We start from the raw sequence: 576,716 nt of genomic DNA on the forward strand, positions 1-576,716 counted from the left end.
TTATAAGGAGCCTTGTATAACCGCCATCTTGCGCAAGCATCCCAAGGGCGTCTCACAAGAAACTATGTATAGCGATCATCTCGCATAAGCACCTTTAAGGAGTCATGTATAGCCACCATCTTGTGCAATTAGCGTCGAGAGATGGCTGCTGTAGAATTTTTCTTTTTAAATTATCCGCCACCATTTTTCAACTAAAGAGTGTAGCACTGAGGTTTGCGATGTAAGATGGCGGATGACAGCTGACAAAAAGCGCGTGAGTTTGTTTACTAAAGAAGAGCACGTGGAATTTGCCGCCACCACAGTTCAACTAAAGATGGCAACACGGTGCTCTCTAGATTAAAGATAGCGGATGACAGCTAACAGAACTTTTCAAATTACCCGCTACTACAGAGAGCAGCACGGTGCTCTGTGGATTAAATATGGCGGATGACAGCTGACGAAATTACCCGCAGCACAGTGCTCTATTGATTAAAGATGGCGGACGACAGCTGTCAAAAAAGCACGTGGCTTTGTTTACTAAACAAGAGCACGTGGAATTTGCCGCCACCACATTTCAAAGGTATCTAGCTAAAGAGTACAGCACTGAGGTTTGTGATGCAAGATGGCGGATGACAGCTGTCAAAAAGCACGTGGAATTTGTTACCGGCACAAAGAGGGCAGCACGGTGCTCTCTGGCGGTTGACAGCTGTCAGAAAAGCACATGGGTTTGTAAAGCGTGTAGAATTTACCACCACCACATAGAGGGCAGCACGGCGCTCTCTGGATTAAAGATGGCGGATGATAGCTGACAAAAAAAAAGCGCATAGGTTTGTTTCCAAACAGGAGCATAAAGAATTTTTCAAATTGCCGCCACTACATTTCAAAGGTATCTAGCTAAAGAGTGCAGCACTGAGGTTTGCGATGCAAGATGGCGGATGACAGCTGTGACGTACCACATTTCAAAGGTAAGTAGCTAAAGAGGGCAGCACGGTGCTCTCTGGATTAAAGATGGTGTTTGAAAGCTGCACGTGGCTTTGTTTCCAAACAAGAGCACGTGGAATTTGCCGCCACCACATTTCAAACTAAAGAGTGCAGCACTGAGGTTTGCGATGCAAGATGGCGGATGACAGCTGTGACGTACCACATTTCAAAGGTAAGTAGCTAAAGAGGGCAGCACGGTGCTCTCTGGATTAAAGATGGTGGTTGACAGCTGCACGTGGCTTTGTTTCCAAACAAGAGCACGTGGAATTTACCGCCACTACATTTCAAGCTAAAGAGTGCAGCACTGAGGTTTGCGATGCAAGATGGCGGATGACAGCTGTGACGTACCACATTTCAAAGGTAAGTAGCTAAAGAGGGCAGCACGGTGCTCTCTGGATTAAAGATGGCGGATGACAGCTGCACGTGGCTTTGTTTCCAAACAAGAGCACGTGGAATTTGCCGCCACCACATTTCAAACTAAAGAGTGCAGCACTGAGGTTTGCGATGCAAGATGGCGGATGACAGCTGTGACGTACCACATTTCAAAGGTAAGTAGCTAAAGAGGGCAGCACGGTGCTCTATGGATTAAAGATGGCGGATGACAGCTGCACGTGGATTTGTTTATCTCACGCTAGTGAGGTTAAGTTGGTAGCACTAAGGTTTAGGCCCGCCAAAATGGCAGCACTGCCGATGACAGGTGACGAATTTTACATCTACTACGATAAAGAGGGCAGCACAGTGCTCTGTAGTTTAAAGATGGCGGATGACAGCTGTCAAAAAAGCACGTGGCTTTGTTTACCACGCGCTAGTTAGGTTAAGTTGGTACTACTGAGGATTAGGCCCGTCAAGATGGCAGTACTGAGGTTAGCGATGCGTTGTTGTCTGTCAAAAAGCACGTGGCTGTCAAAAAACACGTGGCTTTGTTTATCTCGCACTAGTTAGGTTAAGTTGGTACTACTGAGGTTTAGGCCCGTCAAGATGGCAGTACTGAGGTTAGCGATGCGTTGTTGTCTGTCAAAAAGCACGTGGCTGTCAAAAAACACGTGGCTTTGTTTACCTCGCGCTAGTTAGGTTAAGTTGGCACTACTGAGGTTTAGGCCCGTCAAGATGGCAGCAGTGAGGTTAGCGATGCGTTGTTGTCGATGACAGCTGTCAAAAAGCACGTGGCTTTGTTTATAAATTCAAATCTCCCGCCAAAATTCAAATTTCCCGCCAGAATTCAAATTTCCCGCGGGAGGAGGCGGCAGAACTGTCCAATTATACTACTGTTGCCATTTAAAATGAAGTCAATGTGTTATCACATATAATGAGAGACATAAGAGAGTCTCCGTATCAGTACAGGATACCTACTTCGCATACCCAGTGGAAGTTGAAGTACTAAAAATTAAATCCAGCCATGAAGCATTGCTAAAATCCTCTGTTTTACCAAAGAAAAATATGGTGGGCAAAGAAAAGAAGGATGTGCAAGCTCTGTTGAAATTTTTGAAATACCGGATGATGCTGTAGATTTCTACAGGGTCGTGTTTCAAGACAAGTAACAGCCTTCTGATGGCTATGTGTTTTGATGAGTTCTTAAATATTAATTGAGTAGACTTTATTTTGTAAGTCTTAATTTTAATTTAACCTGTGTGATATTAATGTGTTCATTCATACAAAAGGATTGATAATATAGGTTGATACCATATTTTGTTTTATGTTACATTGCTTGTTGCTAAATATATTAGAATCTAATAGTTTTATGCAATCTTACAATACCAAATAGCATATATTATAAAATTTATGAAAATGGAGCTCGAAAATCAATAAATATTCAAAAAATATTATTCACAAAATAACAAATATAGAAATAAGTAAAGAATTCAATGAACAAAATTATATCATTCAGTTAATGTGAAGTTCCATTTTACCAGAATATTTGCATATACCGACGTTTGAAAAAACTTGAGAAAATTATCTTCTCATCCACCTTAAGTTTCAACCAGTTCTATTCAGGTACTGTACTTGTCTCTATTGGAACTAATATCAATGAAAATTTGAAATGTTTCATGCATATGCTTCTAAGTGAAAAACAAAAAAACCTATTTTCTGAAAAATGATGTTTGCTGCAAATGTAGAGTTTTGAGAAAACGCTCCTCAATTAGAGTAGGGATTTTCTTTTTAATTTCATTTTGAATTTCTTCTGGAAGAGTTTGAATGGATGTTTCTACTCGTGTTGTGATTTCCTGTTTGTACTTGGTCAGTTGAAATTCGGACCTTCACCTAGTATTCCTCTGTTAAGACGGGTCCAGTATGAATCAAACCCAAATGTATTTAAAAGATCTGTTTTTCTTTCGATTATACTCGTGTAACTGAATAACTAATTACTAAACACCTAATTTTAAAGTACCAGTATTTCTATTTTATATCTTTAGCATCGGGTAACATGTCTGTCAGCTGAACACCAATATCAGAATCACTATCTTTCTCTTCTATTTGCAAAATAGATGATAATTTTGACAGCTAAATCTGAAACTCTGTCAGCTGTCCTATTTAAAATTTAGTGCATTCACTTGCCCTTAACCTCAGTTGGTTGTCAAATCAAATCAAACCAATTATGCTTACGTATGATAACAGCATATTCAATTTAGGTTGGAGTGTAGAGCTACAACTCTAGGAATTTTGAGGACAGATGGAAATATCAGCAATACTGACATGATCTCTGAATTGAAAGATTTTAGTTAAAATTTTATGAGATGCTAATTTTAATAAACGGATTGTATTCTTCGGTAATAGACAAGGATGACAGTTTAAGAAAATTGTAAATAAAATAGTTGCAATTTTAGTGTTCATGGTGAAGACAACCTGTCTAGGAGTAGGGTGCTCCAAAATCAATGTCCCCAGCCAGTGGATAGGGTTGAGCATGGGGTTAACAGCCTCACCTTGTAAAATAAATTGTTCAGAAGACTTCTACGAGACGGACGGACGGTAATCAAAGATGACAAAAGCATAAGAAAAGGACACGAGTAAGGAAAGCGGATATAAACATGGCGACGTGGAATGTAAGAACAATGTTGAAACCGGGAAAATGCAAGAAATAGTAAATGAAACAAAAAGATTTGGATACGACTTAGTAGCGATTCAGGAAATAAGATGGAAAGGGCAACGATGTATTGAAAAGAAAGATTATAACCTCTATTACAGTGCGTCAGAAGAAAGAACAGGGCAGTTCTGTACGGGATTTATAGTAAATGGGAAACTGAAGGGGAGTGTAATAGGATTTCAACCTATCTCAGATAGAATATGTAAGCTTCGGATTAAGGGGAAGTTTAGGAATATAACTATTATATCACCACATGCACCAACTGAAGATACAGATGAGGAAAGAAAGGTACAATTTTATGATGAGGTAGTACAAACTGTTGAAGAGGGGCCAAGATATGACATGATTAGTTTAGGAGATTTTAATGCCAAGGTGGGAGAGGAAGAGTGTACGAGATCAATAGCGGGGGAATATACACAACATGAAGAATCAAATGAGAATGGTTTTCATTTAGGACAGTTTGCAACTACAAGTGGTCTTATAATTAAAAGCACCGGCTTTGATCATAAGGAAATACATAAAGGAACGTGGAAGATACCAGGAAGCACAGTAGTAAATCAAATAGATCATATACTAGTGACTGCGAGGCATGCGGTATCCATTATTGATGTAAGAACATGCAGAGAGCCAAACTGTGATTCTGATCATTATTTAGTAAAAGCAATAGTGAGACAAAAATTGGCAATAGGACAGAGGGGACAAGCTACAGAAAGAAGGAAATGGAATTTGGAAAAACTATAACAGCCAGAAGGGAAACAAGAATTCCAGTCAACAATGAACAATACTTTACAGACGATTGGACAAGTATCTGGATTAGAGGAAAGGTGGGCAAAAGTTCAAAGATGCATACAAAATGCGGCACAAGAAACACTGGGTATAGCTAAAAAGAAAAGAAATATTTGGTTTGATATGGAGTGTGATGAGGCGATTGGAAGGAAGAATGCAGCAAGAGCATAAATGTTACAGAGAGATACAAAGTAAATTAGGGAAAAGTATGAGAGTGTAGACGTGAAGCTAATAACATCTGTAAGAGGAAGAAAAGAGAGATGCTTAAGAAGAAACTAGAGTATAGAGACACAAAGGTTACAGAAGAGGACAAAGGAATTCTATAATGAAATTTATTTCAGGAAGGAGTATAAGCCAAGATTGAATGCCTGTAAGAATAAAGAAGGTAAGCTACTACAGAACGAAGAGGAAATAAGTGAAAGATGGACCGAATACTTCCGAGAGCTCCTTAACAAAGAAAGAGAAGAGGTAGAAGAAAGTGAAAGGCATATGGAGCAGACTGGGCCAGAACAATGGATAAATGCCCCCACATTGAAAGATGTAGAAAATGCTATTGCAAAATTAAATAAAAGCAGCAGGAGAAGACGGAATAACAAGTGAACTGATTAAAAATTGTAGCAAGGAAATGCTACATGAGATACATGAAGTGATTATTAAGATTTGGGAGGAAGAACGGATACCTGATGAGTGGAATACAGGAATAATTTTCCCAATATGTAAGAAGGGAAATAAATACGAATGCACTAATTATAGGGGAATTACACTACTGAATATCATCTATAAAGTATATTCAAATATCCTATTACAATATCTGACTCCATATGCTGAGGAGAGATTGGATGAAGCACAACGTGGCTTCAGGCGAAATAGGAGCACAGTAGATCAAATATTCGTTGTACGTCAAACAAGGGAAAAATGCTATGAGCATAATATAGATCTACGTATGTTGTTTGGAGATTTTAGACAAGCATTTGACAGCATATACAAGGATAAGCTATATGAATATATGGAGACAATAGGAATACCAAAGAAACTGATTAGGATGTTCAGAATCACTTTGGGAGAAGTAAGGGCAAAGGTGATGGTGGATGGAAGAACTGGAAATGAATTTGCTCTTATTACAGGAGTCAGACAAGGTGATCCATTCTCAGCTACTTTGTTTAATCTGGCAATTAACCAAGTCATTGAAAAAAATTTGGACACCGGAAATCTATATATATAAAATAAGATGTCCTGACTGACTGACTGACTGACTGACTGACTGACTGACTGACTGACTGACTGACTGACTGACTGATAATCAACACACAGCAAAACCTACTGGAGATAAAGGGCATGTTCCTACCGTAGCTTAGATGCGTGAAGCTATTGTTTCGTAAGTTGTCTCCATTTTGTCCGAAAATCATCTAGGTAATTAACTATTCCTCTTCAGAAAAGTGCCGACTTTTCGTGTCAGAAGATTCAACTTATGGTGGAACATGTGAGTTGACGGCAGCAGGCAAAATATTTCCATTCCGCTTTGAAGTTTATAGTGATCTAAGTTATACTGGATATTTAGTGATGAAGATAATACCGTAAATTGATTGCGATTTACTGGTGATCTCTCTAACGGACATTTTGAAGTACTGTATATGAATGTCTGTGCGAAGAAACAAGTGCTTCATGTGCCATTTCACTGTGTACAAAGGCTTATCCGGAGCAAAAATAGCGGCTATGTCGTACGAACGCCAGACATAGAACGTCAACGTGTGCCTGAATGATAAGAGAATAATAATCCCGTCAGGTAAAAGAAGGGAAGAAATTACAGAAGGCGGTGAGAAAAGATGACATCGATATATTGTTAAAATATGCTTATTGAAAGAAAAAAATCGTTAAGGAATGCACAGGACTTTTGGAGGAAACTGACTGAGAAGGGTAAAATAGATGGGTCGGAGAAGTAATAACAAACATCTTCACAAGCAATAGAAGTCATCGGCGGGATAGAGTTTGTAACATTTCTTAATATAAAGCTACACAATTTAATTGGCAGAGTACCGTAATACAACGTCACGGGAGACCAGCAAGAACTTGTGTATAACGAAAGGAATTCAATATTAAGAAGTCGCAGAAAAATAATAATTGTTGCGCAAGAAATAGAAAGAATTATATTGTGGTTTAATTGAAGCTTTAACAGACGTAGAGAAAGATTCTAAAATATCATAAGCCACATAAGAAGCAACAATCAGACTAATAAGTAGCTCATAGTAGGCTTTTCCCCAGCAGATGATGAAATTGACCAGGTTGATCTGTTTTTCCATGTTCACCACGCAATAAACCGGCTACGTCATGTGCTAGACGTACAGAGGCAGTGGCTGCCTAGATGAAGGTATCACGATCGACAAGTCCAGAACCATGAGAGTCGGAGATGAGCGAAAACCATCCCAAACGTTCCCGACAGGCCAATGTGATGCCGTGAACCCGGAGACCACATGTCCTAATCAATTGGACATGTGACAGCAGCATCGAGAGCGGGAGGAAAAGATAAGTCTTGTCACTCTTTTAGTAAGTAGTTTAGGTATTTGTTATTTGGAAAGTGCCAGGTATATTTTCATTCGTTACTCGAAACTGCTATTTTTAAGTGTCCTATAAGCGTGATGTTACGTGAATGGTTATTTGAATTCACAGTATCAGAGGCTAGTAGGTAATCTAAAATGCAAGGCAAATTCATTCGTATATGAAGTGATTATCCAGTGAAGTAATGGAGGTTAGTTCATGCAGTGACGAATATAAAATATATTTGGGGGGGGGGCAAAATTAATGTAAGGTTAGATTAAGTAATTTTAAGAGGTCAGACGATTTCAACATTTTAGAAAGGAAAAAAGGAAACACTGACTTGGGCGGATCCATACATACATACATACATACATACATACATACATACATACATACATACATACATACATACATACATACATACATGCATGCATACCATTTCTAAGGTTACAAAACGAAGTCCAGGTTTCTTGATACACTTGCAAACTCATCAAGAACTTCTTCGTCACTAACTATAATGTCTCTGTGGATAGAGAGTAAATCAAGCCCGTTAAGCCTACTTTCAGATGTGCTGTTCCTTAAGTAAGTCTTCAGCCTCCTTAGGCTAGAGAATGTTCTTTCTACGGTTGCGATAGAAACAGGAAGAACTGCGAGTAATTTGAGAAGATTTGAAGGATTTTCCCGACTCCACTTTTCTTTCCACAACATAAACTCACTTTGCAAAAACTCTTTATGTGATAGATCTTCTACGTAGAAACTAAAAGCAGCCTCCAGTGAACCGAAATCTGTTATGATACACAATTGTGGAAGGATGTTTTTTAAGGATGCAACTGTTTCCTTGTGAGATTCAAAGCGTTCTTTTAGTGAGTTACAAAAAATCGTCCAGGTATGGCACATAAAAAGCTACTCAATAGTATTCTTCTTCTGTGGTGTAAGGGACGTTGCTACTTGCTGTTTGAAGGCAGCAAATTCTTGGAATCTCTTCTTTAATGTCATGTTTGGCAGCGAATGACTTTGCTTGATTATACAAGGCTTTAAATGAGTCATCAGCATTTGCCCTCTCCTTCGATAGAAGGTGTAAGACACTCGTGACGTTAGTCAAGGCCTGTGGAAGATCTATTTTTTGTTTTGAAACTGCTCAGAGAAGTTATGCGTGGTTGATAGCATCCGGCTCAAAACCAAAAGATTAATAAGAAATGCAAATTGACTAATAGCACTACTGATGATAATGCTTGTTGTTTTAAGGGGCCTAACATCGAAGGTCATCAGCCCCAATAGCACTACTTAGAGTGTGAGTCTTAGATGCTGAATCACTTAATTCCTCTTCTATATTGCAAAGGGAGAGAAAGGCTTCGAAATGTCTTAAAATAAAATTACTGAGTCGTGCCTTTCTACCCATCGGGTTTCGCACAATGAAATAAGTTTCTGTTTCCTTTGTTCTGGACAACATTCAGAAATCATTGATTTCAATATTTCGGTTCTTTTGGCTGATATATGAAAGAATCCACAGACTTCTTTTATGACACCCATACAGTTTCTTATAGAGGGTATTTTTTTCGCATCTGACAAACATAAATTTAGAGTGTGTGAATAACAATGTGTATACAGGGCCAACGGTAGCTTTTCTCTGATGGAAGCTTGTACTCCTCTGAATTGCCCGCTCATCGTGGCAGCACCATCGTACCCTTGGCCTCTCATTTTGTTTAGGTCAAGCCCTAATGTTGACAAGGTCTCCAATATTGTGTTGGCCAAACCTGCTCCAGTGACGTCATAAACGGGGATGAATGTCAGAAAATCTGTGATTTTGAAAGTTTGGTCCTCTACGTAACGTACACAGAGAGAAAACTGTTAGATTTGGCTGATGTCAGTGTTTTCACCGTTTCATCTGCTAAATTGGAATAAAAAAGACTTTCTGACATTCTCTACAAGTTTTGATTGCATTAAGTGACCGAATGTGTTAATAAGTTCGTTTTGAATGAAAGAACTTGTGTACATTGTCTTCCCACCACTAGTCGTTAATTGGTGTTTAAGAATATTATCTCCACTGTTGGCTCGGTATCTCAACAACGATCGAAAATTCCCATCATTTTGGTACGGTTCTTCAAGGCTTATTCATTACTTCGGGGGGGGGGGGGCAGGCCCCCTGGCCCCCTTATATACGCCCCAGAGATCATGTAAATGCGATATTAAGCCGTATTGTGTTTGACATTAGGTCTATGATAATGCACGTACAATCAAGCTGAGGTAAGATATGATCATGGAGAGGTTGTTACAACATCGTTACAAGACATAACGAGATAATTTATGGAATTCGAAGACAGTTTGAGAATAAAGTAGCATATTTGATGGATGAATAACGACGAGGTTGTAATGTGCGTCAAGTTAAGATGAACTGTGTTGTTGTTATAGCATTAAGATGAGACATTAGGCGCGTTATATGAAATAAATGAATTGTATAGGAAGAATAGTAATATGGTAGGAGTAATGATTATTATTATTATTATTATTATTATTATTATTATTATTATTATTATATCGCAAATGAAGAGATAGATAGTCTCTAGAAATGAAATGAGGTCAATTGATGCTATTCGAGATAAATAATAATATAATTGGTTCTCAAACATATGTTAATATTTCGGGAAGCTTTATACAATGTCAATTACAATCCAAATATCGTGACTAACTTAGCAACTACTTATATGATCATCGAAAATGTTTCCACACATAGATGATATTAGGAAGGCAACTTATGTCTGTAGAATTTCCTAGCCATAGGTATCTTTACGCTGGTAAACTAAGCTCAGAAGTTTATTTACTTACATGATATGGTATCACTGGTTACATTCATAATTAACGGTTGATGATAACAGAGTCTTCTCACGTACCCGATTGCCTAGTATTTAATTGAATTAGTTTAGATGCTTGTTAGATGTGAGTGACAGCTCGAATATTAGGATACATATAACCTCTGAACTGGCACTTAAGGGTATATATATTTCCTTTTGAAATTAGTATTTCTTTAACGAGCAACTTGATTAATAATTATAATAATATTTTGATTATTTGTGTTAAATAGAAGAATGACCACGAGATATCTTTTCCTCAATGCCTACGAGATACTGCACCCATCGGATGAGTCTGATTGGCAACATTTTAATAATTGTATTTGTTAATAAATAGTAATAGCCAGCGTTCTTAAACAAAGGGACAGCATTGGAAATTTCTGGTAGCTAGCTCGTGAGAATGAAGCCTTGATAGGAACCCACGCTTCTTTCTCTGCTAAAAATAAATTATTGGGACACCTGTTATTACATCATCTTTTGGAACTGCGTAGTTAGAATGGAAAAGTACTGGCAGGAGTGACTGAGATGGAGAATCATGGTTCTAAATACCCGAATCCCCTTATTTTGGAATGAACTCGTCCATATAGATGAACAGCGGAGTATGTGCTCCAATCAGATTGCTGCATTTAAATAATTTCAAAATTAGCGCGACCAAATGATATGTGGCTTGTAATTAATCCCTGTCAGTATTTAAGGAAGATTATATTAAGAGGAGATGTCAGTAATTATTATAGTAATTCTGAACTAACTTATTGGTTTGTGGCAAATGGATTGGAATATTGTGTATCCAGATGTTTGTTATCACCGGCAGTGGGAACCCCTTGCCAGCGTGGAGAGTGGTTTATCAGCGCGGCAGAAGATATAGTCCAACTAACGCCTACTGTATTGTAAAAGAAATTACGAACAATTTTAGAGTCACGATGCATCATGGCAGTAACAAGAATTGATGCAATTTGTGTGTACAAAGCATTTCATGTTTTTGGTAACTTTGTTTTGGAGCTACCCAGCATTCCTTTGGTTGGGATTTTTAGTGGCAAGAATTAGTGTTCCTACGCCGATTAGTGCGCCAACATCCCCGAGTAGTGGCTTCTCACGGGTCAGTCATCATCAAGAGTCCTGTGGCGGTCAGACGTGTCTTAACTTTGCTCCGTATTCAAGTACAAAGGTACAGAATTGTGTGTATTTATTACTACAGTGGAGGTGGAAATACGCTTTATAAACAGTAGTTGGGCTGTTAAGGTATTTAAAACCACCCAAGTGAGTGGAGTATTAAATTGACAGATTTTACGAGTGTTCAGTCTATGTAGGGCGAAGACGAAACTTTGAATTATGCAGTAGTTGCATCTTAGGTGACGCAGTTAGAGTGTGTAGCCCGCAGAGCAACCCAAACAGTTTAAAATATATGTGTAAGCCGTAAATGGTGGAGAACAATTAGCCTGCTACCGCGGAGCTGTTAGTATGTTTGAAACATTTGAGCGGAGGAAATACTCTCCCTCTCTATAAGTATTTAGGTCGAGTGGGGGTGGACACTTTCTCCCGCAGCTGGGGCTTTACAAAGGAAACCGTTGAGCCCATGCAAGACTTCGCTACGTGAGAAGCAGCAGTGTGTTAAAGCAGAGTACGTAAAATCCAAGTTCCAAAATATCTGAGTACTGCGTATGTGTGTATATATGTATTACAGTGTAATGTCTAGTTTTAAAACAAGTTATCGTGTTTAATATTATGAGTAGGAAATAAACGTGTGCAAAGTGTCAAGCAAGCTTGGAAAGTAGTAATATAAGCCAATGACGGATACAGCAAGAATGGTCAATGATATTAACATGTTGGTCATGAATCTGTAAGACAACATGGCTGCCTTTAGTCCTGGTGATCCCGAAATGGCATCAATGTGAGTACACAATCTCATGTTTGATTTAAAAATCTAAAGCTTTCCTTTGATAATGGTATCTTTATTTAGATAGGTATGCGAGTGACGATGATGTAACTGTAAACCCGAGTACACAGCCAGAAAATTAGGATAATTCTGTTTATGAGTAGTGTAAATATTTATTATTATTATTATTATTGTTATTAATCGTGTGTGTACTAAATTTAATTTGTTAGTATCGAACAAGTTATATTTTGGAGGCAATTATAATGGTGTTTCGCATATACCCGCACTATTATTATTATTATCAGTAGCATTGTCAGTATTGCATTTAGGCGGAATTTTTTTTTGTTTCACGCAAGCACAGTTATCGTGGTGGAGGAGTGATGAAGTCAATTAATGATAATAAAACATATATATATATATATATATATATATATATATATATATATATATATATATATATATTCAATAGTTACTGTCGAGAATTCTGTTGGGACGACAGTAACACTGATACATCCACATATTGGTTGCTATGGCAAGTAACGCGGTTAGACAGTTGAGTGAACAATGCTAAATAAAAGGATTTATTTTGGCTCAGGTAAAACAAGGTGTTGTCAAATGATAAGAACGATATTGAGCAACGGTAATTTATTTGAGATGTTTGAAGGTCCGTAGTTGAGAGTATATGGTAACACATGAGGTTATTTACCTGAAGATAATTATGGAGAACAAAGAGTATGGCGAACATATTCTCAATAAAAATGGAAATATAAGTATCAGCGTGATAGCTGAGAGGTAATAGAATTCGTGCAGAATAAGAAATGATGATGACGTCGTAAATGTGAGGAAATAAATAAGCCAGTTAAAGAAGGTATACGAGTTAGAAGGACCAGATGATACATGTAAATGGTTTAGCCGTGACACAATATCGTTCTAATCAGAGAAAGTATAGTACGCATTTAAATGGTATTTTAAAGTTAGGTTGGTAACAGGGATCACGCAACTGGGTTGGTGTGGATGCTTGCCAGTAGGAACTATTTTATTGGTTTTAACAGATGATTATTATTATTATTAATATTAGACATATTTATTATTTTTATTTGCCTCATATCAGCCATTATTTAGGTACTTTCTTGTATTGTCTGTGCATTGTCTATGCATTTTATTCTGAAGAAGCCACAGTAACATTTGCAATGGGTCATGGCTATATTTCAGCGAATTATAATATGTTGAGACGCTGAAATAAGCCAAAAGTGTGGTGTGTGCTGATGACAAGGTTCATATATGTATATATTAGTGGAACTTTAGGTATTAGGTTAGGATTTCTGGCTGCGTTATCTCGCTTGGTGTACATATTAGCATAAATTAGTGTATGTTTATTTAAAGTGGGAGAGTCTGTCTTTTCTAGATTAATTTTACGATATCTAAGTAAGGGTCACTCGCATATATCGGAAGTAAAGCTTTAGATTTGTGTGCAACAACAACCAAGGTCCATTATGTGAGTTAAAGTTACTGAATTCTCAGGTTAAAGCAAGTATTGTTTATTGCACCTAGAAGGAAGATATTGAAATTATGGGAACTCAGTAACGGTTTTGATAAGAGAAATATTATTATTATTATTAATATTGGTGAACTCTATTATGAGAATTTCATGGTTATGCCTTTACACAGTGGATTAGGTATTTCATTAAATTATGGCAAATATGGTTTTATAGATAAAGAAAACCCATTAAGCACTGTTAAGAAAGATTCTATTCAAATGGTGTTACTCATGGCAAATGAATGTTCTAAGATAACTGACATAAACATACTATAATTTATCAGGATGGTGGATCAAGAGTACCGTAATTACAGGTCATGTTAAGATATTATTATTATTTATTATTATTATTATTATTATTATTAATATTGAATATTATTATTTAACATTTTACCAATGCAATTCACAAGCAATTAGGGAGTCTTGATAAATACCATATTAATCACTTGTGTCAATCAATTGTGGATTTATTAATTAATTAAATAATTAACATTTTATATTTTTTTTATTCAATTTATCTACGATTTGGTTAACAACAGTATTGGATTTTGGTAGGCGATTATAAATTCTTTAGAATTTTTTTTATGATATCCAACATAGAAATAACATTCGTTAAGTGATATTACTATTATCGTTTCAATTATTATTATTATTATTGTTATTACAATATTATTATTATTATCATCTCGATGCATTGTAAATTCACTGATATCACTATATTGGAGGATTTGAGTCACAAGATAATGATTTCCAGTGGTCAGTTAGGCAATTAATTATGTAATTAATAAATTTGAGTACAATCAAATTAGTAAAATTAATTAATTATTATATTATGGTAACTTTTGGTATGTTTGTTTGCAAACTTATTTCACATATCTGAGAGGTTAGTAGTGACATTCCTAGATTTTGATCTGCGCAAAATCGTCGTATTATTTCAATTATTATTATTATTATTATTATTATTATTATTATTATTATTATTATTATTACTATTGTATTACATTTTAGGTTGGTTTTCCAAACTACAGATATGCATTTGGGATACACTGTGGAGACTTTCCTGTATTCTTTTAATTGGTTTACAATGTAATTCAGTGATATCAAAACAATTTTATTAATTAGTTAATCGATACTTTATTTATTTTTTTATATTTATATAAAACAATTTTATCTATTATAATTATTTTGACTGATAGCAAGTAGTTTTTTTGATGAATAACTTGAATTGGCTATACAAAAATTTATTCACATCAATATTATTATTATTATTATTATCATTATTATTATTATTATTGTTATTATTATTATCATCACTAAGAGTTCTCATGATTATATTGTTATTCAATTGATCCACCTGGTTTATAAACAACATTATCCTAGTATATATGTACAGTTACACAGACATTATATAATTGGATGAATTAATATGGGAAACATCATTTAAAACATAATTTTATGGAAAATTATAAATATTATTCTTTAGGGATTAATGAGGTAGTCATGTGTGTCATTATTGAGAATTCTAGTTGTACAGTCTCATAAGGTAATAATGTAACATTAACCAATCTTATTTTACATTTATAAAATTTATTTACTTTTCTCTTTTGATTTATAAATAAAAGTTTATATACATATTTAAACTCAAGTCAGTCTGAGTCATAAGTCATTGTAGTCAATAGTTTTACCGAATGCACTATCCCTATGCATCCTGATTCGACGACAGGGACTGATCGCGCCTGAGAAGAGGACCTCACCACCTTCGGTAAGTATTTTTTTTTTAGGGCAGCCGAGGCAACGTTGCAATCTAATCTACACCGAAGGAGCTCTGCAAGGGTGCATAGGTAATCAGGAATAAGTTGTAAAATGGCGCCCAACGTGGGGCTTGACTGTCGTCTATAAGGGAATGGTAAGTCAACGTTAGAGTTATTTAAATGACCAGACTGAAACTTAGAACATTCATTGAACTTGTAGTAAAATGAACACTGTGTAAAAGGCGGAATTTCATATATGTAATACATATTGAATATATGTTATTAATGTTTATTTATGTAAAACATGGGACATTTGTTGTTGTTGTATATAGCACGTAAGGTCACCTAGGCATAGAGGCAGACTTTTATGCATAATGGTTATAACACAGGAGCAGTGGGAGCAGCTGGTCGCGAGCATTAATATGCTCAACACCAAGGTAGAAACTGTACAGAGTGAGATGAAGGAAGGACAGGACGAAATTACCAAGAACTTAACAGAAAGTTTAGAAAATAGTCAAACAGTACTCAAGGACGAAATTACTAGGAACTTAGCGGAAAACTTAGAGAATAGTCAAACAGTACTCAAAGAAGAAATTACTAAAAACTTAGAGAATAGTCAAACAGTACTCAAAGAAGAAATTACTAAAAACTTAGAGAATAGTCAAACAGTACTCAAAGAAGAAATTACTAAAAACTTAGAGAGTAGTCAGGCAGTGCTTAAAGATGAAATCACTAGGAACGTAACTGAAAGTTTTTCCCAGAAACTAGAGGATACGCGGGCTATGTTGGAGACACTCGATGATAAAATTGTTAGTAGTCAGGGCGAACTGAGAAAGGAATTCCTAGATAACCAAGAAAAGTTATTAAAGCTCTGCGAGACTAATAGGGCACACACTAAGCAGGAGTTGCATAGTTTAGCCGTTGCACATAAGCAACTAATTAAGCAGATAGGCGATGTAAGCATATCATTTACAAAAAGTTTGCAAGAAACCAAAGAAGAAGTGCAAGCTCAGTGTGAAAAGATGTCACAAAAGATCGTTATGATCGAAGATAGGGTCAATCAGGTGGAGATGGAGACACGTGATAACCTTACGGCGGTTAGCACTAAAATGCAGGAAACCATGGAAAGGTTGGACCAGGGATTCAAAACGGTCGAGGCCAACCGGGTAGCAGACCAGGAAAAGGTGACACAACAATTCGCTGACATGAAAGAAGACATAGTTGAATGGCAGGTGGACATGAATAGTATATGGGAACAGTTAGATAAAGGCTTGATCTCTAGTGAAGAAGGGGTTAGAGAAGAGGTGAAACAAGTCCTAAATAAGGAAATACACCAGTTGCAAGTACAAAGTGATAACTTAGCAACGTTAATAAAATTTGTGACAGAGGAACAAAGCGAAATTAAGAAACAGCTGGCTCAAACCACGACACCACAGGTAGTGACAGATGCTAATCCGTTCCGGGATTTGTTGGTTAACAAGGAATCCAATACTCCATTAACTTCAGTTGGAGGTGGACAAACAGTTGCTGCACCGGCAAATCTCATAAATGTGCTTAAGATTACTGACGAACAACCGAGAAAATTTAACGGGAGTGGGTCGTTAACTCCAAAAATGTTTCTGAAAGATCTTTTTTTTTTTTTGCTAGGGGCTTTACGTCGCACCGACACAGATAGGTCTTATGGCGACGATGGGATGGGAAGGGCCTAGGAGTTGGAAGGAAGCGGCCGTGGCCTTAATTAAGGTACAGCCCCAGCATTTGCCTGGTGTGAAAATGGGAAACCACGGAAAACCATCTTCAGGGCTGCCGACAGTGGGATTCGAACCCCCTATCTCCCGGATGCAAGCTCACAGCCGCGCGCCTCAACTGAAAGATCTTAAGGCCTACTTTAGGGAAATGCAAGTACCTGAAGAAAAGAGGTTGAGAATCGCAGAAAGATATCTCGAGGGCTCTCCTAAAACATGGTTTATTGGTTTCCGATTTTTATTTGAAACTTTCGAAGATTTTGAAAAGGCATTTCTGAATCGGTATTGGGGAAGCGACGCTCAACAGAATTTAAGGCTTGAGTTGTATTCCAGAAAGTACAATTCCAGTATGCCTACGAGATACAGTGATTACTTTTTGAACCAGCTGGTCAAGATGAAAGAGCTAGATAATCCTCCTTGTCAACAGGAGTTGGTTCAAGCCATAGTAAAGCAGTTTCCTCCAGATGTACAAAGGATGATGATTACCGCCAAAGCACAAAGTCCTGAGGAAGCGGAAGGAATTTTGCGACAGCTGGACAACACTGTAAATATGAGCACTCCGAGGCAAGCCAAGGCCACAGAGCACAGGGCATTTGTAGTTGACGCGGTGAAGGCAAATGATAAACAAGACGAGAAGGGACGTGTCACTGGTACAATTTCAAGACGACTACCGAATGAGAGGAATACACCAAGTGGTCGAGAATTTTATGAACATCGGCAGTATCAACAGAACTACAATTATCCCAGGTCATATTCGAGAAGATACTGGAACAAGGAGCAAAATAGATACCAAAATAGGAATAGAAGTCAGCCATATCAACGGTACAGTCGAAGAGGAACGTGGAGTGATCATCCATCGCAGAGATCAGGCTACAGGAATCCGGAATACCGCAATTATGAGAAGAAAAGGTATGTGCAGGAACTGCGGGAGCAACAGCAACAGCAAGAGCAACAAAAGTGGAAGCAAGCGTTGGACAGACAAGACTTAAATCCCGATCTCACTGGAGCAGAGAGTATAGAATTTCAGCGAGCAAGGGAGCAGGATGGTCGACGCCAACAATCGCTTAATCCAATGGCTCAAGCTTACCCACCTGGGGGTAACAGTCAAGAAAAAAAACGTCAATTTTGGATTGCTAAATGCATCTAAATGGAAGGATACTGGCTTAGTGGATGAAAATGCAAGTGAATGGGTGGTAGCACAAGTAGACTCTTGGGTTGTTGAACCATCAGATCTGCTAGAGGATCCAATTAAAAAGGAAGCAACGCAAGTTAGGAAACTACCTGTTATTAATGTCCGAATACATGGCACACAGGCAAGGGCATTGGCTGACACCGGCGCCACGATTAGCATTATTTCTAGAACATTATTTGAGGATTTGAAAGAAAGGCACAACCTACCAGAAATACCTGTATCGGCATTAAAAATTAGAGGAATCGTGCCGGACAAAACTACAACTTGCAAGTCACAAACACTTTTAGATATACAGATTGGAAATTCATCCTTTACACATCCGTTTGTCATCATGTCGCGGATGAATTACAATGTCATCCTGGGAGCAGACTTCTTAAGGGAAACTAATGCTGTAGTAGATTTGGCACGGAACACTATTAAATTTCGCAAAATAGATGGCAACGAACGTATACAAATGAGTCAAGAGGTCGGAAGGAGTGAGGAAATTAACTGTGTAGATCAGGCTGGTGTGGAACTTGAAGAGATAGAGCATGTTTTGGATCACGAGGAAATTTTTCAGGATATTTTTAATAGTGAGATTCAATCGGAACTAGAAGAATTAATTGATGTCAAGGTGGCGGAGTTCAGTGGTACGAAGGAACAAAAACAACAGCTGAGGGATATGCTTATAAAGTATCAAGAAGTTTTCGATTCAAAGGTTGGAAAAATTCCGAATTTTGCCTACGCTCTCAATGTAACAGATTGGCGTCCATACAAGAGGAAGCCATACCCAATTCCCGAAAAACATTATCAGGAAGTAAAAAGGATTATAAGGGAAATGGAAGAAAATGGGATTATAGCTAAAAGAGTTACACCTTTTGTAAACAATTTAGTCACAGTTGTCAAACCAGATGGGTCGCTGCGCATTTGCTTGGATGCACGACAAGTAAATGAAAAACTTATTCCAGAAAATGATAAAGCGCCTCCAATTAAGGATATCATCCGTCGTTTCAAAGGGATGAACATGTTTACGGGGGTAGACCTGACCTCTTCTTTTCATCACATCCAACTAGAGGAGAAATCAAAATTACTAACTGGCTTTATATTTGACCAGCATACATACACCTTTGAACGTCTACCCTTTGGCCTGAAGAAAGCAGCGCAGCATTGATAAGAGCCTTGGACAGGAACCTGGCTGACGCTGTCAAGGAATTTACAACCAGGTTTATCGATGACATCATTATCCCAAGCACATCATTCGAGGAAAATTTACAACGAGTCAGTCTATTGTTCCAAAATTTAATTGATACGGGGTTTAAGGTCAATTTAAAGAAATCTCACTTTTGCCAAACTGAAATACTTTTCCTAGGGCATATCATAGATGGCGTAGGAATCCGACCCAACCCAATAAAATTAGAGGCCATCAATAACTTTCAGAGGCCCAGGAAGATTAAGCACATCAGGCAATTCTTGGGTATGTGCCAATTCTTTGCGGACCACTGTCCTAATTATACTCAGGTGGTGGCTCCATTGCAAGACCTGTTGCACAAGAATAATAAGTGGCGATGGACGGATGTAACGGAGATGTCTTTCCAGCGAACAAAGGAGTTGCTTTCCAGAAGTATCAAATTATCTTACCCAGACTTTGAGTTACCATTTGTACTGCAAACGGATGCTTCCAACGTTGGAATTGGTGCGGTATTATTCCAAGAAGAAGAGCACCCACCAAATGCCAAAAGATATATTTCATTTTACAGTAGAAAGTTGAGGAAACATGAAGTCAACTATAGCACCACAGAATTGGAAATGTTGGCCATAGTTCAAGCGCTGCAACACTGGCAGAAGATAGTATATGGTTTTCCAGTAAAGATCAGGACCGATCATAAGGCACTCATATTTATGTTAAAAACGGCTGTTTCTAGTCAACGAGTTTCACGATGGTCTCTATATGTGCAGCAGTTTAATTTCACAATAGAACACTGTCCTGGTAAAGAAAACATCATTGCAGATATTCTCAGCAGAAACCCTAATGAAGAAGAGGAGCAAGCAAATTATGTTGACCTCGTACAGGAAGACCAAGAAGTTTTGCTTCATTTGAGTCAATTAGCTCGCTATCAACAGGCAGATGCTACTTTGAGTAGATTAAGTGACTTTCTCCAGGGAAGAATTCAGCAAGGGGATCCTAACTATATAGAAATTCAGAAAGAGGCCGAGGAATACCTAATTATAAATAATCTTTTGGTCAGATATTTGGACAAGGATCATACAAAATTAAGGGTGGTAATTCCATCTCAACTCCAGGAAGAGATTATTTGGCACGTTCACCGGATTACAGGACATGGAGGAATTGACAAAGTAGTGGCTACCATTCAAGAGAACTTTATTTGGAAAAACCTTAGAAAATCTGTAAGAGAAGCAATTATTACCTGCGACATTTGCCAAAGGGTTAAGGCAAATTCATACCTTATTAGGCAAATGCCTATTCCGTTGTTGCCAAGTAAGCCCAAGGAGTTGTACGCAATGGATATTTTTGGTCCAATTCCGAAGTCCACTAGGGGAAACAGGTTTATCTTGGTGACAATGGACGTATTTTCAAAATTTACCACCTTATTTCCCATGCAAAAGGCAAACACTAAACTTGTTGTAAGATGCCTCACTCGGAGTATAATTCCTGGTATGGGAAAACCGGAAAGTTTACTAACTGACCATGGGCCCCAATTTACAGCAGCTCAATTTAAAGCAACTCTACAGGAGCTAGACATCAAGCATGTTATGAGTTCTATTAGAAATCCTCAGAGTAACCCATCTGAGAGGGTTATGAAGGTTATTTCGAAATTTTGTAGGATTTATATCCCTAATGTACATGCCAAATGGATGAAACTTTTGCCAGTGATTACTGACTGTATCAATAACACAATCCATGAAGCAACAGGATCTATACCATCAGTGGTTCATTTGAATCAATATCCCGCTAGACCTTGGCACGCTGTCGTGGATAGCCCAGTGGATGCACAACCTGCACCAGAAATAAGAATACGAGAGGTAGCCGAACATCTGCAACAACAAGCGCAGCGTCGCTTGAGGAGAGTTCAGGGAAGAAGATTTCATCGTCCGCTGAGAGTGGGAGAACTTGTATTGGTCCGACGTCCAGCTACTTCAGTACCTGCAGCTAGATACTATGCTAAATTCGCACCACTTTACATAGGCCCATATCGTGTCACTCAAACCTTTAACAACAATGCATACAAGATAACGGATCTGGACGGGAACAACGAAGTCATTTTCAATGCTTCAAACTTGAAACTCTATAGACAGCCACGACACGAGGTTCCACCACAAGTTAACATCGCCGAACAGTGGGGAAAATCATCAGAAGAAGATGACGTCTGCTCCGAGAGGGAGGAAGAAGATGCGGAGGACACGGATTCATCATCAGATGAGGAGGCGACATCCCTTGTTTCCGAGGAAGAAGACAACACCATTTCGGCCCAACGCCAGGGAAAAGAGAGAAGAGATTGCTGTCCAGTATGTCTGCAAGAACAAGTAGAATTGAGGAAAGTTTTACTAAATATAGCAGAACAGTTAATAGAGGAACAGAGACGCCTTCTTCAAGAGAATCAAGAGCTCCGGAGTAACTTGCTTAAGTCAAATAGAGCATAAAATAGTACAGACTCACAGATGGTTGCAAGTGATGCACACAAGTTACATTATCAACACGGAGGTGGAAAAATTTTCTCGATACTCTCGAAAATTTTATTTAAAGTGGGAGAGTGTTGCACCCATCGGATGAGTCTGATTGGCAACATTTTAATAATTGTATTTGTTAATAAATAGTAATAGCCAGCGTTCTTAAACAAAGGGACAGCATTGGAAATTTCTGGTAGCTAGCTCGTGAGAATGAAGCCTTGATAGGAACCCACGCTTCTTTCTCTGCTAAAAATAAATTATTGGGACACCTGTTATTACATCATCTTTTGGAACTGCGTAGTTAGAATGGAAAAGTACTGGCAGGAGTGACTGAGATGGAGAATCATGGTTCTAAATACCCGAATCCCCTTATTTTGGAATGAACTCGTCCATATAGATGAACAGCGGAGTATGTGCTATAATCAGATTGCTGCATTTAAATAATTTCAAAATTAGCGCGACCAAATGATATGTGGCTTGTAATTAATCCCTGTCAGTATTTAAGGAAGATTATATTAAGAGGAGATGTCAGTAATTATTATAGTAATTCTGAACTAACTTATTGGTTTGTGGCAAATGGATTGGAATATTGTGTATCCAGATGTTTGTTATCACCGGCAGTGGGAACCCCTTGCCAGCGTGGAGAGTGGTTTATCAGCGCGGCAGAAGATATAGTCCAACTAACGCCTACTGTATTGTAAAAGAAATTACGAACAATTTTAGAGTCACGATGCATCATGGCAGTAACAAGAATTGATGCAATTTGTGTGTACAAAGCATTTCATGTTTTTGGTAACTTTGTTTTGGAGCTACCCAGCATTCCTTTGGTTGGGATTTTTAGTGGCAAGAATTAGTGTTCCTACGCCGATTAGTGCGCCAACATCCCCGAGTAGTGGCTTCTCACGGGTCAGTCATCATCAAGAGTCCTGTGGCGGTCAGACGTGTCTTAACTTTGCTCCGTATTCAAGTACAAAGGTACAGAATTGTGTGTATTTATTACTACAGTGGAGGTGGAAATACGCTTTATAAACAGTAGTTGGGCTGTTAAGGTATTTAAAACCACCCAAGTGAGTGGAGTATTAAATTGACAGATTTTACGAGTGTTCAGTCTATGTAGGGCGAAGACGAAACTTTGAATTATGCAGTAGTCGCATCTTAGGTGACGCAGTTAGAGTGTGTAGCCCGCAGAGCAACCCAAACAGTTTAAAATATATGTGTAAGCCGTAAATGGTGGAGAACAATTAGCCTGCTACCGCGGAGCTGTTAGTATGTTTGAAACATTTGAGCGGAGGAAATACTCTCCCTCTCTATAAGTATTTAGGTCGAGTGGGGGTGGACACTTTCTCCCGCAGCTGGGGCTTTACAAAGGAAACCGTTGAGCCCATGCAAGACTTCGCTACGTGAGAAGCAGCAGTGTGTTAAAGCAGAGTACGTAAAATCCAAGTTCCAAAATATCTGAGTACTGCGTATGTGTGTATATATGTATTACAGTGTAATGTCTAGTTTTAAAACAAGTTATCGTGTTTAATATTATGAGTAGGAAATAAACGTGTGCAAAGTGTCAAGCAAGCTTGGAAAGTAGTAATATAAGCCAATGCCGGATACAGCAAGAATGGTCAATGATATTAACATGTTGGTCATGAATCTGTAAGACAACATGGCTGCCTTTAGTCCTGGTGATCCCGAAATGGCATCAATGTGAGTACACAATCTCATGTTTGATTTAAAAATCTAAAGCTTTCCTTTGATAATGGTATCTTTATTTAGATAGGTATGCGAGTGACGATGATGTAACTGTAAACCCGAGTACACAGCCAGAAAATTAGGATAATTCTGTTTATGAGTAGTGTAAATATTTATTATTATTATTATTATTGTTATTAATCGTGTGTGTACTAAATTTAATTTGTTAGTATCGAACAAGTTATATTTTGGAGGCAATTATAATGGTGTTTCGCATATACCCGCACTATTATTATTATTATCAGTAGCATTGTCAGTATTGCATTTAGGCGGAATTTTTTTTGTTTCACGCAAGCACAGTTATCGTGGTGGAGGAGTGATGAAGTCAATTAATGATAATAAAACATATATATATATATATATATATATATATATATTCAATAGTTACTGTCGAGAATTCTGTTGGGACGACAGTAACACTGATACATCCACATATTGGTTGCTATGGCAAGTAACGCGGTTAGACAGTTGAGTGAACAATGCTAAATAAAAGGATTTATTTTGGCTCAGGTAAAACAAGGTGTTGTCAAATGATAAGAACGATATTGAGCAACGGTAATTTATTTGAGATGTTTGAAGGTCCGTAGTTGAGAGTATATGGTAACACATGAGGTTATTTACCTGAAGATAAGTATGGAGAACAAAGAGTATGGCGAACATATTCTCAATAAAAATGGAAATATAAGTATCAGCGTGATAGCTGAGAGGTAATAGAATTCGTGCAGAATAAGAAATGATGATGACGTCGTAAATGAATAAATGTGAGGAAATAAATAAGCCAGTTAAAGAAGGTATACGAGTTAGAAGGACCAGATGATACATGTAAATGGTTTAGCCGTGACACAATATCGTTCTATTCAGAGAAAGTATAGTACGCATTTAAATGATATTTTAAAGTTAGGTTGGTAACAGGGATCACGCAACTGGGTTGGTGTGGATGCTTGCCAGTAGGAACTATTTTATTGGTTTTAACAGATGATTATTATTATTATTAATATTGGACATATTTATTATTTTTATTTGCCTCATATCAGCCATTATTTAGGTACTTTCTTGTATTGTCTGTGCATTGTCTATGCATTTTATTCTGAAGAAGCCACAGTAACATTTGCAATGGGTCATGGCTATATTTCAGCGAATTATAATATGTTGAGACGCTGAAATAAGCCAAAAGTGTGGTGTGTGCTGATGACAAGGTTCATATATGTATATATTAGTGGAACTTTAGGTATTAGGTTAGGATTTCTGGCTGCGTTATCTCGCTTGGTGTACATATTAGCATAAATTAGTGTATGTTTATTTAAAGTGGGAGAGTCTGTCTTTTCTAGATTAATTTTACGATATCTAAGTAAGGGTCACTCGCATATATCGGAAGTAAAGCTTTAGATTTGTGTGCAACAACAACCAAGGTCCATTATGTGAGTTAAAGTTACTGAATTCTCAGGTTAAAGCAAGTATTGTTTATTGCACCTAGAAGGAAGATATTGAAATTATGGGAACTCAGTAACGGTTTTGATAAGAGAAATATTATTATTATTATTAATATTGGTGAACTCTATTATGAGAATTTCATGGTTATGCCTTTACACAGTGGATTAGGTATTTCATTAAATTATGGCAAATATGGTTTTATAGATAAAGAAAACCCAATAAGCACTGTTAAGAAAGATTCTATTCAAATGGTGTTACTCATGGCAAATGAATGTTCTAAGATAACTGACATAAACATACTATAATTTATCAGGATGGTGGATCAAGAGTACCGTAATTACAGGTCATGTTAAGATATTATTATTATTTATTATTATTATTATTATTATTATTATTATTAATATTGAATATTATTATTTAACATTTTACCAATGCAATTCACAAGCAATTAGGGAGTCTTGATGAATACCATATCAATCACTTGTGTCAATCAATTGTGGATTTATTAATTAATTAAATAATTAACATTTTATATTTTTTTATTCAATTTATCTACGATTTGGTTAACAACAGTATTGGATTTTGGTAGGCGATTATAAATTCTTTAGGATTTTTTTTATGATATCCAACATAGAAATAACATTCGTTAAGTGATATTACTATTATCGTTTCAATTATTATTATTATTATTATTATTGTTATTACAATATTATTATTATTATTATCATCTCGATGCATTGTAAATTCACTGATATCACTATATTGGAGGATTTGAGTCACAAGATAATGATTTCCAGTGGTCAGTTAGGCAATTAATTATGCAATTAATAAATTTGAGTACAATCAAATTAGTAAAATTAATTAATTATTATATTATGGTAACTTTTGGTATGTTTGTTTGCAAACTTATTTCACATATCTGAGAGGTTAGTAGTGACATTCCTAGATTTTGATCTGCGCAAAATCGTCGTATTATTTCAATTATTATTATTATTATTATTATTATTATTATTATTATTATTATTATTATTATTATTATTATTATTATTATTACTATTGTATTACATTTTAGGTTGGTTTTCCAAACTACAGATATGCATTTGGGATACACTGTGGAGACTTTCCTGTATTCTTTTAATTGGTTTACAATGTAATTCAGTGATATCAAAACAATTTTATTAATTAGTTAATCGATACTTTATTTATTTTTTTATATTTATATAAAACAATTTTATCTATTATAATTATTTTGACTGATGGCAAGTAGTTTTTTTATGAATAACTTGAACTGGCTATACAAAAATTTATTCACATCAATATTATTATTATTATTATCATTATTATTATTATTATTATTATTGTTATTATTATCATCACTAAGAGTTCTCATGATTATATTGTTATTCAATTGATCCACCTGGTTTATAAACAACATTATCCTAGTATATATGTACAGTTACACAGACATTATATAATTGGATGAATTAATATGGGAAACATCATTTAAAACATAATTTTATGGAAAATTATAAATATTATTCTTTAGGGATTAATGAGGTAGTCATGTGTGTCATTATTGAGAATTCTAGTTGTACAGTCTCATAAGGTAATAATGTAACATTAACCAATCTTATTTTACATTTATAAAATTTATTTACTTTTCTCTTTTGATTTATAAATAAAAGTTTATATACATATTTAAACTCAAGTCAGTCTGAGTCATAAGTCATTGTAGTCAATAGTTTTACCGAATGCACTATCCCTATGCATCCTAATTCGACGACAGGGACTGATCGCGCCTGAGAAGAGGACCTCACCACCTTCGGTAAGTATTTTTTTAGGGCAGCCGAGGCAACGTTGCAATCTAATCTACACCGAAGGAGCTCTGCAAGGGTGCAATACTGTATCGAAAACTGAGGAAAGTTAGACAGGTGAAGTGATTGGGACACTTGGAAAGAATGTCTTCCCTGATAAATGATATCCCTAATAACTGAATGTGATAATTACTAGCAAAATGAGATTATCATACCCCGAATTAAGTTGGGAAATAATTAAATCAAGTGGAAGTTTGTAGGAACAGATTATGTAATATTGGAAGAATATTGTAGATATGATCCTGATTTTTAAATGTAAATATCTTGCGTCAGACATTTTCAAACTACTCGCAATCAAAGATGTAATGTTTGATTTTCCTTTCTTGTTAATTAGTTGGAGGCCTCCAAATTTAATATACTTTGAAAGCATTTGATGAGATGCGACATTGATGAATTATTGTTCATTACTTTAATGGTATTTTAACGCACTTAAAGTTCTTTTTAAGATTTCATTTATTCTTGTTTTAATAAATAGTATTGTTTAAAACTGCTAATTCTTTCAATGACTTACTAGATTATGGACTTAGTTTGTAGGTAGACATAGATTAAGAATTGTGCTACTTTATTTGGATTCGAACCGATTTCGCGATTTGGAGACGTCCGTTTGCGTAGCTTTGTTCATCCGATGGTTTACCACGACGGTGTTTTCTCTAGTTTCGGAACTCATAGCCCAGAATTTTTCGTCATAATTTTGGAAATTGACATCGCCTTCAAACTAGCTTGGATCTCACGCGACCCTACCTGGACGCTGGGCGGCGCATGAGAATTTGGCGACCAACGTGGGGCAAAGAAGAGAAACACACCGCGGGACCTAAAATAAATGTTCGCCGCGTAAGAAATTGGCCTAACAGAGAGGCAAGAAAGAGAGAAAGATGCCGTGGGACCCAGAAATGGGTGTTGGGAGCAATAAGAATTTTGGCCCGATAGCGCGGCAAAGGAATGATTGATGATTGCTAAAAAAACGCACCGGAGGACTTGAAATATACAGTGCAAAGGAAAGGATAAGTGGATGCCTGACAACGGCAGGAGAAGAGACAACAGAACAGAGTTAATAAAGAGTTAGACATAGACGAGAATTAACAAGCAACAAACAGAGCAAGATGTTATTTTTAAGGTAGTAATTTAGAAATGTAGGCAGTATATTAGTCTAAGATTCGATATTGATTATGAGAAGTCATTGTATTCATAGTTTCTTTTAATAAAATATTTAAAAAATGTTAAATGTGAGATTGGGAGCTAGATAAAATTAGAATCACGTTTCTTGGGTAAAACATTCCTGAGTTTTCGAACAAAAATGGGACAAGGTCGTTCGAGAAACCTAGTCTTGGTAGCTAAGCCAGCTTCCAGAAAACATACGTATATTTACGATGTATAGTCATACGACTATTGTAGAGTAAGCTATTGCACATAGAGCAATTTTACAAAAATTAGAGTACTGATAGGCCCATAGAGAATATTTTTATAAAATCTCAACTTGACGAAATTGAACCACATGAAAACGTAATTTATAGAACACCAGAGAGGACAATTAGAAAAGTGGACAGGAACGGAAGAAGCGATAAAGAGTAACAGAGAAGAAATGCAAAAGACGAGGGAAGAGCAAGGAGGATTATTTGAGAGGTTGAAACAAATGATGGAAGAAATGGATAGAAAGCGAGATGAGAAACAACAGGAGATGATGGAAGAGTTCAGAAAGCGTGATGAAGAAGCAAGAAAGGAAAGGCAAGAAGAGATGAGGAAACAGGAAGAGAAGCAGAAGGAACAGATAGAAGAAATTAATAGGAAGCATGAAGAGATGGAGGAGATGAAGAGGGGTCAACGATAACAGAGAGAAGAAATGAATAAGAGACATGAAGAGATGAAAGAGGAGATTGGAAAAATAGGATCCGAAGTGGTCAAAATCAAGAGCGACATGGACGAATGGAAAGAAGAAATGAGTGGGATAATGGAGAAGAAAAAGAAAGAGATTCAGGAAGAAGTAAATAAGGTCAGAGGAGAGTTGTCAGAGAGTGCGAACTACCTCCAACATTTGAAAGAGGACGAAATAAAACGTTAACCGAGAGCACGGTAAGGTTGAATGTTGATTCACAAGAAAAATGGAAAGAATGTGAAGAAAAGATCGATAAGGTAAATGATGGAATTCAGATGGTGAATAGAGATATATAAGTAAAATTCATAGTAGCTAAGGATCATATCAGTGACAAGCTAAGCATAATGGAGGAAGAGATCAAGCGAAATAAAGAAGAGGCTAGCCAGAGGACGGATAAAACAGTCCAGCAGATTCAAAAACAAATGCAAGAAATCCGTGAGGAGACTCAGGCGACAAAAACAGCTATGTCATGCTGCAGTGAGAGACAGAAAGCTGTAGAGCTGCAAATTAACGACAGAGAAGTCACGCCTACGGTGATAACAAGTCTAACCATACTAATGGGGAGATAAACATAGAAAATGGCAATAATGGGAGTCCTTCCGTCATTAATATCATTAAAACGTACGACGACAGGCCGAAACACTTTAATGATACAGCCAACATCTCACCCAAACGATTCCTCAGGGAGATGGAGGATTACTTCAAAGACAACAACATTCCCGAAGTGAAAAAGCTAAAGGTCATAGAAAGGCATCTGGACTCGAATCCAAGTCTATGGTTCCAGGCATTTAAGTACACATTCCCTGAATACAGTGATTTTAAAACAGCTTTCTCACGAAGATTCTGGAACTCAGAGGTGCAACAAAACCTCAGGTTAGAGCTCTATTCAAGGAGGTATGCATCAACTGGACAAACCAGCTACAGCGAGTATTTTGCATACCAATTTCATCGCTTCCAGGATCTCGGTTCACCACCCAGTGAGTTAGAGGCCATCAAAACCATACAGAGACAGTTCCCACCAGAAGTCCAAAAATTGCTAGCTGCTGCAAATGTAGAGACTGCAGTCAAGATGGAGGACACTCTTAGGCAGATAGATATGACTACTGTGCCGCACACCAGTAGGATAATTAGAAACGCAAATGGTGAGGAAACTACCAATATGGTAATTCAAGAAGACGTAGGCGGAAACATGTCTGACGAACAAAGGAAAACAAATAGGAAAAATGGAATAGTCAAGAGGGCAGAAGGAAAGAAGATGAAAGATGTAATTGTGAGAGGAATTCTTATAGTCGTGAAGGATATACAGGAAATAGAAAATATAGACCATACACGCAATATAGGAACCAGTTCAGAGAAGGAAGAGGAAGGTATAATGTTGGAAGAAGAATGGAATATGGAAGAAGGAATAGTCGAGACAATCAAGATAGAGAATGTTATAATCGGAGATATATCCAAGAATTAAAAGAAGCCAGAAATGGTAAAGGTAAGTGGGAGAGAGCGATCCGAGATAAGGACGTCAATGGAGATGTAGAAGGGGCTGAAAGTCTCGAGCTTCAGATGTACAAACGTAGGAAACAAGAAGACCAAAGACTCGACTCAAGTGCTAAGGATTTTGAATGCAGAAGGGAAGAAGATAGGATTAAGAGCAAATATACCCGCCAATTTCCGCATAGATGGGGAGATAGAAAATGTCGAAGACGCAAGGGACAACAAAATTCTAAGTTATCTAATTGCAGAAATGGATTCGTGGGAGATAGACTCAGAGGAATTAATAAAAGATGTATCAGTGAATCCCAGGAAGAATAAATATAACTTACCCATTATAGTCGCAAGGGTCGGTAATAGAGGGTACACTGTCTCATAGATTCAGTTGCCAGTATTAGTGTAATATCAAAGGAGCTTTTTCAAGAGATAGATGAGAAGGAGAGATTGTTGACAATACCTGTACCAAAGGTTAAAACACGTGGAATAATACCGAATAAGACGGTGGAATGCAAAATTCAAACATATTTGGAGATCAGTATCGGGAAGATGAATTTCGAACACCCGTTCATCGTTATGAATAAAATTAAGTATAACATTATACTGGGGATAGATTTTATGATAGTGACAGGTATGACAATCGACATGGTAAAGCAAGAAGTAAGATTCCCTATATCTGGTGAATATGCAGGCCATTTCCAAGAAACGATCAAAATAAATGAAAATATCTATATAGCTGATGGCATGGAAGTAAAAGAGGAAGAAGTAGATGCTCGAATGAGAGAAAATCAAAAATCATGAATGTGAGATGGGAGAAGAGATGAGTATGATACAAGAGTACTGAATAGTATCGAGAAGGTTATGGTTATTGAAGAAAATGGGGTACATAATATAGGAGAGGCTGTTGCTAATGCCAATATATTGCCAGTGGAAAAGTCAAGATTAAATGAGATTTTGGAGAAATATTCTGAAGTATTTAAAGAAAAACCCGGACAGATTCCAAATTTCAGATAAAATTGTTGCTAAATGACTGGACACCATACAGGGGTAAATTATATGACATACCAGAGCAGCATTTCCCAGAAGTCAAGAAATTGATAAAGGAGATGGAAGAAGATGGTATAATAGTTAAAACTCCCAATCCATATTTAAATCCCTTGGTCGTTGTGATGAAAAGCAACGGGAAACTTAGAATATGTTTGGATGCTAGGCAGTTAAATGGGAAGTTAATTCCCGAATACAACCAAGTACCGAAAATCAAGGACATTATTAGGAAATTCAAAGACATGAAATACTTTACTGCCATGGATTTCACCTCGTCATACCATCATATCATCCTGGAGGAAAAATCGAGATTACTGACCGGATTTATGTTTGATAACCAAACATATACCTATTGGGGACTCCCGTTCGGACTAAAAGTAGTTGTGCAGTCCTAATAAGAGCTTTGGACAGGAATCTAATGCCAGAAGTAAAGGAATTCCTGGTGCATTACGTGGATGACATGGTTTTAGCAACCAAAACATTTCAAGACCATTGTGATAAACTGACGAAGGTACTAGAAAACCTGAAGGAAACTGGATTTAAGACAAGCTTGGAAAAGTCTAAATTTTGTCAGGAAGAAGTATTATTCGTCGGACACATGATCGACGGTGAAGGAGTACGACCAAATCCTGTGAAAATTAAGGCAATATGCGAATTTCTTCGTCCGAGACGAATCAAACAAGTTAGGCAATTCCTTGGAATAATTGTGTTCTTCGCAGACCATTGTAGAGACTATACCCAAACGGCAGCACCGTTACAAGATTTACTGAAATCGAACAACAGATGGAAATGGGACGAAAGAGCGGAGAAAGCATTTCAAGAAATGAAGACGTTATTGGCTAAAAGCATAAAATTGGGTTATCCAGATTACGGAAAGGAATTCATAATTCAATCAGATGCTTCTAACATAGGCATAGGGGCATGTCTATACCAAGAGGAGAAAAACAATCCCCAGAAACGAACGTATTTAGCATTTACTAGTCGAAAACTAAGGAGCCACGAAGTAAATTTTACGACCACGGAACAGGAGTTACTGGCGATAGTTTATGTATTACAACAGTGGAGGAAGATTACCTATGGATATCAGATAATAGTAAGATCTGACCACAAGGCACTCATATTCGGTTTGAAGGCTGCAATGATGAGTGAAAAATAAGTAGATGGATGCTAATCACTCAGCAATTCCAGATCAAAATTGAGCACTGTAAAGGAAAGGATAATATACTGGCAGATGCTTTAAGCCGGAATCCCATTGGAAAAGAGGAGGAAATCCATGAGATAGAATTAATCTCGCAGGATGAAGAACTATTGGAGAAATTTAAAGATTTGAAAAGTTTACAACAAGCAGATGAAAAGTTGAAGCAAATTATAGGTAAATTAGAAAGCGACTATCATGTTGATAAAGAAAACTCAAAAATAACGCAGACGTATACAATCAAACAAGGGTTGTTAATGACTGCATTGGGGAAAATAAAGAAAGGATGCGAATTTTGTTACCTTTTATATTGCAGAGAGAGCTGATCTGGCACGTACATAGAATAACTGGACATGGGAGTATAGAGAAGGTTACTCAACTCATATTAGAAAAATTCACTCGGAGAGGAATAAGGAGGTCAGTGAAAAACATAGTGAGAACCTGTGACGTTTGCCAGAAGGTAAAACATGGGAACTGTTTGGTGAGGCACGAGCCAAAGGCAATACTACCACAGAGAGCGAAAGAAATCTATGCCATAGATATATTTGGGAAGTTACCAACAGCCAAAAGGGGACATAGATTTATAGTCGTGGTCATAGATATATTTTCAAAATATGTATCACTTCAGCCAATCCAACGAGCTAATTCAAAACAGGTGTCACAGCGTTCGATAAAGTATGTATTGCCAAAAATGGGAAGACCAAGAAAGATACTATCAGATAGGGGAACTCAGTTCACGTCAACGCAATTCCAAGAAGCTATGACAGAACTAGGAATTAAGCACATCCTGTGTTCCGTAAGACATCCAGCTGCTAATCCTGTGGAAAGATGCATGAAGGAGATAGCGAAATTTTGTCGCATATATTGCTCGGATTGCCATTGAAAATGGATAGACGTAATTGAGATAAACGAAAACAGCATTAATTATACCATACACGAATCGACGGGGCAGGTACCAAGTATTGTACATCACAACATGTAACCAACAAGACCATGGGACGCAGTGATCAAACAGGATAATGAGCACAGACTCAGCCAAGATCAGATCAATCAGCTGGTCAGAGACAGGATGTACCGACAGTCTCAGAGAAGACTGAGAACAGTACGATATAAGAGAATCCACCCTAAGCTGAAGGAAGGTGCCCATGTATTAATCAAGAAACCGACAGTTTCCAATGTATCGGCGAAAATATTTTCTAGATTTATGCATTTATTGAATGGACCATTCGTAATAAGTAAATCGTTCAACAATAACGCATATGAAGTCAAAGATATGGATGGTACATAGGAAGGTATTCACAATTCCGCCAACATGAATATTTATTTTAAGGAAGAGTGAAGAGGAGAGAGTAAATACCATTCCCAAGCAGGCAAGGAAGAGATAATAGTACCTTACATACGAAATGGGTGTAATAAGAAGATGAAAAAGGAGAGATCCATTGAAATGGAAGGAAAATGAGTCAGAATGTAGCAAAGGACAGTGAAAAGTCACATTCTAATATAAATATGTGTAAATATATCGCAAGCAATATATTTAAAATAACGCAGGAGGGCTAATGTGCCATTTCAGTGTGTACGAAGGTTTATCCGGGGCAAAAATGGCGGCCATATCGTTCGAACGCCAGACATAGAACGTCAACGTGTGCCTGAATGATAAGAGAATAATACTCCCATCAGGTAAAAGAAGGGAAGAAATTACAGAAGGCGGTGAGAAAAGATGACATCGATATATTGTTAAAATATGCTTATTGAAAGAAAAAATATTCGTTAAGGGATGCACAGGACTTTTGGAGGAAACTGACTGAGAATAGTAAAATAGATGAGTCGGAGAAGTAATAACAAACATCTTCACAAGCAATAGAAGTCATCGGCGGGATAGAGTTTGTAACATTTCTTAATATAAAGCTACACAATTTAATTGGCAGAGTACCGTAGTACTAAGTCACGGGAGACCAGCAAGAACTTGTGCATAACGAAAGGAATTCAATATTAGGAAGTCGCAGAAGAATAATAGTTGTTGCGCAAGAAGTAGAAAGAATTATATTGCGGTTTAATTGAAGCTTTAACAGACGTAGAGAAAGATTCTAAAATACCATAAGCCACATAAGAAGCAACAATCAGACTAATAAGTAGCTCATAGTAGGCTTTTTCCCAGCAGATGATGAAATTGACCATGTTGATCTGTTTTTCCACGTGCACCACGCAAGAAACCGGTTAGGTCATGTGTTAGACGTACAGAGGCAGAGGCTGCCTAAATGAAGGTATCACATCGGGCCATTCAGAGTTATTGAAGCGTTAGACAATAACGCATATAAAATACAGAGTTTAGACTCCAATAACATTTCTGTTTTCAATGCTTCAAATCTTAAAGAATACAATTTTCCTATCGTTGATGAGTAAGAAATTAATCTCATTGTGGAAGACGAAGGAACTGAAGATACATGGGATGACTATTTACCGACAGATGAATTGGATAGCGAATGATGTGGAGCCTACACAAGACTAGAAGTCAGAATATTGTACTATTTCAGAAATAGAGTTATTAATCGATCATATGTGACATGATAAAGGATGATTTCATTGAAGAGGAAAGTTACGTTTAGACCATGTATAAGTATGAAATTTCTCCTTTCATACGAAATTTCATTTTGAGTAAAGGGGGAATATAACCTTCCAATGTATGTCAGCATGAAGTCGGTAAATACACTGGAAGTTTATGATGAAAATAACGTCAATGAAATCATATGTCCGATCATCATACGTCCAGGAGTGTCTGAACTCAGGTGATTCGTCTAATTATGTGAACGACAGGCGGCGGATTGAAAGCGTCAGCGAATTGATGAAAAGCTCTAAACCCCGTGGTGCCTCGCAAAATGTCGATAAATAATAAGACGTCGTGATACATAATGTGGAATTAAATGAATATTCCACGTTCCTCAAGTAAAGTTTGCTAAATTGTGTATAAATGGCGGAAAACATAAATGGAAGAAAGGTACCGAAGGCCATGGAACGGTTGAATTAATCGGAATAAACTGTGTTTATATGTGGTGACCATACCTTACTCATCTAGTCTGGTACGATTCGATGATCGATATTGATGACGAAATTGTCGATTAATAACCTAAAATATGATGCAGTAAATTGTTAAACGAGTTCCTTTGCTGACATAAATGATTCGTACGGGATCACTACGCATTATGTGTCATGTGTCTTAATTGTCAAAAACATATGGGAGCTAGAAGCAAGAAGAAATCCTAAAAAACCCGTCTGTTATTATTATATAGTAGTATGGAATTTGTTTTTCTGATGAAGGTGGATCGTAATCTTGTTACGTCTTGGAAGGATTAGAACTATTAAATACGCAGAGAGAGATTGTAAAGCTAAACATAGCGCAATATTAGCATATTATTCAGTAATAACCTATTGTGAAACAAAATATATATTTTGTTCTGTCAGAGCATTCAGGCAAGTGTGGTCCTCGAACTTTGTGATTATACTAATGCATGTAAGCCAGTTCTAATAGGCATTTTAAGTTTCAGGAGTTATGGAGCTAATGAATATCGGATGTGATTATGAAATAACAGCAAATCCCAACATGAGCAGTTAAGCTATAGAGGGACCTCAAAGGATCTGATGAGAATTATGGTGGATTCCAATGGCTAAAGATAAACTGGAAGACGAGAGGTGTCATCGTCACGGAGCTCAACCAAGGATGAGTACTTAAATAACGATTCACCATTCCGCTAAGTAGTTGCTTTCTTTTAAATGTAGAGTAGCGTATTCTTTATGTCGATTTCTGACATGTAGTCTTACAACTTGAAGGCGACCGTTTCATTTATTTATCATTTGCTTCGCGTTGAGCAAGATCGTTGCGTCTGTGTGATAATTCAATCTGTGTCGTGATATAATATACGATGAGTCGTGTGAATTCTTAACGATCTCTGGCAAGGTTACACGGGATGATTTAGGCATCGATGGTGCTCGTGCCGAAATAGTGTCATCGAGAAGATTGTTAATTTAATTTGTGGTTCGAAATACTTCGGAGGATTTCAGTAATCGTGATGTGCGCAATTTTGAGTCATCAGAAATTATGTTCTTGTACTAGATACAGTGTTCGGGAAATGCAATCGCGATGTTGTCACGGTAATATTGTGCTAATACGGCGATAAGATTAGTAGTCTTCAACGTGAAATGCCTGAATATATTTTCTTTAAAGTAATGTGAATTCACTGTGCATGACGTTTGAGTGATATGATGAAGTGTTTAATATAATAGGGTCGTTGAAAATATGTAAATGGTTAATAATATGAATTGTTATAGATGTGTCATTAGGATTATGCATTCTTAGGATGATATGAAGGTCCTGATGAAAGTTATTTTGATAAGAATTGAGTTGGTCATGCGTGTGAATTTTAATATTGTCATGATGATTGATAATTATTTGGGCATGTGGCCGTTGGTTGGAATGATATTCTTAGGGTTTCGTTTCGAGAACACTGTTAGTATGATCGTCAGATTATTCCAATTAAATACAATATAGATAAGCGCGTACAGCATTAATGGAAACATTTAGGATCTTCACGAAGAAAATAATGTTGTACAATATCGGATCACGATATAAAGGATATGATCTTCGAGGGTGAGTAAGTCAATTCTTTTGCTAGTCGTATAATTTGTAGATCATTTGACTTGGTGCCTAGAGCTGACGCAGTTTTCCAGGCTGAACTTCGCAGTGGACTCCAGAGATGCAGAATCAACGTAGTTAGAGAATTAAAGTAGATGTTGCAATATTTCTTTGATGTCCATTATCTAGGTGCAGATGTTGGAAATGTCCAAGAGGGACCGAGCTATTTTTCACTTGTATAATGTTGATGAATGATGTATTATGGTGCAATCTCATGTCATTCGAACATTTTCTTGCTTCTGCGATGATCATGAACATAACTTACGGGTGTTTGCAAGTTGTTAAATAGATTTTCCCTCAACATTTAATGCAATGAGTTGAGTAAGAAATAACGGAATGTTGAAACGTATTTAAGTAAGGATAGTTCTACGATGCGGACGAGTTAGCAATTCCCAGTTACCTGTTTAAGGATGTGTGATGGACGATAAATTTTATCCACTTTAAACCTTCAGGACTGAGATACTTGTTTCTTTTATTTTTCGATTTTAGTTGGTAATATTGCTAATAATTGTTAACCAGAGTTGAAAGTTAGGCATTTTATTTCCTAATTAACGTAATATTCAATTTTTATTTATGTCCGTTTGTGTTGCTTTCAATTTGTTCATTAAGTTATGTAGTTGTCATTTAAAGTCATTTTCTTAGACATTAAACGGAAAACCCTTCCATAAAAGAAATATTTAAAGGGTTCTCATTTGTTGTAGTATAAGGAATGTTAGGATAATTATCTAATTTAGGATAGTAAGTGGTAATCATCTCTTCACACCGACCTTACCAATATTAGCCCACCGTAAGATCTGTGACCCAACTCATCGAACTTGCACGTCCCGTGAGTGGAGTTTCATGTATCTCCGCATGATTACCAGCCGAGGCGCGACCCAACATTAAGAACTCCGAATTGAGATGTACGTGAAAGGTCACAATACAAAGGAATTAAAGAAATGTTTCAACGAATATTAAATTTAATTAATAACAATCATGAGTGTTTTTAACATGGAACAATAATTTTTTGTGTGCAGAAATTAAGGACATTAAGAACGGTTTGAATTGTGGTACATAAACGATTAGAAAAATAACCTCACCGGGAGGATAAGTGCGATCAAAGAATAAGTAATAAGAAGTAATGCTCCAAAGCTTAGCACATCCATACAGAAAATTTAAAAATTTAACAATAACAATGATAGAATAACAAGGCCTAGGTACCTGAAAACACGAAAGATCAACAACCAGAGGAGTAAAGTTTCCTTCTTCAAATGATAGAAGAGAAATGACAATTTCAATACTCACAGTGAATAAATAATGGAGAATTAGGGAATTTACAGTAAGATCCGAACATGTTCAAAAGAGAAATGTCAATACACTGTTTACAAGAGTAGCCATGACACAACAGTCGAGGCAACTTGACCACGCACAATACATTTGTTCTAACAGTTCGAAAGAAAAGAAGATCGGAGCTCGCAAGTTCGGCGCATCGGCACGACAGGTAAAGTCTTTAAAGTTCTATAGTATGCATTTCGGTTGAAGGCACAAATCGAAGATTAAAGAAAAATAAAGGAGAGCAGAAAACTCTACCAGTCCATGGATTGGGGACCCCAGGATCATCTAACACTTCAGGAAATGTGATAAGTGACACTGTAGAATAAAACTATATAAGAAAGAACTGAACTGAACTGGAAAGAACCAGCTTACCCAGAAAGTTAAAAGGTCTCTTCCCCTATCCGGGTCAATGTTGAATCTTCATGTAGAATGAAGTAACGAGCCATCATGTAGACGCAGTGGAAATAGGTTCCAGTCCAGAGCTGATCCGATGTACACTGACAAAGAATGAAGTGACGGCCGAAAATTTATAGTTGGCAGAGTGTGGCGTAAACAGGTAGGGGCGAGAGGGGAAAGAAACACTGGAAAGTTCAAGAACATACAAGTAGTTGACGACGCGTGTAGCGTAAGTAGAAGTGTAGAGAGCCGGGGAGGTAAGTAAGGTTAGAAATGTGTGCCATGGTGAATTGATGGCGGAAGGTAAGAGAACATTACACAGGTGGTGGAAAAAGTTTTAGACCTGGTTTCTTTGAAGAATACTACTCGTGGTTCTGACATTAAAGAAGCCCTGGATGGTATTTTACAGAAAAACTCAGTGCCTATCGGTAATATTGTCAGCAATGCTACCAATGGCACCATCTATGACTGGCGCAAAACAAGGGCTTATTGGGCTTTTAAATGCTGACACATAATTTCCTGATTTCCTACCTGTACATTGTATTATTCACAGAGAACATTTAGCAGAAAAATATTTTCAGTACCCGCATATTATGCAGGGAGTTCTAAAAATTGTGAACTGCATTCGCTCATGTGCCAAAACACACCGACAGTTCAAATCTTTGATAGAAGATGAGCTTCCTGATGATGTATCTTGGTACTGCTTAGTAAGATGGCTATCAGCAAGCAATGTTCTTGGCAGATTTTTTGAATTACTTGATCCAATCAAACAGTTTATGGAAGAAAAGGAAAATCATTCCCTGAACATAATGACCCCCAGTGGTTGTAAGATTTGCTTTTTTTACAGATGTGGTCCAGCATTTAAAAATGCTAAACATATCTGTACAAGGAAGAGAAAAACTTATTTCTGATTTGGCCCAGACTGTGCTTAGCTTTCATAGCAAGATAAAGCTTTATGGCAACGACCTTCAGACTGAAACATTTTCTCATTTCAAATGTTTGAAGGAAATTACTGAAAGCCTTCCTGACGTTTAGGTGGAAACTGAAGATTACATGAGTAAAATGCCTGGCCTTGCTGAAGAAATCAATGGCAGATTTAGTGATTTGAGATCACTTAAACCTTCATTTTCATTCTTGGAAATTTTTTTTCTGTTGATGTGAGAATTGGCTGACCTGTTTCATCACCAATAACAAAGGATACAGCAGCTGTAGAGTTGGAGCTACTAGAACTGCAAGAGGACGAAGGACTAAAAGGACTGAAACAAATTGGCATTTCTACCATAGAATTTTGGAAGAATGTTCCAGAAGAAAAATACCCACTAACAAAAAGTGTGCCAAGAGACTTATCTCAATCTTTGGGACTACTTATGTGTATGAATCACTGTACTCAACGCTTACATTAATTAAATCTAAATATTAATCTGAACTAACTGATGAACATTTAAGTGAATTTGTGCGAACTGTGCTTACAAATTATCGGCCAGATTTCAAAAAACGAGTAGAAAAAATGAACATCCAAAAAAGCACTTCTCAAAAGTAAAGTCTTATTTCTTGTAGTGTAGAAAATAAATGTTCCTTCATTTGTTAAAAAATGAAAAAGTGTCTTCATTTTATAAACCATTTTCTAAACAGGCTCCCAGTTTTGTCTCCTAAATTTGCGGCTCCCAGAATTAAGAATTACATCTTCATCTAGAACTTTCCACAACTCTGTCTTAATTCCATCTTCACCTGCAGGAGCGTATAATTTCTTCTAAATCTGGGGCTGTAGATTCTTCTATTTGGGTATAAATTTTACAAAAGGTAAACTTGGATTCCAGGTTATGACATTTTCTGCCATTGAATCATTGAATTGATACAGTTCATTCACGAACACCAACATTCCCTTTCTTCTTCTTTCTATGAGATTGTTGATACTTCTTTCGATGACTTTGGCTTTCTACTTATCGCTATGTGGTCTAGTTGTTTGTCACCACATAATGGATTCGGTGACACTCATGTCATTAACTTCATGGATTTCTTTTCAAAAGATGTGGATTTTACAACTACAGTAGAAGTCCGCTATAACGAATGCGGCATATAACGAGAAACCTGTTATAACAACAGTTTTTTCCCGTCTCTTCAAAATTCCTGTATTAAACTGCAAGATACCTACCACTGACACACCCATTATTACGGGCGATTAAGTATGCGCGACTTTTTATGTTACCGATATTTATGCAACCATCGATTTTATTGCAGGCGATGAGCATCTTCGGTATTGTTTCCTCGCCATGTCCACAAGTGAGCTCTCTCGTCGACATTTGTGAGGATATTTTAACATATGAATTTCTTAAATCATGTCCCTATCAATATGTAGACATAACTGTATGGATTGTTTGTCCATGTAGTCCTGTAATGTGCACGTAATTGGTCTATCTCCTCCCCTTCCTGGTATAGCTAAGCGGATGCTTATGGACTTGGTGAGTGTTGGGGGTAGCCATGTTGGCACTTATTGCCTGATCTTTCTACGAGACAGACATGTGATGTAGTCCTCCGTATTTGTCCGGGCTTTATCCCGGTTTCCACCCCCTTTTGGGGTGGGGATTTTGTGAACGGTTTATTTATTTTACCTACTATTTATCTGTTGGGTATGTAAATTTTATCCTTTTATCATTTGAACTGCATTCTCCTCCAACCTGCCATCCTATTCCGGCATTCCGGTTAGTATATATCATATCGTAAGCTGTGTCCGTTTCTTAATTTCATTACTAGCCCTTTTTCTAAAACTAATTTTTCTTCTGGTTTGCGGATTTAAATATTACCACGGTCAGTAACTTCCTGTACGTCCTTCCGTTTAGGAGGCATTCAACTTGTGCTTTCCATTAGTAGCTCTGTATCCTTAATTATGCCGTTTTTAATTCTCCATATGTCAGATACAATTCGGATTGTATCATGTTTGATGGGAAACTTAACGGCAATTTCTTAGATTGGATTATTTCATCATGATTTTAAATACCGAAGGGGTTTCATTTGATTTGGTGCTGTGACACTTTGGTTCAGATTTCGCTTGAGATCTGCCCTGCATATTCTCCATTGGTACTTAATCATTACTGATTTAATCCAGGACTTATTCTGGATTATCTGCGTTAACCTCTATTGTAATCTGTACCTTGTATTATTGCAAATATTGTGTCGTCTTCTTCCTCTGAACTTCGGCCTGACGATTCTAAGGTGATACCGTAGTTATTGGATATCACCTCTCTGGTTAACCTTCTGTGTCAATCCTTGGATTCTACTGATTTTGAAATTATACGAGGTATTGATTCAGGAGTTTTCACTCCATTAGATTACGTTGGCCTTGATGTGTCAATGACTATACGATCAGACCTTGTTTTAGCTTCGCATTTCTTTATTATTTCCACCAATTTCCCCTTTTACATTCCTTGTACGGTTTTCTGCTTCTGTGATTCATTAAGGTATTTTCACCGCATGAAGGTACTGGTTTCATTTCTCTCTTAATTTCTTGGTTAATTTTACTAATTACTTATTCCTTTTCTTACCAATTATCCTTAAAAAACAACACAGATCATTCACCCTTGTAACCTTTATATTTCTTAATTAAATTTCCACTTCCTAAACCTGTGTTATCCTTTGAGACAAACGATGGTATTAAAACTCAATTTGGTAAGTTGGTACTGATACAGAGGTCTCCTTGCATGATCCACTCCTAGCTCGCTCTCCACTCATTTACCGCCTGAGGTAAGTTTTGTCTTGCATGTTGATTTAATATTTACTGTTTTTATGGGGTTAGTTACATCATTGTGGATTTCGTGTTGTGGGTGTAACTGTACTGTGTGTTATTTTTAACCTAACCTGAACCTAGTACTGGGTATCTTATTATTATTTACCCAGCCACTGTGTTATCTTTAATTTTTATTTTCTGCACGCTAGTGTGTTAATGTTGAGGTATTTTTAATTGAGTGATCCGCACGTCACAGTGTTAAATTGATTCCATCTACATCCTGCACGTCACTGATATGCCTCCTGTCTTAACACACACACTCAGAAATCCGACTTTCAATAAGACAAGGTAGCTTGAAAGAGCTGCAGCTTATATACCCTAGAGGAGGGTTCGAGAAGGCTCTGGACTAAATCCACACACATCCTCTCATTTTTATTGGGAAAAGCAGAAGCTACAAGAAGTCTGTGATTGGCTGAAAAGTAATTACAGAAAATTTGCTATTGGCCAGGCTCAAAAGCTAGCAGGATGATAAGGAAGTGTTGCAAACCTTGAAGTGCCAAACTAAATTAAAATTAATTTAGTTGAGAAAACCTATAAACACAAAACTTCTTTAAATCACTCATTCTTGCACCTTGCACCAGAGTGCATGACCTCAGTTGTTTGTAGAGACATCTATGGAGAAAAGTTCAAATTTCTTGGTGTACACCGACACAAAACAAAGAAAGCCAGTCAGATTAGGAAACTTCGAAATAACAAATTACTCAGTTATTCAGTAGCGACATCTTCTGAACTATATCCCAACTTTATGCATTGGCAGTTTCAAGAGTTGTTCGATAGTGTTCCTTAAGGCGCTTCTTTGAAATGTGAGGGTTTGGGGTGTACCTCCCAGTACAATAACTATTTCACTTCCGACTGTATTATCTATCAGCAGGAGGGTTTGGCCATGGGATCGCCGGCTTCGGGTATCTTAGCTGAAATCTATTTGGATTTTTTAGAACATACTAAGATTGATAATAATAATAGGAATAATTACTTCAATAATATTCTTTTTGGGCTAGATATGTGGATGATACTTTACTAATCCTAGATGAGAGAACAACAGACGCTGCTTCCACTCTTGTCAACCTTAACAATATTGACCCACACATAAAATTTACACTCAAATTTGAATATGAACAAAGAATAATTTTTTTAGACTTGACCATCATTAGACAAACAAATTCCTTGAAAATTCAGTATTTTCAGAAAGCCTTCCCTAGCAGCGTCCACTATTCGTCAAGATTCCTCTCATCCACAAATCCATAAATGAGCAGCTTATAATAGTATGGTTCATCGAGTATTTACTGTCGCAATGACCGAAAGTGATCTTAAAAAAGAATTGAACAATATCCATATGATTGCTAAACTCAATGGATACAATAGTTCTTTCATTGAAAGTATTATCAATAAATACAAACATCGTCCTGCAACCAATGTGAAAAAAGAAAAACCAAAAGTTTCTTTATTTTCTACCTTTACCTTTCTACCTTTACATTTACTAACGTTTTAAAAAACATGATGTTAAAATTTCCTTCAGAACCAACAATAATAACGCTACAGTCTTACATAACTCATCAACTATTAATAGAACAGATTGCTTTTCAAAATCAGGTGTATATAGGGTAAAATGCAACAGCTGCAATTGTTCTTATGTTGTGCAAACAGGAAGAAGCTTTAATCCTCAGCGGACGACTGTCGGGATATACCCGCCACCTATTTCCGCGGTAAATATATACGCGTGTGAAACAATTATGCGTGCTGCTGCTATCTATAGTTATTGTATAGAACCGTTAGGAATGTCACAGCCTTCTAGATGCGTTAAAACCTTGTTTTACGAGTTTTACAGGAAAATAAAGAACGAGCTGTTGTTTACATTAATCAGCTGTGAAAATGGTGGCGCCCAGACAGGGTAATGCTACTTCGTTTGATATAGCTCGCTTTTTAGATGAAATATACAGCAGTGATGACGAATTATCCAATCTGGACAGTAAGTTTAATGTTTCTGAGAGTGATGGTGACAATTCTAGCAAAATAGAAATAGTTGAAAGCGAGAATGAAAGCGATATAAATATTAGTGAACCAGACAATGGTTGGAGAGATTATCGCCCAGCTGCTCTGAACTTTGTGAAGAAACCACACCCTTTGATTAGTGGTTTCTCACTTCTCACAGGTAAGAAACCATCTACTCCCGTTGAATTTTTTACACTATTTTTTACGGAAGAATTGGTATAAATTGTTGACGAGACTAACTGCTATGTAAGAGAAAAAATACAAATGAATGCTTCGGGAAGTACCACACAGAGAAGAAATATAAATAGGAAAGGGACAAGTTGTCTTTCAACTACATGCTTATTGCATCTAGAGTGATAAATTAATTCATAATGTTGTGAGTCAGACTTTGTATCTTTATTATAACTATACAGCTTTTTCGAAGAAAAAAATACGACTAGTGCAGGACTACACAAGGGAAAAATTTGTCCTCAAACATGTCAATGCCCTGAAATACAATACAATTTCAGAAGTTCGTCAACCATGAACGATTATAATCATAACTTTACAGCATTAAACATAATATGGAAATTCTCAAAATTATGAATAAAGGACCCCTCCTTAACATATCAGAGAACTGCTTTCTACAACTAGACCAATGTTTTTATCCAAACTTCAATCTTAACGACATATCCGAAAAACTGAGTGTTCTTTTTGACCTGCTCCTTCAGCTTTTCAATCAAAATCAAATATTAAAGGTCCGATTTTTCATTCTATTTACAGTACTTTGCTTAGACAATCTTCCATATTCCCACATCCCTCAGTACCGAGTTCGATAGCTGCAACATAAGAATGACACTGAAGCCTCCACCTTATCAATACATTCATTTATACACTATTAATCACAGTAATCACAGTACCGGTTTCGACCCCTCTAGGGTCATCCTCACCTGTCATATACCAATATAGTTATTAAAACATCACATTAAAAGGTGTTGTACATACATGAAAATTGACCCAATTTGACAGGCCGTTTAAAATAAGTTATATGTTAAAATGGTAAAATAAATCCTCTCTTCTTCGATTATAAAAAGATTACGTAATGTGAGAGGCATGTCACTACAATGTTCCTGTTGATTTGGTAAGCGTAAACTGAGATTTGTACTATTGTGTATACAATGATGTTCATGGAGTATTCACTATTTTGCGTTAAAACTTATAATTATTTTAAAAAAATCGACATTTTATTCTTCTGGTGATTATGTTGCTTATTGGTAGTATGTGTATCTTGAAGTGATCTGGACACTGTCTATGAAGAAATAGGTCGTAGTTTAATGTTCGGTTCGATGCATTGTCTATGTACTATATTCACAGTATATACTAAATGCTGAGTTAATAGTAATGCGTATTGTAAGTATAAAATTTTTGTTTAGTTTGTGACGTGCACCTTAATATGACGTTATATGCTATGTCAAGTGTCAAATGGTTTACATTTTTAATATCTTAAATGATAGCGTGTAGGCTTCTTCCTATATGTTGTAGGCTGTGATATCTGTAAATAGAAATGAATTGTGTAAGAAACGGCGTTTAATAGATTTGTAAAAAGGGAAGTTTTGTGTATATTATACTTACACTGGGTGTTGACACTATGTGCGTTGCACGGCTGCACGTCGAGTTCTGTTACGTGTTAGTCTAGGGCTGCTGCTCGCGGCTGTAGAGGGGAAGTTAGGAGGGGTAGGAGGAGCGGCTGTAGGGGGAGTAGGATTAGAGTGAGAGGTATCTTTAGGCGGTTCTTTTTTATGTATGGGATGTTGTTTCTTAACTCTTTTTAGATAATTGCTTTTAAGGAGGGAAATTACTGCGTCAAAAGGGATATTGGTTTTTTCTGTAATTTCATTCAAGTTAAAATTTGGATTGACGTATTGGTCTAGGTTTATGTAAAATTCTTCCATGATACTGAGTAAGGGGCTCTTGGGGTTGGTACTTAGGATTTGCATGTCATTTTCAATATTTGTAAATTTGTGTTTATGGTCTTCGATATGTTGTCCTATGACTGAAAAATGTCTATGTTTTATTGCATTGATGTGTTCGTTATATCGTATCTGGAAGTTCCTCCCAGTATGTCCTATGTAAATGGCTTCGCAGTCGTTACATTTCATGCGATAGACTCCTGAAACAGAATCCATTATACTGAGTGTTATTGTTTTCTGTTTCCATGGTGAATTTTATATGGGGATCTATTCCATTTAATTGTTCTAAAATTTTGGTTTCATTAGTGTGTCTATTGTCTATTATAACAAATACATCATCTACAAATCTGCACCAGAAGAGGATATTATCTAGTTTTTGGATTTCTTGGTGTTCCATGTGATCTATATAGATTTCGGCCAATATACCTGATGTTGGAGATCCCATAGGTAATCCTTTTTGGCGATATATAGTGTCATGAAATTTGAAATAATTGTTGTTGATAGCAAAGTGAAGTAATTTTACGAATTCTTCTATTTATAAATTACTGAGTTTGCTGTGGTTTTTGAGATTAAATTCTATAATTTTTATGGTTTTTTGCGTGGGTATATTTGGGCACATGTTTATTATGTCATATGATGCTAGTCTATGGTGTTCTATTTTTATTTCTTTAGTGATATTGCAGAATTCTATTGAGTTTATTGTTTTTTATCTAAAAATACGGAATGTTTTTGAGAAATGTTTGGATAAATTGTGATAATTTGTAAGTAGGACTTGATTTATAGTTTATTATGGGCCTCATTGGAATATTGTATTTATGAATCTCTGGGTATGCTTTAGCAGTAGGTAGTCCTGGGTTCATTGTGATAAGTTTCATGGTTTCTTGTTCGCTTAAAAGAAAATGGGTATTTTTAGTAAAGTTTTTAGATTTCTTTGGATGCTGTTGGTAGGGTCTTTGTTTTTGACTTGAAAAGTTTCATCTTGGAAACAAGTTTTGGTTATGTATTCGTCTTTATCTATGATAACAGTTGTATTGCGTTTATCTGTTTTAGTTATTTGTAAATTGTTCTGTTTGATTTTGTTTTTGAGTTTGAGTTTTTAAATTTGTGTGTAGTTCTTGGTATCTTGGTTGTTCTCCTTACAGATTCTATTGATGTACTGTGGTAATCTTTTCTTAATTTCATATCTGATTTCGCCGCGTTGTTCATGGGGTATTTTGTTTATGGCGTTCTCGGTTTCAGTAATGATGGTGATATATTGAAATACTGAGTCATTTCCCCAATTATGTTTGGGTCCCTTACTCAGTATAATGGATTCTGTTTCATTGAATGTTGTGTTTGTTAGATTTCTCATTGGTGGTTGAAATACATGTTGATTGTTATCGATAGGTCTGGTCAAGTGTTGTCTATTGGGTGCATTATTCTGTGTGTCCTGGCAATGTGATTGTTTTAATGTATTTAACTTCTTGTTTAATGTGTTCTGCTTTTGAATGACTATATTAGTCATTTTTAATTAGTTATTTGCTGGAAGTTGTTCCAATAACTGTCTGGTAGGTCATGAGAGGCTTTCAGATGTGTTTCGTAAAGTTGTGTATTGAGGTGTTGTTTTTTCTTGTACAAGAATTTGATTTCTTCTTTTAGCCGAATTCGGTTTGTCTTTTTCTGTTTATTACGGGTTTGGTTAGTGTTCCTATGTTTGTTGTATTTTTTGAGAAATTTTGGTGTTAGACCGTTTAATAGACATTCTTTTAGAAAGGTGATGCTTTGGACTACATTTATTATAGATTATGATTCGATAGCCGCAGTCGCTTAAGTGCGGCCAGTATCCAGTATTACATGTGATAAATATCATTTTTGATCTGTATTGATAATATTTGATTGGAATAATAATAAGTTAATTTATTAATTTGACCACCTAATCAATACTGTACCGGTTGGTACGCCCCGACCCCGCAATTTTATTGTGCCAGTTAAAAACTCCTCTACAGGAGAAAGCCTGAACTTTAACAAACTGTATTAACTCAGCGGTTTCTCGGAAGATGTCACTATTGTAAATTTGATAATTTTGAAGAGTTCTGAACTGTGTCTATTTCGATTTGTGTTTGTTTATTCCGTATCAAGAAGTGTGGACATTCTCTTCTAGATGTCTCTACAGAGAAAAGACTACGATTGTGCACTCTGGTGCGAAGTGATGGAACTGTTTTTTGAAGAAACCTTGTATCCATAAGTTTGTTCTTTTTTAAATTTCTTTCTTTCAGGTTTTGGGTTGGCAATATTGATCTCTGTTTCCGCCAGTTTTGAATTCAGCCAATCCCGAATTTTCTAAATTAATTTTCCTCCAATCCTAGGTTTCTTGTTCATGTTGTGTCTAACTTTTGATGTTAGCCAATAAAAGCGAAAGGATGTGTCTACTCATTCCTGAAAGGTCTCGAATGTTCCATGAGGGTATATAAACCGCTGATTTTTGTCTCGGGGCCACTTCAGTAACATATCTCTTAGTGTGTGAATATGTAGCAGGGGGCGGGAAGCGCCTCTTTCTTCTAGCAGAAGTTCTTCAACAAGGTAATGGCCTATTAACATCTTTATTTTTCGCTAGCTCAGCAGTTTAACTCTCGGGGAGGGTTCGAAGCCTTTAATATGTAACCTATTCCTTTAAAATGTAAATATCCTTCCTGTGTATGTAAAAACTTCTTATCTCTTTTACTATAAAGCGGGGATAGAGAGTGCTTCACCCTCTCGAACTCCCCTTCTTTTTTAATTTGAGGTGACTATGTTTTCGTAACCGTTTTTCTCTTCCTTCTTAAAGTCTTAAACTTATTTTGCCGACTAGTCACCTCCATAGATTGGGATTAGCCCCTGTATCATCGGCCTAGCGACACATAGGTTTTTAGACAAAAACGTTGTGTAGGAGTGCAAGTTATCGCCTCCATTCTATTTTGCATTATGGGCCAGTAACTTAACCTGATGTTTGTTTTTCCTCATGTAAAGGCCCTGTAGGTTGGGTATCTAATACCCCTTTTTCTTGGTGTGCCTTGAGGGCAGTCTGAAGTGAAAGTTGTTGTGGCCTTTGAGAGGCTTGTCAAATTGAGAGCGGGTCTGCTCTTTTCCTTAACACTGTAATTAGGAGCAAGTGCTCCTTGTACTTAGGGGTTTTCTGCCCTTTAGCAATTGCGATCGTGAGCTGAGAGCTCATAAAGTAAACTTGGGGCTCGAAGCCCAAATTTTGTAATGAGCTGTAATTTGTTAATTGTTGATCTGCTACTTGGTACCTGTTATACTCTGTTATTTGTTGATTTTGAAAAGAAAATATAACCTTTGTTAAAGTTTTAAATTAACTTTAATTTTGTAGTTGAGACCTATTCCAGCCCGCACCTTCTTTCACCTCTAACTACCACGGAGACCTCCGTAACAAATACAATAAATCTTGTCGTTGTTGATTTACATTGACATGTTAACTAAAATGATACTCGCTTGGTTGTTGTTTTAAGGGGCCTAAACTAAAATGGAAATGTTTCGCCTTGTATATAGGCATCATCAGCAATTGCCTTAACCTTGAAATAAAATCAGGCACCTGATTACATATAAATAAAATAAAACTAATTTTTTAAAAAGCCTTGAAGAGACTTGAACTAAAATTAACGTATGGTGAAAGACTAGTACAATGTTGGTTTTAAAGATAGTACAATGACTGAGAATACAATTGGTGAAAGTATTTGCAATATTGACATTAGAAGGCTACTGTTATAAGTAAAATGATCAAAGCAACAGTCTGTTATAAACAAGTGGTAAAATTGCTATAAAATTATGGTGACCGACCAGCGGTTACAATTAGACAATGAGGAGAATGACGATCAAAATCGTATTAATTTAAAAAAGTCGAATAAAATAATGTCGAAGGATGTACGAATGACCTGTAATTATTTGTTAAAATGAGATAAAAGTCGAAAGTTAATGGCATATTGTTAAGTTATGGTTCACTTCGATGAAAAATACGAAGTTGTAGTTGAAGGTTGATGAAAGATGTTTAAATTGGACCTCTATGGACCATCTTATTTTGATGCGATGCTAAAATGTTAAGAATGTGGGTTTATTGACATTCTAGTCGAAGAGGCACTGAATCTGTGAAAGGAAACCAGAAGCGTGGTGTTAATTGTGTGAAAAAATCGTAATAAAATGTTTAAGTGGAAATCGTGTACACTTACCATTTGACAATGGTGAGGGTAACTTGTACATTATGAGCTAAAAGTTATTGACGACTGTCGACTTCTTACTACGAGTGTTATAGCTGTAGATTTGTGTAGGAGGGGGATCTGTTTGCGAAGGCGTGACTATGGGCTTGTTTGTAGTACTTGGAGGGGAGCTACTATTGGTGGGAGAGAAAGAGGAAAGTGTATTGCTGCGCGTATTGTAACGGTGAGATGCCGTTGGAGGGAGAGATATTAGAGTGGGTGTGGCTATGGGTTTTGGTTGAATTTGAATTAGATGTAGTGGCGGTGAGGGGAAGGGAGGGGAGTGTATTAGTTGTACAGGAGGTGGGAGTGCTTATTAACTTGAGGTTGAAAATTTTTAAGAATATATTGGTGTGGGGAATTGATTCTTGTATTAGAAATAAAATCTGTTCGTACAAGGGACTTTTTAAAAATCAATAATGTCGTGTAAGTTCTTAGCTTTATTATAATACTGGTCCAAGAATATGAATAAATTCTCGTATTCTGTCATGAGTTTACATTTACTTGAGGATATGAAGGTCTTGTTCTATTTTAGTGAATTTATATCCTGTGTCCCTCATGTGGATGGCCATTGCGGAGAATTTATTGTGTCTTTGTGCATTGTAATACTCGGCGTATCTCGATGGCCTAGAATGAAAACCTCGTATCTCACAAAGTTCTTCGTATCCATTACTTCCCTAAAGACTGGTTACGCCTCCCAGCCACACATGAATACGCAGTCCATCAGAACAATGTTCGTTGTGTTCTTTATTCCTATGCCGACGTGTGAAGGAAAATGAACCTTATCGTACCGTACTATAGGAAAGTATGTCTGCGTGACGTATTTACTGACTCCTGCAGTATAATTTTATAAGGTTCATTTTCCTTTACGCGTCAGCATAGGAAAATAAACCCAATGAACATTGTTCTGATGGACTGCATATTCATGTGTGGCTGGGAGGCGTGACCAGTCTTAAGGGAAATAATGGTTAGGAAGAACGTTTTGAGATACGAGGTATTCAATCTAGGCCATCGATCTGGTGGAGAAGCTGCGGCCAGTTTGGCCAACATAAGAAAAATTACATGTAGAACAATTTAATCTGTATATTCCTGATCCAGAGTAACTATTGTCTGTGATGTTAATATAGTAGGGCCCACGAGAGTTGAAGTCTGACAGGTGAGCGGCGAAAGCTGTAACTACGAAGTACACTGCGTTGTCATAGTTACCTCCATTTGCGGCCTACCACCCTTTCAGACAAGCTGAGTGTTTAATAAAACATGTAGGCCTAGGCCTAATACAATTCATTTACCCTTGACCGGTTCCTAAGCTCGTGTTAATAATTCCAGCATTTAAGACAGAACACGACATTATCGATATATATAAAAGATTTCATAATCACTAACAAAATCATCAGTTTCTGACAATAACCTCAACAAATGCACATGTTAATCACAGAATAGAACAACACTACCCACATTGATAGTTTTTTATTATTTAACTCGGATTGTTAACGGTACCTGTACAATTCAGGAATAAACTACGGTATAATAAACACAATAGGAAGACGATACTTCATCGAGAAAAGAAATCAGTCAGAATATGAATGACAAAAGTGACTGAGAGCAAGCTAAACCACGTGGTAATGGCGTCCTAAAATGTTGCAACTCTGTTATCGTTGCCATAGCAACAGGCCATTTTCGAGCAGCGTTAGTCAACATTTTCTCGCCGGTGGCGCTAAACGTCAGACTTCAACTCTCGTGGGCCCTACTGTAGAGTTTTGATTAAAGAATAAATTACGCTTAGTGTTTTTTTATTGTATAGTCTATGTATACATCGTGCTTAATTAATGAATTGGTTATCGGATAAATACTATGGTTAGTGAACGCGAATTTAGCGTATTTTGGTTTGACGGGTTTCAATGGAGTTAAATTTGTAGCTAGTTTTAATTTGGTTTTGTTGATAATTTTATCAATTATATCAGTATTAAATTCGTTGAATTTAGCTATTTCTTTAATGAATTGTAGTTCTTTCTTTAAATTACTAGAGGGCATAGGGATTTTTAATGCCCTATATATTAGACTGTGACAAGTGGCTTTTTTTATGTGAGTTGGGATGTAATGAATCATTTTTTTATGGTTGTTGGAAAAAAAGGTGGGATTCTGTATATTTGAAAGTCGAACCTGTTTGATATTCATGTGATTTTGATGTCTAGGAAATTTAAAGAGCTATTGTTGATCTCATCTTCTTTATTGAATTTAATGTTATTATCCAAATTATTAAGGAATGATATGTTATCAATGCTGTTGATTTGTTTATCTATGATTAATAATCTTACTGTGTTCGAGATTATCTAAGTATATATCAGCTAATTTTTTTTGGAATGAATATGATTTTGATCGTCATTCTCGTCATTGTCTAATTGTAACCGCTGGTCGGTCAACATAATTTTATAGCAATCTTACCACTTGTTAATAACAGACTGTTGCTTTGATCAATTTACTTATGACAGTAGCCTTTTAATGTCAATATTGCAAATACTTTCACCAATTGTAAACTCCTCACTCACTGTAATATCTTTAAAACCAACATTGTAGGGCCTACTAGTCTTTCACCATATGTTAATTTTAGTTCAAGTCCCTTCAAGGCTTTTTATAAATTAGTTTTATTTTATTTATATGTAATCAGGTGCCTGATTTTATTTCAAGGTTAAGGCAATGGCTGATGATGCCTATATACAAGGCGTGTAACCGTACAACAGGGTTACAGATTCCATTCAGTATTTATTATTATTATTATTATTATCATTATTAACCCGATTCATTAGATTTTATATTCTATTTCTCATCATTTAGACTGTAATAATTTGGTATCACGCATATTATTGTATTTAATCATAGGTTAAGTGAATATGTTTGTAATTATGCTGTATATTAGTAAGTGAGATTTGTTGGTTTGATATAGTCATTCTGTGGATTGTAACTCTAGGCAGATGTGTTGGCAGAGTATTTTGCAATCGAGGCTATGTTTAACTGAGAATGTTATGTGCAAGTAGGTTTTCCGGTGACTCATGCCGCATAGTCACTGTAATCTGCTTGGGTACGCTTATACGACACATGACTGATGACATCGGTGCGTGGGCACGTGATTGCGACCAAGTGTCAGTATTCGCCAGCTACTGTATGTTGAGGTGGAAGGGATGAATAGAGAGTAGGGAGATGAGTCGTCATCGCAAGGTTATAAAAGTCGATGCAACGGTGGTGAGAGGTATCATATGCATCAGTCAGATGTATCAAATGGAAGAAATGGTCTTAGAGTGCTGGTCAGAGCTAAGAGTTGTGTTTGAAGAAGTAATAATCGAGGAGGTCTACAAGTGGTGGTTGTATCCGAGCAGAGACGAGTACTATGCTGATAAAGAAACATCATCTTCTTGTGAGAATGGACTTCACAAGATGTTTCAATAATATTTTCCAATTTCTTATAATATATTGAGTGGACGTTATTGCATTGGAGCTCCCTACACGCGTACATGGTATGTAGGCCAACTCCTTGTTATATAAGAAGATAACAGCAGACGGCTCCCGACTTCAGCTCATAGGTTTTCCCAGGAATTTCAAGTTCAACAGCGGTGTATGCAGACATCAGGTAATTAAAGCATCAGACATGTTATGCATTCATAACATGAAGAAGAATGTAATCAGCGGCGATATCACATCTCACTTCAAGTTCATGCCAATAGCTTTTTTTCTTTAGATTAAATTTTCTTTTTCATATTACCGCAAATCTCACTAGATATATTTTTTTTGTTAAAGTAAAAGACGTCAATGCTTGTTCATTGTGACGTAAATTATAGTCATAAACTCAGTTTTATTTTAATTATAATAAGTGATTCCAGTTCCATGTACAATACTCAGTTGTGGAAATGCAACAGTAATTTAATATTGTCCTGATCCATATCCCTGTATATTGCCAGATATGTGAGTTTATCACCTCACGCCTTGAGATAATTGATATAAGAGGTATGCTCTACCAAATTTTGTTGTTTTTATTTAAAAAGCAACAAATGTTATGTATATTGTGTGAAGGAGATGAAGGTATAAGAGTAGTGGTTGGAGTAGCCACAGGCGAAACATGTACATTTTAGTTAACATGTCAATGTAAATCAACAAAGACAAGACTTATTGTATTGACTAGGTGGTCAAATTAACAAATAAACTTATTGTTTTATTCCAATCAGTATCCAGTATTCAGGAGATAGTAGGTTCAAACCCCACTGTCGAGAGCCCTGAAAATTATTTTCCGTGGTTTCCCATTTTCACACCAGGCAAATACTGGGGCTGTACCTTAATTAAGGCCACGGCCGCTTCCTTCCCACTCCTAGCCCTTCCCTGTACCATGGTCGCCATAAGACCTATCTGTGTCAGTGCGACGTAAAGCAATTAGCAAAAAAAAAAAAAAAAAAAAAAATCCCTCAGCCCCGCCTTAATAACCTCTTCCCCCTCCACTCCCCCTTTTCTCCTTCTGTTTCCTTTCTTTTCGTTTCTTTTTTCCCTTCACCTCCTTCTCAAGATTTCCTTTGAACCTCACCAACCCCCAACTCTCTCTTCAGCTTACTACAACACGAAGTAATTCCCATATGACATATTTTATTTAAGTATTTTCTTCCACCAGAATTCTTTCTTTCTTTCTTTGCTGTCATTTATTCAGAGTCAAATGTATGGTCTGCAGTGAACTGCGAATTTCTATCCACCTTTATTTAACTCCATGTATGTTAATCCTCCTCACGTAACATCCATCGTCCTTCAAGATTCTAGAAACAAAAGAACTTTCATCTAGAATCATACTTCGCATCCACATATATATATCAAGTTTATAAACCTTGAGAAGACAATGTTACTACAATTACAACTGATCTCTGAATGAACAGCTCGCTTGGAAGCCAGCCGATTTGCATGACCAGCAACTTAAGGATTGCTTTTATAACTTTTCACTTTTATACAGCGCATTGGACTTTTTTTATGGATCTCTATTTTTTAACATAGTGTAGCGCATCTCTAGATTCTTAAGCCTCCACGTGCAACAATCACCTTCCTTCATGTTCCAAAAAACAGAAGAGCCTTTCTAGCATCCATGTGTTTCTACGTCTATAAATATCTTGAAAAATGACGTAACTTCGTCTCAGTTTTTCTTCGAATGTATAACATCACATTTAAGGAGCCAACATACATTGAATTCTTTGACTTGCAACTTAAAGATTTCCATCCCTAACAACTTTTTAATGATGTACGGCGCACTGGACTTTAATCGTAAATAAACAACGTGACTTTGGCTCAGTTGTTTTTCAAGTGGATAACAGCATCTTAAAGGAACCAGCATATAGTAATCCCCTTATCCAGCAACTCAAGAATTCCTATCTGTAACATCTTTTTAATGTACACTGGAGTTTTTATGAATCTGTCATAGAGTTATTTTTTAACATAGTGCTCCACGTCTCTACAATTATTTTCTCAATATCTCACATGGTATGTACATTTACGAGACCATTATGTGTCTTTACATTGTTTAATTTCTTCGGTATTTATGTTTTTATTTTGCTTTAGGCTGCTGATGACCTACTATTAGGTCGAAACTAGTCCCTAATCATTTATGTAATTTAAACTATGTAACTTACCTGCATATCCATACTTAACCCTACATTTGCTTTTCACGCTAAACATTAGGTTGCCTTATACATTATAATGTCTACTTCTCAATAATTGCTATTCTCTGATGTAGAAAACTTTAGCTATTCAGTATTATGAAGGCGACATGTGCCTATCTACAACATTGTATGCATTCTATAGGCATTGAAAAACGCTCCATTCTTATGTATCGACTTAATATGTTAATATGCGAGAGCTTAATTAAAAATTTACTTTACATTGAATATATCCATACTATGCCTTTGTTGGCAGGACCTAGTGTTTACAGTGCACTATGTCTTCTGGTATGGGCTAGAGCAATTTTGTTACTTTCATTGATCTGTCTCTGTCTTATCCTTGACTTTGACAATGTGAAAGTGACTGAGGTATGAGTGATGCTAGTAATGCCATTCCTTATGCAGCCAGTCTCTGCTTGAATGGTGTGAAAATGTTGCTCATAGGGTCGGTTGGTGCATGCATTTCAGTGGGCTTGGCAGACTGATTGTAATAGCAACTTCTGGCTCGGTAAGGAAAGCAACGGGAAACTACCTCACTCCTCATTTCCCTAGTACGCCTCTTCAGTGATGGCTAGGCCATCTATGACCGCTGATGGCAGAGCTGTTGAGGATCCAACCAGCCTTAGGGCTGAAGACTGAACATACACACATATCCATACAACTACATACTCTCCGTTTTAGGTTAGAGACATTAAAAAAGAAATTATTTCAAGTAAGAATTGTAATTTATGGGAACTTAGCTCAATCATTCTCCAGTTTGGGGCAATTCAGCTGCCATCCATCCTTGGCCTGTTACTCTCTCGGCCGCTCGGAAAAACGACGACCTGCTACCTTCTCATTCCCTCTAAGGTGGGACCGATCCCGTGGTGTTGAACACATCTCTAGGGCTGCCCACTGCACATTTAGCTTGAAGTCATGATGATCTTCCTGTTTGAACTCATGTTGTAAAAGAATATACAGATGAAATATGGGAATTCATATCGATATCCTTATAAAATAGATAATATATATTGATTTTCTGACTCTGCTGTTCTATGTAAGACTGCTCTGAATTGTGTCATGGGAATCGTGGTATTGCTCCCAATCTATAGTTTATTTCCAAGATGATCAGATTTTAACAATCTGCTTGTTTTTCCGTGATAATTTCTATTTTCTCTTCTTTCTTGAATATATCTTGGATTCCACTTGGCAATCTCGATATTTTGCTGACTAATGCTATCTCGGCTATCTTGGTCTGGTTGTCAATGTCTACTCTTCTTCTCTTGTAAGAAATACTTCTTCTATGAATGGGTATACTGTATTTCTTTCTGAAGTGCATTTTGTTTTCTTCCCTTTATATCATTAGATATTATGAATTAAAACTTGTCGCCCATTTGCTTTTCTTGGCGATAATGTAGTACTTTTGTAATTTTTTTTTTTTTTTTTTTTTACAATCCAGCTCGCTTTTCTTTGTCTTCTCCACTGCCACACTGATCATGCTCTTCTTCTCTAAGTTAGGCCCGTATTAACTTCTAAATCATACTCTTGTTCACCTTTGCTCTGCCTAAATCCATTTTGCATAACTTCATTCATACATGATGTAAAATGCAATCAATGGCACACATGTAAATTTGTAGTGAGGAGGTTATCATTTCTTTATCCCTTTCAGACTTGAAAGAAAACTGGCGGTGTGAATTTTTGTTTGTACGCCAAAAACTGACTAAAATTCTCTTAAATACATATATTTTTAGTTTATTTTACAAAACAAAAATTATCATCTGAGAAAAAGCACCCACACAATTGTGCATGTCAGGACTTAATTCACTACTTGCAAAAATGAAAAATTACCGCAATGCATGTGAATATACATACGTACATGATCAAATATTCTATTTTAGAGTGGGGAATAATTTAAAACAATTAAATCATCATTCAAACACAAGTAAATATTACATTTTCTACACTGAGGACAAGTTTTGGTTTTACTGCCCTTTTGATAGCAGCAACCTGTCGTCGGATCTGAAAGAAAACTGGAGGTGTGAATTTTCGTTTGCACATCAAAAACCTACTAAAAGGCTCTCAAATACATGTTTTTACAGTTTATTTTACAAAATGAGAAATTTCAGCTCAAAAAACAGAACCCACACAATTGTGCATGTCAGGACTTGATTCACTACTTACAAAAAATAAAAATATAAGAAAATTCAGCTCAGTACATGTGAATATACACATGTACATGATCAAATGTTCTATTTTACTGTGTGGAACAATGTATTTTAAACAATTAAAATCTTATACATTACATTTCTCACGTAGAGTACGAGTTCTGCCTTCACAGTCTTTTGGTGGCAGCACCCAGCACTCTTGCATGCACTGACTGCAGGGAAACCTAGCCCGCACACTTGTGCGTATCAACATTCAAAACCTCATGGTATCACGTACGATGTTGTAAGTTCACAATTTACATTTGCTAAACGAATGGGTTTTTCCCTGACTTTTACAAAAAATCGGATATAATGGCCATCCATTATAGCGAGTGATTATATTCTGATATTCAGTAGAGCTTCTAGATTAATATGAATGCAATAAATAAATAAATAAATACTTATTTTAGACATTACTGCTTCCCGCCATCTTGTTGATGAACTGTAGTTTTAAACTCTTCTTCCTGCCCCCTGATGGTCAAGCGCTAAATAAAAACAACTGAAATACATGCTACGTGTCCCGCACAAGCACTGCAGTCCTGTCTAGCACCAAAAAAACATCAAATAAGCTCAGAGATAAATAAAATACGAACCCGCACTATTGTGCGTACACGGTCTGAAAGGGTTAAGCGTGCTTGAAATATGTTTTCATGATATGTATACATTTAGGTGACATTGTTTAAAGAAGAAAACTGGGACGTTTGCCCACAGAGGCCTCTGGAGTGATACTATATTTTTTCAGAATGAAATTAAACATATACTTTCTTTCAGACGCATTCGAATTTTGAAAAGTAACAAACAAGTAAGCCGTAGTGTGGATATCACCCGCAAAAACACAAGTTTTGAACAAACTATTTGCCATTTCATACTGATTTTAATGCGAATGGGTTTTTCCCTGACTTTCACAAAAAATCGGATATAATGGCCATCCATTATAGCGAGTTAATTTATCACCGTTATGAATTCTCGCTATGACAGACTTCTACTCTATGTTGTGATTAGCACAAAGTTCTATCAGTATTTTCCCATTCCTATTAGCAGAGCTCTCCACAGATGCGGATATCTGCTAAGTTAGTGCCTTGGTGGATGAAACTCTATGGCAGTGCGTATAATTTTTCTGATAATTTCTAAATAATGATGTGTAAGGAAATCTCGGTAAGTGAAATCTTTCATACATTTCATGCAGTTACGCTTGACACTGGTATGAGAGAGCCTTGAGTTCATAAATCTGACCCAAGCTTAAATGGCCCCTGCCCACAACTAATGGAAGGAAGAGAATAGCCCAATATGTCGGCCGTTGCCACCTGTCGCTGTCAGAGTGCTGGTACCATTTTATTATGTTAATTGATCTATCTTGGGTGTAATATAGTTAAATAGTTATGGATGGAGGAAGAGTGGATGCGGAGCAGATAATTCGTGAGTGGAATGTATACCCACTCCCCTTGATTTTTTTTTTCCTTTCCATTTGTGCATTAAAACAGTAATATGTTTTGATGGTATTTTACTCAAGTAGTTATCAATTTTTTCCCAGTATTTATCTATATTATGTCTGGTGATGATTGTTGTTGTTTAAAGGGGCCTAACAGCTAGGTCATTGGTCTGCTAATGATTATGTTTGGTTTTCTTGTGATTTTTATCATTCATTAGGGTATGAACATGCTTCATTGGTGGATTTGAATATTGAGGAGGATGTCCTTTCATCAACTGGATCGAAACTCTCACTATAGAGTCAATTATTTCATTAGATTAATGAATCCTCGTGATGTCTGGGAAAAACAGATAATGAAGGACCTTGAAATTAGAGATGTGAACTGGTGTCACATATATGAGCAGCATCTGTGGATGGATAGAACAAACTGGAGGAGGCTCGTACACAACCGCACCCGGCTTTCTGGAGCGAAGAAATTATGATGATGATGATGATGATGATGATGATTAATGAATCCACTGCAAAACATATGTGCACCTCTTAATATCCTACTGGTTGATTTGCTCTGTACCTGGTTTCCTGTACTGCTATGTAATTTAGATGTTGGAATTTAATTTTGCACATGCAATCTTCAGGGTGATGCTGTGACACCGTACTGGGAGTAGGAGGAGTATGTTTACTAAAGCGGGTTTGACGATTGGCCTCCTACTTTTGAAGGTAAAATGCGCCTCCCATGGAGCCGCTCAATGTGAGACAGACAATTCTGGATATAAACTGAACTCATTACAAGTAATGAACTTCATTCTGGTTCCATATTGACTTTAAACATCTAAAATAAAATTCTAAAGTCTACCTGTTCAATACACATTTGCCATTTGATAAATAGTCTGTCCAAAAAGCTACATAGGTCATGTTTCGACCTAGCCTAGATGTCATCATCAGGTAAAATAACAAAGAAGAAAGACATATACAGAAAACTGTGATATAGAAAAATCTTGAGATAAAATACAATCAACAAATGTAATGGAAAATGTCCATAGTTTCAATTTTAAAATACAATCAACAAATGCAATGGAAATCCAAGTTTGAAGCTATGTACATTTTAAACATAGATTTCCATTGCATTTGTAGATTGTATTTTATCACAAGCTTTCTATGTATCAGTTTTTTGTATATGTCTTCCTTCTTTATGTTATTTTAGCTGATGATGACCTCTAGGCTAGGTCGAAATATATCCTATGTAGCTTTATAGACAGACCATTTATCAAATGGCAAACATGTATTGAACAGGTAGACTTGATACAATTAAATTCTTTTAGAAATTTATCTTACATATTTTGAGTCAATACGGAACTGGAATGACGTTCATTACATGTAATAATAATGCTAACCAGGCATATCAAAACACAAATTTGGTTTTAAAGATTAGAATCAAAGTTGCTAAAATCGGCAAAGACATATTCTTTTTAAAACAGTGTCTCAATGATAACTTAACCCCAAAATTCTTAAGTGCCAATCTCAACAAACGTCAAAGCACAAGTTGGGAACAAAGTCAACACATTGTGCACAAGAAGATAAATTTTCTTTATAAAAAGAAATCTTGTCTCAGTGCAAAACTCTATGATGCTCATTTAGCAGTTCCTCTTTCCTTAGCCCCATTGGAATGGAATTCTTTCCAAAAGCATGTTCACCTCAGACTATTTCAAATCATTTCAAAAAAACACGACACTTTGAATAAATTTTAAAACCAACAATAATTTTCAAAAAAATATTCACACTCTTCAATTTCATTCACCAGTTATGAATCTTACAAATTTAGATTTGAATGAGATTGACTTAGAGATCCTCAGCAAGAGACCTAAACATAACCGGATCAACTTTTGTAACAAAAGCAACATAATCAACACTGTAGCAGAATCAGAATTGGCCGTCAGCAAATTACCCTATGAGAAACAAAATTAGATATGAAATAAAGAAAAAACTGGAGAATTTGTTCACATAAAAACATGTGAAAAAACCCTGCACCCCAACTAAACACATCTTAAAATTGAAAGGAAAAATAAAAAAGAATGACACAATAGTTACAAAGGCAGATAATGAAAACACCACGGTCCTAATGAATAAGAATGATTACGTACTGTATGTCATATACTTTGCTATGGAAGTGAAGCGCGGACCCTGAGGAAATGTGATGAGAGAAGAATAACTACAGCTGAAATGAAATACATGCGGCGAACAGCAGGAGTCACTAAGTGGGAACACAAAAGAAATGCAGAAGTGCTGAATGACCTTAAAAGCAGACCTATATTGGAATACATCTATGAATACCAGAGAAATTGGCTAGAACACCTAAACAGGATGGACAGATGCAGGATTCCCAAAGCAGTCATAAACTACTGCCCCGGTGGGAAGAGATCTCTGGGATGCCCCAGGAAGAGATGGCGTGAAAATTCAAATATTTTGTATAGACCGTAACAGTTCTTCTATAGGACCAATAAATGAAAGGATGATGATATCAGAAAAACAGAACTTTTCTTTTCCGATAAGAGTTTCTCTGTCATAACTAAAGATCCTACCAATAAAATTCAAAAAAGCCTTACAGGAATTATAAATAATATTGTAGCCTTTTCAATGAACAACAAATTTCCAAACTTATTTTAATGATCCCCAAACTCCCCACTGCTAGATCTTTACCAAAGATTCGTAAGACCAATGTTCCAATCAGGCCAATGATTAATTTCAAAAGTAGTCTTACTTACAATGTTTCTTGTTTCATACAAAAATTCTTGGCTAAATATTATACATTTTACAGTAGAATTCTGTAGAATTCAGTAACATCACAAATAAACTTAAATTATATCCAAATCACACTATGCACTCATTCGATATTATGAATAATTATGTACACTAAACATTCCCATAGCTGAAACTATTAACCTAGGTAAAGACAACCTAAACAAACTAACCTTTTAAGTAAACTTGAAATAGAAGAATTTTTACATATTCTGAAGTTCGTTCTCAGTAATAATTATTTTACGTTTAATAACACAATTCATCTGCAGAAAGAACTCCCTATGGGATGCCCTATTTCTGGAATTTTGGCAGAAATTTATATAGACAATCTGGAAAAAACCAACATATCGTCGTTGCCGGGACAAAACCTCCTATGTGATAATATTTTTGGAGATATACTGACCCGCAGTACATACATTAAGAAGAGTTAGAATGCCTTGACAACAGTCACACAATATTGCATCTTAGATGACAGAACATTACCGGCTGAAGTTCTAAGCTAAAATATTTCCAATAGGAGGTTTTGTCCTGGCAGAGACATGTAGATGACATTTTCACCATTATCGATCAAAGTATCACTGACAGTACAACCTTCCTTTAAAACTTTCCTTGTGATCTCTACATAAAATTCACAGTTGAATCTGAAACAGATAGATCTTAAAATTAGGAGAAGCAACCATCTAAAATTTGAAATCTTCAGAAAACCCACCCAGACAGCCAACATGATCAGACAAGATTCACTGCAGCCTGGCTCTCATCACAAAAAGGCCTCTTTATATAGTATGATATATAGAGCCTTGAACATGCCTATGTCCAAGAAAGCTTATAAGAAAGAAATCCACACTTTAGCACACCTTGATGGGTTTAATAGCAATTTTGTTGGCAGAATTCTCAATAAGATAAAAAATAAACCCACCACCACACTTAAAAAACAAAAGAAAGAGAACACTGATTTTGTCAAAAAAAAACACCCACACACATACTAGTTGACGTGTAACCATTGCAATGCCAGCTATATTGGACAGACTAGGAGAAACTTTCAAATCCACGACAAAGAACACTTTACTGCAGCTAAATACAAAATAATTTCTGCTATGTGTGAACACATGAAAGACAACAATCACTCATTCTCCACCATAAAGATCTAGATATCCTACATACAACCAAAAAAAGGAAATTTATTAAACATTTTAGAAAATATTCATATAAACATTGATCAAAAATCCAATCTTAACGAAATCCAAGAAAAAACGAACATCCTGGTTGACACAATAACTGAGAAAGATCTTAAGCAAAGCTAATTAGGTCTATCACAACATGCATTACTGGTCCGTCCTTCCACTCAATCTCCCTCCCCTCACCCGCCGTTTCCCCTGCCCAACACAACATCAGAACAGTCACCAGTCAGTGTTGAGGTCAAACACCAATCCAACCTGATCTATATAAGCACAGGGCTGGAGGAAAGAGGAAGTGAGTAATATTTTGCGACTCTTCATTTATCTTTTATTTCTACTTCATTTTTCGTTCTCAACTCGGCTTTTTGTTTTCGCTTTTAGATCCTGGCTATACTTGTATCCTCCGTGAAGAAATTAATGGATTTTTCAAAACTTCACTCCGTTTCCAGAAGCATGACAAATAGAACAACATTTAACAGTCTTCACAATTTTTAAGTATTTCCTCCAGCCAACCAATAGTTGTATTAAATACGGTTGGACCCACACTTGCAACTAAATTCGTCCAATTTTGAAGCTATGTACATTTTAAACATAGATTTCCATAGCATTTGTTGATTGTATTTTATCTCAAGCTTTTAATGTATCACTGTTTTTTGTATATGTCTTTCTTCTTCATGTTATGAGGATTGGGGCGAAAGTCATGGCAACTATTTTTTTCTTGTAGATATTTGAACGGATCACAAACGTATATGTGTTGTGTGGAAGTTCTGCAGGCATAGTGTGTATGCAGAACAACAGATGTCTCTGTGATAGCTGGTAGTAGCGCAGCGAGGGCTGTGAAATCAGTCAGTTGGTGAGTGTCGTGCAAGATGGAAGTAACCTGTGTTGAGCAGGCGATTACATCAAAATAATTGTTCTCTGAGGGAGAAATGCGATGGAATGTCACAGTGAATTAGTGGAAACCCTTGGGAATAATGCTCTACCATACCGTATAGTAGCACGGTGGGTAGGAAAGTTTCAGCAAGGACGTGTGTCAACCAGTGACGAGCAACGTTCAGGACGATCTGTCAGTGTGCGGACTGTCGTGGCACGTACCGCCATCGAGCAGCTCCTGGATGAAGACAGATGATGGATGCTACTGGAGTTAGAGAGGCAGGTGGCATCGAGAAACGCACCGTCCACAGGATATTGCGTAATGAGCTGCAACTGCGCAGCATGCACTGACGGAAGTTCAAAGGTGGGTGCGCTATGCAATATGCTCTGACCACCTTGCACGCTAGCAACAGGACGGCAATCAATTCTTGTCTTGAATAATCGCCATCGATGAAGTTTGGGCCAGGGCATATGAACCAGAACTGAAAAGTCAGTCCGCGGAGTGGCGACATGCTGGATCATCAAAGAGGCAGAAGGTCCGTCAGAATCCTTCCCCAGTCAAATTGATGGTGATTGTCGCGTATGATGTCAGGGGTGTCATTGTTTGCCCTTTGTTCCACATGGCAGAACAGTGACCGTACAGTACTACAGGGACTTCCTGGTGCGGCAGGTACGACGTGGCGTTAGGGAGAAATGTCCGGATCTTGTGGACAGTGCAATAATTCTGCATGACAATGCAAAACTACATAAAGCAGAGTGTGTAGGGCAGCTACTGCGACGGTGGGGATGGGAAGAATTGGAGCACGTACCGTACTCTCCCGACATTTCGCCCTGTGACTTTGATCTCATTCGAAAGATTAATTAACCCATTGAGCCCGGCATATTTGTTGGATTGAAACTGCATTGGCGCTGGGATTATTTTGGAGGAAATATAGTGGCGCTTCATATCATGAGAAATTTCTTAGTTACAAGACCATTAAAGATTTAAATATACATAAACACAAAAGGCTTCCATACCACAAACTGCGGAACAAGGAATACAGTAAAACACTTTATTTTATTAGCATCACGGGACCGTAGGCCTACTCAGTCCACCTGCTGAGCTGTAACCCAGTTTTCTCTTTGCACTTTCTCTTCGATTTCCACATCTATTTGTTATTCAGGAGCATTGCTCACACTAGTACTAATATTACTACTAATTTCACTGAAAAACTTACATTCCTAACCATCATTACTTCCTAAAAGGGGTTATATATCTGTAAATATCAGTTCTATACTGGCAGCCATCTTGTTTACAAGCGAGTCTCAAAGGTAGAGATAGCCCACTTCAAACTAATATTACCAAGCACACTATCGATATATATTACCAAAGAGCATATAACATTGCAAAGAAAGAGTCCCTACACAAATCACAAATGCAACTCACTCTGCCATCTCTTGAGGAAAAGTAGAATTACGTAGTAAAGTGAGACAACGGAACAGTTCCGTGGTCCGGCGTTTGGTCCACCGAGACGAAGCACGGAACGGTTCTGTGGCTCGGGCCCAATGAGTTAATAATGTTATTTGTTTTACATCCCACTACCTACTTTTATGTTTTTTTGAGACATCGAGGTGCCGGAATTTAGTCCAGCAGGAGTTCTTTTACGTGCCAGTAAATCTACCAACACGAGGCCAACGTATTTGAGCACCTTCAAATACCACCGGACTGAGCCAGGATCGAACCTGCCAAGTTGGGGTCAGAAGGCCAGCGCCTCAACCGTCTGAGCCACTCAGCCCAGCGTTCGAAAGATCAAGGAACCACTACGTGGTAGGCGGTTTGCAACACGACAGGACATTGCTAATGCTGTGCGCCAACAGGTGACCCGATTCACACATGGTGCGGCAAATGCTGAGGCAGACGGTATTCAGCGCCTCCCACATCGCTGGCAGCGTGTGGTATCAGTAGCAGGGGACTACTTTGAGGGTCTTTACGCCCAGGTTTGTTACGTCAACTTTATGTGTACTGTGTTGTCAATCTTTTGCACCGGGAAGTCCATGTTGCCCTGTATACTACCGTAATAAATTAGTGTGTTATGATATTTCAGTGCTATTCATTGTCCACACATGTAGTTAACACCTTGTCCTTTCATATCACATTTTACAAACCATTATTCTCGTCATTATTCTGTATTGAAAAAATAGCTGATCACAAAGTTTATACAAGGGGTAATTTTAATACCAACTATTCAATACAAATTTATTCCACTATAGTGTGGTTAAATACACATGGAAATTATCAGAAATTTGAAGTACATGTTTCGCCCACTATTTATTGGGCATCATCAGCTTCAATCAATCTTAAAACGCATATGGTCTAAGGAGTCATAATAACTTACGTAAAAAATATTGATGAATATTTACAAGTGTTAATACTGTGGATGCAAAATGTTCACAGTAAAAAAATTGGTATTAAAACTGAATTTATACTAAAATCACTTTGAAAAAATGTGTTCGTCTAAAAGTAATAGTCATATATTGTTTTTAAAAAGTAGTCCATGTCTGACACTGAAATGGATCTTCTTGATGAGAAGCTTAAGCAATATATATTACATTAGGAAAACAGAATATCAAAAATAAGGCGTTAACAGGATAAGAACAAGACGGTTAAAAGATGCAGTAAAAGTTCATATTTGAGGCCAATATATAAAATAAGGATGGAAAGAAGTAGTTGAATTGAGGGCAGTGTAGTTTATGACGTCTTGGAAAGTTGGATTAAAATAGTGGTATGTCGTGAAGTGCTGAAAAACATCGAAGAATTTGCCGTAAAACGCTGTTAAATTATCGAATAAAAGAAGGTAGGCTGGACGACAAATTCGTGTAACAGAAAATGCCTCTTGTAGACGTGGATGTCCGTAGTAAACAATGTTGTCAATCTGGAATGAAACGGAAGGCTAACTTGACGATGGGAAATTAGGCCGAGAATATATAACTGAAAACGATATGTTGAATAATGTGTACTTACTTATTGTGAAGATGTAATGTATGTCCGAATGTATCTGCAGCGTTAGTCTGTTTGAAGTTCCTACTTCTAGTGTAGTATCAACGCTGTGGAGGTGTAGGGGAATGCTGAGAGGAAGAGGGGGTATCGGTGGGCGGAGCATCACGTGTTATAGCCAGTATAGGAGGGGCGTTACTTGAAGGAGCAAGTATGGTGTCGGTATTTAACGAATTAGAGGGAGTCTTTAATTCTAAGGATTTAAATATCTGAGGGACTTCATTATGGTTTGGGTTGACCGTATTCAATAACTTAGGCATTAAAATATATAGCGGACTTCTGACTTCCGTGTCGTCATTAAGATTACGATCTTTATTATATGTCCTGTCCAAGAAAATGTAAATACTCTCTAATTCATTCAAAAGTTTACCTTTGCCTGTATTCCTAATTATTGTGAGATCTTTTTCTATTGTAGTGAACCGGTGTCCAGTTTCCTTCATGTGGGTGCTCATTGCCAAGTATTTATGTTTTTCGGCATTGAAATGTTCCATGTACCTTATATAAAAGCTGAGCCCAGTCTGTCCAATGTAGGATTTTCCGCAATGAGAACATGTTAATCTATAAACTCCTGAACCTGAATATCTATTTCTGTCGTAGTTAATCTTATTATGATTAAAAAAGATGTTTTGAGTTGTGTTGATTGTTCAAAAGGCTACGTTCATATTATGCTTACTGAAAGTATTCGCAATTTGGTGGACTACTGGGCTACTATAAGTGAAAGTGGCATACTTAGTTCTTTTTGGTTTGTCGGATATGAGATCCGTGGATAACTTATTTTTGATTTTGTGAATTAAGCGGTTTATCATCTCGACCTCAAACCCATTAAGTCTGGCTAGGTTTCTTATGTAGTTCAATTCATTCCTTAATTTAGCAGGGGAAAGAGGGATTCTTAGTGCTCTATAAATTAAACTATGAAAAGATGCCTGTTTACGGGAGCCAGGATGTAATGAGGAATTATTTATAGTTATCGGAGAATGTGTAGGCTTTCTATATATTTGAAATTCAAAAGTGTTGTTGGTTCGTGTCACTGTTATGTCCAGAAAATTCAAGGAACACTTGTCTTCATCTTCCTTGGTAAAACTCAGGTTAGGGTCGATACTGTTTAATTTTTCCAAAATTTTGCTGCTATTGGTAACATCTTTATCAATTATTACAAATGTATCGTCCACACATCTCAACCATAAGCAAATTCCTTTAATATTAGTTTTTATTTTAGTGTGTTCAATTGAGTCCATGTAAATGTCAGCTAGGATGCCCGATATTGGGTCACCCATTGCTAAACAGTTCTGTTTGTAAATTTTTCTGTTAAACGTAAAATAACTGTTGTCCAGAACAAAGTTCAATAGTTTCATGAATTCATCGATCTCCTTTCTACTGAGGCCACTATGTTTACAGATGTTATCATAGATGATGATAACTGTGTCACCAGTCGGAATGTTTGGGTACATATTAATCACATCGGAAGAGCATATTGCTTGATTTAATTGAAGATTAAATTTGCTTAAAATCTCACAAAAATCTATTGAATTCCTTAAGGGCTGCTTGTTATTAAACACGTAATGTCTCTTAAGAAAGCCATGGATGTACCTGGAGGTTTTATACGTTGGACTGTTGCGGCAGTTAATAATAGGACGCATTGGAATATCATTTTTATGTACCTTAGGGAGAGCTCTTGCCACAGGAATATTCGGATTCATATTTACGAGTTTCTTCTTTTATTCAATACTTTAACAGCGTTTTACGGCAAATTCTTCGATGTTTTTCAGCACTTCACGACATACCACTATTTTAATCCAACTTTCCAAGATGTCATAAACTACACTGCCTTCAATTCAACTACTTCTTTCCATCCTTATTTTAAATATTGGCCTCAAATATGAACTTTTACTGCATCTTTTAACCGTCTTGTTCTTATCCTGTTGACGCCTTATTTTTGATATTCTGTTTTCCTAATGTAATATATATTGCTTAAGCTTCTCATCAAGAAGATCCATTTCAGTGTCAGACATGGACTACTTTTTAAAAACAATATATGACTATTACTTTTAAATGAACACATTTTTTCAAAGTGATTTTAGTATAAATTCTGTTTTAATACCAATTTTTTTACTGTAAACATTTTGCATCCACAGTATTAACACTTGTAAATATTCATCAATATTTTTTACGTAAGTTATTATGACTCCTTAGACCATTTATGTGTTTTAAGATTGATTGAAGTTGATGATGCCCAATAAATAGTGGGCGAAACATGTACTTCAAATTTCTGATAATTTCCATGTGTATTTAACCACACTATAGTGGAATAAATTTGTATTGAATAGGTGGTATTAAAATTACTTCGTGTATAAACTTTGTGATCATTATATCACATTTTCCAACCGGACTGGTATCTTCAAGAAAAAAAAAAAAAAAGTTGCCATGACTTTTGCCCCACCCCTCGTATTTTAGCTGATGATGACCTCTAGGCTAGGTTGAAACTAGTTCTATGTAGCTTTTAAGACAGACCCTTTATCAAATGGCGAACTTCTATTTAACAGGTGGACTTTATACAATTAAATTCTTTTAGAATTTTATCTTAGAAACTGAACTCATATTACACCCTAAGTTCTGCCATCTCCAGCATACCGAAGTCCACCTTCTCAGCCATAGATGTCCCCTGTATCCCACACTCTGGCTCAGTATGCTCTGGGACTCACATAGGCAGCGGTGGCACTCCCTGGGTAAAGCAGCCTCCAACGAGGGTCCCTAGATGTTACCTAATTCTTAATCTCTTAGTTATTTCAATCAGTGTTTCTGCTTCTGCATCTCCAATAATGTTAAGGGTTACTCTACAGTAAGGTCTGTTATAATGCATACATGCACTGTGACAGATCGACCATCATGCTGGACTGTTTGCTAAAAACTACTGCGAGCACGCCAATCAAAACAGGGTAGTGCAGAGCAACTGAACCCACCCAAATGCTGTCAAAGGTCTGTGCGGGTTTTTATGGGAAGCTCTTCTTGGGCTACTTCTACCAATAAACTTAATTCATGTTAACATACATCGATATGCGAGGGAAAAAAAAAAGAAAACACAACTGGAAATGCTGCTGAATGGCTAAATTTTAGACTATACCTTGGGCGTGATGTACTTCAAACACTTCATACCAATTTCGAATTTATCACAAATTACCAAGTAATAGTCTCAACTTTTTATTCACTTAAAGTCTACAGTTGCTTAGGTTCTGATACAAAGTTAAATGCATTCTGGATACATCTGACTCCCAACTTTCTTTGCCTTGCCTTTTTATTAATCCTTTTATTAGGGCGTTTCTTGATGGACTCAATCCAGTTTATCTTCTGGTGGAACAAACCAGGTAAGCTCCTGTCTTCACGTGTATGTGTACTGGTTGGTTCCAGAGGATGCCACGAAATATCTTGAGGTAAATCGAATGACGGTACAGTATCCCTTTGCCAGGGCAAGATTCCTAATGGACATGTGGCCCATTGATCATCATCTGAAAAGAAAGTACAAACTTTACAATCGCACGGGGAAACTATTAACTACAGGTTTTGAAATGTAGCCTCATTCCTTATGCTCAGACCTTCCAGCATATCTGCCAACCTTCAATAACAGAAAAATTGGGATACTGTGGAGGATAAGAAAAAAAAAAAATCGATTTCTCAATCATGTGATGCCAAAAAATCACATTGCAGCTAGAAAAACCACTATGTGATAATATTTTTTAGCTTAGAGCTTTGACCAGAAAGGTTCTGTGCTCTAAGGTTCAGTATTGTATGAACTACATCAACGGATTTTCATTCTAAGTGATACATGTGCTTTGGGTCAGTATTTCATTGTCACATAATGGTGTTTCGAGGCGCAACAATGATATTAACTTTTCTTGATTCAGTAACACAAGGAATACATGCCCGAAAATTCTTGCAGAAAAAGAGCATTATATATCTTCAATATACTGTATTTTACTGCATAATCGTTGCAGTCTTTATATAAAAATTTTCAAAAAAATAGTAGGGTGCGACCATTACGTGAAGAATATTTTAATACCAGTGTTTGTATTACTGAAGAAAATAATTTATAACTAAAATGCATTTTATACACATATAATGTGCATGTAATAATCGCATATATACATCAAAATAATTAAAATAGTCCAATCAAAATTCATAATTTATTTGCAACAGTTCAGTGAATGTTTCTCCAATCTGAAAATAAAAATGAACTTATTACATTAATTGTCATTAATCGGGGCATTAAAGTTAAAATATTGCATTATTGTGAAATACGGACTCCCCAGTAAACAATTTACTCGAGATCTTTCATGTCGCTATCGCTGGTTTCTGTATCTGATGTGTTGTCCTCACCGTTGCTTATACCAGTGTGAGTTGATTTTATGTAACTCTGCCACACAGCGACACCTTCAAATTAGTCTAGTATAATACGAATATAAATGGTCCGTTATTGGACATTATAAATTTTCCAGCTAAATCATTCCTGGTTGCCAGCGTTTTGCCCTCGTGTGCTAGGTTGGGTTCATCAGTTGGTACCTAGCACACCTACCAAGACGCTGGTTAGTGCATACCGTGGAGGCCACTGCGTAGGCTACTTGGAGTCACCGGCAGTGCCAATGCACTATGAGAGACTTTGTCTTTTTACCAAAAATTGATGCCTGCTTGGCTATCAGATGATATAGATGTTGATTCCCACTAACCAGCATCTTGGTAGGTGTACCAACTGATGAGCCCAACCTAGCACACGAGGGCGAAACGCTGGCAACAGGAATGAGTTAGCTGGAAAATTTATAATGCCTATTTGGGTTTGATTTAAGTGCTCCAATGTGGGCGTAAACTATGTAAATAAATAAATAAATAAATAAATAAATAAATAAATAAATGTATGGATGTGTAACTGGATTAAAGCCACTCATCATCATCATTAGTCGTCGTGCTCATTACTGAGTGTCGTGACCTCATAATTCTATCATTTCCATGTTGCAACCATGACGAGATGGTCTCCATCCCAAGCGGTTTTCACATTTCTTTAATATGATCTGGTGATCTTCTTCACCTGATCTATCAACTACGTACTTACTGTTCTTCCTCGTGATCTAATGCCTTCGATTTTGCCTTGCAAAATGACCTTTTCCAAGTTCTCTCCGTCTCGTCTTAAAATGTGGCAAAGGATTTGGAGGTAACACTAACTCACACGGGAAGATAGGCATTTCTTGACTCCGAGTTCATCCAGAATGGAAACATTAGTTGTTCTTTCTGTCCAGGGTACATGTAGCATTCTCTGCCAACACCATATCTCAAAGGTATCAATGTGCTTTTTGTCTTTAGCAATTCACAGTCCAGGTCTCACAGCCATACAAAAAGACTGAGAACACTAGTGATTCTACCACACGCATCTTCGTGGCTTTTGATATTGCCTGGTTCTGCCAGATCTTAGTAAGTTTAACCATTGCAGCATGACCTAAGACAATACGTCTTTTTACCTCTTTATCACAGCTTAACGTGTCACTGATGACTGACAAATTCCTTAACTATATCCAGGTCCTTTAGGCATCCCGTAAGTTGGATTTGACCTTGCCGATCAACTACCATTAGTTTGGTCTTCACCCTTGTAAGCAGGTCAAAGTTCCTTTTCACTACCAGCGATGAGGGAAGTGTCATCTGCAAAGCGCAGAATATTAATTTTTCTGCCACCAATCGAGATTTCACCATTCCAGCCACAGAGAGCTCTTTTGATGACACACTCTGCATAGATGTTGTATATTTATTTAATAAAGCCGAGCTTTCCGCCAAATTGCATTGGCCTTCATCAGGGCATGTGAAGTTCTGCCTCCAACAGTGAGCAAAGAAATTCTTCGAAGGAACGTGGAAGTCATGACTGTAACATCCACGGCCTACCCCACTAACTGGACTCAAGGATCGTCGCGCTGTGCTGTGGTGGATGGGAGGGAAGTTACTGATTCACCGCCCTCTGTCAACGGTTTCTTGAGTGCGTCCCGCTGTGCCATGGTGGTGTTATGCATGTATTTCTCCAGTATAGGTCTACATGTATTTCATAACTTGAAGCCGTCTTCCCGGTTGATGTTATTTGGGTGCAGCGCCTTCTCTATGGCTTACCTTACAAGTCGAGCATAGAAGTCTTTTACAGGCGCGATGACCTTCGCCTGGTCAAAGAGGATTTCATGGTCTGTACTGTAGAAATGTTCTGCTATGGCAGACTGGCTTATTACATTCTCCGTGGAGGATGAAAGAGTAACATTCTCCATTCGACATGGACATGAGTAGGACGTCCCATTGGATCTTTAAGATAAGATCGGCCAGTTCATTTCCAATTGTACTATAATGTATATACATTAGTGTAAATTGTTGTAAAAAATAGTTTTTAAGAATAGCTCTAGTGCGAGTTAATCTCCTAATAAGCAGAATAAATGTATAGATGTTTCATGCTGTTCTCATTATCGGCATTATAAGAGTTGACACTCAGTATTATTTCCATTGGATGTGAACAGTGGACATCAGATTAGAACCTTAAGACATGAACGACTTATTCACTCCAAATTATGACCTTAAAGTCCTTGTACTACAGTGCAAATTTGTTATTAAAAAAATATTGATCTATGAATAATCCTAGTATAGCATCCACTCAGAGCTCTGACTTGGAGTAGAATTCATGGCTGATGATGCCTGCAATGACAGACGAAACATGTACCAACTTAAACTTAATATAATGACAGTAATATAGTCCTAAAGACTTTACTAGTATTGAATAGGTGGCTTCAATAAATTAATCGTTTAACATTGAATTCTAGTCAGCCGTTGTCTTCGTACACATCACTCAAATATGGCTAAGCATGAGCATGACTTGGCCACAGATAAGAATATCGCTTTTGGTGGAAACAAAATCTCATAATATTATCAACACTAAAGCAATATGCCACTGTACGAGGAAGTGTAGTTTTGATTATAGTGTTGTTCAGGAGAGTGTAATCTAAACAGTTTCTGTGAAGGGAAGATGGAATTATATTACTGTGTAACTGAACAAGTTGTACGGTCATATAGACGTAAGCTATATGTTCAAAAAGCTCCATTGGCAGCTCTGAAGATTGTGTTCCGTAGTTTACCAATGCTTACATCACGCAAATACTGGGGTTATTATTATGGCCACAGCTCTTCCTACCCAGACCTTGCCTTCTATCACATAGTTGCTGAAAACTTATCTGTATTAGTTCGACGATTATCTGAAGAAAAAGAAAAAAAAGAAACCTCCCACATACACAAAACCTACTTTTTAGTTGTCACTATTGTGTGTGCTAACTTGGCAGTAAATGTAATAACTGAATCACTCCCGGTTGATGTATGTGACAGCCTGTGATGATTGGGACAAGTTATTTTGATATGAATGTAGTTGAAGGGAAATTATCCCAAATATAATAAAATATATTGGTTGCCAAGAATAGTAGTAAAGTTGACAGTTACCGGACTGTTTCATATGTGTCATTGTACATAACCTCCGATGGCGATTTCACTCCTGAAATTTGAGGTTAAACAGTGTTCTTGGCAGTGTTTAAACATCAGTGTTAGACAGTGTCTACGTGATAAATAACGTCTTTGCAATGCGACAACCATACTTGAATATTGTTTAACTGTAAACATCGTCTAAATATTGTTTCTGAAATGGGTCCAATATGTTGCTATGTAAATTACTGACTGTAACTGTTCTGTATAATTGTATTAAAATACAAAATATTTCTACAAAAAACCTGAAAACGAAATACCGTAAAACTTAAAATTCTCACGCACACATGTCTACAGTAATCAAGACGCTTACAAACAAACACATGGATCTGTACATTCCAGAGCAGTCAATACTTCTGCAGGTGTACCTAATAAACATGAAACAGGAAAAACCTACACAACATGGAGAGGTCCACTAGAGGGTTGCAAGCAGGGATGTACGTACTTATAAAATTTCCCAGTATTGGAACGTTCGATTATGTTATTATAGTAGACCACAAGAACATGATAATGTTATGAAAAAAACAATATATTCATTCTGATGTTTACCACTGATAAGAGCAAATATCAACTTACTGGTTTTTTGTGAATTAGATTCTCAATGACTCATTTTGTCGCCGTTCGCATTCCAAACCCAGTGCACTCCTGGTTGCAAGGCTTTGAAAGCTGTACTAGAGAACAAGTGTGTGCGGTGCTCGTATTTCCCGGCGACATTGCTGATAATCGATAACTTAAGACCCTTATGTATTTCAAATGAAAACTCATGTTATGTCACTGGTGAATGAATTGTTTACTGTCTTGCAACCACCTTGTCAAACTACCAATAATCCATGCATCGTACCTATACCAGTATTGTTTACTAATTAATTCATTTTATTTATTTATACGTTGTACGACATCTCGCAAACGTGACTGTGTTGCCAAATTTCTGATAAGCCATGTACGTATTTAAACTGTGCATTCATATGCAAGTTACACTGCAGTTCCATTTTAAAACTTTTAAAAAAATTGATGAACAAAATTTGGACATGCAACGATTATGCAATGAAATTTTAAAATCCAATTATTGTATTGAAATTAAAGGATGCGACAATTATGTGGTGAAACATGATGATAGAACATTCAACTATGAATGAACACATTAGGCCATATCAATTTTGATCAGTACAGCTTTAATTGGAAATCAATCCATTAATCTCTGAATACAGAGCAATTATACATAATGTTTTTAAATTTGAACATTTCAAAAGTGAACTAATTACAGTAACATGCGGAAACTCAAACAAATTGAGAGGAACTGGTTCTTTACTCGGCAAGAAGCAAAGTGTTAAAAAACGTGTACTTAATGAGGAAAAATAAATGAAATCCCAGAAAGATTAGAACTTATGCCTACATAATCTCTAAGACGCCTTGGACAAGAAGCCAGGGCTACAAAAATATTAACATTGAAACCATACAAGGTAACTGCAGTACACCAACTGCATCCGCGTGATCACGATAAGTGGATAAGTTTTTGTAATTGGATGTTGCGAAACGTTCATGATCCGCGCTTAATAATTTTCTCTGACGAAGCATGGTTCCATACACAGGTATGGTTCGATGCAGAATAACAGATATTGGAGTATAGAAAACCCCCATCGCATATGCAAAAGTCCTCTACAATACAAAAGGATTGGAGTATGGTGCAAAGTGAATGGAAACAGAATTATAGGACCTATCTTTTTTAGGACACAATTAATCTACAAAGATACAGAGATAATATACTGTGACCGTATCAGTCATGCACATATTTATTTATTAATTATTTTAGGCAGTGAAAAACTTTTGCTAAGCTCCCTTGTACACATTACAGAAAGTTGCATTAGGTTGCACCTGCTCGCAAAACCCTTCTAACTTGGTAAACACGACTTCGTCGTAATTGAAGGAATCCCCAGATAGAGAGAGAGAGAGAGAGAGAGATGGAAAATGACAAGGGAAGAAAAATCAATACTAATACCTCCACTCGCTAAAAATATGGCCGAAACGCGGCGATGCCAACTTGCAAGCTTGATTTGTATGGTATGCATAACAATTAGTAAGGGAAACCTCGGCATGTCATATGTTTTCACAATAGACCTCTACTAAAATTAGAGTTGTTTATAAAATGTTAACGTGTGGAAAAATACGCGATCATCTGATTATATAACTACTATAGCGTCACCACGCTAAATAAGTATGCAGAATCCTCACGGGGGATTCTGTAAAGGCATAATTTTGATAATAAACTTTAAATAAACGGCCGATCGATGCAGGTTCCGCACATAACAAGACAACGTAAGTCTGAGTCACACATTTGAGCGCATTACCGATGTTATACAACATGTAGAACCATTAATTTAAAAAAAGTGGTGGGGACTGACCGCCGTCTATTGTGTGTGCAGGGGTAAGGTTATAAAAGGGGTGGCCATGATGACACAACATCCACTTGACGCGAAAGATTCAAGGCAGACCCACGGTTCACTGGTGTTCTGACCTTACCTGTATTTGAGAGTGAAAATATACATTTTCACTTTATGCGGTGTGAAAAACCTTGTCCAAGTGATAGTATTGAAAGTGTTTAAGTAACGTGACCGCAAGAACTGTGTTACAGTTTAAAAAATAAAATTGTGTTTGAGAGACGCAACATATCTCAACATCATTAAAGTTGTTATAGTGCAGAAGAGGACCCTGGAATTATGAACGTGCTCAGCAGGAATAGCAGTGGATTCGAACCTGAGACACACGTCAGCGCTATGAGAGGCTAAAAGACGATAAGGGCCTTTCCCTCGGCCAGAACCATGGATTTCACGACATGAAGATAAGTACAAATTTAAAAAAAAAATCTAAATAAATGCACGGTTATGTAATATGTAGATCACATATATTAGGTTAGAAATGTAAATTGCATGTATTCTTGAATTAGAGAGAGAGGACTTGTGAGTGGTCTTCATATCGTTTATATTCATCTAGATGGGAATAGAAAGTCTATTATATGGGCTAAAATTTCAGGCCTAAAATATATTTTATGTAATGCATGTACGTGATATAATGGCAAAATATTAGTTAGTCTGAGAGTGCTTTAGATTAGGTGGGATAAGGTAGATTTGTATTAGTAATTATCTCAAACCGTGATATGTATATTTTATGTATGGGATATTCAAGCCTATTTTGGTAATGCATGGTGACAGTGTCTTCAAAATGCACTATTGGCTTATATCATGAAGATAGGAAGGCACTCTTGTTATAATGTAATTTTGCATGATAAGAATATGTAGATGGCTGTATTAATTATATGCGCAACTTGTGATAAGCCTGGACAACGAACAAACGCCCTCCCATTTAGATAAGTGTTTTCCTTTAATGTCAAGTATTTCCCTTTCTGTATATGAGAATAACATTATGGATTTGTTTAAATCCATATTTGATTTTCTTTTTGTCTGAGTTCAAGGTGTAGGATGCCTTTGCTGGCGGGACCTAGTGTTTATAGTGCACTAAGTCTTCTGGTATGGGCTAGAGCAATTTTGTTACTTTCATTGATCTGTCTCTGTCTTATCCTTGGCTTTGACAAAATGAAAGTGACTGAGGTATGAGCGATGCTAGTAATGCCATTCCTTACGCAGCCAGTCCCTGCTATGAATGGTGTGAAAATATTGCTCATAGGGTCGATTGGTGCATGCATTTCAGTGGGCTTGGCAGACTGATATGTAATAGCAACTTCTGGCTCGGTGAGGAAAGCACCGGGAAACTACCTCACTCCTCATTTCCCTAGTAAGCCTCTTCAGTGATGCCTAGGCCATCTATGACAGCTCATGGCGGAACTGTTGAGGATCCAACCAGCCTTCGGGCTGATGACTAAACAAGGTGTAGGAAAACATAGGCTGAGATATTTTCTGTATTACATAAAATCAGCTTCATGGTCCGTATCACACTTCAATAGATTCACAATTAAGTATTTATTTATTTTCCACCTAGTCGATACAATGATTGCTTAAGGCAATTTTTAATGACAACATGTTGTCAATCTTATGTTAATTTTAAGGACACTTCCTCTAAAGCATTACTTTGTCAATTTATATATTTTTCATCTAAACAGTGTTATGTGGCTGAAGATGTTGATAATATACGAAACATGTACCACTTCTGACCATTAAAAATTGCCTTAAGCAATCATTGTATCGACTGGGTGGAAAATAAATAAATACTTAATTGTGAATATATTTTCTGTAGTCGGATGGATGTGAACCCAGGCATTCTAAGTCTATGGATGTGAAATTGAGAAGATGAATAGTGGCTTGATATTGAATTAAAGAATTGTAACAGGGAATATGATATGAGGATATCAGGTGAAATTATATTATTTACCATGATGTATTTTAAGGGAGACGAGTTGGTCTCGCCTTGAATTGTTGACAAGAAGTATTTAGCGGTCGGCCATTATTTGGTGTGGTTAGACATTGTAAGATTTATGATTTAGAGAAGGGTGAGTGAGCACTCTCCTCTGAAAAGGGTCACTGCCAAGTGTATTGTTCAAGCCTATCCACTAAGACTGCATGCAGGGAAGTTCGCATAAACCGATTACATTTAAAAGGATTCTTTTAACTCTTTCATGTTTATTTCTACAAAGAAATTAAATAACTGGAACGCCAGTATTATGATTGATTTGTTGACCTTATGAATAACTGAGAAAGGGAGTTTTTATTGACCCGTTTGTCGATGTCATCCTGGTGATCATCGGTTCGAACTCCAAGGCTGACCTTGGATTTTCTTTGTCACACAAATTTTTCTATTTCATTATACAGCCAGTTGCATGCGTTTATTGTTTATAGTTTGTTTTAAAATATGTGTATTTTTTTTTTTTTTTTTTTGAATATGCTCCTTGAGTTGTGTTTAATTTTCTTTTTTGTTTGGATTCCAAAATGAGTTCTGTCTCGTTATTTTGTAATCGGATACGATTTCATACACTGATGTTTGCTTATTCTTTTGTTTACTTATTTGGTAGTATAATCAATTAGTTAGGCGACCACTCCAAGTCCAAATTTTTTTTGCATAGATAATTGTTTCTTCTAATAGTGAAGAAGGATTTGTAATGAGAACCGTCGCATTTATAAGGATATTTCTGTTCTTCAAAAAAAAAATTTGTGCCGATTATTTAATGTAATACTTATCGTCATGTCAAAATTATTAAATGGAACAAACAATTTGGACATTTAATTAAGAAATATTAACAAAATATGAATTCATTAATTTTATAAATGAAAGGAGTAACATCTCCAATTTGTATCTAGTCCATCGCACATTGTATATTTTATTTTCATCATATTAGAATTATTCAGGGCTAATTTCAATTAATCGTTATTTTATCAAAGGATTAATAAATAGGTTTTAAAACCTTTTTTTGTTTGCCTGTCATTTTGCCGGAAAAACATTGCATCCTAAATTTCCCTCCATTCATTTATGCCTTTAAGTTAGTTATGTGTTATATTTTGATCTTTTGTCGCGAATGCACCGTGGCCCTGGGAGGCCGTTGGTTTGACTCTTTGGAACGAAGGAGTGCAGTTCATCCTTGCACGGTCGAAAGAGCTTTTGCTCACCCATCATTTTGAAGTTTATTTTTCTTCGTTTTCATAGATGAGGTGGCATTTGACTCTAGACTAAAAAGGTCCCATACCATCTAACGTCTTGGCGTATGGTGCTATATGGCGGTACCCCGATATTATGGGGACTACGATGCTGTCATGTGGTTCTATGGGGCAATGGCGTGGGTGTTAAGGTTGCAATACCCAAACCATTTTTTATGAGCTGACTGACAATGACTGTCGAAATGGAGATTTTCAGCAAGACTCTGCCACTGTGCATACAGCTAATGACACATTAAACTTAATTGAGGAAATTTTTAAGACCTTGTAATTAGTACCGACTTATGGGCGTCATGCTCCCCAGTCTTTTATTTATGGGGGCAGCTTAAAAAATGAGGTGTATGTAAGAAACTCTCACATGTTGGACAAACTGAAAGAACATATCCGGAGAGAAATAGCCTCAATTATTGAAGACGAACATGAGTGTGAATCGGAGTTTGCTAAGACGATGCAAGAAATATGTGGGTGTAGGAGGAGAACATTTCCAACATATCCTGTCATTAGGTTCGAGCTTATTTTCTTAATTTTAATTATCTCATATCATACAAAGTTCTGTCCTTGTTGCTATGGCCTGCAATCCAACCGATGAGAAAAACTCGCTAGTGTTACTAAACAATATTCACATTGTTATACTTTTTCTAGCTTCCCAGTACAATTTACATATATTACGCTGCTTCTGCGAGTCCTTGCTCAAGCCAGAGCAAACCAGAAGTTGTTGCAAATAGGGAATTTGTTTGTTGGTAGTATTCATATTCTGCCGAGTAGTTCAGTTGAACATTCATGACATGTTAATCTAAAATTGGCCACAGTGTCCTTTGTGTGTTTGCTGCCGAAAAAGCTGTTTTGCATATTTTCCCACATTTTTCCTTTAGAATTAGTAACTCTGCTTCACAAGTTCTTTTTGAGCTTTTCTGGAAAAATAGGCTTTTGGTTGAGTTGTACTCTTTGGCTAAATTATTGCTTTCAGTTCCTAAATGAGAAGGTATCCCATTAGAACAATGTATCTTTATTTCTTCTCAAGAGGCATTTTAGAGTTTGTTTTACGCCTGGACACTCCCAGCATGCTAAACAACATTGTCCAACCCTTGATTTGTTTCTCTACAGGGTTGGGTATGAAGTGAGATGAATTTTCGTAGCAAGTTCTTACGACTAGGCCGGGCCGAGTGGCTCGGACAGTTGAAGCACTGACCTTCTCGCCCCAACTCAGCAGGTTCGATCTCACCTCAGTCAGGTGGTATTTGAATTTGAAGGTGGTCAACTACGTCAGTGTCGTGTCGGTAGATTTACTGGCACATAAAAGAACTCCTGCGGGACTAAATTCCGGCACTTCAGCGTCTCCAAAAACCATGAAAATAGTTAGTGGGACGCAAAGCCAATAACTATGCCAGCACTTCCTACTATACCGTATATCACGTCATTAATTTCACCTCATTCACTCTTCTCATGAGGTTGTCGTCAGGAAGGGCATCCAGTCGTACGACGATAGTAGAAAGTGCCGACACACAGCACCAAGGGGTCTGCTCAAGGCTTAACCTTACCATCCGACGGACAACTAAACATGAAAACTGCGGAGAGACATTTGGTGCACCTCATCATCCTCCCCTTATCCAGCTTCTGCCAGATCGGGGCACTTCTCCACCTTCCTTTCTCCTTCTTCTTGCACTCCTTTTTACCAAATCGATCAATCTCGTCCTCTCCCTCTCTTTCTCTCCAACTTCATCTCCATCATCTGTTTTGGTATTCTTTTCTGCTCCATCTTCTTTACATGTCCAAACCATATTAGTTTATTCCTATCAATTTTCTCCATTTCAACATCCTTTCTCACCGAGCAAGTTGGCTACGCAGTTAGGAACCTCACTATCGGCAGTTCATGGTTTCCCATTTTTACACCAGGCAAATGTACCTTAATTGAGGCCACGGCCACTTCCTTCCCTATACCATCGTCGCCATAAGACCTATCTGTGTCGGTAAGACGTAAAGCAACTTTAAAAAAAAAAATCCTTCCTCACATCTTTGCTTCTCAATTTCTCTTTCTGGACGAGCACAAAAGCAGCGATCTCCCTCGTATTTCCTTACTTCTCCTCAAGGACCTGCAGTTCAGCACTTTTTCTCACATGTCTTGTACCACCTTCTGCTCTGTTAACCCGATGCTGTCGGACCCACTTTTCTATAAGAAAGGTCCAGAGAGGTGTCCATCTGACAATCAAATGCCTTGGTGTAACCAAGGAAGCAGAGAAAGGTCGCAACACTGAACTCTATGCCGGACATTCAGAATTTGCTTTCCTTTGATAATGCCACATTGCTCTTAACAGAAAGTGAAGGGCATGGAGAAGACTCCTGCTCACATGAGGGATGAGAACTACTGTCGTGTAGTCACTGAACCTTTCTCGTAAATGGAAATGAAGACCGAGTTACATATGGCCATCTCCTAGTTCTCCATGTGGTATTGTTTGATCGAACTTTACCCATGGCTTTCAGTACATCGGCAGTAATGCCCTCCAACCCAGGTGACGGTTCTCAGTTGACTGATGGCCTTTTAAATCTCAGACTGTAAGATAGCACGTTCCAGTTCGTAAGGTCCATCCAGGGTGTCAGCAAGGCCATGGTTATTCTTGAAAACATTGTGCAGTACTCTCGGCATACTTCTGCGATTCCCACTGGGTCTGTGAGTTTCACACCACACTTGTCCAAAATTACCTGGTCAATTACTGAAGAGGTTTCGTATGGATGGCGCTCAAGCTCAGAGCAAATATTTCTGAGGAAGGAGTTTTTGTCCTGATAGTAAACTCATTTGATCTTCCGGTTGATCCTCATAGTCCAAATCGGTTACTTTGCTTTAAATGTGATGCCTTTCTTGTACTGGTTGTATAATGGCATCCGTCATCCAGTGTTTGTTCCACTCACCCTAACTGCTTCTCCAGTCTACTCCCCTCTTGTTGAGAATGTTTGTGGTCAGAGTCACAATCCTCATCTCTTCCTTATCAGCATATAGCCAATCCTATTCCAATAATGCTTACTGGGGCAGATGCAGGCTGATGGTGTTGGAACATGGTATTCACTGTGGTAAGATTGTTCTCAATTGCAAACTGAATGAGGCCTTCTCCTATTTCATTCCTTACTCCCAATCTGAGTGCTCAGGCTGTGCCTTTCAGATGGCCTTCTGCACTTTTCCCTACTGTGGCAATGAAGTCAACAATAACTAAAACAAGTACCTTCGATGGAGTTTGTCTTAATGTATTTTCTACAGCACCGTAGATTGCCTCCACTTCATCATTAGGAGCTTGTATTATTGGCACGTACACTTTTATTACATGTAGTTTCCTTGTCTTGGCTGGGGTAATCTTCATAACCCTGTCATTTTTGGGTTCTTGTTGACAAGGAACGCAACTCCAGTCTCTCCAGTTTATGTGCCTCATGCTGTGTGGAAATGAAGATGAACTTTCCAATGTGTTTCAGATATGCCACATATCACTTTAGCTCTCACTCTAAGAGGTTCAGCTTTCTCAGCTGCAGTTTAGTTGTGGATCCAGTTGCCGATTTCGCATGAGGGGCCTGTCCCTTGACCCCTACTGTAAATGCCCGGTAACCCATTTCACACTGAAGCGCCGGTTGCTTGATGTCACCACGGTCTTGCTTTTTTCTGAGCTGATTTTCAATGTTCTCACTGAGTGCATCAAAACAAGTTCCTTTGATGGAGTTTGTCTTAATATATTTTCTACAGCACCGTACATTGCCTCGACTTCATCATTAGGGGCTTCTGTTATTGGCATGTACACTAGGGATATATAGAACTAGCACAGATAGAGCGCACTGCTGTTGTACTGGGTAAGTGCAATGCGCTCTTCATTTGTCTCCTGTGTACTCATGCTGCTGAATATCTATGAATTTAAGTTGTTTAAATTGTTATTTTTGTGACTATGCCGAGCTATTGCAGTGTTCCTCTTTGCAAAAATTGGGGGAGCTCATTTTCGTTTTACTAGTTTCCACAAAATAAAGAAATGAGGAAGAAATGGTTACATGCTATTAGAAGGAAAAATTTTGGCGAGAAGTATCTGACCGAAAATATTAAAGTGTGTTCCCATTATTTTCAATCCGGTGACTTGGGTAAGTGCGATTTACGAATGGAAATAATTCCTATTTTCTACCTATGAACTGATTAGGCATTTCGATAACAACCACTGAATGTATGTGTTTGTATTTAAAGGTGAGAGAGCAAGATTAAAACCGAGCGCTGTTCCATCGCTTTTTCCATGGAGCACGAACACAACAAAAATAAGGAAGAGGACATACACCAGAAAATAGCTGGATTACCACAATAAGCCTACAATATCGGAATATGCAGAAATCACCTCCTTTGAAGTACGGGAAGAAATCATGAATATTCCCGAAGAAGTGAATGTAATATTTGTGACTCCCATTTTCAAAGACATCAGCACTCAAACAAATACTACAGGTAATTTGGTTGTTGAGCAAACAATGCGTAATCCTGATGCCATACTGCTTTATACAGGGTTTGTAGACGTCCAACATTGTAATTTGGTGTTTGCTGTTCTGGGAGAAAACAGATAAAATTTACAGTTATTCCCTCTTGAACCCAGACTGTGTTTCTTCTTGACAGTTATGAAGCTAAGGACCAACAAATATGACAAGGAACTAAGCCTTAACCCTCCGTTACACGCGCCGCGGAGTGAGAGTCCGCACTTTATTATTCTTTGGTATCATAGGCCGAAAATGCAAGGCAGAATGGGCTGCCTTCTTGTAGCTTCCTTCTGCAACAATACAAAGGCCGTGACGGCGTGAGAATGTCTGAGTAACCGCCGAGCTGTTGATTACGGAAGTTTATATTGTCAACTGCAGACTTGCGGAGTCTGAGTCCGCAGGCGTGTATTGATGAGTTGTTAATATTACTCACTCTTTTGGTAAGTCATCCATTCTTCCGTTACTATTTATTATAAAATCATACAATTTTATTACCTACAAGTGTAGTAGTGGGTTCATTTTTATATATTTTCTACTTGTGATTATTTACAGTGGGATAAACACGATATTACAAAATGAGCTATGAATAATTATTGTGCGTCCTCTTTCCAAGGAGTTGGTGCGATTTATTCCGAGAGTTATGGATCAAATCGAGCAGTCATTGGACGACGATGAAGTTGGTGCAAGAGATTATAGTGATCGGGACGTCGTAAACGATAGTGATAATAATTCTGAGAGAAAACAGTCCACGTACGAAGAGGTCGTCACTGAAAGTGAGCAGCATGGAATATATGAGGGAAAGGACGGGGCCGAGTCGAATCATCGCCCTGCTATAGAAGGGTCAGGCAACCTGAACATAATATTATAAAACATTTCCCTGGAGTAGTAGGAGTTGCTATGAATACTGAGACGCCAGTTGAAGCTCTGCTTGTTCTTTACCGACGAAATGCTACAAGAAATGGTAACATGCAAAAATCGCTATATATACCCTTGCGTCATACAAGTCAAGGAACGACAAATCTGTATTGGTTCTATCTACTTTCCATGAAGACCATTCTATTGATGACGATTCAGATGGATCAAAACCCTCAATGATTACCTTCTATAACGACACGAAGTCGGGCGTTGATAAGGTGGATGAAATGAAATGCACTTAATCCATGGCAAGAACATCACGACGTCGTGACTTCTTCCGTGCGATATAGATTAAGTAATAGAATGTAACGATTACAATTTTATTCCAAGGAGTAAATTAATAACCAATTATTGTTAATTTACAATTAGTTTTGCTAAGTCCTGTGATTTGCAGTTGATAACTTCTAATTTATCCTAAAGGGCTGAAATGTTCTTGTAAATGTAGATTGTATACACATTTATCAATATAAATACAATCAAATAAAGTAATTACGATGTAAGACAGATTGACAAAAGAGAGAAATAAGGAATTCTTGAAAAAAGAATTGAAATGAAATGAATGGAAGCTTACAAACAATCACGGACTGTCAGTCCGCGCGCGTGTAGCGGTGTTACAATAGAGCGCGCGTTTAACGGAGGGTTAACTTTGGAAGAATATTTAATGTTTAGATTAATTTAATGTACTGCCAATTTAAAGAGTTGAACATTTGGCCTGATAGAGAAAATGTCCTTGAAAACAGGCCCCTTGCTTTTAGACAGAAATACCCCTCGACTAGAGTTATAACTGGTGCAACTGAGATAATAACAGCAAAACTTGTTCCAAGGGTAAATATTCCACTTTCATAGGCCTAACTGGCTTCAACCGTTTGGTAGGGGATACTGAAAAGTTTATAAATTTTGGCTGCATGTTTCTGAACACTGAATAATACCAGTCTTGGGGAAGTGCTCTAATGCATAGCTTACAGATGCAATATGCTTGCAACATGCCTTGAGGCCTGCTCCAGAAAACATTCACATTTCCCTCCTATAATGTGACCAGGTACTCCTAAAATAAGTTTCACATTATAGGTCTTATGTTTGTGTACTCGGATTTCACAGAACTGCATTTTAGAATTTCACCTGATTGAAATTAACATTTTATAAACAAAACAAACTTTTCACTGAAAAGTCTGTATTCAGCATAACACGATGAGTTGTAGTTGGAAACAGGTGCTCCGTCTATTTCCGATTTTCTAAATACGAAATAATCCATCAAATGGAAATTTGTGACAGTGACCTTATGGCTGATGGTCAAATCTTCAAAGGAACTGGCAGTGGGAAACTCAAGAAATTCACATGCCTTTGGTGGTGGTGGACAAGGCTGCATCTTTCAGTTTCATGTAAGCCATCAACCTTAAAAAAGTACATGAATCGAAGTCTATAAGAAAGGGGAGCAAGTGCGTTTTTTAGTCTCTATTTATGATTTAAGTCTTGTGGAGGGATATTTATATATTTATTAATGTACAATACTCAAGTATTTGTAATCTTTAGGAAAAGGCACTCCTATTCATTATATGAATAATATAGCGTATTAGAATTTTCTAATTACCGCTGTCTAATTCTTCCTTCCTCTCGCTAGTTTTAGCGTCTCTGGTCCGTAGCTCATTTTGCAGCTGTTTAACGCTTAAACGCTGAAAATCATCCGTTATATACTAGGGCATATACCTATACAATTAATTAATATAGTATTGGAGTAAAATTAGAGAAGATACAATTGGCTTTAGCTCAGAAAACTCTGTCACATTCTATACATTACTCGCAGCTGACTGGGAGAAACATAACATGATCGCCTTGCGCTTACCCGGTACTACACGTGCGCAATCTGGCGCGAACTTTCTCTGCCTACATCCATCTTGTATTAGATGTAGCTTCCCCGGCTTGGCTGGGGTAATCTTCATAATCCTTTTTAACTTTTGATGCATCAAACTGTTCATGTTCGTCTGCCAGACCACAATATTGTCTCCTTTTGTCCAGCAGTTTAACTTCCAAACCAATTCTACAGTTTGTGTACAAATTTCTACTTCTACCTTTCTTCTCATTCTCCTTTCCCAGTATTTTTGCCATTATAGTTCTTAAAGAATGGTATAATTATTTCCTTTCCCCAGTCTTTTGGCACATGTTTCTGTTCTCATATGCACTTTAAAAATCTGTACACGTGTTTCCTCCATCCGTGAAGCCTTCCCCATTCATTTCCATTTTACGGACTGTTAATTCCAGCTCTATTGTCATCTACTGTTGAGTATTACTACACTCTCCTCTGCACAATTTCTCACATGCAGCAGTTCATAAAAACACTACTCCCATCCTCTCCTTATTTCTTCTGGTGTGTTATCAACTTTCCGCTTTCCACTTTCATCAGTTTTGTATAAACTCTTTCTTTCATATTACTTTCTTCTACCTTTCCTGTCAGGGTCATAAGGGTCGACCATATTTCACAGTTCCTGCAGTACCCAAGGAATTGCGCGCTGCTACAAGGCAAGTTTAGAAGTATGGTACCATATCATATCTAGACTATTATTACAGTGGGGTTTATACGTACTGCCAGGTGTAATTTAGACCGCTCCTCAAGAGGGAGATAGTTCCTACGTTTTATCTGCCGCTGGGACTCGGATCTCCTTCTGCTATCTAAACTACTGACGATGCACTCCTTTCTGGTGAATTTGTGTCATTTCGTACACAAAGACTGTTGGAATGGCTCTCGAACCAGCTAACCACAGTGTCAGACCCTGTAGACTTAATGATCATGGCCACCAGGCAGGCTAAAAATGCTAAGTAATATTTATTTAACTTACATCTTTGCCTGCCAGAGACGTCTGCTGTGGCAGAACATGCTATACATAATGACCAACAAATCAATTTTGATGCAACTTGTGTCATTTTTAAAGAGAAATATTTTGTACAGTACTTAGAATCATTCATGAGGCAATAGAAAATGCTAAACACTGGAATAATTTTAACAAAGGTGACTGCTATATACTGAGTAGATCATGGCTACCCTCCAAAGTTAACTTGTCAACATATTTCTCCTTGATTCTGGAATGAACTACATTTCTAACAGGGTCTTTCTATCTTAAGTCTAGTTACTATGGAGTGACAGTTGTTATTGCTCTGAAGATGATACTGGTTCCAGATTCGAAACACATCAGCGTATTATAAGTACAGTAGAACCTCGTTAATTCGAAACTGGTCAATTCAAAATCTCGCCTAATTCGAAGCAGCTCTTGTTCCTGGAAACATGAGGTACAGTTTTGCATGTTATTTAAATCATTTCATTCGAAATACGGATAATTCGTAATTCAAAGAACAAGGTCGGTCCCGTTATCGAAATTCAGACTTTTAATTCAAAACTTCCTTTACATATTGAAAAAAAAAAAAAAAAGTATTTAAATTCAAAATGTCTCCGCATCATAAAAGAAAGAGTCTTCCGGAACGTACAGAGGTAACTTTGCGCACTTTCACCTACTTCGGCGTGTCTAGAGTGTGCTTCATATCTGCTATGTTCGAGCGGAATCGTAATTATTTTGTATTCGGCGTTTTAAGGAACACCAAAATATCACGTAGCAGGCAGTGTGCGGAGAGGTAGAATCCGCGAACACTAGCAATGGCGACAGTTGGTGAAAAAGCGTGGCTTATAGCCTATAATCAATTCGTACGCACCAAACAATATTGTCAAAGCCGATGAAACTGCATTGTTTGTTTGTTTTATTTTTTTAAATGCTGAGGCCAAACGGACTTTTAAAGGGGAGAATTGCCAGGCGGGAAATGTACTGTGTTGCTATGCAGTGCACACGGAAGCGAGACTTCTTTCCCCGTCATAGGAAAGTTCGAAAAAACACAATGTTTTAAGGGCGTTGGGCACTTTCCATGCCAGTACAAGGCATTTAAAAATGCAACAAACAGTGCAGTAAGTAATCCAAAAGATAAATCATTTGCAGAAGGAAGCCAGCATAGTTTTTCCTCGTCTTTGAATCGTGCTTTTCTTCCTTTTGTTGCGTGAGGTTATATTTTGTCATTGTTTTATACAAGTGCGTTATTTGAATAATGTATGCACCTTGTTGGATATATTTCTGAAATAGTGTTTCCATGGCATTTGAATAGTTTAAACTGAGAATCAAGGTAATTGCATGCATTAATGGGTCTTAGAAGTGCCATGGCGGGAAATCGTACAAGTATAGTCACTGTACTGTTGTAATGTGGACGGAAGCAAGGGACTTTCTCCCCTAGTCATAGGAAAGTTTGATGAGCCGCGATGTTTTAAGGGCATCGAGTACTTTCCGCGCAAGCACAAGGCATCTAAAATGCATAGTGCAGTAATCCAATGAATAAAGCACTTGCACAGGGGAGCCAGTATAGATTTCTCCTCGTCTTTGAATCAGGTTTTCTTATCTTTTGATTTCACTGCGTGAGGTTATGTTAGCCGGTGAGTTATCCAAGTGCATTGTTTGAATACTGTACATGCACCTTGTTGGATTCATTTTTGAAATAGTTTTTTTTTTCCATGGCATTTGAGAGCTTCAAACTGTGAATTAAAGTTACGGGTCTGAGAATATATTGTGACGCCGAAGTACATGTTGGCGGTTAATTCAAAATCACGTAATTCGAAGTCCGAATTTGCGTCCCAATGACTTTGAATTAACGAGGTTTTACTGTATTACACAATCTAACATCCTGAAAACGATATATTACAATGTAATTTAATCGTCGTGAAAGTCTGCATCTTAATGATGAATATTTATTTATTTAGTAAACATATGTCACAGTAACTATTGGACCCATTAGTCTCACATTAAAGTGTTGCCCTGTTTTCAGCAAGCTTTAAAAATGATGCAATACGTGAATGTTCAAAAATTATTTTACTCGTGTTATCTCACTTAACAAATGAAAAATTTATCACAACTAGATTCACTCATTTCAAGGACACTGGTTTTAATGACATTCTGCTCCTTTTTTGTGTGTGTTTTTAACTCGACTCTTCATTCGCTGTTTGGCAATTAATATTAATTTGTTAATGAACGTAGGTTTTCTTGGCTCATTGTATTAAAATAAAGAAATAAATATGCGAACTGGATTAAAGGCACTTATGCTTAACAAAGCTGAGCTTTCTGCCTCCAACAGTGACATACAATAGAGGGAAATTTGATTGATCCGTTGTTAATATGATCACAACATTTTTATTCAGTACCGGTTTCGGTGTCTATGGACACCATCATCAGCCGAAACAGGTCATATGAACAAAGATATACAAGTATGTAGTACATATTGTTCTGGGAGGTACACCTCGAAGCCGCACATTTAAATCTTGCGCCTAAAAGAACTCCTCTACCGGAGAAATCGTGAACTTGAAACTAGACCTACTTCAACCTTTACTCAGAAGATGTCACTACAGTAATTGGACGTAATTTTCTTATTGTGAAGTTTCCAGTACTGTGTGAATTTCTACTTGTTTTTGTTTTAGATTCATCAAGAAGTTTGGACATTCTCTCATAGATGTCACTACTAGAAAACTATGATCATGCACCCTGGTGCGAAGTGAAAGAACTTTTTTGAAGAAGTTTTGTATTCATAAGTTTTTTTACTTATTGATGTTCATTTATTTTTGGGTTGGCAATATTTATCTTTTCTTTCTGCCAGTTTTGAATCCAGCCAATCCCTCATTTTTGTAATTAATTTCCAACCAATCCCGTATTTCTTCTTCGACTTTGAGTGTAACTTTTGAATTGTCCAATAAAATTGAGAGGGTGGGGCTAGTTTATTCAAGAAAGGTCTCGAACTTTCGCCGAGGGTTTATAAATTGCGGATTTTCACGTCTCTTGGCCATTTCATCAACATCTAACTAAGTGTGTGTGTGTGTGTGTGTGTGTGTGTGTGTCAAGCAGGAGGCGGGAGGCGCCTCTTTCATCAGGCAGTAGTTCTTCAGCAAAGTAATGGCCTATTAACATCTTTATTTCTTGCTAGCTCTGCGGTTTAACCCGAGGGGGAGGTCTGAAACTTTAACTATGTAATCTACTGTTCTGAAAATGTAATTTCTGCCGGCTTATATGAAAACTTCATAAAATCTTTAACTGTAAATCGGGGATAGAGAGTGATGTACCCTCTCGAGCTCCCCTTCATATTGGTTTGAGGTGACTACGTTAGTAACTGGTCTTTTTCCTTTCCGTAATGTCTTAATTTATTCTTATACGAGTCACCTTCATAGTTTGGGAATAGCCCCTGTTTCATCGGCCTAGTGACCTTTAGGTTTGAAGAATTTACATCTAGAGGTGCAAGATTTCACCTCCATTCATTTTGTGCTCGGACCATTTATTTAACCGTTTTTCGTTTACATTAAGGCCCCGTAGGTTGGGTAGTAAATACCCCTGTATAATCATTTTTCCTATTGTAAGTTGTGCCTTCAGAGGTCAGAATTTGTAATTTAATGCTGCCTTGAATAGGCTTGGAAAACTGAGAGCACGTTAGCTCTTTTTCAAGTGTTGTAAAAGTGCCTCTGGGTGGCCTGATACTGTAATTGCTGGAGCAAGTGCTCCATGAATTTAGGGATTTTCTGCCCTTTGTACCAATGTATGCTCGTCTCTAAATTAGAGCTAGGAGCTCGAGAATTGTGAAACTAGGGGCTTGTAGCCCAAGAGTGTTAAAGTTCTGAAATCTTGGATTTTTTTCTATTTTGTACCTGAAATGTCATTGTTATCTCACTAAGTGAAAAGTTGTTAAATTTGTTGTTTTTCAAAAATATAACCTTTATTAAAGTTTTAAATTAACTTTGTACTTAGACCCATTCATCCCGGCACCTTCTTTCACTTCTGCGTTCCATGGGTAACCCCGTAACAAGTGGTAGCAGAGTGTGGTTGAATGGGTCTCACTTAAGCCCCTTTTGATGCCTAAACATAGGATTTGATTTGTACTCTAACAATTTTCTCAGTCACTGGAATTTTCTTTTCCTATTTTCTAAATTTGTAAACTTTTGTCATCATGTCCAGCCCTCGCAAAGTCCTCCATCCCGGCTACTTGCGCAAGGAGGAATTGATTTACGAATTATCTATTAGAAATGTTCAATCTGGAGGCACGATTGCGGCAGATACCACCAAGCTTAAAAAAATCCCTTGAATTACCTATTAGTCTCCCAACCTTGGGAGAAAAGGATATTGATGAGGCTCTGTCCACCACCACAGACAACACCACTGAGCTAGCATCCGTAGTTAGTTTTCTTGAAGTGAGTGATCCTTTTGCTAACCAACTTAAAAAAGTACAGGCTAGGTTGTACCATTTTTGCAATAGAGTAAGGGACCTATTGTCTCAAACTAAAAGAGGACCATGCCAAGGAGGCGAGTAATTTAATTGATCATCTGTCAAAAATGTCCAGTAAAGTTAGTCAATTGTTAACTGGGACAGTACCTCCCAAAACCGACCAAGCCACTGCTGTAAACATAGCTAATGAGGAGGATTCTTCCAAGGGTGAAGAAGGTAGAAAATCTGTGGCAACTCAACAAACTTCTGCCCCATTAGGAAATAAGTCTGATCGTCGTACCTCAATTCCACCTTTCCTTTTAAATAACGCTGTCTCTGAAGCTTCATCACCCCCTAGGCCGTTACCTGTTGTGTCACCTGGGTTCAGCAGTTTGCCTCATTCTTTGGCTACGTTGCTTAGGGGAATTTCCAAATTTTCTATTAATTCCACCAATGATGTCATTTCATTTTTAAGATTTTTAGTTTAATTTCAAGATCATGCTCTAGTATTTTCTCTTTCTTCTTCTCAAATTCTTCAAATTATTTATCCTTATTCCTTAGGTGCCCTATCGGACAAAATAGTCAGAGCCATAGCTGAACAATCCTCTATAGAAGACTTCCATGCACTCCTCCTGGCAAATTTCATTCAGGCTCGAACCATGTCTTCCTTAATTCCAAGGTACTATTACAGGACATTAAGTTTTATACAAGGGTATTTGCTCTTCATTTCCCAGAAGATCAAATTGTGCAGACAATTATTGAAGGGATTTCACCGTCCTACTGGTCTTACTTATGTTTTGCGTCGCGCCCTCAAACGTTTGCCGAATTAGAGGCTATGGCGGTCTCAGCTGAAGGAATTAGGTATGCCGACACCCTACGAGTCGCTAAGGAGCCCCCTCCGTCTTCGAGTAATTTTCGGCCTCAACCTTGCTGAACGTTCAACACATGCAAATGATATGCTTCTGGGTCGGCAGATCATCTGCGTAACAAGTGCCCAGTGATAAAATTAAGTGGGACAAAGAATGGATCAGGGTCATCCCAAGGCTGTTTTAAATGTGGCTCATTTAATCACCTTGCCAAGAATTGCCCTAATGCCAATAGCACCCACTCCTGTTCAACTTCTGGTGCAACCTCCACCAATTCGAATAATCAAAAGTGACTAGTGGCATCGACTGAGTCCGCCAATTCATCCTCACAAGGCTCAGCCCCGGTTAAAACCACCAAAAGCTCGGAACAGAGTAGCAGTTCTTCTAATCCCGCATTTGAATGCCCTAGAGAATGTCTTAGGATTGCGGCGGAGACCCCCGCACTGGTACCTTTTCTCAAAATTGAGTTGAATAATGAACCTGTTACCGCTCTATTAGACTCGGGGAGTGTTTGCTCCATTATTTTGGCTGAATGGTATTCTAAATTAAAGTCTGTCTGTAAATTTTCTGACTATCGTTCATCTTTGATTCAATGCATTTCGGCCAATTCCTCTCCTTTAGAAATTTTAGGTTTCATCTTTGCCAAAATTCGGATTTCTAAATTCACTTGGAAAGTTAAATTGTTTGTGGCTAAGAACTGCGCGGTAATATTGGGAGCGGATTTCATGAGTTCCACTGGTCTAGTGCTCGACATTCAGAGCAAGTCGCGCACCTTCAAATTTGCTAATAATTGTAAAATTCCCTTGCTAAAATGTAATTCTGTGTCATGTTCATCTGTTTCGCCTACCCAGGATGAGATGTTGTTAGACCTTAGACATCTACCTGAGGAGCAGGCTGAGTGTATTCGTCAATTGTGTCAGTCGTTTTCGGATGTATTTTCCGATACTCGTGTTGTTACTGACCTTATTGAATACAAGATTGAGGTTACAGATTCAATCCCAGTTAGGTTTCCCCCTAATAGGCTATCTCCACCTGAAATGAAGGCCCTCAAGGAGATCATCGATCAGATGTTAAAAGATGGTATAATTCGACCTTCTAAGTCGGCGTATTCATCGCCTATTTTCCTAGTTCCGAAACCCCAAGGTGGCTTCAGGCCTGTGATTGACTATAGTGAAGGTGGTGTTACAATCTGTGCCTCTTCCTGATCTTCACTCGTGTTTTTCATGGTTTCGGAAAGCTAAGTTCTTCACCATTGTTCCGACCTCATACGGACAGGTCCCTGAGAACACGTGGTGCTAGTAACCACATGCTGGTTCACACACATAGAAACATGAATTGTACTTAATTATACATATACTAGCTTTATTATACTATATACACATCGTGATACATTTGTTTAACCTGTCGCTCACGCGATGGTTTAGATATTTACAGAACTTGTCCGCATAGCACATTTTAACATAGTCCGGCAGCCATGCTGCTTTCTCATCAACCCTTCGCTCACCCAATTGCACGCGAAGGTGCCCAATCACTGCCAACATAAAAACAACCCCAGGAAGTGGCACAGCGCCAATGCAGTGGCGCTCTGGTCAATCACAAACATACCGCCACACCTAAATGTATCACATTTAACAATTACAAGAAATGTTGAATTTAAATTGAACACCTAGTCATATTATGAAGTTCTTTCACCATCAATACATATGCCGATACGAGACACGTACAACTTCAACCAAAATAACTGAGCAAAAATGTACCTAGATGTTCAAATAATGAAACCTAAATGGACAAATTCAAATCCTACAATAAAAAGTACAGCACTAAACACAAAAAATAAAGGACACTGATCATAATTAAAATCTTACAATACAAGAGCAAAGAATTTAACACCAACACGAAATGAGACACTGAATGTATTTGCAAGTATCAGTCTTGAGCTGGCAGTGGACATAACTTATGTACAGAACGTCTCAAAATTCCATTGCTGGTGCGAATTGTAACCGTACGCACTCATCCGTCCTTCCCAGGATGAGTCTCCTTGACCGTTGCAAGTCGCCAAGAGAGAGGAGGAATGTTGCCGTCCTTAACTAAGACGATAGTTCCAGGCTGAAGGTTCGGCTGACTCGTCAACCATTTCCGCCGCTGTTGTAAGCTATTAAGATGGTCATTAGACCACTGTTTCCAAACGTTCTGCTGCAGTGCCTGAATGTAGCGCCATCTGGAAGTATAACAGTGCACATCATCACTAAGGTCAGGTTCAGGGAAGGATAGCAGGGGAGCTCCGATCAGAAAGTGGCCAGGAGTCAGGTACGAGGGTTCATCAGGGTCGTCTGAGAGTCTAACGAGAGGTTTTGAGTTTAGGCATGCCTCTATTTGGCAAAGTAAGGTATACATCTCGTCGTATGTCAAGCAGGCATTGCCAGCGGTTCTTCGCAAATGATGTTTCATGGATTTCACCCCAGCTTCCCAGAGTCCCCCGAAGTGAGGCGAATCAGGAGGAATGAAATGCCAAGTGAATCCCTCTTGCGCTGCGTTGTTCAGCATATCTGTCTTCCACTGTTCTGACCGGTGCACCTTCAGCAATTCATTTCTAGCTCCTACAAAGTTAGTAGCATTGTCACTGTATAGGTTTGTACACCTCCCCCTCCTGGCCGCGAATCTCCGTAAGGCGGCAATAAAGGCCTGTGTGGTCAAGTCACGAACTAATTCCAAGTGTATTGCCATGGTGCAAAGCCAAACGAACAATGCTACGTAGCATTTTACCTTGACCTTATTCCTTTTTGCAGCCTGTTTAATGTACAACGGGCCAGCGTAGTCAACTCCTGTATTCAAGAATGGCCACGATGGAGTCACTCGAGGAGAACGTAGCTGCCTCATGAGCTGCGTTGCTGTTGAGGCTCGTAGTCTGAAACACCTCACACATTGGTGAATGACACTCCGTACCACTTTCTTTATGCTCACTACCCAATATCTGGACCTAAGAGAGGCTGCTACATGATTCGCATCAGAATGTATGTAACCGTACGTATGTACGTTCCCCGAAGTTTTAGGTTAGGAAATTTCGTATATAGTTTGTAATGTTAAAATCATGTAATTATGTTTATTTAGAATGTAAAAACGTAATATTATAAGAAGAATGTGTAGTTAGGGAATATTGCACATGTGCATCATTATATTTTGTATACATTTCTGTTTGGGTAAGAGTCTGTAAATATGGCCTAGCCGTAAGGATTGTGCAACCGGGAAAACAGCGACTATATCGGGAAGGACGGTTGAATGTGTTGCAACAAAGTGGCTTGGAAACACGGGGTACGGCAGGTTGTATAGGCTGAAGAACTGGAGTGGATCAATGTGGGTGTACGTGAGTGGACGTTCGATGTCACATCAGACGCACGATAGCCAATACGAGGGCTTTGTTTTTAAGCAAGGTTGGGTTGACTGAGTGACGCGTCAAGAAGTGCCTGTGAGAGCGTTGCTACCTATAAACTTTCCAGGACGCTATAACCACGTGCAGCAAGCCTATATAAGCAGGTACGCGTGTGCGGCAAGTCATTCTAATGCTGTTTCTGACTCTGATTCTGATTGTGTTTCTGTCTCTGATTCTGTGTGTTCCTCACTCAGACTGGCGCGCGGGAGCTACTTTGCGCATAGTCCTAGGCAATGTTGTATTGTTCTCGAGTATCATTTTCGGAGTGAGCACGCTATATGTTGCTGATGCTAATGAGTTTCTGGTGGCTGTTAGGTCAAAGACGCTACTTAATTGTTTATTTGTAACTCCAACTCTGTATAATAGTTGGACTACAATTCTTCTACGAGATTACGTGCAGTGGATGTGGTGATGCATACAGAATCGAGATTCGGTAGTGGATGTGTGGTTGTGCACAGAGCTGATTCTTGGTCGAGGAAATCGCCGGCCAAGTATCCAGTTTCAGTTGCAGAAACCTGAGGCGTTACACCAACCTGTGCGGCAGTCGGGAAGGACTCAAGACGTCGATGAAGTGTGTAAACATGGTTAGGGATGCTCTTCGCAAAGAAGGTTGCATCCGTACGTAGAGAAAGTCGTCGTACTTTTCTCTACCAGAATACGATTTTTGATCTGCAACAGTAGAGTGCAGTGCGACTCTTACCTGAAGGTATGATAAATGTAAATAGCGAAAATAATTTTATGGTGTTTTGAAGATATTTGTAATTTGCCTTTATTAGCGGCAAACAAGAGTTGGTCTCGTTAAGTGATTTTTTAAATTGGACTTTTTTTTTTGTGGTTTGTAATTTGCCTTGTAAACGGCAAACACAAGTTGGTCTCGTAAAGTGATGTTTCTTTTTTCATGTTGGTGGTTTGTAGACGTTTGTAATTTGCCTTCATAAGCGGCAAACACGAGTTGGTCTCGTTAAGTGATTTTTAAATTGGTGTTTTTTTTAGTGGTTTGTAATTTGCCTTGTAAACGGCAAACACGAGTTGGTCTCGTAAAGTGATGTTTCTTTCTTCATGTTGGTGGTTTGTAGACGTTTGTAATTTGCCTTCATAAACGGCAAACACGAGTTGGTCTCGTAAAGTGATGTTTCTTTCTTCATGTTGGTGGTTTGTAGATGTTTGTAATTAGACCTTGTAAGTGGCAAACACGACTTGGTCTCGTCAAATCATTTATTTTTGTGTGTGGTTTTTAGTGGTCTGTAAAGTTGCCCTTTGTTAACGGCGAACAGGTGTTGGTCTCATCAAGTGATGAGTATTGAGGTAATTTATATATTTTTATTTATTTTGGGAGTAAAGTCATGGAAGGAAACTTGCAGTGAATCTTTTATCAGTAGAGTATGGATGAACCTGGCTTGCTACCCAAATCTAATTTCAGGGGTAACAGGTAAGGTTATAAAGTAAGTCTGGAGCTTCGTCAGCCTGATGACCGTCGCCTTGGGAGAGGGAGTTACTCATTGCTCTACATAGTTATATATTGCTGTAATTGTTTTACAGGTGGTGCCCATTGTCTTGGTATTTATACTTATTTTAGTCACCATTTTGTTATTTATATATTGTTTATTATTTATTAGTAGTTGTCAAATTGTTACATGTAGCAGCCAAATATGCTTGTCAGCCACATTCAACTTGGTCACATTATGACGCTGAGGTAATATGATTTGATGCCTTTCTGAAAATGGTTTCAAAGAGTTTTGTAAGCGTCCCCCTACTCGTAATACATCGTTCCCATCTAGGAATGGGTCCAGATTTCTTATTGAACTTTGCGGTGAAACTGATCAGTTCGACTTCAACTCGCCTATTTCCCTTGCGAATGTCACACGTTGAGCAAGTTTGATGCATATCTGAAGTCCCATTGCTAGCTCTTCTGCAGATAATGGTCCTGTTCTTCTTACGTTGTGTCTTCTGGAATTGAAAACAAATCTGTTGCAATAAGCAATCACCCTCTGTAGATGACGGAGAGATGAGAACCGTGTCGTGACTTCACCAGATGGAGTGGCACTAACTAAATATTGTACCGTATCCCTTCTTTCTGGAAGTTCGTCAGCAGAATTGTTTGAATCCTTAGTGGGCCAGGTACTTGCGTCTTGCACTAACCATCCGGTCCATGCCACCATTGTTTATTATGTTGCAGGCTGAGTGGTCCTTCTCCCCTTGAAAGAACATTGGACAGATTGTCTTCTGACATAACATGACCCCACACGGCTCTTCCAGTCAACTGCTGTATCTCAGAGACACGATTTGCAACGAACGTTTTCCATCTCGTCGGTTCAGCTGCAAGCCACGAGAGTACTAAGGTCGAGTCAGTCCACAAGCAAGTATTGTCAGTTTTCAGATTCAGGGTGTTGGTAGTCTTATCCACCAGACGTGCCAACAAAAGAGCCCCACACAGTTCTAATCTAGGTAGAGATTGTTGTTTCAGAGGAGCAACTCCGGATTTCGAACATACCAAATGTATTGGAACTTCACCGTGTTGATTGGTACTACGGATATACACACACGCTGTGTAGGCCCATTCAGAAGCATCTGAGAAGCCATGAACTTGTATCTGGACGACTCTTCCCGTGTAAAGAATCAACCTGTCAACATGAATGTTGTGCAGTGTTGGAAGATCAGTAAAGATTTTAATCCAGCCCTCAAGTAAAGGAGATGGTAGTGGTTCATCCTACCCTGGTTTTTCTTGCCACAATTGCTGCATGAAAATTTTACACATTACGATTACTTGTCCTATCAGCTCTAGTGGATCAAATATAGAGGCTATAATTGAAAGCACCTTTCGTTTCGTAGGGCCTCCATTGTTCTCCTTGATGTGAAGCTCAAAGTGGAACTTGTCAAGCAAGGGATGCCACAGCAATCCACCCGACAGAGATGAAATAAAGCGCCACATTGCCCGTCTCAAAAATAACAAAGCGCCGGGGGAAGACTCAGTAGTAGCAGAACTATGGAAATATGCCCCAGAGGAATCACTTGATATCTTGCAAAAGCAAATAGAAGAAATTTGGAACAAGGAGACCCTACCCGAAGATTGGAAAATAGCTTTGATCCATCCATTACACAAAAAAGGCAGCATGAAGAACATCAACAACTACAGAGGAATATCTTTGCTACCCGTGACTTACAAAATTCTATCACTTGCCATCCTGGAGCATTTGGAAGCACAAGTCGAACATGAAATAGGTGAATACCAAGGAGGGTTCAGAAAAGGTCGCTCAACAGCTGAACAGATCCAAAATCTCAAAACGATCATCAGATATTGTACACTAAGGTCCAAGCAGTATGTGTCCGTCTTTGTGGACTTTAAGAAAGCATACGACTCCATTGACCGGGAAGTCCTGCTAAACATCTTAAATGAATTTGGAGTTGATTTGAAACTGCTGGCATTAATTAGAGCCACCCTGACCGATACAAAATCCAAGGTGAAGTTCCACGGATGTCTCTCGCATTCCTTTGACATCAAAACAGGAGTCCGACAAGGTGATGGGCTATCCCCAATACTCTTCAACTGTTATAGTTTATTTATAACATATATTTGCACTTGGAACTAGTTTCGACGCTGTTTGGCGTCATCATCAGCCAAAATGTGGGAAATAGGCTAGCATGTAGGCATTTATATTACACAAGGCGCTACATTAAACAATACGCATCTTACAAGGAGATAAAAACAGGGACGAATATAGAAACAAATAAATCGTTGAGAAAGCAAAAGTTATACATATTAAAAATAACCTTAACCACACATCTTGAAGTGCGAAAATATTCGTCTTGAATGATTCCTGAATACAAAACACACGCGCACACATTTCTGAAGAGCCAGCATGCAGGAAAAAGTAAAGTGAAACCTTAAGAGTTCTTCTGAGAAGAGTTCATCATTTTTTCTATGTTCCGACCAACTAATGAAGTCTAACTTGAGTTCCTGATAAACATACACAACAGGAAATACTCCTTCACTCTGAACAATAGCTATAAAGACCAATGGTAAATTTCATTTTAAATATTGTGCAGAGACGTGAAAGCATGATCTTGAAACATGATATAACTTCTTCATTTAACCCAATTTTTTACACAAGGTGTTACATTAAACAATACACATCTTACGAGGAGATAAAAACAGGGACGAATGTAGAAACAAATGCATCGTTCAGAAAGCAAAGGTTATACATATTAAAAATAAGCTTAACTACACATCTTGCAGTGCGAAAATATTTGCCTTGAATGATTCCTGAATACAAAACGCACGCGCACACACTTCTGAAGAGCCAGCAGGCAGGAAAAAGTAAGGTGAAAAGTAAGAGTTCTTCTGAGAAGAGTTCATCATTTTTTCTATGTTCCGACTAACTAATGAAGTCTCCCTTGAGTTCCTGATAAACATACACAACAGGAAATTCTCCTTCACTCTCAACAATAGCTATAAAAGACCAACGGTAAATTGTATTTTAAATACTGTGCAGAGATGTGAAAGCATGATCTTGAACATGATATAACTTCTTCATTTAACCACCTTTGAAAGTCTCTCTCTATATTACATAGCTTCATTAACACCACCATTCTGTAGATGCACAAAATAATCTTGTAATCTTCACAGGTCCGGTAATCAGCTCGACAAGAATATAAAATTGGTATTAAGGAATACGTTTTCTGAGAGTTTGGAGGTTGACTGTGCCAGTATTTGTGGTGTATTGTTGCAGCGTTACGTGTAGGGTGGGGGCAGGTTTCTATGATGTTTATTGCGGGACATGAGGCTTACCGAGGAAGAGGAACAGAGCCTGTTGGATAGTTTAGGTCTGGGGAGTGGCCATTGTTGGATTAGGAGGGGAGAGGGAAGGAGCGGTGGGGGTGGAGGAGTGGAAGGAGGGGAAGTATGGAGGGTGATGTGGTGAAAGTGTGTGGCGTGACAAAGTATTATGCATAATCTGAAAGACAGATCTGTTTTTCGGGATATTCATGTTTTTGAAAAATTCAATGAGAAAGTCGAATAGGATCTTTGGTTTCTCTGAGATATCATTTAAGTTTAGGTTGGGATTGAAATATTGGTCTAAATGAATATAGAGGTTTTCAGTGACGTCTAGGAAAGAACCTTTGTTTAGAATATCTAATACCTCAAGATCTTGATTTATTTCAGTAAAGTTGTGCTTAAATTCTTTTATATGTAGGCCGACCGCAGAAAAACGGTTGTGTTTTATGGCATTGACATGTTCTGCATATCTGATTTTAAAGCTACGTCCTGTTTGCCCTAGGTAAGAACTTTTGCAGTCTTGGCAAGAAAACCTATATACACCTGATTTAGAAAAAGGACTACTTTTATTTATTGATGAAGAGTTGTGTAGGATCTCTGTGCTTCTATTGTTAGTACGAAAGGCTATTTTAACGTTGTATTTTTTTAAGGACGTTAGTGACGTTGTAAATTTCTTTACTGAAGGTAAATGTGGAAAACGTGGCAGTGCTAGTATTGTCTTTTATTAGGGTGGTTTTTGGGCGGTGTCTGAATTTATTGATTATTCTTTCAATAAAGGATTCATTATATCCATTGAATTTTGCTATAGAGCGAATGGTGTTCAATTCTTTATTTAAGTTTTTTGACATCGGAATTTTGAATGCTCGGTCTACTAAGCTATTATATGTAGCCGCTTTGTGTGTTTGGGGGTGTAGTGAGTCATTTCTTATAGTAGTGGCCGTTTGAGTGGGCTTTCTATAGATACTATATGTGAACGAAGAGGGGTGCCTATTGATTGTTAGGTTTAGGAAGTTGATGGAGTTGTTTATCTCTGATTCTAAGGTAAATTTAATGTCATGATCAATGTTATTAAGGTTTTTGAGGGTGGATGGCGCGTCTATGGAGCGTTCATCTAGGATTATAAATGTGTCATCTACGTACCTAGACCAGAATTGGATATTAGCAAATTTGATGTTATTGTCGATGGCGGTGTGCTCTAGGAAATCAAGGTAGATCTCTGCTAAAATTCCTGAGGCTGGTGAACCCATAGCCAAACCATCTTGTTTGTAAATGATCTTATCGAATGTGAAGTAATTATTGTTAATTAGTAATCTTAATATGGTCATAAAGTCTTGAACTTCTAGTTTACTTAGTTGATTGTTAGCAAGTAAGTTCTTTTCGATGATCGGGAATAATGAGTTGGTTTTTATACTGGGATACATGTTGACTATATCAAAGGAGTGCATTGAATGATATGGTTGAAGCTTGAAACTGTTTAGTTTGTTCACTAATTCTAGTGTTCCTGCTGGATTTATTTGATGAGAATTTATAATGTTTATTAAGAAATTGTTGGATAAATTGAGATAATTTATATAAGGGGCTTGGTCTGTAGTTTATTATGGGTCGAATAGGGACACCGGTTTTGTGGATTTTGGGTAGTGCTTTAGCTGTTGGTAGGCCTGGGTTCATAGTAATTAACTTTTGTTTTTCTTGCTCAGTGAGGAGAAAAGATGTGCTCTTTAGAATTTGTTTCAATTGCCTTTGAATTGATTGTGTTGGGTCCTTGTTAACTAAAGGAGTCATTATCTAAGAAATTTTTGGTTTTGTGAATGTAATCTGTTTTATCCATAATGACTGTTGTGTTCCCTTTGTTGGCCTTTTAAGTTTTCCTATCTTCCATTCTCAGTTCAATACGGACAAAAATGAAATTCTTAGATTTAAATTTTAAACTCTTCAACTGTGTTCTTGAAAAGATCATCAGAACCTGGCGGGTGAGATTACAGAAAACCAACTACAGTCCATTGAGAATAGGAACCAAATCCAAGGGGATCGCAACAGACTGCTTAGCATTTGCCGATGATATTGCTGTTCTCTCAAACGACATAGAAACCGCTAGAGCTCAAGTTGAAATTTTAAAGGAAATTGCCAAACAAACTGGTTTGCAGATATCGTTTGAGAAAACAGAAGTAATGACTAACATCAAAGAGGCTCCACCAAAACTCCATACAAAATACGGGGACATCACCCGAGTAGACAAATTCAAATACCTGGGTGAGATCATCATGAAAAATGGACTGGACAAAGAAGCACTTCAGGAGCGAGTACGCAAATTGGAAATATCCTACCAAACATCCCGCACAATCTACAACAAAAAATGCCTTTCCCAAAACACCAAGATTCGTCACTATGAAAGAGTTCTGAGGCCAGTAGTTCTATATGCAGCCGAAACCTTGTCTCTAAATGCCAACAAAGGACTCCTTGAAGAACTGGAGAAAAGAGAACGCAAAATTATGAGAGGAATCTTGGGATCAAAGTACAGAAATGGAATCCATCAAAAGAGATTCAACAAGGAAGTCTACAGCAAAATAGAGAAAATTACCGACACAATCAGAAAAAGACGGGCACGATTTTACGGTCATCTGAAAAGAATGGACGGAAGAAAGTTAACTAAAGAAATCTTTCACTTTTTTTATTCAAATCCCAAAACCACAATTCCCTGGTTTAGAAATACCAAAGAAGACCTGCAAATGCTACATATCTCAGCTGAAGACGCCCTTAACAGAGATCTCTTCCGCAAGAAAATATTGACGAACGGGCTAAACCGAGACGAGCAACCGAAGAGAAGACACGGTGCCCCTTGGACAGAGGAGCGTAAGCAGGCCCACTCACAAAGAATGAGGGAAATTTGGGCTCTAAAGAAGGCCAAGTTCAGTGTCAAATGCAACAAGACTTAACGTGGTCCTTGATGGCCCCAGCGAATTATATATATACATATATATTGTACTGGGAAAGCCGCTATGAGAGAAGTCCGAAGTATGTTTATTGAACTTTGTGGGAGGTGGAAGGTATGCAACCCGCCGAACTCAATGACGTACGCAGCGAGTGACGTGACCTCCTTGAGCATGCTATACGTGACCATATATATGGTAATGTCCTAGCTTACCCGCATAAGTCTATTTTGCGCTAAACTATTGCTATTTCGACACTGCCATCATAAAAACCATTACTATGGACGCAATCTGTCAAGATTTCACGGAAATCCACCGAATACTTTAGGAGATATAAGGGTAGATAATACCCGGGTTCTAGACACTTCCACGCGAACGGGTATAAAAGGAGGACCATCCGACCTACGAATTCAGTATCTGTCGCTCCACCGTCCCCGCAACATGGGTGACGGGAGGAGCACTGTGTGTGCCGAACTTATAGTTGAAAAGTCTTCGAAATCCAAATGTTGGAACTTCGTTATTTTCTCAAGGTGTCGTGTTGGGACTTTGTCATATTCTTTGAGTGTCACATTGGACTTTGTTATTTTCTTAAAGTGCCACGTAGGGACTTTGCCATTTTCTTGAAGTGCCGCGTTGGGACTTAGTTATCCGACGATGATTGAAAGAACTTAGAATTTTCATGAGTGTTGTGTACCACGTTGGAACTTATGTTTCGAACTTATTCGAACTTGTATTTTCGTGAACATAGAAATTTTCCGAACGTATAGGTTGAACTTGTGTCCTACCAACATAAACTTTCGTGTGAACGATATGACTTTTTTTTTCTAAGTGCCCCTCGAATTTACGTTCTGTGAAGAATTTTGAAACTTAGGGACGTTCAAACATTACGTTTAATTGTAAAAATATTCAATACTTTCCAAGTGCTGCATCGGGACTTGTGTTAAGTTTCTTATCCTCATTAAAGACTGTGATAACTCAGAATACGCATGTCACGTTCCCAGAAAGCATAGAACTCTCCAGCATTTTGAGTGAATCCATAATTTATGAAATTACTTTTTTCACTCGCTTTGCCTACTGACGGAACAGTTTCAGAGTGTTATTTCATTTATTCAGTTCATTGCCAATGTGCCAATGTGTTCTAAATCTTCAGAAACTATGCGTTAAGAACTGTGGTGACTGTAATCCTACAGAACATTCTGATGTAAGCTTTTCAAAATCATCCTGTTCGAGTGATTATTGCAGGACGTTTTTGATTCAATGTTAAGAGTGTAGTAACAATCATTGAAAGGTTGTATCTGTTTAAACAGTGCCAAGAATGTGTGGAGTGCCGTGCAGAAAACTCACATATGAATCACATCTCAAATCGAACGTGTGCATCCAGAACTTCGGGACATTCCAGAACTTCAAGAAATTCTAGAACTTCTCATCCAAGCAGGCGTGGTACCCGCCCAGGCCACGTCCGGCGCCATCTCAGGAGTCGGAGTTGCTAGCCAGCCACAACACTTCCATGCTGCTGTACGAAAGTGATATCAACTTTCTTTCAATAATCAATAAATTCAGATTATTAAAAAAATCTTTAAGATTGATAACTATACCCCTCTCTGTACCAACTCCAATGATAAAGCCACTCCCCAAATAGAATCCATGCTCATTAATTTAATATCAAGCGCCTGAAAGACAAACACTTTTCCGGGTACAATATATATTGTACCATTTCATTGCCCTGGACATGAGAAAAAAACCCCGAGGTATTACAGCATCTATATTTGCCATGCACGGTAGTAAGATTAGAGAGAGATCATATAGTTGAGCATTATATCTGAAAAATGCACGGACATACCGAATTAAATAGGCCGTGATTTTGTAATGATAAAAATACGGACGCATAAAATCAAAACCATAAATATGTCAAGAAGAATGCTAATTTGGCGAATCAAATAAGCCATGGTCACAAAGGTAGACATACAGACCATGTAGGATCCATGTGGCCGTGAAAAAAAGTAGAAGGTTTTAAATTGTTAAAATAGGGAGTGAACAATAAAAATGACACTGAGCATCGGAACGAGATTTTTCTACGAAATAGAAGTCGCTGTGTGAAGAAGAAAGAAGTTGTCTACAGAGCTTGAGCTGAAAAATTCGTACATCGAGTGATGTTAAAGATTACGCCGATATCCAACTCAATATTGAAGCAAATAAGCAAGAGAAATTAAGAAAGGAGAAGATGAAGATATCTGATCGGTAGCCAAAGCTCGAACTGAAAGTTCACGAGAGACATTAAATGAAATGAGACATCGCATATACAGAATATTGACAAAAAACTAAGAACTAACTAAATTATCCTTTTAAAGTCTGTTATTGAGAGCTAATGTTGAATTTCTGGTAGAATAACCTGCTATAGAACCATAAATAGATACTGAATAATATATTTGGAAGATTATGTTTATGATACTAATGATGATATTGGATATGTTTATGTCACATGTAATCAATGGCCTCAACATGGATAACTAAGCCGGACATGGGACTGTCAACCGACGAAAGCCGCTCAGCTGATTTTAATAGCCCGTATCTGGATGCTACTGCCTATCTATGATGCAGCAGATGCCTGAAACCAGCCAGCAGACCGTAGATGACCGCATCGAAGTCTAGCCCAGTCCAGTAACGGCGACAGATGAAAGCTAAGTTCCAAGATATGTTATTTATTTACCGTAATTATAAATGTTAGACGTAGTGCGTATATATTTGCAATGAAACTGTTGTGAGAAGGTTGTTACTTATGTCTTGAGATATAATTCCAATTGGCAGTATCTTCGCAAAGAGATTATTACAATTGATTTATAACTATGGAAGTAGGTAATCTTCAATTATGCAAATCAATACCATTACGTAGGAATGCTAATAGTTAAATATGGGGAGATTTTAGATGATGTTTCGACCATTATCAAAGAAAAACGACGTATTTAATATGATATGATTCAGCTGTAACGCAGAAAGAAGATAGTTGTTTTGTAAGTTATTAAGACTTGGTTATCGCTACACTACGACTACATGTGAGTAAATATGAACTTATTCTGTTCGTACATGTATTTCTTTTCTTGGAATGATATGTTTATGTGTATTGTGATTGAAATTTAACCCATAAATGCAACGGTGTATTTTGATAATGAAATGTTGAGATGACATGCCGCGTAGGAGGAAGTGAATGATATTTGTATGGGAAAATAAGGACATGAATGACGTGCTGATGAGAATACATGTATAAATATTTGTTGGGATATATTTGTGGTTATAGTGACACGATGTTATAATGTTTACGATTGGGATATGGTGAGTTATTGGTAGTAATTACGATGTGATACTAACCTTTAATATTATTTGATGTGTGCGGCATGATTTTAAATATAAGACACTTTTGGGTTAATTATATATCCATACCTGCCAACTTTTAAAAACCAAAAATAGGAAGACTTCTTAATTCTTGGATTTCATCACATATATTCCATCACAGTCTAGGTGAAAAAAAAAAAAAAAGGTCATGATAAAAGGCATACATATCTACAGTTACAATGCAAATTGACCATTAAATTTAACATCTTAAACCAAGAAAACATAAAAATGATTACAGGAAAATGTACTTAATCATTCTCATTTACGACACATACACATAATAGTATTTATGTCACACCGACACACGCAACAAAATGCATAATATCGTATTTTCTCGCGTAATTAACGCACATTTTTGACGAAAAATACAGGCGAAAGCTTCGGATGCGTAAATTATTCAAGAAATTCAGATATTTGCAAATTGTTTACAATTCATTTACATTTAAAAGATACATCAAATATAATAAAAACCACAATTGGCTCAACACATTTGCGGTTATCGTTATTTGGCGTAAAATTCCGGCGAGAGATTTTTTCTGAGAACTCAAATAGGGTACATCAGCTAAGTTAGACACGTGGGTTTGAAGTACCGACAATGGAAAATATTCTTCCCATTACGAGCTGACAACACGACCTGAAGTGAAATAAACATGAACTAATAAAAGTACAATTCATGTAATGTCATAACAATGATATACCGGCAAAGAAAAGAAAACTATCCAACACGAGAAGGGCCGGGCATCGAAGGGGGACCCTGCTACATTACCCCAAACCGTTCGTATTCAATCACGTATGAGTGACGTGTCCATCCACCCTTTTTCTTGAATACGAACGTGGATCACTCGCGGAAATATTGCTTTAGGCATTGTTTTTCGTTTTAGAACAATGTAAGGTGCAAGCTTTCTGCCATCAGCTGTTACAGCAAACATTGCAGTACATCATTGTTTTTGCTTCCGGTAACGTGTACGATAACACTGTATGTTCCTTTCTTATCGATTGTTCGACTTTGTGGCATATGGAAACTGACTGCGTCTGACCTGCAGTTCCTGTACGGAAGATCAAATATTCCTTCACTTTACGCTTCTCAATCACAAAGCGATGAAATTGGTTGAAATCATTCGTCATTTTTTGGCATAATGTTACTTGTTCCATTTATCTTCATAAAATTAATCAAGCCTCGGCTAACCTACAAATCCGAAACACTGATTCCATGTACAGCGGCTATTTCTCATTCCTTAAAATACAGTGTTTCGTGAGAAATGGCTTATCCAACGTTGCGTAACAAAATCATATATTTAAGCGGATCCTCCTCTACTTGCGGAAACTTGCCGCTTTTTGGTCCGCGAAATGCTTTGCGAGACTAGTTGGCCGCTTGAAGTGCACTTCTACCGCGGTAGCGCACGTTTCATTTGGACACTGAATACTTGCTGCCCGCTGCCCTATTCCCGTATGTTTCGGCGTAACTGATCACCGCGAGTTCGTATGATGCAGTATTAATCGAATACTGTGGACTGACAAACAATTTTGAGATCACAGAATGTCCCGTACCCGAAATACTCGTAATACTAATGCAGTGGGATTTCCTGCCGGCTAATAACAACCGCACGTTGCCCTGTATTTGGAATGCCTGCTTTCGCAATTGGAAGCCTGCTACTTGAGTAGCTGACATCTTCATATCGGAATGCATCCGGAGCTGTGTGATGGATGTTCGAAGTTGTGGTGCGTCAAATATGTGAACATTTCTTTTTCTCCACTTTGGACCCAAAAATATTTGAATGCGTAAATTATGCAAGGGCGTTAATTATGCGAGAAAATACGGCAATTTCCTTTATCAGACGGTAAAATGAACGGAAATTTATAGGTAACTCTGAATACTTGGAGATAACGTTTTGTTATATATTTTGGCCATAACGAGAAAAGAAACTGTCACCGACACAACCTCCTTAAAAACAATTTACTGTACTTGAAAACATTCAACTCATTAAAATTATGCACTTAAATACGCGAAACTACCACATACAAAACAATATATCCCATAAATTATTAACATGCGACTTTGACAGAGGTGGAAAGCATAGAAATGCAAGAAAAAACACGTGGCCTACAAATTCGTCGAAACTATGCACAGAAACATGTTAACAGCGCGCGAACAAAATAACAAACTCATTTTTTTCCTCCCGATTAAATGAGTCGCTAGCTCGCGATAGCCTCTCTTTGCTTGCAGGACGATTGCCGCCCCGAATCTCCAGCTGTATAAAGTGCGCACACTGCTGTATTGAGCGGAAAACACGATACACGAAGGCGACGGACACACACACGAAATAAAGCATCAAATAAATACGCTTGAAAATGAGGTTTCGTAAACTACACAAGCACATAAGAATTTATCCTTTATCCTAGGCCATACTAGATATATATGTCAAAAATAGGAAGAAGTAAAAATAAATCGGAAAATCGGAAGAAGAGTTAAAAACCGGAAAGTTTCCGGGTAAATCGGAAGGCTTGGCAGGTATGTATATTCATACAAAGAAATGCGTCACAGAATTCGTAGAACCATAAACAGTCGTCAGAATAAAATCTCCACAAAAAAAAAAAAAAAAAAAAAAAAAAATATATATATATATATATATATATATATATATATATATATATATATATATATATATATATATATATATTTAAGGGTAAACTTGATGTCTTCTTGGAGAATTTCAAACGTGGTAATGAGTGTTGCTTGGTATTTGTTGACGAAACCATATCTTGACGGAGAGAAGCGTCTTCTTAATTTAAATCTCTGCCATAAATAAGTAAAATAGTGTCACCAACTATATTCTGAAGAATTCTATGATATGATAATCGGACATAGATGCGATCGTGAATCACGATAGATATATTTCCTGATAGAAATATGATTATAGCTTATTATTAGACGATACCTAGGCTACATTTAATTTAGGATATAACATGATTATATATATCAACTGCCATGATGAAACTGATTGATTATTTGTAAATTTATCAAAATATATTTAAAATAGCCGATAAGAGCTATAGCATTTGGAACTTCACTTACACTGCTGACGTTACAATTTTAGAACATAATCAAAGAAAGATTATTAACCATTATGAATTTGGTACAAAGGAAAATAAGCATTTTTTATATATATTTTCAAGACTTAGGGACTTTAAATAAGCACATTTTTTCTGTTATTTCCTAAAGCTTAGGGACTTTCATTTTAACCAATGTCAATTTACTTATTTATGAATTTATTTACATTTCAACTTTCGAGATACTTCAATTTCAATGAACATCCAAGAAGATTGTGATCTAATGTGACTGATATTTACGTCTTATGAAGTTATGCAAACTGTTCTTTGTTCTTATGATGCGGATAACGTAATTATTTAGCAGGTAGACTGATTGAGATCAATCATAAACAATTCTGACTTATATTTCGAAAAAGGAAAGACGATTGATGCTAATGAGTGTTATATTTTTCATAATAATTCAAGATAATGAATAAATCTGGAATTTATACAATTAAGTTAGAATTAGTGCAATTTATTTGTATAATTATAGCAGATGAGTTTGCATGGAACTTGTACAAAAATATTTCTTGAATGATTGCATTTGGACGATGACTTTGCACTGATATTTACGAATGAATGATTGCTGTAATAAATACGAAAAGAAATGCGGCTTTCCCAGTTGACCTCGCGCTAAAAATGCACTTTAATGATGCATGTTAATTGTCCCTGAGTGGTGTCGCGTGGCAATTCGGACGGTATTTCGACGGTTATAGTGAAACGTGGAATGGAGATATCTGCGTTAGTCGAAACTTACTTCGCATAGTGAGTTATATATTCTCAGATTTGTGGAAACAAATATAACTACCGACACTTAGCATCATTTTCTTCAATGCATTGATCCATCCAATCGATCCGAAGACGAGATATAGTCGGAGGAGGGGAGACAGTCGGAGCATTTGATTGGTCGCCCGACATGGTGCAAGAAAATGATTCCCCGACGGATGGTGCAATATATATCTAGTTTGTATGTACGATCTTCCCCTCTGGTTTTCCTGCTATCAATTCCTGAGTGGCCATTACCAAGCCCCCGTCTCCTGCAAATCCACACAATTGGCAAAAAAGGCTTCCATGACGCACGCCCCTCAGCATCACCAATAAAGATCGTACCCTCCATTCTCAAGTCACCAACAACACATTTCTGTCGCCGAGATCTTACTGTTTCAGTGCCCCCGCAGCCATTCGTCGCCGTACCATCACTGAGGTGGGGTACGGGCCCACTCCACTCCCGTCATGTCTACCTGTGTACGGCGCTGGAGTCCATCTCCCGGCAAAGGCTGCAGTGCGGCGCCCCTACCGCCAATTCATCTGGGGACTGGAGATATAGTTCTGATCTGCGGCACCTTTCATAGTAGCGGGAGAGGTGTATCTGAGGGTACTTGAGGGGTCCGAGCAACCTCAACTGGCTATCAGCAGTGGGGACAGTACTTGCCGTCAAAATTATCATGTATTTCACACCCGACTGCAACAAAGACACACTAAAGGTGGAGTTTAACAAGGTTTCTATCCATCAACAAAAAAACTTAGAAAATTTTCTTGGGAACATTTTTTTTTGCAAAACTCTTCTGTGTCACCCCTTGGAAGGACATTTGGGGGGGGGGGGGGGAGGATGTACCGGGAGGTACACCTCTAAGCCGCACATTTAAATCTTGCGCCTAAAAGAACTCCTCTACCGGAGAAATCGTGAACTTGAAACTAGACCTCCTTCAACCTTTACTCAGAAGATGTCACTACAGTAATTGGACGTAATTTATTATTGTGAAGTTTCCAGTACTGTGTGAATTTCTATTTGTTTTTGTTTTCCATTCATCAAGAAGTTTGGACATTCTCTCATAGATGTCACTACTAGAAAACTATGATCATGCACCCTGGTGCGAAGTGAAAGAACTTTTTTGAAGAAGTTTTGTATTCATAAGGTTTTTCTTTACTAATTGATGTTCATTTATTTTTGGGTTGGCAATATTTATCTTTTCTTTCCGCCAGTTTTGAATCCATCCAATCCCTCATTTTTGTAATTAATTTCCAACCAATCCCGTATTTCTTCTTCGACTTTGAATGTAACTTTTGAATTGTGCAATAAAATTGAGTGGGGCTAGTTTATTCATGAAAGGTCTCGAACCTTCCCCGAGGGTTTATAAATTGCGGATTTTCACGTCTCTTGGTCATTTCATCAACATCTAACTAAGTGTGTGTGTGTCAAGCAGGAGGCGGGAGGCACCTCTTTCATCAGGCAGCAGTTCTTCAGCAAGGTAATGGCCTATTGACATCTTTATTTCTTGCTAGCTCTGCGGTTTAACCCGAGGGGGGAGGTCTGAAACTTTAACTATGTAATCTACGATTCTGAAAATGTAATTTCTGCCAGCTTATGTAAAAACTTCATAAAATCTTTAACTGTAAATCGGGGATAGAGAGTGATGTACCCTCTCGAGCTCCCCTTCATATTGGTTTGAGGTGACTACGTTAGTAACTGGTCTTTTTCCTTTCCGTAATGTCTTAATTTATTTTTATACGAGTCACCTCCATAGTTTGGGAATAGCCCCTGTTTCATCGGCTTAGTGACCTTTAGGTTTGAAGAATTTACATCTAGAGGTGCAAGATTTCACCTCCATTCATTTTGTGCTCGGGCCATTTATTTAACCGTTTTTTGTTTACAAGAAGGCCCCGTAGGTTGGGTAGTAGAAGTAGAATGGAGTACGCCCATCCCCTAATTCCGGATTCCGGAATTATGGGAGAGAGCACTCTTTTATTGCAATTTGTTCAATTTTGATACATGCTTAACATTTTACATTTTCCTCTTACATTTGTTTAACTATACTAAATAAAATTTGTGTTGTCCTAGACGTTAGCATTGCTATATTGTCTAGGACAACATGTATCTTACCTTAATTTATTTATACACTTAAATTAACGAAAAAATGATCATTATCAAACAATATAACTGCTCACCTTGCGGCAAACTAACAAAAAACACACACTTCTACTTCGCAGCAGAAATAAATAAATAAGTGTGACTACCCACTTTCCAGCAGATACTACATATTATGTGAAACCTTTTCAGGCAAGTCACAAAAGCGCCTTCACAGGCATTTAAATAACCTTTACAGGTATATCAATCTATTCCAATGCATGCTTAAATGCTACCATGTATCTTACCATTACTATATTTGACGCAAGTGCTTGTTTAACAGTAACAATACTTGCAGTTAGTGCTAATATCTTTTCGTTTCCTTCTGCCATATACTTCTTGAAATCTTATTAACTCATACATATCTGCTATTTCCGAGATCTCTTGTTGTACAATCATCATATTATCTCTCTGCTGCGCTTGTAACTTTCATTGTCATCACACCTTACTCTAATCTACACATGCAGAAGTACTGAGTCAACACTGGGCTTGAAATAGGTTAGGCCTATCTCTTCCTCTCCCTACTCTATTGTACTACAGCAGCCAAAACAAACTAATTAACAATACCACAGCAAATTAAATAGGCTAACACACAGCAAACTACCTCATTGTAAGGAACTCATTACTGTTAACATATTGATGAACTAAATCTGCTACTTAGGAATATACAATATCTAATATATGAAGGAACACTGAACAACTATAAAAAAAACATAATGCTAAACTTATAAGTATAGTCGCCCTTAGTTCTTAGCGACTTAAACTCTATAATGAATACATATCTGATATTTCCGAGATCTCTTGTTGTACAGTCATCCTCATGCTCATGTATATTATATTTACTATCATTTACCAGTACTGTTATTACTTTCTGTTATTACTAATCTCATTTTAATTTCTTTCTTCCACATGTTTCTTAGAATACAGAAAAATTTAGCTAGTTTTCCTGGGGTGATCCATTCTTTATTTAACAATTTGGTTATTGTATAAAATTCTTTCTCTCTTTCTACTTTTAATTTATATTCATCTCCAAGGTATTTGGTTCTCAGTGCCTCCGTTCCCTTACATGTTCTCAGTAAATGGGCTTCTCCCATTATGTCGTCACAAAATAAACACTGATTTACGGGTTGGGTAGTAAATACCCCTGTATAATCATTTTTCCTATTGTAAGTCGTGCCTTCAGAGGCCAGAATTTGTAATTTAATGCTGCCTTGAATAGGCTTGGAAAACTGAGAGCACGTTAGCTCTTTTTCAAGTGTTGTAAAAGTGCCTCTGGGAGGCCTGATATTGTAATTGCTGGAGCAAGTGCTCCATGAATTTAGGGGTTTTCTGCCCTTTGTACCAATGTATGCTCGTCTCTAAATTAGAGCTAGGAGCTCGAGAATTGTGAAGCTAGGGGCTTTTTTCTATTTTGTACCTGAAATGTCATTGTTATCTCACTAAGTGAAAAGTTGTTAAATTTGTTGTTTTTCAAAAATATAACCTTTGTTAAAGTTTTAAATTAACTTTGACTTTGTAGTTAGACCCAATCATCCCGGCACCTTCTTTCACCTCTGCGTTCCACGGGTAACCCCGTAACATATATAATAGACCCTTGGTAATAAGTGACATTAATAGGGTGAAGTAAAAAAACAAAGCTTAAAAGAATATTAACAAGTTATGTGCTTGTTGGTCAAAGTAAAAAATGAAGGTGAAGATATTAAAAAGTGTTTAAAAACTTGATCACTTTGGAATGGTTAAAAAGTCTGAAGCGTAGCGCTGCTAAACACTGGGTGAAAATAAAACGACATCCAAAAACAGATGCAGTATGCAGTCCTTGCACAGAATGTTGATAATAATGTAACATAAGTAGGTTTGATGGTGGCTTGTAATGTCAACTCATAAAAAGAAGGTCTCAATTATAAAGTAATCAAAGAAGTGGATCATGTTGCAGGAACAGAGAAAGTACATATATGGCCAGAAAGTTCTCAATCCAATGCAGAACCTGAAGTATGAAAAGAAAGTTAATTAAAATGAAATATTGCAAATAGGGCACAAAGTTATAAAGTTAAGTAGGAGAGACACCTCGAGCAGCCTGATGTATGCGTGGAGAGTGGCAAGGAGCAAGTGTTAAGAGTTTACTGGAAGCGTAGAACATCGTTAAGGGGGTGAAGGGGTGGGTCAGGAAGGAGGAGAGGAGGGGTGATGCTGGAGGGGGCAGAGTCAGGTGGCCGTGGTAGGGAAGGATAACGTGATAACGTGTGACGTATAATCTGACAGAATGAGCTGTTTTTAGGGAGTTTAATACTGTCAACAACAGGCTTTTTAATGTTTTATCTCGTAAGCAAACGACCTTAGAGAATAAATTTGAAGCGCTTTTGAACAAATCTAGATCACTTAACAATTTTCCGAAAAAGACTACTAACGACAGTACTTCTGACAATTTTATTTCTCAGTTTCAACCCCCACTTGTCAATTTATCAAACACGGTGATTAATAAGAAAGAAAGTACAATACTTTCCAAAGGCCCAAAACATAATTGGCCGAACGTAAGTACACCTAACATTGCTTCAAAACTAGTTATTGAAACCGAAGTCGCCATCAATAAAATGCCGAAAGATTTACAAGATGAATTAAGACTAGATACTAAGAGACATCTTGATAAAATTTTCACGTCTCCCAAATCCAACAAAACTTATGCCGATTTTCCAGAAAGGACCAGCATTACTGAACTTAAGAAAATTAAACAGAATCAACTCATTGTCACTAAGGCGGATAAAGGAAATGCCATCGTTATTATGGAAAGAACATATTATATTGAATAAACAAAAAACTTTTTCAAAGATAGCTCTTTTTCGGTTTCCAACAAAGACCTCACACTGATAATTCAAAGGAAACTTAAACAAACGCTCAAGAATGAGTCATTTCTTTTAACTGAAAAAGAAAAGTTGAAGCCCATCAATATGAACCCTAGCTTACCAACTGCGAAAGCACTACCGAAGATCCACAAGGCCGGTGTCCCCATACGCCCAATAATAAACTATAGGCCAAGATTTTTATACAAACTTGCTCAGGTTATTCAACAGTTTCTTAAAAAACATTTCACTTTTGCTGCTCAAAAATCCATTAAAAATACTACAGAACTAATTAAAAAACTAGATAAATTTAACTTGCAACCGCACCATACACTACATTCTTTCGATATCATTAATATGTATCCAAGCATAAAAACGAGCAAACTTTTTTCCATCATTGAGAATAATCTGAATTCTAATCCTCAATTGAGTAAACTTGAATTCTCTGATTTTATGTCTGTTTTAAAATAGTTACTGGATAATAATTATTTACATTTGACAAGGTTATTTATAAGCAAACCGGCTTGGCTATGGGATCACTGGCCTCTGGCATCTTAGCAGAAATAGACTTTCTGGAGCACAATGCCATGGAAAGGAATAAGTTTGGTAATATTAAGTTCTGGGCTAGATTTGTAGATGACACGTTTGTCATCATCGATGAGCATTCTGTCGATGCACTGAATACCCTTTCAAACCTCAACAACATAGACCCTGATATCAAATTCACACTGGATTCAGAAACGTATGCTTCCATCAACTTTTTAGATTTAATGATCACCAGACTTCCTTCTTCATTCTCTTATAAAATATACAGAAAACCCACCCATACAGCCTCAACAACAAAACAAGATTCCATGCATCCCTATTCCCACAAATGTGCTACTTGCAATAGCTTAGTTGATCGCGCGTTCAAAATTCCAATTACATAAAACCAGCTTCATGGTCCGTATCGCATTTTAACAGATTCACAAGTAAGTATTTTTTATTTTCCACCTTGTCGATACATTAACTGTTTAAGGCAACTTATTGGTTAAAAGTGGTACATGTTTCGTATATTATTAACATCCACAGCCACATAACACTGTTTAGATGAAAAATTCATAAATTGACAAAGGATCAATGCTTGAGATGCAGTGTCCTTAAAATTAACATAAGAAGATTAAATAACATTAAAAACAAAATACTCAAGAGAAAATAAAATAAATTCTTTCTACAATTAAAAGCAATTGTCAAGGAAACACTTGTACAATAGTCCACAGAGAATATGTCCTAATGAATATTCTTTTCTTAAAAAGTTCATGAAAAAAAAAAAAAAAAAAAAGGACGATTTTTAAATTATACATTAATAAGTAAATGTCGAAATGAAGAAATCTAGATTTCATAATGTGGCTCCTATTACTATTGGAGATGAAAATATTACTAATTCCTAGTTGTCAATTCTTTTTAAACCTGCTTTCCTCTGGAACAGTATCTGCTGTCTTTTTTTCTTGAGTATTTTGTTTTTAATGTTGTCATTTAATCTTCTTATGTTAATTTTAAGGAAACTTCATTTCAAGCATTGATATATATGTATTTTTCATCTAAACAGTGTTATGTGGCTGAAAATATACGAAACATGTACCACTTTTAACCAATAGGTTGCCTTAAGCAATTAATGTATCAACAAGGTGGAAAATAAAAAAATACTTATCGCTTTCCGCACCAACAACAGAAATATGGGCATGTTCTATGCTTCCAGTAAACTCTAGCACTTGCCCCTAGCCACTCTCCATGCATACATCAGGCCACTCAAGGTGAGTCTCCTACTTAACTTTATAGGTTTTTGCCCTATTTACAATATTTCACTTTAACTCTTAACTTTCTTTTCATACTTAAGGTTCCGTATTGGATCGAGAACTTTCTGGCCACATATCTATATACTTTCTCTTTGCCTGCGACATGATCCACTTCCTTGATTACTTTATAACTGACGGCTTCTTTTTAGGAGTTGACATTACAAGCCATCATCAAATCTACTTATGTTACATTATTATCAACATTCTGTGGAAGAACTACATACTGCATCTGTTTTTGGATATCCAGGTTTTATTTTCACCCAGTGTTTAGCAGCGCTACACTTCAGACTTTTTAACCATTCCAAAGTGATCAAGTTTTTAAACACTTGTTAATACGAAGGCCATCTGGAGAGTGGTACCCGTTTGTGCAGTAAGGACACAGGAGTAAATATTAACAAATATACATATTTTTATTGGAAAGAGCATACTACACTACTTCTCCACATAATCTCCAAGCAAATTTAGGCATTTGTCATAACGTGGGATGAGTTTTTGTATTCCAGCGTCATAGTCCTCCGCCGCCAGCGTATTGAGATATGTAGTCACGGCTCGTTTCACTTCTTCATCGCTGTCAAATATTTCTCCCGCCAGAAAGTCTTTAAGCTTCGTAAAGAGATGAAAATCCAAAGGGGCCAAGTCCGGGCTATACGGGGGATGGTCGAAGGTTTCCCACTTAAAATGCTCCAAAGTTGTGTTATCGCAGCTGCATGTAGACAAGACCTTGCTGTCGATTTTGTATTGGCCGCTGTAATTTCTTTAATGTTTCACAATACGCATTAGCATTAATTATGTCTCCACGGGCTATAAAATCATTGAGCAGTACACCTCGGCGATCCCAGGAAACTGTTGCCATAAGTTTCCTGGTGGACAGAACTGTCTTGAATTTTTTTTGGTTTGGTTGGTGAATGAGCATGATGCCACTCCATTGACTGTCGTTTACTCTCAGGTGATGCATAACAAACCCATGTTTCGTCCCCAGTAATGATGTGAGTCAGGAAAGAATCTCCTTCATCGGAATAACGTCCCAGAAACGTCAGTGCTACAGCCATATGCTTGGTTTTGTGCTCCTCTGTAAGCATGCGAGGGACCCACCTTGCACAGATTTTTGAATAATGCAGATGGTCTTTGACAATTTTATGAACAACTGTTCGAGACACATTACGAAGATGTTCAGAGTTCATCAATTGTGACGCGCCGATCGTTCCTCACGCATTTGCCTATTGTGCTCAGCAGTTGGTCCGTAATAACAGAGGGTCTCCCTGAACTCTCCTCGTCGTGTGTATTCCCCCTTCCCAGGTTGAAGCTGCGACACCAGCGCCGAAAAGACGACTCGTCCATCACGTTGTCTCCATACACCTCCATTAATTGGCGATGAATATCACAAAGTCGAACGTTTCGTGCATTAAGAAATTTAATCACGGCGCTCACTTCACAACTGGCGAGGTTCTCAATTCGTTTAAACATTTTAAACGATCACAGACACAACACAGGCAATGCTAGCATCACGCAATCTTGCACTGAGCAGGCAGACAAGCCACTGACGCAGTCTGACCTTGCCCAGTGGCTACCCGAGTCATCAGTGCTTCATGGGGCGCTAACGGGTACTACTTTCCGGATGGCCCTCGTATCTTCATTTTCATTTTATACTTTGACCAACAAGCACATAACTTGTTAATATTCCTTTAAGCTTTGTATTTTTACTTCATCCTATTAATGTCACTTATTACCAAGGGTCTATTATATGTACTACATTCTTGTATATCTTTGTTCAAACAACCTGTTTCGGCTGATGGTGGTGTCCATAGACACCGAAACCGGTACTGAATAAAAATGTTGTGATCATATTAACAACATATTATGTATTGAAAAAAGGTGAATCAATATAATTACCATCTATTGTATGTTATCTCCTTTCAATATGGACCAGAGATTGATCCAACAGTGAGCAAAGAAATTCTTCGAAGGAACATGGAAGTCACGACCATACTATCCACGAACCCCCCCAACTGGAGTCTGGGATCGTCATGCTGTGCTGTGGTCACAATTAAATTGAAATAACAAATAACATAGTTCAACCTATTCAATACAAATAAATAAGAAATGTAGTGTTAAATACGAATTGAACACCATCCGTATTATCGCTGAATTTAATGGCTTTAACAACTCTTTCATAAACCGTATCATCAACAAATTCAAACACCGTCCTAAAACTACGTTATCAAAAGACAAAACCAAACCCACTGCATTTTCCACTTTTACTTTCACTCAAGATGCTTATAAAATAATTAATGTTCTTGAAAAACACAACATGAAAATTTCTTTTAGAACCAATAACAGAAATCTTGATATATTACAGGGGTGGCCACTAACCTTACTTCTGGGAGCCGCAAATTTAGGAGACAAAAATTGGGAGCATGTTTAGAAAATGGTTTATAAAATGAAGACACACTTTTAATTTTATAACAAATGAAGGAACATTTATTTTCTACACTACACACAACATTATTTTTCAGGTACACGTCAAGGAATGCGATTTTACCTTTGAGAAGTGCTTTTTTGAGTGTTCATTTTTGCGGTTAGTTTTTTGAAATCTGGCTGATAATTGGTAAGCGCAGTTCGCACAAGTTCACTTAAATGTTCATCAGTTAGTTCAGATCGATATTTAGATTTAATAAATTTAAGCATTGAGTACAGTGATTCACACACACAAGTAGTCCTAAAGTTTGAGATTTGTCTTTTAGCACACTTTTGTTAGTGGGTATTTTTCTTCCGGAATATTCTTCCAAAATTCTATGGTAGAAATGCCACTTCGTTTGAGTCCTTTAATTCCTTTGTCCTCTTGCAGTTCTAGTAACTCCAACTCTACAGCTGCTGTATACCTTGATATTGGTGATGAAACAGGACAGCCATCGCCCACAACATCAACAGAAAAAGGATTTTCCAGGAATGAAAAAGAAGGTTTAAGTGATCTCAAATCATTAAATCTGCCATTGATTTCATCAGCAAGGGCAGACATTTTAATCATGCAATCTTCAGTTTCCACATGAACGTCAGGAAGGCTTTCAGTAATTTTCTTCAAACATTTGAAGTGAGAAAATGTTTTAGTTTGAAGGTCTTTCCCAAAAATCTTCAACTTGCTATGAAAGCTAAAATACAGTCTGGGTCAATTCAGAAAAGTTTTTCTCTTCCTTATAACGATATGTTTTAGCATTTTTAAATGCTGGACCACAACTGTAAAAAAGCCAAATCTAACAACCACTGGGGGTCATTAAGTTCAGGGAATGATTTTCTTCCCATAAACTGTTTGATTGGATGAGGTAATTCAAAAAATCTGTCAAGAACATTGCTTACTGATAGCCATCTTATTAAGCAGTACCAAGATACATCATCAGGAAGCTCATCAGGGTCATCACTGTTCATATCTTCTATAAAAGATTTTAACTGTCGGTTGTTTTGGCACGTGAGCGAATACAGTTAACAATTTTTAGAACTACCTGCATAATATGCGAGTACTGAAAATATTTTGCTGCTAAACATTCTCTGTGAATAATACAATGTACAGGTAGGAAATCAGGAAATGATGTGTCAGCATAAAGCTAAATAAGCCCTTGTTTCGTGCCAGTCATAGATGGTGCACTATCGGTAGCAATGCTGACAATATTACCAATAGGCACTGAGTTTTTCTATAAAACATCATCCAGGGCTTCATTAATGTCACAACCACGAGTAGTATCCTACAAAGTAACCAGATCTAAAAGTTCTTCCACCACCTCCAAGTCCTTTGACACATACCTCACAAATATGGCTAGTTGTGGTTTATCTTTGATATGAGTACACTCGTTCAGAGCCAGACTTACTGCTGAGCAAAGAAATTCTTCGAAGGAACATGGAAGATTTTTTTGTACATTATTTAAAATATCCGCACTAATATCAGAAACTCGCCTCTCTATTGTGTGTCTAGCAGCGGACATCTCGATCAGTTTCTGTAGTTTATTTTCGGGTTCTAAAACAGAAATAACTTGAGCCATGTTCTCAATAAACCCCCCTTCTGTGTAAGGCTTTTTTGCTTTTGCAATATTAAAATCCAAGATGAAGCCAGCTTCGGTTGTCAGATCTGCTTCCTTGGTAAAATTGACATAACCCTACTCTGACCATGAAGTTTTTCCTTTAGTGATTTCAGTTTGGTTTTCCTTAACTGAGAGCCAACAAGAAAATCTTTGTTGAAACCGCCGTGGTTAGTGTCATGATGGCGTTTTAGATTACTGGCCTTGAACTGTGACAAAGTTACTTGACACAAAAGACACATTGGCTTACCGTTTCTTTCTACAAAAACGAATTCTTCCTCCCAGTCGGTATTAAAAGCTTGATTCTCATCTTCATATTTACGCTTCTTAAACAGCATCGTAACTGTTCGGACACCAGGCCACAACTGTACCCAAACAGTACAAAACAACAGCACACAGAAAAGTATCGGCACTTGCTACTGCCTACACGTGAACGTGATTGGCTTCACCTCACGACACTGACTCACTGACACACTCTCCTGCTCAAAGTACTATCTAACAGAAGGCGCCGGAACTATCTTCACCTCCCATGTCTTACCACTGACGTACAGCGCTAATGACGTTAAGGCGCATATTGCTGCTACTGACTGCTGCCGGCCGCGAGAGATCATTAGATTCCATTAATTATATCATTTAATTTTACTCTAAGGTTGGTCTCAAGAGCCGCACAAGACTGACTCAAGAGCCGCATGCGGCTCGCGAGCCTCGTTGTGGCCAGCCCTGATATATTACACAACTCTAAATCAGTAAATAAATCTAATGCTTTTTCTAAATCCGGAGTATACAGATTCAAATGTAACAACTGCAGCTCTTCGTACATCGGACAAACTGGCCGCAACTTTAACATCAGATACTTCGAACATATCAATGCTATTAAATACAACAGATTCCCTGCTATAGGATAACACATACAAGACTCCAAGCATAATTTCACCAATATTGAAAAAGAAATAAAAATACTTAAAATCATTAACAAAGGCCCCCTCCTAAACACTACTGAAAATTGTTTTATTCACCTTGACCAATACTTCAACCCTAATTTCAATTTAAACGACATTTCTGAAAAACCCAAGATCCTATTTGACTTCCTAATTCTTCTTCTCAAAAATTCTAAATTTCAAAACCGGAATTCAATTTTCCATGGCTTACAAAGTTCCTACCCATGTTTTCTACCTCCAATAACCCACCCTCCTAACCCACCCTAAACTACACCTCCTTTATTTCCCTATCTTATCCTTTCCCATCCTATTAACTTCCAATCCTTTTAATCTTCTCTTATCTACCAATCCTCTTCCTTTATTATCTATCTTTTCGTTTCATCTTTCCTCCCAAAAAAACCCGCACACCCTACTTTCCGAATTGAACTGTATATTACCAATATAAATGGTCCGTTATTGGACATTATAAATTTAGCTAACTCATTCTTGCCTCGGTATGCACTGGTAGGTGTGCTAGGTACCAACTGATGAGCCCACCCTAGCACACGAGGGCGAATCGCTGGCAATCAAGAATGAGTTAGCTGGAAAATTTATAATGTCCAATAATGGACCATTTATATTGGTATTATAAATTTACTCATTCAGGACAAATATTTCAGATTCCCTATATCTATATCAATTGAACTGTATATACCATAGTGCCACCTACATTTTCGGTCTTTACATTCAGATTTAAACTCATGCCTTGCGCTGCCTTGGACTACCTCAATTACGACCTGAATTCTTATCTTCAAGAAGTAGCGCACTGTGTATATACGTTTTTCATTTGTTTCTGGTATTGCACTTTTTACAATTTTTCTCTTCACAATTGTTTTTTACATGAACTGTTCTAAAGAATCTACAAGATCCTAGTTACATACTTCAATTATATTAAACTGTATTATATATATACACATATTTGCAACCGAAACAATTACAAACTGGATCATCAAGCTATTCACCGAGTTCCGTCGGCATTTGAAAGCACAGTGCCGGACATTGAGTATGTTAGCTGATCTTCAGAAGCTAGCAATTTGCTTCAATCAAGCGACTCGTCTTCAACTTCTACACAATTTTGGGACTTCATATTTATTAAATTGTGTTGTGACTTCGTGCCTGATAATATATGCATGCTGGCTCACTTAACTGTTCACCTCTTCTCGTAAACATTTTGAGATAGTGCCGAACTTTGCGTGTTTTGTGCTACTATTCAGAAGATTGCACCTTACTTCATATACGTGACTGAACTTCTACTTCTTCTAGATCTTACGTTTTAAAATCGCACAGTGCCAATCCCCATTATCATATTTTGCCCCTTCAACTGTTTTTGTGAAAGACTCATTCTTTAATTTCTCATTTACCTATGCATTGTTTTTGCATATTATTCGGCTGATGATGACCCAGATTGAGGTCGAAACCGGTACCACTTCCTACACTACATTTCTTATTTATTTGTATTGAATAGGTTGAACTACGTTATTTGTTATTTCAATTTAATTGTGATACAGTTCAATACGGAACATCATGAAATTTTTATCTTTAAACTGTGCTGTGGTGGTCGGCAAAAACGTTACTGGTTCCCCGCCCACTGTTGACTGTTTCTTGAGTGCGTAGTGCTGTGCCATGGTGGTGTTATACGTGTATTTCTGTAGTACAGGCTTAAAGTTATCAAATACATGGAGACCTGTACTAGAGAAATAAATGCATAGCACCACCATGGCACAGCGCAACACACTCAAGAAATTGTTGACAGAGGGCGATGAATCAGTACCTTAATTTCCAACCATCACAGCACCGCGCGACGATGCCCGAGTCCAGTTAGTGGAGGCCCATGGATAGTATGGTCGTGACTTCCCCGTTCCTTCAAAGAATTCCTTTGCTCACTGCCACAGGCAGACCTTCACATGCCCTGATGAAGTCCAATGAAATTTGGTGTAAAGCTCGGCTTTGTTAAATATACATAAGTGGCTTTAATCTAGTTCGCATATTTATTTCTTTATTTTAATGTTAACTTGTTTTAGACCAAGCATTCCAAAAACATACAATGTACGTCGTACATACATCATTTTTTAGTGTTTTACAATAAGTTTTTATATTTTTTAGCCCATTTTGTATTTTTAATTATTTTTATCTATTTGGATTTGTTGTAACTAATCTTCACACAGGGACGAAACATGTACCATTGATTATTCTGTAACAGTATTCTTGAACTGAAAAGGTGGACATCTCGTCAGTAATAGATCTTGTCTAAATAAAAAATGTGATAATAGGAAGACTGGCTTCACAAAATTACTAATTTTACCTTTTAATACCTTAAAAAAAAAAAAAAAAAAAAAAAAAAAAAAAAAAAAAAAAAAAAAACCACCTCAGTTCTAGGGTGTAAATTTGGAAAAATTGGCCTTAAAATTTTACGAGTGCATACCTGCCAACTTTTGAAAAGGGCTATCAGTAAAACTCACGCGCAACAAAAAATCTAACGATTTTCGACGTACCCTGGCTTCATAGTCTATTAGCTTCAACTCTGTATTGATTGCTACTACAACACAAAGATAATTGAGAAGTCTCCACCTTATCAATACATTAATTTATTTACTTTAAAGTAGTAAATTCAGTCAGTACCGGTTTCAATCCCTATGGGATCATCCTCAGCTGACACACAAAGAAATAGTTACAAAAACACCACATATGAAAGATTACACCTTGTAAAACTAGGCCAATTAAATCAGACGTTAAAAGTTGTTTGTTAAAATATTAGTGAATATATCTTTGGTTAAAAGCACCTGCTGTGTGAGGCATATGACCCCACTATGTCTAGACTATTATACATTAAATGGATTTTATATTTGTTTACATTAGTGTTTAGGATATTACACTTAATATAATTGATCCATTTGATTCAAACATTCAAAATTGCTTATTAAAATGATAAATATGTCTATCTTTGGCTTAAAAAGTACATTGTTGTTAAGGCATATCGTCACACTGTGCCTATATTATTGAACATGGAATGAAGTTTGCACTTATACACAATAGTAATTGTAAATTTGTTGTAATGTCTTGAAAATATTTGTTATTTGAGGCTTATCACTTCATTGTATCTGATCTATGAAATGTCACTTTTTGCATTGATATTTAGGATATTTCACTTTTGTATAACTAGTCCAATTGGAACAAACATGAAATGCTTATTGAAATGGAACTTTCTTGGATAAAAAATGCTTGTTATATGATATGTGTTACCTCATGCATCTATTTTATTGTGCATAAAATGAAGTTTACACTTGTTAACATTAGTACTATGAGATTTTTATCGTCTATAGTATATACATTAAAAAATTTTGATCTGACATGGCAAGCCGGTTAAAAGTAGATAAAATAGTAAACTAGTGGAATAGGTCCAGTTTCTTATTCATACTGTTTGTTTTTATCATTTTGCACTAGTAAATTGGTAAGTGTATGGCATATGTATGCTAAATTAAAGTTTATATTGTTTTTCCATTTATTACAATTTTCATAAATTGCTGCTAGTGATAAAATTATCTTGGTCTATAGATATCGTTGAGAAAAGTTCCGTGTGTCGTTGCTGAGTTAAATGGTGACTATTATGAGTTCAATTTCGTGAGGAGTGCTGTGCATCCTGATGAAGTTTGAATTATGTAGTTGATAGCCAATACACGTTTATTGTGATGATAGCGTGGAGGCTTCTTGTATGTTGTAGGGTATATGTATCTGCAAGTAGAAATAATCGTTATAAGAGATGGTGTATGTGGAGTGTGGAAAGTGAGTTGTATGTTATATTACTTACGTTAAGTGTTGATGCTGTGTGCTCTGCGCGGCTGCCTGTCGAGATCTGTTACGTGTTATCCTAGGACTGTAGTTTGCGGCGGCGGAAGGGAGGTTTGGAGGGATGGGTGGAGCACTTGTGAGGGGAGCGGGGTTGGAGGAGGGGAGATCTTTGAGCGGTTCATTTGTATGTGTGGGTTGTTGATTGTTAATTCTTTTTAAATAATAATTTGTTAGGAGGGGAATGACTGCATCGAAAAGAATATTGTTTTTATCTGTGGTTTCATTTAAGTTGAAATTTGGGTTGATGTATTGGTCTAGGCTTATGTAGAATTCTTCTAGTATACTGAGCAAGGGGCTCTTCAGATTGGTATTGAGGATTTGCATGTCATTATTAATATTTGTGAATCTGTGTTTTTGGTCATTGATATGTTGTCCCATGGCTGAAAAGTGTCTATGTTTGATTGCATTTATGTGTTCGTTGTATCGTATTTGAAAGTTTCTTCCGGTATGCCCTATATAGCTGGCTCTGCAGTCATTGCATTTCAGGCGGTAGACACCCGAGTGGTTGTATTTATTGATATTATTGACTGATTTGGAATTGTATAGTATGTTAGTATTGCTACATGTGGTTTTGTAGGCTATTTTCAAGCCTTGTTTTAAAAAAAATGTTAGTTATGGAGTGTATGTGGTTATTATTGTAAGTAAATAGTGCACAGTCTTTTTTATCTTTTACGGTTCTGGTTAACTTGGTTTTTGATTGCTTTTTATTTTGTTGATAATTTGGTTTATCATTTCTTCTTTGTATCCATTCTGTTTGGCTATTTCATGAATTAGGTTCAATTCTTTGTTTTAGTCTTTTTTCGTGAGTGGAATGTTGTATGCTCTGTATATCATGCTATAGTATGCGGCTTTCTTGTGGGTGTGTGGGTGGGTGAAATCTATTTTTATTGTGTTAGATGTGTGGGTAGGTTTCCTGTATATGTTGTATGTTAAATGGTTGTTGTGTCTAGTTATGGATATATCTAGGTAGTTTATTGTGTTGTTATTTTCAGTTTCCATAGTGAATTTTATGTGAGGGTCTATTTTATTTAGTTGTTCTAGGATTTTACTTTCATTGGTATGCCTATTATCTATTATAACAAATACGTCGTCAACAAATCTACACCAAAAGGAAATGTTGTCTAGTTTTTTGATTTCTTGATGTTCTAGGTAGTCTATGTATATTTCAGCCAGTATACCTGATGTTGGTGATCCCATGGGTAATCCTTTTTGGTGGTATATAGTATCATGGAATTTAAAGTAATTATTGTTAACAGCAAAGTGTAATAATTTCATGCATTCATCTATTTCTAACGTGCTTAGCTTACTATGGTTTTTGAGATTGGATTCAATGATCGTTATGGTTTTTTGTGTAGGTATGTTGGGATACATATTTGTTATGTCATATGATGCTAATTTATGGTGTTGTTCTATTTTTATGTTTTTGGTAATGTTGCAAAATTCTAGAGTTTTTTATGGTTTTCTTTGCCTGTCAGACATAATGTTTTTTAAGAAATTTTTGGATGAATTGTGATAGTTTATAGGTAGGGCTTGGTCTATAGTTTATTATAGGTCTCATGGGAATATTATCTTTGTGGATTTTTCGGTATGCTTTAGCAGTAGGTAATCCTGGGTTCATTGTAATCAATTTTGTGGTTTCTTGTTCATTTAAAAGGAAGTGAGTGTTTTTCAGTAAAATTTTTAAGTTCTTTTGAATACTATTGGTGGGATCTTTGGTCTTGATCTGGAAAGTTTCATCTTGGAAGCAAGTTAGTTTTAGCTATGTATTCATCTTTATCCATGATAACTGTTGTTTCCCTTGTCTGCCTTAGTTACTAGTAAGTTATTTTGTTGGATTTTGTTTTTGAGTTTTTTAAGTTGTATGTGGTTTATGGTATCTTGCTTGTTGGTCTCTTGGTTGATTCTATTAATATATTGTGGTAATATTTTTTTGATTTCATATCTAATTTCTAATAAATCCATTTACCGCCTTACTAATAAACGGTGTATAACTTTTATACAAGGTTTATACGCCGTTTATGTGAAATTCGTTACTAATAAACCGTGTATAAGCCTCCTGTGTATACATCTGTTATTAGTTATTCATTGGATTGCGTATACAGACCAGGACCCTTGTATAAGCTTTGTATAGCAGCGAGTAGCGGAAAAAGAAACGAGTGAGCAGTTCATTTTCGTGGTATTTATTGTCTACAGTAATATAATCGTGGTGAAATATTCGACTTATCCATTTAACATTGAAAGAATGGACGATAACGTTGATGATCTTCACGATATTTTAAACATAGAAGACATACACCGTTCAGAGGTTATGGACGCTACACATCTTCGTAAAGTAAAACACTTTAAAGAGATGGAATGGCAATGAATGACTATAAAATAAATTATGGTTGGACGTATTTTTGTGTAATAATAAGTTACTGCTTAATAGAATTTTGAAATTACGAGTTTATTATACATTATCTGTCCCTACAAAGATCTTTCTCAAATTTGAGTAGGCTACCTATAAAATGGGACACATTCCTCGAGATAAAAAATGGCGTAACTTGAAAACCATACGTAATATGATTTCCATACTTTGTAGTTGAATACGCAGAAATATGATGTATAAATGCCCAATAGAAACTTTTTTGATCAAATCTTTCGTTTAGCTACAAAACAGGTTTTCCTTTCTCCTGAAAAGTAAGGATTTTGGAATGTGTACCCTTTTCAACTCGCCGATTCAATTACAATTGCTTACGTTTTCCATACTACCCCAGTTAGGAGATTTTGATCTTAGCTTTTCCATTTCTTTTTTGGTGTTCATTACACAAGCAAGCTGAAGAAATGTTGATATCAATATAAGTCAATTTCCAGCTGTCTCATGGAATGACAATGATTAACTAAGTTATAAATGATGGTTGGGCGTATGTTTGTGTATTAATGTATTACTGCTTAATAGACTTTTGAAGTTGCGAGTTTATTACACATTATCTGCCCCTACAAAGATCTTTCTCAAATTTGAGTACCTATAAAATGGGACACATTCCTCGAAATAAAAAATGGCATAACTTGAAAACCATACATAATATGATTTCCATACTTTGTAGTTGAATACGCAGAAATAGATGTATAAATGCCTAATAGAAACTTTTTTGATCAAACCTTTCGTTTAGCTACAAAACAGGTTTTCCTTTCTCCTGAAAAGTAAGGATTTTGGAATGTGTACCCTTTTCAACTCGCCGATTCAATTACAATTGCTTGCGTTTTCCGTACTATCCCAGTTAGGAGCTATTGATCTTTTCTTAAGCCTTTCCATTTCTTTTTCTGGCGGTCATTACACAAGCAAGCTGAAGAAATGTTGATATCAGTATAAGCCAATTTCCAGCTGTCTCAGTGTTGTCACTGCCTTTTCGATATGCCGTGCCACTGTGCGACTTTCCGGAAAGTTTTGCTCGTAGATAACCAGCAGAAGCGATCATAAAGGCGGTGAACGTGCAAAATACGTCAGTGAACTGCAGGAAGATATTCCTACGCCTTGGAACGAGTGTATACGTGCTGTATAGTAATACAATGCATATCCCTCGTTTATTAGTAACAAAAATGTAAAACGCTTATACAGGGTTTATTCACTGTTTAACTAAACAAGAGTTAAACAACTGTATAAGGACTTTTTATTAGTAAGACGGTAAATGTATAATAGTCTAGACATAGTGGGGTCATATGCCTCACACAGCAGGTGCTTTTAACCAAAGATATATTCACTAATATTTTAACAAACAACTTTTAACGCCTGATTTAATTGGACTAGTTTTACAAGGTGTAATCTTTCATATGTGATGTTTTTGTAACTATTTCTTTGTGTGTCAGCTGAGGATGATCCCATAGGGATCGAAACCGGTACTGACTGAATTTACTACTTTAAAGTAAATAAATTAATGTATTGATAAGGTGGAGACTTCTCAATTGTCTTTATGTTGTACCCTGGCTTGACGAAAATAATAATACTTCTGGGCTACAAAATACAAGAATTCATGTTTTAAACAGGATACTTAAAAGAAATCATATCTATTTACACCATATACGTAACAGATCTCGACAGGCAGCCGCGCAGAGCACACAGCGTCAACACTTAACGTAAGTAATATAACATACAACTCACTTTCCACACTCCACAATACACCATCTCTTATAACGATTATTTCTACTTGCAGATACATATACCCTACAACATACAAGAAGCCTCCACGCTATCATCACAATAAACGTGTATTGGCTATCAACTACATAATTCAAACTTCATCAGGATGCACAGCACTTCTAACGAAATTGAACTCATAATAGTCACCATTTAACTCAGCAACGACACACGGAACTTTTCTCAACGATATCTATAGACCAAGATAATTTTATCACTAGCAGCAATTTATGAAAATTGTAATAAATGGAAAAACAATATAAACTTTAATTTAGCATACATATGCCATACACTTACCAATTTACTAGAGCAAAATGATAAAAACAAACAGTATGAATAAGAAACTGGACCTATTCCACTAGTTTACTATTTTATCTACTTTTAACGGGCTTGCCATGTCAGATCAAAATTTTTTAATGTATATACTATAGACGATAAAACTCTCATAGTACTAATGTTAACAAGTGTAAACCTCATTTTATGCACAATAAAATAGATGCATGAGGTAACACACATCATATAACAAGCATTTTTTATCCAAGAAAGTTCCATTTCAATAAGCATTTCATGTTTGTTCCAATTGGACTAGTTATACAAAAGTGAAATATCCTAAATATCAATGCAAAAAGTGACATTTCATAGATCAGATACAATGAAGTGATAAGCCTCAAATAACAAATATTTTCAAGACATTACAAGAAATTTACAATTACTAGTGTGTATAAAGGCAAACTTCATTCCATGTTCAATTATTTATTTCGTGTCAGAGTGTTGAGAAACTTAAAAATATAAATAAGGTATTATATACAAATAAAACAGAATACATTTTATGTCGCAAAACATGTTTCACACAATGTCTGCCCAGAAATGGGCAACAGAAATTCCCTCTTCAGTGGCTTGAATCAAGTCTGAAGTGTACAACGAACAGGGCAGGACTGACAGTCATACAGGTGTTGGGTAGTTTGTTGCTCCCCACAATCGCAGAAGTCTGACTGATCTTTCAGATAACCCCATTTTTTAAGGTTATCCTTGGATTTACCTACTCCACTCCTCAAACGATTAAGTGCCTTCCAGGTTGTCCATTCCAAATGATGACCAGGGGGTGGAGATTCAGAAGGCACCATCCAATCAGAAAGATGCTCCATTTTTGCTCGCCACATATCACAACGTGCTGTTCTTGCTGGTTTATCCAGAGCCTTGGAGACATTGAGGAAACTTTTCCTGGACTTCAGTCTTCTGGGTGGAGGTCGATGTCCAAATAATGGGTGGTTGCTTGTGAGATCCACCTTCGACCTCTCTTGCCTTGCAAACACTTCTCGCCGAATGTCTGGAGGAGAAATACCAGCCAAGCAGTAGAGTTTGTCAGTGGGAGTAGGTTTCAGACACCCAGTTTCATTAAGGGCTGCATCCACCCGCTTCGTATGGGCTGACCTAAATCATACAGGACACGCATACTCAGCTGCAGAAAAACTCAGAGCAAGAGCTGAGGTTCTTAACAAAGTTGGATGGGCTCCCCATTTGCTTGAGCCAAGTTTACGGAGGATGTTATTTCGGGCTGAGACTTTCTGTCCAGAATTAACACAGAGTTTCTTGTATGTTAAGGTCCGGTCTAAAGTGACACCCAGGTACCTAGGTGTAAAACAATGCTCCAGTTGCTTACCCTCCCACGTCACGCACAGCTGTCTAGTAGTTTCTCGATTTCGAAGATGAAATGCACAGTGTGACGATATGCCTTAACAACAATGTACTTTTTAAGCCAAAGATAGACATATTTATCATTTTAATAAGCAATTTTGAATGTTTGAATCAAATGGATCAATTATATTAAGTGTAATATCCTAAACACTAATGTAAACAAATATAAAATCCATTTAATGTATAATAGTCTAGACATAGTGGGGTCATATGCCTCACACAGCAGGTGCTTTTAACCAAAGATATATTCACTAATATTTTAACAAACAACTTTTAACGCCTGATTTAATTAGACTAGTTTTACAAGGTGTAATCTTTCATATGTGATGTTTTTGTAACTATTTCTTTGTGTGTCAGCTGAGGATGATCCCATAGGGATCGAAACTGGTACTGACTGAATTTACTACTTTAAAGTAAATAAATTAATGTATTGATAAGGTGGAGACTTCTCAATTATCTTTATGTTGTACCCTGGCTTGACGAAAATAATAATACTTCTGGGCTACAAAATACAAGAATTCATGTTTTAAACAGGATACTTAAAAGAAATCATATCTACTTACACCATATGCCAATGATATGTAGATTAATATAAAAATCAAGAAGAAATCCATGTTCCACAGCAACAGGCGTGGTGAATGTTTGTTTGGAGCATACATAACAGGACTTCCTTGATAAATTAAGCACATATGCGATAACTGAAAAAGGCTTTACACAATAAAACTCATTTAATGTAACACAGGCAAGAAATAATACACACTGCAAATCAAATGCTAGTTCGACTTGAAAGTCATAGTTGTGGCCTTTTTAGCTTCCAGAAAAAGTCTTGAGAAAATGTTTTTTCATAACAAAGACCAGAACTCCTGGTCTTTAAAATAGAAATAAGAGTCCAGAGATTCATTGGACATGGATGATCTGAACTCGGTTCTATTTTTCTTCACAAGGCTGAAATCAGGTTCACATTCTGCATTGCTATGGGGTATGGTGAGAATAGACAGCATTACTCAAGAAATTCGGTTTTACTTAAAAAGTCCATCGGCTCCACGAATTCTTGATATATGTGCCCAACTGGAATCGCTTGCAGCATCGTGATTTGCAACCGAAGTGTCATCAACCTGAACTCATTCACCACCTCATCTGCAGTTTCATTCTCTTCCTTGGAAAACAAGATAGGAAACCTTTCCAAGAATAAAACGAATGGAAGAAAACTGTGCATCTTAAATTCTGTCTAACCTAGCACTTGAGCATGCTTTAACACATCAACCTTGAGTGGAAAGTTGATGATGATGTAGTCACAGACACTACAAAAGTAGTTTCTCACTGGTGAAAAGAAAAGGGATTTATCTGTATCCTGGAGATCATTCACTATGTTGGAAGTCTGAATGCCAACAACTAACTCACCATCACCTAAATTGTTGCCTCCACCATGTGCAATATTAATATCGCACTCGCATACCGTGCAAAAGGCAAATTTTTCTCCCTTTCTTCATTTTAGTATGCATGTAAAATCAACAGAATATGATTCTTTACATGACTGGAAGTACTTTTTTTTGTTGTTGTTGGATTTACTCACGATAATCTACAATAGGAATATAGCAATGAAAAAGTCCAAGAACAAACTGAAACATCAAAAGGAACCTGGACCACTGAACGTCACATAAAATAATAAAAACACTCAAGGCAGTAAAACACATCACCTAAATTGTTGCCTCCACCATGTGCAATATTAATATCGCACTCGCATACCGTGCAAAAGGCAAATTTTTCTCCCTTTCTTCATTTTAGTATGCATGTAAAATCAACAGAATATGATTCTTTACATGACTGGAAGTACTTTTTTTTGTTGTTGTTGGATTTACTCACGATAATCTACAATAGGAATATAGCAATGAAAAAGTCCAAGAACAAACTGAAACATCAAAAGGAACCTGGACCACTGAACGTCACATAAAATAATAAAAACACTCAAGGCAGTAAAACACTTCATTAAAACATGTCACACACACGTGGATCAAATGTAATTATTATTATTATTCTTTATAACTTAATGGACTTCGCTAACAGCGGTATACCAAGTCACTGGAACGAATGTAATTAGTCCAACTAATACAGTAAACTGCAAAGCACAAAGTTATAACACAAAAAAAAAATCATAACCTTAAAAGGCCAAAACATTCTAGATTTTAGTATGCAAGGAAAATCAACAGAATATGATTCTTTAAATGTCTGGAAGTACTGTTCGTAAACAAAGAGCAACACTCGCATGGTCAAAAAATATAGGTTGAATCACAACAAGCAAATGGAGCGGAACAAAGAATTTGCGGAGCAGAGCCTGTCGACACCTAAGATTCACACGGAATAACTGTTAACCCGGCTTTAAATTCAATTCTAATAACGACACAAACAACACACGGTAAAAATACCAATTATATCAAAGAATGAGTTATCGACTATCGTGGACTTACCTTCGACCACGACTGAGCGTGCTTCGAGCCACATGAACAATCGATTGTACGGAAGTGGAGCGTTTATCGAATGTTATTTCAAATTTTTGTTCGCAAAGTCATAAAATGACACCGTCCATCCGTAAAACCGTAAAATGCTGCAATTTCTGTAAATTTTACGGATAAACTGTAAAAGTTGGCAGGTATGAGAGTGCCTATCTCCATGTTATATTTCTATCAAACCTTTAAAATGAATAAAAGTCACAACAGGATTAAAAAAAAAAAAAGTGTATGAAGAAGACGGTTCATCACGTCAAGCTGACATCATAGTGATCCACCCAACTGTGAGATTTGGGGACTACATCTGTGATGAGAACCATGCTGTGAGCTGATGATGGACTTGTTGAGGAAGATTAAAACACCCAGACTATACCAGACTCTGTTCTAACCCATTAGCTCCCAGAACTTTGTTTCCTTCAAAAACGGCTGAAATGTTTCATGGTGGTTCGTTAGCATTAGAAAATAATTCTTGGGAATGTTTTTCTGTGGTTCCGTGCACACAAGGCTAGAATGAGTATGTTGCAAAAACGCATCACCGGGAACAAAGGGTTGCAAACATGGTCACATCGAACGAATGCAATTAGAAAGAAAGTATTGTTATAATACCAATTTATTGTGCATGTATTACTACTTTTCTACTTCCATTATCATTGTACCCTATTTATTACAAAATAGTGTTCACAATTGTTGATGTATTGTCCCCTTGCAATACCAGGGAAAAGATAGCACTAGCCAAGGATCACTGCCAATATTTTCCTTATTTTCGAATGTGAAATTCGAAGAAACACTTACCATGCAGGGCCACACCGCATTTAGCACACCTGTTTGTCTGAGATCTGCAGAGAGCAAATCGTGTTCGTTTGTTGTGCTTCACAACAATGTGTCCTCTTTCATCGAAGCGGATGTCTGCTGAGACTACTTGTATCTGCAGTTACAGTGGGGCCTGGCCTAGCTTTAGGCGTTCCATACTTCCCAATGAGATTCTGCGCAAAAATTTCTGCGAAAACTCAGCAGGTCCATTATTTCGGCATTCACAGCTTCTGCAGATTTCTTGCGTAGCAGCCAAGCATTCTGTACAGCTATGTCTAACCCCTATGCAAACAGTGGCCACCACCACTTCCTTGATCGTATATTTGTTCGATAATTGCCGACATTCTGATCCATTCTGTCCGTTCCACCCATGTGAATGTTGTAAGTTTTCAGTAGACTGGGCTGGCGAATGGTGATTTTCTTCTTCAAGTATGATGAATACCTTTGAGCTTTGAAACGGGGCTCCGTGCCTTCACAATTCGAAACAGCAGTGACTACTGAATTATCATTCCAGCGACAAACAACAAGTTTGTTTGAGTCATTACACTTTATATCAATGAACTTTCTTCAATGAACTTGCATCTTTTAGAGGGCAGTTTACAATTCGGTTATTTCGCAGCGTTCGTGTCAGTCCAATGCCAAGGTCTATAAAAATATCCACAACACTTACGGTTAGGAAATAGTTGTCTGCAAATATGTGATGTGGGAGCACTTTTCCATTTCTGCCTTGAGGCAGATTTTCAGAAAACTTAATTAGAATTCCACCTCCTAAACCAAAATCTTGCTTGTACTCATTCTGTTGTCCCTTTGCACCTTGGTAGACATCAAAGTCGATCAGGTAACCCAGTCTTAGATTATGACACCATACTTCGTAACCGAAGCGGATTGGCTTGCCTTGAATGTACTGTTTCAGGCCGTGCCTCCCGTAGTACGGGATCATAGCTTCATCAAGGCTTGACTCTATCTCCCATGTAGCAAACTTCTTGAAACTCTCTTTCAGTTTGTCTAGGTATGGTCTAACCTTCGCAATACGATCATTTTTATCCAAACTGGTATTGTCACTCACATGAAGATTCCTCATAATTTCTTCAAACCTAGTTCTTCGCAGTGCGCTCAAAACTAAGTCATTTCTGGTATCACTATTTTCTTCCCAGTACATTCTATAGCGGGGCAACGGAACATAACCACCGAGTAAGAGAATGCCAATAAAAGCTTTCAGCTCATCGGTAGAAAATTGTAACATTGGACGTCCTTTCTGAACAGAATATATGACACTTTGTTTCACAACATCTAAAATCAACTCTTCACTGTAAAATAGTTTAAATACTTCTACAGGAGATAATGGCCTACATAATGCATTAGGCTCGTAAAATAAATACTTGTTCCTGTTCTCTAGCGTTTTCTTTATTTCACAGTTTTCAGGCAGATCACAATTTCTCCACTTTCTAACCTGCTTCTTGTTCCCGAACAACCTAATTTTTCCCACTGTCGCATTAAAACTACTCATATCCTGTTCGCTAATATTGCGAGAACTGTTTTGGTCTGGAAGTTCAATTTCCTCAGAATATTTTTGCACAGTTTCTCCCTCAAATACCGTATCCTCATTGAAATTACGGAAGATGGCTTCGGCTTCAGATCTTAGCTGCTGTCCACTTAGATTATTTTTTGTTTCTCCAGTGTCTTCGTCACCACTGTCTTCATCTGTGTCGTACCTTACCGGCGGGGGAGCCACGAATACATGCACGCAGTTGGCTCGTAAGATATCTGGAGGCTCCTCCTCCTCCAATAATGTCACAATCTCGTGCATGGACAGGCTCCTACATAAGATGAAAAAGAGAACGAAAATTCAAAATGTTCACAAAAGTATTAAGAAAATGGTCAAAACTGTAATATGTCAATAGGTACCAGAATAAAACTTAATGTTTTTGATATCATTTGTGCTCTGTGTTGCGAAAACACAACACTCGTAATCTGACTAGTCTGGGTGACTCATTGTTGCATCCGGGATTAATTTTTTCACACAGCCACATTATATTGTCCCTGTGCTACGCTATAAATACGAGCCCGTCATTATAGCTTCAGTTTCATAACGATTTACTTACCGATCTTGTCGGTCAGACACCACCACTCTCGGAATTCATTCACTGTTACAATTCACCAGCTATCCACAGGACGACACGCTGTCAGATATGGTTGGAAACGCACGGAGCTCATAGCTTGAGTCATGGAGTAACTATACGGCTAACACCGAAGAGTTCACAATAGCTGCTGCCAACCTTATTTAACAAAATGTATACCATTGTACACTGTTGCGAAAGCGCATCACCAGGAACTGTGCTAAAACACTTGTCATCAATTGTCAGATACAATCTGTATGCAACAACGTGACTGTGAATAAAGTAAAGGACAAGAAATCCAACAGATAACCATAGCCTGCCTGCTAGCAATAAAACATAGCAAAAATATACAATTCATTGTCATAAATTACGAGGCTGATCGGTTATATTCTCTCTCTTGGACTAGAGGTTCTTACAAGTGGTTTCCCAGTTCCTGGTAACAAAGTAACAGTAACATACCTTCAGAGCGCACCCAGTTTGACACTGCTTCTGATGGAAAGACTTCAGTATCTGAATGCTGAGGTGATTGTCTGCTTGTTTCAGTCACATCTTCCCGGCCACATTCTCGCACGAGTTCTTCAGTGGTGTGAACAGGAGTTTCTGACAACTGCTTCCCTGCAGGGCTGCTCTGCGTGTAAATCTGAACTAGGGAGAGCAAATTCTCCTTTGCTCTCTGAGGTATAGGTGGAACCACAAGCTCTAGAAGACTGCAACATCACAATGTGCATTTCATCAGCACCACAGCCTGTAATTGTAGACATACTTGTGCTGTGTCAGAAAACCAGGTGGAATACTGTACGTCTCACGTCTGTTCACGAGCAAGACTTAATGAAGGTTTGAATTTAAGAATGCTTTACCAATGGTCTACAGTAAGTCGTCACTAGATGGCTCACTGTGCACTAGATTTCCGAGTGGGAGGTGACTACACCATCTTAGTTCGAATTAAGATGTTCACTGTATGTGCGTAAACAGCAAGGTCATCAGACAAATCAGGGCAAAAGTGGTAGCAGGAATAAATTTTTATAAATAAATACAAAATATAGTAAAATGAAACAATAAGTAAAGTGCAACAAGAGAAGAATAGATTAACAAAGCGAGTGGCCAAGCAGCTGTCAGCTTGGGTTCGAATTCCACTGTTGGCAGCGGCTGCTTCCTTCCAACTTCTAACCCTTTCCTATCCTATCGATGCCATAAGATCGGTGCAAAATAAAGCAAATTCTAAAAAATAAAAGAAAGAAGAATAGAATACAGCTGGAGATAGAAAAAACAGGCAGGGTAGGGAGGCTGAAGACATGGGAGTAATAGGAGGAGAGTACGAATTTGCAAAACAATATAGAAAGAACAGGGCTGGCAACCATGTATTATTTAATTGATAGCCAGTGTCCCTGTTAAAATTGTTAGGATTTTTACGTATTTCCACAGCTTCCTGCAGTGTTTAGTGTGGGTAAGATCTCGAACATCTTGGAACACGACATGATGACCCGACGATACGGCGTGCTCAACTATTGCTGATTGTGACGGATATTTCGTTGGTGTTCCTTGATAAGAGTACCAATGGACCGGCATGTCTGGTCACTCGGAAGGCTAGCACAGTGAGAGTACCACTTAGTATAGACCAGGGCCTCTCAAACGCCCAAAATCTCATGCATGCAAATTGATGCGCAGAGTTCTTGTGCACACTGCATCGGTCGCACTCGGCTCGGACCAATGCTTCACCTCTGTGCTACTCGGCTGAGCTCGGCTCGGATTTGGAGCGCTACTGAGCAAGTGAGGAAGAGGAAGACAGGTGGAGCGAACAAGACAGGCGTGGGGAAAGAGAGAGACAACGCTATTGCTCCAAATCGAGGAGTGGGGGTCTGCACTCTGGTCAACCAAGAGTATTCCGTCTTTTGCACCATGCACAAAGCAATGCACTGTTGCATGCACCCTGAGAGGCCCTGCTATAGACCAATGGCCAAGCATTCTTAAATTCAAACCTTTATTAAAATGATATTGTGTATGGCTTGCAGTGACACAAGTGTTCGAGGACATGTTCGGCTCACCAGGTGCAGTCTTTTGATTTGACTCCCGCAGGTGACCTGCGCGTCGTGATGAGGATGTAATGATGATGAAGACGACACATACATCCAGCCCCCGTACCAGTGAAATTAACCAATAATGGCTAAAATTCCCGACCCTCCCGGGAATTGAACCCAGGACCCCTGTGACCAAAGGCCAGCATGATAACCATTTAGCCATCGAACCGCACCCTTTATAAAGTCTTCCTCGTGAACAGACGAGATTTTCTTCTGAAGAAGCAGAGCCAAATTCTCTGTGAAGCGTAAAGAATTCTACCTTGTTTTTTGACATGAGAAAAGCCCAACCTTGTATACAATTTCACACATGTACCTCACGTGAACTACAGTATATTATCATTTGATTCAAATGACTTAAAAGTTGCAATTTAATACATCCAATACTTACACATATAAAACAAACGGAGAATGCTTAGATACAAAAGCTGACAAGAGTGAAATATATTTGTGTAGGGAACTGGTTTTATCTCGAAGGAGAGAGGTCTGTTGGTCACGTTCCAAGACATGCAGGACTTGCTTATTTAGCTTAGGAGGAAAGCGTACCAGTTAAGAATGGTGGAGGGAGACCAACAGCTCAGTAAGAAAAACTGATTAGGATGGAAGGGTGACTGGCCCAGAGTTGTGGCAAGGTGTTATCTGTGATGGCATGGGTAAGAACACATAGACTAGGAGGAAGACTTGGGTGGGATAGAGTAAGATGGGATGTATTGTAGAACTGCACCAAACCAGTTCAAGGACTGAAAACAAAAAACGAACAGACGGTGACCAAATGTAAGCAGAAACATGAACAAATACAAAATTATCGTCTGCAGACTTGGTCAGAGGATAGAATAAGAATCATAAAGACCGTGATTTGGAGAGTAAGTAATATGTTGTAGGGGATGGTGAGTGTATAGCAGTCTGTAATGAGTGCCCGAACACTGTATCCCAATTACTTTCCTACACAACATTATTAGTCCTGTTTTACCAATCATTACTCAAATTTTTAACTACTGCCTTACAACTGGAACTGTAAGCCAATGTTCCAACCTCTTACCAACTAATTTCTATTCTCGCTGCACTCGCCAAAGTACAATCTACCTTCAATGCTACAGCCCTGAGGACTTACGATACTATAAACATCCATGCACTATATCAACCAACAAACTATTCATTCCTTTTCACTCTACCTCAAAAATCGCAGGTAATGTGTTATAACACCTATAACCCTACATAAAACCTCTCGCTGGCTTTAACAAGGAAGGCAGGCACCCTAGAGGGCAGTATTTTAGGCCCTTTGGTCTTTTTTTTGAATCTATACAACATTCCATCTATTTTTAAACATTCAGCCCTGCCGTTGAGTTATGCCGATGGACAGCTGACTCTACAAAGTGCCTGCTATAGGATTTTCTCAATATTGCATAAAATGAATTTCATTGCAAAGCCCGTATTGTCATTAGTATACCTTTTTTAAAGGTACATTCAAAGGTTCCACTTTTACAATACTAATTTTTTTTTTGAATTAGCAAATAACATATGTTGGGACATGTTTCGTCCTTCTTGGTGGACATCATCAGTCAAAATACTTGTAAGATAATTAAAACAGACAAGACAAATACCCATTAAAATACTATTTGGGTTACCGAATGTGTCAAGTTAAATTGCATAATAAAATTTGAAGAATGTTCATAAAATGCTGGAGCACAATTGCTTTTGTAGTTCCGTTAAATAGAAGATAAAATTGTCTAACACACGTTATAGTTCCCTTAGAGTTCAATGATCGAGCTCTTCTTGTTGGCGTGATGACCACTTCATTGATTCTTGGTTAGGTTAAAATGAGCCAGACGGAATATTTGACTGTGGCTTCAAATAGCCTATGCAGTGGCCTCCACGGTATGCACTAGCCTTGCGTCTTGGGTGGTGTGCTAAGTCCCAACTGACGAGCCTAACTTAGCACACGAGGGCGAAACGCAGGCAACCAAGAATGAGTTAGCTGGAAAATTTATAATGTCCAATAACGGACCATTATATTGGTATTATAAATTTACTCATTCAGGACAAATATTTTAGGTTCCCTATGGGAATCAACTCTGCATCATTTGATGGCCAGGCAGGCATCTATTTTTGGAAATGAGACATAGCTCTCATAGTGCATTGGCACTGCTGGTGGCTTCAAATAGCCTATGCAGTAGCCTCCACGGTATGCACTAGCCTTGCGTCTTGGGTGGTGTGCTAAGTCCCAACTGACGAGCCTAACTTAGCACACGAGGGCGAAACGCAGGCAACCAAGAATGAGTTAGCTGGAAAATTTATAATGTCCAATAACGGACCATTATATTGGTATTACGTGTCTTACAGTCGACGGCTGACTGAAGGTGAACTGTAGAGGCTGTGTGTGATGATAGCTAGTTTGGGGGGAGAGTAGGGGAGGGTTGGATCCAGTGGGTGGGGGGCGAGTGCGTAAAAGTTTGTTATGAAGCTTGTCCATGGAGAAATTGTTGAATAATACCTCAAAGAGCACATTCACAGTTTCTGAAATTTCATTTTAATTGTGAGCAGGATTGCCTTTTTGGACTATGTTAATGAAAATGACTTCTAAGATGTTAAATAAATTGCCCTGCCCTTATTATTGAAGCAAAAAGTTTTTAAGTCCTGCTCTATGTAAGTGAAGTGGTGGTTGGATTCTGTTTTGTGGGTACTCATGTCAGAATATTTGTTGTGCCTGAAGGCATTGACGTATTCTTTATATGTAATAAAGTTTCTTCCAGTTTGACCAACATAACTCGCTAGACATTGGTTACAATTTAATATGTATACACCAGATTTGTGGTATTTGTTATTGGTGTTATTGACTTTGTACTAGTTATAGAAGAGGTTAGTTGGCGTGTAGAGGCGCGCGGCTCTGAGCTTGCATCCGGGAGATAGTAGGTTCGAATCCCACTATCGGCAGCCCTGAAGATGGTTTTCCATGGTTTCCCATTTTCACACCAGGCAAATGCTGGGGCTGTACCTTAATTAAGGCCACGGCCGTTTCCTTCCAACTCCTAGGCCTTTCCTATCCCATTGTCGCCATAAGACCTATCTGTGTCGGTGCGACGTAAAGCCCCTAGCAAAAAAAAAAAAAAAGTATTGCTACTGATTGTTTTCTATGCAATGTTGACATTATGTTTCTTAAGAGAGTTTGTGATTTCATAAATATTTCTATTGGTGAAGGTGGCATAGTTGTCTGCTTTCTTTTAGTCTATCTAAGCAGAGGTGAGGTAGATTTATTTACAATTTTACTGACAATCCTATCTATGAAATGTCTGCCAAAACAGTTTTTACTCGCAACAAAGTACATGGTGTTGAGTTCTTTCCTTCGATTCGCGTCAGATAAAGGGACATTGAAAGCTCTATGAACTAGACTATAAAATGTCGCTCTTGTTTTGAGAGTCTGGATGCACAGAATCTTGATGAATAGTGTTTATGGTTTGGGTAGGCTTTCTATAGATATTATAAAAAAGTTTGTTACAGCTGCTATTAATGGCGAGATCTAAAAAGTTGGTTGCAACTTCGGAAGTGAACTTATTCCAGGGGTCAACTGCATTTAATTGTTAAGGAATGATATCACTGTTGGTGATGTGATCTATTAAAGCAAAAGTATCGTTGACATAATGCATCCAGAACACAATTCCTTTTATTTTGTTATGAATCTTTGTACAACGGTCCAAGTAAATTTCTGCCATTATCCCTGAAGCCCATAGGAAGACTATCTTTCTTATAGAATTTACCATTAAAAGTGAAGTAATTGTTAGAAGTTACAAATTCTAAAATATTGTCAGTTTCCTGTATGTTTAATATGCTATGTTTCTGATAATTATCCTTGATTATCTTTAAGGTTTTTGTGTCCAGTATGTTGGAATATAGGTTTTTTTTAAATGTCAAGAGAATACATTTTATGATGTGGTTTTACAACTAAGTTTTTGGTCAATTTACAAAATTCTGTAGAATTTCTAGAATTTGTAATATTTTTAAATTTATTTTTGAGCGTACTGAATACAGAAATAAATTATATACATATTTACATAACAGGAAAATAATGAACAAGAAAAGATTCCTTACAGTGAATGTCAAGATCATTGATCCATTGCATTGCTTCTGGAGTTGCCATCGAAAAATCCACTTTGCTGCCTGTGTATGCCCGCATTTCACACTCTCTGACAATATGGTGTATGGTTCGTCCTGCATTTTTCTTCTTGTCATCCCTTGCAATGGGAAGAGGGCATATCTTCTTGATGCTTCGGGTGAAAGTTCCACTAGCCGCCCGAACGGTGACATCCCTCGCCCTACCATCTTGTCCAGGGTGAACTTAAACTATCCTACCCCTAGGCCACTCTGAAGGAGGGATGTTATCCTCAATTAAAAGCACCAAAGAATCAACATCAATACATCGATTGGTACCATGCCACTTGACACGTTTTTGCAATTCTTGCAAGTATTCTCGCTTGTTCTGGGATTTTGTTGGGACATCGTAATAACAAAGCCAAGTTTCGTCATCTGTAACAATGCTATCGACGTTACGCGAAGTCCCATTTTCAAACTGTTTTAGCATTTCTCGGCACCATTTCACTCAATGTGCCCTTCGTTCCTCTGAAAGTGAATGGGGCACCCAAAGGGAACAAACCTTTCTAACATGGAGATGGTCGTGTAGAATTAACTGAATAGCTGGTGCAGGGATGTGGAGGGTCTCTTCTACCCTCCAATATGTCAACCGCCTCTCTTGTTGCAACATTTTCCTCAAGCTTCAATGTTTTCCTCAGTCACTGATTCAGACGGTCGACCAGAACGAGGATCGTCTTCAACCCCAAACTTTCCCCTCTGGAACTCTTTGTACCAGCGGAAAATTGTTGTCCGATGTGGACAGTCTTTCCCCAGCACAGGAGTCATTTCCTCCAGGCACTGGTCAACAGTTAATCCATGAGCAAAATTGTAGCGGATAATTGCGCGATATTGACCTTCAGACCACACTAACATCTTAACTTGCTTTCAATCCTACTGCTTGGTAACAACTGGTGTTAATCTTAATACGTAGACTTTCACGACCACTAAATGACATTATGATAATTATTTGGGGATATTAGGTCGTGTAATAATAAATAAATACCAGCTGACGCGTTTCAATCCTGCGACCAGGATCGTCTTCAGAGCAACAACAAAGCAAAATGGCTACGGTCTCTCCATAGTAACCAGACTCAAGATAGAGAGACCCTGTTAGAAACATAGTTCATTCCAGGGCCTCCAGAGTCATGGAGAAAGATGTTGACGAGTGAACTATGGAGGGTAGCCATGATCTACTCAGTATATAGCTGTCACCTTTGTTAAAATTATTCGGGCGTTTAGCAATTTCTATCGCCTCACGAATGATTCTGGGAATAAAATGTTTCTCTTTACAAATGACAGAAGTTGCATCAAAAATTATTTGATAGTCATTATATATGGCATGTTCTGCCACAGCAGACTTCTCTGGCTGGCAAAGACGTAAGTGCCTGCGATGTTCTTTAACCCTTGTTGCTACTTTCCTACATGTTTGGCCGACATAAACCGATCCACAGGAGCAAGGAATCATATATATTCCAGCACAGTTTAAACCAATAGGATTTTTGACAGATCGCAAACAATTGCCTATGGTGATATTAGGCTTAAAAATGGTCTTGATATGGTGCTTTCTGAGAATATCCGTGAAAGACTGCACATATGGCAAGAAGGCCAGACTCAAAGGACGAGAATCATGTGACAATCTGTCTTTTGGCTTAGAATGTAGCACTTCGTCAATCTGTTTCCCTGAATAGCCATTGCTCAGAAATGTTCTGGTTAGGAACTCAAGTTCACCGTTTAATTTATCCTCCTCACAAACCTCCCTTGCTCGGCTGATAAGAGTGTTAAGCATAGCACGCTTTTGGCAAGGATGGTGATGAAAGGACCCATGAAGGTATCTATATTTCTAACAGGGTCTCTCTATCTTGAGTCTGGTTACTATGGAGAGACCGTAGCCATTTTGCTTTGTTGTTGCTCTGAAGACGATCCTGGTCGCAGAATTGAAACGCGTCAGCTGGTATTTATTTATTATTACATGACCTAACATCCCCAAATAATAATCATAACTGGTGTTAAGGTCGCGCCTTGCTGTCTTCTAGACCGTTTAATACCCCTCTTTTCATCCCTCACCATAACAGGGGTCTCCAGCCAACCGTTTTTGCGTATTGCAAAACTTTCCTAGTGCCCTTTGTAACTGCTGTGCCCTTCAGCTCTGGTAGTTCTGTTTCAAATTCTTCTGAATGCTCTGGTTGTTGACGTTGCGTGTGAAGCCAAGAAGGTCCACTCCACCAAAGCATTTTGTCTTTGAGTTCTGCTGAAGTAATTCCTCTTAAGAGAAGATCAGCTGCATTTTCAGTCGAAGGAACATGCTTCCAGGTGGTTGCATCAGTGGCTTCTTGAATCTTTGCAATCCTGTTTGCCACAAATGTCTTCAGCAGCCTTGGCTCAGTGTTGATCCATCCCAAAACAATTATACTGTCACTCCATAATCTGATCTGACCATTTTTTCTTTCAAAGCACTCCTTCTTCTTGCACAACTTGTCAAAACAACGAGTACCTCCAATTCAAGTCATGGCAACAAAATGGTTTTTAAAGGAGCTACTTTCGTCTTCGCACAAAGTAAATTGGAAATGTAGAGACCACTTTGTGTTTGACAAACTGCATAAATGCAGGCTCCAAAAGCCTTCTCTGAAGCATCACTAAATCCAAACAAATCAAAAGAGCCAGAGCAATTTCTATGATTTATGTTTCTCATAGTTCTGATGTTGTTCAGTCTTTCTAATGACGTATAGTACTCGTTCCAAATCTGAAGGTGCTCTGGGGACAATGGCTGATCCCATTCTAATCCATCTACCCATCAACTTCCTTTTGATCATTACTGGACCCAGGAGTCCTAGTGGATCAAAAATATGTGCGATTTTGGAGGCGATTTCTCTTTTGGATCTTGGTGACTGCTTTGCCAGCTTAACTCAAAACTGAAGGCAATTTTGTGCTGAGTTCCAGAGGAGTCCAAGAGTCTTACTAGATTCACCTTTGTCTAAAACCAGTAAAGTCCCTTCGTTGCTTTTGTTCTCCAAATCCTGCAAGATCTCTTTGCTGTTGGACCTCCATTTCCTCAAATGCATTCCACCACTCTTGGGAATATTTTGTATTTGCTGCCGTAGCCTAATTATGTCTTCTAGAATGTCTCCTCCACTTAAGCAGTCATCCATATAAAAATCATCGCAAATAGCCTTTGCTGCTGCTGGAAATTCATTTTCATGAAGAGTAGCCAATTTATTTGGGCATCTCATGCCATAGTAAGGTGCTGATGCTGTTCATGTGTTACTGTATTCAACTGATAAATCCTCACAGGGGCTGAAGATTCCTCTTTTCACAAAATCTGCTGTAATGCTCGATCTTCAGGCTGGATGACGATTTGCCGGTACATCTTTTCCATATCTGCCGTCATGACGTACTTATGGCTGCGAAATCCAAGTACAATGTGAAAAAGATCTCGCTGTAAATTAGGTCCTGCCATGAGCATAGAGTTAGTAAATGATACACTAGAGGTAGCATTGATGCTGCAGTTGCATGCTAAGTTGAACGAGCGTGCTGTTTGGCAAAAGCTGGATTGTTTGGCACTGTCACTACTGGAGCTTCCCGATAAATTGAAGTATATACTTCTCTGAAGGAAAATGCTAGTCTCCTGTGCAGCTTATGGCTGCATAAAGAGGTTCACAACGGGCCATGGCATATCATTTCACAGGTATTTTCCTTGAAATTCATTTCCATATGTATAAAATAATACTTTGCGTGACACTTATTGTCATGTGAATTGCCCTACTTGGGCTGACTTCGTGACTGATTCCCCTGTCGGCGTGAATGAGATTCTTTGGATCTTACCTTGAAGACTGAAATTAATGTTTTATGAAATATAAGGGATGACATCTTCCTTTCACTGAATGGCCATGCCTTTGCAAGCAAATATCCAGAAATATCAAGTGCATGATACCAAGCGAGTGACTGTAGACTTAGGTCACGTAGCTGTCAGCTTGCAATCAGGAGATAGTATGTTTGAACCCCACTGTCGGTAGCCCTGAAGATAGTTTCCAAGTTGTACACCACGCAAATACTGGGGCTGTACCTTAATTAAGGCCACAGTTGTTTCCTTCCCACTCCTAGCCCTTTCCTGTCCCATAGTCATCGTAAGACCTATGTGTGTAAATAATAAATGTAAGAAATTTATTTTAACAACCTATTCAATACAGTACAAGATGTTAACATGTTAGTTAAACATCATTAAAGTAGTTGAGACATGTTTCGCCCCTATTGTGGGGCATCATCAGTCATATTAATACCTCAAAATTCTACCAGACGTCTGGTTAGAAAGTTGTAAAACATGTTGCATAAGTAAATATATTAAAAAACTTTACAATACCTTATCATTAACACAATATCAAATTGATTAAAAATATGTTGCACATGCTTGTGAATTTTCACTTAAACAAGGCTGTCATATGTTGTAATAATAAAATCTTATACGATGCTAAAATTTGAAGACAGTTTAAAATTTATATACAAATATTGGGAATGAATACAGAATACATACAATTACTAATACTATACACGTATTTTACATGTGAAATGATGAGGAAAAGCATTCCAAATTCGTGCTAATTTCACTTAAATTTGATCTTTATATTACGTCATTATGTGGTCTAATGGAATTAACATCAAGATGTGATAGTTTGTATGTGATTTATAACCAACTCATGTGAAAGCGTTGTAGTACGTCGTAATTCAACCTAGATGTCTAAGTTGCATGATTGTATTTTAGACCCAAATAAGTCAGTTCGCTGAAGTATCCATGGGCTAATTCAACTCTGTTGGACACTCTCTATGAGATGGAGTGCCACAGTGCATGTAAACAACAGTTGATATTTGATTCAAAATGAGCCTATGTTGGAACAGTTGAATTAATAGTTTGAATGAGGGCGGTTGAAGTGTCGTTTAATATCTTCCCATTCGACTAATATTTTGAACTTTTGACAGTGTGTTTCAGTTGAGCTGTCTTACGTATTAATGATAGGCCTAAAAAAATTTACCACCACAGAACAAGACCTGACCATCATTAAAAAAAACATAAAAATATTTAAAAAGGGCAGCTTAATGAATACATATTAAGATCTATACATTCATTTAGACCAATTTGTAAGAAAAATGATAACCTTGCTGAAGCTATAGAATATAAGAAAAATATATAAGATAAAATTCTGGTATATTTGAAAATGCTTGAAAAAGATCACAAAAACAGGAATTGGAATCTATCCACCTCAAAATAGCCCTACGACGTATTCCTCCTCCTTTGAAGCTGAAGATAACCACCAGGAAGTTCATGACACCCCAATATCCCCCGCTCCTCCACCTCCTCAAGTACGTGAACAAGAGAGAACGCATCATCACTACTACACCAGACTCAAGACCGTAAAAAAAGACAGGAGATACTGTTCCAGAGTAAAGCAGTTTTAAAAAGAATTGACAACTAGGAATTAGTAATATTTTCATCTGCAGTAGTAATAGGAGCCACATTATGAAATCTGGATTTATTCATTTCGACAATTACTTATAAAAGTGTAAATTTTTCAATCTATAAATTGGCCTTTTTTTTCATGAACTTTTTAAGAAAAGAATAATCATTAGGACATATTCTCTCTGGATAATTATACAAGTGTTTCCTTGACAACTGCTTTCAATCGTAAGAAGAATTTATATAATTTCTCTTAAGTGTTTTGTTTTTTATTATTGTCAATCTTCTTATGTACAGTTTAAGGACACTTCCTTCAAAACATTGATACTTTGTCAATATATGAATGTTTTATCTAAACAGTGTTATGAGGCTGAAGATGTTGATAATATATGAAACATGTACCGCTTTTAACCAATACGTTGCCTTAAGCAATTTATTGTATCGACAAGGTGGAAAATAAAAAATACTTAGCTGTAAATATGTCAGCTGTTATCGACATCATTATTCTTGTTAATGTGCCTTTTCTTCGGCGACGTGATTGTTTCTATTTCGTTAGTTGCAACATACTGAAGTCAAGGTTATGCTGTGAAAGTTTGAAAGGATTGCGTGCAGGTTATGTATAAGTTCATAGGAATCGTGTTGCTGAACTGAGGTTACATGACAAAAGAAATTGGATCTTTTACATTTATGACAACAGGAGGATCAATGGACTTCAATTATTTTATTATTTTACTGATCAGTGCATGTTTATGTTATGCAAACATGTGCTAAGGGAAAGAGGCTAGAATCTAAGAGTATGTATAGCAAGGATGGTATGTATATGTGTCAAAGAGACTCAGAGATTTTTGCATTGAGCGGTGAGAAGAATGTAAATCTTGAAATCTTGTCGTTACTTCTTTGTAATGTATGTAATCTCAAATCGTACTTGCTTGATTACTGATTTATGCTGCACTCCGTTGAAGTTGTTGGCCTTAGCAGTCTGATTTTCGTTATGAATGAGAACACAATATCCATGAATGATTCCACGAATTCGAGATGTGTTGTATTTTTATTCCGCTGCTTAACCCCAATTGCGACACATTGTTTTCACATCTGCATTTCACATTTCATGATCTTGCTTGTATTGAACATCACAGGTTATCGAGAGCCGCGCTGCTGGGCGCCAATGCTTTTGATTGATTTTGAAGTAAAGGAACTTGGTGCCTTCAATACTTTATTGAATTTGACATGTCTTAATTATGCGATATCCCATAATTTGATGACGAACATGACTGTTGCATGCATAACCATTTTTAACAATTTAAATCAACCGACCAATCGGAAATAGGCTCATAAAGTGCCAACTTCAATTATTGAAATAAATTTATAAAAAATTAAAAGTCTCTTCATAACATCATTAATATCAGCTGTAACAAACTTTCTTATATCTATAGAAAGCCTACCCAAACCGTAAACACCATTCAGCAAGATTCTGTACATCCAGACTCTCAAAACAAGAGCGACATTTTATAGTCTAGTTCATAGAGCTTTTAATGTCCCTTTATCTGACGCGAATCGAAGGAAAGAACTCAACACCATGTACTTTGTTGCGAGTAAAAACTGTTTTGGCAGACATTTCATAGATAGGATTGTCAGTAAAATTGTAAATAAATCTACCTCAACTCTGCTTAGATAGACTAAAAGAAAGCAGACAACTATGCCACCTTCACCAATAGAAATATTTATGAAATCACAAACTCTCTTAAGAAACATAATGTCAACATTGCATAGAAAACCATCAGTAGCAATACTAACCTCTTCTATAACTAGTACAAAGTCAATAACACCAATAACAAATACCACAAATCTGGTGTATACATATTAAATTGTAACCAATGTCCAGTGAGTTACGTAGGTCAAACTGGAAGAAACGTTTTTATTACACATAAAGAATACGTCAATGCCTTCAGGCACAACAAATATTCTGACATGAGTACCCACGAAACAGAATCCAACCACCACTTCACTTACATAGAGCAGGACTTAAAAACTTTTTGCTTCAATAATAAGGGCAGGGCAATTTATTTAACATCTTAGAAAACATTTTCATTAACATAGACCAAAAATGCAATCCTGCTCACAATTAAAATGAAATTTCAGAAACTGTGAATGTACTTTTCGAGGCATTATTCAACAATTTCTCCATGAACAAGCTTCATAACGAACTTTTACGCACTCGCCCCCCGCCCACTGGATCCAACCCTCCCTACTCTCCCTCCAAACTAGCTATCATCACACACAACCTCCACAGTTCACCTTCAGTCAGCCGTCAACTGTAAGACACATATCGAACCTAACCTCTCTTGGGCAAACTAGGACGTCAGTAGTGAGATGCGTCACATATTCATTCAATTCCACTTGTAATTTTAAGATGCTTCAACCCTGCCTACTTTTAGCATTGCTAATAGCGGTCGTTTTCTTTATAGGAATATTCAACCACGACACAATTTTTCTCCATGTGTCCACTCACAGTCAAATCAAGCCAACAAGAAGAGTTCGATCATCAAATTCTAATGCAAGTATAGCAAAGCAAAGCAAAGCAAAGCCACCTCCATACATGCCATGAAATTAATTTTTTTTTTAAGTACTGTAAAGGTGGAACCTTATTTTTTCAATATAGAGCACTGTTCAGTGCAGAGCATGATAATTCTCTCTACAGACGGTAGATAGCGTCAGCAATATTCTTACTTGAACTGAATGTTGAAGCTATCCAAGGACATTATTTTTTCCAACATTACCAGCACTGTATTGCTTCCACAGCCCTTTTCTAGTCATTTGACCGCATCAGGAATGGGATGAATGAAGACCCCATCTAGTGGTGAGGATAGGAATTGTGCTGGCTGCTGAAGCCCTTTGCCCTCCTCAGGGGCAATGATTAATGACTGACAGATGAAATTAAATGATATTGGTGAGTGTTGCTGGAATGAAGGATAACAAGAAAAACTGGAGTACCCAGAGAAAACCCTTTGTCCAGCACAAATCTCACATGGAGTGACCAGGATTTGAACCACAGAACCCTGCGGTGAGACACTGGCACGCTGCAGCCTGAGCCACGGAGGATCATATTGTACTGCTATATAAGATAATTTTAATCCATGTGGTTTGAGTAAATGATTGGTAAAGATGGCGGGGCCCAATCGGAATGCTCATGCATCGCTCGATCAAGAAGAAACACATGAAATATTAGTGAATAGTGATTCTGAGTTTAGTGGAGAGTTAGACTGTGAATCTCTGAATGATTTTATTACTAGCAGTGATGACGATAGTGAATATTGCACCGTTCCCGCGTCCAGGTGAGGATACACGAGTTCCAGACTAGCTCTTGATAAATGATTCTATCTGATTAATGTTGCTGGGTTGTGGGTTCCGCTTGAGAAAGTACGCCGATGGCCTATGGTAAATCTCAACTTACGCAGAAGGACGTCTCCAACACGCTATCAGTCGGATAACATACTCGCATGTCGCCATAATTAATCGCAAATTCCAGGTTACTACGGTATTTCAAGTGATTCGTACGTGTTGCTAACGAAATCCCAATCAGAAAATTAGTCATTACAGCCTTATATCTAGTTCTTATACTAAGTAGGCATTAAAAGAATTATATAGTTTCACTACTCAGCTTTTATTGACAATTCAATCTAAGTATCAAGTGAATGCTATGTAAAATATCGTTAATAGTTGCCTCGTATAACGTAGACAGCTTCATACTGCTCTAAACATCTCCATGCGTTGCGATTATGTTGAAATAAAGAAAAATAGGTTTGGAAAAACCCGTAACAAGTAGATGAAAAGTAGGCCTTAATCATCGATTCATTAACTCTGGCCTGTCGAAATATTAAGTCTTAGTTAGGTAACGTTCGTAGAAATCAAATGAAAAAGAAAAATTAAAATATATAAATTAAATGAAACATATTAAATATAGTTGAAAGAATTAGATGCATCCAATTGGTTAAAAATGAAAATAAAATTATACTCCCTACTATATACATTTCAGATTATAGTTTCAAAATAGAATGTAAAACGCAGTGAAAATAACCAAATAAATAATTAATTAAGATCTGGAATCTCTTCTCCATGAGCTGGATTGCTCCTCAAAGTTACCAAAAATTCTATCATCTAATCTTTAATTCACATATAACTGGTGAAACAAACAAATGTCACTTTGCTAAAAACTTAACATCTGTGTCCATATACAGTAGAAAATTGTATGGGAAAGCAATGTCTGTTTTCTTAGGACTTCAGTTAACTCGTAAGTTTGAAAATTTGTAGGTATGTTTCATATTTCATAGGGTCTGATCTTCATATAAGCAAATTCAGGTCCACTCTAAGTCGTAACTGATTGCAAATTAATTCTATCATAAGGCTTATGTGGCTCATTCACTCAATTATTATCTTAATCCATGGTTAAAATTCAATTTAAGTGCGTATCTGGCTGAATGTAGCATTGCCAAGTGTATTTAATTAACTTTCTAACAAATTATACCATAAGTGGAAAAATTGGCATATTAGAAGACTCTACCTTCATCTAAAAATCCATATATCAATGACTAAGTCACCAGTGATGTGTCAAACTGCTCCCATAAAATCATGAATTAGGTTACCATGTGTGAGAGTGCTTGAAAATGGTCATAAATAACTCAGTGAAGACCTAATTATTAACGTTATTAGCCTCTTGGCTCATCTGATGATCCTACATACTCAAATAACTCTGTATCGATGGCATTGAGATCGTATCCTAACCTATTTGTGTATCTGGGAATACAAACAGCAATTGAAAACAGTACGTTTCAATATATACCTTAGCATGCGCAATTTACACATACTATCGTTTCTCAGAAGATTACTATGACCAACTTTTCAAATAACAATAACTATCACCATCACAACTTAACATCCACTTATATTATTACTTCATTCACCATTTATCACTTCAAATACCACGTAACATTCATATTAGTGCATCTCAAGCACCCATCTCATTAAATACGCTGCATATGTGCCATAACCTACACATATAAAAACATTATCCTTACCGTCATAGTATCAAAGAAAAGTGTATCACAATACTAAGCTGTACTACTATACTTCGTCGTAAACATTCCCTAAATACGATCTTCAAAGCTCGTTATTTTGATAAAGCCATCACACATGTATAATGACATTCATATTAAACTTTAGCACTTCACTGATATCGATTAAAAATAACTATTACTTTCTCTCACAACACATTGATAAATTTGCGAACGGCTTTCACTGGTATTCTACACCTATATATGGGATTAACAGTAACTTCAGATGAATACCTACTTCCATGTAATTACACTTCAATATTATATACGCACGCACAATGTCACAAATCATATCACACATAGCCAAAATAAAAGGTTTCTACTTACGAAAAACGACTCATAGGGGACTTAACTTTGCTTATTGGGCCCTGTCTGCCATCTCGCTGTTGATCATCGGGAATGGTAGGCCTCGCTCCATGGTTCTGCTTTAGGTAATCGGGTCCAACTCATCTTCTCAGCTGATTTCCGATCCTCCTGGGTCATCAATCTTGTAAAGCGCCACCATAGTCGGAGTAGTCTCTGCCTTGGTCTTTTAGAACATCATAGTGGTCTCTAGTACGTCAGGAACAGAATAATACAATGCATTAGTTAATACTGACATGCTGCAATTTGTCTTCGTTTCGTACTGCCTATGATATTAGAATATATGTGCTCTGGGCCGCCTAGTTCAGCTATAACAGTTCTAACTGTGTTACTATTTGTCAACTCTCTCGCTTGCTGAGCGAATGTAATTTTTCCGTGCTTCTTAGGAATGCACTTGACAGCTGGTTGGATTCTGCTCTCTACGATGTGCAGTATCAGATAAAATATAAAGCTTCCAAGTCCAGCCGTGACGTATTAGTTGTACCAGACTTGTTGATTCCTTTTTGCTGGTCTTAAATTTCGCGCAGATATTTCAATCTATGCAGTGACGTTGAGCAGGCTGCCGCGGATTTAATTCTCCTTCAATAATTGATCTTAAAATCAGATAAGTTGGCTTGCTTCTTTACTCGACTCCGTCTTATTTGCCGTAGTGCTGAACTGTGTCGAGTGTTCTCATGGAAGTCTCTTTTTTTTAATAATTAGTTTTAAATAATCCGCTTCTGTCATTCTTTTCTCACAGCCTTCTAAGAATGGTTCTTTCGGTGACCACCGGTTTAAAGGATTATCATTTCGGCTCGTACCGATGTTAATTGCTTTCACATTGATCTCTTAATGGTTTGAACGCCATTTTTTTTCCTACTGACACAATTATAGAACGGTGAAATGGCACAATATGAAGAGAGAAGAAAGCCACAAAACATAAGTACAGGTGCTCAGGCCATTCCTGGTACGAGTGTAAATATTCCTGAGTGTAGTGATGACGATGAAACTTTAAATGGTGTTGATATATCTGTAAATCATAGTGCTGAACCATTTTTTAAACCCATTCAGGACACCACTCCTCAAATTGAAAACTTCAGTGTTAATACAGGGGTTAAATGCCAGGTTGTGGAACCCCCGAATGTTTTACAATTTGGTGCTCTTTTCGTGACTGACGAATGGTTTCAAAGGTTAGCTGATGAAACACAAGTACTATAGTCAAAATCGCGAATGGCTACATCTCCAAAGAATCTGAAATGGAGGGACGTATCTGTTGGGGAAATGGAGATATTTATAGGCCTATGGATAATAACAAGGCAAGTCAAGAAATCACTCTTGGAGCTCAGATGAACTTATCGCCACACCTCTACGAGTAGGAAGCTACAATCATTATGCGTACAATGGTCAAATGAGGTGAGGCTCATTAAATATGATACACTTATGTATTTAACTGCAGACAGGGCTTTCACTGTGTCATCATTTGTTACCCCTCTTGAGGTCCAGGCCTGGCACCAACAAAATGTCGAGTGCTAAGTTTGCAAACTTTGAATATTCTAGTCCATCATGACTAGCGTGGACAGTTAAAAAATAATTTTAAAAAACGCAATGAAAAGTGTTGAGGATATAAGCTTCTTTAGCAAGGAAAATGAGCATATTTTACAAAAACTGCAACAAACCCTAATGCCTATTGCTCACGGTAAAATGTTTCGTAAAATTTGTTGTACAACAAATTTTATAAAAACCTGGTGAAAAACAAGTTGTGTTGCTCATGGTAAAATTATTTTATAAAGTCCGTGGAAGCACCAGGAATGCCATCTATAAACTCACTTCTGAACTAAGATGTGTATATGCTGCCATCTATTGATAAACTTTTAAACCAAGAATCAGCTGTTCAACTTACAGCGTGTTTGGGAGTATGGCTCCAACAAACAAAGCAAAACTTTCTTCTTTAGCTGCAATTATATGTTGTACAGTGGTAAAAAGGAAGAAAAGAAATGCTGGACTCAGGATTGGATCAAAAGAAGAGGAGAAGGTAGAGGATTGCTGTCCTTGGTCGAAAATTAGGTGAGGTTAGAAGACCAGCATTCATATGAGTCGTCCAGTTGCAAAACCCGTTACGTGCAGACAAACAAATTTTTCAAGAAGCGCAAAAAACTGTCATTTGTTATGCAACAAAGATAGGAGGTTGAAATTTTGTAATTAAACAGTAAGCGTTCATCTTCATCATACCGCAAAATATCCACAAAATTTAACTTATAGAACCCATGCTTTTTTCAAAAAAATATTTGGACATAACGAGTTTTGCTGCAGTTTTGTGGAGATAAACGATATGTGCAGCAGTATATGGAATAGAGTGTGCAGATTTATGGTGAAAGTGTTTTACTAGCTACGTTTGAAAGTATTACACTATGAAAATAGCATGAATAGAAAGAATTTAGGTTAGGATATAATGTTTTGATATCTAATCCCCACTCTTTGATTTAATGATTACATCAAGAAATCATCACTCATTCAAAACGTTTTATAAGTTCTTTAACATTGTGCACAGTTATATTAAAAATCCGTTACTGTCCTCAACAAAATCTCCCACATCAATGTCATAGTCTGGCATTTCACTGTTTAAATTTTGCTGCTGGTCAAACAGTGCCTTGTAGAACGTGCGTCATCGTTCTTTATCCACTCTTTCCCGTAATGTCTGGTCAGCAATGTGTGCAGGTCATTGAGCTTTTCTTTCTTAAGAGGAACCCCTTCCTCCACTGGTACTGGCACAATAGCTGAAAAGGGTTTCCCATGGCTCAATATGCTTTTTGCTTCCACCACAATCGCTGTTATAGTTTACTTCACTTCTTATCACACAGTTGCCTGATTTTGTTCGTGTATGTATGACCCTCTCACAGGGTTCTACGACATAACGAGCTTTGCTGCATAACACACGCTGGACATAAAGACTTTCGCAGCAGTTCCGTTATTTTTCACCTTTAAACGTATGGATTAAATGGCCTTTGCTCACGTATTACATTACTGGCTTGTGTATTTTGATGAGCTGCATACAATGGTGGTGATAACTCATTTTGAGAACAAAAAAATGGACATAACGGGTTTTGCAACTGGACGACTCATATAGGAATTCGGCGATTGTTTTTTCTGCCTCTCTTCTTACATTTCTGTTGTCGTAAGGTGGCGTTTTAACTTCGTACAAACAAGGAAATTTCTGGTATTCGTCCAGTAAAACACAAACAGCTGCCTTAGTCCACCCGGATCCTGCCATTTTAGAAAGAAGTGTTTATTTACAATCGAGCTTCACGATCTTCTCACGACGTAACGCCAGCATCATCGTGATGTCAGCTTTGTTGATTGGTTCGTTTCGTAAAATTAATTTTACAGAATAGAACATGTCCTATTTGATAAAAGGTTTTATAAAATTTGAATTTGACCGTAACAGAAATTTTGTTAAATTATTGTACAATAAATTTGACAAAATTTTACCATGAGCAACAGGCATAAGACTAAATTATATAAAGTATTTAATCGAAAATGGCAGGACACCTGGACCAATAATAATATTAATTAATGAATTATGGACAATAGTCAACAGATCGGCAAGGATCGGAAAACTTCAATAAATAATAATCAAGCAAAGCAAAGTACTTCAATATTGTAGAAAGACTTCACAAACAAAAGACACACTAAAGTGCTGTGAAATTGTAAATTCCAATAGATACTTATAATGTACACGGCAATGTACGTATGTATATACAGTATTTAGGTTTTAATGATCGTATTTATTAAGCCTTACCTAATTTGACTCTTGATTTATCCTAAAACAATTATAATTTTCTTTTTTAAGACAATATACACATTAACCATACCAGAGACCCCTGTACAGAAGGAGATAAGTGCTTTGAAAAACTTGGCCTACTCCTAAATACGAATCAGTCAAGGTCTTGCTCCTACGACAACAATTCCGTCAGAAAGAATTCGATGCCTGGTGCGCATTACCACAAAAGGGTAAGGGTGTTATATAAGGCATACACACCAGCCAATCAGTGGGTAAGAAAACCCGAAGGTTTAACCACCAGCGACTGGTGAAATGCCATAAAACTGACAGCAAATGTAGTTCCAGTTCGTGCATTACCTGACAGGTCCCAAGACCATAACCAATGTTGGCGTTGCTACAGTGAGACAGAAACACTTGGTCACGTCTTGGGTTCCTGTCCATTTAATGACACCCTACGGAATTATCATCGTATACGATCTATGATTACTGAAGCCCTAACGGAAAAGCAATATACAGTCTACAAGGAGGTACAAGGATTGTCTCAGGATGGGTCAAGCCGTCGAATTGACAAGACAGCTATACCACCAAGCTCAAGTAAAGGGTTCAAAATAGATCCCACGATTAGAACAGAGGCATCATCTACTCAACCACATAATGTACACAAGGAGAAATGTGATATATATGAACCTATAATTCCATATTACACTGAGAAATATCATCTGAACTCCACAGAGGACTGATGATAGGAGCAAGAGACACCATTTCACAACTTTTGTAAAAAATTTAATTTGTATAACCAATTTATAAAGAAGACTGGGTTAGCAGCCCTGAAAGACATAATTTATACTCTTAGCTGTCAACAAGGAGTTCCTTATGGGTTTCAAAATTATTGACTGATACGATCTTTATTGTCATAGGTAGGCTATAATATGGTATACCAATAATTTATACACGACCACTGTAGTTAGATCAAAAAATTAGATGTATGGCTTTTCAGGCATTTGCTCTATTAACCAGCATTTAGTCTTAGGTCTGACTCTAGACTCGTCAGAGTGGGATGTGTCAGACCCTACCCACTGATGCTGGGGTGTATGCAGGTGAAATTTATCAGAAGCCTATTTATGAGGCACAGTCTGATAACTGATAACCCCAGCATCAGTGGGTAGGGTCTGACACATCCCACTCTGACAAGTCTAGTGTCAGACCTAAGACGAAATGCTGGTTAATAGAGCAAATGCCTGAAAAGCCATACATCTAATTTTTTGATTTGATTTTTGATATGCTCTATTGGTGGAAAATTATCTAATTCCCTCCATGGGAATTTAGAATTTCCATTTGGAATTGCTAGGCGGGCATTAATTCCATTGTGGAGTTTTATCTCCTATGCAGTTATCAGACTGTGCCTCATAAATAGGCTTCTGATAAATTTCACCTGCATACACCCCAGCATCAGTGGGTAGGGTCTGACACATCCCACTCTGACGAGTCTAGTGTCAGACCTAAGACGAAATGCTGGTTAATAGAGCAAATGCCTGAAAAGCCATACATCTAATTTTTTGATCTGACTTTTGATATGCTCTATTGGTGGAAAATTATCTAATTCCCTCCATGGGAATTTAGAATTACCATTGTAGTTGTCAATCAACTTTTTTTTTTCAATTTGTTTTACGTCACACAGGCACACATAGGTCTTATGGTGATGATGGGATGGGGAAGGCCTAGGAGTGGGAAGGAAGTGGTCGTGGCCTTAATTAAAGTATAGCCCCAGAGTTTGCCTAGTGTGAAAATAGGAAACCACGGAAAACCATCTTTAGGGCTACCGACAGCGGGATTCGAACCCACTATCACCCGGATGCAAGCCACACGGCCAACTCGCCCATTAATCAACATTTTATGTAAGCTTTATCTGTTTGGCAGCCTCTAAATGGGGGAAGCAGAAATAAATGCATTTCTCTCTCTCTCTAATGAAATTCAATGGATATGATTCGTTCATATAATCCGCTGATGTAATTGTTAAGCAACATAAACAAGCGGGGAGCAGCTGTGGAAAACCAGAAACAACATTATTCACTGGGTTAAGATTATATCCATTATACAGAAGAACTTCATAATGAGCATCAGCACGAACTTACCTCGGAAGAAATAACTTTGTATTAGAGTTAGGCTTGATGACTGTTTTCTTCAATGTGATATCAGAACAGATGCTCCCTGGAGGTTCATCTAGCTCCAGGCACAACGCGTTCTTCCAGCCAGGATCTTCATTTTCTAATTTACTCTTTACTATCTTCCATGCAGTCTTCCTGGTCACTTTGCGTTCCACTGCTTTCTTCCCCTTCACTTTGAATGAAACTGTTCTCATCAACTGTTTCCTGCACACTTTGTCCTGGATAACATTCCTTTTCTTGCGTTCAAACTCATTCACTGTCTTTAACACTTCCCGCCCTCTTTCCAGTCCTTGACAAAGCTCTTTAACCCACAGAGCTGCCATCTGTCGCCGGTGGCTACTTTCAGACTCATCGTCTGCCAGAGTAATAAGTCTGCACACTACAAGGGATAATAATGAGTAAGAGTTGTGTAGTGTCGTAAACAAGTCCTTCCACAGATTCAACAGCCATACTGGAAGGCAGTCCTTCTCTGGTCTTATGTTCACTGTAAAACAAAAGAAGAAACAATGTAAAATACTCCCAATTCCCATATAAATGGTCTGCTATTGAAAATTATAAATTTTCCAGCTAACTTATTATTGGTTGCCAATTTGGGCTCAACAGTTGGCAACTAGCACACCTACCAAGATGCATGGCCTAGTTGTGAGAGAGACCAATTCTCTCACGTGGCCTACTTTGCGCATATATTATGAGGAATGAAAAGTACAACCTACTTAAATGGATCATGCAGGACGTAGGGGTCGCGGTCAGGATTGGACAGCTGAACATCGTGCAAACATCGCTGTGATTGTGGCCAACCTTCAGTAATGAAGAATGCACTACAAGAAGAAGCTATAGAAGGGTGTATGTACCCCAGGGCAAGAGCCAGGCTCCTTTTATTGGGAGCGATGTAGTTCCGGGTTTTGTTTGTAAAGGAACGCCAAGTCACATTAAAATACCAAACAAAGAAAATGTGCGAAGACAGTTGTTAGTGTGTGACAAGTAATGCGATTCACTGTTGATTGAGTTATGAGACGGTCACAACATTCTATCTCAAATGACTTCGGAGATAAAGTAAAGAACATGGGAAGTTGGTACAGCCTGCCTTACAAATACTTTATATGTGTAAAGTAATGTTATATATCATCTAAATTCATTTAGCACCATTTCAAAAAGCTGTTGAGTTTCAATTCTTAATCGATACTCGTGCATTGTAGTGAGTGAGCTGTTGAAGTGGTCGGACATGTTTTCCCAGCGCTCTGAAGTGAAGTTGTTTAGCATGAGCCGCACGTTGGAAATTTATCGGGTGACGATAGAAATGTTCGTTCCTGGCAGTTGTTATAGTGCTCTTATTGGTTATTGGTGGTGTAGAGTTGAACCCAGGACCTGCAGTGGAGTGTGATGTTCAGGCCCCCACAGAAGCGACGACAATTAAGTGTTCAACATGTAGCAAGAACTTAAAGAATGGAATCAAGTGTGTGATGTGTTTAAAGTGGTTCCACTTCGGCTGTGCTAAGATGAAGAAAGAAGATTGTCCGGACAAGTTTTGGTTTGGTAGAATTTGTGACACTGTGGAAAATATAAGGGAAGCAATCAAGGTGAGAGACTTGAAAGTAGAGAAACTACAGTGGAAGCTTGCAGAATTCGAAGAAACAGTGAAAGCACAGATAGAAAATATCACAGAAAGGAACAAGGAAGCAGAAACTCATTATATTCCTATAGTTGACTCAGGGGAGGGAAGTGATTTGATCGTAAAAAAGTTCACGTGATATACTCATCACGAGTGACTCGATACGCTGGAGTGGTGACATTTCAAGGAGGACTGGTAAAAATAGTGTTATCCGGGAATAAAAAATTGAACTGCTGTCAAAGCAGGTTGAAAGACTGGAAGACAGTGACGATGTGTAAGCGTTAGTGCTTCATGTAGGGACCAATAATCTTAGAAGAAAGGCATCGGTAGACTATTTAATGGGAGAGGTGTACAAATTGGCGAGTGCAGCTAAGAAAAAGTTTAAGAACGCAAAGATCATACTTAGTGGCGCAGTGCGAAGGAAGGACACACCGCTATGGTGGGTGAAGTCTTTGAACGACTGGATGGACTGGATGTGTCAGTAGCTGGACTTTGTGTATGTGGAGATGGATTGCTGGATAGGAGACCGGGACTTTGTGCGGGACAGACTGCACCTGAACAGGCGAGGCTCCTATGAGTTAGGAAACCTGCATGAGAGAGTCAATGACTCGCGCCAGCAAAGACGGGGATGACAGGAGTCGGAGGAGGGCTGCCAACTGGAGCCAACGACAGGCAATGAGCAGCCATGGATTATAGACTATGGAGAAAGACCCTAAGACTAATGCAGGTGAACTGTCAAAGTGTGCAAAATAAAATTACTGAATTTTGGAATCTTACTAAATCATACAATGTGGATATTGTCATTTTTAGGAAGTCATGGCTGAATGGAAATGTAAATAGTAGCGAAATAAATCGGGGTGATTTCATTATATATAGAAGGAACATGTAGCTATTGACAGATGCCACAGGGAACATTTCAGATTTTTTAATAAAAGTCCCCGTTTGGCATAGGGGATGAGAAAGGGTGAAAACAAATTGTCCAAAATGACCGAGATAATGGACGTATGAATGTTCCAGCATGGCTACCAACCAAAATTGTTACAAGTAAGACTTACTTGTCTCTGACCACTATCCTTCCCTAGTAATGAGAGCACCCAAAATCCCAAAGGTCTCGATGATACCTAGGTTCAACACCCAATGGCTGAGCGATGAGGATCATGACTTCCAGACCGCCCTTGAGAAGAATGCACAGAAACAAGGTGGCTCTACTGGAAGCTGCTCAAGAAACCATCCCTGTTTCATCCAACAAAGGCAGGCACCTCCGATTGACCACAGAGTGCAAACAGTCTATAGAGAAAAGGCGCAGAGCCTGGGTCAAGTGGAACCAACACAACGATGAGCCCAACCATCAGGCTTTCATTGCGCAAAGGAAAACAACAAGTTGTCCATTTCATGACCGTATCGATGTTTAATCAAGAAGTAAGTATAAATAACCACCTAATCGATACTTTATTAATGCCTCAGGCAAAATTGAATAAAATTAAAACTTACAGGACATGTTTCGACCACTTTGGAGTCTCCAAAGAACTTTTATTTGTGCTTATTGTCAATGTTTTTCTTTTCAGTTCTTTATTTATACAGCTGAAGAGGACCACTAAGTGGTCGAAACATGTCCTGTAAGTTTTAATTTTATTCAATTTTGCCTGAGGCATTAATAAAGTATCGATTAGGTGGTTATTTATACTTACTTCTTTAAGGAAAACAACAGCGAGCATCATCCGCAAAACCAAGAGGAACTACAACTGGTCTCAAATACAACACGCAGAAGAAGACTGCAAGAGAAACAATTCAAGGAATCTCTACAAGGAAGTCAAAGTCTTCCTCCCTGCATCTCCGAGGGCCAGATGGATTGATCCGAATGAACAACAGAGACTGTACCAATACCTTTGCAGAGTACTTCCAGAAACTCCTCAATGGAAAAGAACTTAAAGAGAGACTAACCTTCACAGAGCCCACTGTCAGGAACCAGAACTCTGTACCACCCAACAGGGAAGAAATAGAGATCATCAAAGGCCTCAAGAACAACAAGCCACAGGTGAAGATGATATAGTTGCAGAGATGTGGAAGTATGTAGATGAACAGTCCCTGCAGAGTATCACCCAGATCATCCAAAACATATGGAGAACAGAGGTCTTGCCGGAGTGATGGACCTCAGCCGTGATCCATCCACTACACAAGAAGGGAAGTAAGACCAACCTCAACAACTACAGAGGCATCTGTTGCTTGTAACCTACAAGATCTTCTCTACAGCCCTGCTAACTAGAGTCACCAAACAGCTGGACTCCCCACTAGGTGAATCCCAGGCTGGTGTCCGCGTTGGTATGTCCTGCACAGAGCAGATACAAAGCCTCAAGACCATCCTCACATACAGGAGCTGAGAGGGTAGCCATAATGGTGGATTTCCGAACGGCATACGACTCAATAGACAGACCAGACCCTCTTCTCTACCCTGCAGGAACTAGCCCAAGATGAGAAGACCACCAGATGGGTCAAGTTCAGGGGTGAGCTCTCTGAGAGCTTTCCCATCCAGAGAGGAGTCAGACAGGGAGGTGGCCTCTCTTACATCCTCTTCAACTGTGTAATAGAGAAGATCATCAGGGAATGGACTGCCACATAGTCATCAGAAGCAGGACTGAAGCTTCAGTACACAAAAGAAAGACAACCTCAGTGTTCCCTGTCTAGCCTTTGGTGATAATCTCACCTTACTGGCCAACAGCAAGGAGAAGGCTACTTACTAATTACAGAGCCTATACAGTATCGTAGCAAAAACCGGCTTGAGGGTTAACTTACAGAAGATGGAGTTTATCACTAACATAAAGCAAGCTCCTTCTACAATCTCACTAGGAAACAACACCATAAATGAAGTTCCTGCAGTCAAATACCTACTTAGGAGAATGGATCTTAATAAGTGAGAGCAAAACTTTGGCCATAGACACCAGGTGCACCAAGTTAGAGTGGGCCTATCACTCCTGTAAAAGCCAACTACACCTCCAAGTACCTCTCCAAGAACCTGAAGATGAAGCACTACAACTCACTAGTAAGACCCTCTCTACTCTACGCCTGAGTGCCTCGTGATAAATTGAAAGGGCCCACTCGGAAACTAGAACTTAAAGCGAGGAAGATCCTGAGGAGGATACTACTGTCAGATTTTTTTATTATCGACACTCAAGATTAGGCTTTAATTACAAACAAACCAATAGGCCTATTGCAATGCAAGTTATACCAATATTTTCCCTGTTTAATTCTACATTAGCGTATATAAGACACATTGTTTTCGACGTTCATTAAATATTTTTTATTTGTGGTTGTAATAAATATTGCCTGGGTTTTTGGCTCCTTCTCTAGGAAGCGCTCACTTTTATTTATTTATTTATTCACGAAGCACAAGATACAGCTACAATGAGCAAATTTCACTTGCACTGTCAACAGACTATTTAACAAACATAAACTTTCATAATAAAATATAACAAACATAACAAAATATAACAAGATCAGGTACACAGCCTAATAATAACAACTGTCCAAATCGAAAACCATAAGAATGTCCATATTCATAGCCAAGTCGTCGTGGGTCAAGATGGCGGTATAATCCCTTCACATCAACTTATCTTTAAGAGGCTATTTACACACCTCTCGAATACACTTTTATTTGATGCTATATCAAGTTCTTGTCTCCTGTTAATATTGTTAATGAGTGTTGGGAGGCGGATTAGGAAAGATCGTTGAAGTATTGAGTGCTGGGTGTGGGGAATGTGGAGAAGGTCTTTGGTTCTGGTGGAGCGGGAAGGAACACGGAGAGGGAAGAGTGAGACAAGATGTTCTGAGCAGTAATGCCCATTTAAGATCCCGTGGAGGAAACTCAGGTCAGCTACCTGTCGCCTGATGTGCAGCGGTGACATATTAATTACCATTAATACTTGCTGCGTAGGCAGATTTCTGAGCTTGGGGTTTCTGTTCCTTACAATTGCAGCAAAGAAGGACACTGCTCTGTCTAACTGCTTAGTATTGGAGGGGGAGGCTGTTGTCCAAATAGGAGAGCAGTAGTTTAGGAGAGGTTGAATGATCGTGAGGAAGAAGTGACGAAGAGCAATGGGGTCAGAAATTTCTGTGAAGCGATAGAGAATGCCTAGTAATTTCATAGCCTTGGGTGTATATGTTTCTATGTGGGTCTTAAATTGTAATTTTGTATCGAATATTACACCTAGGTCACGCCGTTGCTTAACTACGGTGATGGGCTTATCGAGTAGGTAATATGATGTCGGTAGAGGAGATTTACATAGTGTTATGGTCATGTGGCTGCACTTTTGTGGATTGGGGATAAGTTTCCAAGTACGGCACCAGTTCGAGAGGGCATTAAGTGAGGACTGTAGCAGAGCTGCATCTCCTGGATTCCTGATCTCCCTAAATATCTTGCAGTCGTCAGCAAAGAGTAGGGTATTGGCTGTTTCGTTCAGTTCGGACGGCAGATCGTCCATAAACAAAGAAAACAGCAAGGGGCCACAAGTACTGCCTTGTGGGACACCGGACGTGACTGGTAACCATGAGGATGAAGTGCCTGATATTACCACTCTCTGCCAACGGTTATGTAGGAAGCCAGAAAGAAGGGTCAGAAGACTGCCATGTATATTAAATCGTTCGGAGAGTTTATGGAGCAACAAAGTATGGTCTACAGAATCGAAAGCTTTTGAAATGTCTACGTAGCAGATATCCAGCTGCGATTTAGCTGCAATGGCGTGTGATGCAAAGCTATGCAGAGTGGCTAGGTTTGTTAGACAAGAGCCACCTGGTAGAAAACCATGCTGCTTGGTTGAGATATACGGCAACATGAATGCGAGGAGACGCTGGTGTATAATTTTTTCAAAGATAAAGGATAGTGTGGGGAGAATAGAAATTGGTCGGTAAGATGAAACATTAAATTTGTTGCCTGATTTGAGAAGTGGAACAATATTTGCCTGTTTCCAGGTATTAGGAAAATAGCCCGCGGCAAAACATCTGTTAAATAATTTAGATAGAGGGACGCAAAGAGTACTGGCAGTATTTCTTATGAAAAGAGGACCTATAGTGTCGGCACCGGTAGCTTTGTTGGTACGAAGAGTTTGAAGAAGGTTATGAACTTCACTTGGTGTGGTAGTTATGCTTGATAGGGTTCTGTTTGAAGCTGTACCAATGGGTGGGAGCGGTTGGTTTTGTAAGGGAGGGGAGAAGTTGGAGAAGAAATACCTGTTGATCAGTTCATTGCGATCGGCGCCGTCTGCTGTTGCATCGTTGTGGTTCACGCTGACAGGAATCCGCTCCGTCCTTCTCCGTGTGTTGATGAGACTCCAGTAGCGCTTGGGATTGCTGCGGACGTTTTCAGTGACAGTGTCTACGTGTGTTTTGTAGTCTCTTCTGACCATAAACCTCGCGTGGCGGCGGATTTTAACGAAAGTATTGTGAGTGTGTGGGTTAGGGAAGTCTTTCCACAGGCACCAAGCTCTCTTTTTATTAAATAGTATCAGTCTGGTCTCATGTGATATCCAGTGTTGATGTTTGCTGGTAGTAGCCCGTTGTGCAGGTACGAAGTCTTTAATTGCAGCTTGCAGCCAGTCGTACAGCAGGTCAAGAGCCGATTCGATGTCAGCTATTTCGAGCAGACTCCAGGGAAGGCATTCCAGGGCACGACACATTGCAGGCCAGTCGGCACGGCGCCAGATGTAGGTAGGGCGGTAGGATGTCCTGCTGTGAGGCTTTGAGGAAAGGTGGGGAAGGAGGAATGTAGCATCGAGAGACTGGTGGTCGCACAGGAAAAGGTTTCTACCTGGGGTTATTGTTTTAAGTTCTAATGAGGAGAGTATGAAGTCCAGGGTGTTGGGTCCACGGGTTGGGTACATATTAAACTGTTTCAGTCCGAGGCCATTAATAAAACTGTCTATAAAGTATGTGTCACAGTTGTTAGCTGACTGTCCGGTAGTTGGAGAAGACCACTTTATAGACAGGTTAAAGTTGCCCATTAAAATTACTTCACCATGAGGGAGAGCTGCAATGACTGAGTCCAGGCACTGTTCAAGGTTACAGAATGGGCTGTTTGGTGGTCTGTAGTAACATCCCACAAGTACAGGGCGTCGAGGAAAGAGTAGCTCCATCCACACTAACTCACAGTTCCGTTCGAGATCTGTCCTTCGTTTACATGGTAATGCAATGTTCACTGCTAGCATCACTCCACCACCTAGAGTAGCGTGATCACGACGGAATATGCTGTAATTAAGGTTAAGTTATGAGTAGGTTCCCACCTTCCAATACTTATCAATTTCTGTATAATAGGTTTATTAATTACATAATATAAACCATATAAACTCTAGTACATGTTTCGTTCCGATTATGGAACATCTTCAGCTAAAATTTTGACAAAATGGCAAGACAATTAAAACACATTGATGTTATGATACAAAAGCTAAAAGATATGATAAAATGACATGAAGATTAAAACATATAATTATGATGATGAAATAAAGTTCATTCATGTTGGTTAAAAATTCAACAAGTCAGTGTTCAAATGACGAAGTAAAAATGGCGATAAGGTTCTTCTTCATGTTGGAGACGTGTACATTTTGTTAATCTTGAAGATAAATTGGAGAAATACAACATTTTCTTAATGTATATTTATCGGGGGAACTCTTGATAAAACAACCGTAGTTGAAGTTGAGTTGTGGTTAGATTATTGAAATGAGTCTGAAAAGAGAAAAAAATGAGTAAAATAGAGGATATTTTAAGGAGAAAACCTTGTTAAAAATGTATGTTCGCGAGAATACAGGATAATGGAGTTAATTACCTTATAGTCAGTCGTGTCATATTTGATGTCCTCCCTTATGTCGTGTTGTTAACTGAGTCCTGTGTACGTATGTAAGGCACTTGCGGTGGGCGGGGAGTATTGGAAGGAGAGGTAAGTGACGTGAGGAGAGCGGGTGAAATGTTGTGTAGGGTGGAGCTAACTGAGGAGTGGCACTGTGATAGGCTAGGGGAAACGGAAGGAAAAGTAGGGGGACTATTGTGTAGGGTGGAGCTAATCGGAAGGAGGTGTGTTGGTTGTTTGTTGGGATTCTTTTTGATGGTTTTTCTAGATGAATCTAATTTGGTAGACTCTTCTAATAATATATTTATATTTTCCGTAATTTCGTTAACATTCTGGTTGGGATTTCGTTTCTGATCAATTTCAATATAGATATTTTCAAGAATATTCATTAATTTGCCTTTGTTTAGCGTTCGTAGAATGGTTAAGTCCCTTTCTATCGATGTAAAACTGTGTTTATATTCGGTCATGTGAAGACTCATGGCCGAGTACTTCCTATGTTTTTCGGCATTAATATGTTCTTGATATCTTACTAAGAAATTACGGCCTGTTTGTCCGATATAAGAATTGGCACAATTTGAGCATTTAAGCCTATATATCCCGGAATTTTTAATATTTGTTATTACTTGCAATGCTTTGATGATTGAAAATTAAACGTTGATTGTTGTTATTGGTGCGAAAAGCAATTTTAAAATTGAATTTCTTAAAAATGTTAGTAATCTGGTAAATATTCCCGTTATTATAAGTAAAGGTGGCGAAGTTTTTCTTTTTATGTTCTTTACCAGCTGCGTTTGAGGTTTATTCTTCATTTTATTCATTAATCTATCTATGTAGTGTTTTGTGTATCCATTGCTTATCGTTATTTTGTAAATGAGATTAATTTCTTTTTGGAGGTCGTTTTTGGACAAGGGAATGTTAAAGGCTCTATTTAACATGCTTAAAAAGGAACTTTTTTTTTGTGCCTCAGGATGGTACGAATCTTTTCGTATGGTATTTATAGTTTGAGTCGGTTTTCTAAAGATTGTAAAGGCCAACTTTTCTTCTTTCCTTTCGATTGTTAAATCAAGGAAATTTAGTTTTTTATTGTTCTCGGTTTCTAAGGTAAATTTTATGAAAGAGTCTAAACTGTTGATCTGGTCTAATAAATTAGTGCTACTATCGATTTGTTCATCTATAATTGCAAAGATGTCATCGACAAACCTTACCTTTTTCATCATTTAAAATTTTATGTTTTTCTAAGTGATCCATGTATATTTCAGCAAGGATACCTGACGCTGGAGATCCCATAGGAAGACCACTTTGTTGATATACTGTGTTATTGAAGGAAAAGTAATTATTGTTAAGTGTAAATTCTAGGAGTAACATAAATTCTTCTATTTCATGGTTACTAAGTTTTCTGTGTGTCTTTAAGTTGTTCTTAATTATATTTAGAGTTTCTTTCGTGGGGATCGTAGAATACATATTAGTAACGTCGAATGAGTTCAAGGTGAAAGATGGTTTTAATTTTGTGTTCTTGATAATTTTACAAAATTCTATTGAATTATTGATTGTGGTTCTGCTTTGGAAAGTATAGTACTTTTTTAGAAAGCTATTGATAAATTTAGAGGTTTTGTAGGTGGGGCTATTTCTAAAGTTAATAATTGGTCTTATGGGTGTGTCAGGTTTATGTATCTTAGGCAAAGCTCTTGCTGTTGGTAGTCTTGGATTCATATTAATTAGGTTTGATATTTCGTTCTCATTAAGGATGAAATTAATGTTTTTAAGTATTTGTTTTAGTTTTCTTTGGACAGAGTTAGTCGGGTCTTTTTTAATTTTTGTGAAAGTATTATCTGAAAAAAATGCTTCGGTTTTTTTCTATATATTCTTTTTTATGCATAATAACTGACACATTACCTTTATCCGCCTTTGTGATTATAAGGTCATTATCTTTTATTTTTGTTTTAGGCCTTTTATATCTGTAGAGGGTAAATGGGGTGTGTTAACTTTCTGATCTTTAAATAATTCTTCAAGTTTCTTTTTGACTTCGAATTTAGTTTCAAGTTGTCGCTCTATTGGAAGCTGAGCTATGACTTGTTCTACTTCAGCGATGGTTGATATGTATTGTTTTTGGTTGTATGGATTAGACCAATTATGTTTGGGTCCTTTGTTGATAATCTGCAACTCTTTGTCCTCGAAAACAACATCAGTTAGATTCTTAGTTGGGGGGAAGGTTGAATTGGGTTCGATGTTAATGGAGGATTCTTTTGACTGATTTATGTTTTTTTTGTTTTAGAGTAAGACCGTAAAGTTTTTTGTTCAAGGTTTCTTGTTTCTTATCTAAGATATTTTGAATTTTAGTATCACCATATTTCAAAAAGGAATCCCATTCAATAGGGGCCATAAGGGAGGAAGCTTCTAGATGAGCATTATATAACTTAGAGTTTAAAAAAAGACTTTTTTCTGTATAGAAATTTAATTTCATTTTTGAGCCATAAGTCGTTAGTTTTTTTCTTGAGTAGCTTTATGCCATTTTGTTGTACAAGGTTTTCTCTGTACTGAATTTAGAAATTTAGGAACGAGTTTTACCGAGCTCGATAGCTGCAGTCGCTTAAGTGCGGTCAGTATCCAGTATTCGGGAGATAGTAGGTTCGAGCCCCACTGTCGGCAGCCATGAAAATGGTTTTTCGTGGTTTCCCATTTTCACACCAGGCAAATGCTGGGGCTGTACCTTAATTAAGGCCACGGCCGCTTCCTTCCCACTCCTAGCCCTTTCCTGTCCCATCGTCGCCATAAGACCTATCTGTGTCGGTGCGACGTAAAGCAATTAGCAAAAAAGGAACGAGTTTTTGATGTAAACATTGTTTTAGGAAATTTATGTCTTTGCCAATTTTTGACAATTTAATCTTTAAGTTCAAATAGGCATTTGATTGTTTTTTTGCCTGGTTGGCTAAATTACAGCTTATAAATCTCATATTTATCCCGTATTGGCTCAACACAACTAAGGTTAAGTTATGAGTAGGTTCCCACCTTCCAATACTTACCAATTTCTGTATAATAGGTTTATTAATTACATAATATAAACCATATAAACTCTAGTACATGTTTCGTTCCGATTATGGAACATCTTCAGCTAAAATTTTGACAAAATGGCAAGACAATTAAAACACATTGATGTTATGATACAAAAGCTAAAAGATATGATAAAATGGCACAAAGATTAAAACATATAATTATGATGATGAAATAAAGTTCATTCATGTTGGTTAAAAATTCAACAAGTCAGTGTTCAAATGACGAAGTAAAAATGGCGATAAGGTTCCCAGACCACCGGAAGTGCCTTACATACGTACACAGGACTCAGTCAGTTAACAACACAACATAAGGGAGGACGTCAAATACGACACGACTGACTATAAGGTAATCAACTCCATTATCCTTTATTCTCGCGAACATACATTTTTAACAAGGTTTTCTCCTTAAAATATCCTCTATTTTACTCATTTTTTTCTCATTTCAGACTCATTTCAGTAATCTAACCACAACTCAACTTCAACTACGATTGTTTTATCAAGAGTTCCCCCGATAAATATACATTAAGAAAATCTTGTATTTCTCCAATTTATCTTCAAGATTAACAAAATGTACACGTCTCCAACATGAAGAAGAGCCTTATCGCCGTTTTTACTTCGTCATTTGAACACTGACTTGTTGAATTTTTAACCAACATGAATGAACTTTATTTCATCATCATAATTATATGTTTTAATCTTCGTGCCATTTTATCATATCTTTTAGCTTTTGTATCATCATAACATCAATGTGTTTTAATTGTCTTGCCATTTTGTCAAATATTTAGCTGAAGATGTTCCATAATCAGAACGAAACATGTACTAGAGATTATATGGTTTATATTATGTAATTAATAAACCTATTATACAGAAATTGATAAGTATTGGAAGGTGGGAACCTACTCATAACTTAACCTTAGTTGTGTTGAGCCAATACGGGATAAATATGAGATTTATAAGCTGTATGCTGTAATTAGCACTGAGTGGTAGTTCACTGTCACTAGCCCACGAGAGCCATGTTTCAGCAAGTCCGATCACGTCAACTTCTCTTAAGTCTGGCAGGGATAGTTCACAATCAGACAGCTTATTGTTTAGGCTTTGCACATTCTGACAATAGATATTTATGTCTGTTTTCATTTCACAAGTGGTGGGACCGGGGTTTAAGTGAACATCTCCAGCCAGTAGTAGGAGGCAAAGCAAGCCCCTAATCGCTGAGCAACCAGGCCTAGGCTTGTTCGGCTCAGAACTAGTAGGGAGGCATCTATAAGTCTGGAAAATGGCGCATCCAGTCAGAGAGAACGCCGGAATGTAGTAGTTTCTCTCTGCTAGTAGCCATGCAAAAGGAGAACTCACTTTTTCACTTGCACACACCGATTCCTTAACTCGAATAGACCCGTGCAGAGAACGGTAAAGCGCAACAACTCTGATTATTACCACACAGACAACACAAACTGCAGCAGCACTAAGCTTGCGCGTGTCTACTCTAGCCGCCATTTTAGGAATATATACAAGGAAAACTACTTGTCTGATGGCAATGAAATTTTTATATGTTATAACCACATGTATTTTTGTAGTATAATACTCAAGTTATAATTTTTTTCAACCACCCCCAAAAAAGTTATCATTTTTCTAAGCAACTCATTCTTAGCCCAGGATAAACGTACAGCAGCAAACTTGGGCTTGTTTTGAAGCACTCAGGCATGGTTATCAGAAACTACAACAACTGCAACCGTACACTGTGGTGCCAAATTTATGAAGAGTAATATTGAAAGGAGGTTTTGTGTACGCCGGACCGTGCGATTAACAGCAGGCCGGGTGGTGAAATCGGGTGCAGTGTTGCCGCGTTCAGTAGTATTCACGCGCGCAACGAATACAGCTTTTCGTTTACTTTAACCTTTTTTTTTTTTCCCTCTTATAAATTCCACTTCCTATCACCTTTTCTCATAAGGGCTTTGGACTTTCAATGGCAGATTTAAAAATGGTTGACTTCCTAATTTAGAAGTATCACACTGTACAATTTTTACAAGAGTTACCTGCATTATTATTAACGTACATTTACAATATTTAATTCTATCAATTTTCTTCTGATGAATTAATGCTGCTGTCGTTCATGTCGATTATGACTGGCTCGAAATAAGGGACAATTTCAGACAGTCCATCTTTTACATATCAGATGTAAGGCTTTTCAGGCGTTTGCTCTATTAAACAGCGTTTCGTCTTATGTCTAACACTAAACTCATCAGAGTGGGATGCGTCAGACCCTACTCACTGATGCTGGGTGTATGCAGGTAAGCTTATCAGAAGCCTTTATCAGAGGCACAGTCTGATAACTGCATACGGGAGATAAATCTCCACAATGGAATTATTGCCCACCTAGCAATTCCGAATGGAAAATTCTAAATTCCCATGGAGGGAATTAGATATTTTTCACCAATAGAGCATGACAAAAACATATCAGTTGTAAGGCTTTTCAGGCGTTTGCTCTAATAACCAGCGTTTCATCTTATGTCTGACACTAGACTCGTCAGAGTGGGATGTGTCAGACCCTAGTGTCAGACATAAGACGAAACGCTGGTTAATAAAGCAAACGCCTGAAAAGCCTTACATCTGATATGTTTTTGTCATGCTCTATTGGTGAAAAATATCTAATTCCCTCCATGGGAATTTAGAATTTTCCATTCGGAATTGCTAGGCGGGCAATAATTCCATTGTGGAGATTTATCTCCCGTATGTAGTTATCAGACTGTGCCTCTGATATAGGCTTTTGATAAGCTCACCTGCATACACCCAGCGTCAGTGGGTAGGGTCTGACACATCCCACTCAGACGAGTCTAGTGTCAGGCATAAGACGAAACTCTGGTTAATAGAGCAAACGCCAGAAAAGCCTTACACCTGATATGTTTTTGACATGTTCTATTGGTGAAAAATATCTAATTCCCTCCATGGGAATTTAGAATTTTCCAGTCCATCTTTTTCCCAGTAGTGGTCTTCAATTTTCTTAACGTGTTTAATACATTGTTTCCAGAGTTCAGAAGTCACGGTACGTAAGGCTTCTCGGCTTTAAACGTTAATTGCTTCCATACGTCTACCATTTTCTAATGTGTTAGCCAGATTTGTTTTTGCTATTTTCCCTTTTATGTAAATTCTAAATTACGAAGTCAACCATTTTTAAACCTGCCACTGAAGATCCAAAGTCCTTATGAGAAAAAGTGATGGGAAGTGGAATTTATAAGAGGAAATAAAATTAAAGGTTGAAAGTAAACAAAAAGCTGTGTTTGTTGTGCACACGATTACTACTGAACGCGCAACACTGCGCCCGATTTCACCACCCGGCCTGCTGTTAATCACACGGTCCGGCATACACAAAACCTCCTTTCAATATTACTCTTCATAAGTTCGGTACCACACTGTACGGTTACAGTTGTTGTAGTTTCTGATAACCATGACTGAGTACTTCAAAACAAGCCCAAGTTTGCTGCTGTACATTTATCCTGGCTGAGAATGAGTTGCTTTAGAAAAATAAGAACTTTTTTCAGGGTGGTTGAAAAAAAATTATAACTTGAGTATTACACTGCAAATACATGTGGTTATAACATATAAAAATTTCATTACTATCGGACAAGTAGTTTTCCTTGTATATATTCCTAAGTGAGAGCTGTAACACCACCACAGTATAAATTATCCAACTCTACCCTGGTATCTCCAAGATATTCCCAATCGATAGTAGTTGGGCAACACGGGACCGTTCACAGATAACAATAGAGACAAAATACTTACCACATAGGTCCCAACATAGAAGCGTTAATAACAAACAACTGGACCTAGAGGCTAGGAGAATCAAAACCCAAAGAAAGTATACTGACTCAAAAGGAATAGATCAACTAATTCTTTTTGTAATTTAATGAATCAAAATATCAAATTAAGTCAACAATAATCCTTTGAAGTTACATTAAGATGATTACGCAAATTGAGCAAAATTATTATTACTTTTAAAAAACACAATTGATAATGTAAGTCGGGTCGACCCTTTTAAATTAGAGAAAACAATATTTAGTTCAGAAATACCGGTACTTCAGTGCATTAAAATAAGGAAGATTATCAACTATCGGATTAGTTAAGTCCCAGTGAAAATAATAAACAGCAAGCTGAGATTTGTTTCTCTGAGACTTCTAATACGAGTTCACTAAAATCACTAAAATAAACCGAACCGTAAATTAATGTTACGAACGAATTAGGTGAAATTAGAAGAAAATCCTCAATAAGATTAGTCACATGAAAAGGTGGACGCAATTCAATTTAAAAGGTATAATGCAGAAAAGATGAACTTAAATCAGAGCACAATACATCTCGTCATACCAAATCAACGTGATACAATCATCCGCAATCAGCTGTTTTCCGTCAACAACAGGACACTCCCATTTGTTTTCAACTGTCACCCATGGAAACGGATCACGTGACACGGTAAAAGAAAGATGGCACTTAAATTCTTACTAGATAGTCATCATCGAAACAACTCTAACTTACTGATTTTCACCAGTGATCCATAAAATAACACTTAACTTACTGTTACAAGAACAGTTTAGAAATAAAATATTACAATGTACGTAAGAAATTAGAGTCCCAGAAACGCAAGATAAACAGCTATCGAGTCATCTAAAAAAAATTCCATTTAATTGGTATAATTTAAAACACCTTCCCAATTTAAATCTTTCAAATTACTCAGTTCAAACGAAGTACCTTTGGTATGTTGGAGATATCTCAGTAGAAGAGTCTCCCGACATAAACATAATGGGTGGTATGAATAAAACGTGAGTACTTACTCAAACTACATACTCATGAGCATGAGCATTTAGTAAGAGTATATTCTCAGTCCAAGTAGTATGTACTCCATTTGGTAAGAATAAAAAGATTCTCCTGTGATGGAGTAGATACTCAAGCGCACCGCCATGTGGATCGTTTGAAACTGAGTAGATACTCATGTTGTGTACGATCGTCAACTGTTATCTTGTTTGGTTCCAATCGCAACATAACCTCAACTGGATCCGGTTTGGTTTGTAACTTTGTAGTTTGCACTGATTGTTCGTTCGTGAAGTTCGTCGATATGGAAAGTATTCATCCGGTAACATTTTCGAATATATTGCGGGAACATGCGGTACTTTTTTGTAAGTCCCAACTGCCGGCGGTTCGGAAAGAAAAATCCGAATCGTTGGAGGCAATTCAAACGAAATTGATAGCTATGTGCGGCAAGAAAGTTGAGATCGGCACCATCACGAAAAGGATAAACAACATGAAAATGAGGGTGAAACAGAAGTGCGACCTAAACCAAACGGGGAATAAAAGGATAGTGCTGAAGGACTGGGAGAATATTATCCACGAGCTGTTGGATGGGGATACCAATCCAACATTGACACGAATTCCAGGTATGTTCCTAAAGTATATTCACGATTATTTTCTTGAACAGGTTTATAGAGGTTGTAGAAAGTTCAGTATTTTGTGTGCCAACACTACAAACTTTAAGGTTAAGATATTTATATTTATTGCTTTATAAGAACCAAATAGCACCTAGGCATTTGGTTCAGAGTACCGGGTTTGAATCCCGGGCCTGGGATTTTAGCTCCGTTTAATTCACTTGTCCGTAGAAAACTGAATTAGTGAATTAAAACGTTTTTTGTTTTTTTTTTTCGTAGGAGCAACTGCGGTTGGAGTAGGGCTTACTGAAGTTCAGCCACAACATATTCCTCCACCTGTAGTGGAATTTGTAGTATTGGAAGAGGGAGGAGAAGGAGGGAGTCCTGTAGAAATCGTCAACTCTCCAAATGTAGCCACCCCTAAACGAAAAAGAAGTGTTTTGGATGACTATGAAAATGACGAAACCAGAACTCTAAATAACACAGACCTGCAGCGCTTGGTGCTGTTAAAGCAGATAAGAGTGTTGGAGCTCACAGAAAAAAAGTTAAAATCAGAGATGAAAGAATGAGAGTCGAGTATATATATATTTAAAAATACGGTAAATTGTTTTGCATACATTTTTGATTTTTTTTTTTTAGTGAACAATAAACAGAGTGACACTGGTACTTGCTGCAACTCAAACACCTTGATATATTATCTCTGCCAATTCATTTCGCCTAGCTTCACCATTCCACCTGATATTTGCAGCAGCTGCCATGTCATCCTCATTTCCATCTTCTAACCTTACATTGCCACCTAATGGTTGTAGTTCAGGGTCCTCATCCTGTAAGTACTTGGCAATATTGTGCAACACACAGCAACAAATGATCAGTTTTGGCACTTTATTTAAAGATAGGCGTACTTTGTGCTGAAGAATTGGGAAACGTTGTTTTAGTTGCCCAAAACATCGTTCGATCACAACTCTTTCTTTGGTAATGCACCTGTTATAAGCAATTTCTTGAGGTGTTTGTGGATTTCTGAACGGTGTCATAAGCCAAGGTGCAATACCATAGCCACTATCCGCTAACAGTAAAGCATTTACCCTATTCAGACTTACTGTTGTCTGGACAGCTGAATTTCTCCAGACTCGAGAATCATGCACAGATCCAGGCCATGATGCATTGACACTGGTAAAAACTTCCTTGGCATTGCACGTTGCCTGTACAGTAATACTTGTATAACCTTTCCTGTTTACATATTCATCAGCATAATGTGTAGGCTTATTAATTCCAACATGAGTGCAGTCAAGAGCACCTACCGCTGCTGGAAAGTAGTACTTTTCCTGCCACTCTTGTTTCGCAACTTCAAATTCCATATCTGTTTGAGGAAATTTTATCCACACTGCAGCTTTAGCCATGATGCGGTCCATAACCTCAACAAGATTTTTAGACACAGTTGTTTGGTGGATTCCAAGATCTTCTCCTATGCCACACTGGAATCCTGGGTCACCTACCAATCTTAAAAATGCTTTTAATTTTACTATGTTTTTAACAGCACCACCTCTTGTTTCCAGTTTCTCCGGTCCAAATAAGTATAGGTTTAACCAGTCCACATTAACTTTGGAAAAACGATATAGACTTTTAAAATTATTAGAGTCCACATGTTCACTTCTCTCCTTGTAAATTTTTCCACGAGGCACCACATTATTAATAAACTCAGCCATGTTATTTCTCCTCAGAAGCTAAAAATTGGCATATACTCAAGCTTGAGACAACTATCAGCCATACTCAAAACAAAGTGAGTATATACTCATCAATCTGAGAAGGTACTCCTTTTTATTCATAGCACATATGAGAAACTACTCTCAGACTCTTAGGAAGGTGAGTATATACTACACCATCTCCATAACATGAGTATATACTCAGCTAGTGAGTACATTCTCAAGAACTTTATTCTTATGAAGTGGAGTATATACTCAGAAAAGTTGAGTACATACTATATTCTCATTTTTATTCATACCACCCATTATACGAGTCAAATCACAATCCAAGTAGAACTTGCCACCGGTCGGCAACAAACTTAACCAGGGTCAAATATCCGCATCATTTCGCATCTCCTTTCTCCTTTTTGGTTGAGTTTTAAAATAACTATCTGTGACCAGGTACAAGAGTCTTCTTCCACAGATCTCAAACAACTACAAACAAAACAGCATCAAAACATTGTGGTTCATGATCGATACTTCTGCTGGCGACTTGTAGTGCATTGTACACACCTAGATGGCAGCACGGTGTGATGATGATGATGATGATGATGATGATGATGATGATGATTGTTATTTAAAGGGGCCTAACATCAAGGTCATCAGCCCCTAATGGTACGAAATGAAATGATAACAAAAAGTTCACAATCATCCACTGACAAAATAAAAAAAAATGACATGAAGAATGAAAGAATGGACATGAACCCCCAAGAAAAACAAACAAACAAACAAAAAAAGGCAGTGGATCAGACTAAAAAAACCATAAATAATAGTACTACTGACCAAGGGACCACTTATAAAGACAATCCTGAATTGAGGATGCTTGATGTCTGAAGGGGTCCAAAATCCAGGTCAGGGCCCCTCAGAATGGTACTTTCGCTGGTAAAGTAGAACCATGGTATTTGTCATGTTGGGGTACAAATCAAAAGTAGCAAACACTCACGGTGTTCCACACAAGATAGTACTCCTCACTAGTATTGTACGTCGTTCAGGTAATGCAGACCTATGGTGTTTCTCACACAATGGCACCACTCATAGCCAATGCAAACCGATGAGGTTCCTCACCTAGGTGTACTAGTCATGGGTGCCCGTATTCCCGCGGTGTTCCTCACATAGTGGGTACTAATCACAGGCAACGCAGACCCACTGTGTCGCTCATATAGTGGTACAACTCACAGGCAAAGCCCAGACCCGTGGTGTTGCTCACATAGGTATGACGCACGGGTACTGGAAACCCACAGGAGAACCAACTCTTTGCTAGTACTAATCACAAACCTATTTTGTACCTAATATAGTGGTACTACTCGCAAGTAAAGGCAACCCACGGTGTTCCCCGTGTGGTGGTACGAATCAAAAGTAGTTTCATGGTTCTAATTTAATCATCCCTTGGTCACCCCTTTTAGTCACCTCTCACGACAGGCAGGGATACCGTGGGTTTATTATTCGTCTGCATCCCCCACCCACAGGGGGTAGAGAGAGAGGAAAAAAGAAGAAGAAAGAAGGGATCCGTCACTTCAAAAAATGAATAACGGACGAAGAAAGGCAAGTACCACGAAGGGCGTGAAATTGAAAGACTCCCTAGGTCTCGAATGCTCTAATACTGTCGGGGTCAGAAAAGAACAAGAGTTGACCAAGGGAGGATAGACAAATGTGAGGAGCCTGGCACAAGTAAGTGGAAGCAATGCCAAGACTCAGCTAAGGGCCCCGTGGTCGCCAATCCACACTCCCTAGTTGAGAGCCCCTTGGGCCCCTGTTAGTCGCCTCTTACGACAGGCAGGGGATACCGCGGGTTTATTCTACATGTGTGTCCCCCACCCGCAGGGGGTGCAGCACGGTGTAGCTCAGAGGGAACACACAGTTCGACAACCAGCGCACGGCGCCAGTCGTTCGTACTACTAATAGCAGACTAGCTCTAGAGATGGAATACATCATAACGATGCGTTGATATATACAATTGCATGTTGAACTGCATTTTGATACTTTCGAGTTAAACATACTCCAAATTACATAATATATATGTCATAGCGCTTCCTAGAGAAGAAGCCAAAAACCTGGGCAATATTTATTACAACCACAAATATAAAATATTTAATGAACGGTGAAAACAATGTGTCTTATATATGCTAATGTAGAATTAAACAAGGGAAATATTGGTATAACTTGTATTGCAATAAGGCAATTGGTTCATTTATAATCAAAGCCTAAACCCGAGTGTCTATAATAAACATTCGACAGTAGGACCCATAAGAGAGGAGGATGGCACCTACAGGATCAGGCACAACGACGAGCTCTACGAACATCAGAAAGGCATAGTCATATATATGAGGAAAAGGGGACAGACTATCTATGGGCACATGACCCGCCCTGAAACTCTGCAAGCTCACCAACAGAGTCCTCACAGTGACAAGGGAAAGGCTTCCGAGACGAAGTGGATCACCTGAGTAAAATCAGACCTAGAGGAACTACAGATCCCTTAGAGACCACAGAGAACCGATCTCAGTACCTACAGGCCATCTTACAGGGAGTCTTATCACTGTCCCTCACAAGCACAAAAGAGTACAGGGACCACCTGACCTAAGTGGACGGATGGAAGGAAGCAGGCACACAGCCAAAAAATGAAAGTGTACTGGGCCAAGAAAAAACAGAAGACCATAGCCAAGAGTTAAGATGAGCCCTGTGGTCCCTAGTAGGCCAAAATGAACCGGAAGGAAAAAGGGACAGAGTATTTACAGTTGAAACTGGCGTGTTCCCAGTTCATATCCTATTAAATACATGCTAAAGAAACCTGGATAGCACATGTATGTCACTCTTTAGTACGTTCATAACCCCCAAAATAAGGAATTTAAATTAGCGTTCCGGGCCATGTTGCGCACGACACAGTGTGGGTAAGGATTTGGCAAAGAATTTAATTTGACTGCAGCAGACTAGACGGACAACCTAGCGTGGTAGCGTGTCGGCGTACAGCTTCAGGGGATAGTATTCTAGTTACCTTGGGTACAGGTAGCGTCAATCTCAACCCAGTTTGGATAGCGCAACAGTAGGTCATCTGAGTGTTGTGCTTAATCTTCGTTTGTAAGTAAATTGTGTAACATACATAAATTAGGCCTATGGCACTTAGGTATACAGCTGATGTGTAGTGCTTAATTTTATGTTAGTAAGTAAATTAGGCCTATTGTACTTAAGCATGGGACTAATGGTTTTAAGTTATGGAGGAAAAGAAAGCTAGACATTTTACCAATGAGGAAAAATTGAAGTTTATCGAGAAAGTGGATGCTAATCCACATGTGTGTAAATTGCCCGGATGTTGGACATTCCTGCAACAACTTTAAATACAATTGTAAGCAACCATAAGAAGATTTGAGGATGCTTGTCTGGCAGGAGGGAGCAGCTATGGAAACGTGTCTGTACAAGCCAGTTTCCAACTTTAGAAGATGTTCTGGTGAATTGGTTTAAACAAGCTGGGGCTTCGAATATTCCTAATGGTGCAGCATTGATTCAGGCAAAAATGGGATTGTCTAACTTCAAGGCGTCTAATGGATGGCTTGACGGTTAAAAAAACCTTTAAATCCGTCCGTGATGAGGCTACCAGTGTCAATATCGATACTGTTCAGACTTTGAGAAATATGACAATTGCAAGTGACTAATCTCATGTTTTAATCCGTATTGAAATCTGTTGATATACAATAATAAAGTTTTATTATGAATCCACCTGTTCAATACATTATAATGTTGTTACCTTTAAAATAACATTATTAGTTGATGATGCTCTGTAAGGGAGCGAAACATGTCCCATATATAACTTTTTAACTAATGATGTTATTTTAAAGGTAACAACATTATAATGTATTGAACAGGTGGATTCATAATAAAACTTTATTATTGTATATAAATATGACAATGCCGGAAATCTTAAAGGACTATAGCCCTGATGATGTTTTTAATGCAGATGAAGCTGGGCTATTTTTCCAGCGCCTTCCTGATAAAACGTACGCGCAAGGGTGAGAAATGCGATGGAGGTGAACTCAGTAAAGAGAGACTGACAGCGCTATTATGCTGCAATGAGAGTGGCACGGAGAAATTGACGCTGCTCGTAATATGGAAGTAGAGGAATCTGCGCAGTTTTTAAGAATGCCATGCCAGTACACAGCAAATACCAATGCTTGGGTGACATCATTGATTTTTGAGAACTTCTTGCGATCACTTGATGCTGGAATGGGTGTGGCAGAGGAAAATTGTGTTCATTTTTGAGAAAAGTACGTGTAGTGTTTCTTCCCACGAACTGTACAAGCCATCTCAAACTGCTGGACCAGGGCAACATCCAGTTTGTGAAGCAGAAATATAGAAAGATCCTTGTGCAAAAAAGGATTGGCATTCATGGAATCAGCTTCACCTAAAATCTCAATTCTGGATGCCCTGCATTTCTTAAAATCTGCTTGGGCATCAGTAAACGAGACCACAGTTCGAAACAGTTTCCGCAACACGGGCTTCAATTCATTCAACAACTGATGACGTTTCAATGGAAATAACGGAAAGCAATGATGATAAGGATGAAGAATGCAACCAGCTTTGGACAGATGAAGAAGACTTGAATTTTTCCACGTATGCTGAACGTGATGACAATGTTGCCACCTGCAGAGTGGAGATCGTAGATGAAATTCATGATGCTGATGATTGACAAAGAGAGTAACGAGCAAGAACCCGATGAAAATGAGACCGATGAGATCTGCACAGTAGTACCCACGCATTCAGCAGCGGTAGAAGCTATGACAGTGCGGCGTTATGTATGAAGTTTTGTCGTGGACGACAGTGTAATGGATTACCGCGACCTGACTGTAGCCTCTTCCCATACTGTTGTATGTAATTTGGAATGAATGAAAAAGCAGTCTAGATTAGATATGTTTCTTACATGCAAGTGATGATATGTAAGTTACTCTCAGTATTTTTAAACATGTCTTGCTTTATTCTGAATCAAATTCTTGATAATTTTTGTACATTTGAAATTTTTTATGCAAATTGTTCACGATTCTAAGAATATTTCTCCTGGATGTTTTACTATTTTAGTGTTCTTTAAATGTACTATTACTTCATTCATTTCATTAATTATAATTGTAAACATTTGTTTCTTTGTTTCTATCATAATTATTTTTACGTTCAAACCTAACTTTAGATTCAATAGCATATTTTTTTAAGGCATGTTTCCTCTTTATGACTTTTTTTCTCCTCGGTCCCCACAAAAACGTCCTAACCAGTTTTGACTGTATCTAGCCTGTACGATGTTATGTATATAGGCAGCAATATGCAGAAAATTCTTATAATTGCAGGTGACCTAAATCTTTTGGACATAAACTAGTCTGGCAAGGCTATGGGAAGAGGCTACAGTCAGGTCGCGGTAAACAAGCTAATTAGAGAGGGGGGGTTTACCCAAGTCGTAGACTTTCTTACCAGAGGAAACAACACTTCAGATGTTGCATTGGTGCTTTCACGGCCCGTACTTATAGACATGATATAGGCTTTTGGGCTTATGCCGTGTCACCGTATTTTCTCGACACGGCATAAGCCCAAAAGCCTATATCATGCCTATAACACTTCAGATGTTCATCTTGTAAGAGCTGATGACTTACACATTAGTTGTATGGCAGTACCAGGAATTAGCAACCACTCTGATGCAGAATTAAATATTAATAATGTTATTTGCTTAACGTCCCACTAACTACTTTTTAAGGTCTTCGGAGATGCCAAGGTGCCGGAATTTAGTCTCTCAGGAGTTCTTTTACGTGCCAGTAAATCTACCGACACGGGGCTGTCGTATTTGAGCACCTTCAAATACCACTGGACTGATTCAGGATCGAACCTGCCAAGTTGGGGTTAGAAGGCCAGCGCCTTAACCGTCTGAGCCACTCAGCTCAGCAAATATTAGATATCCCTTAAACAGTAAACCACATAATGAGGAGAAAATAAAAGTATACCAGTATAGTAAAGCTGACCCCTTTAAATTCCTAGAATGTCTATGGCAAATACTTTCCAGCTAGCCATCACAAGGCGGGCAGATAAACGTAATGTGGGATAATTTCGTTAATATCATTAACAAGGCTATTGGGCTGTTTATGCCCCTTAAATTACAAAAAGGGAACCCAGACCCCGTATACTACAATAGGAAAATTATGAGCCTTAAAAGGAACGTACGGAAAGCGTACAACATAATTTTGTTGCTCTTATCAATGGTAAACATCAGAACGAATGCATTCTTGTTTTCATGTTCTTTTGATCTACTATAATACATAGGTGAAAGTTCTGATATTGGGAAATTTACAAGTAGGTACACCCCTGCTTGCAACCCTTGTACTTCACCTCTAGCAGGCCTCTCTATGTCGTGGGGGTTTTCCCGTTTTGTGTTTATTAGGTACCATCGTGGAAGTATTGAGTGCTCTGGAATGTACAGATGCATGTGTGTGTTTGTAAGTGACTTGATTACTGTCGACATGCGCGTGTGAACATTTTAAAATTTATTTTGTTTTTATGGTGTTTGTAGAAATATTTTGTTTTTTAATATAATTATATTGAACAATTATGGTTAGTAATTTACATAGCAGCACATTAACATACGAAGCATATATTTGTAATTATGGATAATATTATAGAAACTACTCTGTGACCTTCAAGCTGAAGGTAATTGTCTGCTGAACAGTACGGTAACAGAGCTGTGGAAAGAAAAGTTTAAGTGAGTGGAAACTTGGCATATGTGACTGGAGGAAATTAAAAGACAAGCTAAAAACATAAACCATTTTACACGCACGTTTAGATGTCTGGAAACGGGGAAGTGTCCGAAAATTGATGAAGTGCTTGTGTACGTCAATGAAATACGTATCAACTTGTGAAAATTTAAATTTATAATTCCACCTTTACAATAGTGTAATTATCTTTATTGAAAAGACTACATTAGACTATATTCGTGATACGTTTTGTCCTCTTATGAGACGTCTTCAGTCACACATACAAACATTGAAAATAATGTGAGGACATGTTAAAATTGGTTAACAAAAAGTCTTTAAATCTTGTGACGCGGTGTGTTGGCATCTTGTCAATCTTGAATCTTAAAATGGTGCAGCATGAACATGATACGAACCATGAAGTCCAGTTAAAACACAGATTAAAATGTTGTTATATGCATAGAATTGCCCAATTATAAAACAACATGAGTGGCTGTGCGAATAAAATTATAAACATATTGTATAAAAAATAGTGTGCCACATTAAAATAGCTTCCTTGATTAGATGAAGAAGGTGGAGTTATGTTGATGACGCAAGTTGAACTTGATTGTGTGTTGATAATATGGGCCTAAAAAAGAAAAAAATATGAGTGAACAAAATAAAGAAGCCAATTGAAATGTAAACTGAGTACCCATCTGGTCACTCACCTCCTTGCCCATCCTGCGTCGACCACTCCACCTCAAGTGTTAAAGCTAACTGAGTGACATCCTCGAAGGCCGTTGAGGACTGACTAGGAGGGCAGGTTGAGGGAGTTTGATATAAGAGGAAAGGTGTAAGTTAAAGCATTACTTACGTGCCTTCATGTAAAGAATTTAATGATTATCTCCTCGAAAAGTATATTGATTTCCTCCAATATTTCATTCAGATTATAAATGAAATGAAAAGCTACAACCTGTTTTCCAGTCATTGACCGGGTCAGGGATATAATGAATGAATCATATATAGGCTATTAGTACGATGGGATCGCCACTCCCAAAGTGATTTATTAATGACTGATAGATGATTTCATTCAGATTATAAATCAGGTTGAATTTTTGATCAATATCTATAAAAATGTTTTCCAAAATATTCAATAAATTCCCTTTTTTACTTAATTGGAGAATTTGAAGGTCTTGTTTTATGTCCGTTAATGTATGATTGGTATCAACTACATGAGAAGCGAATGCCGAGAATCTTTCAGGCATTTGCTCTATTAACCAGCGTAGAATTTTCCATTCAGAATTGCTAGGCGGGCAATAATTCCATTGTGGAGATTTATCTCCCGTCTGCAGTTATCAGACTGTGCCTCATAAGAGGCTTCTGATAAGTTCACCTGCATACACCCCAGCGTCAGTGGGTAGGGTCTGACACATCCCACTCTGACGAGTCTAGTGTCAGACCTAAGACAAAACGCTGGTTAATAGAGCAAATCCCTGAAAAATCTTACACCTGATATGTTTTTGACATGCTCTATTGGTGAAAAATATCTAATTCCCTCCATGGGAATTTATTTTCCATGGCATGAATCTGCCGTATTTGGACGCATTAACACGTTCCTTATATCTTATGTTAAAATCGTGGCTTATCTGTCCAATATAACTGGCAGAACATTGCTGGCACTTTAATTTGTAAACTCCTGATTTCTGAAATTTGCTATTGCCGTTATTGATAGTGTGCTGATTATAGAAAAGAGGAGTGTTGTTGTTGGTTATCTTGAAAGAAACTTTCATATTAAGTTTCTTGAAAACAGTCGTAATTTCATAGATTTTACCATGACTGTAGGTGAAAAGGGCATAACTGTCTTCTTTCTTTTTAGTATTCTTGGTTAATGTCGAAAATTATTTCTTCTCGATTTTTCTAATAATTTTGTCCACAAATTTCCTGTTGAACCCGTTAGTTTTAGCTATAAAATAAATAGTATCCAATTCATTTTTACGATCTACTTCTGACATGGATATACTATCACTATCACTATCAGCCATATTCAATCGTTTTTACGATGTGGCCTCCTTAAGTCCGAAGCAAGGTAGGTTTTCATGAGGTCTCTCCATCTGGGACGGTCTTGAGCCCTGTAAATCATACCATAAAAGGATGCCCTCTTATGTGCTGCCAGGTGTATGGAATTTTGTTTAATTACGTTCACTGTTTGAGTGGGTTTTCTAAACATTTTATATCTAAGTTTATTGAAGTCATAAATAATTCTGATATCAAGAAAATTTAACGCTTTGTTATCTTCACTTTCGAAAGTGAATTTAATCTGTGAATCCATATTATTTATTTGTTCTAATACCTCCTCTCCATTAGTAAGGCTGTGATCAATTACTGTAAATGTGTTGTCTACGTATCTCAACCAGCATATTATTCCTTTAATGTTGTTGATTTTATAATTTTCAAGAAAATCCATGTAAATTTCCGCCATAATTCCCGAAGCTGGGAATGCAATTTATAAATCTGACCATTAAAGATGAAATAATTATTAGTGGTGACTAACTCCAAGATATTAATAAAATCGGCTACCTCTTGCCTACTTAAATGACTATATTTCAAGATTTATAGTTTTTGATACTATGTAGAATATTCAGCAACATATTTCTGACATCTAATGAATACATCTTCTGGCCCGATTGCATGTTTAAATCTATAGTACGATCACAAAATTCTTTGGAATTCTTAATAGACTTGTTGCCCTCATATCTATTATGTTTTTTTAAAAAATTGTGTATAAATCTAGACATCTTGTATATAGGGCTATTTTTGAAACTGATGAGTCTTATAGATATATTCTCTTTACGCACCTTCGTTAGTACCCTAGCTATCGGGATGCCCAGGTTCATACTAATAAGTTTTTGAGACACCCTTTGATTGAGGATGAAAGAAGATCGTTTAAGTTGCTTTAAGTTTCTCTGGATAATATTGGTCGGGTCTTTTTTTTATAATTTTGAATGAATTCTCTGTGAAAAATGTTTCAGTTTTCTGTATGTATGATTCTTTATTCATAATGACCGTAGCATTCCCCTTGACCGCCTTAGTCAAAATCAAATCATTCTCCTTAATTTTCTGTTTCAATGAACCTATTATTTGGTTACGATGTGAAGAAACTTCATCTTTGTTGTTATTTATTAACTTGGAAAGTTTTTTCTTAATATTAAATCTTGTCTCCATTTGGTTCTCGATCGGTAACTTCTGTATTGCATTTTCAGCTTCAACAGGACGGGCAAGGAAGTGAGTGACCAGATGGGCACTCTATTTACATTTCAATTGAATTTTTTCTTTAGTTCACTCATATTTTTTTCTTTTTTAGATCCATATTGTCAACACACAATCAAGTTCAACTTGCGTCATCAACGTAACTTCACCTTCTTCATCTTATCAAGGAAGCTATTTTAATTTGGCATTATCATCACACTATTTTATGTACAATATGTTTATAATTTTATTTGCATAGCCACTCAAGTTGTTTTATAATTAGGCAATTCTACGCGTATAACATTTTAGTATGTTTTTTTTAACTGGACTTCATGGTTCATATCATGATCATGCTGCACCATTTTAAGATTCAAAACTGACAAGACGCCAACACGCCGCGTCACAAGATTTCCATTAACCAATTTTAACGTGTCCTCACCTTATTTTCAATGTTTGTATGTGTGACTGAAGATGTCCCATAAGAGGACGAAACACACATCACGAATAAAGTCTAAACATAGTCTTTTCAATAAAGACAAAGTATTGTAAAGATGGAATTATAAATTTATATTTCAACAAGTCGATATTTTTTGACAATACGGGCTCTAATATGAAATTTATTACGGGCAATGATCATCTTCACTGCTGTCTAAATAAACGTGCATACATATTTCTTCTTCATTCACATTTGCCACTTTTATATCACAAATTCAACTGAGACAATTCGCATTCACAGATAAGCACGCCTAGTACAACACGTGTGGTGCACTACTCACTGTAAACACAGCTGACTGGCCACGGGTAATCATGACGATACACGGCTACATATATCTCGTACTATTTCCATGGAGATAACATAATGGCTTCCTTTGTACACACAAATTTGCTCTAGAAACTCCAGGGATATCGATCGACCTCAATCAGGTCAAGGAACTTCAATAAGTAACTTCTCAAGTAGAACGAAACAATGTCGAAGTGGTCTCAACGTTGGACCAGTTATAATAAACCATGATACCTCGACGTTGGACTGGAAAAGGTTAAGAAACCTGAGATGGTACAGTGAAAGGCTGCCAGATTCATTCTTAACAATTTCAATCCTAGAAGTAGTGTGACAAGTATGATATAAAAACTTGGGTGAGACACACTGGGGACTAGAAGGAAACGAACATGGTTATGTGCCATGTGTAACGTCTACATGAGTAAGCCAGCTTGTGCAGAGTTCAACAGTCGACTAGAAAAGCCCTGATACATAAGCATAAAGTAAAAGGTAGATTGCAGAAAACTATGGTAAATATATGTTTGTAAATCAGGGAATTGATGATTGGAATACATTACCTGCAGCTAACTTAGAACCTTCTCCCAAAAATCTAAGATGCTTCAAGAAGAGACTGCAGAATTCTGTATATTGTGTGTAAATTTCTATGTGATGGTGTCATATTTTAATGCAATGCTCAATCCACTAAATTGTAGTAGGTATTAAGGCATCTGAATTATTTAAGGTATGTGTGATTTTGTATGTTAACACACTATATTTACAATGCTAAGATAATAGTAATTGGACCGCTCAGTCTACTGTAAATCACAGTGTAAAATTTTGAAATACTTAAGGTACATGTGAATTTGTATATGACAATGTCGTAATGTTAAGCTAGTAGTAAGCTCAACCTATAGTACTGTAAACCGTAGTGTTAAGTACTGGAAATACTTAAGTTGTGTGTGAATTTGTGTATGATGATGCTGGATTTAGAAAGTTAAACTAGTAGTATTTCGTGTAATAATTTCTTTCCATGGAATTGCGTGTTGTACTCCTGTTGTTGTTGTTGTTGTTGTTGTTGTGTAATTATGATCATTACCACAGGGATATTTCCCCATTTTGATGTATTTGTTAATAATAATTAAAATACTTTTTGAAAGTGGCAAAGTGTCAACAGCAGAATAGGCGCCAGCTAACACCAAACCCACAAGCGGGAATAGCTCTCTGTTTACTATGTTCCTGGCTTATTCTTGTTAAAATTTAGCATTATTAATTAAGTTGGTAGTCAGTCTTTGTTTCAGTTAACTGATGAAAGTGCAACACCTCAGAACTTCAACTTTCATTCACGGTTCACGTAATCTTTCGTCATACATGCAACTTAAACAACTATTGTCACTTTATAACTTGTGTTGCGATCACTACTGATTCTATCTTATTCCCACTCAGAATTTTTTACCCGAGTCGGCATGCTAAGTAAGCCTACAAAACTAGTGTCATTGGTTCAGATTTAATCACTGCTTGCACTGAACACAACCTCAATATTCATCCATGTTCCATGTTCAAGAATATTATATTAAATAATTCTTCAGGGAAGGGGAAACATTTTATAACTGCTCATATCGGCAATGATAAGGTTTTGTTGAAGGAGAGTTCTAGCTCCACAAAAATGTATCGTGAAGAATGATTTGTTCATATTCTCTCTCATCTTGAACTCAATTTACCATGCCATTGAGAAACTGCAGAACCAATCGTGGAGAAAAGGAATCTCTTTCAAACCCAACAGTGTCAAGTTGACTCGGTGTGGCACATCCTACTGCAATGGGGAAGGCAAGTTTTAAGGTTACCGCCATACCATTGCTTACTGAAAGTCTGTGGAGGAAAGTAAAGGGCCGTGAGGCATGTAACAACAAAACTTTCATCCTTGCGGGGGGGGGGGGGGGAAAAAACTGTTGCTGGAAGAGATCGAGTTAGTGATGACAATGTTGAGAATTGTATGTAAAACATGTCACTGACTACTACAGGATGCCAGTGAAAGGATTGTAATAAATGTGAACGACTCTGACACTGATTGCAGTGCTATGAATGGCATTGAGTACTTAACCTATCTTTCTGGTGAATGTTTAAATACTATATTATTTTCATAACATGATAATTATGGGTTATTCAAACTATCTAACAATCTCACGGTTTCATAACTGATGTTTTTATGCGAGTATTACTGCAACGCCCATGTGGCCAGAGTTGTTATTGTTGACTCCCTGGTTATTTGAGACAGGATTTAGTTTAAGACAAGTGATTGCGTCTTGACTGAGTGTGAGTTGCGCAACGGTCGCTAGTGTGTGACAAGATATTCACTGTTGATGGAAACAGTGCTGCGTTGTTCATGGGCAAGTTACAAGATGATTGCTGCTTCTGTGCGTCAGTTATGTACCGACTGTAGTGAATCAAGACTGTCTTGATTGTGCGGTACATAGGTAATCGGACATCCATTGGAAATTCATCGCACTTTATTGGCATTTTATCCATTCTGCCTGTCCCTCCTGGTGATATTCTAGTCAGTTTTGATGTTGTGTCTCTGTTCACTAGACACCTTGCCTCTGTTGTATAAAATCTTTCCTGGTTACATTGTTAATCTGTTTCACCTTGTCCTCACCACCACGTATTTCAGATTTCAAGGCACAAATGGTGTTGTCATGGGATCACCCTGACACCAGTCATCGCTATTCATTTCTATATGCAAGATTTTTAAAAGTACAGTCTTCAATCTTGCATACTCAAGGCTTCCATCTGGTTGAGATACGTCGATCACACATGGTCCCCAGGTAAACATGAATTAAGTAAAATTCTTTCAGGAATAAAATTCCTGTGTCCAACTATTCAATACAATTATATTTTGTATTGATTAAATCCTACATGAACAGAGATGCCAACTTTCAAGAAAGGCAATTCGTAATGCAGCCGTTAAAGCCCCGGGGTGCGGGTGGCGACCGTAGAATTTCTTTTCCAAGATCTTACTAACTTACATATCATTGAAAAATCAATGAACAACATTCAATTCAACCAGATGTAACATATTCAAAGACTGGCGTATAAAGAGAGTGTGATTCTTACCTGCTAAAGTAACAGGTGATCTGCAGTACATATCTGAGTGGAGGTTCAAGGATCGCTTCTTTTGTTGAGTACTTTAGTTGTTCCCTTAGCAGCTTGTGATATGTTTTACGGGTGTTAATTGAAAACGTGTTTATTACAAAACTAGCAGATCGTGATTTTTTATTACGTCTCGTGTCCATACAATACAATAATCTACTGTCAACTGTTTCGTCATTATCTATATCAACTGTCAACATACAAAAGTAAAATTCTCTAATTTGTACATGGTCATAATCTTCAACATCCTCCCCACCCTGGTCGGTCGATTTCTAAGGGAACGACCAGCTGCACTGGTCTTGTGACCATTGAGCGATCCGGGAGCTGAAGAATGACTGTTCGGATTCTGTCATCTCGTCCTCGGTGCAGTTCACAAATTCGGCCTCGTTTCCACGCCAGTCTAGGCTTCAGATCCTCTTGTAAAAGTACTACATCACCTATCCGTAGTTCGGTTTCTTTTTTGATCTGCTTCACTTCGTGGTAACTCCTTAATTGAAGGAGGTATTCCCTTTTCCATCTTTGCTCAAAGTGTAAGATTAGCTTTTGTCTCTGTCTGTACACCTTAGTCAAATCTTGATAGATGGAAGTATCTGCTGTACTTGGAAGAGATATCAGCCTTTCTCCTATGAGGAAGTGTGAAGGTGTCAGGATATCAGAGTTACTGTCATCTACGGTAATAGGGCGCGAGTTTAGAGTGGCCTCGATCCCCACCAAAATAGTATTTAGCCCTTCCTCGTCTACTTGAGCTCGTCCGAGTATCTTCTTGAGGCACATCTTAGTGGACCCTACCATCCTTTCCCAGAAGCCTCCCCACCATGCGGCTCTTGGTACTATAAATTTCCATGTAACATGGTGGTGTGCCAAGTGAGTTTGTACTCTTGAATTTTCTAATAATTCCTGGAGTTCGGATATTTCTTTGTTGGCGGCGTGAAACGTTCGAGCATTGTCTGAATACATGGTGTTCGGAAGTCCACGTCTTCCTACGAAGCGCTGAAAGGCAAGTAGGAATTTATCAGTTGACAAATCAGTTGTAAGCTCGAGATGAATGGCTCTTGTCGTTGCGCAGGTAAACAACACGATGTAGCATCTCTTCTCTGCAGCTCCAGCCTTCACGAACAACGGGCCTGCAAAATCTACACCACAAACGGTGAATGGCCGTTGAAACTTAACACGGTCCATTGGCAAAGGAGCTTCTATCTGTTCACATCTCTTGGCGTGTGTTATTTTGCAGGGAAGGCATGAGTAAATGACCTTCTTGATTACTTGCCTAGCCTTCAAAATCCAGAATTCACGACGCAATTCTGATAACACAACACGAACTCCCATGTGATGAAGTCTTACGTGCGTTTCTTTTATCAATAATTTAGTGAAATGATGAGAGCCATCAAGAAGTAGGGGGTTTCGCTCATTCTCGGAAAGATCTGCAAACTGGAGCCTACCACCAAGTCGAATCAGATTGTCTTCTAGAAGTGGATGGAATCGTGCAATCTTGGATGTAGCCGGTACCGGTTCCTTTCGTGTCAGGGCAGTAAACTCTGTACAGAAACATTCCTCCTGAACTCGGCGTATCCAGTAGAGCCTTGCAGCTTCTAATTCTGTGGTTGTCAAATGGCGTGGATACTCCACTCTTCTCCGTGTCACCTCCACGAAACGTAAAATCCAACAGGTGATATGTATTACCTTCCAATACGAACTATATCGTAAAATATCTATCAGTGATTCATTGGCACTGATTACAAGGACTTGAGGGTTTGCCTCCTTGGATTCGGGTAGTGATACCTTCTGACGTGAGATTTCCTGTGGCCAGGAAGTGGGAGCCTCAGCAAGCCATTGTGGTCCATTCCACCATAATGAAGAGGAATTTAGATCTGTCGCTAACATTCCACGCGTCAGAAGGTCTGCGGGGTTGTCTTCACTGGGACAATATTGACACTGAACCGGCGACAGATAGTCTTGAATTTCTGTCACGCGGTTGCATACGAATGTCTTCCAGCGATTTGGGTCACTCCGTATCCAACCGAGGGCCACCATAGAGTCCGACCATAGTGTAGCTCGCGTGCTGTCAAATCCTGTTGACTGGCAAAAATATTTCAAGAGGCGGGAACCTATCAAAATAGCCAGAAGTTCTAGTCGTGGGAGTGTAATCCTTTTAACTGGAGACAATCTGCTTTTACTGCAGGCCAAGTGTATTGATATATTATCGTCTGTTACCGTTCTAGTGTACAATGCGGCTCCATATGCTCTCTCAGAAGCGTCACAAAACACATGGACATGCGTAGCGTTTGGCATCTGTTTACACATTCCAATCCACCTCGGGACGTTTATAAGTGACAGCTGTTTGATGCTCGAGATCCAAAGTTGCCATTTTAAGGCTATATCCTGTGGAAGAATCTCATCCCACTCTATGCCTCGACACCAAGTATCTTGGAAGATTAACTTTCCAACAATTGAGACGGGTGAGAATAACCCCAGTGGATCGTAAAATCTTGCTGTTCCTTGTAAGAGCTGACGTTTCGTGGTGGGAATGTGAGCTAGCTTTTCAGTAGTTTCTTGATGATCGAAAAGGATACAGTCCAATTCTGTGTTCCACCTGATACCTAATACTCCAGTTTCTTGTTTGATATCTCGTCTCTCAGACTGCCATACGCTCTTAAGTGTTTCTGAGTTCGTTGCCCATTTATCCATTGGTAGTCGTATGTGCCTGAGCATGGAGCTTACTTCGTAATATAAGCTTATGACCCCGTTGTCGTCATCAGCACCAGCAACGAAGTCGTCCATAAATGTGCTATGATCTAAGAGTTCTGCTGCTGTGGGGTATGTGTTACTGCACCTTGAAGCCAGTTCACGTAGAGTCGCAGATAGAAGGAAAGGACTGCACGTAAGACCAAACGGTAGCCGCGTGAACCTGTACGTGACAATTTCATCTGCTGTTTGCCAGTTACCATCTTCCCCCTTCTGGACGTGATACCAGAAAAATCTGGTTAAGTCTCTGTCTTTTTCATCTAGGTACAGTTGCAAAAAGGCTTGAGTTCCATCTCCGACTATTGCTTTTCGATATGTACGAAAGCGGATTAGCGTTGACAGAATTTCAGGAAGGAGGTTTGGTCCTGCTTCCAGAGCGTCGTTAAGAGATGGCGAGTCTCTCTCGTGTGACGAAGCGTCGAAAACAATCCTCCATTTGATAGCTCCATTCCTCTCTTTCTTGACAGCGTGGTGTGGTAGGTAGAAAACATCGCTTAGATTATCTTCTGCAGCAGTCATTTCAACATGACCCTTCTCAATATAGTCAGTCATTTGTGAACAGTACATTTCTCGAAACTCAGCATTGTCGTGAAGTTTCCTTTCAAGTGATCTAAAGCGATTCTTGGCGTTGACGCGGTTTGATGGTAAGATAACTTCCTGTTTTCTGGGTAGAGACACTACTCTCCGCCCCTCTTTCATACGAAATGAATCGTGAAACTGTTGAAGAATGGTAGCGTCCTTCCTAGAAAGTGTTCTACCTTGCTGCTCTCTTATTCCCATGGTCTCTAAATCCCAGAATTGTCGCATGCTGTCATCTTTAGGTTCAAATTCTTGACTTGTATGAACATGATTTATGGCGACATGATGGACTGTGATTCCTGACTTGTTTCCGCTAAGAACCCAACCCAAGTTAGACGGGAGAAGTACTATGGACTCAGAAAGGCGTATTGGTTGGCCATCTCGGATCACCTTCCAGTAGTGATCACCACCTATGAGAAGTTCAATAGGGAGGTCGCTTTCATTGTCCTTGGGGTCTGATAATTGCAACGTTCGGGCGCATGATAAAGAATAGACATCGTGTGGAACAGCAGGATGCGGGGAATACTTGTTTTCGCTCTCGAAAGCTGTTATCATTATATTAGTTTTCGACCACACGCCACTGATGTTAAACTGGACAACCCTACGTGTTGTAACCGTGTGTCGATCACACTCAAATGCCGTAACAGACAGTTTCCTTTTTTCGACAACAGTAAGCTTGAGCTGATCCACGAGGCTTGTTTCGATAAAACTGGACTGACTTCCAGCATCTAAAATACACCGTGTAAGTTTGGTCAGTCCAGTCGGGCCAGTTATCCAAACCCGAGCAGTTTGAAGATACGTGAAGTTGGAGGGCGTGCTTACATCTATCTTGCCCACCGCTACAGCTTCTCTCTCATCTCCTCCACAAATTGACACGTGGTGTGTCTTCTTGCATATGGAACATGATACCTTATTCTTTTTCGCACAGTCTTTAGAGTGATGGCCTCGTCTAAGACAAAGGAAGCATCTGTTCGCTTTCTTCAGTTTTTCAGTTCTCTCCTGGTTGTTCGTTATTGTTTGACAATCTTGACCCCAATGACCTCGATTCTCACAAAAAACGCAATACGGTTCTGTGACTTGTTTGATATTCTTTCTCTTCGGCTTGTTACGTCTGGTGTTAACATGGAGAGCCGCTGCCGTCGGAGTATAAGTAGTCGAAAATGGCCGGTCGCAACGTATCTTCTGCGTAGTCAAGGCACACTCCACCTCTTCGTTCAAAAACTGCATTAGACGCGAGATACTGCTTTCTGGTATTTCCAACCTCTTGGCGTTAAGTAGCCATCGGCGACAAAGATCGTCAGGAAATGCGCGAAGAATTTTAGGGGCTAGCAGTTTTCCATAGACGTCTACATCTTCACCTAGTGCTGTCAGCGCTTGAATCCGTCGGTGGCACTCAATATACGTGGCATTGAGAATTTCAGGACTGTCGGAATGTGTAGGTTGCAGATGCTCCAAAAAATCCAGGTGGGATTGAATAATTCTGTTTTTATCCCCATAACGGGACTCCAGAATCTTCTTCACCTGTTCGTAAGTATCGGCCGTTACTGATATTCCATCCACCAGATGTTTGGGTTCACCGTCGAGATATCCTCGAAGGAATACATGTTTGTTTATCACCGATACCGCTGAGTTCTTGTCCACCGAAGCCTGAAATTGCTCCCAGAACCGTGGCCATGATTCTATGTCTCCTGAAAAGGTCTCTATTCTAATAGTAGGAAGCTTAACTTCGGAAGTAGCTATGGGTGACGTAGTAGTAGCTGAGCAAGCATGTGCGTCTTGTGAATTCTTTGCCTTTATAAGTTTATTAGCCTTCCGCATTGCACGTTTAGCACTGTCTATGTAATTTTCACAGACTTGTATATCCTCGTCATAGTCGTCGTTCTCAATCAGATCGTGTATAGCATCATCTAGAACGATTAAGCTCTCAAAAGTGTCTTTAAGGCGTTCCAAGCAGTGTTCTACATCGTCCAGCGCCGCAGTATCGCTGAAATCATTTATCTGTTTAGTAAAACGTGTAACGTTGGAACGCTGAGTAGTGCGTTTCCTTTTTAGCTTGTCAAGCGAGGACTGAGACATTCTTTCTTGTTAGTCGGTTAGTGTAATAATGTTCCGTGAATTTTCTCGTGACGTGTGACAATGTGTTTTCTTTTGTAGTTACAGAAATGCTCAGGAGATAGCGCTAGTTGTCACCCTGTCGTTGTTAGATTCTCCTAGAGATTATGACCTCTTTGCAGGTTATATGATAACAACATGGCGGCTAAAATATATTGCAATCAAATATAGTATTTTGAGATGATTGAAAATCAAGGAGCACTCAACCGTGTAAAAAACCAAATTTTTAGTGCTCTAACAACATTCAAAATAGTATTAAAACCGTGTAAGTACTTATCTGTTCCCTTGTCGTAGTGAAACGTAGGTTGACGAAGGGGCCGATAGGTACAGTTTCACAAGTTTTTCAATCAACACCTTATTACGTATTACACAAGATTAAAGATTGTTGTATGTTATTTTCTCCTGTATTCCGTATTCCCGGGTTTCGGCACCATGATATGTTTTACGGGTGTTAATTGAAAACGTGTTTATTACAAAACTAGCAGATCGTGATTTTTTATTACGTCTCGTGTCCATACAATACAATAATCTACTGTCAACTGTTTCGTCATTATCTATATCAACTGTCAACATACAAAAGTAAAATTCTCTAATTTGTACATGGTCATAATCTTCAACAGCTTGTATTCCTGTTTGGTAAACGAACACTGGTGACGTGCTTTTTCTTTCGATATCATGCGCATCCTCTGAACTAACAGAACACTTAACAGTTCGGAGTTCTTATTAGCACGGAATTCAGTCTTGTTCTTCCTCATCACATGGCGCATCAGAAAAATCGCGGCTACACCCACTACAAAACACGTGTGAATGAGATTTTGAGGAACGCAGTAAACAGGGCCATTCATTCGAGTATTCCTCCCTAACTTTTTGAACTATTTTTGGTTTATTACTAGCATCACTAGTAACGGTAACATCATCACACATTTTCCTGCACAAGAAATCGCTTCACTATTTCAAACCTTCGCATTTCGCAACACACGATTAGCATATATCCTAGAAGAGCAATATATGTCAATTTGGAAACCAAATGAAAGAAAAACGCATGCCCAACACGATCGGCTTCATACCACAGTTCCGGTTTTGTAACAATATACTTACGACATAGGTGACCACCACCTTTGTACGAATCAACTGTAAAACCTTCAACCTAATGTTCTTCCATACAGTTGGAGAAGCCCCAATTCACGCTGCAATCAATCTCTAGTTAATTAAACTTTCATCCATACAGAAGGAGAAATCCAATTTTACACTTTGGACGTTTTCTAGTCATTGTAAAATAAATTAATTTAGTAAATTTTTAGCATAAGACCATTGCATTTAGTATTAAGTTCCAATGTCTAATAGATTTAAGACTTTACCTTAAGAGGCGGCCGGAGCTGGAACGGCCGGCCACCAGCTCAGTAGTAGTAGTAACATGGGTCAAAAGTTTGTAAGAGATTTTATAGGGAAACGGAACAAGGTAAAATTATTTTGTTTTTATAGTGCACGGTAGTCTGTGATACACTTTTCATTAGTGTAAAAGTATTTCAAAAAGAAATGCAAATATAGTTATAAAATGGTAATTAAATGAACAAATCTCCATACAAAATTGAGCTCTGAACCGCGGTTTTCCTAAACTTGTTTTAAGTCAAGATGGTGTTCAAATTAGAAGCAAACTATACCGTAGGGAAGTTTATATTTTTCTCTAAGGGGCTACTTTAACATACTTTAAAATTAGGGATTCTTTATATATTTAATCGTGATTTTAATAAAGGCCTGCTTATTGACTTACGAGTGTCGGCCGAATTCTAGTGCTGGTAGTTCAGTCAGTTTCAGTCAGATGCCGCAGCGTCGCAAAGTCTTGTCCTTGAAGAGGCATGATGACAGATTAGCTCTTACCTATGCAGGTATGTGGTGAGTGAGATTCAGCTGCTATCAGTCGCTTCCTCACCCTTGCTTCATAACAAGCGGCAGTGGACACGCTGACACTACTTTGTTACTCGCTAGATGTGGTATGACCTTTCAATAGCACACTATATTTTTGTCGTGTTTTATTATACCGTGCTACTATAATTAGTGTTTTTTTAAATCAGTGTGGTTGAGGCTGTGCAGTGTTTTTTTATTGTGATGGGTTTAATACGGACTAAAAAAAAAATATTGCTGTCCACCAAAAGGAAAAAAAGAAGACTACCGGAGCAGCTACGCAAGTACATCGAAAACAAAAAGTAAGTTGTAATTCAATATCTTTATTGGGTTATAGCCCAGCAGTCAGGAACTTTCTACCTGAAAAGTATTCCGAAGTTAATGATATTTTGATATTCTGTGTAGCAGAATCTGAGTTTATGAGCTCGAGAAACCTGTGCTAACTTACAGGGAGCCGAAAAACCTCGAAATTTTCAGACTTTTTTCATGTTATCGCTTATAACTTTTAAACCATACATTTTTAGAGGAAAACACCTATTTACAAAATTGAAAAGTATTATTTTTCCTTCACATTTCACTGGTCAAAATTATCTTTTGACCCAATAATTACCGAGATACAGTGGTTCAAATATACAACATATTTCTCAAATTATCAAAAGCAGCAAAATGCAAGTTTTTGCCCTATAAATTTCATTTTTCAACATTTCTACGTAAATTGTGTTAAGTACCCTTTAATTTCAACACAAAAACATGAAGGAGCCTGCACATCTCGCATACACAACTCCCTTTCCCCTCAAGATACCATACTTACACCCCCTCCTTCCATTCCAAACACATTTAAATTCTACACTCACAGCCGACTTAACGTGGTTTGGGGAGTGGGGGTGGAAGGTCTGCTCAGCAGGTGCCTCACGTTAGTAAATAATAATAATAATAATAATAATAATAATAATAATAATAATAATAATAATAATAATAATAATAATAATAATAATAATTCTATGAATATAGGCTAAGGAGAATCGTCATACAGTGGCATATGAACAGGCCAAGAAATCGGAAGAAGAGCGTTAGCCTGCTTGGCTGAGGTGGTTGAGCATAAATTACAATAAACACAGTGGACATAATTGAGCATTTAATGTAAGGCGGAAATACTTAAAATGAAAGGGGCCTACCATACGTGTCTTCCGCTTAAAAAAGTTATAAGTTGAGTTAGCACAGGGTCCTCTAGGTCGAAAACTCAGATCCTAACTACACAGAGTACCCACTAACAACATATCAAAGTATCATTAACTTTGAAATACTTTCCAGGTACCCCCCTTCTTTTAGCACCTGACTGCTGGACTATTAGGTCTAGGACCTAGGTTGTTGTAAAATTCTACAACACCATGTAGAAGTAGACACACTTCTTAAAATCATGTACGGTAATAGAATTATTAATACATTTTTAAACTCTTATAGTAGAGGTATAATCAATGACTGCCTAACCCTAAAATATCAAGCAAATAATATAATTGATTATTATGAAGTGTAGGCAGTTAATTTTTGTTGTTGTTTGGCGTTTGGCTGTATTTGTTTTAAATTCAGCGTACGTTTGGGGGGTTTGCACTCAATGAATTAACAGCGATCGAGTTAACAATTTTTACAATACCGATAACTTCTCTCTTTACAGGGCACAAAACATCTCTCCTAAAATTAATAATAATGATGAAGTTAATAACCAGAACCAAGAAGTAATCAAGCCTACTCTAATTGGACGAAGAATTGTTAACATAGGAGACGTGTTCGACCAGGTAAAAGACTTGGATAATCACAGTCCATGTGGGTGTTCTTTTAAAGACATGTCATTTTTGAGAGAAAAGAGAACTGGACTTAGATGTGGTTTTATTTTTAAGTGTGATATGTGCAATCATACAGAAACGATCTGGTCAGAAAAAGACAGAAGTGATGAAATGGACTTTAATACTTGTGCAGTCAGTGGCTCCATTACAACGGGCAGTGGACACGCCCACCTCGAAGAACTTTTGTCATCGATGAACATTCCATCGATGACTGATAAAACCTTTAGACGGTATGAAGAAGTTCTCTCCGATAAATGGCACGCGACAGCCGAATGTGAAATGAAGAAAGCTGCTGAGGAAGAATCAAAACTGGCATCAGAACGTGGAGATGTTGACAAGGATGGGACACCATTGACCACGGTCATCGCCGATGGTAGCTGGTGCAAGAGGTCGTACCGGGCCAACTACTCATCACCCTCTGGAGTGGTAAGTTAAATTAATTAATTCATTTATTTATTTCTTTATTTATTTCTTTATTCATTCATTCATTTATTTTATTTATTTATTTATTTATTCATTTATTTATTTATTTATTCATCTATTCATTTATTTATTCATTTATTTATTTATTTCAGGCTGCGATAGTCGGCCTCGTTACGAGGAAGGTCCTGTATGTCGGCGTCAAGAACAAATATTGCACGCCTTGCGCCCGAGCCAATACAGCTGGGGTGGAACCGAAACCTCACACATGCTACAAGAACTGGAGTCAAGGCCAGAGCTCTTCAAGTATGGAGCCTGCTATTATTACAGAGGGTTTCCTGCGAAGCGAACAGATGTACGGTTTATGGTATGTTCGTCTTATTGCTGATGGTGATAGTAGCGTATATAAGAAAATTTTAGAAAGTAGGCCTTACAAGTCACTTACAGTAGAGAAAATTGAATGCAAAAATCACTTATTGCAAAATTTTTCTAATAAGTTAAGGTCTATTGCAACAACTAGCACGAAATAAAAAAATATGGTGTGGTTGAGGAAAAAGATTGGTGATAATATTTTGCGCTGTAGAACAGCTGTCACAAAGGCAGTAGCATTTAGGAAGAAACAAAATGGAGATCCAAACAAACAAATCAACAAGCTGCGACTTGATATTTTAAATATCCCAAGTCACATCTTTGGAGAACATAAAGAATGTGCCATACGGGGGTACTTTTGTGAGTTGCAACCAGTTCCTTCCTCTGATGAAAAAGTGTGGTACCTAATTTGCTTAAGACCGGCCTCTACCATCAGATATCAGATTCTGCGAGGGACTTGAGCAGGCACAGCAGGAGCCTGCTTGAAGATGTCACCAGCAATACAGTCGAACACTACAACTCAATAGTTGCAAAGTTTATTGGTGGCAAAAGAATACACTTTGCTCGCAAGGGTTCATATGAAGCGAGGTGCTCTGCAGCTGTTGTACAGCACAACTCAGGCAAAGCACATTACCATCTTCACAAGGAGATGTACGGGTGTAGTCCTGGATTGTTTGAAAAAAAAACAGAAAATAAAAGGAAAAGGAAAAATGAAAGAAGTAAACAGAGGAAGAAATGAAGGAATTCATTATTCCCAAACTTACAGAATGAAGAAAGAGATTATGGTGTAATGCCGCAGCGCCCAGATTTGGATGAAGACCTGCTGGGAAAAGAATTCTTGAACAATTTAAACAAGTCCAAAGAAGAGTTAAAACGCATCAAAACTGACACACTTCAACAAAGTGAGAGCAGTCATTGGCTAGAAATAAGACGAAATTTGATAACTTTGTCATATTTTGGAAATGTTTGTAAAATGAAGGCAACAACTGGATGCCAGTCATTAGTCAAACAAATGTTGTATTCAACATTATTTGACTGTCCTGCAATGGAATATGGGAGAAGACACAAAGACACTGCCCGTCAACAAGTTTCGGAGCTAATAGGAAAAGAAGTTAAAAAGTGTGGCCTGTTCATTGACCAGGAACATCCATTTCTTGGAGCGAGTCCGGATGGACTAATTGACGAGGACGGTGTCATTGAAATAAAATATCCATCTTCCGCAAAACATCTTACACCGGAAGAGACTATCATATTGAAAAAGGTAACTTGTTGGAAAGTGGGAAAGAATGGAGAAATAGGGAACTTTGATACCAAACATAATTTCTTTTACCAGATTCAAGGGCAGCTTCATATTACAAGAAGGCAATATTGTCTATTTGCAGTATGGACCCCCAAAGGAATTAAAACCAAACTCATACAGAGAGATGATGACTTTTGGCAGAGTATTTTCCCGTTACTTGATCGGTTTTACAAACGTTGCATCCTTCCTGAAATTATAGACCCAAGAAAAAGTAGATCTATGCCAATAAGAAACCCGGATTACATATTAGAAGCCCAACAATGAGCAGAAGAAAGAAAATTAAAGAAGATCACAGCAAGCAAACGCCTCAGTGAACACAGAGTTGAACTTCATGCATTATAAGGATCCCATCTATGTATTACGATAGTGCATTTTATTTGTAGTCTTCTGTAAATATTATGTTTCTCTTATTATTATTATTATTATTTACATATTTTACGCCCACATTGGAGCACTGAAATCAATACATTTGAGTTAATTTCTTCTTCTTCTTCTCCCAGAACTTTTTCATCCTCTCCGACCTGGAAGCCCTTTGTGTGTCCGATATAGTATATTGTTTCCGTTCAACTGCTTTTAGTTTGAGACTTATGCTTTTGTTCTTCAAAATCCTCTTCTCTTTTCTGTCTTTGATTTGTTGCCGAGTTATACCCAATTCTTCCAAATCGTCCTGAACTTCTTTGAACCAATTATTATTGATTTTATTCTTCAAAAAGTAATCGAATAGTTGTTTCAATATCCTGGTGTCTGCTAATCTTGATATGTGACAGAAAAAGGAAATTCTTCTTTTACGCATTGTAGATATTATTGATTCACATTCACGATAGACAATGTTGTTAGGCAACAATCTCCACTGTCCATCAACTTGGTGTTTTTTATTAATAATTGTTCTAAGAATTCTTCTCTCAGTTTTCTGTAATTTGTCTGTTGTAGATTTTACATTTAATTTGAATAAAGTTTCACTAGCATAGGTTGCCTCTGGTTTAACTATGGAATTATAGTGTTTCAGCTTAGCGTTTATCGAAAGAGATTTTTTTTTATAGGTTGGCCAGGTAAGTCTTTGTGCTTGTTTAAATTTAGTTGTTCTGTGTTCTATTGCTTCTTTTTCATTTGTGTTCCATGTTATTATTTCTCTTATATTGAATAATTGAGGAATTTTCTTTTTGCTACCATTTTTTTTTTTTTTTTTTTTTGCTAGGGGCTTTACGTCGCACCGACACAGATAGGTCTTATGGCGACGATGGGATAGGAAAGGCCTAGGAGTTGGAAGGAAGCGGCCGTGGCCTTAATTAAGGTACAGCCCCAGCATTTGCCTGGTGTGAAAATGGGAAACCACGGAAAACCATCTTCAGGGCTGCCGATAGTGGGATTCGAACCTACTATCTCCCGGATGCAAGCTCACAGCCGTGCGCCTCTATGCGCACGGCCAACTCGCCTGGTTTTTGCTACTTTTTGAAGAGGAAAAAGTCTGTTAAATGTCACATGGTAGGCCTATACTTGCTCGAACAATGCACTTCAAATACAAAATGCCATTATAACCTGTTGTAAATAGAATGTTGCTTTCCTGATGGTATCGAGCCTACGGGTCTTATGCAGTTTTAGAGACTATTGAGTGTTTTTTAAGTTGTTTTATAACATGTCTGTAACATAGTATATGCTACTTTCAAGATTATGCCATCGTAACCTGTTGTAACTAGACTTGTTGCTGTTTCATTTAAGGGTTTGACCACCGTAAAAGTGCCCCTTTTTCCCTTGTACAAAAATTAATGATTTTAATATTTCAATCACATTTTTCCGTGACCAATGCACCACCCAGATACAGACTGACGACGACTATAGACTAAATTCAGCTGACCAACTTAGGAAAATGTATGTATGTATGTATGTATGTATGTATGTATGTATGATATGACAGTACAGTATGTAGGCTAGTTTCGATTACTAATTTACATTAATTACTTAAACTGTATGTTTAAAAACATAAACATACATTATTATGCTATCCTTAATTCTTCTCCAATCGTCATTTAAAGCTGCTATGGAACAAACCCTACACAATATCGTCCTTTGAAGAAAATACACAATATGCATAATATTGGGGTTGAAAATAGACAACCAGGGAAAACCTTTCGAAGGACGGCCGACTGCGGGTTTTGAACCCACTCGTTTTCCGAATCCGGGGATAGATTGGCCTCGTGGCATAGCTACTGCGATCGGTCATTGTGTGCTTCATATCTGCCTGTAAAACAAGTTTCTCCGTGCAAGGTCTTGCTACCTTTATCTTTTGAAGCTCCTTACTATAATTCAGGGCCAGCCACCGAGAGCAAGTTTGCTACGCGAGCATCTAATTACTGTGAAGCGAGCACCAGCAGGAGCAGAAGGGAGCAAGGCGATTCAAAGGCAGCGATCCACAACATTTCTACGTTTCATAAGCATACCGGGCATTGCAGAGGAAGGAAGCAACTCTCAGTCATCGTGACGACCTTCAACTCCCACAACGTTCAATGCAGCATGGGAACATCAGTATCTTTGTACCGAGTGCAATGGAATGGAAAAATGCTTGATTTTTAATAAGACATTAAACTTCATTAGAAATGTTAACACTGGGCGAGTTGGCCATGCGGTTAGAGGCGCGCGGCTGTGAGCTTGCATCTGGGAGATAGTGGGTTAGAATCCCACTGTCGGCAGCCCTGAAGATGGTTTTCTGTGGTTTCCCATTTTCACACCAGGCAAATGCTGGGGCTGTGCCTTAATGAAGGCCGCGGCCACTTCCTTCCAACTCCTAGGCCTTTCCTATCCCATCGTCGCCATAAGACCTATCTGTGTCGGTGCGACGTAAAACCACTAGCAAAATCATTTTTAACATTCATCGACATAATTCTTTAAAACACGCTGAGGAATATGACAAATATGTTGGTGAAGAACACCATGAAATTGCGAATGAACTTAAAACAGCTGCCTTATCTGAGGTAGGTGTTATCCGACTTTATTGAATTTTCTTTGTTATATTAGTGACGCAATGATGCTTACTACTCGTATTCAAACTAAGACAAATAACTTACTTTTATTGGTAATTGTAGGTCGGAGGTGAATCATAAGTTCGAATAAGCTAGGCCTACAACATATCCCAATAAAAGAATGGCTAAACGTCGTAACGTTACAGAAAGGAATGAAGTAATGGTTGAGAATCCGCATACTGAATAGTAGTTGCTACTAATGTTTCTGTATTATCTCTGTGTGTATACTTTTATAAAACTATTTTAATGTTTAGTAGAATAAGAATAAAAATGGAATTAATTGCTATAAATATATGTTGTTCCTCTTGTAGCCTGTTACAATATAGGCAGTGGCGGTTCTAGATACTTAAAACTAGGGCAGGGGGCTGTTTGGAATTGAAAGTCTTGGTAACAAAATTCAAAAGAAAAGTAACCATGTTTATGAAAATAAAATGGGCAACATTAGCACAACCATTAACATGTTTATTTCAAATACATTATATCTGTAAATTATCAATTTATTTATTATTCAAGGAATTTTAAAATAATTATTTCACTAAAACTGAGGGCCCCGCCCCCCACCACCACCCCGCCACTGTATATGGGTTTAAATCTACGTTTGTTACTAGTGTGCACGGTAACTCACCGATGCACTGCTTCCCTTGCTCTCGATACGAGGCATGCAGGCGGACCTCCCCTGTTTCTGCATTACAACCCTTCTTAAGGCTCCGTGCAAATGTCACTGTCTGAAATACCCATTACAGCTGGGACAGATAGAACGCAACCGCTTCGGGAACACAACCGTCGTTGAATGAAACAGTTACAAGAATATAACCGTTTTTCAGTTGCAGTGCGGTGATGGTGGTGGTGATTATTGTTTTAAGAGGAAGTACAACTAGGCAACCATCCTCTATACAACACTAATCAGGGAGAACGAAAATGGAAGGGATCCGACACTTCGAGAAATGAAGGTATGGGCCAAAGAAAGACAAGGGCCACGAAGGGCGTGAAAATGAAAGACTCCATAGGCGTCCTTACGTAATACCGTCGCGGTCGAAAAAGAACAAGAGTTGACCAAATGTGGTCGGATATGGTAGATAAGAGGAGAGAATATCGTCTACTGCAGCTGGTTATTCAAAGGAAGATACAAGGCAAAAGAAGACCAGGAAGAAGGCGCATTCCTTGGATTGATAATTTGAAAACTTGGTTCAGCTGTTCCACTACTAAGCAACATCCAAAGCAATAATCTCTATGATGGTAGCCGATCTTCTGAAAAGAGATGAAACTTGAAGAAGAAGGATAGATGAAAGTGAGGAACCTGGTACACGTAAGTGGAAATAATGCTAGGACTCAGCTAAGGGCTCCGTGGTCGCAAACCCAGACTCCAAAGTTCAGAGCCCATGGGGCCCCCTTTAGTCGCCTCTTACGATAGGCAGGGGATACTGCGGGTGTTATTCTACTACCCCACCTCCAGAGGGAAGTTGCAGTGCCCCTCAGCTGTTGCGTTCTTCACCAGCACCGTTCCAGCGTTCCATAACGGGTAAGTATACAAAACCGTCATTTACAATCCTTGTATTTCTTGGAAATGGGGTATTCCAACATAACTAGAATAACTCACAGGTCAGATAGTCATTTTTGAGAGCAGCGCTGCTATTGGCTAAAGCGCCTGACATCACCGAGAGTGAGAATAAAGTGGTATTTTTTTTAGCTTAGTACTTCCTCTAATTACACTCCACTTAAGTCATGAAATACAGTACTAATGGATCTGTAGATGCTGTAACATTTATTATTTAAAACTTATACGAAAACATACGATTTCAAATCCGTCTTTGTAAAGACAAAGAGACTCACACAGCGGTTCGAAGCATGAAACGCAGGCCTTCTGCCTCTTGGGAGGTTCGATCCTGGCTCAGTGCGGTGGTATTGGAAGGTGCTCAAATATGTCAGCCTCGTGTTGACACGTTAAAGAACTCTTGCGGGACAATATTCTGGCACCTCTGCGTCTTCTAAAACACGTTATTTGATCGAATCCAAATTTTAACAAAATGTACAATGGGATGTTTTATACATTGTTTATATATTTCAGAACCGTTTGTTTCCAAGGGAAAAAACTGTTATAAATTTGTAAGGCTTTTTTTGACTCAGGGTTGTTGGAAAATTCCGTTCTTGGTCGCGTTACAATCTTTGCGGTATGTCCAAAGTATCACTGTGTGACTAAAAAAAAAAAAATGCGTAAATGAATTCACTTATTTTATATCAGTTTGTATTTTCATTGGATAGAATTATATTATGTATCACTGACTGGCCGGTACAGGGAAAGACGTGAGGCGGGGACGGGGTTGATGCACTACTTCATTTCAACATTGGAAACTGTGTCCGGCTCCATGGCTAAATGGTTAGCGTACTGGCCTTTGGTCACAGGGTCCCGGATTCGATTCCCGGCAGGGTCGCGAATTTTAACCTTAATTGATTAATTTCTCTGGCATGGGGACTGGGTGTATATGTCGTCTTCATCAGCATTTCATCCTCATAACGGCGCGCAGGTCGCCTAGGGCGTCAAATCAAAAGACCTGCATCTGGCAAGCCGAACTTGTCTTCGGACACTCCCAGCACTAAAAGCCATATGCCATTTCATTTATTTTTGTCGGAAACAGTATGTTGTTTTGACTGTTGTCGGTTTTGCTCAGCACTAACCCAGGCTCAATAATTTCCTGACCGGGCGAGTTGGCCGTACGCGTAGAGGCGCGCGGCTGTGAGCTTGCATCCGGGAGATAGTAGGTTCGAATCCCACTATCGGCAGCCCTGAAGATGGTTTTCCGTGGTTTCCCATTTTCGCACCAGGCAAATGCTGGGGCTGTACCTTAATTAAGGCCACGGCCGCTTCCTTCCAACTCCTAGGCCTTTCCTATCCCATCGTCGCCATAAGACCTATCTGTGTCGGTGCGACGTAAAGCCCCTAGCAAAAAAAAAAAAATTTCCTGGAATGTTTCGCATTCCGTACAAATGTCAACACCATCAGCTCCGTGCAAGTACTGTTATCTCAACTTCCTGGTGACACGACACGCCGGAGGGCGAGAGGGAAATCGCTCGCTCGGCCTTGGCCTTTCTTACTGCTATCTATGCACTAGCGATGTAACTATCATTGGAGTTAGCTGTCGACAGCAACAAGACTAGTGGCGATATTTTGAAATAAAAGGTGGATTTAAAACTGACCCCGGCCGCCTCTTAAGATTAGTATTAGGCTGAAGATGCCCAAAACTAAGGCGAAACATGTTCCTAACTAGTGTTTATAATTCATGTAGGATTTAATCACTACAAAATATAATTGTATTGAATAGGTGGACACAGTAAAATTTTATTCTTGAAAGAATTTTACTTATTGTATCTTCAATACGGAACAAAATGAGATTAGTTACTTGTAAACATGAATTATTTGCATTTTTTGATCATTTGAACAGAATGCATCCCAACATTAAGTTTACCATGGAGACTGAACGTCTGCCAGTCTTGGATATTCTGGTTTCTAGGAAATCAAGATGGAACTTTACCATAAACCGACCCATACTAAAAGATATCTTCATGGGTACTCTCATCACCATCTTTGCCAAAAGTGTGCTGTGCTTAACACCCCTAACAGCCAAGCAAGGGATTTTTGCAAGCAGGATAAATAAAATGGTGAACTTGAATTCCTGACCAGAACATTCCTGAGCAATGGCTGTTGACAAAGTGCTACATCCTAAGCCAAAAGACACATTGTCACATGATTCTTGTCCTTTGAGTCCTGCCTTCTTGCCGTATGTTCAATCTGTCATGGATAGGATTGGCAATATTCTCAGAAGGCACAATATCAAGACCATCTTTAAGCCTCATATCATCCTATGCAACTACTTGCGATCTGTTAAACATCTTATTGATTTAAACTGTGCTGGAATATACAGTTAAACCTCGTTAAGACGTTTCTGCAGCAGACAAGGAAAAAACAACGTGTTAAGTTAGAAAACGTAATAGTGAATACACAAATAAAAACTATCCAACAGGGATATGGAAACACTGGATATGATTTTATCCGACATGATGGCATTTTACGTCGTGTATCCACGGATACTACCTACTATTATCTACTATTTCTAAAAATGAGAGGAGAATATTAAAAGGTGTGAAAAACACGACAGAACAAATATGAAAATCTTTCTGCTGGGGATTATAAAATAACAGTGCGCTGAAAGGTGTGAAAAACACCAGATAACAGAAATATGAAAACATGTGCACGGGGGACAATAAAAATATCAGAGTATGATTGCAAATCACACTCTTTCTAAAAACAAATGTTAGTAGAAGCCTTTTATTTTGGAGCAGTGGGTTGTTAAACATTATTTTCTGGTCACACTCTTAGTCACACTGGACCATGTGCAACTGCGACTTTGGCTACCATTTTAGAATTGACAAAACTTTGATTCGACTAACTCGAACGATGGAATTGAAACTCGAAGGTGTGAGTTTGAACATTTTTGCTACCTCTGCATGCTTAAAGATGGGGGTGTCAGTACACTTTCTGACAGATTTTAATTTTGTCCTCATTAGTAAGGAATTTCACAACTTTTTCCGAATCCACAAATAGGCTGTCACAAGAAAATATGTGGCACGCTAGTCAACTTCTTACAATTGTGTTCCTAATCCAGATGTAGGCTATCAGGCGCTACCCTTCACTGTACCATCCAACAAAAAATAAATTTATTATTTTTGAATGGAATGCGAAATACAAGCACAAACAGGCTCACTGTGTTATTTAGCAATCTTGCTGCTAACTAGCAAGCAAAACTGAACATTCCTGAGGCTAATGGCTCGCTCCCTGAAGGTGTAACTTATCCCATGAAATTCAGGAAGTCAAGGCCTTTTCCTGTTATCATGCAACTGTAACGAGGGCTCTTTCTTACCCGAGTTGGAAATCGCCTTCCTTTTGACAAGGGATGACAAATAACATTTTCAGGGCTACAAAAAATGCAATCATACTAAGTGACAATAGCGAAAATTCGTGAGGCCATAAGTGAGGTGTTTTTATATAGATTTAATACGATGAGAATCTTGACTTGGAATTTACGACATGCTAAACGGAAAAACATGTTAATGAGGAACGCACTAACAAGGTTTCACTGTATATGATTCCTTGTTGATGTGGATCGGTTTATGTTGGCCAAACATGTAGGAGGTAGCAACGAGGGTTAAGGAACAGTGCGGGCACTTCCGTCTTTGCCAGCCAGAGAAGTCTACTGTGGGAGAACATGCCATACATAATGACCATTCAATAATTTTTTATGCAACTTCTGTCATTTGTAAAGAGAAACATGAGGCGATAGAAAATGCTAAACACTGGAATAATTTTAACAAAGATGACAGCTATATTCATGGCTACCTTCCATAGTTAACTCATCAACTTCTTTCTCCTTGATTCTGGAATGATCTACATTTCTAACAGGGTCTATTTACTATCGAGTGACAGTTGTTATTGTTCTGAAGACGAGCCCCGTTGCAGGTACAAACTTATGACCTAATGTTCTCAAAATTATATATTATAATGTGGTTGTCAGCGTCTCCTTTGTTGAATGGCTCCGGGTTCATTACACTACCAACCACCATATAAAGGCAGAATGCATACCTCCACCAAGTACCAACCCCAATTAAATGGGAAAAGGGCCAGGAAGAAATTTAGTGGACAGTAATTTCATTTTAAGGACCCAGGTAACAGAACAGCAGCATACTCACAACTGTCATTGAGCAGGTTGATGCAGCTGGCCGGTGGCAGGAATGACTCCCTGGTAACAATAATGTTGACGAGTTCACTCAAGTCACAATGTTTCCTTTTGTACTTCCTTCGTATTGCCTTCAGCAACTTACCAAACAAAATACTTATAGAAGACTTAATGCCTTTCTTGGAGCTATTTTCTAGTATTTCCTGTGCGTATGTCCTAAAACATTAAGGTAGATGTCACACTCAACAAAATGATGCAGATGTAGATCAATCACAAAACATTTTTAATTGCTACTACTAGGAGAGAGAAAGTTAGCAGGTTTATTTATATATGGCGACTAATCTCATGAACAAATCAACCGATTTCAGTAATTTTTCTCTCAAATGGAAAGCTTAAGATATAAAAGTTAATTAACACAAAGGGAAGGGCAAGCGGAGGGAACTGGACAACAGTGACAGAAAGAAGTGGTAGGTGGAGAGGCTTATGTACCAAGCAGACGCAGCCTGCTCCAGATGATGGGAACAACTAAACTATGTCAAATGAGTAGTGGACAACTAAATCTGGTTTTTTAAAAAAAAGAGAGTTTCATTGCACCCCTTTTGGATGCTAAATTGGTAATATCAAAATTATATTTACAATTTTTACATAGTTACACCCCAGGGTCAAACCCCTGAACAATAAATTAAAATCTCGTATCTGACAAAGTTCTTATTTGAGAGCTGTTCGACTTTAGTTTAATATACTCCCCTAACAGTCACCTGGACAATCATAACTATATGGTATTCTATGCATGCACCTCAATATGAAAAATCCCAATAATAATGGGATTAGAACCAATGGAAAAGAAAATCCATGTCCAAATTGATTAGAAAACCTTCCTAACTAACAATTACACTCCAAAATATATCAGCATATAACAATGACAAAGCAAACATGGTTATTAACCCCACTGCACTGAGGGAGTCAATTACGCATCTTTTCTGTCCATCCACCACTTCTCCTCTCTCACTCTAGTCCACTTCACTCTTCATTACACCTTTCAGCCATCTGTCCCTCAGCCTTCCTCTAGGTCTCCTTCCCTTCAACACCATTTCTAATATCTTTCTTGGTATCTTTTCTTCTCCAATTCTCTTAACATGTCCATACCACTGCAGCCTTGATTTTTCTACCTTTTCCTGTAGGAGTACCTCATTTACCATTTCCCAAACTCTCTCATTTCTTACTCTGTCCATTTTTGTTAAACCTACTCGAAGCATTTGAAACTTCATTTACATAATATATAGTGTTCAAAATCTTAAGGCAATATCAAGTCGATGCCTTGAAACTTTTGATCATGGCTAAATGAGACTCTTTGGCCTTCAAGACAACAATGACCACCACTACCAACTTACTGACCTCTTACTTAACTTAGCAGCTCACCTAAGCTCCACGTCAGGCAAATCTCTCACCCAGACGTAGCCACCCAGCAAATGGAGTTTGAGAGCCTGCCAACTGTCCATCAGCTCTGCGAGGTCAGATGAATCCTTTCCACCTTCCTCTGAACGGGTTGACTTCTCGTTCACTATCCAGTCAGAAGCTGTCTCAGCTTCACATTTCCAATAGTGTTCCTACACAAACAAGACATCGTACAAATGAAATTGCGCTACGGTTCGTTCTGTGTTGTCTACTCTAACTGAGCGTTACACACATTTATCCAGAATGTGTCTACTCCCGTGAGAGCAAAATAATTTTAAATTACATGCTTTTGTGTTGGTATGTTGTAGATTATCTTTGTAATATTAGCCAATAGATGTCAGGAGCGAATACGCAGGGCCCTTAATTAGGCTTAACACAGGAATTTGGAATGATAAAGAAGAAAGGTTTTTGCTGCTAAGCGTGATTTTCATGGTAATGTTCTTTTCAGAAGTTTGTTGACATTGCGAATGTTTGTGTTTTAGCTATTGCAGATATTATAGCCTGAAAAGGAATTCAAAATGAGTCTGAAATACAATCATTATTACTAGATAAGTGTTGTTGATTACTCAAAAATGAGCAATAATGGGTGAAAATGTGTAAAAAGTGAAAATGATGCAAGTGAGTTGAGAACAACATAAGTGATAGGTCAGGTGTTACTGGTGGAATTAATTATCAGAATTTGACAGAAAGTCAAGAATAGCGATGAGGTCACAAATCAGAATCCAGGACTGTAAAATATAGTGTTTTGTGTGCAGGAAAACAGGCACTGGAGTATTTTCATTATTACGTACTGTAAGTTATGTAATCCGGACCTTGATGATCATCCTCACTGGAGGATATATCTTACTACTACTCCAGAATAAATGGGTGCCTGCAATCTATTTGGATGAATTATTTATGTCAAACTACTTATATTTTTGGAGAGTTTGTGTTTGTCAGCAATAAAAATAAAATCACGAAAAGTAATTATTCGTACAACCAAAATGTTTGACGAGGGTTGGGCTTTTCAATCAGTCAACAGGCGAGTGGTCACATCAACTAAATTATAGTGTATATCGCTCCAGCATTACAATCACAGCTAACAGAAGGAATAGACGATCTGAATTCTTAAGATGATGTCTACCTAGAACAATGATTTTATTCTTCTTCTCCTTAGTCCTAATTTCTTGGGGTAAACACACCCAACCCCCCTTCATGATGAGGGTCTACTAATGTCATTCTACGCCATCTCTCCACTGACCACTCTCCTCACCTCTCCTTCCTCCCAAGTCTTTCCTGCCAAAACTTTGCAACATTTCCAAAACACTACTCTTTTGCCAGAAATCACCCAGAACAAATCAACCCACTCCTTTTGGATCTTTTTCCAGTTCGTGAATCAAGTAATCCTGGAGTGGGTCCCATACATTGGAACTATACTAGTTGGAGACTATACACCCTCTCTTCTACATCCTTACTACAACCCCAAAATACCTTCATAACCATATTCCTATTTATGTGATTACCCCAATGAAGATCTTTCTTTATATTAACACGTAGGTACTTACAGTGATCCCCAAAAGGAACTGTCACCCCATCAACGCGATAATTAAAACTGAGAGGACTTTTCCTACTTGTGAAATTCACGACCTGACTAAACCCCATTTATTGCAATACCATTGCGTACTGTCCATCTCACAACATAATCGAGGTCATTTTGCAGTTACTCACAAACTTGTAAATTATTTATTACTCTGTACAGAATAACATCATCCGCAAAAAGACTTATCACTGATTCCAGTTCTTTACTCATATAATTTATATACAATAAAACCTTGTTAAGACGTTTCTACAGGGGACAACAAAAATCAACATGTTAAGCTAGAAAACGTACTACTGAATGCACGAATAAAAATTATCCAACAGGGATATGGAAACACTAGATACGATTTTTTTCACACATGAGGGCATTTTAGGTCATGTATCTGCGGGTACAGTGAGAACTATATCTTCCATTTCTAAAGATGAGAGGAAAATATTAAAAGGTGTTAAAAACATGACAGAACAAATATGAAAACCTTTTCCGCTGGGGCTTATAAAATAACAAGTGCAGTGAAAGTTGTGAAAACCACCGAACAACAAATATGAAAACATGTGCACAGGGGCCAATAAAAATATCTAAGTGTTATTGCAGATCATTTCTAAAACAAATGTTAGTAGAAGCCTTTTATTTCAGAGCAGTGGGTTTTAACGCATTATTCTCTGCTCACATTCTTTGACAGCGAATTGGAGGTTACACTCGGCCATGTGCAAATGGCAGGAATGACTTTAGCCGCCATTTTGAATCAAAGAAAACTTTGTCCAACTTGAGTGAACGAGACGAAACTCGAAGGTGCGAGTCAAACATTCGCGACCTTTTTAGATGCAGACACCAGTCCACTTCCTGAAAGATTTTAATTTTGTCTTCATTAGTAAGTAATTTCACGACTTTTTCCATATCCATAACAAGGCTATCACAAGACCATGCTAGTCAATTTTACATGATTATGTTCCTAATCCAGACGTAGACTACCGTATCACGTGACAAAACTTCATTGTAGCACTCAACACAAAATAAATTTCTAATTTTTGGATGGAATGCGAAATACAAGCACAAATAGGCTCACTTTTTCCGTAATCACTCAACTGTGGCGACTGCTCTAACCCGAGTTGTAAACCACATTTCTTTCACAAGGGATGACAAATATCATTTTCATGGCTAGGAAAAATGTGATTGTACTCATACTGGTAGTAAACGGTAAGTGAAAACTTGTGATGCGATACGTATGTTTATGTGTTTCTAATTCAGATATAGGCTACCTTATCACGCAATATATTCGCTACACTTCACTGTTCAAAATCAATGAAGGTTTTTATTAAACCACCTGTTCAATACTTTACATCCACTTATAAGTGGTTACATAAACATAATAATAATTATTCGGGACATGTTTCGCCCCTAATATAGAGCATCTTCAGCCTAAAACGAATCAAACTCAAATCTTTAGAAAGCCGATACAATCATCTACAACTATAAACAATTTCTCATTACACCCGAATTCACAAAAACAGGCAACTTTCCACAGTCTAACATACAGAGCACTTAGATTCATCTATCTCCCAAAAATTTGAAGACAGAGTTAAATTATATTAGGAATCTTGCTAAACTGAATGGTTTCAAAGTAGAAATGATCAATCGACTGATCAATAAAATTAAGAACAGGTTATTTAAGAATCTGATACCAGTCAAAACCAAAAAGACTGAGTTTGCTACATTCACTTATAACAATCCAGCTATTCACCAGATTGCTAACGTATTCTAAAAACATAATTTTAATATAGCATTTAGTACTAACACTAACCAATCTATATTCTTTAATCATAATAAAGTTAATGACAAAAATCGTTATTTGGGATTGGGAGTATATAGACTTAAATGTTCGCAGTGCAATTTTTCATATGTTGGACAAACTGGGAGAAGCTTTATGACGAGATACATGAAACATGTTAACGCAGAAAAACATAGAAAATACTCAGCGACGAGTTTGCATATGAGGGAGACTGGTCACCGATTTGAATCCATAGAGAAAGATCTAGCAATAATTAGAAACATAGAAAAAGGAAGAATGTTAAAGAAACTAGAAAGGTTATATATCTATTTAGACCAGATGTATCATAAGGATCAGAATCATAATGACATCACGGACATTAAAAGCATGTTACATGAATTAATGCCTAAATTATTAAATACGGTTAGTACAGATAAAGTTAGGATTCCTAATATATTTAATCCTTCATACTCTAAAGCTCCACCCATACCTTCGGATAATAGGCCTACTTCCATCAAATTTGGTAACTCCGCCCCTTCGTCAGCCTTGACACAGTTAACTCCACCCATCCTCTCCTCCCTTCCACATTCCCCGATCCCTTCCCCGCCGAGTTCACGACCGCCTCTGCAGCACAGATACAATACGAGAGACAGAGCCAACAGAATAGCGGTTACTAACACAACGGAAGATAACAAGTAACAACTTACAACAAACACGTAAGTCCTCATCTATTCTAAGCAACGTAAAAGGATTTTCTCCTTGTGTTTCCATTTTTAAGACTTTCTTTCCTTCTCATACAGTGAACATTTTTCCAGAATCTACTGGTATCTCTCAGTGAAGGTTTCCGACAATATTATCTGTATAAAGGATCACATCTTCTACGATAATCAACTGATGCTTCAGTTTCAACATTACTTATATCTATCTACCGTCTGAATGTTTTACTACCTTCACGTTTACGACTTTAACAGCGGCCTTGAACATGTTGTGTGCATGACATACTTTTTGTGCTTGTGTTAACGCCTTTATTTTGTTGGCAATATATGCAATCTCACATTAGGTGAAATGACAAACAATTTTTGTTGAACTATTTTAATTAGAACTACGTAATTTTATTGGAGGAAGTTTTAATCTCGGACAAAGTTTTAGTATGATCATTGACAGTGCTCCATTAACATGTTTCATTAATGTATCAATGTATTATTCACGTTATATGTACCAAGTTTTAGTAATTAGGCTACAAGGCTAATCTTTTAGCTTCTCTTTTAACCCTCTGGCTCTCAGCCTATATGCAGGGGTTTGCTCGAAGACACTCAGACTAATTTTTGTGATTTTCCAAAGTAAATTACAAAAATTCAACACGTAAACAGTTTAACACACATTAAAATAAAATAAATCACACTAATACAGGAAACTATGAGCATTTCAGAAATGAATATACCTAGGAAGTATTGTTATTGGTAAAGCCCAAAAAATGTATTAAATTTCAAAAATAAATTTAAAAAAATAAATTATGGTTTTCAATGACAGAAAAATCAGACATTATTGCATCTTCCTCCTTTACCCTTAGGCGTGAAAGAAAGAACATTTAATTCTGAATAATTTGATATCAATATGGTGTGTGTGCTGCAATTCCTCATGAAGCATGGCACAAAGTTATTCAGTGTACATGTAATGGTCATCGATGTCAGGTCCTCGCGGTCCGAAGCACGGTGAGCAGTTACGACCGTGTCACTTCCCACATAACGGGAATCACTTTCGGCAAAGGAAGGTCATTATTACTGTCTAAATCATCTGAAAATTCAAGGATATCGGCCTCATTCAGCCTTGAATATGGCCTAGCCATTACGATAAAAAGATGACGCAAGCACGTGCAACAACGGTTATGAAAAGGAGTAAAATTGTAGTTTACGAAGTACTTCGAACGCACGATATACGAAAGGAACGAAATAAACTATAAACGAAACTCATAGCAAGATCAACTTCTTGCATTCATAAGCCAACCAAAACAGATCCACGTAATAACTTCAAATAACCACAACATAAACATTCACGGTCAACAGATTTCATTTGTCGAAAATAAAAATATTTCATAAGGCTGATGGATATATCTGTTGAGTAAAACGCAAATTCAACTCTTTAAGGTACCGTCACGATCAACAGCAACGCAAATGACCAAAATCCGTAAATAGGACAAAGCTGATGTATCGGCGCCATGAGCTTTCTCGCCATAACCTCTCGCGCCGATAGATCGGTGCGCTGAGTGCGAAAGGGTTAATATTATGTGTACTTTTGAAGATTATATTTTAGGCTGAAGAAGCCCTAAATTACGGGCGAAACATGTCCCGAATAAGTGTTATTATGTTTATGTAAACACTTATAAGTAGATGTAAAGTATTGAAGAGGTGGTTTAATAAACACCTTTATTGTTTTTTAACTATAAAAATTTTCAATATGGATCAATTATGAGGTTTATAACTCTTCAACTCAACACAAAATAAATTTCTAACTTCTGAACGGTATCAGTAGCGGTGACAAAGGGGTGCAAGGGGGGGGGGAGCAGTCGCCCACAACTTCGTGGAGAAAACATTGCACTTTATTCCATTTTAGCCAGCTGAAACTAGGAATTATTGGAAATATTTTTAAAAAATGTACGAGCCCCGTTATCTTATCAGCTAGCTCTTTAATTTATTTTCTTTAATTATTAGCGGAAATACGTACAAAATTTTGCTTGTCGCGATTTGCATAGTGCCTCATTAAGTAGTGGAGACGTAGCATGTGCTATGAAAAAGGGCATGTCTTTTTGAGGTATGATTAACCGATTGTCGAGCACATTCATGCGTCTGGCAGTCTCTTCATTGTCTGTTAGTTTCTTTGTGTGTAGCCAAATACTAAAAGGTTTTTAATTGCATAATCATGCCGTACTTCTATTTAATTGTAATACATATTGAACCCATGACCTTTGTGCCCTAAGAACATTATGCATAAATCGACAATCATTTAAAAGTTGGATTCTTGATAGCATGGATTTGACACGTGACGAGGGGGTGATTACCTTCGGTCCCATGCTCTGGGGTACGTGAAGTCAGCCACACGGGTCAACGGCGGAAGAATCTCAAGTCATTTTTGTGAACTATTTCAAAGCGCGTGTACATGGCGTGACCAAGCCAAGTCAAAAAAAATATAGTGCCTATCAAAGGGGGTCAATCATCTCACAAATCGAACCCGTAAAAGTTTTAAATGTCCATGAACACTACCGCCAGAAATGTAGCAAGCATGTAGTCACTTTCAAAACTCTTGAAATTACAGTTTAGGTAAGTCAGAAAATTTATAGAAATTTTCTTGGCGGCAAAGGGAGAGATCCGAAGAGAGGGGGTAACTGCTATAAATATGAAGGGACGCCATGACGAAGTCTCCTTCTGCGGCATTTGTGATACAAAGCGGACGAAAAATTGTTGAGCTGCTCTGCGAAATCAAACAACGAAAGTAGACTGAGTTCAACTGCAGATTTTAGCCATTGCGGCTAGGTCTTGACTCCGTGAGGAGATAGTTTTCTTGAGTGAAATAATTGTACCAGATAGGACGGTCAAAGTACTGAATAAATTCTAATGTGATTAAGTAATTCGTGTGCGGAAATAATTATAATCCATCGTGTGCACTCAGCAAACAAGTGAAGGGTATTTTCTTTTTCTTAATGCTTTATTCCAGGAAACCTGAAGAAACATAATGGTTTGTAAAGCCATGAATGTAAAAATGGCTAAATAAAATGCCAGGGTCGCAGGTGAGCCCTATGACGAACACTGGCGTGACTACATAAGGTAGGTGACTTTCCATCTTACTACCTCTTATATCTGGTCTCATGATCTCTAAAAGTGTATTTGAATGGGGATATACGACGCAGAGGTCACCCCTACTAAGTTTTGTAAATGTGAGAATACGACTAAAAGAGTCATTTGTTTTATTTCCCACTTGGATAAATTTTTGAAGTCTTGCGAGTGCCGTATAATGTTGTAAAAAGTTATTGAATAGGGTTCCGAAGTGATATCACGTCCAATGTAGATCGTCATCCGTGTGAAGTGTACTGCCTATATTTTTTGATGTCAAATTAAGATGTTCATTCGACGTAAAGTTTTTCTGTCTGCAATTTGACGTTAATAATAATAATCCATGGTCACTCATTTTCAATCGAGTGGAAGCGCGCTGTCGGGTGAGAACCTAGGGTGATGAATTTGGTCACGGAGAGAAACGTTTTTCTGGGCTCATTTTAAACTGTGTCTGACTGACAATAAAAGATCTAGTAGAATGTTTCAGTCATTTTGTTCGTAAAAATCAAGTTATTAAATACGATCTCATTTATGCGAAGTTATTCATGAGTAATGCATTGTGCCATATTAGACGTCGAGATTTCTAGTGAGGATTTTATTCCAGTTCTTTGTCGATGATAACTGTGGAGCTGGGAAACAGAGGTTAGTTTTGTTGATATGAGATTTGTGAATCAGGTTGGACCTGTCATTGAAGCCGGGACACGGAAGCCCGAGGAATGTTTTATATGAGTTGAGATGAGATGTGCGAATCAGGTTAGAGTCCTGTCATTGAAGCCGGGACACGATAGCCCGATGTATATTTTATAATGTTGGGAATGGAAAGAAATTCATAGAAATCCAAAGCGGTATTAATTGGCGACGCGTATAATTAGTGTGGGCATCTTGAAGCTTAATCTGTGCATTTTGTTGGTTAGAATATCGTATTTGTTTAATTTTGTCGGCAGAGTTTAGAGAGAGCATTTTGAGAAGCCAGTCAACTGTGAATAAACCAGGTGTTTCATGTAACTGCCAAGCGAACTTGGGGGGCGAGAGGCCTCAGCTGTGATAACGGGACAGGAGTGGAATTGAGATTGTACTGTATTCTCGGCCGAGGAAAACGTTAAAATGCTGGATTTTAGTTGAAATTCATAGCCGGTAATGATCTGAGTATTGTGAAATACTGTAATTGGGGACGTAATGAACATTTGAAATCACGAACTTCGAGTATAAGGAACAGAGTAACCAAAGTCAGGGTTGTCCAAAATATAGAGCGATGGTTGTGATGATCGGTTTGTCTGTGAGGGGTGTGCAAAATTCATAAATGGTAATGACGAGATATGACATCGTAATTATATGACGAGTTGTTTGGTTTGTACGTAGATTATTAGGATATCCAAGTGTTAATAACAGTTAGGACTAGATTAGATTTTGAAAGTGTGAGATCACGAGACAAGATATATAACTGGACATGAATTATGTAACAATTCTTTTCCAGCCAGACAAACATCACAATATTGAATTCACATCACAGCTGCGTAGAAATTTGTGAAGAAACCAGGGTCCGCGGAGATAAAATTTGTTGTTCGTTAACATTTCGCTAAATCATTTAAATTTATTTAATTATTAAATTCAGTGAAACCGCATTTTGAAATAACTTTAATCAAGCGAATAACTTGGAGATGCATTCTGGAAATTTTAGTTTGTTTTTCTGGGGGGAATATTAAAATATAAAGTAACGTTTAAGGGGACATATCCGAAGGAAATGGATTTTACTGCCACAAAGTATGTGAGCATTGCTATTGTTGAAATTACTGAACTTTGATTGATTGAGCAGTGAATGTGCTGGGGATAGTAAAGTGGAAACTTTGGTCATCAACCGATGTAACTTAATTGTGTTTAGCCTTCAGCCTAGAAACTTGGATGGTCAGGGGGTCATCAACCTCAGTGACTTAGATTAGGGCCATATGCCATTGTAGCATCATTTCCTTGCGGTCATCATCCACAATGACTTTAAAGTAACTTAGAAGATTAGATGTCGGTCCATGACATAGACGCAGGTCACATCGATTCAATTAAGGGTCCATGCCGTAGAACCACTGTGTGGCACACACCAATTGGACTGCCTTAATTATACCCAGAGTCCAGAGTTCGTGTTACGAGGGCTGGACCATAACGAATCACTATGATGGTACATGTGGTCTCACATGGAAGCCGAATTTAAGGATTTCCATACTTTCCTTTCTTAAATGATTAATGGTTTCTAGTAAGAATTCCCATCAGGCAGTTACGTTAAAGTCTCACACCAGTGTTCTGACCATTATGTTAAAATGATTGTGGTGTCCAGTGGACACAGTTGACTTCTATGATACCATTGACGTATCAGATTGCTTCATAATTTTCCTGAATAAATAGGAATCTTTTAAATAGCTCTTTCATTCCAGTAGATAGATTAGAATTACTGAACCCTACCTTTACCTCAGCAAGTGACGAAGAACCCGATACGACCCAAGAGACAGATCTCATGAACTTTGCGGATAGGTAAGGAAGGTAGGTATCCCTCAATATGGACCTAAAGGGTTCAATATGTATATTGTTCCTTTGGTGAAAGTTTTATTCTGTAGTCTAGTATTGAATCAACATCTCAAAATTTGTTATTACCGCACTTAAATTGGTAAAACCTTTACCTCTCTGTGGAAATTCGCCCAGAGAGCATATAAAATGTACCACTTTGTAGCTTTTCTTCCAGTTTATATGTATATACTGCGCCAGCTATATCCCACTAACCCGGGTACTTTTTGTTGTCCGTAATTTTGTTCCCCCCACTTTTAATGCCCAATCGCCGCTACTGAATGGAATAGACCAACCGGCAAGGAAAACTGGACATTCCTGAGCCTAACGACTTGCTAACTGAACGTGAAGTTCAGGAATTTAAGGTCTTTTTCCATAATCACGCAACTGTGGGAACAAATCTTACCCGAGTTGAAATTCATGTTTGTTTCACAAGAGATGACAAATAATATTTTCATGGCTAGGAAAAATGTGATCGTACTAAGCGGCAATAGCGAAATTTCGTGACGCGATAAGAGAGTTATTTTCATATAGATTTAATACGATGAGAATCGGGCTTTGAATTTACGACATGCTAAGCGGGAAAACGTGTTAAGAGGAACACACTAACGAGGTTTCACTGTATGTAAGAAAAGATAAATGTCCAATAATACTGCCTTGAGGAATTTCCCTCTTAATTATTACAGGGTCAGATAAAGCTTCGCCTACTCTAATTTTCTTAATTCTATTTTCTAGCACAGGATAGGGTGGTATGGAAAACTGTATCAAACCAGTCTATTGACTGATGACCCAAACAACAACAACTACTACTACTACTACTACTACTACTATCTATACCTACATCTTCCCATGAAATACCTCATCTAAATCATGTAAATAATCGTTGTCACTGCTTAGTATATTTGCAGCCTTCTTCATTCATAATGAATCAATAATTTATTTCAGTACTATGAATAAGCACTTACGTGAATAAAAAATAACATCTGCAGGTGTATAACAGTTGTAGATAAACTAAGTTGAAGCTGAAAGAAAATGGCTACCACTACAACAAAAATAAATCTATAGATCTGTTTGTAATGGCCACACCAGGATGTAAACAAAGCTGAGCATGTCAACACACAGTCAACCGCATTCCTTTGTTCTGGGTAACCTACTAAGTTCTTCAACCAAAAACGGATGGCAGTAGCTCACTAGAGTATGGTACCTGTACGTCTCCACCAAAGAAAGAATTGTGATTTGCTGAGTGTGTAGAACCCCATCAACATCTAGCGCTCGAACGTACAGTGCTGGCCATTGCGTGCGACAACTTCTGACTAAACATATTTGAGCACAAAACCTAACGTGGATGAGGAACAGTTTTTGAGCTGTTCAAAACTAATCGGACGAGTTTACAGGGATATCTTCTGCTGAAGTACGAGAAATTACTTTATTTATTTCGGAATATTAAAAATAACACTTAGGCAAAAGCATAAAATTACGCATGTACAGTACCGGTCAAAAGTTTAGGACCACATAAGGAAATCATGATATGTCACCTAAAACCTAAACTTGTGGCACTAGAGCTCTGCCATTTTTTTACTGAGCTCTTACATCTGATAGAATATATACGCCATGATTGCATTCAATTGGGCCAAGTATTAGAGAAGTTATGATTTTTTTACTATTGGGAGGTCAAACCAAGAAATCACCATTTTCTGAGGTATAATGTATTGTATATTCCAAATGGTTGCAGGTATTGCCACCAATTTTCTTGTGTACACTTAGCAATAGTTCGGGATCATATTGGTATAAATGTACAAATTCCGAAAAAAATGCAGGACTTTTTTCTTTCACGTTTATACGTTTTCAAGCCAGCGCTAAAATGGTTGATTTTCCCTTGTTTTGACACGTTTGGTGTAAGGCTTGCTTGCTACCTACCCGTGCCTAACCTGTCACGCACCGCCGTCTCGATCCTCCTATACTGCCTGCTCTATGCGAGCCTTTTTGCGACTACGCTGCGACAAAATTTCTCCGCTAGATGGCAGACATGGACGCACAATGGTCTAAACCAAGACCGACTACAATATATCAGACCTTAATGTTACTATCGATTGGGAGGAAAATGGCGACTTCGTGGGCGAGCGTTTGAGACATGTAGTTGGTTCATATCTGTGTTTACATTCTGTTAAAGAGTGTTATTTTGATCGAGTTATTGAAGTATAAGGTATATGTTTGGTAAAATAGTAATCTATAACAGTTTATCAGTATGGTGTTTTGTTAGAAATTTATATGATGGTATTTTTGATGTATAATAGTGTTTATATTGTCGTGCTGTAACATAGCACTAAATGGGTCGTTCCTGCTGCGTTCGTGGTTGTAGATCTAATTATACCGTTGCTGAAGCTTTTAAATTCCCTGAAGATAGATCTCTACAGGAGAAATGGATAAGGAATATTCACTGGGAAAATTTGGAAGTCAAAGACCAAACTATCGTAGGCTTTGTGTGTAACCAAAATTTGTGGTTAGGGAAGATCTCTTTCCATCCGATAATGGTGAGCCTATTCGTTTTTGTTTTCTTATTCAGTTGGAGTAATTTCATGTACGTTGACGATAAGTATTAGTTTCTATGTAGAATATAAGTGTGTGAGTGTATTTATATGGGTCACTGGTCACTAGGATCTGGAATTATACGCAGTCATGTGAGAATATGTTAGTTTTGATCGTGTTGTGAACCGGATTTAAATCGAACTATGGCAATGCCTCTCGTACATCTATTCTTAAGTTCTCTAAGGAATAAAACATTAAGAGAGAAGTGGATTAGGAACATACATCGTGAATATTTCTACAAGACAGTAGTGTGCGTATGTCATCTGAGAGTAAGTCTGAGATTAGGGAAGACTATTTTTTCTAATTCTAAACGGTTGACCTATTCGTACTCCTCGAAAAAACAATTAATTTAGATAGTGATAATTGATATGGTGATGTTCCTTCAGTGTCTATGTGCTTCAAAGTGTCGTGTGATTTAGATGCAATTGTATTTTGAAAGAATCTGTGCTTGCCTGCGGGAACATTTGGCTAGATCTTGGTATAGGCTATGACAAAACTTATAGTGTGACAGATGGAGCAATCTGAACACTGTTACATAGAAGAAATAGTGACTTGCAGGGATGGTGGTGGTGGTGATTATTGTTTTAAGAGGAAATACAACTAGGCAACCATCCTCTATATAACACTAATCACAGAGAAAGAATGGAAGGGGTCCGACACTTCGAAAAATGAAGGTATCGGCCGAAGGAAGACAAGGGCCACGAAGGGCATGAAAATGAAAGACTCCCTAGGCATCCATACGTAATACCATCGGGGTCTGAAAAGAACAACAGTTGGCCAAGGGAGGCCGGATATGATAGATGAAAGTGAGGAGCCTGGCACAAGTAAGTGGAAGCAATGCCGGGACTCAGCTATGGGCCCCGTGGTCGCTCCAATGTTCAGAGCCCCTGGGGCCCCTTTTAGTCGCCTCTTACGACAGGCAGGGGATTCAGTGGGAGTTATTCTACCGCCCCCACTCACAGGGGGGATTTGCAGGGATTAGCTTTGTTTGTAACTCAGGGGTTTTATTGTACCAATACCTTCCGATTCATGCTGTGGATATCTGCTATCAAGCAGTCTACACCAAATTGTAGCTCGTCCATGTAGGTTAAAGACATCATTGTTTAGAGTCAAGAGAGTTGTTTTACTCATGTTCTTCAATGGGGAAAATCCTATTATATCTTTAGTGTTTGAACGCTTCATTTCTAAGTTTACCATTATGGTCATATCATATGTCAACACATGATTTAAGAGTTTCCAGTAAGGAAGGCTAAACATCAACGGGTCTGTTCATTGGGCTGGCATAATCATTTCGGGTGTACTTCATTTTCATCGAGTGCTGAACATTAGAAATTGTCCACCACTTGGAAACTAAGACAACACGTTATGTTTCGTAGTTCTTAAGAGAGTGAATAAATTGAGGAATTTCGCATCTTAAATTATTTTTAAACATTCAAAATGATGTTATAAATATCATTTTAACAGTTTTATAGTGTATTTCCATCTATCCAGCGAAGTGTAATCTAAGAGAAAACGTTATTTGACTAAGTGAAATTTCGAAATAATCAGCTTGTTGTTCTCTTTTGCTGTGGGGCTGTCCATCTATTCTAGCAGAATATGCGTGATTCTAGTTGATTATATGTGATGAGTACCTGTTCGCGAAGCGTTTTCATCGGTGCAACAGTGATTTTCCCTATGATGTTACATTTATCATGTTAAATTACCTACCACCGTTTTCAAAATATGTACGTGATCTTTTCTTAATTTCTGGCGGATTGAACCAGATATTGTGTAGCTCTTTCAGTGGTATCAACACAAGTAATTTAATGTAACGCCGGGCTGAGTGGCTCAGGCGGTTGAAGCTCTGGCCTTCTGACCCCAACTTGGCGGGTTTCATCCCGGCTCAGTCCGGTAGTATTTGAAGGTGCTCAAATACGTCAGCCTCGTGTCGGTAAATTTACTGGTAGGTAAAAGAACTCCTTTGGAACTAAATTCCGACATCTCGGAAAATCGTGAGTTGGTTTATCGTCGAATGAAGTTATTGCGTGCTACCCTAACCTTCATCAGTCGGCAGCTACTGCGCCCACGACGTCCACCATCTTGGTTTTGATATTACGGTCCGATATATTGTAGTCGGTCTTGTCTAAACTTATTCTAATGACGACAGCCTACAAAACACTATGCAGTATGGTCATATGTTCACTGAAGCTTGTAAATTACATCAGTAATATTAAATATCGGCAATATTACCTGCACGATGTCGCAGTTTGAAGATTTTCCTGGACGAAGGCTTGGAGTGGTACCGTACTTTTTGTGTTCTTGCCAATGCAATATGAAATAATAGACGTCTTACGAACTTGGCTAGGATATCACTAACATTTTGCTGATGTTCTTTGACCTCACACTGTAACAAAACACATTCTGAAAGTTTTTTTTAAATATTTGTTTTACGTCGCACGGATACAAGTGGATCTAATGGCGATGATGGGATAGGAAAGGCCTATGAATGGGAAGGAAGCGGCCGTGGCATTAATTAAGGTACAGCCCAGAATTTGCCTGGTGTGAAAATGGGAAACCACGGAAAACCAACTTCGGGCTTGCCGACCGTGGGGTTCGAAACCACTATCTCCCGGATGCAAGCTCATAGCTGCGCGCTCCTAACCGCACGGCCAACTCGCCCGGTATTCTGAAAGGGAAGACGTCGCAAGTCTTCGTATTACGCTCATACGCTTGAAGGACTTCGACAATAGGGCACATCAGTTTAAACGAACTCCTGGAGATGCTTCACCAGAGCAACAAAACTAGGTTTTGGGTATCAAACTCCTCCTCTGTCCTGATGCATACCGGTAATCAGTTCCATTTAGAGGTGTCGAAGCTCTAGGCAGTGAGATGTTGCTGACACAAATGTCACACTCCATCCTCTCTTCAACAACACGAACCTAGTACCCGCAAGTTAGGATTTGATTTCCTGTTTCTAGTTTGATTGGAATATTATCGTCTGGATATCTGAGGTTGTCCAAAATGTCTAAACATGAAGGCGTTTTGTGATTGTCCGTCACAATTTTTATCACAAGGAATCCACTATCCTCCACGGCTTTAATCACCTTCTGGAAAAAAATCCGCAGCCTTTTTCCAGTCATTCGACCGGGCCAGGAATGGAATGAATGAAGCCCCCATCTAGCAGGGAGGATAGGAATTGTGCCGGCTGGCGAAGCCTGTCGCACCCCTCCGGGGCAATGATTAATGAGTGACAGATGAAGTGAAATGATATTCGAGTGTGTTTTTGGAATTAAATATGACAGGGAAAATCGGAGTATCCGGAGAAAAACCTGTCCCGTCTCCGCTTTGTCCAGCACAAATCTCACATGGAGTGACCGGGATTTGAACCACAGAACCCAGCGGTGAGAGGCCGGCGTCTTCCGCCTGAGCCGCGGAGGCTCCATCAAATTCTGAAATAAGGTGTAAAGGCACAGATGCGAGAGTAATCTGAGGATATCAAATTACTTCCTTCATTAGGTCCTTGCCTAGATAAAGCCGATAGCCGCTTTTCTCTCAATTCTCTTCTAGACGGTATTTCATGGAGTCGTATATTTTCAGGCTGCGAACAACCTTGCCGAGATTGGCAAAATAGTATACAACAGTTGAATATTTCGGGGAAAGAATCTGAAGTTTCAGTTCTACGAAAAATATACCTTGCACGAACGCAAAGAATCAAGTACCAACACCTTAAAATCACTTTTGAAATATTTATAAACATAACATAATTAATTCATTTCACAGTTCTATTCAATATACATCTTGTACGAACGAAAGTGACCAGACACGTTTACTCATTGTACAAAATAACTCAGGTTTTCACACACATTCATGCACCAATAATACAGTGCTACACCCACACTGACAGCGAAGATTGTGCGTCTACTGCTGCACTCTTACGGCGATTTGGAGAACTATTGGTAGTCGCGCCTTCCTGTGTTAAACTAGTGGCATAAGTATAAGAGGATCGAGACGGCGGTGCTGTCACGTCTAGTAGTTCCACTTTCACTCAACAGATGGCATCCAAGCACATATTTCTGGCTTGTGGGATCTGGCCATGAGATTATTTTGTTGTCAGCAGTGCACAGTGACAGGAATTTGTAACTTTTGTTCTGTGTGCAATGGGGGAAAAACGTGTCAGACAGTGTCAAGTGGCAAATTGTAGGCATGTTTAAATGCGGCAAGTCTCACGGAGAGCTAGCAGAAGACTTACATATTAGTAAGACGTGTGTTACGAACACAGTAAGGAAATACCAAAAGCTAGGCGCTGTGAATGACTTGCTGCACAGCGGACGGCCGAGAGCAACAACTCCGCGCCAAGATCGATTTCTAAGGCAAATTGCTGTGCTAGTGTTCCTGCTATTTTGAGGGGTTCACGGACATTACTGGTCATCGTGTGTCCCGTTGAACTGTATCAAGACGTCGCACCAACACAGATAGGTCTTATGGCGACGATGGGACAGGAAAGGGCTAGGAGTGGGAAGGAATTGGCCGTGGCCTTAATTAAGGCACAGCCCCAGCATTTGCCTGGTGTGAAAATGGGAAACCACAGAAAACCATTTTCAGGGCTACCGACAGTGGGGGTCGAACCTACTAACTCCCGAATACTGGATACTGGCCGCACTTAAGCGACTGCAGCTATCGAGCTCAGTAAAGAACAAGGACAAGATTCATATCCTCCAATGAAGAAACCTCTCCTAACTGCGATTTCGAGACGGACTAGAAGAAACTGGCATCGTTCAAACAAAAACTCAGGGTTCGTTGTACATGAACTGAAAAATTCCTACTGGAATGTTTACCCCCAGCAGTGCAAGGAAGGGGTGCTATCATGATATGCGGCTGCATGTCAGCTGCGAGTACCGGTATTCTCCGTTTTCTTGATGGGACTATGGATTTCACGGAGTATATTTCTACACTCCGAGATAATATGCTGCCCTCTGCTAAAAAGTTCCATGGTGATTATTATGTGTACCAGCCACTGATCTCTATACATGGATCGCTGATGGCAGGTCTCCGCTGCAGGAGAAAGTACGCCAAGTTGAACGCGCGGTTCGCCATGTTGGCGTACCCAACCTCGAGCTCTCCTTATGGGGAAGCAATGATAATGTAGTCAATTTTAAGTCGCAATTAATGGCGCATTGGAATAATTAAAAATATAGAGACATGTTCACTCAAAGCATAAGGACATTGGGATCACTGACACGTCATTCCGAGGTCAGTAAATCTCCGGGATAGCAATAAACATGAGTGTATAATAACGGCCGGCAAATATTAACTTAGCTGCTGAATACATGCAATTAGCGATCGGTAACACAATACGAGTGAAAACCAGTTTCTGGAAACATTGCTGTAAATTGTATACATGTATGCCACGAAATTATGCATTCTTAAAATGATGTACCTATAAGCGTAGCTCACTATACAGGCCTAGATTCGACATATCGTAATCGGTGCTTGATAATGAATTTCTGTTTCCTGTTTCCAAGAAATAACGCGCATATTATCAAATTAAAATATCATTGAAGCAAATGTACACATTTATAAAACCAGAAAATATTCAAAACTAGTCAATATATCACATTGCCTGCAGCTTAATGTACTATTACAGACCTCTTTAATTAAATTCAGCTAGCAAAGCGATATTAATAGTCATCATCAGAAATATGTAACACCAGTTAAAAGAGTCCCAAATACCACGAATAGTATATTGGAATAGCCCCAAACACCCACCACACTTTCCCTCCTCCCACCACTCCAGTGTCTGAAACCCATAATTATTACTGATGTAAATAAGGTCTAGAATTCCTCCAGACTTCATTTTCTAAGATTGTTATAAGGTCACATCAATTATTTCATCGAAACCGTCAGTTTAATTATGAGGAAAAAAAAAAAAAAAAGCAAATCTTTACTTGCAGTTAATGTTCAGTAAAATTGAAAACAGTTGGCTGTACATCACTTCTAAGGTGTACAGTTTGTCCATTTCTATCAAAACAGTCTTCCTCTAAGTGATCCGAGCAGAGAACAGCTGTTTTAGAAGGCTCCCAATTCTCCCGCCTGATACTCCTAATCGATGATCTTAGATGTTCGGGTCTCGAGAAAGGAAACCTACAAAAATTAATTGCCATTTTGCTCCCGGAATATGCGAAATAAGATACAATAAACCTAAAACTCAAAACACTACCCTAGGAAGATTCTTATGTACAGTATAAAACTCCCCGAGCCGGGCTGAGTGGTTCAGACGGTTAAGGCGCTGGCCTTCTAACCCCAACTTGGCAGGTTCGATCCTGGCTCAGTCCGGTGGTATTTGAAGGTGCTCACATACGACAGCCTCGTGTCGGTAGATTTACTGACACGTAAAAGAACTCCTGCGGACTAAATTCCGGCACCTCGGCGTCTCCGAAGACCCTAAAAAAGTAGTTAGTGGGACGTAAAGCAAATAACATTATTATTATTAAAACTCCCCGATGAAATGATTTCTCCTTCTGCTGATCGGTTCTGTTTGTACATCCATAAGCTGAATACTGCGGTATGTTAATACCCCGTAGAATGTTTCTTCATTCATATTGCAGATAAACACATACATATTTAAATTTAATCTTGTAATTCACAAGCATACTACAAGGCAACGAACCTAAATTCGTAAAATACACTACTATTTACTTTGCAATAACACAGCACAGAACACTCGTGAAACTACAATCAAGAGGCCTGGCGTCACTGAACTAAGCATAAACAAAGCAAGCGCGCTCCTCGTGGTCTATTGCACCATGCGCTCGCTGCCATCTTACGACGCCAGTCATCTTCTATTCGGCTTACTGCTACCCAAGCTACCAGCCATCCAGGTATAGAGATCAGTGGTACCAGCAGGACAATGCACCATGCCACAAATCGAGCTTAACACTTTCGTGGTTGCCACCTCGAAGCCTGGATCTCAGTCCAACTAAAAACTTATGAAACATTATTGGACTTCGACTCTCTGCCTCCAACCGAAAAATGTGACCGAGCTCCGTCAGAAAATCTCCATGATCTGGAACAAGATAACGAGTGAGGAACGCCAGAAGTTAGTCAGCACCATGCCAGACTGTGTTCGTGAGTGTCTCAAACAGGCTGGAGGACCTACTCATTACTAGGTACCGTATAAAAGCACTTTCATATATACTGAAGTTGTCTTGTAATGAAATTATGTTATGTGTGGTGAAAATAAAATTTGTGTCATTTTATAGAGTAGTCTTAAACTTTTGACCGGTACTGTAGAAAGATTTATGTTAGGACGACTGGCCAAAATGCCCTCAGTACACTCTAACCTACTAGAATGCTAATAAGTCAAATACCTAAATCTTGGAGATTTCCTGCCTGGTATATCACGACTGAACATGTCAACCAGAACTACAGATAATCATATAACATCTATCGGAAGACAAGAAATACATACCTTTGCAGTAATAACAAAAGTAAGAATTCCACGAAAGTATGTTTACCTGCCTCAGTCGTCCTGAAGAGGCTCAATTCCTTCCACATCCGATCTATCCCATTACGGTCATTGTATGATGAATCAAACTGCTGTGATGATAAAAATTTCTTTCATGCAGTTCTAAACTGTGTCCACACGTTGCATTTGGTTTCTCTACCTCTTTTAATTTACTGAGCACTGTCACAGTTTTGCTCTTGCTCCATTTCTTTTACTTTTTTTGCTATATGCTTTACGTCACACCAACACAGATAGGTCTTAAGGCGACGATGGGATAGAAAAAGCCTAGGAAGTGGAAGGAAATGGCCGTGGCCTTAATTAAGGTACAGCCCCAGCATTTGCCTGATGTGAGAATGGGAAACCACGGAAAACCATCTTCAGGGCTGCCGACAGTGGGGCTTGAACCCTTTATCTCCCAATTACTAGATACTGGCCGCACTTAACATTTCTTTTACAATGAATACTGACTGCCAATGCAGGTTTGGGGCTTGTAGGTGCTACACTAACAAGGAAACATCGGCAATGGTTAAGTCTTGTGATACAAATTCTTATAATTTTGTTAAATACCACCTATTATAATTTTAAGAATTTGTATCACAAGTAGATCTTCAATACGGCCAAAACTGAAATTTATAACCTGCAATGGTTAAGTCGCCGGTCGCGATGAAAACTTGGAAAACACATTGAGATACAAGTAAAAATCATGTCAGAATCAATTTTGGGTGCCGACATTCATTAGGGTGTTAACTAAGGGGCCTAAAAGTTGTGACATTTCAAGTTTTGCGCGAACAGCGATGAGTACCTGCTGGCCAATACTTAGCCGGCACACTGTCTGCTTTGTGCCACACCTCTGCACCTACTCCGCTACACACCTTCGCCCCTCCTTCTGGTCCGCCACCGCACGTTTCCCTTCTCATACCTCTCAGCCTTCCTCATATCTCTCCTTTGCAATTTCCACATTGTATTAGTCAGTTTACGTTTTCTGAAATGCTTATGAAAACGTTTAGACCGGACGAGTTGGCCGTGCGGTTAGAGGCGGGCGGCTGTGAGCTTGCATCCGGGAGATAGTGGGTTCGAATGCCACTGTCGGCAGCCCTGAAGATGGTTTTCTGTGGTTTCCCATTTTCACACCAGGCAAATGCTGGGGTTGTACCTTAATTAAGGCCACGGCCGCTTCCTTCCAACTCCTAGGCCTTTCCTATCCCATCGTCATTATAAGACCTATCTGTGTCGGTGCGATGTAAAGCAATTGGCAAAAAATAAAAAAAATAAATAAAAAAATGTTGCCTGTTGTTAAATGTGTTTTGTTTCGGTTATCTTTTCACTATTTTTTGATGTTTCAAATAGACCAAAGATTGTTTTTGTTTACTATCTGTTACTGACGGGGAGTTTGCTCGATGTAATGTATAAGGAGTCATTTATTGTGTTGCCTTGTAATTGTCTGTTGTTGTACTAGTTTGTACAATAGCAATTTAACTTTTTGCATATGTAACTGCCATTATACCCAGAAGACTGTAGTGTGATACTTTTATTATCGGTACTTGTTCAATACATAGACTTTCATCAGCTATAACGCAAAAGTACCAGTAAAGTAAGACTAAAGTTCTGCCTGTGATTACTGTATATCTACTGCATATATAAATGCACATATTTTTTTATTTTTCAAGGCTTTTCTTATTACGTCAAACTTTACTACATTTCATGTCATACTCATATCAAAGTTGCCTATGCATTAAATTGATTTATATTCGACAGCCATTGCTGCAATTGAAATGTGTTGTGTCTGTCGCTATAAAACATAAACAAACAAGCACAAATAAAAACATTCTACCTATAAGCCCATTCCTTATACCAGAGTACGCAATACGGAAAATACCAGTAGTTTCAAACTGGGAGTTAATAATTGTTGTTGTTGTCGTTGTCTGCAATGTTGTTTCGTTATGACACAACTGAAAGCGTACACAAAATGGGTGGGGGGAAGGGGACATAGAAGATCTGGACCTGTAACCAGGTTTTGATATCCCAAGGTACCGAATCTCATTACATTCACTGAGATACTCTATCCGGGCACGCAATGTCTTTTAATACAAAGGTATTTAACACTGTTTAAAGGTGGGAGATTTATTTAGTGGTGGGTGATTTAATTTAATTAATTCCATATGTATGTCCACTCTAAAGGACACTACCAACAGCTTTAAGGCATTTTAGAAGTAAATAATAATTTAAGTGTGGGTAGGACGCGGTACCCCATCCCACATTCGACCACGCCCGGTGGTACTTAACTCAGAGTTGTACCCACGAATGTGACAACTCACCGGAATTAGCAGGAATGAAAATATAACATTTGAATAAAATATGGGTATATTAGTTTAGGTTATTTATTATCATTATGTGTGAAACAGAACGTTTATATAAAGAATTTCAATAATTATAGTACGAAAAGAAGCAAAGTATAGAGCCGGTCCCGTTCAACAGCTAAGCAGCCCGCAAGCGCGGGGAGAAGGGAAACGTGCAGTGGCGAATCAGTTGGAGTGTGGAACTTGAAATGTCGCAACTTTTAGTCCCCTTAGTTAACGCCCTAATGAATGTCGGCACCCAAAATTGATGCTGACATCTTTTTTAAGTGTACCTCAATGTGTTTTCCAAGTTTCATCGCGATCGGCGACTTAACTTGAAGTAGATAAATGTTCATTATGCAGTAAACTAGTAACTATAGCACAACTGAACCACCTCTTTCAAACTTCACAACAGCACCTCATTTCGCAAGAATCACCACGGACGGAACCGATGTTTATTGTCAGGCCTGGAGACTTGAGATTGCAACAACTTACCCTGCATCCCCGCGACTTCTTGTCAGACGACCATAGTACTGTACGTATTCAATAAACATATTTTAATTTTATTTGTACACTCTTCCAAATTCTCTAAAAGTAATAAAATAAAAATTAATACAATTTACCATTTTTCTTAAAGGTCACATACAATCAAGACAGTGCAATGGTTGCTCATCCAATGAACTATGTCTATGTCCATGTGCAAAGACAAGACGCTCTACCAATCTGTTTACATCAGGATTAAATGTGAGTGCACACTGCCACGGACTGCTTCACTGGTTTTCAGAAAGGAAGCAAGAACAATGTTTTCCTCCAACTTTGTGATATTAGGTCATTCAATGTAAAGCGAGTCCTCTTTCACAAGTCCCTCCTATCTCATTTTTCAAGCATTCATTCCTCATTTTGCGAGTCATCTTCACAGTTCTCCTTGTTGATATAAGCCGATGATCATACGGTTTTCACCTTGACACAATCACGACAAAAACTACCACCATCACCAGTTAACACGATTTAACATTATTTCCATGTCGGTGAAGTTTGGCGTTAATTATGGACTAAGCAACAAAAGTCTAAATTCATGAATATCTCTGTTATCACAGCTGGTAAGGTAGAGCTACATAAGACACAAATGACTGGAAATTATATTCTCTACATAGCACCTTTCAATAGGACCACTGATAACAGATATTTGAGAATTAAAATTTAGGCTTCCCCTAAACTACCATTTCACCCAGCATGGATAAAACTTATAGCCTAGAGTGTAGTTCATTTTTCCCCGACTTCACACTGCAACTACCAGTATTCAGTAAATTCTATTCAGCAATTTTCTTGCGATGCGTGTACATAGATCCATACACTGCTGTGCAATACTTAAGGATGAAATAGATAAAGCAAAATAACATATCAACTACTTGGTGGAAATGAATGAATGTGAGGTAACATGCTGCCAGAGGTCTCCCACACATGCAAAGAAACCTGGCATGTGGTAAGTGCAACTACAGTGCCAAATGGGTCTGGCCACACAAAATGAGGCAGTTGAAGGAATGGGAAAAGAAAGTGCGAGTCAATCAGCGAGCTGTTATGGTGCTGTGGTGATGTTATTCATTATAACATAGCCCAGAGACATCTGGATGACTTCACATGGGAAAGAATCATTGGGAAACTGGAAGGAGGACGAAGTGTGTCGAGTGTAGCCCAGGAGAGCATTCCGAAGCACAGGCACTGCTGCCTGAAGGAGAGGAGGAGGTCGACCACGGTCAACTACAGCAGCAGATGACATTGTGCAACAGGCAAGAAGAGAATCACGTCAAACAGCGGGTGCTGTGCGACCACATTTAACAGGACTGCAAGGCACCCAATCTCACGCTCCACAGTGGCATGGCGACTGCAGAGGGGTGGTCTGTTTGCCCTACAACCATTATGTTGTGTTCCATTGACACCCCTGATGGTGCCAAGAGCATAAGGTCTGGACCGACTAGGAGTGGGGTCGTGTGATATTCTCAGATGAGAGCAGATTCAGTCTGAATAGTGATTCTAGGCGCACCCTCATCTTGCGAGAGGTAGGAACACGTAATGCACCCAGGAACATTGTCAAACAACTTATGATAATTTTGGTGGTCCAAGTGTTATGGTGTGGGGAGGCATAATGTTACATGGGCCAGTCAATGTTATTGTTACCTTTTTCTGGGGTGCATTCGGCCCCGACTTCATTTTTATGGATGACAGTGCATGACCGCATCGAACAGCACAGCAGGTAGTGGAGCTCTTGGAACGAGAGGATATTCGCGAATGGACTGGCCTGTCAACTCCCCCAACTTAAATCCCATCGAGCACGTGTGGGACATGTTGGGCAAACATATTGCAGCACGTCCACATGCACCAACAACCATCCAGCAGTTGTCAACCGCACTGGTGGAGGAACGGAAGGCTCTACCACAAGAACTCCTTACCAATCTCATAGCCAGCATGGGAACACATTGCAGAGCATGCATTGCTGTCCATGGTGATCGCGCAACCTTTCAAGAACCATGTCCCTTCATTTGTGATGTCCAGGGGACCATCATGAGTCACAGTGACTTAGGTGTAATTTATTGTCTCTGCATAAAAGTGTCATTTCTGTTTGTCTCATTGCATATTCCTTTCAGTTGCCTACCATACCATACTGCAGCAGTTCTTCCTATGTATGGTTCAAGTTTCATCGAGCTATATTACTTGGCAGTAACACAACATGCGAAAGTTACTTTTGTCCTTAAGTACTGCATAGCAGTGTACATACATATCGGAAAACTGAAAATAAAAAATTGCACTGCAGTTCACATGGTTCATATTGTATCAAACATAGTGAGACCAAACGGCTATGATAATTTCCTCCTCTATTTCTCAACAAATTACGTAACACGTGCACAGTCAACTATGTTCTGAACACTGTGTGGAGTAGATGGAAGTGGCACAGAACTGCCCTGTAGTGCCTCTTAACTTGCGATGATACAATGAATTGTGTGGATTAAAGGGTTAAAAAGCGTAACATAGGCTCATCAGTAGGGCCCACTGTTGAGAGCACCTCCAGGATGCAAGGGTTAAAAAGTGTAACAAAGGCCCATCAGTACGGCCCATGGTTGAGAGCACCTCCTGAGTGCAAGGGTTAAAATGTCAGTAAGGCCCGGATTCTTGTGTAGTTACATATTCCATCGCTGTACTTGTAAGACTGGTGAAGATGAAAAATGTTCTGTTATGGTTACACAAGTGTTTCATTTGATATATTTTTACATGTTCTTAGTAATATTACATAATTTCATATAATATGTGAAGAGTGTAACTATTTTTGTATGTACAATAGAACCCCTTTTTAACACATCTCAGGGGGATTTGATATTTCTTCCTTAAAAAGAAGTTTTCCTTAAAAGGGGGTTCAAGGAAAATAGGCTATACAGTATATCACAAGAAATAATAATACATTTATTTCTTTAACTATGTAATGTAATGTAATGTAATGTAATGTAATGTCAAGAAATAATAAATGAACATATTAATACTAAAAACTCAAAGTAACACAAGAATAACAGAAAATATTTAGAAAACAGCAGAGGAAAGCAGCAAGATTTGTAACAGGGGATTTCAGGAGAATGAGTAGTGTATCAGAAATGTTAAAGGAACTTGGGTGGGAAACTTTAAGTAAGAGAAGGGAGAAAACTAGACTTATAGGATTATATAGAGCCTATACAGGAGAAGAAGCATGGGGAGATATCCGTGAGAGGCTTCAGTTGTGAAATAATTATATCGGCAGGACTGACCACAAATATAAAATTAGAAGGAATTTTAGCAGAAGCGATTGGGGTAAATTTTCATTCATTGGGAAGGGTGTGAAGGAGTGGAACAGTTTACCAGGGGTAGTGTTTGATCCTTTTCCAAAATCTGTACAGATATTCAAGAAGAGAATAAACAGCAACAGAGAAAATAAATGAAGTGTTAGAGGGCATTCGACCAGTGCAGGTTATTGTAAATAAAAAAAAATGTGTGTGATTAATTAATTAATTCCATCCCCTGGTCTAAGGAGTTTGGACAGCCAAAGTAGGGGACTGCCTGTAGGGGTGAAGTACAGTGGGGACTTCGAGGGCCCTGGGACCGCTACGGTAGCTGTGAAGGCCCTTCAGGAACGCTGAAAAGTGGTGGCAAAAGGGGCTCTGGTTAAGACGCAGCAGGTCGTTATGCTACTTAGGATCCAGAACAGGTAAAAAAAAAAAAAAGTAAATAAATAAGTGCAATGTAAATATTAATCTTATACCAGTTGTATAGTATCATGTGAAGTAATTCCACATACTGTATACCAGTTGACTATATTTGTAAGTAGTACAGGAGATATTATAAGTAGAATTTTGTAAACAATATAAATTTATTAAGGATGAGCTGTGTGTTAAATAGAAAACATTGTTAGCGTAAATTGTATAATATTGTATTATAGGAAAATTTTCTTCTCTTGTTAATTTAATATTTAGTGCTTGACAATAATGTATTTTAGTGTACCATTTGCCACTGAGGTAGACACATCATTTGCAAATAAAGAGATTTTGATGTAACAAATTCCTTAGTGGACCATTGGAAGCACAACCTGCAGCAAGGAAAAGAGAAATAGTTATTACTGACTTGCAGTTTTAAATTGAAGGAACAGAGACCTAACTTGATTTTAAAAAAGATCTGTGAAAAATAGAGTATGAGAACCATGAGAATAAGCATATTAACCTTCACTTTCTGAAATAGTCCAGTACAGTAGTTTGCTGCTTCTTGCCCAGATGTCTCATGGAAAGAAGTTTTCTCTCAATTTGGTTGAGACTGTTGACGAGATCTTCATTAATGCTGAAGGAGGAGGAGGAGAAGTACCAGCAGACAATATCCAGTCCCTCCACTGCTGCCCCGAAAGTTGGTTCTGCTGGATCATCATCATCATCATCATCATCATCATCATCTTCAGTACTTTGTCTCTTTGCATTGTCACAAAGGTCTCCGACATCCATCTGTGGTGCTGAGGTTATGATATTATCATCTAAAGTAATAAATTCTTCTAATGTTGTGCCACTCAAGTCCCTTGATACAACCCCCCAATCTTCCCTAATGTCATCAGTAGTGTCACCGTTAGAGACGGGAATTTGCCTATATGCCTATTTTATTCCTGTGTTCAGAAACGTAGGCTTCTGAGATATAAATCCGTTTTAGTTTTTTTTTAGCTATATATCGTTGGTTTTATTGTGCCTATAAATGCCTATTTCAGGGGTTTGTGCCTATTTGAAGTATAATGGCCTATTTGATGCCTTTTGACTGTATTTTTTAAAAGCCAATTTTCTTTCAGTGCATTATATTGTAGCTAGTGGGCTCGACAGAATTATCTTCTCTTTTCTCAGTATCTGTTTACCCCACAAACAAAAATGGGAATTCTCAGAAGTCACCAGAAATAGTTCTAGGAAAATTTCCATCAGTAGAAACAAGGAACAATTTGACCTTGAAGCCTTCAACCCCTCCAACCTCCTAAGACGTTGTGAGAACCAGTCAACGTCTAACAATGTTGCACAACCCATATGCCCTATACCTCCCTTTCGAAGCGAACTGTTGTACGTGTACGCTTTATGTTCAGAACGTGTTGTGATTTATTGTGAAGTGGAAGAATAAGAAGAAGTGTGTTTGCGGCAATGCCCAAAGAAAAATTTTAAAGTCCTACTGGCTGAAGCAGTGGATCATAGGGGATCCCAATTTCACTACAGATGGAGGGGTAGTCTGTCAAGCCTGCTGTAAGGAGGTAAGTTCGTTCATTCCTTTTATCTTTCTTGTAATTGAGAACTATGATCGCATTTCATTGTAGCATATATAGGCCTATTAATTTATATATTGTGGCAAGTTGTTTTGTTGCAATGCTGTATTAGCCGTGAACTTCCAATAATTTATACTGCTAAATGTAAATAATGATTAAATTACTGAATGAGGAGTTAGAACGCCGGTGGTCTCTTGGCACAGAATAGATTAAAATTAAATCGGTATTTTGAACTACGTTTCGCTTCCTGTGAAAATACAGATTTACAACTGAAATGCAATTTTAAAACTCCCTTTAAAAATTGTGAATTCTATTATATTTCCGCTAAGCCTTTGCGAAACACAGATCCAATGTAGCCCGGGTAGGACGATGCCACAGCGTGTTTTACAAGGTAGCCAAGACTATCTTTACAAGACCAGGCCAGCGAAAAGACCACTGGTTTGGATTGGTGAGGTCCGGTTAGTAACCGTTGTACTTGGGGGGGAGAGAACAAAGAGAGTCTCAGGAGCGTAAGCTCCCAGGTTAACAAGCCTCTAGCATCCCCTCTACAGTCTAGGTAAATTGTAACAAAAATAAGGTTATGGGCGCATGTCACAACAATTTCAAATTACATACAATTTACAAAATATACATTTAATGTTAACATAGTCAATACTTACAATACCACATTTTGTGGTTAAATATTTATAAACGATAGGTTGTGAACATGTTTCGGCCTTCTTAATGGGCATCATCAGCACAATGGATAACCTTAAAACAAATAATTACAACTAAGAACATTTACAATTATTGGTCATATAAAATTGGAATGAGATGTTGTGATGTTAAAAGTTATTTTCAATATCATAATCAAAAAGTTTGACGCGAATGTTACAAACACAGTTAAAACTATTGTAGTACATTTTTACAATATTGTCTAAAAAATATATATCGGCATTCATTTGGAATTGAAATGGATCCTCTTCTTTTAATTTTTGGTGAAAGTCAATGTTGTTGTCGTGTTCACCGCCAAGCAGATTTGAAGAAAAAGATATGTAAAAAACATATGTTCTTATTGCAGGAATGATCATTGGTGTTATTTCTCGAGTTAAATTGGTTAAAATACTTTCAGGTGAGAATACGTTGAAATGGAATATACGTTGAAAAATTTATCCGATGTACAAGTTGGAATGGTTAACGCTATAAGAGTAGTCTTTCAGATTGTTGTGTAAATCTCATTGGTTAGAACTGCAAAGAAGTATAAATTTCAAGTTTTTTTTTTTTTTTTTTTTTTTTTTGTTATGGGCTTTACGTCGCACCGACACAGATAGGTCTTATGGCAACGATGGGATAGGAAAGGCCTAGGAGTCGGAAGGAAGCGGCCGTGGCCTTAATTAAGGTACAGCCCCAGCATTTGCCTGGTGTGAAAATGGGAAACCACGGAAAACCATCTTCAGGGCTGCCGATAGTGGGATTCGAACCTACTATCTCCCGGATGCAAGCTCACAGCCGCGCGCCTCTACGCGCACGGCCAACTCGCCCGGTAAATTTCAAGTTTACTTAGGTTACTGAATTTGTTTAGGTGGTTGTTTATTATGGGGAATAATTTGGAAATTGGAATACTAGGGTACATGTTTACAATACCTCAGTAAACTTGAAATTCAAGACTTCATGTCTATTTTAAAAATTAGTTCTCAATAATAATTATTTTACCTTTGATAACACCATTTACCAACATGATAGCTTGTCTATGGGCTCACCAGCTTTAGGCATTCTTGCTGAAATTTACCTTGACTTCTTAGAAAACACAAAAATCAATAATAATTTCTCCAACATCCTCTTTTGGGCCAGATATGTTGACGACACTTTGGTAATTTTAAATGAAGAATCAACCAACGCAGCCTCTACACTTATTCATCCCAACAACTTAGACTCTAACATTAAATTCACCCTCGAATCAGAACACAACCAAACTCTTAACTTTCTAGACTTAACTATCACTAGACATCCTTCTTTATCTTACAAAATATTCAGAAAACCAACCCAAAAAGCAATCACAATACGACAAGACTCTTCGCACCCTAAAGCACATAAACATGCTACTTATAACAGCTTAATTTTTCGTGCCTTCAACACCCCTATGTCTAAAAGATTTAAATAATGAATTGAACACCATCCGTAACATCGCTAAATTCAATGGCTTTAACAACTCCTTCATAAACCGCATCATCAACAAATTCAAACACCGTCCTAAAACCACTTTATCTAGACATAAAACCAACTGCATTTTCCACCTTCACTTTCACTCAAGATGCTTATAAAATTACTAATATTTTTAAAAAACACAACATGAAAATTTCTTTTAGAACTAACAATAGAAATTTCGATATTTTACACAACTCTAAATCACTAAATAAATCTAATGCTTTTTCTAAATCTAGAGTGTACAGATTCAAATGTAACAACTGCAACTCCTCCTACATCGGACAAACTGACCGCAACTTCAATATCAGATACTCCGAACATATCAACGCCATTAAATACAATAGATTCTCCGCCGTTGGACAACACATACAAGACTCCAAGCATAGTTTCACCAATATTGAAAAAGACATGAAAATACTTAAAATCATAAACAAAGGCCCCTCTTAAATACTACTGAAAAATGCTTTATTCACCCTAATTTCAATTTAAACGACATTTCTGAAAAAGCCAATATCATTTTCAACTTCCTAATTCTTCTTCTCAAAAATTCTAAATTTCAAAACCCCAATTCTATTTTCCATGCCTTACAAAGATCCTACCCATATTTTCTACCTCCAATAACCCACCCTAAACACATACAAGACTCCAAGCATAGTTTCACCAATATTGAAAAAGACATGAAAATACTTAAAATCATAAACAAAGGCCCCTCTTAAATACTACTGAAAAATGATTTATTCACCCTAATCTTATCCTTCCTCAACACCATTTAACTTCAATTTCTTTTATTCTTCTCTTATTCCACTATTCCTCTTCCTCTATTAATTTATTGTATCTTTTCTTTAAAAGAAAATCAATTCCACCTTCATTTCGGTTCTTCTCATTCATACTCAACTCCTGCCTTGCGCCAATTTCGACTACTTCAATCATGACCTGAATTTTTCACGTTTTAAAAAATTGTGCACTGTGCATATACGTTTTCATTTGTTTCCGGTATTGCACTTTTTACTATATTTTTTTCTCTCCACAATTGTTTTTTTCACGTCAACTGTTCTAAGAATTCTATAGGAACAGAATTACTTATTCAATTATATTGAATTACATTATATTTATCTATATACTTACTTTCCCGCAACCGAAGAAAATTACTGGATCATCAAGCTAATCTCCATTTTACTTTGGCGTTTGAAACCACAGTGCCTGATGTTAAATTTATCGTGCTGATCACCGGGAGCTGGCAAGTTACTTCAACAGATCTACTCATCTTCAACTCCTGCACGATTATGGATCTTCGTATGTGTTTGATTATGATATGACTTTGTGCCTGACAGTGTTTAAAAACTAGCTCATTTAACCGTTCTCCGCTATTCATAAACATTATAAGATATAGAAAAATCCTATGACGGTGTTCCAAGGAGCAAAATATGGGAATATCTGCATAAACTAAGGGCTCCAAGTTGTCTAATTTGTAGATCCAATTGCTATATGAAAACTGTGAAAGTAGTGTACAGTACAGATGGGAAATGGTAGATCTGAATGGTTCCAAACAAAGAGAGGTGTACAACAAGGCAGTGCACTATCTCCACTACTTTTCCTAGCACTCATGGATGTAATCATTAACCCATTCGCCTCACATTTAAATACCATAGGAGTTCACTAAGAAATCACTTTTAAATGCCACTCTACGGCTGTCGTCATCACACTATTATTTAGAAAATCATACAAATCCAACCAGTATATATTCCTTTCTGAAAATTTGCATGCATGATAACGAAGTAATGAATTTACCAATGCCGCTATTTTAGTACGTCTGCTGGGTGTGGTACACCTCAAAAAATTCTTCTAAGTGAAGAGCTACGCCACACTTTTTGCACTGCCAGCAACTTTCGCTTCTTTTACCCCGGCTGTAGCACACAACACACCTTCTTGTGACTTTTGATTTCTTCTCTGTAGGGGGAATACGCATGGGCAAGTGGGCCCATAATTTAGCTTGTAATCTGGTTGGGGTGGTGCTCGCTGAAGGTCGACCTCGAACCGAGTACTCCGGCAACTGAACAGTCTCTAGTAGCCGCTGTGCTATGCTAGTTCGGAAGTCCGTGTAGCTCGTCTTTCTGTTAGCAGCGATCGTGTGACACACAGTGAAGGAATTGAAAATACACATATCTAGGAGGTAAAAGAATATTTTTCTATACCCTTTCACTGTGTGTCGCATGACGGGGAACAGAGCTGTAACCTGATCCTGAAGGTCAACACCACCCATCCCCTTCTGATATTCAAGGCCACACTTGGGCTTTATCACTTCTTCCCTCGGGGTTTGTCCTCTCTTTCGTCTGAGTTTGCCTGTCCCTCTCATGTCAGCTGATTTGTGTTTAGTGCTGAGAAAGCAAACATCCTTGTTATTTTTCCACTTCACACACAAGATACTGTTGGCAGCCCACGTCTCATACTCTCCACGTTTTTGTTTCGTCTTACTGATATCGCAAGGCATGTCTTTTCGGTTCAGTCTAACAGTTCCAATTACATTCATCTGCTTGTCGTGTAGCCTTTTGAATAAATCTGGGGAAGAATACCAGTTATCTAAAAACAATGTATGTCCTCGGCCTAACAAGGGTTCACACATGTTGAGCACAACGTTTGTACTTGCTGGCAGACTTGGAACCGTTACATCGTCACCTACATAAATACTGAAAGACAGACAGTAGCCAGAACTTGATTCACAAATTTTGAAAATTTTTATTCCAAACCTAGAATGTTTAGACCTATTACACTGGACATATGAAAGGCAGCCTCTGAATTTCATTAGACTTTCATCTAGAGCAATGTCTTGCGAAGGTAAATATCATTCTGAAAATTTGGAGCAGAAATGTTGTATTAAAGGCCTAATCTTTCTTAGTTTGTCACTACTATCGACTTGTTCATCGTCAACAAAATGTAAAAATCGTGAAATTATAATAAATCTTCCCCTGCTCATGGTTTCACGAAAAATAGGAGTGTTTATACACCTGCTTTTACTCCAGTATAACTGTATTCTTGAATTTCGTACTTGTGACATTAGTATAACTAATGCAAAATATGTCCTAATTTCGTCAGGTGTAGTCTCAAACCATTTGTCATCGTCTTTCAACATTTTTCTGTCAGGATTGCTCAACTGTTTTGCTGCATATGAATTTGTCTCGACAGATATTTTGTCATTTAAAGATAAAAATTTCATTGTTCTGTATTGAAAAGTATCACAGTTAAATTGAAATAATAAATATGGTAGTTCAACCTATTCAATAAATAAGAGATGTAGAGAATACATTCTTATTTAATTAAAAGTTGAAATGGTACTGGTTTCGACCCCAGGCATGAGTTTAAATTTGAAAGTGAGGGCCCAAAATGAAGGTGGCAATGTAACTTTTTTTTTTGAGGTGAAAAGAAAAATAGATAATCAGGAGATTATAACTCTAAAAACAATGCGTAAGTAAGAAAGAAGTTAATGGTCAAGTCCACACAATATCAGTTGAAGAGGCAATATAAAAATAACGGGTGTAGGAACTGTAAAATTCAGACGAAGTGGAATGTAAGTCACTTAAAAGAAGTAATGCGTAATCTTCCGAGCATCAGCACGGCACTCGCAATGTTTGGCACTGTCTCACGATGAACAGTTAAATCAGCCAGACTGCATAAACTGTCAGGCACAAAGTCACAACACAATCCAAATATGAAGATCTAAAGTCATGAAGAAGCCGAAGACGAGCAGCTCAACCGAAGTAACTTGCAAGCTCCAGAAGATCGGCGCGGTGTTTACAACGTCAAGTGCTGTAGATTCATATGCTGATGGAGATTGAAGGATAGATTAATGATCAAGTATTTGCTTAGTTCAAGAAAATTTACCTATATATATATATTGTACCATTTCATTGCAATATATATATATATATATATATTTAAAAAATAACGGATAGTTGAAATCGTCATTTGCCGAGAATAATGGTAAAGTTCCGTAAATCGTGCGGCAGAAAATTCGAAGTAATGAAATACAGGCTAATGGAATCCATGTGGCCGCTAACATAAGGGAAAATATACAAACGGTATCCAAGTGACCGTGATATAAGGAAAGTTCACTATAAACCAACAGTAGGAGCATTCGAAGATCGTAAAAAGGAAGAATATGCACGGAAGATTTCAAGAAGCTAATATATAAAGAAAGAGCAGATTTCAGAGAGGAGATACTAAAATTATCGGAAAATTTAACAAAAATACGAAGTTTAAACGCTATACTTATCGTAAAGATATACGATCTAGGCAAATTACGCCGCATGAGATGAAGAAGACGACTGAACGGAAAGCAGGGTTGAACTGAGGATCGATGAAAGTTTATTGAAGAAGACTTTCAAGAAAATGATATCTTGAAGCATTTTAACATTAACCTGACAATATTTAAGCCACCATTCATGTCATTAAAACAGCAATAGTTGAATTTACGTCACCATCTTCTCCTCATAACAACCTAAAGAATACAAGAAGGCTTTATAACTAAGGAGACCATGGAATTAATGTTGTATTTGTCTATGTTTTTCATGCATGTACGTGAAAACGCTGAGATGACCTGCTACATGGAGATGGGATTGGCGACAGACGAGAACCGAACCGGCCTTGCCCGACAACACAAGTCCAGCGATGAAGACTCGGAGATGCCGCAGATATAACTTAAACCAGAGATGATCGCCACATAAGAGGACGAAATTACAGCAGTCCCAGCCCAAAACACAGGCAGAATAAGATAAGTTTAAAAGATTTATTTTCAAAATTAGATATTTGTGTAGTATCATGTAGTAATTTGTTGACTGTGTTGATATAAGGAATGGATCGATATATCTTCGAAAGATGACTTATAAAGATAGTTTCATCGCGAACGTATTAATAGTGCTGTTCAGATGAAGTTGTTAGATAATCCTCAAAAGCATATAAGAACTTCCATATGTAGGAAATGTCGCATTCGCCAATGAAACATTATACTAACGTCTTGTCAGTCGATTTTCAAAGAGTTATGTCATAAACAAGCTGTTCAAATGTACTTGGAGTGAGTAATTAATGCATATCGAATCGTAGGTTACCAAGATCATCATTAACATCAACTTATTGCCAAACGTGAGTAAATATGGGTTATATTTATGTGTATATTTTGACGAATCAAGTGCATATTGTCAGAAATAGAAGTTGTCGATCCATAAAATTATAATTTTATTTTGACATACAATTATTCCAATCGAGCGTTACATTGAGTAGATCAATTGAAGTTTATGTATGCGGCGATGTAAGGATATGATGGAAATATGAGATAGGGAGTGCGAATAATAAATAATATATATCCTTGAATATTTATTTGAGGAATTATAATAAATCGAAGGTCGTTTGAGGAAATAATCTCACGTATAAATAATTAACGAGAGTGTGTGTAACGCAGTGTAGGATTATGGTTTTATTTGATGCTTAAAGCGACGTAATCTCGAATAACCTATAATGTGAGGTATTGGCAAATTGAAGATGGGTTTACAGGATGTTAATGGAGTATGGTCATCAGAAATTAATCTCAATTAACCTACGACTCAGGCTATTATGGCAACCTCGAAGAAAATTTCCACATCCTATTTAATACTGAAGTTGATTTAAGCTGAAACACTAGATTAGTGTCCTCGGAATTTTAGCTTATCGCTATTAGTGGATTAGGTACTGTTCTCTGATATGTGCCTTGACTTATTCCAAACATTTAATTGAATTTATTAAGCGATGCGACATAGTATAACCCTGAATGCAAAGTTGTTTAGTCTATCTTGAAAATTTTACAGGTTTCATAGGAATATTTTGATCACATCTAGTCATGAATAATGATATATATATATATGTGTGTGTATTTTTTAAAATATACAGTGGTCTGCCAAATTATTATACTCAGATTGAAAATACATGGATCTGCCAACATTTTGGCAAAATGAATATATTTCTGGTATTTTTTATGCATTTCCTTTATTTCATTTGTATTTCACATATTCTGTTTACCATTTTCCACAGAAAAAAATGGTTTCTTAACTACAATTGTCTTTGTAATGATCAAAAGTTTAAAATGTTGTGAAGCCACCCTTAGCTGTAATCAGTGCAGAGACCTTTCTTGGCATATGTGTAATGCATTTTCTTGCCTGTTCCTCCATATATGGGCTGTTCCAAACCTCAGTAAGTCTTTCTAGTATCATATTCTTGCTTGTAATGACACCTTGTTTAGTAATTTCTTTCTTCAGTGCCTTCCAAATATTTTCTATTGGAAAATATTTGTAAAATATCAATAACCAAAACTGGATGTATGTCAGAACTGGACATTCTGCTCAAACTTAATCGTAGAATCTAATATTTCATGAGAATTTGATTTTATTCATAAGAGTTTCATTTTTATTTTACCCTTGTTATGTCATTTACACAATTTCAAGATAATTCATTAATCTAATTAATTCCTAAATATCAATATGAAGAATTACACAATTGTAATTTTTTATGTAAGAGAATGAGAAGATGAAGAGAGATTGTAATTCATAATAGGTCAGGATGAATTCATCGAACAATTTTAATCCATGAAAAATTTTAAGAGAAGAATTATTCGATAGGATGAGACCATAGGCAATAATGAGATAGATTTGATTAATGATCATGGATTGTAGGCTACGATTAACACTCGACTTCAAGATTCTTTTTTTGGATGAAATACCAATGTACATAAAAAAAATTACAAAACATTTAGCTCATCTGAAAATAAGATATAATTTGAATAAATGTTAACAATTTAGAATTTAAGCGATTTTATATTTTATTTATAGATTATAAGGTTAATTTAAGATAATATCTTACCTGATGATGGTAATTAATTGAATTTAAAACAGAGTCTTCATGACTAAATATTCCAATCGATGTTCGCATGTAATGAAAGGTAGGGAGGGTAATCAGTTGGATTCACGGAAAAAATGCTGATGTAACTTATTCCTTGAGATCTTATTCGAACATTGAATTTCCTTGATTGCCAAGGAAGACCGAAAAGTGAAATAGGCACTGTAGCACGGCTCAAGATAAATAGTCACCCATAAGCACGGTGCAAGAAAAAATTGTTACCCAGCTGTAGAGCTCGAAAGGAGAAAGACGCCGCGGGACTAAGCGTTCGATTCAGGAAACAGTAGATTCACAATTAAGTATTTATTTTCCACCTAGTCGATACAATGATTGCTTAAGGCAATTTTTAATGGTCAAAAGTGGTACATGTTTCGTATATTATCAACATCTTCAGCCACATAACACTGTTTAGATGAAAAATGTATAAAATTGACAAAGTAATGCTTTAGAGGAAGTGTCCTTAAAATTAACATAAGATTGACAAGATTAAAACAAACAAATAACTCAAGAGAAAATATATAAATTATTTCTACAATAGAAAGCAGTCGTCAAGGAAACACTTGTACAATATTCCATAGAGAAATTGTCCTAATAAATATTCTTTTCTTAGTAATTCATGAAAAAAGATCAATTTATAAATTAAAAATTATACAATTTATAAGTAATTATCGAAATGAAGAAATCCTGATATCAAAGTGCGGCTCTTATTATTAATGTAGATGAAGATATAACTAATTCCTAGTTGTCAAATCTTATTAAGCCTGCTTTCCTTTGGAACAGTAACTCCTGTCATTCTTTCACAGTTTTGCGCCGGGTGTAATATTGATGATGCGTTCTTCCTTGCTCTTGCACCTGAGGAGGTGGAGGAGCGGGGGATATAGGTGTGTCAAGAACTTCCTTGCTGTCACCTATAGCTTCAACTGAGGAGGAATAAGTTGTAGGGCTATCTGTAGGAGGAGAAATTCCAATTCTTTTTTCGTGATCCTTCTCAAGTATTTTCAAATATACTAGAATTTGATAATATAATGGATTCTTATATTCTACAGCCTCATTAAGGTTATCATTTTTCTTTACAAGTTGGTCTAGATGAATGTACAGGTCTTCATATGTGTTCATTAAGCTGCCCTTTTTTAACTTTTTTATGATGGTCAGGTCTTGTTCTATGTTGGTAAATTTATGACCTGTGGCAGTCATGTGTGATCCCATTGCTGAGAATCTTCTATGTTTTTCAGCATTCACATGTTCCAAATATCTAACTTTAAAATTGCGGCCAGATTGTCCTATGTATGTATTCTTACATTCAAAGCATGTGAGTTTATATATTCCGGAATCAAAAAATTTATCTTTTTCCGAGAGATTTATTGTATCATGGTTGAAAATACTATGTTTCATGTTGTTATTGGTGGAAAATGCAATTTTAAAATTTTTTCTCTTAAATAAATTTGTTATTACATGAATGTTTGGATTATTATATGTGAACTTGATATATTTTTCAGTTTTACTAGGTTCGACTGCTAATTTAGATTGTAGCAATCATTGTATCGACTAGGTGGAAAATAAATACTTAATTGTGAATCTATTGAAGTGCGATACGGACCATGAAGCTGATTTTATGTAATCAGGAAACAGTAGTCGCCCACTCGTGGCAAGAAAAATTTTCCCTACAACGGCTCAATATATATATATATATTTATAATATGATTCAATAGAATTGAATACGTAATTATGATCTGGAAGATTTTTAGAACAGTTGACGTGAAAAAACAATAGTGAATAGAAAAAATGGTAAGAAGCGCAATACCGGAAACAAATGAAGATGTGTATGCACAGTACGCTATTTCTTGAATTTATAAAAAATTCAGGTCATGACTGAAGTAGTCAAAGTTGGCGGACGCAAGGCATGAGTTTAAATTTGAAAGTGAGGGCCCAAAATGAAGGTGGCAATGAAGCTTTTTTTTAGATGTGAAGAGAAAAATAGGATAAGTTAATAAAGAGAGAAGATTAGTGGATAAGAAAAGATTAAAAGGGTTTAAAGTTAAAAGGTGGTGAGAAAGGATAAGATAGGGGTAGTTTAGGATGGGTTAGGAGGGTGGGTTACTGGAGGTAGAAAATGTGGGTAGGAACTTTGTAAGGCATGGAAAATTGAATTCAGGTTTTGAAATTTAGAATTTTTGAGAAGAAGAATTTGGAAGTCAAATAGGATGTTGGGTTTTTCAGAAATGTCGTTTAAGTTGAAATTGGGGTTGAAGTATTGGTCAAGGTGAATAGAGATATTTTCAGTAGTGTTTAAGAGGGGGCCTTTGTTAATGATTTTAAGTTGGAGCTTGCAAGTTACTTCGGTTGAGCTGCTCGTCTTCGGCTTCTTCATGACTTTAGATCTTCATATTTGGATTGTGTTCAGACTTTGTGCCTGACGGTTTATGCAGTCTGGCTCATTTAACTGTTCTCTGCTTTTCGTGAACATCGTAAGACAGTGCCAAATATTGCGAGTGCTGTGCTGATGCTCGGAAGATTACGCATTATTTCTTTTAAGTGACTTACATTCCACTTCGTCTGAATTTTACAGTGCCTACACCCGTCATTTTTATATCGCCTCTTCAACTGATATTGTGTGGACTTGACCGTCAACTTCTTTCTTACTTATGCATTGTTTTTCGAGTTTTAATCGGCTGATGATGACCCAGACTGGGGTCGAAACCGGTACCATTTCCACTTTTAATTAAATAAGAATGTAATCTCTACATCTCTTATTTACTTGTATTGAATAGGTTGAACAACCATATTTATTATTTCAATTTAACTGAGATATTTTGTCAAACAAAGGGTTCATGTATTCACAAAAAACCGAGAGTTCAGATAGTCGCTGCCTTTCAAACTTTTTCAATAAGTTTTCTTTAACACCACTGTATTCACTAAACTTAATTATAACAGGTTTATTGTCACTTTTTGTCCAGTTCCAGTCAGTCAAGTTAGTCTGTGCCGAGGTACGAGCTGGTTTTGAAAGACTCGGCACACCGTCGTTAGTTGCATCACTTTCCGTGTCATCAGAACTATTATACGCATCGCTAGTAATCGAACTAAGTACTTCAGGGTCTATTTCGTCGTCACAAACATCACTGCCTTCAATATCACTCTCTAAAACACTATCTATTAGCTTCCATATTCCTTCTTCATCAACACCAGCACATCTGCTTGACGCCATGATGGCAACTGACAAGAGCGAAATTATATGAAAAAAATATTCTCTTATCTCTTGTTCCGGAAGTGTGTGAGAACCTGGTGAAAGAGAAAAAACCGAAGCCACATGTGTAAACTTCAGCTCAGAATGCATACAAGTGGCGTCTGTGGGTTAGTGACTGAACTACATGGATGTACAGCTGTGCATCGCCGCGAGCAGAGCTCGTCATTTGATTCATATGCCACGAATTACTATGACGAGCTAGGGTCGTCAAATGATGCGATTCGGTTAAAGAAATTAAAGCTGCAGAACCTGGAGATTTGAATGCATTAGTGTTTGCAGATGGTGTAGCCATTTGGGAGAAACAGAGCAAGAAGTCCAAAGGAAATTAGATTGCTGGGTCAACAAATTTAAAGGAATATAAGTTAACTGTGAGTAAGAAGGAAACAGTAGCAATGAAACTGAGTAGAACACCCAGTGAATGTGACCTCAAACTTCCTGGAGAGAGAATTGAATGTGTAGAAAGCTTCAGCTATCTTGGAAGTATTGTATGGAACCAGGCGAGTGCTAAATTGGAAATCCAGAACAGAGTGACAAAAGGTTCCACCTTCTTCTATCAGGTACAAAATCTAGTGTGGGACAAAGCAGTTCCCATAAAAGCCAAACGAACAAAGTTCAAATCTTACCTCCTGCCAATCATGACATATTGGAAACTTGTGTGTTATTGAAAAGAGACATCAGCAAACTGCAAGCATGTGAAATGAAATGTTTACGATCTGCTATGCAAAAAACAAGAAGAGACAGAGAAATGACATGCAAGTGACCTGTATGATGAAAGAAAGACTACACATTGCACGGTTGAAATGGTTTGGGCATGTGCAAAAGATAGAAGAGACTACAACCCCCAGACAATACTTGAAAATGGCAGTACATGGAAGGAGACCTGTTGGACGTCCCAGAAGAAGGTGGCAGGGCCAAATGAATGCAGACCTTATTGAGAAAGGAACAACACTGCAGGATGTGAAAGGAGAGGAACTCTTTAATGACAGGAACCGATAGAAGCAGATTGTCCACAAAAGTCTTACCCAGCCTGCTGGAAGGATACCCAGATGATGATAATGATGATGATGATGATGATGATATGAAAATTATTCCTGTCTTTGTACATTCTCTAGTTGGATTCTTCATCACTATACTCACTTGATGATAATAAGAACTGTCGTCGTAACATATTTATACGACTAAATCAAATTCGTCATAAAAGGAAAAAATTCCACCTAATCAATACGTTTTGACCCTTCATAGGTCATCCTCAGCTATATCAGAATCACATTTGCATTTCTATCTTATACCTCTGAAAGACCTTCATGATATATTGTTTCATAATTTTCAGTGAAAACTTATCTTAAAAACTTACAAATTTTACAAGTTTGTGATAAAAATTAAAATTAAAATTACAAAAACTTTGTCTATTATATACATGCACTTTGGCTGACAGAATGCATCCTTGGGTTGATTAAGCATCTATCATAGGTATTGTTGCTTATTCTGTTGAATCGATTCCTTTTTATACTTATTTACAATCAGTAAAATTTGATAAATAAAACTTGCGTGATAATTACAATAAAATATCATGTTACATCTTTACACCATATTGCTGGAGTGATATTATTTTAGGTAGAATATAAATGCGTGTTGAACTCTATAAAATATTTTTACATAAACACACTAATATATTTTAAAGTGTAATTATTGTACTTTAAAGTCTAAAATACTTATTGCTTTGGATCTTGCGTTATGTGGAAAAATATTGTAACAATTTGTCGTTATATAACATCATATATTGATAATATTTAAATATGCCATATATGGTTGGCTTTTAAGTCTAATGACTAAGTGTCAGTTCCTTCTTGCTCATGACCCAATTCCAAAGTTTCTAACTAAATATAACAACAAACATAGAAAACAAGACAGACACGTGACACTTTAAAGAAAACCAATAAAATCTGGATAAAAACTGAAATAAAAATGTTTTATCGTAAAAAACAACACTTGAATAATACCCTTTACATTTGAAAGTATCCCAAGAGCCACCACGTAGCTATTGGGATCACTTTCCAATGAGAAAATTGAACATCTAGCCATAAAAAAACAGAACACCCTAGACAAGAAATTAGAAACCTTGAAACGAACTCAGAAAGAAAAACAGGTAACTCACCTTACAGAAAATAATAACTTAGCTCAGTCCACAGGAGATAGAATGCATCAATTTTAACCACCATTAAAAAATCTCATGGATACAATATTCAGTAAAGCAGAGTATGAAATTTTAAGCAAAGGACCTGAACACAACTGGAATAACGCCTCAATACTACAGAACGTCACTACCGCAATGGCAGAAACAGAATTAGCCATACAGAGAATTCCGCATGAAATACATGAAGAAGTTAGACACGATATTGTAAAAAAATTCCCGCAGTACATCAATAGAATACAAGAAAATATATCTAATAGCAATAAAATGGACAAAACACACATTAATAGCCTAAAAGAAAAAGTCAAACGTGATAATCTCCTGATAACAAAAGCCGACAAAGGAAACACAACGGTAATTATGAACAAAAATATGTACATTCAAAAAACAAAAGAATGTTTCAATAATAACACATTCCGCATAATACGTAAAGACTCCACAATTACAGTACAAAGAAATCTAAAAAACTTGCTTAAGAACACACGTTTTTTACTCACCGAAGCAGAAGCAAATAGCTTAATAATAATGAACCCCCAGTTACCGAATGCAAAAGCTCTTCCCAAAATTCACAAAGAAAATACCCCTATGAGAACCATAGTAAATTATAGATCTAGTCCCACATATAATCTCTCTAAATTTATTCAGAAATTTCTGAAAAATCACTATTCCTTTCAGGCTAATAAGAGCATACGAAACTCAATAGATTTTTGTAATAAAACAAAGAACTTAAAGTTAGATAAATATCATTCCATAGCCTCCTATGACATAGCAAATATGTATCCAAATATCCCCACTGACAAAACCTTAAACATAATCAGAACTAATCTCAAAACACATAGCAAATTAAGTACATTGAAAATTGAAGAATTTATGATATTACTCAAATTTGCAGTCAATAACAATTTCTTTAAATTTCACGATACAATTTACCAACAAACAGGTCTGCGTATGGGATCACCCGCCTCCGGGATAATAGCAGATATATACTTAGACTACTTAGAACATACTGCATTTAGTAAAACTGAAGGAATATCTTTCTGGTGCAGATTTGTGGATGATGTATTCGTCATCATCGACAACAGGACAACCAACGAAAAAATATTGGATAAAATAAATGCCATAGATACATGTATACAATTCACCAAGGAATCTGAGAATAACGGTCAACTAAATTACCTAGATCTAATGGTTACTAGACACGAAAAACATCTCACCTTCAAAATTTACCGGAAATCTACACATACAATAAACACCATAAAAATAGATTCTCCACACAAAACAGCAGCATATGAAAGTATGATTTATAGAGCGTTTAATATACCGATGTCAAAAGCAGATCTCAAAGATGAACAACTAATTTACAAAATAGCTCAAAAATATGGTTATAGAAAAGAAATGGTTAATTCCATCATTCGTAAGTTCAAATCACGACCCAGTACCACTCTAACGAAACCAGATCAACCCAGAAAAAATTACGCAACTTTCACTTTCAATAATACGGGCGTATATTCACTAATTAATGTTCTGAAGAAGCATAACATTAAAATAGCATTTAAGACTACACAAAATAATAGGCATATCATACATAATAGCAAATCAGTAAATAGTAGTAACAAATTCCTTCAATCAGGAGTCTACCGAATGGAATGTAACAACTGTTTAACAAGTTATGTGGGGCGTACGGGCAGGAATTTCACGACTAGATATAATGAGCACGTAAACGCAATTAGGCATAATCATTTCTCGGCAATAGGGCAGCATATGCATGAATACAAGCACAACTTTACGGACATAAATAACGATTTGAAAATATTAAATGTAGAACCTAAAGGTCCTTTGCTTAATATAAGCGAAGAATTATATATAACACTAGATCAGTATGCAAATCCTAATTATAACATAAATGAGTTATCTGAAAAAAACTAATATTTTGTTCAATAAAATCGTTCCATCTTAAAAAACGACTACGTCAAACTAGTCAACAGACGACGTCATACACAAGCTACGGCGCAGACAGCGAACCTCAATGACTCCGCCCGCACACACGTAACAACCTCCCCTACTTATCCCTCCGCCCCTCTCACAACAGACAACACTAGAACCACCAGTACGAGGTACATTACTCGTCAAACGGCCAAGAAACTCGCATTTCAAACATCCAGCAGTAAGTAAATTAATTCAGGGTTTACAAATTCAAACAATATTACACTTCTATTGAAATCTAATTCACTTCATTCATTTCGGCTTACAGACTTTACCAGCCTCAAAATGGGAAAGGAACCACCACATTCTTACAGCATTTGATGGGAGAAAACTCCAGAACAGAAGTTAGGCCAGAATTGAATTACACATATAGTGCATAATTTAACACGTATCAAGCTTATATTGATCTATCTCACAATTATAGGAAAGTGCTGTTATTTACAAATGGAACCTATAAAGACCAACATTCGACATATATAAAAAAGGCAAATTACGTAAATATAATGCAAGAATCAAGGCCAACACGTTTCAATGTCACCAATACATTGACTATATTACTAGACATTCAAGTGTTACAAAAATTCTGTAGTAAATGATAAGCATTATATTTAATAGACATTTATGTTTCACACAATACATAATCAACATAATATGAAACTTGTAATTTTATGCAAGAAGGAACTGACACTTAATCATTAGACTTAAAAGCCAACCATATACGGCATATTTAAATATTATCAATATCTGATGTTATATAAAGACAAATTGTTACAATATTTTACCACATAACAATGCAAGATCCAAAGCAATAAGTATTTTAGACTTTAAAGTACAATAATTACACTTTAAAATATATTAGTGTGTTTATGTAAAAATATTTTATAGAGTTCAACACGCATTTACATTCTACCTAAAATAATATCACTCCAGCAATATGGTGTAAAGATGTAACATGATATTTTTTGTAATTATCACGCAAGTTTTATTTATCAAATTTTACTGATTGTAAATAAGTATAAAAAGGAATCGATTCAACAGAATAATCAACAATACCTATGATAGATGCTTAATCTACCCAAGGATGCATTCTGTCAGCCAAAGTGCATGTATATAATAGACAAAATTTTGTAATTTTAATTTTAATCACAACGCTTGTAAAATTTGTAAGTTTTTAAAATAAGTTTTCACTGAAAATTATGAAACAATATATCATGAAGGTCTTTCAGAGGTATAAGATAGAAATGTAAATGTGATTCTGATATAGCTGAGGATGACCTATGAAGGAAGATGTACAATATTATAGGGAAGAATCCACCTTTCAATACTCCGTAGTAAGTTGAACTAAAAAGTAGTTACAACCTGTTTATTGGGACCGGTTTCAACACATTTCAAGTGTCATCATCAGCCAATTAGTGAAGATCTTAAAACAACTAATATATTGAACACAGGCAAAAAATTAACACTGTATCATATCGTAGCAATTCAGTTAATGTTCAAAACACAATAATCACAGTCCCTTGGTCAACTCTTGTTCTTTTCCGACCCCGATGCTATTAGGTTTGCGAGGGCTAGGGAGTCTTTCATTTTCACGCCCTTCGTGGCCCTTGTCTTCCTTTAACCGATATCTTCATTTTTCGAAGTGTCGGTTCTCTTCCTCTTTTTTCCTCGAATTAGTGTTATATAAAGGATTGTTGCCCAATTGTATTTCCTCTAATTACAATAACGATGAACTAAGTGAACCACCACCATCACCACCCTCTAATAAACGTTCCCCACCCCCTTTCTCTATCATTTCTTTATCAATTACTACGGCAAGTTGTTTCGAGTTGAACCTCGTATTTCTTTCATTATTTCTTCCTATTTTTTAATATATTTTTATTTGGCTTTATTCTTTTTTAACGTTTTAAATTATTTTAAAACCTATATATCCACTTTGAATTTGACGAAATTAAATCCTACACTGTTTTCCTAAGACTTCATTCACTCTTCGGCCGGAGAAACAAATGCCTACAAGACCTGCCTAGCAACGACTTTACATAAGTGCATACTTTATCTGCTTATGAACTTCAACTATATTTTGTTTTCGGCGCAAGATAGTGATGTTCTGTTTACTCTCTTGACTGTGATTATTGTGTTTTGAACATTAACTGAATTGCTATGATATGATACAATGCTAATTTTTTGCCTGTGTTCAATATATTAGTTGTTTTAAGATCTTCGCTAATTGGCTGATGATGACACTTGAAATGTGTTGAAACCGGTCCCAATAAACAGGTTGTAACTACTTTTTAGTTCAACTTACTAGGGAGTATTGAAAAGTGGATCCTTCCCTATAATATTGTGCATCTTCTTATTTCTCTATTCAATACGGAACAATTATGGAGTTTTTAACTTTAAATGACCTATGAAGGGTCGAAACCGGTCCTAGATTGTAATACTTTACAAGAAAATAAATTTATTGATTAGGTGGAAATTTTCTTTCCTTTTATGACGATTGGTAAATGTCAATACGGAAAATGAAATTCATAAATCAAGATAAATCAAATTCTACGCCAAGAAACTAGTGTAGTGTTCATTAACAGCTCTTTGCAAGATTTCTGAAAACTTTCCACTTCATTTCTTTGCACTTTTCATTTCTGTACCGATGGAGGAACATAACAGGTTTGAAAAGTGCTAAGATTCCTAACTTTTCACTTCACAAGTCAAATCTGAAAAGTGATGGTGGAAAAAAATCTGAACTGAAAAGTGCAAAGTGAAGAGTGAAAAGTTGCATTGTTCGTTGAAGAGGCCCCTGTACTTCACTTTCACAGAATGAATAATACCAAGGTCCAAAGGTTGCATGTGACTAGTGCAGTTTGGAGGAAAGAAAACCACTTTGATATTTGCAGGAAAGATGTATCTGAAGGATGAGCTGGACATATGTATCACCAGCACTATCTTCGTTCCTGCTGATCCCATCTTAGCATCCAAGCTTCATAAAAATTTTAAAAAGATCTCCAATGTCATCCACACACTTTTGTTAAAATCATATTTACATGGGAGTGTACGGTATTAATGAAGCATTTTGGATTCTTAAATTTTCCAATTATTAGTGGGGTTAATCCAAGGTTATGAATTTCATTTTTGGTTCCATATTGAATTAAGATTACATATAATATTAACAAAGTTTTATTCCACCTACTCAATATTTTACAATAATTGTAATGCCTATGTATACATTACAATGTGTTGTTAAGGGACTAGTTTCGACCCCGTGTCTTATAACCAAGGCAGAGCAGCTTGCGCCTGTTACCAGGACGAAGAAGCACAAATGGTGGAACGAAGAGTGTGATACACTACTTGATCTGAGGAAGAAGGCGTGGCACATCTGGCAAACCAAAATGGACGAGAGTGCCTGGCAACACTTTGTGAAAACTAGGAAAATGGTGTCCAAGGGGATCAAGAAAAGAAGGAACAAGGAGATCAACTACCCAGGAAGATAAATGATGACTTTGCTAAGAACAACATGAGAAACTATTATTGGATCTTCAGGGAGAAGCTAAACAGATATGACCCCCCAACTCTCCAATTTCAGGACAAAAAAGGGAACATGGCGTATAGTAATAGGGGCAACTGTAAGATACTAGCAGAATATTTCAAGGAATTTCTGAATTGCGAAGAACCACGCCAAAAGATGGATTTCGATGTTGGACCGAAGTCATCCCCCAACCCTGACTCTAAACCCCCATCTATAAGCGAGATCCAGACAATACTAACTCATATGGAAACAAGGCATCAGGGGAAATCAGATAACAGCTGAATTATGGAAGTATGCAACCAAAAATGCAATTGACTCACTCCAAAAACTTTTTGAAGAGATATGGAAGAATGAGGTTATTCCAGAAGAATGGAAAATTGCCCTAATATACCCTCTTCACAAAAAAGGTTCGAAATTGGATCCCAACAACTACAGAGGGATTTCACTGGTGGATGTGACCTACAAGATATTGTCCAGAGCATTACTGCAAAGAGCTGAACCTCCGTTGGATCACCAACTTGGGGAGTATCAAGCAGGGTTTAGCAAAGGAAAATCTTGCCCTGAACAGATCTTAAACCTCAGAAACATTTTAGCATACCAGAAGCAGAGGGCGAAACTGTATATAGTGACTTTTGTAGATTTCCAAAAAGCTTACAATTCCATAGGCAGAGAGTTGTCGTTCAATATTTTGAAGGAGTTTGGCTTGGACGGGAAAACTTTAAACATCATCAAGGAAATGCTCACGAATACGTCCTCTAAAGTCAGATTCATGGGTGAACTATCAGAACCTTTTGAGGTCAGAACAGGGGTCCGGCAAGGTCTCTCCCCTCTGTTGTTCAACTGTGCACTTGAAAAAGTTGTGAGGGAATGGAATGCAAGAACGAGAGGGGGAATAAGACTTGGAACAAAAACGAAGGTATCATTTTTAAGTGTTTGGCATTTGCTGACGACTCGGCACTGCTCGCAGAAATGTGGGAGGAAGCAAAAGAACAAATCGCCAAATTACAAGCGCAGGCGGGGAAGATGGGACTTAAGATTTCTTTAGAAAAGACGAAGATCATGACGAATATACTTTAAAGTATTAAAGTAGGATTTAGGATTAAGTAGGATTAAAGCAGGAGCTCAAAAAAGAGAGGTGGTGAAGAGTTTCAAGTACCTAGGGGAATGGATTGAATGGAACAACCTTGAAGGGAAAGCAATGGTAGCGAGAAGGAACAAAATAGAACTAGCTTTCCAGAAAACCAAAAACACATACAATACGAAAGCCCTCTCTTGGAACACCAAAATACGGCATTATAACACAGTAATTAAGCCGGAAGCACTCTATGCAGCAGAGACACTAGTCATGGGGAGGAAAGAGCAAATGGAGAAATTGGAAATCAAGGAGAGGAAAATATTGAGGAAGATCTTGGGTCCCAAATTCCAAAATAACAAACAAGTTTTTAAAAGAAACGAATCCCTCTACTGAGCTGAAATAGGGAAAAATTTTCTTGCCATGAGTGGGCGACTACCTTTTTCCTGAATTGAACGCTTAGTCCCGCGGCGTCTTTCTCCTTTCAAGCTCTACGAGTGGGTAACAATTTTTTTTCTTGCACCGTTCTTATGGGTGACTATTTATCTAGAGCCGTGCTACAGTGCCTATACCACCTTTCGGTCCTACTCAGCAATCAAGAAAATTCAATGTTCGAACAATATCTCAGGGAATAAGTTACATCAGCATTCTTTTTTTTACCGTGAATCCGACTGGGATTACCCTCTCTACCTTTCATTATATGCGAACATCGATTGGAATATTTGGTCATGAAGACTCGGTTTCAAACTCAATTACCATCATCAGGTAAGATATTACCTTAAATTAATCTTATAATCTATAAATAATATAAAATCACTTAAATTCTAAATTATTAATATTTATTCAAAATTATATCATATTTTCAGATGAGCTAAAGGTTTTCTAAATATTTTGTATGTACATTGGTATTTCATCCAAACAAAAAAAATCTTTAACTAGTCCTTGAAGTCCATGATAATTAATCAAAAAAACTGCCTCATTATTGCCTATGGTCTCATCCTACCAAATAATTCTTCTCCTAAAATTTTTCATGGATTAAGATTGTTCGATGAATTCATCCTGACTTATTATGAATTACAATCTATCTTCATATTCTCATTCTCTTATTAAAAAAATTATAATTGCATAGTTCTTTATATTGACATTTATAAATTAATTAGATTAATGAATTAGCTTGAAATTGTGTAAATGACACAAGAGTAAAATAAAAGTGAAACTTTCATGAATAAAGTCAAATTCTCGTGAAATATAAGATTCTACTGTTAAGCTCCTGCAGAATGTCGAGTTCTGACATACATCCAGTTTCGGTTATTGATATTTTACAAAGTTTCAAACTTAAGAATCCAAGAATATTTTAACTTTTGGTAAGTAAGCTTAATTATCTGTCTGGGCTCTTCAACTAACTTTATCTTTCAGAAAACACACGCAGAATAAGAAATGTTTCATGATTGTAGCTCGTAATAGCTACCTACGTTAATATATATATAAACACACACACACACATATATATATCATTATTCATGACTAGGTGTGATCAAAATATTCCTATGAAACCTGTAAAATCTTCAAGATAGACTCAACACCTTTGCATTCAGGTTATAATATGTCGCACCGCTTAATAAATCCAATTATATGTTTGCAATAAGTCAAGGAATACCTTAGATGACAGTTCCTAAGCCATTAATAGTGATTAGCTAACATTACGATGACACTAATTTCATACCTGCCGACACTAATCTAGTGTTTCAGCTTAAATCAAATATCAAATAGGATGTGGAAATTTTCTTTGAGGTTGCCATAATAGCCTGAGTTGTAGGTTAATTGAGATTCATTTCCGATGACCATACTTCATTAACATCCTGTAAACCCATCTTCAATTTGCCAATACGTCACATATAGATTATTCGAGGTTACGTCGCTTTAAGCATTAAATAAAACCTTAATTCTACACTACGTTACATACACTCTCATTAATTACTTATACGTGAGATTCTTTCCTCAAACGACCTTCCATTTATTATCATTCCCCAAACAAATATTCAAGGATATCTATTATTTATTATTCGCACTCCCTATCTCATATTTCCATCATATCCTTACATCACCGCATACATAAACTTCATTTGATCTATTCAATGTAACGCTCGATTTGAATAATTCCATATCCCAATGAAATTACAATATTATGGATCGACAACATCTATTTCAGACAATATGCACTTGATTTGTCAAAATATATATGTATAAATATAACCCATATTTATTCACGTTTGGCAATAAGTTGGTATTAATGATGATCTAGGTAACCTACGATTTGATCTGCATTACCGGTATTTACTTACTCCAAGTACATTTGAACGGCTTGATTATGGCATAACTATTTGAAAATCGACTGACAAGACGTTATTATTGTGCTTCATTGGCGAATGCGACATTTCCTACATATGGAAGTTCTTATCTGCTTTTGAAGATTATCAAACACCTTCATCTGAACAGCACTATCAATACGTTCGCGATGAAACTATCTTTATAAATCATCTCTCGAAGATACATCGATCCATTCCTTACATCAACACAACCAACAAATTACTACATGATACTACACAAATATCTACTTTTGAAAAATACAGCTTTTAAACTTATCTTATTCTGCCTGTGTTTTGGGCTGGGACTGCTGTAATTTCGTCCTCTTATGTGGCGATCATCTCTGGTTTATATCTGCGGCATCTCCGAGTCTTGATCGCTGGACTTGTGTTGTCGGGCAAGGCCGGTTCGGTTCTCGTCTGTCGCCAATCCCATCTCCATTTAGCAGGCCATCACAGCGTTTTCACGTACATGCATGAAAAACATAGATAAATATAACATTAATTCCACGGTCTCCATAGTTATAAAGCCTTCTTATAATCTTTAGGATCTTATGAGGAGAATATGATGACGTAAATTCAACTATTGCAGTTTTAACAACACGAATTGCAGTGTAATTTGCCTATGACCCTATATCTTTACGAGAAATATAACATTTGGACTTCGTATTTTTGTTAATTCTTCCGATAATGTTAGTATCTTCTCTCTAAAATCTGCTATTTCTTTATACAGTAGCTTCTTGAAATCTTCTGTGTATATTCTTCCTTTTTACGATCTTCGAGTGTTCCTACTGTTGTAGTGATGGGTAGTTCGCGAACGAACTAGTTCTCGGGAACTACTTCACTCCCACGAACTGTGAAGTGTTTACTCGTCTCTCGAGAACTACTTCGCGAACTGTAGAACTTCACGAGTGTGAAGGGAATGGGAAGGAACTTGTTCGCGGACGAACTACTTCAGCGGTTGCAGATTGCTCTAGCGGGAAAGTTAAACATTTTGAAGTAGTTCGTGAAGTAGTTCATGAAGTAGTTCTTTCTTGGGAGCGAGAATAAATGAACTAGTTCCCACAGGTGAACTGCTTCTTCCCATTACTATACTGTTGGTTTATAGTGAACTTTTCTTATATCACGGTTACCTGGATTCCGTTTGCCTGTATATTTTCCCTTATGTTAGCGGCCACATGGATTCCATTAGTCTGTATTTCATTACTTCGAACTTTCTGCCGCACGATTTACAGAACTTTACCGCTATTCTCGGAAATGACGATTTCAATATCGCGATTCTAAATGACCAGGGCAATGAAATGGTACACTACGTAAAGTCGGAGAAACTCTCGGATACCATGAGGAAAAGGAGGATTGATTTCTATGGACACATATTCCGAATGAATCCTGACCGATTAACTAAACAGATCTTTGACTTCTTTTACAAAAAAAAAGGCTAAACCCAATTGGTTTGAGGAAGTTGAAAAGGATCTAAAAACCGATTCAGATATTAGAGGAGGAAAGGAGGAGGCCAGTTAGAATGAAGAACTATTGGGAGAAGAAAAGAGCACAAGCATCTAAGAAATGATTGACATACCCCAAAGATGGGTGTTTCGAAATGAAGAAGAAAATATTAATTTTGCTAATTTCTGAGTGTTATAGGTGGTCTATGTAGATCTCAGCTAGTATTCCTGAGGCTGGTGAACCCATGGGAAGGCCTTGCTGTTTGTAGATAGTGTCGTGGAATCTAAAGTAATTATTGTTTAGGGCAAATTCTAGTAAGTTAATGAATTCTTCTATTTTGAGGATGCTTAGATTACTGTTTATTGTTTAGGGCAAATTCTAGTAAGTTAATGAATTCTTCTATTTCGAGGATGCTTACATTCTTGTGTTTTATTTAAATTTGATTCTATTAGTCTTATCGTCTTCTGTGTAGGTATGTTAGGGTACATGTTAATGATGTCATATGATGCAAGGATGTGGTATTGTTCGATTTTCAGCTCTTTGGTGATGTTACAGAATTCTATTGAGTTTCATAGTGATTTCTTGGCTGAGATCTACATAGATCACTTAGAACACTCAGAAATTAGCAAAGTTAACAATATATCATTCTGGTGCAGATTTGTAGATGATATCTTCGTCGTTATAGGCCGCAGGTCCACAAACGAAAACAACATATTTGAACAGCTAAACAAAATAGATCCACATATAAAATTTACTATGGAAACGGAGAAAGATCACACTTTGAACTATCTTGACTTATCCGTCACTAAAACTGAAGACCACATAACATACAAAATCTACAGGAAACCTACACAAACCTCCAACACAATAAAAATTGATTCCACTCACCCAAACGCACATAAAAAAGCGGCATACTACAGCATGATTTACAGAGCTTTCAACATACCTGTCTCTCAAGAAGAATTGAGAAAAGAACTGAACATAATTCACGAAATAGCTGAGCATAATGGATACAACAGAAACACGATAAACAAAATCATTCACAAAATAAAACATCAACTGAAATCTAAATTAAGCAGAAACAGTGAAACTAAGAAAGATTACGCACTTTTTACATTTAACAACACCCACATCCACACCATAACCAACATTTTCAAAAAACACAATCTAAGAATAGCTTACAGAACCTCACGTAACAATGCTTCTATCTTACACAACACTAAATCGGTCAATGAAAAAACAAATACAGCCACTCAGGAGTATACTGCATAAAATGCAACGACTGCGAAGCTAGCTACATTGGGCGCACAAGCAGATGTTTTTCTATCCGATACAATGAACACATCAGAGCCACTAAATATAATCACTTTTCATCCACAGGGCAACATGTTGAGGAACACAAGCATAAATTCACCAATATCGAGAATGACATGGAAATTTTAAATATAAACCCCTCAGGCCCATTGCTCGATATAATGGAAGATTTATACATCAACATGGACCAATACGCTAATCCCAACTTCAACTTAAACGAAGTCGCAGATAAAACAAACATCCTTTTCAACACAGCCATACCCTTTCTAAAAGACACATATTTAAAAAGAATCAGCAAACAAGGGCCCATACACGCCCCATAATACACGCCTCACTCTACACCACCCCCTCCACAAGCCACTCCCCCCTCTCCCCACCATCTCCCTTTCTCGACGCCACGATAGCCACACAACGTACACGCAACAATGTGCAGCACGCTCCTACATATTTATTTATTAATTGTTTTAGGCAGTGAAATACTTTTGTTAAGCTCCCTTGTACATATTACAGAAAGTTGCATTAGGTTGCACATGCTTATACAACCCTTCTAACTTGGTAAACACGACTCCGTCGCAACTGAAGGAATCCCCAGATAGAGAGACGAAGAATGAGAAGGAAATAAAAACAATACTAAGACCTCCACCCGCTGAAAAAATGGCCGAACGCGGGGATGCCAACTTGCAAGCTTCATGTGTATGGTATGATTTCGAGATATGCATAACAATTAGTATGGGAAACCTCGGAATGTCATATGGTTTCATAATAGATCTCTGCCAAAATTCCAGTTGTTTATAAAATGTTAACATGTGGAAAAGTACGCGATCAATGGATTATATAACAACCAAAGCGTCAGCACGCTCACTATCTATGCAGAACCCTCACAGGGGATTCTGTAAAGGCCTTATTCTGATAATAAAATTTAAACAAACGGCCGATCGATGCAGGTTCCGCACATAAGATTACTTAAGAGTCTGAGTTACACATTTGAGCGCATTACCGAAATCATACGACATGTAGAACTGTTAATTTTTAAAAAATGGTGGGGGAATGACCGCCGACTATTGTGCGTGTAGGGCTTAGGTTATAAAAAGGGCAGCCATGTTGACACAGTAGCCACTTGATGCGAAAGATTCAAGGCAGACCCACGGTTCGCCGGTGTTCTGACCTCACCTGTATTTGAGGATGAAAAGATAAATTTTGCATCTTCAAACTATTATAATGTTGTACAAATGATAATATTGAAAGTGTTTAAGTAACGTGACCGCAAGAACTGTGTTACAGTATTTTTTTTTAAAAGTGACGCAACATATGTTAACATCATTAAAGTTGTTATAGTGCAGAAGAGGAGACCCGGGATTATGAATGTGCTCAGCAGGAATAGCAGTGGATACGAACCTGTGACCAAGGTCAACGCCATGAAAGCTTAAACGACGATAAGGGCCTTTTCCTAGGCCTGAACCACGGATTTCACGACATGATGATAAGTACAAAAATATAAAATTTTATCTAAATAAATGCACGGTTATATAATATGCAGATCACATAAATTAGCTTAGAAATGTAAATTGCATGTATTCTTGAATTAGAGAGAGAACTTGTGAGTGGTCTTCATATCGTTTATATTCATCTAGATGGAATTGAAAGTCTATTACATGGGCCTGAAAAATATATGTAATGTAATGCATGTACGTGATTTTGTGGAAAAATATCAGTTAGTTTGAGAGTGCTTAGATTAGGTGAAGAAAATGTAGATTGTATTATTGATAATTTCAAACTGTGATATGTATATTTTATTTACGGGATATTCAAGCCTATTGTGGTAATGCATGGTGATAATGTTTCAAAATGAACTATCGGCTTATACCATGAAGATAGGAAGGCACTCTTATTTTCACGTAATTTGCATGATAATATTATGTAGATGGCTGTATTAATTATATGCGTAACTTGTGACAAGCCTGGATAACGAACAAACGCCCTCCCATTGAGATTAGTGTTTTCCTTTAATGTCAAATATTTCCCTTTTTGTATATGAGAATAACATTATGGATATGTTTAAATCCATATTTGATTTTTTTTTGTCTAAGTTTAAACTGTAGGAAAACCTAGGCTGTGTTTGTGGGTTACTGTAGTCACGTCCTAGTTCGTGAACCAAGGGCAACGGCTGAGTGGCCTAGTAAGTGGTCCTGAGAGTCGGGATACCAGTTGCTATGGAATGGGAGTGGGCATCTCGGACATATTCTGAGTCGTGGCCCTCCTTGTGCTCAGGCGGCTAGGACTACACAATTCACCGGTGGTCCATAACCCGTTAGAGGAGAGATCCTCACTTGGACAATGTGCAAGTAGGGCAGCATCCCGCTTCATGAATTTACCGAGCTCAGAACACTTTAAGCAAGCCTCGGACCTATGGGAGTAATGGAGTCCCACTCCCATTTGACAGGCGAGGGACTCCTTGGAAACAACTTGGCGAACGAAATGGAATTCGATGGGGAGCTATCAAATTTAATGGGGCTTATGGAAGAAAGAAGGTAGAACTTGCTGAGTCAGCAAAGAGGATGCATCTGGATGTGCTAGGAGAAAGTGATATTCGGAGAAGGGGAGATAAGGAGGAAGAGATAGGAGATTATAAAGTGTACTTGACGGGTGTTAGAAAGGGAAGGGCAGAGTCTGGGGTAGGGCTCTTTATCAGGAATACCATTGCACGCAACATAGTTTCTGTTAGACACGTAAGTGAGTGAATGATGTGGGTAGATTTGTCAGTGGGAGGAATTAGGACAAGAATTGTGTCCGTGTATTCACCATGTGAGGGTGCAGATGAGGATGAAGTTGACAAGTTTTATGAAGCATTGAGTGACATCGTGGTCAGGGTCAACAGCAAGGATAGAATAGTGCTAATGGGCGATTTCAATTCAAGAGTTGGGAATAGAACTGAAGGATACGAAAGGGTGATTGGTAAATGTGGGGAAGATATGGAAGCTAATGGGAATGGGAAGCGTTTGCTGGACTTCTGTGCTAGTATGGGTTTAGCTGTTACGAATACATTCTTCAAGCATAAGGCTATTCACCGCTACACATGGGAGGCTAGGGGTACCAGATCCATAATAGACTATATCTTAACAGACTTTGAATTCAGGAAATCTTTTAGGAATGTACGAGTTTTTCGGGGATTTTTCGATGATACAGACCATTATCTGATCTGTAGTGAACTAAGTATCTCTAGGCCTAGGGTAGAGAAAGTGAAATCTGTCTGCAAACGAATAAGGGTAGAAAATCTCCACGACGAGGAAATTAGAAGTACATGGATATGATTAGTGAGAAGTTTCGAACAGTAGACAGTAAGCAGGTTCAGGATATAGAAAGTGAATGGGTGGCATACAGGGATGCTGTAGTAGAAACAGCAAGGGAATGCCTAGGAACAACTGTGTGTAAAGATGGGAAAAGGCGAACATCTTGGTGGAATGATGAAGTGAGAGCAGCCTGTAAACGTAAAAAGGCTTATCAGAAATGGCTCCAAACAAGGGCCGAGGCAGACAGGGATTTGTACGTAGATGAAAGAAACAGAGCGAAACAAATAGTTGTTGAATCCAAAAAGAAGTCATGGGAAGATTTTGGTAATAACCTGGAAAGGCTAGGTCAAGCAGCAGGGAAACCTTTCTGGACAGTAATAAAGAATCTTAGGAAGGGAGGGAAAAAGGAAATGAACAGTGTTTTGAGTAATTCAGGTGAACTCATAACAGATCCCAGGGAATCACTGGAGAGGTGGAGGGAATATTTTGAACATCATCTTAATGTAAAAGGAAATCATCATGGTGGTGTTGCAAACAGTCAAGCTCATGGGGATGAGGAAAATGATGTTGGTGAAATTATGCTTGAGGAAGTGGAAAGGATAGTAAATAAACTCCATTGTCATAAGGCAGCAGGAATAGATGAAATTAGACCTGAAATGGTGAAGTATAGTGGGAAGGCAGGGATGAAATGGCTTCATAGAGTAGTCAAATTAGCGTGGAGTGTTGGTAAGGTACCTTCAGATTGGACAAAAGCAGTAATTGCACCTATCTATAAGCAAGGGAACAGGAAGGATTGCAACAACTATCGAGGTATCTCATTGATTAGTATACCAGGCAAAGTATTCACAGGCATCTTGGAAGGGAGGGTGCGATCAGTCGTTGAGAGGAATTGGATGAAAACCAGTGTGGTTTCAGACCACAGAGAGGCTGTCAGGATCAGATTTTCAGTATGCGCCAGGTAATTGAAAAATGCTACGAGAGGAATAGGCAGTTGTGTTTATGTTTCGTAGATCTAGAGAAAGCATATGACAGGGTACCGAGGGAAAAGATGTTCGCTATACTGGGGGACTATGGAATTAAAGGTAGATTATTAAAATCAATCAAAGGCATTTATGTTGACAACTGGGCTTCAGTAAGAATTGATGGTAGAATGAGTTCTTGGTTCAGGGTACTTACAGGAGTTAGACAAGGCTGTAATCTTTCACCTTTGCTGTTTGTAGTTTACATGGATCATATGCTGAAAGGTATAAAATGGCAGGGAGGGATTCAGTTAGGTGGAAATGTAGTAAGCAGCCTGGCCTATGCTGACGACTTGGTCTTAATGGCAGACTGTGCCGAAAGCCTGCAGTCTAACATCTTGGAACTTGAAAATAGGTGCAATGAGTATGGTATGAAAATTAGCCTCTCGAAGACTAAATTGATGTCAGTAGGTAAGAAATCCAACAGAACTGAATGTCAGATTGGTGATACAAAGCTAGAACAGGTCGATAATTTCAAGTATTTAGGTTGTGTGTTTTCCCAGGATGGTAATATAGTATGTGAGATTGAATCAAGGTGTAGTAAAGCTAATGCAGTGAGCTCGCAGTTGCGATCAGCAGTATTCTGTAAGAAGGAAGTCAGCTCCCAGACGAAACTATCTTTACATCGGTCTGTTTTCAGACCAACTTTGCTTTATGGGAGCGAAAGCTGGGTGGACTCAGGATATCTTATTCATAAGTTAGAAGTAACAGACATGAAAGTAGCAAGAATGATTGCTGGTACAAACAGGTGGGAACAATGGCAGGAGGGAACTCGGAATGAGGAGATAAAGGCTAATTTAGGAATGAACTCGATGGATGAAGCTGTACGCATAAACCGGCTTCGGTGATGGGGTCATGTGAGGCGAATGGAGGAGGATAGGTTACCTAGGAGAATAATGGACTCTGTTATGGAGGGTAAGAGAAGTAGAGGGAGACCAAGACGACGATGGTTAGACTCTGTTTCTAACGATTTAAAGATAAGAGGTATAGAACTAAATGAGGCCACAACACTAGTTGCAAATCGAGGATTGTGGCGACGTTTAGTAAATTCTCAGAGGCCTGCAGACTGAACGCTGAAAGGCATAACAGTCTATAATGATAATGTATGTATGTATGTATGTATGTATGATATTTTCTATAATCGGATGGATGTGAACCCGGTCATTCTAAGTCTATGGATGTGAAATTGAGAAGACAAATAGTGGCTTGATATTGAATTAAAGAATTGTGTTAGGGCAGTGAATTAATAAGCCAGTGGAGCTTTGGTATATGATATGAGGATATCAGTTGAAAAGAGATTATTTACCAATGATGGATTCTAAGGGAGACGATTTGGTCTCGCCTTGAGCTGTTGACAAGACTTGGTCTGTCAAGTCCGGCCAGACTTGCCATGGCTGGACGTTGTAGGATTTGTGATGTAGAGGGGAATGAGTGAGCTCGTCCCTTCGTAAAGGGTCACTGCCAGGTGTATTGCTAAAGCTTGTCCACTAAGACTGAATGCAGGGAAGTCCGCATAAAACCGATTATATTTTAAAGGATTCTTTTAACTCTTTCATGTTTAATTCTATAATGAAATTAAATAACTGGAACGCCAGTATTATTATTGATTTGTTGACCTTATGAATAACTGAGAAAGGGAGTTTTTATAGACCCGTTTGTCGATGCCATCCTGGTTCGAACTCTGAGGCAGACTTTGGATTTTCTTTGTCACACAATTTATTTTTTTATTTTTCATTATACAGCCAGTTGCATGCGTATTTTGTTTATAGGTCCTTTTAAAATATGTGTATATATTTTTTTAAATACGCTTTTTAAGTTGTGTTTTACATTTTTATTTGGATGACAAAACTAGCTCTATCTCGTTATTTTGTCATTGGATTCATTGTGATGTGGGTTCGATTTCTGGACCCGACATCAGTAATTTTTTTTAATTTATGATTTTATTCGACTAGTATTCAATTATTCTTTTGTTTACTCATTTTGTAGATAATTAATTTAGCTAGGTGACCACTCCAAGTTCAATTTTTTGTTGTTGTATAGATAATTGTATCTTCTGATAGTGAAGAAAGTTTGTAATGATAACCGTCGCATTTACAAGGATATTTCTGATTTAAAATATATATACCAATTTTAATGTAATACTTATCGTCATGTCAGAAAGAGGGAATGGAGAAATCAACTTCGATATTTCAAAATTTTGTATTTAGTCCATTGGACATTGTATATTCCATTATGATTATATTATAATTATTCAGGGTAAATTTTAATTAATTATGATTTATCAAGAATTAATAAATAGGTAATTAAACTTTTGTTTGCCTGTCGTTTTGCCGGAAAACATTGCATCCTAAATTTCCTTCCATACATTTAAGCCTTTAAGCTAGTTATGTTTTATATTTTGATATTTTGTCGCGAATGCACCGTGGCCCTGGGAGGCCGTTTGTTTGATTTTATGGAACGGAGGGGTGCAGTTGATCCTTGCACGGTCGAAAGAGCATTTGCTCACCCATCATTTTGAAGAGTATCTTTCTTTCGTTTTTCCTAGAAAAGGGGGCATTTGACTCTAGAATAAAAAGGTCCCATACCATCGAACGCCTTGGCGTATGGTGCTATAAGGCAGTAGCCTGATATTATGGGGATTATCATACTGTCATGAGGTTCTATGGGGCAATGGCGTGGGTGGTAAGGTTGCAGTATATACAACCTATTTAACAGGCACACTATCAGTTATTTTAATACCCACCTCCCTTTTCTTCTTTCTCAGATTTTTAAAAAATTACATGAGGGAACGCAAGTATGAAGAGAGGAGCACCCACAACTAGCTTCCACTAATTTCAATATGTCACGCACAGCAACGTAAACCTCAATAAGGAAGTCTAATATAAACTAGCCTGTTTCTTATCATTGATATAGACTAAGAGCTATGTATCTGTAAACAGGTTATTAAACCTCTTATTCTAATAAACACGACGTCCCCGCATAATTGCGGCCCAACAATGCACCTTGAATAACCGTTGGACATGGTACTGGCATTTAACATTGGATATCTGAGCCTGACACCAGTATGTCAATGATTCTCCATAAACCCTAAGAATTGTATCCAATTTCAATCTCAGCAAACGGAACTTTTGTAATATGTGGTAACCCCATAACTGTACCATATGTATATATCTTAAGTACGGTATTTTTTAGAATAGCGGCACTCACTAACATATTTTTCAGCAGTGATATAGACTGAGTATAAGCTATGTGTCCGTGAACTGGTTGCTGAACCTCTTATTCTAAGGAACACGACACCTCCGTAATATTTTCGGCACAACAATGCACTTCAAAGATCTCATAAACCGTTGGACATAATAGTAGCATTTAACACAGATAACTTGACCTCTGAATATCAGTAATTCTTGATTAACTCTAAGAACTGTATCCCATTCCAGCCTCAGTAAATGTAATATTTGAAAATAACCCCCTTAACCCCAAAACTGTACCATATGTATATATCTTAACAGTAAGTAATTTTAGAATAGTGGTATCATGTTTATTTAATGGCATTCTTGTTTAATTTTTAATTTTAGTAGTATTTATTCGGTACAGTCGCTATTAAGTAGGTTCTCTAGCAGCTGAAGATGACCTATTTACAGGTTGAAACCGGTACTGTTTTTATGTAAATAATATTGACACTACGTAAAATAAAGTATTGATTAGGTGGAGAACTCATCCTTCTTACTTGGAGAGTATACGTTGTGTAAAAACTGATTAACTGCAAAATTTATTTCTAGATTTTGGGATGTGCACTTAAGGGTTTAAAAACTTAATTTATTGGCTCACTAATTTATGGTTCTACTCCACTGATTTAGAAAAAAAAGGAGGAGGTTATAATTTTAATGAACTTGTATTACTGTGTAATGTGTTATTGCTTCGCAATATGTTCTCCCTTGGTCAACGTCTGGCTGTTTCGAATTTTTTATGTGTAGGTTGGTGTTCTCTTAGTATTTCTACTCTGGAAACTATTCGGCATTTGTGGGTTGGTGCATGTCTGGAGTTTTATGTCTATGTAACGGTAGCTTCCTGGTTGCAGTTTGCTGGTGGTGCCGTTATTATGTGGCATTCTGATAGGGTTCGTTATATGTATAGAAAACTAATTTGAGGGGATAACTATCTTTGGTTTTCTAGTTTATCGTTTTCCTTATACAGTAAAACCTCATTAATTCAAAGTCGTTGGGACTAAAAAATCGCACTTCAAATTACGTGAGTTCGAATTAACCGCAAATTCGCAATTCAGAAGTACCAAACCTTGCTGCGTTACAAAATATTCTACGACCCCTTCCTGCATGCAGTTAACCTTGATTCACAGTTTATACCTTTCAAATGTCATGAAAAAAGATCTATTTCCAAAATGTATCTAAGAAGGTGCATTTTCAATGTTCAAATAATGCACTTGGATAAATCACTGACAAACATAACCTCACGCAACGAAAGAAAAAGAAAATCACACAATTCAAATACGAGGATAAATTATGCTGGTTCTCCTGTTCAAATGCATTATTTTTTGGATTTCTGTACTGTTTGCATTTTTAGATGCTTTGTACTGGCATGGAAATTGCCCGACGCCCTTAAGACATAGTAGCTTATCGAACTTTCCTGTGACGAGGGGATAAAGTTTCTCGCTTCCATGTGCATTGCAACGCACTACAAAGACCTCCATCCCTCACCCTTGTACGATTCCCTGGCTGGCACTTTCTCCTTTAAAACCATAAGACCGTTTGGGCTCGCATTAAAATAAAGCAATGCGCTTTCATCGGCAATGACAATATGGTTCGGTGTCTACGAATTTATTATATGAGCCACGTTTTTTCAACTGTCAGCATTGCCAGTGTTCGCAGATTCTGTTTTTCTGCACACTGCCTGTTGCGTGATATTACGGCGTCCCTTAAAAGGATGGATACAAAAGAATTCTGATTTCATTCAACTTAGCAATCATGAAGCGCACTGTAGACCCAACGAAGTAAGTACGGAAAGCTAACCCTCCACATTCCGGAACACGCGTTCCATTATGGCGCGAATAAATTTCGAGTTGAAATTACTCTGTAACATAGGTTACTATTGTTTTAAAATGTAAAAGCAGTTTCGAATTAAAAGTTTGAATTTCGGTAATGGGGCCAACCTTGTACTTCGAATTACGAATTATCCGTACTTCGAATTAAACAATTGAAATAACATGCAAAACTCTATCTCGAGTTTCCGGGAACGAGAGCTTCTTCGAATTAGGCGGGATTTTGAATTAACCGATTTCGAATTATCGAGGTTCTACTGTATATTGTGCATTGCATCTCTGACCATATATTTAATTTAGGCATGATATATTTATGGTAATGTATTTCCTTGTACCTAGTCATGGGTTGTTTAAGTAATTATTGTTCTGTATTGTAATCCTGTTCTTCCTTGCTTTCTCTAGTGCCATACCGTAGTCTTAAGTCATGCTAGCATAGTTTAAGATTATGTTAAGTATTCTCCTGTTTGACTTTGTAAACTTGTTTTATAGTCACCAATTTTGTTTTCCTCTACTTGCTTCCTCTCCTCCTGTGCATCTTTTCCTTTTTTAATGTTGTTGCCATCCAAGAAAAAAAGTGTGGAAACCAAATGAAGGCGTTTCTTATCTAACGCAAGTCCGATAAATAATACTAATTTGTCTAACATGTAGTAGTTTACGCCTAGGTACGTGATCGCATGCAGTTAAGACCAAGAAGGTCTAAAGGTCTAAAGTTCTATCAGGGAATATGTAAGAAGTTGTTCTAATTGTGTGCGTGTACCACAAGGTAACGTAAATATTGAGAAGTCAGTCGGTGTGAACTTGCGGGACTTGTTAATTAATTAATTAAAACTCAGCAAGTGATCTGGAGGATGAGTGTTAACTTTGATCTGGAACATTAATAAATTTACCTGTGACCTGTGTGTAGCACCAGTTTGGTGCATGGGACTTCCTTATGATTGAAAGTGACTAGAGATCTAGTGTCGTCTGAGTGAACTTTTACTCATATATGTTTTGGTTCTTAATGACTGTTGGATTCATCCTATTGGTGGTGCATAAACTGGGACTAGTGATTGGTGGTCATTTGCTTATTCGGACTATTCCACCAAAATCTTAGCTTGCTTCAAGACCACCGCCTGATGAAGGTTATCATGTACTGTATATGTGGAGCTTCGGGGAGGGAGACTATTACCGGCATAATAATTTATACCCTCTCCGTAAATATTTTTGGACTGGCTATTGAAATTCGTGTCTTTAAAGTGGTTCGCCGCTACGTTATTCATTAAGTAATTTATGGTCACAGATACCATGGTTTTCAATGTTTATGAACAGGAACTTCCACCGGCTTGAAAGGTTATAAGATGCCCATCTGTAGTGTATGCCCAGATGGTGCAATTTCCTGTATTCTCCTGCATTCTAGTGTCGTAGGTATGAACTACCTCGCCACTCGCTCCCCCTTCACTGGGTGTGTATGCGCATATCATCATTGTGGCTGTGCACTGACTGGAGGCTGACTGGAGCGTTCTGAGAGTGAAGCGAGATGGAACGGGGACGTGCTTCTCTGCCTGGCGGGATAAATCATGTATTTAACATGGCCCCGGGGTGAAGATACTTGGATAGGGCTTACGCCCTTGTGGACTTGGGAGATTTCCTTTAATTTTATATAATAATTTCATCTTCCTCGCCTGGAGTTTTGGTGTATCTTTTAGCATTTCTTCTGCCATACGTAAGTAAGCATATGAGGCTGGAGCTACTTCTCAAAATCAGCAAGCTGGTGCAATGTGTTTTTTTTTTTTTCTACTCACCTTTTACTGATTCTGTGTGGTGAACTGAATATTTCGAAACATGAAGTGCGCACCGTGACATAATGAAGAATGGAGTCATCTAAATTCTGTAATTTAACCCTGTGGTTTTCGAACATTTTTCTTTTTCGGGTAAAAAAAAAAGGAAAATTGTGTGTCGACCAGTTTAGTTCGCTAAGGACTTGCGTCTACTGTTAATTCCTATTCTATTAAATTGTAAATTCAGTACTTGATGTTTGGTTGTGGCCTTCTAGCCCTGATAGGTAGGGGTTAACGCAATGTTTTGGCAAGGTTACTAACCATGCGAGTTGCTACAAGGGTGTGGGGTTTACGTTCGTATTCTGTTTCCATTATAACTTCTTTTCCGACTTCTTAATTAAATTTTATTATCTATTTGCTTTGTATTTTGGTGGTATTCCAGCACCCTGTTTTTCTCTTGTCTCTTAAAATGTATTCGCCTATTGTTGACTGGCGGCCTGTAATTGGCCCTTCCCTTAACTGTCCTAGCGTGTGTTCGTTGCTATGGGGATGCCAATGATGTTGTTGGTGATGTTCATTGTTGATGAAAAAGAACTGATGTCCCTGTTATAAAATTAGTATTGTGGGTGGTTCTACCTGTTTTTCTTTAATTATATTTGGCATTTTCCTCCCCCTGTTGGCATGTTTTCCTACCCCGTGTCCCGGTCCTGATTATTATGATTATTATTATTATTAATTTGGGGTATACTTTTCTCGAACTTGATCGTGAAGTTTACAAAACAAGGGGAATAAGATCTGTATCGATTATTACAGAAATGTGAATCGAGTGTCATGGAAATAACGGGTTAGACGCAGCACTGTTTTCCGGTTGTTCAAAACTGAAACTAGTGAAGACTAGAAAGTCGAGCTATCATTTAGGTTAAGGGGCGCACGAAAGGACTCAGCAATATGCGAAGGATGGTTTATATGCCACAGATTCAGCGACAGTGTTTTGCAACTATTGTAATTGCCGGGTTGGGTGGGGAAAAAAAGATAGCATTGTGAAACATCTTAAATCTGAAAAACACGTGGGTAAGCGACGCAATAACGAAAGTTCAACACCTGCTGCTAGTACGTCTCAAAGAAAGCAATCTTCTGTGCTTATACAATGAAAAATTTCCAGAGATAACTTCTTGAAATGCACAGTTGAAGTACTTGCCAAAGCAAATATACCTCTGGAAAAGCTGGAAAGCAAAGAGCTAAGAGCCTGGATTACTGAATTTTCAAATGAAGAGCTGCCATGTGTGAGAACTCTACATGAATTATATTTACCAGATAAGTTTAGATTTCATTGATCGGGTACGGTTTAGGTATTACGACATGGAAACCACGCGCAAAATTGAAGGATACCGAATTTGAGCGCGATTTCTGTATCGAACTATCTTACCCATACCCAACTGATCCAGTAATTTTAAATTTTATAATTTAAGGTCTTTCTTCCTTTCTAGAATTTGCATCTGACCACCAGGAAAGAACAGAAGAGGCTCTAGTGGGGAAGAACATCAACATACTCTGTGATGAAACTACACATAGAAAGGGCTGTTGTGTTTTTATCATCATATTCCAAGTCCCAGCCGGATCGAAAAGAGAGCTGCACGTTGTTTCTGTGAACTATCTTGATGCAGGAAATGCTACAAACTGCTCTCATGCTGTTTTAGAAGCTCTGCGCAGTTTTAGTGTACCATATGATGCAGTTAAAGTGTTCGTTAGTGACAGTGTCCCGTACATGACCAGGTGTTATGAAACATTAAGTGTGGTCATAGAGGATCATTTAATGCATGTACAGTGCCGGGCACATAAGATCAGCTTGGTTGGCAATAGTTGGGTCGGAGTGATGACAGATTTAAATCGTGTGGTTGCGATGGAAAAGTCTGCATTTTTGAACACAAGAAAGCGAAAATATAATGATTTACAATTCTTAACATCAAAATATGGCGCTTCAAAGGAAGCAAAGCTTTTTCCTGCACCTGTCATAACCCGATGGAATAGCTGGTTTCAGGCTGTCTTCTATTTGAGTGCTTACTTTACTGATGTTAAATTTTTCAAGATGTCTGACATGAAAGATATGTACCACTTAGCACAATTAATTACACAATTACCCTAAGTTACAGCACAAATTCTCTGACCATACCAAAAGGTACAGATCAAAGTTGTGGAAATGTGCGAGACCAAACAAATATCAAATAGGTAAATGAACCAGTACTCACCATTTAATAAACCGGTGACACCAGAGGGGTGGATAAAATGGAGACCTGGTCATAATTCTAAAATGTTTACCTATTTACCCCAAAAAGAACACAACCACTTACTGGGAAACAAAGGGAGATTTAATACTAGACCATGAGAAGCTTACAATATAATTAGAATAATCCTCGCTGTAAATGAACTCAAAACACTTAGTGCTCAAAGATTTTTTTTAAAAGAAACCTACGGTCGACCGTTTCTTGAGAAATAAATTGAATAAATAAATAAATTAATAAATAAAGTAATTAAGAATATACGTCATACAGAAACACTTCTTCCACCTTTAGATATCCTATAAAAACTGATAAATTGCACTGCAAATTTCAGATCACCTTTAACATGGCGGACAGTGCATAGTCGGACAAGGCAAGGCTCCTGATTATAGTTAAGTTTGAAGGTGTACTTTCGCAGTGTAAACGATTTGTGACGCTAATCCTTTTCCTACCATTGTTGTGCATATACAGAAGTGTTAGTGACATGATAAGTGTGATTAACATCTACCAGCAGACAAAAATATCATGCAGCGCAAAGTGAAGCAAGTGCCTATGGAGAGCTTGGTGAAGCAAGCCGTCCAGGACGCGCTGTGTAGCAAGGACACCTTGAGCACTCTTGTCAACCTAATACAGGAGCAAGTGACAAAGGTAGTGGTAGAACAATTTCAGGAGTCTATAGACTTCAATACTAAGGTAATTGAAGACTTGCGAAGTGCTCTTGAAGATAGGGACAAAATCATAAAGAGACTAGAGTCCCAGTTACAGGAGAAGACCGACGATCTGGAACAGTACACGAGGCGCCAGTGCTTGCGAGTGTTCGGTGTAGCAGAGTCCGCACATGAGAACACGGACGACATTATTTTAAATACTGCTGAGGAAATTGGGGCCGATCTCATCTAGAAGACATTGATAGGTCACACAGGGTAGGGAAAAGAGAAGGCGGTCGTCCGAGACCAATAATAGTGAAGTTTGTGTCCTATCGGAAGAGAAATGCAATGTTCACAAACAAGAAAAAACTGAAGGGCACAAACAAAACTATCCGAGAAGATCTCAACTCCCCTGAGATTACAGCTTCTCCAGGAGGCAATTTCAAAGTACGGCGTAAAAAATACGTGGTCGAAGGACGGAACAGTAATAGTGAAACGAGGTGACAGGAAAATTCAGGTCACAAATCGCCAAGAACTAAACAGCATTAGTTAATCATGAGCCTAAGCTAAAACTAGGCGATAACTGTAATTCAATAGGAAAATACCTAGAATTGTAAATATCTGTTAAATTTAATTGATAACTTAGACTAGGGTTAACTAAATTCCAGGGAACTAGTTCAGTTAGCATTTAGAAACTGTCAAGTTGGCTTTTCTTAGGTTAAAGGAAACAAATGTTTCTAATTACAGGCTGCAAACCTCCCCTCCCGAAACGCAGACCGGTCAAACTACAACCACCCCTTCCCAAACCACTGCTGGCTGCCCCAGCGGCATTCCACCTGTACCCCCAGGCGCTTTGCAGGTGGGCCACGTGAACACACAGAGCCTTCTTTCCAATTTCACTGAATTCTCAGACATTCTCTCACAACAACTTCCATGCCAAATTAATATCTGAGACGTGGTTGAAACCAAGTATCCCGTCTTCACTAGTACATATGGAGGGTTACACGCTGATAAGAAACGATAGAGTAGGAAAAGGTGGGGGAGGCGTAGGGATATATCTGCGCAAGGATATGAAATTCAAAGAATTACGCAAAACACCAAGTGAATTTCACAATGGGCCGGAGTTCCTATTTATTGAATTACAAATTCGCAGTGATAAGTGTTTACTGGGTGTTGTGTATCGTGCACCGAAGACGAGATATATCGAAGACCTGGAAGAAGCACTACAGGACCTATTACCTAGGTATGAGCATGTTATTTTAATGGGTGACTTTAATTCTGACATGATAAAATGTGATTCTGCTGAATCTAGACGACTCAAAAGCATGCTTACCTCACTCAATATGACGATCCTTCCCCTAAATCCTACACACCACACAGCTACTTCCCATACACTACTGGACTTAATTATTACAAACAATACTGACAGAATGCAGACTTACGGACAACAGCCAGCTCCCGGACTTTCCCAACATGACTTTATTTACGCAACTTACTCACTGAAATGCCCCAAATATGAGCCTAAATTAATTTCTTATCGAGACTTCAAAAGCCTAAACGAAGAGGCGTTCATTGAGGACGCACTCAAAACACTGTGGCACAACATACAGCTCATACATAACATTAACGACAAAATAACCTTGTTTAGCGAACTACTTTCAGGACTGTATGACAAACACGCCCCCATACGGACAGCACGAGTGAAACAAAAACCATCACCTTGGCTGATGCAAGACATACGGGAAAAAATGGAGGAAAGAAATGCAGCTTACAAATATTATAGAAAAAATCCAACTGCAGACAATTTCGAAAAGTACAAAAAATTGCGCAACACAACAACTCAGACCATCAGGAATGCTAAGATACGCCACACACATGAAATCTTCAAAAATAACAGTTCTGACAATGTTTGGAAAATTCTTCGGAACACTGGTTTGACAAAAAATAAAACCGACGAAAACAACACTGACTTGCCATTAGACGAATTAAATAAATATTTCTGCTCACAAAATTCACATACAGACGAACGAACTAAAAGGGAAACAATCGACAGACTACATACGAAAAGAAAACACGATGGAGAAGAATTTTATTTTTCACATGTAACTCTTAATGATGCCAGGGAAGCAATTCATGAAATAAAGTCAGAGGCTACAGGATGTGACGGAATAAATTTGACATTAATTAAAAGACTCTCTGAAATTGTTCTCCCAACAATTACACACATAATAAATACCTCACTCATGACAGAAATCTTTCCCAATACATGGAAAAGTGCCATAATACGACCGATAAGAAAAATCGATAATCCAACAAAACCCGAAGACTTTCGACCAATTTGCATACTTCCTTGTCTTAGTAAAATATTAGAAAAGGTCGTTCACAAGCAGATAACAAATTACCTTAACAAACACAATTTACTCGACCAATACCAGTCAGGATTTAGACCTAACCACAGCACAACTAAAAGTCACAAATGACATTCAATCAGGCATGGACAATGGACAAATGACTATCCTTGTACTTTTAGACCTAAGTAAAGCATTTGACTGTGTGGGCAGAGAAATATTATTAGCTAAGCTACAAGCACAAAAATTTTCTTCGAGCGCACTGACCTGGCTGCGCTCTTATTTAATTGGGCGGCAGCAGTGCGTGTCAGCAGGTACGAAAGTATCATACTGGCAACAAACTGAAGTTGGCGTAGTTCAGGGCAGTGTTGTAGCGCCACTGCTATTTTCACTGTACTTAAATGACCTACCAGAACATATAAAAACATGTAAATACCATTTCTACGCAGATGATATTCAACTTTATATTCATACAAACCCGAAAGACATCCAACTAGACATTAACAAACTAAACGATGACCTGGAAAATATAAAAGACTGGACTAAAAATAATTCCCTTAAAGTCAATCCATTCAAATCTCAAGCAATCATAATAGGATCCAAAAATAATCATACCAAACTGAAAAGTGTTAAAATTCCCCCAATCCTATTCCACGCAAGACCAATACAAATAAACGAAACTGTAAAAAATCTTGGCCTCATTTTTGATAAGTACTTAAACTGGACGGAACACACAACGAAAATATGCCAACGAGTATTCTTTTCTTTGCACTCTCTTAAACGTTTACGGAATCTCCTTCCACTAAATACGAGAAAGTTACTTGTTCAAAGGTTGATTCTACCCTCTTCGATTATGGTGACGTAATATACAATAACCGAAACACCACACTTAACGTTAAACTTCAGCGGGCTTATAATACACGCATCCATTTCGTATTAAATATGCCCAGGTATTGTCATATATCACCTTGTCTTGAACAGCTGTCGTGGTTATATTTGGCGGAGAGAAGAAACCTTCACTCTGTTTCGCTTGTTACAACATTCTCCGTACAGACACACCAAGTTATCTGAGAATGGATCTTAAATACTTGATATCTCCAAACAGTATACCTACAAGGTCAGAAACCTCTTCCCTTCTGAGCTTCCCAATTTACCGCACGACCGGTTACGGCAACTCATTCATACCTGCAACCATACGCTCTTGGAATTCCCTTCCGGCTGTAATTAGAGACATACATAGTAGAAATGTAATTTTAAAAATATGTTATAAATGGTACATAGACTTAAGAAATTAGTATTTAATGTTTTTTAATAGTGACTCTCAGAAATTTACCTTTTGTATGTAACTATTATTTAAGTTTAATTTTATAATTAATTATATGTAATTAGAAATCTTAATACTCTGTAATTTGTACAATGTATTGGATATAAGATGGTTTGGCATAACTGCAGGCTTCATAGCCTGAGCCACGCCGTGTAAAACAAGTCAATAAATAAATAAATAAATAAATAAATAAATAAATAAATAAATAAATAAATAAATAAATAAATAAATAAATAAAATACTTAGTTCAATCTCCAAAACAATTTTTACTTAATAGCCTTTTCTTTTTTTAAAAATCAAAAATGTTATTTATGTTATTCCTCTGTTTTCGCCACTAAAAAAGCACATTTTTGCAGAATTTGCATCAAAATCGCATATTCATACCAATTTTGCATTTTGTCGCACTTCTATTTATGCGTTAAAATGATTTTATTCCACATTAGGATTAGCGTAGGCTTGGATTCTTACAAGATTTAAAAAAAACATTTATCACAACTGCGATTTTTTCAGGTCCCTATTTATCACAGACACAAGTAATTTGTAGCACAACTTGCAACACAGGAACAAAAACAGTGAATGAAGCTGCAGATATTCTTCAGTATGCGCGCTCCGCGTGATTCCTAAGCAGCGATTTGTGCTGCGAGACGAAAATGCCTAGCCGGTGTAACAGCACTGGGGCTATAGGTTAAGGCAGCTGATCTCACTGGAGACATAACTATTTAACTATCGTTAGTGAAGATTCTCTTTTTCAAATAATGACTGGACATAGGATATATAACTTCATTATGGTTTTTTCATACATGTTTAAATTTATTATTATTGACCGCCGTTATTGCGGATGCTGAAAAATATGACTGCAGAAATGTCGCAAGCTTGATGAACGATATGAAATTATACATTTTAATGGATATTATAAGGTTAAACAGGGATCCACCCTCACTAAAACGGTCCTAACTCCCGAACCGTTCATGCAAATTATGTACTTTAAAGATTATTTTAATCCTTGATGACCGAGCTCGATAGCTGCAGTCGCTTAAGTGCGGTCAGTATCCAGTATTCGGGAGATAGTAGGTTCGAACCCCACTGTCGGCAGCCCTGAAAATGGTTTTCCGTGGTTTCCCACTTTCACACAGGCAAATGCTGGGGCTGTACCTTAATTAAGGCCACGGCCGCTTCCTTCCCACTCCTAGCCCTTCCCTGTCCCATAGTTGCCATAAGACCTATCTGTGTCGGTGCGACGTAAAACAACTAGCAAAAAAAAAACCTTGATGAGTCCTAGAGGAGGTTAGATACTTTATTTGGATGTAAAATTTGGGGGAAATCTATATTTTTTTTTATTTGAAAATTTTTTTAATTTTTTTTTTTTTTTTTTTTTTTTTTTTACAACCTACTATGAACTAAAATCGCTCTAAAGGTCAAATGGTTGGAGATAAGTATATGCACTCGCAGACTTTTTTGTAGAGCTTGAACAGCTCTACATTTTGTATGCTTACTCTTGGGGTCTATAGATGACGGTTCAGGCAGCAAAAGCCATGGAACTACTTTCTACTTATTCTGTAATTTTTTCTAGAATACATTTTCATTTTGTTCAATATCCATAGCCTTTTCAATTTCTAATTGCTTTTAATCTTCTGAAATATATCTTTCACTGTAAATCATGTGAAATTTGCAAGAGACCTTCCACCTAAATGTTTATATCTCATGAAGTTACTTGTGTCTCGCGGGATGTACGCATACGTCAGTCATACCTCTAGGCCGTACAGTTAGTCTCGTCGGAAACCGCACTTCGCTCCAATTTTTGGTAATGAGACAAAGTCTCTCATAGTGCATTGGCACTGCCAGTGGCTACAATTAGCCTACACAGTGGCCTCCATGGTATGCACTAACCAGCGTCTTGGTAGGTGTGCTAGGTACCAACTGATGAGCCCAACCTAGCACACGGGGGTGAAACGCTGGCAACCAGGAACGAGTTAGCTGGAAAATTTATAATGTCCAATAACGGACCATTTATATTGGTATTATAAATTTACTCATTCGGAACAAATATTTCAGATTCCCTATGGGAATCAACATCTATATCACCCGATGGCCAAACAGACATCAATTTTTGGTAATGAGACAAAGTCTCTCATAGTGCATTGGCACTGCCGGTGGCTACAATTAGCCTACGCAGTAGCCTCCATGGTATGCACTAACCAGTGTCTTGGTAGGTGTGCTAGGTACCAACTGATGAGCCCAGCCTAGCACACGGCACAGCGCGTAATTTCAGGAATCTAGCCGGCCAAAAATCGTATCTCGGAAACTAATGAACCGATTTACATAAAACTTCGTATGTAACTGCTGTTATTGGAGATAATTAAGTGTGTGGTCAGTCAAGTACAAAGAACAAATTACTACGCCAGGAATAGAATTAGTAATCTTTGTCATTTTAATCATTTTTCATTACAGCTTTAAGAAATTAAATAGATGTTAATAGTGGGACATGCTGTTTAGAATGTTTAAAAACAGATACAGGAATGCATGTACTTAGTCATCTCCTTCGGCAGAACCAAATACAGGGGAGACAGACATTAAGTTGAGCACTTCTCGTGAAAGCGGAATAAACTTCCTCCTCATTGATTTCCCTAATCCGGTAATGTAAGGGTCCGATGATATAAGCAGCCTATGGAAAAGGTCAGTATTTATGTCCTTTCTGGAATGTTTCCTGTTATCTTTATTCCTGATCTCCTGGGCTTCCTCGGAGAGTTGTCCAATAGATATAACATAGTGCCTAATTACCTCCACTCCATGAACCAAGAGTTTGTGCAGAGTTACAGGCATGTAGTACGACTTGTATTTTTGTAAGTACAATTGTATAGTTTCCTTTGCGTACATTCCAAATGTCACTTTATCAATGGCACACCCACACGAAAGAGTTTCTAAGATGACACGTAGCTGGTTTATTAAATTTAGATCTACTCCAGTAATATCCACAGAATTGGAAGCCTCTCTAAAGAATCTTCTAGCGGTTTCCATCATTGGCATTGCCAGCACTTTGCTTCGGATATCAACCAATAGACCCGTTTCCTCCCTGAACCGAACCTGTATATTCTTCTTTCTTCAACCAGTTTCTTCTCCTCAGCATCTCTTATTTGCCACTTTCTTACGTCAAGTCTGTACGCTATATGTAAAAGGCATTCGAAACATCAAATCAATGCATGAAGTGGTCATAACCCAAACTAAAGTGTTGTTGGGTTAATTGCTCTTTCAGTCACTTCAGGAATATTATTCATCCCTTTAGGGGATGCGCCACATATATAGCACCTTTGGGAAGACTGATAGGAAGACAATGCACTGCACACTTTTCCATCCACCACAGTGAGGTGTAGCTCATGTTCAACCGCTCTGTGAACCTCTGGCAGCTCACTTCTCTAGTGAAGTCATCTACAGTATTTATTTATTTATTTATTTATTTATTTATTTATTTAGGCTTTAAATCAGTGTTATGCGAAAAGCCTACGTGTGTGCTTTCTTTCTCTAACATTAACACTGTGATCTTTTGTAGTCATCTGCCGTTTTTATTTATTGCGTCTTTCTTCTAGCTTATATTGTCTGGATAAATTTATTAAAAGCAATTAGTTTACCTCTAATTCTGTACAAACCAAAAGTAGCCCCTGTAAACCCCGCGTCCCCTTTAGTTCATAAAAATAATTTGTAGCTTAGTTTCTTCAGCTTTTTGTCTTGAACTTAAATACTGAATTTCACAAATTTACATACTGCCGTTTTCCCGTGATGGCGTTGAGAAAGGCCGTTCAATATGGCAACCCTGTTGTCATAAGAGCAATACTGTTTTCTTAACATGGAATGAGCTATAGTACTGGCAGGCTCATCCTGACGTTGTGATGCACGTCCTTCTGCAAGGCTCATTTCCTGGTCGAAACCAACTTTTATTGTACTTCAGCAATTTGTCCCTTTTTCTACTATATTTTGTCCAGCGTGATCGAATTTTAGCATACAAAATACTGACAGACTTCCTTATTGACTTGGATATATTCTCGGAACAATCCTTAAAGCCTACATGTTCAATTACAGCATTCACAATAGCATCGTTCCGCTTATATTCCCTGCTGTTACTCAACAGCTTGAAAACCAACCTCTGGGTTACAGAGTACATGGTTTCTAAAAAAAAAAATGTATTACTCTCATGGTTTACTCTCATGGTCGCGCCTGGTCGCAGCAAAAAGTCACAGTTTTCTATTCATTAAAGTATAGAAAACTCTTCCAAAAGACTTTCATTGCGGAAATCAAAGACAATACATTTTGAAAGTCAGCTCAAATTTGTATAATTAGATAGCGCTTGGACAGCCTGTACCTGAATTTTAAGTGCATATTCGGGACAAAAATATAGTAATTTTCAGAAAATGCTACATACTATATAAAATACATAACTTCTTCTAATATAATCACATTGCAAGCTAAAGACATATTTAGTTCTGAAACTTTACTGAGCCCTCGCATAATAATAACTGCGCACTCGCCTCGCCAGAATATGATGCCCTAACGCAGGAGAGCCACTTTAGGCCTTCGGTGAGATTAGATAATCAGACAGCGTGACTTTTCAGTACTTAATTACTGTACCCAAGAGTCTTATAAACACAACTCACAGAAAATGCGCACCAAAGACAAGGGTTGAAAATATTATTTTTGGCTGGCTAGATGCTAGAAATTACCCACTGTGCACGGGGGCGAAACGCTGGCAACCAGGAATGAGTTAGCTGGAAAATTTATAATGTCCAATAATAGACCATTTATATTGGTATTATAAATTTACTCATTCGGAACAAATATTTCAGATTCCCTATGGGAATCAACATCTATATCATCCAGTTAGAAGCCAAAGACCTACTTGTCAGCTTTGACGTGGTCTCTCTCTTTACTACGGTACCTGTGAACGAGGTACTGGACCACATCGCTCAGATTTTTTCTGAGGATATTACCAAGTTGTTCAACCATTGCCTCACCACAAGCTATTTCCTGTGGAATGGCAATTTCTGCAAACAAATCAGCGGTGGAGTCCTGGGCAGTCCTCCGAGTCCAATGATAGCAAATTTTGTTATGGAAAAGTTCAAACAAACAGTACTCGAGACCGCACCACTGAAACCTAAGGTGTGGCTGCACTTCGTAGCTTCATGATCTGGAGCCACGGAAAGGAACAACTACAGCTGTTTCTACAGCATCTGAATAGTATTAACACCAATATTAAGTTCACTATGGAGACAGAAAATGAAGGAAAACTCCCTTTCCTTGATGTTCTGGTAATGAAGACTGCCAATTCAAACTTGGGAGAGACAGTGTACCACAAGCCGACCCACAGACCGCTATCTTTAGAAGACGTCCAACAACCACCCACGACAAAAATACGGAGTGATTAAGACGCTAGCCGACCATGCTAGGAGAATTTGTTAACCTCAGCGCTTAAACAAGGAGCTCAGCCACCTCAATACGGCCCTACTCGCTAACGGTTACAGCCATAAAGATATCCACTGAGCACTTCTCCCAGACGTCCAAAAAACCAGGGAGAAAGAAGAGGAGCAGCCAGCAGCTAAAGCCTTTTTGTCGTATATTGGGAGAACAACTGACAGAATAGGGAGGCTACTGGAGTCCCATGGGGTAAAAACCATATACAGGCTAATGAAGAAAATCCAGGAACTACTTAGGTCTGCCAAAGACAAGCGCCATCCTCTCTCCATAGCAGGTATCTACAAGATCCAGTGCAGCTTCAACCAGGTGTACACAGGCACTACAAAACGAGCATCGCCACATGACTGAAGGAGCACAACAGACAATCAGCTGGGACAGGCAGATAGATAATCAGTTACTGAACACTTGCTGCTAGCAGGCCATGACATTCAGTACAGTGACACCAAACTACTGTCAAATACTGTGTCTTATCACACCCAGCTGCAGAGGGAAGCCACTGAAATCCTGAAGCACAACAACAGCTTCAACCACAAGGAGGAATCTGAACGGGTAAACGAAGCCTGGTTTCCAGTCCTGAAAGCCTTAAATTCTGAAGGACACGATGGCTGAGGCAGAACAGAAAAAGCTACGGGTGATCAGTTGCCTGTTTCCACCAAGGTAGGACAATGTACATCAGGCTCCTTAAAGCTCCAATCATTGGCCAAAGAAATCAGCGACCCCCCCCTGCATGGTAGAGGACCAATAGGCGGGCAGCGTCCCGTAGCCTGCACTATATAATGAGGTGGAATTACGACACCACTTCATTCCACCAAGAGCTTCGCTGCTATCGAAGTCAGATTAATATAGAATTCAGATTAATATAGAATTTTCAAAGGGAATAATAATATTGTCATTAAAAATGAGAGTTCTCTTCTACCGCACTGCAGCGTTTGCAGTCAGATATGTATCCAAGTCTGACATCTCACTTTAGCCCTAAGCGCCAGCGCTCTAATTCCTCCTCTGCCTTGACATCTGATCTGTTTTTGACATTTTTGTCTTTGATGAAACATCGGGACCATCACATGCTCCTGGACCACGGCTACAAGCCCGGAAAACACTGATATGATTTGATATTCAGTTTCATTCTTAAAAATTGTAATAGCATCACTCCAGAGTCTTGTGGAAAAAGTTACTTAAATTTCAAGCTCCCTGTGGAGTAATGATAACCCCTTCACTATAAATTTACATGAGAACAGCCTCTCTGAAATTTAAGAAGATGCGGAAGCACATAACTTAACCTCTGAAATTAGTTATGCGCACCGCTGTATCTTGAGAAGTAGTAGTATCACATTTTATTTCAGTACACAATATTAAAATTAAACAATTGTTTACTTCAGCCTTTATTTCTGCTGTCTTTCTTTACAGCAGTTGGAGTTGTGAGAGTTCAGACCAAAGGACCAAAGAACCAGACTCTCTCAACACCGACTCGTTCGTACGTAGCGAGGAATTGATATGGAAGATGATCAATCGTATTTGATATAAACGCTGGAGTAGTGTATGAATATTGATGACGGATAAAAACGAACATGCCCATATTTGCCTGTAATAACAGATGAATCAGTAACAGGCTTCTCACTGTAACCAGAGGATACTGCACAGATTAATATAGAATTTTCAAAGGGCATAATAATATTGTCATTAAAAACGAGGGTTCTCTTCTACTGCACTGCAGCGTCTGCAGTCAAATATGTATCCAAGTCCGACATCTCACTTTAGCCCTAAGCGCCCGCGCTCTAAATTCCTCCTCTGCCTTGAATCAACATTAGCAAGCTTATAACATGTTTTCAATAGGATCTTAATGTCCCATAAACAAAGTGAATAGAAATAAATACTTGAGAATATGAACATTTCTTTATGTTAAATGCAGGTTTTGCTCTGGTGCGAATTACATTAAATCAAATATAAAATTGCATTGCTCTTATGACATAATTTTCGGGACTTGAAATTGTAAATGGTTGGATTAGTGAACGTAAAACTAGCGAAATTTGTTTTCTTTGTTTTTTCAGGGATTAATGTAGTTTTATTCTTTGACTGAATTTTACCTATGATTTTGGTAATCATATCAGGTTTATATCCGTTCAGCATGGCTAATTCTTTGATGAAACGTATTTCTTTATTTCGATTAGCGTAGGAAAGAGGAATGTTCAAAGCCCTGTAAACCAAGCTGTAAAATGTTGCCTGCTTGTGGGATTGGGGGTGCAATGATTCGTTTTTTTATTGTTAAAGGAGCGGCAGATGGTTTCCTGTAAATCTGATAAATGAACTTTCTGTTGTCTCTAGTTAAAGTTAAATCTAAAAAAATTTTAAGGAATTGTTGACCTCGTCCTTCTTAGTGAACTTAGTATTGTTGTTAAGATTGTTGAGGAACGTAAGTATGTTGTCGGTATTGTTCAACTGTCTGTCTATGATCGCAAACGTGTCATCCACAAACCTTAGCCCGAGTTGAAAGCCGCTGATTTTATTGATTCTTGAACTGGTTTCAAATTGTCCATAAAGATGTTGGCGAGAATGCCAGAGATTGGGACGCCCATTGCTAATCCCTTTTGATGATATATTTTATTATTAAAAGTGAAATAATTATTGTTAAGTACAAATTGCAGTAAATTAATGAAATTATCTATTTTGCACCTGCTTAGAGTATTGTTTTTCATAAGGTTAGTTTTTACGATGTTGATTGTGTCATCTACGAGTATGCTCGAATACATGTTAGTGATATCGTATGATACCATAACATGTCTGTCTGTTAATTTGAATGTAGACAGTTTTTCGCAGAAATCGAGAGTTCTTTATATAGGCTTGATAACTGAATTTGAAACGGTGCAAGAATTTTGAAACGTTGTATGTAGGACAATTTCTACAATTTATGATGGGGCGCATTGATATCTCCTGCTTATGTATTTTCGGTAGAGCTCTGGCCGTGGGTAACTTAGGGTTCATAATGGTGAGCTTATGCTGTTCATGTTCTTGTAAAATGAAAGAAGATTTTTTTTAGCAAGTTCTTAATGTCTCATTGGATTTTTGATGTGGGATCTTTTTCCACTATATTATACATTTCAGTGGAAAAGAAATCTTCGGTTTTTCTAATATATTCATCTTTATTTAGTAGTACCGTTGTGGGACCTTTATCCGCTTTTGTGACTATTATATTATTATTCTTAATTTTGTTTCTTATCTCGGCTATCTGTTTGTTAAGTTTTGGTAATGACTTCGATTTCAGATCTTTAACTAAAGAGGGGAGGTTCTTCTTTATTTCGTACATCACGTCGTTGCGATGTTCGATGGGAAGTTATAAAATATTAGATTCAACTTCGGCAATACTGGTGATGAGGTCATCAGACTTATTTGGATTGGACCAATTGAATTTCATACCTTTATTCAAGAGATCTATTTCACTGTTAGTGAATGTGGTGTTAGATAAATTCACAGTAGTGGGGATGTTATTTATCTGGGGTGTATGCAAATTAGTCATTCTGTGTAACTTATCTAACTTAGCTTTTGACTCTTTGAGGGATTTTAGTTTTTTTCTCCAAAACTAATTGCTTATTGTTCATAGCAACTGACACTTTTTCATTGACGAATTTAGAATAGGATTCCCATTCTAATGGGGGCATACTCGAGGAGATCTCCAAATGCGCATTATAAAGTTGTACATTCAAAAATGATATTTTCTTATAATGTAATTTAATTTCGTTTTTCAGCCAAATATTATTCATTTTCTTTTGAGTGTTCAACAAACTGGAAGAATAGATATTATTCCTTTGTGAGTTTTTTAGGAATTCTCGGATAACATTATTCTTTAAACATTCTTTTAGAAATGAGATGTCTCTAGACGTTTTGTTGACCTTCACCTTGAGATTAAGAAATCTATTCTTCAAATTTGCTGGTTGGCAGTTACACTGCAAGTTATAAATCTCGTTATAAGGCCGTATCGGAATTCAGAATTAGAAATTGTTACAATAATAAAAACCAACTTTCCAATACTCCAATCCTTTATATTCAGGATAAAACCATTAACATATATTAAAAATAGGACATGTTTCGCTCATGCTTTGTGAGCATCATCAGCCAAAATAACTTAATTCAAGGTAGGTCAGGGCCCTGATCTCAGCACATATAATGTAAAAACGTCTATTAATACGATAAAACTAACTACAACAATATTTAAAAAATGATCAGTAAGAATATAATATGTCTATTAAAACATTTGGTGACATTAAATAAACAAGACTACGATGAAATAAAACATGAGGGAATCTCTAAAAACCGTTTCACGCTAACCTGGTGACGTTTTATCTATCTATACAATTCGTTTTTCAACCAATATATGTTTATCTTAGACATCTACAACAAGATAGCAGTTCACAATAGTTCATTTTATTGTGTAAAAATGTTCCCACTATAAACAGTTTAATGCCATCGTACGAGGATTATGCTCATCATTCCGTATGAATAATCAGTCACAGCAACGTACCATCAACAATTCATGTCATTCACCTACACTTCAGGTTATTTTAAAATCACCAAATGTTTTAATGGACATATTATATTCTTACTGATCAATTCAGATATTTAGGAAGCGTAATGGCTAGTAATAATAGAGCTGAGATAGAAATAACAGAGTGACCAAAGGCTCTAACATTTACTGTATCGTTAGACACCTACTATGGGATGAGAAGGTCCCACAAAGAACAAAAATGATCCTGTACAAGTCATATTACATTCCCATCCTTACATATTCTCTGGAAACCTGCACACTAACATCAAAGGATTGTAGTAGGATTCAAGCCTGTGAAATGAAATTTCTTATAACTGCCCTCCTAAAAACACGACTTGATCACGTGAAAAATAATGAAATCCGATCTAAACTAGGTCTAAATGAATCGATGGAGGAAAGATGTAGGTCATCTACAGTAGACTTAAATGGTTTGGGCATGTTAAATGAATGAATAACACACGGTTACCATGTGCTTATTTGGAAAAGAGAATAACAGGTAGAAGACCAGCTGGAACTGAGGGAAGACGTGGAGAGAAGAGGATGGAATTGGGAATCTGTCATGGACAACAATATTAAGTTCACTAAGAAGGACGAGGTCAACAATTCCTTAAATTTTTTAGATTTAACTTTAACTAGAGACAACGGAAAGTTCATTTAACAAATTTATAGGAAACCATCTGCCGCACCTTTAACAATAAAAAACAAATCATTGCACCCCCAATCCCACAAGCAGGCAACATTTTACAGCTTGGTTTACAGGGCTTTGAACATTCCTCTTTCCTACGCTAATCGAAATAAAGAACTAAGTTTCATCACAGAATTAGCCATGCTGAACGGATATAAACCTGATATGATCAGCAAAATCAAAGGTAAAATTAAGTCAAAGAATAAAACTACATTAATCCCTGAAAAAACCAAGAAAACAAATTTCGCTAGTTTTACGTTCACTAATCCAAACATTTACAATATCACCAAACCATTAAGAAAGCACAATATTAACATTGCATACCGAACCCGTAATACCAACTGTAACATTTTCTTCAATTCCAATTCCATTAATACAATTAATGATAAATTCTCAAACTCGAGAATATATAGACTCAGACGCACACAGCTTCAGAATAAGGTATTTAGAACATTATAACGCCTTAAAACACAGAAAATATTCCGCCATGAGTATCCATATGAGGGAAACGGGGCATACGTTCACTACTATCGATCAGGACATGCAAATACCAAAATACGCAAATAAAAGTAGTCTAATGTCCGGATTTGAAAACGCTTACATTTCCTTGGACCATCATTTTAATAAAAATAGAAATTTAAATGATATCTCGGACAATAATAGCCCCATAATTGAGCAAATTCCCAATCTAATCACTAATTTCGGTATCAATGCCAACAACTTCATGGAAATCTTCCACTATAAACATGCTTTTAACCCATTGGTAGCAACAGGAGCTACTCCTACTTCTCCTCGCAATGCATCCCCTCTCCCAGCTCACAACTCGCGCAGCACCCCGCCCTCCTTTCTCCTGCCACCATCTTCCCCACCTCTACGAACACATTCGTATAATACACGGAGCAACAAGTCAGTGACCATCAGACCTCCGTAAACAACTAAGGGGCCATTCACTCCACAACCAACACAAAGGTAAGCGCCCCCTTTTTTTCAGTATTCCCCACAATAAGACATATTTTAAATCCCAGCAACTGACACTTACATATTCTCTTTTGTTTTTCAGGGCTCACCTGTTTCACATTTTTCACCTTTGAGATCCTTTAGCCCCCTTTTCGAAGAACACTGACAGCATATAATAAACAAGACTACGATGAATTATAACACGAGGGAATCTCTAAAAACCGTTTCACGCTAACCTGGTGACATTTTATCTATCTATACAATTTGTTTTTCAACCAATATGTTTATTTTAGACATCTATAACAAGATAGCAGTTCACAATAGTTCATTTTATCGTATAAAAATGTTCCCACTATAAACAGTTTAATACCGTCGTACGAGGATTATGCTCATCGTTCCGTATGAATAACCAGTCACAGCAACGTACCATCAACAATTCATGTCGTTCACCTACACTTCGAGTTATTTTATTGTCAGCAAATGTTTTAAGACATATTATATTCTTACTGATCACTTTTTTAAATATTGTTGTAATTAGTTTTATCGTTGTATTAATAGACGTTTTTACATTATATGTACTGGGATCAGGGCCCTGACCTACCTCGAATTAAGAAATTTTGGCTGATGATGCTCACAAAGCATGAGCGAAACATGTCCTATTTTTAATATATGTTAATGGTTTTATCCTGAATATAAAGGATTGCCGAGTATTGGAAAGGTGGCTTTTATTATTGTCACCATTTCTAAAGGTTAAACAAATGTATCACGATGTGTATATAGTGAAATAAACCTAGTATATGTATAATTAAGTACATTTCATCTTTCTGTGTATGAACCAGCATGTGGTTCCTAGCACCACGTGTTCTCAGCGACCTGTCCGTATGAGGTCGAAACATGGTCATGCCAGGCCGGATTTGTGAAAGTGTCGTAATGCTATAATATTACGTGGTACTCTGGTGTTTGTGAGTGTATGTTTCGAGTGCTGACAACCGGTGGAGAGCATATTGGAGCACGTGTATCATTATCCCTGCGGCATGCTGAACTAGACGAGGCGGACAAAGGATAAGTGCACATCAGAGCAGTATACCAGAGGTCAGTCATTCCTTTAATGTTTCCTGTCTTTCCTAACTCGTATCATGGAGTCTAATGAGAAAAACCTGTTAGTGAAACGAGCGGTCATTAAAGGTCACTGACACGTATCAGTAAATATGTAGACAAGTCTGTGGCGAGCTCCGATATTAATGCATTACGTAGCAGGTTGAAACAATTGCCTACACTCTGGGAAGAATATAAGCATGTTCAGTGTAAACTCGAGATTAATGACGACGAGAAATACGAAAATCATGAACGGGATCGGGAACAGTTCGAAGAAAACTATTACGATTTACAGGCGAGAATGACTACACTGATAGAAAAGAGCACAACCTCCGTCATAAATCTTTCTACATTTCATGGGCAGTATGAGACTTGGACTCATTTTCAAGACACTTTTCAGGCTTTAATTGTTGATAATTTAAAACTATCAAACGTTCAGTGTTTTCATTATCTACTTTCAGCACTCAAGGGCGAGCCTCATCAATTAATTCAGAACATTCCTGTGTCTAACCCTAACTTTTTAGTAGCTTGGGAAATCGTAAGCAAGAGGTACAACAACAGAAAAATGATAGCAACACAACGTATCAAGGCTCTATTGTCATTACCTACATGTCACAAAGATACAGCATCAGACCTTAGGAAGTTGAACCACCACTTAGTAAGCAATTTAAATGCTATTCAGAACCTCAACCTTTCAGTGCCTTTACACGAAGCCTTACTCCAGCAGCTGATGTTAGACAAGTTAGATCCCGCTACCCAATAAGGGTTCAAAATGAAAGCTCTCAGCGATGATTTTCTGAGACTCGCTGACGTATCCACCTTTTTGGAAGTGTTAGAATTGATGGTGGCAACACGGGAACAAGGGGGGAGTGCGGAAAATCCACCTAAGCACCAGTATGTGAGAAACAATGAAAGCCCAATTCGAGTTAACTCATACATATCTACAAGGGGGAAATGTGACTTTTGTGACTTAGATCATCCATTACATTGGTGCAAAGGATTTCTGCAAACTAACACAAGACAACGGTATGATTTTGTCAAAAGAAAGGGTTTATGCTTTAACTGTTTTAGGCATCATAGTGTCAACGTGTGCAAGTCTGATAGCTGTAAGACTTGCCAATGTAGACATCACACTTTGACTCACTTTGACAGTGCCACACACAATCAAACGACTACAAACAAGGATATCCAAGCTAGTAGAGGTACCGGTATTAGAGACGACGAACAAGGTCAGAGTAATGCTAGTTACTGCACACTAAAATTCAAGCCACAGTCTCAAGTAATGCTGTCCACTGCAATAGTAGGAGTTGCAGACAACAATGGTCGAATTCACCAGTGCCAAGCTCTACTTGACAATGGATCACAATCACATTTCACAACCGAGTCGTTTGCAAGTAAGTTGAGGTTGCAGCGACATAGAAACTGTATTCCAATTAGTGGCATAAATAACACTGCTGTCACCGCATCTCAAAGTGTTGACGTTCGTATCATTTCTAATGTGTCCAGATTTGAAACTGTTATAACATGTTCTATACTCCCTCACATAACAGGCGATATTCCAGCAAACAATATTGATTGTAAATCGTGGAACCTGCCTGAGGATATCACATTGGCGGATCCTCACTTCAACAAGCCAGGACCAGTAGACATGCTCATCGGTGCGGAGACTTTTATGCAGTTGTTGCAAGAAGGGTGGCAGAAAAACTGTGATGAGTTACCCATCTGAAGAATACTGTGTTAGGATGGCCCAATAAAGTACCGGGCTCGGACTAGTGAGAAGACAGGACGATGACCTCAACATGAAGATGGAAATATTCTGGTCAATAGAAGAAGTGACAACTAGAAAAATGCCCGTAACCAAGGAGGAGCAGTAGTGCGAGGAGCATTTCATAACTCACACCAAACGGGACAACAGTCGACGTTTCATTGTGAGGTTACCTACGAAGGCAGAAAGTCTGCAAACTGGAAACTCTTACAAAATAGCGGAGTAACGATTCAGACTACTGGAACAGAAGCTGAGAAGAGACCTGATCTGCGAGCTGATTACGTAAACTTCATGGAGGAGTATGAGACCCTGGCTCATATGAAGTTGACCCCAGATATATACAAGGATGAAGAAGCATTCTGCTATCTCCCACACCATCCAATTTTGAAGGCAGAGAGTACCACTACTAAGACACGGGTTGTATTCGACATGTCCTGCAAAAATAACGATGGTGTTTCCCTCAACTACACTCTCGCGGTGGGACCTACTGTTCAACAAGATCTACTATCAACTGTGACAAGGTTTCGCACACATCAGATTGCGATGACGGCAGTCATTACAAAAATGTACCGTCAGATCAGAATAGACGACAAGGATGTTAACTTACAGCGCATAATCTGGCGAAAACATCCATCCGAGCCTCTATGCACCTACCAACTGAAGACTGTAACATACGGTACATCCTCAGCGTCCTTCCTAGCCACAAGGTGTCTAACTCAACTGGCTGAAGAAGCAGCCCACGCGTTTCCTACAGCATCGCGCGTGTTGAAGCGGGACTTGTACATGGACGATGCATTGTGTGGTAGCGATACAGTGGAAAATGCTATACAGCTGCGTGGAGAACTACAAGAGTTGCTACAAAGCGGAGTCTTCCCACTCAGCAAGTGGACTTCGAATCACTCCACTGTACTTGAGATGATACCAGAAGAACTGAGAAAAACACAGGACCCCTACGATTTGATAAGGAAGACAATACAGTAGAAGTCCTCTATAGCGAGTACGGCATATAACGAGAACTCCGTTATAGCGACGACATTTTTCTGTCCCTTCAAAATTCCTATATTAAACTGTGTATCGTCCTTCGGTTACAGCAAGAACTCGATCACTGGCTCATCCGTTATTACGAGCGATTAAGCGCGCGCGATTTTTTCCATTACCGATATTTATGCACCCCAGCGATGATATTGCATGTGATCGATTACTTTCGGCATAGTTTCCTCGCTATGTGCATGTTTGTTCTTGATTTTGAAGTAAAGCAACTTGGTGCCTTCAATACTTTATTGCATTTGATATGTCTTAATGATACAATATCACAACTTGATGGACATGACTGTTGCATGCGTAACCATTTTCAACAATACAAAATCATCTGACCAATCGGTAATAGGCTTGGAAAGTGCCAACTTCAATTAATGAAATACATTTACAAAAATTAAAAGTCTCTTCATAACATCTTGCCCCCCTTGAAAGGAGTTCTTTCAACTAACTATTGTAATCTTATACCTATTGTAAAAACACTTATTCTGAATATATGCATTAATACAAAACTCTATACATACATATTTTTATCATTATTGAAATTATATCTTTGATGAGAAATAATACAAAGTTAAAGATATCACAGGAAATCTTGAATTCAGTTCTCCTTGTCATTCCCTTCAATGGGAAGAGGGCATATTTTCTTTATGCTTCGGGTGAAAGTTCCACCAGCCGTCCAAACGGTGACAACCCTTACCTCACCATCTCGTCCAAGGTGAACTTGAACTATCCTACCTCTGGGCCACTGTAGAGGAGGGATGTTGTCCTCAGTTAATAGCACCAAAGAACCAACATCAATACGTCGATTGGTATCATGCCACTTGACGCGTTTTTGCAATTGCTGCAAGTATTCTGGCTGCCATCTCTGCCACAACCGCTGCCGAATTTTCTGCAAGTGCTGCCAACGAGACAAGCGGTTATCAGGTTCTCTCAACAAATCCCTTTGCACGGGTTGCACGATCGAGTCACTTAGAAGAAAATGTGCTGGTGTTAAGACTTCTAAATCATTTGGATCATTTGGCAAGGGAGTAAGGGGACGTGAATTTAATACAGCCTCTATATCGCAAAGAATAGTGTAAGTTTCTTCGAAAGTTAGCACGTGTCCCTGTGTTTCAGTCAGCAAATGTCTTTTCATCATCCTTACAGCTGTTTCCCACAATCCCCCAAAGTGGGGTGATCGGGGAGGAATGAAACTCCACTGTATCTGCTGCTGAGCGAGTGAGGAGGTAATGTTCGTTGACCCCTTTTCCAAAAAGGACTGGATATCTTGTAGTGCGTTGGCTGCTCCAATGAAATTCTTCCCATTGTCAGAGAAAAGCTGCTTGCACAAACCTCTTCTCGCCGTAAAGTGTTGCAGTGCAGCTAAGAAAGCTTCGGTCGTTAGCTCCGACACCAACTCCAAATGCACTCCCTTGGTACTGAAGCATGTAAATACAGCTACGTAACTCTTGTAAGTATGAATGCGGCCCCTTCTGTGGCTTTCTCTTACAGATATTGGACCGGCATAGTCCACTCCTGTGGTAACAAAGGGTCGAACAACTAACGTAACACTTTCTTTTGGTAAATCTGCCATGCGTACCTCTGGAACTGTAGGATGGTAACAAAAGCACTTCAGACACCTCTTGACAATCCTTTTCGCTTCTCTTCTGCCGCTGATAGGCCAATATCGCTGTCGAGTTGCATGTAGCAGTTGCTCTGGGGGACAATGTTTCAAACGACGATGTTCATTTTCCATGATCATTCTGGTGATGTGATGATTTGCTGGTAGAAGCACAGGATGTCTCTGTTCTGATGTTAGCTCCGAAAAATGAAGACTTCCTCCAACCTTAATAAATCCGTCACTATCCAGAAACGGACTGAGTGACTTTAGAAAACTCTTCTTTGGGAGGTCTTGATTATTAATTAAGCAATGTAGTACTTGAGGGAATGCTTCTAATTGTGTCCATTTGACTACCTGCTTCTCTGCTTTACAAGTTTCTTGTATTTCTAGTGAACCTTTTTTCCTTTCTGATGGTTTGAGTTTGCAGTTATAAATGAATCTTTGACAATATGTTACTATACGGCATAATTTCGGAAATGACGAGAATTTATTCAGTAGAATGCTGGTTGATGTTGCTGTCAACATAACTGCTGTGACCTTCAGCTCTGGTAGTTCTGTTTCAAATTCTTCTGAATGCTCTGGTTGTTGACGTTGTGTGCGAAGCCAAGAAGATCCACTCCACCACAGCTTTTTATCTTCGAGTTCTGATGAAGTAATTCCTCTTGAGAGAAGATCAGCTGGATTTTCAGTCGAAGGAACATGCTTCCAGGTGGTTGCATCAGTGGCTTCTTGAATCTTTGCAATCCTGTTTGCCACAAATGTCTTCAGCAGCCTTGGCTCAGTGTTGATCCATCCCAAAACAATTGTACTGTCACTCCATAAACTGATCTGACCAATTTTTTCTTTCAAAGCACTCACTGTTGTTTTGACAAGTTGTGCAAGAAGAAGGGCTACCTCCAATTCGAGTCTTGGCAACGAAATGGCTTTTAAAGGAGCTACTTTCGTCTTCGCACAAAGTAAATTGGAAATGTAGAAACCACTTTGCGTTTGACAAACTGCATAAATGCATGCTCCAAAAGCCTTCTCTGAAGCATCACTAAATCCAAACAAATCAAAAGAGCCAGAGCAATTCCCAGGATTTATGTTTCTCATAATTCTGATGTTGTTCAGTCTTTCTAATGACGCATAATACTCGTTCCAAATCTGAAGGTGCTCTCGAGACAATGGCTGATCCCATTCAAATCCATCTACCCATAAGTGTTGCATGAACATCTTCTCTTTTGGATCTTGGTGACTGCTTTGCCACCTCAACTCGAAACTTAAGGCAATCTTGTGCTGAGTCCCAGAGGAGTCCAAGAGTCTTACTAGCTTCACCTTTGTCTAAAACCAGTAAAGTCCCTGCGTCGCTTTTGCTCTCCAAATCCTGCAAGATCTCTTTGCTGTTGGACCTCCATTTCCGCAAATGCATTCCACCACTCTTGAGTATATTTTGTATTTGCCGCCGTAGCCCGCTCACGTCTTCTGGAATGTCTCCTCCACTTAAGCAGTCATCCATATAAAAATCATCGCGAATAGCCTTTGCTGCTGCTGGAAATTCATTTTCATGAAGAGTAGTCAATTCATTTAGGCATCTCATGGCATGGTAAGGTGATGATGCTGTTCTATATGTTACTGTATTCAACTGATAAATCCTCACAGGGGCTGAAGATTCCTCTTTCCACAAAATCTGCTGTAATGCTCGATCTTCAGGATGGATGAAGATTTGCCGAAACATCTTTTCCACATCTGCCGTCATGACATACTTATGGCTGCGAAATCTAAGTACAATGTGAAAAAGATCTCGCTGTAAATTAGGTCCTGTCATGAGCTTGTCATTGAGTGATGTCCCGAGTGATGTTTTTGCTGAGGCATCAAATACCACTCTGACCTTTGTGGTGTCACTATCTGGACGTACCACTGGTTGATGGGGTATGAATTTGGTACATCTTGATTTTGGTTTCTTTCAATCAAGCTCGTATGTCCTAGTTTTTCATATTCATTCATGAAATCTGCATAAGCTGTCTTGAGTTCAGGGTGTCTGCTTAATCTCTTGACTAATGATTCTAGTCTTTAGTGCGTGTTTTCTTGATTCTCCGAGGATGACATCTGGCTTAATAGGGAGCCTTACGATGAATCTACCTGTTGTATCTCTCGAAACGGTTTCACATATTCTTTCTTCTGATGTGTAATGTTGAATCTCCGGAATTGCTTCTTGTTTCCAAAATTTCTCTATCTGATCTGATAATTGTTGATTGCTAATTTTCATGCATGTTGTTGTTGATTCTTGTTTGTTCTCAAAAACTTCACCGCCTATAATCCAGCCTAACCGGGTGTTTTGCAGAGCTGGTTGTCCTTCAGCTTCATTCTTGGGTGGACCTATGACTACTTTCCAATAAAGTCCTGCACCAATTAATATGTCTATGTCTCCAGGCTTGTTGAATGTGGGATCTGCCAAGCGAAGGTCCTTTGGAATAATAATCTTGTCCTTCTTGATCTCCAACTGTGGCAATCATCCTGTTATAGTTGGCAAAACTAGAATTTCTGCTTCCACCTCAAATCCGTCATTACTTGAAGCGAGATGTACTCTTGTGATCCTTTTTGTTTCCACTTTGGAACAATCTACTCCAATGATCTGTGTGTTTGTCTTGACATTCGGTAAACCAAGTTTCTTATACAGACCTTCCTTTATTAGATTCGACTGAGATCCTGTATCCAGTAAGGCTCGGCATGTCATTCTTCTTCCGTGAACATCTTTCACATCAATTAAAGCTATTGACAAAAGTATTTGTGATGTTATTCCTTTCGCCAAGCTCACATTGAATGAAGCAGGTGAATGCTGAGATTCGACACACTGGTTTATGGGCACTTGATTTTCTTTAACATTTTGTTTCTGTTTGTCATCTTCCTCGGCATGTAAAAGTGTGTTGTGAAGAAGTCCACATTTCTTGCATTTTGATCCTCTGCAATTTCTTGCAATATGTCCTGGTTTCAAACAGTTATGACACTGTCCTTTTTCTCAAAGCAGTTTTCTTCTGTCTTCAACTGATTGTTTAATTAATTCTTCACATGTAAAAATGAGGTGACTTCCACCACACAGATTACAGCTTGCCTGAGTCGTCGTCATAACAACTTTCTTGCTAGGTTGTCTGTCCTTCAGATTTGCCTTCGTGTTCAATGCCTTGGTTTTGTTATGATTTAAAGGCATGTATGATTAGGAACGTTCAGTTAAAAATTTCAAGAAATCATCCAATGTTGGCATCTTTTCTGGAGTGTTGCCTTTCACCCTTTCCTGCTAGTCTCTTTGCTCAATGAAATCCAGGTGCTTCTTTACTAGATGAATAACCAATGTGTCCCAATATTGTACCGGTTGCTTCATTGCTTTTAATGAAGCCATGTGAGTTTGAATATGAAACTGTAATTGCCTGAGTGATTCAGATTTGTTCTCCTTAACATCTAGATGTGTCTCGATTATCATTATTTGATTATCATATGTATCTACAAGCAAGTTCTACGCACTTGTGTAGTTTTCTTCTGAAATGGTAAAACCTTGAATGACTTTGCATGCCTCGCCCTGCAGAAGACCGATCAGATAATGATATTTTTGGATATTTGTTAGTTGAGTATCATTATAAATGGTTGACTCAAAACTGTTCTTAAAAAGCAACCATTTTGTGAATTCGCCGTTAAATTCCGGTAACTTAATTTCTGGTAATTTCTGCATTCTTCTGTTATGATGTGGAACTTCCTGTTGATGAAGGGCGTTCTTTATTGCCGTGTTCATTTGAGCTAGTAAATTATTTTGAACATCCTCTGCTTCATCTATTAACGTTTGCAGTTGTGTAACTGCGCTGAAGTAAATAGATTCAAATAGCTCTCGCTCTCCCTCACATTCTTCTTCAAACTGTAACGCAGCTGTTTCATCAGTGATCTCAGTTTCCTCTATTTTCATTTGTACTTCTTCAAAAGAATTCCGTAGCTCTTCACATTTTAAAAATTTTAACCTTTGCCTCTGATTTTGACATGTCCGCTGTAATCGACTTTATTATTCTTGTTAACGTGCCTTTTACTCAACCACGCGATTGTTTCAATTTGTTTAGTTGCGACATATTGAAATTAAGGTTAGCCTATTCTGTGATAGTTCGAAGGGATTGCGTTAAGGTTATGTATAAATTCAAAGGAATCGTGTTGCTGAAATGAGGTTATATGACAAAGGAATATGGATCTTTTATATTTATGACAACAGGAGGATCAATGGGCTTGAATTATTATTATTTTCTTCTTCTTCTTATTATTATTATGTTGATCACTGCATGTTTATGTTACGAAAACGTGCGCTGAGAGAAAGAGGCTAGAATCTAAGAGTACCGTATGTATAGCAAGGATGGTATATATGTCAAAGAGACTCACGCTCTCACGGAGATTCTTGCCTTGAGCAGCGAGGAGAATGTAAATCTTGAAATCTTGTCTTTACTTCTTTGTATGTACGTAACATCGAATCGTACTTGCCTATTACTGATTTATGCTGCAATCCGTTGATGTTGGCCTCAGCGGTCTGATTTTCGTTATGAACGAGAATGATTCCACGAATTCGAGATGTGTTGTATTTTTAATCCGGTACTTAACCTCAATTGCGACGCACTGTTTTCACTTCTGCATTTCACGTTTCATGATCTTACTTGTTTTGAACATCTCAGGTAATCGAGAGCCGTGCTGTTGGGCGCCAATGTTTGTTTTTGATTTTGAAGTAAAACAACTTGGTGCCTTCAATACTTTATTGCATTTGATATGTCTTAATGATACGATGTCACAACTTGATGACGGACACGACTGTTGCATGCGTAACCATTTTCAACAATACAAAATCATCTGACCAATCGGTAATAGGCTTGGAAAGTGCCAACTTCAATTAATGAAATACATTTACAAAAATTAAAAGTCTGTTCATAACAGTGCACTAGCGATTTCTCTCGTCGACATTCGAAGGCGATGTCGGAGTCGATTAGTAATATCCGTCGACAGTTGTTCCGTAAAGAAATTTTGAAATGAAAGTGAACATATTTTCGTAATAAATCCGTAAATAACATGTCCGATAACAGTTGTTAACTCGTTAAAGTTAAGGCTGACTAAACGACCGCTTAATTTTGAGGCTAAATACTGCAATTAAGTAAGAATGGGATACACCTTGAGATATTGCAGAGTGCTTAATTGATTTCAGAGGTTAGTTTATATTTTGTCACGTCTGGTCAAATTACGAAAAGGCTATTATGAAAATTTATAGCGAGAAAGGTATAATTTCTCTACTGGCGCTTGAAGTGTGTTTTTATCATGCCTATAGTACGGTTAAGTTAGTATACGTGAGCTGTTTGAATAAGAAAACTGAAATGTTTGCAACAAAAATGCTATCGATCATCTTCGGCTTTGTGCATTTGCGAGCTCTCCCGTTGACATTCAAAGGCGATGTTGGAGTTTCTTAGTAATACCCATTGACTGCTGTACTCTAAGGAAAATTTGAAATGAAAGAGGAAAACACGTTTTCGTAATAAATGCGTAAATAACGTGGCCGATAGCAGTTGTTAACTCGTTAAAAATAAAGGCTGAAGTAAACGATATCTTAATTTTAATGTTATATACGGAAATTAAGAATGTGATGTACACTTCAAGATATGGCGGAGTACATCACTGATTTCAAAGGATATTTCATATCTTCTCGCGTCTAGTTACGGCTATTTACGTGTAAATTTTTCGCGAGGAGGTTATTTCTCTACATGCGTTTCAAATATGTTTTCATGATAGGCTACATATACGGTTAGGTTAGGTGACGCTGTTTGAAGAAGAAAGCTGAGGTGTTTGCCACAGAAATCACTGGAGTGATACCTTATTTCTCCGAATCCAACACTTTTTTTTTCTAAGAATCTCATGCGAAAACTCAAGGGTTGTTGCATTTGCGGCCTAACAGTAAGTTAATGGATACCACTGGCAACTACCGCGGTAACAACGCTGCTTCTTTTCACACGCGCACAAAACTCGTTGACAAACGACCGCCTCTTTATTACACATCGCTAGCCGCGACAACCGGTTGTACAGATCCTGTGTGTTTCTCAAATCTGCAGAATGGCATCAAAGCATGCGACCCTTCGAATTCTTAGAAAAGCCATGGCTACTCAGTGGCAGAGTCATAACGCGTCTATTGTACTTGATGCTTAGTAAAATTAAGGTTTAGAGACAGCGGGAATATTTTCGTGATGGATAGTCGTATTGTAAAGATACGTGGAAAAGGTATTGCCGGCAAATTTTCAACGGGTTCTAGTCGATATTATGATGCCAATTTTAAGTTAATGTTAATAAACACACAGAAATGTAGAATAATTGTGCAGCCGCAAGAAAATACGGCACAGGCCTAACTAAAGCCAATATTTGGCGTTAGCGTGAAGACGAAGAGCTAAAAAATGCGTACTGTACAAAAAATGCATTCAGTAATCCGCAACAAGAACGCTATAAAGAAGTCGAAGATGAAATTGTGAGGTATGTGCACGAAAAACGCAAGGGCGGAATGGCAATACTGTGGCGCAATAAACTCGTTCGTTGACTTTCAACGTTCGCGATTAGGCCAATACATCGCTAGCCGCTGAATTTGGCTGAACCCGGCAAGCGAGACGTGCATGTAGCGGCAGCCGGTTATATCTGACGCTGCGTAAAAGTAACAGTTTTATAGACAGCAAGAATAATTTCCTGATGGATCGTTGTGTTGTAGAGACGCATGGAATAGCTATTGCCGGAAAATTTTCAACGAGTTCTCTTCGGTATTATAAAGCCAATGGTCCTTAAACCCGCGGAAATAAATAATTGTGCAGCCGCCAAAAATAAAGAAATACGGCATGACGAAAGTCAATTTTTGGCATCTAAATATAGTCTAAAAATGCGTAGGCCTACTGTAAGACAAGGCATTCATATGATTTTACAAACTTCTTTTTGAGCCTGATTAAAATTTTTTGAAGGAAAAAGTGGGGTTCATCTTGGATTCGGAGATATACGGTACTATATTTTTTTTTCAGAATGAAATTAAACATACCATTTCACGTACTATCGGATTATGAAAAATAACAAACAAGTAAGCCGTAGTGTGGGTATCATCTACGGAAACGCAAGTTTTGAACAGGCTGATTGCCGTTTCATACCGATTTTAAAGTGCATGAAGGGTTTTCCGACTTTTATACAAAAATCGGATATAACGACAATCCGTTATAACGAGTAAATTTTTCGCTGTTATGAATTCTCGCTATAACGGACTTCTACTGTATTAACGCTATGATTGCTGTGGCATCCTTTTCTTGACAAGCTCCAGTTTGAGGTTCACATCAAGGAGAACAATGGAGGCCATACGAAACGGAAGGTGCTTTCAATTACAGTAGAAGTCCATTATAGCGAGAATTCATAATGTCGAAACATTTACTCGCCATAGCGGATTGTCGTTATATCCGATTTTTGTAAAAGACGGGAAAAACCCCATACAAATCAAATTCAGTATGAAATGGCAATCAGTTTGTTCAAAATTTGAGTTTTCGCGGATAATACCCACACTGCGGCTTACTTGTTTGCTGTTTTTCGAAATACGATACTACGTGAAAGTGTGTGTTTAATTTCATTCTGAAAAATAAATATTACCGTATTTCTCCAAATCCAAGATGACTCCCACTTTTTCCTTAAACAAATTTAATCAGGCTTAAAAAGTACTTTGTAAAATCATATGAATGTCTTTTCTTATACAGTACGCCGAACATTGGCTTTAGTTATGCCGTATTTTTTGCGGCTGTACAATTATGCTTTGTTTCAGCGGGTTTAATAACCATGAACTTAAAATTGGCATCATAATATCGAAGGGTACTCATTGAGGGTACTCATTGAAAATTTGCCGGCAATACACATTCCACGCATCTCTACAATACGACGATCCACCATGAAAATATTCTTGCTTACTATAAAACTTACTTTCACTCAGCGTTAGATATAACTGGCTGCCGCTACACGCACGTCTTGCTTGCCAGATTCGGCCAACTTCAGCGGTTAGCGATGTATAGGTCTTAATCGCGGACTTTGAAAGTCAACAAACGAGTTTATTGCGCCGCGGTATGGCAATTCTGCTCATGCATTTTTGTGTACATAACTCACAATTTCATCTTCAAGTTCTTTAAAGCGTCTTTGTTGCGGGCCACTGAATGCATATTTTGTGCAGAACGCATTTTTAAGCTATCTTTGTCTTCACGGTAATGCCGAATATGGGCTTTAATTAGGCCTATGCTGTATTTTGTTGTGGCTGCAGAATTATTATACATCTCCGAGTGTTTAATAGCCATTTAAAGTTAAAAACTTCATTATTGTTCCGTATTGAATAGAGAAATAAGATGTACAATATTATAGGTTAGGATCCACCTTTCAATACTCCGTAATAAGATGGTAAAAAGTAGTTACAACCTGTTTAATGGGACCGGTTTCAACACATTTTAAGTGTCATCATCAGCCAATTTGCGAAGATCTTACAACAACTAGCACATTTAATACAGGCAAAAAATTAACATTGTATCATAACGTAGCAATTCAGTAAATGTTCAAAACACAATAATCACAGTCAAGAGAGTAAACAGAACATCACTATCTTGCGCAGAAAACAAATATAGCTGAAGTTCATAAGCCTACAAGACCTGCCTAGCAACGACTTTACATAAGCGAATATTTGACCTGCTTATGAACTTCAGCTATATTTGTTTTCTGCGCAAGATAGTGATGTTCTGTTTACTCTCTTGACTGTGATTATTGTGTTTTGAACATTTACTGATTTGCTACGTTATGATACAATGTTAATTTTTTGCCTGTATTAAATGTGCTAGTTGTTGTAAGATCTTCGCAAATTGGCTGATGATGACACTTAAAATGTGTTGAAACCGGTCCCATTAAACAGGTTGTAACTACTTTTTACCATCTTATTACGGAGTATTGAAAGGTGGATCCTAACCTATAATATTGTACATCTTGTTTAATAGCCATTAATTTAAAATTGGCATCATAACATCGACGAGAACCCGTTGAAAATGTTCCGGCAATACCTGTTCCACGTGTCTTTACAATACAACGATCCATCAAGAAAATATTCCTGCTGTCTATAAAACTTAATTTGACTAAGCGGCAGGTACAACAGACGCGTTGTAACTCTCCTACTGTTAACCGTGGCCTTTCTAAGAATTCGAAGGCTCGCATATCTTGATGCCATTCTGCAGATTTGAGAAACGTTTTTGCAGAGGATAATAGAATGTTGTTCTCTCTTTACTATTTTCCGAGATCCAGCGACGTTTCACATAGGCACTGTACGACCGGTACCGTGGCTAGCGATGTAGGACTATGATAAAGAGGCGGTTGTTTACTGTCAACAAGTTTTGTGCATGTGTGCGCATGAGGGTGAAAAGAAACAGCGTGGTTACCACGGTAGTTGCCAGTGGTGTTCATTACTATCAGGCCGCGAATGCAAAACGACCCTTGATTTTTCACATGAGATTCTGAGAGAAAAAACGTCGTCTTGGATTCGAAGAAATACGGTATCACTCCAGAGGCTTCTGTAGCAAACATTTCAGTTTTCTTTTTCAAACGGCATCACCTAACCTAACCGTATATATATAATGGAAACCTATTTGAAACGCATATAGAGAAGTGATAACCTCCTGGCTAAAAAATTGACATGGGAATAGCTTTCTGAAATTTAACTAGACGCAAGAAAATATAAACTTCCCTGAAATCAGTGATAGTACCCTGCCATATCTCAAGGTGTATCACTTTCTTACTTAATATCAGTATACGGTATACCATTAAAATTAAGAGATCGTTTACTTCAGATTTTAATTTTAATGAGTTAACAACTGCTGTCGGCCACATTATTTACGCATTTATTACGAAAACGTCTTATCTTCTTTCATTTCGAATTTTCTTTTGAGAACAGCTGTCGACGGGTATTAGTAATCAACTCTAACATCGCCTTCGAATGTAGACGAGAGAGCTCGCAAATGCACATAGCGCGAAAACTACACTGTACCGAAGATGATCGATCGCATTTTGTGGTAAACGTTTCAGTTTTGTTATTCAAATAGTGTCACGTATCCTAACTTATCTGTACTATATGCACGATGAAAACATACTTCATGCGGAAGTAGAGAAATTATAACCTTCTCGCTATAAATTTACATGATAATAGCCTTACATGCTCCTGACTTTCATCTTTTATCTTCCTGATTATGATTAATTTCGGATCTCTCGGCCAACCTTCGACTTTCATTCTCTCTTACAGTTATGAATTTCATTGGTTCCGTATTGAAGTGGGATTACAGTAAAATTAAATTCTTTCAAGGTCCACCTATTCAATACAATGACATTTTATTGTGATTTAAACTGTCTTAATGAATAAAACTGATTATGTATCCAAAACTAAAGAATTTTTCAACAACATATTTAAAATAATCAAGAAAGATCCTACCCAAAAAATCCAGAGGCAACTAAAGCAAAATTTAAAGAACTTAACTTTTCTTTTTACAGACCTAAACTGATAAACATGAATCCAGGCCTTCCTACAGTCAAAGCCCTTCCAAAAATTCACAAACCTAATATTCCTATCCGACCCATTATCAACTACAGACCCAGTCCACTCTACAAAGCATCCCAATTCATTCAAAATTTCCTAACAAAAAATTATCACTTTCTCTCCAACAAATCCATTAAAAACACTACTGAACTGATTGAGAAATTAAAGGTATTAAAACCTACAACCTAACTACTCCCTCCACTCCTTTGATATAGAAAATATGTACCCGAGCATACCAATTTCTAAACTTCCAAAAATCATTGAAAATAATCTAAGTAAACATAGTTCTCTTAGCAAACTAGAAATACAAGATTTCATTCAGCTTATAAACTTGGTCATCAACAATAACTTCTTTGTTTTCGACAAAATTATATATCAACAGAATGGACTGGTGATGGGATCACCTTCATCAGGAATTTTGGCTAATATTTATTTAGATAACTTAGAACATTCAAAAATCAATAATAACAATTTTCCAAATAATATCTTGTGGGCTAGATATGTAGACGAGACATTCGTCATTATGGATGAATCAATCAAGAACGCGGAATCCACTCTTCAAGACTTGAATAGAATTGACACATACATTAAATTCACACTAGAGTCAGAAACCAATAAAGCAATCAATTTTCTAGATATAACCATTATTAGAAATACATCTGGCCTGTCTTACAAAATATACAGGAAACCTACACAAACTGCTAACACTATACACAAAGATTCCATACATCCCATAATGCACAAACGTGCAGCATGCAATAGCATGGTATATCGAGCCTTCGCCATACTCATGGCAAAGAAAGATCTTAATAACGAACTTAATACCATAAGGGCAATTGCCAAGTTCAATGGGTACAACAGGCAGTTTATAGAACAAATAATAAATAAATATAGGTACCGGCCTAAAACCAAACTCATAAAAGAAAAAGAAAAATCTCCTATCTCAACCACCTTCACTTATAATAATGACGTCCACAAAATCACCAACCTTTTCCGAAAACACAATGTAAGAATTTTATTCAAAACTAACAATAGAACCTCCGAAATTTTACACAACTCTGCATCAAGCAATACCCCCAGTATCTACTCCAAATCTTTTTTTTTTTTTTTTTTTTTTTTTTTTGCTAGGGGCTTTACGTCGCACCGACACGGATAGGTCTTATGGCGACGATGGGACAGGAAAGGCCTAGGAGTTGGAAGGAAGCGGCCGTGGCCTTAATTAAGGTACAGCCCCAGCATTTGCCTGGTGTGAAAATGGGAAACCACGGAAAACCATCTTCAGGGCTGCCGACAGTGGGATTCGAACCCCCTATCTCCCGGATGCAAGCTCCAAATCTGGAATATATAGACTAAAATGCAATGAATGCAACAGCTCCTACATAGGTCAAACAGGACGCAACTTTATGATTAGATATTCGGAACACGTCAACGCGATGAGACACAATAAATTCTCCGCCATGGGTATACATATGCGCGACACTAATCACAAATTTACCGACATTGAACAAGATATGGAAGTTCTTCAAACAGTAAACAAGGGACCCATAATGAATATAATTGAAAGTTGTTACATCAACTGCGACCAATATTTTAACCCCAATTACAATTTAAATGAGATTTACGAGAAACCCAATATTCTTTTCGATCTTTTAATCGATTGGCTTAAAAATACCAAACTATCGAAAAACAGTTTGATTTTCCAAGTAATCCGGAATACACACTCCCGTCAATTAGCCCCACTACCCCATCCTTCCGCCCCGCCTTAGTTCCATTCCCCCACAAGAGCTCCGCCTCCTTCCTTGCCCTCGCCTCCTTTACCGTTGCCCACACACTTCGTCCGGCTCCGTCTGTGTAACAACACATTTACATGCTGCTCAAGGTGAGTCAATCATCATTCAACGATTCTAATGTTTCTAGTAACTTCCACACATTGCTTCCAACGTCTAACTTGGCTATTTCTCCTTCAGGTTCAAATTGAAGTGGGAATTCATCTCTAATTATACCACGATCTTATATGATCAAAGTAAACTTCCTTGGAACCACCTAATATCTAATGGAACAAATGTCATTCACATAGACAGCATACAACTGCAAAAATTCACTTATCCCGGATGCACACAGACTGAATTATGTAACGAACAGCCGGAATTTTAAGAATTTTATATCACACCAATTGTATCATAATTTTATCGTATTTCATGTATCACCACATTAATTGTATGTTATTTTATAATGAGTTAAAATGTGTTTTAGATGTTTTAGGAATATATATCTTGTTTTAATTTGTACTCAAGGCTGATGATGGCACATAGATGCCGAAACTAGTGCCATTTAACTATTTGACATGTGATTAAATCACAATAAAACGTCATTGTATTGAATAGGTGGACCTTGAAAGAATTTAATTTTATTTTCTCTTCTTTATTTTGAATATATAGATTTTTCGCCATCATCTAATTGTAACCGCCGGACAGTCAACTTTATTTTTATAGCAATCTTACTACTTGTTGTATAACAGTCTGATGTTTTATCCATTATACTTATTATAGCAGCCTTCTAATGTTAATTTTGTTAATACTTCCACCATTGTAACTCATCACATTGTATATTTTTAACCATCATTGTTATTTTTAATGTTATTTTACTTCAAATCTCTTCAACATTTTAAAAATTCATTTCATTATTACATGTTAATTAGATGTTTATTTTCAATCTAAGGTTAAGACAATGGCTGATGATGCCTTCACACAAGGCGAAACATGTACCACAATTAGTTAACAGATCTATGTAAATCATCCAAGACTAGACTTTGTATTGATTGGGTGGTCTATTTAACAAATAACTTACTGTTATTATTCCAATCAATGATAATAGGCTTTTCGTAATTTTACGGACGCGAGAAAATATAAACGAACCTCGTAATCAGTGACGCACTCTGTCATATATTGAGGTGTAGGCCTATAATTGCAGTATTTAGCATTAAAATTAAGCGATCGTTTATTCAGCGTTTATCTTTAACTAGTTAACAACGGCTATCGGACACATTATTTACGCATTTATTACGAAAGCATGTTCTGCTCTTTCATTTTCCTCGCGGAAGAGCAGTCGACGGGTATTACTAATCGACTCCGACATTGCCTTCGAATGTCGACCAGAGAGCTCGCTGGTGGGCATAGCGAGAAAACGATACGTTACCGAAGATGATCGATCGCATGCAGTATAATGACTGAGTGCATAAATACGGCAACTGAAAAAATTGAACGCACATAATCGCTCGTAATAACGGATGCGTCAGTGATAGGGTTCTCGCTGTAACCGAAGGATAATATACAATAATATAGGAATTTTGAAAGGACGGAAAATGTTATCGTTATAACGGGGTTCTCGTTATAAGCCGTACTCGCTATAGCGGACTTCTACTGTATAGCTTCTATATTTGATCCACTAGGGCTCGTAGGACCAGTAATCGTAATGTGTAAAATGTTCATGCAGTTGTGGCAAACAAGAAAAACTAGGATGGGATGAACCACTACCATCTCCTTTACTTGAGGGCCGAATTAAAATCTTTACTGATCTTCCAGCACTGAACAACATTTATGTCGACAGGTTGATTCTTTGCACGGGAAGTCGTCCAAATACAGGTTCATGGCTTTTCAGACGCTTCTGAACGGGCCTTCGCAGCGCGTGTATATCCGCAGTACCAATCAACACGGTGAAGTTTCGGTACATTTGGTATGTTCGAAATGCAGAGTTGCTCCTCTGAAACAACAGTCTCTACCTAGATTAGAACTGTGTGGGGCTCTTTTGTTGGCCCGGTGGATAAGACTACCAACACCATGAATCTGAAAATCAACAACACTTTCTTGTGGACTGACTCGACAATAGTACTCTCATGGCTTGCAGCTGAACCAACAATGGAAAACGTTCGTCGCAAATCGTGTCTCTGATATACAGCAGTTGACTGGAAGAGCCGAGTGGGGTCATGTTATGTCAGAAGACATATGTCCGATGTTTTTTCAAGGGGAGAAGGACCACTCAGCCTACAACATAATAAACAATGGTGGCATGGACCGGCATGGTTAGTGCAAGACGCAAGTACCTGGCCCACTAAGGATTCAAACGATTCTGCAGACGAACTTCCAGAAAGAAGGGATACGGTACAATGTTTAGTTAGTGCTACTCCATCTGACGAAGTCACGACACGGTTCTCATCTCTCCGTTGTCTACAGAGGGTGATGGCTTATTGCAACAGATTTGTTTTCAATTCCAGAAGACACAATGTAAGAAGAACGGGACCATTAACTGCAGAAGAGCTAACAATGGGATTTCAGATGTGTGTCAAACTTGCTCAACATGTGACATTCGCAAGGGAAATAGGCAAGTTGAAGTCGAACTCATCAGTTTCACCGCAATCTGAACCCATTCCTAGATGGGAACGATGTATTACGAGTAGGTGGACGCTTACAAAACTCTTTGAAACCATTTGCAGAAAGGCATCAAATCATATTACCTCAGCGTCATAATGTAACCAAATTGATTGTGGCTGACGAGCATATTCGGCTGCTACATGCTGGTGCAAATCATGTAGCAGCTTCTCTTAGGTCCAGATATTGGGTAGTGAGCATAAAGAAAGTGATACGGACTGTCATTCACCAATGTGTGAAGTGTTTCAGACTACGAGCCTCAACAGCAACACAGGTCATGGGGCAGCTACCTTCTCCTCGAGTGACTCCATCGCAGCCATTCTTGAATACGGGAGTTGACTACGCTGGCCCATTGTACATTAAACAGGGTGCAACCAGGAGCAAGGTCAAGGTAAAATGCTACGTAGCATTATTCGTTTGCCTTTACACCAAGGCAATACACTTGGAATTAGTTCGTGACTTAACCACAGAGGCCTTTATTGCCGCCTTACGAAGATACAAACCTACACAGTGAAAATGCTACTAACTCTGTAGGAGCTAGAAATGAATTGTTGAAGGTGCACCAGTCGGAGCAGTGGAAGGCAGAAATGCTGAACAACACAGCGCAAGAGGGATTCACTTGGCATTTCATTCCTCCTGATTCGCCTCACTTCGGGGGACTCTGGGAAGCTGGAGTGAAATCCATGAAACATTATTTGCGAAGAACTGCTGGCAATGCCTGCTTGACATATGACGAGATATATACCCTACTTTGCCAAATAGTAGCATGCCTAAACTAAAGACCGCTCGTTAGACTCTCAGACGTCCCTGATGAACCCTCATACCTGACTCCTGGCCACTTTCTGATCGGAGCTACCCTGCTATCATTCTCTGAACCTGACCTTAGCGATGGTGTGCACTGTTATACTTCCAGATGGCGCTACATTCAGGCACTGCAGCAGAACTTTTGGAGACAGTGGTCTAATGACTATCTTAACAGCTTACAACAGCGGCAGAAAGGGTTGACGAGTCAGCCTAACCTTCAGTCTGGAACTATTGTCTTAGTTAAGGATGCCAACATTCCTCCTCTCTCTTAGCGACTTGCAACGGTCGAGGAAACTCATCCTGGGAAGGACAGACGAGTGCGTACGGTTACAATTCGCACCAGCAATTGAATTTTGAGGCGTTCTGTACATAAGTTATGTCCATTGCCAGCTCAAGACTAATACTTGCAAAAACATTCAGTGTCTCATTCCGTGTTAGTGTTAAATTCTTTGCTCTTGTATTGTAAGATTTTAATTATAATCAGTGTCCTTTATTGTTTGTGTTTAGTGCTGTATTTTTTTATTGTAGAATTTGAATTTGTTCATTTAGGTTTCATTATTTGAACATCTGTGTATATTTTTTGCTCAGCTTTTTTGGTTGAAGTTGTGCATGTCTCGTATCGGCATATGTATTGATGGTGAAAGAACTTCATAATATGACTATGTGTTCAATTTAAATTCAACATTTCTTGTAATTGTTGAATGTGATACATTTAGGTGTGGCAGTATGTCTGTGATTGACCAGAGCGCCACTGCATTGGCGCTGCACCACTTCCTGGGGTGGTTTTTATGACGGAAGTGGTCGGGCACCTTCGCGTGCAATCGGGTGAGTGAGTGAGTGACTAGAGAAAGCAACATGGCTGCCGGACTATGTTAAAATGTGCTATGCGGACAAGTTCTGTAAATATCTAAACCATCGTGTGAGCGATAGGTTAAACAAATGTATCACAATGTGTATATAGTGTAATAAACCTAGTATATGTATAACTAAGTACATTTCATCTTTCCGTGTGTATGAATCAGCATGTGGTTCCTAGCACCACGTGTTCTCAGGGACCTGTCCGTATGAGGTCGGAACTAACGCCTTTGTCATAAAATATGGAGGTATTTAAAACAATCTGATAGTCTTGCATCATAACCACAACTTGTAAAATAAGAAATAGACAAACATTTTTGTAAATTTAGTGCTTTAATACTATTAAATATTTCACCGATATTTACTACGTTACATAGAAATCCATGCCCTACTCATGAGCATGGAACTAGGTACCGACAATCCACATTTTAGTACAAGTGAGCTTACGTGAAGCCAAGTAAGAGCGACATGAGCAGCAGACCGGAACAGCTCCAAGGACGGCAGACTAAAGCCATGTGCAGAGTCGTGTCGCAATGACACTAACCATTCTGGAATGTACAACTTCTTGGCCATGCTGTAGAGTGTTTCATCAGCATTCTGGGCGATGGATGAAAGGTGGTTCAAGAACCTGCAAAGAAAGAACCACAGTCCAAATGGGGAAGGACAAGGGCATGTTGTAAAGTAGGAATCACACTCAACCCACGAGGAAGAGGCCATCTCGTTCTACAATACTGGCAAATTATACGATAATCTCCCAGGCTTTCTCATCACGCAATTTTCTCATTCTTACATATGATAAATTTCATCTTTGAAGATCATGTTTGTTGTTTAAAGGGGTCTAACAGCTAGGTCATCGGCCCCTAATGATAAGAGGTGAATGAAACGAAAATTAAAACTTAAAATTTATCCACTGAATAGAATCTAAAACGAATGATGAAAAAATGCTAGTGAAACAAAAACAATCAGTGGATCCAATTCATAAAGCCTGAATTACTGGGGGTCCAAAATCCAGGTCGCCGGCCAGCTATAGTGGTACTAATCACAGGTAACGTAGACACATGGTGTTTTTCTAAAGGGGATACTAATCACAGGAAATGTAGACCTATCGTATGTCGCACACAATGGCATCATGCACAGGTAACACAAACCCATGATGTTTCGCACATCAGGCCACTGAACACAAGCAACGCAGACCCATTATGCTCCGCACATAGTGGGACTAATCATGGGCGCCGGTATTCCCGTGGTGTCCCTCACTAAGTGGTCACAGGCAACACATACTCATGGTGTTGCTCACATAGTGCTACTAATCATAGGCAATGCAGACCCACGGTGTATGACACATTATGGTAACAACCACAGGTGATACAAAACCCATGGTATTCTTCACATAATGGAACTACTCTCTGGTAATGCACACCTATGGTTTTTGCACATAGTGGTACTTACCATGGGCGCCAGCCGAACTCTTGGGTTTTCTCACATAGTGGTATAAATCACAGGCAACGTACATCCATGGTGTTTCTCATAAAGTGGTACTGCTTGCCGGTAGCGCAGATCCATTCTGAACCCAGGGGAACCGACATTCCAGCACAGCGCTAAGGCACATGGACATTAGTTTGTGCAGCCAAATGCCCGCTCTCCCGCTTCAGTGGAATTCGCACGATCGTAGACCCTACTAACCACAGAAGCATAGTGTTCCTCACATAACAGCACTGCTCATTGGTAACGTAGATCTACAGTATGCTGTTCCTCACATCATGGTACTAACTGCAAGTAACATCGACCCATGGTGTTCCTCACATAATGGTACTAAGCACAAGTAGTTTCATGGTTTTAATGTCATCATCCCTTGATCCCCCCTTTTAGTCACCTCTTACGACAGGCAGGGGATAATACGAGTGTATTCTTCGTCTGCGTCCCCCACCCACAGAGGGTTGTGTATTTGATCCGCGAGAACTATTTTATTCTGCTCAAGTCTGCCGGCAAGCCGGTTAGGACCCCGCTATCCGCCACCTAGGACGCGCCACATGGAAGTATCACCTGTCCTCCTGCAATACCAGCGTAGTAGATTCATGGAATTTCATCTTTGGTTCTATACTGACTTAAATATGTATTTTTAAATTCTAATTTTATTCACAGTATGACTGGAAAATGATAAACTATGTTTTTCAAATGAGTTTTTATTGCATACTGTAAAATTCTTTCTTTCTTATGTACTAATGTTCTAAATCTTATTTCGTGTACATCAAGCTGAAGGTCGAAACATGTTTAGACAGGCCATTTCATTTTACTGTAATAGAGAGGTGAATAATTCATGTAAAATCTTATTAAGAATTTTTTAAAAATATAATTATCTGGTTCCCTCAATTAGTGCAGTCAAGCGTTTCATGTTTATCATGATGTGGATGCCATGCTGTCTTCGAAGATACTGCTGAATCTTCGCAAAGAATCAAATCAAACCCATGGAGGTGCTAGCTGTAGTGTTTTGTGAGCCTCATGCTCAGAAATTCATCCGGTAATCATCTGGTCCTAGTACTGCCGAGCGAATGCTGACACGATGTAATCTGCATATCTTCATCGTTATCCTGACAATCGGTAACAAATTACTTTTTAATCAAATGTATAATGATATTGGTAAAAGTACCCATAATTTTTAAGACTGTACAATACATTGTAATTCAAGTTTGGCAATCCTGAGCGAAATAATGCTGGTATGCTGTCCAGAAGGAATCAGGCCCAAGATTCTTCCGATTCCCATGGAAGAGAACACAGGAATGAGGAATCAACCCATCCAAGACAATGATACTACCCTAAATAATAATATTGCTTTTATGTTTTATGTCCCTCTACCTACAGTACTTTCCTGGATTTCTGAGATGTTGAGGTGCCAAGATCTTGTCTCATAGAAGTTCTTTCACCTGGCAGTAAATCTACTGACACGAGACTGACATATTTTAAGCACCATTAAATGCCACCTACTTGAATGCAGAAGATCAGTACTCAACACAGACCAGTCCTTCTTAAGAAACACAACAGAGAAGATTGGGGAGAAATCAAGTAAATATAGACACCTAAGAAAGAAAACATCATATGCCAAGCTGGGCCATGACATAATTCATTCGTATTGATGAGATTAAGTCCACCTATTCAATACAAGTTCAATGTAACATATTATATTTTCGGGTACTAGTTTCGCCCTACTACAGACGTCATCCTCGGCCAAGACAACTTGGCAAGATCTAGAACAATGAAAACATTAAAATATGAGTAAAGGAAAAACAGCTGAAATACGAAAAGGGGTTCACAAACATTTAAACTATAATAATCAAAAGGTGGTAAAAGAAGCTTGTGGGGATTATACGTCAATTTAATTTATACTGTATGTGAAGATATCAAGCATAAACCATGCATTCCAATGTCAGTTTTCAGTCATGAGAAACATCCGTACAGTGTGATTGTATGTTAAGATACCTGTGTGCCCATTACATCTCGTAGGCATTTACAAAATGGCGCCGGAGGAAGGTATGGCCCATTCGACTTATAAGATGCAATGAATATATAGTGCGATATATAATAGAAAGCCATGCTTGTTCTGGGAACGGACAGATATTGAAGGCACTACGGAACAAAAAAAAGGTCAGGTAAAAAAAAGAACGGAAGGGATTGTTAAAAAAAAAAAAAAAAAAAAAAAAAAATTTGCATTGGAAGAGAGAAGACGTAACCAGCAAACGAGCTACATATTGGACGAAAATACGAGAGTTTTGGGGGAGATTCTTGAAGAAAAGATATTTTCGTTAGAAACAAATAATATAATTGAACTACAGAGAAACCAGAGTTAGCTGAAATATAACAGCTAAGCAAGATACGATAAAATACGATCAACGGGATCCCAAAAGCAAGCTTATCACGTTCTGCAACAAGGGACCAATCGAACCATGATAGAGATATATGTAAACCGAAAGAAGACTATCTTATTCCCATTCAAGCTGGAAGACGAATAATTTTAAATATTTAAGCAACATTTGGAGATTTTCCCTGGAATAGCTTATATATATATATATATATATATATACGTAATATTTAACCCCAAAAAGATCAGAGTTTATAGCTCAACAGAAGAAAAAGGCATAGTAACTGGGAAAACATTATTACAGATGGATTTATTTATGACAATTTTCTTCTTGGAAATGTATCTTTTTGCTGCCAGCAGAAATAACATGATGATCAACTGCTAAACGTGCATGATGGACCAAACTGGGGAGAGATACAGCCCAACCAGACGACCAGTCCTTGGTGAGAAATGCATAATCCAACCTGATGACCAGATCGTGATGAGGAATGATGGCCAAACCCAGATCCAGACCGCAGAGCTAACTACATCCCTGTGAAAGACGAACAACTGGACCCGATGTAACAACAAACGAGCTAAGTCTTTACATTTGGTTGCATAATTCTTGGTTTGTATGTGTGTTCATTTTGGAATGTGCTTTGAAATTGGTGATATAAACCATATAGTTAAGAGTGCAAGTGAATAATATAAATTGTTACAAGTGAAATATGTAATGTGAGTGGAATGTATTTTTTTTTTTTGAAGTCTTTGTTTGTAAAATACAATATGATGTTTTATTTTTATTGACCTAACCTGTACTGTATAATGTTGTAACATAGGCATTTGTAAATAGTAGAATTCTGTCTATAGTTCCTGGAAAGATCTAGAAAGTTACATAACTTTTGTACAGGGTGTGTTACTTTGTTGGTATGTGTTCTAGAAAGTGTGTTCTGTCTATTCTGGAAAAATACGACTTTCGCGATCATGCGTATTCTAGAATGTTAGTCAAAGTTCTCGATCGAAAGTAAGGTTGTGATTGGTGAGTCTAAGTGGCGATAGGGAACACGTGCACGCTGATTGGTTGCCTCCAAGGCCAGTAATTCCTATATATAGCGAGCGAGGCAGTGTTCGAATTCATTCTGTATCCTGAATTCTGTCGGTCTCGGTTTATCTGTCTGCAAGCAGCCTATCTGGTTGACGTCCCCCGGCTTCGGGGATGGCACTCTGCTCGGGTAAACACTCTTGAATTCCGTTCCTGCTAAAATTTCCGTAATGTTCCGATTTGCTTTTCATTCAGGAGTCTGCCCTAACCTCGCCTAGATTCACCAAATTAGTTACTTATGACGCCTTAGTTTTTCAGCTGGACTTACCTGTTCGTTTCCGAGGCATTCCCGTTTTGTTTCACTAAAATATGTATATTGTAGTTTAATAGTATTTCCCTTGGGGTTTGCCTCTGATAGTTCTGTATCACTTTAGGTACGCTAGATTTTGGATAACCTGTAAATTGCATTGTACTACTGCATTGGTAACTAGATGTACAGTTGATTTGTAATTTGAATTTACACTGCTATGAATAACCTATAGTATATCACTGAACTTATAGCTCATAACTTGGAATGTATTTGTAGAATTATCTTGTAAATAATATTTTTTAAAACTAAGGATCACGGTGATTCATTTCGGAATCCACTATCTAAGCCATGTCCATGCCTTTGGTAGGTTCCCAGCCCTTCCATCTTCCGGTTTTGTCGTTCACTAGTTGGCCCTACTGATAGTTACGTACTTGTTTTGTTGGATATCCGCGTAATCCTAGCTACTGTTTTTTCCAAGTGTGTAGTGTTTTCTTATATTGTGTATTGTACTCTTACCTTCCTCTTTTAACTGTGTTTGTGCCTTGTTTGGTGTTACCACTGTAGTAGAGGTAACATAAATGAAGTGTGAGATATTTACGTCTAGAATGATATAATAAGGCAGTGTAGAATAAGATTTCTATTACATTACATACACGTTACCACATTTTGGTCAGAATAAGCAGTCAGGTACACAAGAATATGAATGAAGTGTCTTTAAATAACAGCTAATCGCTACGAGTTAAAACATAATTGTGGAATTACGATAAATCTCGCATTGGTTATACTAATGGTTTACGACAAGTTTGGGCCGCACGTCAAAAATGAATATGTATAATTATGTACTCTTTGCATGACGATACGGTAGTACTGAACTCATTTTGGGGTTATGGAATATAACTTTATTGAGATGTGTTAAAGTGAAGAGCAATTGTGACATATTTAGCATGGCAATGTTAGAATAATTGCGACATTTGCGTAACGGAGGTTATGAAAATTAAGCTGTGAGAGTATTTGAGATGACATTACAGTATGGTAAATCGGCGAAATAAGTGAATATATTATGAAATGTAGAAGGTTATTTTATGAATTATGCTGAAGGCAAGGAATATATGTGTTTAAGGAAATGCTATGTCACATTTAAAAAGGTAAGGATTCGTATGAAACGATACATATACGTGAAATGAAGTACATCGCGGGATTGACCTAAACCAAGGTATGAATATTATGTATTGAGATTTAAATGAGATATATGAAAGTAGCAGATGCTGTATTTGAAGCATGAGAGTACTTTGACATATTCTTTAACAGTGTATAGGCCAGATGAAAGACATGATATTGATAGACGCGGTAATATAATCCCAAATATAAATGTGTGATATTTATATTTAGACTGCCTAAATGAACCATGTAACTTGCGAAACAGGGTAATGATTTGGAATATGAGGAAACGGAAGCACATTGAGCCTTTAAAAAAATATATGCAAAATAAGAATTATGTGGATAGATATGTAGATAGTTTATTCCTTCTGGAACAGTGTTTATTTGGATTTAATAATAATGTTATAATAATGTTATTTGTTTTACGTCCCACTAACTACTCTTTTACGGTTTTCGGAGACGCCGAGGTGCCGGAATTTAGTCCCGCAGGAGTTCTTTTACGTGCCAGCAAATCTACTGACACGAGGCTGACGTATTTGAGCACCTTCAAATACCACCGGACTGAGCCAGGATCGAACCTGCCAAGTTGGGGTCAGAAGGCCAGCGCCTTAACCGTCTGAGCCACTCAGCCCGGCTTATTTGGATTTACATTTTATAACAGCTTAATAGATAGGGAAATGGTAGGCTAGGAGCCAGATTTAACAGGCATTAGGGAAATAAGCCTTAGCGTGCAAGTCGTTACTAAAACATACCCAAGAAGAAAAACCGAAATAAATGAGTTCAGATTTATTTTATTTGTTCTAATAATTCAGTCATGTTATTCAGATATCATATATATATTTCTTTTTTTAACCTGATTCAGATGATTTTGAGCTGTTTAAACATCATTACGATATCAGTTTCATCATGATTTGTTTCATTGAAGATTTTGGATGTCCCATGATTAATTATGAATAATAATATTAATATTTGATTTCATTTTGGAACGAGTTAAAATAAGTTAACATTACATTTTATTTTTCTTTCTACAAGCCAGCGCTGACTTTGAATGATTATTTGTATATAGTCACCAAGAAAATACTGATTATTTTTCCCTAGGGCAATCTTCTTATCAAATAAAACATTATTATTATTGTATAGAATTTGTGAGTGATGAATTCTTTCATTTTACTTAGTTTATAAGTTAGTTGGTAAGATAAGTAATTGGTTTATTGCGTAGGTGTTTATATAGAAATTGTTACGGAATTTCAACGTCGGCACTTGATTTAGGTGAACTAGTTACCTAATGTTATGTTTTTGGGTGATCTTGTACCTTCATTGAATTCACGTTAAGCATAATTTAGTGAAAAATTTTCAGATTTTTCATGTGCAACGGTATACCCTGAGAAGAAATTGAGCCGCTGGGAAATAATTTAGCAAACCATTGCATCGACAAGTCCACCTGTAACAACTTAAAAACAACTAAAAGGCATGATGACAGATTACCTATTGCAGTCACCTAAATTATGTAATATTTTCAAGTAAAAATTAAATATTTCAACTTCCATGCAATATGAGTTATGCTGGAGTCCCTGAAAATATACTGGAATATAATGGAAACATGTTTTTTATAAATCTAGCTTTCAAGCAAAAACTGGCCAGCAGCGATATTTTTATACATACATTACATACATACGTTATAGAGAGAATTCATAACAGCGAAAAATTGAGTCGCATTAGCGGATTATCGTTATATCCGATTTTTGTATAAAAGTCTGAAAAACCCCCATACACATTAAAATCAGTATGAAACGGCAATCAGTTTGTCCAAAACTTGTGTTTCCGCAGATGTTATCCACACTACGACTTACTTGTTTGTTATTTTTCGAAGTCCGATACTACGTGAAAGTGTGTGTTTAATTTCATTCTGAAAAAATTATAGTACAGTATTTCTCCGAATCCAAGGCGAGCCCCACTTTTTCCTTCAAAAAATTTAAATCAGGCTCAAAAAATACTTTGTAAAATCATATGAATGCCTTTGTTGTACAATATGCATTTTTAGACTATTTTTAGATGCCGAACATTAGCTTTCGTCATGCCGTATCTTTTATTTTTACAGCTATACAATTATTCTTTATTTCCGCGGGTTTAAGGACCATTAACTTAAAATTGGCATCATAATACCAAAGAGAACCTGCTGAAAATTTGCCGGCAATACCTATTCCATGTGTGTCTACAATACGACGATCTATCAGGAAATTATTTTCGCTGTCTATAAAGCTGTAACTTTTACTCAGCGTCGGATTTAACCAGCTACCGCTACACACACGTCTCGCTTGCCTGGTTCGGCCAAATTCAGCGGCTAGCCTTGAAGGTCAACGAACGAGTTAACTGTGCCCTTGCGTTTTTCATGCACATACCTCGCTATTTCATCTTCGACTTCTTTACAGCGCCCTTGTTGCAGACCACTGAATGCAGTATGCATTTTTTAGCTATCTTTTTAGTTAGACCTATGCCGTATTTTCTTGTGGCTGCACAATTATTCTACATTTCCAAGTGTTTAATAATCACTAACTTAAAACTGGCATCATAATATCGACGAGAACCCGTTGAAAATTTGCCTGCAATACCTTTACCACATATCTTTACAATACGACTATCCACTACGAAAATATTCCTAAGCATGAAGTACAATAGACGCGTTATAACTCTGCCACTGAGTAGCCACGGCCTTTAGAAGAATTCAAAGGCTCGCATGTTTTGATGCCATTCTGCAGATTTGAGAAACGTTTTTGTAGAGGCTAACAGAACGTCATTCTCTCTTCACTATTTCCCGAGATCCAGTGATGTTACACACAGGCACTGTACAACCAGTTGTGGCGGCTAGTGATATATAATAAAGAGGAGGTCATTTATTGTCAACGAGTTGTGTGTACGTGAGCGTGCGGGGGTGAAACAAAGCAGCAAGGTTATCGTGGTAGTTTCCAGTGGTATCCATTAACTTACTGTCAGGCTGCGAATGCAAAACAACCCTCAAGTTTTCGGGGGAGATTCTGAGAAAAAAACATCCTCTTGGATTCGGAGATATACGGTATCACTCGAGAGGCTTCTGTGGCAAACACTTCAGTTTTCTCCTTCAAACAGCGTCACCTAACCTAACCGTATATGTATCATGAAAACATATTTGAAACGCATGTAGAGAAATTATAACCTCCTCGCTACAAATATATACGGAAATAGCCTTTCCGAAATATAACTAGACGCGAGAAAACAAACTATCCTCTGAAATCAGTTATGTACTCTGCCATATCTTGAGGTGTATCACATTCTTATTTAATTTCCGTACATAACATTAAAATTAAGATATTGTTTACTTCAGTCTTTATCATTAACGAGTTAACTTCTATCGGCAACGTTATTTACACATTTATTACAAAAACGTGTTATCCTCTTTCATTTTGAATTTTCTTTAGAGAACAGCAGTCGACGAGAGAGCTCGCAAATGCACATAGTACCGAAGATGATCGATCACATTCTGTGGCAAACGTTTCAGTTTTCTTATTCAAAGAGCTTCATGCATCCTAACTTAACCGTACTATACATATGATGAAAACACACTTCAAGCGACAGTAGAGAAATGATAACCTTCTCACTATAAATGTTCATAATAGCCTTTCCGTAATTTAACCAGATGCGAGAAAATATAAACTAACCTCTGAAATCAATGATATACTCTGCCATATCTCGAGGTGTATCCCATTCTTACTTAATTGCAGTATTTAGCATTAAAATTAAGAGATCGTTTAGTCAGGCTTTATTTTTAACAAGTTAACAACCATTATCAGACACGTTCACGGATTTATTACAAAAATATGTTCCCCTTCATTTCGAATTTTCTTTATGGAACAGCAATCAACGGGTATTACTAATCGACTCTTACATCGCCTTCGAATGTCGACGAGAGAACTTGCTAGTCGACATAGCAAGGAAGCGATACCGAAGGTAATTGATTGCATGCAATATAATCGCTGGGGTGCATAAATATTGGTAACGGAAAAAATCGTGCGCGCTTAATCGCTCGTAATAACGGATGCGCCAGTTATAGGGCTCTCACTGTAACCAAAGCATAATACACAGTTTAATATAGGAATTTTGAAGGGGCAGCAAAAAGTGTCGTTATAACGGAGTTCTCGTTATATGCCGTACTCGCTTTAGCGGACTTCTACTTTATTTCAATGTAGATTATTATGCCATTTAGCGTTCAATCTACAAGTCTCTATGAATAAACGCCTTCACAATCCTCTCTGTAGTACTGTTTAGTTCCATACCCCTTTAAAGGGATCTGAGACCTTGAAACAACCTGAGGCTCTGTCTCATTCCAAGGCATGCTCACTAATCTTCAGATTGAATTGTAATATTTTCTATAGCGCAAATAAAAACACTTCCTTGAAAATATGGTATGGTATGATTTATGCTCGACAGGAAAAATGTTAAAGTTGATTTCAAAGATAACTTAGATACAATTATTTAATAGTATAAAATAGCAGCCTCTGCTTACCATCGTGTTTTCCATAAAATTTTCTACAAAACTGCATATTCTATTTCTTTTTAACCGTAAATTTTAAAATTGACGTATTTGGCAACAGTATGACCAAGAGTGGTGGTAGAAGTGGTGAGTATTGTTTTAAGAGGAAGTACAACTACTTTGTAATCCTCATATAACACTTCTTTGTCTTCTTTTTCTTTTCTTCATGGGGCCTCTAAATATTAGTTAATAATTAGCATCGACCTCTAAGATCTTTTGCTACCATGTTTTTCTTTCATTCCCACCTAGATATACCTGCTCCCTTCACAAAGCTGCAGGTTGTTCTTATTTGATCTTTTTGGATTTTTCTCTCTCTTCACCTGGTAATCCTAGAGTGGACAGTCTGATTCTACCCAGCCCCTCACATTCGAAAAGTATGTGTTCAGCTGATTCCTATATTTCATTGCATTTCCTACATATGTTGTCCCTTATTACTCCAATTCTATGTAGGTGTTTTTTCAGATGGCAGAGTCCTGTCAACAGTCCTACTACCCATCTTATTCAGTGCTGAGTTTCAACAGTTCTTTAGTATGCTTCTTGATTGGTCCTTTTATCAGTTCCTTTGTAAGCCTGCATCCTGGAGTATTTTCCCAGTTTTCCATTTGTTTCCTTTGTATCCATTTTCATGTAGCATCGGGCTTGTCCATAGGAAATCCCGCATACAGGTTCTGGGCCTACAAAATGTGTTTCTGCCCCTTTCCTGGCCAGTTTACTGCCTTTTCATTTCCTTCTATACCTGCATGCCCTGGTATCCATATTATTTTGACAATGTTGTACTTTGAGAACTTCAGGAGAAGTGAGTGGCAATACCAGACAATTCTGGATATTATCCGGACTGCCTTTAGTGCTTTAATGGCCGCTTGGCTGTCCTTAAAAATGACAATGTTCTTATTCCTATAGTTCATTTTCAGATTTTCTTCAAGACATGTTGTGATAGCTATCATTTCAGCTTTAAAGACTGTAGTGTGTCTGGCCAGGCTCATCTGGATTGATCTCTCAGGTCTTCCCTCCTCCTGTGCCATCCGCAGTCTTTGAGCCATCAGTCCACCACACTATATCTTCTTTTTCAGTATTCCATTTGTTGATACCCCAGTCTTCTTTTTTTTATTACCTGGGTCTCAACTGGTTTTTCAAAGTTGTACTTTGGTATCATATGATCAGAAGGCATGTGTAGAACTTCCTCTGTTATTACTCTGTTAATTTTATAGCACAGTGTCCTAGATTGGGTCTTTGTGCATTCCAGCACTCTGATTGTGCCTATCTATATGAACTCATTCTAGCCTGTCCTTTTATGAAATTGCATAGTGATGGGAGGTCTAGGGAAGTATTCATGGCTTCTGTCGGCGTAGTTCTCATAGCCCCAGTTATGGCTATGCATGCCATTCTCTGTAGGCTATCCAATCTACTGCCGACTTTTCCTTGACTTACTTTCTGCCACCAGACGATTGCAGCATAGGCCATCAACGGTCTAATGATCATTGTGTATATCCACATTACCACACTGACGGTCTTAGGCCCCATGTCTTCCCGATGGCTCTTTTACATTCATACAGCAAGTTCTTGGCCCGGGTTATGTTCCTTTCTATATATGGATGCCAGGTTAGATTTTTATCTAACACTACACCTAGGTGCAGTGCCTGTTCTTCCATATACTGTATATGTATCTTGCCCAAAGAGCTTCAGTGATCTCTTTCCCTCTAATTTTCTCCTTCTTGTAAAAGGGACCAAAGTTATCTTGTTCGGGTTGACTGATAGTTGTACTTCCCGACACCAGTTCTCCACAAGGCTGAGTGATCTTGCACGAGGTCCTGGATTTCACTCATCACCTTAGCTTGTACCACAATCACTATGTCATCTGCGTATCTTTGTATACAGAAACCCTGTTTGTTGAGCATAGCTATGATTTTGTTCACCACAAGGTTCCACAGCAGAGGCGAAAGAACTCCTTCCTGAGCACAGCCTCGGGTGGCCCTAACCGTCGGAGTTTCTTCAAACAGGGTTGCTCATATAACACTAATCAAAGATGAAAATGGAAGAGATCCGACAATTCGATAAATGAAGGTATTGGCCAAAGAAAGACAAGGACCAGCCAGGGTAAGGAAACGATAAAACTCCCTAGGCCACGACAACTAATACCACCAGGATTGGAAAAGAACCAGAGTTAACCACGGGAGGTTGGATATAATAGATGACAGTGAGAAGCCTGGCACAAGTGGAAGCAATGCCAGTTAAGAGCCCACAGGGCCCCTTTTAGTTGCCTCTCACAACATGCAGAGAATACCCCATCCAGAGGGGGAAGCTCACCTCATGATGGATGTTGAATACATCAGCCTCAAGTCGTGCTCAGCAGATCCGGGCAGCTCGCCGCTGTGTACGCGAGGAGTTATATCTCGGTCTCTGAGACACACCTGAATTAGTCCCAAGGTACACTCGATACTTGCTGGTAGTACAGGAACTCTGCAATGAAACACACTTATAAGTTATGACACAGTGACTGCTTATATCAGCAAGTAGTTCAATCGGGACGTAACTGACTGGTCAATGTGCCCTCCTGATCAATGCCTATCTATTTGATGTGGAGATTGCTTCCTCTTCCTGTTTTCACTCTAATGTGTGTTCCTTTTCACATTCCACTCTACTTAGTATACAAGCCTCTCTCTGATAACATGAGACGTGGGTGGTTCATTAATATGAATTAAATTTTCAACATTTTTCTCAAATAATTTTAATTCAAAACTAAAAAATTTAGGTGGTGTTATAAATTATGACTTCTTGCTAACCCATGATGAAAATTTTTTAAAAGGGAAAATTTATAATGCAAATGAAAATTATTTCAAATGGTACTATGGTGGGCCAAACTGTCACTGAACACCATCACTCAGGACTTTGTTGGTCCCTCCTACATGCCGATCATGACACCTTTGCAAACACCACACAAGCACAACTGCCACCCCATATGCACACTATAAGTTCGTGTGGCTATTTCTAGCCGAGTGCAGCCCTTGTAAGCCCTTGTGGGCGGCATCTGCCATGTGTAGGTAACTGCGTGTTATTGTGGTGGAATATGCACACTGTCCGAACATCATGAAGACAGAATACCTGGAAACTAATCCAAGTGATGGCACCTTCCAAGTCGGGGTGAGAGCTTAGCTAAAACAGATAGCATCTCACCTGCAGAGTGATTGCAGAATTAATGACGAAGTGCAAGCTCCGATAAATGCGACTTGGATGTGGTGGAGGAATGTCACTGGCAGTCTTTGTAACAAAAGAATCCCTCTTTGTCTAAAGTTGAAGATATACCAAACCACTGTACATCCGGTTGCACTGTACATTAAAATTGAATAATAAATAAAGAGGTTGAACCTATTCAATATGAAAGAATAAGAAATGCAGTGATTAAATTCTTATTTAATAATAAGTAGAAGTGGTACCGGTTTTGACCCTAGTCCAGGTCATCATCAGCCGATTAAAACATGAAAAACAACGCATAGGAAAAATAAAATAAAAGGATCAGTAGAAGAGGCGATATAAAAATGACGGGGGTAGACACTGTAAAATTCAGAAGAAGTAAAATGTAAGTCACTTAAAAGAAACAGTGCGTAATTTTCTGAACAGCAGTATGGCACACGTAGTGTTAGGCAAAGTCTTATAATGTTTATGAAAAGCGGAGAACGTTTAAATGAGCTAGCTTGTATACACTCTCAGGCACAAAGTCATAACACAATCGAACACATATGAAGATCCATACTCGTGCTGAAGAGGAAGAGGAATAGTGGAATAAGAGAAGAATAAAAGAGATTGAAGTTAAACGGTGTTGAGGAAGGATAAGATATGGAAATGAAGGAGGGGTCTGACTCCAAGCATAATTTCACCAATATTGAAGAAGACATGAAAATACTTAAAATCATTAACAAAGGCCCCCTCTTAAACACTACTGAAAATTGCTGTATTGACATTGACCAATACTTCAACCCTAATTTCAATTTAAACACTATTTCTGAAAAACCCAACATCCTTTTCGACTTCCTAATTCTTCTCAAAAATTCTAAATTTCAAAACCCCAATTCTATTTTCCATGCCTTACAGAGTTCCTACCTCCAATAACCCACCCTAAACTACCCCTCCTTCATCTCCCTATCTTATCCTTCCTCAAAACCGTTTTACTTCAATCTCTTTTATTCTTCTCTTATTCCACTATTCCTCTTTCTTTCTCTATTAATTCATCCTATCTTTTTCTTTTCACCTCAAAAAACAAAACTACAAATGCCACCTTCATTTCGGTTCTTCTCATTCAAATTTAACTCTTGCCTTGCGCCGACTTCGACTACTTCAATCACGACCTGAATTTTTTACATTTTAAAAACTAGCGCACTGTGCATATATGTTTTCATTTGTTTCCGGTATTGCACTTTTTACTCTATTTTTTTCTCTTCAAAATTGTTTTTTTCACGTCAACTGTTCCAAAAATTCTACAGGATCATAATTACTTATTCAATTATATTGAATTATATTATATGTATCTATATATACTTACATTCCCACGACCGAAGCAAATACTGGATCATTAAGCCATTATACATTGGCGTTTGAAACCACAGTGCCTGATGTTGAGTATGTCGCGCTGATCGCCGGGAGCAGGCAAGTTACTTCAATTGATCTACTCATCTTCAGCATGATTATGGATCATATGTGTTCGATTGTGTTATGACTTTGTGCCTGACAGTGTATACAAGCTAGCTCATTTAAACGTTCTCCGCTTTTCATAAACATTATAAGACTTTGCCTAACACTACGTGTTATTATTTATAAGCTACGTGTGCCATACTGCTGTTCAGAAAATTACGCACTGTTTCTTTTAAGTGACTTACATTTTACTTCTTCTGAATTTTACAGTGTCTACCCCCGTCATTTTTATATCGCCTCTTCTACTGATCCGGAGTGAACTTGATCTTTTATTTTCTTTTTCCTATGCATTGTTTTTCATGTTTTAATCGGCTGATGATGACCTGGACTAGGGTCGAAACCGGTACCACTTCTACTTATTATTAAATAAGAATGTAATCACTGCATTTCTTATTTTGTATTGAACAGGTTGAACCCCTCTATTTATTATTTGAATTTTAACTGTGATACTTTTCAATACGGAACAATGAAATTTTTATCTTTAAATGCACTGTACGTTGTTGAATGCCGACTGTGTAACAAAAGCAATGGACACCTATTTCACGCCATGTAAATGCGAATAGTCCCCTGTTAAAACAAACTAATTTCATTTCTGTTCTGTACTGGATCACAATTTTTAAGAACAAGGAATTTCTACATAGAAATTTTTTTAAAATAAACATCCACCTGTTCAATATTGTACATCTAATCTCTCTCTCTATACCTATATATAAATAGGCATGTGTGTCTGTATATTTCACCTTGCAGCCACAACTATCCACCACAGACCACTGGTTTCGTTTGCGGTAGTAGCCGGGAGTCTCCCATCATGCACTATAGTGGTTGCATGTCGGTAACTGTGGTGGTGTGGAAGATGGGGGATTGGAAGTGGCCAACTATATATAAAAATAGACTCATGTATCCGTATATTTCACCTTGGAGTCATAAATACTCACCACAGGCCACTGATGTTTGTGTGATAGTAGCCTTGAGTCTCTCATCGAGCACTATAGTGGTTGTGTGTGTATGTAGTTGGTGGTCGTGTGAGAGATATGGGGTTTGGAATTGGCCGACTATATTTAAAAATAAATGTGTGTGTTTGTTCATTTTACCTTGCAACCGCAACTATCCATCGCAAACCACTGGTTTTTATGTGTCGTAGTACCCTTGAATCTCCCATCGTGCACTGTAGTGGTTGCGTGTCGGTAGCTGTGGTGGTGTGGGTGTTGGGGGAATTTAAAGTGACCGACTATATATAAACATAGAAGTGTGTGTGTGTGTACATTTCACCTTGCAGCCACAACTGGGTCATTCCATGTGAAAGTGGACAAAAAAATTCATTATTTTAAAGTTGGTGTATCAAATTGATTGTTATGTAGAAAGAATTGCTGCTGTTGCTATTTTGCTTTATGTTGCACCAACACGGATAGGTCTTATGACGACGATGGGACAGGAAAGGCTTAGGAATGGGAAGGAAGCAGCCGTGGCCTTAATTAAGGTACAGCCCCAGCATTTGCCTGGTGTGAAAATGGGAAACCGCGGAAAACCATCTTCAGGGCTGCCGACAGTGGGATTCGAACCCACTATCTCCCGGATCCGAGCTCAAAGCTGCGCGCTCCTAACCGCACGGCCAACTCATCCTGTGTAGAAAGAATTACAAAATATGCTAAAATATGTTTTTCTCATAGATCATATTTTCTATTTTAAAAAATTGAGGTAATTTTACATCATTTGTTCATCCAATTTCTCTACTCATGCAAACACCGAGTTGGCAATAATATATCCATCTAGTGGCACTTTCTTCTTCTTCTTCTTCTTCTTCTTCTTCGTTTTGACTCATGACTGAGGCGTCGTGACTATCATAAAATTCAGCTATCTAGCCGATGAACCATACTCCACCATTCTTCCCTGTCTAAAGCTTTCAATGTGGTTACTCTGAGAGAACTCTGTAGGGGGCCGTTCACCATGTCAATCCATCATGTTGGTGCTCGTCCTCGTCTGGTGGCAGTTTACAGAACCTTAATTGTGATCAAGATGGCTTCTAACATGGTGCTTGAACAATTCTATGTAGGCAGAAGGTAAGTAAATGCATTATTGCCTGTGAACAGAAGGTCTTTTTAAATTACATATTTTCATTGTTATTCCATAACCAAATTGTATTATTTTTCTTGTAGCTCACTGTATCACATAGTGACAGTGACATTAATTATATTCACTTAAGTGCATGCCATAACTTATATGCTACAATATGTATTAGATTTTTAACATTGTAATTTCCTGAGTTAATGTGGTTACAGACTAACAGTTACAGACCAACATTCTGATTACGAAATAACAATCAGTTTCATCATAATTTATCATAGGTAATATCATATATATATATATATATATATATATCTATCGTATGGGCATGAGGATACATTTTTACAATTTGGTTATTAACAAATATGTACAATTACACGAAAAACAGTTTCATTTATACACACAGAACAAGTACATAATAAACAAACTATATTTATACATTTGAGCTCATCAATATCTGCATTGCTGCTAAAGCTGAATGTCCAGTTTTGTTAGCCAACTCACAGCTTCATCACTGGCCTCGTGGATATCCTTTATTGTCCCACTGAATCTTCGGAGTGGGCACTCTGTGACGATATGTTGAACGGTCTGAGGCACGTCAGAGCAGTCGCAATAAGGATCGCTGGTAATCTTCCACTTGTGTTTCCAGAAGTTGCATCTGCCATGTTGAGTTCTGATCCGATTAAGTGATGACCAGATTTTTCTGGGTAAGTTGAAACCAGGAGGTTGCATAACTGGATCCGAAATTAGACCTAATCTGTCAGGGTTTGAAGCTGCCCACCCATCGCGCCAGGCAGTGTTAGTATGAAATTCATCTTGGGCTAGCCTCTTTCCTAGTAACCAAGAAGGGTTCCTAGATTTCAGCCTGAGATCTACACGTAGGCAGTCTTGATGTATTGGTAGAAGAGGATTGTCACAGCATTTAACCCATTCTTTCTTCAGCGCCATTTGTCTTCGGAGATGAAGAGGTGGAATATTTGAAAGAACTAGTAACCAATCCAAAGGTGTGGATTGGATGGTTCCTGATATATCGTTCAACTGAGTGTCTATCTAATATCATGAGTAGTTATGATTTTATCGATAAACTTACTAGCTATAAAAGTTGTGAGTATCTATCTAGAGAAAATCATGACTGTGAGTGGCATTTTACAGTGATTTAAAAACAATTAAAACCACCAGTAACGAGAGGTTATTGGTTGAAATTCTAAATGTATTTACATTTTGAGACCTGTGGAGAATCTCTTTTAATGAATGTTTACTGTATGGTGTAAAATATTACAGTAGAATATTTTATTTGTATTCCCTTTATCTACCTAAGTAACTACTAGATTGTAAATCATTATGGTTAAGTGATATCTTGTAATGTTCCAGAAATTTTGGAACAGGGTGTGCTGGCTCCTGTCGATTCTAGAAGCATGTCTTTGCTAATTCTGGAAGACGGAAAGTTCGCGATTAGCGTCTGCCAATGTTCTGGAATATTGTGAAAACATCGCGACTCGATAAAGAGTTTTGATTGGTGGATCTGGGTGGCTATGGGAAACCTCCTGTGCTCTGATTGGTCACTCGGTAATTACACCGGGGCCAGCCTTGCCCGAGTGAGGCAAGATTTCGGAGTCTTTCGTTTTCTCGTCCGTCCAGCGATCAGACGCACGTCGGTGAATCCTCCCTCCCGGGATCAGCACTGCTGGTCTCAATTCCACCTTAATTTATATTTAATGTTCGGTTGTATTTTCACAAAGCAGTTTACCCTACTCGCCCACTTCCACTCAATTACTTTAGATGCCTTAGCTTTTCAGCTGGGCCTGCCTGTTTGCTTTCGAGGCATTCCCCTTTCCTTTGTTCTGCAAAACATGTAATTTACAGATTAATTTAATTTGTCTCGGGGTTTGCCTATAGTAACTCCGTGTCACTTGATGCACGCTAGTTTTTCCGCTGCCCCGCATCAGAAGTGTTTTTGGTGTGGGAGCAAGTTGAACTGGCCTCTGCGCCAAGTTTAAATATTTCTGATATCTCCCTATTTCCATTATGTGGCGCGATTGTCAGAAAGCGTGTTTACTTTCGTTTTATATTGTACTAGTGGAGCCATGCGCTGCTCCACAGCATTACTTATAAATAGGTCAGATAACTCTTCATATGCCTGTCGTAGTCATATTGTTTTTCCTGCCCATTTCAATAACTTTATGAACATTTAATACCGATAATATAGTTTATGGATTTTCCAAAAATAAAAAAATTGTTTATTTTTAAAGATGATTCCAAATACCAATTTTAACGTCGGTAACATCTTCGGTTGTACGATCCGGCCCATATGTGTGTCTTACCCTTCAGTTTTCTTTCCCAAACAGTAAGTCATAATATGTTTACCATACCGATTGGGAACGAACTTTGACTTAAACGGCATTCAGAGTGTCACAGATCATCTCACCTACCCCAAAGACTATGAATTTGTCACTAATATCGTCATTTTCAGATTTTTAAGTTTCACCCCCTTCCTTTAGCGGTGCTAGGGGCTTCTTGCCCCTCAGTAATATTTCCAGATAAAAGCAGAAATAAGTTTTAAGGAACACATCATAATCTTCACATACCATTGAGTAGGCAACCCGCTGATCGGACTTGTCTTGCGGTTTGCTTACCTTTCACTATTTTATTTTTCACCCCTTAGTGCCGAACGACCAATCAGATTTCACTCAAACCACATCATAATTCCTCTCAGATGTAATAAGAACAAACTGTGAAAATTTCAGCAAAATTGGTCCTGTAGTTTTTGAGTCTATTATCTTCAAACATACCAACATCCAATTTTTTGTATATAGATTTGTATCCTATGGTTCATCTTAGCTTCAAAATTGTATGGTAGAAGTTGCATTATGTTAAGATATCTTTAGTTAACTTCTTGACCTAAAAGCAAAGCTCTTGGCAAACTACATCTAATTTGTTTTTTTGGGAATAGCGAGACTGGATTGTTTGGATAGATGAATTTTGTTCGGATTTTATTTGTAATGTTTATTTTGGAAAATAATATCTTGAATCAAGGGATCACTGTTGATTTTTATGGAAACCTGCAACCTTTGTATCTCAATGGCCCTGGTAGGTTTCCCAGACCCGCTCCACATTCCTTTATTATAGTCGTCACGTTGCCCAACCTGATGTTTCTTTCTATTTGCGCAGTTCATCTGATGTTTTATTGTGTGCTAAGGTTTTAAAATGCTGTGTAATTTGATTTTATCCCCCTTTTCTTAACTGTTAACTGTGTATCGTGTAACCACTGGAAACCAGTTACACATTTTATATAGTACAAAGTATGATAATGGGTGGTGTGAATAAAAATGAGCACGCACTCTTTACTTGCGAATTTAGAGCAGGCACTCGCAATGATGTGAATAAAAACCGCCTGTCGGAAGCCATCACTCACAGCAGACCTGTGACCTTGAGCACACACTCCAGTCGCTCGAGTAGCAGAGTGGGCGCTCCAGATTTCTGGTGAATAAAGATAAAGCAGGCACTCTTTCCGGTAAGCGCCTGCTCATGTTTCCTTGAGCTAACTCAGTAGGTGACTCCAAATGATAGTGTCAAGTTCAATAGCATGGCAGAGGTAATGGTGGTGGTTAATCGGAAAAGAAAATTATACAAACTTCGCAGAGAATCATCTCAACTTGATTACAGAGTGTTATAAAGGTCCAGTAAGGAGCATACTGAAGAGCTTCCGTGGCTCAGACGGCAGCGCGCCGGCCTTTCACCTTTGGGTTCCGTGGTTCAACTCTCGGCCACTCCATGTGGGATTTGTGCTGGACAAAGCGGAGGCGGGACAGGTTTTTCTCCGGGTACTCCAGTTTTTCCCGTCATCTTTCATTCCAGCAACACTCTCCAGTATCATTACATTTCATCTGTCAGCCATTAATCATTGCCCCAGAGGAGTGCAACAGGCTTTGGCAGCCGGCACGATTCCTGTCCTCACCACTTCATTCATTCCATTCCTGGCCCGGTCAGATGACTGGAAACAGGCTATGGATTTTCAGGAAGCATGCTGAATGGTTAGCGGAGCATTTCCTTGGGTACTCCAAAGAAACGAGAGGTGGTGCACTTACAAATGAAGAAACAATGTATATCTTCTTGCGTTATGTTGGTGAGCCTGGATTTCAGAGTGGAGTTGGTGAAGACATCTGGGAGAACTGTGTAAAAAATATTTTCGCAGGTTTTGACCGGAACAGAAATGAAAGCAGATTATTAGATAAAATTCCAACAAATGTTGCTTAGATGCAGGAAACCAAACTAAACCCCATGGCATTACATCCCTTGAAGGGCCTTGGCCTACCAAGCGACCGCTGCTCAGCCCGAGAGCCTGCAGATTACGAGGTGTCGTGTGGTCAGCAGGACGAATCCTCTTGGCTGTTATTCTTGGCTTTCTAGACCGGGGCCGCTATCTCACCATCAGATAGCTCCTTAATTCTAATAACGTAGGCTGAGTGGACCTCGAACCAGCCCTCAGGTCCAGGTAAAAACCCTGACCTGGCTGGGAATCGAACCCGGGGCGTCCGGGTAATAGGCAGGCACGCTACCCCTACACCACGGGGCCGGCCTTAGATGCAGGAAGCACGGGCTAAACGGCAAGAACGTTTGAGCTTCCCTTACGCTGTCGGAACTAGACTGTACTCATGTACAAATTCAGAAGCCACATGTTCATGGGAATGACAACATTTACAGAAAAGGCGTCCCTAGTATTAATGTACAGGCCACTTGCAATGGAAAGGAAGAATTCAACCATTGTAGATGTATCACGGCCTGACTGTCTACGGACGTCCAGCTCCATAGCTAAATGGTTAGCGTGCTGGCCTTTGGTCACAGGGGTCCCGGGTTTGATTCGTTAATTTCCCTGGCACGGGGGCTGGGTGTATGTGTTGTCTTCATCATCATTTCATCCTCATCACGACTATGGGCGTCAAATCAAAAGACCTGCACCTGGCGAGCCGAACCCGTCCTGGCATCTCCCGGCACTAAAAGCCATACGCCATTTCATTTCTGTCTGTGACTCCCGAATTTGGAGGAACTCCGATGTTTGCAGAGTTATGACACCTCTGAAGAAAGTCGAAGGGATGACAACTTCTGGAGATCTTACAACTTGCTTACATCACGCCGACACAGATAGGTCTTATGGCATAGGAATAGGAAGGGAGCGGCCGTGGCCTTAAGGTACAACCCTAGCCTAGTGTGAAAATGGGAAACCACGGAAAACCATCTTCACTATCTCCCGGATGCAAGCTCACAGCTGCGTGCCCTTAACCGCACGGCCAACTCATCCGGTCCTGCAGATCTGTCCGGCTCCTTAAAAATTTCATTCAATTGTCAATATATTATTTTCAACATAATTAATGTTTGTCAGTTACGTTATAGGCCTACCATTTTCCTCAATTTATTAATGTCATAATATTCAGGCTATGATTTCCTACCTTTCAGACGGCCGATGGTAGGGTTATTCTCCCCCTGCATCAGATTAATCAGCCGCTTCTCCCATTATTATAACGATATGCATTTGTTTCCCATACGCCTTAATTCTACTTTATATTTCAGTCTTGTTTTCATGTTTTGTAATTTTTTAGCAACAGTTGTTGGACGGAAATTCTTCTTCTCCCTCTACCGCTTTTCCCACCTCTATGGGGTCCTGGGTACGAATTTTGTCGCACATGTGGATTTGGCCCTGTTTTACGGCCGGATGCTCTTCCTGACGGCAACCCTAGATGGAGGGATGTTATCACTATTGCATGTTTCTGTGATGGTTGGTAGCGTAGTGTGTTATGCGAATATGAAAAGGAAAGTGTTGGGACAAACACAAACACCCAGTCTCCGGTCCAGAAGAATTAATCAGAGGTGATTAAAATCCCCGACCCAGCGGGGACCCTCTGAACCGAAGGCCTCAATGCTGACCATTCAGCCAATCAGACAGTTGTTGGACGGAAATGTTTAAGTCAAATTTAGCGAGTAGTTCACACTGAACTGCATTTATTGCACTTGTTTTCTTGTGCTTCTTATGCGGTAACTGTGACTTTGAAAACGTAATTGTATGTTCCTTTAAAATGGAGATAAAAGCGGACTGGAATTCCACACGTCGCCTGCCATGTTAAGCATTGAAATACTCGGACGTCATCGAAGTGTTATCACAGTCTAAGGTGTTATATACATGGCACGTGCACGACCTTGATCAGTGACACTGAATTGCTGCTCCAGACACTCGAGTGTACGCTGTGCTTCCGCCCTACATTTTTATTCACCGCAAATGCTGAGTGGAAGCTCATCGGCAGGAAGACACTCAGGCACTCAGCGAGCACACGCTCACTCGCTTAGACTCATTTTTATTCACACCACCCAATGTCATATGAGTGATATAGTCATAGGGAAAAGGAGTGGAAATGTGCAGTTTGTAATCTATATAATTATGTTTAGAATATTTGGTTTTCAATTGCATCAAATATTGATTTCAACATATTTGTTTACATGTAGGTTGTTTACACCAAGTCAAAAACTTCAAAGGAAAAGGTTCAAGCATACTGTGCCAGATTATCCGATGAGAAGAAAAGAGAAGTACAGGACAAAGACGCCTTAGGAAAGCAGCTGCAAGACAAAAACGAAGTTCTGCAGTTTTGAAACAAGATAGAGAAAACTCTCGTCTTTCAATGCGTAGGCTTCGAGAAGCTTGAAGAAAAGTCCAGGAACAATCTTTTTTTTGTTTTTTGCTAGGGGCTTTACGTCGCACCGACACAGATAGGTCTTATGGCGACGATGGGATAGGAAAGGCCTAGGAGTTGGAAGGAAGCGGCCATGGCCTTAATTAAGGTAATAGTTGCAGCATTAAGACCTTTCTTTCCTGGGAACACAATTACTAACCCAATAACAAATTTCCTGGTATGCGATATTAATAATTTGGATTGTGTGTTACGAACCTGCAGTAAATGTCAAGGGCAAGTTGACTACTTATTGACAACTTGTGAAGAAGACATCCTGATAGAAGAGGTTCGGTACTACCAGTGGACACAAGATTTGAATGGAAGAACTGTTCGTACCTGCATTAAGGATGTAATCATAGCATTTGGGGAAAGTGTGCCTAAGTTTGTCTTCCATCACTACATAAAAAAGAAACAATCTGCCTATTTCAGGATGCTTCTTAACAGTCGGTCTGATAGGATAGGTCTTCTTCAGATCGACTTTAGTGAGAATTATTCAATAATTCACAGAAATGAGATCCAGAGTGCACACTGGTCCCATGACCAGGTAACGTTATACACAGCATGCTTCTGGTATGAAACTCCAGATGGCAAAAAAGCTGTCAAATCATATGTAATAGTTTCAGACTACTTACATCACGATAAATATGCAGTGGCTGTACTTAACGAACTGATAATGAAAGATGTCAAATCCAGTGCACCAAGTATTCAAATCTTGAATATATTCTCTGATTGTGCAGGGCAGCACTGTAAACAACGATTTACAGTCATATGCATCATCTGAACCTATTTCCATCAACTGGCATTTTTTTTGCGACCAGTGCATTTGCAGAATGTGCCACCACTGTATCAAAGAATACACACATTTCTTTTGTTCCTGGTATTAGCACTACTGACAAAAAGCAAGAGCTGGATGCTACCATTTTCATTCAGACCATATGCAAGTGAATTAGAAGTTTTACCACCCTCACGAACAGAGAGAGTTTGCGATGTTGTTTGTGAGAAATGGTATGCAGTAAGCTGGCCTAAAGTGTTGGTTCCTTGGTTGTGCCATTTCAGTTGATAGTGAGGAGAGATCTGTAACATTTCATTTCCTTGAACAGAGAACACCTGGGGTTAATCAGTTCAAAGATGTGAATTATGTTGATAGTGCACCCGTTAGTGACATATTTTACTACCTTTCTGATGCACCTTGTCCAGTGTCATCTTCACTCTCCAAATGCCTCAAAGTGAGTGAGAGCGATTTAAAAACTATAGGCCCGGTTTCATCAATACATGTTAAATATATACTAACAAGTAGTTAGTTAATACGGAGTTAAAAATTTAACATCTTGTTAGGTTTCTTGCGTTTCATCAAACTTTTCTTGTGAAATGTTAACTAATCGACTGTTAACTCTCCCAATGTTGCGAACTGGTGCAAATCAAGGAGGCAGTGGTACGAACATGCTGTTTTACAGCGCGCTCCGAAGCGCTTTTGTTTGAGTACAGCTGTAAAATATGGCGCGTGAAGTGAAACTGAATCGTAGTTCTAATTTTTCCTCTTTCGAAAAAGAGTTGTTAATTGAATTAGTTATTAAGTGCAAGCGCACAGATGGCTTGACGATAAAAGAAAAGGACGAGGCGTGAGAAAAGTCCGCGAGGGTTTCAATGGGGTTAACAGATACCTACTTTTTTTAGCGGGTATCCCCTGTCACCTAACAAAATCACTTTGTTAATTGTCCCACTTCAAACTGTGCTCCGATATGGGAGTTATTAAATATTGTATTGTTGTGAGCAGAACCAGACCACCTAGCAAGTATATCCCTGATTTGGAGGTTAGGCTCACTAATCACCTGAACATTAACATAGAAATATTCCTTCCGATTACGATATATTTCGGCCCACTTGCCTCCAGGTGATTGGACTCTTACATGTGTGCAATCTATTGCACCTAGAACAAATACCAGGAAAACGGCTTATTTCATAGAAGTCGCGGATAATTTGCTGACGCTCTTCTACTGAAGGGAATGTTATATACCTCCTCCTCATGGATGCTATTGCTGCAGACACTCGACAAACAACTCTACTAACAGTGGCTTTAGAAATTCCAGCATTGTCTCCGACCATTATTTGAAAATAACCAGTAGCAAAAATTCGTAATATTATCAGTACCTGCAACATTGGAGAAAGAGGAAAGTTTTTCTTCGTAGGATATTCCAACCTCACTTGAATTTCGTCAACAACCTTAGCAACGACTATTTTCGATAACCTTTATCTATGAAGAAATTCCGCATCCGCCAAATTTTCAAAGTCATTACGTCGCTGAACTCTTCTTCGATCAGGATTGTTTTGTGAAAGATCTAAATAGAGCAATTCTGCCTCGAAAGCGAGATTCACAGCAGCCATTTTGGAACAGGTTGCTAAATGCTAATGTTAGCCATTTAACATTGGAAATAGCTGATGTTAACTTTAATACGCAGTTTAACATTTGTTAATGTTAACAGTTGTTGATGAAATGTAAATTTTCTTAAATGACCTTGTTAAGTACTAACATGTGTTGATGAAACCGGGCCATATAATCACAATTCCAGGGCTTGTAGAACTAAAAAATGTACATTCAGGATCAGTTAATATAACGTGGACAAAAATGTTAATCTGTAACTATAATTTGTTAGCCCTTCTTTGTGATGTATTAATTTTATTAAAAGTATGTGCTAGCATTGAAATTGTATGAGCAATACTAATGTTACTGATTCTTTTTCCATAATAAATACAAAAAATATAATACAGAGAAGAAGAGGAATTTTCAATTACCATAATAGCTATGATAGTTCTGCCCATTTCCAGTTAGTCCGTAACCAATGATTTCTTCTCACATTTATCATACAGTATGTCATAATCAGGTAATTTCTCTCCACCAACATATACTAAAGAACGTATAGTTTATTGAGTCATAGGTTATTGGATCCTTGTTTTCATACCTTGTGGCAGACAAATGAGTATATGTGTGAAAATGTCACCTATGTGTTAGTCCGTAACCACGGAATGACCCAACTACGCATGGCAGACCGCTGGTGATTGTGTGTGGTAGTAGCCTCAAGTCTTCCAACGTACACTATAGTGGTTGTGTGTCGGTAGCTATGGTGGTGCAGGAGATGAGGGGGTTCAAAGTGGCCAACACTATACTGTATATAAATAGCCATGTGTGTTCATAAATTTCACTTTGCAGTCACAATTATCCACAACTACCAACTACACAGACCACTGGTGTTTGTGTATGGTAGTAGCCTGGAATCTCCCATTGTGTTCTATAGAGGTTGTGTGCCTGTAGCAGTGGTGGTGTGGGAGATGTGGGGCTTGAAAGTGGCTGACATCATCACTGAATGTATTAAAATGAGTGAGAATGTACTCTAGAAGGCTGTGATGTGTACTCCTTGGTTTTATACATCATCTTTGATTCATCTCGCAGGAGTATGGCGATCTCAGAACCATAACAGTTTTCTGCTTGAGTACATCTGTGAATATTTTCTGTAATTCTTGAATATAAAGCAGATACTGAAACAGCTCCTTAACAGTATCATTGAGGCAGTAATCCTAACAGGTAGAGAAAGAGGAAAATTGGTTCCCATACCAAGAATTCTATTGATCCCAAATGATTTTTTCATTTTGTTTCAAACGATTACAATTTCCAGTGACATTAACTGATAGTCAAGACTACCAATATGAAGCAGCGTCAAACGTTCCACAATTGCTGAGTTAAGGATTCCTGTTTCACACAGGGTCAGCTCAACGTGTTGGACACGCAAAAAATCTGTTTGTGCATGCGCCAGGGAACAAGACCTCAAATGCAGTGTATAAGAATGTATTTTTATGAAATGACTTTGAATGTAAGATATTTATGTACCCCGAATAAAGAATAAAAACAAAAAAGAAATAGGAAAAGAGTAGTCTTTTAATGCAAGTCTTCTGTATTATATAGAGAAAACTGCATGGATGTACAGAAAAAAAACCAAGCGAAGTGGGTTGTCTTCACCTAGTCTAGTAATAAAACAGTCAATTTCTCTCAAATTAGAACATATTTCGGTCCTTCATCTAACGTCAATGGCACAAGATAAAGTTAAAAGAGTACAAAGACATTTAATCAAAACTAAAATAAACGGATAAATTTAAAAAACAACTTATGTACCTGCACGAGTATGTTTAATGATTGTTTAATGACAGAATATATTGCTGCAACCAAGTTCTGAAGGTTTTCGGGCCACTGTGACGAGTTTATGTTTGACGTTCAGCATCGGAAAAAAATGCATCATACTGTACAACACCTACAGTGAAACAAGGAAGGGGGTCTGTGATGGTTTGGGGTTGTGTCACATGCGGTGGAGTTGGTAGGCTGCGCCGAATTCAAGGATCACAGGACAAAAACGGCTACCATTCCATCATATCTCATTAGCTCTTCTGCCTGGAGAGCAATGTAGGTTTGTCCTCCAACAAGACAATGACCCCAGACACACGTCCCGCTATTGCATGAAATATCTGCAAAACAAACAAAACTCTGCGGAATTGTTTTTGTTGGAATGCCCCTCCCCCACAATCCCTGGACTTGAATCCAATTGAAGTGCTGTGGGGTAAATTGGATCGGCAAGTCCGAAAAGAAAGTCCTTCATCGTATAAAAGCTGTGGGATATCTTGCAGAATGCCTGGCAATATACACCTGCATCAGTGTTAGAAAAATTTGTCCTGAGAATGCCAAGAATAGAATACATAATGTAAAAATGTAGTTTTATTGTAAAATATTAGTTTTAGAATATATATTTGTCAATTCCTCGGATAGGTATGTTGTTTTCTTTTATTCACAGTCCATTCTTTAACAGTTCAATGCTTGTCCGGAAACTTTTGGCCGGCAGTGTACGTGGTGTTTACTAATGTTGATCACGAAAATTATAACTCCCCTTAAGCCATTTATTCTAAGGATGCAAGAATATGTATTACGTAATTAATAGCATTGTCTCTCTTATGCAGTCATCCTGTTAAGAGATTCTTCATTTAATTGTGGAGTTAGTGCCAAGAACATGCATCTTTATTTTATTGCTTGGCATTTTCTCAAGGTACAGTAGACTAATTTAAACGTTATCAAACCTTACAAACAAAGATAAGGGTAGGGTTTTCCACCTGTTCAATACTATACAAAAAGTGAAATAATTTTTTAAAATTTTTATTGTCATTTGGTACCGGTTTCGGCAATTTTATTAGCCATCATCAGCCTAGGATGAATTAACAAGGACATTTAACTAGTTATATTAGAATATGTATAATATAGGTATGTACAAACATTCCTAAAACAAACTTGTTATTTACAATTGCGTCATATCATAAGACATTTGAATAGTTGAAAAACAGAGGCTAAATACCTCCTTATAGAGTTCTAGAAATGACATAAAATGTTCTATATACAGTTCTGTACATGTCTCTCTCCTGGTGTTAAATGTTTGTGACTATGCATTAAATTAAGTATAGCACCAAGTTTCAAATAAAATTTCCTTTTTAATTACCAGTATATCTTAATAGCTGTTAAAAAATACACAAATGGCCTTGAGGCGATATATAAAACCTTTTAAACATTCTGTCATGAGAGATCTTTGCAAGAATACATATCAGCTAATTTTGATCTAGAGTATTGTTATACAGTGTAAATAGTTAGAAGACCACTTTATTGATAAATTTGTGTAAAAAACAGTTCCTCATGGATTGTGATCAATGAACCATCTATATTGCTTGGATTGTTTAGTTGTTAAATTAAAAGATATAATAGTATATATTTTGCATGGATTCACTGGAACAGCTTGACTTAGTACTGAGTCAATAGCTTTAGTCCTATGCTTCAGTATTAATTCGATATTGTGAGGTAAACTTGAGGCCGCAAGTTGACAGGCGAGATTTCGTGAAAATACACTGTTTTCAGGTGGATAATCATGAACTGGGAAGAAAGAAAAGAAAAATTTGAACTTCGTGTTAGGGTGATGAAAACAGGGACCAAGATAAATGCTAGGCAAATAGAAGATGGAAACTCACCTCAAGCACCACATTCACGGGCGAGGAGTTAAAGAGGAACTGCTGAGCAGATTGTCAGGCAGCAAGCCACGAGCTTCAGCGGAGAATCGGGGCGTGTCAAGATAGGATGAGGGGAGGTCGCGGTAACAGAACACAAGTGTGGATTCCGGTAGGGGTAGTTAGCCAGCGTGTTGTATTATTGATTGATCTTTTGGGATTTTAAGATTGTTAATAACTGAAATAAGTATAGCAAATAAAATAGTAGGCTATTCGGATAGCTCATTAGGATTAAAATTAGGGTTGTAGTATTGGTCCAAAAGAATGAAACATTGCTCCGTTAGGTCTAATAGAATTTCGACGATGTCTATATCATTGTTGATGCCGTAGAAGCTGTGTTTAATAATACTATTTGCTTCACGTCCCACTAACTACTTTTACGGTCTTCGGAGACGCCGAGGCGCCGGAATTTAGTCACGCAGGAGTTCTTTTACATGCCAGTAAATCTACCGACACGAGGCTGTCGTATTTAAGCACCTTCAAATACCACCGGACTGAGCCAGGATCGAACCTGCGAAGTTGGGGTTAGAAGGCCAGTGCCTTAACCGTCTGAGCCACTCAGCCCGGCAAAGCTGTGTTTGTAGTCGTGTGTATGCTGTCCTATTGCTGAGAATCTTTTGTATTTGATAGCATTAACGTGTTCGTTATTATCTGATTGTGAAGGATCTCCCAGTTTGCCCAATGTATACGCTGGAACAGTCGTTGCAATGAAATCTGTTCACGCCTGACTTATCGAAAGGGTTGGAAACGTTAACAAGGCTTCTGCTATTGGTCTTGAAGGAGATTTTAGTATGTTTCTTTTTAAATATGTTTGTTACTTGGTAAATGTCAGGGTTATGTAAAGGTTGCATATGTTTCTGATTTAGTTTTTTTTCTTTCTGTAAATTGGTTCTCGGTCGGTGTTTAAACTTATGTATTATACGTTCTATAAAACTATGATTATAACCATTATGAAGTGCAATACTACGTATAGTATTGAGTTCTTTGTTTAGATCTGCTTTTGACATGGGTACATAGTAGGCACAGTGTACTAAGCTGTTATAAGTGGCATGGTTATGGCTAGGGGGATGTAAGGAATCTTGTTGGATGGTTATAGCTGTATGCATTGGTTTCCTGTAGATTTTATATTTAAATGCAAATGGAAGTCTGGTAATAAGGTAAGGTAAGGGTGTATTCTGCCCGAAGGCAGGTCCAAACCTCCGCAGAGGTGTGCCTGAGCCGGAGTTTACGTGCGGTAGGGTGGCCAGTTCCTTTCCGCTCCTCATTCATTTCATTCATTCATTCCATTCCCTTACCCCCCACCAACAGCGCGTGGCAACCCATCCAAATCTTGACCACGCCCAATGTGCTTAACTTCGGAAATTTCACGGGATCCGGTGTTTCAAATCGGCTACGTCCGTTGGCTAGTAATAGTTAAGTATAAAAAATTGTGGGTCTTATTATCTTCGCATTCTATTGTGAACTTAACGTCTGTATCAATGTTATTGAGGTGTGCTAAGGTGGCAAATGCATCGGTGATACGCTGGTCCATGATAATAAACGTATCGTCTACAAACCTGGACCATAAGATTTTGTTGTTAAATTTCTTGTCTTTTTCCATTTTAGTGTACTCTAAGAAATCAAAATATATATTGGATAGAATGCCAGATGGCGGTGATTTTAATGGATTTGTTCGTCTGAAAAGTGCAATGTTTACTTAGAAACTGTTGAATAAACTGAGCCGTTTTATAAAGTGGAGTCGGTCTGAAACATCCTAGAATTAATTCAACGACTGGACAACTTTAAATTACAACCATTGCATACAATGCATTCATTCGACATCACCAATATGTACACAAATACTAAACCGGAAAAAGTTATACCAATTAGTTTAAAAAACCTACGTTCTTATAGCCAGCTTAGTCAACTTGAAATAGCGGACTTTATGCCCATTTTGAAACTTCTAACCAGGAGTAATTTTTTTTTCTTTCTTTTGCTATTTGCTTTACGTTGCACCGACACTGATAGGTCTTATGGCGACGATGGGACAAGAAAGGGCTAGGAGTGGGAAGGAAGCGGCCGTAGCCTTAATTAACGTACAGCCCCAGCATTTGGCTGGTGTGAAAATGGGAAACCACAGAAAACCATTTTCAGGCAGTAATGATTTCCTGTTTGATAAGGTAATATACAAACAGGACGGACTAGCCATGGGTTCACCAGCATCCGGCATTCTAGCCAATGTATATCTCGATTTCGTAGAGTACACTAAAATAGAAAAAGACAAGAAATTTAACAACATAATCTTATGGTCCAGGTTTGTAGACGATACGTTTATTATCATGGACCAGCGTATCACCGACGCACCTGCCACCTTAGCACACCTCAATAACATCGATACAGACATTAAGCTCACAATAGAATCCGAAGATAATAAGACCCTCAATTTTGTAGACTTACCTATTACCACACTCCCATTTGCGTTTAAATATTAAATCTACAGGAAATCATCGCATACAGCTATAACCATCCAACAAGATTCCTTACATCCCCCTAGCCATAACAATGCCACTTATAACAGCCTAGTACACCGTGCCTACAATGTACCCATGTCAAAAGCAGATCTAAACAAAGAACTCAATACTATACGTAGTATTGCACTTCATAATGGTTATAATCATAGTTTTATAGAACGTATAACACATAAGTTTAAACACCGACCTAGAACCAATTTACAGAAAGAAAAAAAAACTAAATCAGAAACATATGCAACCTTTACATAACCCTGACATTTACCAAGTAACAAACATATTTAAAAAGAAAAATACTAAAATCTCCTTCAAGACCAATAGCAGAAGCCTTGTTAATGCTTTCAACCCTTTCGATAAATCAGTCGTTTACAGATTTCATTGCAACGACTGTTCCAGCGTATACATTGGGTAAACAGGGAGATCCTTCAAAATCAGATATAACGAACACCTTAATGCTATCAAATACAAAATATTCTCAGTGATAGGACAGCATACAGCCTACTACAAACACAGCTTCTACGGCATCAACAATGATATAGACGTCGTCGAAATAATGAATGAAGGTCTTCTATTAGACCTAACGGAGCAATGTTTCATTCTTTTGGACCAATACCACAACCCTAATTTTAATCTTAATGAGCTATCTGAAAAGCCTACTATTTTATTTGATATACTTATTTCAGTTATTAACAATCTTAAAATCCCAAAAGATCAAGCCGATACGTAGACAGGACCAGGATATCGCAGAAACAGATATCCGTGCTTTACGCATGCGCAATATACCACACTCTCAAGTCGTGTTGTCAGGGCTGTTGGGGTAAGCCTGTGCCTGCCATCTGTTGCCCTTACAGGAATTCAACTACGTAGCAGAAAATAGTGGACATAATTAGCGCTAGTGTTGAAGAGCATTATTATTACCAGCAGTCACAGTGAACTGCTAAATTCCAATTGATGTCTTTTCCCAAATACATCAATACTTACTAAACATCTATTCATTTGCCTTCTTTGGAATAATTACTTTTTGGAGAGAAAATTAACTTGAAAATCACCAAGGCAAAGAGTAGCGGGAATGTAATACCAATGAAAACGCTAATTGCCTAGCGATAGGAGTTCTTAAAATTAACTTACCAACACTGTGAACAGTGTGAATACATCCCTAAAGTTTACTCGTGTTTTTCAAGTGTCATGCTAGTGTTTATAAAAGTTTGAAATAGTTATCATAACTCATAATATTATTGTACGCTGTGCAAGAGTGTGTGTTTTTCTGCACTGTTGTGCAGTCCAGAAACTTATTTTTTAGGACATACAAATGTTACAATATTTTGTCCGTGTGTGTATTTTTGTGCACTGTAGTTGCCTTCTTTATTTGGTTTCTTTCTTTCACTGCTGTTTTCACTCTATCATTGCACCATGGTGTCTCCTTTCTTCTTTTGGTAGGTTCCCAGCCCTTCCATCTTCCCGTTTTTGTCGTTCACTAGTTAGCCCTACTGATAGTTACGTACTTGTTTTGTTGGAGATTCGCGTAATGCTAGCTACTGTTTTTCCGAGTGTGTAGTGATTCCTTATATTGTGTAGTTTGCTCTTACCCTCCCCTTTTATCTCTGTTTGTGCCTTGTTTTGTGTTACCGCTGTAGCTGAGGTACCATTTGGTAGCAGAGGCAAGCGCTAGACTGCGGAAGAAGAAAAGTGAACCGTGATCATACCTAACCTAAAACTCCGTAAAAGTTGTGGTTCGCATATCGCTTGAAATCTTGTTTCTACCTGTCAGGATGGCTCGCGCTGTTCCTAATCCTTTCCATTTAACACCTGGTCACCCACAGAGAGATCGTGCGGCCTTTGCCCGTGGTTGTAATTACGCTGGACCTTAGCGTAATAAACCTTCAAGTTCTTTCGTGCACGGTGCCAATTAGCTCGGATCTTTTCTGGGCTGGCATCGTCGGGCAGAAGATCATTAATTGACCATAGGTTAGATAGAGGAGAATTTGGAGTAAAAGCCAACATTAACGAAGCAGGGGTTTGCTTGTGGCTTTCGTGGACAGCAGTGTTAAATGCAAATGACAACCAATTCAGTGAGGAATCCCACTTGGAGTGGTCTGAGGAGTGATAAGCGATGAGGGCAGATCGCAGGTTACGATTCCCTCTCTCAGCATAATTGGGCTTCGGGTAATACGGAGTAGTGGTTACATGAGCAATGGATAGATCAAAACAGAAATTCCTTCGGCCAACTCTGTTGAAACCTTAGTTTGTATTTTTCCTATATTTGGACTTCTTGCAACTGGACAAGGAAAAACTGGGACAAGAACGAAATGAACAAGAAATACAAAGACTTCAAAGGATTATATAGGAACAAGAAACTTGTTGTAAAGAACATTGTAAGGGAAGAAAAAGAGAAGAAATGAAATAAGTTTGCAGACAAACTGGAAGAGGACAGTAGAGGAAATATGAAATTCCTTTACAGAGTAGTGAAAAACAAGTGAAGGGATCAAGAGATCATAAAAGCAATAGAACGTGATGATGGAACTCTGGCACAAGAAGAAGGAGAAATTAAAGAAGAACTCAGGATCTATTTCAAAAAGCTGCTGAATGGAGATACAGAAAACCTTACAACGGATAGAGGCGAGCCAAGTCGAGGAACCACAACTGAACCACCAATTACATGGCTTGAGGTTGAAAATGCACTCAAGAGCATGTAGAAAGGAAAGGCAGTGGGCTTAGATGAACTAAATGCAGATATGCTGAAAGCAGCAGGAATTCCAGGAATCCAATGGCTCTACAGACTGCTCAACAAGATATGGGAGGAAAATACTATTCCTGACGACTGGAAGATGGGCATCATTGTACCTCTGTTCAAAAAAGGAAGCCGACGAAAATGTACTAATTACCGTGGTATCATACTACTGTCTCATGTCCTGAAAATATTGGAAAAAATAATAGAGACCAGAATGAGAGATATTGTTGAACCAATTTTGGAAAAAGAGCAGTACGGTTTCAGACCAAGAAGGTCAACTACAGACCTTATATTTGCAATTAGGATGCTAATAGAAAAATACTGGGAGAAGAACAAGCCTTTATTTCTAATATTTTTGGACATTGAGAAAGCATACAACAGCGTACCAAGGGAAAGAATTTGGCAATGCATGAAAATTTCAAGTGCAAGACAACCTCATAGACAAAGTGAAAATGTTGTATAGTGGGAATAGAAGCTGTATTCAAGTAGGACGTGGTTTGTTGGACTGGTTTGAAACAAAGAGAGGAGTGCAGCAGGACAGTTCATTGTCACCACTTCTATTTATTATTGTAATGGATGTAGTAATGAAAATTATTAAAAGGAAAGAACATGGAGATATCAAAGCCTTCACATTTGCAGATGAGATTGCGATCTGGAGTGACTCAGAAGAGGAACTGGGAGAGAGAATGCAAAGCTGGAATGAGGAGTTTAAGAAATATGGTTTAAACATCAGCAAGACCAAGACGGTGGTGATGAAAGTGTATGGGGAATGAGCAGAACCAATAGCCATGTTAAATGAAGCCCAACTGGACAGCGTTTGAGTTTTCAAATACTTGGGTAGCGTTATATCAAATTACAACCTAGCAAAACATGAGGTGAACAATCAAATCAATAAGGCAACACAATTTTACCACCAGGTAAGACACCTGCTGTGGGATGAGCTACCCATGAAAACAAAAATGACATTGTACAAGTCCTATTATATACCAATTCTTACATTCAGTCTCGAAACCACAATAATTCCAAACTTCAGGCAGCTAAAATGAAATTCCTACACACTGAAAATGAAAAATGAAAACCAGGAAAGACAAGATTAGGAATGAGAAAATTAGAGAAGAAGTAGGAATAGATGATTCTCTCCTCAATAAGATTCAGATATCAAGACTGAAGTGGTTTGGTCACATGAAGAGGATGCCAGTAAACAGAACTGCAAGGAAGGAATTTGACAGAACAGTAGAAGGAATACGACCCATGGGAAGGCCACAAAGGAAATGGATAGATTTAGTTAAGAATGATGTACTGCTGAGAGGTCATGATTGGGACAAGTTGGTGGAGGAAGAATGGTACAAGGACAAGGACAGGATGAGATGGAGGAGGCTCATACACCACACCCGGGAAACTGGAGATGGTTTAGGATGATGATGTAGTTGCGTCCATAATCTTTGTTCCCGGGAAAGGTAAGGAGCTACATAATGAGTTTGAACAGTGATATGATACTTAAGAAGACAAACGTTTATTCTCTTTCTCTCTTGACCGTAAACTTAAGATTAACATTAAGGATGCCGGTCGCCCAATGCCTGATCCTAAAAGTAAAAGTAATGAACTCGTGCGTAAATTCAGAATGGATATATATAAAAGAATCGAGTGGATCTGTGGGTGCGAAATTACTAACATGTTGATTTGTTTTCCTTTATGATTCATGAGTGATGAAAGCGAAGGTACTTGGACCAAATTCGGAGTGGTAGAATTAGGACATTTGTCCAAAAAAAAAAAAAAGTTCTAAATCTCATATGCTTGCCCAGTTACAATTTGATCTCCTGGGAAGACACAATAACTGTCAGTAATTTGACTGTGCTTACAGGCAGTCTATGGAAAGAGACAACGATCAAGTACGGAAAAATCGTTATGTGCTGTGTAAAGTTCTGTGGCACGTTTAGATGGCATTGCGCGGGCATGACGAAACAAGTGAATCATCGAATCCTGGCATATTTCGAGGACTCGTCAATTTTAGTTCTGAAATTGACGTTGCATTAAGAGACCATCTGTCCAAAGCTACTGTTTTCAAAAGCACCTCGAAAGACATTCGGAATGATTTGCTTTCGTGCATGTATGAAATCTATTGTGAGAAAAGGAAAAAAAGAAATCACCACAGCACACTTCATTTCGGTAATCGCAGATGGGACCACCGATATATCAACTACAGCACAATTTGTTATCATTCTTCTCAACGGTAAGCCAGTTGAAAGATTCTGGCATTTCCTCTCACCCTCTAGCCATGATGCTAAGACAATAGCAGAGTTTTTAAAATTTTCTTTGAGCAAAGTTGTGGATAATCCAGATAAGTTGATTTCACAAGGTTATGATCGAGCAAATGTAATGAGTGGTCACCATTCAGGGTGCAAGACCTCATCAGGGAAGATTTTAGGCATGCACATTATGTTCACTGTTATGCCCATTCTGTCAACTTAATCATGGCATAGGTGATAGGGGGGAGAGGAGATATTGAAGAGGGGATATTTCCTTCTGTTGAACCCCCAGTGACGAAAGTCACGCGCCGCCACTGCCCCGCTGAAGCTCGCGGCTTGCTGCCTGACAATCTGCTCAGCAGTTCCTCTTTAACTCCTCGCCTGTGAATGTGGTGCTTGAGGTGAGTTTCCATCTTCTATTTGCCTAGCACTTATCTTGGTCCCTGTTTTCATCACGCTAACACGAAGTTCAAATTTTTCTTTTCTTTCTTTCCAGATTCATGATTATCCACCTGAAAACAGTGTATTTTCACGAAATCTCGCCTGTCAACTTGCGGCCTCAAGTTTACCTCACAATATCGAATTAATACTGAAGCATAGGACTTAAGCTATTGACACACTACTAAGTCAAACTGTTCCAGTGAATCCATGCAAAATATATACTATTAAATCTTTTAATTTAACAACTAAACAATCCAAGCAATATAGATGGTTCACTGATCACAATCCATGAGGAACTGCTTTTTACACAGATTGGTCATTAAAATGGTCTAACTATTTACACTGTGGTGTGTATTCTTGCAAAGCTCTCTCATGACAGAATGTTTAAAAGGTTTTATATATCACCTCAAGGCCATTTGTATACTGTATTTTTTAACAGCTATTAAGATATACTGGTAGTTAAAAAGGAAATTTTATTTGAAACTTGGTGCTATAATTAATTTTATGCATAGTCACAAACATTTAACACCAGGAGAGAGACATGTACAGAACTGTATACAGTATAGAACATTTTATGTCATTTCTAGAACCCTATAAGGAGGTATTTAGTCTCTGTTTTTCAACTATTCAAATGTCTTATGATATGACGCAATTGTAAATAACAAGTTTGTTTTAGGAGTGTTTGTACATACCTATATTGTAAACATTGTAATGTAACTAGTTAAATGTCCTTGTTCATCCTAGGCTGATGACGGCAAATAAAATTGCCGAAACCAGTACCAAATGACAATAAAAATGTGATGTTTTAATTATTTCACATTTTGAATAGTATTGAACTGGTGGAAAACCCTATCCTTATCTTTGTTTGTAAATCTTGTTTCAATATGGACCAATAATGAAATTTTTGACGTTAAATTATCAAACCTTGGAAGTAACAACGCAATTCGGAATTCGCATTAGTTACATCTGCTGTCATCATATGGAGTGGGTGTATCTACCTGTATGTATACTCTACGTATAAATTAGGTTTACAATGGTTTTTTTTTTTCTTTTCAATATTTACCACATCCATCTCTCTGTCTTATCCCTAAAAAATTATCATAGCTCCAGCACTAAGAATTCTTACAGCTCCGATATCTTAGTAATTCTACGAAAACAAAATAATGTTGATCTCCCACCATGTTAAAATGAACATAGTGAATTAAAATACCCAACATTGATTCACAGTCTGGTGACGAAATTCCATGCCCTATCTGTAATGAATGTTGTAAGTCGACGTTAGGAGTAAATGTTCACATAGGAAAAGCTTACCCTGAGAAGAGGAGAAATAAAATCGTAACGCAATATGCTAGTAACATGAATGTTGGAGAAAGCTTACAGTTGACAGAAGAATACCCAAGGGTCGCTGATCACGAAGCTCAAAATACCGTATTAATCCTACGAAGAGTTAGGAGGATGAAAAAACCTACAACCTGTTTTCCAGTCAGTGACCAGGTCAGGGATGGAATGAATGAAGCCCCCAACTTGCGGCGAGGATAGGAATTGTGCTGGCTGCCGAAGCCTGTCGCACTCCTCTGGGGCAATGATTAATGACTACAGATGAAATTAAATACTGGAGAGTGGTTTATTTTTCTAGTGGCTTTACGTTGCACCAACACAGATAGGTCTTATGGCGACGATGCGATAGGAAAGGCCTAGGAGTTGGAAGGAAGCGACCGTGGCCTTAATTAAGGAACAGCCCCAGCATTTGCCTGGTGTGAAAATGGGAAACCACGGAAAACCATCTTCAGGGCTGCCGACAGTGGGATTTGAACCCACTCTCTCCCAGATGCAAGCTCATAGCACTGGAGAGTGTTGCTGGAATGAAAGATGACAGGGAAAACCGGAGTACCCTGAGAAAAACCTGTCCCACCTCCGCTTTGTCCAGCACAAATCTCACATGGAGTGACCAGGATTTGAACTACGGAACCCAGCGGTGAGAGGCCAACGAAGGCTATGATCATAAAAACTCTAGTAACCCACAGCGGAGATCTAAAAGGCAAGAAGAGGAAAACAGTGTGTTTTATGCCTATGAGATAGCCCAATATCATTTTTATAATCTGTGGTTTTTTATTTACAGGTATGTTTTTAGTGTTATAATTTATATTGAAATTTTTTGTGTTTGACAGACTTGAAAGTTTTTATGTCTCATTTGACTAAGTCTACACTGGAAAGTATGGCTTCCTTTTTAACATATTTCTCTTATGGAAACTTACCTGCTGTAATTAATATTTTAGTACATGATGTCCATAAAGTTGAAACTTCGCCAGTCCCAGATCATATTACAGGTCGCGAATTACATCATCTCAAGTTTACTAAATTTTTGATGTTACTCATCAACACGAAGATTCATTTTTCCTACATACCTACAAAACACAAGATGGCCAGAACAATTTTAATACATAAGGGCGGAGACCTATAACCATATATTCGGTGATTAGGAGAATAAGGGTGGTGTAGTAAAGTACTCTAAGTCAGCATTCCAAAGTATTTTAGTCCTTTCAGATTTTTCTGGACTCAATTACTACAAGAGCACCATCTTGTACTATATTACTAAAGAAGTAAATATAGGTTAGAATTTACTCTCACATCATGCATGGAGTAAGCTAGGATTAGACTTGCTGACTAATTAGAATACCGTGTCATATACAAGAGGAAAACGTTTCAAGCGTGTTAATGGATTACTTAGATTATATTGATCTCGGCGAAGAAAACAATGGGAATGTAATAGAGCGCACAGTACGTGAAATGCGAGATCCATATAATATGTACGCAGAGAGACAGTTTAAGGAACGTTTTGGTACTAGGAAGGAATCCTTCACTTTCCTTCTAAATGTACCTGGAGATCACTTACAACAAAATTCACACTGGACTTCAGCTAATTTCCCAAATTACACTCGTGTGCCGTACGAGTTTTGTACTGGAACATTACAGTTAGTTGCCGGTGATCTAATTAAAGTTTCCCGCACGACTGCTGGCTGTTAGATCACGTGGTTAGGGCACTCACGAGGTTAAGGGGAAGGTACATAAGTATGCCTGCAAATGATAAATGTTCGGAAAATAAAAAGAAATTATTCACGTTGGCAGGTTTTCCCACACATTGTAGGCGCAACTGACTGCAAGCATATCCCCATTTCGTGCCCTCCCAGTGACAACAGTGAACTTTTCATAAATTGGAAGGGGTATCTTTCTGTTAACACACAAGTTATTTGCGATGCAAGTATGAAGATCATGAATATTGTTTGCCGATAGCCTGGTTCTACGCACGATGCATGAATTTGCAGTGGACTTTGAGCATGGTTTATATAATGGAACTAGTGGGAGATAAGAGTTATGCCTGTACAATTCCTCATGACACCAGTCCTAAAACCAAATTCACCTGCTGAACACCTGTACAACACTGCTCGCGCAAAAACCCGCAATGTTGTGGAACACACTTTTGGAGTGTGGAAAATAAGATTCCAAATCCTTGAAAAGGAAATATGCTTCATGCTACAGCATGCGGCAACGCAATAGTAATACGGCAGTCCTTCACAACTTCACTCTCGATGTAGGCGATCTGTATGAAAAAACCACCACTAGTTTTAATTTTTTCATGCATATCCATGGCTTTCTGCATTTTAGCCTTCGCTTTTAAGTCCTTCCTTGCACTTTACTGCTTTTTCCATCACTTGAAGTAATGAATTCTTCTGTCACAGCTTTCCATGTATTTCATTTCTTATCCAGCATCTTTATGTCATGTTTATTACATTCCATATCCTTCACATGGATCTTCATTAACTCTACTAACAAGCATTTATCTCTTTTGGTCCCCACCCGCCCCCATTTTTTAACTATTACACACAACCTTACCCATTCAGATGTCTTTAAAGAAAACACGCAAACACAACTATACTTCGCGAGTAATGAAAGCTACTTCTATAGTAGTAACTAAAAGAGTAAATTGTACTTCAGCTCTCCGACGTTGCTTTCGGAGTAGTTTACTTCTGTTGTATAGATTTATTTAGCAGACGTTACTTCCGGAGTAATTTACTCCAAGATGGTGCATGCAACCCTAACTGAACGAGTACTAGATATGAGACTGCGTTCATATGTCACACTAGGTCCTCACCAGTGTGGCTTCATGCCATTACCTGGAACTCATGTCAACGCTTCCCTTATGAATGGTTGCAAAACATAACAAAAATAACTGCTGCGTCATTTTTTAGAAGTCACAAAAGCATTTGACTCAGTCGGACATGAACATATCAAGCGATCTCTCTGACAATCTGAAATTCCTCCTAATTATGTACACTAATTGAAGCATTTCTTACAAAGAACACTGTTAAGGTGGAAGCTGACCATATGAAATCAAAACTCATCAAAATTAAGTGTGGCGTAGCTCAAAGGTCCCCTATCTCACCATTGCTGTTTAATTTAGCAATCCATACTGTAAATAAAAAATTTCACTGACCATAACATGCCAACGTTATGGATATGTTTTATCCAATGATCTACCGCCGCTATCCTTATTTGCTTACGCAGATGACCTAGTCATACTCAGCAGAACTGAAAGTGATGCTACTGCCTTGTTAAATTTAGCCAAAAGCAGCTTTGCAGAAATTGGTTTACATATCCATTATCTATGCGTTTGCTGGCGGGACCTAGTGTTTACAGTGCACTATGTCTTCTGGTATAGGCTAGAGCAATTTTGTTACTTTCATTGACCTGTCTCAGTCTTATCCTTGGCTTTGGCAATGTGAAAGTGACTGAGGTATGAGTGATGCTAGTAATGCCATTTCTTATGCAGCCAGTCCCTGCTATGAATGTTGTGAAAATGTTGCTCATAGGGTCGGTTGATGCATGCATTTCAGTGGGCTTGGCAGACTGATATGTAATAGCAACTTCTAGCTTGGCGAAGAAAACAACGGGAAACTACCTCACTCCTCATTTCTCTAGTACACCTCTTCAGTGATGCCCAAGCCATCTATGACACCTGATGGCAGAGCTGTTGAGGATCCAACCATCCTTAGGGCTGAGGACTGAACATACACACATCCATTATCTATAATCCTGAAGAAAGGAAAATTAACTGAGCGAAACGTCACTACACTTGAAGGATCAATAATCCCATTGATAAAAGCAACAATGAACGAATCAAGGATTTAAGAACTGACAAACAACAAAATTTCTCTTGACAGACATAAACTAATAAGCAGAGTAACTTCTGACTTAAATAAGCGGTTAAAAACCAAACTTCTAAAACCAGAGCAAAAGATCAAGATTATTAATGAGTTTGTTTGGCTGGGTTTAATTTATCCACTACAATCTGGCCCTCTGACACAACTATGAAACACCTTCCTTAAAGATCTGGACAAAATTATAAGAAGTTCTGTAAAAGAAACAATGATGCTGCCAGGTAATACTCCAAATACAATGTTGTATAGTGCCAGACTGCCTGCTGTCATTTCTTGATGGATGCAGTACTTTTGCATCCATCTCTTGGCACAGGCCAGAGTAAAGTGTACCTTCCACCGAAGTCCCAGTCAACATCCATGCTGTGACAATATGGAAGTTGCTGAGGTATGGGTAGTGCTGAGTAATGGCATTCAGACACGACCACTGCACATCTGAGTGTTATGAAAGGTGCTGCTCATAGGGTCAGTCGTGCTGCAATAGCACTTTCTGACCCAGTGAGGAAAGCAATGGCAAACTACCTCACTCCTCATCTTGCCTAGTACGCCTCATTTTGGTGCTGCCATTGGTTTTTGGGGTTTCCTTATAACTGCATAACCTTTGATGGTGCTATTTGAGGATCCAACCAGCCTCTGGGCTGATGACCTAACAGACAGACATAGTGCCAGAAAGGTCAGAGGGATGGGAATAATTTGCACAGAATGGGAAGCCAGCATACAGCATTACAATATTTGTAATCGCTTACACCAAATTCAGGACATTCATTTACAATACATAAGGAAGTGAAGTGAAGAACAAGATATGGCACTCCACAGACTTGACATACAAAAAGATAGTCTTCCTCCAAAGATTGTCGGAAGAAAACTATGTGAAATGATGAGAAATCGATCCTTTCAGTCATGGTGCTAGTTACCACATACAGGAAAGGGAGTGGTGTTATATTCAGACTGCATGAAAGCAAACTCTTGGATGACTTATAAATCACCTCTGTCCTCTTCTCAATACATAAATGCATTTGCAGATGTCATGCAACCTCACCGCAATAAGGTCGGTTCCCGGTAGGTCATTCAGAAAAAACCATTGCTGCCAAAATGGCTGCAATGAGACATGTGGTGGGATTCTGCCAGAGCAACCATTGCCACCAATGTGTACGGCTTGAGACAGCGTGGATGGGAGGTGCACTGTATCCCTACCGATGACTCTAATCGGAGGGCTGACATCATAGCCATCAGCATAAAGAACAGTAAAGCAATTCCCTTTGAAAGAGACTCAAATCAGGCTCAGGATGTGGACCTAGAAAAGCAAGTTATTTATGTTCCATGTTTGCCTTACCTGTCAGCAAAGTATAAAATACCTATCAATCCGTGGTTTGTCAGAGGCCTGCTAATCGGAGCAAGAGGCATCCTCCCTTGTCAGACATTGACCTCACTACAAAATTTGAAAGTTCCATTCTGTGAAACAGAAAATATAGTACACCCTAATACAGATATGAGGGACTCTCTACAAATCATTCATTTCCATCTATACCTGAGAACGTAATTAACATTCCTCCCGCACTAACCCTGGAGAAAAAAAAAAAAAAAACAACAGCATTAACAATTAAATTTCCACTTTTTGATGTTTTTAAACTCCATTGAAATTGTAATCGGACTGTATTCCGGATCTGAACGGTCACCCTCATTGGAGGATGGATGATTATTTATTTATTTAACAAATAAATCTCTATAACTAAATTATTTGTACAGTTTTGAACAGGTGAAAGTTTAATCAAACAATGGAAATTTTGTTCTAAAAAAAAAGGATGCTCCATTGGTCGACAGGCATCTCCTTATTCCACATCAGGAATGAAACAATTAGTCAGTAAATGGGCACTGACACTTCCAATGGCACAGTTACCAACCTCGCCTCTCACTTGGTCAAAGAGGGACTCGAAGAGCGGACGCTGGATCTTACAGCTAGGATGTGGTCTGAAGCTTACCTTGCTCTCCACACCAGAAGCCGTTCATATCCTCTAGTTTGCAGCTCTGTATCATCTGAGTACAGGTCTTTGTATGTCTGCTGCCACTCTGCCCTGTAACAGCCAACATTAAATATCTGTACAAGATCTAGAGAAATTGCTAAATACTATGGACCAGGGATGCAGTGGTGCTGGTCCAAGTCAGAAACCTATCTGGAAAGGGGGAACGCAGTCTGAAACCCTTATATTTGACCGAAGTTTCCTTGTTTTAAAACATGCATTATTTCAAAGAATTTCGGTATCTAATCAGTACTGCCAACTGCATTTTTACCTCTCTACAATGTGTGATACTAATTATTACTTCAAACATCAAGAGTGACAATCTTTTATTTTCAAATCAACAGAAAAACTGAAAAGTATCTTCATTAAGTTGTTGTTTTGTGTGGGTTTTTTTTTTTTTTTTTTTTTTACAATTGGCTTTATGTTGCACCGACACAGATAGGACTTATGGTGATGATGGAATAGGAAAGGCCTAGGATTGGGAAGAAAGTGACCATGGCCTTAATTAAGGCCCACTATCTCCTGGATGCAAGCTCACAGCTGCGTGCCCCTAACAGCACGGCCAACTCGTCTATTACTATTATTATTTACCAGATACTCTAGAAAATGATTAAGACATTAAGTGCTAGCAGTAAATATGTCTCAACTTGCAGAACTATTTTAAATAGGTGACCACCCAATGCGTTAAGATAACAAAGCACAATATATTCCAATGTTTTGCTATAGCTGTGTGCAGTTCTGATTTTGTATTTTCTTCAAATAAACAGAGGCATGTTGAGGCAAAAATACAATTATTTTCCTGTTTTAACTGGTCCAAAGCTGTTCTAAGCAACCCATTACACGGATGTTCATATTTAATTTTGTAATTTCATGAGTGAGTCTGAAACCTATTTCTCTTTCCACTACAACCCTGGTATGGACAAAGTCTTGGGGAAGGAGCACAGGATGAAAATAAAAGTAATGCTGTGCAGTCAAACAAAGTCATGTGATACAGGAAATATTAGACTAAGAAAGGAAGTATATTGTTACTAGGGTAGTAGAATAACTAACGATGGCAAAAGTAAGGAGAACATAACATGCAAACTATGACAAGCAAGAAAGGCCTCTCTTAAGAAAAGAAATCTGTTTACTTCAAACATTGATAAAGGAATTAAGATGATGTTTTTGATGACTTTCGTGTGGAGTGTGGCATTGTATGGAGCTGAAAAATGGACACTAAGTGGCTCAAGAAGAAAAGAGAATAGAAGCTTTTGAAATCTGGTGTTACATAAGAATGCTGAAGGTGATATGGGTAGCTTGAATCACGAATGAAGAGATAGTGAACCAAATTGGTGAGAGGAGATTGATTTGGCTAAACTTGACAAGAAGAAGAAATAGAATGCTAGAACATATCTTAAGAAACCCAAGACTTGTACAGTTGGTTTTGGGGAGAAGTGTAGGTGGTAAAAACAGTAGGAGTAGACCAAGGTATGAACATGGCAAGCAGATTACAGCAGATGTAGGATGTAGTAGTTATGTTGAAATAACAATATTAGCGTAGGAGAGGGTGGCATGGAAGCTGCACCATCCCACTGATGGCTCAAAGAACAACATGCTTTTAACCAGTGGCACAGCATGGTTTTCTACTCGGAGGAAGCTGCCAAATAAAAGTAACTGAATTCATCTGCGATTATCATTAAAACTAACACAGTAGTTTTCTAGCTTTCTAACAGTTTAAGTAAAACATTGCTTACCTTACTTCTTGTGGGCTAGATCGATTTTCTGTTTTTCCGTGGAGAAGTAAGGTAAGAATTAAGGCAACAAAATGTGCCTCTGATAGTCATTACCTCAGAGAGAGAGAAAATGTTACATCATTCTGAACATCAAGAGAAGAACCACAAAAAACTACAAAAAATTCCAGGTGTTGTAATGTGCCCACAAGTTCAAATCAGATGAAAGATTTCTACTTTTGTCATGACCTTTAAAGTCCCCAAGGGCCTAGAAAGCAAACTGTAGTTATTAAATGACACAATTTTCGTGATCTGTTTAACAGTTCCACTGTGCTTTTCTAATACTATTTTATGCTGCTTTCTTAAACAAACAATAATTATTTCAACAAATGGTAATGAAAAGAAAGGAGCCTTAAGTAGTTTTTCAACTGAACACTTCCAACTACTTTCTGTAACCCCTGTACCGCAGTTCCCCACTGTTGCCAAGTGGGTTCAGTGGGATGCGAGTTTCGAACTTACATAACACACTGCAAGTCCCAGATGTAAGATAAAATTAATTTCACCGATATATATAACCCGATTCACTTATTACATATACCACAAACAGTGTGAATGCAACTAAAAGGCAATATGAAAGATAAGTTGGTATCACTTCATGACCTCTAAAATCAAATCCGAGGAGCTCGGCAGTTTCTACCCTACATGTGCAATCAATCAATCAATCAATCAATCAATCAATCAATCAATCAATCAATCGATCAAACACTACTGATCTGCATTTAGGGCAGTCGCCCAAGTGGCAGATTCCCTATCTGTTGTTTACCTAGCCTTTTCTTAAACGATTGCAAAGAAATTGGAAATTTATTGAACATCTCCCTTGGTAAGTTATTCCAATCACTAGCTCCCCTTCCTATAAACAAATATTTTGCCCCAATTTGTCCTCCTGAATTTCAACTTTATCTTCATATTGCGATCTTTCCTACATTTAAAGACGCCAACTCTAGTTGCTCTCCATTACATCCTTACTAAAACTTCTAAATACCCTCATGACCATATGAAAAGATCTGTAACCCATATTTTGAAACTCATTAATGTGATAACCCTGGTGGAGATCATTCCTTATATTAATACCTATGTACTTACAGTGATTGCTGAAGGTACTTTCACCCCCACCAACACAGTAATTAAAACTGAGAGGACTTTTTATCCTATTTACCATCCTTGGCAATATGGCGTATGCTGTGTTTGGGCAAGTCAGCTTCATCTTCTGAAATAATTAGAAATGCCTTTGCTGGCAAGACCTTGTGTTTACAGTGCATTATGTCTTCTGGTGTGGGCTAGAACAAATTTGTTACTTTCATTGACCTGTCTCCGCCTCATCCTTGGCTTTGACAACATAATAATAATAATAATAATAATAATAATAATAATAATAATAATAATGGCATGTGCCCTCCAGAGAGGCCTGGTGCACGTCCACAGGTGACCTGCGCGGCTGTGAGGACGGGGCGCTACCTATGATGAAATCTAATGCTGAAAAGTCACAAACACCCAGCCCTCGAGCGATACGAATTAACTAATGAAAGTTAAAGTCCCTGACCCGACCGGGAATCGAACCCAGGACCCCTTGCATACTAACCATTTAGCCATGGAGCCAGACTTTGAAAACATGAAAGTTACCGAGGTATGAATAATGTCGGTCCATGTTATGAATGGTGTGAAAATGTTCCTCATAGGAACGGTTGACGCAGGCATTTCAATGGGCTTGGCAGATGGAGATGTAATAGCAACTTCTGGCGTAGTGAGGAAAGCAACGGGAAAGTACCTCACTCCTCATTTCACTAGTACGCCTGGGCCACCTAATGGCTGAGCTGTTGAGGTGCAAACCAGCCCCCGGGCTGGGCAGTCAACGTACATTCATATGAAGGAAGTTAAAACTTTGCTTAAAGGTATCAGAATGTATAAATTATGTCAGGTATGGTAAAAGTAAACTAACTGAAAACAAAGGGTAAGTATTTGTATTGCAACTGTAAGAGCTAGTGGCATGGCAAACGATTTCAGTAGTGAGAAATGCGTTATTGGAACTTAGATACAGGACATTTGTAGTGAAACTGATATTACTGATACACTAAAAACTATTATCTATGACTTAGAAAAGGAAAATGAAGAACTGAAGTCTTCAAAAACAGGAACATGGAATGATTGTGTTAGTATTGTTTTTCCGACCAGCTAGAAAGCAAAACGTCCTTTGTTTCTGAATTTTTACTATAAAAGTAAAGATACTTTTCCGGTCCTCAGCTACGGCGATAAACTTTTTTTATCTCATACACGTAACAGGAGGAAAATTTATAAGGTTTCATTTCTTAAATTGTGTACTTTATCTTTGGGACTGTTAGGGAAGTTATACTGTTCACTATTAGGAGAGGAGTGTGGGTGTTGTTCTGTATGGTAGTGAAAATTCCCAAGTCTGAAGAAGGATAAGATTAGGACTGAAGTTTTTAAAGTGTGGATGTGGTGGATTGTGGAGAGAAAGTGGACAGCTACAGTAAACACTGAAACACTGTTAAAAAAATGTCAACGAACACAGAACTATCCTAATGCAGTTTTTAGAGAGCAAAACAAATTGGATAGGACATTTTCTGAGAGAGAAAGACCTTGCCTTTCGAACTCTTGAATAATCCACGTACAGTTGACAATGGCAAAAGCACCGTTTTCGAAGATGGAGTCCTACAACTTTAGCAATTGTCCTATGTCAAAATTTCAGATCTCTGTGTGTCATAGATTTGACTGGGCTTCGCACACATACACACAAACACTTCCGAATATTACGGGCTGGCGGCTCCTCGTGTCGCAGACCGAAAATAGCTTCCTACTCAATGGTCTTACAGTTCGAGGAATACTACTTCGCCCACGGCATGCTCAGTCATCATGGTGGCATCAATAATATTTGTCATCAGTTTCAGAGCCGTGTTCATTGCAGAGGGAAGGATTCATATTCCTGAGAAGGATAATCGGTGCCACAATCGTCCACCCCAAGATGTTCGAGGGTGCTCCAGGTGACTCCAAATTGTTCAAAATCTGTGTTGTGTAGTTGACAGCCTCATCTGTATGACATGTCGTGACGATAGACTTTTCAATTTATAGAAAACCGGATAATTCTTGTGAGTGTTGCTTGTTGATGACATTGACAGCTTCATGTCTTGGTGCAAGAATTACTCTTAGACACAGCCGTTCGTCTTAGATGAAAACCTGTGCCCACCTATGACAAACATTTTAAATCTTTGCTTGCCATGGATTGGCTGGACTTCGCACACATGAACACAGACAGACATCATGGATTGAAGGAAAATGGCTTCCTATTCCACAGGCTTAAAATGGCATCTTGGCTGATATATGTATTATTCCTTGTATATTATTGTCTATCTTGTGTCCTATATGTTTCCTCTAAATATATACGTGTCCAACCCTTGTCCCCTCTCTCTAGGGGGTTTGGGTATGAAGTGAGATGAATCTTCATAGCGAGTTTTTACGACCGGATGACTTTCATGACGTCAACCTAATCAGATGAGTTAATGAGATGAAATGAATGACATGACATGTGATGTGATAGTAAGAATGCAGAGGATGAAACCCGGCACCGGCACACAGCCCACTCCTCTCGAATAGCTGAAGACTTTATGTTCTGATCCGAAGGACGGATCGCTATCAACAGCGTCATATGCCCTCACACCATATAAGACAAAAAAATGGCTTCCTATTCTGTGGACGTAAAATGGCTCCTTGAATTGTGTTCTCTGCTTATCTTATGTACGTTGCCTAGCGACAGTGACTCTATGCATTTAATCTTGGTGACAGCACGTTGGATTGTCATATCCCAATACACGTTTTCCGATGGTTTTTCTTTCATAACTCACCAACAAAAGCGGAAATGAAAATTCCGGCTTCGAGGTGCATGCGGACCCCCTTCCATCTACCTATGTTCACAATTTCAGATCTCTGCATGTTGTAGATTTTGCTGGCATCGCGCAAAGGCAGACACCAAAAACGGGTTCCTACGCTCTGGACGTAAAATGGCTCCTTGAATTATGTTCTCTACCTACCTTATATACGTTGCCTAGCAACAGTGACTCCATGCATTTAATCTTGGTGACAGCACGTTGAATTGTCATATCCCAATACACGTTTTCCAATGGTTTTTCGTTCATAACTCACCAACAAAAGCGAAAATAAAATTCCGGCTTGGAGATGCATTCAATCTACCATCTACCTATGTTCAAAATTTCAGATCTCTGCGTGCTGTATATTTTGCTGCGCATCACGCACAGACTCACAGACAAACACTTCCTTTTATATATACTGTAGATAGATAAGAAAAAACATTTAGGTCCAATAATCCTGCCTTGAGAAACTCTCCTGTTAATTATTACAGGAGATAATTCTCTAATTCTCTGAGATGTATTTTCTGGAAATATAGCAACCCATTCACTCTTTTGTCTAGTCCAATTGCACTCATTTTTGCCAGTAGTCTCCCACGATCCACTCTATCAAATGCTTTAGACAGGTCAATCGTGATACAATCCATTTCACCTCCTGAATCCAGGATATCTGCTATATCTTGGTGGGATCCTACAAGATGAGCTTCAGTGGAATAACCTTTCCTAAACCCAAACTGCCTTCTATCGAACCAGTTATTAATTTTGCAAACATGTCTAAGATAATCAGAAAGAATGCTTTCCCAAAGTTTACATGCAACGTATGACAAACTTACTGGCCTGTAATTTTCACCTTTATGTCTATCACTCTTTCCTTTATACACAGGGGCTACTATAGCAACTCTCCATTCATATGGTATACCTCCTTCAGGCAAACAATAATCAAATAAGTACTTCAGATATGGTACTATATCCCAAACCATTAGTATATCCCCAGAAATCTGAACAATTCCAGCCACTTTTCTAGTTTTTAAATTTGTATTTGCCTGGTGTGAAAATGGGAAACCATGGAAAACCATTTTCAGGGCTGCTGACAGTGGGGTTCGAACCTACTATCTCCTGAATACTGGATACTGGCCGCACTTAAGCGACTGCAGCTATCGAGCTCGGTCCTTTCACAGTTCAACACAAACATTTTTATGTCATCCCTACTTGACTTCTAGATCCCTGTACCCATATCACCGCTCCCTAGGCCACCCCGTTTCCCTGAATGTACCTCCCTATAACCCTTCTAAACAAATTTCCTAACTTATACGTACCACTGAGGTTTAAGTGAAGGCCATCTGAATGGAGATCCCTATCTCCTACCCATCCATTAAGATCTAGAAATCTCACTCCCAGTTTCCCGCATACCCACTCCATAGTCCCATTTAAATCCCCAATCACCCTCCAGTCAGTATCCCTCCTACACAGTAGTCCACTGATAACTATCTCCACTTCCTTAAACACCTGTGCTGCATTTACCAGATCCCACACGTCCCCTACTATGTTGGCACTTAAACCTGTTTGCCTTACCTTGCTGGTACCAACGTGAAACACTATCACCTTCTCCTTCTACTTTCCTCAACTTAATTCCTGAACACTCTACCCTGGTTCCCTTTCCTCCACATACTCTCCCCACATGTCTAATAATGGAATCCCCCATGACCAGAGCCTCAACCCTACTCACCTCATTCGATCCCCTCTTCTCCTGGTCAGCCCTATCTTTCCTGACAACTGCAGAAGCTACTTCCTCCTCCCTTTCATGACACTTTTCCACCTGTCTTTTCCTATCCACTACTCTACAATTCCCTTTCCTACCTTTTACCTTCCTCCACACTTCTCAGCAACACATCCCTGTTCCTCATCTTCCCTCTGTTGTTCTACCTGCAGCGAGTTGTACCGATTTCTCACAGACAACTGTCCTGAATTCTGATCCTGACAGAGGGAACATTTTGAATCACCTGTACAATTCTATGGAAAGACAAACTATTTTATAGGGGAAAAACAAAAAAATCATCTATCTGCCATTTAGTGTAAAACTTCATTTACACAATTGACAGTAGACAAACTAATCTGCAAATACAGAACAAAAGATTCACAAAATCAGAATACCCTATTGTTAAAATGAATTTAAAAAAACAATACAAGAAAATACAAGTGACAACTCCTTTCTTTATATATGTAAAGGAGAGCATTCATTAGATCTCTTTAAGAAAATTAAAAAAGACAACATTGTGTCAACTAAAATAAAGTGTTTAGACTGATGCTTTCACGACCCGTAATAGTAGACATGGTAAGCTTCTGGGCTTTTGCCATGTTAGGTGTCAAGGTGTTTTGTAGAGAACTTTGCTGTACATCTTTAGAAGAAATCTTGTCTCTTCACAAGCAAGACTTCCCTAATAATGAAGGTTTGAATTTAAGAATGCTTTACCGACCTGTCTAAGTATCATCCTTGGCTTTGACAATATGAAAGTGACTGAGGTATGTGTGATGCTAGTAATACCATTCCTTATGCAGTCAGTCCGTTATGAATGGTGTGAAAATGTCACTCATAGGGTCGGTTGGTGCATTCATTTCAGTGGGCTTGGCAGACTGATATGTAATAGCAACGTCTGGCTCGGTGAGAAAAGTAACAGGAAACTATCTCACTCCTCATACCCCTAGCATGCCTCTTCACTGACGTCTATGCTATCTATGACAGCTGTTGGCGGAACTATGGAGGATAAAACCAGCCTTCAGGCTGAATACCCAACATACACAACATCATACCGTTGATGTGTAGTAAGTGATATTCTAGTCATCACCAATGGCTCATTGTGCATTAGCATTCCGAGTGGGAGGTGACAATCACCTTAGCTCCAATTAAGATGTTTCTTGTTCCATCGTATGTGCGTGAGAAGTAAACAGCAAGGTATTTATTTCCAAGTTAGATTTCTAACCTGTGTGACACAGTCTCCGTACTACTTGGGACGGTATTCCTGTTCTGCCTGCATCCTCCTGCTCATTTCCATTATCCAATTTGATAATGATGATGCTTGTTGTTTTAAGGGGCCTAACATCGAAGGTCATCGGCCCCTAATGGAACGAGATGGACGGCCTAATATACGATAGTTAAAATTTCTAAAACGTATCCACTGACTAGTTAAAAAAATGGTGAAGAAAAATGAGTATGAGATTAAAACACTCAGTGGATCTAATTCGCTATGCCTTATTTTCTAATAAAATAAGAGAAAATACAGGAAACAAAGGAATAAGACATTGCCTGGTAGTACAGATATATATACATAATTTAAGTTAGACATTAAAATAACACATTAAAATACGCAACAAACAAGTCAATGGGATAAAAGCGCAATTAACACAAAAACACTAGGACAAAGGACATCATTACACAAGATAAAACAGACCACTATCCCTCATAAAGCAGATGACAAGGACTGCTGACTGCTCGTCATCTCGCAAGATAAGGGAGATTGTACTCACGAGGTTAAGACTACAGCGCAGATCGACCAGGTCCACACAATCCATAAGGATGTGTACCACGGTAAGATGATTGCCGAAAGAACACACCGGAGGGGGTTCTCCTTTCAATAGATGGGAGTAAGTCAGGATACCGTGGCCGATCCGAAGACGACATAATATAACTGCTTCCCTCCGAGAAGCCGAAGGGAAGTCCTCCATACCTTCATAGTAACTTTAACCGCTCTCAGCTTATTTGGAAGAGGAGTGGCATGCCACTACATCTCCCAATGGGGCATAACCAGATGTCTCAGCTGAGAGCGAATATCACTTGCTGGAACCTTGAAAGGCAATGGGGGCAGTGTTACTGCCTCCTTGACAGCCTTATATGCTAACTCATTTCCCTCTACACCCATGTGGCTTGGGAGCCACAGAAACGTGATTCTGGTGCCGGCATCCGAACACCCGGCCAGCAGGTCCTGGATCTGCTGCACCAGAGAGTGCTGAGGGAAATAGGTATCAATAGACTGTAGCGAACTCACGGAGTCAGTACACACAAGAAAGTGTCGGCACTCATCGGACAGTGCGTACCCCAGAGCTTCAGAGATAGCATTGAGCTCTACTGTGTAGACACTACAGGTTTCTGGGAGAGCAAAAAGAAACCTATCAGTGTCAACAACGAACGCACAGCCCACTTTAGTGTCTGTTCTCGAGCCATCCGTGTAAACGACTACTGAACCTGGATACCGGCCAACAATGGACAGAAGAGCCTCCGATAAATCGTAGGGTCCGTGTCTTCCTTCGGGCCAGTGTGCAGATCCAGGATTATTTCAGGACGTCGTACTACCCATGGAGGTACTCCACTTGGTTGTCTGATAAGGCAAGGAACCGAAGGTACGTGAAACAATCTGTGACTGCTATCCAAGCATATTCCAACCAGCCGCGTTGCTCGAGGACAAGCAGCGAATAGCAAACTTCTGCCATTGTTGAATATGCAAGGATAGCTTGGATGAAGTGGAATCTGTCGCAAATTTGCAGCATACAAAAGGAGCATTTGCTGGCGCCTCAGGTGTAATGGCGGCACACCTGGCTCAGCGAGCAGGCTAGCAATGCGGCTTGAACAAAAAGCTCCCGTTGCCAACCTAACCCTGCTGTGGAGGATGCTGTTCAACTTCGCAGGGACGCATGGTCTTGCTGAGCCATATGCTGCACTGCTGTAGTCTAACAGGAATAAAATATGTGCCCTATAGAATCGTAGGAGCACCGTGCGGTCAGCACCCCAATTAGTGCTGCTAAGAAATTTCATGATATTCAGCTTCCTAGTGCATTGCACTTTTAACTGCCGCACGTGTGGCTTCCACGACAATTTACTATCAAAAAGGAGCCCAAGAAATCGGTAAGTGTCAAGTACGGGAAGAGCGACATTTCCTAGATAAAGTTCAGGAGGCGGGTGAAGAGTACGTCGACGACAAAAGTGGACAATAGAGGTCTTTACAGTGGAAACCCGAAAGCCTTGTTTTAAGGTCCACTTTTCCACTCTCCTAATAGCTTGCTGTAATTGTCGCTCTGCGACTGCCATTTTACGCGAACTATAGTACAGAGCAAAATCGTCAACATATAGCAACGATATTACTGCTGAACCAGCAGCAGCGACAATACTGTTTATGGCAATCGCAAACAGAGTGACACTAAGAACCGATCCCTGTGGGACTCCATTTCCCTTAATGTGGTATTGCGAATATGTCCTCCCTACTTGGACATGGAAGAGACGGAGGGACAAAAAATTCGCAATAATTACTGGCAAGTTACCTCGGAATTTCCATTGATGCAGGACTGAAAGGATACCATATCGCCATGTGGTGTCGTATGCCTTCTCTAAGTCAAAGAAAACAGCTACCAAATGCTGTTTGAGGAGAAACGGATCCTGGATAGAGCTCTCCAGGCATACCAAGTGGTCAATGCTCGATCGAGCGGCTCAAAAACCACACTGGTACTCGGACAAGAGTCCTTGTTTCTCCAGACGCCACATAAGTCGGCGTTTTACCATCCTCATCATTATTTATAAGCTTCATTTCCGTATTGATTGGATGCACGTATATAGAGACAAGAAAGATGTTCCACCTTTCAATACTACTTATTATAAATAGATTTGCATCAGTACCGGTTTCGACTACTTATAGTCATCATCAGCTGATATGTTACAATTTTACAATCATTAGACATTGGTATGTGTCACAAATATGTTATTGTTTATTAGAACATCCGGATGTCTAATAGGGTCGTGATATTATTGGTGACTATGAGGGGTTAAAATTGTGTCTAAAACCAATATAGCGGTGAAAAGCTTAAGTAAACTAAAAGCAATTTGTACGTATACATTAAACACATTAAAAATACATGAAACATATACATATAAGAACACTTTATGAGTTTGAACACATTAAAATATAAAACATGTATGTAAAAAACACTTGTTGAGTTTAAAAGTTTATGCTTTGTGAAGTTCTTTCTTCAGGCTTCCATGTTGGTTCTTGTACATCTGTGTTTACGTTGTTTGGTTACATAAAATAACCTATCTCATAGGATGGTAGAGTAATGTTGTAGTTCAGCTATTGATGTATTTTGGTGAGCTTTTGAGCAGACTGTAGTGTCTTGAATATTTAAAATTCGATTAATAGGTTGTTGGTAGCAACCTCAGTCTTGTCTGTATTCATGTTTGGAGCTGCTAATATCTGTAAAGATAAATTAGTAAAAGTGCAGTGTGAGTTTGAAGGAATGCCTGAAGTTGTGTGTGGAAGTGAAGTAGGTACTTACTGCTTTTGTTATTATTGTCGCGTGGCGTTGTGTTTAACAGCTTGTTGCATACTACTGCGAGTACGCCTGGGACTTGTGATCGCTGTAGTGAGGGGGATGGATGGAGGGGTACGGGGAGTGGCTATTGTAGGGGTAGGGTTAGGCTTGTGATTCGTTGGTCTTTTGACGCGTGCTGTGTTCTGTTTGCTTACTATATTAAAATAATCATTTTAAATGCCAGAATGGCTTTATTGAAAATGAAACTAGTTTTTTCCGTAATGTCATTAACAATGTAATTAGGATTGGCGTATTGGTCCAGGGAAATCTTGGAATCTTCAGTTATGTTAAGCAGGGGGCCTTTAGAATTAATGTTTAATATTTTCATATCGTTTTTAATGTGTTCAAACTCATCAAGTGTTTTATATATATGTTTCATGTATTTTTAATGTGTTTAATGTATACGTACAAATTGTTTTTAGTTTACTTAAGCTTTTCACCGCTATATTGGTTTTAGACACATAATAATAATAATAATAATAATAATGTTATTTGCTTTACATCCCACTAACTACTTTTACGGTCTTCAGAGACGCCGAGGTGCCGGAATTTAGTCCCACAGGAGTTCTTTTACGTGCCAGTAAATCTACCGACACGAGGCTGTCGTATTTGAGCACCTTCAAATACCACCGGACTGAGCCAGGATCGAACCTGCCAAGTTGGGGTTAGAAGGCCAGCGCCTTAACCGTCTGAGCCACTCAGCCCGGCAGGTTATAGACAATTTTAACCCCACATAGTCACCAATAATATCTCGACCCTATTAGACATCCAGATGTTCTAATAAACAATAACATCTTTGCGAACATACCAATGTCTAATGGTTGTAAAATTGTAATACATCAGCTGTTGATGACTATAAATAGTAGAAACCGGTACTGATGTGAATCTATTCATAATAAACAGTATTGATAGGTGGAACATCTTGTCTCTATATACGATTTACCATCCTCTCAAATAGCTTACACAGGCAATTTGTAAGACAAATCGGTCTGTACTTTCTGCATGCTTAGGATCTTTGTCAGGCTTGAGGACAGGAATGACAATGCCCTCTCGCCATTGAGACGGAAAATCACCCTCTATCCAGATTCAGTTAAACACACAAAGGCGATATAGTAGACTATCATCACTAAGGTTGGCAGATGCCGCCCACCCTCATCGGAGGGTCTGCCTTACAAGGGCTGCACCCGGCTAGAATAGCCACACAAAATTATTATCACTAAGGTGTTTCAACATCTGGTTATGGACGTTGTCTGGTCCAGGAGACGTGTCCTTGCAAAGCGCTAAGGCGCTGCGGAGTTCCCACTCCGTAAAGGGCACGTTGTAGTCCTCTGAACCTTGAGTGGCAAAACTAAGGTGATGACGTTCTGCCTCCCGCTTCAGAGCGAGGTAATCACGGTGGTAATTCCCGGAGCCAGATACATCCGTTAAATGACTGGCTAGATGGTTAGCAATCGAGAGTGATTCAGTAACGACACTGCCTACAATGGAAATTCCCGGTACAGATGATGATCCTTGGATACCCGAAATACGTCGAAGTTTAGTCCACATTTGAGATGATGGAGTATGTGACGTCATAGACGACACATATCTCTCCCACGAAGCTTTCTTACTTTGGCAAATAAGAACTCGCGCCTTAGTGCGGAGTTTCTTAAATATTACCAAGTTGGCCACAGTAGGCTGCCTACGATAACGTTTATGGGCTTTACGGTGTTCTTTGATAGCTGCTGCAATTTCTTCGTTCCACCAAGGAACGAGTTTTCGGCGAGGAGGCCCAGAGAAGGAAGGAATGGACTTCTCAGCAACAACAAGGATAACTTGTGTTATGCAAGTTATTTCGCTGTCAACAGTCTGCGTGGTATCAGCGTTAAGGACAGCTAGGGATGTGAACTTTGGCTTATCAGCATGTTTAAAAAATCCATCGCGGGGGAACCTCGACGGATTTTTGTTCCATCAAAGTAAGGATGATGGGAAATGATCACTGTCACAAAGATCATCATGTGTATTCCACCAAAACAGCGGAACCAATGTTCGGCTGCACAGACTTATGTCTATACGAGAATATGTGCCGTAACGTACACTAAAGTGAGTTTGTTCCCAAGTGCTCAAAATACATAAATCCAGCTCTGTTACTAATGTTTCCAGCTCTCTTTCCCGGGGGCAAGGCGGCGTCTCAGAGCCCCATATGGGATGATGGGCGTTAAAATCGCCCAATAAGAGGAAGGGTGGTGGAACTTGATTTATAAGATCAGTAACATCATTCATGTTAAGAGGCGGGCCTGGTGGAAAATAAACATTACACACTGTTGCTATGACAGGCAACAGAACGCGAACAGCTACAGCCTCCAGCAGAGTTCTTAATGGAACCTCTTCGCCGTAGGTATCAGAACGGACAAAAATGCCAACGCCAACGGAAGCCTGGTGAGCATAATGCCGTTCTGGCGAGTATAGTCTAAAATTTCTCAAGACCGTATGATGACCTGGTCTGAAATTTGTTTCCTGAATACAGACTATACTCGCCGAATACTTGCTAATGAGCTGGCGCAGCCGAGCAAGATACCTATCATAACCGTTACAATTCCACTGTAACAGTGCCATATTGTGGGTGTGGACTTCTGAGGTTTAGGTTAGGAGCAGCGTAATGCTACCTAACCTAACTTACACTCACATCCCCACCCGAAGATGGAGATAAATGCTCCATGTGCATCACCTCGTCTGCCTTGAATTTCTTCGACGTAGTCCGGGGAGCGCACAGGTTTTCCAGGAGGAAGACCCACTGGCGCAGCATCAGGCCCCCCAGGTGGAGAGCGTAAGGCCCCATTTGTAGGAGATGTGGAAGAACGCCTGGTAAGGGCTCTCTTCTTCCCCGCCGTCGATTCTTGTTTCAACGGGCTGGGAGCCGTGGTCAACAATGCCGCCTACGCCAGCTTAGGGGCGTAGGTTTTGTAGCCGGCACAGGCTTTTTGGTGGTCAAAGGCTTGGAAGGACCAGCCTTCAAGCTCGTTCTCTTTGCGGCGTGCCGCCTTGGGCGCAGCTATCTTCTGGAAAGGTGTTCCAGTTGAAAATGAGGAACCTGGGAGAGACTGTGCTATCATGCTGAAGTCTAGAGTCTTGGCCGGTGCATTCAGAGAATTAAACTTACAGTGCACTTCCTGGTAGGAAAGAACATCCAGGGTCTTGCTCTCCTGGATCTTCTTCTCACTCAGATAGGTCGGACAGTTCCGATCCCGAGGAGAATGAAGACCAGAGCAATTAGTGCACTTGTACGGAGGTGTGCACTCCTCCACGCCGTGAGCTACTTTCCCACATGTACCACACACAGACTGATTCGAACAGCGAGATACCATGTGTCCGAATCTCTGGCATTGATAGCACCGCACAGGAGGCGGGATGTATGGTCTCACATCGCAACGATAGGTTGTTACCTTGACTTTCTCTGGCAACACTGTCTGAAATTGACAGGAGACTATGAACGCAACAGTGGCAACGTCTTCACCGTTGACTTTGCGCATAATGGAGCGCAGTGCTCGTCCTCAAAAGCAAACCACCATTGCGCATTTTCTTTAGATCCTCAAGTTCACCATATACACCTTTGATGTGTCGACTGAAAAGTATCGATTTAACCAGCTTGAAATCTTGCCCATAGGTTCTGGTAGCAACCAGGAACCTAGGGAAGCTGAAACCCAGACTAATACGCTGTGCTTGTTCCCAAGGGGTTGCCCCCCTTAGGGAATCAAAAGTTAAAGACTTGGGTGGCGAACTACCTGAGGTGGCAGGCGGAAGTTGTTTCGACGCCACGCCCGAAATCATCCTCCCCGAATGCCACCCACTCCGATCAGGGGTCTCTCTAGCCGAACCAAGCAGCCAAGGCAATACCCACCTGGTCATAGCCGGTACTGCCCGGGGTCCGATGTTGGACGATGCCTAATACGGGAGGACTGAGGCAATGAGTACTAGGGCTCTCCTCCTCCAGTCACCCGCAATAGCATGTACCCCATAGCGTGTACAGAGCACTAAATACAGGTAAAAATAAATAAAAATAATTAATAAGAATATGTCCTTCTGGCATTCGGCTGTGCGGGGACCTGTGTTGTCAGGCGGATACTACTGCCCGGATACATGACACTCCCACCCGCCGCTTCCTGGGTGGTTACTGACACGGGCTTTCGAGCGTAATCGCACACGTAGGAGCTCCATCGGCGAGCAGCACGCACATAAAAAATTTTGAAATGGTCTACAACTAACCCTCAAGAAAACACTAAAAAATAAAGAGGGGACCATGGCCACATGACCCTATAAGCCGCCTTCTACGACAGGCAGGGATTACCTGTGAATGTATTCAGCCCCTCCAATCCACAGGAGGTCCAACACATTATACCAAACCGCAATCCATGTCCGCGCCTAGTTCGCCCCTCACGACAGGCAGGGGATACCGCAGGTGTATTCTACATGGGCGTCCCCCACCCGCAGGGGTTATTATCCAATTTTGAATTTCCCTATTTTTAAATTACAGACAACCATAAGGATTCGTTTTTTTTTTTTTTTTTTTAAACAATTTGCCCTACATCGCACCGACACAGATAGGTCCTATGGCTAGGAGAGGGAAGGAAGCAGCCATGGCCTTATTTAAGCTCGTGTGAAAATAGGACACCATGGAGCACCATCTTCAGGGGTGCCTAAAGTGGAGTTCAAACCCACTATCTCCTTAATGCAAGCTCACAGCCACTCGCACTATAAGGATCCAGAATACGTCAACGAATGTATAAATGAATAGCCCACCTCAGTTCTTAGATACTTACTATCAATGAAAATAAATTATGCTTTCCTCCCAAGAACTTAATATCGGATACAAAAGTCAAAAGCAGACATTTTTACAAGCATACTTCCCTCGCACTGTCCTACAAAGGAAGTTTGAAGTCGTGTGTCAACAGCATGCTAGCCACCAGAATCTTGGAAAGGTGAAGAACCACACAGGGGCAATACGCCGGTAATTTGATTATTCAAACAGCCTAAAGCGTTACGATGCTAAGAAGACATAGAAATAACATGACTGTTCCACCTGGGACTACCTGTCATCACTGTGGCAAATTGTGTAACTCCCGCATTGGACTGTATAGTCACCTCCGAACACATAGATGAAGAGACATCCTACCTGGAAGACAAACCTACTCGATTACGAGTGTTTGCTATCATCAATGCCAAAAATTAAATTTGATTTGTGGCACACTGTAGCGTTAACATGAGGACAAATGTATATAATCTCTGCATAACCTGATGGATCCCTTCAGTGACAGGAAGGCAATGGTATGAATAATAATAATAATAATGTTATTGGCTTTACATCCCACTACTTTTTCGGAGACGCCGAGATGTCGGAATTTAATCCCACAAGAGTTCATTTATTACTTGTGAAACTTCGTGATACTTGGTTTTACGTGGTGAGGAGTAAGGAAGGAGCTATCCCGGTTCTGGTAATACTGCCAACTGAATGGATATGAAATCGAAATTGTATTGATAGTATGACAAATCGATAGGAATATTCTACACCTTTATTACCTTTTAAGTCAACAACTGTGTCACACACACATTATATAACATTTCTTGATGCGAATCGAGGCTAGCATGAATTCTAAATTTAGGCTTTGCTGTGTAGTATGCTAGTAGTATGTAAACTGTATGCCAGATGTCTCATGGCGATTCATAGTTTGTGTGTCAAAGGTTGCCAACACAAATCTCGAAGACAAATAAGGTCTACCGATTCAGCACTAGGGAGCCAAAGAATCACTAAAACTTCCGCGAGTAATATGTGTCAGTAAACCTACCGACACGAGGCTGACGTATTTAAGCACCTTCAAATACCACCAGACTGACCCAGGATCAAACCTATCAAGTTGCTGTCTCAGCCACTCAGCTCGGCGACAATGGTAAGCATAACATATTTGATAAATTTCAACCTGTTGCAGAAGTCGACAAGAAGCCATTGCCTATGACATCAAGTGCCACTTATTAAGATAGAAGGGATACATCGTTTGTGTCTATTCTTTTTCTCTTTGTTGACTTCTACTCTCTGTATTGCAACAGTCTTGAATCTCATGACATCAACAATTATGTACCCACCTTCTACAGTTTAGTCGAGCCAATATCTATGAGAAGAATACTGGCAGTAGAGGAGATGCCAAGAACTTCTCCACGGCCAACCATGACAGGCTATTTCAAGCTCTTGGCAAGGATGGAACAAATGTTTTGATGACATGCATTAATTAAATTTTACCGTTACTTTCATTTTCTTACCTTCTTGATCTCTTACCAGAATAACAAGGAACAAATCAAATAATACAGCTTAAAGAAAAATAGTAATATGAAGTGAACAAACAATGCAATATAAACAATGACAGATCAGTGCAAAAACAGGAAATAAAACATGCAGTAAAATTACAGAACACAAAACCCTAAAAGAATGACACAGTCTGTCAGAAACCCTTCAAACCTGCTCTACAAAGATTAAAATACCAAAGTTGCGTTTACTGCAGAACCAACAAAAGGCACAGGAACACCTTCAATTTAACCCCCGCAGAACAGTGCGCTGCGTCGACTGAGAGATGCCCATTGGTAAGAAACAGATGACGACATGCATGAACGGTACCAACTCCTCACCATTCACACCAGGATTCGCAACACAGCTGCGAAATGTTATGACACGCTCACAGAGAGCAAAAATCCGCTGATCAGGAACATAGGCAACTATGACACTAACCCCACCACATAGAGGGGTGCAGACAATTTCCTGGTCAGCCATACCAACAAAAATAATTATTTTAGCTAGTAACCTATTATGAAACAACACTCAACGCCCAAATTGGGTCGACGGGCTAAAATTACTCACTGGTACCGGAACTTCCCGGCACCGATGAGAACTGTGGCTGCTCACCCGCATTTTAACCCACCCAACAGACCGATTAGTACGTTGAGAAAATCAACTTTATTCACCTTTAACGGATGGCATATATATTTTTAATGTAGTTCAAGAACAAGTAATTAAGTGATACAGAATAATCTTTATAAACCAATCTAAATTAATTTACAAGGAATCTTACATGCAAAACCATGGAACAACAGATAGCTTTTCCTTCTTAGCTGTCATTTTTTCAGGACATGGCAAACGAAAATATGCTCAACTTTTACCAATGCAATTCAACAAGACTTGAACATGCATAATCTTAAATCCACCTAAATCAGCATCAAAGCAGTAGCCACATGGTGAGAAATTGACAGATGCCGGCTTACAACACAGAAGACAACACCAAAGAGAATAAGTAGCACGCTAGTGCCATTGCCTACGCTATAATAGTATCTAGTAGGCTTTGCTAGTGCTGAACCGGTCGACCTCAGCGATCTTCGAGATTCGTACTGGCAACCTTTGAATCGCTTAAGCATCGTTGTGGGAAATCTGGCGTACACTTTACGTACTAGTACTGTTGTTGTTTACGCAACAAAGCCAAAGTGTAGAATTCATGCTAGGAACAAGATTCGCATCGGGAAATATTTTATAATGTTATATAATGTGTATGTGACATAGTTGTTGGCTTAAGATGATAATGGTTTAGAAATTTCATATCGATCGATCATATTCTCGATTCAATTCAGATTTCATTTTCATTTAGTTGGCAGCACCAGGCAGCACTATCGAAGTAGCGTACACGAGTCCAACACTCAGCCACCTGGATTCCTCTCTGTACGCAAGGACGAATAGGAATGAATAGTGTGACGACTCCCTTTGAATCACATGTTAACAGCACCGCCGTCTCGATCCTCCTATACTGCCTGCTCTATGCGAGCCTTTTTGCGACTACGCTGCGACAAAATTTCTCCGCTAGATGGCAGACATGGACGCACAATGGTCTAAACTTATTCTAATGACGACAGCCTACAAAACACTATGCAGTATGGTCATATGTTCACTGAAGCTTGTAAATTACATCAGTAATATTAAATATCGGCAATATTACCTGCACGATGTCGCAGTTGGCCTCTTCATGCACAATTTGAAGATTTTCCTGGACGAAGGCTTGGAGTGGTACCGTACTTTTTGTGTTCTTGCCAATGCAATATGAAATAATAGAGGTCTTACGAACTTGGCTAGGATAATATCACTAATATTTTGCTGATGTTCTTTGACCTCACACTGTAACAAAACACATTCTGAAAGTTTTTTTAAATATTTGTTTTACGTCGCACGGATACAAGTGGATCTAATGGCGATGATGGGATAGGAAAGGCCTATGAATGGGAAGGAAGCGGCCGTGGCATTAATTAAGGTACAGCCCAGAATTTGCCTGGTGTGAAAATGGGAAACCACGGAAAACCAATTTCGGGCTTGCCGACCGTGGGGTTCGAAACCACTATCTCCCGGATGCAAGCTCATAGCTGCGCGCTCCTAACCGCACGGCCAACTCGCCCGGTATTCTGAAAGGGAAGACGTCGCAAGTCTTCGTATTACGCTCATACGCTTGAAGGACTTCGACAATAGGGCACATCAGTTTAAACGAACTCCTGGAGATGCTTCACCAGAGCAACAAAACTAGGTTTTGGGTATCAAACTCCTCCTCTGTCCTGATGCATACCGGTAATCAGTTCCATTTAGAGGTGTCGAAGCTCTAGGCAGTGAGATGTTGCTGACACAAATGTCACACTCCATCCTCTCTTCAACAACACGAACCTAGTACCCGCAAGTTAGGATTTGATTTCCTGTTTCTAGTTTGATTGGAATATTATCGTCTGGATATCTGAGGTTGTCCAAAATGTCTAAACATGAAGGCGTTTTGTGATTGTCCGTCACAATTTTTATCACAAGGAATCCACTATCCTCCACGGCTTTAATCACCTTCTGGAAAAAAATCCGCAGCCTTTTTCCAGTCATTCGACCGGGCCAGGAATGGAATGAATGAAGCCCCATCTAGCAGGAGGATAGGAATTGTGCCGGCTGGCGAAGCCTGTCGCACCCCTCCGGGGCAATGATTAATGAGTGACAGATGAAGTGAAATGATATTCGAGTGTGTTTTTGGAATTAAATATGACAGGGAAAATCGGAGTATCCGGAGAAAAACCTGTCCCGTCTCCGCTTTGTCCATCACAAATCTCACATGGAGTGACCGGGATTTGAACCACAGAACCCAGCGGTGAGAGGCCGGCGTCTTCCGCCTGAGCCGCGTAGGCTCCATCAAATTCTGAAATAAGGTGTAAAGGCACAGATGCGAGAGTAATCTGAGGATATCCAATTACTTCCTTCATTAGGTCCTTGCCTAGATAAAGCCGATAGCCGCTTTTCTCTCAATTCTCTTCTAGACGGTATTTCATGGAGTCGTACATTTTCAGGCTGCGAACAACCTTGCCGAGATTGGCAAAATAGTATACAACAGTTGAATATTTCGGGGAAAGAATCTAAAGTTTCAGTTCTACGAAAAATATACCTTGCACGAACGGAAAGAATCAAGTACCAACACCTTAAAATCACTTTTGAAATATTTATAAACATAACATAATTAATTCATTTCACAGTTCTATTCAATATACATCTTGTACGAACGAAAGTGACCAGACACGTTTACTCATTGTACAAAATAACTCAGGTTTTCACACACATTCATGCACCAATAATACAATAATACAGCGAAGATTGTGCGTCTACTGCTGCACTCTTACGGCGATTTGGAGAACTATTGGTAGTCGCGCCTTCCTGTGTTAAACTAGTGGCATAGAGCAGGCAGTATAAGAGGATCGAGACGGCGGTGGTTAACAGACACGGTGTACCTATTCTCCGCCACCTGCAGCGCTTCTGTCGATAAAAGAGCCAAGTACGCCCGCTTTACGTCAGCTTACTGTGGAAGTGTGCAAACAGTTTGTGGTCTTTTTCATTAGTTTTATACATTCTCCGGTTGTATAAGCGCAAAATAGCTGGCATTAACTTTTCATGAACTGACAAGTGAAAAATATTATGCACTTGAGAAGTAGGATGTATACTTTGATGACATATGCTTCGATTTACTACCGCATGTGAATATGCTTACAACTTGCAATGTCCCGGGTTGTAATTCGGGTTACAATAAACATTCGAATGATAAGCGTCATTTTTGTTTCACCCCCAAAAGATCCCACTCTGTTCTCAAAGTGGTCGAAGGCTATCCCACGTCAACATCTGTCTTAAAGTGATAGTACCCTTAACATAATTTTTCAGTCAGATTAGAGCCATGGCAAAAGGTGCTTGTCAAAGAAAATGCCAAAATCACAAGTACAGAACAGGAAAAAAATTACAGCACGCTTACTTTTGATCAGCCAACATTATCTTTTTTTTTTTGCTAGTTGCTTTACGTCGCACCGACACAGATAGGTCTTATAGCAACGATAGGATAGGAAAGGTCTAGGAGTTGGACGGAAGCGACCGTGGCCTTAATTAAGGTGCAGCCCCAGAATTTGCCTGGTGTGAAAATGGGAAACCACGGAAAACCATCTTCAGGGCTGCCGAGAGTGGGATTCGAACCCACTATCTCCCGGATGCAAGCTCATAAGCGCGTGCCCCTAACCGCACGGCCAACTAGCTCGGTCCACCATTATCAAGTTGGGAAGATGAACAAACAGATCCTTTCACCAGTTCAAAAATTAATGTCATTCATCAGCTCTGTGGGTGTATTGTTAAACATGCAAGCGAAGTGATAGGCTGTACAGCATCTATTGGTTCTATGCAAAACAATACAGAGGAGGACCTAACAAGTCTAGAAGAATATTTTAACGCATCCAACTATCTTATTTATCCATCGAGTGAATTATTATTGATGTTTTCTCATGTAGAGGAAGTTGTTGTGAGAATATCAGTGTACAACAAGCATAATGGGGTAAAATATTTCAAGAATGCCTGGATAGATTACCTTCAATTACTGCTTTTTATAGATTTGGGTGCTGTACTGAACATGCTCAGGACTTGGTACCAAAATTAATTTTTCATTACATACGATGCAGATTTTATTTCCGAACAAAAGAAGTACGGAAAGAAATGCAAGCTTGTACGACCGCAAAACATACTCGGAAAATGTCCAAGGTGTCCAGTTAACTGACTGATGGGGTGAAGTGCTGATAAGATTCATTAATTTGAGCATGTTAATATATAATTTAACTTAAGTAGTTATGTAGGAATTACATATGTATGACATACCGATACGTAACATCATATGGGTGCCTGCAGAGTGTTAATGTGTTTATATTACGCAGCATGTACACTAACAGTCGAACATGCGCTTTTTTTTAAGGTTATAGCTGATAATTGCAACTGAGTTTGATTTTGTGGTGAATTAATGAAATAGCTCTATACACACATACCCGTTTGACATATTCGTTCAGACACTGACGAACCACATTCAGAAGTAATGTCTTTAAATCATTACTAAATGTAAAATATTTCCTACGAATTTGTCACATATTACTTTCAAAACAACGAACACTATAATCTTAATTTGTACGGAACACATCGTACATAAACACAGTCATCGGTCAGTAAAGAGAATGCACATTCCGGAAACATAACAATAATAAACACACGGTTTTAAATAATTTATTTAAACGATAAATTCCGAATTAAGTCACATCAGATCCCATTTAAAATCACATGTTCAGGGGCAGCTGATCCCTGTTTACCTACACCAGCGTCGCGTCAAATACAGTAGAGACAATACACGACACTTACGGATTTCACCTTGCTAAAATGGGAGACAATTCGACTGTGGCGCTCCTAGTGACTTGACCTGAACAAATCGCGCTAAATTCAAATATCAATGGAAATGTATATACGGTAATGGATAAATAAATAACGTCTAGAAAGAAAGTGGTATTGAGATATTAACTTCGAAGTTGCTAAAGCAATTCTGGATAAATGAATGAAGAATTATTTAAAAGGTTATTATTCAAAGACTGAAATTAGACATGTAAACAAGGTGTGAAATGGCTTGATCTTTCATTTATGCATTACTTTTTTAGCTTTAGCATACCTGCCTGAAATCTTACGGTTGGATTTGTCTTTTTTCCTCATTTAAAAACATTGTATCATCACATTAAGACATTTGTCAATAAAAATATCGGCACATTCCTTACACATATAATGCAATGAATTAACATTTAATAGCTGGACAATTTTCCTCTTAACATTCTGACGGAAATTGGACAGTTTAAGGGCATTTAAAATGAGCCACATTATAATTCTGCAAAGTGCTAGTAGTACTGGTGCCTCCCGCAGGCAGTAGCCTCCAGTGAACTTCAAGACATGTATTGTGCTGCCCTCTTGTAGCATGTACCCAACTTAACTTGTACTGTATTGTTCCTGTACACAACGACAATATTTTCGGTCCTCATCTGTTTTTTTTTTCTGAATGGAGGATAGAAGAAGAAAAATCTTGCTCTTGCTGTTGGATCTTTAAATTATATATTAGCAGAGGAAAAAAAGGAGGAAAATGTATCCTTTTGATCCGGGGTAATTCTATCGCCGTGTGGTGATAGTCACCAGTCGGTTTTGATGTATTTTATTTGTCAACTTGGGAAACTGTAAGTAACTACAATCTTCGTTTGATCCTGGAAGTATATGGATGTGATAACAGTAATTATCAGCGAACTGTTCCGTGTCGTCGGGTATATCTACACCTAAATTGTACTAAGTAAAATTCAATTATCACTGTTAGTGAAAAATTCGATTAACCAAAGAGACTGAATTGCTGGTTATCTTTATTGTGAATAGGTTATAAACTTTCGTGGGGCTTTTATGTAATTATTCATAGAATGATTTTGGGTCGTTAACCACTCTTGAGATGTTCTTTTAATACGAAAATTAATGTATTCAAAGATTTTGTGACAAGTTCGTCTCCATACTTCTACTATACCTTCGAGAGTACGTCTTATTTTTAAAAGGGGGTATTATGCATTAATCCTGTCTGGAAAATCTTTAATATCTTACTATACGAAGCATTGTGAGAAAATGGGAGAATGTACGAGTAGAAAAATTGTTTTCAAATGACTGGTTCTAGCTTTGGTTCATTATCTTGTAAGGGTAGCCATTTTCTTGGTCATGTGACCGGTTACCTTGGTTACATTCACAACCCTTGGTTGGTGAATGTAATTATTGTATTTTGACATTTGACGTCTGATACCACTGTTGCTGGTGGACATATGACGTGAGTTGAGTCTTTTTTGTTCTGTTGGGTATGTGAATCGGAGTTCGTGCTTCGTATTTCTGCGGTTCTTGGTGTTCTAAAGTATTAACATTTTAAACTAAATAATTAGTTTACTTGGTGGCTTTTATTTCTAATTTCTCCTCTGTTTTATTTTAATTACGTGCGCGTGATCTGCTCTTGGTGCTTTTTGGGGATCTGTAACTTGGCTTTTCTGATTCATGTTGATAAACTTCTGAAGTAGTCATACAAAAGCATTTTTCTACTCTACTACCATAGTGTAATCAAACCAAGATCTTAGGGTTGGAACTTTCCTTAAGTACTACGTTTCCTAATTTACCCTGAAATATATTCCAGATTTATCCTACGTTTTGAATAGTGAAAGCAGTTTCTTTTGATTTTAATTTGAATCTAACTTGATGTCCAAGGCTTCCTAATTTAATTTAATCTTCCCTGTGTCTTATATGCAGGACTTATTATTTGATTTGTGTCAACCTTTCTTTCCTATTATTAAAGTTCCTGTTTAACTTAAGTCTGTTGTTTTATTTTAGTCAGTATTAACTTCTTTTACTTAGTAGTAAATTATTTATTCTTTATCCACCTGACCTTGGTGGGCCCTAGTATCTTCCACGTGTTGCTACGACCTTCTATTGGGTATTTTCGTGTTTGTACTACCCATGGTCGTGCAAATACTATCGTGATATACCTCCTTGAAAGTACGCGATAGTGTTTTTGGTATCAGTTAGCGTGGTTCTTTTGTTTTGTTTGAATTTTAATTTTCTCTGTGATTCAATTTCCCCTTTGGTAATCTGTTCGAGGTCATTTTTACATATCTTAAGAATTGTTGGATACTGACTAAAATAATAACAAGGTACATTTTGAAAGTGCTTAGTTGTAAAGAGGAAGGCAAGATTCGACTTGTGTTAATGCAAATATATTTCTGTTCCATGTGCATTTTGTCATCTTGGGGGAGCCCATCGCTGCTGTGTGAGGTATCTGAGGGTTATGTATTCCTGATTCTTTGGCTTGGGAGCTTGGTATGCTAGCTTGCTGCTGGAAATTTGCTTTGATCTAATCATAAGGCTGACAACCGGTGAGTTATTTTATTTGATTTTCTCTTAGTAATTTCTCAGTCCTGTAACTGAGAATTTTATTTGCATGAAGAAAGGTGAAAACATCTCACACTGTTATTTGTCTTGGCGTGCATCTCTGTCTTTCTGTCTTGTGTTTGATGATTCTATGGGTTTGGCATACCCTAAATTAACCGGGAAGTAAAGGTTACTGGATCTCTTATTGTTTTTTGGGTGCCTGAAGGCTCTTATGCGTCACTCATAACCTTTCTTTGGGGATGTTGATCGACCTGTTCTTTAGTGGAAATAAGCTTAGCGAAGGAAGTGTGTATTGGGCGTAATCTTTGTTTCAGTGTTCCTTACCCAAAAACTATGTCTCGTACTGTGATTTTTTCCTATCAGCTTCGAAAGGCTGAGTTGATATATGAACTATCGATCCGGAATTTAGAGGTACCTGGTACCCTAGGAGAGTGTGCTGCCTTACTGACAGCAAATGTTCATGTTCCCATTGACCTGTCTATTATTGATCGAACTAAGTGTGGGGAATTTTTAAGTGTGATATGTGACTCGTTGCAAGAAATTAACGTTATTAGGGAAGAATTTTCCGAATTACCTCCTTCGAGAACTCAAGTGAACAGGTTAAAGGCCAGAGCTCATCACTATCTTGGGCGCATTCAGGACATTCTTGCTGTTAAGCCTGAGGACGAAATTATGACAGAATGTATCAAGTTAATAACTATTGTTTCGGGCATTTCAGCCGAACTTGACCTTTTGTTGATCAACAAAGAGTTTAGTAATATGGGAGTTTCTGAGAAAGTTAACCCCATTACGCCTTCGTCTGCACCTACTCCAGATACTATTGTATCCTCTCATCATAACCCATGTAACTGTGGTATCACAACTTCTGTTCTGGAAAACTTGCTAACTCGAGTTAATTCTGCGTCATCTCCTAATTGTTTGAAGGAGATTTTTAAAGGAGTAAATAATTTTTCTGTTAACTCTATTGAGGAAAGCATCAGGTTTTTAAGATTTGTTGTGGAGCTGACGGAGTAAGCTAATGTTTATTCTGTGGACGATTTAGGTATTTTTCGTGCTCTATTCCCTCACTGTGAAGGGATTTTGAAAAGAGAGATTTCGGAAGCTATATCACGGAACCTATCCATCAATGCTTTCCATGAGCTGGTACTAGGGAAGTTCATTCCATCTCTTGCTCTCCAGAGCTTAATTCCCAAACACTGTTTCAGAACTCAGTTTTTACATGAACATTTGTTGTCTTATGCTTTGGACTTGAGATTTTACTGCAAAGTATTTATGATCTCTGTTCAGGAAAGTGAGATGGTGGCTAGGATTTTAAAAGGCATATCACCCTCGTATCGTTCCTACCTCTCTTTAATCCGATGTCCCACCAATTTCCGAGAACTGGAAGAGGCATGCTCATTCGCTGAGGACGTCAAACATGGTGACTCTACCAGACCTGTCAACCTTCCTCCTCCTGTTAGACCTGATAATCCTACTGTCTCTTCAGTTGCTAGGGATGGAAATGTTCGCAAATGTTTTAACTGTGGATCTAGGGGTCATTTGAGGAACACTTGTCCAGTTGCTAAACGTCATTCTGGTGGTTGCTATTCCTGTGGATCCAAACAACATGTCAAGAAAAACTGTCCTTTGTCAGTTCAGAGTAATAATCAATGACTAGAGGACAACAAGTTAGAATGTAACAGGCCTAGCGTTGAAAATCCTTGGACGTCTGAAAAATGTATTTGCCCGCATCAATGTAACAAGATTTCTGTTCATGTTCCCTCCCAAGGTACTTGTTCTCCCGTAGAAATCAATAATGAACCGGTAAACGCTTTACTTGATACCGGAAGTGTGGTGTGCCTAATTAATTCGACATGGTACTATAAAATGAAATCTCCATGTAAATTGCCGGAACTGGGATCTACGAATGTCAAATGCGTCACTGCTAACTCTCAGTTCTTGAAAATTTTAGGTTCAGTGAAGGTTAAGTTGAGGATTGGCAAATTTACCTGGAAGGTCAGATGTTTAGTAACGCCTAATTTGACTTGTAACGTAATTCTTGGTTCGAATTTTCTGTCTAGCGTAGGTCTAGTGTTAGACTTACAGAGTAGGAATTTCTTTTTTAAATTTTCTCCAGACGTTAAGTTTGCTTTGGTTGATGCTCCGTTGAAGATACCCATTTCTTCGTGTGTAGGTTACCCGTCTCCTGTCGAGGATAGTGATCTGAATTGCCTTGATCTGGGACATCTAGGGGAAATTGAAGCTGAGCAAGTGCGAAACCTCTGTAAAGAATTTCCGGAAGTCTTAACAAGTAAATTAGGGTTGACTGATGTCCTAGAATATGACATTGAGTTGTTAGATCATCAACCGGTTAGATCTCCTCCGTATCGTCTGTCTCCACCACGTATGCTAGAATTGAAGAAGATTGTGGAACAGATGGAAAAGGATGGTGTTATCAGACCTTCTACCTCTCCATATGCCTCTCCGGTGTTCTTAGTGGCCAAGTCCTCTGGCGGTTTCCGTGCTGTGATAGACTATCGAGTCCTAAACAGTAAGATAGTACTCCAATCGATTCCTTTGCCTGATCTCCACACTTGTTTCGGATGGTTTTCTGGGGCGAAGTTTTTCTCCGTTCTGGACTTGAACCAAGCGTACTACCAGGTCCCCCTTTCTAAGAGATTCATTCCCCTGACTGCCTTTATAACCGACTGGAACCTGTATGAGTTCCTGAGGCTGCCGTTCGGTCTGAGCTGTGGAGCAGCTGTGTTGTCGAGGCTGCTAAATTCCATTCTGTCGGACATAAAGTTCAAGTTTGTGTATAACTATTTGGACGATGTCGTAATTTTTTCAAACACTTTCGAAGAACATCTAGAACATATTAGGGAAGTTTTGGTACGCCTGAAGAAGGCTGGAATTACTGTCAAGCTATCTAAGGTTGCCTTCGCAAAGCCTAGCATGTCCTTCCTGGGGCATGTAGTTTCCTCAGATGGTGTTTCCATAGATCAGTCTAGAACTCAAGGTATCAGGGACTTCAAACCTCCTAGGGACGTTAAAGGTGTTGCCCGCTTCATTGGTATGGTCAATTTTTTTCAGAAATTCATTCCAAATTTTGCAGAAATTGCTGCTCCCTTGAATTGTCTTAGACGCAAAGGTGTGAGGTTCACCTGGGGTAACGCCCAACAAGTAGCCTTCGATTCTCTGAAAGCTGCCTTGACCAATGCTCCGGTGTTGGCAATTCCTGACTTTAACAAGCGATTTGTTGTGCAAACCGATGCTTCCAATAAGGCTATTGCCGGGGTACTCTTACAGGAGTATGAGGGTGAGCGTAGACCTATTGCCTATGTATCTAGAACTCTTAATAGTTTGGAAAGCAAGTACTCTGTCTATGAACTAGAATGTCTTGCAGTCTTGTTCGCTCTTGAAAAGTTTAGACCATTCATTGAGCATGTGAACTTCGAGTTGGAAACAGACAATCAGGCTCTTTCTTGGGTGCTAAATAGGCCCAAAAGAACCGGAAGGATAACCAGGTGGGCGCTCCGTATTTCTTCTTTCAAGTTCAACGTTCGTCATATTAGGGGTTCTGAGAATGTCGTTGCAGATTGCTTAAGTAGAATGTTCGAAGGGAATAACGAGTCTGAACTGAATCCTAATGTGGGAGAGCTTGAAGTCAATGCTGTTGGTGTCGGCGCAATCCTTTCAGACTTTCCTCTAGTGTATCATGAGTTCGAAGATCATCAGAAGTCGGATCCTGAATTGAAGAAGATCATAGACGCAATTAATGATGGTACGGAAGTAAAACCCTATTCTTTGTCTAAAGGTGTCCTTTGTTGTAAGGGTCGGAAGGACCGTAACCTAAAAATCGTTGTTCCAAAGGTTCTTGTACCCATCATTTTTAAGTACTATCACTCTTCGCCCATTGGTGGCCATCTAGGTACTTACAAAACCAGGCAAAAGATCCGACAGTTTTTCATTTGGAAGAAAATGGATCATGACATTAGAACGATGATAAAATCTTGCCAATTTTGTGGCATTAGTAAGCCTAACTTGGATTGCTGTCATCTTCCCAAGCCTCTCGCCCCATGGAACGGTTGTTTATAGACTACGTAGGACCTTTCCCCCGCTCTTCCCTAGGAAACACCCATATCTTTGTATGTATTGATGCTTTCTCTAGATGTTGCTGGATATTCCCTACCCGGTCCACCAACTCCCGTACTTCTATTAACTGCCTAAATTCCATCTTCTCATCCTTCGGTCCTCCCAAGTTTCTGGTTTCGGACAATGCTAGTTCCTTCACTAGTAATTCTTTCAGGAAATATCTATTTGAATTGTCCATTTCCCACGTTACTACCACCCCCTATTATCCGAACCCTTCATATGCTGAAAGGTTAAATAGAAATTTAAGATCTGCTCTGATTGCATATCATCACGACAACCAATGCAAATGGGATTCTTGTTTGCATTGGCTGGCCCACGCCTTTAACTGTGCTACTCATGAATCTCACGGAAAGACACCTATGGATCTTATGTTCTGTTATACTCTATATTCTCCTATGTCTAATCTGTTGTCTATTGAAGATCTTTTGCCGGAATTCTCTAAACCTAAAGATGTTCAAGAAATTTGGGATGAGGCGCAGAAAAATTTGGCTGTGTCCTACGAAAAGGTTAAAAATAAGTATGATAAAGGCAGAAAGTCATCAGAATTGAAAGTTGGTGATCAGGTCTATGTAAAGTGTTACCCCATCAGCAAGGCTGTCCATAAGTTTTCTGCTAAACTTGCCCCCAGGTATCACGGGCCCTGTACCTTTTTGCAGTTTCTAACTCCGGTATCCGTCTTAGTCAGTGATCCAGTTGCTAAACGTATTAGGCGTGTTCACCTTTCTCAAATTAAACCTGGTTAATTGGTAATTTTTCTTGTTGAAACCTTTTGTTAAGTGTAACGTGGGTGGAGAATTAACACCCTCTGTTGAAGTTGTTTTGCATACTACTGATTGGTGAGTGAATTTATTATTTGCCTTGTGTTAAGTATTTTCGGATGGTTCATTTGGTAACTTATTGATGATTTTCTGATTGGGAACTTGTAACTTGTGAATTTTTGGTAATCTTCTCTGTTTTAGTGTTCTTGTATTATTTCCCAAATTATCATCATTATTTATTTGTAAACTGATGCTTGTGTGGTGTACTTCTGAATTACCATTTTAGTAATTTATCGTGTTTACCTTGCTAATTGTACTTCTCGGATAGTTTCTATCTACTAAGTGGGTAATTTAACCTAAGGAATCATGTCCTGGTTGTTTCCGCATTGAATGTTGAACACCAGATTAATTTATCGCGATGTGACTTGATCATTGCTATCCTGAAGAGTAGTTGTGGTGATATGAATCGTGTGTGTTTACTGTGTGAATGATTTCCATCTGTCATCTTTTCATTGTGTGGATGTGTGTGTGTGGGATTGGTAGTGATTCGAGTGACGTCCTATGTCGTTTATTTTGGAGTGGTTATTGGCTTTGATGTTGTATGGTTGGTTAGTAATGGAGATAATGGTTCGTTTGCCTAGTGCATGGACTCTGTGTCTTAATCGAGCTTCATTTCCTACATACTGATACCTTGTACTTATCTATAGCTCAATGACCTTATGTTCTCTCCTTGGTTAGCCTTGTGAACCACTTCTGGGTTTTGTTCAAAGCGTGAAACTTTCCCTAACCTTTTTTATCTGGTAAATGTATTAACATTGCTTACTTGCGTGGAAACTATATTGGAATTCTAATATCTACATCTGGTGTAATGGAATTGGGTTGTGCACTACTTGAGTATGGTTGTTGAATTTCTTTAACTTTCTAACTTAGTGGTATCTAGGGTTTGTTTTCATTCTTGAGTTGCAGATCACTGCTGGTGTTATGTAATTTACCTATCTACTGGTTGTTAGTATTATTTTGGTTTTGCTAATGGGATCTTTTCCGAAGCATGTATCTTCTTGGACCTAATCGGTATGCCTAAGGGCATTGATTTATGATGTTTTGGTGGAGTAATTCTAATTTAATGTTTATTGAGAGGGAATTATGGCTGAAGATCATGGTGTGGAAGATGTTTATCTTTTAAACTCTAATGAGTTAACCCATGTATCTGATCTGTGGTTGTTCCTATGGGTATCGGGTCAAGTATTTAGTAGCGATGGCACTTTGGTATGGGAGTGTGTTACTTTTAATTGTACCTCTGTGTCTCAGTAGATTTTGGGAGGAATTAAGAGGTGTATCTGCAACTCATAGTGAATTAACTTGTCTTGCTATTTATTTCTTCTTGGTTTCGTGTACCTTGGTTGCTTCATCTCACGTTTCTCTGCGTTACCTGCTAATCCGACGTAATTTTGAGTTTGCTTTGTTTTACTACATGGTTCTATTTATGTTATGTGCCACTCTCTGGCCTTTTCTTTTCCCCAGTGGTTCTGTAAGGGACATCCGGTAGTGTACGTTGTGTAGGACATCGCTCCTTATCTTCCTTTCTTGATTATCTAATCTGAGGTCTTACCTTTGCCTTTTGATTTGATTGGATGTGCCATTGTGGAATGAATTATTTAGTGATGCCATATAATAGGTTGGTTATTAGATTCCGGATTGTATTCCCTCCTGAGTTTTTAGCTCCGTTTCTGTCCTGTTAATTCCATGTTGTTTATTATGCTCTGACGAGTGTTTGCTGTTGATCTGTAAACTATTCTTGCTTGGTGTTTCTTGGCTAATCTGTTATCGATGACGGACTATGCGCAGCCCTACCATCTTGATTCGAAAAAGATCTCCAACCGATCGGCTCTAGGGTACTCTTGCTTGAAAATGGTTTATCTTATAGTCATGGAATTGGCATTGATTGGTATTCTGTGCTTTCTGTGTTTATCTTCTATTGGTAGTGTTGAATCCTGTTCTCCTTTCCCTTCCTGTTTGTGATGCCTTGAATCCGTGAGATGTTGATCCAAGTTTTGAAATGATTCTGTAGTGTTGGTTGCAAAACAAAGATTTTGAAATATTAACTATTTAACTCACTGATTGGTAGTGCTTGTGCTATTATGTTCAAAGTGTATTTTAACTTTCTTTGTTTTCTATTTAATTGAATTTGTTTGAGACCTGTCCTTGGTCTGTGTATGATTTACTGTTTATGCTTTGAATTCACCTTGAGACGAACCTGATATTCTATTTTTCTTGAACATGGTTTATGTTCCTGTGTTTGGGGATTTAACATTTCCGTGTAGTGTATCTTCATGCGTTAATTCATTTTTTTCACTAATTAAATTAATTTCGATAAATTAGTTAGAAATTACAAGAGAATCATGCCTTTCTCTACAGTATAAGCCCCAAAGGTTTGATTAACGTATGCATTTATCTGTATCATTTAAAAAAGGTAACCTTGCTTTCTTTTGATAGAACGATTTAGTATGGGATTTGGTATCATTTTATGAGGAGAAAACTTTCAAAATTGTGTATCTAATATCAAGATGTGTGTTCGTGGTTACAACATTTACCTATTGAACTCCGATGAATTCCGAACAATTTGCTAACTGTGGAAGATTCCGGTCTACATGGGTTTCTCTGTGCTCTTATTCCAACCTGCATTTTCGTTCCTTCTACAAACGCTAAGTAGGAACCTTAATTTGAAGATTTTCCGCCACTATTGTCTGTTGCTGAGCCCAGCCCTATGTTGATCTTTTGGAGGGGGAGGCTCTGACGGAAATTGGACAGTTTAAGGGCATTTAAAATGAGCCACATTATAATTATGCAAAGTGCTAGTAGTACTGGTGCCTCCCGCAGGCAGTAGCCTCCAGTGAACTTCAAGACATGTATTGTGCTGCCCTCTTGTAGCATGTACCCAACTTAACTTGTACTGTATTGTTCCTGTACACAACGACAATATTTTCGGTCGTCATCTGTTTTTTCCTGAATGGAGGATAGAAGAAGAAAAATCTTGCTCTTGCTGTTGGATCTTTAAATTATATATTAGCAGAGAAAAAAAGGAGGAAAATGTATCCTTTTGATCCGGGGTAATTCTGTCGCCGTGTGGTGATAGTCACCAGTCGGTTTTGATGTATTTTATTTGTCAACTTGGGAAACTGTAAGTAACTACAATCTTCGTTTGATCCTGGAAGTATATGGATGTGATAACAGTAATTATCAGCGAACTGTTCCGTGTCGTCGGGTATATCTACACCTAAATTGTACTAAGTAAAATTCAATTATCACTGTTAGTGAAAAATTCGATTAACCAAAGAGACTGAATTGCTGGTTATCTTTATTGTGAATAGGTTATAAACTTTCGTGGGGCTTTTATGTAATTATTCATAGAATGATTTTGGGTTGTTAACTACTCTTGAGATGTTCTTTTAATACGAAAATTAATGTATTCAAAGGTTTTGTGACAAGTTCGTCTCCATACTTCTACTATACCTTCGAGAGTACGTCTTAATTTTAAAAGGGGGTAATGTGCATTAATCCTGTCTGGAAAATCTTTAATATCTTACTATACGAAGCATTGTGAGAAAATGGGAGAATGTACGAGTAGAAAAATTGTTTTCAAATGACTGGTTCTAGCATTGGTTCATTATCTTGTAAGGGTAGCCATTTTCTTGGTCATGTGACCGGTTACCTTGGTTACATTCACAACCCTTGGTTGGTGAATGTAATTATTGTATTTTGACATTTGACGTCTGATACCACTGTTGCTGGTGGACATATGACGTGAGTTGAGTCTTTTTTGTTCTGTTGGGTATGTGAATCGGAGTTCGTGCTTCGTATTTCTGCGGTTCTTGGTGTTCTAAAGTATTAACATTTTAAACTAAATAATTAGTTTACTTGGTGGCTTTTATTTCTAATTTCTCCTCTATGTTTTTTTTAATTACGTGCGCCTGATCTGCTCTTGGTGTTTTTTGGGGATCTGTAACTTGGCTTTTCTGATTCATGTTGATAAACTTCTGAAGTAGTCATACAAAAGCATTTTTCTGCTCTACTACCATAGTGTAATCAAACCAAGATCTTAGGGTTGGAACTTTCCTTAAGTACTACGTTTCCTAATTTACCCTGAAATATATTCCAGATTTATCCTACGTTTTGAATAGTGAAAGCAGTTTCTTTTGATTTTAATTTGAATCTAACTTGATGTCCAAGGCTTCCTAATTTAATTTAATCTTCCCTGTGTCTTGTATGCAGGACTTATTATTTGATTTGTGTCAACCTTTCTTTCCTATTATTAAAGTTCCTGTTTAACTTAAGTCTGTTGTTTTATTTTAGTCAGTACTAACTTCTTTTACTTAGTAGTAAATTATTTATTCTTTATCCACCTGACCTTGGTGGGCCCTAGTATCTTCCACGTGTTGCTACGACCTTCTATTGGGTATTTTCGTGTTTATACTACCTGTACCGGGCGGTACACCTCCACGCCGCTAATTTAAAATTTGCGCCAATTGAAACTCCTCTGCTGGAGGAAGTCTGAACTTTATCTACGGAATTAATTTTCAAGTTTCTCTGAAGATGTCACTACTGGGAAATGTTGTAGTTTCTGAACTGGGTCGTTTTCGACGCATTTTTGTTTTCCTATTGTAAGAAGTGTGAACTTTCTCTTCTAGAGGACACTACTGAAGATCAACAATAGTGCACCCTAGTGCGAAGTGAAAGAACTGTTTTTTTTGGAGAAAATTTTTATTTCAAAAGTTTGTTTCTTGTTAAATTTCTTTCTGTTATTGTTTAAGTTGGCTGTATACCCCTTTCTTTCCCCTTGTTTTGTATTTAGCCAATCCCGAATTTTTAAAATTAATTTCTAACCAATCAGGTGTATCTTCTCCAAAGGGGATATGTTGCTGTACCCTAGCCAATAAAGTAATTGTGGGCGGGTGTTTTCTTACCTGAAACGCCTCGAACCTTCCGGGAGAGTATAAAACTGCTGATTTTAGGGTCTCTGCGCCACTTCAGTACCATCTTTCAGTGTGTAAAGTACATAGCAGGGGGCGGGAAGCACCTCTTTCTTCGGGCAGCTGTTCAACAACTAGGTAATGGCCAGTTAATAACTTCTTTTCTTGCTAGCTCAGCAGTTTAACTCTCGGGGCGGGTCCGAAGCTTTTCCACCATGTAACTTCCCTAAAATATAAAGATACCTTGTATTTATTCTCTTTCAAGCTTTATATTGGGATAGAGAGTGCTTAACCCTCTCGAGCTCCCACTCATATTGTTTTGAGGTGAACTTATTTTTCATAACCGATTCTTCCTTAACGTAATGTAAATTGTTTCCTTCCTAAGTCACCTCTTTAGTATGGGATTAGCCCTAGCATTAGCGGCCTAGTGCCAAGTAGGTTTTAAACAAGGTATTAGGAGTGCGGTTCGCCTCCTCTCAAATTGTTATTTTAGAGGTCACGTAATTAATCCTTTTCTCACTTAATAAACCTCAGTAGGTTGGGTATTTTACCCCTGTGTTTACGTCCTTAGAGGACAGCTTGAAGGTGGAGTTTGGTGTGGCCTTTGAGAGGCTTAAAGTTTGAGAGCGAGTGGCTCTTTCTTGAAAATTGAGTGTTGTATGCCTCGAGGAGGCTTTTCTGTGTAATTTGGAGCAAGTGCTCCTGAGCATGAATGGGGTTTTCTGCCCCTCTGTTAAAACTTATTTTGGAGTAAGGTTGGGCTGATTGCCCCAGAATTGTGAAGTTGGGGCGCGAAGCCCAAATCCGGTAAATATTGTACCTATACATTTGTTGCCTTGCTACTCTGTACCTGCCATGCTTGTTATTTCTTAATTTTGAAAGGAAAATATAACCTTGTTAAATTTTACATTAACTTTAATTTCGTAGTTTGAGACCCGTTCAAGCCCGCACCTTCTTTCACCTCTACCTACCGCAAAAACACGGTAACAAGTGGTAGCAGAGCGTGGTTGAATGGGTCTCAATTTAGCTCCTTTTGACGGCTAAACATTGTTTTGTTCCGAACTCTAACAATTTTCTCAGTTGCTGGAATTTTCTGATTTTTTCCAAATTGTTCTGTCAACATGCCCGGCCCTCGCGATGTTCTCCATCTTAACTATTTGCGCAAGCGGGAGTTAATCTATGAATTAACTATTAGAAATGTGCAATCTGGAGGCACGGTTGCGGTAGACACAAACAAGCTTAGAGAGTCCCTTGATTTGCCCATTTCCATCCCCACTTTGGGAGAGACAGAAATTGACGACTCTCTTTCCACGATCACCGAGAATACTACTGGGCTAGCATCGGTAGTTAGTTTTTTTGATGAAAATGATCCTTCTCCTAATCAAATTAAGCGTGTGCAAGCCAGGCTATATCATTTTTCAAATAGAGTTAACGATCTGTTGTCTCTGAAGTTGAATGACGTTCAGAGGAAGGAAGCGAGTATGTTGCTTGAAAATATTTCTGAATTATCCAGTAAGGTTACCCAATTGTTAACTGGGGAAGTTCCTCCCAAAATCGATTAACCCACCACGATGAATGCAGGTAGCGAGGAAGAGCCTCCTAAGGGAGAAGTCAATAGGATAACCGTTGCTGCTCAAACTATCTCTGCCCCATTGGACAACGAGTCTGAACGCCGTAACTCATTGAATAATGTACGTTCTGAATTAACTTCTTTGCCACTGAAACCTTTACCTACTATGTCACCTGGGTTCAGCAGCTTGCCTCATCCATTGGCAATGTTGCTCAGAGGTATCTCGAAGTTTTCGGTTAATACTACCAGTGAAGTTATTTCTTTCTTAAGGTTTTTAGTTGAATTTCAGGATCATGCCCTTGTTTTTTCTCTTTCTCCATGTCAAATTTTGCAAATCATCTATCCTTATGCAATGGGTATTCTCTCTGACAAAATAGTAAGAGCCATAGCTGAACAGTCATCTATTGAAGATTTTCATGCACACTTGCTTGCAAATTTTATTCCTGCCCGCGCGAGGTCATCTCTGATTCAGAAGTACTATTATCGAGTACAGAGATTGGATGAAAATCTGGCTGATTTCATACAAGACATTAAGTTTTATACTAGGGTGTTTGCTCTTCACTTCCCTGAGGATCAGATTGTACAAGCTATAGTGGAAGGCATTTCACCATCTTATAGGTCATATTTGTGTTTCGCGGCGTGCCCGCAAACCTTCTCTGAACTTGAAGCATTGGCCGTCTCAGCGGAAGGAGTTAGATACGCCGATTCCTTGCGTGTCGCGAAAGAACCCCCGCCTTCTTTTAGTAATACTCGGCCTCCACCTCGCCGATCAGTCACACCTCGTAAATGTTACGCTTGCGGGTCGCCTGACCATCTTCGGAACAAGTGTCCATTGATCAAATCTAGTAGGGCAAATAATGGAGCTGGCTCATCACAAGGCTGTTTTAAATGTGGGGCTTTCTCACATATCGCCAAAAATTGCCCAAATTCAAATAGCACCCCCTCCTGCTCAACTTCTGGTGCAAATTCCACCAATGCCAATAATAAAAAATGACTAGTGGTTTCGGCTGAGTCGAGTAATCCATCTTTCCGAGGCTCAGCCCCTGGTAAACAGATCGAAAATTCAGGGAACGTTCAATCTGCAAATCCATCTTTTGAATGCCCCAAACAGTGTCTTAGGATCGCGGCGGATTCCCCCGCACCTGTTCCTTTTCTTAAGAGCCTATAACAGCTCTATTAGATTCAGGCAGTGTTTGTTCAATTATTTCGGACCAATGGTATTCAAAATTGAAATCTGTTTGTAAACTACCTGACTATGGCTCATCCCCTGTTCAATATGTTTCGGCTAATTCATCTCCATTAGAAATTCTAGGTTCTTTACAGGTCGAAATTCGTATTTTTAAATTTACATGGAAAATCAAATTGTTTGTGGCCAAGCACTTGTCTTGCCCCATTATATTGGGAGCTGACTTCATTTCCCACACTGGTCTTGTGCTCGATCTTCAGAGTAAGTCGTGCACATTCAAATTTGCTTCCAATTGTAAAATCCCCTTGTTAAAATGTAATTCTGCATCATGTTAATCTATTACGCCTACCCAGGATGAGATGTTGTTAGACCTTAGACATCTACCTGAGGAGCAGGCTGATAGTATTCGTAAGTTGTGTCAGTCGTTTCCAGAGGTGTTCTCTGATACTTTTGGTGTTACTGACCTTATTGAATACAAAATTGAGGTCACGGATTCGATTCCTGTCCGTTTTCCACCTTATAGGCTCTCTCCACCAAAAATGAAGGCTCTGAAAGAAATCATCGATCAGATGTTGAAGGATGGTATTATTAGGCCCTCGAAGTCGGCGTATTCTTCGCCTATTTTTCTAGTCCCGAAACCCCAAGGTGGCTTCAGGCCTGTCATTGATTATAGGGCTCTCAATCGGAAGGTGGTGTTACAATCTGTGCACCTTCCTGACCTTCATTCTTGTTTTTCATGGTTTCGTAAGGCCATGTTCTTTACTATCTTGGACCTGAATCAGGCCTACAATCAAATTCCCCTTGCAGAAGAGTCTAGACATCTTACAGCGTTTGCCACGGACTGGAATTTATACGAATACAACCGCGTGCCTTTCGGGCTCCCCACGGGAGCAGCTGTACTCACTAGGCTGCTAGATAGGGTCTTCTCCGACATCAAATTTGAGTACTTGTATCACTACTTGGATGACGTCGTCGTATTTTCGGAGACCTTTGAAGAACATCTAGATCATCTGCGAGAAGTTCTCAATCGCCTTCGTAAGGCTGGGCTAACTGTCAAGTTGTCCAAGGTTGCCTTTGCTAAGCCCTCTATGTCATTCCTAGGGCATATTGTGTCACCTGATGGTGTTGCCGTCGATCATTCTAGAACACAGGCCATCCGTGATTTTAAACCTCCCAAGGACATTAGAGGTATCGCCAGGTTCATTGGTATGGTGAATTTCTTCAGGACGTTTATTCCTAACTTCGCTAATAGAGCGGCGCCCTTAAACCTTCTTCGTAGGAAAGGCATCAAATTCGAGTGGGGACCTTCTCAACAAGCCGCTTTTGAAGATCTTAAATTAGCTCTCTGTAATGCCCCTGTCCTTGCTATGCCTGATTTCTCAAAGAAATTCATCGTCCAAACCGACGCGTCGTCGTCAGCAGTAGCTGCAGTCCTTGTTCAAGAGACTGAACTAGGGAGGCGACCCATCGCCTATGCATCTAGGACCTTGTCGGCTCAAGAAGCCAAGTATTCCATCTATGAGCTCGAAGGTTTGGCAGTCTTATTTGCCTTAGAAAAGTTCCGTCTCTATCTGGAACATGTCAAATTCGACCTGGAGACAGATAATCAAGCCTTAAGCTGGGTCTTCGGTAGGCCGCGTCGTACTGGTCGTATAGCCCGTTGGGCCATCCGTATTTCTGCCTTCCAATTTGATGTTAGGCATATCCGAGGTACCGAAAATGTTGTCGCTGATGGACTCAGCCGTATGTTTTCCAACGGCGTCGAGACCCATGAACCGGTCGACAGTTCATCACCTCCCGAGTCCATACTATCTGATGTTAATGCCATCTTAACAGATGCTCCCATGCTCTTTAGGGATATCGAGAAATACCAACGTGAAGATCCGACGCTGGCTCCGATAATGGAAACCCTTTCTTCTGGGGAACATGTCGTCCCTTATGTTCTGAGGAATGGTGTTTTATGTTGCCCATCGAGGCATGATAAGATGATGAAAGTTGTCGTTCCAGCTGTTCTTGTACCTATGATCTTCAAGTATTATCATGAGACCCCATTAGGAGGGCATCTAGGCATCTTTAAAACTCGTGAGAAGATTCGTGAAAGGTTCATCTGGAAGGGTATGGACGGTGAAATCCGTGAACTAGTAAAAGCTTGTAAATCTTGTTTGCTTAGTAAACCCACCATGTCCAGCAAGGTAGGCCTTTTGTCTTCCCATCAAGCGTCGCGCCCCATGGAACGCCTGTATATTGATTATGTAGGACCCTTCCCCCAGTCGAATGGAAATGCTAACAAGTTCATCTTTTTATGCGTAGATGGTTTTACAAGATTTTCCTGGTTATTTCCGACTAAGCTGGCTACCGCTCAGTCCACCATTACTTGCCTAAATTCTATTTTTGCGTCTTTTGGTCCGTGCCAATATATTGTGTCTGATAATGCTAAGGCGTTCACATCAAATCTTTTTCGTAAATTCTGTTTTGACTTGTCCATCTCTCATGTAACTACTTCTGCTTATTATCCTCAACCATCTCTGGCTGAACGGGTTAACCGTAATCTCAGGTCCGCGCTTATTGCCTATCATCATGAAGATCATTCCAGGTGGGACACGTCCCTGCATTGGTTAGCTTTTGCTTTGAATTCGGCGGTTCATGAATCACATAAATTTACTCCAGCCTCTTTGATGTTCAAGTTTGTTCCCAACACGCCGCTCTCTAACCTCTGGTCTCTGAGTGACATTCTACCTGAGACAATATATCCGGATAATATCAAAGATCTTTGGAAGAAAGCTAAAGCCAATCTTAAGGTGTCTCATGAAAAGGTTAGGGAAAGATATGATCGTGGACGGAGACCCACCAATTTGAAGGTAGGTGACCAAGTGATGGTCAAGAATTTTGTTCCCGCGGGCAAGCTTGCCCCCAGATTTCATGGGCCGTGTATCATTTTCGATTTCCTTACGCCGGTTACGTTGTTATTAAGTAATCCAGCCACCGAGAGGATATTTAGGGTTCACCTGTCACAGGTGAAACCGGTGTAATTTCTGTGTTAACTTGCTTCATATTATTTTGAAAGAAATCGGAAGGTTATATTTTTTTCTCTTTCTCTGAGAGGTTTCTCTTTTAGGCCTTCTGCCCTTGCAATCTGTTTCCCTTAAGCGTAATTATTTTTGTAAACCTCCCCCGATCTGTTGAACTGCCATCCTGTCCTTGCCACGGCCATTACCACGCTCCCGTCCCCTGCTCCACTATACACAGTGGCTTGCTTATATAAAATGCTATGGATATCTGCACGCCGCTGGCCCCTCAACCTCTCCACAAAGCCTGTGCCCTCAAAAAAGATGATGGTCCAACAAAATTCTGCCGCCTAGCTTTAATGTTTCAGTGCCCCCGCAGCCGCGCGGCGCCGTACCGCTACTGGAATAGAGGGAGGGCCCCCTCTCCTCCAGCGAGGTCGACCAGTGTACGGCGAGCCGGAGCCCTCCTCCCGGCCAAGGCTGATGTGCGGCGCACGACCTGCTACTTGCCCGCAGCCTGTATATGTTCACCACGGGCGCGGCGTGCTTCAACACCACTGCTCCCCTCATAGTGCGAGCGAGCGGTATCTCAGGGTACTTGAGGGGTCCGAGCGGCCACCTTTGGACGCAAGTTGCAACGGCCGGTCTGGCCATTCAACTTAATCAACATCGAAATATTTAATCAACTACATGGACATTTACTATCAGCAGTTACTACACTTGGGAATTCTACCGCAATATTTGGTGGACTTAGAAAATTTTTCTTCACTTTCAAGTATTAAAAGTTTTCTTCTGAATTCAATTCCTACATAAAGACATTACTTCAACAGTTACTACAAGTATTTTGAAACTGGATCAAATCAAATTTCAACAATTTTGATAAGTGTTTCTGCAATTAATCTCCATATCAACATCATAACTTGGACCTGGTTTTCAAACAAAAGATTATGTTCTTCTGTGTTACCCCTTGCAGGAACTTTTGGGGGGGAGGTCTGTACCGGGCGGTACACCTCCACGCCGCTAATTTAAAATTTGCGCCAATTGAAACTCCTCTGCTGGAGGAAGTCTGAACTTTATCTACGGAATTAATTTTCAAGTTTCTCTGAAGATGTCACTACTGGGAAATGTTGTAGTTTCTGAACTGGGTCGTTTTCGACGCATTTTTGTTTTCCTATTGTAAGAAGTGTGAACTTTCTCTTCTAGAGGACACTACTGAAGATCAACAATAGTGCACCCTAGTGCGAAGTGAAAGAACTGGTTTTTTTGGAGAAAATTTTTATTTCAAAAGTTTGTTTCTTGTTAAATTTCTTTCTGTTATTGTTTAAGTTGGCTGTATACCCCTTTCTTTCCCCTTGTTTTGTATTTAGCCAATCCCGAATTTTTAAAATTAATTTCTAACCAATCAGGTGTATCTTCTCCAAAGGGGATATGTTGCTGTACCCTAGCCAATAAAGTAATTGTGGGCGGGTGTTTTCTTACCTGAAACGCCTCGAACCTTCCGGGAGAGTATATAAACTGCTGATTTTAGGGTCTCTGAGCCACTTCAGTACCATCTTTCAGTGTGTAAAGTACATAGCAGGGGGCGGGAAGCGCCTCTTTCTTCGGGCAGCTGTTCAACAACCAGGTAATGGCCAGTTAATAACTTCTTTTCTTGCTAGCTCAGCAGTTTAACTCTCGGGGCGGGTCCGAAGCTTTTCCACCATGTAACTTCCCTAAAATATAAAGATACCTTGTATTTATTCTCTTTCAAGCTTTATATTGGGATAGAGAGTGCTTAACCCTCTCGAGCTCCCACTCATATTGTTTTGAGGTGAACTTTTTTTTCATAACCGATTCTTCCTTAACGTAATGTAAATTGTTTCCTTCCTAAGTCACCTCTTTAGTATGGGATTAGCCCTAGCATTAGCGGCCTAGTGCCAAGTAGGTTTTAAACAAGGTATTAGGAGTGCGGTTCGCCTCCTCTCAAATTGTTATTTTAGAGGTCACGCAATTAATCCTTTTCTCACTTAATAGACCTCAGTAGGTTGGGTATTTTACCCCTGTGTTTACGTCCTTAGAGGACAGCTTGAAGGTGGAGTTTGGTGTGGCCTTTGAGAGGCTTAAAGTTTGAGAGCGAGTGGCTCTTTCTTGAAAATTGAGTGTTGTATGCCTCGAGGAGGCTTTTCTGTGTAATTTGGAGCAAGTGCTCCTGAGCATGAATGGGGTTTTCTGCCCCTCTGTTAAAACTTATTTTGGAGTAAGGTTGGGCTGATTGCCCAAGAATTGTGAAGTTGGGGCGCGAAGCCCAAATCCGGTAAATATTGTACCTATACATTTGTTGCCTTGCTACTCTGTACCTGCCATGCTTGTTATTTCTTAATTTTGAAAGGAAAATATAACCTTGTTAAATTTTACATTAACTTTAATTTCGTAGTTTGAGACCCGTTCAAGCCCGTACCTTCTTTCACCTCTACCTACCGCAAAAACACGGTAACACTACCCATGGTCGTGCAAATACTATCGTGATATACCTCCTTGAAAGTACGCGATAACATGACGCCTACTAACAGAAAGAAAATCTATAAAATCCCGGCTTTAATCTGAGAAGAGGGATAAAAGAAAGAAGAGTTTGAAAATTTGTTCGATAGTGATGTTTTGAGGAATATTTACGTACAATTAGAGTAAAAATGTAACATACCCTTGGCTGTATTGTCGAGGATTTCTAAAGTCGCTGGCCTGGAAATGTTCTGAACAGATCTTATAATTCTTATATAAGCGTAACGTCCCTTCTTTCTTGTACACCTTATCCACTTGTGTGACATTTCAAAACCCACAGATCACACCTACAACAACACATCGGTATTGAAGGTTCACTGCTGCACTATACAATAAAATACGCGTATTACATTTTATGCCAGTTAAAATATTGGTCGAGCAGGTCAGAAGATTATGAAGTACTATAAAAATCTCTGTCACTGGAAGAATATATATGCAAACACAATATTACTTACATGTTCTTGTCACGAGGTAACTTGAAGAACGACCGCGCATTTTTCTCTACTTCGTAATTACTGCAGCCAAACACAGCACATACCTTTCCCCTCATGTTGAGAGGAGATATCAAGGAATGACACACGCTACTATTTAATTATGTCAACTCACTGAAAACGCATAAATAACGCCGAAAACTTCACACAAAAATACACGTGCTCTTATGACAGAATCAGTACCGTTCAGGTCTATCCGCTAGAGTGAGCTCCAATAGCTGTCCCACGATATCTCGCTCAGTGTCGCGTATTGTCTCTACTGTATTTGGTCGCGTAGTGTAGGAACATATCAAACAGCTGAGGTCGTTACCACCGCCGTCTCGATCCTCCTATACTGCCTGCTCTATGCGAGCCTTTTTGTGACTACGCTGCGACAAAATTTCTCCGCTAGATGGCAGACATAGACGCACAATGTTCTAAACTTCTTCTAATGACGACACCCTACAAAACACTATGCAGTATGGTCATATGTTCACTGAAGCTCGTAAATTACATCAGTAATATTAAATATCGGCAATATTACCTGTATGAAGTCGCAGTTGGCCTCCTCATGCACAATTTAAAGATTTTCCTGGACGAAGGTTTGGAGTGGTACCGTACTTTTTGTGTTCTTGCCAACGCAATATTAAATAATAGAGGTCTTACGAACTTGGTTAGGATAATATCACTAACAGTTTGCTGATGTTCTTTGACCTCACACTGTAACAAAACACATTTTGAAAGTTTTTTTGCTATTTGTTTTACGTCGCAGCGACACAGATAGGTTTTATGGCGATAATGGGATAGGAAAGGCCTAGGAATAGGAAGGAAGCGGCAGTGGCCTTAAGGTACAGCCCCAGAATTTGCCTGGTATGAAAATGGGAAACCACGGAAAACCATCTTCATGGCTGTCGACAGTGGGGTTCGAACCCACTATCTTCCGGATGCAAGCTCATAGCTGCGCGCTCCTAACTGCACGGCCAACTCGCCTGGTATTCTGAAAGGGAAGACGTCGCAAGTCCTCGTATTACGCTCGTACGTTTGAAGGACTTCGACAATAGGGCACAGCAGCTTAAACGAACTCCTGCAGATGCTTCACCCGAGCAACAAAACTAGGTTTTGGGCATCGAACTCCTCCTCTGTCCTGATGCATAATCAGTTCCATTTAGCGGTGTCGAAGCTCTAGGAAGTGAGATGTTGCTAACACAAATGTGACACTCCATCCTCTCTTCAACAACACGAACCTAGTACCCGCAAATTACGATTTGATTTCCTGTTTCTAGTTTGATTGGAATTTTATCGTCTGGATATCTGAGGTTGTCCAAAATATGTAAACATGAAGACGTTTTGTGATTGTCCGTCACAATTCTTATCACAAGGAATCCACTATTTTCCACGGCTTCAATCACTTTCTGGAAAAAAATCCGCAGCCTGTTTCCAGTCATTCGACTGGGTCAGGGATGGAATGAATGAAGCCCCATCTAGCAGCGAGGATAGGAATTGTGCCGGCTGCCGAAGCCTGTCGCACCCCTCCAGGGCAATGATTAATGAATGACAGATGAAATGAAATGATATTCGAGAGTATTGCTGGAATGAAATATGACAGGGAAAACTGGAGTACCCGCTTTGTCCAGCACAAATCTCACATGGAGTGACCGGGAACCCAGCGGTGAGAGGCCGGAGTGTTACTGCCTGAGCCGCGGAGGTTCCATCACCTTCTGAAATAAGGTGTAAAGGCACAGATGCGAGGGTAATCTGAGGATATCCAATTACTTCCTTTTATTAGGCCCTTGCCTAGATAAAGCCGACAGGTGCTTTTCTCTTAATGCCCTTCTAGACGGTATTTCATGGCTGCGAACAACCTTGCCGAGATTGGCAAAACGGTAAACAGTTGAATATTTCGGGGAAAGAATCTGAAGTTTCAGTTCTACGAAAAATATACCTTCCTTAAAATCACTTTTGAAATATCTATAAGCATAACATGATTAATTCATTTCACAGTTATATACAAAATATATCTTGTACGAACGGAAGTGACCAGACAAGTTTACTCATTGTACGAAATAACTCAGGTTTTCACACACATTCATGCACCAATAACACAGTGTCACACCCATACTGACATCGAAGTTTGTGCGTCTACTGCTGCACTCTTACGGCGAGTTGGAGAAATATTGGTAGTCGCGCTCTACTGTGTTAAACTAGGGGCATAGAGCAGGCAGTATAAGAGGATCGAGACGGCGGTGGTCGTCACACTATGTACTTCTATTCGTCCTGCTGTACACCGTCTTTTCTGCACTCGTGACTGGACGATAACACATGAGTCCAACCACACCTTTCAAGAAGAAGAAGAAGAATAAGAAGAAGTCTTTTCTGCACAACTTGTAAGCAAAGAGAATGCTTGTAAGGAGCGGTAAGGAGTCTCGATTTCAATAATAGCCGTGTGAGCACTAAAGGTGTGTTTTGTGTGTGCCATCTGTCAGCATTCAACTAAAACTGTCGCGTACTACTTCCTAGCGTTTGGCGGCAAGGGTCGATGATTTGAGTTTTTAGAGGGACGTACTTCGTAGCGTTGCGCAATAAACTGAGAGAAAAGATTACGATCTTCCAAAGTGAATTCATGTATACATCAATCGGTAAAACTTACGGTACCCACTGGGCGAAACTTAGGTTTGGGGCCGATGACCTTCGATGTTAGGCCCCTTAAAACAACAAGCATCAAACTTAGGTTAGAGATCGAACAAACCGCGGACGTCACCTTTAAATCAATATAAAATATTATTCAAGTATGCTATATGTAGCATATTCTAATTTTTTAAATTTACTTCAACAGATTCTTTTAACACCGCAGATCTTACACGGATATTTCCTTCCTGTCAACATCATTAGGAATTATGCATATACCTAACCTCAAATTACATTGACAACGCCTTTCATAATAATCAGAAATACGTTCAACAAGTAGCCTATATAATCAGTACTGTCGATGAACATGAGCGCACGATTTCGGTAAAATATATATGGTAATAATAAGGCAAAGGAAAAAATACCATAAATAGGGTCATTATATTAATCGTATTCTTAGTTAGACTGGATAATATAATACATATACGGATTTCTTTTTTTTACTGGCTATTGGAGCTATTCCAATAGTTTAGTTGAATACTGAACCGACAGATGGTACATACAAACCACACCTTTAGCACTCACACGGCTATTACTGAAATCGAAACTCCTTACCGCTCCTTGCAAGCATTCTCTTTGCTTAAAGTTGCGCAGGAAAGAGTGTGTGCAGCGACGAATCCAGGTGGCCGAGTGTTGGACTCGTATACGCTACTCACTATCGACACCGGGACAGCTCCCTCCTTACTCCTCAGCACCGTACACAAATGCACCAAGATAAAGTGTGCGGATAATAAAAAAAACATCACTACCACGGAATTTCTATATGAATAACGGTAAACGGAATAAATAAAACTATATGTTGGCGTAGGGACGTGGCGCCCCCATAGCCCAGTGAGAAACCACTGCAATCAGCCACCCGAGTACTGGCAGGAGAACCGAAGCATGGGGTACTCATTCATTCATTCATTCATTTATTTCAATTAATTCCAACGAGCCTGTAGGCTCATACATAGGAATTGTACAGGACATTACATACTGGCGGGCACTTACACATCAAAATATAGTTTGTGTATATATGAGATAATTAGTAAACGGTTGAACATATAAACACATACAATAACTAAAAAATATGTACATCATCAATATGAGGATTACAGAGAATTATTTCTGACTGTATTTACATTTACATAACATGAAAGTTGCAAAGGTACAAGAATGGATTATGGAGTATTTTCATTTACATAACATAAGAGTTGCTGAAGTACAAGAATAGATTTCAGATTATTTAAAATTACATAACATAAAAGTTGCAGACGTACAGGAATTGATTACAGAGTATTTACAGTATATATACATAACACAGAGTTGCAGAGGTACAAGAACAGATTACAGAGTATTTACATTTACATAACATAAAAGTTGTAGAGGTACAAGAATAGTTCCGGACAGTTTGCAAGATTGTTTGGGAGAATGCCTTAAATGACAACTGATATTTTGATTTAAACAGCACTGTACCTTTCCCAAAAATAATGCTTGACTCTTTGTTTGAATTTTGCCAAAGTTGGTGCTGTTTATATCTCCACAGGGATGTTATTAAATAACTGGATCGCAGAGAACTTCAAGCTGTATATACCATATTTATAAGAGCAAACATTGTATAAGGCAAAGTCATTTGCATGCCTGGTACTATATGGATGGTTGTCAGAATTTAGAGTATATGTAGTGTTGTGTTGTATAAATTTATGTTGTATTTTATACATGAGTACAGCTGTATTGAATTCTGCACTCATGCTTAGGGGTGGTATTTTAGCACTTAGGTATAGATATTTTATTGGTGTTAAGTAGGGAAGATTAAGTATATTTCTAACAGCTCTATTTTGTACTACCATTAGCTCATTCAAGTCAGACTTCTTACAGCGCATCCAGATTACATTCAAATATTGTAGGTGACTATGAATTAAAGAGTAGTAGATCAGTTTTAGAAGATGTTGTGGGATAAGATAACTTCCTTTAAAATACCTGCAACAGGTGTGTTTTTAGTTATGTATTCAACATGGTCCGTCCAGTTCAAGTTCCTATCAATCGCCAACCCAAGATATTTGACAGTTCTAACTAGTTTTATTTCAGTATTCTGCATATATATTTTACTGTGTGTGATTTCATTCCGATCTTGTCTTGTCATTATCATATAATTAGTATTTTGCACATTAATAGTTAATTTATTTGCTTGAAACCAAAAGCACAAAGTATTGAGGTCTTCCTGCATATCCTTAACAATGGAGTCTATATTGCACCCAGTATAGAACAAGTTTGTTTCGTCGGCATACAGTGTGATACGTCCTTTCAAGCAGCAAGTTGCAATATCATTGATGTAGACTAGAAAGAGAATCGGCCCTAATACTGACCCCTGTGGAACGCCATGGGTTACCCTAATTGCTGAGCTCCTACAGTTATTCAGCACTACATACTGTTTTCTATCGGACAGATAATTATCAAACCATTTCAATGCAACACCACGAACTCGTGCTCTCTCTAATTTAGCTAACAGTCTTTCATGGTCCACTGTATCAAAGGCCTTCTTTAGATCTATAAACAACCCACCAGCAAAACTATTAAAATCTATTGAACCTTGCAGCATATTTATGAGATCTACGGTTGCTATTCAGTGTTAGAGTTCTCACGAAAGCCATATTGTGCATTGTAAAAGAAATTATTTTTGTTTAAAAAGTGAGAAGTCTCTTTTTAACAATAGTTTCTAATATTTTGGACATTATGGAAAGAATACAGATAAGCCTATAGCTACTAGGATTCCTCCCGTCCCCACCCTTGAAGACAGGAACTACTTTAGCTATTTTTAGCTCACTAGGTAATGTACCAGATGCCAAGGATTCGTTAATGATATCTGTTAGCATCCCACTTAAAGAATCCTGGAATTCTTTTAGAAAGTTGGCAGTTATACCATCCTGCCCACAGCTACTCTTTTTTTTTAGATTTGATATTATAGATCTTACTTCTGTTTCATCAGTTGGATATAGGTAAAATGAGTTCAAGTAACTAGGAACCGCAAGTGTTTCAGTGCTCTGGGGAGGGATTGCTGAAGCCAGGGTTTTAGCAATATTTGTAAAATATAAATTTAATGATTCACATATTTCCTGACTGTCTGTAATTACCTTGTTATCTATTTCTAGAGATGTACAATTATCGCCTTTTGTTGTTTTTCTGTTATGTATGATTTCATTGATTATTTTCCACGTTTCCTTTGGGTTCTTGTTATGAATTCTAAATTTTTCAGAGTAATATTTGTTTTTTAAGCTCCGTTTTAGATTTGTCACATTGTTTCTACACCTGCGATATTCCTGACTGAGATTGATGTTATTCTTTAGGGTGGGATTTTTAAGTTTTGCATGTAAAATGTCACGTCGCTTAATAAGGCTGAGAAGTTCAGAAGATATCCATGGCAAGCTACCAGTTCTTTGTGTTCGATGACTTTGTGCTTTCTGTTTTTGTGTACTACGCGGTAGTGGTCAATAAAGGAAATGCCATCCCGAGTCGAACACCAGGCTCTCTCCAAGGATTACAACCTTGGAAGTAACTTGGTCGATGTAAAACTACACCGACCCCAAACTACAAGTTTTCAACTGCAAAGCATGGAGGAAAATTCAACAGGAAATTGTACCCCAGGTGGTAACCATTCCACCGTCGCCTTGAGTGATGCAAGCAGGCCTTCGGATTCTGGGGAGCCTGCACCTACATGCAAGAAGGTATCGGAGACTCCTAGGAACAAAATCAGCCACAAAACACCGAATTTTCTTTGCTACCTTCAATGCCAACTCCCTCTTGAAAGTTGGTAAATTCAAACATCATACGGATGTCCTCTCCCATTATGAAATCCTAATTACAGCAATTCAAGAGTCAAGGTTTACTGATGAACATGCGTTTGAATCACAAGGTTATAGAATCTTCAAAGAGAAAACTGGCAAACGTGTGATGAAAACTCTTCCGCACCTTGGCACAGGATTTATTGTCAGCAGAAAAATTATTGATTCAGTCACTGATTTCAGCTCTCCTAACAGCACGGTCTCGATGCTTAGCTTTCGGAGTATGAACAACGTACACACGCTTGTGAACGTACATGCGCCAATCAACCAGGCAAACAAGAAAGACCCAGAAGGAAAAGACAAATTCTGGGAGGACCTGGAAATGTTATATCAAAAATTCCGGACAAACACACAATCATTTTGCTTGGAGACTTCAATGCACAGATTGGCAAAGAAAGGAAATTCCAAAATATCGTGGGAAACTATCCAGCCCACATACGAACCAACCGAAATGGGGAAAGGCTTATAGAGCTTTGTTCTTAAGTCAACAGCCTTCAAACATCTACCGAGAAAACAGAAGACATGGATTTCACCAAATCCTCACTTGGGAGAATTTCAAATAGATCATTGCACGAAAAGCAACACAAGAGATCCAAAATGGTAAAGTCCTGAGAAGTGCTAACCTTGACTCAGACCACTATCTATCCAAGATCAAAATTAAGATTCATCCAAGAAACACCAAAAGAGTTAAGATAAAGAAAACTAGCAAATTTGATACAGAAAAGCTGAAAACCAGCGAGGAATTCACTCAGAAACTTCAGTCTTTGGACACAGAAAATTGGGAATAACTGAAAAATGCCATTGTTGAAACGGCTGAGGAGACAGTACTGGTAAAGAAACCATTTAAGCATCCGTGGTGGCCTCAAGAATGTGATGAAGCCATAACACAAAGACAAATCGCTTGGCAAAGATGGAATTCCCTGTAGAATCCAGAAAGATATGAAGACTTTCTGGAGGCTAGGAAACATGCAGCGAAAGTGATCCGCCAAGTAAAGCGCGCATTTGACAAAAACCAACTGACACATATCAAGCAGGACTTCAATAAGAAAAATACTAGGGATTTCTATAGAACCTTCAAACGCAACCTCAACAAGTACACCCCACCAAGTCTACATTTCCGAGATCACAATGGAAAAGTTGCTTATAATGACAAGGATAACTGCCAAATCTTGGCTAAATATTTTGAATCTCTTCTTAACTGCGAAGAACCAGAATAAGAATTCACCTTTGTAGAATCCAGACATCCCAACCCAGACTCTTCTCCCCCCACAAAAGAGGAAATCAACCAGATAATTACATCATTAAAGAACAACAAAGCACCTGGAGAAGATGCGATAATTGCTGAACTCTGGAAGTCTGCAGGTGAAAAGGCGATCGATAAATTAACTGAGATCATTCGCGAGATCTGGGAAACAGAGAAGATCCCAAATGATTGGACAGCAGCCCTGATTCATCCCCTACATAAGAAAGGTGACAAAACAGATGTAAACAACTATCGCGGCATCTCCCTTCTCTCAGTAACATACAAAATTCTCTCCAAAGCCCTTCAAACTCGGGCAGAAGAGCAATTTGATTCACAGTTGGGTGAATACCAAGGAGGCTTTAGAAAAGGACGATCTTGTGCAGAGCAGATCATGAACTTTAAGTCTGTCCTGTCGTACCTAAAATCACGGAATAAGAATTTTGTAGTTACTTTTGTTGACTTCCAAAAAGCCTACGACTCCATAGATCGACACACACTCCTCCGCATTCTGAAGGAAATGGGCTTAGACAACAAAACGAGAGCTATCATTCAACAGAACTTAACCAGCATTATATCCAGGGTGAAATGCAGGGGAGAAATTTCGAACGTCTTCGAAATCAAGACTGGTGTTAGGCAAGGGGATGGAATATCTCCGCTTCTCTTCAACTGCGTTCTGCAGGAAATCATTCGGGAATGGCGCAAGGAGATGTGCAAGGAAGAGGTTGAGAATGGCCTTAGAATAGGATATAAGAAAGATGATCTTATCATAGACTGCCTAGCTTTTGCAGATGACCTAGCGATCTTTTCTGATTCCCTAGATACTGCTGAAAAACAAATTAACCAACCGAGAATCCAAGCAGCAAAAGCTGGCCTCCAAATCTCTTTCTAAGAAACAGAGTTTATAACCAACATCAAGCCGGCTCCCAGAGAGCTCGTTGTGGAACAGGGAAAAATCAAGCAGGTGGAAAAGTTTAAGTACTTAGGCGAGTGGATAGTACCTAACAACTCTGAGAAAGAAGCAATCATGTGCAGAATCAACAAGATGGAGGTGGCATATCAGCTGCCTAGGAATGTATACAACAAAAGATCAGTGTCCATCAACGCCAAGCTTAGGCGTTATTGTTCGGTTGTACGCCCGGAAGCACTGTACGCAGCAGAATGCCTTGCAATGAACAGAAAAGTTCTGATGGAGAAGCTAGAAGCTAAAGAAAGAAAAATCCTGAGAACGATTCTTGGACCAATCAAAGAAAATGGTGAGTACAGGAGACGACACAACAGCGTTCTGTACCAGCATATGGAGAGGATAACGGACACGATTCGGAAAAGGAGGATTAATTTTTATGGCCATATAGCACGCATGAGCACACAGAGACAGGCCAATAGGATCTTTTCCTACTTTCTTAACAAGAAAACTAAGGAAGCCTGGTTTACGGAGTTGAAAAAGACCTTCAAGAAATAGGAATCACACTCGAAGACATCCCGAAACGTGCTCCTCTCGAGAAAAAGCTCCAGGGATACAAGAGGTTCCAAGAAAGGCCAAAGTTAAAAACAGGCAAAAAGTAGACTGATGAAAGAAAGGAGGCTCACAGAACGAGAATGCGTGAGTACTTGGGAAGAATTAAAGCTCAAGGATGCAAACGGTTGAAATAACGTGGTCCACAGCAGGCCGAAACGAAGAACGAAGAAAACTACATGTAAAAAATAACGGAGTTGTGGCCACGCTGGCCATAATAGGAACTTTAAACACTTAGACATTATACTGTATAGGCTTTTAGGCTTATCGCGTGTCAAGCCTTTCTCGTGGACAGTCGAGACTTCTTCTGATGACGCAGAGCACAGTTCTCTACGAAACGTAAAGAATTTCGCCTTATTTTCTTGACACGGCATAAGCCCAAAAGACTATACATTATCATGTCTATAAGTACGGGCAAATACAGTAGAGACAATACGCGACATTTACGGATTTAGCATTGTTAAAATGGGAGACAATTCGACGGTGGCGCACCTAGTGACTTGACCTGAAAAGTAGTATCAATGTAGTATCAATGGAAATGAATATACGAAAATGGGTAAATAAATTACGTCTAGAAAGAAAGTGTTATAGAGATATTAACTTCGAAGTTGCTAAAGAAAATCTGGATATATGAATGAAGAATTATTTAAAAGGTTATTATTCAAAGACTGAAATTAGACATATAAACAAGATGTGAAATGGACTGCTGTGAAATGACTTGATCTTTCATTTATTCATTACTTGTTTTTGCTTTGTCATTCCTGCCTGAACTTTTACGGTTAGATTTGTCTTTTTTCTCATTTAAAAAACATTTTATCATCACATTAAGACACTTGTCAATAAAAATATCGGCACATTCCTTGCACACATGATGCAATGAATTAACATTTAAAAGCTGGACAATTTTCCTCTTAACATAAAGCCTACTAACAGAAAGAAAATCTATAAAATTAGCCTCAAAAACATTCAAAACTTCCCTATAAGCAATACTTGCTATTATATTAGGGTAAAGAAAATTTGCATCATCATATTGCTTCAACAAAATGTGTACATTTCTTAAGTCACCCATATTTTGTTCAGTGCTTGACAACGCATTAAGGCATTCCAAATGGGGTAACTTGGAACACAACCAGCCACACTCATATGCATATGTATTTTCGTGAATGAAATCAAACCCACAGATCACACCTACAACAACACATCGGTATAGAAGGTTAACTGCTGCACTATACAATAAAACATGCGTATTATATTTTAAGCCAGTTAAAATATGGGTCGAGCAGGTCAGAAGAATATGAAGTACTATAAAAATATCTTTGTCACTGGAAGAATATAAATGCAAACACAATATCACTTACATTTTCTTGTCACGAGGGGAACTGAAGAAAGATCGAGCATTCTACTCTTCTTCATAGTTACTGCAGCCAAACACAGCACATACCTTTCCCCGTATGTTGAGAGGAGATATCAAGAAATGACACACGCTACTATTTAATTATGTCAACTCACTGAAAACACATAAATATCACCAAAAATTTCACACACAAATACACCTGCTCTTATGACAGAATCAGTAGTTCAGGTCAATCCGCTAGAGAGAGCTCTAATAGCTGTCCCTCGATATCTCGCTGAGTGTCGCGTATTGTCTCTACTGTACTTGGTACGGGCCATGAAAGCATCAATGGCAACTTTAGGCACTTTGTTCTAGCGCCCTCAGGAGCCATCATAGGCTAAGTTCGTGCATAGTCGTCGTGGCCCGAAATTTAGCCATATCCTCCCTCTGCTTGAGCGTTTCAAACTAAGGATTAACCAAGACCAACTCCAATCCTCAGACCTCAAGGCAAGTTTCGATTATTGGCAAGATGGCGGTAAGCGCGGACAACATGTGAATTCAGTGTGATCGTGAATGTCAGTTTAAAGTACCGGTAATCGTTGCGACTGAAATATTTCGGGTCTACTTTTGTGGCTGCGTTCAATAGCTTTCAATAGTGACAAGGAAGTATAGAAGTCATCGGATTCTTTTTTTCTGGGAGTTTAATATACTAAGTATAGGTTTATTTACACGTGGTCACGTATAGGTTATGTGTTTGTTTATCTTTGTGTTCGTGTGTGATTGTTTAAATTATTAGTGTCGTTTTAGAATGCAATGTACATATTTTAGATTAACATGGGTCGATCGTGTTGTGTACCTCTATGTAAGTCTAATTATGGCAATTCTTCAGGAATTTCTGCCTTCACATTTCTGAAGGATAAAGTCTTACGAGAGAAATGGATTCGTTGTATTCATCGTGATAATTTCACTGTAAATAATAAGACTGTTGTCTGCATCAAACATTTTGACCCTACGTTTATTTTGCGTGAAGATGATTTTCCCGTTGAGAATGGTGAACCGATTCGCATCCCTAGGAGGAATCATAATTTAGCACCTGATGCCTATCCAACCATATTTGACAAACAGCCTTCGTATAATACCATAAGATTGCCTTGAGAAAGAAAGGACCCTGAAGTGCGTAAACAGCAATTGCTACAGAGAGACGAAGAAGCGTTTAAACGTTGGTGTGAAGAGGACAAGATAGATAATTTTCAGGTTTTCACAACAGAAGTGAAGAAGAGAAATGTGAGCTCATTCAGTGTGATTGTAAAAGATGATAGTGTTCTATTCTTAAAACTTAAAGACCAATATATTCCATCAATAGTGGTGAGTTTTAAAGCGATGAGTGACTTAGAAGTGAAAGAGCATTTTAAAAACATTCCTTTACCTGCAGAAAAATTAAGGTTTATATTAGGATGTGAAGGACAGGATGGCCTGAAGTGTGACAGATGGAGTAAATTCGAAACTCTGGAAAGTCATCTTGGTAATTATGAAGAAAGTAGTATTGAACTGAGTGATAGAGTACTTATTTTGGTGAATTTTCTGAAAAAAGCCCATGTTTTAGATTATGAAAAAGAAAAAACAATAAAATGAAGTTTGTAGTAGAACAGTTGGAACTTAATTTACTGAAGCAAGTGACATATACTTCTGAGTTGCTAATATGGGCGTCAACATTTTACTATTTTTTCCTGGGGCTTATTTCATATTGAGGAATACACATGTGATGACATTACCACATCCTGTCTATTTAGGACATTTTTTGACAAAAGTAGGTCCAAATAGCACTGGTATTGGGCCTTCTCAAAAAGCATTTTTGAAGGAGGAGGATAATATTCTCCAACACAACGATAAAGTTGTGACATTGATGTTGGATGAAGTCTTTCACAGTTCTAAACTGACATATAAAGCTGGAAAGATTTTAGGAGTGGCAGAAAATAGTTCTGAGCTGAATCCAGCTACCACTATTCAGGTTGTTATGTCGTCTTCGATACTTTCTGACCACAAAGAAGTTATTGGTCTCTTACCGGTAACAAAACTAAATGCAGAAACACTTTGAAAACTTACAATGGAGGTTCTGGAACTTATGAATGAATTAGGGTTTGAAGTTGTGTGTATGATTTTGGACAATCATAGTACAAACAGAATAATGTTTGAATTGTTGTGTGGTGGTTTTCTAGAACCTTGTATTCCAAACCCATTTAATTCATTGAGTATCATTTATCTTCTTTTTGATAGTGTTCACATACTCAAGTGTATCAGAAATAACTGGCTCAATAGGTCTAATCAAACATTCACTATTCCAAATGTTGAAGAGACTTTTCCAGTAATTAGTAACATGCTCACTATTCCTGATGCTACTGCTACCTGTCAGTATTCTCCAGTTCAAGCTAGGTTTTCAGACTTGAAAGATGTATTCCACTCAGAAAGAAACATGCTTTTGAAACTGGCACCGAATTTATCAAGAAAAGCGCTTTTTCCTACTTCAGTGGAACGACAGAATGTCTCCTTGGCAGTAAATATTTTTGATGAAAAGAATATTGCAGCTCTAAGAGTGTTGAAGAGTGAATTTCTATGGCACAATTCAGTTCTTGAAGTTGATTGGTTAGTGGTGGGCAATATTCTATGTTCAGCATCCAATGAAGGGAAAATATACCAAAAATGATTATTCCAATCCCATTACTGGTCCTGATGATCCTAAACTTACTTTACTAGAACGTTTGAAAGTTTACATTGATGTTTGGCACATGTCGCATGCTGCAGGGAAACTGAGTGGGTAATGAAACTTACCTTGCTTTGACCCATACTTTGACAGCAATAGTTCAGTTGTGTAGGTACATTTTTAGTAATTTTAACTGGTCATATGTACTTACAGCAAGATTACAGACTGATAGTTTGGAAGGAAGGTTAAGTGTGTGTGCTTATAATGTCTCAGTTGAACAGATTCTTGAGTCGGAGAGAAAATTGAAAGTGCTGAGCGTACTAAAAATGCAATCTTGTAAACTTAGTGAATTCACACTCGATGATTTTTCAACTGAACTACACAATGTCCAGAAGAAACAAGTTCAGAATTTAGACAAGATAGAGCTAGCATTAGGTGACGTAGAGTGTGTAACAATCCCACCCCACGCACAGAGGATTCTCATTTGTATTGCCAGCTATACTAGTATGAAGTTTATTGAGAAGCTTAAGACGTATAACACTTGTGCTGATTGTGTTGAGATGCTATAGTCTGAAGAAGAAATGGTGATACACTGTGATGTTGACCAAATGCTCTCACATTTTGGGCAGTTAAACAGAGGTGGCTTGAAGTACCCATCACCGATCATGGTTTCTATGTGTTGTAAAATATTCGTGCTCTTTCAGGTCCTCATAAATAGTGCTTATGAAGCAGAATTTTCAAAATTAGAAAACGAAAGGGATGCAATAGTTCCTTTAGGAGTTGAAGCCATTGAAAGTAGTATTGATAATGCGAGTGATTTATGCAAGTGTGGTGGTCCTTTGACCAGAATTATGAAAAGGTGTGTGAAAATTCTGGCCAATATTTTTATTAACAATTACACAAAAGTCTTAAATGAAAAGAAAATCACCGAGCTCGATAGATGCAGTCACTTAAGTGCGGCCAGTATCCAGTATTCGGGAGATAGTAGGTTCAAACCCCACTATCGGCAGCCCTGAAAATGGTTTTCCGTGGTTTCCCATTTTCACACCAGGCAAATGCTGGGGCTGTACCTTAATTAAGGCCACGGCCGCTTCCTTCCCACTCCTAGCTATTTCCTGTCCCATCGTCGCCATAAGACCTATCAGTGTCAGTGCGACGTAAAGCAACTAGCAAAAAAAGAAAAGAAAATCTCCCAAGAAATTGCCAAGAAAATTGAAAAACAGGGTGCGAAGAGAAAGACTGATGAAACAACTCTCAAGCAGAAACAGCACATTAGGAAAGAATTGAAACTCAGCAGCAAGTAACTTTAAGGCAATAAATTAATTACGGTAATTTTGAGTCATTAAATAATGTTTATTTTCTTGGTGTAGAAACGCTCTTTAAAATTGTCTGTTGGATATGCACTGTGTTAGTTTTGTTCGACTGCAATATTTTGGTGAATGGTGTATAATGAGCTAATGGGTATGTGGCGGCCTCGAGTATTAATATATGTGTACAAACTCATATATGTTTATAAACTCCTTGAACTTTGTTTATGTTTCGAAGACTTCTATATATTGATGGTCTGTGCTTCTAATAATATCTATATTTTCTCTGATTATTATTCATGTTTTACTTTCGTCCCCACGATACGTGGAGTGTTAATTAAACACATAAATACCCCATCCCTTTCCCATTATTCATTTAAGTACATAACCATCATTAATAACTACATTGGTGACTCCCGACGTGATATTAAAATACGGCGCCGAACACATTTTGTGGTTAGTCAAGTGTGAAAATAACTGATGCCAGCAACAAAACAAATTCACCGCCAACAACAGTATGAAACGAAGCGAGTACTGCTCGCATTTCAGTGAAGATTCCAACCATCTGGAAGAAAAACTTAAAGGTATGGTTTCTTCAAGTTGAAACACAGTTTACTACGTTGGGTATCACTAACGAAACCACGAAATTTAATCATGTTATTGCGTCATTAGAAGCAGATATTGTGGAATTAATTTCCGACTTTTTTCTCGACCATTATCAACCACCTTCGGCTCAGAATTCCAACATGCAGTCAAACTAAAACGCTCCACACTAGCGGCGGCAGGTGATCGGAGCCATTTTTCACGCCGCCTATTTCTCACAGACAGAAGTAGTGCAAGTCGTTTCCTGGTCGATACCGGAGCTGATATTTCTGTGATCCCACCTTCGGATAGTGATCACCCCCAAAAACAGATCGTAAACTTTATGCAGCAAACGGCACTGGTATTAATATTTACGGAGACCGTCTACTAGTACTCAGTTTGGGCGTATGGCGCAATTTCACATGGAATTTCGTAATTGCAGATGTGCAATCACCGATTATCGGAGCCGACTTCATTCACCATTACAACTTTATAGTAGATCTAAAGAACAGGCGTATCATTGATCCATTAACTTCAGCAGAGACACCTGGTACATTGATTAAAGTCTCGGGCATAGAAACAGTTTATGTAATGCAACCAGATCAAAAACATGCTGACATTCTAAAGAAATTTCCCAACTTGCTCCATGAAAACGTCCATTTCGACATCCCAGATACCTCTGTTTTTCATACCATTGTCACAGATGGACATCCTGTAGCAGCAAAGGCACGACGACTACCACCAGAAAAACTCAAAGCAGCTAAAGCAGAGTTTCAACAAATGATCGATATGAAAATATGCCAGCCGTCAAAGAGCGCCTGGGCAAGTCCCCTCCATTTAGTTCCCAAGAAATACGGATCCTGGAGACCTTGCGGAGACTACCGTGCTCTCAACAACATCACCAGGCCTGACAGATATCCTATTCCTAACCTTCAAGATTTTAACAGCCAACTACATGGAAAACGAATATTTTCAAAAATAGATCTGATCAGAGTTTATCATCACATCCCTGTTCATCTGTACGATGTACCTAAGACAGCAGTGATAACTCCATTTGGTTTGTTTGAGTTTTTTCGACTCCCGTTTGGACTCCGTGATGCGGCTCAAACTTTTCAAATATATATTGACAGTATACTCAGAGATCTCGATTTCGTGTACTGTTATATAGATGACATCCTAGTGGCATCACAAGACGAAGAAGAGCACAAGACACATCTTCAAATGCTTTTCGAACGCCTCAGTATGTTCAACATCAGAATCGATCTGAACCAATGCATTTTCAGTTCAACATAAGTACCTTTCCTGGGATATATGATAACTGAAGAAGGAATCAGACCACTACCAGAGCGAGTACAAACCATTGTTGACTATCCGCTACCTAACACAATAAAAGAACTTCGCCGGTTTCTTGGCCTCATTAACTTTTACCGAAGAACACTGCCAAATTCAGCCAGTAAACAAGCAGAGCTTTTGAACCTTCTCCACGGGACTTAGAAAAATGACAACAGAAAAATTAATTGGACAGAAAATCTTCGACAAGCCTTTAAAGACCTAAAAGATAGCTTGACCGATTCAGCACTTCTAGCTCATCCATCTTCAAATTTACCTCTAATTTTAATGGTAGATGCCTCAGATTATGCTATTGGTGCATCATTGCAACAAGTCAAAGACAATAATCTGCAACCATTAGCATTCTTCCCCAAGAAACTGACAAATGCAGAGAGGAATTACTCGACCTACGGCAGACCTACCTACCTCGCTGCCTACTCAGCTGTGAAGGACTCTCAGTACATACATGAAGGACGTGATTTTCCTATTTACACCGACTACAAACCACTCACATTCATGTTCAAGCAACGTTCAGACAAAGCTTCTCACCATCAGATCCGACACATTAGTTACATCGGACAGTTCACCAGAGACATACGTTACAATACTGGGAAGGAGACCATCGCAGCTGATGCTTGTTCACGAATTGCTTCAATCACTATACCTCCAACTGTTACGGTGGAAGAAATATCAGAAAGCCAACAATGTGACCAAGAACTTCTTCACATTAAGAATATGTCACTTGCACTTCGAACAATAATGTTGCCCAATGGTAAAGAACTCGTTTGCGACATGACACAAGATATGATTCGCCCAGATGTACCTCAACAACTACGACAAGCAATTTTCAACTCGCTACACAATCTAGCTCACCCTGGTGTTCAAGCAACCATTAAAAGGACGTAAAGTCCTGGACATCAGCATGTATTCCTTGCCAACGAAGTAAAGTCTGGAGACACACCAACAGTGCAGTGGGACATTATCCTCCAACGGCAGCAAGATTCAGTCACATTAACGTGGACGTAGTTGGACCACTACCTCCATCACAAGGATATCGCTATTTACTAACAATTATTGATTGTTTCTACCGGTGGCCAGAAGCAGTTCCATTAACTGACATCACAGCAGAAGCAGTTTCATTTGCCATAGTCTCAACATGGATATCTCGTTTTGGCGTGCCTCATATCATAACTTCTGACCTCGGAAGGCAGTTTGAATGTCAACTTTTCAAATGCCTCACAAGCACACTGGGCATCGCCCACATTGAAACGACAGCATATCATCCGGCAGCAAATGGAAAAATTGAACGCTGGCACCGTCAATTAAAATCTGCTTTGAAGGCACAGATGTGTGATGATTGGGTTTCGAAGCTTCCTCTGATCTTGTAAGGACTTCGTTCCTACATAATTCCGCAAGTCAACACCTCGCCAGTGGAAATGACTTACGGCTCAACAATTAGGTTACCAGGAGAATTTCTCAACGAACAGAAATTAGTAACTGACATCCCAACCTTCGTTTTCAAATTGAAGGAACAGCTGAGGAACCGAAGACCAGTCCCAACAGAACACCACGACCACAAAAAATCTTTGTTCACCCACGGCTGATGACGAGCAAGTTCGTTTTCGTTCGACATGATGCGGTCAGAACACCTCTTCAATCACCATATGACGGGCCATATCCAGTCCTGTCTCGCAGTGACAAACACTTCGAGGTGGAGATGCCAACAGGGACACAAACTATTAGCATTGACAGATTAAAACCTGCCTTCCTTCTGGCAGACCAATCATCGCACAACAAGGAAGACATATCTGGAGAAACTACTCTGGACATTCCGCCGAGTTCCATTCCAAAGACTGTCAACCTTCAGAAGAAGACAGGCAGCACTCAACCCAATACACCCACACCACGGATCACCAGATCAGGTCACGGGGTCACCTTCCCTCGAAAATACATGGACGCTGTCACTGCGGAGGGAGTGTGTGGCGGCCTCGAGTATTAATATATGTGTATAAACTCATATATGTCTATAAACTCCTTGAAATTTGTTTATGTTTCGAAGACGTCTATATATTGTTCTGTGCTTCTAATATTATCTATATTCTCTCTGATTATTATTCATGTTTTACTTTCGTCCCCACGATACGTGGAGTGTTAATTAAACACATAAATACACCATCCCTTTTCCATTATTCATTTAAGTACATAACCATCATTAATAACTACAGGTATATTGTATTAGTGTTCATAAGTTAGGAGTAAAATGGATTCCTTTTCTGTGCTTGGTGTTATGTTGCTTAGTCTGTAGGCCTAATTTGTATGTTGGATGTGTGCACTACTAGTTTTGTTCGACTGCAATAATTTGGTGAATGGTGAATAACGAGCTAAGGGGTATGTTGTGTTAGTATTCATAAGTTGGGAGGAAGACTGATTTTTTCTGCGCTTGGTGTTATGCTGTTTAGTCTGTAATTTGTTTGTTGTAAAGTGCACGGATAGTTTTGTTTGACTGAAGGGTGAATAACGAGTAAATGTGTATGTTGTGTTAGTGTTCATAAGTTAAGAGGAAAACTGATTTTTTGTGCTTGGTGTTATATCACTTATTCTGTAAATTTGTTTGTTGCAAGTGTGCACTACTAGTTTCGTTCGACTGCAATATTTTGGTGAAGGGTGAATAATGACCTAACACGTATGTTGTGCTAGTGTTAAGAGAAGGAAACTGATTTTTGTTGGTGTTATGTTACTTAGCCTAGTTTGTAATTTTCTTGAATATGTGTTTACATTTAAATGAAGTCGTACTTATAACTTACTGTTTGTTGTAAAGCTTTCAAAGTCTGCTCTATGTGACATACTCTCATAGATAAAACGCAATTTAAATTACCACTGCTATTTTATGTTTTAAATATTGCGTGTTTGATAACTATGGATAAACATTTTCGTACTACAAATTTCTTACGACTATTATTAGGTTATTCATCGCCATGTCAGCTTTGGCCTGGTACGGCACCATGTTTTTTTGCATTGTGGTCTGAGTATTGGAGTTGGTCTTGGATTAACACTTTCCTCGAGTTGAGTGTATTATGAACAGAATTACAGGCACAGTGATATAATCGAACCCTCACAATGCTATTGCGTGCCCAGTTTATAACCGGTTCTAATGTTACTTGCTATATCTAACATATAAAGTTTTTTAAAAAACTATCGTAAAACACCTCTGCAGAAGTAATTGAAGAATACACAAGAATCAGTAATAAAATCAGTAATCAGTAATAATCAGTAATAAAATCAGTAATAAAATAACCAAATTAAAAAGAGAGTTACAAGAAAGGTATTATGAATCCAGACTACAGAATTGCAAAAACCAAAAAGAAACATGGTATTTAGTCAATGAAGTCTTAAATAGGAAGCTTGGATATAAACATGAAATCAGCCATCTGGTGGTAAATGATGTCAGCATTACAAACACAGAGGACATATGCAATAATCTAAATGAACTATACGTTAACGTAGCTGAAGATATAAGAAAAGGTATTCCTGAAGATGAGCAATTTCATGGCAGCACAACAGCTGAAAGTCAAACTAATAGTATTTTCATGTCTCCATCTGATGAATGTAAAGTGCTCAAAATTATTACTTCTCTAAAAAATAAAAATAATTTAACAGAAAATAAAATAACCAATATCATGTTAAAAACCAATATTGAAAGTTTAGTGCCGTATATTCTGGAAATTATTAACCGTTTTATTCTCAGTGGAGAAATACCCCAATTACTCAAATGTGCCAGAATTGTACATCTCTTTAAATCAGGAGACAATACAGATCCATCCAATTACAGGCCAATTAGTGTATTATCTGCGATTGGAAAACTCATAGAAATAGTAGTAAAAATTAGATTGGTAAAATTTTGTGCAAAACTAATTACTTTTCCAATAATCAATATGGGGTTTTCCTAAATAAAGGAACTGATAATGCCATATTTGTTACAGTAATAGGTGTTCAAAAGACCTTAGATGAAAATAACTTAGCAGCAGGGCTACTCATAAAACTTAAAAAAAGCATTTGACCTGGTTGATCACAAAATACGTCTGAACAAGTTTAAAATAGCAGGAATTAGGGGTTTAGCACACAAATGGTTCCAAAATTATTTATCAAACCGAACACAATATACGATGATTAATGATAATAAAAGTTCTAAGCAGCAACAAAAACGGGAGTACCGCAGGGCTCAGTACTAGGTCATATTCTATTTTCGAATATTATTATTAATGGCATACAATCTTTATCACTAAAGGGAAAATGTAAATTATTTGCCGATGATATCTTAATAACTTATAAAGGACTAAGTGAAACGCAAATTATGGAAGATATAAATTGTCACTTGAACAAGTTACCGGTATCGGACTGGGCTTTATCTCAAAAAATGATCATAAATGTGACTAAAACAAAATACATCATCTCTCATAAAACAGCCCATAAGATCACAGCGGCTAACACTGTTATCCTAAAGGACCAAGTAATAGAGAGAGTCAACTCAGCTAAGTATCTTGGTATAATATTAGACTCAACACTTTCCTGGAAAAGCCATGTTGATTATGTAATCAGCAAAATTACCCCTTTGATTTAAATAATGCTCAGGTTAAGATACAGTAATTTTTCTCATCAACAATTGAAGTGTATATATTATGCAATGATCCACCTTTATCTAACATATATAAGCTTCATTTGGGAAAGATGTAGGAAAGAGTATGTTAATAAATTGGAAATCCTATAAAAAAGAGCCATCAAAATCATGTATGGATTCCCATTCCTCAAATCGTCACATGAAGTTTTATCAGAGTCAAATATTCTGCCATTCCATAAACACATTGTATATTGATCATCAGTCTTTACGTATAAGCTAGACAGGAAATTAACCCACTCTACTGTTAACTTCTGCCAGTTTAGTGAAATTCATAGGTATGAAACTAGAGGAATCACTCTCACTCTAATTCAGTAAAGTATGGAGTGAAAGGCATAGCTTCAGCAACGTTTAGGAATATAACGTGTTGCCTCCTGTTATAAGGAACTCAAAATCGGTTATATGTTTTCAGAAAAAACTAAAGGAATATTACTCTTTTACAGATCAATCAATCAATCAATACTGATCTGCATTTAAGGCAGTCGCCCAGGTGGCAGATTCCTTTCTGTTGCTTTCCTAGCCTTTTCCGAAATGATTTCAAAGAAATTGGAAATTTATTGAACATCTCCCTTGGTAAGTTATTCCAATCCCTAACTCCCCTTCCTATAAATGAATATTTGCCACAGTTTGTCCTCTTGAATTCCAACTTTATCTTCATATTGTGATCTTTCCTACTTTTATAAACGCCATTCAAATTTATTCGTCTACTAATGTCATTCCAAGCCATCTCTCCGCTGACAGCTTGGCACATACCACTTAGTCGAGCAGCTCTTATTCTTTCTCTCAATTCTTCCCAACCCAAACATTGCAACATTTTTGTAACGCTACTCTTTTGTCGGAAATCACTCAGAAAAATCGAGCTGCTTTTCATTGGATTTTTTCCAGTTCTTGAATCAGGTTATCCTGGTGAGGGTCCCATACACTGGAACCATACTCTAGTTGGGGTCTTACCATAGACTTATATGCCCTCTCCTTTACATCCTTACTACAACTCCTAAACACCCTCATAACCATGTACAGAGATCGGTACCCTTTATTTACAATCCCATTTATGTGATTACCCCAATGAAGATCTTTCCTTATATTAACACCTAGATACTTACAGTGATCCCCAAAAGGACCTTTCACCCCATCAACGCAGTTATTAAAACTGAGAGGACTTTTCCTATTTGTGAAACTCACAACCTGACTTTTAACCCCGTTTATCAACATACCATTGCCAGCTGTCCATCTCACAACATTTTCGAGGTCACGTTGCAGTTGCTCACAATCTTGTAACTTATTTATCACTCTACAGAGAATAACATCATCCGCAAAAAAGCCTTACCTCCGATTCCACTCTTTACTCATATCATTTATATATATAAGAAAACATAAAGGTCCGATAACACTGCCCTGAGGAACTCCCCTCTCAACTATTACAGGGCCAGACAAAACTTCACCTACTCTAACTCTCTGAGATCAATTTTCTAGAAATATAGCAACCCATTCAGTCACTCTTTTGTCTAGTCCAATTGCACTTATTTTTGCCAGTAGTCTCCCATGATCCACCCTATCAAATGCTTTAGACAGGTCAATCGCGATACAGTCCATTTGACCTCCAGAATCCAAGATATCTGCTATATCTTGCTGGAATCCTACAAGTTGAGCTTCAGTGGAACAATCTTTCCTAAAACCGAATTGCCTTCTATCGAACCAGTTATTAATTTCACAAACATGTGTAATATAATCAGAAAGAATGCCTTCCCAAAGCTTACATATAATGCATGTCAAACTTACTGGCCTGTAATTTTCAGCTTTATGTCTATCACCCTTTCCTTTATACACAGGGGCTACTATAGCAACTCTCCATTCATCTGGTATAGCTCCTCCGACCAAACAATAATCAAATAAGTAATTCAGATATGGTACTATATCCCAACCCATTGTCTTTAGTATATCCCCAGAAATCTGATCAATTCCAGCCGCTTTTCTAGTTTTCAACTTATGTATCTTATTGTAAATGTCATTGTTATCATATGTAAATTTTATTACTTCTTTGGCCTTAGTCTCCTCCTCTATCTCGACATTATCCTTGAAACCAACAATCTTTACATACTGCTGACTGAATACTTCTGCCTTTTGAAGATCTTCACATACACACTCCCCTTGTTCATTAATTATTCCTGGAATGTCCTTCTTGGAACCTGTTTCTGCCTTAAAATACCTATACATACCCTTTCATTTTTCACTAAAATTTGTATGACTGCCAATTATGCTTGCCATCATGTTATCCTTAGCTGCCTTCTTTGCTAGATTCAATTTTCTAGTAAGTTCCTTCAATTTCTCCTTACTTCCACAGCCATTTCTAATTCTATTTCTTTCCAGTCTGCACCTCCTTCTTAGTCTATTTATTTCTCTATTATAATAAGGTGGGTCTTTACCATTCCTTACCACCCTTAAAGGTACAAACCTGTTTTCGCATTCCTCAACAATTTCTTTAAACCCATCCCAGAGTCTGTTTACATTTTTATTTACCGTTTTCCACCGATCATAGTTACTTTTTAGAAACTGCCTCATGCCTGCTTTATCAGCCATATGGTACTGCCTAACAGTCCTACTTTTAAGACCTTCCTTTCTATCACATTTATTTTTAACTACCACAAAAACATCTTCATGATTACTAATACCATATATTACTTCAGTTTCCCTATAGAGCTCATCTGGTTTTATCAGCACCACATCCAGGATATTTTTCCCTCTGGTTGTTTCCATCACTTTCTGAATCAGCTGTCTTTCCCATATTAACCTATTTGCCATTTGTTGGTCATGTTTCCTGTCGTTCGCATTTCCTTCCCAATTTACATCTGGCAAATTCAGATCTCCCGCTACAATCACATTTCTTTCCATGTCGTTTCCCACATAGCTGACTACCCTATCAAATAATTCCGAATCCGCGTCAGTGCTACCCTTTCCCGATCTGTACACTCCAAATATATCAAGTTGCCTATTATCTTTAGAAATGAGCCTTACACCTAGAATTTCATGTGTCTCATCTTTAACTTTTTCGTAGCTTAAAAATTCTTCTTTCACCAGAATGAACACACCCCCTCCCACCATTCCTATCCTATCTCTACGATACACACTCCAGTGCCGTGAGAAAATTTCTCCATCCATGATATCATTTCTCAGCCATGATTCAACTCCTATTACAATATCTGGTAAATATATATCTATTAAATTACTTAATTCTATTCCTTTCTTTACAATACTTCTACAGTTCAACACTAACAATTTTATGTCATCCCTACTTGATTTCCAGTTCCCTGTTCCCTTATCACCGCTCCCTAAGCCATCCCGTTTCCCTGAATGTACCTCCCTAATACCCTTCCAAACAAATTTCCTAACTTATATGTACCACTGCGGTTTAAATGAAGGCCATCTGAGCGCAGATCCCTATCTCCTACCCACCCATTAGGATCTAGAAATTTCACTCCCAGTTTCCCACATACCCACTCCATAGTCTCATTTAAATCCCCAATCACCCTCCAGTTACCTTAATATAATCTCTATATAACATGCTTTAATTAATACAATAATGTATTGTCCATATTTAATATCTTACAGCCATCTGAATATACTTCTGAAAAACTATGATGCTAACATGTTAAAAAAGCATGTCTTAGTTATCCAAAAATGTACTTGTCACTTTACAGAAAAAGGTATTTTATATGAAATATAATTATTGTGTCTCCTTAAGAAAAGAATGTACTGTATTGTCCCTAGAGGCTCATGGGACGTTTTGTCACCAATAAATAAAATAAATAATAATATTATTATGAAAGGCATACCTAGTTACAAATATTCATATCATATCGTTATGATGGAGACCCATATAATATTGTAAGAGGAGCCAGCTGATAAAACTTTTAACTTTTCTTTGTGTAACGTGCTCCCCTATCTCTACAATTCTACCTCTTCAACTGGTCTACTGCTGCTTCTAACCTCTGCGTGTGTTCCGTCCGCTCGCTCAACTGGCTCAGTGCTTCACTACTGCTGTCCCTCCGTCCCCGCCCCTCAGCACGCTGCTTGTGTCGTCACCATGCGCTCTCGCTCCTTCTGAACTCTTCTTTTGCGATATAAATAGGCCTGCTCTGGCCTCGATCAGCGAGTTCGACTTTGTGTAACGAACTATGTGGAGGGAGGACTCCTTTTATTCGCATTTACGGCTGGCCCGTATGCGATGTTTACTTCGTCTACTGCTCAAGATCCGAACTCAAGACCGCTGGCTGGGTGAGCGAGTTTTAATCTCTTTCCGTTTTTTCACATGAAACTATTTTCCTTTTCCAATATGCCCTTCTGGCTGGAAATGCAACTTTATACTTGCTGTGGCTGCAAGACAAGCCTGTAGACTTTCGTGTTCTATTTCAAGATCATACTTGGACTTTCTAAATTTCATTCCCCAATTTGAAGTGAAAGAAAAGTGAATGAGAAAGGATATACATTTCAGTGAACAGACGCAAGAAACTGACTGTCTGTCTGTGACCTTTTAGAAACTCTCATTTATGCCTAGTTTTGGTGTGAGCTCTCTAATTTAAAAAAATTGTTGCAGGCTATAACTTTCTTTTCCCTTTGCCAGCCCTTGAATGCTATTTTCTCTTCCCGTTATCCGTTACTTTTCCTTGATCCTATCCTGTGTGTTTTTTGGATATAGTACAGTGGCCTATCTTTTAAAATTCCTTTTATAGTTTGTGTGGTAATATATGTCGGTAGGATACTTGTTGTTAAATTCTAGTCAATATTATGGTGTCTAATCCCTTATTTTGTGTCAAACAACTAAATATTGATAATACATTTGGTTTCCTGTATCAATTTATTGCCCTATTTTATGGTGATATTATTCATATTTCGATTGTTTACTGCTGAACATAGCCATTCATTTCAAATAATCATTCTACTTTGTTTCGTGTGACCATTTTTTTTGTCATTACAATACATGTCTATTATGAAAATACTGTTGGTTCTGTTTCCCTGATTACTGTTTCGGCCTTTCCTATGCTCCTCCCTAACTTGTACTTACCACGCACACCTTTGGAATGGTCTCAGCAAAAAGGTTTTTCGCGCACTCTGCTTATTTGCTTCCACTTTGTATTTGAAAAGTGAACTTTGGTTAAAGCTGCGTACGCCTATTCTGATCAAGGTCAGTAATCCTTTTCACTGTGTGCTATACCTTGCTTCGCTTGCGTTGTTTACGGTACCACGCTGGTCAGACCAGTGCCAAACTATACTACTTATTTCCTATACTACGTGCTGTATTGATGGTTGGTTGCAATGAATGTTCTACAGTCTTAGTTGTATTTTCATATGTCCATCATCAGTCTATTTATCCACCATCGCCGTCCCACACATAATAATTCCATGTGCAATTTACGCCACATTTGCTAGGATGAGACGTCTCCCTCTTACAACTGTATATGAACTGGCCATTTATATATACTGGAAAATTATTTACCGGTATCATAAAATTAGGCTTACCAAATTCGTTCTACATCTCCAGAAGAGCCGGGAATCGGATTGCTGAAACTCATTTTATTGTTCCTGTTGAACGATCTTTACGACAGATTCAGCACTTTTAGTTTACTTCCTAATATCACTTGACATATTTTCCACAGATTCTGTAAATAACTTATCGTTCACGCTCAATCCTGTCGAACGACTTATGACCACAGTTTCAACACTTACAGTTTAGTTTTTAATATCACCTGACATATTTTGCACAGATTCTGTAAATAACTTATTGTTCCCACTCAAAATGTTAACTAATAAAATAAACGAAGAAATTTCAATTTACACTGACTGACAGAGCAAATGCAACACCAAGAAGGAGTGGTCAGAACTTTATGCCAATTGCAGGGTAGACTGACGTCACTGAGGTATGCTCATGATGTGAAATGCGCCGCTGTGCTGCGCACGTAGCGAACGATAAATGGGACACAGCGTTGGCGAATGGCCCACTTCGTACCGTGATTTCTCAGCCGACAGTCATTGTAGAACGTGTTGTCGTGTGCCACAGGACACGTGTATAGCTAAGAATGCCAGTCCGCCGTCAACGGAGGCATTTCCAGCAGACAGACGACTTTACGAGGGGTATGGTGATCGGGCTGAGAAGGGCAGGTTGGTCGCTTCGTCAAATCGCAGCCGATACCCATAGGGATGTGTCCACGGTGCAGCGCCTGTGGCTAAGATGGTTGGCGCAAGGACATGTGGCACGTGCGAGGGGTCCAGGCGCAGCCCGAGTGACGTCAGCACGCGAGGATCGGCGCATCCGCCGCCAAGCGGTGGCAGCCCCGCACGCCACGTCAACCGCCATTCTTCAGCATGTGCAAGACACCCTGGCTGTTCCAATATCGACCAGAACAATTTCCCGTCGATTGGTTGAAGGAGGCCTGCACTCCCGGCGTCCGCTCAGAAGACTACCATTGACTCCACAGCATAGACGTGCACGCCTGGCATGGTGCCGGCTAGAGCGACTTGGATGAGGGAATGGCGGAACGTCGTGTTCTCCGATGAGTCACGCTTCTGTTCTGTCAGTGATAGTCACCGCAGACGAGTGTGGCGTCGGCGTGGAGAAAGGTCAAATCCGGCAGTAACTGTGGAGCGCCCTACCGCTAGACAACGCGGCATCATGGTTTGGGGCGCTATTGCGTATGAATCCACGTCACCTCTAGTGCGTATTCAAGGCACGTTAAATGCCCACCGCTACGTGCAGCATGTGCTGCGACCGGTGGCACTCCCGTACCTTCAGGGGCTGCCCAATGCTCTGTTTCAGCAGGATAATGCCCGCCCACACACTGCTCGCATCTCCCAACAGGCTCTACGAGGTGTACAGATGCTTCCGTGCCCAGCGTACTCTCCGGATCTCTCACCAATCGAACACGTGTGGGATCTCATTGGATGCCGTTTGCAAACTTTGCCCCAGCCTCGTACGGACGACCAACTGTGGCAAATGGTTGACAGAGAATGGAGAACCATCCCTCAGGACACCATCCGCACTCTTATTGACTCTGTACCTCGACGTGTTTCTGCGTGCATCGCCGCTCGCGGTGGTCCTACATCCTACTGAGTCGATGCCGTGCGCATTGTGTAACCTGCATATCGGTTTGAAATAAACATCAATTATTCGTCCGTGCCGTCTCTCTTTTTTCCCCAACTTTCATCCCTTTCGAACCACTCCTTCTTGGTGTTGCATTTGCTCTGTCAGTCAGTGTATATTATCTGAAACATGAGAAACATCATAGTGGAACAAAATGGCGAAGATACAACTACACATATTTGTTACGTGGCTGTGGTATGTAGTTAAGCGGAGTAATAAATTTGCACAGATTACTTCTTGCTTGTCTACAGTAGGTCTTGACAAGGATAAGGCTGTTCTTTGATAAGGTCTTTTTAGTAGAGAATAGTCTTCTTTGCGGTTTAAACTTTATTCTATTAGAAGAAGATGGCATGTGTGTAGACGATGTGTTCCGTCTCCTAAGAGAGATAGGTCACTCCTCCTCTTTTACGACAATTTCCAGCCTCCATAACCTCAAAATCTTCTGTCTTCTACTGTATATTCAAAATGTGCTCAATGGATAAGTCGGATATTTCACCATGATTCACGATTATATTACTGCAGACAGTAAATGCCACTAAAATAAATTGATCACTCGTTTCTTTTTCGTCATTCGCCGCTATACAGCGCTTATACAAGGGTCCAGGTCTGTATAAGTAATTAAGTGAATAACTTTAACAGATGACACAGGAGGCTTATACATGGTTTATTAGTAACAAATTGTAAATAAACGACGTACGAACTGATATAAAAGTATATCAGTAAGACTGAAGAATAACTATAACAAATGTATACACAGGAGGCATATACACAGTTTATTAGTAACAAATAGCACATAAACGGTGTATGAAACTTGTATAAAAGTAATATTACAATTATCCTAAAATTGGCTGTGACAAGTGATGGTGTGGGGTTTATAACTAGAATAACTCCAGTTCTTGGAACTTGTATTTTTTGCGATATCAGTTTATGTAAAATAACCTCTTTCTATGTAGCGTGAAATGGGAACATTGAAAAAAATATTATTTAGGTCGTCAATGCTATTATTACATGAACACATGGGTGAGTTGGTCGGTTTAAATTTGAATTTATAAGTCGGAGTAAGAAAGTGATTAAATCGTAACTGATTATGGTAGTAATATGTCTTCGTGAACATTTTGTTTTAGAAACCATGGAAGACTAGGAATGTTCTGTTGTATTTGATACTGCTACATTCCCTTTAATTGTGCCCAGTTGTGCTGCCAATTTTGTTTTATATCAAGTTTAATTAACAGGGTGTAATCTATGAAAGGGAGGGCAATTGAAGCATTGATGCCAGTTCCACATGCAGCATTTTGTTTGCCATTTTATCACCCTGAAATTTACCGGTGATGTTTGAACGCCTCTTTATCCATATGAAAGTGATATCATAGCCAATTCTTCTAATTCAAGTATCAGTAGACTTAAGATGCATATGTACCAATTTTTATATGATTTGTGTGGCATTAAGCTTGGTATGAAGAACGCTTAGGGAATCTGTAAAAAAATATGGCCTTTTGGATCTGATAACGTTTTATGTAGAGTATAGCTTGTCTGATAGCAAAAGCCTCAGGAAGGATAAATTGCTCACTGATGTTACGAAGGGGGTATGTATACGGCTGGGCACGTAAGCCCATACACTATGGGTGCAACCTTACTCTTTCTCCCCTGTAATGTTAAGGTAGTGATTTATAGTTACTTTTCTTGCTGTTGATGTTTTTTCAGTGTCGCTAACCATACAGTTTAGGGACCCTACTAGCCGATACGACCCCTTACAATTACCGATCAGCTGCCACGTTGGCAACGTTCAGTCATGGTTTTTGCCTGAATTGCGTATTGCCACTGCAGTATTGTTAAAGTCACTAGTGATACATTTGCGAGTATATTTAAACCATATTTTCTTCTTCTGTGGGATTGTAAATCTATTTGGCTAATACCAGGTAAGTAGAAGAGTGGCATATTCGAATAATGCATTTAAGGACATAGTTTGTATGAAATGATGAAGACATCATTTCATTAATTACGGTCCTATTTCGTCCCACACTTACGTACATAATTCGATTGGGATATCTAAGCAAGAAAAATCGCAAGAACTCCTCCGAAAACGAAGGCAACGTTAGTTCCATTACGAAAATCAGGTCAAGAAATGCTTATACATTGCTACGAGCAATTGAAACACGAAGACGGCGAAGAAGTAGTAATACGGACCTAATGATAAGAGTTTCAAAATGAACTGGAGTAAGTGTTTATTTTAATCTTGTTTCTATGATAAATTTCTGACATAATAACAATCAGTTGAAATTGATTTGATACGGTTTGTAGACTTAACCTGTGTGTATTCATATTGACGTAAGGCATAGGTGTATGTAATATATTTCATTGTGCGTATTCTTACAGCGTGGTTTCAGTTCTGTTCGAATAGTAATAAGAAATTTCCATAAGGTAGTTGAATTTTCTACCCCAGGTAAACGCCGGAAGCGTGAACATCCAGTGACCGGCATAGACAGTGTTCTTTATTATAAATTACATAAAGGTAAGGTAACTTCACAAGGAATATATTGCAACATTATTTATAGAAATTTGCACGTAGGTGAGATAACCTCCCAGAAATGTTTTGAGCCCCTTTTAACACTCTTTATTTCCTTTCTCCCCACAGGAGAAGTTGTAACTCTAAGAAAGGTTTTTTGACGACATGAAAGGAAATTATGACGCTTATTTGTACAACGGGTCAGAAATATCATTAAGAAGAATTTTGAAGGCAACGGGATCTGTGTGGAATACATTCTGAGGGAATACATGCAGAATAAGGATAATGACAAACTAAAACCTGTTGTTTTCTTGGATGAGACTTGGATGTTTATGAATGGTGTCTATATATGTCATATATTATATTTTATATCAAAATAATAGAATAAGTTAACTTCATCAGGTGTCTTTGGTTTGTCATGCTGGAACGAAAGATGGCTTTGTACATGGTATGTTCTTACTTTATTTTACTTCATTTTATTATAGTGAGCTGATCTCTCTTTACGTAATTATGAGGGTATTTATTGGTTGTAGTACGGATGTAAAGGGGAGGGTACACAAGACTCTGGTAAGACCCAACTTGAGTATAGTTCCAGTGTATGGGACCGTCACTTGGATTACTTTATTCGAGACTTGAAAAGTTCAAAAGAAAGAAGGTAGGTTTGCTCTGGGTGATTTCTGACAAAAGAGTAACGTTACAAAAATGTTGTCGAGTGTTGGCTGGGAAGACTTGGGAAAAAGGAGACGAGTTGCTGGACTAAGTTGTATGATCCGTGTTGTCGGTGGAGAGGTGGTATGGAATGGCATTTGTAGAAGAATACGTTTCAGTGGTGTTTTAATGTAGGTGAGATCAGAGTGCAATGATAAAGTTACGGATGAAAATTGGGGCAAATATTTGTTTTTTAAGAAGGGAGTTTGGGATGGGAATAATGTACCAAGGGAGATGTTCAATAATTTCCAAATTCTTTGAAATATTGAAAAAAGTCTAGGTGAACTACATCCGCCAGCTGGGCGACTGTCCTAAGTGCAGATCAGTGTTGACATTGATTGAAATTGACTGGCACTATATCTGAAATACCGCTCACTGGGTTCTCTACTAAACCCTTGAACTTACCATTCCATCGTTGGTCGGCCACGGTTGCTACAGTAGAACAATTTAGAACTCTTAAATCTTGGGTCGTTGCGGGAATAAATTCGGTCACGATCTTAACCAAACGATGGGGTTCAGAAGAGAGCCTAACTACTTGAAATGAGGAGCAAAAATGTGCTTACTAACTTTTATTAAACTGAAAGAGCACGATAACATCGTTAATTTAATATGCATTCTTGCCACAAAAATATAAAAAAAAAATTAATTATTGATTTTTGAAAGGTTCCAAACACAGTCACATTACATAACGTCACTTCGTTTCTTCCAATGTCGAAGAGTTGCTTCGGAGAAGCTAATATGTTAGTGGACAGCGAAACTGAAAAACTGAAAAAGGGAAGACCTGAAAACCGGGCACCTATTATTCCAAACGAGAACTGAGAGTTAATCCACACGATCCGTGGAAAATCTGACTTTCAACAAGTAGAACGCCTGATTTTCTCTTAATTAAGGTTATCCACCAGTCAAATACCCTTCACGGATACGGAACATCCGCCGAATGGACCCTTAATCGAACCAAACTGACTATCAGTTGCTTTGGATAGGTTGCGAAATATTATAGGAAAGCATGGTGTTCACTACAAGTTAATGGCATCATTCACAATTGAAATAAAATTCCACCATGTATTTGTCATTCATGACACCCTTAAGTGATAAGGTAATCCCGATGCTAAACGTGCATCACCCAAACAGCTGTTCGGAAGGAACCAACAACAACATGATCCGGGAGGATCTTACGTTAAGTCGTTCTAAAGGAACAAAACTGCGAAATGCAGGAAACACTTACTAATCATGCATTTAGAAGAAATGCCAAACACTGAAGTTAATCAAAAAGTGAAAAGTCACTTGAAAATATTATTATTGAACCGATTTTCAGGTTAGAAATGGGTTTATTATGCTTAATAAATTTACCAGTCCACGCTAAAATTTACTACAATTTTAAGGAATTCTTTCCCTTGACAACAATGCTACCAGTACAGATCTCTCTATTTACTGTCTGTCCCAACACACTACTGGTAAAGTGATTACTTACTTACTCTAACTATGAATACGAATGAAAATACGACAAGATTAAAAATGAAATAAAATACTGGCTGACGAATCGAAACCGCATTCGCAACTCAAGTCTCATTCTAAAACACTGAGTGTCAATATGCACACTATCAACGAAAACGGACGTCAAGACGAGGAAACAATAAAGTCCGTAAAAATAAATCAACATCTCGAAGTCATACAGCTTAACACGCACGAAGAAACACAGTAAAAATATTTAATCTAGATCGGGTCGATGTCCCACACTTGGACAGCCCTCAACTCGTCTGATAGCAGTCCCGTTATCTCAATGAGAGCTTCGCATAGACCCTCTACAATAAATCATATCGTACTGTAACGGCTACCTTCAACCAGGCCACTTCACAAAAGAAACAAAAGAAACACATCTAAACTGAGACTTGAGTGTGTACAGCTACCATCCCAGACCTATCGTCGGGCTCACTTGAAATCTGTACACCCTAAACCTAATCATTATGTACATGATGCCTTCCAAATTCTATCGTCGGGCGTGACCTAGGACGTCTCATCATCAATGACTCCAAGAATAAACACGTGACGTCCTAAATCTATCGTCGGGCGTCAAAGTGGGTCGTACTACGCCTCCCTTAACATATCAGGCGAAATAGCAATATCAAACAACTCTGATATTTAACACTAGATTTCGTCAAACAAATACGCACGACGGAACCCACGTCTCTATTATCAAATGAATGCAAGTCGAAATACAGCAAGTGTCTACCTCTCGAAAAATACAGTAAGTGTCTACATCATTATAATATGTGAACTCAAAAATAAATAGACGTGACGAACGGTTCTCCACCTCGAACACAATCTCAGCCTGTGCACTGAAGTATTAGGGAAGCAAATGAAAATTCCCAACACACGTGTACCCTTTTAGTGGATGCCTTCAAAATAATAATCATCACCATCGCATTCGAAATTCTCAGATCGCCTATCATCAATTCCAACCATCTTATCCATGACCTCTCCAATGAACAAATTAAATATAACCCAACCGTGTGTCCAAAGTACTCTTTGATCCTGGAGATCGTTCATTCTCTTATCATCCATGCGGGCTTTACGTAACATAGATCACTGGATGTGTACTACCCAGCCTTTAACATTTTACAAGAGTCGTTTTCACTTGGAATCTTTCTATAAATTTCACAATGCTTCACATCATAGTCATCTCAAATTCGGATTGATTGCGGAAAACAATACAGCCTGCCTCACACAGCCTGTTCCTAAATACTTCCTCTACAAAAATACAGCTTGTCTCAACACTCTTTCTCCTCGCTTTCCAGCGGTATTACTTCCATCTATCTCGTCTCCACATACATATCAATTCATCGCTCTCAATTCCTTTTCCTTCAAGATCCTTTTTCATACATCGATCCCCTGGTGAAAACGACAACCATTATTAAACACATCTCTTACCTTACTATTACTAAGACTTTCGGACCTCAAGAATCCAAGAGCACACATCGACCTTTCGCAATTCAAGTATACACGATGTCTCAAAATTTCCTTCCCATTAATGACTGTGACTCTAACAAATTTTATTGACATTATCTAAATATGCCTACGATCCTTGTAAAAATAACTGGTTAAATGTAATTTAACAGAGAAGAATTTCCTTATCCCGCGGTAAACATTATCATTATTATTATTATCATTATTATTATTATTATTATTATTATTATTATTATTATTATTATTATTATTATTGACCAACATTTCTGAATGCAACTGACACCTGAAATTACGATATTCGCCACGACAAATTTACACTTATAACGTTCACAAATCCGCACTTTGAATGATATCTCATCTCAACACAAAATTTTAAGCGTCGCATTTTACCGTTCTTGACATGAACTTTACACACTGAAATTTTCACACGCTGACCAAAATTTACAACGCCTTTCGCCTGATAATTACGAATATCACCCGACAATCATCTGGAAATTTTGTTTAGGACAGACAGTAACTAACTAACTAACTACAACATAATATAAAATAGACAGACCTGCACATTGGTGACATTCTCAGCATTCTGATTACATCATCACCAGCAACCTCGTACTTAGCCACTCATTTTCACAGATAACATTTTCATTTTCAAAAACTCACTCATCCAAACACTACCCTTCACACACACGAGATTAAAATTACCATATAAATAATGCACTTTCTCTGTAACTTGCACCACGAACTTCCCTCGTTCTGCAGTCGACTATAACTGTCTGATGCGTTTCCCAGAGTGGTTTCTCTCCCCGTTGTTTCAATAAGAACAGGTGTTCGGCCGATAAGGGAGTAGAACTATTTTGAATCGCTTCCCCTAGACCTTCTTCACTTACAAGAGTACACGAAATGATAAAAATAAAATCTGCTGTGTAATTTTCAACCAGCCTACACCTTCCCAGTTCGTCTGCAAACGTTCTGAACTTCTCCAATCACTTTTCTTCTTAACTAAGTATATGGACCTTAGCCACGAACATGTATTGAATTATTGTCGGTCAATCTGGCGCGAATTTCTAATGACGACGGGCACAAGCTCCCGCGGCTTCAAGTTCCAGATCGACACTGCAAAATCTACGGTGGGGGGTTTCTTTTATAATTTCCGGAAGGACGCTATCCCCTCTATGAGGCTTGGTTGTGAAATCTGCCAAATTTGCTTCTAATAGACCAATTTTGATAAGACTTGTCCCAGAACTCCGGACAGACTTGCACTTATGTTCGATGTTAATTTTATAATTTTTCTACACTCACAACAGGAGAAATAAATTGTTTCTGCCCATGCGTTTCGCGCGTTTTCTTCTGCCCATGGCCTTGGCACGTGTAACTAGCTCGCTGATCTCACGCTAACATGTACTTGGGCTTAACTGCATTTAAAGTTTTCCCTGGTGTCTCTACCTTCACAGAGGGTGTATGAATAATTTTGCTTATTTATTTCATTATTTACTATATTATCAAAATCCCTCATTCTGCAGAATTCCATGGATTAAAAGAATTGTCGGGCACTCGAGCTCCACCGAGGTGTCCCGGCAATTCACGAGCTCGCCGTAAGGAAGAACTTCCCACGCAACATCGGGCTCTTGGAAGCGCAAAATGGCTGCCCTCAAACATACAGTAGTTTCTGAATACCAAATAAATATTTGAGAAAAATAAAAAATTTTCTCACCGTAGAATTATGGGTTCATAATCCACCTACAACGACGAAATGTTTACCCAGAAAGGGGAAATATTTAAACAGATATATTCCTTCAAAATTCTAAATTGTACATGGGAATTTTGATACAAATGAACCATGATTCTACGTAAAATTTCCCAGCCGATCTCACTCTTGACGTAGGGCTCTGTTACTTTCACGTATTTCCCTGTTTTCTTCTTCCAACAATAGGATTGCGTTACAGATGTCATCAACAAAGTCTTCTCTTAAGAATGAACATTGTAAACATTCAGCGTCTTCCTCTTCTTTACTCCCGCTGCTTGCCTGTCCTTGGATTGGTGCCTCGACCTGTCTTCCTCTCGACGCGACGATCATATTTACGGGTTGTACTTCTTCTTCTTCTTCTTCGGTGACCATTTCCCCAGCTGGTAAGGCTGCGTCATCCTGTAGTGGAATTCTTTCTTCGGCTCTATGATAAACCTTTAAGTTGGCGGCATTGAATATAGCTTCGCTGCTGCCATCCAGACTCTGAATTCTGTAGGAATTATTCCTGAAACTTTTGACCACCTTGAAAGGCCCAACATATAAGGGAGCAAATTTAGCATAGATGTTTTCCTGCGGTTTTGACATCATGGGTCTCCTAACAAGCACCAATTCGCCTTCCTCTAAGGGACGGTGGAATCTCCGGTTCCTCACCCTGCGCAACCTGCGGTCTGCCTGCCGACGTAGATGTTCTGCCGTACTTTGAATGCATAATTCCTGTGACGGGCGGGGATCGATGGGACACTGGATGACACCATGCCAGGATCTCACAGGATACCTATTGAAGTGCACGATAGAGGGAATCCTCCCAATAGATTCGTGTATGGTGTTATTTACACAAGTTACTATCAGGGGTAGCACATCGACCCACTTGAAATGCTCTTGGGCGCAATAAATTCTACAGAATTTTGCAATTACTTGCATTACCCTTTCGCTAGGATTTCCCTCAGGATGTCTCACGCTGCTCAGGATGTGGTGAATTTCCATATTCTGAAGGGCAGTTTTGAACTGTGCAGAGGTGAACTGGGGACCATGATCTGTCAGGAGGAATTTCGGTGTGCCCATTTCCGGAATGATATTTCGGGAAATACACCTCAAGACTAGGTTGGTGTTAGCTTTTTGCATGGGAAATAGAGTCGTATACTTGGAGAAAACATCGATGGTTACCAGCACGAACTTGTTCCCACGCTTTCCTTTCACGAGCGGCCCATAGATATCCATCACGAACAGCTCTTTAGGTTGTGAAGGTAAGAGAGGAATAGGCGCCTGCCTGATCCGATAAGGGTTTGCCTTGACCCGTTGACATGTATCGCATGTGATGATGATGTCTCTGACATTTTCCCTCAAATTTACCCAGGTGAACGTTTCTTGAATGGTTGACACAACCTTATCAATCCCTCCATGACCAATAACCCTGTGTACGTGCCAGATTAATCCCTTTCGAAGCTGCGGTGGTACCAAAATTCGGGATTTCACGTGATCGCTGTCCACGAATTTTACCAAGATGTTATTCACGTACAAGTAGTTATTTGACAATTTCTGGATGGCAAAGTACCGTGGATCGTCAGCCGGAAGTGTCCCTCGGAGGAAAGAAATCATTTTTCCGCAGAAAGGATCTCTCAATTGCAAGTCTCCCAGTTGTCTCAACTCTGATAGGAAATCGTGGTCTTCCTGAACTAAGTCCAAATGATTCACGGCGTGTTCTTCCTCATTAGGGTTTCGGCTTAACAGGTCAGCCAAGATGTTCGATTTTCCGGAGCAGTGCTCAATTTCGAAGTCAAATTGTTGTATGAACAGGGCCCACCTAGCCACTCGTTCACTAGCGACAGCTGTTTTCATTATAAAGGTCAGCGCCTTGTGGTCGGTTTTAATGATTATGTGAAAATCATAAATCATTTTCCTCCAATGTTGCAATGCCTGAACAATAGCCAACATTTCCAATTCGGTCACGCTGTATTTGACTTCGTGTGATCTCAACTTTCGGCTATAGAAGGATAAGTAATTCCTATTATGAGGCTGGTCCAAACATTCCTGATATAGGAGTGCCCCGATTCCTACGGTCGATGCATCAGTCTGTACGATAAAGGGTTTCTCGAAATCTGGATACCCTAGCTTAACGCTGTTTAGCAAGAGCTCTTTGGTCTTCCTGAAGGCCTCTTCGTGCTCGGGACTCCATTTCCACCTGTTATTCTTGTGAAGCAAGCTCTGCAGTGGGGCTACAACCTCCGTGTAATTCATGCAATGGTCCGAAAAAAAATTGCACATTCCAAGGAATTGCCTGACATTCTTAATTTTGAGTGGTCTTGGGAACTTGTCTATGGCTTGGAGCTTCACCGGGTTCGGGCGAACTCCTTCACCATCAATGACATGGCCGAGAAACAGGACCTCCTTTTGACAAAAATGTGACTTCTTCAAGTTGATTTTGAAACCTGATGCCCTTAAATTCTCCAGTAGTTTCCTCAAATCCCTGATATTTTCCTCAAAACTGGATGAAGCTAGCAAGATGTCATCGACATACCGAGTTGTAGCGGCTTTAACTTCATCAGTTAGACATCGATCTAGGGCGCGTATGAGAGCTGCACCGGCATTTTTCAACCCGAATGGGAGACGATTGAAAACATACGTCTGTTGGTCAAAAAGGAAACCAGTAAACAATTTAGACTTGAGTTCCAAACCGATGTGATGATACGAGGATGTCAAATCTACGCTAATAAAACGTGATTTTCCTCTAAAACGTTTAATAACCTCTTTAATAGGAGGGGCATGGTCATGCTCGGGGACTAAGCGCTCGTTGAGGGCACGAGCGTCCAAACACACGCGCAGAGACCCGTCCGGTTTTTGAACCCCGACCAACGGATTCAAATATGGAGTGGGCTGCTTCGAAATTAGCCCGTTCTCCTCCATTTCCTTAATAATTTTTGCAGCTTGAGCATAATACTTGTCCGGTATAGGGTACGGTCTCCTCTTAAACGGTGTCCAATCCGTAACAGCTAGTGCATATGTGAAATTAGGGATTAGACCCGGTTTGGAATCGAACACAGATATATATTCCATTAAGAGATCTCTAAGTTTTTCCTTCTCTTCTACAGTACCAGGGCATTCCGCGACCTTTAACCCAATTAAGGCCTCGTAATCAGTGTCAACCTCAGCTTCCAAGACGTCATGTAACTCTTCATGATGAATCCCTTCGTCATCTACACTGTCAATTTCACCAGCGACTCCCTCTAATGAATTTACAAAGTCTACACATTGGGCCTCCTCTTCGCCATATTCTAATGTTCTATCTTCTCCCAATTCCTCGTTTAGTGTAATGACTTCTGCTCCCTCTTCTTTCCTGAACTTTATCTGGTTCCTGCTCAAATCAATGACTGCGTTGGTCTCACGGATAAAATCAGCCCCTAAAATCACATTGTAGTGCATTTTGGACATGACTACGAATGCATGAGCGAAAGTTGAATTTCCAATTTGTACGTCCAAATAAGTTTGTACCTTACAAACAGCAATTTTGTCAGGAATGACCCCTCGAATTTTTACATTTGACACCGGAATAATTGGCAATTTATTTCGTTGTCTCACATCGTCGAAAAGAGCTTGGGAGATGATGCTGATACTGGCCCCGGTATCTACCAAACTTTTGACATGAAAATTACAGATGCGGACATTTATTAAAGGCAGTTTCTTTACTTGATTGCTCTCCTGTTTTAAGTGGTCTTCCACCAAGTCATCAGAGGTAATGATCCACGAATCTATCTGTGCGACCACCCACTCATCTGACGTCTCTCCTTCAGAATCTGGGATGAGAGACTCTGAAAAATCTCCTACTGGGAATTTGAAGTTTTTTTTTCTATCAAGAGTCGACATTGACTCTTGCTCGAAATTCGGCGCAAACGGGTTCAGACCGGAGTTTCGCTGGTCTTGCCTATGTGCCTTCTGGAATTCCAAACTTTCAGCCCCGAAACAATCGGTGTTGACGTCCTGGCGCTGTATAGCCCCCTGCCATTTTTTCCTTTCGTGGTCCTTCCTTAACCCGTCGGTGTACTGAACACGTTCACGGTACCGTTCATCCTCATCACGGCGGAAGTTCTGGGTTCGATTATTTCCCCAGTCCCTGCGGTTATTAAGTCCATTCCTGAAATTCCTCTGGTTTTCTCTGTCCCCATCGTATCGCCTCCAGTAAGGGTTCCTCCTTTGTGGATAATTCCAATTACTCCTACGCCTTTTCCAATCCTCATTTCGTGGATGCGAGGGTTCCCAGTTATTGCGAAACTCACGCCTCCGCTCAGTCGGCTGTGGTTTCCCCTGCTCAGGTGCCTCTGGACTTCCCTCTGGAACCTGGCTAACAGTGTTTACATGTTGCTCGTGCGATCGTCCCCCTCTGGGTGCTATTTGATTATGGGTATGATCCAATTGCCTAAGGATCATTTCTGCCTGCATGGGGGTCTCTACCTTTGATGCAATGAGCATCCTTTGTACTTCGGGAGGTAACTGCTTCTGGATGGCCTGTACCAACTCTTGCTCCGAGGGCGGCGCCTCAAGTTCTCTGAACTTTACCATTTGTGCAATAAAGTATTCACTGAACTTTGTAGGGCCTATTGCAGTATAACGACGTGAGTATAGCTCTAATCTAAGACTCTGCTGAATTTCCGTACTCCAAAATTTATTGAGAAACGCCCTCTGGAATTCATCAAAGGTACCAAAGTGGTATCGGAAGCCTTTAAACCATAAAAGTGGTGCCCCCTCTAAATATCTTTCAGCTACCCTCAACTGACGTTCCTCAGGAATCTTGGCGTCCCGGATGTACTCCCTGAGATCCTTAAGAAACCCCTTCGGCGTGGTATGTGGACCTCCATTAAATTTCTTAGGCTGGTCCTCATGTAACTTGATCATGTTAATAACGTTGGTGACCCCTGAGCTTTGAGATCGACTGGTATCTACATTCGAGCTCTGACCGTTATTATTCACATGATTGATATTTGGCAATTGACCACTGAGGTCAGAGTTAACAGCTGTCGAGGTTTGACTTAATACTTTGTCCACCTTGGACTGCATATCTACCACGCTGCTAATCCAACTGCTCACTTCGCTCTTAATGAACCCAACTTTCTTGTCTGTCTCTTCCTGGGCTGACGTGATTTCCCTTAAGTCCTGTTCTATACTAATTTGCCTGTCGTTGAATTCCCTGGTATGTTCATTTTTCATTTCAACTAACTCCTCTTGAATTTCTTTAATTAAAATTTCGGAGTCCTCATTAGCCGCTTGGAGTTTACTAATTGCTTCCTCATTAACTTGCAACAATTTATTCTCCATGGTTTCGGTTTTTGACAATACCTGACTCTCCAATTCCACACTAATTTTATCTACCTTATTGTTCAGTGACTGAATGTCCGCAGATAATATTTGACGTTGTTCCTCTATTATGGTTAGCGTTTTCCCCTTTTCCTTATCACTGGAAATCCGCATCTCTACGACCTGTTGTGTAATGTCGTCCTTAAATTCAACCTGGCTGTCGATCAGCTGCTTATGCGCCGCCTGGCTCTCCAGTAAATGCTTGTCAAGTTCCTTCCTCATCTCATCCTGACTATCACATAACCTACTGTACATGTCGTGGCTTTCGTCGAAACGCTTGTCCATATCGGTTTTTAAACTGTCATGGATTTTAGAAAACTGTTTGTCGAAATCGTTCTTTAAACTGACCTGCACTTCCGCAAATTGTTTGTCAATTTCATTCCTAATTTCCACTTGGCTATCATCAAAACGCTGGTTGAGTTTACCTATCTCACCCCTAACTTCCTCTTTAAGTTCGGTACAAATAGTGTATGTCTCCTGAACTACGTTCTTCAATCCAGCCTTCAACTCATCACTAGACTCTTTACACCTAGCCTGGGTATCCTCGATACTACTCTGTAACTCCTCGATCTTACCATCCAAACTTTCATTATGAGCCTTCATGTCCTCTCTCAAATTCTCACTCTGGACTTTCGCGTCCTCCATCTTGCTATCAAAACTTTCTAACATTTGCCCTTTCGTATCCTCCATCTTACTACTCAAATTCTCATTCTGGACTTTCATGTCCTCTCTCAACTTACTATCCAAACTATCTATCTTACTATCCAACTTCTCATTATGAGCCTTCATGTCCTCTCTCAAACTCTCATTATGAACTTTCATGTCCTCCATCATCTGCTTTAGCAGATCCAAGGTCACCTGACCTTCCATCTCACAATACCACCAAGAATACAATAATGAGTACGCTGGCTGTCGATGCAACCAGAATACTCCAAACTACTAAGGAAAGAATTCACTATCTACTGCGTTTTCACATACAAACGCTGTTATAATTTAATACCGAAACTGACAACATTCCAACAGTTGTCTTATAAAATTTTGTTTACATAGCTGGTATCACAAAATTGTTTAATGAAAAAGTAAATTCTGAAGTTAATAAGTTACTCTGAATAAAGATCCCAAATAGTTTCGCTTCCGTAAATTAAGTAAATAACGAACATGTTAACGCATAAACTTTGAATGTAATTCAGCGTTACCACTTCCAAAATTTATATTGGCAACATGACATAAGCTTCAATACAGCTTTAAATACTGGTTTCCTAAAATGCATTGTGACTGTTATTATTATTATTATTATCTACCAAGTAGTTACGCTCCTCATTAAACGTGTTAATATCTAGCACTCTCATTGGGCATAATTCGTTTAACTGTGGCTCAGCCATAATTTTCACCCGCTTGTATTATTTATAATGTGGCTTAAGCCTCAACATTATTTTATATTTTTCTAACATTTATTTTCAATGGATAATTTCATTATCGTTATCGTGGCATCGTATCGTTATCGTGACTTTGGGCTCCTCATCGTTATCGTGACATTAAGCCCCACAGTTGGTGCGTCACTTCTACTAAACCCTTGAACTTACCATTCCATCGTTGGTCGGCCACGGTTGCTACAGTAGAACAATTTAGAACTCTTAAATCTTGGGTCGTTGCGGGAATAAATTCGGTCACGATCTTAACCAAACGATGGGGTTCAGAAGAGAGCCTAACTACTTGAAATGAGGAGCAAAAATGTGCTTACTAACTTTTATTAAACTGAAAGAGCACGATAACATCGTTAATTTAATATGCATTCTTGCCACAAAAATATAAAAAAAAAATTAATTATTGATTTTTGAAAGGTTCCAAACACAGTCACATTACATAACGTCACTTCGTTTCTTCCAATGTCGAAGAGTTGCTTCGGAGAAGCTAATATGTTAGTGGACAGCGAAACTGAAAAACTGAAAAAGGGAAGACCTGAAAACCGAGCACCTATTATTCCAAACGAGAACTGAGAGTTAATCCACACGATCCGTGGAAAATCTGACTTTCAACAAGTAGAACGCCTGATTTTCTCTTAATTAAGGTTATCCACCAGTCAAATACCCTTCACGGATACGGAACATCCGCCGAATGGACCCTTAATCGAACCAAACTGACTATCAGTTGCTTTGGATAGGTTGCGAAATATTATAGGAAAGCATGGTGTTCACTACAAGTTAATGGCATCATTCACAATTGAAATAAAATTCCACCATGTATTTGTCATTCATGACACCCTTAAGTGATAAGGTAATCCCGATGCTAAACGTGCATCACCCAAACAGCTGTTCGGAAGGAACCAACAACAACATGATCCGGGAGGATCTTACGTTAAGTCGTTCTAAAGGAACAAAACTGCGAAATGCAGGAAACACTTACTAATCATGCATTTAGAAGAAATGCCAAACACTGAAGTTAATCAAAAAGTGAAAAGTCACTTGAAAATATTATTATTGAACCGATTTTCAGGTTAGAAATGGGTTTATTATGCTTAATAAATTTACCAGTCCACGCTAAAATTTACTACAATTTTAAGGAATTCTTTCCCTTGACAACAATGCTACCAGTACAGATCTCTCTATTTACTGTCTGTCCCAACACACTACTGGTAAAGTGATTACTTACTTACTCTAACTATGAATACGAATGAAAATACGACAAGATTAAAAATGAAATAAAATACTGGCTGACGAATCGAAACCGCATTCGCAACTCAAGTCTCATTCTAAAACACTGAGTGTCAATATGCACACTATCAACGAAAACGGACGTCAAGACGAGGAAACAATAAAGTCCGTAAAAATAAATCAACATCTCGAAGTCATACAGCTTAACACGCACGAAGAAACACAGTAAAAATATTTAATCTAGATCGGGTCGATGTCCCACACTTGGACAGCCCTCAACTCGTCTGATAGCAGTCCCGTTATCTCAATGAGAGCTTCGCATAGACCCTCTACAATAAATCGTATCGTACTGTAACGGCTACCTTCAACCAGGCCACTTCACAAAAGAAACAAAAGAAACACATCTAAACTGAGACTTGAGTGTGTACAGCTACCATCCCAGACCTATCGTCGGGCTCACTTGAAATCTGTACACCCTAAACCTAATCATTATGTACATGATGCCTTCCAAATTCTATCGTCGGGCGTGACCTAGGACGTCTCATCATCAATGACTCCAAGAATAAACACGTGACGTCCTAAATCTATCGTCGGGCGTCAAAGTGGGTCGTACTACGCCTCCCTTAACATATCAGGCGAAATAGCAATATCAAACAACTCTGATATTTAACACTAGATTTCGTCAAACAAATACGCACGACGGAACCCACGTCTCTATTATCAAATGAATGCAAGTCGAAATACAGCAAGTGTCTACCTCTCGAAAAATACAGTAAGTGTCTACATCATTATAATATGTGAACTCAAAAATAAATAGACGTGACGAACGGTTCTCCACCTCGAACACAATCTCAGCCTGTGCACTGAAGTATTAGGGAAGCAAATGAAAATTCCCAACACACGTGTACCCTTTTAGTGGATGCCTTCAAAATAATAATCATCACCATCGCATTCGAAATTCTCAGATCGCCTATCATCAATTCCAACCATCTTATCCATGACCTCTCCAATGAACAAATTAAATATAACCCAACCGTGTGTCCAAAGTACTCTTTGATCCTGGAGATCGTTCATTCTCTTATCATCCATGCGGGCTTTACGTAACATAGATCACTGGATGTGTACTACCCAGCCTTTAACATTTTACAAGAGTCGTTTTCACTTGGAATCTTTCTATAAATTTCACAATGCTTCACATCATAGTCATCTCAAATTCGGATTGATTGCGGAAAACAATACAGCCTGCCTCACACAGCCTGTTCCTAAATACTTCCTCTACAAAAATACAGCTTGTCTCAACACTCTTTCTCCTCGCTTTCCAGCGGTATTACTTCCATCTATCTCGTCTCCACATACATATCAATTCATCGCTCTCAATTCCTTTTCCTTCAAGATCCTTTTTCATACATCGATCCCCTGGTGAAAACGACAACCATTATTATACACATCTCTTACCTTACTATTACTAAGACTTTCGGACCTCAAGAATCCAAGAGCACACATCGACCTTTCGCAATTCAAGTATACACGATGTCTCAAAATTTCCTTCCCATTAATGACTGTGACTCTAACAAATTTTATTGACATTATCTAAATATGCCTACGATCCTTGTAAAAATAACTGGTTAAATGTAATTTAACAGAGAAGAATTTCCTTATCCCGCGGTAAACATTATCATTATTATTATTATTATTATTATTATTATTATTATTATTATTATTATTATTATTATTATTGACCAACATTTCTGAATGCAACTGACACCTGAAATTACGATATTCGCCACGACAAATTTACACTTATAACGTTCACAAATCCGCACTTTGAATGATATCTCATCTCAACACAAAATTTTAAGCGTCGCATTTTACCGTTCTTGACATGAACTTTACACACTGAAATTTTCACACGCTGACCAAAATTTACAACGCCTTTCGCCTGATAATTACGAATATCACCCGACAATCATCTGGAAATTTTGTTTAGGACAGACAGTAACTAACTAACTAACTACAACATAATATAAAATAGACAGACCTGCACATTGGTGACATTCTCAGCATTCTGATTACATCATCACCAGCAACCTCGTACTTAGCCACTCATTTTCACAGATAACATTTTCATTTTCAAAAACTCACTCATCCAAACACTACCCTTCACACACACGAGATTAAAATTACCATATAAATAATGCACTTTCTCTGTAACTTGCACCACGAACTTCCCTCGTTCTGCAGTCGACTATAACTGTCTGATGCGTTTCCCAGAGTGGTTTCTCTCCCCGTTGTTTCAATAAGAACAGGTGTTCGGCCGATAAGGGAGTAGAACTATTTTGAATCGCTTCCCCCAGACCTTCTTCACTTACAAGAGTACACGAAATGATAAAAATAAAATCTGCTGTGTAATTTTCAACCAGCCTACACCTTCCCAGTTCGTCTGCAAACGTTCTGAACTTCTCCAATCACTTTTCTTCTTAACTAAGTATATGGACCTTAGCCACGAACATGTATTGAATTATTGTCGGTCAATCTGGCGCGAATTTCTAATGACGACGGGCACAAGCTCCCGCGGCTTCAAGTTCCAGATCGACACTGCAAAATCTACGGTGGGGGGTTTCTTTTATAATTTCCGGAAGGACGCTATCCCCTCTATGAGGCTTGGTTGTGAAATCTGCCAAATTTGCTTCTAATAGACCAATTTTGATAAGACTTGTCCCAGAACTCCGGACAGACTTGCACTTATGTTCGATGTTAATTTTATAATTTTTCTACACTCACAACAGGAGAAATAAATTGTTTCTGCCCGTGCGTTTCGCGCGTTTTCTTCTGCCCATGACCTTGGCACGTGTAACTAGCTCGCTGATCTCACGCTAACATGTACTTGGGCTTAACTGCATTTAAAGTTTTCCCTGGTGTCTCTACCTTCACAGAGGGTGTATGAATAATTTTGCTTATTTATTTCATTATTTACTATATTATCAAAATCCCTCATTCTGCAGAATTCCATGGATTAAAAGAATTGTCGGGCACTCGAGCTCCACCGAGGTGTCCCGGCAATTCACGAGCTCGCCGTAAGGAAGAACTTCCCACGCAACATCGGGCTCTTGGAAGCGCAAAATGGCTGCCCTCAAACATACAGTAGTTTCTGAATACCAAATAAATATTTGAGAAAAATAAAAAATTTTCTCACCGTAGAATTATGGGTTCAATATGTGGTTCATGATTTTTACTTCTCCACTGTTAAGGGATCTCTTGGTTATTAAAAAGACCTGCAGGTCTTTAGGCCAACGATTAACTCTAGAGAGATATTTCAATCAAATTTTCCCAGTGTATTTTCATATAATACTACTGAATATGTTATCAGTAAATTACTTGTATTGTACACTGACTGAGCAAATGTCATGGGATAGTGGAGCACTGATGCGCAGGTGTGTTGTCTGCGCACCACACGCCCCCTGTGCCAGCGGCAGTTGTATAGGAGACCTTGTGAGCAGTGGCTGTGCATGTGACAGGTGTAACATGGAACGTCGTCGTGAGCTGACACCGTTCGAACGGGGTATGGTGGTCGGTGACCGACGGATAGGTAGTGCCGTTTCGGAAGTGGTGCGGGAATTCGGTTTCACACGCTCAACCGTGTCCAGGGTGTATCGTGAATGGTTGAATGCGGGTGTCACCGTCCACAACAGACGAACGACCGGCCGACCAGTCACCCTCGATAACCGTGACTGGCGACATCTGAGACGGATTGTCAATAGTGACAGACGGGCAACCGTGCAACAAATCACGGCTCAATTTAACACAGGCCGTGCTAGACACGTCTCCCAGTGGACAATCCCTAGGAACATGGGTTCTATGGGGTATGGGAGCCGGCGCCGCACACGGGTGCCACTGTTAACCCAACGTCATCGGGCACAACGACGCGCATTTGTCGCCAGTCACCAGGGATGGACACTGGAACAATGGCGTAACGTGATGTGGTCGGACGAATAACGATTTCAACTGCACCATGCCGATGGGAGGCATCATCTATGGTGCAGACCACATGAAGCGATGTATCCCGCCTGCCTCGAAGGTGTGGTCCAGGGCGCTGGTGTCTCTGTTGTGGTCTAGGGTGCATTTTTCTGGTACGGAATGGGCCCCCTAAATATTCTGGAAGAGACTTTGAAAGGTACGCGGTATGTTGAGCTGCTCGGAGACCATCTAAACCCATTTTTAACCTTCCAGCGCCCAGACGGTTCTGCGGTTTCACGATGATAACGCGCCGCCACACCGCTCCCGCGTCGCCCGAGAATGGTTCCAGGAACAAGCAGCGGAGGTACAAAGACTGCCATGGCCGCCCAGGAACCCCGTTATGAACACTATCGGGCATATCTGGGATGTCCTGCAACGCAGGCTCCGTGGCATGGATCCTGCACCCACGAACAGACCAGCATTGGCATCCGCTCTGCAAACGATTTGTTGTCAGTTGCGTCCAGAGGACTACCAGGGACTTGTTGACTCACTTCCACGGCGTCTCACTGCAGTTCGTAGGGCCAAAGGAGACCCCACACGCTATTAGGAGACTATCCCATGACGTTTGCTAAGTCAGTGTAGACCTATTCATTATGTTTGTTCTGCATTCGACAATTTCCACCTGAATCAGTACATGATACCTGACTGTTGAAAACCTTCCAACCTTCTTATTTCTTAGTGCCTGATACAGGTTCAGTGTTCGCAGCAATTACATTCGTTCTAAGGTATTAAAATTAGTGTTTAAATTTATATCATTAATACAAGTGATCATGGACTTCTAATCAAGATATAGGCCTAGTAGTGGAGATACAATCATGACAGATGTTAGGATAAAGTAGTTAAGTGGAAATTCATTGACTTCATCATTAGGTGACTTTGAATGAAGCGGATGAAACCCGGCACCGGCTCATAGCCCACCCCTCTCGAATAGCTCAAGAATTTACGTCCCCATCCGACGGACAAATCACCATCAACAGCGTCATATGCACCACCATATAAGACCAAAACGGCTTCCTACGCCATGGACGTAAAATGGTTCCTTGTATTGTGTTCTGTACCTACCTTATGTACGTTGCCTAGCGACAGTGACTCTATGCATATAATCTTGGTGACAGCACGTTGGATTGTCATATCCCAATACACGTTTTTGGTTGACGTAAGGAAAGATATCCGGTCGTAAAAACTCGCTACGAAGATTCATCCAAAACCGACTACAATCCTCAGACCTTAATGCTCCTCTCGATCGTTCAAAGATGGCGAATCGTGTAGCCGCAATCGTTGGAAATCTGGGTTAGTTTTGGTCTGTTGTTATACAATATAATTGTAGAATATAAGTGTGCAGTTGTATTTATATGAGTCAGTGGATGCATACGATCTGTAATTGTAAGCAGTAATGTGACAATATGATTGTTTTAATCGTATTTTTACCCATTAAAGAACATGAGTGCACTAGGTGGACCAGGTTTTAGTCTAACTTTGGCAACGCATCTCATACAACTATTTTTAAGTTTCCTACGGAATGGAACATTAAGATAGAAATGGATTATGAATATACATCGTGTTTATTTTGAAGTCCATGACAAAACTGTAGCGTGCATGAATCATTTTGAGAATAAGCCTGACGTTAGGGAAGCCATTTCTCTACTTCCAAACTATTGGTGTTCCTCGAAAAATATTAATTTAGATAGAATGTAATTGATGTTGTGTTCTTCCGTCAGTGTCTATGTGCTTCAAAGTGTCGAGTGATTTAGATGCAAGTTTATTTTACAACAATCTGTGCTTTGCCTTCGGAAACGTTTGGCTGGATCTCGGAGTATATTAGAACTTATAATTGTGACAGTTGGAGCAATCTGTATACTGTTAAACAGAAGAAATAGTGACTTAGAGGGATTAGCTGGGTTTTTAATGTAGGATTTTAAACTACCAACACCTTCCGATTCATTCTGTGGTTATCTGTTATCAAGAAGAGTGCGCCGAACTGAAGCTCGTGCATGTGGTTAAATATCAACGTTTAGTCAATGGAGTTTTTGCACTCATGTTCTTCAATGGGTAAAAACCAATTATATCTTTAGTGCCTGAACGTTTCATTACTAAGGTTACTATAATTGCGTGAAGTGCTGTTATGCCATATGTCAATATTATATTAACATTACCAGGGCCGTTCATGGGGTTAACATAATCATTTCGGGTGTGTTTGGGCTGACTGACTCAGACGGTTAAGGCGCTGGCCTTTTGACCAGATGTTGGCAGATTCGATTCTGGCTCAGTCGGGTGGTATTTGAAGGTGCTCAAATACGTCAGCCTTGTGTCGGTAGATTTACTGGCATATGAAGAACTACGGCAGGACTAAATTTCGGCACTTCGACGTCTCCGAAAACCATAAAAATGTAGTTAGTGGGACGTATAGCCAATAAAATTGTTATTTCGGGTGTACGTCCTATTCGTTGGGTGCTGAAAATAAGAAATTGTCCACCACTTCAAGACTAAGGCAAAAAATTGTGTTTCACAGTTCTCATGAGAGCGAATAAACCGAGGAATTTCGTACCTTAATTTATTTTGAAATATTCAAAATGATGTTTGAAGAATTGTTTTAAAGTTTTATCATGTATTTTCATCCAGTGAAGTGAAATCTAAGAACAAGCGTTATTTGACATTTAAATTTCTAAATAATCAGCTTGTTGGTCTCGATTCCAGTAGAATATATGTGATTCATGTTGGCAAAGCATTTTCATACGTGTAAACGTGATTTTCCCTATGGTGTTACATTTAGCATGTTAATTTTTCGTGTTAACCAACACCAACAATCCGGCTATTTCGGCCGCCATGGTTTTTAAAAATATTGGAGTCGGTCTTGATTCATCTCACTTCATTCCCAAACCGCGTAGAGAAAGGGGACAAAGGTTGGAAATGAATACATTTAGAGGAAATATATAAGACGCATGGCTGTGTCTAAGAGCAATTCTTGCACCAAGGCATGAAGCTGTCAACGTCATCAACAAGCAACACTCACAAGAATTATCCGGTTACCATGTTTTCTTTCAACTAACTCAATCTCATGTTTTATTACTTCATTTAGGGGAAACATAGGCTATAGTAAAGAAGATTAGATTATAATAAACACGCCCAGATCTGAAATGTTTAACATTCGCGGCCACAGTATTTCACCAATTACGCATGGCTATGTCAAAGGGCAATTTTTGCTCCAAGAAGTGAAGCTGTCAACGCCATCAACAAGAATATTTTACAAGAATTACTTGAAGTTCTACAAAGTTTCAAGTCTATCGACACGGCAGAGATTTTGAAAGAGTCACGTGGAGTACCCTCGAACATCTTAGAGCGGACGATTGTGGCTCCGATTATCCTTCTTAAGAATAAGAATCCTGCCCTCTGAAATGAACACGACTCTGAAACTGATGACTAATATTATTGAGTAGAAAGGGATATTTTCTACTCTGGAATCATGGTATGAAACGAAGTGCTATTAGAACTAATTCTACTTTCCTTATCAATAAAGAAAAACGTGTTGACGGTGTTCAGCACACAGCTGACCATGTGAAGCTGCAGTAGGTAAAAACAAGGATCATGTAACAGAAAGGTAAAAATAAACACACAGAAATGTTCTACAGAATAGTTCAGTTCAGACCAGTTAGTTCGTGTGAACTACTCGATGCATAAATCCGGAGTACGCCATTTGGAAAGCTTCGGCTTGCTCCGTAAGGCTTGGCGTGCAGCCATAGTACGTCCCGTCAGGGACTAACGTCGAGTAATATCAATACGTTTTTATTAAAAGGAGGAGCACAAATGGCAGAATATGACTTCAAGTACCCTTGAATTTATCACACGGCAATGAGACTCGTAGGGCCATTATTATAATCCCAGGAGAGGAATGGACTTTCACGACCTTAAGCCCTAAGTCACAGTACCGGTACACACACAAACAAATGCCTACACAAGGCGCCCAAGAAAAACTCATAATTATTTACAAAAGTGGGAGGGCAGATACAGCGTGGCTACAAAATTCAGAAGCTTATTCAGTCCTCGAGATCCCATACACTACCGAACCGAAAAAATAAATTTACAAGACACGAAACCAGAAATGAACAAAAATTAACACCGAGAAAATCGAACAAAACAAGAATTAAACAGGAAAATTAATTGCAGAACTCTTCCTAAATCGTAACACTTACAAAATATTACTACAAAGTTTTGGTGATGAAATTAAAATAACCGAAACAAAATATTGATGACCCGCAAAACAACTATGAATTTAACTGAAATTAATAGCTCAGCAAAATGACTCCGAAATGAATATTTGAAGAAAATCTTCCTAGTTAAAATTTACAGTAACAAGGGACATCATTTTCCATCTAAGCACCTAATATTGGGCCAAAGATCACAGAAGAATCTCATATCAGATATACCAGATTTCAAAAGTGTCACGAGCACAAGTGCAGATTTGAAACCCGTTCAAATTTGCCAAAGTTTCCTCAGCGGACGCTAGATTATTAATATGGTGACAACGTTTTACCCTACGAGACTATCTCAGTCAACGTAGAACCCTCCCTAGCACGTATAGGGATACACAAGTAAATAAAAAATAACGTGACAAGGAAACAAGACACTTACAAGATGGAAACGCTAAATACAAAAACTAGGGCATTTTCACTCAGATTAAGAGATCCCTTACTCTCTAATCTGATTGGAGTATTTAGTAACTGGCTGCGTCCCAAATAGTCCCATACCTACTTGGAAACGAACCCAAATACAGCAGAGGACTAAACACAATACCACATGACCGAAAATTTAAATATATACCGAGCTAAAATACGACATAAAATAATTTTAGAAGATCACACACGTAGAATACTGCCAAATGGAACACAACAAGCAACAAGAAACGAAATTTTGAAGAGAATTTGCCGAAACACGAGATTTGCAAACAGAAAAAACCAAAAACGAAGAAATAAAGAATTTTAACCTAAAATGTTTGCCGAAAGTTTACCAAAACAGATGTTTCAGAAAAACTAATGAGACTCCATGCTAAAAGTTGACACGAACACGATTATTATAGGCCAATCAACTCGACAATTTACTTCATCTGGAAGAAGAACAAGCAGAACGCGACACGAGATAACTTTAGGATGTTGGGAGTGCACGACTCGCAGTGGGTCAAGCGCTCAGCTGATTTCAACAGACACATCAACTGTTCGAGAGACAAACGTGAATTCAGACAAGGAAGTACAGTACTTGGCATAATTTACGACGTAGTTTAAAGCAACCGGCAATGACACAAATGCTACAATCGGAACTCGGCTCGAAGAAAGCAAAACAATGAACACACATTGAAATTTATCACCGAAAACTTAAATTAAAACACGGCACACGCAACGTGATATCACTTTACAAAAACACGTGGTCAGCGGAAGGCTTGCCACACAAGAAAATTGAATGAAAATTAGCAACGAAACAGAAATATTTGTTACAATTAGAGTAGTATAATTGGACAGTTCTGCGGCCTCCTCCCGCGGGAAATTTGAATTTTGGCGGGAAATTTGAATTCTGGCGGGAAATTTGAATTTTGGCGGGAGATTTGAATTTGTAAACAAAGCCACGTGCTTTTTGACAGCTGTCATCGACAACAACGCATCGCTAACCTCACTGCTGCCATCTTGACGGGCCTAAACCTCAGTGGTACCAACTTAACCTAACTAGCGTGAGGTAAACAAAGCCACGTGTTTTTTGACAGCCACGTGCTTTTTGACAAACAACAACGCATCGCTAACCTCAGTACTGCCATCTTGACGGACCTAAACCTTAGTGGTACCAACTTAACCTAACTAGCGCGTGGTAAACAAAGCCACGTGCTTTTTGACAGCCACGTGCTTTTTTGACAGCTGTCATCCGCCATCTTTAAACCACAGAGCACTGTGCTGACCTTTTTATCGTAGTAGCTGTAAATTCGTCACCTGTCATCGGCAGTGCTGCCATCTTGGCGGGTCTAAACCTTAGTGCTACCAACTTAACCTCACTAGCGTGAGATAAACAAAGCTACGTGCAGCTGTCACCAGCCATCTTTAATCTATAGAGCGCAGTGCTGCCCTCTATGTGGTGGCGGATAATTTGAAAAATGCTTTTTTGACAGCAGCCATCTTTAATCACCATGCTGCCCTCTATGTGGCGGCGGTAAATTCCACGTGCTTTACAAACCTATATGCTTTTCTGACAGCTGTCATCCGCCATCTTTAATCCAGAGAGAACAGTGCTGCCCGGTGGCGGCAAATTCCACGTGCTTTTGTTTGGAAACAAAGCCATGTGATTTTTTGACAGCTGTCATCCGCCATCTTTAATCACCGTGCTGCCCTCTTTAGCTACTTACCTTTGACAGCTGTCATCCGCCATCTTTAATCCAGAGAGAACAGTGCTGCCCTCTATGTGGCGGTGGCAAATTCCACGTGCTTTACAAACCTATATGCTTTTCTGACAGCTGTCATCCGCCATCTTTAATCCAGAGAGAACAGTGCTGCAATCTATGTGGTGGCGGCAAATTCCACGTGCTCTTGTTTGGAAACAAAGCCATGTGCTTTTTTGACAGCTGTCATCCGCCATCTTTAATCACCGTGATGCCCTCTTTAGCTACTTACCTTTGAAATGTGGTGGCGGTAAATTCCACGTGCTTTACAAACGCATGTGATTTTCTGACAGCTGTCATCCGCCATCTTTAATCCAGAGAGAACAGAGCTGCCCTCTATGCGGTGGCGGCAAATTCCACGTGCTCTTGTTTGGAAGCAAATCAACATGCTTTTTTGACAGCTGTCATCCGCCATCTTTAATCACCGTGCCGCACTCTTGCGTCAGCTGTCATTTAAAATCTTAGTTTTGCGTCAGGAAGGGAATCCGGCTGTAAAACAATAGTTCGTGATACAGCGATATAAAATCTAATAAGTGCATCTAGCTGTAAATCCCCGATTCTCGTGTTAGAAGTTGTAAAACAGATTCTTAATCCGAGTTCTTTAACGTCAGGAAGGGCAACCGGTCGAAAAAAATAGTGCATGATGTGAGAGGCTAGATACTGCCAGTTTTGCGTCAGGAAGGGTAACTCAACAAATTCTTGCGATTTAAGAATCTTAGTTTTGCGTCAGGAAGGGCATCCGGCTGTAAAACAATAGTTCGTGATGCAGTGATTTAAAATCTAAGAAGAGCATCTAGCTGTAAAACCCCGATTCTCGTGTTAGAAGTTGTAAAACAGATTCTTAATCCGAGTTCTTTGACGTCAGGAAGGGCAACCTGTCGAAAACAATAGTGTATGATTTAAGAGGCTAGATACTGCTATTTAAAATCCTAGGAGGGCATCCTGTTGTAAAACGGATTCTTATGATTTAAGATCTCGCGTCAGGAAGGGCAACCGTTTGTAAAACGAATTCTTGCGATTTAAACTCCTGCGTCAGGAGGAGGCACTCGGCTTTAAAACATATTTTTAATCCCGGTCCTGCTACGTTAAGAACCACATCTAGCTGTAAAAACGGGAGCTTCAAACATTTACAGTTTTAAGTTTTAGGAACGGGTTACATTTTCTGTTCTACTGCATAGAACACTATCTTTGAAGTTGTATCGGCGCAGTCATTCAGAGCGAACTGCGGAATGCATGTGTTAGCTGAAATTGTACACGTATCTTCCGGCTACACTAACCTTGAACAAAGACACGGTGTACTGATGAGCGACTTGTAACTCACCGTGTAAGCTCCTAACATGATTGTACGGAGAGGTTAAAACACATCAACAGCCCTTACTTCATGCTAGCTTTTTTGCACACCCCGCCTCTTAGATCATACACCATAGTTTTACGACCGGTTACCCTTCCTGACTAGGATTTTAAATCGCAGTATACGCGAAAAATTTGTTATAGCGGGTTTTATAACTAGATATCCCGGTACCGGCACATAGCCTACTCCTACCGAAAAAGCCTGCACAAGGCTTATTGCCTCCATCCGACAGATGAATTACCATCAACGTCTTGTACTCAAAATCATTTTCGAAGGAGTCTGCACAAGGTTTAACGCTCCCTATCAACAGCCCTTACTTAATACTGGCTTTTTTGCACACCCCGCCTCTTAGATCATACACCATAGTTTTACGACCGGCTACCCTTCCTGACTAGGATTTTAAATCGCAGTATACGCGATAAATTTGTTGTAGCGGGTTTTATAACTAGATGTCCCGGTACCGGCACATAGCCTACTCCTACCGAAGAAGCCTGCACAAGGATTATTACCTCCATCCGACAGATGAATCACCATCAACGTCTTGTACTCAAAATCATTTTCGAAGGAGTCTGCACAAGGTTTAACGCCCCCTATCAACAGCCCTTACTTAATGCAGGCTATTTTGCACACCCCGCCTCTTAGATCATACACCATAGTTTTACGACCGGTTACCCTTCCTGACTAGGATTTTAAATCGATAATTAGATATCCCAGTGCCGGCACATAGCCTTCTCCTACCGAAGAAGCCTGCACACAGCTTAACGCCTAAATCCGACAAATGAATCACCCTCAACACACTTCAATTATTCCCGCTACTTCGGGAGATAGCAGGTTCGACCTGGAAGCCGTAAAAAAATAGCAAATGCTAGGCGAGGGACCTGCGCGATCGTCATAACATGATCTAGCTAAATGTAGTTTTAGCTCAATTCCTTTAAGTACCTACAGGTAAGGAATACCGCGGATGTAGCTTAGTACCCTCCCGTTTAAGTCCAGAAGTCGAGGATCGCGCGCTAACTTTCTAAGGCTCGATCCGCTGCAGAACTCTTAAATTCTGACACCTCGGCATCAACAGGAGGTTCGATTCCGGCTTAAATACGTCAGCCTGCGGGACTTCAGGAGAGCTCTTGTTGCATAAACACTTCGTTCCGACTGTACTGCAGTTGTCAGAGATTTTCACATCCGCTTGGTAACAAGCAGCATATTTACTCGCTGCAGTCTGCGTGACGCGCTCACAGTTCTCTGTATGCGTTTATCACGCACACATCTCCCGTCTAAGTACTGTATGCTGTGAATGTTATTCTTCAGCCTTTATCTTAAGGTAAGGTAGAACTGTTAGTTACTGTTCGCAAAGCAACTTCTACGCTAGGTAATAGACATCTACATTCATATTTGTTCTTTTCTTTTTTTTAGCTACCGTTCGAGTTACAGGCTTGAACGTACGCATTTTATTCATCCGAGTAACAGTCTGCAGCACGTGCATTTTTAAGGTATGTTTTCGAACTTTAAGTTGTAAAGATAGCTAGGTTAACTGATGTACCCTACACTACATTCATATATGTTTGTTCTTTTCTTTTAGGTACGACCAGAATATTATCATTCGAGTTACAGGCTTGAAAGTACGCATTTTATTTATCCGAGTAACAGTCTGCAGCACGTGCATTTTTAAGGTATGTTTTCGAACTTTGAGTTGTAAAGATAGCTAGGTTAACTGATGTACCCTACACTACATTCATATATGTTTGTTCTTTTCTTTTAGGCACGACCAGAATATTATCATTCGAGTTACAGGCTTGAAAGTACGCATTTTATTCATCGAAGTAACAGTCTGCAGTGCGAAGATTTTAAGGTATGTCTGACCTCTATTCGTTGAAACTTGGTTTCTTCCGAACATCGTAACTTTAAGCTAATCATAAATAGTTGTTCTCTTCAATCCTCATGCTATAGACGAGGATAATCTTATAATTTCAAACACGCACATATAGCTATGTCTGTCCCCAACAGGCTGAAACTTGGTTTCTTCTAAAACATCGTAACTTTAGTATATTGATAAATAGTCGTTCTCTTCAATCCTCATGCTATAGACGAGGTTAATCTTATAATTTCAAACACGCACACATAGCTATGTCTGTCCTCAACAGGCTGAAACTTGGTTTCTTCTAAAACATCGTAACTTTAGACTATTGATAAATAGTCGTTCTCTTCAATCCTCATACTATAGACGAGGTTAATCTTATAATTTCAAACACGCACACATAGCTATGTCTGTCCCCAACAGGCTGAAACTTGGTTTCTTCTAAAACATCGTAACTTTAAGCTAATCATAAATAGTTGTTCTCTTCAATCCTCATGCTATAGATGAGGTTAATCTTATAATTTCAAACACGCACACATAGCTATGTCTGTCCTCAACAGGCTGAAACTTGGTTTCTTCTAAAACATCGTAACTTTAAGCTAATCATAAATAGTTGTTCTCTTCAATCCTCATGCTATAGACGAGGTTAAATTTATAATTTCAAACACGCACACATAGCTATGTCTGTCCTCAACAGGCTGAAACTTGGTTTCTTCTAAAACATCGTAACTTTGATCTATTGATAAATAGTTGTTCTCTTCAATCCGCATACTATAGACGAGGTTAATTTTATAATTTCAAACACGCACACATAGCTATGTCTGCCCTCAACGGGCTGAAACTTGGTTTCTTCTAAAACATCGTAACTTTGATCTATTGATAAATAGTTGTTCTCTTCAATCCTCATGCTATAGATGAGGTTAATCATATAATTTCAAACACGCACACATAGCTATGTCTGCCCTTAACAGGCTGAAACTTGGTTTCTTCTAAAACATCGTAACTTTAGACTATTGATAAATAGTCGTTCTCTTCAACCCGCATACTATAGACGAAGTTAATTTTATAATTTCAAACACACACATAGCTATGTCTGTTCTCAACAGGCCGAAACTTGGTTTCTTCCGAACATCGTAACATTAGACTATTGATAAATAGTTGTTCTCTTCAATCCTCATGCTATTGACGAGGTTAATTTTATAATTTCAAACACACACATAGCTATGTCTGACCTCAACAGGCTGAAACTTGGTTTCTTCTAAAACATCATAACTTTAGTCTATTGATAAATAGTTATTTTCTTTAATCTGCATGTCATAGAAGAGGTTAATCTTATAATTTCAAACTCATAGCAATGTCCGACCTCTATACATTGAAACGTGGTTTCTTCCGAACATCTTAACTTTAAGCTAATCATAAATAGTTGTTCTCTTCAATCCTCATGCTATAGACGAGGTTAATCTTATAATTTCAAACTCACAGCAAACTCACATTGAAACTTGGTTTCTTCTGAACATCGTAACTTTAGTCTATTGATAAATAGTCGTTCTCTTCAATCCTCATGCTATAGACGAGGTTAATTTTATAATTTCAAACACACGCATAGCTATGTCTGTCCTCAACAGGCTGAAACTTGGTTTCTTCTAAAACATCGTAACTTTAGTCTATTCATAAATAGTCGTTCTCTTCAATCCTCATGCTATAGAAGAGGTTAATCTTATAATTTCAAACTCACAGCCATGTCCGACCTCTATACGTTGAAACTTGGTTTCTTCCGTAACTTCCGCCTAATCTCTATTGGTCGTTCTCTTTTCAGATGTTCCCCTGCTGTGAGGAATGTAATGTAACGTTTACAAGGCGTGAAAACTTCATGCGCCATATGAAATCAAAACACCCTAGCATAACATCTGCTTTATGTAGAGTTTGTAGTGTGTATTTCGCTAACGTAGAGCGATACGAGGCTCACTTAGTAGAGGTACACCAAATATCTACTTGCCCTCAGGTAGTAGTAGGGAAAAAGCGTGCAGCTACTGATGTAGCTATAGAAAGTACTAGTAGTAAAAAACCTAGAAAAAATCATGAACTTCAAACTATTCACTGCGAGCACTGTAACACTGATGTACCATCTTCGCATTTTCAGGGACACTTACGGAGTAATGCGCATAAAAATAATGCGTGTAGAAGTGGTAGTAACGCAAACATCGAGGAAATTAATACAGCATTTAAAAGTAGGATTGCTAGTTACAGAATTCGCACCAGTCAAAAGTTTCAGAGCACTTCAAACTTTTTAAATTGCGTTCAACCGGATGTACAACAGCTTCTTGCTAAATCTTTGTCCAATCATAATTTATTTAAAGTTAATTTTGAACTTTTCGCCTTGTACATTAAAAGCACGGATGAATCCGAAATAACGGACATTAAATCATTTAATACGAAGAATTTTGTCATAAGTGAGTCGACTAATTTTGGTGATGTACTTAGGGATGTCTCTAACATTATTTCAACTAAGAGCGAGGAATTTCAGGAAAAGGAATCAGGGTGGGCTTTAGTTGAAATAATGTATCTAGAAGTTAACATCAATAAGTAAAATCCTATGCGAGGATCTTCGCACATCGAGCTGCCGACATGGATTCAGCAAAGAAAAGCTGTTGTAAACATCCAAAACAATGACGAAGCATGTTTTGCATGGGCGGTGATGTCGGCTTTAAATCCTGCTAAATCGAATGTAGCGAATAGAACATCATCGTATCCACACTATTCAACGCAACTAAATTTTGATAGTATAGAATTTCCTGTGCAGATAAAGGATATTAAGCGCTTTGAGGAACTAAATAACATTAGCATTAATGTGTATGGTGTAGAGAAAAAGTCTGTAGTAGGTCCTCTGTATTATACATGTCATAAGAAGAGTACTCATGTTAATTTACTCTATATTGAAAACAGTGAGAATAGCCACTTTTGCTGGATTAAAAATCTGAGTAGACTTGTTAGTAGTCAGTTGTCAAAACATGATGGTAAAAAGTGGCTATGTGATGGATGCTTGCAGTATTTTAGAACTGAAGATCAGTTAACGGAGCATTCCAAGAATGACTGCAATCATGTACGTACAGAGATACCTACTACAGGCAATAATGTTTTAAAATTTACAAATTTTCACAAGCAGATGTGGGTACCCTTCGTGATTTATGCAGACTTTGAAGCCATCCTCACGCCATGCAACACATGCTTACCTAATCCTGACAACTCTTTCACTAATACTACGCACATGCATGTCCCGTATAGCTTCGCGTATTACATCAAGTGTAGTTACGATAGTACGCTTAACAAGTTAGAGCTGTATCGAGGACATGATGCTGCTAAAGTATTTTTAGAAAGACTTGAAAGTGATGCAGTTCGTCTTGGTCGTATTCTAAATAGTAATATTCCTATGAAGCCACTTACCGAAATTCAGTTAAATGATCATGAACGTGCTACAAAGTGTAGCATTTGTGATGGGGAATTTTCCGAAAATGACCCTAAAGTTTTTGATCATGATCATTTAACTGGTTTCTACAGATGTGCCGCTCATTATAGCTGTAATCTTAAGTATAGAGTTCCTAAATTTATCCCTGTAATTTTTCATAACTTATCTGGTTACGACTCTCATTTCATCATTTCACAATTTGGAGCTTCAGATGAAAAGGTAGATATAATCCCTCAGAATAAAGAGCGGTACATTGCGTTTGCAAAGTCTGTAAAAGTAGATGCTGAGCATTCTATAAAACTGAGATTCCTTGACTCGTTTCGCTTTATGGCGAGTAGCCTCGATAAACTTTCTAGTCATTTACAGCCTGCACAATTTACAGAAATTCGACGCGTTTTCCCCGAAGAAGCGCAGTTTAATTTACTTCGGCGTAAGGGTGTTTTTGTTATGAATATCTCGACTGCTTAGAACGCCTCGAAGAATGTGCCTTACCATCGAAACAATCCTTTTACAGCTCGCTGAATTCAGCAGATATTAGTGATGATGACTATTTACATGCACAACATATCTGGGAGCAGTTTCACATTCAAACGCTGGGTGAATACTCCGATTTATATTTAAAGACAGATGTACTTTTGTTAGCTGATGTTTTTGAAAATTTTCGCTGTGTTTGCAAGAAAACCTACAGCCTTGACCCATGTCAGTATTTTACTGCGCCTGGGTTAAGTTGGGACGCGATGTTAAAATACACGCAGGTGAATTTGGAACTGCTAACTGATATTGATATGGTGCACTTTATAAAATCATCTATTCGAGGCGGTCTAAGTCAGTGCAGCGGGCGGTATTCCAAGGCAAATAATAAGTACATGCCGAGTTTCGATTCTAGTCAGGAATCTCAGTATATCGTTTACCTCGATGCTAATAATCAGTATGGGTGGGCGATGAGTCAGCATCTACCGGTGAGTGGTTTCCGCTGGCTAACGCAGTGCGAAATTGATGCTTTACAGCTACACGCCCTAGGTGATGAAGCTGATAAAGGCTATTTCCTCGAAGTTGACTTACAGTATCCTAAAGAGTTACACACTTCTCATAATGACCTACCGTTCTGCCCTGAAAATATGAAGCCCCCGTACATCGCATCAACGACAAAAATGCTCATTGCTAATTTGTGCGATAAATCTAAGTATATCATTCATTACCGAAATTTAAAACAGTGTTTGCCGCATGGTTTGAAGTTATCCAAAATTCATCGCGTACTAGAATTTAATCAGTCACCGTGGCTAAAGCTATATATCGATCTGAACAATAATTTAAGAACGAATGCGGTTAACGAGTTTGAAAAAGATTTCTACAAGCTCATGAATAACAGTGTGTTTGGTAAGACTATGGAAAATGTTGACAAACGCGTTGATGTAAAATTGATTACAAACTGGGATAATATTAAGAAAAGGTATGGTGCTAACTATTTAATAAGTAAACCAAATTTCCGCAGCTGCACCATCATACATGAGAATTTAGTTATTATACAGATGAATCGTGTTAAGGTTAAGTATGACAAACCTACCTACGTCGGCTTTGCAGTACTTGAATTGGCTAAAACACTCATGTATGAATTCCATTACGATTATATGATGAAGAAGTACGCGCATAATGCGCAATTGCTCTACACAGATACCGATTCGTTTATTTATCAAATCAAAACTGGTGACTATTACAATGATATAAAGCTAGACTTGGGTAGGTTTGATACAAGTAACTATCCTGCAAATAATCAATATCATCTACCGCTAGTGAACAAAAAGGTTCTAGGTAAAATGAAAGATGAATGTGCTGGGAATATTATCGATTCATTTGTAGGTACTAAATCCAAGTCATATTGCATAAAACTCTTAAATGAATTACAAATAAAGAGATTGAAGGGGGTTAAAAAGAATGTCGTTCAGAATCAGCTAAGTTTTGAAAACTATAACAATTGCATTAAAAGTAATCCACCTGTTTTGCATAAGCAAATGTCTGTCATTAGAAGCAAGAAGCACCAATTGTACACTCATTTAATTAGTAAGGTAGCCCTTAATAGCGATGATTGTAAACGGTTTGTCATTCCAACACGCTAAATCCAAGTCATATTGCATAAAACTCTTAAATGAATTACAAATAAAGAGATTGAAGGGGGTTAAAAAGAATGTCGTTCAGAATCAGCTAAGTTTTGAAAACTATAACAATTGCATTAAAAGTAATCCACCTGTTTTGCATAAGCAAATGTCTGTCATTAGAAGCAAGAAGCACCAATTGTACACTCATTTAATTAGTAAGGTAGCCCTTAATAGCGATGATTGTAAACGGTTTGTCATTCCAAATTCTACCAACACGCTAGCCTGGGGGCATAGTAGTATTGATAGGTACTACTTTACATAAAGCAGATGTGTGTGTGTAAACATTATGTTAGAGGTGTGTACTTACGTTACGCTGTCTTACATCACAATTCACTGTACATATTGTAGGGAGAGGTACGCTGAGAGAGTAGTACGGCAAGTTTAAACTTGTACATTCAAGAATTGCGTCGAGAAGTACGCAAACATCACTAGGGTAAAATGATTCGAGATAAAACTTGTACATACAAGATGTAAATAAATAATGTAGAATTGGCATATTCTTTTATTTTAGGTTAGGTATTACCTTCCTCCCGCTCCTTATTTGCAAGATAGAGTTTTTGTTTATTTCTCAAAGAAGAAAAGCAAGAAAGAAGGTGTTGAGCAGATTCGTAAGTATGTTATTGTCTAGCTCATGTTGAGAAAAGATTTTTTTTCTAAACAGTGTTTGATTGCAATGCAGTGTTCAACAACATCGAACTATAAACGGTAGTATGTGTTCAAGTCTAAACTTGCAATACTCTTGCTTTTGCAATGCATGTTCGATAGAGATGTAGCTTGATAGAGGAAGAAGGGCAGTTAGTAAGTATGTTGAAAAGATATTTTGTTTTTCTTTCTAAACAGTGCTCGATTCTAGTTATACAATGCAGTGTTCAACAACATCGAACACTAGTATGCAGTTCAAGTTTTGAACAGTAGTATGCGTGTGTTCAAGTCTAAACATGCGTCACTGCGGGTATGCGAGCGGATGACGAAATTGTCTCGCATGAGGGCAGCACGGTGTTCTGTTCATTAAAAATGGTGGATGACAGCTAACGAAATTGCCGGTTTGTTTCCAAACAAGAGCGCGTACAATTTACTACCACCACATTTCAAAGGTAAGTAGCTAATGAGGGCAGCACGGTGATTAAAGATGGCGGATGACAGCGGTAAAAAAGCACATGGCTTTGTTTCCAAACAAGAGCACGTGGAATTTGCCGCCACCACATAGATTGCAGCACTGTTCTCTCTGGATTAAAGATGGCGGATGACAGCTGTCAGAAAAGCATATAGGTTTGTAAAGCACGTGGAATTTGCCACCGCCACATAGAGGGCAGCACTGTTCTCTCTGGATTAAAGATGGCGGATGACAGCTGTCAAAGGTAAGTAGCTAAAGAGGGCAGCACGGTGATTAAAGATGGCGGATGACAGCTGTCAAAAAATCACATGGCTTTGTTTCCAAACAAAAGCACGTGGAATTTGCCGCCACCGGGCAGCACTGTTCTCTCTGGATTAAAGATGGCGGATGACAGCTGTCAGAAAAGCATATAGGTTTGTAAAGCATGTGGAATTTACCGCCGCCACATAGAGGGCAGCATGGTGATTAAAGATGGCTGCTGTCAAAAAAGCATTTTTCAAATTATCCGCCACCACATAGAGGGCAGCACTGCGCTCTATAGATTAAAGATGGCTGGTGACAGCTGCACGTAGCTTTGTTTATCTCACGCTAGTGAGGTTAAGTTGGTAGCACTAAGGTTTAGACCCGCCAAGATGGCAGCACTGCCGATGACAGGTGACGAATTTACAGCTACTACGATAAAGAGGGCAGCACAGTGCTCTGTGGTTTAAAGATGGCGGATGACAGCTGTCAAAAAAGCACGTGGCTGTCAAAAAGCACGTGGCTTTGTTTACCACGCGCTAGTTAGGTTAAGTTTGTACCACTAAGGTTTAGGTCCGTCAAGATGGCAGTACTGAGGTTAGCGATGCGTTGTTGTCTGTCAAAAAGCACGTGGCTGTCAAAAAACACGTGGCTTTGTTTACCTCACGCTAGTTAGGTTAAGTTGGTACCACTGAGGTTTAGGCCCGTCAAGATGGCAGCAGTGAGGTTAGCGATGCGTTGTTGTCGATGACAGCTGTCAAAAAGCATGTGGCTTTGTTTACAAATGCAAATCTCCCGCCAAAATTCAAATTTCCCGCCAGAATTCAAATGTCCCGCCAAAATTCATATTTCTCGCGGGAGGAGGCCGCAGAACTGTCCAATTATACTACTAATTAGTGACTTGCCATTTCCTCCAACCGTTAATTACATGATGAAACACACCAACACAAAGTCCACAGCGCGGAACGACAAACACTTCCGGACAGCCTCATCTGGAAAATATAGGCAGCTCCCACATGATTAATAGAACTCGAGCAAGAATAATGAAAAACAAATAAACAGAAACTAAGAATGTACACGTAACAATTACAACTTATAGAAGAAACATGTTAAGAACATATTCGAAATTAAGATTTAAAAATAATTTTACAAAAGTTAGCTGAGAATGATTATCGTCAACCTTGCCCTCTTCCATAACACACAATTTACTAACAATGTAGCCGCAATCAGCGAGCATGTCTACACTTAATAAAAATAATAATAAAATTAAATAAGTATAGTAGAAACATCTCAATATTGCGGCGGTATCACATCTGAGCTTGGAAATACGACGGTAGACTTATAAATGCACAAAACCAAACCATATGAAGGGAAATAACTTACAGGCCTAACAACGTCTACTAAGGAAGGGAGTGTGGAACGTGCAGGAACCCTATTTAAGGTCCATGAGAAGGAATGCCGATATGGGGAAGAAAACGGTCGCAATCAGTCACCCTCGACTCAAATATTATTCAAAATAACCAATGAAAAATTACAAGAAACAAAGTTAAATGACAGAGCAGCAGATACTTAACACGTTTCATAAATCGGATACTATTACGATTCAAAAACATAAATAAATGGCAGAGTAGTTGACAATTAATTTTTAAAATATATGCAAGAAACGTTTATCAAGTATTCGCAGTGAGTGGAGGTATCCTCAGAAGAATCAAAATTGTTTTAATGTAATTTATAGAATTTAATGTAGTTGTGTATCATTTAAATTAATTTCAAGAAGTGTGAAGAAGATACATTCTGGGCGTTTTAATATAACTAGAAGTATTTATTGATTTTATAAAAATCATTGTATGATGAAGAAGAAGAATTACTGAAGGTACTGTCATTGTATATTTTGTACATCAAGAATTGTAATTTTGTAAGGTGCTTTATTTTTAGGCATCCTATACCGCACGTGCGGTTTTCATTGATGATGACATTTGTGTCGCAATAGAAATATTCGAGAACTTGTGAAATGCTTCAACATCAAAAATTTAGAAGTTGGATTAGTCATAACAAGACCTCTGTCTATTGGTTAGTATATTAGTATTCTTTATTGGTCAATTTGGGAATATGGAGTGTTCTCATTGGCTAATTACAATCGCACGATTTCCCGTTTGTGGCTCCTCGTGAGTGCGAGGCAATTTTTGTCCACGTCTTTGAAATCGGATCGCGTTAGTGGGAGGATGCGTCTTGCGTCCATCTACCTTGGGTCTCCAGCTCCTCACGGTAAGCGTTAAGTTATTGCCTTATATTAATTTAAATGCATTGTTGTGTATCGTACCTTTACCACTTAAAGTAACTTCCGTAATTATGTAGAATTTTATTTTGTGTGCCGGAGTTCACTCTAGATATCCACATTTACCTTAAATTGAGCGTCAGTATGACTTAGCTGTTAAGCTATTCCGCAACACTGTGTTCGGAGGCAAACGTTCTTTTCTGACTCAATATCTTGTAATTGTAAGTAAATGTAACATTCTTTCTTGGATAACGTATTGTACCTCACGTTAATTAATTTTCGATTTTTTCGAAGATGCTTCCGTTCATTCTGTATCATTTGTTTTAGTGAGTTAAGTATCAGTTGCTCTGTCATTTATTAATTTCGTTTCTTGTATTTCCTTTGCTAATTTTAATATATGTGAACCATTTCTTCCCCATAACGGCATACCTTCTCATGAACCTCAATAGGGCCCCTTCACGTTCCACAATCCTTCCTTATTTGTCGTTTATTAGGCCTATAAGTTGTTTCCTTTGCACATGGTGTGATGTTGCGCATTTATAATTCTACCGTTGTATTTCAAAGATTAGATATGAAATCGTCGCTACCGTGATATTTTCCTATTTTACCTATTTATTATTTTATTATTAAGTGTTCGCGCTCATTGCCTAATTCATGTTTTCCCTTATTTTAATTCATGTTACGATTTCCTTTATATTTATTATTTTCCGAGTTAATTTATTATTATTATTATTATTATTATTATTATTATTATTATTATTATTATTATGTAGATACACTGCTCGATTGCGGCTACATTGATTTTATGACATAGCCTATAGCAACAAGTAAGCACACAGATGTTTCGATCAAAACTTTAAATGATAAAACACAGTAAAATTTATTAAAATTGTACCTTTTTGCGTTTCTTTGTTAATTTTCATTAAGTTTTCTTCGGTGGCAAGCCTTTTTCTGACCACGTGTTTCCTAAAGTTATATCTTCACATTGCGTGTGTCGTGTTTGCGTGCCGAAAGTCTTCTTTAATAAATTTCAATATGTTTGCTCATTTAAAGATTTCTTCGTCACGTGTGTTTTGATCATAACATCTGTGTGATTATTTGTTGCTTTAGGCTATGTCATAAAATTATGCTAAGTACTGTACTTCCTTGTCTGAATTCACGTTTATCTCTCGAACAGCTGAAGTGTCTGTTGAAAACTGCTTAGCGCTTGACCCACTGAGAGTCATGCACAACCTACATCCTAATGTTATCTCGTGTCGCGTTCTGCTTGTTCTCCTTCCAGATGACGTAAATTGTCGAGTTGATTGTCATACTATCGTATTCTGGTTAATTTTAGCACGGAGTATCAGTAGGATACCAAAAGGGATTCTGGAACACGTGCACTCTGGACCACCGCAGCCTCTGCGCAAGCGCGCGGGCTCCCCCCCACCTGTGGGCGCCTCTCACTTGCCAGAGCGCGTGTGGAATGTTAACTACACATACCCTGAGGTCTTTATGTAAGAGGTAATTATTTCTTGAAAGGTTACTGGTGAGGGTGAGGTTCAGTGACCATGGGGTGGTGACTTGATTTGCTTTAAAAGGTCACTTGCTGGAGTGCCTCTCACTGGCTAAGGGGTTCAGCCACTTGTGGAATGATTACTACACACTCAGAGGTCTTTATGTAAGAGGCAATCATTTCTTGAAGGTTACTGTTGTGGGCGAGGTACAGCGACTATATGGCAACTAGAAATGCTTTAAAATGTCACTCGCTGGCGAAAGGTGAACCTTATGTTAGTTTATGTAAAAAAGAACCACCTCTCCTCCTCCCCTACTGTGGGTGAGTGTAAAAACTAAATAGTTGTGCAGTACAGCTGTTACTATGCAAGATCTCTTTTGCAGCTTGTTGAAGGTTATCTCTATCACGAAAGGTGAACAGGATGTTTATGCCAGGTTGTAATTTTGAGTGAAGGTGAACCAGCAACGAGTCCAGCCCACTGGTGAGGAGTGAAGGTGGTGTCAGGGAGTATTTAAGGAGCTGAGCACGACATGAAAACTATCATCTAGTTGGAAGAGAACTTCTCTACTACTACTACTACTTTTCTTTCCCCTTCAGTGAGTTTAAGTTTATTTAGTTTGTTAATTGTAAAAGGCATACTAATTTCAACAGAATGGATATGCTAATGAAATTAAATAAGATAGCGAAGGCACCACAGTTTCATAACAGAAAATTAAGCGAGTTGCAAATTAACCATCCATTTAAGGTTAAAGTGGTGAGAGCAGTGGGAACACGTTTCGGAAGGAAAATAATCGTTGATATTGAAGGGGAAGATGAGGAGACCGTGAGTGTTTTCCTGCCGGCGCAATTCGCAAAACTTTCTGGAGAAGAAATAGAAGAAATAAATTTATTAAAAAACAACTTGAAAATGATGTACAAAGGCATGGAGAGGGGCTACCATCAAGTGTGCATCCTACAGTAGAATGCCGACAGTTACGACACTTATTTTAACTTAGTATGTATGCAGAAGGTCTTTTCTTTTTACCGTATTTGTATAATTGTTTTGTTAATTGAAAATGGCATGTGCTGCTTCTTTTCAGGTCCGTGGTGTTGCTATGACGAAGTGTAAGAAAGTAGAGATTAAGGCGAGATCTGAATATCAAGCATATCCATGCATAGAGTCGACGACTACAAGTACATCGAGAGGAAGAAGTCGTCGGCAGTGCACAGCCTGTTCAAGATGAAGCGGGACAACTGAGGGCAAAACAATAAGAACTGAGTGGTAATTGTATTGAACTATGGAACAGAGGGTGTGAACTCTTTAATTTTACAGTATATGTGACGAACCTGAGTAAAACATATGAAAGCCAGCAGGAGGTGACAGCTGCTATAGTGCGATTTCTTCTGACTGAATTTTCAAGTAATGAACATTTTTACTACTTGTTGGGTATAACACATTCGAAGAAATTTAAAAGATTGAATTTTCCTTTTCTTCACAAGAAACGAATAAAATTTCCTATTACCGGAATACATTTTAGGGAAGCTTCAGGACGAGTTTCCAAGCGAAGCTGTTCACTGTTCACTAGATGTAGTAGGGAGTGAGCTAACTCGATGGTTATACTGTGTGATGACGGATTGTAATTCTTAATAAGTCGTTGCTACAGCAACTGCTGGACTTGTCTTGAGAACGCAGAAAAATTTAGCACCAGGACGTAATTTGTGGCCACATTTTTAGTCATGAGTTTCCTCCAAGCAAACGTAGAAAATTAGACAATTATTTACAGACGGATGAAGAAGAGGGAAGAATGCAAGCTCATTTTGATAGAGCGTTTGAACGCATTCGCGAGTTTATGAGGGAGGTAAATTGATCAATAGTAATTTCATATAAGTTCGAACCTAGCAAGGAGCGAGAAGAAGAAGCTCAGTTCGAGCTGATTGAAAATCTTAGCGAGCTAGAGGAAATGCGTAATTGGATGTTAGAAATTTATTTACACGCTCGCACCGTTAATGGGCTAACTTTTCAGATAGAAGATCTGTCTGCTTTCCAGTGTAAACAAATCGAGGAAGCTTTTCGACACAGAGTGTTCACACTAGGGGTGGTGTACCGTTTTCATCGTCCTGATATCGGAATGAAGGTCGTCATACGAAGTTATAAGTTTGCCATGCACGGTAATGATCGCGAAGATTACGTAATTGGGCCATACGTCAGAAAGGAATGCATATGTTAAATAAATTAGGCCGTGATTTCGAAGTGTATACATTTTACGAACGTGTATATATTCAAGAAGGCCGTGCACGTGACGGCAAAGATATTTATTTGATGAATTAAAGATGCCTAGATCACGGACCGAGACGGAAATTTGTCAAGGATCCATGCGGCCGTGATAAAATAATAGAGGGTTTCAAAATTGTTAAAACAAGAACAAGAAGCTGAACAATAAGAAAAATCCGTAACGTAAATCGAAATAAATTTATCCTCAAGAAGTAAAGCGAATCTTCGTGTGAATAGAAGGGAGATATTGTAGAAGTTACCGACTGGAGAACTTGCGAAGTGAGAGAATATTTGGAAAACAAACATACACAAAGGAATATCGTGAAGAAAGAGTTAGGAAATACCCGAACAGTAGTCGGAGTGGATTCTCAAGTCCGTGCGAGCAACCAAGTTGAATATTACGCAGTATAGGTTGATTAGCCGAACAGAAGAAAATATTTACGGAGATAACTTGAAATAATTTAACTGTTAAATTGCTACCAAAGATTAATATTGAAGTATTGTCCTAAAAACCTGATATTAGAGACAGACCTGATATTTATTCCTGAGAATATGAATATGAAATTAATTCACGATTTGGAAATGTTTCTTTCTGTTATGATTGACTGCAACAACATGATGAGAGGCTAAACCAAAGATGGAGCCGGCTGTCTGACGGAAACCGCCCAGCTGTTCTGCTATCTCGAGTCCCAAAATCACAACCCGATGGTGACGTAGCAGAGGATGGAGCCGTACGACGCAATCCCTGGATGACAACATCAAGGCCAAAGCCGACCATCTAACGTCGGTGATCACAAGATAAGTTCCAAAGAGTTATTTTATTTTCTTGAAATTGATATGCAGTAAATTAGTAGTTGTAGTTAAAGTGTATATTTGGTACGTTGTTTTACCTAATTCTTCGTGATTAAATCACAGACGTTACCATCTTCGAAACGAGATTGTCCATGTTGAATTATTATTATTAATAGGGGAATAGGTACTTCTTCTAGATTTTACAATCTATGCCATAATATAGGAATGCTTAAAACTAAACCAGGAGAGATTTGGAATGTAATTTCTAACCATTATGGGACAAAAACATCGTATTTAAAGTGACGTAACCTTAATTATATATTCTTGAAGAAGATAGTTGATTTACGAGTAACCTAAATGTGTTTGCCGATACGACGCAATGAAATGTGAGTACATATTAACTTATTTGATTTATATATGCATTTCATTTTTAGGCTAGCGTGTTTACGCGTATAATATATGAATTTTAACCCAAAAGAGCACCACTGTAGTAAAGTAATATGATGTTGGAATGATTTGCCGTCATGTTGGTGATGATAAATGTTTACATAGAGAATTTACGATTTGAGTGGCATGTTAATGTGCAATTGTGAATAATTATTCGTCGTGATATGTTTATGTGATTGAATTATGAGACATTATGGTAATTAATGTTAGTAGACGGAAAGATAGATATTATATTTATAGGTAGTTTTGGCGGTAAATACGACGTAGTATGGGCCGATGGTGATGATTACCATTTGCGGCAGAATAATAAAATGGTAATGAGTGGTATATAGGGTTAATAGTACACGCGTACAATGAAATACATCGCACATTTCGTATATTTGGGTTACCATACACTGTCTTCGGAAGAAATATCCAAGTAGGAAATAAATGAAGGGAAACTTGTTGTCTTCATAGTTAATTTATACCAACGTTGTACTAAATATTATTGGAAATTTGTTGTCAAGAATGAATTTGATTCAAAGAATAATCCCATAATTTAAAATCTTTACCGCAATTAAATATAAGAGGTAACCAAATGCATTCCTACGGAATCAGTGATACCTGATTAATTATTGCTAAAGCCTAAAACATGTTTGGTACAATTTCTATTAGAACTACAATTATAATTATACTTTGAACGATACCTACATTTATTTAAGGTGTTATTTGAATATTTAAATCAAATGATACGGTCGAGGAGACCAATATTTTTCATTTTAAGAACAAAATATATTTGAAATAGCCATTTGTGGGCCAAAATATTTGGAACTTACTTGTGATTACTGACGTTAAGACGCCGAAATGAGTGAATTGTGATGGAATGTTGAAGTGATAATGATGAAAATAAGCATTTTTTTTAAATTATTTTTTTTAATTATCAGTTGTTTTTTTATATAGAAGAAACAAGAACTGATGGACTTAAACTATATTTTATTAAGAAATTTAATGAGGATTAGGAACTTAGATTTATTTTCAACCTAAAGATTTCTTTATTAGAGAAGAAGAAGATAATTAATGATGATAATTATTTGTGGATTTTCTTTTGTGATTCCGGAATCAAGAAATAAAATATGGATTTTCTAATTTAGAGGTTATTATTTTAGGAGATAGGCTAATATTATTAGGATTTAGGTAATCTTGAATTAATCCATTAGGAAAATATTTTATTTATTTTCTTCACTTATATTCGGATGACTGGACTTGGAAAACATAATAATGATTTAAGATGATGAATGGTATCGATAATAATTTATTGAAGCGGAAATGTGGTGCCTCAGTTGACCTCACGGTAAAATAGTATGATTAAAAAAAAAAAGCAATTTAATTATCCCTGAGAGGTGTCACGAGGCAAAGTAAGGATTACCATATCATATATTCTGATAGGAGAATTCTAAGTTACGATATCGCTAGAATTCTATGAGGCGATAACTGCGTATATGATGAATATTTAAAGCGAACTTAGCCAACGACACTTAGCATCAAATTTAGTATGCATTCATCCATTAAATGATTTATTAGAGTGATGGGAGATCGAGGGGAAAATAGCCGGAGCAATTGTTACCCAAGTTAGCGCTCATATTAAAAATGGTCGCCCAATATGGTGCATGGATGAAACTACCCCTCAGGATGGTGCAGTGGTAAATGTTAAAAATGATTTCTTACTTCCCGAAGAGTTCCGAGATAAATCTTACGTGTGGTTTAATAAATATGTGAAGAAAGCACTTAACACACAAGCATTAAAAGTAAATACTGTTCTCTGCACACAACATGTTCTTCACGATAAAATAGATAACAATTATTTTCATTCAAGGAATACAGAAATTACCGAAGGTACTAATTTAAGAGAATGGGTCAACAACCATGTAACTAAGCCGATTCTGAAAAAATTAACAGAGTTTGAAGCTCGTGATTCGGGTAGGTCTCTGCTACGAATTCGTGAATTGCGGATAAACATTAATAAAAATGTCGGTTTTCACGTGGGCAAGTCGCCGAGTAGTCTAACGTTGCCTACAGCAGTTATAAACAAGAAAGCAGTTATTAATCTGCAGAACACACGGGATGCTTGCTTTGCATGGAGTGTAGTTGCTGGCTTAGTTCCAGCTGAACATCGTGTGGATCGCATTTCTTCTTATCCACATTATAATTTAATTCTAAATTTAAAAGACTTACCAATCCCGATGGAAATGAGATACATGAGAAAATTTGAAGAACAAAACGAAATCTCCGTGAATGTATTCGGAGCGCAGTATGACGAGAACAACTGGGTGTGCATAGGACAGAAAGATGACAATAAAGAGTTTACTCTTGTACCTTTGTACGTTTCACATAAAACGTGTGAAAAGACAGTAGATCTTCTAATGCTTCAGATTGGCGACAGTGAGGAGTATCACTTCTGTTGAATTAAGAATCTTTCAGGTCTTGTGCGCTCATCTCTTACGAAGAACCGGAATAGAATTTATATTTGCAGACGGTGTTTGTCTTACTTCCAAAATTAGGAAAAATTATCTTTGCACAGTAATGACTGTATTCAATTTTCGGTGGGTAAAAGTATAATGCCTTCGGATAGGGAACGGCTAGTGTACTTTGCAGAGTATAAGGTTAAAGAGACAGTGCCTTTTATTGTGTATGCTGACACAGAATGCATGCTGAAACCAGTGTCTACTTGTTTTCCAAATGATAACACGTCGCATTCAACTCAATTCACGAATATATGCCATACAGCATAGCATATTATTTACACTGTAGTTTTGACAAGAGATTTGTGCTCTTTCAAACTGTATCGAGGTATTGATTGTGTTAAATGGTTCGTAGATGAGATGTTTAACTTACTGGGCACGCTTGCGCCGTATTATTTTGAAACGAAACCGATGTTACCATTGACTGTTGAGCAAGAAAATAAATTCCTCTTGTCTACATCATGTCACATATGTGAGAAGGAAATCGCAGATAATGAAATTAAAGTTCGCGATCATTGTCATTTAACGGGTGTCTACAGGGGATCAGCACATCAATCGTGTAACTTACAGTATCGTAAAATTTCTATCTTGCTGGTAGCATTCCATAATTTGACAGCCTATGATGGACATTTTATAATTAGAGAACTGCATAGGAAGGGATGGGATGTTGCGACAAATCTCAGAGCGAACATTAAACTATTACCAGTGAACATGGAGCGATACAAGGGATTTTCAAACTTTATACGTTAAAACCAAAGACAATGTGTTATAGTCACTTACAACTTCATTCCTTTTTCGCTGGACAAAATGGCTTTATTACTTAGTGAGGAGTCAGAGCTTGTAACGAGACGGTTTTTCACCGATGATTTACAGTTTAAACTCGCTTCTCGGAAAGGGGTATTTCCATACGAATATATCACTAGTATGGAGGTGTTAGATGACACTACTATACCGCCAAGGAGTTCATTCTTTAGCTCTTTAAAGGGTAAAACTGTGTCGGAAGTAGTGTTGGCTACTGAATGCATGATTCGAAGCAGTGTGTCGATTCATACAAGTGTCCGAGTGAATCGATTAACAGGAACGGCGAGCTCACGGCACACGATTCAGCTTACTCCCAGCGGGCAGTGCTGAGTGACGTACTCACTGAACGTTGACGGGGAGTCGAGCTTCCGCTGCAGCGAGACAGTGAATCATGGCACATCGAAAGAATCGTGAACGAGCACGGCTCAGTGAGACACAAGATACACACGGCTCCTTATCAGCTCACTGGACACTGGAGGGTGGCGGAGAGCCGAGCTTCCGTGCAGCGAGACATACAGTGAGCCATGGCACACCGAAAGAATCGTGAACGAGCACGGCTCAGTGAGACACAATATACACACGGCTCCTTATCGGCTCACTGGAAAGTGGACACTGGCGGAGAGCCGGGCTTCCTCTGAAGCAATACATACACAGCCATGGTACACGGAAAGAATCGTTCGCTAAATGGACTCCCGAGCTCAGCTCATTTGAAAATAATACCCACTTGCATTCACTGTCCTCTTCTTACAGGGAGGTTTAAATAATAGATGGATTTATTTTCAGTGTTAAAAGGTAGTCAAAATATAATTCTTAAGTAGCTAGTAAGTAGGTAGGCTATTAGGTTACACTATTTATTAGTTTAATGAATCTTAGTATTATAACTTAGTTGACATTTGAAACCTTCGATGTATTTGAGTGACTAGCATTTTTTCTAAGAAAGGAGTTCATAGTATGAATACCAGATGGGAGCAGCGAACAATGAATGCTGTTGCTGCTGTCTTACCATTACATACTACACAACTGCAGTCGGAGCGGTGACTCTAATGTGCCGTGAATTGGATCACTGTATCGATTCAGTATCTCACCGGTCACCACCCTCTAGGTCCCCGGTACCACCTAGGGGTGATGAGGTGAATAACCTTACCCACCAGGGTGAGAGAAGAAGAGAGAGGAAAAGAGAGAGAGAGAGAGAGAGAGAGAGAGAGAGAGAAAAAGAGAGAGAGAGAGACCCTGGTGAGAAGGTTGTTAGCGTGTCCGCCCCAAAAAGGGAGAAATAGCGAACACGAGGGAGAAGATGGGCACAAGAAGAGCAACAACAAAGTACAGTCACAATATAAAAAACAAGAAACAGAAAACTTACCGGAAACAGCGGAGGAAGACGACTAAAAGGCCGTGGACGTTAATGCACAAGAAAAACGGTGGCAGTGCTCCACCGAACGTGGCGAATGAAAACCAGCATTCACATGAAGTTAAAAAATTTAATGGAAGGGCAAATAGTAAGTAACAAACCAAGTCATAAAGCTGATAAAACCTAAGTTTATTTTAAAACGTAAGGCCAAAATGTAAATAAAATAAACGTAAGGTTGAAAAATGGAAAGGGAAATTAACAATAAATAAAATAAATTAGAACATACCCAGGTAGGGTTTAAAAGAAAATTAATTCATCACTAATTGACAATTAATTGAAAATAAATACTCTTCAACAGATGATAATTTGAAAATTTAATGAAAACAACAAGAAAGAAAGGATGACCTCCGTACCTAATTAAATGTGATCAGAAAACAACGGAAAACCAATAGACTTTCTTACATAAATGTTACCTTTAAATTAAATGTGATCGATCACGGATAGTTAAATAAATTTAAAAAAGTATTAAGTTAACAATTATTCCATAAAATGGATCTTCAACGCGGTCGCTTCTCATAATTACCAAATTTGAAATCGTTCAGTTTCCACCAAGGACAGTTTCCAAGACAAACCGAATTTTACGTTAAAATACCTCCTCACGCGGGGCAAGGAAATGGTAACACAACATAAAAGGAGGAGAAAATAAATAAATTAATTTAAACAGTAAACGATACACTCAACCCCGAAATATATAATTCAAGATCCACACCGGCTCAACACGCCAGACAACTCTTAACCCGACAACAATACACACACGAACCGTTGCCAAGGAAACCCGAAAAACAAAAGCAACGCCACCAAAAACACGGAGGAAAACAGGCTAGAGAAAATAATTTAATTCACCCAAAAACCCCAGAAGGGGGAGGGGAGAAGAAAACATACCAAACAAATTAGAAAACAAAACACAGGAAAGCAAACAGAAAGCCGAAAAGGTAAAGCTCGGTACCTTGGGGACTGTACCTTGGTTTACAAAGAAGGTTACAATTTAAGTGCCAAAAGTAGATCAGTAAAATTTTAAATTAATAATTCCAATTTAGTTCATGGTGAACCTTCCACATTACTGTGATTAGTTGCCGAAACTGTTTTTCAGATTTCCGATACCACACACACGAATTGATATTAATTTAACGACGAAGTCCAAATATTTATTATTATTATTATTATTTTTACTTTTCCAGAAATCTCCGAAAGTATCAAAATTCTCTTCTGGTCGACGTTTAGAATGATTTCAAACACTGGTACATACCTTTGGTGATGAAGAAAAGAAAGGAATTTTAACCTGACATTGTTGACGAAGAAATACGGTCACACCACTGGCATCCAGACCTCGTTGTGAAGTATGCAGACGAACAATAAAACCAAAACAAGATCAGAAGGAATGGCAGGAGGTCTCCAATTAGTTCATCTGGGGCAAATCCCCGTTATCGTGGAGATTACGGTGGTTTCCAGGTACTCCACGACTCCATGACGCCGGACACAAAACCACACGAGCTCGCCATCATGGCTGACTGAAGCGAACTGCCCTCGCGTCGGCAAGCAAGCAGCAGGCAAGTTTTGCCTGGTAGCAGGTCTGCGCATGCGCAACCAAACAGAGCTAGGAGATACTGCGCGCGGCCTACATTAGTTTAAAACGGTATGTCGAGCAGTCCATTGATACAGATATTCTAGGGCTCACAGGCCAGTTCAAAATGTTTATAAGGGGGAGGCTCACATTATTTAATATCGTCTCAGCCCTCCCGCCCCGAATCGACGACAAAACCTCATGCACATGCCATCAATGATGAGGTGGTCACACATACACTAAATTTGGGCGGAGTAGTCCAACAGAAAACGACCACCAAAATTAACTAATTTTAGTTAGGAGTTCACATGACCAGATTAATAGTCCAAGACACAGTTCCATATCACATAGTTTTTAGAAATAATTGGCGGGGTGCGATCAACATCAGTGTCCAGAAATGTTAACCGAGCACTCGGAAAATCACCAGAGTAATGTTTGTCATCAAATAGAGAGCACAATGACCAGAGTTCACCAAAGTTTCAGGTTCACCTAATACACATGTTTTCTATGCATCACACAATGATACAGTTTATGACACATGACGCAGTTCACCTAGAGGTTTGGCAACTCTCACACTAATCACAGATATACTGACCAAAATTAAACAAAAACCACATGACTATAAGTTCACGCATCCAGGTTATTTTCTTAAGCACAGTGGTAAATTAATTTTTAATGCACGAATACCTTTACAAGTCTCCTATGATATTAAGGGAATGCATGATCTCGAGTTGCAAAAGGGTGACAACAGGGGAAAGAAACGCACAACGGGACCAGGGGAGGACCAAAGAAAGGCGCAATTGGTGAATGAAATCTTCAAAATAAGTGAACCGCCAATTTTAGATCAATACAGTTTTGTTACGCTTGATTGAGTCAGGGCCACGGTACACCACTCAAAACACAGCAGTAGGAAGTCAACGAGGTAAGCACCAGTTAGTACACGGAGTATCCATAATACCAGAATGGAACGAGCAACCACACCCATCACCATAGCCAAACAAGACCTCAAACTTCAACACTCGATTCGGTTAGCAATCAAATACCCAGAATTAAAATCACCCCAAAACAACAACCCATAATCAAGAGCACCAACCACAACATGAGGTGCCATGACCTCAGTGCCAAAAAGCAATTTTCCACAGAAGTTCAGATCTGAAGCTCAGAGTGAAACAACGTCTAGCCTACAAGTACCACCATGACAGTACAACGTCTTACCACCACTAACTAAACATAAATAAATATGACATAGGTCAAGAAATTTTTCCACTAGACGAAGGTCATTACACAGGCGTACAGCAATGAAAGCAGGTTAAGTCCAAGGTTAGAATTTAGTAGATACAGGGCTACGACACAGTGAAGAAGCAATCACTAACAGATTCCAAGATCCACTGACAAGAGCATTAGGGAAAAAAAATTTCAAATACAGGTTCAACTTCCCACATCAAAACACACCACCTAGTTGAATAAGAGTGAGGACAAGAAACCAAAACGCAATAGATAAATCCAGCTTCAAGAAGTCAGAGTTAGGATATAAAATATGGAAAATCCAAGGCTTAAAAGGGTAAACATGTTTAGAGCAAGGGAAGGATTGACTGGACCTGTTGGAGACTTCTTAAGGTATCCAGATGGAGGGTTCGCGAATAGTCTGTCATCGACAACAAATCAGCCAAGCAACACCAAGCAACCGCACACATCATTAGTCACAAATAAGCAACCTGGAATTAACGGAACAGAAATAGGGATAGAAGAATCACAGGAGGGAACACAATCTGGAATCAGTAACCAACCTACTACACAGAACCTTAAATACAATTAATTTCACAATGGCCAGCCAATCAAATTAAAAGGCAAAGTAAAACCTCAGATCGGAAGACCAAAATGGAAAATATCGAGCAATGACGCACACAACGTACACCACCGGATACCCAATAGGGTCTCGGCATTACCCGGTCTACAAATACGTGACTTTCCCATCACACTGTCCCAATACGGCCACAGGTACTTTCTCCTATCCACCAGGAGAGCAAGCAAATAAAACATAAGTGGCGGAATACGAGGCGAGTCCATGGAAAATGCTCACTGTAGCATGAAGAAGGCAGTACTCTACAAGAAGACCCCATAATCTACTCGCAGGAAGATTCCAGTACCGACTAAGGGAGCACTACTCCGTCCCATACCAGAGTAGTAAACCCAGAGCACGGCAAGATGACAAACACCAAAGTCAACAGACACAAGAGATCCACTGTGAACAATGAATCACCATAGAGTGGTAGGTAAAATTAAAATGAGCATTACAGTAGAAGAAGTTACAGACACGACATCAGATCAATAGGAAATGCATGGGAGACAGGGAAAGAAAACCCGAGTAAACCAAACAGACACATTACTGAAGACCAACAAGCTAATTCTGAGAGTAGTAGATTCATGTAGAAGAAATGGCCATATCCACTGAACACGGAGGTAAATCAAAGACAGACACGAACACTGCCCATACCAAGGTGCCAACATCACCAAATAATACAACACAAAAGAATAACCCAACCATGACAAACCACACCGGACATGTGTCAGCTCCACAAAGGGATTAAAGGAACACAAACATCCTCAACAACATGCCGTGAAGTTCTCATGCCACCCCAAAATAATTCCCCAAAAATAATCCACGGTACCGTCACAACACAACCACCTTACATATGTCCAAAGCCATCCCAATGAAGGTTCAAAAGGGCATATACCACCCCTCAGGCAGAGGATCATCAACAACACAACACAAGACCCGACAAGTAGATATGGTAGGGAATACTTGAACCCACAACTCAAAGGAATTAGATAAGTACCAATAGGTTAACAAAATTTTGACAACACATATTCTAGGCCTATAATTACCGCGGTAGTGCACGATACCAAAATGGAGTGAATAATCGGGCATAAGAAACACTAAACCACCAAGTAATGTTCACAGCAGGATGAAATCCAAAGCAGTAGTTCAGAAAAGGTCAGTCAGATTAATTAATACACAGCAATACAAGTTACGAGTAGGAAAACTAAAAGTGGCCCAGACACCAGATAAATATCCTTGAACTAGTTGATAGGTTACACGAGGAAGATGGTTCACGACACACCAGAAATAGTGAAACACGCTCGACCAGAAATCAGGAAGGAAAAAACCAGTTAAAACTATAATAGCTCAGGCACAAGGCCATCCAGTTATCCCAACCTAATACCGGCCAACACGGCCCAACCATAACTGATGACTGCCTCACGAGCAGTTGACAGAAAAGATAACTCCAATCACAAACCAAGACCAGACATACATACACACTCACGGGTGGGATGATGAAATGAAAAGACACTCAAGCCAACAACACACAGCACTCAGTCAAGGCACAAACACACAAAGCTCGGTAATGATTGAGGCACATCATATAGGCAGATTTCAATATACCAAATTCCACACAAGGATGGGAACACCTCTCTAGTAACAGGTCAAATAAACCAGACATGATCTCGCAAGGGTGCATATTTAACGGCACACTAAAAGCCAACTACACTTCAGATAACAGAAACTTAAACCAAATTTGAAGAAATAACAAAGGCAAGTAAGGTTAAGCAATTTCCAAATTAAAAACCAACCAAAGAGCACAGAAACATTACAGGCTTGATAAGTTTCAAAATACCATGATGTTGCCCACTAGATTATCAGATACTAACTGCCAAGAACGGTTACTGGCATGGAAACAACAGAGGTTAGGCATAAGTTAGTAGGGGCAAATAACTTTACCCACACAGCACCAATTAAATGAAAAGCACATACAACCATCAATGCCATAACACCAGGTCACACTTCAAAACCATGAAAGGGCATAACACATCACCGTACACTACGGCACATAACCGTTTACACATATAAGTAGGCATATTTGGACATGCTAGGTGGCCAGGTCAATTTATAATCAGAATCACACACCAGAGTAAACGCAGTAAGAAGGTATTAAATTTAGAAGACAAATAAACTGTTAGCATGTACACCACCGAGGTACCATACAGGAAATATGCCAGAAATGATAGTAACATCATTAAGTCACGGAGCCCAAAGCAAGGCCAGAGCAGGTAACACAACAAGGTGATCCCAGGACACACTATGTCACTCTCCAAAAGCAACCGAGCAACCTTCACCTAACATAATGATCAGAAAAGCTCTCCACGATTAAACCAGATTAATTCCCACCGAAATCGCAACCACAGTATGCAGGTAGGCAGCAAAAATACAAGGTTGACAGCCAGTACAGATAATACAGGACATGTACCAGGCGGTAGTACACCAGTAGCCCTGAGTCAACCAAGTCATACTCCATTACAAGTTGTTCAATTATTACAACTTCCACCAACCCAGAATAATTAATTACATGCAATCACTCACCAAATCCGCCAGGAAAAGGAAGAAAAATTTACAGGTCACCTCGAAACAGCAAGGCAGAAACAGAATTCATAGCACAGGTACTCATAGGTTTTCAAAATCATAGTCAGCAAGTAGGTAAGTCCATACAGCTCAGCATAAACACAGTTGAAAGCAACAGGGAACTCCAAAACACAGGTACATGAAACAAATAACATAGGGAATTACACGAGATCCTTGCATTTCCTTTTACAATAGTTATTGACAACAACACCATTTGTTTCTTAAGTCATTGATTTTCATTCACCAACATTCACTACAGCACTGCACCAAGCAAGGATAGAAAGGGAGGAAAATTAGGCTGCACAAGGCAGAACAACAGAGATTAGGCAGCAGAGCAACAACAGTGGAACAACAAACAACCACCGCTCTGCTACCACTCTCACCGGTCACCACCCTCTAGGTCCCCGGTACCACCTAGGGGTGATGAGGTGAATAACCTTACCCACCAGGGTGAGAGAAGAAGAGAGAGGAAAAGAGAGAGAGAGAGAGAGAGAGAGAGAAAAAGAGAGAGAGAGAGACCCTGGTGAGAAGGTTGTTAGCGTGTCCGCCCCAAAAAGGGAGAAATAGCGAACACGAGGGAGAAGATGGGCACAAGAAGAGCAACAACAAAGTACAGTCACAATATAAAAAAACAAGAAACAGAAAACTTACCGGAAACAGCGGAGGAAGACGACTAAAAGGCCGTGGACGTTAATGCACAAGAAAAACGGTGGCAGTGCTCCACCGAACGTGGCGAATGAAAACCAGCATTCACATGAAGTTAAAAAATTTAATGGAAGGGCAAATAGTAAGTAACAAACCAAGTCATAAAGCTGATAAAACCTAAGTTTATTTTAAAACGTAAGGCCAAAATGTAAATAAAATAAACGTAAGGTTGAAAAATGGAAAGGGAAATTAACAATAAATAAAATAAATTAGAACATACCCAGGTAGGGTTTAAAAGAAAATTAATTCATCACTAATTGACAATTAATTGAAAATAAATACTCTTCAACAGATGATAATTTGAAAATTTAATGAAAACAACAAGAAAGAAAGGATGACCTCCGTACCTAATTAAATGTGATCAGAAAACAACGGAAAACCAATAGACTTTCTTACATAAATGTTACCTTTAAATTAAATGTGATCGATCACGGATAGTTAAATAAATTTAAAAAAGTATTAAGTTAACAATTATTCCATAAAATGGATCTTCAACGCGGTCGCTTCTCATAATTACCAAATTTGAAATCGTTCAGTTTCCACCAAGGACAGTTTCCAAGACAAACCGAATTTTACGTTAAAATACCTCCTCACGCGGGGCAAGGAAATGGTAACACAACATAAAAGGAGGAGAAAATAAATAAATTAATTTAAACAGTAAACGATACACTCAACCCCGAAATATATAATTCAAGATCCACACCGGCTCAACACGCCAGACAACTCTTAACCCGACAACAATACACACACGAACCGTTGCCAAGGAAACCCGAAAAACAAAAGCAACGCCACCAAAAACACGGAGGAAAACAGGCTAGAGAAAATAATTTAATTCACCCAAAAACCCCAGAAGGGGGAGGGGAGAAGAAAACATACCAAACAAATTAGAAAACAAAACACAGGAAAGCAAACAGAAAGCCGAAAAGGTAAAGCTCGGTACCTTGGGGACTGTACCTTGGTTTACAAAGAAGGTTACAATTTAAGTGCCAAAAGTAGATCAGTAAAATTTTAAATTAATAATTCCAATTTAGTTCATGGTGAACCTTCCACATTACTGTGATTAGTTGCCGAAACTGTTTTTCAGATTTCCGATACCACACACACGAATTGATATTAATTTAACGACGAAGTCCAAATATTTATTATTATTATTATTTTTACTTTTCCAGAAATCTCCGAAAGTATCAAAATTCTCTTCTGGTCGACGTTTAGAATGATTTCAAACACTGGTACATACCTTTGGTGATGAAGAAAAGAAAGGAATTTTAACCTGACATTGTTGACGAAGAAATACGGTCACACCACTGGCATCCAGACCTCGTTGTGAAGTATCCAGACGAACAATAAAACCAAAACAAGATCAGAAGGAATGGCAGGAGGTCTCCAATTAGTTCATCTGGGGCAAATCCCCGTTATCGTGGAGATTACGGTGGTTTCCAGGTACTCCACGACTCCATGACGCCGGACACAAAACCACACGAGCTCGCCATCATGGCTGACTGAAGCGAACTGCCCTCGCGTCGGCAAGCAAGCAGCAGGCAAGTTTTGCCTGGTAGCAGGTCTGCGCATGCGCAACCAAACAGAGCTAGGAGATACTGCGCGCGGCCTACATTAGTTTAAAACGGTATGTCGAGCAGTCCATTGATACAGATATTCTAGGGCTCACAGGCCAGTTCAAAATGTTTATAAGGGGGAGGCTCACATTATTTAATATCGTCTCAAGTAACGTGAACGGAATCAAATGAATCGATTCAGTAAAATGAAACGAATGTCCCATCACTAGTCGGAAGAAAACTGCACGTTTGCTTGCCTTATTTGGAATAAGTTTAACTGTAAATCGTTGGGTGAATATTCTGATCTTTACTTGAAAATCGATACTTTACTCCTGGCCGATGTATTTGCAAACTTTAAATTGAGTGGAAAAGAGACGTATGGTATTGATGATGCTCATTTCTACACGGTACCGTCTATGGCATGGAGTGCTATGAAAAAATAACAGCTGTCCATCTAGAATTACTTCAAGATGTTGACATGCTACAGTTTTTCGAACGCTCCATACGCGGTAGTAATGTGCAATGCATTACGCGGCATGCAGTAGCAAATAACAAGTACATGTTAACATACGATGTGTCCAAACCGGAATCATACATAATGTACTTTGACGTGAACAATTTGTATGGATTCGCTATGCAACAGTTTCTTCTAACGGGCGGCATTCAATGTGTAAAACACGTCGAGAATTTAGAAATTTTGAATGTAGGAGATGAAGCAGATGTTGGGTTTATGGTAGAGGCTGATTTAATCTATCCCCCAGAACTTCATGATAAACATGCCGATTATCCATGGTGCCCTGAAAAATCTACGAATCTAATGAGCACTCTTTACAACAAGGAACGGTATTTTCTTCATTATAGGCTATTAAAACAGTGTGTACAATTAGGTATGAAAGTAGCTCGCATTTACAGAGCGATTCAGTTTAATCAGAGCGCATGGTTAAAATGCTACATTGATTTGAACACAGAGAAACGAATGCAAAAAATGAGTTCGAGAAAAGTTTCTATAAATTAATGAATAACGCAATTTTTGGTCTTCATTAATGAACGTAAGGAAGCTGCGCGACATCAAATGGGTCACACAGTGGGAGGGTCGTTTTGGTGCATGTACGTTGATCTCAAGAGCAAACTTCATGCGTCGTATTATAGTAGGCGAACAGTGAATGGTTATCGATGTGAAGAAACTTCACATTCTTCACAATCAACCAGTTTACCTCGGTGCTACAATTTTAGATTTGTCAAAAATGAAAATGAACGATATTCACTACAACGTTATTTTGAGACACACTGATTCAAACTCACAACGACTATACACTGACAATGACAGTTTGATATACAATTTTTCATTTGATATATACGTGTTTGTGAAGGAATTTTCAGTTTTGATTTGCACAGGGAACTATGACGAAAATAATCCTTTCCAAATTGAAAGAAAAATTCAGGTGAAATAGGTTTAATGAAAGATGAAAGCGGTGGAAGTATCGTTGAAGAATTTGTAGGTTTGCGATCAAAGATGTATGCTATTAAGTTGTGTGAAAAAGAGAAGCCTACTTGTAAAACTAAAGGTGTCAAACATGTTGTCGATCACCTTACAATTGATCAGTATAGACGTTGTCTGTATGAAGGTGAGCGAGTGACCAAACTACAAGTGTGCATCACTTCCACTTCTCATTCTGTGTTCACGGTTCGTCAATATAAACTAGCACTCACAGCTAATGATGACAAAAGGTACATCACAGACAACAAAATTAATGCATTACCATTTGCACATTACAGTCCTGCAGAGAAAAGTATAACCAATGTATAGCTATCTTGCATAGTAGGCTCCCATTTTTGTGATCACCTCCTCCACTTCCTCATCGGTTTACCCTTCCGTATGTAAAAATAATGTAATTTACTCTGTAGGTGATTATTAAGTAATAGCAGGAGATACTCCTGTTTCTTCAGTGTTTACTTTAATCTTTTTATTTTAGAAACTTTTGTTTAGTAATCTTTTCTAATTTTAGAAAAGAATGTGATCTTATTGAATTTCAAACTAGATAAACAATTCACTTGCTGTTTCTTTTATTCAATGTATTGTACTGTATTTATACGTTCTCTTTTAAAGTGCACTGTAAACTATTGTACTGTATGTCTACCTTCATTATATATTAAAGTGCATAGTAAATTTTTATTTAATCTTTTTCTTATTCGAAAAAATAAAATCCAAACTAGATGATCAAAAAGTTGTTAAGTTTTCTTTCAACTATCCTGCGCCACCTCTCTTTTATTCATTGTACTCTAACTAAAGTAGGAGTAGGAGAATGAAAAAACATATTTCTTTTTACATTCAAATTTATTGAATGGGAAACTACAGAGTTTTTTATATAAAATTTTGAATGAATCATTGACTGCCACCACGAGGAGAGATCTGCAGAGACTGAATCTTTGACTGCTACCGCGAGGAGAGACCTGCAGAGGAAAAAGAATAGTTGATTGCAGAATAAAACAGAAAAGCAAGCAAGAAAAAGGAAACTATTATTTATATTTTCTTCACCTTAATAATTGTTGAATTAGTAACTGATATCAAGCTCGGACGTTGTTGTTGTTGCCACCATGAGGAGAGACCTGCAGAGGAGAAAAAATAAATAAATTAGTTGGTAGCAGAATAAAACTGAAAAAGCAAGCAAGAAAAAGGATATTATTATATATGTATTTTTTCACCTTAATAATTGTTGAATTGGTAGCTGATATCAAGCTCAAACATTGTTGTCGTTGTTAGCTCCAGAATCCTGACAAGTATGGTGTAAGTTCGCCTTCAAGTGATCTGATAGATACTGGCAGGAAAGAAAGCCCACTCAAATTTATTGAATCTGCTCACACCTTCTTTCTTAAATTTGTTTATTACTGAACACACTATTCTCATCACACCATCTGATGATTTTAACCAACTATGAACTGCGTGAACGTTGAACATAGCACAGCTGCCTGAATGTCTTGCAACAGGTGGTAAATGACGTGGAGAGTCAACAGGGAAAATCTCGTTACGCATTGTTCTTAAATCGGGTACACCTTCTATAGTTTTCAAGTCAATTATGCATGTAAGAGGATACTCTCGCAGTGCTAATTGACGTAATTCATTAACATAGTTGCACACAACAAGATATAGGTATTGTTGATCACTGAGAAGATTGAAGAACAACGTAAGCGTGAAGTCTATATTAGGTACACTCATACCTAATAGAGCTGTAGATAACACATTTTTAGACGAATCTATAGTAGTATAATAGACCAGTTCGGCGGCCTCCTCCTCCTTCCGCGGGAAATTTGAATTTTGGCGGGAAATTAGAATTTTGGCGCGAGATTTGAATTTGTAAACAAAGCCAGTGCTTTTGGACAGCTGTCATCGACAACAAATCATCGCTAACCTCACTGCTGCCATCTTGACGGGCATAAACCTCAGTGGTACCAAATTAACCTAACTAGCGCGAGATTTGAATTTGTAAACAAATCCACGTGTTTTTTGACAGCCACGTGCTTTTTGACAGACAACAACGCATCGCTAACCTCACTGCTGCCATCTTGACGGGCCTAAATCTCAGTAGTACCAACTTAACCTCACAAGCGCGAGATAAACAAATCCACGTGTTTTTGGACAGCTGTCATCCGCCATCTTTAAACTACAGAGCACCGTGCTGCCCTCTTTATCGCAGTAGCTGCAAATTCGTCACCTGTCATCCGCAGTGCTGCCATCTTAACGGGCCTAAACCTCAGTGGTACCAACTTAACCTAACTAGCGCGAGATTTGAATCGGTAAACAAATCCACGTGCTTTTCTGACAGCTGTCATCCGCCATCTTCAATCTATAGAGCACAGTACTGCCCTCTTTAGCTACTTACCTTTGAAATATGGTGGCGGATAATTTGAAAAATGCTTTTTGACAGCAGCCATCTTTGATCACAGTGCTGCCCTCTTTGTGGCGGTGGGAAATTCCACGTGCTCTTGTTTGGAAACAAACTCACGTGCTTTTTTCTGACAGCCGTCATCCGCCATCTTGCATCACAAACCTCAGTGCTGCACTCTTTAGCTAGATACCTTTGAAATGTGGTGGCGGCAATTTGAAAAATACTACATTCTCTTGTTTGGAAACAAACCTATGCGATTTTTTTACAGCTATCATCCGAATTCTTTAATCCAGAGAGCACCGTGCTGCCCTCTTTAGCTACTTACCTTTGAAATGTGGTGGTGGCAAATTCTACGCGCTCTTATTTGGAAACAAACCCATGTGCTTTTCTGACAGCTGTCAACCGCCATCTTTAATCCAGAGAGAACAGTGCTGCACTCTTTAGTTGAAATGTGGTGGCAGCAAATTCACGTGCTCTTGTTTGGAAGCAAACCCATGTGCTTTTTGACAGCTGTCATCCGCCATCTTTAATCAAGAGAGCACGGTGCTGCCCTCTTTAGCTACTTACCTCTGAAATGTGGTGGCGGCATATTCCACGTTCTCTTGTTTGGAAACAAAGCTACGTGCTTTTTTGACAGCTGTCATCCGCTATCTTTAATCTAGAGAGCACCGTGCTGCCCTCTTCAATCATGAGAGCACAGTGCTGCACCCTTTAGCTAGATACCTTTGAAATGTGGTGGCGGCAATTTAAAATTGTATCCAGCAGCCATCTTTAATCAACAGATCACCGTGCTGCTATCTTTATCGTAGTAGCGGGAAAACAGCAGCCATCTTTAATCTACAGAGCACCGTGCAGCCCTCTTTAGCTACATACCTTTGAGGAGGGCAATTCGAACAATTCTATTTGACAAGCTGCCATCTTTAATCTACAGAGCATCGTGCTGCCTTCTTTACCTACTTACCTTTGATATGTGCTGGCGGCAATTTTAAAAATTCTATTTGACAAGTTGTCATCTTTAATCAACAGATGTGGTAGTGGATAATTTGAAAAATCCCGTCAACTGTTATCTGCCATCTTGCATCGCTTACCTCAGTGCTGCTATCTTTACGGTACTAAACCTTATCGTGGTGGCGGCGGTGGGAAATTTAAAATCTACATGCTTTTTGACAGCTGACATCCGGCATCTTTAATCATGAGAGAACCGTGCTGGTATCTTGTGGGTAATTCCGTCTACTGTCATCTGTCATCTTTAATCAACAAAGAATCGTACTGCTATCTTTACCTACATACATTTAAATGTGGTGGCGGATAATTTGAAAAAATCATCCGTTAGCTATCATCCGCCATCTTTATTCAACAGAGCATCGTGCTGCTATCTCTAGCTACATACATTTAACATGTGGTGGCGGCAATTTGAAATTCTATCTAGATGCCATCTTTAATCAACAGAGCACCGTCCTGCTATCCCTTTGAATTGTGGTGATGGATAATTTGAATTTCCGTTAGCTATCATCATTAAACATTAGTGGATTCGCTAACCTAACCTCTCATCTACTATCTTGAAGGAGACTATACGACACCTCCTCTACCTCCTGTTCTTCCTCCTCCTCCTCCTCCCCTACCACCTCCACCTCCTCTGTCAAGGCATAGCTTTATCGAACACGCATCGCGAAGGCAAGAGTGTGCAGCGATAACATTATTATGCATGTTTAGACTTGCGGATTACGAAAGAAACATAACAAGACTTGAATCGAACACTATACTCGATGTCGTTAACTTCAACATGTGATTAAAAGATTGTCCGGTGTGTTCAGAACACTACATAAGTAATCAAGACTAGAATCGAACGCTTTACTTAATACAACATGTTAGGGGATACCTTTGTTCTAAGAAGATCAGATTGAAACATAACAAGACTAGAATTGAACACTGCACTCGATGTCGATAACCTTAACATGTGATCAGAACACTACGTAAGTGATTCAGAACATTGATTGATGTGTTCAGATCACTAAACAACTAGAATCGAACACTGTTCTAGATATTGTTAACTTCAACATGTGATTAGAACATTAGAACAACTGTACTCAATACAACACGTCGGGGGATAACTTTGTTCCAAGAAGATCAAATTGAAACAAAACAAGACTAAAATCGAACACTGCACTCGATGTTGTTAACCTCAACATGTGATCAGAACATTAATTGATGTGTTCAGATCACTAAACAAGTAGAACCGAACACTGTACTCGATACAACATGTCAGGGGATACCTTTGTTCTAAGAAGATCAGATTGAACCATAACAAGACCAGAATTGAACACTGTACTCAATACAATACGTCAGGGGATAACTTTGTTCTATGAAGATCAAATTGAAACATAACAAGACTAGAATCGAACACTGCACTCGATGTCGTTAACCTTAACATGTGATCAGAACATTGATTGATGTGTTCAAATCACTAAACAACTAGAATTGAACACTGTACTCAATACAACACGTCAGGGGATAACAAGACGCATAACAAGATAACAAGAAACATAACAAGACTAGAATCGAACACTGCACTCGATACAACATCTGATCAGAACATTGATTGATGTGTTCAGATCACTAAACAAGTAGAACCGAACACTGTACTCGATACAACATGTCAGGGGATAGCTTTGTTCTGAGAAAATTAGATTGAAACATAACAAGACTAGAATCGAACACTACACTCGATTTCGTTAATCTTAACATGTGATCCGATACAACATGTTAGGGGATACCTTTGTTCTGAGAACATTAGATTGAAACATAGCAAGACTAGAATCGAACACTGTACTCGATACAACATGTGATTAGAACATTGTTTGATGTATTCAGAGCAGGCAGTCTAGCTTAAGCCAGTGAGGAGGACGGACGGGTCGTGCGGCGTGCGCCTGCTGAGTGGAGTGGATTAAGAGTGAGGAAGCGGTAAGGTCAAGCGGTCGGCAAGGAGATAGATACGATGAATTGGGTAGACGTAGAGGTTATGAGGAAAGTAGTAAGAGAAGTAATACAGGAGGTATGTCCGTTTGAACAATTAAAGAAAATGCTTCAAGAACAAGGCCAGGAGCAAGAAAAGACGAGACAGTGGATCCAGGATTATATGAAGAATACGAAGGCGATGATAGAAGGCAGCGAGAAAGAACTGGTGTCACTAAGAGAGAAAATAAAAAATATGGATGAAGAGATGGTAAACCTGAAGAAAGAAATCGAATTCTGCAGACAGGAGCGCAAGAAGAAATCCATATTTATTTATGGGGTGGAGGAAGACAAGGCAGAATCTAAAGTGGACATTATTTACAAAGTGGTAGATGTTATACAAAAAAAAATGAAAATAAATTTCAGTGAGGTAGATATAGACAATGTGGAGAGAGTTGGCAAGGTGGGAGGGCACAGGCCCATAAAAGTGTCGCTGCTATCTTCATTGATGGCAGACATAGTGATAAGGAACGCTGGTAATCTACAGTGTGAGAACATTAGAATTAAGAGAGATTTCGGAAGAGAAGAGAGTAGAAATTTTAAAATTCTTAAGAAACATCTTGTGAAAGCAAAAATTCAGGGATTGAAAGCGTATATTAGTGGTCAGATACTCGTGGTGAGCGACAGGAATTGGACCCGTAAGTGGACAATATCGAAACTGAAATTAATGGATGAGAGTTTGAGGCAAGAAGAAACTAGCAGGGCTGACAGTTCGAGGCAAGAAGAAACTACCAGGGCTGATGTACATACTGTAAATGAAGGAACACTGAGTAGATGGGGTTCCTGGGAAGAGATCATGAAAAGAGCTGAAGAAAAAGTAAATGCAAGAAGGATGGAAGTAGTCAGGAATTTAATGGACGAATTAGTGTCGGAAGTCTGCGCGAGGGAAGAAAAAGAACCACAGGGGAAGACAAGCGGACAGAATCGGAGCGAGAATAATGGTTTGATGGAGGAAGCAGAAGTAAGAAGTGCCGTGATCAAAGGGAGAAGCTTGAGTTTGAAGGACCTATGGGACAAAAAAGGAAAAATGGAAGGAATAATTACGAGAAGTAAAAAGTCAAGTAACAGTAGTAAGTAACATAGTTTGCCTATGATGGAGGACAGAAGCGTAGTTATGGTGGTGTTTGTATGTGTGTATTTACTCAAGTAATGGTGCCTGTATGTGTAGTATAATTGTAATTGAAGTGATGGTGTCTTTAGGTAGAAGATGGATAGACCAAGTGTATGGTATTTATTCAAGTGATGGCATGACGGAGATCGTATTGGTGAGTGATTTACTAGTTAATGATAAGAGGTATATATGTAAGGATATGTGGTATGGAATTGAAGAGAATGATTGTGGAGTGCGATGGATGGATGATAAGAGAGGTAGTGAAGCTTAGAGGGTATTTATTCAAGTGAAGAATGATAAGAGGTAGATATGTATTGATGTTTAGAAGTTGGATCAGAGTTTAGATGGATGGATGATAAGAGAGGTAGCGAAGTTTAGATGGTACTTACTCGAGTAATGATGTCTATATGTGTAGTGTAATTGTTACGAGTTTGGAGATATAAAGGAGGTTGGATGGTATCTACTGGAATTGAAGTGTTAAATATGAAAGGTGATGATAATAGATATATGATGGATGAATGATAAGAGAGGTAGCGAGGTGATAAGGTGTTTTTAAGTGTACTGTAATTGTATGGCACTTATTCATATAATGGTGTCTTGAGATATAAGATGGATGGATTGTTGAGTTCGAAGGGCATTGTAATGGTTAAAGTAAAGAAGTGATGGTATCTGCATGTGTATGGTATGATGGATGAATGATAAGAGAGGTAGCGAGGTGATAAGGTGTTTTTAAGTGTACTGTAATTGTATGGTACTTATTCAAGTAATGAGACTTGAGATATAAGATGGATAGATTGTTGAATTCGATGGATGGATGAGAAGAGGGGTAGCGAAGTTTAGATGGTATTTATTCAAGTAAAGATGTCTTAATGTGTATTATAATTGTAAAGTGAATGAGGACTGGAATTGAAGTGTTAAGTATGACGATGATGGATGAATGTTAAGAGAGGTAGCGAAGTTTAAATGGTATTGGTAAGTGATTTATTAGTTAATGGTAAATCGGCAAGCAAAGTTGGTTTTAGATGATTATTTAATTAGATTAAGCATGGTTGAATAAGATAAGCAGGAATAGATAGGTAGTGCAGTGATAACGTTGCAACATGAGTAGAATACGTATTAGCAGAATGTGAGTGCAACGGAAGTATGGAATCAGCAACCACGAGGGAGTCAAGTAGAGGAAATGTAGTAGGAATGGAATGTGCTAAGGTTAGCGTGTATGGGGTCTGTGACATTCATAATACCGCTGAAGCATGGAATCAGCAACCCTGAGAGAGACAAGTAGAGGAAATGTAGGAGGAATGGAATGTGCAAAGGTTTGTGTGTATGTTCAGCAGGGGCATGGTGGCGAATGGATGATAAGAAAGATCGCGAAGTTTAGTGGGTATTTATTCTAGTAAAGGTGTCTTTATGATAAGAGGTAGATATGTTATGATATGTGGCATGGAAATGAAGTGAATGATTGTTGAGTTCGATGGATGGATATTAAAGGAGATAGCGAAGTTTAGAGGGTATTTTTTCAAGTGAAGGTGTATTTATGGATATTAGGAAGATAGCGAAGTTTAGAGGGTATTTATTCAAGTGAAGGTGTGTTTATGTGTATTGAGACAGTATTGGTTTTGATTCATTAGTTAATGATAAGAGGTACTAGGATAGAATTAGTATAGATTTAATGTTGTAATTAGTTATAGGCTTAATTCAGATGTAGGGGGTGCCCTAGCATGCGAGCTGGTCATCCGTCCATGTTAGAGGCAGCTTAGGATAGATTAGTATAGATTTAGAACTAGTATAGATTTAATGTTGTAATTAGTTATAGGCTTAATTTAGACGTAGGGGGTGCCCTAGCATGTGAGCTGGTCATCCGTCCATGTTAGAGGCAGCTTAAGATAGATTAGTATAGATTTAATGTTGTAATTAGTTATAGGCTTAATTTAGAGATAGGGGGTGCCCTAGCATGTGAGCCGGTCATCCGTCCATGTTAGAGGCAGCTTAACAGATTTAGCTAGGGGTGGAACCTTGCATGGTTGTCCGGTATTCCGCCTGTGTAGGGTCCACCAAGTTAGTAGTATGTAATTTGGCTTAGGCTGGACATTGTTATTTTTCTTTATAACGGATCAAATGGGTATTATTACTGTAGATCTAAAGAAAAATAATAAATCTAAATCTAATCTATTCAGAGCAAAAGTACAACTTCAATGATTTACCTAGTGTAAAAATAAAAAAACACACTGTGCACATATCGCGTAGCTATCTCGCTTAGTAAACGATACAACTTTAATGATTTGCCTAGTACGAAAATCAAAAAACACATTGTGCACATATCGCATAGCTAACTCGGCAACACTTCAAATGATTTGCTTAGTGCGAAAATAAAAAAATCTATACCGCGTAGCTCACTCGTTCACCGCACTGCTAAGACGCTTAGTCATTGCAAATACACTGATATATGTCATGCGAAAATCAAGAAAGCACACTGCGTAGCCAACTCGCTCGGTCACACTACAAATACATTACGATACGTTACTCTTTTTTTCTCGAAACACACACACACACACACACACACACACGGATAAGAATGTTGCGAGATACTACATACTTACATTTTTAAAAATATTAGAGGGGTGAAAAATCATAAATTATATGTACACATGTTGTCTCTTGTTTTAAAACAAGTTGTAAGACGAAATAGACGCAGTACTGCGAGTTTCCGCTATACCTGGCGAACGGAAGTAGCATGATATCTCAGCAAAAAATACGCGCAAGTCAGACACAATGATGGATACCGCGATTCAAATCCTGGCAACTTATGCTGTCAGGAAGGGCATCCGGCTAGATCATGTATTTACACGTTATGACGATCGCGCAGGTCCCTAGCATTTGCTATTTTTACGGCTTCCGACAGTAGGAGTTCGAACCCGCTATCTCCCGAAGTAGCGAGAATGATTGCGGGTACAAGACGTTGATGATGATTCACCTGTCGGATGGAGGTAATAAGCCTTGTGCAGGCTTCTTCAGTAGGAGTAAGCTGTGTGCCGATACCGGGACATCTAGTTATAAAACCTGCTACAACAGATTTGTCGCGTAGACAATGTTCTAATCACATGTTGAAGTTAACAACATCGAGAACAGTGTTCGATTCTAGTTGTTTAGTGATCTGAACACATCAATCAATGTTCTGAATCACTTATGTAGTGTTCTGATCACATGTTAAGGTTATCGAAATCGAGTGCAGTGTTCAATTCTAGTCTTGTTATGTTTCAATCTGATCTTCTTAGAACAAAGGTATCCCCTAACATGTTGTATTAAGTACAGCGTTCGATTCTAGTCTTGATCACTTATGTAGTGTTCTGAACACACCGAACAATGTCTTAAAAACATGTTGAAGTTAACGACATCGAGTACAGTGTTCGATTCAAGTCTTGTTATGTTTCTTTCGTAATCCGCAAGTCTAAACATGCATAATAATGTTATTGCTGCACACTCTTGCCTTCGCGATGCGTGTTCGATAAAGCTATGCCTTGACAGAGGAGGTGGAGGTGGTAGGGGAGGAGGAGGAGGAGGAAGAACAGGAGGTAGAGGAGGTGTCGTATAGTCTCCTTCAAGATAATAGATGAGAGGTTAGGTTAGCGAATCCACTAATGTTTAATGATGATAGCTAACGGAATTTCAAATTACCCATCACCACAATTCAAAGGGATAGCAGGACGGTGCTCTGTTGATTAAAGATGGCATCTAGATAGAATTTCAAATTGCCGCCACCATATGTTAAATGTATGTAGCTAGAGATAGCAGCACGATGCTCTGTTGAATAAAGATGGCGGATGATAGCTAACGGAAGTTTTTTCAAATTATCCGCCACCACATGTTAAATGTAACTAGCTAAAGATAGCAGTACGATGCTTTGTTGATTAAAGATGACAGATGACAGTAGACGGAATTACCCACAAGATACCAGCACGGTTCTCTCATGATTAAAGATGCCGGATGTCAGCTGTCAAAAAAGCATGTAGATTTTAAATTTCCCACCGCCGCCACCACGATAAGGTTTAGTACCGTAAAGATAGCAGCACTGAGGTAAGCGAAGCAAGATGGCAGATAACAGTTGACGGGATTTTTAAAATTATCCACTACCACATCTGTTGATTAAACATGACAACTTGTCAAATAGAATTTTTAAAATTGCCGCCACCACATTTCAAAGCTAAAGAGTGCAGCACTGAGGTTTGTGATGCAAGATGGCGGATGACAGCTGTCAGAAAAAAGCACGTGAGTGTGTTTCCAAACAAGAGCACGTGGAATTTCCCGCCGCCACAAAGAGGGCAGCACTGTGCTCAAAGATGGCTGCTGTCAAAAAGCATTTTTCAAATTATCCGCCACCATATTTCAAAGGTAAGTAGCTAAAGAGGGCAGCACTGTGCTCTATAGATTGAAGATGGCGGATGACAGCTGTCAGAAAAGCACGTGGATTTGTTTACCGATTCAAATCTCGCGCTAGTTAGGTTAAGTTGGTACCACTGAGGTTTAGGCCCGTTAAGATGGCAGCACTGCGGATGACATGTGACGAATTTGCAGCTACTGCGATAAAGAGGGCAGCACGGTGCTCTGTAGTTTAAAGATGGCGGATGACAGCTGTCCAAAAACACGTGGATTTTGTTTATCTCGCGCTTGTGAGATTAAGTTGGTACTACTGAGGTTTAGGCCCGTCAAGATGGCAGCAGTGAGGTTAGCGAAGCGTTGTTGTCTGTCAAAAAGCACGTGGCTGTCCAAAAAATGTGGATTTGTTTAAAAATTCAAATCTCGCGCTAGTTAGGTTAAGTTGGTACCACTGAGATTTATGCTCGTCAAGATGGCAGCAGTGAGGTTAGCGATGCGTTGTTATCGATGACAGCTGTCCAAAAGCATGTGGCTTTGTTTACACATTCAAATCTCGCGCCAATATTCTAATTTCCCGCCAAAATTCAAATTTCCCGCGGGAGGAGGAGGCCGCCGAACTGTCCTATTATACTACTATCTATATTACAACAGGCTATCTCGTAACCTCCAGAAGTTAATTTCTGAATGTCAACTATCACTCCTCTGGGTTTTGCACTCATGGTGTGTTCGATATCCAAGAACTGAAGCAGAGAGTCCTCTCTCTCTCTCTCTCTCTCTCTCGTTTGTATACACAATTAGGAAAAAAGGAAGAAAAACTCGCGCAAGATTATTGGAAGAAAAATACTTCATTCGTTAGAGGTTTATAATTTATTACGCGATCATGAATAATAATGCAATGCAGATTAGTGTTGGCTGGAATAGGTTCGTTTGTTTCAATATCTACACAGGAAGATCTTATCGATTCTAGCTGCCCATGCAATTAATGACAACAATAAAACAATGCGATTGAAATTCACTTCGTGATATACTGGGAGCGGAACGATTATCATCAAGCTGATAGTACGCACTACGAAACTTGATGATCATATCATACAATTCACTGCAGTCGCCATGGTTAGAATTAGCCACAGCCTTTTCATAGGGATAAAAGTTTGAATTTAAGAATACGGCAACGGATCGAATATTACAGTGATCGAACTGAGAAGAAGAAGCATTAATTTTCTTTCTATCGGTTTGGAAATCAAGCATGAAAACTCTTCGTTTTTCTATTTGTGACGTAGTCATAACAGACCAATTAATTTTCATTGAATTTGGAATAGTAGGTAACTCGTGATAACTCCAAGATCGAAATGCTACAGGAATACAAGGATTTTTTGGATGAACTTTATGTGTTTAACTTCTGCCTTGTCGGACAGTGTTCGAGTTGGTAGCTTTATATACATTTTGCGTACTTTGACATTAGCTGTATCATCTGCGTTGGCTGAAAACAGTGCACATTTGTCATCTCCAGAACGAATAAAAATAAATTCACGTTTACAGTTTATAAATGGTTTCCTGTAGCCTTCAAATAAACCGCAAATAACACGCAGTGGGGTAATTGTATGGAACAGCTTTATAGTTGCGTGAGCAATATTAGCTTCGTTTGGTGGTGTAGAAATTGAAGGAAAATAACCGGCATTTTGCAGCGCTAGCATTTCAGAGTAAGAGGCGAAAGTTTTCATAGCACTAGTCGTACCTACACGTCGAGGTCTTACAATCTCCTTCCCATTAAATTCAATACGAATTTCATCGAAGAGATTTTCTGCAAAGTTTTGATGGGGAGCGGCTGTAGCTGAAGGTGCATTATCTGCGCTTGATCTAACTATTTCACCTTCGATGTGAACATCGGCTTCAGAGGGTAAAAGACATGTTCTTGGTTGTGTACTGCGCAGCGCATTTAATTGAATTTGCCGATATTTAACGTGTCACGTTGTACGATCAATTAAATGCACCGGTTGCTTCTTTAATTGAAGTCGAACCAATGGGCGTTTACAAATTTGCAACCACGCATTATATTTTAATATGTATCTGCAGCTTGATGTACCTTCTTTAACCGTAAAATAAATGTACTTTCGTCGGCATATCTTTTGATTATGACGATATTCTCCATTTCACATTTCCTTATTGAAGTCAAATAAGTTTCTAATCCGCTGCACAATACCTCTCAGGGAATAGTATTATGTAAAAGATTTTTTAAAATTTTACGTGGGATCAACTGAGCTCCCATATATCCTCCTCTCTAGTTCGTCAGTCTATTCATTTCCACTTAAATGTAATTAAGAGTATTTTTTTGCTAGGGGCTTTACGTCGCACCGACACAGATAGGTTTTATGGCGACGATGGGATAGGAAAGGTCTTGGAGTTGGAAGGAAGCGGCCGTGGCCTTAATTAAGGTACAGCCCCAGCATTTGCCTGGTGTGAAAATGGGAAACCACGGAAAACCATTTCTGGGCTGCCGATATTGGGACTCGAACCTACTATCTCCCGGATGCAAGCTCACAGCCGCGCGCCTCTACGCGCACGGCCATCTCGCCCGGAAATTAAGAGTATTAATAACTCAACCCGTAAGTTCATCCATTCACCATCTTGCAGTAATTCTACTTAAAATAAACTCCTATAATAATGAAATGAAATAGCAACTGATTCATTTAAATTCTTAACTTCTAGTTTATTCATAATTATAGTAATCTTTGGAATGAATTATAAAACTTATAACATACTCATTTACATCTGTCGCATTCTAATTTATAAAATAATCAACATAACGTAAATAGTATTATCCATGATTAAAATCAAGTCTTTGCCTCGAGAAAAGAAAAAGTTGTAATCATAAATTAGAAATATTGGTGTAATAAAAAGTCATTGAACGTTCTAATCTATCGTATTAAATAATAATAATGTCTAACATCTTGAGTGTTCATAATGAAAATCAATGTCAATATCACTATCAATGATAATGTCAATAATAAAATCAATAATATTAATATCAAGAATGCATATTCTCAACCTTCTCAAGTTATTAATCTCGTCTTATTTTCTCAGATTATTATTTGTAACGAGTGAAGAATAAGTAAGTTCCTCTCATTATAGCTTTCAATGCCTATTCTACAACGTATAAACAAAAATAAAAATAATTTATCAGTTCTTCCTGTCATTTGATAAAATATATCCATGTTATCTTTTGGAAAAATATCTGTGAGTTGGCTAACATACCATAATTATATCCATAAGCAGGTCTAACATCTATCAGTGTCATATTCTCTTTCAAATATAGTTAACTAATGGCAATCAGCTAGGACTATACATAATATGCGAAATTCTCGTAGGAAATACACAGTTTAAACTTTAATATCACTATTTAGGAATAATCTCTGGATGACCGTACACAAATAATAACCTGTAAATCAAGTAACTATATGTCACCTTATGTACAACATATTTAACCCAACATCAAACGCTACTATTTAATTCATGTCGCAATTACCACGACTGTAACCTATCATTAGCATATTGTCGCGTAATACGATCAATCATTCGCATATATACATATATCTTCCATCGTATTTGCATCATAAATAACATGACTCCACACCTAATTCATCATTAAACATATTCAACATAACATTCACGACCTTAATCAAATTATTTCGTCGTATATATATTCTCACATTCATATGAGAATATCAATCATTCCTAACCAAGTAGCGTAATAACAACAAATTCCACTGTCATTTTATAATGATGCTTTATGGGTTTAATTATCAATTAACACAAGCAGTTACTCTACACCTGTGAAAGAAAACGTATATTAATGCATCAGGGTCATATTTACTCACATTTGGTGACGTTTCGACGTTGAAACACATTATACTGTCCTAAAAGATGATCTTTTTTCATTTCGCATGATAGTTGGATTGAACCACATTATGAGGAACACATTCCTTTAATGGTAAGTCGAAGTATCGTTGCAAAGCTCTCCACAAATGAAAAAACATCCGTACATATGAATGTGAACTCAAGTAACCGATAACTAAATCCTTGCCTTTATGACAATTATATGAGTTCTTTTGCGAAGATCCTGCACATTGAACTTAGATCTCGAAGACTTAAACGTTAACCTTATTATGATTACATTTTAAGATATCAATACACTACATTTTAATCGAAATATGGGTAATTTAAATGGATAAACTGCACGGAACTTATCTTATCTCTGCCCTCGTCACTGGACTGGGTTGGCTCCATCTGGATCTTCCTTGGTTTACGGGCTCTCGTTCATGGCTGCTTCATCACTGGGCAATGGCTATCAGGCTCGGCCGTGTAGAATCAGCTGGATGGTCTCCGCCAGTTGACAATCCCATTCTCTCGGCTTAGTTGCTCATGTTAATGTCGTAGTATACATGCGATAAAAAGAACATATTGGAGTATAATATTAGTTCCACAGTCTAGTTATGTAATGACTTAGCTTGTATCTACTTTCTACTTCCTGGCAATTTGTTCTTCAGAAGAAACGATATTATTTTCAATTATAATGTATATGCAATGCTTTAAATGATCTCTAGTTTGACGTAGATCTGATTTGAATTGATGAATTCTGATTTCTTTCTAAGTAGTGCGTGATACCTACGGATTCGATTCAGGGTTTCAGTCAATATTATCTCTTCCCTTCCTCTTAGTTTATTTTACGCTTGTGAATCTTGTTGTTTATTCGAGTCTAGGCGTAATATCTTGATATTCTTAATTCTTCATACAAATAATCATCAAATACCCCTTCGAAAACAATCTTTCCCTTCTTCTTGTCTTGATCCCTGCGTGTAACTTCGTTCCGATGCTCGTCGTATTTTTTAGCTATTGTTCCCTTGCTGGTCTAACAATTTACAAACAAAAAATCTACTTTATCTTAGTCGCGGCCGCGTTGATCCCATATGTCTGATCGTCTTGTTTCCGAATAGTTGCTTACTTGAATCGTTATGTCTGAATTTCTCTCGACATATTCACGACTTATTTGGTTCCGTATGTTTGTATTTTTTAAAATGCATTCTTCTACTACGTAATTTTTGTCATTTTATCGCTATGTATGGCAAATGTATGAGTTGTAACATCTCGTTTTGACGTAATCAGGCAATGAAACGGTACAGTTTACTTCTCTGCTACGGATAAATAAATGTACTGCTCGCAGTATATTTATTTCGATTTCTTTTCTATATATAAATGGAGCTTTCATTGACCTGTTTTAATTTCTTTGTCCTGTATAGTTTTAGTAAAGCATTCCACATTCTATTCACGGTCTTCCTCATTATACGGTTTCATGCTAGATGCGTTGTATACATTTTTGTATGTTCCGGTCAAATTTTCATTCACGTACGCGTTGTTGCATAGCACTTTCTTATTATGTAAGGACCGTCAAATAAGTGTATACATTTTGCAAATATACGCTCTGAAGTATTTGAATTAGGTACCTTTTTAATAATTGCCCTATCATTACTTTTGAAAGGTGGATGGAACTCCTTATTTCGAACCCTTATCAGTCGTCTACCGGCTTGTTCTTTAAGTCTGGCATTTACCAGCTGGTCATTTCTATAGTACTGGGTTTTGGCTCATCGCTTTCTCCTATAATATTGTCCCATGGCTATTTTGGTCGTTCGTTTAAGTGCACAACACTAGGTATCTGATTGGTTGACTCGTGGATTGTATTGTTCGTACATTCCTCAATTATACTTATAACATTAATCCATCTCCAGTGGTTTTACGAACAATAAATTCTACAGTACTTTGATATCTCCAGCATACATTGTTCTACGGGGTTGGCTGATGGATGCCTTACCCGACACAATATATGCTTAATCCCCAGGTTATGCATCGCTTCTCGAAATTCGGCTAATGTAAACTGGGTTCCTCTGTCCGTCAATATTCTTCTTGGCTTTCCCATTCTAGGTATAATATTCTTATTTATAGCTTTTAGCACTTGTTTGTTTGTAGCTCTCTGTATTGGTTGCAATACTACGAATTTTGAAAATATGTCCATGGTGACAACTATGAATTTATATCCTCTCGTAGCTGATGGTAGTTTACCGAAGATGTCCATTGCGAAGATTTCTCTCGGTGTTGTTGGTATTATGGCTATTGGTTCATGTTTAGTCAGAAAAGAATTATGTTTTGTTCTTAGACAAGTATCACACGTTTTAATTATATTTCTAACTGCTTTCCTAATTCCTTTCCAGGTAAACCTTTCCAAAAGTTTTCTCGTTACCTTTTCCATTCCCCCGTGTCCTATTATTCTGTGAGTATGCCAAATTATTCCCTTTTGTAACGATTGCGCTACCACTATCTTTAATTTACTTGAATCCTTGTTGATATACTTCATTAGCATTCCATTTTTGAATACATATTGACCGCTTTCTTTCTGTTGTTTCCTGTTCTCTGTGTCATCATGCTCTATCCTTGTAATCTTTAATGCTAACTTTTCATCTGCTCTCTGCAATAACGCAATATCTTTCAGTTTTTCTATTAATTCCTCATCCTGCTGTATTAGTTCAATCTCCTGAACAACTTCTTCTCTCTCTACAGGATTTCTACTTAACGCATCCGCAAGAATGTTTTCTTTCCCACTACAATGCTCGACTTTAATGTTAAATTGTTGAGTAAACAAAATCCATCGTGTGACCCACACTTGACATTGCAAAGCCTTATGATCGGTTCGGATCGTTACTGGAAATCCATATATGATTTTCTTCCATTGCTGTAGGGCATAAATAATAGCTAGTAATTCTTGCTCGGTCGTCGTATAGTTCAGTTCATGATTACGTAAATTTCTACTGGCAAATGCTAAATAAGTTCGATTTCTAATGTCATCTGTCGTTTGTTGATATCAATAAGCACCTAATCCTATATTGGAAGCATCAGTCTATTATGAATTTGCTATTGGCTGGTAATGCTTTCAATGCAAGAAACGCTTCTTCTGTCTTATCATTCCATTTCCATTTGTTATTTGCCTTTAATAACTCCTGCAACGGTGCTGCCGTTTCTGTATATACTTTAAAATGATTTGCAAACAGAGCGTCATTCCTAAAAATTGCCTGACTTGCTTAATCCGCGTTGGGCGAGGAAATTCATATATTGTCTGAATTTTTATTGTGTTTGGCTTTACTCCATCCCCATCAGTAACATGTCCAAAAAATAAGATCTGTTCTTGACAGAATTTTGAATTTGCTAAGTTGATTTTAAAACCTGTGTTTTCTAAATTTTCTAGCAGCTGATTGAGCATATCACAGAGGTCATCGAATGTCTCACTTGCAAACACCAAGTTATCTACGTAGCATGTCTCATACTCTTTCACCACAGGCAACAGATTTCTATCTAGAGCTCTTATCAATACTGCACAGCTGTTCTTCAGTCCAAAAGGCAATCTAGAGTACGCGTAGGTTTGATTGTTATACATCAAGTCAGTGAATAGTCTTGGCTTCTCTTCCAGTAATATATGGTGGAATGACGAAGTGAAATCTAAGCTTGTGAAGTACCTCATATTCTTGAATCTTTTTACTATCTCCTTGATCTTTCGAACTTGATTGTATTCTGGGATTAGTTTTTCATTTAATTTCCTGACATCCAGACACACTCTTAGCTTCTCATTACTTTTTACAATAACGATTGGGTTCAGATAAAGTGTTGTTGCTTTAACGATTATTCCGTCATCCATCATCTCTTGAATAACCTTCTTTACGTCCTGAAAATGCTTCTCGGGAATGTCGTATAATTTTCCTTTATAAGGTGTCCAGTCCTTCACAACGATTTTATATTTGAAATTTGGGATTAGCCAGGTTTATCTTTAAATATTTCAGAATATTTTTCTATAATTGCATACAATCTCTGCTTTTCTTCGGCGTTTAATTTGGTCTCAGAAATCTTTTTCCATATATCTGGTTCTTCCTTTTCACCATCAATCATTAAAATTTTTTCTAAGCTTAGTATTATTTCTTCTCCTTCCTCAGTTTCACTAAGTGGTGCACATTTTTCCATTTTCCTCTGTATTTTCAACCCTTCAAATTTCATGTGTTCTAAATCTTGTGCCTCGTCATTCAGTTTAATGCTATCCTTCGTAATTTTTAATCATCTCCAATAATAGGGAATCCTGTTTCTTGTTTTCTCAGATCTATGGTCATTTCCGTGATCATCATGAACTCGATTCAAAGGATTATATTATACCTTATTCGATTCATTACTATAAATGGATGTTCAAATAATACTTTGCGGATCCTTATTTTTAAATAGGTTTGTATTTAAATTCAACTGATTTATCTGGTACTATTCCACGTATTTTGTCTGCGCCACTAGAATTATGGGTAATTTTTCTTTCCGATCAATTTCATCAAATAGTACTTTTGATAAGACGCTTATGCTTGCTCCTGAGTCGATCAAACAGTGCGTCTTCAATCCATTTACTCGTGCGATAATGATGGGTAACTGTGCTTTGTTTTCTCTACACTTTTTCTGCGGTTCTTCTAATAATTCGTCTGGGCCTATGTGTATGTCCCAAGAGACAATTTGTAGGATAAACTTTCAATTTTGCTATATAATTCATTCCAAGTATTATCTGTTTCATTCCTAATCTAAAATTGGCGTTTTTATACTCCGGGAATAGAATTTATATGTTTGGACTTCCGGGTTTAATTTTTTTCATCCCTCTTGTTCCTTTTATACTCTTGATGCTCCTAACTTTCAGCTCCTTCTAAATCCACATTTATATTTCGACCCTTTATTGCTTCTTCCCATTTTCTTCTTCTCATGGGTTTCTCTTCTCAAGTCTTGAATATATTGCCTATTCCTGCTTTCCCTATTGTTGAGATTATTAATTTGTCTTCCCCGATACATCGGTCTTCGTTTATAGTTGCCTCGTTCTCTACTACCTCCGTATTGGTTATATGGTCGATAATAAGGTATAAATCTTCTATCTTCGTTTTGCTTTCCGGCCTCATGACCATTCTGCCTACACTTGCATCGGCTTTGCTCTCTCATTCTCCCTACGTCCTCACTACAGTCTCTTGTTCTGCGGTTCCTATCAGTGTCTCTTCTCTCAGGAAATTACTTTCTCTGATTGTCCTCCCAGTTCAATACATTTATTTCCTCCTGGTTATTCAGGCTCCTATTTATTTTTGACGTTGTACGACCAGATGTCATATTAAGTTGCCTCAGTATACTTTCCATTTCTACCGCTGACTTTATATTTGCTGCCGCCAGTAATCTCTGGGTTTCTGCGGGGAGATGTTTTTGTATTGTCTTTACCGCCTACAGTTCACTGGGTGCATAGAATCTATGGAATTGTATGAGAAATAGTCACTGTACCTAGTCTGCCCGTTGACGAATAGTTCCCTGAATATAGTTCTACCCTAAGGTTTTGTTGAATTTCGGGATTCCAAAATCGTTAAAAAAAGCTATCTTAAACTCTTCATAGTCACGAAATGTGTACTTGAAGGTTTGGTACCACAAGTTTGGGTATGCATCCAAGTGTTTCTCAATTATTCTTTCTTTTCGTCGGGAATCCTATTTTCACGGAAGTATTCCTCCATTTCCCGTAAAATCTCTTTGGTGACATAGATGCAGTATTGTTAAAGTGTTTAGGTTTTGACAATGTTTATTACCGCCGGGCCTCCAGTTCCGTTATTTCCTATCATTGCGTCCTTGTTACTTCGTTCTGTTTCTCCAGATATTGTAGGTGTTCCCTCTTTTTTGTTTATCTGTATGTCCACCATCCTTTGCTCACTCAGCTGTTTCGATATCTCCGATTTCGTTGTTTGGATTTCGCCTCTAATTCTCTGAATTTCTTTCCTCATCTCTTCTACTCCTTGCTCTGTTCTAACTATCCTTTCCTCCGTCTCGTTTTTACCCTTTTTTATTTCTTCTTTTATCTTCGTCATCTCGTCCCCAATCTGATCACGTGCTAAAATAAAGTTATCTCCCATTGTTTTATTTGCCGATAGCACATCTTCGTATATTTTTTCAATTTCTCATCATATTGACTCCATTTTCCTGGTGAATCTATTCTTATCGATTCCATACTGTCCGTCAATTTCTTGATTTTGACCTCTTTCAACCCCTGAGTGCAGTTCTTACTTTCCGCTATTTCGCCTCTATCGTTATTTATCTCAATGTTGATCTCTTTATTCTTATCTTCCATTCTCTCCATCATTTCAGTTCGAAGATCACTTATTCCGATTTTCACCTGAAAAAATTCTTCTTCAATTTTACCAATTCCCGTTCTTATCATCGCTCCCTGTCTCTTCTCCATTTTCTCATCTCTTCCATCTGATTTCGATGCCTTTCTTCTTGTTTCTGTTGGTATTCCTAGTGTTTTCTCTGATATTCTTCTCGTTTCTGATTACATTCCTCTTGTTTTCTGTACCGGGCGGTACACCCCTACGCCGCAGTTTTAAATCGTGCGCCTATAAATCCTCCCATACAGGAGAATGTCTGAACTTTTAAAACTGGATCAACTCTTAAGTTTCTCAGAAGATTTTGTGATCACGAAGTTGTCAAAATTGTGTGGATTTCAACTTTTTTGTTTTCCATTGATCAAGAAGTGTGGACATTCTCTTATAGGTGTCTCTAAAACACCATGATCATGCACCCTGGTGCGAAGTGACGGAACTTTTTGAAGAAATTTTGTATTCATAAGTTTCTTATTCCTAAATTTCGTTCTTTCATTTGTGGGTTGGCAATATTAATCTTTCCTTTCCGCCAGTTTTCAAGTTAGCCAATCAGTTGTTTCTGTAATTAATTTTTGACCAATCGTGTCTTTCTTCTTCGATTTTGATATGTAACTTTTAGCTATCCAATAAAAGCCTGTGGGTGTGGTTTTTTATTTTGAAAGGTCTCGAATTTTCCTCGAGGGTATAAAACTGCTGATTTTCTTGTCTCCCGGCCACATCATCAACATTTAATTTAGTGTATGGACGTGTAGCAGTAGGCGGGAAGCGCCTCTTTCTTCAGGCAGCAGTTCTTCAATAATGTAATGGCCACCTAACCTTTTTATTTCTTGCTAGCTCAGCAGTTTAACCCACGGGGAAGGTCCGAAACCTTTACAATGTAACCTGCCTTCAACCATGTAATTTGCCGTCACTTTTGTAAAATTTCATATATCTTTATCTGTAAATCGGGATAGAAAGTGCTTTTCCCTCTCCAGCTCCCCTTCATTTTGATTTGAGGCGACTACGTTTTATAAACGATTTTCTACTCTTCCTTAATGTGTTAAATTTATTCTGTATACGAGTCAGCTCCATAGTTTGGGAATAGCCCCTTGTTCCATCTGCCTTGGGCCTCTTAGGTTTTAAGAAGTTTCATTCAGGAGTGCAGGTATACGCCTCCATTCAGTTTGTATTTTGGGCCATTTACTTAACCTATTCTTTTTCTACTAAGGCCCAGTAGATTGGGTACAAGATATCCCCGTTTCAGTGGTGTAATTTGTGCCGTGATGGCAAGTGATTGTAAGGTATGGTATGCCTTTAATAGGCTTGGAAATCTGAGAGCGGGTTAGCTCTTTTATGTATTGGAAATCTGCCCTTAGGAGGCTTGACATTGCTAGGTGGGAGCAAGTGCTCCATGTAATTAAGGGATTTCTACCCTTTGGTTATATGTGTTTGTGAACTGAGAGCTCAGGAAATGTAAAACTTAGGTCTTGAAGCCCAGATTGCTAAATTGTCTCTAAATCGTGGCTTTTCCTGATCTTGTACATGAGTGTCGGTTACTTGTTGACTAGTTGTTACTTGTTAAATTTTCAAATTCCATGTATACAACCTTTAATGAAATTTTAATTCATATTTCGGCTTTGTGGATAGACCCATTCCAGCCGCACCTTCTTTCACCTCTGCATTCCACGGGTATCCCCGTAACATTTTCGTTGGTACTCTTCTTGCTTTTTCTGTTATTCTTCTTGTTTCCTATTCATTCCTGTTAATATATCTATTATTCCCTTTTGTTCCCCTGTCGCCTTCTCTAATTGCTCGGTTATCTTATTTATCTGCTCTTCCTTTTCATTTATCCTTTCCTTCTGCTCTCCTTTTTTCTAAGTCTTCAATTATCCTATTTATCTCCCCATCCGTTTCATGTAATCTCTCTTCCTATTCTTTCTGATATTCCTCGAATTGTGAGCGTATTTGTTTTATAATCGACATTTTTAAAGTCTATATTGCTTAACTTCGCCAAAGTTTCTATTTCTCTAATTGTTTATAGCTTATAATCGCAAAATATATCAATATTTCAATCCAGTATGGGATTGACAATCTGACTTCCCACAACAACCAGCCGTTCTGCTGCCCCAGTCATTTATGATATCTGAGAATAAGCATTCTTGAGATTCCTAAAATTATTAACCTATTTACTATCACTACCTTAACAAAAAAATAAAAAACCATATCATGATCTAAATCAATAATCATTCATCGTCTTAACCTACCAATCATTCAAATTATTGTTGATATTTCATTCATTATTATTATCATCCATCGCTTCTTCAATTCCTTTAATCGTCCATATGACTTCTTGTCTAACTTTCAACTTCCTTATCTCTTGGTTTCTTTCGTAAATATCCACTCTCAATCATTTGCTTCTTCTGAATTTTGCGTCAATGCTGGGTGTTGACATCTTATGTCAATCATCTTCTTTGTAAGTTTCCACATCAAGCATCTTCCGTCTTGCCACATGTATGGTCATCAATTAAAATGCACCACCATGCCAATTATCCTCAGTCTTGCCTTAACGATGTGTGTCAATTAAAATGCACGCCAACATTTTTATTTACTTTTTGATTATACTGGGTATCCTCAGTCTTGCCGCACGTATGGGCTCCAATTAATAATGCGCCGCACATTTAATTGAATTTGCCGATATTTAACGTGTCACGTTGTACGATCAGTTAAATGCACCTGTTGTTTCTTTTATTGAAGTCGAACCAATGGGCGTTTACAAATTTTCACCCAGGCATTATATTTTAATATGTATTTGCAGCTTGATCTATCTTCCTTAACCGTAAAATAAAATAAATGTACTTTCGTCGGCATATCTTTTGATTATGACGATATTTTCCATTTCACATTTCGTTATTGAACTCAAATAAGATTCTAAACCGCTGCAAAATACCTCTCAGGGGTAGTATTATGTAAAAGAATGTTTTTTAATTTTACGTGGGATCAACTGGCTCCCATATATCCTCCTCTATAGTTCGCCAGTCTATTCATTTCCGCTTAAATGTAATTAAGAATATTAATAACTCAATCCTTAAGTTCATCCACTCACCATCTTGCAGTAATTCTACTTTACATAATCTCCTATGATAATGAAATGAAGTAGCAACTGAATTAATTTAAATTCTTAACTTGTAATTTATTCATAATTATAGTAATCTTTGGAATGAATTATAAAACTTATAACATACTCATTTACATCCGTCGCATTCTCATTTCAAAAATAATCAACATAACGTAAATAGTATTATCCATGATTAAAATCAAGTCTTTGCCTCGAGAAAAGAATACGTTGTAATCATAAATTAGAAATATTGGTGTAATAAAAAGTCATTGAACGTTCTAATCTATCGTATTAAATAATAATAATGTCTTTCATCTTGAGTGTTCATAATGAAAATCAATGTCAATATCACTATCAATGATAATGTCAATAATAAAATCAATAATATTAATATCAAGAATGCATATTCTCAACCTTCTCAAGTTATTAATCTCGTCTTATTTTCTCGGATTATTATTTGTAACGAGTGAAGAATAAGTAAGTTCCTCTCATTATAGCTTTCAATGCCTATTCTACAACGTATAAACAAAAATAAAAATAATTTATCAGTTCTTCCTGTCATTTGATAAAATATATCCATGTTATCTTTTGGAAAAATATCTGTGAGTTGGCTAACATACCATAATTATATCCATAAGCAGGTCTAACATCTATCAGTGTCATATTCTCTTTCAAATATAGTTAACTAATGGCAATCAGCTAGGACTATACATAATATGCGAAATTCTCGTAGGAAATACACAGTTTAAACTTTAATATCACTATTTAGGAATAATCTCTGGATGACCGTACACCAATAATAACCTGTAAATCAAGTAACTATATGTCACCTTATGTACAACATATTTAACCCAACATCAAACGCTACTATTTAATTCATGTCGCAGTTACCACGACTGTAACCTATCATTAGCATATTGTCGCGTAATACGATCAATCATTCGCATATATACATATACATATATCTTCCATCGTATTTGCATCATAAATAACATGACTCTACACCTAATTCATCATTAAACATATTCAACATAACATTCACGACCTTAATCAAATTATTTCGTCGTATATATATTCTCACATTCATATGCGAACATCAATCATTCCTAACCAAGTAGCGTAATAACAACAAATTCCACCGTCATTTTATAATGATGCTTTATGGGTTTAATTATTAATTAACACAAGCAATTACTCTACACCTGTGAAAGAAAACGTATATTAATGTATCAGGGTCATATTTACATTTGGTGACGTTTCGACGTTGAAACATATTATATTGTCTTAAAGATTATATTTTTCATTTCGCATGATAGTTGGATTGAATCACATTATGAGGAACACATTCCTTCAATAGTAAGTCGAAGTATCGTTGCAAATCTCTCCATAAATGAAAATAAACATCCGTACATATGAATGTGAACTCAAGTAACCGAGTTCTTTTGCGAAGATCCTGCACATTGAACTTAGATCTCGAAGACTTAAACGTTAACCTTATTATGATTACATTTTAAGATATCAATACACTACATTTTAATCGAAATATGGGTAATTTAAATGGATAAACTGCACGGAACTTATCTTATCTCTGCCCTCGTCACTGGACTGGGTTGGCTCCATCTGGATCTTCCTTGGTTTACGGGCTCTCGTTCATGGCTGCTTCATCACTGGGCAATGGCTATCAGGCTCGGCCGTGTAGAATCAGCTGGATGGTCTCCGCCAGTTGACAATCCCATTCTCTCGGCTTAGTTGCTCATGTTAATGTCGTAGTATACATGCGATAAAAAGAACATATTGGAGTATAACATTAGTTCCACAGTCTAGTTATGTAATGACTTAGCTTGTATCTACTTCCTACTTTCTAGCAATTTGTTCTTCAGAAAAAACGATACTATTTTCAATTATAATGTATATGCAATGCTTTAAATGATCTCTAGTTTGACGTAGATCTGATTTGAATTGATGAATTCTGATTTCTTTCTAAGTAGTGCATGATACCTACGGATTCGATCCAGGGTTTCAGTCTATATTATCTCTTCCCTTCCTCTTAGTTTATTTTACGCTTGTGAATCTTGTTGTTTATTCGAGTCTAGGCGTAATATCTTGATATTCTTAATTCTTCATACAAATAATCATCAAATATTCTCTCGAAAACAATCTTCTTGTCTTGATCCTTGCGTGTAACTTCGTCCCGATGCTCGCCGTATTTTTTAGCGATTGTTCCCTTGCTGGTCTAACAATTTACAAACAAAAATATCTACTTTATCTTAGTCACGGCCGCGTTGATCCCATACGTCTGATCGTCTTGTTTCCGAATCGTCGCTTGCATGAATCGTTGTCAGAATTTCTCTGGACATGTTCACGGCTTATTTGGTTCCGTATGTCTGTATTTTTTAAATACATTCTTCTACTACGTAATTTTTGTCATTTTATCGCGATGCATGGCAAATGTTGGTGTTGTAACATCTCGTTTTGACGTAATCAGGCAATGAAACGGTACAGTACAAGAACTCGAATTTCATCGTTGTTTTCATATTTCGTGTCCGCATATGGTGATAGCTCCTCACTTCCCGCCTGGCTACTCTGTTGTCAAGTATAACTTTGTCCGTTACGTTGAACATATTTCTTCTTGATGTTACCATGATTGTACACAAAAAGAGACTAAAATAGTTTCTGATAGAGAAATAGAAGTTATATGCTTTACGTTATAGTAGTCGCTAGCATTGTAAAAATCTTCCCGAGTCCTTTTAATTTCCTTCGCATTTAATTTAATACGAATTTCATCGGAAAGATTTGCTGCAAACGTTTGATCGGGAACTGTTGATGTTAAAGGTGCATCATCTGTGATTGATTTAACAATACCACCTTCTATGTCAACATCGGCTTCAGAGGGTACAGGAACTCGAATGTCATAGTTGTTTTCATATTTCGCGCCTGCATGTGAACGATAGCTTCTTACCTCCTGCCTGGCTACTCCGTTATCAAGTACAACTTTGCCTGTTGCGTTAAACATATTTTTCTTGATGTTACCTTGATTACACACGAAAAGAGACTAAAGTAGTTTCCGTAAAAGAAATTGAACTTATAGTAATCGGTAGCCTAGCGACTGCAAAAAGTCTTTATTGTTTGCGGTTGATCTTTTCTTATAGCGTACACGATGAGATTGTTGTTTCGCTTCACTCTATATTTTACTACTCTGTCTGCTTCCTCTTTTAATCCTCGCTTTTTTGACTGGTAGTTGTAAATTACTACCGTGATGTTGTTCTTCAACTGATCCTTACTCGAATGATAGTACATTAGTGTACGCTTTATGTTATATACTACTACTGTATTTTCACTGGACGTATAATTAACTCTACTGTTACATCCTCATTTTGTAAGTCGATTGGGTTTTCTAACTGATCTTCGAGTACGACGGATATATATGTTGAATAACACTAGTGTTTACCGGTAAGAAGCTTATAGCTGACGGTTGAACTACAGTAGGATATCCTGCTGGGAGAAGCGGTTTAACATTGTATAACGAATGTGTTTATTTACCGTTGAGGAAGGAAGCGGAACCTAACACGAGATTACAACATACGCGAATCGAGTTTACGTTATATATTTTCATAATCTCCCCAGAAATATGTAATTTATTATCTTCATATTTTTGACGTGAAAATCCTAACAAATCTGCAATTGAGTCGGAAACATCAAAGTCTACGTTTAGTTTTGAAAACATTTTACAACGAAGATAGGTATTTTTATTAGTAATAGTAATAAGTTTACTATCTCTCTCTAGAGGGTCACTTACCCCTTCGCGAATAAGAAAGTTGTTAATTATTGCTAGAGCTCCTAATTCTGAAAAAGCGTAACTTCCTTCAGGTAATGTGATTACAGTTGTTTTGTCTCTCTTCATTTTAATACCAATCTGGTTATTTGTGCTATTAACGCTCATGTTACCTATTTCATTCAGCTGTGATTCATGGTTAGCATATATCTCATATACATTTAACAGATAACCTAAGCTAGTACCAACACTGTCCGGTACATTGAAATCAATGTCAAATGGAGAATGCATAGTAGGTTTGTTGTTCCTAGTTGAGATAAAAAATTAAGTTTTGGAGTGTACTCTTGCAGAAATAGTTTCACATTTTTAATAGTTAGCAAACTTTCTATTTTTGCAACGAGATCTTCGAATTCATAAATACCTTCTGCTACACTCAAAATAATTTTTTATTGTTCAAATATATAGCAAGCTTATTATTTTTAATAGTGACATTTCGAATACTATTAGATGTAAATAGTGTGGCAAGTCCTATTTCATAGAAAGAAACTCTATTCAAATAAATCGGGGTTTCTAATACTACATCAATCTTTGTGCCTCTACCCTCGAGTGTGATCCGTCTTTCATAAGGCATCATGCACACTGAACACAAATACTAAGGTCGTGGTTAATTTATACAGTATAAAAATAGTAAACATAGATGACTACAAATTGATGAATTGAAAGTTCGATAAGAATGAAAATTATACCGAATGTAACAGCTTTTTAAATATTTTAATACCCCTTTAGGGGGTCTTAAATTACCAAAACTATCGAAGTAGTACATATATACACCCCGTTTACTGAACGCAACATAGTGCGAACCACATTTACTTATCGGAACTAAATTCAAAATACAATTTGCATTTTTACGAGAAATTTTCGGTAACATATCTCGCATAAACACACCTCTGAAGTAGGGAATTTTTAAACGAAATGCGTAACGATATAGATCTATGTTAGTTAATGCTCTATTCGGGAGGATTTCCATTATCTTTTGTATGTTGGAGGATTTAAGTAAATGTCCTTTCCTTTGTTTCGAGTAGAAAGCTCTTTCCCACGCATAGCTTCTAGGATTCGATTGTGTCGCTTCATTTCTTTTAATTCTTCCTGTGCGGCTTGCGCCTTGTTTACAGCTGATGCTATGCCTGCAGCTCCGCTTTTTAGACCACCCAAGCCCGACAAGGCTGAATATATCGGAAGGAGTGGAAGAAAACCACCGATGTTTCGATTTTCTTCTTCGTCTACCACCACCTACTTTAGTTTTCGCTTTCATAATACCCGTAACTGCTAGTGCAGCTGCTCTTTCTCCCAACTATGCGTCCTGAGAGTTTACCTTAGAGGTCTTAGAGGCCAAGATTACATCTGCTTCTTTCCTTTTGTTCAGATCGCTGTATGTAGCATAAGCGATATCGTGTTCTTTACACGCCTTGTCTAATAGATTTATTCCTTGATCACCACGCTTAAGTCGTTTTTCTAACTTTGTCCCAGGTCCTCAGAATTCATAACCCGGTATATGCAATTCTACTGGTAAAATACCTATAGCTTTATTAAGAACTTTGCCTATTATTCCTCCTTTCCCTACTCGTTTACATGGAGCTGCAACAACGTTGCGTCTTCGACGCAGCATACTCGTATGAGAGCTCATGATAGCAAGTGTGTTATTATATACGAATTACATTTTCACACGATGTGCAACTGTTGAATACTAAAATGTATTTAAGTTCAGATTTTTCTTTTTCTGAAGGTAGGTAAGATATATAAATAAGAGAGATATTTTTCTGCTCTCCTCATTTTAGAGCATCATGGCGTACATTCCTCGTCACTTAAATTTAAAATCTGAGGTAGATCGGATAAGGAATTTCGCTAGATAACGTGTACCGTGTATAGACCCTGTAAGTTTAGCTAAAGCTTTATTCTGCTACACGGGATACCTAGACGCAGTGAAATGTATTTTTTTGCGGAATCGAATTATTTTCGTAGGAAAAGATGACGATACGTTAACAGAACACAGGAAATGGTCACCTTCGTATCGGTATATAAGGTTGCGAAGTTGCCAACATATCATTAGATCTCTACAACACGACTGCTGTTCCTAATAATGGGTGTAGTGTGATGCACGAACTATATTGGAACTAGTCAAGTAAAACAGAAGGTAAAAATGTTCGTCTTTATTTAGTTATCAACATTAACTTTGATATAAAGAAACTACTGTACGTGTTGCTCCTGTGCACTCGATCGTTGAAAATTATTATTATCATCGAAAGAGATTGATTATAAAGGCATTAAAACAATCGTTATCTTTACCTTGACGAATCTGAAAGACACAAAACGTTCAGTAAGAAAGACAAATAAACATAGTAAACTGTTGCCGGACACAATACGCTGTATCATATGCGGTCCATCGAATGCAGGGAAGACTAATGTTATGATTATTTTGTTATTGCAACCAAACGGGTTACGATTTGAGAATGTGTATGTTTACTCAAAATCATTGTTGCAGAAGAAATATATTGAACCAGAGAAGCTTTTAAAATCTAGTAAAGAAATAAAATGCGAGTTCTACTCTGATCACGAGCAAATAATACCTTCAGAAAAAGCTCTAAAAATCCCGTTTTTATTTTTGACGATGTAGCAAGTGACAAACAGCAGCACATGAAAGACCACTTTAGTAGAGGTCGACACCATACCGTGGATGCTTTTACTTATGTCAAACCTATTCCTGAATGCCCAAACATCTTATTAGAGACAACGCTAATTTCATTATTCTGTTTAAACAAGATGCAAGAAATCTTCGTCATGTTTACGATGATCACGTAAACACCGATATGAGTTACAACCAGTTCACTGATTTATGTTATCGTTGTTGGTCGGAGTCGAAATTCAGCTTCCTCGCTATCGATAAAAATAGCGAAATAAGCAATGGTCGATATCGAAATGGATTCGATATATTTTATGAGATATAAATACCACAGTCGAACTCATTTTCGAATTGTTGAGTAGAGAAAGAACATCACGATGGCATCAAACAACAGAACTAGTAACGTGCATTTAACGCGACCATCATCTAGACATGATATTGCCACTAAATCATATGTGGATGAAAAAAATTAATACAAATTACGTAGCATCAACATCTGACGGAAACTTAAGTATTCATGCTGAACGGCTAAAGAACGTCGGCAATCCTATAAACATGGAAAATGCTTGTAACAAAATGTATGTGTTAAAAACCGTTAAGGATTGTATTAATAAAGAAGAAATACAACGTGACATTTTAGATCTTAAAATGAAATAGATGAGATATGTGAACTAGAAGAGGATACAATTTATTTTAAGAACAAAAGGCTGAAAGGAATAGCTCCAGCGATGAATGGAAACGAAGCAGTTTCGCTTGACACAATGCGTACGTACACTAACAATGTGGAGAAACGAGTTAATGACGTTTCAGCACGCATAGAATATGTTGACTCCCTTATACGTGATATCGTAGATGTTCACCGTCCTTCAACTGACAATAACCTCAACATGAACAACAATATCAGGTGTAGCAGATCCTGAAGCGGAACAAGATGCAATATCACTTTTATTTTTGGAAAAGCATACAAAAGGTAGGCTACTACAACTGAATGACGATGGATCGATGGATATGCAAAATAAACGAGTAACAAACATCGGCAAACCTACTCATTCGACGGATGCGATTAATAAAGCATACCTGGGAAAAACAGCAGAGCGAGAAGAACTCGAAAAACTTAAGAATGAAATAAGCAATCAACAGAAACTAAACGTTGATGTGGGTGGGTCGTTGAGTATGGAAAATAAGCCAATTACTAACGTACATAATCCGTTAAATGAGAAAGATGTTGCAAATAAAATCTTTGTAGAACAGTATGCGGCTGCGCGGAGAGTTGACGAGTTAAAACTTGACATATCTAAACTTCAGAAAAATTATCTACCAGTAGAATCTAACGGAGAATTAAATATGAAGAATAAACGAATTACAAATGTTGATTCTCCTATCCACGAGCAAGATGTTGTTAACAAACAGTATTTAGAAACGTTTGCTACTGCAAAAGAAGAGTTTAAAGTGATGAAAAAGTAATTGCTCAATAAACCAAGAAAAGCTCTTTTTCAAATAAACTGTCTACCGTCAAATCTGTCACCAATATATATGCTACAAAATTGCCGTCTTATGCATATAAGCTTCCCTAGACGGGCACACTAACACCGTTAACAGTTTCACGTAGTTCTCTGGTATATGCGATGATTAATCATGAGAAAAATCCAATCGAATTTGAAGTAGGTGCACCAATTGCTGTAAAGGAAGTTGATGAAATTCAATTGCGCCTAAAAATCCATAACAATGGAATACTAATGATCTTCCGCTCCATATACTCTTTGAATATACTATATATGAGTAAAACAATAGACGTTACACTTCAGTAAAAATGCAGGCGAACATAATGGGAAAAAGTCGTGTAATGAAAAAAGTAGCAAAATTAAGAAAAGGTGTAAAAAATATATAACTCTCTTAAAGCAGATATGGCCTTAAACCAACTAAACTTAGAAGAAACATTTAAACCAATAACTGAGCCATTAAATAAACTGCAGCAGCTTACAGTTAACACGAATGGATTAAATGCAAAGAAAAATCAAAAATTAATTATATAAGTGATGAAGAAGAATCAGAGGAAGAAGAAGCTCTCGACAGAAAGGTTACGACTCTCCTGCCAAATTATCTTAACCCATAATTAAGACACAAAGTTGATAGAATATTTGGGGTTCGAGTAGTTCATGGAGAACACTATTTAGGGAGTAAAAATGTACTGTTTCGCGATTACAATATCATAATTGACAATTTTAACTATCCTTTAACCGAAGGTCTCCTTGAATTACTATTTCAGAAAGATCCAGACGCACAGTTGTATGATGATAAGGATCTGTCAGCTTACAGCCATATATTAAATTACACTAACGTGCACGCTCCAGTGCGAATGAATTTTGAAAGACGGAGCGTTATTAGCTGGGCAAAGGACGATTTGCATCAGGCTGATCTTGTTGATATGTCTCTGTTTCCGAAAGTTAATAGTGGATATAAATACATGTTAACTGTAATTTATGTTTATTCAAAGTACGCATGGGCAGTTCCACTTGAAACAAAAACCGGAAACGAAGTAGTGGAAAATATGAAACGCATCTATTCAAAATGTAAACGCAATCCAAAACATCTTCAAACTGATAGGGGAAAATAATTTTTATACCACTGGCAGGCAAGCAAATGAAAGGCACGAAATCGCTCAAATTTCAAAAAATTATCAAGCTATGAGTAGAAGATTCAAAAGTGAAAAAAGGAAGGAGCACACCAAAATTTGTAAGTGTACACAAATACAAACGTACAGGAAGAGGATCAAAAGTAGCTAAGTGGAAAAATGAACAAAGAAATAAGATAGAATCAGTTCATTGTAATGATCCAACAATCTAGTGGAGAGACTGAACAAGTTAATAGCATCTAGAAGTGCAGGTCATTCGTGACATGAAAACGAAATCTTGTCAATCGAATAAATGAACACTGCGCGGTGGGACGAACTTCCGTTCACAAATATATTTAAGGCGGTTAGATTCTCTAAGGATATTTCAGTAATCTATGAAATTGAATGTGAAGGCAGAAGAAGCAACTGGCAACGGCTGGCTATAGATCGAGTCTGATTCAAGGAACGAACAGACGACACAGAACGAATTCTTTTACCCATACTTTATGAACAAAATCAGAGAAGAAATAGCGAAAGAACTCCACGCTCCAGTGCGAAAGAATTTTGAAAGACGGAGCGTTATTAGCTGGGCAAAGGACGATTTTCATCAGGCTGATCTTATGGATATGTCTCTGTTTTCGAAAGTTAATAGTGGATATTTAAATACATGTTAACTGTGATTGATGTTTATTCAAAGTACGCATAGGCAGTAACAATTAAATAAGATTTTTAACAGCGGATTACAAAAAGAAATATTAAACACTATTCGACAGGGAGCAGCTTGAAAGCAAGCGTAGTTGAACGCTTCAATCGAACACTGTAACAGTGGATGTGGAGAAAATTCTCGGCATGTGGATCATACCACTGGCTTCGTATGCTACCAAAACTATTAGACGAACATAATAATCGAAAACATCGTACGATTGGTATGAAACCTATGAAACCTATAGAAGTCACAAATGATCTACAACAATTACGAGAAATGAAGAAAAAGAAGTCTTCTTATCCACCAAAATTTAAAGTAGGTGACACAGTACGAATAAGTAAAATTAAGCGATATTTTGCAAAGGGCTATAATCCTAATTGGAGTAATGAATTATTTACTGTAAGAAAAGTAAAAAAAAACATTACCGAGAAACTTGCTTCACGACTATCAAAATAAACCAATATATGGAGCGTTCTATGAACAAGAACTGCAGAAGGCAAAACATCCTAAAATATACCTCATTGATAAAATTTTACGCAGAAACGACAACAAAGTGTTACTCTCTTGGCTAGGTTTCGACGCCACGCATAATTCTTGGATTCCGAAGGAATATGTATTCTAAAAAATCAATGGTAAGGACGCTAGTATTATATAAATAAATTTTTAAATTTTTACTCTAATGTCTAATAGATTTACCATCTTATAGTGACCTCTCTCTATTGTTCCAGACTTACCTTGTCAAGAAACAGTGCTGTTTGTTTTGATGATGACAACGTTGGACATTACCTCAAGCAAGAAGCTATTTTCGCCTCAACTATGCATAATTTATTCGAAACATTTATGTAACATGTATCCTAAAAATTATATTACACAAAATTTAACTGAAGTTAACCTTATTATTTTTTCCTCTAAAATTAGACTCCGTTCCTTCCTTCTTTCTTTCCTAAAAGGAAAGAAACATATAGCTACGGTTCTTTTCTTCCTACTCTTTTACGTATCAGTGACAGTGCGACGTAAAAAATTCTCATAGATTAGTTTGTTTTCCTGTCTGTTAAGTCAACAGCCCAGAGGCTGGTTGGATGCTTAAATAGCACCACCAAAGATAATGCGGCTACAAGGAAACCCCCAAAACCAACAGCAGCACCATAATGAGGCATACTAGGCAAGATGAGGAGTGAGGTAGTTTGCCATTGCTTTCCTTACTGGGTCAGAAAGTACTATTTTAGCACGTCTGACACTATGAGCAGCACCTTTCATAACACTCATATACACTAGTCGTGCTCTGAATGTCATTACTCAGCACTACCCATACCCCAACAACTTCCATACTATCACAGCCATGGATGTTGACTGGGACTTCGGTGGAAGCTACACTTTTCTCTAGCCTGCACCTAGAAAAGAAAGGAGCAGAAGAAAAAAGAAAGCAAGGAAATAAAAGTTATATACACTCACATATAACGGTTCGAATAAATTAAATTCTCCTCCAGGCTCTCCCACTTCTTCTTCCACTATATCGAAAGAAAAATTTAATGTAGAATTAAATCTTTCCCGATCCTACAATAGTCGTTTTCTTGAAATTAAAAAAGTTTAAACTCTTCGTTAGTAAAATCTCTAATTCTCTTTGCTACAGTGCGTTCAAACGCGCCCTCCACTTCCCGAATACTATTCAACTCACACTGCTCTTTTAATCTGATAATTTCCTGCAGAGCTACAAGTTTCGCAAAGAGGCTTCGTTGCACAGTTGACATGGTACCGTAGATGTTCTAAAGCTTTTCGAAACTTTGTCGTACTTACAGCAAGCGAATCACACTATATATATCCGTTCTAACGGGGACATGTATTTTAAAAACTACTTTCTAAAAACCTGCTTGGGTTCAACATCTGCTAGTAACCTGCGTGGCGTGCCGCACTTCATTTTACGCATCCTTCTTCATAACCTGAGGGGATGAAACCGTCGTCAAAGCACGGCCATGATCACCAATGACCGCGAAAGAGGTAGGCCTTTGACCGGTTTAGGCGAAAGCTGCTTGTAGGAAACATCTGGGCTTGATATTCACTACGAAGCGACGTTCTGTTTAAAACATATGTGTACAAAATAATACTTTTACACATAATAAAGTCGTGTCTGGTAATATGATGTGAGATTATCTTACACCTAGCATTAAAAATGTTTATAAAACAAGCGAATTCGCTCACATCTTTAGTTAGCTACCTAGAAGAAAGTCAGTTCGATCCTCCTCGTTGGCAATCATAAAATAATTCTCTCTAGTTCGCTATTTTTACACTAGGCAGCTGCTAAGGGTGGTGTACCTTAAAGCTAACTGCACTATACGACATGTCAGTGTGACGTAATGTCAATTGTAGCATACTATTTAAAAAAAGTGTGTGAATAAATAGTAAAGTATTGTCATCGTTGGCATCAGTGTTTGCCAACGGTCATGGAACAACAGGTAAAGAATGAGTTTGGTGAGAAGGAAAGCCCTGAAGCTAACAGTAATATCCAGTGTAAATGTGAAGTTTGTACACCAAATATTAAACCTGACGCGTTACGTACAGTATATTTCTAACTAGTAAGTGAGACTATTACATCATACTATACACATGGCAGTTTCCTTCGAATGCCACAACATCTAATTAACTATTTACCATCTTGGTTTCTCCCAACATATGCCGCTAAAGATTTAGATGAGGCATGGGAGAAACTTGCCTTCTACACAAAAGCATTACTCGAAATAGCTGTTTGTAGACATTGCAATAGACATTATATGCACCGTGGAGAAGATGTTGTTGATTTGACGGTCCGAATCTAATGGTTAAGGACTGTAAGGCATGAAAGAAAGAATTTTAAAATGTATTTTGAACTAACAGGTAAATAAAACAGTGTGATGTTCCACTTATTATACGAGCTGCTTGAATAATTCCTCCTAACCTATATATGCATACACATATTTTTGTTTTTCACCAAGAAAATGCTATAGTCTCGATTCCTTCCCCAGAATTTTTTCTTATCATCAAAAGGCCTACCTGAGTGGGTGTGACTAATTATAGCTTTTACTCACATAATGTCTAAAGTCAGAGGTTGATTAAGGAATAATTCGTAAGATTTTATTTTAAAGAAGCCATGTTTTATTTCACAGATTTTCAACCAATATTTCTGCCACGTGGCAGCGCGTTCTTTTGTTTTGTCGAACACTGTCGTGTTTGATGCCTTTGTTCACCGAAGTTCTTTGGTGTCGTTTTTATTACATGTTTCTTATTCTACGTCATTTAACTCGCGGTCACATCATGTGCCCTAACTGATTCATTAAACGATTTATTACTTCGTCTTCCGTGCTAAACATATATATTCGATATAATTTTTGATGAGATAGCACTTCATGTGTCCCCCTAACTAATTTATTAGTTCAGAGATGATGCTTTTCTTCAACAAAATACTCGTGCTAGCAATCTTGGACAAAGATAATCAGAAATCACAGACATGACACTCCCATGTATGGGTGTTTGACCTCGAAGAGTACAAACAGTTGACTACGTATGCAGCGAACTGTAGCAAAATGGCGACCTGTTTTCATTCCGTATGTAAAAATTCGTACTAGTATACCTATTTCGCGCTCGTAACGACGGAATTTTTTAATCATCCTCCGATTTCAGACTTTATCTGAGAAAAATAATTATTTATTTGTTTTAACTAGTACAGTGTTATTTCATGAATGTCATTTATTCATGTAAGGTATTTATAAGTTAGTATAGGAGTAAAAGTATACATTTAGTAGACAATGCGATTATCTAACGTGAAGATTTACAATGAGATGTCCTTCCTGTCACCAACATGAACGATTTGAGATCTAATCAAGATCATAAATAATTATAGGTAAGTAGGTTAGAACTTTTTTTAAAAGAAACTAAGCACTAATGCCTCCACCTTCACTCCTCACCAGTGGGCTGGAGTCGTTAGTGGTTCACCTTCACTCAAAATTACAACCTATCATAAACATCTTGTTCACCTTTCATGATGGAGGTAACGTTCAGCAAGCTGCAAAGCAAATCTTGCCTAGTAACAGCTGCACTGAACCACTCCTTAGTTATTTCCCTCACTTACAGTAGGGGAGGAGGAGAGGGGGTTCTTTTTTACATAAACTAACATCCTGTTCACCTTTCGCCAGCAAGTAACCTTTTAAAGCAATTCCAGTTGCCGCATAGTCACTGTACCTCGCCCACAACAGTAACCTTCAAGAAATGTTTGCCTCTTACATAAAGACCTCTGAGTGTGTAGTTACCATTTCACACGTGCCTGGCCTTCTTGGCCAGTGAGAGGCACTCCAGCAAGTAACTGTTTAAAGCAAATCCAGTCACTGCCCCATGGTCACTGCACCTCGCCCACACCAGTAACCTTTCAAGAAATATTTACCTCTTACATAAAGACCCCCGGGTACGTGTAGTTAACATTCCACACGCGACCTGGCAAGTGAGAGGCCCCAAAAATATAAATTTAGTAGACAATGCGATTATGTAACGTGAAGATTTACGGTTGGATGTTCTTCCTGTCACCAACATAAACGATTTGAGGGCTAATCAAGATCATAAATAATTATAGGTAAGTAGGTTAGAATTTTTTTATTAAACTAAGCACTTAATTACACTCAATGGAGTTTTTATCCCTACTAGGAGAGTAGGGTTAGTAAAACATAGTTAGCATGCTTGCCCTTACAATACCCTTCAGTAAACGATACTCAATCATGCACCATAACAAGTGTTGTTACCCATCAGACCCACCCACCCACCTAGGCTTAGCAGTAGAATGCTGCTGCAAGGAGCGACATTCCACACTTGTGTGTAGCCTTGACAGCGAGAGGCCCCGTACAGGGGAGTACATTCCACACGCGCTCTGGCAAGTGAGAGGCGCCCGCAGGGGGGGGGAGAACCCGCGCGCTTGCGCAGAGGCTGCGGTGGTCCAGAGTTCCCGTAGTCCAGAATCCTTTTTGGTATCCTACTAGTATCATTAGTTTTTCTGAAACATCTGTTTTCGTAAATTTTCGGCAGCAATTTTGAGGTCAAAGTTAGTAATCTTCGTCGGTTTATTGAGTGTTTTGTGTTTGACAAAATCCGTGTTTCGGCAAATTATTTTCAAATTTTTTTCTTGTTGCCTGTTGTTCTATTTGGCAGTATTCTACGTGTGTGATCTTCTAAAATATTTTACGTCGTGTTTCAGCTTGGTATATATTTACATTTCCGGTCATGTGGTGTTGTGTTCGGTCTTCTGCTGTATTTGAGTTCGTTTCCAAGTAGGTATGGGACTATATAGAGCCATTTCCAGGCAGTTATTGAATTCTCCAATCAGATTAGAGTATGGGATCTTTTTATCTGAGTGAAAATTTCCTAATTCGACAATTGAGCGTTTCCTTCGTGTGAGTGCCTTGTTTCCTTGTCATGTTTTTTGTTTACCGTGTATTCCTATACTTGCTATGGGGGGTCTACGAGAACTGAGATGTCTCATAGGGTGAAACGTGTTCACCATATTAATAGAACAGCGTCAGGCTGAGGCCATTGTGGCAAATTTTGACGGGTTACGGATCTTCAATCGTGCTCGGGACATGTTTGAAATCTGGAGCATCTGATATGCGATTCCTTGTAATCCTTTTCTTGTTATTAGGTGGCTCTAGATGGAAAATGATGTCTCTTGTTACTATAAATTTTTACTAGGAAGATTTTCTGCAAATTCATAGTTTGTTTGCGGGTCATCAAGATTTTGTTTCTGTTATTTCAATTTCATCACCAAAATTTTGTAGTAAAGTTTTGTAGGTGTTACGATTTAGGAAGAGATCTGCAATTAATTTTCCTGCTTTATTCTTGTTTTGTACGATATTCTTGGTGTTAAACTTTTTTCGTTTCTGGTTTCTTGTCTTCTAAATTTATTTACTCAGTTTGGTAGAGTATGGAATATTGCGGAGTGAGTAAGCTTCTAAATTGTGTAGCCATGCTGTATCTGTGCTGAGGTGCTGAGAGGCCATTCCTCTTCTAGAGTACGATATTGGGCCTAAGAGTCTCATTGTCGTGTGAGGGATTCAAAGGTACTTGAGGTCATATTTTGCCATTTGTGGTCATGTTTTGTCCTTTTCTTTTGTGGGTACTACTTGATGTGTCATCGCATGGGTGGGTGTGTGCTTGTAATGTTTTCGGATGGAATCAGTATTGAGGTAGCTTGTGCCTTTTGCCATGGGTTGGTACTGCTGATTTAGTGGTCATCGCACTTTGTCTTGTGTGTTTTGGTCGTGTTGTGTGTGTCGGATTACAGATGGGCTCGTTAGTCTTGTGTGTCGTGCTGTTATCGGATAATCTCTGGTGTGAAGGTGTTACTTGTGCCTATTATTGCTTATATAAGCGAGTTGGATTTCTATGCACACCCGTGCTTTGCTTTTGTTTCTCATTTCGTTCTTTCTGTTCGTAAAGTAATGTGATTTCAATTTTTTTTCCTGGCTTAATTGCGTCTTAATTTGACTGGTGTGACACGTGATACGTTATGTGAGTTTGATCTGTGTTAAAATTTTTAATAATGAGTACATGGCATGGTAAATTAATAGTGACTTACTAACCTCATTTAAATTAATATTGTAGTAAGGTTGCAAGCTAACGTAATTAAGTAGTTATTGCCCTGTTTTGAGTTCCCTTGCAACATCCTAATTTTTTCCTTTTATTTGTTTAGTTTTTTCTTAATGTTAGGCGATTAAGAATGCACACAGTAATTTAATTTTGTAATTATAAGGAATTTAGTTATAAGCAAAATTTTCTTTTGGGTAAAAGTCTGGCAGGCAATTTCCCGGATTTTATAGTTTAGAGTCCGATGTGCTGCTAGGCCATATGTCTATGTTAGCATTGCCAGGACCGTTCATTGGGTTAACATAATCATTTCGGGATACTTGGGCTGAGTAATTCAGACGATAAGGTGCTAGCCTTGTGAACCCAAGTTGGCAGGTTCGATCCTGGCCCATTCCGGTGGTATTTAAAGGTGCTCAAATATGTCAGCCTCGTGTCGGTAGATTTACTGGCACGTAAAAAAACGTCTGTGGGACTATATTCCGGCAATTCGGCGTCTCCGAAAACCGAGAAAAATGTTGTTAGTGGGACGTAAAGCCAATGGCATTACCATTACGGGTGTACTTCCCTTTTATTGGGTTCTGAACATAAGAAATTTTCAGCCACTTCAAAACTAAAGCAACAAATTGTGTTCCATAGTTCTCATGAGAGGGAATAAATTGAGGAATTTCGCAACTTAATTTATCTTGAAACATTGAAAACGATGTTATAAATATAATTTTAACAGTCTTTACATGCTTTTTCATCTATCCAACGGAGTGAAATCTGAGAGAAAAGGTTATTTGACTAATTGAAATTTTTAAATAATCAGCTTGTTGTTCTATTTTTAAGTAGAATACAAGTTATGCGATTCTAGTTGATTATATGTGGTGCGTTCTTGTTGGTGACGGGTTTTCACACGTGAAAAAATTATTTTTCCTATAATGTTACATTTATAATGTTAAATTACCGCCGTTTGCATAATATGTTAGATAGTACCAGCACTCCGGCCGCCATGCTTTTTAATATTACGTCTGAGGTTTGGAGTCGGACTTGATGAGACTTTATTTTCAAAAAATGCACGTAGTGCTGACTATTTCACAAGATTACAATTCACAGTAAAACATGGGCAACACCAAAATCTTCCTAACTTGCAGAAAGTGGTCATGTTTACAAGAAAATATTTCGCAGGAAATAGCAATAGAGTAATAAGTGTGATAACATTGTTTTACTAGCTACCGTACCATTTCACGATAGAGGCAACGTAGTGATTTATGTATCGGTAGGGGTGAAAAAAAGATTAATGCTCATGTACAAATTCAACAATGCTGTTTTCAGAAAAAATAATTTTGTTAGCGAAGGAAAATGCTAGGATTAATTGTTCCCGCGTACGCTTTCCGTGGAAAAAATGTTAGCATATTTCAGTTGTTATTGACACGCCCGCTCCACAAGTGATATTAAAATGGTGTCCGGCTAGTGACAACATGGGGTAAGCGTATCACAACAAGGAAGCAACAAAATCAAAATGCAACCAAAACACAAAAAAAAAATGTGGAAGAGTGAATATTTAGCACAAGGGAACCATTTCCCAGGGAACAAAGGGCGGGATCAACAAGGGGAACCAGAACAAGCATCTACAAGAAAACTTTGAACACCTTTTTCAAAAAACTTTACTATAATTAATCGAAAAATTACTACAAACTATTACATATTTAGCAAAAAATAACTGGATGAAATAAATTAATTTTGTTTAGTTAGAAAAAAGGTATCTTAAGTTTCAGGTGAATGAAAATAAATACATAGGGCTAAGTCATACCTACAATTCCTTTTATATATATATTTTTTGTAAATTTTTGCTTTGTAAATAAGAAAAATATAATTTATAAATACTAAGGAGAGGTTTTTAACAATAAATATACTATCTCTTAATATGAATAAATAAGTAAATAAATAACTAATTTAAGTAAATAGTACCAAATCTACGAAAACATTAACATTTTCTAGAATGAAATACTAACCAAAGCGACCTAACTGATAAAGGAGCTCCTTAAATAAACCTAAAATTTATCATTTTACCTGATATCTATATTTAAAATAAATAAATTGTCTAAGGACCATTCTTAAGGGAGGGTTCACTTCACCGAACACGTAGCGGAAAATAAAAATGCAAAACGCGTCGCACGAATCAATCACAAGGACATCCCTGACCAAAAATATCAGTCACATAGCATATCCCAGAAATAGAACCGAATAACATAGTAAAATTTAGCATCACCAACATAAAACCACAAACAGAAAGAAACTAGAAGTCACCGTTCATATACCGTACACTTCAAGAGAGAGCCGGTCAGGTAATACCAAAGTTAGTAATCACATGCTCAAATACACACACGTAAGAGAGCAATAACAATAGGTCCTAACACAACCTCATTCAGAAGCAGACTCACATGCGATATGAGAGTAATAATAACAATAATACAACGGTTACGTAACGACCGGACAAAGATAAGAACAGATAACCAACAATGACAACAGACACGACTCGAGGAGATAAGAGGTTTCAACAAAGCAAGAATGATGAACGTATTAAGCCCTCCCTTAACAATGTCCTTACATACTACAGAAACACCACTCGTAAAATGAATAATAAAGAAATTTGTTGCAAACAAATAGCCCAAAATATACTTATCTACCTTAAATTACACTATAATAAAAATAATTATTATTATTAGGGAAAATTAGTGTCCACGGAGATTGCTCGGTGCACAGAGGAGAAACGAACCTGTAATAACAAAATGAAAATAAATAGAACAAGATGTCACAATAAAACATAACGTCGCATACCGGTAAAATTTACAAGAACGGGCAGCAATAATTCAATCAAAACACAATCATTAAGGGAACGTCACTAGAAACACACAAAAATTTAGCAGAAATAAAATAACTAATATGAAAAATAAATGGAAAAGACCCAAACACACACAGGGTTTAACGGACGTCACAATGCACATACAACGGCTCCAAAATACAAGTGCACATGACGAAGATGAACAGACATAATTACGCCTCGGAAAAATAAGTACTTCCAACTACCGCGCGCCTACAAAATTTAGCAAAAACATATCCACAAGTAAATAAGATGTAGTACTTACATGAATGACGAACACAATAAGCAACTAATCTGTAAATGAACAATGCACCGAGCAAGCACCATGTCATCAGTGGCGGCTCGTGAAAAATCACCCTACGTGCTACAAAAAAACGCTAAATACACTGTTTTCAATCTTCAGTGCAAACAGGATCTTGGAAATATAGATCCTCACTAAGAACACTATTTTAATTTCACTTGATATGCACTGTAGTGGATAAATAATTGGATAAATCTCCGTATGAACTTTAACACTAACACAGCGATAGAAAAACACGCACCAAACCAACAATATAACCGCGAGATCAAACACCGCAGAAAGCAACTGAAAGTGCTGCCAACCAACTGAATCATTGAGACCTCCTCTATTACCAGGATAATTTACCTTCTAATGCGGGATAACATTTAGGGTCAGTCCAAGATTCTTTGACTCACGTACGAATTCCTTATTTTTGACACGTTCAACATCAGGGTAGCAGGAGGCATCGAGCACTTCTACCCCCTTGCGGGGGGACAAGTAACTACAGTCGGGATCAGTGAAAGTTGATCCCGGTTGATGGTATACTCCACCGGCTACGGGGAGTGGTGCGAACTTGGCTGCGCCTGCGAATTGCTTCCTCCAGGCTACAGGCCAGAGCTCATTTCACATGAGCACGAGAGGAGTTCCCCGGGCCCAACCAAATATCAAGAAGAAAGAAAGAAAGAAAGAAAGGAAGAGTTCCCCGGGAGAACAGAGCTAGGTGTTCGACAGATCTCGTCCTGATTTTCACAAAACACGAATTCATACCGTACTCAAAACAAAGAAAAGGTACCAGGATAATTGTACTGATAAATAATTAATTCCTTACAGTTCCAAGCTACGTGCTGGAGCCCGGTAGCACGTATTGACCGGCCGCCACTGCATGTCACACGACCAAAGTAATTTTACCTTAAACACTATATCCTTTACAACAATTTAAATATAACTACATTTTATATGTATAAGTAATCCCTGAAACGGGATGTACCACCACACTTTATCCTATTCCCATAGCAAGGAAATCTATCTCGCAATATAGTATAGGCATTACAAAGCGTCTAACTCCAGTCGGTTCAAAATGCAGACAACCAAGCAGACAGTCGTTTTTCAGAATGCCGAGCGCACGGAGCACAGGCGTGAGTGCAGAGAGTCAGGCGCTATCTGTCTAACAGCGTTCAAACTCACCACAAGTTCCACAGCGCGCCGATAGGTAGCGTTAACGTACACTTATCAGGCAGTTGAATGCACTATATTACCAACCTAGGAGTGTCAAATGTGCCGTGCAAGTGGCCCAACAACACATACCAAAAGTCCAAATATATTATATGGTATACGAAGACGTACGAAGACTTCAAGTTTATTTATTAATTGTAACGCCACATTATTTATGCACTTCACTCAGAACTAATCAACCCTAGGAATGTTTTGTTAATAAGGAAGCCATACTTTCCATTGTCGACTCAGTGAAATGTAACCTAAAAGTTCTTCAGTCTGTTCAACATACAGTTTAAATATAAATATTACTTTATAACATACTTGTAAAAATACACTATTGATCAAGGAATAAAAATACACACTATTGAATATGGAATAACAATGCACACTATTAAACAAAGAATGACATGTTTCGTTCTCAAAATAACATCATTGGATTTTGACTTGGTAGAGTCTGATGATGTTCCCATGGAACAATTGAAATACTGAAATTTGAAAATTGAAACCACATTTCCATTTTCAAAAATTAGAATGGGAAGAAAAATTCAAAATCACTCAACCTCGCCAGCGAATGATTATTTACTTTATATTTCTGTATATATAGTACCAATGATGAAGTCCACGTCCGTAGTGTGATGGTTATAGCTATTAGGTACTATCCTCGGGTTCTCGGATTGATTCCCGATACTTCCAGAAATGTAAGATTGGCATCAGGACTGTTATGTGATAAAACGGCATATGTAGCTCATTTCCACTTCAGCTGAGTTGCACCACCTCGGGACGAGGACACGAATTTACGTATGATTAAGCATTTGTAAAATAAGGTATATCTGTGAGCTATTGTTAATGTGTAATGTAGGCCTAATTCTGTAATTAGGGTACATTTCTATATACTGCGTTTTAAAATTGGTTATATGAGATCGTGACTGAATACTATAACATTTCACACGTTGCTCTGTATTAAATTATTATTATTATTATTATTATTATTATTATTATTATTATTATTATTATTATTATTATTATTATTATTATTATTATTATCATTAAGACTACAATTATAGACTACAATAGTGTGTTTAAAAAGATGGACTATTGCAGCTTACCTTGCAAGTATAAAATGTCTATAATAATTTGTTTGTAATTGTTAACCTATTTGTAAAGAAAATTACAGTAAGTTTCGTAAAGAGTTATTTTGTGGTAATTAAAATATTTAAAAAATGTTACTTCTTGAGATTTAGGGCTACTGCCAAGATCCACCATCTTTTTATATCAATTTCGCTAGATCGTGAACGCAATCTCTGTACTGCCGGAACGTTATAACGATCTAAAGGCATGTAAACATCGCACGTATTCCAGCTCCTTACGGTCATTTGTTGATGAACATCCCTCTAAATAGTTCTCCAAATATGGTTGACATCATGTTATCTTTGCTAGATTCAATTTCCTAGCAAGTTCCTTCAATATCTCCTTTCTTCCAATCTATTTCATTCCAATCTGCACCTCGTTCTTAGTCTCTTTATTTCGATATTATAATAAGGTGGGTCTTTACCGTTACTTACCACCTATATACGTACAAACCTCTTTTCACATTCCTCAACGATTGCTTTAAACCAATCTCAGAGTCTGTTTACACTTTTGTTTACCGCTTTCCACCGAACATAGTTACTTTCAAATACCTCATGCCTGTTTTGTGAGCCACATGGTACTGCCTAATAGTCCTAATCTTAATACCTTCCTTTCTGTATCGCGATTGACCTATCTAAGGCAAAAACATCGGGGATGAGTACGGGGATCTGTGTATTGGTGTAACTGTATTTCAAATGGTTCTTATTTTGGGTGACGTGTGGGATCCTTTTGAGGTAGCGAAGCATAAGGAAATCTGTGTTTGATGATCTCATCAAGTCAAATGTTGTGCAGGCATATTGTATATATGGTCATACATTTGTGTATAGCCGTGGAATTATCATTTCAGTGAGTAAATTGTGGTTAAATTTATATAAGTAGGTATTATAATTATTAATTCTCGATTGGTGTGAAATTATTTCGCGTGCTGTTATAGTAAATGATTTAATCTTGAGAACGGATGTGATTCTCGGTTTGGTAATGTGTCTCGAGCATTGTGATTCAGTGGTGTGTATGGTGGCTATCTGTAGGAGAAACTTTCGGTGATTAAATTTTCTCTGTTCTGATGATATTGACGAGATAAGTGCCTAGATTTAAAAAAGATGATATAACTCACCTATTTGGTGCCTGTTCGTTGTAGTGTAACGATGTGGTGGTGGTAATTGTATATATCTAATTTTCTGACACTAGTTATGTTCAGTGACCTTATACCTTTAATTAGCGGATGGTATCCTGGAAATGATGTGAGGTCACCTTCTGGTTTAGTGTGGGTTATTTGTTTGGAGTCGTGGTCTTGTGGGGCTAGCTTGGAGTAATTACTTGCCTGTAACTATGCCCTTTGAATGGTAATTATCTATGGGAGAACCTAGGTTGTAATTCTTGGGATTTTGGGCTTCTTCTGCCTTAATCCGAGACTGGTCGATTGTTGTGGAGGACTGTCGGTTGGAACTAGAATAGAGGGCCTGCTATTCTAGGTCTATTATGTTCTTACAGTGTCTTGATTTCTGGATTCCTGGGTTATGGGCTTCTCAATTTAGATGATCTTGATGTCATTCTCTTAAGGGTCATTTTGATCTTGACTTTTACATTTTATTCTCCTTATGAAACACTTGTGTTTTACCTCAGTTCATGTTTACTATGTTGGTTATAATGTTAGGCTACCTATTTAAATTTGGTAAATTATCTCTGTTGTCAATTCGAATCAAGTCGTGATGTTGATTTCGTGTTTCGAAAGGAGTCGTAAATAGCCGGCCTGGCACTACTGTCATCATTATTCGCTGAAGTTTTATTCGAAATTAGCACCTATTTACCACTGTATTGTTCCATTTGGAGTTGTAGGTTCATGTAATGAACTAGGAGTTTTGCCTCTTCTGTTCGTTAATGTATGGTTAAGGTTGAGATGATGAAAGGATTCATGACCTGAAGAGCGTACCTCCTTTTGACCTTAATGGTATGGTTTCTGATCCTTGTTTATATGTGTGTGTTTCGGTATTGAGGGATTGATTTTTGGGATTATGTTTGGGTGGCATTATGGTTTCGTCACGAGGTGACTGGGTTCCTCTGGAGCCATAATGATGATTATTGTGATGATTATATTGGGGTGGCCACACTGTGATTTGTTGGGGGTGTTGTCGAGGATTATGTATGTCCTTTACCCTTCGAGGCTGACGCATCTGGACTGGTGGTCATTGGTGTGGTGTTGTATTGTTATTGTTGTAGTGTGGGTTTTGTTAGTGGTGTAATGTGGACACTAAGGGAAGGTTGTACATTGCCTTTTGTATGTTTCCTTGGTGTTGTGGTGGATTTAGCGAATACTCATTTAAATGTATCTGCAACACTTTGGGGGATAATCTTTAGTTTAGTGTACTTACTCATTCCGTGTGTGGTTTCGGTTCAACTTCTTATGTTATCTGGCATAACCTATTCTTTAGATGTCATCTTCGATTTAATTTCTGGTGCTGTAATGTTCATTTCGAATTAACCTACCTGTCTATGGTATTTTACCACGGGAACTTGATATTGATTAATATTGTTGTCATAATAACTTACCGTTCTGTGATGTGGCTGAATAAGTATGGGATAATTTTGCCCTTCTCGGTCTGTACTGAAGTCATTGAACCTCTGTTTGGTTATGGGGCTTTGTAGTGGTGCCCTCCCTTTTTCATTGTGGCTTGGAGCATTATCTATCGATCTGGCTCGTTTGCTACCATTTATTGTTTATCTGCCCTGTTCTATGTATTTGAAAGGGTACCTGTTTGCTGTGAAGCTACAATGTAGTTCTGTGGACTTTACTTGCTGTTAGACCGGGTTTTTGGGCTGAGATCCCTTTGGGATAATCGGTAGTGAATCGTGCTAGGTCTCTGCTCCTTATTTTCCCTGATGGTCACTTAATTGAGGTGCATTTCTTCACCTTTCTTTTAATTGAGTGGTCCCTTATGGTTGCATTGGATGATTGATTCTGTGAATATGGGGGAACTGTGTGATTTCAGATTTTTTTCCTCCTGTATTTCTTTTTGTCATTTTCTGTGCCGGTACTCCTTTGGTGTTAGTGAAGGTATTGCTATGAATTATTATTCTCCTGCCTGATTTTATCCTGGGGCCCCGATAATTATTGATAGTTCGGTTGATGATGACACAATCGCGTACCCTACGTCTGATTGCATGCAAAAGTCTCCAACTGTAGCTGTCTATGTTGCCTTGCCTTGAATATCGATACCTCTAATTCTAGGATATTTTCTTTTATTAAACCTTGTTTTTTGGATGTGTCGCAGATTTATTACTGTTACTGTACCTCACCTTTCTCCTTGGGAATGAGGTTATGCGTAGTATGATATGGAAATTGAATCGATGTAACCTACCTGTTTTGCCTTCTACTTAATTATTGATAACTGAATTGATTTAATTTGTAGTTTGTTAACCAATTTAATTCAATTAAAATTTCTTTTTCTCCACAATATCTGAGAATTTTATTATTTCAGCCAAGGATAAATTAAAATTAAATTTTAATCGTTCCGCTCGGCCTCTTGTGCCCTTGCTTTCACATTCTGCGACGACCTTTTCCTTGGGATCCCTTTGGTGTTTCTATTTATTATTGTTATTATTATTATTATTATTATTACAACTTCCCCCATGCGGAGGCTGCCACAAGGACAAAGTATGTCGACTACACAGTATTGTGTCTTCTAAGTTACTGTTGACTTTGCTAGTGTGCCAGGTAGAAGATTCCCCAAAAGGCTCAGGAATAGATTTGCAATACGGTTCGTCAGATGTTATATAGATGATTGCGGAGTATGGTCACTGAACCTCGTATTGCGGCGATAGCGATGTCGTGGAGTCGTGTCCGGCTGAGACCGAGAGAATCCCATAGCTGTACAAGAAATTTAGGGATTGTGCCTCGAGCTCCGATCATGAGTCCATGGACGGAAATATTGTCTAGGTGATATTTATCTTTATAGTAGTTTACAGTTGGCTGGTAAATTGACTTCTTTTCGGCGTCCACCTCTTCGGCCTGGCCAACGTGCGACTCGAAGCGTATTGTGGGATCTAAGATTAGTCCTTGCTTGCTAGCTGGTTGAAAGGCTATCATGTCAATACGTCTGTTACTCCCGTCGGTAGCTAGGCCAGAGACCTCTTCGTGCACCGTGAAACCGTGATCCCTCAGCGAGGTCGCAATCATGTGTCGTATTGTATGATGGCGGGAATTTCTCAATACCTCCCCGTGAGGGCAGGCTCCCAGGACATGGGCAAGGGTTTCGTGCTCTCTGTGGCAACGCCGACAGAGGGTGTTGTCCTGGGACCTTCCTGGCACGGAGCGAACGGCGCACACGTTCGCTGTCATCTTGATGACCTCTCTCCATTCCGCACAGGATAAGCCTCGGTGATCTCTTATCCATTTGTTCGCTGGCGTGTATTCCTGGAAGAGTCCGACGCCCTTTCCCTTGTGCGGCAACTTCGTCCATGACTGAACTTCTCTGTCTCGTAGTGTCTGTCGGACCTTCCTTACGTTGGGAAGATGGCTATTTTTGGACATAACTCGATCATTCATTTCTATGCCTAGATCTTGCAAACAAATTGTACGCTCTTGTTCCAAGTTTCTAGTTGCGTTAATGTAGCCGTTATTTGCAAGCGATAATTTATTACAGATGTTAAAATGCTGTAGTTTGGCTTCCCAAGTCGCGCGAAACAAACCGAGGCCTTATACTTCCTTTCGGAGTATACCATGTGATCCGGAACGTCTGCTGGGAGTTGTAATAATTCTTTAGTTCCACTCTTTAATATTTTATCCACATCTGATAGAAAAGATTGAGGTATCTTGTTTAGGGGAGTAACTTGGAGTGGATAAATAAGAGTAGGTGATATTGAACTGTTTAAAATTGAAAATTTCTGGTCAGATTGCAGCAATGGTGAGCTAACAAGGGTGTCAATCTTGTTTCGCGTCTTTTCAAGTACGGCTTGTGGATCCAGTTTAATTTCATTGATGAAATTCACACCTAAGTAACGAATTGCACTTCCGTTGCACTGTGATTTAATTTCACAGTCGTCATTAATGATGATATTCTCCTCCGTTAACCGACCTTTCTTGATAGAAAGACAAGCTGATTTTGAAGCGCTGATGTGCAGGCCGAGTTCCTTAAATCTTTCTATGGCGATCCTGGCTAGTTCGGCAGCAGATTCAGTGTTTTTCCCAAATATTACCGTATCGTCGGCGAAACACATTATAGTGAGGTTAGGCTCCTCGTTTGCAATCGAGTAACCGTAATTACTTGCTAAAGAATCTTCAGAAAGTTCTTCCACAATATGATTGGTAGCGATGTTAAATAATGCCGGTGACAAAGGGGAGCCTTGAAGCACACCGCGATTAATTTTGATGGGTTTTGTTCCCTGTTTTCGTGTCTCTATCTGTGTTACGTTTCCCTCTTGTACTGCTTTTTATGATCCCTGGTCTTGCGAAACGCTCTCACATCGTCTGATTTCTTGTGTCGTGAGAGTGTGTTTGAAGTAGAAATTAGTAAAAGAAAAAATGCATTAAAAGCAATCTCACAGTGTTTGAAGTCTTCAGTTAGGATGAGAAAACAGAAAACAATTTCTAAGGAACAAACTCGGTTTTGTACTTATGATATGAAATCGGTAATGAAACACAAACGGCATGCAAGTTCCAAATTATCAAGGAGAAGAAAATCAATATAATCCAATTAACGGCACGAAGAAAGAATACAGGCTCAAAAAATTAAATATCCCTACCACAAGAGCCTCAGTAAATCAGATTTGATTATCACAAGAGCGGGCGAAAACCACACAAGGAAATTCTCATCCCAATCGGCGAATGTCAAATGCCATAATAATAAGACGACACTCAAATGTCAGACTCAACAGAGCACACGCCCCCAAACTGTTTACACGCGGTTACATCGCAACGGCACACGTGACACCCACATACCAACAAGATGGCTACCCAAACAAACCGAGTACCGGTAGTCCATTAGAAAAGTTTTCACCTTATTACTTTTGTCCCTAAAATGGTGATTGAGAAATCTACAAGATAATAACCACGATTGCAATAAGTAAAACGATAACAATTTAAACCACCGAATAGAGATTTATACCATTAACGTATTCATAGGCAATTATTATTAGGAGCTCCTAGAGCATAGATTCATTTAACCTTACATTATGAACCATTTAAATTATCCCACCATGAAAGTCAAACCGAAATACAAATTTACAGTTTCATTGAAACCCCCAATTACAAACCAAACATTACATTGACATGATTATGACCTTATTTTCTAATGTTTCACCAATACTGGATTATACGAAACTTGAATCAATAATTTCTCACACTGTCATTACGCCAAAACAGTTTCTATTTGTTTCCCAAAATCATTCATTACAAGGATTCATTGATGCGATCAATGCCGTAGACAAAAAGATTCAAAACATACTCACAGCGTCGGAGAATTCAAAATTTAAAAAACCAACATTTTAGGCCTAATCGCCCGGATGGCGATCATTCTACCCAGGATCTAATCCGGGTAACATCTTCGCAGCTCTCAATTACTAGTTGTACCACTTAAAATTCAACCAGAACGTTAGGCAGCAAGCTTCCTTCTTGAACAAAACTATCCAGACAACCAAGGTAAGTAGACTATTGTAAAGCAGACCCTACACGATCAATAAAACTGTCAGTACCGAAAAATATTGACAGTAATACTGATCGCGTGTGGACTGGAATGATGGAATGAAGGCCAGTACTGAAGCAGATCCGGATTTCCTGATCTGCGAGCGTCAGTACTGTAGAGTGGTGGGGATACTGACAGTTATACTGACCGTGTGAGTGCGCTTGTCATTATTTCTGTCAGTATCAACGGAGCAGCGGTGGACGACAAATGCGTTTCTCACCAAGGCCAAGTAGAGGTGCTTGTGGAACCGTGAAGTAGGCCTATTGCAAAAGTTTATCGAGCTATATGAAACGCTGCCAGAATAAACGTACGGTACTTAACACAATACTTTACATGTTTCCACAACTGCTGTACTGATGGAAACTGGTGACATTATAGCGGAAAACTTTAAATCTTCAAAATTTATACCAGTTGTAAGATACCTCACTGTCACCGCTAATCTCTCTGCCACCGATAAACAGCACCGCATGTTTGCATTTTGCCTTATTACAAAATGCTCTACCAATCTTCAAAATTTATACCAGTTGTAAGATACCTCACCGTCATCGCTAATCTTTCTGCCACCGATAAACAGCACCGCATGTTTGTATTTTGCCTTATTACAAAAGGCTCTACCATTCGTAGTAATTTCGCAAAAGTACCCTCACGCATTCGGAGATAGTTCTGATAATTTTCTGCTTCGGTATATTGTGTTTCCCTCAACACTTCATATGAGAATACTCTTCTCTTTTCCTAAGCCAATCTTTAACCCATCGTTTACGTTTAAAACTGCGTTTCGTGCAGTACTAATATGATAGCTACAAAATGCCCGTCCTTTACGATTGATTTTGATAGAATACCGCAACTGCATGTTATAAATCTCATTCCGTAGTGATGGTTATTGACTTTATTTGTAAAGTGAGAATGCCGCAATGGTAAGCTAGTGCACTGGTACTGATCAAAATATTGACAGTAATAATGATCGTGTAAGGTCGCTGCAATATTGATGCGTACTGTCAGTATTATTGACTCAGTATTACTGATCAGTATTACTGACCGTGTAGGGTCTGCTTAAGGTAGGCCACTCCCGCCCGTTCAGCGGAGAATTTACCCACACTGCTTTGCGCGCTGTGACGTCATGTGGCGGATAACTGAGGCCCCGGCAGACTTACGAGTGACTGAAAAACGAGGTAACTAGTGAGTGTGTGAGTGAGAAACCAGTAAAAAAGGAAGCGTTGTGAGAAAAGCTGTCATCCATGAGTAAAAATAACAGTAATTGTGCAGTTGCAAATTGCAACAATTATGGCCGTAAGACGAGTGGTACAATGTATCACCGTTTCCCTAAAGATGTAGTGCCACAGAGAGAATGGTTATCGCGGTGTAAGCGTGCCGATGAAATCAACGTGAACAATGCACGTATATGCTCAGCTCATTTCCTTCTGGAGGATAACGAGCGTGATTTAAAGAATGAGCTGCTCGGTTTACTGCTAAATAAGAAACTAAAAGCAAATGCAGTCCGATCATAGCATTTACCAAATTGGCACGAGTAGCGAAGCAGTCGAAGAGGTAAGGATGCTAATGATATTTCCACATAAGTACTGTTGGCCTGATTAACCTTGATTTACAGTATTCATATGTTAACTTATATCTTCTCGAATGACTTTTGTTTTATTCATAGGTAGTTATGATTCCTCATTTGTTAGAAATAAAACAGCCGACCTCGTTGGTGTAGTAGTAGCGTTAATGACTACTATCCCCGAGGTTCCGGGTTCGATCCCCGATCCCGCCAAGTAATTTAATCTGTATGGGGGATTGCTACAGGGTCCCACCAGCCTCTTGAGGTCAGTCGGTGGATTAGGACACGTAGAACATCATCGCCGTCCAAGTATAAGACCCACGAGGTTACATGTGTTACGTTACTTAGAAATACAACAGGAAACCTGGAATTGTGGCAATTATCTATCTTATTTCTTACAAGTTGCTCTTTTTTCCTTTTAGGCTGTACGTGATCGTGTTCAACGGCATCAAAGTAGAGAATTGCGAAATAGAGCAATTGCAACCATGGAGTCTATATCCCCGAAGAAAAGGAAACTGGACAAGTCACAAATACAGAGTCCATCTGTGAACTCTCTGATATGAGACTAAAGGACGAAGAAATTAAAAGACTGAAAACCGAAATAGAAGTCCTAAAGAAGAAAAATGCAGTCCAAGAAATCGCCTTAAAAAGTGTGATGCAGCCCTGAAAAAGTCCAAAGCTGTAAGGCACATGTTGCCAAACAAGAGAAAATTATCCAGAACTGTGAAAGAATGTGTCGTGAGGAAGAAAGTGGAAAGTGTGCTTTCTAAGTGTTTCATTCCCGGACAAATTCGCTCCTTGTTACGAGGCAACAAACGAGTGAGATGCAGCTCCGAGGATATTGCCAACGCACTGACTTTAAAGGCCCTTTATCGAAAGGCTTATACATATTTAAGAAAGCGCAACATTCCTTTGCCGTGTCGTGCTACGCTTCAGAATTGGACTAGGAACTTTAAGTGCAGTCCGGGTGTTTCGGAAGAATTTCTGTCAATTTTGAGATTTAAGGCCCGTACATTTAGCGATTTAGAGAAGAAAACTGTGTTGTACTTCGACGAAATGAACATTGATGGCCGTATCTGTTATGATGCCTCGGGAGACAGGATTTTAAGACCACATAGCAATGTTCAAGTTGTGATGATTCGCGGTTTGTGTAAATCTTGGAAGCAACCACTTTATTACGATTTTGATGTGACAATGAACAACAAATTACTCCAAGATATAATAATGAGAGTTGAAGATTTAGGGCTACATGTCGTGGAGGTAACGTGTGATATGGGGGGAAAGAATTCAAAAGTGTGGAACGAACTCTGCGTCGACACATCCAAACCTTTTTTCACAAATCCAGCGAACAAGGAAAGAAAGATCTGGGTTTTTTACGACGTGCCTCACTTACTGAAGCTCCTTCGAAACCATTTTTTAGATGAGGGGGTAGTTTTTCCTGATGGAACTAAGATAATGAGGAAGATAATTGAGGACGTATTAGATAGCCAGAAAGGCGATTTACTTATTGCGCTTCACATATCAGAAGCTCACATCAGTGTCACGGGTCGAGCGCGACAGAATGTAAGAATGGCTGCGCGCTTGTTTTCACACCGTACAGCTAAAGCATTGAAGTATGTTCTAGGTAAGGAACGCGAGAGCATTTTCTTTGAATTAGTGAATGATGTTTTCGATGTTCTGAATTCTCGAGTTCTCTTTGACCATGGTACACCTCTTTGTAGCGGATTCGGTCTCAATCTTCCGAGCCAGGAGAATACATTAAGAAGGTTCATAGACGTTTGCCGTGGCATGCGCTTTGGAAGTAGAAGAGGTTTGTTGGCGTTTCAAAAGGGATTTCTCATCTCCATCACATCACTTCTGGGACTACTTCAAGAAATCAGAGAAGAGAATGGAAGATACATCCTAACATCTCGACTAAATCAAGACTGTCTAGAAAATTATTTTTCGAGAATTCGGCTTCTTATCTTAACAGGAAACTCAAATGACATACCCTTATCAGCAAGTACATCAGTTGCTGAAGAAGAAACAGTACAGCTGTGGCAGACGTTGAAACACGGGACGAGGAAACAGATGAGGAATTCTTCAAACTGCGCATTGAAGTAACAGAAGAAAGCCCAGCGACTATTATACGTAGTTCTGACATTGAAGACATTAAAGAAGACGAAGAAGAGTTAGGGCAGAAATATTCTAATAATGAGGACGTTTCTCCCGATACTGTCCAGTACATGGCGGGCTACCTCGCATTTAAATGCCGAGCGATTGATAAATCCTTGGAATCACGAACTGAAATGTGCCCGATTCCTGGGGCAAGTTCTAATTCCTGGATATCTACTGTTTCTCGAGGGGGCCTTTTTACGCCGACAAAAGATGGGGTGAACACAGTCAAACAGTTCGAAATTATATTTGCTGGTTTTCATGGACATGACAGTTCGAAGTGTGACAAAGTTATTTAAACTTTGTCTTCAGTTATTAAATCGAAGTTTCCTCAGGTGCATGAAAATGTAATTCATTTGTATACACTGACGAGGACATTTATTCGCATCAGGCATTTGAATAAGGAAAGGCAGTTGCAAGCAGCAAAGAAATATGCCGCAAAGAAGAATCTGATATAGACTGCAACTCAGCCAGTAAAATAATGAGGATACACTTCACTCTCCTGCATACAGGTATGTTCGGTTTACGACAAATTAAATTAAATTAATGCATGGTGGCCGTGGAACTCGTTCAATTGTATATAGTACCGTATTAATTTTGCATGCTATGTATTTGTGTTTATTTTACACATTTTTAAAACGTGTGAATTACGAAAGTAGTACGTTCTCGCAACCTACACAGCATGCGCTGTCCCAAGGCTATCCGCCTGTTGACGTCACGCGACAGCGACCATTGGCAGCTTCCATTGCCGGACTGCCCCCCCCCCCCCCCCCCCTGCCAGACAACTGCATTTTACTCATTGTACAGCTTACACATGTGACGATCGCAAAGCGAGTCCAACTTGACGTACCCAGGTGGCAGCACGCACAGTCGATCAGGAAGGCTAGTACAATGCTACCCCGCTAGGGGGCGCACAATTAGCGAGCAGAGAATAAGGAAATGTATATAACGACGGTCCAGCCTACTCAATAGGCTACAAATCACATGAAGGCATAAACTGAGCTGCAAAATACTTCATGACTCGCATCTAGTTATTTAAAATCCATTATAGGTAGATCATGGGAGACTACGGGCAAAAATGAGTGCAATTGAACTATACAAAAGAGTGACTGAATGGTTTGCTATATTTCCAGAAAATAGACCTGCGAGAATTAGAGTAGGCAAAGCTTTATCTGACCCGTTAACAATTAAGAGGGACTTCCTCAAGGCAGTATTATTGGAGCTTTATGTTTTCTTATATGTAAAAATGATACGAGTACAGAAGTGGAATCAGACATAAGGCTCTTTGCAGAAGATGTTATTCTGTATAGAATAATGAACAAGTTACAAGATTGTGAGCAACTGAAAAATTACCTCGATAATGTTTTATGTTGAACAGTAGGCAATGGTAAGATGATAAACGGGGTTATAAGTCAGTTTGTGGGTTTCACAAAGAGGAAAAGTCCTCTGAGTTTTAATTACTGCTTTGATAGGTGAAAGTTCCTTTTGAGGATCATTGTAAGTACCTAGGTGTTAATTTAAAGACAGATCTTTGTTGGGTTAATCACATAAATATGATAGTAAATAAAGCTTTCAGATCTCTGCACATGGTTATGAGGGTATTTAGGGGATGTAGTAAGGATTTAAAGGAGAGGGGGTATAAGTCTCTAGTAAGACCCCATTTAGAGTATGGTTCTAGCGTATGGGACCGTCACCAAGAACACTTGATTCAAGAAGTGGAATAAATCTAAAGGAAAGCAGCTCGATTTGTTCTGGGTGATTTCGGACAAAAGAGTAGCGTTACAACAAAGTTACAAAGATTCGGCTGGGAAGACTTGGGAGAAAGGAGACGAGCTGCTCGACTAAATGGCATGTTCCGAGCTGTCAGTGGAGACATGGCGTGGAATGATACCAGTACACCGATAAGTTTGAGTGGTGTCTTTAAAAGTAGAAAGATCACAATATGAAGATAAAACTCAAATTCAAGAGGGAAAATTAGGGCAAATATTCGTTTATAGGAAGGGGAGTATCTCTTGCAAATGACACATGATCCCACATATGACGTCACGACTCTTCTTCCATTCAAGGTCGAGAATCTCTCCCTGAGAATATCCAGCGGAGTATGCGAGTCTAAATTTCCAATTTCTTTGCAATCATTTAAGAAAAGGCTAGGAAAACAACAGATAGGAATCACCCACCTGCGCGACTGCCCTAAATGCAGATCAGTAGTGATTGATTGATCTTCCTCGTAGTATCGACCCGCAGCTGCAAACTGCTGTATGCATGGAGCTTATAGCCAATAATTCATCACAGAAAATGTGCAGGTCGCTTCACCACATTTCCATGTCTAGTGCGGTCTATCTCCAAGTCTATGTCTCTCTTTGAGGTATCAATAATCTGTTCGGTCTATTCAAGTGATGACAGGGAACATTCTAACTGGATCAGATGTTCAACAGGTCGCATGACCCCTCTCCTCTTTGTACGAAGCCTCGCAACTCGTACACGATCATCCTTTCCAATTAACAGATCTTCGATTATGCCCAGCAGCTACTCCAGTTTATTAAGATTGTCCATTTCAATAAGCACAACAAATCCATTGCTAAATTTTTCATGCTGATTCTTTTTCAGCTGAAGTTGGCCAAGGTACACTATACGAAATCTCTGACGAAATGCATTTTTACTTGCAAACGATAGGCCTCAGTTGAGGTCCACCAATCGCATCCATATCCTGCACACGTATCTCATGGGCTTCTTGAATTAATATCACTTGTATGATTGGTGTCAAGTCATCAACATTTTCTGTGCCTGAAGTTAAGGGACATCTGTTGATAATTGCTTCACAATCGCACAAAACAGTCAATAATTCTTCAGATGTTAGGGATGATTTTCCCAGTACTTTCATCAATCCGATCAATCTCTCCATTCAGCTTTCTCATCACGGTGCTGTTGAAGGCTTGAATTTCCACGCAATTCTTCGAATATGCAGTAAGACTCCATCTGTTCCCAGTTAAGCTTAGCCATCATGTAATTCGAACCTATATAATTTGTTCCATTGATATAATAAATAGTCGAAAACCTTACTACAAGTGATATCAATCTTCATATTCCTTGAAGAAAAGGGTCTGTAAATAACGATGCGAACAGTTCCAAATGCACTTCTCAGTACAAAGCGCATGTGATAAAACAAAGGCTCAGCTTCTGAATACCTCTCATGATCAACGTGCCAGCCAAGTCAACACCAACTACATAAAAATCTTGGCATTTCTCACGTGATCATTAGGCAGAGGTAGTGTAGAAACCTGTGGGCTTTCATTTTTGTAGCTCTTGAAAATGACAATTATCCCACATATGATATGACGACTCTTCTTCCATTCAAGATCAAGAATCTCTCCCTGAGAATATCCAGCGGAGTCTGCGGGTCTACATGCAAATTCTGAACATGAGTATCATGAATAAGTCGCTGCACATCAAGGGTGATCTCCTGGCAAGACAGCGGATGACGCAACTCAAATCTATCTTCCCACTCTGATACTCTCGTATTCACTCACAAAGTACCATGTTCGTTCACGTTTGGCACAAATGAAGTCAGCTTTTGGTCCTCGAAAACTTTCCTTCTGGATAAGTTTAATAACTGTTCTTTCTCAGTCTTCCGGTTCTGAACAAATCAGCTCTTCACCCTTCTTCCTTTTCATTTGCAGTTAAAAATAAATCGTTTAATCCAACAAATCAATCTCATATCGGGAAGATTACTTGTAGTAACAACGACGAGGCTTGTGGCAGTCTTTCTTCTTTCATGCATGATTTCGTCTTCATTCCTAACGCTACAATATGAAGGCCATTCTTCTGCTGGAATGTACAACCCCATCTAGACATTAAACATTCTGTTGTCACATATCCTCGAGTAGGCAGATCAGCGGGATACACCGCATCAGGCACATGCCCCCAAGATTCCTTTGGGGTCAGTAATCTTATTTCCATAACCCTGATCTCAACGAAGACGGACAAGGGATATGAGGTTGTGTCAATTTCAAAACTGCCATAGAATCTATCCACAAGTAAACTGACTCAGTGTCGAACACTTTTCACACAGTCGGCAACAGTGGAGCACTTATTGTTGCTCCCATGAGCTCAGACGGGGAATGGTTGTTCGGGGCCAAGAAACTGCACTTGATTTTGCTTGAAGGAGCTGGACGTGAATTCCTGACTCCGTCTGCGTACGTAGAAGTACAACTGTGGCATATGCATCTCGACTCGCATCGCAGAAGACGTTGAGTCTACGTTCTACATGTACTTGAGGGAATCTTCTGGAGATCTCAAACTGGTGTCATTCTCGAAATTCACGAAGCCATTTCCCAAATGTGGTTTCCTTTTCCAAAGGTACTTCCATGTCCCAAGAGACCTGGTTTATTTTCTGCAGTAAAAGCTTCGGTAGCAGCATAGAGGGTCCCAAAATCCTATTGGATAATCAATCCGATGTACAATAGACAGCATCATCCTTTGAGTTATTTTATCCAGCGAAGTGTTTTCCATAAAGTCACAGTTCAAACGAAGAACGCCCTGTTTGAAATTCCACATTATTGTAGGTACGGGTGAGAAGTTAATGTCATCTTGAAGCAACGGATCCGTGGTTTCAGAACATCTGAGTTCGAACTTCTGTCAGGAAAAAAACATCTTGAGCAATCCTGACAAATAGGTCAAGCTCCTCCTTATTTTAGACACTTGTCACACAATGATCAACATAAAAACTGTCCTTTAGCTGTCTATTAATATCAACAGTCACTTTATTTTCAACTTGAGTATGTAGAATTATTTGTCTAAAATGTGTTCAATCTCAGCTGCGAGTAAAAAATGGCTCGGTGTCACTCGAAAAACTACTCGATCGTGGCTATATACTTTCACTTCTTCCTTGACCCACAGGAATTTCAAAAATCTTTATTTTCTGGTGCTACTGATATTTGCAGAAACGCCTTACGAATATCAGCAATAAACACAGTTCACTTCTTTTGGAAATGTAGGAGGAGAGAAGGAATTCATTTGATGAGATTGGGGCCCTTTCCTAGACAATCGGTGATATCTACCATATTAATTTATCTGCACGGTTTCAAGGAAATCTACTCTTAATTATTCTTCCAGTTGACATTTCTACTTTTCAGAGATAGGATCTTCTATCCCCCAAATGTCCAGTTTCCACTGGTTACTCTATATTCAGCATAATATGTGTTGCTTTTCTCTCATCACAACCTGAGAGCTGATCTCTGCCGAATACCGTCCAACCTAATCTAGTCGACAGTGTTGTCGATTTTCCCAGTATTCTACGAACATTCACGAGAATTGACGCGAGGAAATCTGCTCCAATAACGGTATCTATTTCCTTATCTCTCCCTACATCTAGGTCTGACAGTCCAAGTTTCATCACTTTTTCTGATCTTAGGTGCGGGACCTGATTACAAATAACAAACTGGCTAAGAGCAGTCGGTCTCAGCTGATTAGAATTATCAAGATTATGAAGAATATGTTCAAATACACGATTCTCTACAAGAAACCCAGTACTACCACCAAACACAGGACGGCTCAAATATACTTTGCTAACATCCTGAACAACAATTAATATGCCAGTTCTTCTTTCAGTGAAGAGTGCTGCGAAGTAGAATTTAGAAGGACATGCACAAGTTCCTAATTATTTCCACGAATTATTTTAACCAAGACAGTTTGAAGATAGACACACGAGGAATTAATATATACACTTGTTACTGACATAGACAGAGGTGTTGCCCCTACTCACATTACAGAAGAGACGAGAGTGGCATTTCTTTGCAACATGCTTAATCTTGAAGCAATTGAAGCATGCAACTTTCTGGGAGTGTCTACCTTTATTTTCTTTGAGAGTCATGTTTTTTGACTGCTGGCATCTCTATTTTACAGAAAACATTACCTACACCACCAGTGGAAACTAAACCTAGAGCAGTTGGAACATCAGATTTTCTCAAAGGTTTTGATGTTTGGGTCTTATTCACACTAATGTTACTGATCTTCCTAGTTAGCTGCATGTATTCTTCGTTTTCTACTTCATGTTCAGAAATTCTAACAGTCTTGAGTTTTCTTGTGACCCAGTTTCTTGCATGATTAAATCATGAATTCAGTTAAATAAGATATTAAACATTAAAACACTCAGTTAGGATCACATTAAAAATACAAATCTTTCACATATCAGGATTCCTACATAAACCAATCAGAAGCGAAGGATATCTTAGATATTCAACCAATTTATTAAATAAACAAATTTGTGTTAGTAACTAATCTGTGACTTTGAAAAATCCTTGGATTATGATATTAAAGTAGAAAACAGATTCTCAATGACTATCTCAAGTGCACCAGAAGTAGGTAGGAATAATGAAGCATCCCCGGTTGTAAGTTCGGTAATTAAATTAAATCAGGAAGTTCAAAATCAGGATGAGAACATTCAATTGACCCGCTAGAAGAAAATAATCCAAGACCAAATTATATTAAATCCCCAAATGCCTTAACGCACAGACAAATATAAACTCGATCAGCACAATTCAGGCAAAACGTCCATTACCCAGAAGAATCAATCTCAATCTCAATAGTCGAACGTCAACTGTTAGCTCCTAATAAACAAATGCACTTCAAATGTCAAAACAAACAGAGCACACGCCCCCTCCTAAAAGATTTACGTAAGACAACCATGGCAACGTTATCACATGCACAGGAAAGAAAAATGGCTGCCCAAAACAAACCGAGTTAGTCATAAGAATAGGTTTTCACTTCATGTGTTTACACTCGAGTTTGGTGGTTCTTAGGTGAATAAAACAATTACTAAGAAACCATCAAGTTAAACTACCAATTTTTTTATTTTATAAATGCTATTAGTTCGGGGCATCGACCCATGTGGATCTTTTGCACCTACTGGCACTATATTGGATGAACCTGCGTGTAAGTGGAATGCCGATGGCTTGGAATGGTGTGTGTGAGGAAAGGAAGATTAAGGACGCCACAAACACCCAGTCCCCAGACCAGCGATTTTAATCATTACAACTAAAAAAAACCATCCGGGAATTGAAAACGGGGCCGCAGGTGGGAAGCGGAAGCGTTGCCCCCGACACCGGGGGGCCGGACTAAACCACCATATATTTGAACATCAAAATTGATATTTATTAACAATACATTACGGAGTAATAACTGTTTTAACCCCATAATGTATATACTATTTTAAGTGTAATTTATAAGATTTGTATTAATTTTGAAAATAATATCCAACGAGATTATTAGTTTAACAATTACGTCGAAACCCCAAATTAACAGACAATATATTACAATACTACGGCGATGACCAGAAACTCAGCACCATTTCTGCCGAATGTAAATTTCCTTAAGAATGAAGTAGATCGATATCACCAGAAGATGCTTATACACATATGTTTCACATTAACCATCAACAGTTAGGTTACTAGTCCGTATCCATTACACCATTTCAGGTCCGGGAGAAGGAAAATGATGCTATTATATTTACAGTTGTCGGAAGAAATTAGTAAATCTTCCAAGATATGTCTGGCCTTTCGCCGGATGGCGATTATTTTATTCTGGATCAAATGTCGCTCACATCTCTTCTTATTTACTTGATATACAATTTAACTTTCACCAGTAACCGCCACGAAGGAAACTCATTTTCTTCAATCAACCAAGATAACAACTGAACTGCTGCTCATTGTCGTTCCACGCGCAAGTTGACGATTGACAAATAAGGTTCCGTCCATGCGCCTAGGTGGCACCAGCGTACAAGCAGGCGAGCAGAGGAGTATAGCGCTCACGGCATCCTCGCGTAATATATGGCGTATATGTTACGTATTTTGGAGTATGTGTTACTTGAAATTATCAAAACGCCGTTCAACATCCAATTAGTAAATGATTCATGAGAGGCTAGCTTCCTATTAGCAGTACGGTTGACGATCGCTGAGCGCTGATTATCGGACGGTGTCTCCCACCTTAACTACACTCTCCTGCCATTAGGGAGTGTACAGTGAACTACAGAGTCGCCAGCGGAATAATCGATCGAGCACGAGGATATATTTCGATGTTGTTTTGTACTTGGTAATTGTTTGAGACTTGTAGAAGACTTGTGCACCTTGCCGCAGATTTTATTTAAGAAGTCAAAAGAAGTCAATCAATAAGGAGAAAGGAGAGCCAAGATGACCGGTTGAGTCCGTCGCCAACCGGCCACAAATTCTACTTGGATTGTTGTTTGCTTTGTATTTTATTTTAACCTTGGAAATTTGTAAGTACAGTTCATGCTCTCTGCATGACTGCCTTTTCCTACGAAGATATGTTCAGCATGCCAACCACACTTCAATTTAACGTAATAATGTAAAAGATTTAAATTGGGAAAATGTTTTAATTTACTGCAATCAAGTGAAGTTATTCTGAGATCGTTCGCTAGCCGTTAATCTGGCAATTGGTTATTTTATTTTTAACGGCACTCGGATTTCTTATGTACATTGTAAATTTTTAATTTCAGAACCTTTCTTGTAACACCAAATTAAATGTTATTTTATGGATCACTGATGAAAATCGGTAAGTTAGAGCTGTTTCGGCGATGACTATCTATTACGAATTTGGAAGGCATCTTTTTTAATCGTGTCACGTGACCCCTTTCGATGGGTAACAGTCGTAAACAAATGTGTGTTCCTTGTTGTTGACGGAAAACAGATGATTGCTGGTGATTGTATCATGTTGGTTCGGTATGACGAGACGTATTGTGCTCTGATTTAAGTTGATCTCGACTGTATTCTAACCCCTAAATTGAAATACGTCCTCACTTTTCTTATGATTTAATTTTATTGAGTATTTCCTTCTAATTTCACCTAAAACTTGGTAACTTTAATTTACGGTTCGGTTATTTCACTGAATTCATACTAGAAGTGTCGGAGAAACAAGTCTCAACTTACTGTGGGTTATTTCACTGCGACTCAACTAATTTAATGATTGATAATTTCCCTGTTTTCAAGGGTTGTGATCCAAAAGATTGTTTTATATATTTTCAAAGGGTCGACCCAGCTTATATTATAATTTACTTTTTAGAGTAGTAATCATTTTCCTCTATTTGTTTAATCATCGTACAGTAAGTCCAAAATATTATTATTGTTCACTTAATTGAAATGTTGATTCATTAAAATTATTTTAAATTTTAACCGATCTTTTCCTTTAAAGTCGGTGCATTCTCTTGTTTTGATTCACATAGCCTCTACGCCCAGTTGTTTGTTTCTCTCACTTCTTGTTTGGACCTATAGGTAAGTAACTCGTCTCTGTTTTTGACTTTAATGGTCCAGTGTTGTCCAACTACTATCGTTTGGGACAGTTCTGGAGACACCAAGATAGAGTTGGGCCTTATACTGTGGTGTTGTTACAAATATTAGCAAATCATTGGATGATATTATATATTTCAATGGCCGCCAGACAGGTCAACAAAATCCAATTCATGGATGTTAACGCACCTTGACATCATTGTAAATATGTTAGATAGCTTAACACTTTCAAACACTTCAAAATCCATCAAAAAGCGAATTTAGAATTTGATATAAAATTAATTTTTGCTGAAGTTTTAGGGTTTCAATGCGCTACATTATGATTTTTCGTACGCAAACATATGGCTTGTTGGTATTTAACGTGTTCTGTATTTTGTGTCTTCAAAACTTCATAACTTCATGCGCAGTAGTATACAATTTTTACTGACGTTTAGTTTTCTGATGATTAGTAGATTTCTTAGTCCACATAAGGGAGGCAATAATAGATAAACGCTTCAATAATGGCACTGAAAACATATTACAAATTCTAGAGCTGAATACTGTTCTTTAGTCCGGTTTTCTGTAAACACATGCACTAAATTACACATAGGTAAATCAACATACTGTTGTGCAATATTTATAACTTTGATTACAACAAATCGAATTCAATGCTGTTTCAAGTGATATGAAATTAAATAATATATTAATTCATTCATTCATTCATTCATTCATTCATTCATTCAGTCATTTCAGTTAATTCCAACGAACCTGCAGGACAATACGTAGGAATTGTACAGGACATTACATACTGGCGGTCACTTACGTACCTGAATATAGCTTTTATATAAACAATTATTAATAAATGGTTGAGTATATAAACACATACAATATTTGAAGGTTTAGGTCATCAATGTGAGGATTACGGGGAATTATTTCTGACTGTATTTACAGGGTATTTACATTTACGTAACATAAGAGTTGCAGAGGTACAAGAAGAGACCCGAACACTTTGTAAGTGAGCCCTTATTGAAGTGTTCATTCAGTTAATCAGTCACCTATTCGTATGTGCAGAGAATATTTCATTTTATTAAGTACCAGTAACTGGCGGTTAACATCTATATTCAGCAGCACATGTCGCAATTTCTGCTGGGAGCTTGGAGCTCGGGTTTATTTGCTCGCCATCTGAGTTCAGAAGGAGGAATTTTGACATGACGTACACAAAGCAGAGCAAGGAAACAATAGAACCTCAACGGCCAGACCAATGGTCAACATTTCGGAGGCCCGGCGAGAGGCTACAAGAGCTGCAAATATACGTTTGAAGTAAGCGTCGGGTACGCAATGTGTTGAGTCAATGAAATGATAGAGCCACATTAAATTTCGAGTGATGGCCACGATCGAGGATACAACGGCGTCATAGAGGACGAATTGATAAAAGGGAGGAGCGCGTGGGCTAGTGACCTTATTATTCGGCGAGATTCTGTGCAGGTAACATCGAAAGATGTATTATTTACGTGAGTATGGGTCAGAACTTATGTTTCTTGATCGTGTGGGGACTTGAACTTCGATTTAAGACACTCAGTCAGCATTTCAATTATTCAAGATGTTAAGCTTTTGAGAATGGTTTTTATTTTTCGATTTCCGGAGGGTAGAACATTTTCCAGTCATTCAATGTTTAGTAGCTTGCCGGTGTAAACAGACTTTACGAGGACAAAAGTTCAGTAATTTCCAGTCCAGTATTGAATGGGAAATATTTGACATAGTTACGGGATTAGATAAGAGAAGTTGTCCTGTGTCTGAATGGGAACTGGTTTCACGCTCAGTGGAAATTACCCCGGCCGTAGAATTCTAGCAACCGGCAGGTTAATCTTGACCTAGTTTCTACATCGTGAACGAGGGGATGTTTTAGTCGACATCCAGAAGGAGAAGCAGCGACGGAGAATACGAGATCACAGTTCTGCATCAGGATGGAGACCCAAGGGCTGATTCAATTCTTTTCTGAAGTTATCATATTCTCTATGGCTGGTTAAAACAATGGGGCCGGCTGTCCCAAAGGCTGGCGGTGATAAGTCAACGCAATAGATGAGTACAGAATTTTCAGTGTAATTATGTAAGTGTGAACGTGTTTTAATGTTGCAAATGGGTATAGGTTAGTTTTATATTTAATTTCAATAAATTTAGCTCTTGCTTGGAAGGACTACGTCCTGTTTAATGTAAATGGTAGGGAGATTATAAATGTAAATATAATTGTAACGTAAATGTTGACCGATTGCACATGGTCGCAGCTTGCATTCTTACTACATTCTTATTCAGAGAACTTGGCTGAGTGGTTAACATCTTTTTACGAGTCTGTTTCTTATTCTTTGCCTCATTTATTTGGATTTTTTCTTTGATGTTTGAGGCGCAGTGTACGTCTCGGGGCTTAAATATAAATAAGGATTCAAATTAAAGTCAGGAAGGACTAGATTAAAGTATTAATGAGAGCTCAAAATGTAAAGAAATATGCCGTCAAGTTTTCTGGGATTTTTTGCATGATGTGTGAATGAGAGTGTGTGAGATGTTGGAGTTTGGATCCACAAATATTGATAGGGTCATCTTCACGACTATTTGAATATCAAGATGAGTGTAAATTAGTATTTGATTCACGAGTTCCTCGGATCCAGTTCGTATTCCAAGTTGGGATCAATTTTCTGTAAACTAATTGTTATTAAAGCGAATTTCTCGAGTTGAAAGATTGAGATTTTTCAGAAACTTTCCGATGTTCAGACGTAATTGATTGTCTATGTGGCAGTTTCTTAGCTTCAAGTTACGGTATTATTACAGAGTTGGCCGTTTTGTAATTTAAGTTTACCTTTACGAGCGCGAGTGCTTTGATTTGTGACCATCACGCTCTTGTTCCTTTTCATGCGAGAGAATGTTAGACGATGTCTTTTTATATACGGTACCTATTCAGTTTCGGCAATTTTAGGACATGTGATATGGCTTAGTGTGATTTTGAATAAGAGAACGCGTTCCTCATTTGAAAGGCCTGCATTTTTTCATATTGTGTGACTTGCCTCGGGTAGACTGTTGGGCAGGGTGTGAAAAGGTTTGGACCCTGTGGTTATGATGTTTGCTGCATTATTCTCCGCTTTTGAGTCATTCCGACGTGTGCTGGCGAAGGTGATATGTTTGTCTACCGATGTGAGTTTTATTTGAGCGGCCTATAGTTCGTGATGATTTTATTGTATTTATCCATGTCTCTACGGTTGTTGTAGTAGACGGGAATTTTAAATCGCGACGTTTAGTTTGGTTTGTCTTCTGTGGTATAACCGCGCTGAGGTATATTTTGTGTCAGATGATCTTTTACAGGAACCAACGTTGAATTATGTGTTGAAAGTTAAAGCCTACTCTGTTACTTTTATGAATTTGTGTTATATAATTTATTTCAGGAATCCACGTTAATTTGTGCGTGTCGTTATAAAGTCCACCCGTTGATTGATTTTGTGTGATGTAATTTATTTCAGGAACCTACGTTGAATAGGATGTGTTGATTAAAGTGTAAATTATGTTTCCTTATATTTTCCATCGAGGCATTGAGTGAATGAGAGTTACGTGAATGCCGTATGTTTTCTTGGTGAGCTTTGGAAAATATGACATCATGTTTTTGTGTCTTTGATTGTGTATATTTGCCAATTATGTGATTTTGTAGTGTGTGGTTCCGATCCACTGTATTTTGTTGTGATCATGAGATTGCTCCAGATTCAGGGTGTATACATTTGTGCGTCGGGCGTTTTACCACTCAGTGTGTTATATATTGTACAGTTAGATTAGGTTTTGTCTCCATTTTGCGCGTTAAATCACGTCTTTTCTTATGTTTAAGAATCCCCACCGCAATATCAAGCGTACATGGAAGGGGACCGTACTCATCTACAGTTGAAAGTGGTAACAAATATAAAACCAGGTGAATGGTGCGAGCACGCAAACAAGTGAGTAAAAATTAATTAAATTTCAAGATTTGATCTGATGTTAATTATGTGCGTCGGCATACACAGTATATTTGTAATACATTTTGATTCTCAAAATGGGCTTTATCAAATTGAAAGAAAAATTCGGAGTCATATAGACATTTGGATCATTTGATATTTCGTTATTTTTCCATATTTTCTTGTTTATATTAATAAACAGATTTTCCTAAAAAAAACTGACGTCATGCATTACCTTGCATTATTTATAGCTTTTAGTTGACCTCACTGTCTCCATATTTTGTTATATGTTACCCATCAAAAATCCAGGGTTTATATATTTTAGGGCATTATTTTACCATAGTTCGGACTGAGCACGCCTGGGAACAATATACAATTCATGAATGTTAACGCACCTTGACATCATTGTAAATATGTTGGATAGCTTAACACTTTCAAACACTTCAAAATCCATCATAACACGAATTCTAGAATTTGGTGTAAAATTAATTTTTGCTGAAATTTTTGCGTTTCAATGCTCCACGTTACGATATTTTCATATGCTAACATATGTCTTTTTGGTATTTAAACGTGTTATGGATTTTAACTGGTGTTTAGTCTTCTGATGATCAGTAGATCTCTTAGTCTACATAAGGGGGCAATAATAGATAAACGCTTCAATAATGGCACTGAAATGAAATGGCGTATGGCTTTTGGTGCCGGGATTGTCCGAGATCATGTTCGGCTCGCCAGGTGTTGGTCTTTCGATTTGACACCCGTAGGTGACCTGCACGTCATGATGAGGACGAAATAATGATGAAGACGACACATACACCCAGCCCCGTGCCAGAGAAATTAACCAATGGTGATTAAATTTCCCGACCATGCCGGGAATCGAACCCGGGTCCACTGTGGCCAAAGGCCAGCACGCTAACCATTTAGCCATGGAGCCGGACTAATAATGACACTGAAATCATATTACAAATTCTAGTTTGAGAACAACAAATCAAATTAAATGCTGTTTCAAGTGATATGAAATTCATTAATATACTCATTCATTCATTACAATTAATTCAAACGAACCTGCAGGATCATACATAGGAATTGTACAGGACATCACATACTGGCGGGCACTTACGTACCTGAATATAGTTTGTATATATGCAATTATTAATAAATGGTTGATTGTATGAACACATACAATATTTGAACTTTTACGTCATCAATGTGAAGATTACGGGAAATTATTTCTGACTGTATTTACAGGGTATTTAAATTTACATAACATAAGGGTGGCAGAGGTACAAGAATAGATCCGCACATTTTGCAAGGTTGTATATTTTGTTTTAAACAGACGGTAACTTTCCCAGAAGTAACGCTCGACTCTTTGTTTGAATGTTGCCTATGTTGGTGCAGTTTTTACTTCCACACGGATCTTATTCAATATTTGGATTGCAGAGAACTACATACAATCTGTTTATACCATATTTATAGGAACGAACAGTGTGTAAGGCAAAGTCATTTGCGTGCCTAGTACTGTATGGATGGTTGTCAGAACTCAGGGTTTATGTAGTATTATGATGTACTGATGTATATGCACATTGCCGTTTATAGCGTTTAGTGCAGTGGCTATTTTTGATCTTATATGTGGTCTAAAGCTTCTTGGTAGATCCTGTAATTTAATGCCTAGGTATTTTAAATTGTCGCCTATGTTCGGTTCCTTGTCGTTGTACATCATTAGAACTTGCTGACTTACCACCGTTTCGAGAGATGGTCATTTTCGTCTTGTCCTCATTGATTGAAACTTCATTTTTCTGGGCCAGTCACTTATGTTTACTGACGTTCGCAAGTTGTTAATTTTACGTTAACCACGTATCAGTAAACTAAGGTTCATAGAAAAAATAAGTCGCATTTCGCTTACTACCGATATTTTATTCAAAACTATGTGAACAATACATTGCCATAACAACATAAACATAGGAAGACATTTTTTACCCTGTCGCAACCACACTTCTCTCACCATACCATATGTACATTGAAGACACAACATCCTCCCACCTTGATTTGGTGGTTAACAAATTAAAAACACGCATGTAAAAATGTATATACATACAAGTCGGAATACATACAAAAATGAGGGATATATACAATACAATGAAAACCTACTGAACAATAAGCTCAACCAATACAAATCTAATCTTTCAGGCACCTTTATCTGCCTGCCACTCCTGCTAGTCCTTGGCATTCCTTCACTCTCAGAAGGATCCTGGGATTCCTCAGTTTTATCTGATGACCTAACTTCCTCTACACAGTCAGACGAGACTTCTAGAGGGTATACCCTTTGAATGGGCCTAAGTAAGACAGATGTTGCAGTCTGCAACCGTACTAAATGAGTGACATTGTCTTTACCCGGCAAAATTTCAATAACTCGTCCCAAGGGCCAATTACAGATTGACATTATCGCTCCCTACAAGGACTATGTCTCCTAGTTTGATTTTGCTCTCTTCTTTCTTTACTCCTGGCCTCAGGATTAACAGCCCTAAATACTCTGATCTAAAACTTTTACGTAGATCTGCCTGTACTTTCTGGCGATATTTCAACCTTCTGTTGAGAGACGTTTCTTCAATAAAATCACAATCCGGCATTTGAGTTTCTTTAACATCCTGCAAAAACAGTGAGGGTGACAAGGAAAGAAGTTCACCATCATTCTCAGAAATATATGTTAAGGTTCTGTAATTCACAAGCGCTTCTGTGTCGCAGAGAACCGAAGACATTTCTTAATAAGAAAGCAGAGCTCTGCTTAGAACTTTTCGGAGAATCTGTTTCATCACACCAATCAACCGTTCCCAAAATCCCCCCCACCAGGGGGCTGCTGGAGGAATAAACTTCCACTCAATTTTCCTAACACTACTGTACTGCACAATTCTATTCCAATCAACTGCATTGAGCTCATTCGAGGTTCCAGTAAAGTTCCGACCATTATCAGAGTACATTATTGCGGGTCTCCCCCAGCGTGCAATGAATCGTCTGAACCCCTGCGTAAAGTTCTCTGTTGACAATGCAGACAATAATTCAAGGTGTACAGCCCTATAGACGGCGCATGTGAATAAACAAATCCAAGCTTTGGTAGCACCTTTCAGGTAGAGTGGCCCTGCAAGTTCAACTCCTACCATTTCAAATACAGCTGAATCCTTAATTCGGTCCATTGGCGCCGATGCTGTAGGGGCATTTAGATTATGTCCCACCTGTCTTAAACATACCACACATTTTGAGAGTACATTTCGGATGGTTTTCCTGCTTTCAAGATCCAAAACTGTTCCCTCAAAATGTTAATAAGCGTTTGGACTCCGACATGCGAGTTCGTCTTGTGTTCACTCACAATTAACCGGTGAACCACTGGATGAGAGGTTGGCAGGATCATGGGGGCACAAAAATATTCCTTATCTTGCCTATTAACTAGTTTCGTTTTAAGTCTCAGAATCCCTTCATCATCCTTAAATACCTTTAAAGCAGCGAGGTATTTGTCATCTTCTCCGATGAACGACTCTTTTGTGTCAGACGTATTACTACTTTCTCCGCTATACGGACCTCTTCAGCTGATAATTCTCCCCTCCTTATTGATCCTGTTTTCTGTGAGTTATGGATGAACCTCCTCATCCACGTAATAATTCGGACGATTCTATCGTAGCTTGAAAAATACCTATAGTACCAGCTGCCTCACCAGCTAGGTAACCCGGTACCATCTTAGCTGATTGGCAGTAAAACTATATTACACAGGACAAGGTCCAGTGCAAAAGAAACAAACAGGAAGCGTGACATACACTACACACCCAGAACACAAATAAAGAAAACAGGAAAAAGTGAACTTACCTCCAGGTAGTAGAAAACAAAGCGGGTGGGTCAAGCTACCAACTGACAGTGTGCCAAATAAATGTTGAGTAGAAAACAAGACAAGCCTTTCTTTTAAAAATAAATATAATTCATGAAACTCAAAAAATTAACAGTATAAATAACAGGCCATCCTCGCAGTTAGTTTTACGAAAACCAAATAGGTACCAGAACTAAATATAAACCCCATAGACATAGGATAAGGCTAAAGAGGTCTTTAAATTCAAATTAAATTAGATAAAATAAAGTAATCAGACCTCACTAAAACCACAGGAAAACTCCAATTAAATTCAAGAAACACAAAGATAAATTAAGGGAATATTATTTAAAGCCGCCGGTCGGCAAGAAAATATATTAAAGAAGGAAATGTTACAAACATCACTTCAGTTTAATTTCGCAACAACCGGCAAATCTTTTCCTTAAGAGAGTAAATAAATCATTTTTGGGAAATGGCACCTAATAAGCAATAGAAAAGAATACCAACTTTCTTTTGCTTCACTGATATCTTTTTAGAGATGGATATTCCCTTCCCGATTCACATCAGCTATCGGGTAACTAAAATACAGTGGAAGATCCAGCACAGGATGTCAAGTGCTTCACGTTAAATTTTCAACCACCACAACAAATCCGAAGAGAAAGGGCAAGAGAGTAGTATAATTGGACAGTTCTGCCGCCGCCACCGCCACCGGGCTCCCAGAGGCCACCTCCACCACCACCACAGCCAGAGGCCTCCCAGATGCTTCCTCCACCACCACCACAGCCAGAGGCCTCCCAGAGGTCTCCTACACCACCCGCGGGAAATTTGAATTTGTAAACAAAGCCACGTGCTTTTTGACAGCTGCAATCGACAACAACGCATCGCTAACCTCAGTACTGCCATCTTGACGGGCCTAAACCTCAGTAGTGCCAACTTAACCTAACTAGCGCGAGATAAACAAAGCCACGTGCTTTTTGACAGCCACGTGCTTTTTACAGACAACAACGCATCGCCAACCTCAGTACTGCCATCTTGACGGGCCTAAACCTCAGTAGTACCAACTTAACCTAACTAGCGTGTGGTAAACAAAGCCACGTGCTTTTGACAGCCACGTGCTTTTTTGACAGCCACGTGCTTTTTTGACAGCTGTCATCCGCCATCTTTAAACCACAGAGCACTGTGCTGCCCTCTTTATCATAGTAGATGTAAATTCGTCACCTGTCATCGGCAGTGCTGCCATCTTGGCGGGCCTAAACCTTAGTGCTACCAACTTAACCTCACTAGCGTGAGATAAACAAATCCACGTGCAGCTGTCATCCGCCATCTTTAATCCATAGAGCACAGTGCTGCCCTCTTTAGCTACTTACCTTTGAAATTTGGTACGTCACAGCTGTCATCCGCCATCTTGCATCCGAAACCTCAGTGCTGCACTCTTTAGCTAGATACCTTTGAAATGTAGTGGTGGTGATTTGAAAAGTTCTTTATGCTCTTGTTTGGAAACAAAGCCACGTGCTTTTTTGACAGCTGCCATCCGCAATCTTTAATCCAGAGAGCACCGTGGTGCCCTCTTTAGCTACTTACCTTTGAAATGTGGTACGTCACAGCTGTCATCCACCATCTTGCATCGCAAACCTCAGTGCTGCACTCTTTAGCTAGATACCTTTGAAATGTAGTGGCGGCAAATTCTTTATGCTCGGTTTGGAAACAAAGCCACGTGCTTTTTTGACAGCTGTCATCCGCCATCTTTAATCCATAGAGCACCGTGCTGCCCTCTTTAGCTACTTACCTTTGAAATGTGGTACGTCACAGCTGTCATCTGCCATCTTGCATCGCAAACCTCAGTGCTGCACTCTTTAGCTAGATACCTTTGAAATGTAGTGGCGGAAAATTCTTTATACTCTTGTTTGGAAACAAAGCCACGTGCTTTTTTGACAGCTGTCATCCGCCATCTTTAATCCATAGAGCACCGTGCTGCCCTCTTTAGCTACTTACCTTTGAAATGTGGTACGTCACAGCTGTCATCTGCCATCTTGCATCGCAAACCTCAGTGCTGCACTCTTTAGCTAGATACCTTTGAAATGTAGTGGCGGCAAATTCTTTATGCTCTTGTTTGGAAACAAAGCCACGTGCTTTTTTGACAGCTGTCATCCGCCATCTTTAATCCATAGAGCACCGTGCTGCCCTCTTTAGCTACTTACCTTTGAAATGTGGTACGTCACAGCTGTCATCCGCCATCTTGCATCGCAAACCTCAGTGCTGCACTCTTTAGCTAGATACCTTTGAAATGTAGTGGCGGCAATTTGAAAAATTCTTTATGCTCCTGTTTGGAAACAAACCTATGCGCTTTTTTGTCAGCTATCATCCGCCATCTTTAATCTAGAGAGCACCGTGCTGCCCTCTATGTGGTGGTGGTAAATTCTACACGCTCTTGTTTGGAAACAAACCCATGTGCTTTTCTGACAGCTGTCAACCGTCAGAGAGCACCGTGCTGCCCTCTTTATGCCGGTGGCAAATTCTACGTGCTTTTTGACAGCTGTCATCCGCCATCTTTAATCAAGAGAGCACCGTGCTGCCATCTTTAGCTGGATACCTTTGAAATGTGGTGGCGGCAAATTCCACGTGCTCTTGTTTAGTAAACAAAGCCACGTGGTTTTTTGGCAGCTATCATCCGCCATCTTTAATCAATAGAGCACTGTGCTGCTATCATGCGGGTAATTTCGTCAGCTGTCATCCACCATCTTTAATCTACAGAGCGCCGTGCTGCTATCTGTAGTAGCGGGCAATTTGAAAAGTTCTGTTACTTGTCATCCGTCATATTTAATCAACAAAGCTTCGTACTGCTATCTTTAGCTACATACATTTAACATGTGGTGGCGGATAATTTGAAAAAAAACTTCCGTTAGCTATCATCCACCATCTTTATTCAACAGAGCATCGTGCTGCTATCTCTAGCTACATACATTTAACATGTGGTGACGGCAATTTGAAATTCTATCTAGATGCCAACTTTAATCAACAGAGCACCGTGCTGCTATCCCTTTGAATTGTTGTGACGGATAATTTGAAATTCCGTTAGCTATCATCATTAAACATTAGTGCATTCGCTAACCTAACCTCTCATCTACTATCTTGAAGGAGATTATACGACACCTCCTCTACCTCCTGCTCTTCCTCCTCCTCCTCCTCCCCTACCACCCCGCCTCCTCCTCCTCCCCTACCACCTCCGCCTCCTCCTCCTCCTCCTCTGTCAAGGCATAACTTTATCGAACACGCATCGCGAAGGCAAGAGTGTGCAGCGATATGCATGT

General features: G+C 38.5%; 1 protein-coding gene across 2 annotated transcripts; it reads right to left on the minus strand.

Annotated features, from left to right (window-relative positions):
* Positions 1-71,286: 71,286 nt before the first annotated feature.
* Positions 71,287-387,717, minus strand: LOC136857493 (uncharacterized). Of its 2 annotated transcripts, none has more exons than XM_067136190.2 (9): positions 387,475-387,717; positions 368,353-368,445; positions 336,002-336,154; positions 323,239-323,419; positions 217,091-217,278; positions 215,685-215,887; positions 163,172-163,688; positions 140,634-140,881; positions 71,287-71,607 (listed from the first exon to the last, which is right to left on the minus strand). In XM_067136190.2, the coding sequence occupies exons 1-9, from the start codon at positions 387,519-387,521 to the stop codon at positions 71,318-71,320; spliced, it is 1,920 nt and encodes a 639-aa protein (XP_066992291.2). In that variant the 5' UTR covers positions 387,522-387,717; the 3' UTR covers positions 71,287-71,317. The 2 variants fall into 2 exon arrangements, with proteins under 2 accessions (XP_066992291.2, XP_066992292.2); XM_067136191.2 differs by having other exon boundaries at positions 387,608-387,648.
* Between the last annotated feature and the right edge of the window lie 188,999 nt (positions 387,718-576,716).

Source organism: Anabrus simplex, chromosome 1 (assembly GCF_040414725.1).
Source record: "Anabrus simplex isolate iqAnaSimp1 chromosome 1, ASM4041472v1, whole genome shotgun sequence".
Classification (NCBI taxonomy): domain Eukaryota; kingdom Metazoa; phylum Arthropoda; class Insecta; order Orthoptera; family Tettigoniidae; genus Anabrus; species Anabrus simplex.

Bases quoted from the DNA above. Each gene is read 5' to 3' on its own strand.
- LOC136857493 (XM_067136190.2), bottom strand. From the start codon at position 387,521: ATGACAGCTAAGAAGGAAAAGCTATCTGTTGTTCCATGGTTTTGCAT. The intron at 323,420-336,001 runs GTGAGCTTCCCC...CTTTCTTTGCAG, and splicing joins TATTCAACATCCATCATGAG to GTTCTTGAACCACCTTTCAT. The intron at 215,888-217,090 runs GTGAGCTGCTAA...TTAATGTTTTAG, and splicing joins TTGCCTGACGTGGAGCTTAG to GACATACGCACAGGAAATAC.